Source organism: Pleurodeles waltl, chromosome 4_2, assembly GCF_031143425.1.
Source record: "Pleurodeles waltl isolate 20211129_DDA chromosome 4_2, aPleWal1.hap1.20221129, whole genome shotgun sequence".
Taxonomy (NCBI): domain Eukaryota; kingdom Metazoa; phylum Chordata; class Amphibia; order Caudata; family Salamandridae; genus Pleurodeles; species Pleurodeles waltl.
In genome coordinates this window covers 329,986,995-330,563,710 of record NC_090443.1, presented here as the reverse complement: position 1 = coordinate 330,563,710, position 576,716 = coordinate 329,986,995, and the positions used below count along the sequence as shown (strand labels likewise).

The window sequence follows — 576,716 nt, the reverse complement described above, 5'->3', positions numbered from 1 at the left end:
TTCTTTTCTCTCTTCTGCTTTCTTTCTTTCCTCCCTTTCTGTGGGACTGGCGGATTAGGTGTGGTGCGCTGGGTTGGCGATGTAGTCGATCGAATGAATGTCAACATGCAGAAAAAATGAGATCTGTTAGATGTTTAACAAGGAATGTGCACGGCTTAATAATGGGCGTAAGGTGCCAGGAAAATGATATATGTATGTTACAAGAGACTCACCTAGTAGCTGCGACACAAAATCGGCGGGAGGAGAGATGGATCTGAGAATGTCATTGTGTGGTGTTTTCGCGTTATGCAGGAGGAGTGGCAATTCTACTGCGTAAGGGTCTGCCTTGGGGTACTTAGAAAGTAATAGTGGACCCCAATGGCAGATATGTTTTGCTGGGCGGCACGCTGCTGGATAGGGCCTGTAGGCTTGTGTCAGTGTACGGCCCCAACACAGACGACCCCGAGTTCTTCCACAAGGTGTGGCGCTTGATTGATACGCTTGGCAACGGGGCTGTAATTTGGGGTGGGGATTTTTTAATGTGATCTTGGATCCAATGGCAGCCCAAGAGAGTCTTGCTCGAGTGCAACATGTTGCTGCGGCTAGAGCCCTGACGTCTGTGATGACCGCAGGTTCACTGGTGGACCTGTGGCGGGCGACACATGGGGATGTGAGAGAGGGCATGTGTAAGGAAATGTCTCCTTGGCATGGTTACCCCCTGACTTTTTGCGTTTGCTGATGCTAAGTTATGATTTGAAAGTGTGCTGGGACCCTGCTAACCAGGCCCCAGCACCAGTGTTCTTTCCCTAAACTGTACCTTTGTCTCCACAATTGGCACAACCCTGGCACTCAGGTAAGTCCCTTGTAACTGGTACCTCTGGTACCAAGGGCCCGATGCCAGGGAAGGTCTCTAAGGGCTGCAGCATGTCTTATGCCACCCTGGGGACCCCTCACTCAGCACATGCACACTGCCTCACAGCTTGTGTGTGCTGGTGGGAAGATAATGACTAAGTCGACATGGCACTCCCCTCAGAGTGCCATGACAACCTCACACTGCCTGTGGCATAGGTAAGTCACCCCTCTAGCAGGCCTTACAGCCCTAAGGCAGGGTGCACTATAGCACAGGTGAGGGCATATGTGCATGAGCACTATGCCCCTACAGTGTCTAAGCAAAACCTTAGACATTGTAAGTGCAGGGTAGCCGTAAGAGTATATGGTCTGGGAGTTTGTCAAACAAGAACTCCACAGATCCATAATGGCTACACTGAACACTGTGAAGTTTGGTATCAAACTTCTCAGCACAATAAATGCACACTGATGCCAGTGTGCAATTTATTGTAACATACACCCAGAGGGCACCTTAGAGGTGCCCCCTGAATACCAACTCGACTTCCATTGTAGGCTGACCAGTCCCTGCCAGCCTGCCATACACCAGACATGTTGCTGGCCACATGGGGAGAGTGCCTTTGTCACTCTGTGGCCAGGAACAAAGCCTGTACTGGGTGGAGGTGCTTCTCACCTCCCCCTGCAGGAACTGTAACGCCTCGCGGTGAGCCTCAAAGGCTCACCCCTTTTGTTACAGCGCCCCAGGGCATCCGAGCTAGTGGAGATGCCCGCCCCTACGGCCACTGCCCCCACTTTTGGCGGCAAGGCTGAAGGAGATAATGAGAAAAACAAGGAGGAGTCACCCACCAGTCAGGACAGCCCCTAGGGGTGTCCTGAGCTGAGGTGACCCCTGCCTTGAGAAATCCTCCATCTTGAGTTTGGAGGATTCCCTCAATAGGATTAGGGATGTGCCCCCCTCCCCACAGGGAGGAGGCACAAAGAGGGTGTAGCCACCCTCAAGGACAGTAGCCATTGGCTACTGCCCTCCCAGACCTAAACACACCCCTAAATTCAGTATTTAGGGGCACCCCAGAACCCAGGAAATCAGATTCCTGCAACCTTAGCAAAGAAGGAGGACTGCTGACCTGAAGCCCTGCAGAGAAGACGGAGACGACAACTGCCTTGGCTCCAGCCCTACCGACCTGTCTCCCAACTTCGAAGAAAACAGCAACGCATCCAACAGGGACCAGCGACCTCTGAAGCCTCAGAGGACTGCACTGCACCCAAGGACCAAGAAACTCCAGTGAACAGCGGCTCTGTTCAAAACCAGCTACTTCTTGGCAACAAAGAAGCCACTTCCAAAGACTTCACGTTTCCTGCCGGAAGCGTGAGACTTCAACCTCTGCACCCAACGCCCCCGGCTCGACCCGCAGGAAACCAACACCTCAGGGAGGACTCCCCGGCGACTGCAAGCCCATGAGTAACCAGAGACAACCCCCCTGAGCCCCCAAAGCGACGACTGCAGAGAGAATCCAGAGGCTCCCCCTGACCGCGGCTGCCTGTAACAAGGGACCCGATGCCTGGAACCAACACGGCACCCGCAGCCCCCAGGACCGGAAGGAATCGAACTCCAGTGCAAGAGCGACCCCCAGGCGACCCTCTGCCTAGCCCACGTGATGGCTTCCCCGAGGAGCCCCCCCCCCTGTGCCTGCCTGCATCGTTGAAGTGACCCCCGGGTCCCTCCATTACTTCCTATACAAAACCCGATGCCTGTTTGCACACTGCACCCGGCCGCCCCTGTGCCGCTGAGGGTGTACTTTCTGTGCCTTCTTGTGTCCCTCCCGGTGCCCTACAAAACCCCCTGGTCTGCCCCCGAGGACGCAAGTACTTACCTGCTGGCAGACTGGAACCAGGGCACCCCTGTTCTCCATACGGCACCTCTTTGACCTCTGCACCTGACCGGCGCTGAGCTGCTGGTGTGGTAACTTTGGGGTTGCCTTGAACCCCCAACGGTGGGCTGCCTATGCCCCAACTTTGAGACTTGTAAGTGTTTTACTTACCTTCAAAACTATCCTTTACTTACCTCCCCCAGGAACTGTTGATTTTTGCACTGTGTCCACTTTTTAAATAGCTTATTGCCATTTTTACAAAGACTGTACATGGTATTGTGTTCATTCAAAGTTCCTAAAGTATCTAAGTGAATTACCTTACATTTAAAGTGTTTAATGTAAATCTTGAACCTGTGGTTCTTAAAATAAACTAAGAAAATATATTTTTCAATATAAAAACCTATTGGCCTGGAGTAAGTCTTTGAGTGTGTGTTCCTCATTTATTGCCTGTGTGTGTACAACAAATGCTTAACACTACCCTCTGATAAGCCTACTGCTCGACCACACTACCACAAAATAGAGCATTCGAATTATCTACTTTTGCCACTATCTTACCTCTAAGGGGAACCCTTGGACTCTGTGCACACTATTTCTTACTTTGAAATAGTATATGCAGAGCCAACTTCCTACAGCACGTGTGTTAATGATGCTCATAACAGCTGGTCACGCATTGATCGCTGGCTGGGAACAAGGGATGTGGAGCTTTGGACAAGGTCGGTGGAACACATGGCGCGTACCCTGTCAGATCACTCTCCAGTGAAGCTGGTTTTGGAGGTACCTGGGGTGCCGGGGTGAGCATTTACTTGGCGCATACCTCATGGGGCACTTAGGGACGCCGCATTTAGGGAGGAGGTCTGTGAGGGGATAGTGCACTATTTTGCTGAGAACGAGGGGTCGGTGCAATCTGCTGCCACATTGTGGGAGGCCTTTAAGGTGGTGAGCCGCGGGGTACCTCTCTCGAAACATGGGGTACTCAGATCGTTGCGGCGGGAGTTGGCGGGTCTGGAGGCTTGAATAGTGGTATTAGAGCAGCATTTGGTGGCAGACTGGTCTGGTGCTACTCTTGCGGCCCTGCGGAGTGCGGTTTCCGCATATGAAGAGGCCTCAATCCGGAAGATCTGTTTTCTGGGTAAATTTGCCAGGGCTAGGAGATACGGTGAGGGCGAGAGGGCTGGTCGCACTCTGTCGAATATGCTGCGCAGGCCATGGGCTAGTAACTATATAACCAAAATAAACAACCAAAAATAAACAATGCAGCAGGCTGGCACGAAGGGAGTACTGCAGGTATTCACTGACTTTTTCACAGAGCTCTATGCAGAGCCCTCACAGTTGGATGCTGATGCTGCTCAGGATTATTTCTCTGAGATTAGTCTTCTCTGGTTTGATGATGCACAAAGATTATATTTTGATGCCCCCTTCACAGTTGAGGAGGTAAAATCGGCAATTCAGAGCCTACCTGGAGAGAAGTCCCCCGGCTTGAATGGGTTAACCATGGCCTTTTATAAAGAATTTGTTGATATACTTGCTCCCCAGCTTCTGGACGTATATGCGGAGGCGTTGGAGGCTGGGATTCTCCCCGCTTCCCTCCGTGAGGCCTTAATTGTCACGAGCCCGGCAAGGATCCATATTGCTGTGACTCGTACCGTCTGCTCTCTATAATCAACATAGATAGTAAAATTTTGGTGAAGATGATAGCGGCAAGACTACAACCGCTGCTTCCGAAGCTGGTGCTTCCGGATCAGTTGGGGTTTGTTCCGGGCCGGTCTACGTCTCATGATTTGCGCACTTACTTTGCGGTCACTGGGACAATTGACGATGAGGAGGAGGCTGCAGCGGTGTTCTTGGATGCCACTGTGGCTTTTGATTCGCTGGCATGGGGTACCTGGTCAGGTTGCTCGCCAGAGTGGGAATAAGTGCGCGATTTGTGCAGTTGATTCGCTTACTATATACGAACCAATTGCTAGGCTTCGGTTGAATGGAAGTATCTCTGACCCTTTCAGGGTGGCTCGTGGAACACGACAGGGATGCCCCTTATCGCCGCTGCTGTTCGTGGTGGCAATAGAGCCTCTTGCAGCGTACTTGAGGCAGCATCACATTAATAGAGGATTGGCGTACCGTCAACGCCCTCTATTGATTTCTATGTATGCAGACGTTATCGCACTGTATGTACGCACACCGTGGGCAAATCTTGATGCACTGTTGGATGAGATAGTGCATTTCGGCGCCTTCTCTGGCATTGCGATTAATTGGTCCAAGTCCGTAGTGATGCCTCTTACCAGCGCAACGCTACGTTCCCCGACCCGATACCCTATCAACTGGACAGATGAGCCCGTACGCTATTTGGGAGTCTGGCTGAGCCGAGAGGAGAATTCACTCCTGTCGGCTAATTATGGCAGGGCAATTTCATGGCTGGAAGAGAAGGTGGAGGTGTGGCATTCGCTGACTCTCTCGCTGACAGGACGAATAGCTATTGCTAAAATGGTAGTGCTGCTTAAATTTCTATATTTATTTGTGAATGTCCCCCTCCATCTTACCACAAGTTTTTGGCGGAGACTCCGGTCTGCTTTGATACGGTTGGTATGGGCGGGCGGGCAGGCAACCTAGGGTTTCTTGGGAGACGTTGACGCTGCCCTTCGAGCAGGGTGGCCTGGCTGCCCCCGACTTGGAACTTTATTATCATTGCACCCAAGCACATTTTGCATATTATTGGATACGCCCTGTCCGGTATCTACCACATCTTGCGCCTGAATGTGATGAGGTGTGGCCTGACGGGCTATCCCGGTTCCTTGGGGGTCCCTCTCGGCCAAGGCCTCGGGGGGTGGATAGAGTGGCATGCATGGCTAGAGCATGGACTGTAATATTGCGATGTACAGGTGTGCCTGAACCCTTTGCTCCATCGATGTCATTTTTAGATGTCGCGGATGAGCGAATGTTCCGTGATGCGAGGCTTCGCAGCTTTCTTTGTGATTCGAATTTCATTAAGTTGGGGGATTGGTTCGTGGATGGGCGGCTGATTCAACCTGAGGCTGTAATTGAAGAGGGACAGGACAGTGCGCTACATGGATTATATGTGTTGCGAGGGAGGGCTATGCTTCGCGCCCGTTTCCCTCACCTGCCCGAGATGCCATTGACATGCCAGGCATTGGAGACGTTGTGCTGTGCGCAGTCACCGCATAAGTTAATCACTAAACTGTATAACTGGGTTCAGAGTCAGAAAAAGGATCTTGCACAGTCGGCTAGGGCTAGATGGGAGGTGGATATTGGCGAGAGTATCTCCGAGGAGGAGTGGAGGAAATGTTGTACACATATGAAAGCCTTGTCACCTAACTACCGACTGCGTCTCATCCATTTTTAATTTCTGCATCACATGTATTACACCCCACAGACGCTGCACACTATGGGTTTGCGTGCAGATGCATGCTGTGAGAGGTGCCGCGCTCCGGAAGCTGACTTTTTACAACTGTCGTGGTATTGTCAGGATGTGCACGTCTACTGGTTAGAGGTGATGCGCATGATTGAGACGATGATTGGCTTGGATTTACCCTTTTCCCCAAAATTAGCGCTCCTTGGATACGTGGAGGGGGTGCCGTCTGCTTACAGGAGATTGGTGGGCATGCTGCTGGCTAAGCGCAGGGTTGCGATGTGCTGGGGTCGCGGACGTGCTCCCCGTGGATCGGACTGGTTGAGGGATTGAGGGACGCCTCTTTTTGCCAGGAATAGTTAATGATATTTTGGGAGATGACCCCTGAGGGCTCTAGACCCAGGGACATATGGGCTACAGAGATATAACCACACCTGGCTACGCACACAGTCACTCTCCTTTTTTCAACAGTTCCCTAGAAGCAGGGTGGATTTGTAAGAATGGCTGTGTCGCTTGCGGGCGTATTCCCTCCGCCACACCTCCATCCACCCCCCCCTTATCTCCCTTGTAGATCTCTGATCTGTTCCCTTTTTTTTCCTGTATTGTGTTCGCTTAAGTAATATCATTGATGCCATACTACCGTTGAGATCATTATATCGAGATGTTAAGCTGGATATGAGGATGGATTTTCATTTTGGTTTATCGACTGACTGTTTTGAGCTCCTATCTGATATCAATGTACAATGTACAATAACGGATCAGGGGATCTACTATTTCCTACTTCTTGTTGATTGTGATCTTTCTGTTGTATGTTCACTTTATAAATTAATAAATACAAATTAAAAATAAAAAATAAAAAAACTAGGTGGCATAGTGGAGACAAAGAGCCTGGAATCTGTTTATGAGGTGAGCCAGAGAAATATGACAAATTCAGAAGTCCCATAAGATGTGAAAGTAATGTGTAGGAAACTGCAAATTCAAACTTGGCATGCATATTTTAAACCTGTTCAATACCTTGCTAGACTTTGTAAGGCTAAGTAGTGCAAAACTGTACTTTAGCGTAGTTTTCACCTATATGTGTAACACAATGAAAGCACCACAGGTTTTCCAGTAAGCACGGCAGACCTATATAATTAATTAATACCTACTCCTATTATAAGACCTACCCCCAGGTCAGTATTAATTCCTGCATGGTCCCTTCTGCTCCAAGCTACCTGTGGGCAAATACTGGGCTGTGCTTGACAGTACACTTGCAGAGGTATGTACAGAGATGTTCACATATAACCAGGCTAGTGCCCCTTACCCTAGCTGTGCACCAGCTGCCTTTGTTTTAAAATGTGGATACTGGCAGTAAACAGGCTTAGTATAATTATTGTGAATTTACTGAGAAAAAGACTTGGGTAGTGATACTCACAGTAAAAAGTCCAAAAACAAGTAGTCACTTGCAAAAAACTCTGGTTGACTAAATGGGTGGAACCCATTTGCTGCAAATGCAGCCATCGCTCACAGGCTCTAATGCCTAGTTTGCAGCAACAAGTGGCAAAGAGTTCTGATTCAACACACCATTCACCAGTTGTCTGCTACCACAGATATCCTACACTGGCCTTTCTATGCCAAGATCACCCATCCAAATCAACCATTAGGACACCTCTTCCCTCAAGTAACCTAGCCTGCACTAAGGACCTTCTTGATTCCATCCAGTATACTAAGGGGCATATTTATACTCAGTTTGCACTGAATTTGCATCATTTTTTTTTACGCAGACTTAACTCCATATTTATATTTTGAAGCTAGACCCATCTAGCGTCAAGATATAGGAGTTACCGTCATTTTTTTGATGCGTGAAACCACCTTGCGTCAATGAGCCTGCTTAGCGCCATTATTTAACACCTGGGTCAGAGCAGGCATTAGGGGACCTGTGGACCCATTTCCATGGTCAAACACCATGGAAAGAGCCCACAGGTGCCCACCGCAAGCCCCAGGAACACCCCCACCCACACCAGAGGATGGGGGACCCCATACCGGGTAAGTATAGGTAAGTATTTAAAAAAATAAAAAAATAAATGTATATATATACATATATATATATGCCATTGGGCTGCCCTACATGGGACTGGGTGCAATGGCCATGCCCAGGAGACACTTGTCCCCTGTGCTGGCCATTGGGGTGGTGGGCATGACTCCTGTCTTTTATAAGTCATGTGTTATGGATGGTTTTGCATCCAGAAATGATGCTAGACTGGTTAACAGCATTTTTTTTTGCCTCTAACCAGGCTAGCGCCATTTTTTGAGGCAAAACCCCCTTCCTCCGTACCGCCACCCCACCCGGCTAACATCATTTTTTCTGACACTAGCCCAACCAGAGCACCAGCTTGCAAGATTCCAATAATTTGGCGCCCAGCTGGCGCTCTAGAATAGAGTAAGCCGGCGCTAAACTTTTTGATGCAAAACTGCGTTTGTACAGTTTTGCGTCAAAAAGTATAAATATGGGCCTAAGTGCCTCCATGGCCTGAGCAGGACTAGACCCAACCTTGCCATGGGTCAGGTAACAAGGCACCCTCCACACTCTTGCTGGCAAGGGTTCTTCACCTCAGCACTGATGCATTCACAACAGACAGGTCTAAAATCTGTCCCATGGATCTCTGGCTGTTCTCTCTCTGGAGAATACAAACCCAATTAATCTCACTCATCCGAGTCACTGCACTGTGAAGATGCAGACGGAGATCCTTCACAGGATGGCTGACCCTCACCAACAGCACTTAGGTTGGGGTATATAGCTTCCACCACTCTTGCGTACTGACTGGCTTTCCTAAGGAAAGAACAACCCATTCAAAATGGAGTACATCCATGAGAGAGAGTCATTCCTGGGCCGACCAACCCATGGTAACCACCCTGGGAACCCTGGCCCACCTGTCTTTCGTGAGAACAGGGTTCATGACCTCCACCTATGGATTCTCAAACCCTACTGGGTCAACTGGAAGTGTCATTGAGCACTGTGTAAACCACACCTCAACCAGGCCAACCTTGGGCCTCTTCCCTGTCCCTCCAAGCACCAACCTGCAGACCAGTTAGGGAGCTACAGATCCCCCTGTGAAATCTGACAGGTCACCCTGCAGCAGGCACTGCCACTCCCACTTCACTCAACTGAGAGGCTGCCCCCACCTGCTGAGTCCATGCCAGGCAAACCAGGACGTCCATGGGGCATCACACCCCGAAGGCCGGTACACCTAAAAAGTACCAGGAAGAAGCCTATGAAGGCAGAGCCCTCTGCAGTCTGTACTTTTGATAGCCCAAAGCAGCAATCCTTAACAGAAGTACTCTACTATACACCCGACTGATCCTCAGTGTTCCCTGTGAACCATAGAACCACTGGCTTGGGCTCCTGCAGGCTGCCTTTCTGCATCTCCCCAGAGAGCAGGACCCACCTATGTATCCCAATGTACGGCATGAGTACCTGTCACAGTCCCAAAACCTATACAGAAACACCCTCCTCAAACAGGCCTAGTGTGTGTAGTGCTGAGGTTCAAAGGACACTATGGCCTGGGAACAGTCTTGGAAACAGTTCTGTGAAAACCCACTCCACCATCACATAATCTCAAAACTGCAATATGGTTACATCAAAGACCGTTAAACATCAACTATCAGTGTCTTCACCAGGAATGATTGTGCAAGGATTTTCCTTCACTACATCTTCAATTCACACAACTAAACCCTTTAAAACTTTACTGAGCCTTGCACTCTGATACTTATGCATGCATGCATAATGTGCAGCAAAATTGGAATTAACAAATGTTTTCAGTGAGTACCGGAACTGGGTACCCTTGACCTCAAAGAAATTGTTTATTAGTTACGAAGAATGTGCCCTTGATGTACCCGACTGTAGCACTTGACTCTCTTGGGTAGTTAAGTAGAGTAGTCCAAAACCTACTCAGGAAGGTAGTGTGGGCTAGCAATCCCAATTCGCTGGCACACAACAGCGATAATCAATACATTAATGTCCAGTCAGTGCCTTTAAAAAAAAAAAAAAAAAGTACTTTTATTACACACACACTACCAAGTATTACAAACTATTATGTATATCAAGTAGATGGAAATACTTTTGGTTACACCCTCATATTACATTTCAACCCTGGTGGGTCCTAATCTCCATAATCACAATAACCCCGACCTACACCAGATGCAATATCACAATTTAAGGGGGTGTCATTGTAAATAAGGCAGGTTTACTGGGTTTTTCAAGAGGTTGCCACACTTGGGCATGGCCACGCCAGCGATCAAGATGGCGACGAGCCAGTGAAGCTCCAACTGGGATGGCACAGTGCTTCCCAGGTTGCCTTAACTCTGTGCAATCCAGCCCCATCTGATGATGGGATCGATGTTCGGAAGGACGCACTGGCCTGGACGACACCACGGAAGCCCTGCGAATACCCTCCTCAGAGAGCTTCGCTGCCAGACATGTGCTTGCCTGAGGCCCCGCGGCAACAGGGGCCGTGGGTGACCCTGAGGCAGGAGCTAATGAGCTCCGTCAATGCCAAGCAGCCCATGCAACACTGCTGCAAGCTGCCGAGAGGAGATCGCATGCGCCTCTCCCACTGATGCAACTAAAACCGATTGGGCTGCCACTACGGGCGGGTATGATCAGCGCCATGGATCCTGTGCCAACTCCTCCCAGCCTTCGACCGCGTGGCGTGCTGGTAAGTTGCCTGCTGCGCTTGAGGACAAAGTGTATGGGCTGCTCTTCTATCTCGCTCTCCTACATATCCCCGAAACGAGTCCCCTGAAAATGGGCTGCATCACTCTATATGGGCCAGGAGGCATTATTTTGGCGTACGAACCTGATGAGGCAACTCCTGCATGAATCAATGCTTTGTCATTAAAAAGCCTATGACTTTTAATATAGTTGGCCAGTGTGCATCTTTGCTGCTCTGATCTCCCCTCGCGCAGATAGACATTCCAAGGCCTCTGGCATAGGCAACTCATCAGCAGGTGCCCTCGCTCCAATCCACATGCTTACCTATTTAACACATGGACAGTGAGCGATTGACAACAAGGCAGCACTGTGGGAATCCTGATCCATCTCAGGTCATCCTTTTGGTAGTAATTGGAGGCAGCAGTGTAACTACCATAGGCGTTTTGCAGTGTGTCCAGTCTCCTGCTCTTCTCACGGCATCATCTGGCCCTCTACCCACGCTGTCATACTATGGGTCCCAGCAACCCCAAGCAATACAAACTTCACTTTGAGCAACCTAAGTCCGCCAGACACCAGGGATCCCTCTCAGACACTGATGATGGCTCTGATAAAGAGACTGGCACAGATGCGGCAGAAGGCACTGCTGACATCATGGCTGAACTACGAGCAGGGTACCGTTCAGTCAATGACTTATTTAATGAGCTCACCAGCAGACATGACTGCATGGCCAAATGCCTGGACAGACAAGCCACCAGACTGGATAGTGCCACAGAACGGGTCTTTGGGATAAGAAGAAAGGGTGGCTGCGACCATGAAGCGCTTTGACAAAATGGAGCGCTTGCTCAAGATAGCTGCGGCAAAAAACAAGGATTTGGAGGCACCCTCACACCATAAGAACATCTGCATTATGGGCATAATTGAATCAACCGACATGGCCCGTCCAGACATGTTGATGAGCACTTCCTGGAATATCTGTTACACTGTTAAAGCTACAGGACATTTGTGGTGGAATGAGTGCACGTTCTCTCAGCCCCAGACCACCTCCTTGAGCCCCCCCAACCTCATTATTGCATGTTTAATTAATTACTGGAATAGGGACACCGTTATGGGCTTGGAGCACGAGCAAGGCCCTCTACAGTATCTGGCATCTACCATCTCCCTTTTTCTCCAATTTCACCATAACTTGGCAAGATGCGCGGCACGAATTCACAGATCACAGAAACCCTCTCCCCAAAATACACCATGCTTTATCCTGCTCGGCTACGAATCAGGGTGAATAGCAAGACCTCTATTTTTGACACCCCATTGGAGGCTGTTGAGTTCTGCAAAGGCGCAGCAATGACAACGCCGCCTCCCTGTGGTAATACCCCAGACCTCTTCCAGAGTCTGAGTCAGCAACCGCAGACTGACCACTGCCGGACAAATCACTCTATTTCCCCAACCACATGGCTTTGCTCCCAGCTTCGTGGATCATAGACTGTGTCCTGACGTTTCTTACCTTTGGACGCATTTTTGACACCCTGATGTCACCTCTAGTGTCTTCCTACGGAAACCCCCTGGGTAACGCTATTTCCAGGTATCCCACATCATAAGGGTCTAGCAGGCCATAACATTGCCCTCCATCTGAGGTGTATAACACAAAGCAGGTAGTTGAGGTTTTTGTTGTTGTTTTGTTTACAATTGTGATTCACCAGATGTCCTTGCGTCTACCATGGGTGGGGGAAGGGGAGGGTTTGTTTCCACAATTTGAATATGTTTGTTTGTTGATGCCCACCAAGTATGTACTGTCTACCCTTTAGATGACTGCCAAGTGAGAGGGGTAGTGGGGCGAGGAACACATGCCTGACAGGGATCATTCGCGGTCGTAACATTCCCCACATGGGAAAACATGTTCTTTCATATCTAGCGAGACGTGGGGTCAAAATAGCCTTTTTCCAGGAGACACATCTCCCACCCCATGAATCGTGAAAATTTGCATCCTCCTGGGGGGGCTGAGCGTTACTTCTCCTGTTACAGCTCAAATTCACTTGGCGTTTGCACCCTAATACACAAAATGTATCCTTCTCACATACTGCTAGCTTCCTAGATCCGAACAGCCGTTAGGTTATTGTTGCTGGTACGCTAGCTGCCCGGAATGTTCTCCGAGTGAACATTTACAAACCAACTGTAGATGCTCCTGATTTCCACAAAGACCTCTCTGCCCTGATAGGGAGACTGGGGCCTGAACTGCTTCTACTGGGGCGAGACCTAAATATGACACAAGACCATCTGCTGAACTCCACTAGCCCCCAAACAAGAAGCAAGCCACGGGCTATGCGTGTAATGCTTGACATCATAGATACATATGCCTTGCTAAGTGTGTGGCCCCTAACGGCCTCCGAAAATACCTTCTACTCTGCGCCCCATGGCGTATGGGCCCACATAGACTATTGGTTTACCTCAGGAAACATGGCCAATGGACGACTGACATCGCCCAGGCACTTTATCAAACCATGTGCTGGTCCGGTTGGTTCTAGACATACCATATGGAGTCGGGGTGGAAGGCATTTGATTCTTTAGAATGGTCCTTCTTAAAAGCCACCTTAGACAAACTGGGTCTCCTCCATGGCTTTACTGCCCTGATCATGCACTCTACTCGAACCAAGTGACCCGCCTCCGGGGCAATGGTTCACTCAAAGGTCCTTGCTCAGTGGCCAGAAGGACCCTTCAGGGCTGTACTCTTTCCCCCCTCAGCTTCATTATTGCCAAGGATCCTTTGACCCGTTATTTGCAGGAGCACCACTCGCAGAAGGAATTGTACTTCCTCCATGGTCCATTTACTATTATCCTTGTATGCAGACGACATACTACTTTTCATCCGCCACCCTTTTGCCAAGCTCCTCCTGCTTATACGGGAAATCATTAGATTCAGAGGCCTCTCGGGCCTTACTATAAACTGGGCCAAATTCTAACTCTCCTCTCTCACTTATATCACTACGCCTGATTCCCTTGAATATCTTTTGATATGGTGCACAGACTCCACCAAGGAACAGGTAATCTGCCTTAACTATGGCCCTGTCATCAACCACCAGACCACACAGATAGACTGCTGGATAAAACTTCCTCTTTCATTGGCAGATCGAGTGTCGATCATAAAAATTGTCATACTCCCTCGCTACCTATATTTTTTCTCAACATACCAGTCCCACTTACTAATGCTTTTAGAGCTACCCTACCCAGCCTCTTATTGCACCTTCTATGGGCAGAGTGCAGGCCCCAGGTCAGCTGGGACACACTGCTACTCCCCTACGAATGGGGTGGTGTTGGTGTGCCAGATCTGCACCTTCATGACCACTTGGACACCTAAAAACTCCATCTCTGAAGGTACTAAAACTGACTTCTCTTTGTTCACCAAAAAAACTAAATTCCTCAACATTCCCAACACCTCTGTCAATTCCTTTCTTAGTCCTTCCATATCCTGTGACATTATAAGAATGTTGTCCAAGTAAACTACCATCTGTATTTACCTCGGAAATATGACACAACTACTCTCATTGCCTTTGTAAAACACCAAGGTGCCAAAGATAGGTCAAACAGTAGGGACTGAAATGAATAAAGACTTTTTCCACCTGAATTGTAAATATGTTTGACTCTCCTTTTTCATTGGAACTGTGAAATAAGCATCCTTTAGATCTAATTTCACTAGCCAATCTTTATTGGTAAATCCCTCAGACAATGGATCCTTCCACATTGAAAGGTCTGTAGGTCAAATATTTATTCAGCTCTTTGTGATTTATAACTGGCCTCCATCCTTTGTCTTTCTTCTTGACTAAAAATATATTGCTTACAAAGCACATTTCTGTCTCTTCTATGCGTTTTCTTGCACCTGTTTGAATCAACGACCATCTCCAAATCCACTACCAGCCCCATTTCCTGAGACCTTTATCTCCCTTTACTCTCTCTCCTGATGAGGAAAATCCACAAACTCTATTGCATACTGTAGGAAAGTGCTCTTGTTGGCATGGTTGTCCTCCCTCCCACTTTTTGCCTAATATTGATGCCAACTTTGGTTGAGTGTGTGCTGGGACCCTGCTAACCAGCCCCCAGGCCTGGTTAGCAGGGTCCCAGCACACTTTCAAATCATAACTTGGCATCAGCAAAGGCAAAAGGTTAGGGGGTAACCATGCCAACGAGGCATTTCCTTACACAACCCCCTCCCCCCCCAAACGAAAGAGGATGAGACTAACCTTTCCCAAGAGAGTCTTCATTTTCTAAGTGGAAGAACCTGGAAAGGCCATCTGCATTGGCAGTCGCAGGTCTGTGTTCCACTGAAAAGTCCATCCCCAGTAGGGATATGGACCACCTCAAAAGTTTAGGGTTGTCACCAATCATTTGCATCAGCCACCTGATAGGTCTGTGGTCAGTTTGAACAATAAAGTGAGTACCAAACAAGTATGGTCTCAGCTTTTTCAAGGACCAAACCACAGCAAAGACCTCCCTCTCAATGGCGCTCCAACGCTGCTCCCTGGGGAGTAACCTCCTGCTAATCAAAGCAACAGGCTGGTCAAGGCCATCATCATTGGTTTGGGACAGGACTGCTCCTATCCAATGTTCAGAGGCATCTGTCTGGACAATGAACTGCCTAGAATAATCTGGAGCTTTAAGACCTAGTGCTGAGCACATTGCCTCTTTCAGGGTGTCAAAGGCCTTTGGACAGTCAAGAGTCCAGTTTACTTTTTTTTTTTTTTTTTTTAGGTCAATTCTGTGAGGGGGTCAAAATGGATCCATACCCCTTCACAAAACCTCCTGTAGTAGCCAGTCAAGCCAAGGAATGCCATGACTTGAGTCTGGGTTTTTGGAGCTTCTCTGTACAGAAGTATCTGGATCTTGGGCTGTAAGGGTTGCACTTGGCCTCCACCTACAAGGTGGCCCAAGTATACAGCTGTGCCATGCCCTATTTGGCACTTTGATGCTTTAATAGTGAGGCCTGCTGATTGCAAGGTCTGCAAAACCTTCCCCAGGTGGATCAGTTGATCCTGCCAGATGGAGCTAAAGACAGCAATATCATTTAGACGTGCTGCACTAAAGAACACCAAGCCAGCAAGGAATTGATTCACCAACCTTTGGAAGGTGGCAGGGGCATTCTTTAAGCCAGAGGGGCATAACAGTAAACTGATAATGCCCATCAGGTGTAGAGAATGCTGTATTTTCTTTTTTTAGGTGCCATCCTAATTTTCCAGTACCCTGCAGTTAAGTCAAAGGTACTAAAGAATCTGGCTGCACCTAACTTGTCAATTAATTTGGCTGCTCTGGGTATAGGGTGTGCATCTGTCTTAGTGACAGAGTTGAGACCTCTATAGTCCACACAGAACCTCATTTCTCTCATGCCATCTTTGGTATGAGGTTTGGGGACTAAGACCACTGGGCTAGCCCAGGGACTGTCAGAGTGCTCAATTACCACTAACTTCAGGATCTTGTGGACTTCCACTTTGATGGTAAGACTTGGTCAGACTGTCTGTATATTTTTGTTTTAACAGGTTAACTGTCTCCTGTGTCCACATCATGGGTACACAGGTGTGTCTGTGTACGGGTCGAAGAGAGAGCCCAGCATACTGCTATGGTACTTGCCTGCAGTTAGCTTGCTGTTGGCCAGATAGGGTGTCTGAATAGGCAAACTCCATCCACTGACCCATCCTTAGGGTCAGTTGAGAGGAGGTCAGGGAGAGGTTCACACTCTGGTTCCTGATCTTCATCAGTAACCATCAGCATGGTTATGTCTGCCCTATCATTATAGAGTTTCAGGCGGTTAACATGGATCACACTCTTGGGTGTCCTCCTAGTGCCCACGTCTACGAAGTAGGTGACCTCATTCTTTTCCACCATTGGGTAAGAGCCACTCCATCTGTCCTGAAGTGCCCTGGATGCCACAGGCTTCAGAACCTATACCTTCTGCCCTGGTTTGAAATCTACCAGTGGAGCCTTTTCGTCATACCACAGCTTCTGGGGCTGTCGGCTGGCCTCAAGGTTTTTGGATGCCTTTTACATCTACTCAGCCATCCTAGAGCAGAGGCCAAGCACATAGTTCACCACATCTTGTTTAGGCTCATGGAGAGGCTCTCCCAGCTGCCTTTAACACGTGCAAGTTCCCTCCTTACAGGGTGGCCAAACAAGTTCAAAGGAGGAAAACTCTACTCCCTTATGAGTCACCTCGCTGTAAGCAAAAAGCAGGCATGGCAGGAGGACATCCCACCTCCTTTTGGGTTTTTCAGGGAGCCCCATGATCATGCCCTTCAATGTCTTGTTGAACCTTTCAACAAGTCCACTGGTTTGTGAATGGTATGGTGTAGTGAATTTGTAAGTCACCCCACACTCATTCCACATGTGTTTCAGGTAAGCTGACATAACGTTTGTACCTCTGTCAGAAACCACCGCCTTAGGAAAGCCCACTCTGGTAAAAATACCAATCAGGGCTTTGGCTACTGCAGGAGCTGTAGTAGACCTAGGGGGAATCGCTTCAGGGTATTTGGTAGCATGATCCACTACCTCCTGTATGTACTGGTTCCCTGAGGCTGTGGGTGGCTCAAGTGGACCCACAATGTCCACACCAACCCTTTTAAAGGGAACCTAGAGGAAGTGGTATGAAGGGAGCCTTTGGGTGGCCACCTGCCTTACCATTGTCTTAGCAGGTGACACAGGAGCTGCAAACCTCTTACACCTTCTGGGACATATCGGGGCAATAGAAGTGGTTGCCAAGCCTACTCCATGTTGTTTTTGTTTGTCCCAAATGCCCAGCTAGGGGGGATGTCATGGGCCAAAGTTAGGATAAACTCCCTAAACTGCTGGGGCACAACTATTCTACTGGTTGCACCAGGTTTGGTTTCTCTGGCCTCAGTGTAAAGGAGTCAATCTTCCCAATAGACCCTGTGGGAGCTACTGACATCTCCCTTCTCCTGTGCAGCAGCTTGCTGCCTCTGACCTTCAAGAGTGGGACAAGTCTTTTGTCCCTGGCACAGCTAATCCCTTTAGGGTCCCCTTGGGCCCAAGAACTCTACCTGGTAAGGCTTCCGCTCCATGGGCTCAGTTCCCTTAGGGGATAATACATCTTCCTGCACTGAGAAGAGAGGTCTTGTTTATTGTGCTGTTCAGAAGCTGCCCCCTCCCCAGGTCTCTCGATTTTTCTCTTGAAAGGTTGGGCCATTATTCCAGGTTCCAACACTTCATTTTCACCCTGTGCTATGCTTTGTGCTCCTTGTTTTCACCCACACCAGTTCAGGGATTCCCAGTATGGCTGCATGGGTTTTGAGCTCTACCTCAGTCCAAGCTGAGGACACCAGATCATTCCCTAGCAAACATTCCACTGGGATTGCAGAAGAGACCACTACCTGTTTCAGGCCAGTAACCCCTTCCCATTCTAAAGTCAGCATAGCCATAGGATGGACCTTAGTTACATTGTGAGCATTGGTGACTGGATACGTTTGTCCAGCCAAATACTGTCCTTGGAAAACCAGTTTCTCTGTCACCATGGTGACACTGGCACCTGTATCCCTCAGGGCTTCTACTTTTGTCCCATTCATTAAGAGCTGCTGCCTGTATTTTTGCATGTTAGGCGACCAGGCACCAAGTGTGGCTATATCCATCCCACCCTCAGAGAATAAAGTAGCTTCAGAGTGGACCCTGATTTGCTCTGGGCACACTGTTGATCCCACCTGCAGACTGGTTATACCAGTAATAACTGAAGCAGTGCTAGGGGGATTCTTTTTGGGATGGGCCATGTCTTCAGTTTGGTGTCCACGCTGTTTACGGTTGTGACACCAGGATGTCTTGAGATCACATTTTTTACCCTTGTACCCACTTGTGCACTGTGAAGAGGCTCGGGCCCACCATCCTGTGCAGGTTTTTGGGGCCCATGTGAAGACTCTTTGTTTTTCTCCTTAGGTGTCTCACCAGCCTTCCCCTGGGGAGGCTTTGTGACCCTTTGCAATGATATGTGAGTTTTGGCCAATGACTCCATTTTGCACTTAGCTTAGCAGCATACCGTCACATTAGTGACCACCAACTTCATTTTGCCTGTTGACTTTATTTTAGCATTAGACACTGCCACGTTAGAAGCTGCAAGTAGTTTTCTACTTTGTACTGTGCCCATGTTTTTATTCTTCGTGTTCTTTTCCCACCAAGGGCTTAGGCTAATAAGAATGTACTCAGACGGCAGGGAATGGTCTTGTTCTCAATTGGCACCTTGGGATTGTGGCCAAGTCCCGCCGTGTTATTTCCAAAGCTGGCCCAAAGCAATCAGCATTTTTTGAATAAACTTCTGCAGGGAGAGGGAGGTTCTAACATTTTCCTCTCTTGTTTGTTCAAAGTATAAGAGGCCGAGACCAGATGGACCGGGGACAGAGAGTGTTTGCAGATTTCAGGTATATCCAGGACGCTGGAGTGTCATCCTTCCTGTGAGGATGATTGATCTCTCTCTCTCCTCGATCAATTCTGGGATCTGGCAATCTGATGCTGAATGGGAGGGAGATGAAGCAGTTTTGCCCTTGCCTCATGGTGATGCATATTTTTTAATTCATTATTTGCTTTGCATTATAATATAGATACATACATTTGTTGTGTATATTGCAGTGGAAAATCATTTGTATATTATTTCATTTCATTGCTTTGACCATTTTTAAACATGTGCTTTCAGCATGCTGATCTCCTTTTAGGAACCTTGCGTAGTGAAATACTAAATGTCTTCTTTGGACTAAGAAGTGCATTCCAGAGATTTTTGTCAGTGCATGAGTGTTTGAGCTCAGTCATTAGTGAAGCAAAACATCCCTTTCTTTTGGTCAAACCCTGTGGAAGTCTTGATCACCCTAGTCTTGACCCAATGGTCTGCCTTCTTTCCCAATTCTTGGGAAGAAATTGGACCTAGGTCTACCAGATATCGATGCAACTTGTCATTGAAGCAGTTATTAAAAGATGTTCTTTCATAAACAAATTATAAAGCCCATCGTAGTCATGCACTCCTCTGCCAGTTATCCAACCATCTAGTGTTTTCACAGAGTAGTCTACAAAATCAACCCGGTGTAGGAGGCTGGCCCTCTATGTAGTGTGCATAACTAGGCACACTGTGAAGGTGGTCCAGGCAACCACACGTTGGTTTCCAGAGGTAAAAATTAGATCATCTAATGCTCCAATTTTTAAGGTAGCTGTTCAAGCAGTTAGGTTAATCCAGGAGATGTGCCAAGCATTTCTTGCACTCACAGTATCAGTCATGCATCCACACACACTCAATGAATAACTCAAGACCATATTTATAAAAATACTTCAGATTTATATATAATTTTTAAGACCATGATGGTTAAGATACATTAAGTACTTTTTGAGTTATGAGTTTTCAAAGTTTTAATAAAGTTAGTCTTCCTGTGCGTAATTACGAACCATAGGGATCAATGGAAGGCCATCTATAATGCATGCAAAATCACACAGGTGAATTCAGAGTCTCTTCTTTTGCAGGATGGTCCACTTCACCTGCAAGTGCACCTGTAGTGCATGATCAGTGAGACCCCCTCCTCCTATCCTTTGTGTGGTTTTTCACCATTGCCCCTGCCAAAAGTGGGGGCTGACAAGGGGGGAAGCCATATTTTGCCAGGGAAGGTCTCTAAGGGTTGCAGCATGTCTTATGCCACCCTAGGGACCCCTCACTCAGCTCATGCACACTGCCTCACAGCTTGTGTGTGCTGGTGGGGAGGAAATGACTAAGTCGACATGGCACTCCCCTCAGAGTGCCATGCTAACCTCACACTGCCTGTGGCATAGGTAAGTCACCCCTCTAGCAGGCCTTACAGCCCTAAGGCAGGGTGCACTATACCACAGGTGAGGGCATATGTGCATGATCACTATGCCCCTACAGTGTCTAAGCAAAACCTTAGACATTGTAAGTGCAGGGTAGCCATAAGAGTATATGGTCTGGGAGTTGGTCAAACACAAACTCCACAGTTCCATAATGGCTACACTGAAAACTGGGAAGTTTGGTATCAAACTTCTCAGCACAATAAATGCACGCTGATGCCAGTGTGCAATTTATTGTAAAATACACCCAGAGGGCATCTTAGAGATGCCCCCTGAAAACATGCCTGACTTCTAGTGCTAGGCTGACCAGTTCCTGCCAGCCTGCCACATACCAGACATGTTGCTGGCCACATGGGGAGAGTGCCTTTGCCACTGTGTGGCCAGGAACAAAGCCTGTACTGGGTGGAGGTGCCAATGCAGATGGACTTTCCAGGTTCTTCCTTTTAGATAATGAAGACTCTCTTGGGAAAGGTTAATCTCATCCTGTTTCATTTGGGGGTGGGGAGGTTGTGTAGGAAAGTGCCCTTGTTGGCATGGTTACCGCCCTCCCCGTCATTGATTGCAACTTTGGTTGAGTGTGTGCTGGGGTCCTGCTAACCAGGCCCCAGCACCAGTGTTCTTTCCCAAAATCTGTACCATTGTTTCCACGACTGGCACACCCATGGCCCACAGTTAAGTCCCTTGTAAAAGGTACCCATGGTATCAAGGACCTTGTGGGCAGGGAAGGTCTCCAAGGGCTGCAGCATGTATTATGCCACCTTGGGGGACCGCTCATCAAGCACATGCACACTGCCTTTGCAGCTTGTGTGTGCTATTGGGGAGAAAAAGGCAGAGCCGACATGGCACCCCTCTCATGGTGCCATGCCCACAAACCACTACCTTTGGCATAGGTAAGTAACCTCTCTAGCAGGCCTTAAAGCCCTAAGGCAGGGTGCACTATACCACAGGTAAGGGCATAGCTGCATGTGCAATATGCCCCTACAGTGTCTAGGTCCATTCTTAGACACTGAGTGCTGTGTAGCCATATTGAGTATATGGGCTGGGAGGTTGCCATTACGAACTCCACAGCTCCATAATGGCTTCACTGAATACTGGGAAGTTCGGTATCAAAGTTCTCAGAGCAATAAACCCACATTGATGCCAGTGTGGGATTTATTGAAAAATGCAACCAGAGGGCATCTTAGAGACGCCCCCTGTATGTTAGCCAAACTGCTAGTGCAGCACTGACCGGTCTGTGGCAGCCTGCCACTTCCAAATGAGTTTGTGACCACATCGGGAGAGCCTTTTTGCTCTCTATGGCCAGAAACAAAGCCTGTCCTAGGTGGAAGTGCTTCACATCTCCCCCCAGCAGGAACCGTAACACCTGGCGGTGAGCCTTAAAGCCTCAAGCCTCTTGTTACAGTGACCCAGGGCACCCCATCTAGTGGAGTTGCCCCCCTCCCCCCCCCCCCCCCTCACGCAAAGCCCCACTTTTGACGGCAAGTCCAGTGGTAAAATTAAGGGAAACCAGGAAGGAGTGACCACCCCAGCTAGGATCATCCCTAAGGTGTCCAGAGCTGAGGTAACCCGCTCCCTGCAGAATCCTCCATCTGGGTTTGGAGGACAGGGGTAAATAGGGTTAGGTTTGTGTCCCCCTCCCCAAAGGAAGTGGACGCAAGGAGGGTGTAGCCACCCTCAGGGACAGTAGCCATGGCTACTGCCCCCTGACCCCTGTGATGCCCCGAAATCCAGGATTTATGGGCTCCCCTGAACCTAAGTTGTCAGATTTCTGGCAACCTCACAAGAAAGAAGAAGGACTGCTAAGCTGAACCCCCAGCAGAGAAGAAGGAAGACACAAACTGACTTGGCCCCAGCCTCACCGGCAAGTCTCTTGCTTCAGAGAATCTGCAACAAGAAAGCAACACATCCTGCGTGACCAGCGACCTCTGCCAAGCTCCGGAGGACTGCTTTGCATTAGAAAGGACCAGGAACTCATGTGGACAGCGGCGCTGTTCAAGAAGAAACTACAACTAAGTGCTCTAGAGCATCCCCAGATCCGCGAGTACTGACAACTCTGCACCCGACGCCCACGGCCCGTGTCCAGGTGGCCCAACGGGCTGTAGAGGATTCCCAGGCAATTCCAAGCAAATGACCATCCTAGGTTGACCTCTCCTGCCCTTCATGACGATGCCTGCAGTGTGAATCCAGGAGACCCCCCTGAACCCTAGAGCTCGGGATGAAGATAACCGACGTGTAAAGGTACGCTGCAACAACAGTGCCCAAACCTTGGAGAACCCGACCACCGGTGCAGCAACGTTCAGCAGGCAGCCCTCCTACTTGTCCAGTCTGTGGTTTTCCAGAACCGACCCCCTGGACCTAGCCTGCAGCATCAAAGTGACCCCCGGGGTCCCTTCATAGGAAAGCATTGGGAGCCTGACACCTTGTTTGCACCCTGCACCCGGCCGTCCCTGTGCCGCTGAGGGTGTGTGTTTGGTGCCTACTTGTGCCCCCTCCCGGTGCTCCTCTAAACCTCCCAGGTCTGCCCTCCGAAGACGTGGGTACTTACCTGCCAGCAGATCTGAAACTGAGTGCCCCCAGTCTCCATAGGAGCCCATGTTAAATTTGCCTCAACCTTGACCTCTGCACCCGGCCGGTCCCATGTTGCTGGTGGTGGGTGTTTGGTGTTAACTTGAACCCCCAACCCATGGACTTTCTAACCTCTGGAGACTGGAACTGTAAGTGAAATACTTACCTGTAAATCGTACTAACTTTTCTTCCCCCAGGAACTGTTTCTGAAAATTGCAGTGTCAACTTTTAAATCATATTATTGCCATTTATTCTTAAACTGTATAACTTACCAATTCCATACAAAGTAATATTGATTCATATGTGAAATATGTATTTATCAATGTACTTACCTGCAACTTGAAGGTTGTGGTTCTAGAAATAAATTAAGAAAATATATTTTTTCTATAGAAAAACCATTGGTCTGGAGTTGTCATTGAGTGTGTGCTTCTTCTATTGTCTGTGTGTACAACAAATGCTTTGCCCTACCCTGTGATAAGCCTAACTGCTCGACCACACTACCACAAAAAGGAGAGCATTAGTATTATCTACTTTAGCCTCTGTTAACCCTCTGGGGAACCCCTGGACTCTGTGCACACTATATCTCATTTTGATGTAATATATACAAAGCCAGCTTCCAACACATACACTTGTATTGTTTTTAACACCCAAATATCCTGCATCACCTTTTCCCATTCTCTTTTGAAATGTCTTCAACATCCTCCTACCTTTCCTAGGGTAGAACCAAAAATAATCTCTGTACTCATCTTGACCTCCGGTTTGAGACTGGCTTCATCCATGTCAGAATCTCCGTCTGCCTTCTCTGGCCATTCGTCCTCTGCTGGGGTGAAAACCTGAGGTCAACTGGAATCCTATTTCTCTATTCTGGTTGCCATGTATGTTATTGTACCTGGACCTTTGTATCCATCAACCAGTAGTGGGTCCCCTCATTCTGGCCCTGCCAAAAACACCACTTCCAAACACCTTCCTCATACTACCCTGTGCCTTATTCAAGGCAGTAAAAGTGTTAACATATTTCCCAAAACTCTTTACCAGACCATCACCGAAGAGCAATATTTTAGCATCTTCGCTAGATTCCTTCTGAGCCATGTCTCCCAACTTTGGACTTATCTTCATCATGATTGCCCTTCTTCTCTCTGCTAGCGACCCAGCATTAACACTCCTTAACATAACCACAGCCCTCCGGCTCCATCCTCTAAGCAACTCCAAGTCAACTGGCTCCTCAATGACATATGCCTCCTCGGCCATGTACAAAATGAAGGGGCCTATGACATCCAAAATCTAAGCTTGACAAATTTTCAAGGAGAGGTCCAGACCATTTCTAGAATCCCAACCTAAACGGAACAAAAACAATAATTTAGGATCTAAAGTCAGTGTATTGAACACCTTCTCCTCAATGACCAGCATTGAGCACTCTGTCCTCATCGTTCTCTTCACCGTCCTGTCTAAGAGTTTTTGAATCCAGTATTTAATGAATTTCCTTACGTGATCCATAGGCCACCAATTACCACTTTATGGATGTCTAATGTGAAATGGAGAAAACATCTCTCTTCCAAATGGATCTCTACTTGCCTCTGAAGAGCATGCCCCCTAAAGACTGTTAAACTCTTCAATGAATTGGTCATCTTGATGTACATCAAATACATACTCATTGTATTCCTTTTCATTTTCTGAGCAAGAGATAACATCCACTTCTCCTTTAAAGTCCTCTTCCTCCTTTGTGCCACCAAGGACACCCTTTCTCTGCGTGCCATTAGGGACACCTGTTCTCTGTGTGCCGCCAAGGACACCTTTCTTAGTAATGGCATTCAAGCCATCCATCCCTTTTCTTGACATAACAATGTTCTCCACATTTCTTGTCTTCTTTTTTCCTATTTCATCACTCCTACCCTCTTCCTCAGATAAAGAATACAATTATTCTCTAGACTCCAAATCCTTTCCTTTTTTCTATTGTTCAAAATACTGTCTTACTGTCTTTTCTACCTGCTGTCTCATCTCATGCTAAATTAATCTCTTGACCACTTCTACTTTCTACCATCAATGTATCCCTAAATAAACACCTAAACAGTTCAAAGGTTCAGTCAAATTGCTTACCAACCTTCCTCCGTTTCTAAAATGACTCCAGTTGAGTTTGTTATAACTAACAATTCCTCAACTGAATTTTGCGCTAGTGTTTATTGCTTTAAGCTCTACCTACCACTTCCCATTCTAAAATTGAGCCCTTCTCTCATGGTGCGTTATGGCGTCATGAACTTGTCATCTTGTGTGTGCTGCCACAGCGTGCTATGCTGACTCATGCACACCTGTATGTTGTTCCTACATGGAAACTAGCACATCTCTGCAAACAAACCTCCAGCCATGACTCGTGTCCCCAGCGGCTCTTCCAACCGCAGGTAAAGTTTTTGTTTGTTTTGCACACACTTCTCTATGCCGCTTTGAATTTACTTACGAGCTACCCTCTATTGTAGCGTAAAACATTTCTCCTCATACATCCTGCCCCTGGCTACTAAAACATAGTCCACCTGCACCTCAATCCTGTTTTATTTCTAATTTAAATAACATTAATAACATTGTTAAATGAGTGAACCCGCTTCCATAAATTAGAAGCTAGGTTCTTAAGGTTACAATCATACTGTACTTCTCCACATACAAACTGTAATCAAGAGTATATTAAAAAACAGTTGCATATAACATAAAGGTACGTATCTCTCCAGGCGCAGCAATTAAAAGAGGAGGAATATAAATTGAAGGGGATATTTATTGGCTATATGGTTCTAGTTCTAGATTTATTTTATTGTTGCAAGGTTCTATGAAGGTGCTGCAGGAGTGGCAATAAAGAATGTAATGCATAATGTTAGCCTCCAGTCTTATAATGAAATAAGGATGAATATGAGCCTTCCATTCTCCAGAACTTGCACACTGTGGCAAAAAGCAACCTATCATTTCACACTTACCTAGCTATCTCAAACCAAGAATGCTAACAGTTGATGGAGTCTCAAGGAGACTGGTTTATGACCCTGTACTTTGAACTGCATGCAGATTTGCTTGCACTTAGTGTAGTAGGTTTTACTTGTCAATGGTGCACACGCCTGGGCTACGATGTCTCTACAGTCGGCAGGGATATCCAGATTGCCTTACCTCTAGGTCAGAAAGAACCATGCACTCTGGCTCAGTGACTGCAGATCACGGTGGAGTATTCCTCCAATGTGTCTGGCCTTGGCATCACTCTTCAACCGACCAGTGGGGTCACTGTACGAAAGCTTATGAGGCTATGCCAGGGCAATCAGGATCAGTGATCTGCTTTCACCTTCCTAAGCATCCTGGAAAAGAAGAAAAACAACAGAAAGAACGCATTACCTTAGCTCCCTGCTGGCCGCATCTGCTGGTGTGGTAATGGTATTGTTCTGTTCTCCAGGGCAGCAAACAAGTCTATTGGTGACTGGCCCCACTTTGGAAAGATGTATTCAACTTGGTTGTGGTGGAGTTCCCACTCACGGACAGGGCATGTTTCAGCAGGTTTTCCTGGTCGATCTGGCATCCTGGAAGATGTTTCACTGCAATGTCCACTTCATGGGAGAACGGGACCTCATTCTTCCCTGTTTTGAAGTGTAATACATTGAGGTTGTGTTGTCTGCCCTTATCAACACAGCTTGTTTTGCTAACCTCGACAGGAACAACTGAAGGCCCAACCTGTGGCCTGTAGCTTCAGGATGTTTATGTGGAGTTGCTTCTCCACCATTGACCATAGACCTTTTGCGGACAACTCTTGCATGTGGGTGCCCAACCTTCCACTGAAGCGTCCACTACCATGATTATTCTGTTTATGGAACATTGGATTTGAAGACCAGCTCTGCGGTTTGCAGGGAAATTCCACTGTAGCAGTGCTTATTTGACCCTTCTAGTGTCTTGTATGGTGTTGTTCCATGAACCAGTCATGTGTTTCCACTGATGATCTAGCTCCTGCTGAAGATGCCTCATCTGGAGGCTGCAGAAGGGAACCAGGCAGATGTGAAGACTAAATGTGAGCTAAGAGGGATTTGCATGTCCTGATGGGCACTATATGATCGAAGCAAAATGTCTTTGCTACGGTGTGAAATTTTGTAAGTCTTTGCTCTGAGGGGTAAGCTGTTCCCAGTTGAGTCTAGGATTGCACCTAGGAACAGCAATCTTGTCATAGGATAGAAGGAAAACTTCTCAGTGTTCATAGCCAGACCTAGTTTCTGAAATAGGCTGATGCAGGTGGCACGTAGAGAGGCGCAAGCTTCTTCATTTGATCGAGCTTTGTAAAGCCAGTCGTGTCCAAGTATGGCTATACTTGGTGATCTCACCTTTGAAGAAAGGTAGCCACCAGCACAAGACACATTGTAAAAACCCAGTGCACAGATTTTAGCCCACTTTGAAGTGCCTTGAACTGGTAATGCAACCCCACAATCTAGAAACACAAATACTATCTGTATTTTGGATTTATTGGGTCATGAAAGCATGGGTCATAACTTGAATCATTGGTTCCTCTGGTTTCTTTCAGCCAGAGGAAGAGAATCATTTGCTGTAACTCTCAGATTTGCAGATGTTCTTTTTTTGTGCAAATAGTGCATGGTTTCTGCTATAAACTACAGGGTGTGACCAGACTCCACTATCTGAAGCAACAGTGACCTGAAGTGATTGTTTCCCAAGTGGGGCCAAACCAGAGATTTATTTTCCCCTGACCCCAAGCGCTGGATATGGAAGGGGAAGCTATTAAAAGTCAACCTCTCTTCTGATTAATCCTGACAGCATGGGTGGGATGCTCCCCTTTCCTCACATGTATTTCGCTGTAGCCTTGGTGCTGGGTCTGTGTTTGAAGATTAGCCTTGGTCGTACTCTGATTTTCTTGGAGTTTAGTATAGTTCTCCCCTCTAGGCTTGAAATCTTCTTAAACCACAAAATGAAGAGAAAATGGGACATCTGTATCGTGACGTTCCTAGGGAGCGTGCTGTGTCTGTCTTGATATTTTGCAGAGCGTCTTCCACATTTTCCACCAAAAAACATTAAGCCTCTCAAAAGGCCACCTAAAATATTTGCATGGACCACCGCGTGAAAGCCTTCTATGCTTGTATAGGACTGCTGCACCTGCAAGCTGACAGAAACTGGTGCTGGAAACATCCATTGCTGCATTTTTAATGGTGGCTGATTGATCCGCACCATCTTGGACAATGGCCTTAACTTATTCTCTTCTGTCCTCTGGGGCGAGATTGACTAGGGGCAAAATGTTGTGCCACATCTGGCAATCATATTGTTCCAGAATGATAGGGCAATTGCTGCTTTGATGGCGGTTGAAGTCATCAAGAGGACACGGTCCCTTAAGTTGGCAATGCGTCTGCCGTCTCTTTCTAGGGGGGCTGAAGTAGTAAAACAGTCAGAAAGTAGTGCAAACACTGTAGAATACAATAGGATGCAACAGGCCTAGGGGCAACACAAACCATATACTAAGAAAGTGGAATACGAACCACGAATGGACCCCACTAAACCTCAGTTAAAGATGAAAAATGGCTGCCTCCTGGTGGAAAAAGCTGAAGATTCTGCAACAACGAAAGGTGATAGGAACTTCTCCTTCATGCAGAAGATGCCCCATGGTGTGCTGGAGGATGCAGAGTTGTTTCCTTGTCAAAATACCGCAAACAAGCCTTGCTAGCTGCAAGAGTCGTGGTTGAAGAAAAAGTGTGCTGTCTGTGCCCAGGAAGGACCAGGATGTCGCCACTTGGAAGAGGAGACAGAGGGGTCCCTCAGCAACGTAGAGAGCCCATGCACAAGAAGATAGCACCCGCAGAAGTCCTCGAACATGGGTTCAAGAAGTCTGAACACAGCAGTCGTCTCAACACTGCAAAAGGAGGTCCCACGACACCGGAGATCATCTCAGGGAGCTGAGCATCGCAGGACAGAGTGCTGGGGACCTAGGCTCGGCTGTGCATGCAGGATTTCTTGGAAATGTGCACAGAAGCCCTTGTAGCTGCAGAACATGCAGTGCACAGATTACTGTCTGGAGAGGGGAGGCAAGGACTTACCTCCTCCAATTTGGACCACTGGACAGTCTGGGTCACTTGGGTCCACCACCTGTGTTCCAGGGGCCACGCTCGTCAGGATGAGAGGGGTCCCAGAGTACCGGTGATGCTGAAGTTTGGTGCCTGCTGGAGCAGGGGTAAGATTCCGTCAACCCACGGGAGATTTCTTCGTGGCTTCCAGTGCAGGGTGAAGGCAGGCACCCCCCAGAGCATGCACCACCATGAAACAGTTGAGAAAGCCAGCAGGATTAGGTGCTACAATGTCGCTGGTAGTCTTCTTGCTACTTTGTTGCAGTTTTGCAGGTGTCCTGGAGCAGTCAGCGGTCGATCCTTGGCACAAGTCAAAGAGAGAAGTGCAGAGGAACTCAGATGAATTCTTGCAAGTCGTTATCTGAAGAAAAGCCCACGGGAGAGACCCTAAATAGCTCTCATAGGAGGATTGGCCACCTAGTCAGGTAAGAACCTATCAGGACGGGTCTCTGACGTCACCTGCGGGCACTGGCCACTCTGAAGCCTCCAGGTGCCCTCACACCTCTGGATCCAAGATGGCAGAGGTCGGAGACACAATGGAGGAGCTCTGGGCACTACCCCTGGGGTGGTGATGGACAGGGGCGTGGTCACTCCCCTTTCCTTTGTCCAGTTTCACGCCAGAGCAGGGACTGGGGTTTCCCTAAACCGGTGTAGACTGGCTTATGCAAGGAGGGCACCATCTGCGCCCTTCAAAGCATTTCTAGAGGCTGGGAGAGGCTACCCCGCTCCAGCCTTTAACACCTATTTCCAAAGGGAGAGGGTGTAACACCCTCTCTCAGAGGGAATTCTTTGTTCTGCCTTCCTGGGACTGGGCTGCCTGGACCCCAGGAGGGCAGAACCCCGTCTGTGGGGTGGCAGCAGCGGTAGCTGCAGAGAAAACCCCAAGTAGTTGGTTTGGCAGTACCTGGGGTCCATAGTGGAGCCCCAGGGATGCATGGAATTGACTCCCCAATACCAGATTTGAATTGGGGGGAAAATTTCATGATCTTAGACATGTTACATGGCCATGTTCAGAGTTACCATTGTGAAGCTACATATAGGTATTGACCTATATGTAGTGCACACATGTAGTGGTGTCCCCGCACTCACAAAGTCCGGCCTATGTGGGGGCACCTTTGCTAGTGCAAGGGTGCCCTCACACTTAGGGGGTCATTCTGACCATGGCGGTAATTACCGCCATGGCGGAGGTCGGCGGTCGCACCGCCAACAGGCTGGCGCTGCACCGCTGGGCATTCTGACCGCGGTGGTTCAGCCGCGGCCAGAAACGGAAAGTCGGCGGTGTACCGCCGACTTTCCGCTGCCCGTCTGAATCCTCCATGGTGGCGGAGCGCGCTCCGCCGCCATGGGGATTCTGACACCCCCTACCGCCATCCTGTTCATGGCGGCTCTCCCGCCACGAACAGGATGGCGGTAGGGGGTGCCGCGGGGCCCCTGGGGGCCCCTGCCGTGCCCATGCCAATGGCATGGGCACGGCAGGGGCCCCCGTAAGAGGGCCCCAAAAAGTATTTCAGTGTCTGCCCAGCAGACACTGAAATACGCGACGGGTGCAACTGCACCCGTCGCACCTTCCCACTCCGCCGGCTCAATTCTGAGCCGGCATCCTAGTGGGAAGGTTGATTTGCCCTGGGCTGGCGGGCGGTCTTTTGGCGGCCGCCCGCCAGCCCAGGGCAAATGTCAGAATCACCGCCGCGGTCTTTCGACCGCGGTGCGGTGTTCTGATGGCGGTACCTTGGCGGATGGCCTCCGCCGTCCGCCAAGGTCAGAATGACCACCTTAGTAACTTTGCACCTAACCTTCAGCAAGTGGAGGTTAGACATATAGGTGACTTATAAGTTACTTAAGTGCAGTGAAAATGGCTGTGAAATAACATGTGCATTATTTCACTCAGGCTGCAATGTTAGTCCTGTGTAAAGGTTTGTCTGAGCTCCCTATGGGTGGCAAAAGAAATGCTGCAGCCCGTAGGGATCTCTTGGAACCCCAATACCCTGGGTACCTAGGTACCATATACTTGGGAATTATAAGGGTGTTCCAGTATGCAAATTGAAATTGTTAAAAGTGGTCTCTAGCCTATAGTGACACATTTAAAGGCAGAGAGAGCATAAGCACTAAGGTCCTGGTTAGCAGAGCCTCAGTGACACAGTTAGTCACTACACAGGTATACACATTCAGGCCACAAACTATGATCATTGGGGTCCTAGCTAGCAGGATCCCAGTGAGACAGGTAAAAACAAACTGACATGCATGTAAAAATGGGGCTAACTTGCCAGGCAACATGGTACTTTCCTACAGCAGTAGAGGAGCAAGTATCTTGTGGATGTAGGGGTGTTGGCACCTGAGGAGGAAAGAGCAGTATTTATTGTTGCTTAGATTGTGGCTGCTATGGAAGTAACCTCTGAAATGTGTACAGCATCTATTGGGACCTGTTTGTGGGTCCCTGCAGGGCCTGGTGGGCGAGGTTGACTATAGTTGCTACTGTGACGATCCTCTGCACAGGTTTGAGTTTAGTATTTGTATTCCTGCTGTTGTTTCTCATTCAGGACATAACAGGGACTGAAGGCTGTGCCAACGCTTGTACCTTGCCACTTTGGGTCAGTCTCCAGCCCTGCATAGAGTATCTGATATGTAAGGCATGCATAAATCTTCAGTGCCTCCTGTGAGAAAGTTAAAGGCTGATGTGTAATACCTGTCATCAACAAGGTAGTTACCGTCATCGATGGAGGGTCCATTGTCATAATCGAGGAGGCCACAGTTGTTGAAGGTGGATGCATTGTTGCCAGTGACAGGGTTGTCAATGTGGCCGTTGTCAATGGTAGTTTCTTGCTTTTCGACAACGGTGGAGCTGTGGTCATAGACAACTGGGGCAGCAAGTCTTGAATGTCACAAAGCTGGATTTTTGCAGTTTGTGTGCAGGATGTTACCCTTTTAAAAGCCTTTTCTGAGGAAGTCTTTGATGTTTGGAGGAAGTGGCTGCGGCTACTTTTGAAGTAAATTTCAGGGGTAGAAGCTCCATGTTTCCTGTTCTGAGGGGTCTTCGTGGAAGTGCTTGGTGGGAAACTTTTCATGGAAACATCTCCAGAGGACAGGGTATTCCCTGTGGAAGGGGGGAATTCTCTTCCTTTCCAGTAAATAAAAAGCCTATCTGCTTTCACAAACGTTAAGTGCCTTGTGCAGAAAGGTTTCACATATGTTCCTTTAAGACATTCTGAGTGGGATAAATTCATTTATATGAGGATCAGTGTAAATCTTCTTTTGACCACAGACTTTAAGATAGCTTTCTTATTCTAAGCCATAGTGGCAGTTAGTGGTCCCCTCTGGCCAGTCTTGAGGTGGAAATCCCAGATATCCAATAAAACAACTCACAAACTATTAAAAGCTGTAGACAGGGTTTGGAGATACCCATGAATTATAAAATATACAGTGTCCAATATGAGGTCAAACATATGTTAGAGCAGAGCTTTTCTCTGGGGCTCCTTCATACTTGGCATGAAGGTGAAATCTGAGCTATTGTGACCTTCGAGCTCTGCTCTTCCACCTTATTGGCTAACGTTCAGGTTACTTCAAATGAGGTAGATGTGCTACTAAACAAACACTTTTTCTGAGGACTGGGCCTATTTAAACATGGGTTACCGATATTCAAACTTATCAGGGATTCCCAGCCTGATAACTGGGAAAGATTTAAGTATGTGGATATATGAAAGATCCAATAATGGAGACGCATGTCTCTAAAATACAGAGCATGGAATTAGCTGCTGACTTGTAGTGTCTGCAGAATAAAGTTACAACTTTGCAGCATGTGCAAATAAGACCGGTTGTTCTTTTCATAAGGTCTTCATCTCTTCAGTGTCTGCCAATTGTTGATGACCAGATCATGTATCTTACATAGACTGCAGTATTAACTATTCTCCGCTGAATGTTTGCTGCTCAATTTACTTTCGTTCTGACCACATTGATATGTTTAGTCTTTATTAGGAGACAAGGCCAGTGGTGGAAGACAGATTCTTAGACATCTGATGAGCTATAAACACTCTAGCTAAATTTGTGACTATTTACAGATTTAATGTAGAATAGATCTTGAGTAGATGCCCTATGTCTTCTCTCCCCTTGGTGAAACAGTTGCTGTTTGAGTCTTAAAAACCTCCTTAGTCTATTGCAACACACTGGGTGGCATGGGGCAGTGATTCCAGCAGAAAACATGACTTTTTGCTCTTCCTCTAAATGCCTCTGCTGCTCTCCTAATGACAGCAAGCAATATTGTCAGGCAGTGATGGCTTACTTGGATAAGAACAATTTAGCTTTAACAACATTCTTTCTGATGGCTACTGTTACTCCCTAAAATTACCAACTTGAACCCCTCACCTGGCACTAGAATGGATCACATATTTGTTACCAAGCTACTGACCATCACTGGCGTGATTGAGTTCAGCATGGTGTTGCCAAGGCATTATGTGAATCCAATGTGAGTGATGTGTTGACTGTCATATTAGGTGCCCGAGTACGAATGAAACAATATCATGTACCTTATTATGGGTGGGGGAGGGTTTAGTAATCAGTATTAGTAATGCAGTCCATTAGAAAGAATGTTACAGAAGTTAAGTAACTTTTTCCTGTAATGGATATTAACTCTCGGACAGAGAACAATCACTTGAACTTTTCAAAAGCTATATTTCCAAGGAAAAGGAGATAAGACGAAAACAGTGATACAGCGTAGGCCATAAAAGACTGCCCTACCAAGTTGTGACTGGGCACGACATCTCATTTCCAAACAATTGCGGTTTGAAAAAGAGTGAAGAGGAGAAAAGACCAGGTGACAACACTACAAATACATTGCATTGAAGCACCCCTCATCATAGCCAAAGGTTAAGCCAAATCCAATGGAATGAGCCTGAGCCCCAAATAGAGGCGATGACGACAATGTTTCACGGTCAACAAGATACGAGTTTTCTAACATTTTGTGACCACAAAACACCATCATCGTATTTTCATCCCTTCAGAAAGTTGTAGTATGTTAAATATAAAAATTGAGAGCATTTCTTGGTCTAGCCCAATACAACTGCTTTTCAAAATAATCAGATACATGTGAAACTAAGAGACCATGTCAGGCAAAAAAAAAGGGGGCTTTACGTGAAGCACAAATATCTGAAAAAAAATACAAGTTGAATAAGCAGAAAGACCCAGAGCCTATCCAAGAAACGAACTTAAGACTAACGGAGCAGGAATGCCATTCTATAGTACTACTGTATTACTGAACAAGTTACTTACCTTCGGTAATACATTATCTGGTAGAGACTATATCTAGCTGCAGCTTCCTTATCTTTAAATTTCCCCAGGTGTCAAACTGGATCCGAAAGCTTTTGCTTGCGCTGCACCCACCATCAGGTGGTTTTGTTTGGTTCTGCTTGGCATTATCGGCACTGGATGCGATGTCGCGGTCACCTATATAAGCGCCACCCAGGCGCACAGACTTCAGTTACTTTTTTCATGACTTTCCATGCCAGGAGCAGAGAGCCATGAAATTACCTGGTGATTGTGTGTCCAAAATAGGGGCCTGAAAGGGTTCACCCTATCCCTAGCAAATGAGTCTGCAGAGCTGGGAGGCATTGGTGGGTGTAAGGAATTTGCAGTTAGATATAGTCTTCACAAGATAATGCGTTACCGAAGGTAAGTAACTTGTTCATCTGAAAGAGACTTGTAGCTGCAGATTCCTTACCTTTAAGTAAGTACCCAAGCCATACCATCTGGGCGGTGGGCTGCAGATACAATTTAGGAGGTCCTGCAGGATCGAACAGGTGAAATGCCCATCTTTGCAGCTCTTACTGTCTAGGCGGTAATGCTTTTTAAATGTGTGCAGTGATGCCTACATTGCTGGCTGACAAATGTCCAAGACTGGAACACCATGTGCCAACCCCATGGTCGCAGCTTTAACCCTGGTGGAATGGGTCCTCAAACGCTCAGGAGGTTGCTTTTTGGCCAGTGCATAGCATATTTTTTATACGGGAACGACCCAGCACAAAATAGTTTGTTTCTGTACTGCCCAACCTTTCTTTGCTCCCACATATCCCACAAAGAGTTGGTCTTCCACCTGGAACTCTTTTGTGCAATCAAGGTAGAACGTCGATACTTTTTTGGGCCCAGCCAATGGAGTTGCTCCTCTTCCTTGCAGGGGCAAAGAAGGTGGGAAGAGTGATATTATGTCCCAAAATAAATGAGGCCACCACCTTTGGGAGGAAAGAGGCATGGGTGCGAAGCACCACTTTATCAGGAAACACTGAGATGTGGAGGTTTGGATGAGGAAGCCTGCAGTTCACTCACTCTCTATGCAGATGTTATGGCCAGGAGTAAGGCTGTTTTGATGATGAGCAGCCTGAGGGGACAATTATGAAGTGGCTCAAGTGTAGCACACATCAGGAATCTAAGAACCACAGGTCCCAATCAGGCATAATGAAGGGCGAAGGCGGAAACATATGCACACGCCCCTTAAGAAACCTATTTACAATAGGCAACTTAAATAAAGAGGGTTGGTGAGGCAGCTGCAGAAAAGCAAATAGAGCAGACAGATAGCCCTTAAGAGTGCCCAGAGCAGAGCCCTGCTGGGCAAGGTACAGAATGAAAAGAAGAATATCAGAGAGAAGCAGAAAGAGGATCTATGGACTTCTATGTAGAATATTTTACACATTTTTGCCAATAGCAGGCATAAACTGTCTTGGTGAATGAACGCCTGGCTGCAAGAATAACAGTACAGACTTTGTGAGGAAGATTGATCGCTGTCAACTGTCACCGCTCAGTTTCCACGCATGAAGGAGTAGAGTTGACAGGTTTGGGTGGAGAACCCCCTGTGCTGCTGTGCCAGAAGATCCTCCTAAAGAGGCAGCCTGATCCAAGGGTCGATGCTTATTTTCAGACACTCAGGATACCAGACTCTCCTTGCCCAGTCCGGAGCCACGAACCTGCCAGGTGTTGAACCCCCAGTGCTATGCCCTGCTGATCCAGCATGTCCAGAGACACAGGACCTCTTGACAAAGTGTCCACAACCCCACCCTGTCCTGCTTGTTGCAGTACCACATGGTGGTGGTGTTGTCAGTGTACACATGCACTAACTTACTCTTGACAGAGGGAAGAAATGCTTTCAATGCTAGCTGGATCGCACGGAGGTCCAGTAAGTTGATGTGGAGTCCGGATTCTGCCAGAGACCAGAGTCCTCTAAACTCCACCTCTCCCAGATGGCCAGCCCCCATCCCACAAGTGATGCATTGGTCAGTACTGTGAGGTCTAGTTGGGGAAAGGAGAGGAGTCTGCCTTTGACCAAATCGCAGTTCGTAATCCGCCACTGCATGTTTTCTGCAGCTCCCTCCGAGATCTGGACCATGTCAGAGAGATTGCCCTGATGCTGCACACACCTAGAACTTCAGGTCCCACTGCAGAGCCTGCATATGCCATCTGGCATGATTCACCTGTAGAATGCAGGAGGCCATGAGGCCCAGCAACCTCAGATTCAGTCTCACCTAACTTCAGAACAGAGGATGAAACATTGATATCATGAACCTGAATATCCTAGATTTGCTGCTCGGGAGGATAAGCTTGAAACTGCACTGTGCCCATAACAGCTCCGATGAAAGGTAGCATCTGAGATGGAGTCAGGCATATTTATAGTGAACCCCAGCGAATGCAGGTGGTTCGCTGTTGTCTGGAGGTGGGAGACAACAGCCTAGGGCAAGTCTGCCTTCAACAGCCAGTCATTGAGGTAGAAAAAGACTGAAACCCATAATCTGTGCAAAGGAGCTGCAAGCTCCCCCATCACCTTGGTGAACACCTGAGGATCACCGGTACGGCCAAAGGGGAGCACAATGAACTGAAAGTGCTTGTGGCCTACCTTGAACCTCAGGTAACCCCTGTGGGCAGGCAAGATGGGAATGTGGAAATACGCATCTTGCAAGTCCAATGCTATCAGCCAGTCCCCTTGGTCTAGGCAGACAAGACCTGAGCTAAAGTCAGCATCTTGAATTTGTCGTTCTTGAGAAAGAGATTGACAGTCCGTAGGTCTAGAATAGGGCGAAGGCCCTTGTTCTTTTTTGGTATCAGAAAGTAGTGGGAATAACAACCACTGCCTACTTCCGACAAGGGAACCCTTTTCTATGGCTCCCTTTGTCAAGAGAGCCATAACTTCCTCTCTGAACAATATCATGTGATCATCTGCAGCAGTTTGTGTGTTGGCGGTATTGGGGGAGGAAAGGATTGGAAAGGCAGGGTGTAGCCCTTCTGAATGATCTGCAGAATCCATGCGTTCGATGTAACGGACTGCCAGTGGAGGTAATAATGGTGAATTCTCCCTCCAACTGGACAAGCATGGTTCTGCAGAATCAAACTAGGAGGGTTTGAAGGTTGCAGTTTCCGGGGGTTGGGTAGTGGATGACTGCGGACATCCAGATGCTCTAGGTCTGAAGGCACCGTGCCCACGTCCCGCATACCTTGGGCAGGACAGTGGCTGGCATAGGGCTGGTGTGGTGGTACGCCTCTTCCGTAGCCATGAAAGGGGGAAAGCCAAACGGGGGATGGGAGGTCACCGAGAGGCGCAAGGACTTGGGTGTTGCCAGAGAGTCCTTAAAGCACTGAGCCTGCCGTCTCGCCAAACAAGCAAGTTCCGTCGAAGGGCATGTACCTAAGGTTTGCCTAGACATCCCCCAAAATGCCAGATGTTCTCAGCCACCATCGGTGAAACCGCTCTGCCCAGCGAGTCAGCTGTATCCAGGCCACACCTAATGGTGAACTTTGCTGTGTCATTACTGTCTTTCACTGCCTAAATGAGGATAGCCCTGGCTTCCTCAGGGGCCTGTGGCAGTACTTGCGTAACCGTATCCCATAAGTTGTGCGAGAAACAGACCAATAAGCATGATGTGTTCACTGACCTCAGTACCAGGCTGGTGGAAGAAAACATCAAAACATCATCTTCCCAAGTTGGTCCAGCCTCTTGGATTTCCTTTCCGGGGGAGCGGAAGGGAACACGGTATGGGAAGTCGAGTCTTTGACTACCAAGCTCTCTGGGGTGGGGTTGTTGGCTGAGAAAACTAGGGTCGCCTGGTGCAGGGCGATGGTGGCTGGCAACTGTCCTGTTCACAGGAGTCCCTGTGCTGAGCTTGGACCAGGTACCCAGCAGGATATCAGTAAGGGCCTCATTAAAGGGCAAAAGGAGTTCAGAAGTGGAAGCCCCAGGCTGAAGCACTTCTTTCAAGAGGTTAGTCTTGACAGCCACTGAGGGAAGTTTGAGGTCAAGGACCTCTGCGCCCTATGCACCACTGAACAAAGCCATCCAAAGGCGTGTGCAGGGGTACTGCTCAAGCAAAAGTATCCGGATCTAGTCTTACGCCTGGGGAAATTCAAAGGTAAGGAATGTCTCTATCAGACAGTTTACGTACTACAAAATACAGTTTGTGAATTTGACCCTGAGTGCCTTGAGAATGGGATGAAACAAACCTATCCCTGACCATTCTGAGACAGAAGGTACTCGGAGACCAAAAAAATGCTCCGATGAAGTAGGTCTGAATACCAAGGGTGACGAGCCCTATCAAGAGCAATATAAATATTTAATGTCCTGTAACGGCAGATGTCTTAAATGAGTCTGTGCATTAGTAGTAAGGAAGGACACACAATGCAGAGGAAAGTTAATCCCCCACATAGTCCCTCCAAGGGAATTCCCTCGAGCAAAATAGGAAACAGGGTGTGTTGTCTTTTGGTGGTAAAATATCCATATATGGAAGCCCCAGACTGGAGAGATTTCTGAGGCCACCTCAAAAAGAAATGCCACTTTGATTCACCAAAATCACCCTGCTCAGCATGCCATTGTCTGGTTCTCCTGCCCCAACAGAAGAATTGCTGAAGGCCCAATTTGACTGTCTACTGTTCACCATCAAATACTTTGAGCTTCTGAACAAACCTACACCCTTTGTCTGTTGTTGGCCATGGTGAAATCAGACAAGTCCAGAACATGCTGGATGCGTACCAAAGGAAGAAAAACCACTAGTGCCAATCTGACCAATTTCAACTTCAGCACATTCATCTTAGCTATAGTTTTTATACACGTTATTTTAGCAACCTAGGCCTGCCGCTGTGCACTTTAACCTAGATGTTTTATTTCAGCTTTGTTATATTATTTTAAGAAAAGCCACATTTGCGTTCTGGTTTTATTTTCTCTATCTAGCTGTTCTTCACCTAGGTCAGCACTGTGTTCTCAAACAAGACATTTCTTTCACTCTGTGATTTTCTCAAGGCTGCAGTAAGATAAGTTGCCAGCAAAAGTGGTACGCTTTGTCCCCAATTTTCACAGAAACATACACACTTTTACGTGGGGATCCTTTCTTGGAACATCAGCTGTTTTATTATAAAAACACTACTTTGACACATGTACGTTAGAGGGAGATTCCAGCGAGATGACCATGACTGTATGCTGATTGCTTCGCTGCAACTGCTTATGTAGACTACAGGCGTCTTGCTCAGGTATGAGGGATGATGTCTTCCCATGGGAAACCTGAAGGCCAGAATTAGAGCTTAACATGTTGTGCTCTAACATAGCCTAGGTAGCAACTATCCGACACAATCTTAGTGACAAAATGGTAGCGTTTTTTTTGTGTTTTACTCTTCTTGTCACAATCTTAATCTTATTGTGCTTCATCGTCTTAGTTATTGCAAAACATGCTTTACTATCTAAAATGCAGTTACTTCAATAAAATCTTATTGAACTAAATTCTGCCTCTGATTGTTCTTGCATCTGTGAGACTAATGTAATGGAGAGAAACGGATGAGATCTGAGTGACCACGATTTCCCTGAGGAGCCATTTATGTCATGCTCCCAGTTGCCCAATGATCCCTGCTCTTTGGTGGAGGTGAGGCACTGCTAGTTAGCTGGACCAAAACCTGAATTAGGCCGACAGGTGTCACATGGTGCAGGATGAGATTCAGTCCTCTGCAATACAAGTGATTCTTCCGCTCAAATCCAGTAGTCTTGTTAGGATAATGAGAACCTACGCAACAGTATTAGAGTAAAAGGGTAGTAAAACACATCACTAGATTAGTCAAACTCTTCCTCAGGATAATATGGAACCTCCAGAGTTTTCAGAGTCCAAGAGCGATCTTAGGAATATAAGGGAAATCACTTTCCTACAAATAGTCCTGTGACCTGTGTTAGGCAAATTTTAAAATCTGACTCCACAAGAAGAGAAAAGCACAGGTGCAGACTGACACCGAAGCAGAGGTCATGGTATTTGGAAAAACAGAGGTTAATTGATTTTGAACAGAAGTAGACTTATACTTTACAAATAACTTTAGTCATGAGATTAATGAAGTCCTAAACTCCCAAGTGCTGGCAGGAGTGGAGACCTAAGCTGAAAACCACATTTCTTCAACTGAGAGATGGGCAGGAAGATTTTGAGAACAGCTTTAGTAAACTCTTGAACTTGGTCAAACAGTGTCCCACAACCCAAGAAGCTGATCTGAAGGATTGATTGAAGGACTAGAACAGGCTCTGAAAAAGAAGACACTTTTCTTATCACACTGCTTATGTATGTGTATTTGCAGGTGCCTCAACCTGGTCTTTGCTCAAGAGAGATATCTCAGCTCCTTCAGGGTAGCTAACAAAAGCTTTGACTGCCTCTCTGAAAGTGCTTTAGGGTAACCTGTCATGTATGCTGAATTATGATCTTTCTCCAAGTACCACAAATGTGAGGGGTCAGGATCAATTACTGACATCTGTCTCTCAAAAGTCTAACAGGCTTGAGGCATGACCACCTGGGTGGTGGCATAATGTTGAAAAACTATTTGTAGAAAAATACATCACAAATCTCTTATGCTGAAATACTTCAACAGCTCTGGATCCACGTGTTGGAGGCAACAAAAAAAAAGGAAGGGATATCATTGGTGCAAGAGGCACATATTTGGACGGTCAGTATGTCCCTGAAGATGGAGTTGCAAGATGCTGTGTTGACACTCCAATGAAACTAGTGAGGAGTACTCCGGAAGAAGTTACCAGATCCAGCCTGCCACCTGGGAAGGGGTTCCAGTAAGTAATAAGTTAAATAATTATTTTTGATCCCTCCGCCCCGCATTCTATTTGAGCATATTAACATAAGTATCCTATCTCAAGGTCACCATATTTACCCAATTAATATTTGCTTCACCACTATTTTACACACTCTACTCTCCTAGACTCAAACCGTTTAAGCCACTAAGCTCCATACTAAACTCTAGCAAGCGTCTTCTCTTACTACAGACTCCTTCTCTATTGGCCATTGCTCGATTTACCTTATAGCTGATATTCCTCCAGTCCCGGCCCTCGGCACACGTTAGCATCTCAAAAAGAAGACACATTCCTAATCCCATCTTTTTTTCCCCACCAAATTCACAACAACCATACACTTCATCCTTTAACCATTTCTACAATATTTTTCAGCATGCTTTTGGCACATCTTACCCCTTACATCCATTCACTCCCACCTCTTCAATTCTATACACTTGATATGCCAAGTTATTTACTCACTGAAAATTAGGCATAGGGCACTCATCCACAACCCAATGTTTGCATGCACAATCAACTACCCATGTTTCCCACCAAACACACTCATCACTCACTCTTTATTTTCAGCTGATGACTGCACTGTGTTCTTATCCAAGGTAAGCACTATCAGGGGCACCACCACAACACTGCTCACTGCCCCAGCCATCTCTGATATTTTCTATGGCTGCCATATCACTGCACCTATGTAGCTCATTCTTTCACTAAGATCTCGCCTCTCTTCATTCAACCCATCTAAACCCTTTGTCCCAAAACTCATTACCCTATCTTCCCAGTTTCCTTATCACCCTATTCAACCACTCCTTCTCAAATAGAACATACCTATGATGCCTCAAATCTAGTGCTGTTACTGACTGAAAACACCTACTTGAACTACTTACTCTCGTCCCGAACTCACTATCACTCTATTAATAAACTTCTCACATCTTTCCCATCAGGAGTCCAGGTCCCTTACTCAAATTAAATCACACTCTAACATTTCCAACTTCACTTCATCCGCTCATCACAATAACTTACTTCCTATCCTCATTTTTCTTGATCTGTGTGCAGCATTTGAGATTGTAGACAACACAACGCTTTCAAAACTCCATAACATTGGTATGAAGTGCTCTGCTCTAAAATAGTTTTCTTCTTATCTATCAGGCTGATCCTTCTTAGAGGCATAAGACTCCAAAAAATCGCCATTGAACCCACTATCCGCTGGTGTCCCTCAATGATCATTTCTAGGAGAGAAGTCTGCCTGCTACTGGCCCAACTATGCTCCGGCAGCCACCACTGTAGATCTTTTGTAGTCTTCTCCGAAACCTGCATGGAATCCAATAGGTGATCCTGGTGCTCACTACACTTGGACTTCAGATTCCACAGAAAAGCCTGCATGTGTCATCTGGCGTGGTTGACTAGAAGGATTCAGGAGACCAATAGTCCCAGCAGCCTCAATGTCATCCTTGCTGAGATCCAGGACAGAGGCTGAAATATTAGGATAATTGACTGCTTTTCCTGGACTCTCCTCTCTAGGGGCAAGGCACAAAATTGCACCATATCTAAGATGGCACCAATGAATGGGAGCGTTTGCAAAGGAGTCAGGTGTAACTTTGGCACATAGATAGTGAACCCTAACAGTGTTAGAAGGTTCTACATCATATGGGCTGGGTCTAGGCCAGCCTGGGGCGAGCCGCGCCTTCAACATCCAGTCATTAAAGAAGTGGAAGACAGGCACACCCAACCTCCGATGGTGTGCTGCGACTATCACCATCACTTTTATGAATCCTTCAACATAAGGAAGTAGCAGGTGTGGCATCCACTGCTTACGTCCAAGGCCATAACCTTCTCTATGGATCCTTTGTCCAAAAGGGCTTGCACTTCCTGCAGTAAGACAGACAAGTGATCCCCTGCCTGACGTACTGATGAGGTGAAACAGAAATTGAAGGACCCCTTAATCCGAATAGATGCCTTGCAACCCCTGATGGAAAAGTCTGAGCCTGCCTCTTACAGTGTGGGTGTATGTTAAAAAGAACATACTAAATTGGTTTTGTGGCTGTGCTCGGGAGACGGAGCTGCGTGTTGTCCCTGATACTGTGAACCTTCTATCTGGAGGCCAATGCCTCTGACACTGAAGGGCTGAGAAGTTTATTATGCCGGCGTCTGGCAGTATTCAAACCCCTAGGAAATATCCAAAGTGAGTGGAATTGTTGCATGCGCAGACAATCCCAAGTAGTGCACAGGGAACAAACTTTATTTACAGCAATCTAGGGCTGAGTCTGCTTTTTCACCAAATGGCATGTCCATCAAGGATACCTGGACATCCCCAGAGGCGCCTGTAGACCTCATTCAGGTGTGGTGTACTACCCCTGCATCCACAGCCTGACCCCACAATCAGTTGTGTCCAGGCCAAACAAATAAATGCTGCCATATCTTATCCATCCTGGATGGTTTGGGTTGAAGATTCCCAAAGGTCATCCAGAACTGCTGGTAGGATTTGACCTATCATATCTCTTAAAGAATAGGTGTACGGACTCATTGACAGCTTGTTAAGCATGGCTGACAGAAGAGAAAATGTGCTTGCCAAAAGTCTCCAAGCATTTGGATTTGCTGTCAGGAGGGGTCGTGGCAAAAACAGTAGGGTTTACTCTATTGGTGGACACCTGTAACCCCAAACTGTCTGGTGTTGAGCCAAAAAGTTATGGTCACCTGGCATTGACCTATGACAACAAGCTACCTCCCTACTGACAGTGGGTGGGTGGTAGGGACGGAACATGGTTTTGCTCATGATGGTATCTGTAAGGGCTTGTTAAATGGAAAGAGAAGTTCAGTAGGTGCCTGACCAGACTGGAGAACCACCACACATCGGTCCTTATTTCCATTGTAGGGAGTAGCAGGTCAAGGACCTCTGTAGTCTATCACATAACAATGAAAAAGGATACATTCTTCTCTGTGGCAGGACTGAGGGAGAGATAAGTTCAGCGTCTGGAGAGGCGTTTAGACCTGTGATTCTGGGTACCAATTGTCCTCCTTCTGTGGCGCCAATCTGTCTAATTTATCACAGTCATTATTACCGGAATATAAACCAAAGAGCTGGTGTAATAACATGAACCCTGCCGTGTGGTAAAGGCAATGTGTCAGAATCAGAAAAGTTTGCTATTGGCTGCACTCGGGTGGGATCAGAACACAGCCGCAGTCGGGATGAGGCCAATTGGGAGTCAGAAAACAACTCAGAAAAGGTGGTAGATCCTTTTTTGGTGCTGGCACTGGCACAGGGAGTTGAGCAGGGACCAAAGTCGGCGCTGACGTTGTACCTGCCAGAAGGACCCCGAATTGAGGTCTCTGGTGCACATTGGAGTCCCAAGGAACTGCAGAGGGAACAGAAGTTTTCAAATATATGGAGCATAGTCTCTTTAAATGCCTTAATGTGTTTCAATGTTGTCGGTCCCGGAAATTCATGTTGCATCAGGACCAGATTTGAAATCGGCTCTTCAGGAGTTCTGGGGCTAGACTGAGTGACATGTTAACGCCATCGCCCTCTCTCTGGATTTTGAGAGTTGCAGGAAGGAGCGATTCTTCCGTGGACTTTCTGTGCTTGTTCTTCAACTTACCCCCAGGTCTTTGACCACTAGGTTCTGCCATGGGGATGACTTTAAAAACAGGACCTTCCTTTCAAATCACAAAGGTTTCACCTCACAGTCCCGTTTGGCTTTTGGGTTTACCTAGGCTCAGTGGTCACAGGCCCTGGAGTCATGTTCAGACCTCAGGTATACCTAGTGGGGAACTGTCACAGATATTTGTTTGTTACCGTCCCTAGCAGGTTTAATCCATGTCATTTTGGGAGCAGACATGTATTTCCTTTGCACACTGGTAAAAATAAAACAAAAGTGGAAAAAGCCTCAAAGAGAAGAGGAGTAGAGCTCCACAGCTGTGTCTGAAGGCACACAAAGAAAGAAACTGACACCAACAAGCATGGGAGTCACACATTTGTGGCCCTGATCATCACTTCCGGAGCAGAAAGACATTGGTGCATAGCTGCACGACACCACCTGTCAGCGTGCGGCAGTGCTGGTTTTGAGTTTCTAAATACAGTAAAACTCCTGGGGGGAATATTCACAAGGTGAGGAATCTGCAGTGAGAAGTATCCATCAGAATAATAGGACACAAGATCTTCTTGCTACTCGCACTTATTCACAGTGTTTTTCAGGAGATTCCACAAAATTACAGACCTGCCAACTTCAAGAAAAATCTCACAGTGTGAGAAGGGGGCAGGCCTTGAAGGGGGTGGACCTTGTGCCAAGCAGCACCTAAGAGGCACTTTTGCCCCCATCCCTGGTCCCAAATCTTCTCTTCTAAAAACAAACAAAAAAAAGCTTCCTGAGGCGGTTGTCGATGTCCTGGGGTGTTTTCACACCCATAAATGAACATCAGCAGTTAAAAGCCTCCAAAAACGAGCTGAAAACCACTGTTTACAGTGGTTTTCAGCTAATTTTCTCTGCAACTGTGAGATATTGGCTCCTCACCAAGTGACTGTTCGATGGGAGCTAATATCGGTGGGACTGTGTGAGTTGGCAGGTCTGAAATTGCAAGAATGCGAAGACTGACTTACTGTATATTTTGTATTTATACCTGGTCTCTCTGCCACTGATCGATTTAAGTTAAGTCATTATTTGGAGCTGCCCTGGTCTTGGGTGAAGCCCTTGGTGTCTGTAGATGATCCTTATCTGAATACTCAAATGTATTGAATTATTTGAAGATGTTTGAGTACCCAAACAAGAAGTTTTCAGCTGAAGAGGCACTCTATAACATATCTCAGGGTAATATAGACAGCCTCAGCCTCTATGACTCAGTTCCGTTAGATGACTGCAGAAACCACTTGAATTGAAAGATATGTTACTTACCTGTAACTGTAGTTCACCAGTATGGGAATCTTTCATAGATTCACATGCTTGAATCATTCCCTGTCATTGAGCTTGGAGTCCCTGGTACCTTAGGAAAGTAAGGTCACCATAGAAATAAAAGTAGTGGGAGAGCAACATGGCGCTCGTGTAATCGTGAGGCCCGTGAAGCCCCGCCCACCCGGATCCCGGGACCACAGTCGGAGCCGCGTTCACGGCCGAGCACCATCGGCTACGGAGACCGGGGAATGGGACCCCCCGGTAACCTCTAGCACGCTGTCGGAGGCTCCCACAGTGAGGATTACGGCAGTGGCGGCAGACAAAGAGGCGCCGAGTGCCTCGCGTATTGAGAAGTCGCCTTGGAGCAGAGTGGCTCGAGCCCTCGATCGCGCGCTGGCCTTCTACGAGGCTGGGGGCTGTGATGGCCTCTAAGGTCTGAAGCTGGGCCTAAAAAAAAAAAAAAAAGAAGAAACGCAGCGAGGAGGGGGTGAGCTCTATAGGAATGCTACTCGCCCACACCCAGGTAAGAAGAAGGTGTGAGTGGACTGTGACATTGATGCTGGATCAAGTATTAGGCAGCAACCAAGCACCAGGCTGATGACACGGGAAAGCCTCCCGAAGGCAAGCACTACAAGCAACCCGCCCCTAAAGGAGGACCAAGAACATAAATAAAAAAAAAATATATATATATATATATTTAATGGTGCTGCAGACTATTGACTACAATATCATAATTGAAATTCAAGCAGTTTGAACCAGTTTTTTCTTTAAAGGGGGAAGGATAAGCCACCCACTAATTGAATTAAGAGGCATCACTACTCAGTAGGTGAAACTGCTATCTGCCGCTACTATAGGGGCCCTTACACTGGTGAGAGTAGAGAATGAACTAATAGATTGCTGCTGGGGAAAAAAAAAAAAAAAAAAAAGGGTTAATCGACAAACATTAAAAAAAAGAAAACCGAACGACTCTGGGCCCTAATGCTGTTTGATGCACAAGTTGGTATATCTTGGTACCCATGCATTCCCTCACGGCCGGCAAAAAGAGTGTTTAAACGGGTAATATCGGAGGTGTTAGCGGCAGTAACCGGGATAGCGGGATTTATGAGAGTGTTGCCCTACATCCTGAAAATAAGCATGGTACCTAAAACTACTCGGAATCCTAGAGAGAAGTTGGATGGAGTTAAAACGACACATGTTGGGAGAGATAAAGGGGATCTAGTGGGAGCAAATAAGCGCCTTACGTCAATAATAGGCAAACCAGCTGGAAAAAAATATGCCTGGCCCAGGGAAAGATGCCAAGTCGTGCGATAGCGCTACCCCCTGCTGGAAGTCAAGGGGAAAAACAAAAGCCAATCTACTATTATGTCCTTTCTCGCAGGAGGGGCGCAAGATAGCTCTCCAGCACACACAACCCTCTCCTCAGAAATCAATCCATCGGGGACAGAAACTATCTTGTTGGATACCAGCAGTAAGAAGACGTTTATGGAAAACAACGAACCCCTTATTAAAACCATACAAGGCAGCGAGGATTCACTAGGGACCGGAGACAGTAATGGTGCAAGAGAGAAGGAGCTGGGGCCCCCGCTGGAAGCGAGCAGCTTCAGGCACAACCACAACCCCAAGCACAGCAACCAGAGTATCAAACTAGTGAAGGAACCGCAAATGCATCAGGATCCGCACTGGATATTGAGGATATGCATAAGACTCCATTAAGCCATAAAAGGTGGAATAAGGCAACTGAAAAAGACCTAAAATCCTCGGACTGGGTTAAAGACAGTAGTGACAAATGTTACTCTCTGACAGAAGAATCTGATCTCAGCAGTGGCGAGCATAGCTTTAGTGAATCTAGCAGCGGCGAGACCTCTGAGGCAGGAAATAAATCATCAAGCAATGAACCTACAGTGCAGCAGCTGCGTCGACAGCGGAAATGTACAAAACCACGGCCTTGCTCTCAGGAGGATTCTGAAAATTCAACGTCTACAGGTGGTAGGACTTTAAAGTGGGATTACTCTGGTAATAGACTAACACAGACTTGCCTACCACAAATGATCAGGGGGCGGTTAATAACAATATGGAAGGAAACATAGGTGGCCCTGCAAGCAATATGTGTCTGGCGGGCACCGAGGCTGGGATGCTGCAGTCAATATATAACTCAATTAAAGAGCTTCAAACAGAGACCAGGATTGAAAGTTGGCGTGCAAGAGTCGCTACAAAGCGATTGCAGGGAATCGTCCGTAAGGTTGCAAAGTCATGCACAGAAATTGAAGCTAAGTTATGCTCGATGGAAGAAAGGATAGGGGCAGTCGAGGAGGATGTCGATGCCCTTAAGGAACAGAGTGCTACTAGGGATGATCAATTGACGGATGTAATGTGGAAACTGGAAGACTTTGAGAATCGACAGAGAAGAAATAATCTACGATTTTTGGGTATTCCTGAAGGGCTGGAAGGAAGCAATATACGGTCCTATATGGTCAAGCTCCTGCGTGGGGCTTTCCCGGAGCTGGGGAACTGGGATTGGGAAAACAAACTTCAGCGTGTTCACAGGTTTCCGGCAGTCCGGCGGGCCAACTGGCAGAGTCCAAATATCCTAGAGCTATTTTAGTATATTTTGGAAACTACTTACTACGACAGGAGATTTTTGATAAAGCTCGCCCTAATGCCCCACGCAGTGCGGAGGGGGTTACCTCCTTTACCCGGCCGGATTTCTGTCACACTACTGTCGAGCGGAGATGGCGGCTCCGGCAGCTCATTAAACCATTTTCGGACAAAGGAGGGGAGGCCTATTTGTTGGCCCCTGCTCGACTTAAAACAGTAATGAATGGGAAAGTAAAAGTATTTACCTCAGAAATTAAAGCAAAAGAATACCTGATGGGGCTTAAGTAGTAGAGGGCGGAGACATGTAGAAGACAAGGGAGTTCGGGGGGGTGGGTGGGCCCACACTTGCACAACACCAACATTCAGGCCATTGGGGGTCTGATTGCTCAACAGGATGGGGGGCCAGCCCTAGGGAGGGGGGCGGGGTGGGAGGGGGGTGGATGGGATTGGTGTGGGGTGGTGGAAGGGGATAGGGGAAGGGTGGGGGGAGAGGGATTGGGGAAGGGTGGGGGGAGAGGGATTGGGGAAGGGTGGGGGGAGAGGGATTGGGGAAGGACAGAGCATGGGGGAAGGTGATAGAAAGAGGGGGGAGACAAAATGGAGAGGAAAGGATTAAGGGAAGTAAAAGAAACAGAAGGATAGGAATAGGGGAGCAAAGTGAGAAGAGAATTCAAGATCCTGTGCAGCTAGATATGAGAATGGGGGGACGAAGGGGGGGGGGGGGGGGGGGAGAATAGAAAATGACTAGACTTCGAATTGCCTCAATCAATATATGTGGATTAAATGACCCCTGCAAAAGAAGGAAAGTCGAAGAGTTAAAAAGATTTAAGGCAGATATCTACTGCCTACAAGAGACACATGTGGAGTATAAAAACTCTGGAATTCTTGGGTCGCTCGGTATGAGAATGATAGCTTGCTCAGAACAGGAGGTCAGAACTAAAGGGGTGGCAATATTAGATCGGACTAACAAATTAAAATTCAGTAGACAGAAGGTGGAAAGGAGCAGGAGATGGGTGATCGTAGAATGTTGCTATGGGAAGGGTAACTTTACATTATGCTCTGTATATGGGGTAGTCACGGATGACCCATTAGTATTGGACACTCTCGCTATTGAGTTAACGGGGTGGACCCCTCCCTATATTTTATGTGGTGATATCAATTTTAATGGCTCTTGGGAGGGACTGCAGGATTTACTAGCATCCACAACCAAGAAGTACCAGGGGCGTAAACCTCTGGTATATTAGGCAATGGTCGGCATCCAGAAAGAATTAGGATTGGTGGACGCTTGGGTAAAACTACGCAACCCCGACCCTGGATATACGCATTATTCGGCCCCTCACGCGAAGTTAGCACGACTTGATTATTTTTTGATATCTCCTGAATTATTAAAGAATGGAAGGATGGAATTGTACTCGCGGGCTATATCAGATCATAACCCTTTAGTATTTGATTTGGAACTGGATGGGCTTGAGCAGAGGGTTAGGAGGTGGACATTTGAAAGAGGGCTCCTCAAGGACCCGGAGTACTGTGCGTATATGAGAAAGTAGACAGTCAAATTTTTGGGGTTTAACCAGGGATCCGCCTCAGCAGAGATAGTTTGGGATACCTTAAAAGCAGGAATTCGAGGGGAAACGCTGAGTTTCAGTCTCAAAAGGCAGAAAGACTCCCAAAGCAGAATAAAAGATTTGCATATGAAGCTGAGGGAAGCAGAAAGACAATTGATTATAGCCATAGAAATGGGGGTGGATATAAATAGGGTTCAGGAGGAAGTCGCTATAGCTAAAGCAGCAATCAACTAGGTTATTGCACAAAGAATAGCAGAGAAATACATAGCGCAACGCTCAGAAGGGTATGAGTATGGAGAAAAATCCGGACGCCTGCTAGCAATAAGGGCAAGTCAGAAAACAGCATCTGGGGTCATTGGAGAGATTAGAGATTGGCAAGGACAAATAGTGTCAGACGTGGATGGGATTAGAAAGGTGTTCCACAGATATTATACAGAACTATGGTGGTCATTCTGACCCTGGCGGTCTTTGACCGCCAGGGCGGAGGACCGCGGGAGCACCGCCGACAGGCCGGCGGTGCTCCAATGGGGATTCCGACCGCGGCGGTAAAGCCGCGGTCGGACCGGCACCACTGGCGGGGTCCCGCCAGTGTACCGCGGCCCCATTGAATCCTCCGCGGCGGCGCAGCTTGCTGCACCGCAGCGGGGATTCCGACCCCCCCTACCGCCATCCAGATCCCGGCGGTCGGACCGCCGAGATCCGGATGGCGGTAGGGGGGGTCGCGGGGCCCCTGGGGGCCCCTGCAGTGCCCATGCCACTGGCATGGGCATTGCAGGGGCCCCCGTAAGAGGGCCCCTACATGTATTTCACTGTCTGCTGCGCAGACAGTGAAATACGCGACGGGTGCAACTGCACCCGTCGCACAGCTTCCACTCCGCCGGCTCGATTCCGAGCCGGCTTCATCGTGGAAGCCTCTTTCCCGCTGGGCTGGCTGGCGGTCTGAAGGCGACCGCCTGCCAGCCCAGCGGGAAAGTCAGAATTACCGCCGCGGTCTTTCGACCGCGGAACGGTAACCTGACGGCGGGACTTTGGCGGGCGGCCTCCGCCGCCCGCCAAGGTCAGAATGAGGGCCTATATAATGATACTTCCGTATTCCAATAAGACTGATAGGTTAACAGAGGAGGACCAGCTGTTTATGGGAGATCAGATAGACATCCAGGAAATAGACAAGGCAATGAGTGAACTTGCCACCGGGAAAGCCTCTGGCCCCGACGCGATCCCCTTAGAGTTCTATAAAACCTTTAAAGCATTGCTGCTCCCGGTGATGATGGAGATACACATCCAGGTACAGAATGGAGGGGAAATCCCACCATCATGGGATATGGCCAACATAGTAATGTTCCTGAAGATTGGGAAGGCCCCACAAAATCCGGCTTCATATCGGCCGATCACATTAATCAATAGTGATGTCAAAATATACTCAAAAATACTGTCCGCTCGATTATCCTCGGCGATCAAGAAGTTAGTAACACCCAGACAACATAGGTTTGTTCCGGGTAGAGATACTACTGATCATATTCGAAGAGTTGTTGCACTCTTCGATGCTACAGAAGTGGCAGAGGAACCCATGGCAGTTGCATTATTAGATGCGGAGAAGGCATTTGACTGGGTGAATTGGAATTATTTGTGGTATGTAATGGAGTATTATGGTCTGGGGAAGAAATTCATTTTAGCAATGAGGGCTTTATATAGGTCACCGGGAGTCAGAATTAAACTAATGGGAGGACAATCCGAGTGTATCCAGGTCAGAAGAGGTACTAGGCAGGGATGCCCATGTTCTCCGCTGTTGTTTGCTTTATATATAGATCCCTTGCTCAGACAGCTGGAAGAGAATAGCAGGATCCCACCGATACGTAGGCATGGATGGGATACAAAAGTCCTAGCATATGCCGACGACATAGCTATACTAACCCCCCACTCCCGATTTGGCACTGAAAGAGGTGGAAGAGGTGACGAGGAAATTTGGAAGATTCTCCGGATATCTGCTAAATAGAGCTAAAACGCAGTTACTGATTAATCAATATACGAGTACCCAGGATAGTCGGAGGGTTGATCACGCAGTGTATTTGGGTATAGATATTACATCAAAAGTGGGAGAGATTATTAATCTGAATTTAGATCCCATACTCGCGAAGCCAGAAAGGTGTGCAGATGGAATAATCTGCATATGACTATAATGGGGAGGTGCAAAATGGTTAAAATGATCTTCCTCCCTAAACTGTTGTATTTGTTTCGTGCTGTACCACTGAGCTTTACGAATCTTAGATTTAAGGAGGTAGATCGAGTGGTCATGAGAATAAAATTGTACCAAATGGCAGCAGCCTTTCAGTATATGCGCCCATTATGGGGTGCTAAGAAAGAAGGGACCAAGGTGGAGGACTGCCCTAATATTTAGGAATTGCAGGTAGGAACAGCAGCCAATGGCTGTCTGGTAACATTTCATGAACCTGGATATTATAAGAAAACTCGATATAAGGTACTAGAGGCGGCCTATAAATGTTGGCGATTGTGGCGGAAAAAAAAAAGAAAGGACTCAGTAGATATAATTATTATACCATAATTGAAAATAATCCACTGCTTCCTGAAATATTTAAGGATAGCTATATGGCAAAATGGGTCTCCCTAGGCATAGAGAGGTTAGGGTATCTCTTCGACAATTTTGGGGTTAAGGCGTTTGGGGATCTCCAGGAGCAGTATGGCTTAGAGCGAAGGGATTTTTTCAAATATCTACAGATACAAGACTTCCTGGCAAAAAAAAAACCGGGGGGGTGGGGGGATGCAGGGATTTGGAAGTAATCAACTACTTAATGACATCTTGGTTAACCCTAATATAGCAATCAGGTCGATCTATCCACTATTGATGGTAGAACAGCCTGACGACTTGGAGAAGTATAGTGAGAGGTGGATAGAAAAGCTGGCTGATGGGAGCAACAACTTTACATGACCATTAGAGCTGGGACATACTATTTTATTCTCCTCTTCGCTGCAAGCACAGCATAATAAGACCCTGTTTGACTTGTATCATACACCAGCTCATCTCGCCAAATGGGGGAGCCTGTCAGGAACAAATTGCCTGAGATATGGGATTTATGGAACAGACATTGTACATATGTTGGTTACATGTGGGGAATTAACAGCTTTGAGAGATGATATTCAATTTGTCCTAAAAGGGGTCTTGGGATATGATTTGAACCTTACCCCCAAGACCTTGATCTTAGGGGTCGCTGGAGATGCAGGGGAATGCCACAGAGCATTTATCTTTGTGGCCATGGCGGTTTATCGAATATGTATTTCTTCTGCATGGTTGGACGTACGACCTGTCATGGCAGCAATGGCTGGGTAAATTGTTGTCTGTATATCATTTGGAAATGGCACTGTATGAACGCAAGGGAAGATGTGCTAGGAATAAAGGGAAGGCAATATGGGGGTCATTTCAGGACTGGATCCTGGCTCATTAATGATTAATGTTCAAATAATCTCGGACTCTCCCCCCCCCCCCCCCCAATGTAGTCATCCGGAAAACCTCCCTTCTTCAGACCAGTTGGGCTATATAGTTTCTCATTTATCTAGTTTCTTTTTGAATTCCTGTATTTGGTGTAAAGTGATGTATGATTATAATTGCTTGTGATTCCTTTCTAAAAAAAGAAATAAAAGTAGTGGCCATAGGCCTTTCGGTTTAGTCCCATATCAGAGTCATTATTTCAAAAAGACCTACATTTAAGAGTCAACCAATTAAGTGACATTACCCAGTAGAACCTTCATGAGAGAAGCTCCAGTCCCTCAAATGTTCAGAGCACTTGTGCTTACAAGCAGTACTGTACTGAGAGAGATCAAGGTGAGCTTCTGAGGGGAGGGGGGTGGGTCACATGTCAATCAATGAAAGATTCATATACTGGAGAGCTACAGTTACAGGTAAGAAACTCATTTTCTTACTCCAGTATCGGAACCTTCATAGATTCACATGCTTGAATCAGAGTAGAAAGCACTATTCATGGCTCATTGCACCATGTGAAGATAAGAATACAATTTTATGCAGATATTATATTAGAAAAAGTAAAACCGAAACATAATGTCAATAACATAATCCTGTATACATCTCATAAGGTGTGGATAAACATTTGAGAAAACATTTCACTATGATAGGGAGAAAGAGTTAGCTCACCTTTATTGGAAAAGATGCTTCAGAACTGCTTGGCCTACAGCAACATCCCCTTGAGTGATTGATTCCAGACAGTAATGTTGCGTACAGGTGTGTTTACACCTCCAGTTAGCTGCTCTGCAAATGTCCTGAAGGGGTACACCAGCAAACAATGCCGTTGAGGTTGAGACAGATCTTGTAGAATGAGCATCTACTGAAGTCTGTAATGGTTTTCCTGCTGCCTGGTGGCAAACATGAATTGCAGCAGCTATCCATCTAGCTATGCTCTGTTTTGAAAGGAGTTACCCTTTCCGTGGTGAGCTGTAAACCACAAATAGCTGATTAGATTTACAAAAAGTTTTGTTCTCGACTATGTAGAATTTGACGTATCTCTTGATGTCCAAAGAGTGAGAGGCCTTTTGGCTGGTGTTGGCGGGTTCGGAAAGAAGGTCTTTAGGACCAAAGGTTCGTTGAGATGAAAGTCTGAAGGGACTTTAGGGACAAACTTAGGGTTCGTGCTAAGGACTACCCTGCCAACTTTAAATTGAAGGAAGGCTGTTGAATAGTGAGAGCTTGGATCTCACTGACGCATCTGATAGAAGTCAGGACCACAAGAAGAGATTCTTTCCAAGACAAGTATTTTAAGTCCTCTCTGTGAATGTGCTCAAATGGGTGTTTCATGAGCTGTGATAGTACCGTGTTCAGATGCCAAGATGGAGGGGGAGGTCTGACAAGAGAGAAGGCCCTAAACAATCCTTTCAGGTACTGTTTGATTAGTCTGGAAGGCCATAAAGAAGATGTTGGAGAACATCTGAAACAAGATATGGCAGCCAGGTGAACTCTGATAGATGCATGAGCTAATCTTGAACTTGCAGGATAGTGGATTTATCTGTTCCCGCTCACACCATAAACAGAATATTTTTCATTTGTGAGAATAAGTCTTGTTTGTACTATCCGTTCTGGCCTTGTAGCGTATCTCTCTACATTCCAGAGGGATGCTTGATGGGCAAATTAATTTGTGTTCAGGAGCCAGGACGATAATTTCAGAAACTTGGTATCTGGGGGCAAGACTTGGCCTCCTTTCATTATCAGAACATAAGGTGAGACCTTCAGTGAAATGTGAGGTTTCTCCGACAGAAGGAGAAGTTCTGTAAACCAATATTGGTGAGGCTATCAATATTAGTCTGCAGGGCTCTATCTTCAGCTTTGGAATCGGGGGAATAGGCAGAAGAGTGGTGACAAAGATTCAGCATCATGCCATTGAAAATGTATTCCCCCACAATCCCGGATGTTGATGCCAGCTTGCAAAAATCGGCATTTGGTGTTATGGGGGTATGCAAAAAGGATGAGATTGGGTTTGCCTCACTGCAAGAATATCTGGTTGAGGGCCTCCTGACTCAATTCCCACTCGTGGAGCGAGGACCTTAGTCTGCTGAGAGTGTCTGCCATCTCGTTTTGTTTCCCTGGGACGTGCTCCACTCTCAGATGCACTCCATTTCGAATAGACCTTGAGAAAGGGGAAGCAATCTCATATCCTCTTGTTTAAGTAGTGCATCGTTGTTCTGTTTTCCATTTGTATGAGAACTACAAAGTTTCTTATCTTGAGGAGGAAAGCCTGTAAAGCCAGATGCACTGTCTTGAGCTCGAGTAGGTTGATGTGACAGTTCTGAAGAGGTTATTTCCACTTTCTGCTGACTTGTACGTCCTGGAGGTATGTTCCCCATCCCTCCAGGGAAGTGTCGGTGATAATGACCAACGGAGAGGTTTGAACAAGAAAGGAAATGCCTACTGTGAGGTGCGTCTTTGACATCCATCAATATGGGGCTTCAATCATGAATGGAGTAACTTTGATGAAATCGAGGAACGAACCCGTCGTCTGTACCCAATGAAGATCTAATTCTTCTTAGAAGGGTTGCATTCTTAGACAGCAGAATGGAACCAGTTGAAGGCATGACAACATCATTCCCAAGAGTGACTTGTAGAGGTGTACTGAAAGTAACTCTCTTTTCCGAACAGACTTTACCAAGGATATGAGCTTCATTTATCTTTCTGATGTGGGGCAGGCCGTGTTGTGGACTGTTTAGTGTCACTCCCAAAAATGTTATAACTCTTGATGGCTGGGGTTTTGATTTCTTCCAACTCAAAGTAAGACACAGCTTGTTGAATATGGCTATGCAGGCCTCTGTTGACGTCTGTGTAGCTTGATCGGAATGTGCCTTGATGAGCCAATTGTCCAAGCATGGGAACACTTGGGGGGTCATTCCAACCCTGGCGGTTGGTGTTAAACCTGCGGCTAAACCGCCAACAGGCTGGCGGTAAAAAAAATGGACTTCCGACCCTGGCGGAAACCGCCAACAGAGACCGCCACTTCAACACACCGCCCGCCACGGCGGGACAAACAAACAGCGCGGCGGTCACCGCCAACAGACAGGCGAGAGTCAATATACCGCCCACCCCATCACAACTTACCAATCCGCCATCTTTTCCGGGGCGGTAGCCCCGCCGATAAAAACACGGCGGAAACAGCCATTTCGAACAGAAAACGCTCACCTCCATACACCCCACGAGGAATCTGGACTTCATGGAACCCGAACTCCACATCCTGCCAGCGATTGTCTACCTGCTCCTCTACCAGGAGCACGAACGCCGGCGCAGAAGACAACGGTGAATACTGCACCTACGACACAGGGGAGGGAAAACATTACGGGGACACACATACGCGACACCCCCACCCCCACCCTCACCCACAACACACACATCAATGCATAGCAATACATCACAGTTACCCCCCACAATCTCCCCGGAAGAATGCAAAGACAAAAGGAAATGATTCTAAACATTAGAATATATTGTATCACTGGCTTAAAAATATATCACACATCTAAAACCTTTATATACATAAATTTTAAAGTCTGATCATTGTAGCAGGCATTGTCCGTGGACCACTGGGCCCAAATCACATGGGCAAAGCCCACACAGGATACCTGACTCCAACGGAGAGAACACTGCAGGGGCATCAGATAGCAAAACTACAGGCACCTCAGGGGGAAGGGAAGGGGGGGCACCTCAGCCAGATGAGTCCACGACGCCAGATCCACGATGGGCCTCCATGGCCACTGTTCCATCCTGGGGACTGCAAAGCCACAGTCTCTCAAGTCTCTACAGTGGGTGGGTTGCCCACTGTTCCATCCTGGGGAGTGCAAAGCCACAGTCTCTCAAGTCTCTACAGTGGGTGGGTTGCCCACTGTTCCATCCTGGGGAGTGCAAAGCCACAGTCTCTCAAGTCTCTACAGTGGGTGGTTTACCCACTGTACCATCCTGGGGAGTGCAAAGCCACAGTCTCTCAAGTGGATGCATATCTCCACTGGTTCTGGAGGGGGACTGGTGCCCAGAGTGCTTCGTGCAGCCCTGCCCGACACATAGGCGGGCCTGCCCCTTCCGCCAATGGGCCAGCGGTGCTTGAGACGGGGGTGCCTGGTTCAGCGGTGCTTGAGACGGCGGTGCCCTGTTCAGCGGTGCTTGAGACGGCGGTGCCCTGTTCAGCGGTGCTTGAGACGGCGGTGCCCTGTTCAGCGGTGCTTGAGATGAAGGGCCCAGTTCAGCGGTGCTTGAGATGAAGGGCCCAGTTCAGCGGTGCTTGAGATGAAGGGCCCAGTTCAGCGGTGCTTGAGATGAAGGGCCCAGTTCAGCGGTGCTTGAGATGAAGGGCCCAGTTCAGCGGTGCTTGAGATGAAGGGCCCAGTTCAGCGGTGCTTGAGATGAAGGGCCCAGTTCAGCGGTGCTTGAGACGGCGGTGCCCAGTTCAGCGGTGCTTGAGACGGCGGTGCCCAGTTCAGCGGTGCTTGAGACGGCGGTGCCCAGTTCAGCGGTGCTTGAGACGGCGGTGCCCAGTTCAGCGGTGCTTGAGACGGCGGTGCCCAGTTCAGCGGTGCTTGAGACGGCGGTGCCCAGTTCAGCGGTGCTTGAGACGGCGGTGCCCAGTTCAGCGGTGCTTGAGACGGCGGTGCACAGTGCAGCGGTGCTTGAGATGAAGGGCCAAGTTCAGCGGTGCTTGAGACGGCAGTGCACAGTGCAGCGGTGCTTGAGACGGCAGTGCACAGTGCAGCGGTGCTTGAGACGGCAGTGCACAGTGCAGCGGTGCTTGAGACGGCGGTGCACAGTGCAGCGGTGCTTGAGACGGCGGTGCACAGTGCAGCGGTGCTTGAGACGGCGGTGCACAGTGCAGCGGTGCTTGAGACGGCGGTGCCCTGTTCAGCGGTGCTTGAGACGGCGGTGCCCAGTTCAGCGGTGCTTGAGACGGCGGTGCACAGTGCAGCGGTGCTTGAGATGAAGGGCCCAGTTCAGCGGTGCTTGAGACGGCAGTGCACAGTGCAGCGGTGCTTGAGACGGCAGTGCACAGTGCAGCGGTGCTTGAGACGGCAGTGCAGCGGTGCTTGAGACGGCGGTGCCCAGTTCAGCGGTGCTTGAGACGGCGGTGCACAGTGCAGCAGTGCTTGAGACGGCGGTGCACAGTGCAGCGGTGCTTAAGATGAAGGGCCCAGTTCAGCGGTGCTTGAGATGAAGGGCCGAGTTCAGCGGTGCTTGAGATGAAGGGCCGAGTTCAGCGGTGCTTGAGATGAAGGGCCCAGTTCAGCGGTGCTTGAGATGAAGGGCCCAGTTCAGCGGTGCTTGAGATGAAGGGCCCAGTTCAGCGGTGCTTGAGATGAAGGGCCCAGTTCAGCGGTGCTTGAGATGAAGGGCCCAGTTCAGCGGTGCTTGAGATGAAGGGCCCAGTTCAGCGGTGCTTGAGATGAAGGGCCCAGTTCAGCGGTGCTTGAGACGGCAGTGCACAGTGCAGCGGTGCTTGAGACGGCGGTGCCCAGTTCAGCGGTGCTTGAGACGGCGGTGCCCAGTTCAGCGGTGCTTGAGACGGCGGTGCCCAGTTCAGCGGTGCTTGAGACGGCGGTGCCCAGTTCAGCGGTGCTTGAGACGGCGGTGCCCAGTTCAGCGGTGCTTGAGACGGCGGTGCCCAGTTCAGCGGTGCTTGAGACGGCGGTGCCCAGTTCAGCGGTGCTTGAGACGGCGGTGCCCAGTTCAGCGGTGCTTGAGACGGCGGTGCACAGTGCAGCGGTGCTTGAGATGAAGGGCCCAGTTCAGCGGTGCTTGAGACGGCAGTGCACAGTGCAGCGGTGCTTGAGACGGCAGTGCACAGTGCAGCTGTGCTTGAGACGGCAGTGCACAGTGCAGCTGTGCTTGAGACGGCGGTGCCCAGTTCAGCGGTGCTTGAGACGGCGGTGCCCAGTGCAGCGGTGCTTGAGACGGCGGTGTCCTGTTCAGCGGTGCTTGAGACGGCGGTACCCTGTTCAGCGGTGCTTGAGACGGCGGTGCACAGTGCAGCGGTGCTTGAGATGAAAGGCCCAGTTCAGCGGTGCTTGAGACGGCGGTGCACAGTGCAAAGTCACCAGAATGAGAATGTACTCACCCCCTTGTGTCTGCTGTGATGTCCTCACGCGCCCATCCAAATCGGGGTAGGCCACCGCCAGGATCCGGAACATCAGGGGGGTCATAGTCCGACTGGCACCCCTCCCAGGTTGGGAGGCCATCCCCAGCTGAGCCTCCGTCGTCTTCCTGCTCCAGCGTCGGATGTCCTCCCATCTCTTCCGGCAGTGGGTGCCCCGTCTCTGGTGGACCCCCAGGGTCCGGAAGTCCTTGGCAATGGCACGCCAAATATCAATCTTCTGGTGGGCGCTGACCTATGTGAAATGTACAGGGGTAGAAAAAGAGTCATCACCTTCTGCACCCTCAATGTGAGTGGCCCCCATTCCTACCCTTGCCATGTGGCACATGCTCTCATCCGTCGTTTGATGCATGCCTCAATCGCTCCCCTCCCCACCCTCTTTCATCCACCCCACTCAACACAAGCATTGGCCACTAAGCATGGCCCCAGTGTAGTTACCTGTTGGTCTGGAGGACCGTAGAGTAGCGCATACTGGGGGAGGACCCCATTCACGAGTTTCTCCAATTCCTGAGCAGTGAAGGCAGGGGCCCTTTCCCCAGTCGCATGAGCCATTGTCTCTTCCAAACCGAGGTCACAGCAGCACTTGCAGTGTAGGTCCTCTCCTGTCGAAGATCAGGTATTGAGTGATTGAGCAGATAGAAAATGGCGGTCACGCCCGCGGAGGTGCGTACCGCGACCGCCGGCGCACATCGTCATTGGCTCCTGAGACCCATAGGGTTCAATGTCAACCAATGCTGCTTCGCGCCGCGGTCTTTGACCGCCTACCGCCACGGTGTGCCACGCCAGCGCATTTACCTCACATCCCATTGTCGCACTTCACAGGTCAGGCAGCCGCCATTTGTAGGGTACACATGGCTTACTTTTTACTGCGTCACACATACCTAGGCCTTGCATCAACACTCATACAAGCCATTCAATGCATTGGGAATCGTGTTTTGTGCAAGCTGTGGTTACGTACCTGTGGGTTGATTGACTCTGTGCTCGCTGTTGTCCTTCATAGGCACCGTCCGCTGGGACATGCGAGGAGATGGAGGAATCTTCCCGTGTACAGACCGCTGGTAGACCTGTCGACAATGGAGGAAAGACATGTCATACTGACATACAGGCTTGACCGAGCCACTATTCATGAACTGTGTGCCCAGCTGGAGCCAGACCTGATGTCACCCATCCGCCAACCCACAGGCATCCCACCTCTAGTGCAGGTGCTGTCAGTACTCCATTTCTTTGCAAGTGGGTCATTTCAAACAACAGTGGCCATATCATCAGGGATGTCCCAGCCTATGTTTTCCAAGGTGTTGTCCAGAGTGTTGTCTGCCCTTCTGAAATACATGCGGAGCTACATTGTTTTCCCCGAGGTGGAGGATTTGCCTACAGTGAAAGGTGATTTCTATGCCCTTGGACATATCCCCAACATCATAGGTGCCATTGATGGGACCCATGTGGCTTTAGTACCCCCCAGCAGGAGTGAACAAGTGTACAGAAACAGAAAGAGTTATCATTCTATGAATGTACAGATGGTGTGTTTGGCAGACCAGTACATCTCCCATGTTAATGCCAAGTTCCCTGGCTCTGTGCATGACGCCTACATCATGCGGAATAGCAGCATCCCTTACGTGATGGCTCAACTCCAGAGGCACCGTGTGTGGCTAATAGGTGACTCTGGTTACCCCAACCTGTCCTGGCTACTGACCCCAGTGAGGAATCCCCGGACAAGGGCAGAGGAACGGTACAATGAGGCCCATGGGAGAACTAGGAGGGTGATCGAGCGGACCTTCGGCCTTCTGAAGGCCAGGTTCCGCTGCTTCCATATGACAGGTGGATCCCTATTGTACTCACCAAAGAAGGTGTGCCAGATCATCGTGGCCTGCTGTATGCTTCACAACCTGGCTTTGCGACGCCAGGTGCCTTTTCTGCAGGAGGATGGTCCAGATGGTGGTGTTGTAGCAGCTGTGGAGCCTGTGGAGAGTGAAGAAGAGGAAGCCGAAGAGGACGACATAGACAACAGGAACACAGTAATACAGCAGTATTTTCAATGACACACAGGTAAGAGTCCAACCCGTCATATTACATATACTTAACCCCTACTACCTCTCTACTGTCTGACCTTTTCCCCCAGTGTATGGTAACTGAGTTGTGACTTTCCCTTCCAATTTCAGAGATGTGGCCCCCAGTGTGTGACATCTGCTTTGTTTCCCGATGGACTACAGCTGTGTGACAGTGGTATGTTGGCATCACAATGTAAATATGCATTTTTGGCACGTTAATGTCTAATACATTAGTACAAAATCACAGCCCGACTCCTGATTGTTTTGTGCAATAACTGTGTTTATTTCAGTGCTCTATATTGGTGGGTGATTGCAAATCGGTGAGGGGTGATGGTGGAGGATTGTCCATGGCAGAGTCCAGACTATTAGTCTCACAGGTGCAATGTCCAAATGCCTGTGGAAAGTGGAGCATGGGCAGTATAAGAATGGACAGGGTGTCAATGTGGGACAGTGGGATGACAATCAGGGAGGTATCCTTTCCTGGCGGGGGTCTTGGCATCTTACTCTGTCTTCTTCCTGGATCTCAGGGCCCGCTTGCGGTGTGGTTCTCCTTCTGCAGGGGGTGGGGTGCTGGTGGCCTGTTGGTCCTGTGGCAGGGCCTCCTGTCCAGTAGCGCCAGCGGAGGTGGTAGGCAGTTCTTGGTCCATGCTAGTGTCAGGGGCCCTTTGTCCTGCCACAGTGTCCCGCAATGTGGTGACTACCTGATTCAGAGCCCCTACAATGGTGGCCAGGGCGGAACTGATGTTTCATAGTTCCTCCCTGAACCCCAAATACTGTTCCTCCTGCATGCCCTGGGTCTCCTGAAACCTGGCCAGGACCGTCGCCATCTTCTCCTGGGAGTGGTGGTATGCTCCCATGATGGAGGAGAGGGCCTCGTGGAGAGTGGGTTCCCTGGGTCTGTCCCCCCCCTGTCGCACAGCAGCCCTCCCAGTTCCCCTGTTTCCCTGGGCCTCTGTCCCCTGGACCATGTGCCCACTACCACTGCCCCCAGGTCCCTGTTGTTGTTGGGGTGGTGGGTTAACCTGGGTGCCCTGTAGTGGTGGACGCACCGCTGACTGACGTGTCCTGGGGACTGAGGGAGGGGCCCGCTGGGTGGGTGCTGTGCTGGTGTTGGCAGAGGGGGGAGGGTCTGCTATGGGCTGTGGCTGTCTGAGGGGAACCGACTGTCCCGAGGTCCCCGATGGGCCGGGCTTGTCATCTATATCCAGGTCGACAGAGGTGCTGCCCTCACTGTGGGCGTCTTCTGGGGGTGGAGTGGACATTTGTGGACCTTCCTGCGCGGTGACGTTGCGTTCGGGTCCTGCAGGGGTATAAAAGTATGGTTATTGCATTTGTGTGTGCCATAGTGTGTAATGGGTGGGTGCCCTTGTACCCAGTGCTGGCATTCCCGTGTGGGGGCTTTTGTGACGGTGATTTGGTGGGGGATGGGTATGTGCAGTGGGCATGCTTTGGTGATGGGTGTCCATGCTTTGTGGTCGCATGCAGGGCTTGGGGTTGGGATGGGTGGGCTGTGATGTGGAGACATTTGCAAGGAGCAGGATGTGATGGGGGTGAGGGTGGGGGTAGGAGTTGGCATGCTGGTGGGGTGGGGGGGATGAAGTAGTGATGATTTGACTTACCAGAGTCCATTCCTCCAGATACTCCTGCAAGGCCCTCAGGATGCAGGATCGCCAAGACTTGCTCCTCCCATGTTGTAAATTCTGGGGGAGGAGGTGGGGGTCCGCCGCCAGTCCGCTGCACCGCGATGTTGTGCCTGGATACCATTGAACGCACCTTCCCCCGTAGGTCGCTCCACCGCTTCCTTATGTCGTCCCTATTTCTTGGGTGCTGTCCCACAGCGTTGACCCTATCGACTTTTCTGCTCCATCTTCCTGGCAATGGTGGTGTGCTGCAACTGTGTCCCGAAGAGCTGTGGCTCTACCCATACAATTTCCTCCACCATGACCCTGAGTTCATCCTCGGAGAACCTGGGGTGTCTTTGCGGTGCCATGGCGTGGTGTGGGTGATGTGTAGGGTGGATTGTGTGGTGATGTGTATTGGTGTGTTGTGTGAAGTGCGTGGAAATATTGCTGGGTGAAAGTAAAATGCGCGTCTGGGTGCTCAGTTCTCTTTTTCTCAGTGCGTGGTCCCGATTCTGTAGAAGTGGGTGTTTGTGGGTGATGTGGGTGTGTGTTTTATATTGTGTTGGGTGTGTGGGAGTGGTGTGTGTATGTGTATCAGGTGTGTGTTTTTTTCCGATTTGTCCAATGTGGATGTGTTTTTTAAATGTGTGTGTATTTTGAGTGCGGCGGTGTGTACCGCCAATGGAATACCGCGGTTGAAAGACCGCCGCGTGGATTCGGGTGTCGTATTTCTGTTGGCGTGACGGTGGAGGTTTGGTCATCGCCAGTTTCTCGCTGCCCTTTGGTGTGGCGGACTTTTGTGGATGTATGTATTTTGGCGGTTTGCCTGTTGTGGGTCAGAATGACCGTGGCGGTTTACCGCGTCCGCGGCGGTCTTCTGACAGCGGTAAGCGGCTTTTACCGCCAAGGTTGGAATGACCACCTTGGTGTTTACTTATGAAGGCTGTTACTTGTGCCAGACACTTTGTGAATATCCTGGGGGCTGACTTCAGGCCAGAGGGAAGAACTTTGAACTGGTAGTGGTTGCTGGCTACTGTGAATCAGGGGAATTTCCTGTGGGCAGGATTGATGGAGATTTGAAAATATGCATTTTGTAAATCTAGAGTTGGCATATAATCTCTGTGGTTTAGATGCAGGAGAATATCTTGCAGTGTGACCATGCAGAATAATTGTTTTTGAGATATTTGTTGAGATCCCCGAGGTCAAGGATAGGTCGCCATTCTTTCCACTTCTTGCATATGAGAAAGAAATGGGAATAGAACCCCTTTCCTTGTTATGACGAAGAAACTCTCTCTATTGCTCCTTTTCTGAGCATGGTTTTGACCTCCAACTTGAGCAGTTTTAGATCTTTGAGAAAGGAGGTGTGTGAAGGGTTTGAAGGTGGGAGCTGAATAAATTCGAAGGTGTGGCTGAATCAATCAATCAGTGTTTGTAAAGCGCAGTTACTCACCCGTTAGGGTCTCAAGGCGGGAGAGGGGGGGGGAGTGTAGCATGTACTGGTGAGGTGGATTAAAAAAGCCATGTCTTCAGTTCCATTGTGAAGCTGGGGAGGGAGGTGGTTTGTCTGATGTGGATGGGTAGGGCATTCCAGGTGGAAGCTGCGCGGTAGGAGAAGGAGCGTCCTCCTGTTCTGGTTTTCCTGATGCAGGGTACTTCTGTGAGAGAGAGCTGGGCTGAGCGTAGGGTCCTGTGGGGTATGTGGAAGTTGAGTCGCTGGTTCAGGTGGGCTGGTAGTGTTGTGGAGGGCTTTTGTGTGTGTGGGTGAGGATCTTGAAAGTGATTCTTTTCTCTATGGGGATCCAGTGCAGTATACATAAGTGTTGCAAAATGTGGCAGTGCTGGGGAAGGTCTGGCGGCGGTGTTCTGGATGTTTTGCAATTTGCGGATGAGTTTATTGTGGATTCCGGCGTAGAGTGCGAACAAGTTTTGGTGCCCACTGGTCCAATGTTATCTTCTGCCACCGTTGGGTGAACCAGGATATTTTTCCTCCTGGTGGAGACACAGTAACAGCCGAAGACTTATAAAAGGTCATTGGGGACGACTGGTTTCTTTTCCCTGGCGTGTTGCTCAACTTCTAGGTGGAGGTCTGTTGTAGGCCACTTGTGGAGATGGTCTTTGGGAATGCTGCAGGCAAAATTGCTGAGAGGTCGATGTGAAGGATAGCTTATTCCTGGCAGCCTCCTCTATATGATGGTATCCATCTTCCTCTGCCACCACCAAAGGGCAACTTCTTGAACTGAAGGGTCCCCAACTATCTGGCAGTGTCCGTGTCAGTTTAGATTGCTTGCAGGGCTTCATCTACATGTTTGCTGAAAAGGGCTTCTCTGTCCAAAGGAAGATCCAAAATCTTGTTTTGCACCTCTGGTCTGAAAGTGGTCGCCTTAGGCTAACCTTGTCTTCCAAGAACCGCTGAACCTGCCAGTTTTCTAAATGCGGTGGTGGAGATATCCATTGCACAGTCTATGATTTCTGCCGAGGCACACTCTCCTTCTTGTAATATTTTCTTCGCCTTGGCTTGTTCCGAGAGTTGGTCTACAGATGGGGCGATGTCAGCCCATAATTGTCTATCATATCTTCCCAAGACTGCCAGGGAATACACTGCCCTGTTAGCCCCCACATTGAGGAAAAACGATTCCCAATATTATCCAAGCATCGTCCCTCCTTATCTGGTGGTGTAGAGATCGGAGTGGACAGATTCTTAGATCGCCTCTGTGCAGCCTGTGTTATCACTGAATCAGGCTTTGGATGGCCAGTTAGACGAGCTAGGGCGTCCTCTGGGGCACTGTATTTTTTGTCTGAGCACGGAAGGACGACTTACTGTCGCTGGATTTTTCATCACTTTTAAGCCCTCTTCCCAGATATAACTGACAATGGGCATGGACCTTACACTCTTTTGAAATGGTTCTTTGAAGTCATAAGAAAACAGTCCATTTGTTTAGTGGGCATGGGGGGTGCAAATCTTCTAGCTGCTCTTTCCAGTAAATTATGGAAATCCCCAATATCTTCTGGTGGTGAGTCTACTGGAGTGGGCAACGGAAATGATGGTGTGGGGATAAGATATTCAACCCATTCCGGGTGTGTGTCCTGGAGCTCCCCTTCCTCTCTCTCTTCCTCAGAGGTATCTGGGTCGTGAAGAAGTGCGGTCTGCAGAGTACATCTGGCAGAAGTAGGCAATGAGATAGGCCTTTGTGCTGGAGCAAATGGCGGAGCCATGGGAAGTGCAGAAACCGTGGAAGATTGTTCTGCAAGAGCTGTTGTAGAAGGAAACTGCTTCATATAGTACTAGAGCATAAGTTGTAGGTCTGAAGTCAAAGAGTCAGGAAGACACACCATTTCCTCCTGGAGTGGTTGTTGATACTGTGCACATGAAGGATAATACTCTTGTTCATATTCCTGCTCAAAACCTTCGTCATAATCTGGACATTTCACATGTAGCTCTGAGGGACTATGTGCGACCCCAAATGGTCCCTGGTCGCCTGAGCCTTCTTCCTCCAAGAGACGGACTGGTATTAGGGGTATCACTTTGCTAGGAGACGTGTTCTGGTGTCAACAGGTTGCTCTTATGCGGTTCTTGATTTTTTTTTTTCTGTCGTTGAAGATGTCGTAGATAAGGTTACTGACGGCGGTGTTACTTACTTCATGCTTTCTGTCAACAGAAGTCAACAACGGTGTGGTCATTGGCAAGCTAATCAGAGTAGACGGTGGAGCCGTCAACAATGGCTTCATGGAGATTTTCAGCAACGATTGTCTGGTCATAGACAGCATTGTTGATAAAGATGTCGACGACAAGGAAGATGTGGTGGACAACGCTGCAACTGTTTTCGCTTATGCCACCTTATATGTATTCTTCGTTGACGATCTTCTCGTCGACGGTTGGCGACTCATCAACGATGAATCCATTGGTGGAGCTGAAAAAGGCTTTTTGAGGGCATGTTTAATTTTAGGAGGAGTAGAGGGCTTAGAAGATGATTTCCTGGCCTTTTCTGCAGTAGAAGGTTATTTTTTCTCCTTTTTAGCATAAGATTTCTCTTTATGAGGAGATTTTGAAGGACTGCGCCCCTTGTAAGACCCTTGAGTGGTTTTTTTTGTGGCTTTCTTTGGTTGCTCTGAGGGAGATGTGGAATAGGGTGATCTTTCCCACTTATAGGGCTTTCTTGTGGTGACAGAGGAGTCCTCGCTATCAGAGTCAGAAACTGGCCCTTTTCTGGTCTTGAGCTTCTGAAGCCGAATTAGCAGCCTTCCTTTCCTGTCCTTCAATGTCTTAGATCAAAAGGTCCAACATACCTTACAGTCTTTACCAGAATGGTCCGGCTAGAGGCAATAAATGCAGTCTTTGTGAGGCTCTTCTGAGTGAATCCTCTTTTTACCACAGGAACTGCAAGCCCTGAAGAGACTTTTCTTCTCCTTGTCTGACATGATGAATAGAAGTCAGTCTCAGCCTTTCTGAAGAAAAAACGCTGTGCAACCAAGGACAAATACTTCCCAAGCAGAAAATACAGAAATTCTTTCTTGAAATTATCCAAGAAGGTAAAAACTGAGCAGAGCTTAGTGAAGACTCCCTAGCACAATGTGCGGTAGAAAATCTGAGGGGCTGGAGCTTCTCTGAGGAAGTTTCTATAGGGTGGTGTCACCTGATTGGCTGACTCTTAAGTTTAGCCTTTTTTTAAATAATGAATTGGATATGGTACTAACCCTAAAGGCCTAAGGGCTCAATGTTTATGTCTATGGTGACATTACTTTTCTAATGTACTGGGGACTCCCATCTCAACGACGGGGAATTATTCAAGCATGTGAATCTAAGAAAGTTCCAATACTGAAGAACCCCATATTATGTCTTCCACACAGCCTTAAAGAAGAGACTAAGGACAAACTTCTAGGTTCTCCTAATCCTACAAACGTTTCTAAGATAATTGAAATGGGCATGATGATTGAACATCACACTCCAAGAGGGAAAGTTGGAAGAAAAAAGTTGGGCATGGTTTACACTAGAAGCATCAAACCAGTTACGAGTTCTGCATAATCTTCTGCTGAGTAACTAATGCCAACTGAACTACTTGTGGTCCTCTATCTGATGCTGAAAATGATAGGACAAAGAAATCTGGAATGTGGATTTTTTGCACCAATTCCTATCACCTGGTGAGAGGCTGTCCGGTAAGAACAGCTAGCAATTAGAGAAATGCGAAGTCCTATCTGCCATAAGGGAAGAGTTGGATGGGTATGGTCATACTCCCTAGACTGGCCAATTTTATGCCTCTAAAGAATAGTGCTTATGCCTCTTTCTGAATCTTATCTAGTTGCACATTCCTAATGGACCTAAGATTGTATTTACAGGCCTTCTTGACTCCGGAGCTTGTGGAATGTATTTGGATTAAACCTGGGATTGTAAATCAGCAAATGTTTTTAAGACCCGCAAGAATCTTAGACTAAATCCAAACTACTGTCGGTTCACTCATTTTCTTGGGACTGGTTATGATTTCAATGCTTTTAAATATTTCTGTTGGGTCTCACAATTAAACCATCTCCACCGATATAAAAACCTCTTACGTATTCAGTGATATTTTGGTTGCCCTTCCTTGAATGTCACAATTCCTACATTAAATGGAGTATGGAACTGTTTCGCTTTCTGCGCAATTTTTATGATAGTGAAATATATTGGTCACCAGCAGAACAATCATTAGGCGAGGATGGTTTAGATCCAGTCACTGCCTTGTTGGATTTAGCATCTGGTTATCAGAGAGAATTCTTAAACATCTTTCTGAAAACAACAGTTATGATACTTCATCATTGGGAGTCTGACCGCACCATCCCCAAGCAATTTCCTAATCCCTTTCTTTTTAGGTAAATTATTCTCTGTCAGAATCTGAAGGGAAGTCCTAAAACAATATCTACATGAGAACTTGAAAAAAATGGGCTTATTACAGTTCTACCTCACTAGTCGAAGCATCCATGTTTTCGGTTTGTAAGAAATTGAAAGAACTATAGCCATGCATAGACTATTGAGTCTTAAATATGATTAACAAAGAACTAGATTCAACTACCACTTATCAAGGATACCCTAGAATTGGTACGTGGAAACACAATCTTCACTAAATTATATGTTTGTAGAGCACATCATGTCCTTGGAATCGAGGAGGAAAATAAATTAAATACTGCTTTCCCAAAGCCTTTTTTTCAATGATTACCGGTCATGCCACCTGGCCTGTGCAAAGCTCCAGCAATTTTTCAAACATTCACAAACCAAGTGTTTGCAGACCTGTGGTCTAAACCCCAACAGGAAGCATATCCAGTTAGTCCTGTCTTGTCTTCACCGGCATCATTCACATTGCAAGCTGTGGTAGTGAGATCGAGAAGAATAACATTGATTATCTAGTCCGCCATCGGCACCTCTGGGAATTGCCATGGATACGAACAAGAGTGCTCCAATTCTCGACTAGCCTTCTCCAAACCTTTGTTGTACAAGATCAATGTTTCACAGGGTTGACAAACATTAACTGCATGTTTATTACCAACGTTGCCCTAAGAGCCCATAAAAAGTGCTTCTTCTCCAATACTCTGGACAAACTGAGTCTTTCCAATGGGTTGCTGAATTAGCATTCCAAAAGTTAAACACTCTGAAACAGCCAGCAGATATAGTATCCACCAGAAAGAACTGAAAGCAAGTAACATTCTCCTGATGGCTACCTGATCCTGCAGGTTCCTACCCCTATGAATTCCAAAGCAGCACCAACTGGAAGATGTATCTGAGAAGTGCTGATTAAAGAAGAAAACACTGAAGAACAGCTCTAGTGAAGTAGTCATCACTCGTTGCCTGGGCAGCCAAGCAATATTGCTTAGCAAAAGTGTGCAAAGAAGACCAAGTGGCAACACAATATCAGATACCAGCAGGCCCATGGCCAGAGTGCTAGAAGCTGCCCTGACCCTCTATGAATGTCAGAGAATGTCATCTGGTGAATTCTTTTTAGCTAAGGTGTAACAGACCTAAATGCAAAGAGCAACCCATTGAGAAATAGTACACTTGGTCACCAATTTATACATCTTCACTTTAGCACAACCAATGAAAGCTGGTCATGCATTTGATTTGGTTGTCTGATTAATATAATATGAAAAACACTGCTTAGGGCCATCCTTGTGCAAGCACTTCTCTTTGGAAGGGTGAGAGAAGGAAAGATGGAAGATTTACAGAATGGACCTTAACAAAAGGCACAAAGAAAAATAACTACTGCCATGGATCCCTCTTATTTCACAAAGGAAAGGTGAGTGAGTCACAGTGTGTTTAAAGAAATAATAATAAGCTCAGGCGTTAATTATTGACATTTAGAAACTCAAACTGCAAATTGTGCATTGTTCAAATCAGGAACTTTGGGGGTTATTACAACTTTGGAGGAGGTGTTAATCCGTCCCAAAAGTGACGGTAAAGTGACGGATATACCACCAGCCGTATTACGAGTCCATTATATCCTATGGAACTCGTAATACGGCTGGTGGTATATCCGTCACATTTGGGACGGATTAACACCTCCTCCAAAGTTGTAATAACCCCCTATATCTGAAAAACAAAAAAAAAGTGTTGTGAATGCAGGACTAATTTGTCTGGGTAAAGTACCGTCAACTAAGCCTCTACCTCCCCGACCCTATGGACCAAAATAATTACTCACAGAAATGCATTTTTAAGAGTCAAACGACAAACGGAATAACTGTGCACCTATTTCAAATGAGACACCTTAAGAAAGGTCAGACACAATTTAAATCCCACTGAGGAATATCAAAAGATGTAGGTAAAAACGCAGACAGTAAATCTTTCAAAAATTAGGCACCAAGAGGTGACCTTAAAAGAAGGCTGATCAGGAAGAGAGAAATTACAGCTAAGTACCTTCTCACTGCAAAGATCACCAGTCACTGATGAGCGAAAGTGCAAATCATCCCACAGGTGAGCATTGTACTAGACTAGAACGTTAGTCTTGCACCAAGAAAGAAACTTGTGTAAACCCCCAGAATAAAGACACTTGATGGCAGGTTTACGTTCAGCAAGAATCAAAAGTTACTCACCTTTACCAATGCTCTTTCTGGGGGATATTCTATCTACAGGACTGGATCCAGAAAAACTTTTGTAATAATTTTCTGGTGCCAGCAGGAGGTGCTGATTCCACTGCAACATAAGGGGTGGAGTCGTGATGACATCATCTGAGCCATAAATCCTCAAGACCGGTAGCCAACAGTAGGTTTGCTCTGTTTTTGATGGCACGTTCAAGGTGTGTTCAAGAAGACTGAAACTTGTATATCCGTGCAGTACATAACTAATGTGATATGTTATTTCAAAGGTTTCTCCAGCAGAGGGAATGGTGGGAAGGAAGTGAGGAATCTGTACATAGAGTATACACCAGAAAGATTGTTACTGAAGGTAAGTACATTTTTCTTCTACTGGATACTTCGAACCTAAAGATCTGTCACCTCTTAAAAGATTCCAAAGCAATAACTTGGAAGAGGCGGGAGTGGTGAAAAAGGAAAAGTTGCTTACCTGCAATACTAGTTGTGTTCCAGGGGAATCCTCATCAAAGTCATAAGCACTAAATAGTCCTGCCTGCGGGGACCCAGAGCACATATTAAATATTATCTAGAAACAATATATATCTATACACACAGATGCACTTCTATATGCAGCCTATAATAAAGCACTAAAAATGTCTAAAGTACATTGAATTATTTTCATTTTAAATCAATAGGTAATCAGCAATTTTTTTCTGTCAAACAGAAAAAAAGAGCACAGTGCTGTTTCACAACCTTCATTTAAAAGGAAAATGAAAAGGAATACGAGTCATTTTTAGCCCATAGGCTGCCACTAAAACACAAAAAAGAAAACTGGCACTGTGCCTTTCAGACTTCCCAAGACCTCATGTATCCCATCATGTCTCATAAGTGATAGGTCATCTCTTATTTCCAGTTCCTACTGTTAGAATCCTGGAGCACTGAGCTCTTTGATTTTTGACAACTTTGTCACAAAATCTCTTTGAAACCGGTCAGATACCATTTCTTTTTGAGAGATCCAAGTACCTAGTGTACAAACAGATTTTTTCCTGACAGAAAATATATCTTTTTTTTCTGTCAAACATGGCTTCACTCTTTGGGAAGTGCCCCATGTGTGGTAAAAAGAAGACTCAGACTGACCCACACTCATTCTGTATTGTGTCTCTACTGGAGTCCAGCCAAAGGAGCGGTCGACTCCACATTACAATCCTGGCAGAGCCTTCACGGTCTGACCGCCGGCACCACCAGTCGGTAGCCTGGTGGTGTTGGCAGTCTTAATCCGCCAGGGCAGTGCTGCAAGCAGTGCTGCCCTGGGGATTACAAGTCACCTCTCCGCCGGCTTTTGCATGGCGGTCCCACCATCGTGCAACGGCTGGCCGAGATGGGGTGCTGGGGGCCCCTGCACTGCCCATGCACTTGGCCTGGGCAATGCAGGGGCCCCCATGGACAGCCCTGTCGCGCTTTTCACTGCACGAATTACGGTCAGTGAAAAGCGCGACAGGTGCTTTTGCACCCAATGCACCGCAACATTGCCGCTGGCTCGATTACGAGCCAGGGCCAATGTTGTGGTGAGTTTTCCGCTAGGCCAGCAGGTGGAAATGCTGTTTCTGCCTGCTGGCCCAGCAGAAAATTCATAATAGGGTCGGTGGGCAGGAAACCGGAGAGGCGGTTTTCCAACACAAAGAGTTTGGTGGGTGGCCTCTGCCGCCCGCCAAACTCTTAATAAGGGCCTGAGTATTTTGTCTGAATAACTCAACTTTTTTTTTTTTTTAAATAAAAATGTAGTTCTCTTTTCAGGTGTGCCTCAAATTAATTGTACTCTTATTTAACTCACAATGTAAAAGGAAAGACTTCAAGTATTTTCCCCCGGTGGGGTTTAGAGCTAAGGAGTACTAAAGGTCACCTGCAGCCAGATTGAATGGTAGTAAATTCTGCACATAAATTTTCATTTACTGAGGTCACCCCAAAAGGTTAATCTCCAGACAAAGCAAGAACTATGATGCAGCTGTCCGTAAGGAAGCTTCAAGGGCTGTCATGAATTAGTAAACTGACGATCGACAGGCCCTTTTAATCATTCATGATAAACAGCAATAGCAAGTGATGGAGGAACTACACTTCTTCTGACTGGAGAAAAAAATGATAAAGATTGTTCTGAATAAATGCTTCACTTGTAGGTCTTTTGCCCAGCTACACGGCTAAAATATCCTGTTTTAGGTCACTTATGTTTAATATTCTGTTGTCATGGAATGCAGGAAGGTCTTCACTCTGTTGATGCTGGAGCTGTCCATGGCCCTTGTTACAGTGGACTATGACACTGTGTTTCTTACAGAATGAGTAACTTTTCTTCGGAGTGCCTGATCGGTCCTTCTGGTCTTTCTGGTTTGAGTGCGTTCACAGACTTGCCTCCAAATAGGTATGGCTTTTGTATCTGTTTAAAAGGTAAGGAATCTGCAGCTAGACGTCTCTGTAAGAAGAAAATGAGTTACTTACCTGTAACTTCAGTTGTCCAGTATTGGTATCTTTCATAGATTCACATGCTTGAATCATTCCCTGTCTTGGAAGTGGGAGTCCCCATGGTACCACAACATAGCAGTATGTATCATTACCATTGGCCCTAATGGCAATGAACAGTCACTTTAATAACTTATCTATGTCCTTTAAAATAAAATAAAAAAAGGACTAAACTTGAACTATGACCAATCAGGGCAGCACCCTCTAGAACACTCAAAGAGAGTCTGTATCCCTCTGAATCTCAAGCACAAGTGTAATAACTTTATAGGAGCCATAAGGGGGGGGGCCTCTCAGGTGAGGAGGGTGGGTCGCATGTGAATCTATGAAAGGTACCAATACTGGAGTACTAAAGTTACAGATAAGTAACTCTTTTTCTTCTCCAGTATTGGATCTTTCATGGATTCACATGCTTGAATCAGAATAGCAAGCAGTTATTAAAAGTATGCTTTTGAGGCAACATAAATCCCCTTTGAGGATGGTGGGTAATAAATCAATACAATGGCCCTCATTACAACATTGGCGGTTAATCCCGCTTACCGCCGTGCAGAAGACTGCTAACAGACCGCTGCGGTGGCGGAATCCAGCTACAGCTATTACGACCCACAGGCCGGAATCTGCCAAAATCCAGACACCCACACAAGTCCGCCACACCAAAGGTAAGTGATAAACTGGTGATAACAAAACCTCCACCGTCACACCAACAGGAATACGCCCACACTATCACGACCCACGAATCCACGCAGCGGTCATTCAACCGCAGTATGCTAACGGCGGGACACACCGCCGTGCTCAAAATACACACACATATACAAAACACAAACACATTGGACAATTCGAAATACACACACCTGATACACATACACACACCACTCCCACACACTCAACACAATATAAAACACACATCCACATCACCCACAAACCCCTACGACAAAAATTGAGAAAGAAGCACAGAGAGAGACACCACCATCAACAATGCTAGCATCCACAGGCACACAACACCATCACTCACACAACATACACGCACCTCAGACAACACACACAAACACATCCCCTCACACATCACAACACACACCACCCCACACATCACCCACACCACGGCACTGCAAAGACACCCCAGGTTCTCTGAGGAGGAGCTCAGGGTCATGGTGGAGGAAATCGTCCGGGTAGAGCCACAGTTATTCGGATCAAAGGTGCAGCACACCTCCATAGCTAGGAAGATGGAGCATTGGCGCAGAATCGTAGACAGGGTCAACGCAGTGGACAGCATCCAAGAACACGGGATGACATCAGGAAGAGGTGGAACGACCTACGGGGGAAGGTGTGTTCCGTGGTCTCAAGACACCAGATTGCAGTTCAGAGGACTGGCGGCAGACCCCACCTCCTACCCCACAACTAACATGGGAGGAGCAGGTCTTGGCTATACTGCATCCTGAGGGCCTCGCAGGAGTAGCAGGAGGAATGGACTCTGGTAAGTCAAATCTTAGCTATTACATCCCCCACCCTACCTGCATGCTATCACATACCCCACCCTCACCCCATCACTCCAACACCTCACATATGCCCCACTATCACAACCCACATATCCCTATACCAAGCCCTGCATGCAACAACAAAGCATGGACACCCATCACCAAAGCATGTCCACTACAGATCCCCACCCAGATCCCCAAACCAACTATCACACAAGGTCCTACACAAGAATGCAAGCACTGGAGTACAGGGTCACCCACCCATTGCACACGATGGCAAACACAGATGCAATAATCATGCCTTTACACCCCTGCAGGACCCCTACCCCACGTCACTGGACAGGAGGTTCCAGACATGTCCACTCCCCCCACAGAAGAGGCCCACAGTGATGACAGCAGCTCTGTCCAACTGGATCAAGATGACCAGCCCAGCCCATCTGGGACCTCGGGACAGTCGGTCCCCGTGACACTGGCACATGCCACCAAAGAGCCTCCCCCCTCAGGAAACACCAGCACAGCACCAACCCAGCGGGCCCATCCCTCTGTCCCCAGGACACGTCAAGCAGCAGTGTGTCCACCACTACAGGGAACCCAGGCAAACCCACCACCCCAAGAAAATCAGGGACCTGGGGGCAGTGGCAGTGGGCACACGGTTCAGGGGACAGAGGAACAGGAAAACAGGGGAACTGGGATGACTGCTGTGCGACAGGGGGAGGACAGGACCAGGGAATCCACTCTCCACAAGGCCCTCTCCAACATCATGGGAGCGTACCATCATTCCCAGGAGACTATGGCAACGGTACTGGCCAAATTTCAGGAGACCCAGCGGCTGCAGGAGGAACAGTATTTGGGGATCAGGGAGGAACTCAAGTCCATCAACACCACCCTGGTCACCATTGTAGGGGTGCTGAAGGACCTTGTGAACACCAGGAGGGACACTGTGGCACAACAAGGGGCCCCTGACACTAGCCTGGATGATGAACAGCCCACCACCTCCTCGGGCGCTAGTGGACAGGAGGCACAGCCACAGGACCAAGGCACCAGCACCCCACCCCCTGCAGATGGAGAACCACCCCGCAAACGGTCCCTGAGATCCAGGACAAAGAGAGAACAATGGCAAGACCCCCGCCAGGAAATGAGACCACCCTGAATGTCATCCTTCTGTCCCACTTCGTCACCCTGTCCATCCATCAACTGCCCTAGTTCCACTTCCTATTCCCCTTTGGACAATGCACCTGTCAAACAAATAGACTGGACTCTACCATGGAAAATCCTCCACCATTTGCCCATTTTACAACCCCCTTCACTAATTTGGACTGAAATAAACACACTTGAATCACAAAACATTCTGGGGTCAGTCTGTGCTTTCACAAATGTGTATTTGCAATAACTAAGGAAAATAGCAATGTTGACTGTATTGTCAACATACCTGTATCACACAGCTCTAGTCAATGAGGTTATATAGCAGAGGTCACACAGTGGGACCCACATCTGTGAAATGGAAAGGCAAAGTGACAAGTCAGAGTCCATACACTGGGTGAAAGTGACAGACATATGATAGGTCTAACAATTGAATGAGATGTGTGAGTCAGTGACATCTTCTTACCTGTTTCTCACTGGAAGTATTGCTGGATAACGTTGTTTCTGTTGTCGATATCCTCTTCTTCTGCTTCCTCTTCTTCACTGTCCACAGCTGCCACAAGACCTCCTTCTGGACCATCCTCCTGCAGAAAAGGCACCTGTTGTCGCAAAGCCAGATTGTGCAGCATACGGCTGGCCACGATGATCTGGCACACCTTCTTCGGTGAGTAGTAGAGAGAACTACCTGTTAAATGGAGGCACCGGAAACTGGCCTTCAGGAGGCCGAAGGTCCTTTCGATCACTCCCCATAGTTCGCCCATGTGCCTCATTGTAGCGTTCCTCTGCCCTTGTCCTGGGATTTCTCACTGGGGTCAGTAGCCATGACAGGTTGGGGTACCCAGAGTCACCTGCAAATGTCGAGGGACAACTGTTAGACACACACTAACCCTTAGGGACAACCCCAGACCCAGACAACTATTCACACAGTATAGGATCCTTGTCCTCACCCATTAGCCACACACAGTGCCTCTGGAGTTTCCCCGTCACATAAGGGATGCTGCTATTCCTCAAAATGTAAGTGTCGTGCACTGAGCCTGGAAACTTGGCATTCACATGGGAGATGTACTGGTCGGCCAAACACACCATCTGCACATTCATTGAATGGTAGCTCTTCCGGTTTCTGTACACCTGTTCACTCCTGCGGGGGGAGGGGGGCGGGGTGATACCAATGCCACGTGTCCCATCAATGGCACCTATGATGTTGGGGATATGTCCCTGGGCATAGAAGTCACCTTTCACTGTGGGCAAATCCTCTACCTGAGGGAAAATGATGTAGCTGCGCATGTGTTTCAGCAGGGCAGACAACAATCTGGACAACACGTTTGAGAACATAGGCTGGGACATCCCTGATGCAATGGCCACTGTAGTTTGAAAAGACCCACTTGCCAGGAAATGGAGTACTGACAGGACCTGCACTAGAGGGGGGATTCCTGTGGGATGGCGGATAGCTGACATCAGGTCTGGCTCCAACTGGGCACACAGTTCATGGATTGTTGCACAATCAAGTCTGTAGGTGACTATTACGTGTCTCTCCTCCATTGTCGACAGGTCCACCAGCTGTCTGTACACCGGAGGATGCCGCCATCTCCTCACCTGCCCCAGCGGATGTGCCCTATGGACGAGAAAATCGAGAGTCAGCCAACACTGAGGTATTAAAAAAATAATTATTGCACACATTTGTCAATCCGCAATGTGCCTGTCACTGTGTGTATGCAAGGCCTAGATAGGTGTGACGCATTTAAAAATAATGCCATTTGGCCCCCTGAAATGGTGGCTGCCTGACCTGTAAGGTGGGACAAGGGGATATGAGGTAACTGCGCTGGCGTTCTACACCGTCACGGTAGGCGGTCAAAGACCGCGGCACAATCCTGCATTGGTTAACATTGGACCCTATGGGTCCCAGGAGCCAATGACGATGTACGCCGGCGGTGACGGTACACACCGCCGCGGACGTGACCGCCATTTTCTGTCTGTTCACACACTTGATACCTGACCTTCGACAGGAGAGGACGTACACTGCAAGTGCTGCTGTGACCTCAGTCTGGAGAGCTACCAGTAACGCCACCTTCCAAGTCAGGAACTTTAAGTCTGCTTTGTGAATGGGTTTGAATGGCAGTTTCATCAGCTGGGAGAGAACTATATTGAGATGCCATTCTGGAGGAGGAGCTTGGACCAGAGGGAAAGCTATGAATAATCTTTTCATTATTTGTTTAATTATTCTCGTGGAGCAAAGGGAAAGCGAGCGAGATGAACATCTGTATCTCAAGATTGCTGCGAGGTGAACCTTGACAGATGCATCCACTAACTCTGATCTAGTTAGCGATAGGAAAGTAAGCAGAATCTGCTCAGATGATGCTTTCAAGGGGTGCAAGTTATATCAGTGACACAAAACACAGAATCTCTTCCATTTTAATTTATATTTCTTGATTGTGGATTCAGCTCTTGCTTTAGGCAGAACATCTCTACAGTCCTGATGAATGTCTAGGTCTTTGAATTCATTGAATTCAGGAGCCATGCATATAAGTAGAGGGAGGCTGGCTCCAGATGCAGAATGTGACCCTTGGTCATGGTTAATAATGCTGACAGTGCTGGAAGATGAATGGGATTGCATTCCGACAACAGTAGAAGTTCTGTAAACTAGTGTTGCCTGGGAGTGATCAGGGGACAGCACTCTCTCCTCACTGTCCTGAGAACCTTTGGTATGAGAGGGAAGGAAGGGAAAAACATATGCATAAATCCCTGACCATCTCATCAAAAGGACATTCCCTATGACCCTGGGACCAGACAGACTGGGGTAGAACTGGCATTTGTTGCTCTTTTCTGTTGTGAATAGATCCAATGCTGGTGTGCCCCAGGGTGGAAATATCCTGTTTATCTGTGTCTGATCCAGTTCCCACTCGTGCCAACTGTCTTTTGCCCCTCTAAGTGTGTCCACAATAGTTTTGATGACTCCAGACACATGTTCGTCTCTCAGTGATATATTGTGAGGAGCGAACCAATTCCACAGATTCTGAGCCTCTTGGGAGAGTGTTAGTGATTGTGTACCTTCTTGTTTATGTAATGCATGCTGATCATATTGTTCACATGATCCAGCACCAAAGCGCCTGCTACTTCCAGAAGAAAAGCCTGCTGAGTAAGAAACTGGCTTTCAACTCCAGTCTGTAGATATGTCAGGTTTAATGTTGCGCCAACCACTTTCCCTGAATTTGCAAGTCCTGTAGGTGCCCCTCCCCCCCCAGCCTTGTAGAGCGACATCTGTGATTATGACAAACTAGGGGATATGAAATAGAAAAGTGAGGCCTTGTGACAAATGAGAAGTATGGGACCACCACACTAGAGCCTCCTTCATGATAACAGTGATAGTTACATTGTCGTGGAATGATGCTTCTGTCTGTATCTACTGCTTCTGTAGTTCTTCTTGCAATGGTCTCCTCTTCCGTCATGCAAGATTTACTAGACTGATGGCAGAGGACATCATGCCCAGCAACTACTTGTACAGACGAACTGAAACAGACTTTCATTTTGATAGCCTGATTGCTATAGCTCTTAGTTTGTGTTGTCTGTCCTGAGATAAATGTGCTTTGGAGTTTATGAAATAGGTAAATGTATTTTCACCTGCTGTTGATGGGGTTGGTAATGGTGCTCGTTGATGCCTTCTTGGCAGGGGAGCATAACATTGTTGACAATATTGTTTGTCTTCCTCCTCAATATCATCATACTCTTGGCATTTAATTAATAACTGGGATGGACTGTGAGCAGGCCCAAAGGGTCCATCATCATTGGACTTTTCCATGCCCAGTAGATGGGACAGAGGAAAACGTGAAACTTTACTTGGGGATGTCAGTGCTGGAGTTAATGCCCTTGTAGCCACCTTTGTCATCATCGGCAACTGCGTCGACGATGGCCTCGTGGACACCATGGTTGGCACTGGAGTTGTCGTCGCCGATGAATGTTGTTTCGTCGTCACTGATGTCGTTCTTGGTGTTGCCATTGAAAGTGGTGTCATCTAGGGTGGGTTAATTTCCGTCGACGATATGGGAGCGTCGACGCCCGTCGTTATTGTTAGCATTGACGATGGCCTCGTGGACGTGACAGTGATCACCATAGTCGTCGACTAAACTGCCGTTGCCAGTGATGTTGTCGTCCACTGTTTTTGAAGCAGTTTTTGCTGATACTCTACACTTCAGAGATTGGGTGGAGGGCTGAGAGGAGGCTTTCTTAGTGGAGACGTGGTGCCTTTTCTCCTTTTTCAGAACATCCTTGTGGTGTGTTTTCAGGCCTTTCTAATCTCCTCAGATGTCCCCTGATCAGAGAATCTTGCCCTTTTCCGTGACCTCTCGGAGGTGTCACTGTCATCATCAGAAGTAGTAACTTTCTGGGTTTTGGACTTCTGCAGCCACAGAAGTAACCTCCCTTCTCTGTCCTTCAAAGACTTTGAAGAGAAAGTTCTATATACCTTACATTCCTTTACCTGATAGTTGGGGTAAAGGCAATTAAGGCATTCTTTATGTGGGTTGCTTTTTTCCACAGGACTTGCAAGATCTGAAGAGTCCTTTTCTGGAAGTACCAGAAAAAACTGATCAGAGTTCAGGGAGACTCCTTTCATACGGTTTGCGGTAGAAAATCTGATGGAAACAGCCTCTCTTGGGAGTGTTCTAAAGGGTGCTGTCAACTGAATGGTCTAAGTTCAAGTTTGGTCCTCTTTTAAAAGAACATAGATAGGTTATTAAAGTGACTGTTCATTGCCATTAGGGCCTATGGCAAGGATACATACTGCTATGTTATGGTACCGTGGAACTCCCACTTTGACGATGGGGAAGGATTCAAGCATGTGAATCTATGAAAGATGCTATACTGGAGAACAAGTTACTTTACCTTCGGTAATACTCTTTCTGGTAGAAACTAGCTGTAGATTCCTCAACCCCCCCCTCCCATCGTCCCTGTTCTGTGACTGGACTTCGTCCATTAATAAAATTCCAAGTTTATGAATCTGCACACTGGTCACAATCAATTTGCTCTTGGTCTCTACGCCTGGAGGAGCAGATAGCCTCAAAAACAACTGATGTCAGTAGTCAGGGGTGGTGCCTATATAGGCACCACTCGTCATTTCTGGAGCAGAACAGTGTCAGTGCACAGCATCACCTGATGGCAAGCCCAGATCCAGTCTGACTCCAGGGGAATATTCAAAAGGTGGGGAATCCAGTGCTGAAAGTCCCCACCAGAGTGGTGGAAATAGTGAAAGTCCTTCCCCAGCTACTTTTAAGAAATTGTCAGTACTTCCATCAGCAAGGACCCAAGTGGTAGCAATAGGGAAATGCTTGTTCAACTTTTCAAAGAGAACTTGCTAAGTGCTATAAGGTTACCTCTTTGTCACCATAATTTTTAATGTGAGCATGGCACTTTGCTCCTCACTTCTTTGAAGCAAGGATACTCTTTGCTTGCCAGTGATCCTCTGAAGTCCTTAACCATAGACTGGCGAAAAGATTGGCATGAACTGTAGAATGTATGCAACAAAATGGGGCAAATAGATGAATGTCAAATGGCTCCAGTTCAATACCTCTCCCATTCAAATCAAAGAAGAGCAGGTGCTTAGTGCAAGTCAGTGTAAAACTCTGTAAAGCTCATCTGTAACAATAGTTTTGAGGCTTGAGACTTTTCTAGACATACATATTGTGCTTTGTTCCACCATCTTACTGGTGGGGTCCAGAAAAACATGATAGAAAGAAATGAGATGTTATTTTGGGCATCAACCATAGTCTTACTCAGTTTGACTCCTTTAAACACAGATTGTAAGCCTACAATGTTCCAATACAGATTGTACAGAAATAGTTAATTAACTTTGGTAATGATCCTTCTGGTGGATACTGTACCTACCTGCAGATTCCTCACTTTTGAACATCCCAGGTGCAAGACTGGATCCGAAAAACTTCTGCAAAGGCTCTTTGGTGCCAGTAGGTGGCATTGACTGCTTCACCATTAGTCAGCGTTGTGATGATGGCAACTGGGCCACAATTTAACAGTACCAACGCCATAATGTTAGTTGTATTCTGTTTTTGATGCAACTTTCAAGATGTATTCAGAGTGACACCTGAACAGTAGTGCAGTATGTAATTAAATTGGCGTCTTATTATAACAAGTATTAGCAGTTTCTCCAAAGAGGGGATGGTGCAAGGGTCTGCAGGTGGTAGAGTATTCACCATAAGGAAACTGTTACTTATCCTGTAAGCATCTGTTTGTAGGGTGTAGTGCTGTAGATTCATAAGCTCTGCATACTCCTATCTAGTTTTGGGCTCGAGAACGTTTGCAAAAGGTTTTCAAAGAAGTCTTTCGAGTCCTGAAGTATGGCGACTCCATCCTTAGTTGGGAATGTACATAGGCATCAGCTTTATTGTTAGAGTGTTTTTTACCCAGTGGGTGAGCATACTGATGAAGCAGTGTGTAGGACATTTTGATGACCATGCATGAAAGTGTATTAAGAAGGGAAAGTAATCTGTAGCAACCACAGGCTCACGTGGAGATGTTTGGGTGCATCTACAGCACTACACACTACAAACAGATGCTTACAGAGAAAGTAACATTTTCCATTCCTTGCATGTTGAGCTCTAGATACACATGCTCTTTATAGACTGTAAAACAGTGCTCCCCTTAAGTGGTGGTCAACCAGTGGATGGTCCGGATGCTTAAAACGAAGACCTTAGAGCCATTAAACCAACTCTTGCTTGGTGATGAGCTAGGACGTCCACACAGTAGTGTTTAGTGAATGAGTGGAGTGGAGTGGACCACATGGCTGCCTTGCAAACTTCAGTTAGAGGAATGTTACAGGGGAAAGCCATTGTGACTCCCTTCTTACGGGTAGAATGTGGCTTGGGCCTAGCAGGTAACGTTCTCTCGGCTTTGAGGTAGCAGGTTTGGATGCACTTGACAATCCACCAGACTATACCCACTTTTGACAGTAGGTGGCTTTTGTGAGGCTTGGGAAATGCAACTCGGAGTTGTCGTGTTTTATGGAAATTCTTGGTTCTGTCAAAGTAGTACATTTTACTTCAAGGGTGTGAAGCACTGCTCTGCTACAGAGTTTGGTTGAGGGGGGAGAAAAACAAGGAGTTTGATAGTTTGGGTGAGGTGTAAAGGGGATATGACTTTGGGGAGTTTGGGTTTGTCCTAAGAAAAACTCTGTCATAATAAGACTTGAAAGAAAGGCTTTTCCAAGGGGAAGGCCTGTAGCTCGCCAACACGTCTTAGGTATGTGATAGCAACAAGGAAGGTAAACTTCGAAGAAAGAAACTGAAAGAGGCATGAGCATAGTAATTTATAGGAGGTTCTATAAGCCTAGTAGGAACTACATTAATGTTCCAGACTGGCGCAGGAGGAAATCTAGGTGGTATGACCCGAGTGAGCCCCTCAATGGAAGCCTTGATCATAGGGATCCTAAACAAAGATGAGCATTCCATATTTTGCATGTGACTGCATTGATGGCCAAGTGAAGGTGGATGGAGATAACTGGCAATATCTTGAACTGCCATATCTGATAGAGACTTCTTGTTGCAGATTCCTTAACTTTGATTTTCCCCAGGCGTCAGTCTGGATCTGGAGATTTTCATTCGAGCAGTACCTCTGCATGCCGTTAGGTGGCGTCGGCTGACTTCGCAGGCGTCATTGCCGTTGCGTTCCCTGTGATGACATAGCGGTCCTATATAGGCACCACCCCAGTGCGCTGACGTCAGTTCTTTTCTTTCCGTGCCAGCCTACGCGCAGTTCCAGACAGAGCTACCTTAGTCACTTTTTGACTATGATGACACTTTTGTCGAATTCTTTTTGACGAGGTCGTGGATGTGTCAAGGGATGTCCCCAAGGCCGGTTTTAAGCCCTGCGACTCCTGTCACCAAATGATGTTGGTGACGGATCCGCACCTCGTGTGTCTTTAGTGCCTGGAGCACGATCACGACTGGAAGTCGTGCTCCGAGTGCCATGAACCCGAAAGCTTTGAGGGAGAGGTCCCTAAAGCTCATGGCGGGCCAACACTCGGCTCCGCTCTTCGTCCTCGAAGTCATCGGGACATAAGAAAAAGAAGAACAAACATTCTTTGACTTCAATGTCTCTTGGACAATGCAGCGAGGGAAGAGCGTTGATGCTCTAGGCCTCCGTCCTCTTGAGCCTTCATCTGGGTCAGCCACGCACTTCCTTGACTTCCTGGGAGCCGGAGCCACCCCTGCCCAGCTCAGAGTTTTATGAGGCAATGCGCCTCATTTTTGGGCAGACCGACCCACCTTTGGCGCCAGTGAGCGCAGGGGGGTTGGTGTGGGCCCCCTCGGGTTCGAAGTTGTCAGCTTCGACCACGGCTGGGAGGGCTCCTCCGGATCCAATCCAATCGCGGATCCGCCCAGACACTGGTCGTGCCACAGCGACCTTCCCCAGTGTCAGGAAAGACGTTGAACCTTCTGATGTCGGTTGGGCCCACAATCGACATCGATCCCATTCTCATACCCGACAACCTGGAGCTGGAACGACGTCACTCGACACAGATTCCGTTCTCCACAGGCTCTCCTGGGCCTAGGGTTGATCCAGACCCTTATGCTTATGGGTATGGATAAGGGGGGAGTTTGGAGGAGACACTGGACCCTTTAGAATACCAGCTTGACCCGCAAATGGACTGGGTGCAGGATTTGGGTGATGCCACTGGTCTAGACACCTCCACTGACACTGGTATGCTCTCTCCTCCTACCGTGGCTACGGAGGAGGGTGCCTCATACTCCATGGTGGTGAGAACAGCGGCTGAGGTCTTGGACCTCGAGCTACCTTCTGTGGAGGTTAGGCCTAATATCATAACCAACATGCTTCAGCCGGGGTCTTCCTCATCAGAACCCCGTCTTCCCTTTAATGAGGCACTGACGGACATCCTTTTGGGTACTTGGTCCAGACCCAGCACAGGGGCTTCTGTGAATAGGACGATTGCCCGCCGCCATCGGCCTGCGCTGACAGCCCCAAAATTCCTCACCCTACACCCCTCGTCTGAGAGTCTTGTCATACAGGCTTCCTCTTCATCTGGTGCATTCCCTGCCCCACCCCTGGAATCGAAAAGACTGGACAGCTTGGGGAAGAAGTTGTTTTCGTCCAACAGTCTAGTGCTGCTGTCCGTGAACACCGCATGACTTTTGGGCTGCTATACTGTAGCACAAGTGCTGCCTAGAGCTCTGTAGGAGGCCCGGACTATCCTTTCCAAAGTCGTAACAGATAGGAGGGATGCAGCTAAGTTCATGATTCATTGTGGACTGGATACAACTGACTCTCTGGGCAGATCGGTTGCATCGACGGTGGCATTGAGATGCCACGCCTGTCTGAGAACGTCTGGCTTCTCAGGGGATATCCAGCAATCTTTGATGGACATGCCCTTTAATGGCACTCGTCTCTTTGGAGACAAGGCGGACTCAGAGCTCGAGCGCTTCAAGGATTACCTCGCATCTACTCCTAGACCTCAGGAGTCCGCCTTTTGCCTCTTCGGTGGCTACGGAAGGGGCACCCAACCGTGTCCTTTCCATCCCTGGCCATCGACCTGCGCATGCCGTACAGCCCCTGCACGGTCACGGGATCCCACACCCCCAGGGATCAGGGAGCCAGCAGGTCACCCAACCCACCCCAGCTTCAGCCTCCAAACCTTCCTAGTCCGCTGGTGTTCCAGGAACCAGTTGACGGCATGATTTGCCATCACCTGCCCCAATGGCAATCCATTACCTCGGACAGGTGGGTTCTCCAGATTGTCTGAAAGGGCTACTCCCTCCCCTTCGAGACAGCGCCTCCAGCCATGCCACCTTCAAACAATCGCATATCGGAGGATCATATGGCGCTTCTCCGCGAGGAAGTCCAAGCCCTTTAGGCAAAAGGAGCTATATAGAGTGTTCTGTTGCCAGAAGTAGGTTGTGGTTGGCCCTGCTACTTTCTGGTGCTGAAAAAGGACAAGGGTCTTCGTCCTATATTAGATCTTTGGTCCCTCAACCTCTTCCTCAAGAAGGAGAAGTTCAAAATGTTGACATTGGCTCAGGTGCTATCTGCCCTGGATCCCGGAAACTGGATGGTAGTGTTGGACCTGCAAGATGCATACTTCCACATTCTCGTCTTGCCGGTCCACAGAAGTTACCTATGATTCGTGGTAGGTCACGAGCACTTTCAGTTTACCGTGCTCCCTTTTGGCCTTATCAGGGCCCCTTGGGTGTTCACAAAAGTGATGGTAGTGGTGGCAGCTCATCTGCGCAGGTTAGGGGTCCCAGTCTTCCCCTACCTCAGCAATTGGCTGTTGAAGGTGAACTCGCCCCATACAGTCGTCTCCCACCTCCAGACTACGGCAAACCTTTAGCATTTGCTGGGGTTCACTATCAACGTGCCGAAGTCACACCTGACTCCTTCCCAGAAGCTCCCTTTCACCGGCGCTGTTCTGGATACAGTGCAGCTTCAGGCATATCATCCTGAAAGGCAAATCCAGGATATTCTGGCTATGTTACAGATGTTTCAGCCTCTATCCTCGATTTTGGTGAGAATGACCCTGAGGCTGCTGATCCTCATGGCCTCCTGCTAGTTCAAAAGGCCAGATGGCATATGCAGGGTCTGCAGTGGGACCTGAAGTTCCAGTGCGCGCAGCATCAGGGAATCGCTCCAACAAGGTCCAGATCTCGGAAGGAGCTGCGAGAGACCTGCAGTGATGGTTAACGAATCAGGATTGGGTCAAAGGCAGATCCCTCTCCTTTCCCCAACCAGATCTTACAGTCGTGACAGATGCGTCACTTCTGGGATGGGGCGGCCACATGGGAGAGGCGGAGATCAGAGGCCTCTGGTCTCCGGCGGAAAATGGTCTCCATATCAATAATCTGGAGCTCGAGCGATTTGACTAGCATTAAAAGCATTCCTTCCCTCTCTCAAAGGGAAGGCAGTGCAAGTGTTCAAAGACAACACCACCGCCATGTGGTACTGCAACAAACAAGGCGGAGTGGGGTTGTGGACCCTTTGTCAAGAGGCTCTTCGCCTCTAGACTTGGCTGGAACATCAGGGCATTTCCCTGGTGGTTCAACACCTGGCGGGCTCCTTGAATGCCAGAGCAGATGAACTCAGCCGACGATGCGTGGTCGATCACGAATGGCATCTCCATCCAGAGGAGGTGCAAGGTCTTTTCTTTCAGTGGGGAGAACCTTGGTTAGACTTGTTCGCCTCCGTAGGGAACGCTTAATGTCAGCTGTTTTGCACATTGGAGTTTCCAAGGCGGCACTCGCTCGGTGACGCTTTTCATCACAAGAGGAATTCAGGCCTCCTGTACGCCTTTCCGCCCAGACCACTTCTGCCCAGAGTTCTGAAGATCAGACAAGACCGGGCCCAATTTATACTGGTTGCTCCGGACTGGGCACGAAGACTCTGTTATCCCGAGCTGTTGAGCATGGCCATAGCTCCTCCCATCTGAGTGCCTCTTCGGGAGGATATTCTGTTGCAGCAGCAGGGGAGGGTCCTCCATCCGAACCTGTCCACCCTCCGCCTCCTTGTGTGGAGATTAAGCGGCGACAGTTGACGTCATTTGACCTGCCACCTGAAGTCTGTAACTTTATCTTGGCAGCCAGGCAACCCTCAACCAAAACCATATACGCCTGTCGTTGGAAGAAATTTGTGGCATGGTGCATCGACAAATCTGTTGATCCTCTATCTGCTCCTCTTTCTCAAGTCCTCCTCTTTATTCTTTCACTTGCCCAGCAGGGCTCCACCCTGGGCACTCTTAAGGGATAACATGCTGCTATCTCTGCTTTTTGCTGTGATTGATGTGTAGGCACTGCTGATGAGGTAAGCACAAGCCCTGAACTATCAGATCTCGGAGATGCGCTCTTCATTCAACCTGAAAGTTAAGTCCCTTTGGTGATGGTCACCTATAGAATGGGGTCTGTGAAGGGTCGGCCCTGCAATAGGTTATTGTAGGTTCTACCACTGCAGAGAGTGATAGGTGCTGGCCCATATCAACACTAGGGGGGTCATTCTGACCCTGGCGGCCGGTGACCGCCAGGGTCACCGACCACGGGAGCACCGCCAACAGGCTGGCGGTGCTCCCTCGAGCATTCTGACCGCGGCGGTTCAGCCGCGGTCAGAAACGGAAAGTCGGCGGTCTCCCGCCGACTTTCCGCTGCTCGGGTGAATCCTCCATGGCTGCGGAGCGCGCTCCGCAGCCATGGGGATTCTGACACCCCCTACCGCCATCCTGTTAGGAACAGGATGGCGGTAGGGGGTGCCGCGGGGACCCTGGGGGCCCCTGCAGTGCCCATGCCCATGGCATGGGCACTGCAGGGGCCCCCGTAAGAGGGCCCCACTGTGTATTTCAGTGTCTGCAAAGCAGACACTGAAATACGCGACGGGTGCAACTGCACCCGTCGCACCTTCCCACTACGCCGGCTCCATTCGGAGCCGGCGTCCTCGTGGGAAGGTAGATTTGCCCTGGGCTGGCGGGCGGCCTTTTGGCGGCCGCCTGCCAGCCCAGGGCAAATTTCAAAATACCCTCAGCGGTCTTGTGACCGCGGAGCGGTATTTTGACGGGGGAACATTGGCGGGCGGCCTCCGCCGCCCGCCAATGTTAGAATCACCCCCTAGATCTTCCCAATTACCCTCCACCTGCGACCCTTGTACTGACAGGCACTGCTGGAAAAGATGCATGTGTAGACTGCCATGATAGACTATGGCTATGCAGGAAGCCATCATTGCTAAGCCGGATTACTGTTCCAATTGTTAGGTGACATTGTGGCAAAATAAGAGGCAGTAACTGTTGAAAAGGTTGTAACCTGCCTTAGCAGGGGCAGGCTTTGCCCATAACAGACTTGAAAGTACGGGGGGGGGGGGGGGTGGTCAACCATCCAAGATGATGGACACATAGCGGAGTGGGTCCCAGACCCGGCCCTAATAATCAACACTAATCCGCTGCATGAAGGAGGCCGTCTTCCCTGACAGGGTGTCCAGGACTCTATAACCGTTTGCTGCCCAATGGTACAGATCGGGGGGCCGGTTGAGTGGTGCAGGGCGGCGGGAAGCCGTTACAGTGGTTTGGAGCAGCTGGGGAAGACTGGTGACCATGTGGCTGTTTAGGCAACAGCCAGAGCGGCTGCTACAGGAGTACCTCCTGACGGGTCAGACTGGACTGCCCGCAGTGTCAGGATTGCTCAAAGGGAGGACCGGTAGGGGTCGACTGAGCCGATGCCGGCCGCCAAGCTGCCAGGAAAGACCTGAGGGGGTTGACAGTTGTGGGGGGGATGGAAGCGGGCTGGGCCTTTGGAAGCGTAGGCCTCACCCAGTTCCTTGAACCTCTATATAGCCGCCTGCGGCCTGCTGGAGGGATGCAGCGCTCCCCCTGGGTTGGACACCGCTGGCTGGGTGGCCGGGGCGGCTGATTGAAGACAAGCGGAGGAATTGAGCCACTGACAGCGCTACTGTTTCAACACCTGTATGCCGGCAGTGATGTAAGGACCGGTCTGGCCCGGGTCAGAGGGCAACTGCTGGCGTAATAGAGGCGAGTGGGAGTGGGCAACCCCCAGGGACCGCATCGGGCCCCAAGCCCACTCCTCGACTGCTGTGGACTCCTCCTCCTTCACCTGCTGCACCTCCCATGCACAGTGATTCTACAAGACCGCCAGCGACCGAACAATAATGCATGGCGGCTCCCCAGGGGCTGAGTGCTCTGAGCCGGCTGTCTAGGCCGCCTGGATTGCTGCGGACACGACACCCAGAAGTTTAGACAGACATACTGGCACCCCATCACCTGTGATCCCACAATGTTGGGGGAGCCGGTCTGGCAGGATCAAGGAGCGGTTGCTGGCATGGAGGTGGGTGGGAGCAGGTGACCCTTCTGATTGTCCAGGGCCCGCTCCTCGCCTCCTTGAGATCGGGTGCAGCCTCCCTCACTCAGCACGCCTCCCATGCAGGGACTTAGTGGTGCTAGTGTGGGCCTGCCTCCGGACCTCCATATGCTTCCGGCTGACTCGCATACCTCAAAGTGACAGTGTTAAGCTCCCGCCTACACCACTGAAGTAATTTTCAGGTCCCATCGACCAGGGCTGCACAACCCGGTTGTCCTGCAGGCAATGCCTCCTGCCTGGACAGCGCCATGAGTCAGCTGTCGCCGATAACACAGCTGCACCCTCTTGCTAAACTGTCATACTACGTATGTATTAACCACCCAGTATGGCCCAAAGGCGAGGCGAGAGTATAACATACTGTTCTCTGTCCATCGTTGCCCATACATCCAAACAAAGACTGTAGCTGTCAGCAGTTATGGATACCTAGAAGGAAGTCCCTTACCATAACACCAAGGTGGGCTGCATAAACAACACTATAGATATAATATTAGGGAGGATCAAGCAGAAATTACCAGCTATAAAGACTGTGCTCCTGACGACCGCTGGAACGGGAAGAACTAAAACTAAAAACAGGGCCCCGGTCAATGGGAACGCTTGTGTTCATCTCCATTGAAATGTTCTCTGGCACGCATTCCAGATACCTGTATTCCCCCCACTGATCAAAGACCTTAAGCAGATAAACTAGACCTCATACTTCAAGAGATCTGAGAATCGCATCTTGCAACAAAACAGACACTTGGAGTTATAACCACAGATATCTCAGTCCTTAAGGATGAACACCGCAAACTAGCCGAGAAGGTCAAAGCTAACGAGTCAATTACTGGTGTCCTAGTGCATGCTGAAATGAAGCACACTATGCAAATGACCAAGCTCATCCAACAAATGGAGATCTTCCAATAGCGCGAGGTTGGCCGCGCCCGTAGAATAAACATCTGAATAATTGGTATGCTAGAAGGCCCCAATCCGATGTACTACATTGAAAACTGGTTGAAGACGGCAGTGGCTTGAGATGGACTATCAGACTTCTTCGTGGTCGAGAGGGTGCACAGGGTCCCTGGTAGGAAACCCATTCCAGGGGCACCTCCCCAGCCCATTGTGGCCAAAATACTTATTTTTAGAGACTGCAAACACACTTCTCAGGGCGGACCGGGAGAAAGCCCCAATACTACTGGCAAATACAAAGATCTCCATACTTCCTGATTATACAGCGACTGTACGACAATGTGCCTCTTTCCAAAAAATGAAACACTGGTTCCGGCTACCTGGCCTATCCTATGCCGTCTTGTTCCCAGTCAGACTCAAAGTCCTTCATAATCAATGTGCACACTTTTTTGACTCATCAGATATGACACAGGAATGTCTAGAGCAGACTTTCCCTGAACTTGCAGGTATGCGCCAAGAAGAGTGTGCACACCTGAAACACCGTTAAAAGTTGTGACGGTGTCGCTCGGGGGCTGTCCTGCAGGGTCACCGCAATGGAACTCCTTCTCCCCAGCAGTCATTAATGGGTCAACTCGAGGCAATTAGATCTGCCTCGCAGTTCTGTGTGGGAAAAGTGCTGGACAGCTCTAGTAGCTCGGGAGACAGTGGGACCGTGTCGGAGTTAACTGCAGTATATGGCTCTCTTTCCCTCCTTCACTTCCAAGACGGCTCGAGAACTTTGACAACAGCTAGACTATAATACTTGAGTGCTGAGGCAAGAAACCAGGAAGGGGGAGTGGGGGGTAAAAGTAGATATGATTATAACTGGTTGTCTACTGTGCCGGTTCCAACTGATTGTGAATGTCATGTCCCCTAAGATTATACTATTGGATCCCCGAACCCCCCCCCCCACCTCAAAGTTCTATACACTCTCAGGCTGTAGTAGAAGGTTCTCCTCCCGTCCTTTATCTGTTGTGGGGTAATGCCCATATGGCCTCCTGCAGTTCCACACTTCTAAGTACCCAAAAGGGAACAAATGGTGGCTACCAACAGCTTCTACGTCCTCCAAATGTGCGAACATGGTATTAGATATCACCCTAGAGTGCTCACATCCCCTTTTGCCTACAGCAGCTGCGGTTAACCAAGCCAAAGCTCTGCGACAATGGGTAGAGAGTTCATCGCTCGCAGATCCATGGCGAGACCACAATATAGGCATGCAAGAATACTCCTACTCCTACCTGCACCAACTTCACTCCCGCTTAGATAGGTTTCTCTGTTCTGACCACCTTTCCAAATATAACACCCGCCATGTATTTTGCGAAAACATTATCCAATCATAATCCATTAGAGCCAACAATAACATGGGGTAGGATACCTGCCCCTATCCCTACCTAGAGCAGCCCTCTATCCTCGAAGATGTTCCCTCTGTGATACCCTGGCCAAAACCATTGACAGTTATTTCACTGAAAACACAGGATCCACCTCTTCAGTATTAGAAGAGTGGGAGGCATTCAAAGTAGTTACATGTAGCATCTCCATAAATATCCTGGCTGGAGCTTGAAAGGAGGTACATAAAGCATAAGAGTGTATAGAAAACGAAATGGCACAACTGGAGCAAGCAGAGGCACAAAAGGAGATAGACTCGTACTTGCTCCAAGCAGAGAGAATTGCACATGCAGAGCACTTACAGTAGTGGACTATATGGCCTACCAACAACGAACACACATAAAAGCAGACAGGGTGGAGGCATGACTGGCCCAGCTTCTTTGCCACACTCTGGCCCCTACCCCCATCCTTTCAATAAACTGCCTATTACGTGGGAGAGTATCCACGCAGTTAAAGATAAACACAGCATTCTATGAATTTTACACTGAGCTTTACCCTGCATCCCTAGGTGCAGTGACAACCTACCTGGTGGGAGAGATCAGAGGGGCCATTAGAGAAATGGCCAGCAACAAGAACCCTGGCCCAGATGGTCTGCACATTGAGTTTTACTCACTGTATGATAAATTGGCCCCACAACTAGAAAAACGTTATACTGCATTGTTAAGTGCCAATTGTCTCCCCCCTGCTACCTCACAGACATTAGTCATGTCCCTGGGGGGGGGGGGGGGGGTCATGTTCCTCTATACTGAACCCACAATGAAAAGAGAAACATGGGCTTGAATTTCCTCTTCCGACGCAATATCCTGGATGTACGCAATAGGGTTGCCCTGTCACTCTTGCTGTTTGTGCTAGCAATACAGCCCATCGTGCAGAGGCTGCGACAGGGAGCGGCAGACTGGGGCATCCCACTGAATGGAACGATTCAAGCGGTCTCGCTATACGCCAAAGATATGATTTTATACCTGAAAGACTTGAGGCTGGAATTAACAAGCATAACTGAAACACTGGCCCAATTTGATTGATTCTCCGGCCTACAAGTAAACTCTGAAAATCCTGCATGCATTTTTTGTGCCCCAACCAATGTGCCCGCCCTGGACAATCGGATCAGCAACAATCCCAATAGCTCTGCCTACATTCCAATACCTAGGAATTCGCGTGTACCAGGACCCACATGACCTACTGGATGGCAATCTCATGCGAACGGTCAGTGCTCTTAGATCCCAAGTAAAATTCAGGGTTACCCTACCTATCGGTGGCCGGAAGGTCACGCTCCCCAGATTACTGTATCATTTTATGAACCTGCCTGTCGTGATCCCAGCACTAATGTTTCATGCACGGAGTATGCTCTTGACGGAGTTGGTATGGGGCTGCGGGCGCTGCAGGGTCGGCTTGGCTAAACTACAATTACCAGTGCTAAGAGGGGGCTTGGGTGCTCCAGATTTTAAGGCATATTGCATTGCAGGAAAACTGCAGTGGCTGGCATACTGGCTTGCTGGACACAATTTGCGGGAAGTAGGCTACACACCTGCCCAAGTTCAACACAGACACCTGCATAGACTGCTGTGACCCGGGGCCCGCTGCCCCCACCCTAACCCGTTGTTTCAGGTTGCATAGCAAAACTGGCAGATGGCCCTGCGATATATGCACGTCCTCTCCCTATGCGCCAACTATACCACTGCGTGGCCTAACGACTGCACTAGGCATGCTAAAACTGCAGCGACTGGAGCTTTGGGAGCAGTCAGGGCTACTGATGCTTTCAGCACTCTTTTCCGATGGATCTCTGCTGCCACACTCTGATTTCATCCACCTTTATGTATTACCAGACTATTTGTTCCTCCTGCACACAAGTATCCTGTGTTAGGTCAAGTGGCATTGGGCACCAGAGGGGAAAGAACCAAGCACATTTACACTTCTTCAGGCATTACATACCATGGGACATGGCTGTCACTTGGTCCGCTGGTTGTGTCATTGCCTTAGATCACATTTAGGGATCTCCAAAGAGCTACTATGCATGAAGTGGGAGGCAGACCTATCCCACACCTTTACTGAGAAAGAGTGGGACTTTTTACTAGCATCCCCAAGACAGTGTCGTGCAACTCTAGATTCAAATTCATTCAATTCTCAATCTTACATAGAGCATATCTTACTCCACACTGGATGTTTCCTGGAGCAACGTCAGAATGCCCCAGATGTAATCTACTACATATGTTATGGCAATGTCCAGTATTGACTAAGTATTGGGCAGAGATAGCACAATCTCTGTCAGCTCTGACAAGCCAGTCACACTGGGAGACGTCGGACTCCTGCCTCCTTGGCCTTTACCCAAACCCAGGGAAGGTCAAGGTGACAGCATGATTTATTGATTTGGCGATCCTGTTGGCCAAACGCTTAATAACAAGATGATGGAAGCCCCTGGCACCTCCACAAGTACATCAATGACGGGGGAAGTCACTGGTTGGGGGCTGGCAGTGAGTGGCGCACTGTGGAGAGAGGAATACAGGAGGCTGCGTAAGAAACATCTCACTAGACAGGAATGTTCTATTAGAGAACTTTAAAGGGCAAATAAACAATAACGGTGAGAAGCATAATTAACCCCATGGCATGTTAGTTGAACAGTTATACACTCCCCAGATGGGCAGCCCCTTGGTTCCAATTAACAGCTGCATTTGCATCCAAGCAACGTACGCCAAATTTACCACCCAAGCAGGACGAGACAACGCTCAAACCATCTTCATATCCGGATATGAACTGATGTAAAGTAAAGTGTATAGACAATACGTAATTACCTGGTATATTCTGTACAACTTAAGTAGTAGTCGCAGTTCTAGCTCTCACTGTAATTTGTTTTCGTTGAGTGACACAGTTAAGGGTTAGACAGTAGTGGGGCGTACCCAATTAAACTTGTCAAATGATAGCACATTACTGGAATTGTTCACGGTTTTGCAAATTATTTGTAAAAATGTAACTCAAATTGCATTGTGTAAACAGGGAGGTGCTATACAAAATGTAATACAATTTGTGTTTTTAAAAAAAAATGACTTGAGAATAGCACCTAAGAAGGACTGCATCTGAAGGGGAAGGAGTCGGGATTTGGTGGAGTTCATGGTAAATCCAAACCTGTAGAGGAGGGAGATGGTGGTCTGAGTGCAGGCAGTGGTGCTTGCCTCTTCTATCGATAAACCAATCATGAAGATAGGGCAACACGTGGATACTCCCCTCAGCCCTATGAGAAGGGGAGGCTCCACAGCTGGGCATTTGGAAACACCTTAGGAGCTGTAATGACTCCAAATGGTGATTCTTTAAAGTGATAATGTTGACCACCTACCACAAACCTTAGGTAGCAGTGGAGAGGACAATGGATGGCTATGTGAAAGCAGGCGTACTTCAGATGGAGAGCAGTCATGAAGCCACATTGCTACAGCAGCTGAATGACATCCTGTATGATAGTCATATGGAAGTGTTTTGACAGATGTTCCTTTTGAGGGGCCTGAGGTCCAATATGGATCTTAGGGACCTGTCTGTTTTGGGGATGGTAGAGTATAGGGAGTACACCCTCTTGCAGTGGTGCTGAGGTCGAACTGGTTTCATGGTGCCCCTAAGAATGATAGGCTGAAACTCCCCTTTAAAAAGGTGCTGTTGTTTGGGATGAGGATTTGCGGGATGGGATGTTTGATTGGGTCATGGTGAGCTCAAGGCAATACCTGTGCTCTGTGATGGAGAAAAACAAACAATCAGAGTGAATCTCTTTCCAGTAAGGAAGAAACCCCTGGAATCTCCCTCAGACAGGTGTGGTGTGATCAGAGGGTTGAGAGGCAAGTCATTGTTTAGAGGCAGAGGTCCCCTTGGGGCTGGTGCCTCTGCCATTGGTGTTACCACCAGAAGGAAACCTGTATGTAACCTCTGTCCCCTTGCTTGTGGTAGGCCTGCTGCTTGCACTCATAAGACTGGGATTGGTCGGGTGGTCTTAGAAGTTTCTTTACCCTGCTGCCTCTTGGAGGCGCCCCTGACTGAAGGTTTCTAGTGGGCACCCATGGTTTGAGCTGTGTCTGTGTCCTTAATTTTCTCTAGCATTTCCTTAACTTGTGATCCTAACACGTCATCCCCCATTGGTTTGCAAAAGGATGAGATGCTGCTGGACTTCTGGCTTGAAGCCAGAGAAGTGCAGCCGGGACTAGGAGCATAAAATAATGGAAGTATTAATCCCTCTAGCCAAAGTATCTGTTGCATCCAAGGCACAGCGGATAGTGGCATTAAAGATAAGTTTCCCCTCCACTGCAATCTTTTCACCTCTTTTCCTATGTTCTGGAGGAGGTGCAGGAGCAGGTCTCCCATCTCACCCTACTGTGCTGTTGTAACGAGACAGAAAGCCCACGGAATTGGCAATGTACCAGTGTTGCAGCACTTATCGCTAACCTCTTGCCTACAACATCGAACAGCTTACGCTCCTTATCCAGACTGAGATGCGACTCTGGGCTTGGATTGCTTCTAATTTGCAGCTGGTGGCCACCACAAACAAGTCCAGGGGGGACAGGTCCCTTTTTGTACAAAGGGTCGCTAGGAGGTTTATAATTCTTCGACAAATTGGAATTTCATTGCCTCCTTAAAAGTCTGTAGGGAAGCCATGAGCATTCCCTTTAATATGGGAAGAAACTTAACTGGAACAAATGCTCTTTCCTAGACCAACACAGCGTTTTTACCAAGATAGTAGTCGACCTCTGGAGTGGGGTTCATGTCTACCTTGCTGTAGGCTGCAGCACACTGAATAACCTGGTAGTCAGAGTCCTCCAGGGGGGAGAAGCCCTGACTGGTACGTGTTCGTGATCAGGGTCCCCTGGCGCTCTACGTCGCCGTCTTCCCAGGGGTCATCAGAGGGATGTGGGTAAATAGAGAATAAAAGTCCTCTATAGGGGAATAGGTGCTGTGACTGCCTGGGTCCTAAAAGGACTGTGGTGACCCCCTGAGGTAAGCTAGGAGGAGGGGATGGTGGTGGAAGAGGTCTGGATGGAGGTAGAGGTGAGCGCCGCCTTTGACATGGGAACTGAAAGTTTTGAAGAATGATCTGGCCCAGGAATATCCTTGAAGGCGAGCCTGCATTTTTTTGGCATCAATGCAACTAAGATGATATTTTAATGTTACCCATCTAGGGATAGATGACAATAGTCTTTTGCTGCTTCTTGAGATTCTGCTGGCGTTATGTCGAAGTCAGCTGTGGAGGCCAACAGTTTTCAGTACTGACTGCTGTTGGAGCATCGATTGAGCTGCTTCAAATTGGGTTTGGGTACTTCAGTGTCAAGGTGTTTCTTCAGACTCAAAGTCCGATGGGGGTCAAGAGTCTTGGCTGGATTCCATCTTTGCTCCAATTTCTTGTCTCTATGTCCCAAGACAAAAGAGGGACTAGGAGGGAAAGAGTGCTGTGCTTACCCTCCTCAGTGTCTATGTAACATAATGTGAAAGTCCAGCAGAAAAACAGTCTCCACTGGAAAAAAGCAGGAAAATGTGATAAATTTTCCTTTTAAACCCCTTACCCACGGGGGTTACCCCTTGGTGGCATGCTTCATCATTGGGTTCTTCCCGTTCCGCTACAGAAAGGGGAGTGCTGAGACCTACAGATTATGTGGGAGCACTTTGGAATGTATAAACTGTATCACTAGAATGGAAGAAGAGATAGGAGTGGGGGGGTCTTAAAGAGGTTAAAAATACCTGTGTACTAGGGACTATAATACTTTAATACCTACCCTAGTGGTGGTATGATTAAAAATGGGGTATAAGGAAGTCGGGTATATAATGTAATCGCCTTCCAGGTCTACATGTTTCAAAGCCTACCCCTAGGCTTAACATCCAGACCAAGAATGACTCCCTGGTTCCACTCCTTAAACAGGGGTTATACCCAAGAACGTTCCTTGCATGCTAAAGATAAAATATACTGCGCCTTTCTCTTGTTGTGACATCAAAGTATTACCTGTGGAGACACAAAATAAAAGATTATCCTGGTGATATCGTAGCTCAACTGTATTGATATAGGTGAGGTGCCAAAACTTAGCAAACTGCACCCCACATGTGTAGAACACTTGTGGTTTTTAGTATTAAAGTGAAAACATTGAATGCAAGATTGCTGGCATGCTGCCACGATCGCATTCTTAAGCGTCTGAACAGCACAAGACAAATACGACATAAAACATAAAAAGTGCATGCACCACATACATCATAAATTACGGGCTCCGGTATCATGGATGGGCTGGGGGTGGGGGTGGGAGGGTGGTGGTGCACTTAGAGTCACCCTTGTGGGTGAGGGTTTTTAAAGGAAAAGGTATCACTTTCCTGCTTTTTTCTGGTGGAGACTTTTTTTGCTGGGCTTTCACATTATGTTACTGTGATAGGGGATACCGTAATGACGACTCGTAGCCAGTGGTATATTGCGCACAAGATGTCTTTATTAAGTGGAATGACGGTTGAAGTTTATGTTTTTCTTTTTTTCTGTAGTTCTGCCTTTGGGTTCACAGGGTGTTGGTGTTGTTCTTCTTTCTTCCAGATGGGCTCTCAGGAGGTACATGTGGGAAAGAAGCAGATACAGACAACGATGAGTGGTCTGGTAAGTTTTGTTCTTGTTATTTTTCTCTAGTCTGTTTTCTCTGTTCTATATCTTCAATATTCATCCTTCTCTGCTCTTCGGTCTCTCTCTCTCTGTAGGTCTGTTCTCTCTTGCTTTCGTTTGGTCTCTTTTCTATTTGTCAGAGGCCGTCTTGTTTCCCTTTCTTTTCGTTATCTCTTTGGGTTAGGCTAGTGCTATATACTACAACTGTGAACCTTCTTGGTCTTTTCCTTTTTTCTATGTTAGTTCAGCTCCATAGACCTGTCTACTAGGACCCTGTGGCGTGGAAAGACCAACTTTTGGTTCTCTACTTTGAACAAATGAAGGCTGAAAAATGCAATAAACAAAAGGAAAAACCCAAAACAGAACAACCCAAAACAAATTAATTCCTCCCCCCCCTCGAGGCTCTCAGAACACGGTAGGTAGCTGCCTGTCCCCCTCCCGCCTTTCTCTCGGGAATATTAGATTAACCTGCAACCCTCGTACCTGCTGAGGCCACGCTCTCCCCAGAGCGTGGCCGGATCCTGGTGGTTTTTCTGCCTCCTGGCCCGGCGATGGTTGCTGTGGTGGAAACACCACCGTGGTTGGACATCACGTCCTGGTGTCGGCGTCTGCTGCACGCGACCAAACCCAGACGGTTTGCCCACCTTCTTCAGCCGCTCCTCCTGGGGTAGCTGTTGGTCCCACGTCTGGTGCTGGTTCTGCCGCTGGCGGTCCTGGAGCTGCCGCTGCCTCCACCTCTACTGATACTGCCGCCGTCCTTTTCGGCACTGCTGTGTCCCTCCTCCCGTCCGCTGCTTCTCTCTCTCCCCTCCTCTCCCGGACTACGGCGAGAAGGGCTTTACGAAGCCCTACATCACCCGAATGTGGATGCGGATAGGTTCCTGACCGACTGCACTGGTGCCCCAGGGTATGGCGGGATCGACTGAGACGTGGTCGATCCATCACAGTTACATTGTCTCTATGTCGACCAGTGCCGGAGGGCAATGGTGCACCTTGAAGTCGTAATGGCTTATGCACAGGGTTAGATGTCTGACCCACGTGGGGATGGTGCTCCACCTCAGGTTTGGCATTTTGTGTGATTGGCTAGTTTGTCAACAGTATTCACGACTCTGTATCATCTTGGTGTGCAGACTAGCGCTGAGGGAGGTAGACAGAGTGACTTTGTCCTCCTCTTCTCTCTCCATGTGTTTGGGCTCTGAGGAGTCAAGGTTTGACATAACGTCCATGCGGGGGTGATGGTTGAGAACGCCTGCCAAACATGCATCCTCCTCTTTTTCAGTGCCAAAGGGGTCAGCTTCGCCAAAAATGTCTGGCATTTCCTCGAAGGATCACTGCATCTTGAGATGGGCCTAGCGTCTGCCTCTCTACTACTGGAGGGTCTTTCTGCACCTGCAGGCAAGGCAGGAGGCACAGAGGGTGCCAGGGAAAGACACAAATTACAGAGCCCATGTGGATCAGGCCAGGGATGTTTTGCGTGACACTGAAGGCATTTACTAAAGGGCATCCATTCCACCATCCCCTACTCTTGTTCATTCTTTGACTCATTACAGAAGGGACGTAGCCCAGAGCGACCTCGGAGCAGCTTGAGGGAGAAAAAAGAATGACTGACAAGGGTGTTTTCCAATGAGGAACAGAACATCAGGCTCCGGGAATGTTGAAGGTGTAGAGTCTAGGAGCTGGATGGTGGAGAAAAACAATTTTACAATGGAGCCTATGCCATTCAGCATTACCAGTTGAGGGTGCAATTACCATAACTCATGACTCGAAATACTTTTTCATAAAACAAGATTCAAACATCTGAACCCAACACTAGTTGACAGGAGTATACAGAGCAAGGCTACACAGCCACACATGCTACAGACAGATTCTTACCAAAGTAAAGTAACTTTTCCGTCTGTTGGATAATTCTACTTGCTGATTCCTCACCTTTGAATAGATTCTGAAGCAATACCCAGACCAAAGATCTGGCAACACATTAGACTAGGAAATCTTGGCAAACAGAATGGGCAAAATTGACCGCCTCTTCTCACTTTGGAATCCAAACAATAATCTTTGGCCAAGGTGTGGGGAAAGAGGATCACTTAGCTGCCCTCTACATCTGCCACAGCAGGCACACCTCTAGATAAAGCTGCTGTGGAAGATTTGCCTCAGGTAGTATGAGCTTGGACTCCATCAGGGGTTCTTTTTTAGCCCATACCTATCAAATTTTAACACAAAGGATTATCCATATAGAGATTGTCCGTTTCTGAACAGATTTACACTTTTCACAACAACTATAACCAATGACGAGCTGTTCATCTGATCGAATGTCTTTTTCTGCGGTTAATGTAGGAATTAACCGTTGTTTTAGGGTCTAGCCCGTGTGGTCATTCTTGAGCTCAAAGGGTTTGAAGCACACCAGCAAAATGAGCTGAAGTTATAGCGAACAAGAAAGAAGAGAGCTGAAATGTGCTCAAATTGCGCTACTCAATCTCTACGCATGAAGGCTTGGGCTCTGAAGAATCTGCCCTCCTGATTGAGATAACAAATCTCTAAGGAGAAGACAAAAAGGGGCTGCTACCGTGAGGTGCCTTAGGTCTGAGCACCCCTCCCTTCTCAGCCAGTCTGGGACCATGGGAATGACCAGGGCCTGGTCTGGCGATTCTCTCTCAGAACCTGAGGAAACGGTATGGGAGGAAACTAATAATGAGGAGGAAATTTACACGTCAGCCAAAACGCATCCCATAAGGATCACTGCAACAGACAGCGTAGACCTTCGGGCAATGAGCGCTGCTCGGAGTTGTAAATAGGCTCTCCTGAGGCATGCCCTGAAGAGTGAAAAGATCTTGGACTACTGCTTAGACAAGAAGTCACTAATGGTCAGCAACATAACGTTGACTGAGGCGGTCGACTCTGGTGTTTAAGGAGCCTGGCAAGTGATTGAATATCAGTCACAGGCAGTGTTGTTGCACCTGGGTCAGAGTCTTAGGGCTTCTCGACAGAGAGCCTGAGATGCCACTCCTAGTTACTTAAATACCACATTACTGTTGTGTGGTTAGTTAAAATCTGGACCGACAGTTGAAGGGGAGAAGAGCCTTGACAGCCAACAATTTAGTCCTTAATTCCAACAGATTAATAGGTAAACTTTGCTACTTTGGGGACCAAAGACCTCTGATTTCCAGATCCACCAGATGCACACCCACCAGAAAGTGGAGGCTTGCTTTACTACCATGGTCACAGCTGATTTGGGGCAGAAGGGTCTCTCTGAAATGTGGCTGTACTTTCTTCTCCATCACCTCAACTTTACTGCAGTGTTTCTGGGGACGGTAACAGAATCTGTCAAGTCTCCCCGACGCTGGAAGCACTGCCTGAGGAGGCACCACCGAAAATCCTTCATGTGCAAGCGTGCATTAAAGAAGCCAACAGACCAAACACATGTGGGCCCTACAGGACTGGTACTTGAGCTCCTGGCTGAAACATTGTCCAGTATGTCTTGGGTACTCTGGAGGAGGGAAGGCCCCTAAGCAGGGTGGTATCCAGTACTGCCCCAATGAACAGAAGGCACTGAGGGAGCTCTGAGTGAGATTTGGCAGTGGTTGAAAGGAGATGGTGACACAACAACTCATATGAACTAGGTTTGATGAGTGGGTTCTTCAGATTATGCAGCATACTGTGCTGCCTGCTTGCCTGATATGTGACACTACCACAGACATCACCGTTGTGAAGATCTGAGGTGCTAAGGTCTACCCAACAGGATGTACTATAATCTGGTAATAGATAGAATGCACTACATATTGCAATTAAATCCTGTGGGCCTGCAGGATCTGAATTTTGAAAATATGCATCCTGCAGGTCTTTTGACACAATCTAGTCTTCTGAATTCAGTGCCAGTCAAACCTGAGCCGCGGACAGCATTCTGAACTTGTCCTTTCTTAGGAACCCATTCAAGAACCTGAGGATCAGACAAAGATCGCCACCCTTCTTCGGAATCAGTGAGTACCAAGAATAGCACCCCTGCCTAATTACTGGCACTACAGACCCTTTCTGCTGCAGGATCGCCACTTCCTGCTCTAGAACGCACTGCTGTTCTTCAGAATCGTAAGAAAAAAGAGGGGGACTACACGGTAGGTGCCGGCAGAAAGGTAAGTTATACCACATTTCTACATCTGAAGGTCCTAGTAGTCCAAATGAATAAGCTACTTACCTTCGGTAACGCTTTTTCTGGTGGATACAGTAACTACCTGTGGATTCCTCACCTAAAGAATTCTCCCCTCGCGCCAGCCTCAACGGAAATTTCTTCTAGCTCTGCACGTCGACGATGATGTCACAATCGCCCGATTCCACGCAACGCCGTATGACGTCATCCAGGCAATAAGAAGCCCTCGTCGACGTGCAGACGTCAGTTATCACAATTTTTTACGTGCCATAGAAGCGAACAGGTGAACACTGATCTCAAAGAGAACATAGTCATATCAAATTAAATGAAAGCACAACATTTATTACAATAAAAATAAAATTAGGTAATAGCAATAACTGCTCTATATGAGGGTAAAATATGTCAGTCAAGTCCAAACATGTTTTCCTTGAACTATCTAAATTAGTGAAAGATATGCATGTATACATACCACAACTATATACATGATTCAGGTATATACATATATACAAGACAAAGGATGCTCACCCATGGATTTCATGGTATGACCAGTCAGGCAACGGGGAGGCGGGTGGGACCGTGAGGAATCCACAGGTAGTTATTGTATCCACCAGAAAAAGCGTTACCGAAGGTAAGTAACTTATTCTTCTGATGGATACACCTACCTGTGGATTCCTCACCTAAAGAATAGAGTCCCAAAACAGTACTACCTCCGGAGGTGGGTGCCCGAATGGTCAAACCAAGAAATCCTGCAGCACCGAGCGAGCAAAATGGCCATCTCTCCTAACCTCAAAATCCAAACAGTAATGTTTAACAAAAGTATGGAGCGACGCCCAAGTCGCTGCCCTGCAGATGTCAGCCACAGGAACACCTCTAGCCAAAGCCGAAGAAGCAGCCTTAGCTCTGGTGGAATGGGCACGAAGCCCCACAGGTGGTTCTTTCTTCGCCAAAGAATAACAGATTTTAAAACATAGAATGACCCACCTGGATAGCGTTCTCTTGTGGACAGCTCTACCTTTCCTCTTCCCCACGTATCCAACGAAGAGCTGATCATCTTGCCTGAACTCCTTCGTCCTGTCGACATAGAAGCTCAGCGCTCTTCGTGGATCCAGACGGTGGAGCCTCTCTTCCTCCTTAGATGGATGAGGTGGAGGGTAAAAGGAAGAGAGAGTAATAGACTGCCCCAAGTGAAAGGGTGTAACAATCTTCGGGAGGAAAGCCGCCTTGGTCCTTAACACCACTTTGTCTCTATAGAAAGAAAGAAAAGGGGGATCTACATTAAGAGCCTGAAGCTCACTGACCCTTCTGGCCGATGTTATGGCCAATAAGAACAGTCTTGAGAACTAGCAACCGCAAAGAGCAAGAATGCATCGGCTCAAAAGGGGACCCCATTAAAAATGTTAACACCAAATTAAGGTCCCACTGAGGCATAACAAATGGGGGAAGTTTGTTAGTAAGCCCCTTAACAAACCTTAATACAGTAGGAGACTTAAATAAGGAAGGCTGATCAGGAAGGCACAGAAAAGCAGACAGTGCCGATAAATATCCCTTGACTGTGGCAACCGCACAACCTTTCTCTGCCAGGAAAAGAGCAATATGTCAGATAAAGGAGCCTTTAAGGGATCAATTCTGTTCTCTTCACACCAGCATACAAATTTAGACCAACGTTTAGCATAGATCGATTTGGTGGAGTGTCGCCTGGCCGATAAAATAACATCCACCACTTCTGGTGGGAGAGAAAAAGCACTCAGATTGCCCCGTTCAATCTCCAGGCAGGAAGGTGCAGGCTCTGGAGGTGGGGGTGTAGAATCTGCCCCTGCGACTGCGAGAGGAGGTCCACCCTGTAAGGGAGACGGAGCGGAGGGCACAGAGAGTTGGAGAAGGCCTGAATACCACACCCTTCTTGGCCAATCCGGAGCTATTAAGATGACCTGGGCTCGGTCTTGGCGGATCTTCCTCAGAACTCGCAGAATCAAGGGTATGGGAGGAAACGCGTAAAGCAAATGACCCTTCCAGGACATCTGAAACGCGTCCCTCAAAGCTCCTTGCACCGGATACTGGAGGCTGCAAAACAGCAGGTACTGTGCATTTTCCTGAGTTGCAAACAGATCTATCTGTGGATATCCCCACATCTGGAAGATGTACAGAACCAGATCTGGATGAAGACGCCACTCGTGGTCGACCGAGTTGCGTCGACTGAGAACGTCCGCACGCACATTCAGAACCCCGGCCAAATGATGTGCTACCAAGCAGATTTTATGATCCTGAAGCCAGGATCAGAGTCGAGGAGCTTCTCTGCAGAGAAGGTACGATCCCACTCCTCCCTGCTTGTTGATATACCACATCACGGTAGTATTGTCCGTCAGAATCTGGACTGACGGACCGCAAATGGAAGGGAGGAAGGCCTTGAGAGCCAGACGCACTGCCTGCAATTCCAACAGATTGATGTGAAGTCTCTGTTCCACTGGAGACCAAAGGCCTTTGACCTCCAGGTCCCCCAGATGAGCTCCCCACCCTAGAGTGGAAGCATCCGTTACCACTGTGGCCACTGGTGGTGGTAGCGAGAACGGCCTTCCTTGTGACAGGTTGTCGACCGCTGCCCACCACTGAAGATCCACTGCAGTGTCTCTGGAGATCTTTATCGATTCCTCGAGATCCCCCTTGTGCTGAAACCACTGCTTGCGGACGCACCACTGAAGAGCCCTCATGTGCCAGCGTGCATGAGTGACCAGCAGTATGCAAGAAGCAAACAGACTGAGCAGACAAAGGACCTTGAGGACTGGAACTACCGCTCCATTTCGAAACATTGGAATCAACGCCTGGATGTCCTGAACCCGCTGGGGTGGAGGAAAGGCCCGATTCAATGTCGTGTCCAATACTGCCCCTATGAAAAGGAGGCGTTGAGAGGGCTCCAGGTGAGATTTGGGCACATTGATTGAAAAACCCAGGTTGAACAACAATTGAGTTGTCGACTGGAGATGACGCCGCACGAGCTTCGGAGTCTTTGCTTTGATCAACCAATCATCCAGATAGGGAAACACCGCTATCCCCCTTCTTCTGAGCTCTGCCGCTACCACCGCCATCACCTTTGTGAAGACTCGAGGTGCTGAAGTAAGACCAAATGGGAGGGCCGCAAACTGATAATGCTGCGATCCCACCACAAACCAGAGATACTTCCTGTGCGATTTGAGGGTCGGAATATGGAAATATGCATCCTGCAAATCGACAGACACCATCCAATCTCCTTCGTTCAACGCCAAAAGAACCTGTGAAAGGGTCAGCATTTTGAACTTTTCCTGTCTGAGGAACCAATTCAAAGTCCTCAAGTCCAGAATTGGTCTTAACCGACCATCCTTTTTGGGGATAAGGAAGTATCTTGAATAACAGCCCTGACCCTTCTCCTGCTCGGGAACCAACTCTACTGCACCTTTTGCCAATAGGGATAACACTTCCTGTTGTAGTAACAGAAGATGGTCTTCCGAACAGAAGGATGGGCGGGGAGGGAAGGGAGGAGGGAATTCCTGAAAGGGAAGAGCGTACCCCTTCTTCACAATGTCGATGACCCAAGAGTTCGTTGTTATAAACTCCCACAACGGAAGAAAATGGGCAAGTCTCCCCCCTACCGGAGACAAGTGGACAGGGAGTGGTGGAGGACTACAGCTGCTTTCCCTACTGCACCCAGACTTTGCCTCTGCCCCTGAAAGATCTGCATGGGAGGGAGCTTGCAGTTTGTTGTGGTCCTTGAAATCTGCCACGAAAGGAGGACCCGCGTCCAAAACCCCTAAACCTCGTATAAGATTTAAAGGAGGAGGAGGGAGCTGACTGAAGTCCTAGCGACCTCGCTGTGGCCCTGCTCTCTTTAAATCGTTCAAGAGCAGAATCTGCCTTTGTTCCAAAAAGTTTCTCGCCATCAAAGGGCAGATCCAGGAGAGTCGCCTGCACATCTGATGAAAAACCAGACAAACGCAGCCAAGATTGTCATCTGGAAACTATGGACGTGCCCGTAGCTCTTGCCACTGAGTCCGTAGTGTCTAATCCAGACTGGATGACCTGGTTCGCCGCCGCCTGAGCGTTCATCAGCAATTGTAACATTTCCTGGGACAAGTTTGAATGGTCTCTTGCTTCCTCCATAAGGGCATGGCTATAACGTCCCAAAATGCAGGTAGCGTTGGTTGACTTTAAGGCCATACTACATGAAGAAAAGGCCTTTTTGGCTGAATGGTCCATTTTCTTCGATTCCCTGTCCGCAGGAGTTCCGGGAAACGAGCCAGGAGAGGACCTGGAAGAACAGGAGGCCTGAACCACTAAGCTCTCCGGTGTCAGGTGCTTGGAGAGGAAGACAGGGTCACCTGGTGCCGCCCGATAGAGTCATGCTACCGCTCTGTTAACAGCTGCTGAAGACACAGGTTTTTTCCAAATGTCTCTGATAGGATCTAGAAGAGCCTCATTAAAAGGCAAGAGAGGCTCTGCCGTCACAGAAGTTGGATGTAACACCTCCGTCAACAGGTTCCTCTTCACCTCCGCAGCCGGAAGAGGAAGATCTAAGAAGATCTCCGTATTACTGCATGAAAAGATGCAGCTTCCTCAGTATACTCCCCAAGGGAAGCAAGATCCCACTCAGGGGAAGTATCGATGCCACTTGCTGTATCTAGTCCTTGAAATTCACCGGAAGGCTCCAAGATCTCACCCTCTTCCAGTTGTTGTCTGCTGTATTCTTCTTCTTCCAGAAGGCGCAAAGCCCGCCGTCTGGATCGAAGTCTAGATTCGAGACCCGGCGTCGATAAGGCGTCGGCCGACGCCGAAGATCTTCGACAGCGCCGAACCTCGGATCCATCCGACGCCGGACCCTCCGGCTCCACAGGAACCTTGACTGTGAATTGGATCCGAGGCGAATCCATCGGCGCCGTAGCAGGTGTAACAGGTCTCCTAGGCGACGTCAAAGGCATCGGCGCTGCTTCAGCTGCAGCAGACAAAAATGGCGTGAAAGGTGTCGACTTATAAGACGCCGGGACACCCAAATTAAAGGCCAAAGGGTCCGACGGACCTGCTTGTCCACCACCCGGCGCCATGGAGGAAAAAATTTTGAACATGGCATTCAAAAAAGCCGCAGACGCCGTAGATGGGCCCGGCAACTCCTGGCAAGGAGAACCCTCTGGCCTCTGAAGAGGCTCTACTTTGAAAACCGATCCAGGTGAAGTCGGAGTCGTAGGAGGTGGAGGGGTGACGGTTGGGCTAATCTCCCACGTCGGACGGCGCTGAGCTGACGGAGATGCCGATCTGGACCTGGACCGTCCCTTACTCGATCGGCGCCGGGAGGCGTGACGGCGCCGAGAGTCACCATGGCGATGATGAGCCCTTGAGGATCTTGAAGAGGACTCTCTCCAATGACGCCTCTCCTTTGTCTTGGAACGGGCCAAGAACAATTTTGCCTCTCTTTTCTTGAGTGCCTTTGGGTTCATGCGCTGGGAGGAGCCGCATGACTCGACCTCATGGTCGGAGCTAAGGCACCAGAGGCAATTCTCATGGGGATCGGTAACCGATATCCGACCCCCGCACTGGTTACAAGGCTTAAAACCGGATTTCCTTGGTTGCGACATTGTAACCGACGATACGCAACAGTAGCTCCCTGTGAGCCTTGAAGAAAAACCGTTACTCGGAGGCACGGAAAAAAGGGAACTGACGTCTGCACGTCGACGAGGGCTGCTTATTGCCTGGATGATGTCATACGGCGTCGTGTGGAGTCGGGCGAGTGTGACATCATCGTCAACGTGCAGAGCTAGAAGACAGTTCCGTCGAGGCTGGTGCGAGGGGAGAATTCTTTAGGTGAGGAATCCACAGGTAGGTGTATCTATCAGAATAATGGCCTTCAGGCCTGCAGTAAAAGGGGCACCCTTCCTCCGATCGGTATGTAGTGCACTTTCAGTCAAATCAATACTGTTCCTCTGGTGGTACTGGGGAAGAAGCAGATGGTAGTACATGGTATTTTATGGTAGTTGCTTGACATACCCCTTTCCTTGCTCTTTGTACTGGCAAACATGCTGGCCATGGGATTGTTGACATTGTTTGGAAAATTCCCGGGCAAAGGAATGAGGTTTCAGGGATGAAAGAAAAGAGCCCGGGGAGTGTAGTCCTAAATATCTGGCAGTGGCTCTTCCTTCCTTAAATTGTGCCAAGGCAGCATTTGCTTTATGGTCAAATAGATGTTTCCCCATCAAGGGCATGTCAATGAAGGTATTTTGAATGTCCGTGGAGAACCCCATAGATCTGGGCCAAGCATATCTTCAGAGGATGACAGATGAATCTACAGAGCCAGCAGTGTCGAAACCAGCTTTTATAATATGTTTGGAAGCATCTTGTCCATTTTTAACTACTTTCAAATAATGGTCTCTTAGTTGGTCTGAAGGTTGCCATATCCCAGACGTCATGGTTATAAATGCTTACAAGACAAGCAGCATTCATGGAACGGAGGGTGAGACTTCCTGCTTAAAACGATTTGTTACCCACCCATAGTGTCAAGATTTCTCGATTCAGTATCCAGTTGGTATGCTGAAAACGCACCCAAGATGACTTTTAAGATGGTGGGACTCTGGACCACTGAGCTTCTGGGTGTGGTAAGTAGATAAGAAAACCACATCACCAGGTGCAGGTCCATACCTGTGAGCAATTGTTCTAGGAACAACTGGGGCAGTTGACAATTCTAACGTGGCTCCTTTAACGTTTTCATCATGCTTCATTAAACAGAAGCAATGACTTACTGGTGGAGGGAGCCATATGGAGAACATCTATCTATATATTAGGGTGATAGTCTACCGTAGAGGTAGTTTAAGAACCACTGCAGCTTTTTGCATCATAAAATAGAATTTAGCATTTCAGGTGCAAAGGTACCTGGAGATGGATTCCCTTCTGGATCTGTGCCCCTTTACACCTAGAAAAGTATCTGACATGACTGGTGGCGTGTGTCATGGCATTGATTACGCGTTTTACATGGTCCTGGTCCGAATGCAGCTGGCTTGGAGAATCGGTTGACAGTGTTTTCGTCATCAAAATCGACACCGGGGCAAGTCTCTGCACCAATACACGAATGGCCGTAGTCGGTGAAGTACCAACAGGAACCCCGAACTGGAGGAAAAAACAGTATGGTGCAAATGGTGGGGGTGGCAGTAGACAAAAAGACCCACTGATTAGTCTCATGGGCCAGCTCGCGCCCCATGGGGGATGGCCACTCTCCTGAAAATGCCCATCACAGCTCACATGAAACCAGACAGATCCGCTCCGGCTAGATGGGCACTGATGCGGACTGAGGCAGAGAAGGCGATGGTTGAGGTGAAGTCAACTGTGTTAGATTAGGAGTCACCGGGGATGGTCCTGGGGAAATCTCCACCAACTCTGGCTCTGAGGTGGGTGGAGCTGGAGGAGACGTACCTCTACTTTTCCCTGATGAGGACAAGTGAAATGTTTTTTTTCTTCTATGCCCCCCCCCCCCTTTGGAGCAGTTGGTGGAGGGTGACTGTTTCGAGAGGCATCTTGATCACTGTCCTGACCTTGTTCGACGACAGCCCCTATGATGTTCCCTGATTGCCTCTGGGTGTATCTGTTGGCACAAACTAAGATGCCACAGACAGTCATTGTGAGGGTATATGCTAGACATATGACCATCACGAAGTTGACCAGGCTTAAAGCCCGATCGTTTTGAAGGTGACATAACACTTTTGCACTTAAGAGTACAAACTTTGAATTGTGAGAAATATCACGAGAGCCAAGCTGAGTAATGCTTTGATAGGCGTGTAAAAACTGAACTACTGTTCTCTGGTCAGGAGCCTTTATAACTCCGAAGATATAATCGAGACTCCACATTTGACCTTGCAACGTAGCAGATGCCATATGCTGGCGCCAGAGAGCTATTGCATGATTTTTCATAGATCCATTCTGTATATGGGGCTGTTCAAGGGTGAGGAATCTGCACGTGGAATTAACCATCAGAAAACATCCATCACCTCCGATGACAGACTGAAATCTCTAACAGATCAACATACCAAATTCTTCTTGCCCAGTCCATAGCAATGAGAATTACTTGCACACATCCTACTGCACCATCCATCAAATGAGTGGGCTCAAAGGGAACACAAAGTAGGGCCTATTTCCTTTTCAAGTGGAAGGGTTCTGCTAGAAAACCAGGTTATGGGAAGTACATGATGCACAAGGGAGGTCACCTTCTGTTGAGGACAGTGGTAAAGAGGTCAATGGAAGGATGTCCCAGCTAAGAAAAGTTCACCTATCTACCCCCAAAAGAGCATTTGTTGTTTCCCAGGGACAGGTTACTCGGGGTTTCCACCCTCACATTCAACAAACCAGCCAGAGCCCACTGCTGCAAGCAGAGCCTTCCAGCACAGTCTTAGGACCCTCTTCCCGTTCCACGCTGATCCATTGGACAGCAGAAGTGTTACCCAAGAGGACTTGCACAGCATGGCAAAATGTGAAGAAGAAGTGCCTTTAGCTCTAGGGAGGCTACCAGAAGCTCAAGCAGACTGATGTACAGTCAATGCTCAGCTAGAGACTACATTCCTTGTTCCATTATCTCCCAAGTTGACCACAACAGTCCAAACAGGAAGCATTGGTCACCACTGTGGCCAGCATCCAGGAGAGGGTGGAGGGAAGAAAAGGGGGGTGGGGCACTGTTTGACTGGAGGGACGCATTCATAGGCCAAGTTCTGCATGGAGCAAACTGAAGATCTTCACGCAAGCTGAGAGGCTTTTTTGCTAATACGACCATTGCTGCATGAAGCACCAATAGAGACCTCAGCCTCCATCAGGATATATGAGGGCATCAAGCCCAAAAGACAGAGCACTTCAAGCCTCGAGTCCAAAACATAGGGTTCATAATCCAAATGTCAGAGATCCTCCGAGATGGAAAGCTCTTATGCAGACTGTGCAAAGGATTCTGTCAATGAAGAGCAGATTTTGGAGTGAGATGCGGAATCTGCCGACTGATGGAAAACCCCACATTCTGGAGCCAAGCCGAAGTGCCGGTTAAGTGGTTTGAAACCAACCGTGGAATTCAGTCTTCACCAGCCAATCATCCAAGTACAGAAATACGTCGACAAACAATCCTCTGAAGGAAACTGCCACCACCTAAGTGAAAACTGTCAGCGAGACTGCAAGGTAGGGCTCCACATTTATACAGATGGGATCTCACTGTGATGTTGAGTGAACACTTGGACTATGAAAAATGACGTCCTAATGGTCCAGGCACATCCTTCAATCCAGCGCAATTAATACCAGTAGAACCTGGCTTAGACGCGTACTGAAGTTGTTCTGGTGGACAAAATGGCTTAGAAGGCCTCAATTCAAGAATTGGTCTAAGGGCCCAATCTTTTTTGAGGACAAGGAAATAGAGGGAATACAATACTCTATCTTTCACTACATGCATCTGCAGACATTCACTCAATTCAACCTGTCAGGGAAGACATCTTTGGCTGCTTTCTCTGGATGAGAGAAGGTCGATAACCAAAAGCTGGCTCAGACGGCATGTTTCTTAAAATCAAGTAATGTATCAGATCCTTCATCGATGATGCAATCCCATAAAAAACAGTGAGCCTAGGACAAGATTCGAGAATTAAAGATTACTACTTTACGTTTCCTCTTCAGTAAAGCAAAGAACTGATTGTTAAGAAATTGCCCAAAAATACCTTTTTTGTCCTGGCTTCTTGTGCCTAAAGAGAGATATGCACCTCAGGGAGAAGCGTACAGGCATCTTGGACAAAGGGGCTAAAAAAACTGATAAAGAAACACACAGTGCACATTTTTCATAAATCTTTTTTTTTTTTTTTTAACACACAATAGTAATAATAAAAATGAATCAAGGGCAAAAATAAAGTGCTAGAACCAACCTGCTCAAAAAATGTATTCACAAAAAAACCCAGCACAGACTGAGATTAAAAAACAACTGAACTGAAGAAGTTAGTTGGTTGACGGGTGGAGTCCGAGATTCAGCACAGCCCCACCATCTGGCTTCAAAGTTTTTTTTTTTTTTTTAGAATTGGTATCTTATACAGTTGTCTGGGAGGACTTACATAGGAAAGTAGAGATTAGGGCATATGAAAAATGAAAATGGTACAGATTCAGGCTAGCAGCCTAGATTTACTTTAAAAACTATTCACAGGAAGAGAATGCCTATCTTTTTTGTAAGCATGTGGAGGATCCTTAACTTTCTAAAATGTCTCCAGATAGTCAGGAGCCGGCACAGATGCTTTTCACAACACACGCATGGACCATAGAGAGACATACAAAATTCACAGACAACAGCTTTAAAGACAATCTATACACTTTATTTGGAGATTTCTGTGTTGTGTTCATTTCTGGAAGAACACCACGGACAAAAATAGAAGCGACTCTCTGAACTCATGAACGTTATACACATTAAATGCGGAAAACACGGGTACAAAACTAGTTGCATCTGTCACTGTTCATTATCATACAATATTTCAAACGCTTATATACAAGGATTTCATGTAAGAATTCTTAAGACGAGATGAGGGGAGGGGAAAGAGGCTATGCCAAAGTGAGGGGTGCGATTACTTGTGATTTTTCTTTTCACTCCGTTTCTCGGGGTATTGTTGTGGCAAATAGAGATATGTGCTGTAAACTCAAAATCATTACAATGAATTTTAAAGAAGTTGAATCTCTGTGTATTAACTTTTATCTTGCCCTGCAACACCCATGGCCATTGGGAGGGTAAGGATGCAAGCTGTGCTGTCTGCTTCCTCCATCCCAACATGAAACGCTCTGCTTTTCCAGTGCTATGACCCATATACAGCTTTAACATTTCACCCAATTTTTCACCTGCTACACCAACCGCCTTTTATTACTAGGATGCACAGGCAGTTCTGCCAATACGCCTCAGTTTAGCAGCATGCCCAAACTAGCCTATCAAAATTTTACTTTGAAGGGTGCAGAAAAAAGGAAAATAGCAGAGAAGTGGCTGGAGTAAGCACAATTTGTACCAAAACACTAAATTAACACGCTTGTTCTGTCTTTTACCTTACGGTAACCCCAACATAATGACCTATAATAATGCTAACTTCATTATTGGCTTTTAAAACTGTGTCACAACCATGATAGAATCTTAGCCCCTGACACCAAAAAAGATGACGCTTTTCAGAGGCTCCTCCCAAAACACTTCTGTCTTTAATGTTCAAAATATTGGTGGTTTAGGAATGGCTATGAAATGCCACATGAAAGCCTGGAGGCTGGGAAACAAGGGGGTGGGTGCAGGTGGTGGAGGGAAGCAAGGCCCTGAGCAAAATAGTGCCATTAGTGCAGTACCCGAAGAACCCAAATGCACAAATGTTTCTGGCTGCCTGACACGTGAGTTCCTAATGCTCACAATCTGTTGCCCCATTTTAAGAGCTATGGTCCTCTTGGTCAAATGGACCACAGAGGGTCAACATACATCCAGCATGTAATGTGTCTGCAAATATAGGGTAAACTGACAGGAGGAACTAGGGGTAGGAGAAGAAATGATCAAGGCACCTACTGCAGAGTTGGCATGTGGATCTGGGAACAAAGAGAGAACTGGGACTAGACATTTGGCTTTGGCTGGAAGATGGCACCAGAGCAGGACAAGGACCAGTGACAGAGCAGAGAAATCATGCACCTGGTGCAGTATTTGAGGTGGTACCAAGCACTGGTGGGGGGTTTCAGTGCTTGATCTAGAAAACTGACATGAAGCTCAGAGGAGGCTCCTGGCCTACACTGGTTCCCGGGAGCAGACATGCAAGTGACCACTACTATTAAGGGTCTTGCATTTGCCAGATTTAACAATAAATCATTAATGATCCTTTAAGATGCTCTAAGTGTTAAAAAAACTTCACAGATTGACAAGCCTGTTTTCTTTTGTTTAAAAAAAAAAAAAAGGAAAATGTTACTTACCCAGTAAACATATGTTTGTGACATGTAGTGCTGCCGATTCACATGCTCTGCATACTTCTAACATCTAGTGTTTGGTCCGGAAGGCTGCAAGTTGTTTTACTTCTAAAAGTCTTTGAGTCATGAGGTACAGTGACTCCTCCTCTTGCTAGTAATGTGCATGGGCTTCGACTCCATTGTTAGATTGTTTTCCCACAGGCAGTTATGAATGGAGTGCAGAGAGAAGATAATAGAAATGAAATGTCCCTGTGTGTGAATATATATGAAAGACTAACAGCATCAGGTGTCAAAGGAGGCAGGAGGGTGCATGTGAATCTACAGTACTACATGCCACAAACAGATGCTTACTGGTTAAGCAACATTTTCCGTTTGATGGCATGTGTGGCTGTGGATACACATGCTCTGCATTGCCTGTAAAGCAGTGTTTCCTCAAAGCCATGTTTAACCTTTGGGTGTTACAAGACAGTACATAGCACTGTCTAACCTACATTAGCTTAGTGGTGTGCGAAAACATCCACACAATAATATTTAGTGAAGGTGTGTGCTGTTGTCCATGTAGCTGCCTTACATATGGCAGCTATGGGAATGTTACCTAAAAAGGACATAGATGAACCTTTCTTGTAAATGGAGTGTGCTCTAGAAAGAATAGGTAGTGACCTTTTAGTTTTTACATAATAGATTTGTATACATTTAACAATTCATTTTGCTATACTGGATTTGGTAATATGGTTTCCTTTGTGTGGTGGAGAGAAGGCAGAAAAAAGTTGTTTTGTTTTTCTAAAGGCTTTAGTTCTATCAATATAGAACATAAGCACTCTTCATTTCCCATGTGTAGCGGGCACCTTCAGCAACAGAATCCGGCTGCAGAAAAAAGACTGGCAATTCAATAGTTTGGTTGAGATGATATTGAGATATCATTTTTGGTACAAACTGTAGACTGCTAGGTAGAACCACCTTATCCTTGTGTATTTGGAAAACGGTTCTTGCAAGGTTACTGTCTGGAGCACACTTACACATCTAAGAGAAAGGATTGTGACTAAAAAAGCCACTTTCCATGATATAAATTGTAAAGCACGAGTGAAGTGGCTCAAATGGTGGCCCCATGAGTCTAGTAAGCACCACATAAATGTTCCAAGAAGGCACTGAGGGTAATCCTTGGGGTATCAGTCTTTTAAGCCCTTCCATAAAAGCTTTAATGACAGGGATTTTAAAAAGAGTAGAATGATGTCTGTTTTGAAGGTAAGCAGCTATAGCTGCTAGATAAAACTTATGGAAGTGCATGCTAAGTTTGCTTTTTGCAAATAAAGGAGGTACAAAATGATATTTTGTACTGACACTTTGAAGGGGTCCCAATTTTTAGAAATGCAACAGTGGATGAAGCGTTTCGACTTTGCTGCATAACATGGTCTAGAAGTTGCTTTACATGTCTTCTTAAGAATATCCATACATTATTAAGGTAGGTTTAGATATCCTAACTCTGACTTCAGGAGCCAAATTGCAAGGTTCAACTCCTTGGGATTTAGGTGCCTTATTTGACCATGGTTCTGAGTGAGAAGGTCCGGGTGGAGGGGAAGCTTCTCGTGAGGAACCACTGACAGTTCTAACAGAATGCTGAACCATGGTTGTCTGGCCCATGTGGGAGAAGTTTGCCTGATTTTCTGAACCAGATACAGAAAGAGACGGAGTGGTGGAAAAGCGTAAGCAAATATCCCTAACCAATTGCCCTTAGACTGAGGATGTGGGAACCTGAAGGCGAAGTGTGGGCATTTTGCGTTTTCTTTTGTTGCAAACAGATCTATAGTTGGGAAACCCCACTTTTGGAAGTAGGACTTGAGTTGAGTTCGCACTCATCGACTTGTTTCCACATCCTGCTGAGGTCAGCAAAATTGAAGTGTGTTCACGGGAGGTGTTCTGCTAACAGGTAGATGTTGTGGCGAATGGCCCAGTACTAAATGGTCTGCGAAAGATGAGTTCACCGTAGCGAATGAGCCTCCCTCCCCACCGTTTTTGCACATAATACATGGTTGTCATGTTGTCTGTGCATATGAGAACTACTGTGTTGATTAGTTGAATTACAAAAACTTTGAGTGCTGGTTGAACAGCTAGCAACTCTAGACAGTTGATTTGTAAGTTCTGATGTGTGTGATCCCAACGACCATGGATTGTGAGTTTCTGGAGACGAGCATCCCACCCTGTCTGAGAGGCATCTGTTGTCAGGATGATCTGTGGAACAGGATCCAGAAAAGGCCACCCTTTTAGAAGATTGGTTTAGTTCCATGACTGCAGAGAGTGAAAGGTACAGCTGGCTACCAAGATTAGATCCTCTAGACGACCCTCTGCCCGAGGCCACTGGTGTGAAAGACATTCCTGCAATGGACGCATGTGAAGACAGGAATGTAGTACAATTGCAATGCAAGAAGCCATCATTCCAGGTAGTCTCATGACAGATGTTACTGGGACGAAAATGAGAGTTGCCTCTTAAAACTCTGTATTCTTGTTGCATCTGGATAGGCTATTCTCGACTGTGTGTTGAGAATGGCTCATAGAGAGGGTTGTATTTGAAGTAAATTTAGATGTGACTTTTGTAAACGGATTGTGAAACCTAGATGAAGTAGTAAGTGTATTGTGACTGGAATATCAAGCAAGCGTTGACTGAGGGTAATGACTTTGATGAGCCATTTGTCTAGGTATGGGAAGATATGATTTTTTTGCCTGCACAAGTGAGCTGCAACAACTGCTAGGCATTTTGTGAACAACCTTGGTGCTTCCGAATTGGAACACTTTGAATTAGTAATGATGTCTTACTATCACAGATCTGAGGTATTTGTGACGTGCTGGGTGTATAGGAATGTGAAAGTAGGCATCCCTTAAATCAAGCGCTGATAAAAAGTCACCCTGTTGAAGCAGTGGGATCACATCTTGAAGTGTGACCATGTGAAAATGTTCCGATATGATGTAATGTTTTCAAGGTCTGAGATCTAGAATAGGTCTTAAGGAGCCATCTATTTTGGGAGCTGAGAAAGTATAGTGAATATACTCCTGTTTCCTGATGTTGTAGGGGAACTGGCTCTATCGCTCCTTTGGCTAGTAAAGCCTGCACATCCTGTTTGAGGAGAGTGATATGTTCCTGTGAAAGTCAGTGCAAGGGGAAATGTTTGGAGGTGTGGAATTAAGCTCTAGACAGTAACCATGTTGGATAATATCTGTCACCCCTTGGTCTGTTGTGATATTTTGCCAGTTTTGAAGAAAGTGCTGATTTCGTCGTCCTACAGGTGTTTGATAATTGGAGGGATAGTAAAGTGAGTCACTGCTTGGGGGTAGTGGAAGAGGTTCTATGGGAAGTTGTTTTCCCCCTACCTATATAGTTATTTCCTTTACAGAAACCTTTGAAAAATCCTCTTTGGGAGGATGTATGGGATTGACCTCTGTGGTATGATAATGAAGTTTCTGGTGCAGGAGTTTTGGAGGCTGCTTTATACTAAGGCCTATGAAAAGTACCATGCATGGCAGGGGTTTGGAGCACTCCCATGGACATGACCACTTCATTACCTTTTTCATCTCTTCAAGCGCCTTGTAGGCCGAAGAAAATGCTCCTAGTCGAATGGTACGTTTAAAATTGTCTGCTGTACCTCTTGCTTAAATCTGGAAATGCGTAGCCACGCATGCCAGTGTAAGAGGATACTGGTGTTTATCCCTCTTGTTGTATAAGCTCAGTCTTACACACAGCAAATCAAATTGCTGGCTATGGATTGACCCTCTCTTAACAATGTCTTGTCCTCTTTTCCTGTGCTCCTTTGGGAGATACTGGAGGAGCCCCTCCATTTCGTCCCAGTGGGCACGATCGTAACTGGCAAGCAGTCCTTGAGTACTGGCGATACGCCAATGATTGGCTGCCTGTGCACCACTCACTTGCCACAGGCATCAATGAGCTTGCTCTCCTTGTCAGATGGTGGAGCATCATGAGCAGCTTGTGAGTTGGCTCTTATTCTGGAATTAGAGACCACTAAAGAGTCTGCTGGTATCAGACGTTTGATAAAGTCTGGATCAGATGGGGAAGCCTTACTTTTTTTTTTATCTACATGCGGAGTGATTATGCCTGCCCTAGCAGGGTCCTGAAAAATATCCTCGGACTGCCTCATCATGCCTTTAAGCATGGCCAGATATTGTGGGACTTTATGAGAAGTAAGTATCTCAAAAAGAGTCATCTTTAATAGGTTCTTTGTGAAGGGGCATTTGATGGTATGTGGCTGCCCTCCCAATAAGTTTCTGAAAGGAAGTAGTATCGTCCGGTGGGTATGGTTTAGCCGGTTAAACATGCGTGTCAGTGTCTACATATGGGTTAACATCGTACTGAGACAAATGGTCTGTGTCTGTATGAAAAGGTACATTATCAGCCCCAGTGACCTGGGTATCATCGATTAAATGAGGTGAGCCCTGTGGGGTGATGTCAAGACGACCACCTTGAGATGGGAGGAGGTGAAGAAGTAGGTGGTGGTGGTGGAGCGATTGGTGGTAGGGATATAGGAAAAGGTGGGTGAATCTCAACAGAGTCTCTATCCATTCTTATTTACTTGGCTGGAGGCGTAGATGTTTCAAGAACCTCTTCAAAAGAAAGTTGTTGCTTGGAAGGAATAGTGATGACCGCCTTAACCAAAACTTGCCCCATTTGGGGTTGAATATGAAGCTGAGATTGCTTAGCATGAAGCTGTTGCTAGGATAAGCTTGAGGGAGGTTGTCGATTCCAAGGTTGTAGGTATTTTTAGTCCTTTTGGCATTGAGGCGCTTTTGACTTTCAGTGCCAAAGTTGTCGGTACCAAGGCAGACACACATTTGTTCGGTGTAGAAACAGCCGGTGCAGAGTGGGATGAGGAAGCTTTCGGTGCTGAGGCTGGTGGTGTTTGGCTCGGTATTGAAGTGGAAGGCTTCGGTCTGCTTTTTGGAGCCGAGCTTGGTGGTGGGGCGTCCGAGTAAGTTTTTCGGTGCATGCCATGGCCTGAAGGCAGTGGCAACCTGGCAGCCTTTGCTTCCATGCTGGTGGAGTTTTTGGGTGGAGCAGGGGGACATTCTCTTGCGGCTGGTTGAGCTGGAAGAATTTGCTGCATTTTGAGGACAGGGTGGACCTCAGAGTTCGAATCTTTGATTGAAAAAGCCTCTTCCACAGAAGCAGAGGCCTCTTGAAGTACCTGCTCTTGTTCTGGATCAGACATGGTGTCTTGGAGTCCGAAAGTATCCGGCGTGTCCTCAATTTTGTGCCTATGCATTTTGCGACGGTGGGCTCTTTGATCTCACAGGGTCTTTTTTCAGTCGGTAAGACTGTAAGGCATCGCAGCTCTCCTATTTATGTTGTGGTGACAGACAGAAGTGGCAGACCTGGTGCTGGAAACTTGGAATGGCCCTTAAGACAAAAACGGAAAGGGGTCCGTTCCATTAGGATTTCATTCGCAAGGAGATAGATTCGAGAACATGACTGACTGCAGGGCCTCAATCAAAACTTGTCGATCCGACAGTTTAGTCGTGCCAGAATGCAAAGGAAGTAAAACACATGTTCAATGAACAACGCCGATGAACGGGGAAAGTTTCCCGAATGGAAGAGGCCTAAAAGACTGTCTCGAACCGGAGCACAGTGAAAACATGTGAAGCCGATGGCAGAAGAAAATCTATGGAGTCGATGCTCATGTGCATTACCAGCAAGGAGGAGTCCCTGTACCTCGTGACTCGAAATACTTTTTCGAAGAAAAAGAACATGGAACCTTCCAGATTTAACACTAGATGGCAGAGGTATGCAGAGCATGTGTATCCACAGCCACACATGTCATCAAACAAAACGTTTACTGGCCTTGTAGCTGGATCTCAACAAGCCACTTGACAGGACCACCAGATTCAGAGAAAACAATATTATCAGCTCTATTATCCACCTGTCCCACAGAGAGAAGACATACTTTCCTTTTTTAGAAGGATTTAGTCTTGTAAGTGGATCTGCAGAAGTAGCACTACACTTTTTTCCTTCAACATGCATCTTTCATAAATATTCATTCTTGCACTTAGTTGCATGTAAAACCACTCAGAAGTTGCAAACATCATTTTGAGAAAACCAAGCTGGAAAATTCTAGGCCCAACAATATATATGGCAGGAGAGTGGACAGTGTGTTAATATGAAATCAACAACCAGCAAACGGGAATATTACTTAGCAATTTTCAGTCGTACTGATAATTTTCTTTAGAAACAAAATTTGGGCAGGAGTTCCTTAGGAAAGTATGTAGACACATCTGTGTTGCTGCTGTTCAGCTTTCACATAAGTGAATACTACCAGTTCCATAGTTTCAATCTCAAACTGCTGCTTCAAAAGAAACAAAACAGTTGTCAGGTCAGCCTATTCTTTTAATTGTGACGCCAATGCAATTCTGGTAACATAAATGTGAAAACACATGAATACCAAGAAAATTGGTAAAGAAATAGATGAATGCAGAAACAAGTTTTGTGCCACAAGCATTTCATGGAACTAAGGACAGCTGTCCTCTATGAAAAAATGTAAAGAGTTACTGAAATTACTAATCTTGGAGTTTGCTTTGTTCCTAGGAAGAGGACTCAGCCACAATAGAAGTAATATTCCAAGGTAGAATGTGTAGGTTATACTCTACAATGCACATACTCACTGGCTCACATGAAGTACCCATGTACTTAAGGATCAAGCTCTCAAGAAGGTTCCATGGTTGACATTTGAGTAATGCATGCATCCAAGAAATTGCTTTCTGGTAAGGGTTGCTAACTAATCGGTTGCCAACTAATCCTGCAGTGGAAGACATAAAAATTGGCCTCCAGCTGTGTGCTGTCAACCCTCTCTGAAAACTGGAACTACTAATGTAGTAACATATGCACTTCTGTGATGACAGATGGTCCCAGCAAACCTGGGGCTCTCTACAGTATGTGTACCCTGTGTCCAGAAAAGATCCCAACTTCCCAAATGGGAACTAGTTTGATCTAATTCCTTTAATACCTGCTTCCTGAACTTCCTTCACATTTTAAGTGACAATCATAACCTTCCTTTCAGAGGTACTGCATTATCACCACATGATACTGAGGCGTGTGTTTAGCCTACAATTTAAAAATGAAAATGCAACTCATGCTGCAAGCAGTGCAGCTGAAAATCTGGAGTATCTACGTAGAAACATGTAAGCACTACACACAGAACACATGAAAAATCTGCCTCCGCTCCTGGCATTTTTCAGAGAAAAGAGGTACATGTTTATTAAAGTATGTTGTAGGATCTGACTAATCATGTGGAGGAGTGGGGGTTGAAAACCACGAGGAACTGTCTCTAAAAGGTCCATGAAGTTTTGCTTGTAAGTGACTGACAATTTGTGTGGGAAACTTATCATAAGGAAAATATGAGCTCCTCTACAAAATCCTTCATCTATACAGTACTCTAAGTGAATCCGTGTATTGTCTTAATAAAGTGAGAGAGGCACTGTTCCTTAAATCAGGGTGCATCTTCCCAAACAGCACTCCTTTGAACAAGCAGATCGGATTCCTCAATCCTACCACCACTGCTTGGGTCAGTTTCACATGATAAACAGTCACCAGTGAGTCAAGTTCATGTATCAAAATTTCTGCAACGTACAAGGGGTTGTGTGCAAAGCTCAGCAGTATACAAGAGGCATCCAGACACATCCGTAACAAGAAGCTGTATCAGAATTAAAGATTAGTCTTGAAGAATGGCACTTCTTTTTTCATGGATGGATAAATGATTACTGTCTCCAATAAAAATCATAGTCAAGTATTCTCCCTTTACAACTGTGCAGCAACAAAGGCTAAACACTTGGTAAATTCTCGCAGCGCTCTTACGATACTCAAAGGCAAAACATTGAATTGGAAATGCACTTCTCCCGCTTCTCTCCATGTCCCAGCCAAGTAACAACGTATCATTTGTAAATCTGAGGAGTGTACTGGTGATGAATAATGTTATTCTGTTACCTAACTCAATGGTACTCATTTTATACATTATAAAAATAGTATCAAAGCTCTTATTAAACAGTCCGATCTTGATCCCCATAAACTATTTTAAGTACTGATCATAGTGTAAAAAACAGGATGGTAAGAAAATAAGAAAAAGGTTTTTGACCTTGTTTCTATTATAGATTATATTCCGTGTACTTTCTGATATCTTGTGGTGGGGCTTGGAATAAAATCCTGTTTTTCTGAAAGTTTAAAATGTTTGCATAGCCAACGAAAGTGCCATCTCGTGAATGAGAGTGAATTTTAATAAAGCACATGCAAATCTGTCAAAGATCCTTGGAGCGGAAGAAGAAGAAAATATTACTCAAATGTATTCTTAGTTCTCCATCACAGGTATCAATAAAAAAATCCATAAAAATAAAAAAAGCTTGATTCAAAAATAGGCTGCTGAGCTAGTCAGTAATTAGCTCACATAGTGCTGGTCTTATGTTTGGAGTAAATGTCTGACTGTCAAAATGATTGGAATTTGAAAATCCGTATACAGGAGTAAACTTGCACAATAAAAATGATTTAGTCAACATTTGACATGATGGGTTGTCATGCTGACATGTTTAAGTAAACTTGCAATGATTACCTTATTTGTTTCTCCACTGAGAAAATATTTCCCCTGCGAATAAACCCCTTCTGACATTCCCAGCAACTACAGTCATATGCCTTTTAGTTTCCACCATAAAACTGCATTTACCAAAGCCACGGACTAAAGCCATGTAAATCTACCAAACGTTTTCTGAGTGTAAATCTAACTGGAAAAGGCTTGTGAACTTTCACAAACTGAGTTTTTAGGTCCTGAACAAAGCCCACAACTTGCTCCTTCAAACAAAATTTCTCAATTAAAATTCCACCATACCAGTCGAATTATAAGAACAACAATCTCCTTGACTTCACAAATTGTACATGTTACATTCAGGGTTGTTAGTAACTGTGGATCAGGCAATTAATTTCACAATCAATGTCTGGGATTTCAGAATCCCTAACACAGGCTAGATATTCTGTGTCTGAGGATATTCTAACTTCATTAAAATAAATGAAGGCCTCATAACTGCAGAAATCAAACTACAATGCTGTGATGACTCTTTCATCCATTAGAGGAAAACCAGCTTCAACTGAAAAAGCTAACTGTTCATTTCAGAGCTTGTGGTGAACTTAGTAAAAATGGACAATGACTCCAGAAGAAATGCCTCACATCTAGTAACTACTTATGGTTAAAGGCATACCCCAAGTCACTCTTTATACAATCGCCCAGAAAAGTAACAAATTAAATAATTGCTGGAAGTACCTGGATGAGAAAGGGCCATAAAACCTGCCTCAGTGGATGAGGTGGTCTTGGGAAACTCCCATCTAGCAAATTTTACAATAGAAGGAGCTGTTTTAAGACCATCGGGGAAAAAAAACCCAAGAAAGAACATGGAATGGCAGCGGATGGGTTGATCATTGCAGAGAAACCAACATTTTCAATACCTTCAGTAATTTTACTTTAAGACCCTACACATCTGCCAAAACCTGACTCATTCAGAGGTAATGGTCTAAACAATGTACTTTCCCTTTAACTACAGTTCCACAAGCATTGCTATCTTTCATAGATCTGCATGCTGAATTTGTATCCTGTCATTGAGCTGAAGTCCCACAGTGGTTTGCAACAGTAATAAAAACAACGGCAAGTCTATTTAGTAGCGTCTATTTAGCAATACATAGGCTTCATCAAAAAGCATCCCAGCTTCAGTCATTGGGGAGAATGTGCTCTGAACTCCACTGCCTCTGGAGACCACCGTACCTCAGATTTCAAAGCAGAAGTGCAGAATGGGAAAGACTAGGTGGGCTTCTAACTGGATATGAGAAAGGGCTGCATGTGACGATGTAAGACACCAACACTGTAGTTACGAGTAAATAACTTATTTCTTCTCTCTCATATGATCATTTACAGAGTCACATGATTGAAATGTAGCAGTACATAAGCATCCTAACTAATCCTAAATAGAACAAGGTGGAAAAGCAGCCTCATCTTATGGTATTTGGTTGCGATAGATTGTCTACCCTACTGACAATTCTTTCTCAACATCCATTTATAGACAGTAGTGCCTTGTGAATATATGATGGGTGTTCCATCTGGCCTACCAGCAAATCGCCAACAATGTCGTGGACTGCCACTGGCCTTGCACCATACCTCTTGTTGCGTGAGCTATCACTTAGGCTTGTAGATGACTTCAGTATTGCAAAAGGTGACAGCAGCTGCTAATTATCTCACAATCTCGTTTGGAGAGGGTACAGCTTTTTATGGACGGCCAAATGACATACCCAGCTGGTATTTCAGCCTCAATGCCTTACTTTTTTCAATGTAAAATGTAATGCATGTATCTGTGATGAATGAAGTCATCTTCAATCTTGCCACTATGCTTTTAGGATTTTGAAAGAAAGACCTTAGGACCACTGGTTGTTTGAGGTGAAAATCCTCTGGATTTTTTTTTTTTTTTTTTAACTTGGCATTTGGTTTGTAAGGCCTCTCTGTCCTTATAAAGCTTCAGACTATGTTCCTGGATGGTAAAGGCCTTCAACTTGCTGCCCGTTCTAGCTGCGGTGAACTCCTAACAGCAGCGTTACCACCTTAGAATTGTATTTGAGAGCCCCACCATCAGATCAACTGGGTCAGGCTTTTGTAAGTTAAAATTGAACTGTATAGCACTCACATTTAAATAGATACTTGCATTCAAGTGGGAATGCCCTAAACAAGCCTCTTAATATTTCCTAGAAAATCCTTCCTGTGAAAAGAGACGCTGTCAATGGGTTGCCAGAGCTTAGATATTGCCAACAGATGAACTCCCACTGAAAGTGGCATGAGCCTTTATTTGTACAGATATAGACAGCTTTAGCAGGCAGCACTGGTTATATTGTGACTGAGTATATCCAGATCCATAGGCAGGTTTCGCACAGAGCGTCACACAATACCTCTTTTTTGTTTGGCCCGATGATGTCTTCATTATGGAAGATGCTCTTACCTGAGTGAGAGTATGTTGAAATTCACCAAAATGTGTATGAGTGGAAATCCGACGTACTGAGAAACCAGGCTGTTAACCTCAGAGATGCTGGGTAGTAGGGGATATGAGTTGTGCTCCAAGCAGGATGTGAAATTCTTCTGACAGGGACAACAGTTCTGCGAACTAATAATGTCCACGTCACGACAGGATGACAAGTATGATATAGAGCGATTTTCCTTTTTCATCTTGTTGGTGGTGCGCAGGATGAGGGCAAATGGCTGTAAAATATGCACAAACGTCCCACACTAATTTCTTAAAAATGCATCCAAGCTCAACGTCAGGTACCAATACCTGCAAGCAGCATTTCTGGTTTATCTGGGTGGAAAGAGGTCCAACTGCAACTTGTCCCAGAGTTGGAACTGCTTTTCCAGTTTCATCGCCTCTCACTTTTATGTCAAGAACTGAGCCTTTTAGTCCCATCACTCCTAAAGCGTGGTCATGTTGAATATCCAGTTTCCGGGGAGCTGGTACTAGTCTGAGAAAACAAAAGGACTTTATCCCTACTGGTTTGTTGATGAAGAACACTGAGTTGGTGCTGAGATGATAAAGGCAAAAATGCCTTCTGGTGTCCGAGCAATTTTTAAAATTTCTTTCCCCGATTTGGTCGAGGCAGTTGCTACGTTGCATCTTTGACCCCCTCTCCACAAGTAAATGTAACCTGCTGAGTCTATCAGGTGGAAAGTCAGATGGGGAAGCTGTTGTAGAAGTAAAGTAGTCATCCAGATCATCATCTGGTGCACCTTCTAGCAATCTTTTTCATCCTCAGTTTCATCATGTTCTGCTGTGTCGGCATCCATTTGCCAAGGAGCTATTCATGAAGACAATGGTGATAATTGATTAAATAATGGAACCAGTGGTTACAGAAGAGGAAGCAGGAGGGTTGAGGGCTGCAGCGATTTGGCTGGAGGTGGTGTGTGTTAGAGAACCTGCTAAATATGCTTGCATCTTGCATCATATTTTTTAAGTATATGATGTGGTCCACAGGGACCTGGAGCCTTTTGGTGGTACGGATGAAAAAGCCCTTCCGGTTCTCTAGGCTCTGGACTGTCCTGAACACCATGGCCAAGGTTGTTCTCATTATCCACACATTTCACATGTAACTAGCTTGAGTACAATCAGGGCTACATAGTACTTCATCTTCAGCCTCATCTCAGGGTCAAAAAGTGTGCATACAGCTTCACCACACTCTGCTTGGTGAAGTGAGTCAAGGAAGCAGCGACCACACTGTTATAAGAGTGATGGCCAACATCTGCTTCAAGGCAGTGTAAGAACCCCTAGTGTGGTCAACTGGGATGTTGTTGAAGGCAACAAGAGGGCCACATTGTTGAGGTAGTAACAGAAAGAAAGTATATGGACAGTGGCAAAGACACTAATGAGGCAGTGGTAGCTAAGTGGCTAAGTGTTGTAGTTGATAAGGAAAGAACCATTGACAGAACTGTGATGTGGAACGAGTAATCTTTGTTGACAGCTTTGCAAACTTACAGAACATTGATGATGTTGCTTGAACCAGTGTCTACCCAAAGAAGGGCTGCGCTGATCACTTTCTCGTAGATACTGTGGCCAATGGCCATCTAGTTGAGAACTCAGCTGCCCTACCACCTCTAGACTCAGAGAGCAGCTTATTAGGTATATCTGCTTTTTTTGAAGACTGACCAGCGGCCCCATGATATTCGATTGGAGGTCCTCAGATCAAGCCACTTTCTGAAGCAACATGTGTGCAAACATCTCTAAATTAGAGCATTTGAGTGCTTTTTTGAGAGCATGGGGAAGGACCCCTCATCGACCTGTTCCCAGAAGATGGGCATCTTTGAATCAGGAAATAACAGCGCTCTCTTTTTTTCCAGGGTCACAGTGAAACTCTACAGCATATTTTGTAGTGCCTAGCCCTGTATTTATGGTACAGAAAGTAAACTCATACGTTCACTGTACAGAGTTTCTTCTGCCCACACGCAGCCTTGGCCATAATAGAGCCTTCTTAAGTGTTTCAGTCATCTTGATAAACTAGTTGCCCTGGCCTAAACAAACCAAACTTGTCATCCGGAGAGGATGCTAGAGCAATGGGTGAGGTGGCTCCCCAGAATTAAAATAAAAAACAACAAGTTAAAAGCCACTTGGCTTGAAGTTACGAGTACAGCTGTAAGGGGACTCCCTTCACACAATTTATACAGCAGAAATCTGTGCTACTGTGGCCTCTAGGGGCGACAGGAGTTCAGAGCACGTTCAATTCATTGGCTACAGATTTGCTGTTTTTCAAAGCAGTGAAAGTGATGTTAAATACACTGTTGTACAGCCTTTGACAGAATAATAATGATATATTATGCTACTTATCCAATCCCAGAAAAGATTGCATGCTCTTGGGAAGCACACCTGACGTTGAGAAGGCTGAGAATGTAACGAGGGAAGGAAAGAAAGCAGACCATATCCTACCTGGATGTGTCAGGAATACCACTACATACTGGACATTTAATCTCGACTACAAACAGCAGTCTTTTGAAAGATCTACAAGTTCTCTCTGTCATGTCACCGAACCTGAGTTTTGGCTAAGAAAAATTTAATGTCTAGGGTCAAATCCACCTTCGCCCAAGTTAATGATTTCAACCAGGACACATATTTAACAAAGTATATGTCTGACTATAGCTGGACTGAACTTGCAATATTTTTCACGTTGTGCAAGCAATGAGCTTGTTAGATTACTCACATGTCAATTAAGATCCACACACTGTCACACCTTTGGCCATAGGTCTTTGGGTATACTCACTTGACAAAGAGGAAAAGGGTGTATACCACACAGAAATATCAGTAAGTGTGGCCTCGGGGCCAAGCTAAGGTGCACAAAATGGATGGCAGCAAAAGAGCCTCCCTGCCTCGCCGACATCGATGACTGCCAGCGCAGTCTAATGCGCTTAACTAATGCCTCTTGTAGTGTAATATCTTGGCTACAAAAATACAATTCTTGTTCCCAAAAGCCAAAAAATAAATCACTGTGTGGAGAAGGAAGTTACTCGCTTAAACTGATAGATGCTATGGGACGCTCCAGCCCACCAAGCAGCATGTACTCAGCGTGGCCACTCCCCTCCAGACAGTGTTTGCCCAATAAGGGACCGATATGACATTGGCTTAAAAACCCCACCAATAAATACGTTTTTTTTTGTTTTTTTTTGCATTGCACAGCGATGGACCCCCGGCCCAGACTCCTTCCCTAAGGTCAGAACTCATCGTCCGAGCTAAGCAGCAGTGTCTTCTCAGTGTCATGAGTGCTGGAGCAGCTTTGGGATCGGGAGATTACATGGCCATGTTCCAGTGTAGCCTGCTGTGTGTACTGTTGGTAGGCTGGAGAGAAGTTGTGAATTGCGTCTTGCACAATGTCATGGGGGTTCATAGTCTCCTTAAGACTGCTTGAGATGCTCTTCATAGGAGCAGCACGTCCTGTGGGGAAAAAGAGATGGAGAGGTATGAGACTCCGTATGCAGAGTAACCAGAAGAACATTCATACACAAACAGACATGGGAGCAGTCACAAAGCGCAAAAGTAACAAAAAATACACCTAGGGTAGGATGTTGGAATGTGGCATTAAGCTTTAGCATAGAGCATCTGAAAGCATTAAACAAGCTATCTAATCGGGTCAGCTTTTCAAATCGGGTTACCTTGGTCTGGCTGCACAAACGCAACAGTTGCTTGGTTTTCCTAATGAACCGAGAATGGTCAACATAGAACATAAGGGAAAGTTTAGTTACTTGTGATTTAAGTTCTGCATCACAGGTACTCAGTGAAGTCATAAACGAACATGCAGAGCACACAATCTTGGGAAAAATATGTAGTCGCCGCTGTGTATTTCTTATTAGCTCAGAGTTTCTGTAAAGAAATGGCTCCCTGTTGCAGTTACCCCCCACTTTTTGCCTGATACTGATGCTGACTTGACTGAGAAGAGTGCTGGGACCCTGCTAACCAGGCCCCAGCACCAGTGTTCCTTCACCTAAAATGTACCATTGTATCCACAATTGGCACACCCTGGCATTCAGATAAGTCCCTTGTAACTGGTACTTCTAGTACCAAGGGCTCTGATGCCAAGGAAGGTCTCTAAGGGCTGCAGCATGTCTTATGCCACCCTAGAGACCCCTCACTCAGCACAGACACACTGCTTACAAGCCTGTGTGTGCTAGTGAGAACAAAATGAGTAAGTCGACATGGCACTCCCCTCAGGGTGCCATGCCAGCCTCTCACTGCCTATGCAGTATAGGTAAGACACCCCTCTAGCAGGCCTTACAGCCCTAAGGCAGGGTGCACTATACCATAGGTGAGGGTACCAGTGCATGAGCACTGTGCCCCTACAGTGTCTAAACAAAACCTTAGACATTGTAAGTGCAGGGTAGCCATAAGAGTATATGGTCTGGGAGTCTGTTTTACACGAACTCCACAACACCATAATGGCTACACTGAAAACTGGGAAGTTTGGTATCAAACTTCTCAGCACAATAAATGCACACTGATGCCAGTGTACATTTTATTGTAAAATACACCCCAGAGGGCACCTTAGAGGTGCCCCCTGAAACTTAACCAACTATCTGTGTAGGCTGACTGGTTCCAGCAGCCTGCCACACTAGAGACATGTTGCTGGCCCCATGGGGAGAGTGCCTTTGTCACTCTGAGGCCAGTAACAAAGCCTGCACTGGGTGGAGATGCTAACACCTCCCCCAGGCAGGAGCTGTAACACCTGGCGGTGAGCCTCAAAGGCTCACCTCCTTTGTCACAGCCCAGCAGGGCACTCCAGCTTAGTGGAGTTGCCCGCCCCCTCCGGCCACGGCCCCCACTTTTGGCGGCAAGGCTGGAGGGAACAAAGAAAGCAACAAGGAGGAGTCACTGGCCAGTCAGGACAGCCCCTAAGGTGTCCTGAGCTGAGGTGACTCTGACTTTTAGAAATCCTCCATCTTGCAGATGGAGGATTCCTCCAATAGGGTTAGGATTGTGACCCCCTCCCCTTGGGAGGAGGCACAAAGAGGGTGTACCCACCCTCAGGGCTAGTAGCCATTGGCTACTAACCCCCCAGACCTAAACACGCCCTTAAATTTAGTATTTAAGGGCTACCCTGAACCCTAGAAAATTAGATTCCTGCAACTACAAGAAGAAGGACTGCCTAGCTGAAAACCCCTGCAGAGGAAGACCAGAAGACGACAACTGCCTTGGCTCCAGAAACTCACCGGCCTGTCTCCTGCCTTCCAAAGATCCTGCTCCAGCGACGCCTTCCAAAGGGACCAGCGACCTCGACATCCTCTGAGGACTGCCCCTGCTTCGAAAAGACAAGAAACTCCCGAGGACAGCGGACCTGCTCCAAGAAAGGCTGCAACTTTGTTTCCAGCAGCCTTGAAAGAACCCTGCAAGCTCCCCGCAAGAAGCGTGAGACTTGCAACACTGCACCCGGCGACCCCGACTCGGCTGGTGGAGATCCAACACCTCAGGAGGGACCCCAGGACTACTCTGATACTGTGAGTACCAAAACCTGTCCCCCCTGAGCCCCCACAGCGCCGCCTGCAGAGGGAATCCCGAGGCTTCCCCTGACCGCGACTCTTTGAATCCTAAGTCCCGACGCCTGGGAGAGACCCTGCACCCGCAGCCCCCAGGACCTGAAGGACCGGACTTTCACTGGAGAAGTGACCCCCAGGAGTCCCTCTCCCTTGCCCAAGTGGAGGTTTCCCCGAGGAACCCCCCCCTTGCCTGCCTGCAGCGCTGAAGAGATCCCGAGATCTCTCATAGACTAACATTGCGAACCCGACGCTTGTTTCTACACTGCACCCGGCCGCCCCCGCGCTGCTGAGGGTGAAATTTCTGTGTGGGCTTGTGTCCCCCCCGGTGCCCTACAAAACCCCCCTGGTCTGCCCTCCGAAGACGCGGGTACTTACCTGCAAGCAGACCGGAACCGGGGCACCCCCTTCTCTCCATTCTAGCCTATGTGTTTTGGGCACCACTTTGAACTCTGCACCTGACCGGCCCTGAGCTGCTGGTGTGGTGACTTTGGGGTTGCTCTGAACCCCCAACGGTGGGCTACTTTGGACCAAGAACTAAGCCCTGTAAGTGTCCTACTTACCTGGTTAACCTAACAAATACTTACCTCCCCTAGGAACGGTGAAAATTGCACTAAGTGTCCACTTTTAAAACAGCTATTTGTCAATAACTTGAAAAGTATACATGCAATTTTTATGATTTAAAGTTCCTAAAGTACTTACCTGCAATACCTTTCGAATGAGATATTACATGTAGAATTTGAACCTGTGGTTCTTAAAATAAACTAAGAAAAGATATTTTTCTATACAAAAACCTATTGGCTGGATTTGTCTCTGAGTGTGTGTACCTCATTTATTGTCTATGTGTATGTACAACAAATGCTTAACACTACTCCTTGGATAAGCCTACTGCTCGACCACACTACCACAAAATAGAGCATTAGTATTATCTCTTTTTACCACTATTTTACCTCTAAGGGGAACCCTTGGACTCTGTGCATGCTATTCCTTACTTTGAAATAGCACATACAGAGCCAACTTCCTACATTGGTGGATCAGCGGTGGGGTACAAGACTTTGCATTTGCTGGACTACTCAGCCAATACCTGATCACACGACAAATTCCAAAATTGTCATTAGAAATTGATTTTTGCAATTTGAAAAGTTTTCTAAATTTTTAAAAGACCTGCTAGGGCCTTGTGTTAGATCCTGTTTAGCATTTCTTTTAGAGTTTAAAAGTTTGTAAAAGTTTGAATTAGATTCTAGAACCAGTTTTAGATTCCTAAAAAGTATTCCAACTTTTAGAAGCAAAATGTCTAGCACAGATGTGACTGTGGTGGAACTCGACACCACACCTTACCTCCATCTTAAGATGAGGGAGCTAAGGTCACTCTGTAAAATAAAGAAAATAACAATGGGCCCCAAACCTACCAAAATACAGCTCCAGGAGCTTTTGGCAGAGTTTGAAAAGGCCAACCCCTCTGAGGGTGGCAACTCAGAGGAAGAGGATAGTGACTTGGAGGAAAATTCCCCCCTACCAGTCCTATCTAGGGAGAACAGGGTCTCTCAAACCCTGACTCCAAAAATAATAGTCAGAGATGCTGGTTCCCTCACAGGAGAGACCAACACCTCTGAAATCACTGAGGATAACTCCAGTGAAGAGGACATCCAGTTAGCCAGGATGGCCAAAAGATTGGCTTTGGAAAGACAGATCCTAGCCATAGAGAGGGAAAGACAAGAGATGGGCCTAGGACCCATCAATGGTGGCAGCAACTTAAATAGGGTCAGAGATTCTCCTGACATCCTAAAAATCCCCAAAGGGATTGTAACAAAATATGAAGATGGTGAGGACATCACCAAATGGTTCACAGCTTTTGAGAGGGCTTGTGTAACCAGAAAAGTAAACAGATCTCACTGGGGTGCTCTCCTTTGGGAAATGTTCACTGGAAAGTGTAGGGATAGACTCCTCACACTCTCTGGAAAAGATGCAGAATCTTATGACCTCATGAAGGGTACCCTGATTGAGGGCTTTGGATTCTCCACTGAGGAGTATAGAATTAGATTCAGGGGGGCTCAAAAATCCTCGAGCCAGACCTGGGTTGATTTTGTAGACTACGCAGTAAAAACACTAGATGGTTGGTTAACTGGAAATTAAGTGTGTGACTATGTTGGGCTTTATAATTTGTTTATGAAAGAACACATTTTAAGTAACTGCTTCAATGAAAAGTTGCATCAGTATCTGGTAGACCTAGGTCCAATTTCTCCCCAAGAATTGGGAAAGAAGGCAGACCACTGGGTCAAGACTAGGGTAACCAAAACTTCCACTGGGGGTGACCAAAAGAAAGGGGTTACAAAAACTCCCCAGGAGAAAGTGGGTGACACTAGAAACAAAGAAAAAGAGTCCTCTGTAGGCCCCCAAAAACCAGAACAGGTGGGTGGGCCCCAAGACACAACCCAAAACAAAGGTGGGTACCAGGGTAAGAACTGGGATGCCACTAAGGCATGGTGCCACAACTGTAAACAGTCTGGGCACCACACCAAGGACACTTCTTGTCCCAAAAACAAACCCCAGAACAAAATTCCAGGGGTAACCAGTGTAGCCATGGGAGATGACTCCTCAGATGAGGAGGTCTTCATAGCCTTCAACTGGAAACAGGGCCCAACAGGTGAGTTGGAGATTCCAGAGGGAAGTAGACACTTCCACCACCTACTGGTGAATGGAATCCCAACCACTGCCCTGAGAGACACTTGTGCCAGTCACACTATTGTGCATGACAGGCTGGTGCTCTCAAACCAGTACATCCCAGGTGAGACTGCCAGGGTAAGAGTTAGCCTAGACAGGGTCACTAAGAGGCCTGTGGCTTTAGTGCCCATAGAAGTGGGTGGCACTCTTAGCTGGAGAAGGGTAGTAGTCAGTACAGACCTCCCCCTTGATTGTCTCCTTGGAAATGACTACCCAGAGGTTAGTCAGAGCCCAAGAGAGGAACTGGTCCAGTGCCAGTCCTCTCCCAAGGATTCTGGAAGTCCTGCCTCTGCAGTAAATGCAAGCAGGCCCCAGAAGAAGAAGAAAAGAAAACAGAGTAGGAAGGGTGGACAACCTTTAGCCAAGGTTACAGCAAGCCAAGGAGATTCTGCTCCAGTAGGGGAGAACTCCAAAAATGGCCCTGATAAAGTCCAACCTGACCCACAAGAAGTCCTGGCTAGTCAGGCAACTGTTAAACCTGAGTGGGTGGCTCCTCAGCTAACAGAAGAAAGAGTGGAAGAAGGGTGTTTACTACAAGATGTGGTAACCCCCCACTCTAATACAGCAGACAGGCAACCTGAACCCAAAGAGGCCTGTAACTTAGCCCCTTCCCTTTTAGGTGAAGAGCTAAAGGTGTGGTTCTGGGCACTGACAGCTGTCAGTGGCCTCTGCTGGGTGTTAGCCTTTATGGCTGCACTATCCTTAGCATGGTGGTCTGACCCCATGCCAAATAGCAAGTTAGGCCCCCTGACCCTATTGGTCATGGTGGGGTTACTCCAGCTCTGGGTAACCTCTCTGGGTAAGCTAGGGGTAACCCTGGCCAAGATAAAGTTAGCAGAGGTGGATACCTCTAAGACCAAAATAGAAAGAATGGGTGGAGACATTGAAGAGGCAGACAAGAGGCAATTCAGACTAGGTCCTATCACTGTGGAAGTAGGTCAGTTCCCCAAAGGGAATGACCTGAACAGAAGGATGTAAGGCAGAGTAGGCCCTGCAACTAACCAGCCTATTTCTCCTACTCTTCCTCGCCTGACAGACTAGGAAGACTCTCCCAGCTTGGGCTGAGTCTCCTGGCCTGTGGGCTGGGGGGGGCTTGTGTAAAGAAATGGCTCCCTGTTGCAGTTACCCCCCACTTTTTGCCTGATACTGATGCTGACTTGACTGAGAAGAGTGCTGGGACCCTGCTAACCAGGCCCCAGCACCAGTGTTCCTTCACCTAAAATGTACCATTGTATCCACAATTGGCACACCCTGGCATTCAGATAAGTCCCTTGTAACTGGTACTTCTAGTACCAAGGGCTCTGATGCCAAGGAAGGTCTCTAAGGGCTGCAGCATGTCTTATGCCACCCTAGAGACCCCTCACTCAGCACAGACACACTGCTTACAAGCCTGTGTGTGCTAGTGAGAACAAAATGAGTAAGTCGACATGGCACTCCCCTCAGGGTGCCATGCCAGCCTCTCACTGCCTATGCAGTATAGGTAAGACACCCCTCTAGCAGGCCTTACAGCCCTAAGGCAGGGTGCACTATACCATAGGTGAGGGTACCAGTGCATGAGCACTGTGCCCCTACAGTGTCTAAACAAAACCTTAGACATTGTAAGTGCAGGGTAGCCATAAGAGTATATGGTCTGGGAGTCTGTTTTACACGAACTCCACAACACCATAATGGCTACACTGAAAACTGGGAAGTTTGGTATCAAACTTCTCAGCACAATAAATGCACACTGATGCCAGTGTACATTTTATTGTAAAATACACCCCAGAGGGCACCTTAGAGGTGCCCCCTGAAACTTAACCAACTATCTGTGTAGGCTGACTGGTTCCAGCAGCCTGCCACACTAGAGACATGTTGCTGGCCCCATGGGGAGAGTGCCTTTGTCACTCTGAGGCCAGTAACAAAGCCTGCACTGGGTGGAGATGCTAACACCTCCCCCAGGCAGGAGCTGTAACACCTGGCGGTGAGCCTCAAAGGCTCACCCCTTTGTCACAGCCCAGCAGGGCACTCCAGCTTAGTGGAGTTGCCCGCCCCCTCCGGCCACGGCCCCCACTTTTGGCGGCAAGGCTGGAGGGAACAAAGAAAGCAACAAGGAGGAGTCACTGGCCAGTCAGGACAGCCCCTAAGGTGTCCTGAGCTGAGGTGACTCTGACTTTTAGAAATCCTCCATCTTGCAGATGGAGGATTCCTCCAATAGGGTTAGGATTGTGACCCCCTCCCCTTGGGAGGAGGCACAAAGAGGGTGTACCCACCCTCAGGGCTAGTAGCCATTGGCTACTAACCCCCCAGACCTAAACACGCCCTTAAATTTAGTATTTAAGGGCTACCCTGAACCCTAGAAAATTAGATTCCTGCAACTACAAGAAGAAGGACTGCCTAGCTGAAAACCCCTGCAGAGGAAGACCAGAAGACGACAACTGCCTTGGCTCCAGAAACTCACCGGCCTGTCTCCTGCCTTCCAAAGATCCTGCTCCAGCGACGCCTTCCAAAGGGACCAGCGACCTCGACATCCTCTGAGGACTGCCCCTGCTTCGAAAAGACAAGAAACTCCCGAGGACAGCGGACCTGCTCCAAGAAAGGCTGCAACTTTGTTTCCAGCAGCCTTGAAAGAACCCTGCAAGCTCCCCGCAAGAAGCGTGAGACTTGCAACACTGCACCCGGCGACCCCGACTCGGCTGGTGGAGATCCAACACCTCAGGAGGGACCCCAGGACTACTCTGATACTGTGAGTACCAAAACCTGTCCCCCCTGAGCCCCCACAGCGCCGCCTGCAGAGGGAATCCCGAGGCTTCCCCTGACCGCGACTCTTTGAATCCTAAGTCCCGACGCCTGGGAGAGACCCTGCACCCGCAGCCCCCAGGACCTGAAGGACCGGACTTTCACTGGAGAAGTGACCCCCAGGAGTCCCTCTCCCTTGCCCAAGTGGAGGTTTCCCCGAGGAACCCCCCCCTTGCCTGCCTGCAGCGCTGAAGAGATCCCGAGATCTCTCATAGACTAACATTGCGAACCCGACGCTTGTTTCTACACTGCACCCGGCCGCCCCCGCGCTGCTGAGGGTGAAATTTCTGTGTGGGCTTGTGTCCCCCCCGGTGCCCTACAAAACCCCCCTGGTCTGCCCTCCGAAGACGCGGGTACTTACCTGCAAGCAGACCGGAACCGGGGCACCCCCTTCTCTCCATTCTAGCCTATGTGTTTTGGGCACCACTTTGAACTCTGCACCTGACCGGCCCTGAGCTGCTGGTGTGGTGACTTTGGGGTTGCTCTGAACCCCCAACGGTGGGCTACTTTGGACCAAGAACTAAGCCCTGTAAGTGTCCTACTTACCTGGTTAACCTAACAAATACTTACCTCCCCTAGGAACGGTGAAAATTGCACTAAGTGTCCACTTTTAAAACAGCTATTTGTCAATAACTTGAAAAGTATACATGCAATTTTTATGATTTAAAGTTCCTAAAGTACTTACCTGCAATACCTTTCGAATGAGATATTACATGTAGAATTTGAACCTGTGGTTCTTAAAATAAACTAAGAAAAGATATTTTTCTATACAAAAACCTATTGGCTGGATTTGTCTCTGAGTGTGTGTACCTCATTTATTGTCTATGTGTATGTACAACAAATGCTTAACACTACTCCTTGGATAAGCCTACTGCTCGACCACACTACCACAAAATAGAGCATTAGTATTATCTCTTTTTACCACTATTTTACCTCTAAGGGGAACCCTTGGACTCTGTGCATGCTATTCCTTACTTTGAAATAGCACATACAGAGCCAACTTCCTACAGTTTCCATAGGAAGAGTATTTTTTGTTTCTCTAATAACAGTGGTACTGACTGATCCGGCAGGAAGAGCAAGGAAAAAAAAAAAAAAAAAGGGTAGGTGGTGTCAAAAGTACTCTTTTGCGTGTTAATTCCCATAGAAAACTTTTCAATACAGAAAAAATGGCTGAACAGAATTACACCAACTTCCACAAACATAACTTTACTCACAAAGTGTTCTTTTTGTGAACTGGTGTTAATCCATTCAGCCGTTTTCAATTAATTAGTGTTTAAAGAAGGACTCTGGTTGGGTATGAAGGGATTAAAAAGTTAGGTATAGCTGGAGTCCAGATATGGTATGATTAGCCAACTTAAAGGGGACTAGTTAATCCTGATTGGCTCACCACAACATGAATAGTATTTGTGGTAGCCATTACAGGATTCACGGACACTGTGTCCCTACATTCTGAAAATATTTTATTTGTATATATATATATATATTTTTTTTTAAAGGGGGGGGTGGGGGGGGGGGGGGGGTGACTGCGTCAGCACAACCTGACTCCCTCTTCCAAGGCGCAAGTGTGAGGGGTGGGTCACTAAAGGGACCCCACCAATTGGCTGGCCACAATATGTTGTGGCAGCCATTACAGGACTCTGGGACATGGTCCACATTTAATAGTGAATGGTAGGTTTTGAGGGTCACAAAAAGGGCATAAATAAATAGTGACAGCAGATTTTAATCACAATATTAGTCATTTGAGGGTGGTGGTACACTCATTTTAGGACTTCGAGCGAGTTCTCATTTGATTTCACCCTGCAAAAAGTTCTGACCCTCTACTGGGGCTATTCACTGTTGTTGAGAGTGGGAAGGGCATCATAACTCACTTGGGGCATCGCTCCTTGAGTCAGTGCCCCTACGCACATTCAACAATGTAATAAATAGCATATCACACTTTGCACAACTGCATATATGCTATATATAATTAAGTACTAAATGCAACTATCAGACAATAAATAGTGAATTAAAATGCCCAAAAGTAACACCAGTGACAAAGAGAAATCACTACGGCTGCTCAACATAAGACCAATTTACCAAATTTCTAATGTTTTTCCATTTCTTTACAATACTTAAAACAAAGACAAAACACTTCTAGAAAAGAACCAAAACCCTCTCAGCAGTATTTTATAATATCCTGCACTAACAGAGAAAACAAGCATTTGCAATGCATTGGGTCTCGCGTTTGCTCTAGTTATAGCTATTGGCATTGTAAATTCCTAACTGGACGTTTCTTGCCACATAAACAGAAAAGTAAAACAGTTGGACATGACAGCCGATTCAAAGTGCCACGGCCGCCATGAGTGCGAAGGAGAGGCTCAAACGTATCGGCAAACGTGCAAATATCCACTTAACAGGGTCGGTATCCAAGGTGGTAACAAAACCGCCCCAAGGATGGACAAATCTAAAGCATTTACCAATGATAGCAAAGGATTTTTGAAAGGCAAGCCCAGGAACGAGTGAAACTGATGGGCGTGCATGGTTAAAAGCCCACAAGACTTACAACAGATCAAAGTGCTTGCGCGCCTGACCTAAAAAGGGTGTGCCTGCAGAAACACAACAGATTTGTAGAGTTAAGGAATAAGGTAACTGTGCTTTAGGGACTCAACAATCTTCCCTATGCCATCATGCCTTGCACTGGCAGCTGCAGGTAACTAGCAGTGATTTTGACAGCACTCCAACTGAAAGTTTTCTCTAACAAAAAAGGTTCAAAGTAGCCCTTATTTAAGCCAAGGAGAACAGCGAGTAGTAGTTTATGACCTCAACAAAGATGCCTATGATGCACAACTAGGACTACAAGCAAGTTACATTCCCTTCTGCATCATAGGATCATCATTTATGGTCATAAATATAACAGAATATCAATCTTATCGATCATCCTGGGGTCTTTAAAAAATGGGTTACCCAACATTCAGATCAAAACGAACTCTAACCAAATTGCCAAACAGCAAGGTATTCAAACAACAGCCTGCACACTGTTACATCTGCTCTAGCATTTACATCTAAGCAATAGTGCTTTGTTAATACGTGCACAGGCTTGCGAGTTTCAGTTCTCCAAATCTCTGATAATGTAATATTCCACTGCCAAGTAGAAGTACCACTATTTTTTTAAATAATGGTAACAAAATTGAGTAAGTGTGAATGAAAAAAACACCTTCAGAAGAAAAGCAAGATTTGCCTCTAAAGCCACTTTATTGCAGCTGTACACCATCTAATATTTTGAATTGTCAGTGCTTGGAGTTGCGAAACCTGGGACTGAAGCAATAATCAGAACAACTTTCCACAAAAGATGCAGAAAAGAGGCTTCGTTTATGGGCTCAAACGGAAGTGGCAAAAACTTTGATGAGACTAAGCTTAGCTCCCAAAGAGGTGGTTGTTTCCAGATAGGAGGAAACACCTTCTTTGAGCTTCTATGAAATTCTTAATAACACAAATGGTGAAAGGGATTTCTGAAAGTGGCCCGTTCTATGGGACCAGAAGGATGCTATATGCACTCTGGCTGATGAATGCTTCAGGTTTGTTTTCAGCTAGTCACAGAAGGTACACTGAACGACCTTTTCTTGTCAGGAGACGGTGTACATTCTTCTGTTGATATCATAAGAAAACCCTTTTCCATTTAAGGGTGTACAACACCCTCATATTTGGCCTTCTAGATTTTTTAAGAATGTGCAGAGTCTTTTGACAGCTTCAAATGCCATATGGGATGAATTCAGAAAGCATACAGTGACGTTCAGGGATAGGAGACTTGGATGGAACACAAATACATGGAATTTGGCCAGGGGACTAGGCTTGCAAGTAAGCCTCCTGAGATGTGATTCAGAGGTGAAGTAGATCTGTGTACTGCTAGTGCCTTGGCCAGTCGGGGCAATAAACATCAACCTGATTGATCGAGTTTAAGAATTTGTGACCATTCCTTCCCTAGAGAGCTCGACTGTAGGTATTGGGAGGTGCAGCCCTGGCATCTTGTGTTTTCTGCTGTGGCAAATAGATATTTATGAGGAAACCCCAATGCTTCAAATATATGTTTTAACACCATGTTCTCTAGGACCCACTTGTGATTTTCTGAACACTGCATACTCTTGACTATTGTGGCATGTGGCAGCTGGATAAAAGATAATGGCTATCCTCTAGGAGTTAAAGTTTTCCCGATTGCTTGTGCTACCCTTAAGCAACTGACTTAAGGCATTGAGGGCTACATGGACTCCAACTTACTGATTTAGCATGACCTTGTCTTGCACACCCATGCGAGAGGGAGTTTAGCTTGTAATTTCTGCAAAATCAAGCACCAGAGGGAGTAAAAGTCTTGATTCAGTCTTTTATTGCAGTCACTCAATGATCACAGACTGATGTCTGAGCGGTCTCTACGGGGATATTAAACTCCACCACTGCTCTTACCACCACCACCTGGAAGGTGGACATGTTGTCGACCAGATAGACTGTATAGCAAGTCTGGTGGCAATGTTGTAGTGTAAAACAAAATGTATGTGTCTGAAAAAGAGTGAGGGTGAGACCAAGATATCTTTCTTCTCCTTTTGTGTGCTGACATTGGCAAGACTGAAGGATATTGTGTGACAGCCCTGGCCAGAGTAACCGGAACCTTTGTAGCGGAAGGAGCTTTTTTGGTACAGGTAACGTTTTTGAGGAGGATGACTTTAAGAATCAATAGTAGAATTACAGGTTTCAGAATTTTTCTGCAGACTACTGCTCAATGGAATTGGCTTCCTTTTAGAAGATTCAGAGGAAGAGTGAACTTGTCTGGTCGGTCTTCCTTTCAATGCTGACTGTGGGTCGACGTTGAATGCCTTGACATTTTTGAGTGCCTTCTTGAGGACGAGTGCCCTGACAGCGAGTGTCTCAATGCCCAGTGTCTTGAAGATCCAAATCTTGACATCAACTGTATCTTCATCTGCACACTAAAAGGTGATAATGTGCACGTCTGTGTTTTTGACTTCAGCATTTCATCCGTCTTTGATGTTGAGCAGTAAAGTACATAGGACTCTGATGTTGGCATCCTTGAGGTCAAATGGGCTCAATGCCTCTTCTGCCTAATCCTTTCCCTTGCTCTCCCCCTTGGAGAGTTCTTAGGGATAGAACACTCAGGTGCAGTAGAAGAAGCCCCTTGAGTTCCTGTGCCTTCCTCAACATCTGCCTACTAATCTATTAATGTTGACCTTCAGCTTGCCCATGAGACAGATATCCTCATCATCTTTCAGGGTTCTCCTAAGCATCCTCTGGAAGAAGGTGCAATTCTTCACAGACTGGGAGTTTTGGACACAAACCACTCAAAGAGATTGCAGATCATTCGTCGTCTCCTCCTGCCACAGCTTGACAAAAGGGATGGCAGTTTGTCAAAAAACAGGAGTAGAGAAACATAATTTATATCAGGAAATACTTAAAACATCCAAAGATGTCAAAGTGAAACCGTACAAGTACAAAAATAATTATGTTACTTACCCTGTAAACATCTGTTTGTGGCATGTAGCGATGTAGATTCACATATTATGCATACTCCTGCCATTTTGTGTTGGGTCATGAGTGGTACAATTGCTTTTCTTCGAAGAAGTGTTGCATGTCACGAGATCGAGTGACTGCTCTCAGTGATACTGCGCATGGGCATCGACTTTCTTGTTAGACTGTTTTCCCACAGGCGAATGAGAAAGGAGTGGAAGGAAGAAAAGTGTAGGAAAAAAGATGTCCATGCAATGTATAAATACATATGTACAACTATATACAAGTATAATGTAACTGCAATAGCCACAGGCGTCCGGGGAAGAGAGACACCTGTGGCTAATGCAGTTACAATAATAAGTTCAATGTCATGTATGGCTGTAGATACACATACTCTGCATAGACTGTAAAGCAGTTCCTCCATAAAAGCCGCGGCTAGCCTGTAGGAGTTGCAGTTGACTGGAAAAGTGTACGAAGCACAGCCTGACCTACACAGGCATGGTGGCATGCGAACACATCCACGCAGTAATGTTTTGTGAATGTATGTGGTGAGGACCATGTAGCTGCCTTACAAATGTCAGCTATGGAAATATTACCAAGGAAGGCAACAACTAGTCCCCTTTTTTCTAGTGTTTTGGGCCTTAGCCTAGCAAGTCTGTATACATTTGACTATCCACATAGCTATGCCTGACCTTGGGCTGCCTTTGTGAGGTAGTGAAAAAGCTACAAAGAGCTGTTTGGTCTTTCTAAATTCTTTGGTTCTAGCTATATAGTACGAGTGCTCTTTTAACATCTAGTGTGTGAAGGACTCTCTCCGCAGCTGTGTCCGGTAAAACTGGTAATTCAATGGATTGTTTTAGGTGAAACTGAGAAATCATTTTAGGAATAAACTTAGGATTAGTTCCAAGAACTACTCTGTCACTGTGAATTTGGACAAAAGGTTTTTCAAAAGTTAGTGCCTGGAGCTCAATAACACGCCTGGGGGAAGTGATGGCAACTAGGAAAGTGACTTTCAATGAAAGGAACCTAAGTGGACATGCGTAAAGTGGTTTAAACGGTGGACCCATGACTCTTGTGAGTACAATACTAAGTTTCCAGGATGGGTTGGGGGACCCTAGTTGGAATGACCAATTTGAATCCTTTCATAAAAGCCTTTATTACAGGAATTCTGAATAAATAAATATTCTGTCTGTTCTGGATATACGCAGCTATAGCTGCTAGATGTAGGCGAATGGAAGTGTAGGCAAGATTTGCTTTCTGCAAGTGGAGCAGATAGCAAACAATTTCTTGTAGTATGGCTTTCATTTGATGAAATTGTTAAGGTTGGCATTAGCAAATGAAACGTTTCCATTTTGCAGCGTAATAGGCTCTAGTAGTGGGTCTATGTGCTGCCTTGAGAATGTTCATACATCATATCCAAACTCTATAACCTCAGGAGCTATATCGCAAGGTTGAGTGACTTAGGGGTTTGGATGCCTGATTTGTCCACGATTCTGGATGAAAAGGTTCAGTCTGTTGGGGGAGCTTCTCGTGTGGGACTACTAAAAGATCTCAGAGAGTGGTGAACCAAGGCTGGCGTGCCCAGGTGGGAGCCACAAGGGTCATGGTGAGGGGTATTTGGCTGATCTCCCGAACCAGAAATGGAATATGAGAGAGGTGAAGAAGTGTAGGCAAATATCCCTGACCAACTCATCCATAGAGCACGACCATTGGATAGGGGGTGCAGCTATTTGGAGGCAAAGCTTGGCCATTTTGAGTTTTCCACTGTGGCGAAAAGGTCTATGTAAAGAGTTCCCCACCTTTTGAAGTATGACTGGAGGACTTATAGGTGGAGTTCCCACTCGTGGACTTGTGGCTGCATCCTGCCAAGAAGATATGCAAAGTTGTCTGTCCCCGGGAGATAATCTACCAACAGGTGAATGTAGTGTTGAACAGACTAAATTCAAATGGTTGCAGAGAGATGGGATAGTTGTGAAGAACGTGTCCCCCAGAATTTGTAAACAATACATGGGCATCATGTTGTCCATCCGGAATAAGACAACCTTGTCACACAGGTGTGGAAGGAAAGCTTTCAGTGCTAGGACTACCTACTGAAACTCCAAGTAGCTGATGTGTAGGGACTGATGTTTGGTATCACAGAGACCTTGAACTGTCAAATCCTGGAAGTGACCACCCAAACATGTCCACAATGTCTGTGGTGAATATGATATGAGGCACAGGGTCTAGAAAAGGCCGTCCCTTGAGGAGATTATTGGTGTTCCACCATTGCAGTGAATGATGAGTGTGGCGGTCTAACAAAACTAGTTCTTCCAGGTAACTCTGACTGGGACCACTGGCGAGACATGCACTGCTGTAGTGGACGCATGTGCAGTCTGCCAGGGGGAACGATAGCAATGCAGGAAGCCATCATCCCCATCATATGCATGATGGACCTGACTGTGTAAAACTGTTTTTCCTGAAACTGCTGGAGAAAAGTCTGAAAACTCTGGATGTGGGCTGGATTGGGGTACACTAACCCTAACTCTGCATTCAAAATTGCTCCTAGATAAGGTTGAATCTGAAGTGGTTGGAGATGAGATTTGGGAACACAGAGTGAAGAACAACTTGTCTAGGAAAGCTACTGTCATCTGAGTGTGTACTTGAAACTGGTGCAATGTACTGGCTTTGGGTAAGGAAAGACATGAACAATCTGTCTTTGCAGGTGTGCTGTGACTATTGCTAGACATTATGTGAACACCTTGGGAGCAGTAGTGACTCCGAAGGGAAGGACTTTGAATTGATAATGTTTGCCTGCAATGACAAATCTTAAATATTTTCCATGAGCAGGGCGTACTGGTATATGAAAGTAGGCGTCCTTTAGATCTAGTGCTGTCAAAGTCGCCTTGCTGTTGAAGTGGAATGACATTCTGAAGAGTAATCATATGGAAGTGTTCGGAAAGAATGTATTTGTTTAAAGGACGAAGGTCTGTTATTGGCCTGCCTGGACTTCAGGTTTGAAACCCAAGCAGTGCAGCCAAGTGTGCCTGAAGAGACACTGGTGTTGATGCCGCGAGTGGCTGTGTCTGCAGCATCAAGGGCACACCTAATAGAATTATTAGAGATCGTCTGGCCCTCTGAGACAATCTGCTAACCCCTTTTCCAATGTTCCTCTGGAAGAAACTGCAAGAGCTCCTCCATTTCATCCCAGTGGGCCCGGTTGTATCGAGCCAAAAGTGCCTGGGAGTTGGCTAGCCACCAATGATTTGTGGCTTGGGCTGCTACCCTTTTACAGGTGGCATCAGTGCGTTTGCTCTCCTTCTCAGGAGGAGGAGACTGTTAGCTCGCTTACAAGCCGTCGCAGCCACAATAGTATCAGGTGGTACCTGTGCCCAGATGTACAATGGGTCAGAGGGGGTAACTTTGTATTTTGTCTACCTGCGAGGTAATGGTGCGGGAGCGGATACGTTCTTTAAAAATACACTCAGCATGTTGAAGCATGCCAGGAAGAATGGAGGGGCACAGAGTTTCTTTGTGTGTGGCTGGTAGTGTGTCAAATACAAAATCGTGTTCAATAGAATCCTTGTGCAGCTCCAAATTATGAAAAGTGGCTGACGTGGCGACTACTTGCTGGAAGGATGTAGTGTCCTCTGGTGGTGAGAGGCGTGCAGGGTAGAAGTCAGGATCATTGGACAGGATGCGATTAGGGTCATATGCATCTCAATGGTCAGTGTCATCTGGAGGAACCCACAACCCGCCAGTGAAAGAGTGGGGGTGGGGAGGGGGGGGGGGGGGGAAACCCTGTGCAGTGTCATCCCCTGGTATAGATGAGGTCAGGGAGGGGATTGTGGAGGGAAAAGGGATGGTGGTGGGAGGGGAGGTGTGGGAGAAGGCCTGCCAGGAGGACTACTAGCCTTGTCCTTAGTACGCTTCTTGTAGGGAAAAAGGAATTTCCTCTTGGAACAAAAGTTTTCATTTAGGGAGTTCAGGGGAGGAAGGAGTGGCATTAATTTGATCTATGCCCTCCAGTATCTAGAGTGTGCGCAGACGAGCATCCATTTTCTCCAGTATGGGCTTAATTAGAGATGGGCTGGTAGAAGACTGGCCCAAGTCTCTGCTCTTTCTTTCCTATGGTTTCAGCTTCAAGGCTTTCGGTGCCGAGGTCTTTGGGAGCTTGGTTGGCACCAAAGAGGCTGTCGGCTCAGTCACGAAGTCCAGGAAGACACCAAAACGATCTCTTGGTCTGAATCTGTAAGCGGTCAGTGCAGATGAGGAGGCTTTGGCCTTCGAGCCACTTTTGCGGCTGAATGGTCAAAGTACGGTGTCAATCATGGCTGAAAGGCAGTGGCAGACCAGAGACCTCAAAGACAGGCTGTAATGTCTTTTGGATACTTTATGTGGACAGTAGGGGCCACAGTACTCATACACTGAGCAGAGGTCACCTCGTGACTTTCATTGTCGAATTCAACATCCGACTCAGAACTGTCTTTGGATGGAGAGAGCCTCCTCGTCCTGCTAAGGTTCCTCTTAAGCATGCTCCTCGCCAAAGATGTCCGTAGCGTAGTCTGGCTTCTTCTGGACCATCTCCAGCCTACGAGTGCATCTGTCCTGAAGAAACCTTTTTGAACAGAACAAATTGCAAGCGTTGCACTCAGCCTCATGATGGTTTGGAGAGAGGCAAAGGTTGCACATGAGGTGTTGGTTGGTGTGCGCAAACTTGGTGTGACACTGAGGACAGAAACTGGAATCATTCCCGTTGGTGCCAGAGCCACGTGTAAGGTAGGCCTGAGGGGGTTCAGGGGCACCGAAGGGTGGTCGGACGAAGCCTGAACCAACAAATCGATTGGAGCACTAAAGTAGAAGAAGTGCAAATGAAATAATACCGTCAATGAAACAAAGAGATTAGAAATTCCCAAGCCATACCGAGTCAAGAAACTGAGTGGAGGCACAAACATACGAACCAGACGGTAGAGAGAAAATCTAACAGCAGAGTTGATTCCCATGCGTATTATCACAGAGGAGCGATCTCGTGACTTGGAACACTTCTTCAAAGAAAAACAATTTGCACCACTCCAGACCCCACACTAGATAGCAGTCGTATGCAGGGCATGTGTATCTACAGCCACAAATTACATCAAATCAACACTTTCCTGAAGAAAAACATGGTTTAGAAAGAGAGATAAAAGGTGAGCTTCTGCAGGCAGGTGGGTGGGTTGCATGTGAATCTATGATCTGGGATAATAGGTTGAGATCTGGTGCCGCCTTGTTTGTTCATATAATGTATCGTTGTTGTATTGTCTGTTCGTATGAGCACCGAAGTTTGTCAAATCCTGGGAAAGAATGCTTGTAAGGCAAGGTATACTGCCCGTAACTCAAGTAGGTTGATGTGGAGGTCCTGAGGGGAATTTGGCTATTTCCCATGGATCTGCAGGTTCTGAAGAAATGCTTCCCACCCGTCCAAGGAAGCATCTGTGGTTGTCACCAGAGGCCAAGGTGGAGCCAAGAATGGTAGGCCGATTGACAGATTTACTGGTTGTATCCACAAAGCTAGCTAATTGATTATCATTGAAGTGACTTGGACGATGTCATCGAATATTGCCGTCGTTTGCTTCAATTAGATGTCCAGCCCCTCCTGAAGTGGATGAATGTGTTGCTGGCAGTGTGGTATTAGATGGATGCAGAAAGACATCATACCCAGTAGAGATTTGTAAAGGTGAACAGAAAGTGACCTTTTTTGTATTGCCTTTGCCAGTTTGATCAGCTTTTGTTGCCTCTCGTTTGTGGGGTATGCTCTGTTTAATGTTGTTTCCAGCTTTGCCCCCCCAAAAAAGTTATCAGCGGCGACAGTTAGACAGATGAATAAAGGTAATGCAAGCCATGGTGGACACTCTTGCTGACTGGTTGGAAGGCACCCTGACTAACCAGTCGTCGAGGTAGGAAGGCTTGATGATGTTGCTGTCTGAGGAAGGCCACTACCGGGGAGACGCATTTCATAAAGATTCGAGGACCTGAACTGAGACAGAAGGATAGTACTTGAAATTGAAAGTGGTTGCCGGCTAGTGTAAACCTGCGGAACCTCCTGTGCCTTGGATGGATGGGGATATGAAAATATGCATCTGGAAGGTCTAGCAATGCCATATGGCCTCCTCTATTGAGGAGCTGTACTATATATTGCAATGTGACTATCCAAAAAGACTGTTTTTTTAGATATTTGTTGAGGTTCCTTAAATCCAAGATTGGGCTCCACTGCATTGACTTCTTTCTTATTAACAAGAAACAGGAGTAGAAACCTTTCCCTCTCTGTGATGGGGATACTCTTTTTATAGCCCTTCCTTGATCATGCTTTTGACTTTCCTTCTGAGAATGCGCAGATGTTTTTGCAGGCAATGATGTGGTGGCCCTGGGGGTGATATCTGTATAAATTCTAGTGTGTCCCAACCGGACTAGGTCTAAGACCCATTGGCCTGATGTTATCAGCCTCCAGCAGTTTAGGTGAAGGGTTATTCTTCCTGGAACTTTGATAGGAACTGCAAGGGAAGTAGCCGGTGCCTGGAATAAGTCATTGTTGCTGAGTGGTGTCTTTGCCTCTTGTCATCCAGATTTTTCTTTGGGAGGAGGTCTGACATAGGCTACAGATGGCGGTTGCCTTTGTTGATACTGGTTTCGAAATTGTTGGGTTGAAGAGGAATACATTTTGAAAACGGTATTGCTGAAATCCCCCTCTATAAGATACTTGTCCCCCTCCTCGGACTCCACAAAAGGGCAATCTTTTATACTGCAATGTGCCAAGCTACTTGGCAGTGTCAGTCTCTCTTATAATTGCTTGGAAAGCCTCATCGACATGCTTCCCAAACAGAGCTTGTCCATCATATGGCAGAACGAGTATTCTGGATTGAACCTCGGGCCTAAACGAGGTAGCTTTAAGCCAATCTTCACCAACTGTCTGAACCCAGTTGTAGCAATATCTATTGTGGTCGATTAATTCAGAAGATGGGCGTTCCCTATCTGTTAAAATCTTTTTTGTCTCTCCTTTGATGTTTTCTGGAAGTTTGTCTAGATATGGAGAAATATCAGACCATAAAAGTCTGTCATATAAATCCAGCAGGGCCAGTGAATTTGCAGCTCTGACTGAGCGCCGACACCAGAAAAACGCTTTCCCTATGTTATCCAGGTGTCTGCTGTCTTTATATGGGGGTGTTGAAGGATTCCTGGATTGTCATTGAGCCGTCTGAGAGACGACTGAATATGGCTTAGGATGACCCATCCAGCAGGCTGGGGCACCCTCAGAGACCTCATAATTTTTGTATCAAACCATGGTAACACAGCTGCGACCGAGGCTGGCGTGTGCATTACTTTCAGGCCCTCTTCCCAAATGTAATCAATAATGGGCATGGCCCGGACAGTCTTCCTTAAAGGTTCTTTAAAATCATAAAGGAAACAGTCCTTTTCTTTTGCTGGAATGGGAATCCCAAATCGAAGTGCAGACCTCTCTAATATATTGGGAAAAAACCCTATATCTTCTGGTGGAGAGTCAACTGGTGTTGGTGAAGGAGATGAGGTTGTTGGTAGTACGTAATCATCCCATTCATCATGGAAGTCCTGAAGTTCCACTTCCCCTCTCTCATCCTCAGATGATGTGGGGTTATCCAAGTGTGTTACCTGTGGAGAATGTAATAGGTGTGGTGAAGAAGGCAATGTGAATGCCGGTTCTGGGGTTGCAGGTGGAGATGGTGCAGGGCTTCGCTGAGCAGGATCCGTAGCTGGTGGAAATCTTTTTCTGTAGTTTGACAGCATAATTTGTAGATTTGTCACTAACATTGATCGAATACACACCATTTCTTCACGATATTGCAGAGGTTGCTGATAATGTGCCTGGGGTTCATAATATTGTTGCTAATATTCTTATCCCTCTTCATCATCAGAATACTCCTAGCATTTAGCATATAGTTGTGAAGGGCTAAGAGCATCCCAAAAATAACTGTCCTCATCTGAATCTTCACCCCGAAGATGGGAGGGCAATAATGAAGGCACTTTACTTGGTAATGCGCGTGCCGGTGTAACTATTTTATGCTTCTGGACAAGTTTTTGTTGTTGTTGTCGATGAGACCGTCAATGATGATAGGTTAAGAAGTCACATCTTCTTCATCAACGAAGGGGTCTCCATCGACGGGGTATGCACTGTCAACGGGTCGCTGAGTGTAGATGGAGGCGTCGCCTCTGTTGGTATCATCGACGACAGTCTCATTGTCGATGGGAGTGTTATTGCTGATGGATGCTTTTTCGTTGGTGTGAACGCTGTCATCAATGGAAGCGTCGATAAGGAACTAAAAAGCATTGACAAAATAGGTGCAATGGCAACCGTTGATGTTGTCGTCAACGACAATGCTGATGTTACTAGAGACACTCACAGTGTTTGCTGCATTCCTTGTCAATGCTACAGTCACCGCATTCGTCATCCGTCAGTGGAGCCGATTAAGGCTTTTTAAAGGTGTGTTTGAACTGGGATGGAGGTGTTGGAGGTTCAGAGGTCAACTTTTGAAGCTTCCTTTGAGATTTGAAGCTGTCTTCTCAGTTTAGACACTCACCTGAGAAGATTTAGAGGGGCTGTGTCTGTGGGAATCCCGACATGACTTTTTGGACACCTTTTTGGGTGGTTCACCAGAAGAGTGAGCAGTGGACCCTTCTTTACTCCTTTAAATAGGTGTCTCCTGTGAGGATAGAGATGATGTATTGCTCTCTTCCTGCGATACAGGAGTATCTCTTGATTTAAGTTTCAGGAGCCACAGAAAGAGTCGCCCTTAATGGAACCTTAAATTCTTATTAGACAAAGTGCGACATACCATGCAGTCCTTGGGTTTATGGTCAGGATAGAGGCAGTAAATCCAATCCTTGTGAGGGTCATCTTTGTGAAGCCTTTACTTTCTGCAAGTTCCACAGCGTCTGAAGAGATCTTTTTTCGGTGCATCATACATGTTAGTGCCAGTTTAGAATACCAAAAGCACTGAATATAAATATCCAGGATAATTCTGTGAGATGTTGAGAAAATCCTTTGAAGGGCTGTGACAGGAAAAACTGAGGAAAGCTCAGGTGAGACTCCCGAGCACGACGTGCAGTAGAAAATCTGAGGGACTGGAGCTGCTTTCAGGAGTGGTCTACAGGGTGGTATTACCTGATTGGTTGACTGTTAAGTTTAGCCCTTTTTAGGTCGAGCTTGCAAGCCTTGTAACTATTCTGTGGACTTTTAACCACGCCTATCATGTTCACTCTGTAGGAAGCGGGCTCTGTACATACTATATCAAAATGAGATAGTGTGAACAGAGTCCAAGGGTTACCCAGAGGCTTAACAGAGGCTAAAGTAGATAATACTAATGCTCTCTTTTGTAGTAGGGTGGTCGAGCAGTTAGGCTTATCAGAGGGTAGTGTAATGCATTTGTTGTACACACACAGACAATAGAAGAAGCACACACTCAATGACTTAACTCCAGACCAATTGTTTTTTATACAGAAAAATTTATTTCTAAAACCACAAGATTCAAGTTGTAGGTAAGTACATCAATAAATACGTATTTCACATATGGATCAATATTATTTTTGTTTGGAATCTTTAAGTTGTACAGTTTTTAAATAAATAGCAATCTGTTTTAAAAGTTGACAGTGCAATTTTCAGAAGCAGTTCCTGGAGAGAAGAAACGTTAGTATGTTTTGCAGGTAAGTACATGACTTACAGTTCCACTCTCCAGGGGTTAGGAAGTCCACAGGTTGGAGATTCAAGTAAACCCCAAACACCCACCACGAGCAACACGGGCCGGCCAGCTGCAGAGGTCAAAGTTGAGGCAAATTTAACATGGGCTCCTACGGAGACTGGGTGCAAACAGAGCGTCGGGATCCCAATGCTTTCCTATGAGGGGACCTCAGGAGTCACTCAGATGCTGCAGACTGGGTCCAGGGGGTCGGTTTCAGGAAAAGGAGGGCCACGTGCTGAACATTGCTACACTGGTGGTCGGGTTCTCAAAGGTCTGGGGCTGCGGGTGCAGATGTCGGATATCTTCATCTGGAGCTTTCCCGGTCAGGGGGGTGCCTCTGGATTCACGCTGCAGACGTTGTCATGGTAGACAGGAGAGTTCAACCCAGGGTGGGAACTTGCTCGCAATCGCCTGGGGACCATCTCTAATCAGTTGGGCCACCTGGAAACGGGCCATGGGCATCGGATGCAGAGTGGTCAGGACTCGCGGATCCGGGGAGACTTTGGAGTTCTTGGATGTTGTTTCTTCTTGGACAGGGCCGCAGTCCACGGGAGTTCTTGGTCCTCTGTGATGCAGGCAGTCCTCTGGAAGCTTGGCAGAGGTCGCTGGACCCGCAGGATGCATCACCTTCTTGTTGCAAGTTCTTTGAAGCAGGAGACATGCCGGTGGGGCTAGGGCCTGGTCAGTTTTCGTCTTCCTCCTTCTCTGCTGGGGTTTCAGCTCAGCAGTACTTCTTTCTTCTTGTGTGGTTGCCATGAATCTGACGAAATGGGTTCAGGGGAGCACTTGAATCATGGATTTAAGGGTGTTACAGAGGTCAGAGGCCAATAGGCAATGGCTACTGTCCCAGAGGGTGGATACACCCTTCTTATGCCCACTCCCTTTGGGGAGAGGGACACAAACCTAACCCTATTGGTCCCTGTACTCCAAACTAAGATGGAGGATTCTGCAGGGCTGAGATCACCTCAGCTCTGGACACCTTAAGCGTAGTCATAGCTGGGGTGGTCACTCCTCTCTGCTTTCCCTAATTTTCCAGCTGGACTTGCCGCCAAATGTGGGGCTTTGTCTAGGAGGCGGGCAACTCCACTAGCTGGAGTGCACAGGGGCAGTGTAACAGGAGGCTTGAGCCTTTGAGGTGTTACAGCTCCTGTATGGGGGAGGTGTGAAGCACCTCCACCCAAGACAGGCTTTGCTTCTGGCCACAGAGCACAAAGACTCTCACCCCATATGGTCAGAAACATGTCTGAAAGTGGCAGGCTGGCACAGACTGGTCAGTCCTGCACTAGCAGTTTGTTTAACCTACAGGGGGCATCTCTAAGATGCCCTCTGGGTGCATTTTTCAATAAATCCCACACCGGCATCAATGTGAGTTTATTGTGCTGAGAAGTTTGAAACTAAACTTCCCAGTATTCTTTGAAGCCATTATGGAGCTGTGGAGTTCGTAATGACAGACTCCCAGGCCATATAGTCAATATGACTACACTGCACTTACAATGTCTAAGAATGGGTTTAGACACTGTAGGGGCATATTGCTCATGCAGCTATACCCTCACCTGTGCTACAGTGCGCCCTACCTTAGGGCTGTAAGGCTTGCTAGCGGGTTGACTTACCTATGCCACAGGCAGTGGTTTGTGGGCATGGCACCTTGAGAGGAGTGCCATGTCGACTTTACCTTTTTCTCCCCACCAGCACACACAAGCTGCAAAGGCAGTGTGCATGTGCTTGGTGAGGGGTCCCACAGGGTGGCATAATACATGCTGCAGCCCTAGGGGTCCTTCCCTGGCCACAGGGCCCTTGGTACAGTGGGTACCTTTTACATGGGACTTAACTGTGTGCCACATGTGTGCCAATTGGGGAAACAAAGATACAGATTTTGAGAAAGAACACTGGTGCTGGGGCCTGATTAGCAGGATCCCAGCACACTTGTAATCAAAGTTGGCATCAATATCTGGCAAAAAGTGTGTTTTGGGGGGGGGGGGGGGGGGGGGTAACCATGCCAACAGAGGCACTTTCCTACACACTTGTTCGTGGGCTTGCCTTTCACAAATCCCTTGATGTCATTAGTAAATGTTTTACATGTCTGTCCCGCCATGCAGACTGACGATGTTACATGGATTATTGCACGACTGCCGATATACTTCAGCGTGGGCAAACAATTTTTTCTTTTAGCTTTTGTCTCTCCCCTTTGTTCTGCATGGCGCTCACAGCACAGAACAACAGTGCAAACTCCATTGGCGGTACTGAAGGACTGGTTACGTTGTTCAAACTGTTACCCAATCAGTCATTTATTTTGGTTCTCCCCTTCACGCGCCATAGCTTTCACAAAAAACACTTGTATTTGATAAATGCTTTATGTAAAAAATACAGAAATCCTCAAAGCGGCTCTCCCAACTCAGCGGAAAATACTACAATAATCACTGCACTAGAGAAACTCGACCCATAAAGCTTTGCAAGCTTTGTTTTACAAAACAGCCAAAGTGTTCATGACAACATGCTCTTTCAGTCTACATCAGCTCTTGGTTCCCACACGAGGTTAGTGGGGCCCCCAAAATAATAACCCCTCCCACCATTCAGTGTCTTTATAAGCTCTCTCATGGCTGGAACTTTTGTTTTACAGCTGAGTAGTTTGTGTTTTAAGGGCCTTGTTTTTATTATCGTTGAAATAGGTCTGCCAGCCCTGAAAATGTGTAATGCACTACGCCCTCGAGGGGTTAATTATATGGTTGTGCTGCATTATTTTCTGCCATTCTGTTTTCATGTGGTTAAGTTCTCTAGAGGCTAACTATATGGGTACATGACCACACTGCTTAGAAATGCTATTTTTATTGAGGTGTCTTCTATGGGCTGTTTTGAGCATTACAATCAGCATACTACAATATTCTCTGCACTTGGAAACTCGCCCTATAATGCTTTGCAGGGCATTCATTTTACACAACATTTTTGTTTATAACTCACCCTATGGTTTGCCTAGGACAATGGGACCACCTTCAAAACGTTCACCACAACATGCTCTTTCTCTGGGTCCGCACACTAGGTTAGTGGGGACCTCAAAATAATAACCCCTCCTACCATTCAGTGTATTTCTAAGCTCTTAAATAGCTGGAACTTTTGTTCTCTTCCAGGGGATCCTCATCAATAGTCAAACATTGAATATTCCCGCCCCGTGCGGGGACCCCGGAGCATATGTAAAACACACATATATGCATGAAATATATATGAAAAATAACGTTTTAGTAGATAATTTCCAAACAAGAATCATGTATACATGTGCAAAATAGCAATGCAGTCTATGTTGATAAACAGGCTAAAATGCTTTATTTCTATGGATTTTTTTTTTTTAAACATATATGAAAACCCTCCATTAGAAATAAAAAACTTTCTGTAGCCCAAGTGGAAGTCACAGAAAGTATAAGCAACACATCTGAAAAGAGAAAAACTACATTGAATAGAGCATTATTAGCCAATAGGCTGCATGCAAGTCATTACAGTAGAACCCAAAATTTGGCACCGTGCCTTTAAGACCCTGAGCACCTTGGGTATCCCACCATGCCTCAGGAGTGAGAGTGAGGTGACAGCTGGTTCACAGTTAGGTCAGTTCTTCTTTCCGACTTTTTCTGAGAGGATTCTGGAGCACTGAGCTCTCATTTTTCTGGTGTTTTCACAGAAAAATAACTTAAAAACCTTGTTTTTCACACTTCACTTGCAGTCTTCACTTATTTCCTGTGTGAAGTGATTATTTTCGTTCTTAAAATGCCTTTACTTTTTGTGAAATGCCCTTCCTGTGGGAAGAAGGCCCAGTCGGATCCACACTTTGTGTGCATAGTGTGTTTGCCTCAGAGTCAATGCCCTGACACCAGCAGACATTGCAAAAATCTGTCTAAACGGACTTTAAAAGACAGAGAAAAGATTCGTCTTCATGGGCTTCATGAGAGAGAGAAAACGTCATTATCTTCTCTTCCCAGAACTTCTAAAGACCATTCTGATGCACGACGTGCTAGATTGACGTCAGCCAGTAAGAAAATACCTTCCTGTTCCCTGTCGATTCAAACAACGTCAAAAGATACGACGTTGAAGATTAATCTCCCTCATCGGTATAGATCTCCATCAAAGGCAACTCACCGAGCGGCGTCGAGCAAGCACAGGAGTGCTCATATGCCGTCGAAGACGCTCCAACTCTCGACGGCAAGGCAGACAACGTCGAGGTTGAGGTCACCTCATCGTTCGGAGCTGAGGCGTCTGCCGTCACTGGCCCATCGATCGATGTCGAAACATACGATGTCGAGACATACCCATGAAAAGGGCCGTCAGTCGCCGCCGAGGCGCTCAACTTCGAGACCATAACAGCCTGTTTTACATTTGCCATCAGGGGTACATAGTCCTCCGTCGACATCGGTGCACCATCGATCGACGTCGAGACATCTATCACCTGTCTCCCAAGGAGCGGCCCATCAGGCACAGGCAACGGCACAACCACCTGCCGAGAAAGATCTCCATCCACAATGTCCGGTGGTCTCCATACGGAGTGGGTCATCTGGAGCGTCAAGGGCTTCCTTGCCAGGACACATATCGCCCATAACTATCTCCTAGATGGTTGGAGAGCCTTAACAAGACACCGGCTTCTCCAGACTCACAGTACTCCCAGATGTACTCACCGTTAGCGTCGTTACCAAGGACACCTTCGCCAATGACGCACACAGAGCGGGCTCGCTCTACATCTGGCCAGGCTAATCCTAGAAGTCAATGCAGTCCGTCAAGATCTCGGAGCAGGTCACGCTCCCTACGGAGATCTAGGTCGAGGTCTTCGAGATCACGGCATCAGCGGAGAACTCCTTCGTGGTCCACATCATCTAAGTCTTCCATCAGAGAATATTCTCCGACTCTGACAAACTCTCCACCGGCTAGAGTGTACCCAGTGGATGACATAACAACCTTCAATGAGGTGTTGCTTAGAGGTGCCCAGAAACTAAACATTGACGTTCCAGAACCGTCAACCTCCTCATCAGTGATTTTGAGACCCTACAGCATAGAACATCTACCAGGAAGTTACTACCACTAGTGCCTGGTCCCCTTCAACCGACGATGGAAACGTTTCTGACATCAGCAAGCCTGCGTTCAGCGCCAGCTAGGATCCTGAAGAAGTACAAGGTCCCAGAGCAGGATCCTTTATTTCTCAGAGCTGATCCTCCACCAGACTCGGTAATCTTAGCCGCAGCCGCAAGACACATTCGGTGGCGTCATCGTCAACTGTGCCGCCAGATAAAGAGAGCAAACATCTGGACTCTCTGGGCAGAAAGATGTGTGGCACATCAGCATCAGTGATGAAGGTCTCCAGTGCCTCTGCACTGTTGGGCAGATATGACTGATCCCTCTGGGATTCCGTAAACAGGTTTGCAGAGAAGTTGCCTAGGGAAGATAGACAAGACTTCCAGGAGATCCTTCAAGAGGGGAGTTTGGTGGCCAATCAGATTATCAGCGCTACTGCGGATGGCGCGGACTTGGCGGGCCAGGGATACGCACATGGCATTTGCGCAAGAAGGTCTTCTTGGCTAAGACTTACGGGGTTGAAGCAGGAAGCACAACATCGCATCCTAAACCTTCCGTTTAATGGTAACTCTTTATTTGGCACCCACACTGATGACGAGATGGCAAAAAATGAAGTCAGAAGTCGACACAATGAGAGCAGTTGGTCTGGAGTGGCAGAAGGACTTTAGACGGAGGTATAAGCCTTATGACAGGTGTCCTTTCCAACAGAGGGTTCAAACCCCTCATTGGTCCCAGAGACCTCAACAAAAGCAAGGGCGACCTCTGTTTCAGTCTCGCAAAACTGCAAGAGATCGAGGACCAAGTAGACCACAACAGTCTACCCCCAAAACCTCCGGCAAGCAATGAGGATTCGCTTCCCTTAATTCTGTCCACCACTCCGGTTGGGGGAAGTATCGCAAAGTTTGCTCATGAGTGGCACGGAATAACAAGAGACAAATGGGTGTTAAATATTGTAGAGAATGGATACTCTCTTCGTTTCAGATCCCCTCCACCTCCACTACCGCCAGCCAGGTCAATGTCTGCCCACCTACTGTTACTACGCAAATAAGTTCACATCCTGTTAGAAAAGAGAGTGATAGAAAAGGTGCCTGCTGCTCAAAGGGGAAAAGGAGTATACTCCCGATATTTTCCAGTAGCAAAAAAAAAGTCAAGAAGGGGCCTTCAGACCTATTCTGGATTTGAGACCGCTGAACAAGTTCATCCGGAAACAGAAATTCAGAATGCTGGCTCTTCTTCAGATTTTCCCTCAGCTACATCGGGGAGACTAGATGTGCTCTATAGATCTACAGGATGTGTACTTTCACATTCTGATTGTTCCAAACATCGAAAATTTCTCCGGTTTGTGATCGCTTCTCAACATTACCAGTTCAGAGTGCTCCCCTTTGGTCTCAAATCTGCCCCTCAGACATTCTCCAAGTGTGTGGCAACGATAGCGATGCACTTAAGAAAGCAGAAGATCTTCATTTATCCATACCTGGACGATTGGCTACTCAAAGCTTCCACCCCAGAACAGGTTGCAAACCATCTCAGCCTGGTCCTCAATACTTTCAACTCTCTGGGTCTACAAGTCAACTTTCAAAAGTCCACTCTCATTCCAACTCAAACCCTCCACTACCTGGGGGCGATACTGGATACAAAGCTAGAAAGAGTGTATCCTTCGGAGGAACGACTATCATCAATAATGAAGAAGTGTCACAATCTCCTCAGTTCCCCCAGACCTACGGTCTGCCAGGTGACATCTCTCACCTGGGCTCCATGCCCTCTTGCATTTTCATTGTCCCGAAGGCCAGTCTGCATATGAGACCTCTTCAAGAGGCTCTGGAAGAACAGTGGAATCAGCACACAGGCCAATGGGAGGACAGGATAGTTCTTCCTATCGGAGTTCTGCAATCATTGCAATGGTGGCTGCACAAACATAACCTGTTAGTCGGGGCTCCGTTTCACCAATCTATTCCTTCGGACACTCTGGTAACGGATGCATCACTACAGGGGTGGGGAGCTCACCTGGGTCACCTTCAGGCTCAAGGCTTGTGGTCCAGCAAGGAGCAGACTTACCATATCAACCTACTGGAACTCAGAGCGGTTCACCTGGCTCTCAAATCGTTTGCACCATTGATTCAAGGAAAATCTCTGCTGGTCCAGACGGACAATACAACATCAATGTACTATCTGAACAAACAAGGGGGCACGAGATCCCGTCCCCTGTCTCGGGAATCTCAAACCATCTGGCACTGGTTGATAGCGAGAGGAATGACCTTTACAACGGTCCATCTCCCAGGGCAACAAAACATAGAGGCAGATTTCCTAAGCAGGACCCTTGTAGATGCCCACAATAGGGTTCTTCATGACGAAGTCGTTGCAGATATCTTCCAGCGGTGGGGTCAACCTCAGTTAGATCTGTCTGCAGACGAAGTCAACAAAAAATGCCCAGACTTTGCATCCAGGTTCTACTGTCCGGGGACTCGAGGGAATGCCCTGTTGATAGACTGGTCAGGGATATTTCTCTACGCTTTTCCACCGATTCCCCTGATACCAGAGGTAATCAACAAGCTGTACAAGTCCAACAGCAGGATGATACTCATAGCCCCACAATGGCCTCAACAATACTGGTACATAGATCTTCTCCAGTTGTCAGGGCAACCCCACAGGAGGCTGCTGTGCAGACCGGATCTCCTCTGCAGGCTAGGGGGGGAAGATTCTTCATCCCAACCTTCCCTCGCTGAGCTTGACAGCATGGCTCCTGAATTCCTGCAGTATGGGCATCTAGGGCTCTCGCAGGAATGTATGAACATTTTAAAGGAGTCCAAAAGACCATCTACGCTACGCTACTACGCGTTCAAGTGGAAGAGGTTCTACATGTGGTGCTGACAGCACGATCACAATCCTATTTTGGCTCAGGAGGAGGTCATATTGCCTTACCTGCTCCATCTGGCGAAATCGGGTCTGCAATTTTCCTCTATTAAGGTACATTTATCTGCTATTACAGCTTATCGTAAGTCGCCCTCTCAGAAATCCTTCTTTACCATGCCAGTAGTTAAGGATTTCTTAGAAGGCTTAAAGAAAGCTTTTCCACCCATTCGGAAACCCTCACACCTCCATGGGAATTGAATGTGGTATTATCTAGACTCATGGCCCCTCCCTTCAAACCATCCACAAAGCTTTGTTGCAACACCTTACGTGGAAGACAGCTTTTCTGGTAGCCATTACTTCGGCTAGGAGGGTCAGTGAGATTCAAGCTCTGTTTTCGAGAGAACCTTTCACGGTTTTCCATGATAACAGAGTCGTCCTGAGGACTCATCCATCGTTCTTACCTAAAGTGGTGACGGATTTTCACATTAATCAGACTATATCGCTTCCGGCATTTTTCCCCAATCTGATAACTCCGGTGGAGAAAGCTTTGCACTCCCTGGATCTGAAGAGAGTGCTCAAATTTTACCAGGATAAAACTAAATCAAATAGACGATCTGACTGTCTGTTTGAGAACTATGGACATATGAGAACAGGTGACACTGCCTCAAAACAAACTATTTCTAAATGGAAAGTGTCATGCATTTTGACTGCATATCGATTGGCTAACAAGCAGTTATCAGCTAAGCCCAAGGCTCACTCAACAAGAGGGAAGGCGACTACTGCAGCCCTCCTTAACAATGTTCCCATCTCCGAGATCTGTAAGGCTGCTACATGGAGATCTGTATACACGTTTACTAGGCACTTCTGCTTAGATTCCGATGCCAAGGCAGACGGACAAGGTGGTCAAGCGTCTCTAAGAAATTTATTTGCATAATATATGGTTTTCCTGCACTTCTATTAGGCAGTCCGCAGAGGTAGGGGACGGGCTTGCTAATCTATTCAATGTTTATGACTATTGATGAGGATCCCCTGGAAGAGAAGGATAAGTTACTTACCTGTAAATCCTAGTTCTCTTCCAGGGGTATCCTCATCAAAGTCATTAACAACCCACCCTCCTCCCCGGACGCAATTCTTCTAGAAGTGCAGTAGAGACTATGGTGGTCATTCCAACCTTGGCGGTAAAAGCCGCTTTCCGCTGTCAGAAGACCGCCAACATACCGCCGCGGCAAACCGCCACGGTCATTCTGACCCACAACAGGCAAACCGCCAAAATACAGACATCCACAAAAGTCCGCCACACCAAAGGGCAGCGAGAAACTGGCGATGACCAAACCTCCACCGTCACGCCAACAGAAATACGACCACACTATCACGACACACGAATCCACGCGGCGGTCTTTCAACCGCGGTATTCCATTGGCGGTACACACCGCCGCGCTCAATATACACACACACTTACAAAACACAGCCACATTGGACAATTACAAATACACACACTGATACACATACACACACCACTCCCACACACCCAATACAATATAAAACACACACCCACAAATCCCCACTGCTACAGAATCGGGACCACGCACTGAGAAAAAGAGAACTGAGCACCCAGACGCGCATTTTACTTTCACCCAGCAATATTTCCACGCACTTCACACAACACACCAATACACATCACCACACAATCCACCCCACACATCATCCACACCACCCCATGGCACCGCAAAGACACCCCAGGTTCTCTGAGGATGAACTCAGGGTCATGGTGGAGGAAATTGTACGGGTAGAGCCACAGCTCTTCAGGACACAGGTGCAGCACACCACCATTGCCAGGAAGATGGAGCTATGGAGCAGAATAGTCGATAGGGTCAACGCTGTGGGACAGCACCCAAGAAATAGGGACGACATCAGGAAGCGGTGGAACGACCTACGGGGGAAGGTGCGCTCAATGGTATCCAGGCACAACATCGTGGTGCAGCGGACTGGCGGCGGACCCCCACCTCCTCCCCCAGAATTTACAACATGGGAGGAGCAAGTCTTGGTGATCCTGCATCCTGAGGGCCTCGCAGGAGTATCTGGAGGAATGGACTCTGGTAAGTCAAATCATCACTACTTCATCCCCCCCACCCCACCAGCATACCAACTCATACCCCCAGCCTCACCCTCACCCCCATCACATCCTGCTCCTTGCAAATGTCTCACCATCACAGCCCACCCATCCCAACACCAATCCCTGCATGCGACCACAAAGCATGGACACCCATCAACAAAGCATGCCCACTGCACATACCCATCCCCCACCAAATCACCGCCACAAAAGCCCCCACACGGGAATGCCAGCACTGGGGTACAAGGGCACCCACCCATTACATGCTATGGCACACACAAATGCAATAACCATACTTTTATACCCCTGCAGGACCTGAACGCCACATCACCGTGCAGGAGGGTCCACAAATGTCCACTCCACCCCCAGAAGAGGCCCACAGTGAGGACAGCACCTCTGTCGACCTGGATCTAGATGACCAGCCCGGCCCATCGGGGACCTCGGGACAGTCGGTTCCCCTCACACAGCCACAGCCCATAGCAGACCTTCCCCCCTCTGGGAACACCAGCACAGCACCCACCCAGTGGGCCCATCCCTCTGTCCCCAGGACACGTCAATCAGCGGTGTGTCCACCACTACAGGGCACCCAGGTTAACCCACCACCCCAACAACAACAGGGACCTGGGGGCAGTGGTAGTGGGCACACGGTCCAGGGGACAGAGGCCCAGGGGAACTGGGAGGGCTGCTGTGCGACAGGGGGGGGGGGGGGGACAGGCCCAGGGAACCCACTCTCCACGAGGCCCTCTCCTCCATCATGGGAGCCTACCACCACTCCCAGGAGACGATGGCGACGGTCCTGGCCAGGTTTCAGGAGATCCAGCTTCTGCAGGAGGAACAGTATTTGGGGTTCAGGGAGGAACTACGAAACATCAGTTCCGCCCTGGCCACCATTGTAGGGGCTCTGAATCAGGTAGTCACCACATTGCGGGACACTGTGGCAGGACAAAGGGCCCCTGACACTAGCATGGACCAAGAACTGCCTACCACCTCTGCCGGCGCTAGTGGACAGGAGGCCCCGCCACAGGACCAACAGGCCACCAGCACCCGACCCCCTGCAGAAGGAGAACCACCCCGCAAGCGGGCCCTGAGATCCAGGAAGAAGACAGAGTAAGATGCCAAGACCCCCGCCAGGAAAGGATACCACCCTGAATGTCATCCCACTGTCCCACATTGACACCCTGTCCATTCTTATACTGCCCATGCTCCACTTTCCACAGGCATTTGGACAATGCACCTGTGATACTAATAGTCTGGACTCTGCCATGGACAATCCTCCACCATCACCCCTCACCGATTTGCAATCACCCACCAATATAGAGCACTGAAATAAACACAGTTATTGCACAAAACAATCAGGAGTCTGGCTGTGATTTTGTACTAATGTATTAGACATTACCGTCCCAAAATGCATATTTACATTGTGATGCCAACATACCACTGTCACACAGCTGTTGTCCATGGGGAAACAAAGCAGATGTCACGCAGTATGGCCCACATCTCTGAAATTGGAAGGGAAAGTCACAACTCAGTTACCATACACTGGGGGAAAAGGACAGACAGTAGAGAGGTAGTAGGGGTTAAGTATATGTAATATGCCGGGTTGGAATCTTACCTGTGTGTCATTGAAAATACTGCTGTATTACTGTGTTCCGGTTGTCTAGGTCGTCCTCTTCGGCTTCCTCGTCTTCACTCTCCACAGCTGCTGCAACACCACCATCTGGACCATCCTCCTGCAGAAAAGGCACCTGGCGTCGCAAAGCCAGGTTGTGAAGCATACAGCAGGCCACGATGATCTGGCACACCTTCTTTGGCGAGTACAAAAGGGATCCACCTGTCATATGGAGGCACCAGAACCTGGCCTTCAGGAGGCCGAAGGTCCGCTCGATCACCCTCCTAGTTCTCCCATGGGCCTCTTTGTACCGTTCCTCTGCCCTTGTCCTGGGATTCCTCACTGGGGTCAGTAGCCATGACAGGTTGGGGTAACCAGAGTCACCAATTAGCCACACACGGTGCCTCTGGAGTTGACCCATCACGTAAGGTATGCTGCTATTCCGCATGATGTACGCGTCAGGCACTGAGCCAGGGAACTTGGCATTAACATGGGAGATGTACTGGTCTGCCAAACACACCATCTGTACATTCATCGAATGATAACTCTTTCTGTTTCTGTACACTTGTTCACTCCTGCTGGGGGGTACTAAAGCCACATGAGTCCCATCAATGGCACCTATGATGTTGGGGATATGTCCAAGGGCATAGAAATCACCTTTCACTGTAGGCAAATCCCCCACCTCAGGGAAAACAATGGAGCTCTGCATGTGTTTCAGAAGGGCAGACAACACTCTGGACAACACCTTGGAAAACATAGGCTGAGACATCCCTGATGATATGGCCACTGTTGTTTGAAATGACCCACTTGCAAAGAAATGGAGTACTGACAGCACCTGCACTAGAGGTGGGATCCCTGTGGGTTGGCGGATGGGTGACATCAGGTCTGGCTCCAGCTGGGCACACAGTTCATGAATAGTGGCTCGGTCAAGCCTGTATGTCAGTATGACATGTCTTTCCTCCATTGTCGACAGGTCCACCAGCGGTCTGTACACGGGAAGATTCTTCCATCTCCTCGCATGTCCCAGCGGACGGTGCCTATGAAGGACAACAGCGAGCACAGAGTAAATCAACCCACAGGTACGTAACCTGAGCTTGCACATAACACGATTCCCAATGCATTAAATGGTTTGTATGAGTGTTGATGCAAGGCCTAGGTATGTGTGACGCAGTTAAAAGTAAGCCATGTGGGCCCTTGAAATGGCGGCTGCCTGACCTGTGATGTGTGACAATGGGATGTGAGGTAAATGCGCTGGCGTGGCACACCGTGGCGGTAGGCGGTCGAAGACTGCGGCGCAAAACAGCATTGGTTAACATTGAACCCTATGGGTCTCAGGAGCCAATGGCGATGTGCGCCAGTGGTCGCGGTACGCACTGCCGCGGTACGCACCGCCGTGGGCGTGACCGCCATTTTCTATCTGCTTAATCACTCTATACCTGATCTTCGACAGGAGAGGACCTACACTGCAAGTGCTGCTGTGACCTCGGTCTGGAAGAGACAATGGCTCATGCGACTGGGGAAAGGGCCCCTGCCTTCACTGCTCAGGAATTGGAGAAACTCGTGGATGGGGTCCTCCCACAGTATGCGCTACTCTACGGTCCTCCAGACCAACAGGTAAGTACACTGGGACCATGCTTTGGGGGCAATGGCTGTGTTGAGTCGGGTGGATGAAAGATGGTGGGGAGGGGAACGAATGAGGCATGCATCAAACGACGGATGACAGGATGTGCCACATGGCAAGGGTAGGGATGGGGGGCCACTCACATTGACGGTGCAGAAGTTGATGACTTTTTCTCCCCCTGTACATTTCACATAGGTCAGCGCCCACCAGAAGATCGACATTTGGCGTGCCATCGCCAAGGACGTCCGGGCCCTGGGGGACCACCACAGACGGGGCACCCACTGCCGAAAGAGATGGGAGGACATCCGACGCTGGAGCAGGAAGACGGCGGAGGCTCAGCTGGGGATGGCCTCCCAACGTGGGAGGGGTGCCAGTCGGACTTTGACCCCCCTGATGTCCCGGATCCTGGCGGTGGCCTACCCCGATTTGGATGGGCACGTGAGGACATCACAGCAGACACAAGGGGGTGAGTACAACCTCATTCTGCTGACTTTGCGCGCAGTGGAGGTGTCTGGGTGGGGGAGGAGGGCTGTGGGTATCCCTAGGCCAGGGCGATTTCTGTAGGCTAGGCCCCTCCGTAAGGCATGGCCCTGTGCCCCCGGCCCCCACCTCTGTAGGGTGCCAAGTACAGCTATTCATGGCCCTGTGTCATCTATGTGTGCAGATGTCGTCCACAGGCTTGTAGGCCATGTCCCACGGATTGAGTAGTGGACCCCAAGTGCGCGGCGTAGTGCAGGGGGATTCTGTGTCTGTCCTGTCCGCCAGCGGTGTCGCCAATGCATGCACTCAACATGTCTTTATTTCCCCCCCCCCCCCCTTTTTGTGGTCTTCCTGTTCATGTGTGCATTAGCATCATCAGGCGGAGGAGAAGTGGCATCGGAGCACGAGGGAGCTGCATCCCACATGGCCCTGGAGGGCCATGCAACAGATTCCGAATACACCAGTGGGACGGAGGGCGAGGGGAGCTCCACAGCGGGGACTCGGGCAGACATAAGTGACACGGACTCGTCCTCTGAAGGGAGCTCCCTTGTGGTGGCGGCAACATCCGTGCCCCCCGCAACAACAGGTACAGCCGCCACCCAGCGCACCAGCACAGCCCTCCCAGCAGCCCCTCAGCGTTTGCCCCGTGCCCACTCACCCAGGAAGGTGGGCATCTCCTTCGCCCTAAGGCACCTCAGGCCCTGCCCCAGTCACCCCTGCTGCCCTCAGTGAGGAGATCATTGACCTCCTGAGGACGCTCACTGTTGGGCAGTCTACCATTTTGAATGCCATCCAGGGTGTCGAAAGAGAGGTGCACCAGAGTAATGCATACCTGGAGGGCATTCATTCTGGTCAGGCTGCCCTTCAGCGATCGTTCAACACTCTGGCCTCAGCACTGATGGCAGCAATTGTCCCTGTCTCTAGTCTCCCCCCTCCAACTTCCTCCACCCATACCCTATCACCTGTACCTCTGCCTACCCCAGACACACCATCAGACCAGCCTGCACACACCTCAGCACCCAAGGGAAGCTCAGGCAGACATAAGCACCACACATCACACAGGCATTCACACAAGCAACATCCACATACAGACATACCAACACCCACAGCCTCCACTGTGTCCCCCTCCTCCTCGTCTCCCTTCTCCCTCCCTGTCACGTCTCCACTCACACCTGCATGCACAACATCTTCAGCCACTACGTCCATCACCAGCATACACACCAGAACCCCCGCACACGTGCAGTCACCACCCCCACTACCATTTACACGTCCCTTGTGTCCTCTCCCAGTGTGTCTGTCACCCCCTCTTCCAAGATACACAAACGCAGGCAGCCACCCACCCAACAGCCATCCACCTCACGACAGCCTCCAGCCCAAGCACCTGCACCCAAAGACACCAGACTTAAGACTCCTACAACCACAACCTCTTCCTCCACTCCCATACCCACTACACCTACCCGTCCCACTGGTCCTAAATTGCTATTCCTGTCCAAACTTAACCTCTTTCCTACAACACCCCGACCCCGTCCATCTCACAGGTCTCCAGTCAGCACCTCAGCCACCACAAAACCGGGCCCTGTGATGACAGTCTGCCATGGACTGTGGAGTCCCCCACCCTGAAGGGCAGCCAGTTCAGTACGGAGCCAAGGCACGGGCAGCCCACCCCCGGAGAAACACCCGAAGATAGTCAGCGGCTGGCGCGAGAGGGTGAAAACACCAGGCACTAAAATCCCTACCATGGCTCCGGCACGAAGTGTGGAGACAGATGGCACACCGCCCAAGGTGGGGAAGGGCCACAGGCGAACAGGGAAGGCTGGGAAGGACAGCACGCCCGAGGAGAGCGCCATCAGCCCAGCTGGCCAGGTGGGCCCCGCCAGCCCCATCCCAGGTGGGCAGGAGGACACCAACAGGCCCGGTACTGCAGACCAGGAAGGCCCCGCCAGCCACCCGACAGATGGGCAGGAAGGACCCGCCAGCCACAGGACAGGTGGCAAATGACCTGCATGCCATGGCCTGATCCGCGAAACTGGGACCTTCATCCCAAGCACCGCTGAACTGGGCACCGCCGTCTCAAGCACTGCTGAACTGGGCAAGCACCGCCATGGCAAAGCACTGCTGAACAGTCCAGAGACCGCCATGGCAAAGCACCGCTGAACAGTCCAGAACCGCCATGGCAAAGCACCGCTGAACAGTCCAGAACCGCCATGGCAAAGCACCGCTGAACAGTCCAGAGACCGCCAGGGCAAAGCACCGCTGAACAGTCCAGAGACCGCCATGGCAAAGCACCGCTGAACAGTTCAGGAACCGCCATGGCAAAGCACCGCTGAACAGTCCAGAACCGCCATGGCAAAGCACCGCTGAACAGTCCAGAACCGCCATGGCAAAGCACCGCTGAACTGGGCACCGCCGTCTCAAGCACCGCTGAACAGGGCACCGCCGTCTCAAGCACCGCTGAACAGGGCACCGCCGTCTCAAGCACCGCTGAACAGGGCACCGCCGTCTCAAGCACCGCTGAACAGGGCACCGCCGTCTCAAGCACCGCTGAACTGGGCACCGCCGTCTCAAGCACCGCTGAACTGGGCACCGCCGTCTCAAGCACCGCTGAACTGGGCACCGCCGTCTCAAGCACCGCTGGCCCATTAGCGGTAGGGGCAGGGCCTCATCTGTGTCGGGCAGGGCTGCACGAGCACTCTGGGCACCAGTCCCCCTCCAGAACCAGTGGAGACATGCATCCACTTGAGAGACTGTGGCTTTGCACTCCCCAGGATTGAACAGTGGCCATGGAGGCCCCTCGTGGATCTGGCGTCGTGCACTCATCTGGCTGAGGTGCCCCCCCTTCCCTTCCCCCTGAGGTGCCTGTAGTTTTCCTATCTGATGCCCCTGCAGTGTTCTCTCCGTTGGAGTCAGGTATCCTGTGTGGGCTTTGCCCATGTGATTTGGGCCCAGTGGTCCACGGACAATGCCTGCTACAATGCTCGGACTTGTACATATATGTATATAAGTGTTTTTGATGTGTAGATGGAAAATGTCACTTACCCAGTGTACATCTGTTCGATGGCATGTGTAGCTGCAGATACACATGCTGTGCACATCCCGCCATCTGGTGTTGGGCTCGGAGTGTTACAAGTTGTTTTTCTTCGAAGAAGTCCTTTCGAGTCACGAGACCGAGGGACTCCTCCCATTTCGGCTCCATTGCGCATGGGCGTCGACTCCATCTTAGATTGTTTTTTTTCTGCCATCGGGTTCGGACGTGTTCCTTTTCGCTCCGTGTTTAGTTAGTTAGAATCTCTGAAAAATTGTTGGTATTGTTTGTGTTCGGTATCGGGTTAGTTACAACAGATCGACACCGACTTTTGAAGAGCTCCGGTGGCCCTTCGGGGTTTTTTCGATTTCCCCCGTCAGGGCCTGGTCGGCCCGGCCACGTGTCTCTTCAAGGCTGATAGAACGGACCCCATTCCGCTTCTGCCCAAAATGTCATAACAAGTATCCATATACAGATCAGCATCTGGTCTGTAACTTGTGTTTGTCGCCGGAACACAAGGAAGATACTTGTGAAGCCTGGCGAGCGTTTCGGTCCAGGAAGACACTAAGAGACCGAAGAGCAAGGAGACTGCAAATGGCGTCGACAGGACAAGAGCGTTTCGAGGAGGAGGAAGAAACATTCTCCATCCAGGAATCTGACTCGGATGAGATCGATCCCGAAGAAACGCCGAAAACCGTGAGTAAGACGTCGAAACACAAAACTCACGAAAAAACCACTAAAGCCCAGGGGACGCCACCGCCATATATATATATATAATTCAGCCAGTAATACAATATATTCCAATGTTTAGAATCATTTCCTTTTGTCTTTGCATTCTTCCGGGGTGTATGGAGGTGAGCGTTTTCCGTTTGAAATGGCTGTTTCCGCCATGTTTTTATCGGCGGGGCTACCGCCCCGGAAAAGGTGGCGGATTGGTGTGTTGTGATAGGGTGGGGGTTACATTGACTCCCGCCTGTCTGTTGGCGGTGACAGCCGCGCTGTTTTTTTGTGCCGCCGTGGCGGGCGGTGTGGTAATGTGGCGGTCTCTGTTGGCGGTTTCCGCCAGGGCCGGAATTCCATTTTTTTACCCGCCCGCCTGTGTGCGGTTTGGCCGCTGGTTTAACACCGACCGCCAAGGTTGGAATGACCCCCTATGTGTCTAATCTATTGAACTTTATCACCGTAAAAAAGTACTGACCTAACTGTGAACCAACTGTCACCTCACTCCTACCCCTGAAGCATGGTGGGATACTGGAGGTGCTCAGGGTCTTAAAGGCACAGTGCCAAATTTTTGGTTCTACTGTATTGACTTGCATGCAGCCTTTTGGCTAATAATGCTCTTTTCTTTTCAATATAGTTTTTCTCTTTTCAGATGTGTTGCTTATACTTTCGGTGAATTCCACTTGGGCTTCAGAAAGTTTTTTTAAATTCTAATAGAGAGTTTTCATGTATGTTTATTAAAAAAAAAAAAAAAAAAAAGAAACTCCATAGAAATAAAGTGTAAGGAAATGCCTCCTTGGCATGGTTACCCCCTGACTTTTTGCCTTTGCTGATGCCAAGATATGATTTGAAAGTGTGCTGAGGCCTGCTAACCAGGCCCCAGCACCAGTGTTCTTTCCCTAACCTGTACCTTTGTTTCCACAATTGGCACACCCTGGCATCCAGGTAAGTCCCTTGTAACTGGTACCCCTGGTACCAAGGGCCCTGATGCCAGGGAAGGTCTCTAAGGGCTGCAGCATGTCTTATGCCACCCTAGAGACCCCTCACTCAGCACAGACACACAGCTTGCCAGCTTGTGTGTGCTGGTGGGGAGAAAATGACTAAGTCGACATGGCACTCCCCTCAGGGTGCCATGCTAACCTCACACTGCCTATAGGCATAGATAAGTCACCCCTCTAGCAGGCCTTACAGCCCTAAGGCAGGGTGCACTATACCATAGGTGAGGGCATAGGTGCATGAGCACTATGCCCCTACAGTGCCTAAGCAAAACCTTAGACATTGTAAGTGCAGGGTAGCCATAAGAGTATATGGTCTGGGAATCTGTCAAACACGAACTCCACAGCACCATAATGGCTACACTGAAAACTGGGAAGTTTGGTATCAAACTTCTCAGCACAATAAATGCACACTGATGCCAGTGTACATTTTATTGTAAAATACACCCCAGAGGGCATCTTACAGATGCCCCCTGAAACTATACCCGACTACCAGTGTGGGCTGACTAGTTTTAGCAGCCTGCCACACACCAGACCTGTTGCTGGCAACATGGGGAGAGTGCCTTTGTGACTCTGTGGCTAGTAACAAAGCCTGTACTGGGTGGAGGTGCTTCTCACCTCCCCCTGCAGGAACTGTAACACCTGGCGGTGAGCCTCAAAGGCTCACCCCCTTTGTTACAGCATCCCAGGGCACCAGCTAGTGGAGTTGCCCGCCCCCTTTGGCCACAAGGCCGGAGGAGATAATGAGAAAAACAAGGAGGAGTCACTGGCCAGTCAGGACAGCCGCTAAGGTGCCCTGAGCTGAGATGACTCTGACTTTTAGAAATCCTCCATCTTGCAGATGGAGGATTCCCCCAATAGGATTAGGGATGTGCCCCCCTCCCCTCAGGGAGGAGGCACAAAGAGGGTGTAGCCACTCTCAGGGCTAGTAGCAATTGGCTACTAACCCCCCAGACCTAAACACACCCCTAAATTGAGTATTTAAGGGCTCCCAGAACCTAGGAAAATAGATTCCTGCAACCTAAGACGAAGAAGGACTGCTGACCTGAAAGCCCTGCAGAGAAGACGGAGACACCAACTGCTTTGGCCCCAGCCCTACCGGCCTGTCTCCCCACTTCAAGAAAAACTGCAACAGCGACGCATTCCACAGGGTCCAGCGACCTCTGAACCCTCAGAGGACTACCCTGCATCTAAAAGGACCAAGAACTCCCGAGGACAGCGGCTCTGCTCCAAAGAAGAAACATCTTTGCAACAAAGAAGCAACTTTTAAAGAACACACGTTTCCTGCCGGAAGCGTGAGACTTTGCACTCTGCACCCGACGCCCTCGGCTCGACTTGTGGAGAAACAACACTACAGGGAGGACTTCCCGGAGACTGCGAGCCCGTGAGTAGCCAGAGTTGACCCCCCTGAGCCCCCACAGCGACGCCTGCAGAGGGAATCCAGAGGCTCCCCCTGACCGCAACTGCCTGCTTCAAAGAACCCGACACCTGGTAAAGACACTGCACCCGCAGCCCCCAGGACATGAAGGATCTGACCTCTAGTGCCGAAGTGACCCCCAGGTGGCCCTCTCCCTTGCACGGGTGGTGGCTTCCCCGAGGAGCCCCCCCCTGCCTGCTTCGCTGAAAAGACCCCTGAGTCTCCCATTGAAACCTATTGCAAACCCGATGCCTGTTTGCACTCTGCACCCGGCCGCCCCGTGCCGCTGAGGGTGTACTTTTTGTGCTGACTTGTGTCCCCCCCGGTGCCCTACAAAACCCCCCTGGTCTGCCCTCCGAAGACGCGGGTACTTACCTGCTGGCAGACTGGAACCGGGGCACCCCCTTCTCCATTGAAGCCTAGGTGTTTTGAGCACCACTTTGACATCTGCACCTGACCGGCCCGGAGCTGCTGGTGTGGTAACTTTGGGGTTGCTCTGAACCCCCAACGGTGGGCTACCTTGGACCCAACTTTGAACCCTGTAGGTGGTTTACTTACCTGCAAAACACTTACCTCCCCCAGGAACTGTTGAAAATTGCACTAAGTGTCCAGTTTTAAAATAGCTTATTGCCATTTGTGTGAAAACTGTATATGCTATTTTGCTAATTCAAAGTTCCTAAAGTTCCTAAGTGAAATACCTTTCATTTAAAGTATTGTTTGTAAATCTTGAACCTGTGGTTCTTAAAATATACTAAGAAAAGATATTTTTAAATATAAAAACCTATTGGCCTGGAATTGTCTGAGTGTGTGTTCCTCATTTATTGCCTGTGTGTGTACAACAAATGCTTAACACTACCCTCTGATAAGCCTACTGCTCGACCACACTACCACAAAATAGAGCATTAGAATTATCTCTTTTTGCCACTATCTTACCTCTAAGGGGAACCCTTGGACTCTCTGCATGCTATTTCTTACTTTGAAATAGTGCATACAGAGCCAACTTCCTACATAAAGCATTTCAGCCTGTTTATCAACATAGACTGCATTGCTATTTTGCACATATATACATGATTCCTGTATGGAAAGCATCTACTAAAATGTTATTTTTCATATATATTTCATACATATACATGTGTGTTTTACATATGCTCCGGGATCCCCGCACGGGGCGGTAATATTTAATGTTTATGACTTTGATGAGGATACCCCGGGAAGAGAACTAGGATTTACAGGTAAGTAACTTATCCTTTTGCACCTTTGAGTAGTTTGTGTTTTAAGGGCTTTGTTTGGGAAAAAAATATATTCCAGTAGGCATACAAGCACTTTAGGTATATGCAGGGTGGAGGAAACCAGCTCTGTATATACAATATCAAAATGAGATATAGTGTGCACAGAGTCCAGGGGTTCCCCAAGAGGCTTGACAGAGGCAATAATAGACCATACTAATGGTCTATTTATGGTAGTGTGGTCAAGCAGTTACGCTTATCAGAGGGTAGTGTTAAGCATTTGGTGTACATACAAGCAATAGAAGAAACACACCCAATGACTTAACTCCAGACCAATAAGATTTTATATAGAAAAATATATTTTTGTTACTTTATTACTAGAACCACAATACTCAGTTCAGAAGTAAATACAGTTGCAGGTAAGTACTTAGCATAGACATCAATGTAACTTTGTTTCACTTTAGTCAAGTAAACAGTTTTTAAGAAAAAACAGAGAATATCTATTTTAAAAGTGGACACTGCATTTTCAGAACAGTTCCTGGGGGAAGAAAAAGTACAGTTTTAGAGGTAAGTACACAAATACAGTTCCAGTCTCCGGGTTATAGGTAATCCACCGTTGCAGGTTCAGGTTAACCCCAAAAATCCACCACCAGCCAACACGGGGCCAGCCAGGCGCAGAGGTCAAAGTTGAGAAATTTTAACTTGGGCTCCTATGGAGACGGGGTATTACAAATTCGGTCTGCCAGCAGGTAAGTACCACGGCTCGTGGGCAGACCAGGGGGGATTAGAGGAGCACTGGAGGGGCCCCAAGTAGGCACTAATCCCATACCCTCAGCGGCACTGGGGCGGTTGGGTGCAAACAGGGCGTCGGGTTTTTAATGAAACTCTGAGGGGACCCCAGGGTCACTAAGGCGCTGCAGGCAAGGTCTGGGGGGGGGGGGGGTCACAGGCACACCACCAGTCGGACAGGGAAGATCGGGTGTCGATTTCTCCAAGGCCTGGGGGCTGCGGGTGTAGTGGGTGCTTTGACGTTGGTTATCTTCGTCCACAGCAGTCGGGGTCAAGGGGGTCTTCGGAATTCCCTCTGCAGGCGTCATTGTGGAGGGGTGGAGAGGTCAACCCCAGTGTGGGCTCTTGGTCGCCGTTGCCTGGGGGTCCTCTCTGGTTGGTTGAGCCACCTGGACTTGGGCATCCGGTGCAGATCTGTTGGGACTCACGCTTCTGGAGTGAGGCGAGAGTCCTTCAGAAGAGGTTTCTTCTGTTCTTCTTTGGACAGGGCCGCTGTCCATGGGAGTTCTTGAGCCTCTGTGATGAAGGTAGACTGCAGGAGGCTTTTCAGAGATCGCTGGACCTGCAGGACACGTCGCTTGTCTTCTGCAGGTTCTTTAAAACAGGAGACAGGTCAGTAGGGCTGGGGCCAAGTCAGATGTTGTCTCCTTTCCTTCTCTGCTGGGGTTTCCGCTAAGCAGTCCTTCTTCTAGTGAGGTTGTCAGGAATCTGACTCTCTGGGTTCAGGGAGCCCTTAAATACAAGAGTTAGAGGAGCTTTTAGGGTTAGAGGGCAGTAGCCAATGGCTACTGTCCCAAAGGGTGGCTACACCCTTCTGGTGCACACTCCCTTTGGGGAGGGGGGCACATTCCTATCCGTATTTGCCCTGATTCTCCAAACCAAGATGGAGGATTCTGCAATGAGAGGGATCACTTTAACTCTGGACCCCTGGGGAGTGGTCCTGGCTGAGGTGGTGACTCCTCCTTGTTTTTCCTAATTATCCCTCTGGACTTGCCGCCAAAAGTGGGGCTCTGTCCGGGGCCTGGGCATCTCCACTAGCTGGAGTTCCCTAGGGCATTGTTACATGAACCCTGAGCCTTTGAGGTTCCTGCGGGGGGAGGTGTGAAGCACCACCACCCAGTGCAGGCTTTGTTTCTGGCCCCAGAGAGCACAAAGTCTCTCACCCGATGGGGTCAGAAACTCGTCTCTCAGTGGCAGGCTGGCACAGACCAGTCAGTCCTGCACTGAAGGATTGGGTAAAATACAGGGGGCATTACTAAGATGCCCTCTGTGTGTATTTTTAATAAATCCAACGCTGGCATCAGTGTGAGTTTATTATTCTGAGAAGTTTGATACCAAACTTTCCAATATTCAGTGTAGCCATTATGGAACTGTGGAGTTTGTTTCTGGCAAACTCCCAGACCATATACTTAATATGGCCACACTGTATTTACAATGTCTAAGAATGGACTTAGACACTGTAGGGACATATTGCTCATGCAGCTATGCCCTCACCTGTGGTACAGTGCACCCCGCCTTGGGGCCTTAAGGCCTGCTAGAGGGGTGACTTACCTATGCCACAGGCAGTGTTTTGTGTGCATGGCACCCTGAGGAGGATGCCATGTCAACTTTGCCTTTTTGTCCCCACCAACACACACAATATGCAATGGCAGTGTGCATGTGTTAGGTGAGGGGTCCCTTAGGGTGGTACAACACATGCTACAGCCTTAGGGACCTTCCCTGGCCACAGGGCCCTTGGTACCACTGGTACCTTTTACAAGGGACTCATCTGTGTGCCAGGAGTGTGCCAATTGTGGAAACAAATGGTAGATTTTTAGTGAAAGAACACTGGTGCTGGGGCCTGGTTAGCAGGGTCCCAGCACACACTCGGTCAAGTCAGCATCAATATCAGGCTAAAAGTGTGTGTGTGTGTGTGTGTGTGTGTGTGGGGGTGGGTGGGTGCTTGTGGGGGGGGGGAGAGGAGGTGGTAACTGCAACAAGGGCCATTTTCCTACACCGGGCAATTGAATTATGTGTCAGAAAGGACGAAAATATGCGGCAGGCTTGACCAAGTAATGTCCAGTTATAAATTTACAATGCCAATAGTTCCAACTCGAGTAAATGTGAGACATACTACATTGCAAATGCTTGCTTAAGGACTATGATAAGGTACTAAACTGACAGGCCTAGGGCCTCCATGTTTATGTATAGGTTGGCACTACTGCTAAAAAGGTACCAGGGACTCCCAAATTGACAATGAGGAATGATTCAAGCATGTAAATCTATAAAAGTTCCAATACTAGAGTAACTGTTGATCTCAACCAACAGCCAGAACAAGGTATGGTGTTGTAATTCGGTTACGCCCAATCAGTACATCCAAACCTTTTTTTTTGCTTTTTGGATCCTCCAGGATTGCACTTTTTACAGGGAGTCTCACTACACGTCTCACCCACGGTAATCACATGGCAAATGGACTGCACATGTTTACTGTTAGTGTGCGCCTTTTAACATAAGGCTACTGAAGCATGGTAAGGGGCACTCAGCTGGTTACACATGAAAACGTGCGCACACATAAGGGCAATGCGTGGGAGACTACTGTCATGCGGAACCCAGTAACTGCACACAGGTAGCCTGATGCAGTGGGGACTCTGCCAGATTAGATACTGACCAGGAGTAGGCCTTATAATGTTAGTGTACACTAACAGGGAAAGTCAGTATGATTTACTGTTCTGTCTGTAGTGACACTTTACTATACACATAGTAGGAAAATTGCCTTAGAGTGCAGTTTTGCTTCCCTTTGGACTAGAGACCACTTACATATCGAATTGGAGTGTAACCTGTGCGGGGAAGTCAATTCTGCAAGTTTCACAGTGATGTATGTACAACTTATGGGTCATCAAGAATTGTCATATGTCCGGCTCAGCCCAAGAGCAGAGTCCAGGTCTTTTGTCACCCAACTGTGTCCAGTAAATTAAATTTCTCTCCAACAGCAGGAACAAAGGTCTCCCCACACAAAGGGAGCAATTAACAGTACTTCCCCCAGCTCTTGAGGGGCAAAGGGGTCGAGCAGAATGATCCGCATCAACCAATCACCTATCACAGAGTACCAGGCATGGGCCTGCCCAAGCCCACTGAACATAGGAGGGAGCCCAGACCTCTGGAACCAACACAGAAGGGGGGTCTCTTTGAGCTTTTGGTCTGCAAGACCCTGGCAGAGAGGAGGTGCAGCTGAGACCCCAGGAGCAGAAGTGAACAGTGACTCCTGGAAGACACCCTTTTGAACTGTCCCAGCATCTTCTGCAAGGGAGCTGGCACATGGGTGAAGAGGTGACTTGACATCCTTGGATTGGACACGATATGCTGCGCAGGAGAGCTAGGACAGTGGTGGAGAGGTGGCTTAACATTCTAGGATTGGCCAGGGGTGTCTGATTTCTGTAACCTTCCTCCCTGCTTTAAAAACTGTTGCAATGGGTGGGGGGGCATTCTTTAGGTGTGCGGGGATGCTGGGGGGCAGGATTCAACATTTAATTTTTTGCAGGGTACTGTCAGGCGTGGGGCCCCCATCCCTAGACTCTAGTGGCCCGGGGACCCATCCTCTGGGCTGTTTCTACTAAAAGGTGATGGGACACCATCTCCGGCTACCTGAAGCAAAGGGAGGATGGGAAAGCGTTGTCGTACACCCACCCCACCAAATGGTGGTGGCCTTCCCCCGCTCCCTGTGTCTGGGAGGAGCGGGATGGCCACCCGCCACCCTGCCTGCAGGAGCGGGCAGGGAGGGTGATGCAGCCAGCTCCGCGAGAGATGAGCTACCTTGACTGCCTCCAATGAATGGAGCCTTGTGGGTGCCCGAGTGGGACAGGCACCCCGACCAAAGAATGTAAACAAAGAAAAGCAGACATGCAGGCTCCCCACACAGCAGGAGACCTGCTGGTTTAATTTTCACTGTTCCCGCGGAGTGCCCCATAATGCCCTGTGGGGCTCCTCAGTTGTCACATTTGCACTGGTCATGGTGGCCCCAGGATGGCAGGGGCACCACAAATGAAAAAAGAGAAGCGTGGGGGGCAGTAGCAGTGCAAAGCCTACCTCCTTATATTTGCTCTGAGAGAGCAGAGACCTCTAGGGGCTTAGTTTATGGTTACATTTCTTGTGGTCTAAAGATGTTATAAAACAGTATGCGTTGAAGTGCCCTCTAGGAGCGAACTCTATGGTTACATGTTAATACAATAAAATTGTGATTCGCTCTAGAAGCTGCTTTTAATTATTGCACTTTTAAGGTTGGAAAGTTTATTAAAAAAAATACGTAGACATGTTTTGGTCATTTTAAATACTTTGAGATAATCATATTGAATATGATTAGTGCTCACAGTGTATGTTTTATCAACAGTAATACGTGCATTTACAGCACAAAGTGATGTCTTTTACATGTGGTTTATCTTGAACTTTTGACCAAGCCAACAGACTTACCTCATATGTTTGCATAACCCCTTTTAGGGGGTAGAAGGGGATTATATAATGTAAAGTATATATTTGTAAATTATCGCATAGTATTTAGTAGTTTGTGTAATAAATGTAATTCTCCCTTTTCCAAAGGGAAAGTACTGACTGGACAATCATTTATTGAGTGTTGTTATTGTGTGCCAGTGAACAGTGAACGCTAGCCCACACCACTTCCTTTGAGTAGGCCATAGACTGCTCTGCCTCACTATCTTGAAAGAGTCAAGTGCTACAATAGACTGCTTGGTTCCCAGTAAGGATAATTGTGGACCTATTGTAGGAAAGTACCCTCTTTTTGGCATGGTTACCCCCCTTTTTGCCTGTTGTCAGTATGTTTTGACTGTGTTCACTGGGATCCTGCTAACCAGGACCCCAGTGACTGTGCTCCTTCCCTTTAAATTTGGTTGCTTGGAGCACAAACACCCCACATTAGGCACACTGGTGCCCCTTATAAGTCCCTAGAATATGGTACCCAGGGCAATGGGGTAACAAGGTTCCCCATGGGCTGCAGCATGTATTATGCCACCTATGGGAGCCCATGTAAAATGTGTCTGCAGGCCTGCCATTGCAGCCTGCGTGAAAAGGTGCATGCACCTTTTCACTTCAGGTCACTGCAGCAGGTCACTGATGGTCACCCCCATGGTAGGCCCTCCTAGCACGGAGGGCAGGGTGCGGGTACCTGTGTGTGAGGGCACCCCTGCATGACCAGATGTGCGCCCAGGAACTCCAGCTCCATTTTCCGGGACTTTGTGCGTGCGGTAACACCATTTTACGCGTGTACTGGACATAGGTCACTACGCATATCTGGACGCAATTTGGCATTTTAAATTTTCTGCGGTGGCGAAGAGGTCTAATTGTGGTGTTCCGCACCTTTGAAAGTACTGGTGATGCACTTGTGGGAGGGTTGAGGTAGAAAGGCTTTGAGTGCTAGAAAGACTGCTTGTAACTCCAACAAACTGATGCGGGAGGTTTGTTGAATGGGATCCAATATACCTTGTATTGTGACGGTGTTGAGGTGAGCTCCCCAACCTGTCTGTGATGCATCCGCAGTCACAGTGACCTGAGGGACAAGGTCCTGAAAGGGCCACCTCTTGGAAAGGTTGGTGGGATTCCACCATTGCAGAGAGCAGTGAGTCTGGCGGTCCAACAAACACTAGATCTTGCAGATGACTCTGACTGAGACCACTGACGAGATAGACACTGCTGTATGGGACGGATGTGTAGTCTGGCAAGGGGAACGATGGCAATGCATGACGGCATCATCCCTAGTAACTGCATCACTGTGTAAGTGTGTTTTTATTTTGTTGTTGGTAAAGAAAAGCTTGAGAAGCTTGAATTCAAGCTGGGTTTGGATATGCCAAAGCTGACTGAGCATTGAGAACTGCCCCCAGAGAGGGCTGTATCTGTAAAGGTTGGAGAAAGTTGATTGTGAATCCCAGGGTGTGGAGACGGTCTACTGTGGTTTGAGTGTGACGCTGACATTGTTGTATGGTACTGGCTTTGATGATCCAATGTCAAAGCAGGGGAAGATACGGATGTGTTGTCTTCTGAGGAGTGCTGCAACTACCGCTAGGCACTTTGTGAAGACCCTGGGGGCGGTTGTCACCCCGAATGGTAAAACCTTCAATTGATCATGTTTCCCCGCAATGACAAATCTGAGGTATTCGTGGTGTGCTGGATGAATGAGGATGTGAAAGTATGCATCCTTCAGATCTAAAGCTGTCATGAAGTTACCCTGCAGTAATAGCGGAATGATATCTTGGAGAGTAACCATATGGAAATGCTCAAAGAGAATGTATAGATTGAGTGGTCTGAGATCTAGAATTGGTCTTCGTGACCCATCTTTCTTTGGTATAAGGAAGTATGCTCCTAACCCTTGAGTATAGGGAAACTGGCTCTATAGCCTATTTGAGAAAAAGTGACTGTTCCTCTTCTTTAAAAAGAGTAAGATGGTCTTGTGAAAGTTTGTGAATGTGAGGGGGAATATTTGGTGGGGTGGAAAGTAGCTCTAGACAGTAACCATGTTGGATAATTGATAGAACCCATTGATCCTAGGTGATATTGGACAATTGTAGATAGAAATGCATTAGTCTTCCCCGAACTGGAGAGGTGTGAGCTGGTGGAAGGTGTAAGCAGTCACTGGCCTGTATTAGAGGCAGACCCTCCAAAAGTGGACACTTGTCCTCTACCTATATTGATTGCACCTCGTTAGGAACCTCTAAAGGAACCTCTATTATAGAAATGGGTGCCTTGCTTGGTTTGGGAAGTGGAAGGTTCAGTAGATGATGGTTTGAAACCTCCCCTGAATTGTGTGCAATTAAAATTACCCCTTTGTTGTGTGGGGAGTAGGGCCCCCATAATGTTTGCTGTTTCAAAATCCTTCTTGAGCTTTTTTATGGTGGTGTCAATCTCCTGACCAACCAAATGTTCCCTGTCGAAAGGCATTTTGAGAACTGCCTGCTGAATTTCTGACTTAAAGCCTGAACATCTGAGCCAAGCATACCTTATGATAATACTGGTATTAATACCACGTGCTGCGGTATCAGCTGCATCAGTGGCACACCTAATAGTTTCTGAGGGCTAAACTATTTCAAACAACTATTTCTTGCCCCCTTTTGCGATGTTCCTCTGGGATATACTGGAGAAGATCCTCCATTTCTTCCCAGTGTACCCTGTCGTAGCATGGCAGTAGTGCCTGGGAATTGGCGACACGCCAATGATTGGCAGCTTGGGCAGCCACTCTTACCTGCTGCATCTAGTTTTTTGCTCTTCTTATGAGGGGGAGGTGCATCTCCCGTTGATTGGCTGTTAGCACGTTTCTGTGCTGACAACTATTGAGTCGGGAGGGATTTGTGACCAAATAAATATAGGGTCTGTAGAGGCCGCCTTATATATATATGAAAAAGTCACTTACCCAGTGTACATCTGTTCGTGGCATGTTCCGCTGCAGATTCACATGCTATGCATAGTCCTGCCATCTAGTGTTGGGCTTGGAGTGTTACAAGTTGTTTTACTTCAAAGAAGTGTTTTTGGGTCACGGGATCGAGTGACTCCTCCTCTTCTGCTCCATTGCACATGGGCATCGACTCTATGTTAGATTGTTTTCCCGCAGAGGGTAAGGTAGGAGTGATAGAGTATAAAGAAAAGAGATGTCCATACAAATGGAATAGATATATATATATATACATATGTACAAATGAATGTTTTAACTTAAACGGCTACAGGCTCCCGGGGAGGCGGGAGGGCGCATGTGAATCTGCAGCAGAACATGCCACAAACAGATGTACACTCGGTAAGTGACATTTTCCGTTCGATGGCATGTGTAGCTGCAGATACACATGCTATGAATAGACTACAAAGCAGTTTTGCCTCCCATAAGCGGTGGCCAGCCTGTAGGAGTTTAAATTGTCTGAAATAGTGTTCTTAGTACAGCCTGTCCTACTGTGGCCTGTTGTGTTGCTAACACATCTACACAGTAATGCTTGGTAAATGTATGGGGTGACCAAGTGGCTGCTTTACAGATTTCTGTAATTGGTATATATCCTAAAAATGCCATTGTTGCTCCTTTTTTCCTGGTGGAATGTGCTTTTGGTGTTACTAATAGCTGCCTTTTAGCTTTTAGGTAACATGTTTGGATGTATTTTAATATCCATCTAGCTAGTCCTTGTTTTGAGATAGGATTACCAGTATGTGGTTTCTAGAACTCCACAAATAACGGTCTGTTGGAAAATGTAGATATCCAAACTTTAAGACTTCAGGAGCCAAATCGCTAGATTGAGTATTGCTGGATCTGGATGCCTGATCTGTTGTTTGTTTTGTCTGAACAGATCTGGTCTGTTGGGGAGTTTGATGTGTGGTACTACTGACAGATCTAACAGTGTTGTGTACCAGGGTTGACGTGCCCACGCCGGTGCTATAAGTATGAGTTTGAGTTTGTTTTGATGCAGTTTGTTGACTAGAAATGGAATGAGCAGGAGAGGGGGAAAAGCGTAAGCAAATATCCCTGACCAGTTGATCCATAGAGCATTGCCCTTGGATAGAGGGTGTGGGAACCTGGATGCGAAGTTTCAGCATTTCGCGTTTTCGCTGGTGGCCAATAGGTCTATGTCTGGGGTTCCCCAGTGATGAAAGTATGTGTGAAGCACTTGGGGATGAATTTCTCACTTGTGAGTTTGTTGATGATCTTGGCTGACAACATCTGCCAATTGGTTGTGTATCCCTGGAATGTACTGTGCTACCAGGTGAATGTTGTTGTGTATTGCCCAATGCCAAATCTTTTGTGCTAGAAGGGACAGTTGTGATGAGTGGGTCCCTCCTTGTTTATTTTGGTAAAACATTGTAGTCATGTTGTCTGTTTTGATCAGAATGTGTTTGTGAACGAGAAGAGGTTGAAAGGCTCTTGAGTGCTAGGAATATGGCTAGCAATTCTTTGTGATTTATGTGAAGTTGTTTGTGTTTGGTGTCCCATTGCCCTTGAATGTTGTGATTGTTGAGGTGTGCTCCTCATCCAATCATTGATGCATCTGTTGTAAGTGTGGTTTGAGGCACAGGGTCTTGAAATGGCCGCCCTTTGTTTAAATTTGAGGAATTCCACCACTGAAGTGACATGCATGTTTGGCGGTCTATCAACACTAGATCTTGAAGTTGACCGTGTGCCTGTGACCATTGTTTTGCAAGGCACTGTTGTAAGGGCCGCATGTTTAATCTTGCATTGGGGACAATGGCGATGCATGATGCCATCATGCCCAACAGTTTCATTACAAATTTGACTGTGTACTGTTGGTTTGACTGAATTTGTGCTAATACATTGTGGAATGTTTGTACCCTTTGTGGACTTGGGCTTGCAAGTGCTGTTTGCGTATTTAGTGTGGCTCCTAAGTACTGTTCAATTTGCGCAGGTTGCAAGTGGGATTTTTGGTAGTTTATAGAGAACCCTAGAGTGTGTAGGGTTTGTATTACATAATGTGTATGGTTTTGACACTGTGTATGACGGCTGGATTTTATTAACCAATCGTCCAGATATGGAAAGACATGGATGTGTTGCATTCTTAGGTAGGTTGCAACTACCTCAAGGCATTTTGTAAATACTCTGGGAGCTGTTGTTATCCCGAAGGTTAACACTTTGAACTGGTAATGTTTTCCCCGTATTACAAACCTGAGATGTTTTTTGTGCGCTGGATGGATGAGTATGTGAAAATACGCATCCTTGAGGTCTAGTGTTGCCATGAAATCTTGTTGTAGCAGTGGGACTACACCCTGTAGTGTTACCATGTGTAAGTGTTCTGATAGGATGTAAAGACTGAGAGTTCTGAGATCTAGTATTGGTCTAAAGGTTCCATATTTTTTGGGAATGAGGAAGTACAGTGAGTAAACCCCTGTTCCTACCTGATTTTGTGGTAAAAGCTCTATGGCTTGTTTGAGTAATAGTGACTGTCCTTCTTCTTGCAAAATGGAGATGTGTTGAGAGGAGAGTTTGTGTGGTTTTGGAGGTATATTTGGGGGAATTTGTGCGAATTCTATGCAGTAACCATTGCGGATAACAGACAATACCCAGTTGTCTGTTGTAATGGGAAGCCAATTTCTGTGGAACGTTTGCAGTCTTCCTCCCACAGGTGAAGTGTGATGAGGGAAGAGGTGTAGAGAGTCACTGTTTTGGCTGTGAGGCTTGTTTTGCTGGCTGATAATTTCCCCTACCTCTGGGGAATTGGCCTTTAAACGTTCCTCTAAACCCACCTCGTTGGTATTGGGGCTGGTAAGATGATTTGGATTGTGAGGTGGATGCCTCAGGTGTTTGTGCTCTAAAACCACCCCTGTATTGAGGTTTCTGAAATGAACCTCTGTATTGCGTAGTATACAGAGCACCCATGGCTTTAGCGGTGTCTGAGTCTTTCTTCATCTTTTCAATGGCCGTATCAACTTCAGGACCAAAAAGCTGTTTCTCATTGAATGGCATATTAAGGACAGCCTGCTGGATTTCAGACTTAAACACTGACGACCGAAGCCATGCGTGTCTCCGAATAGTAACAGCAGTACTTTTTGTCCTAGCTGCTGTGTCTGCTGAGTCTAGGGCTGATCTAATCTGATTGTTAGTAATAGCCTGCCCTTCCTCGACTATTTGCTGTGCCCTTTTTTGTTGGTCTTTGGGGAGATGCTGGATGATATCTTTCATCTCGTCCCAGTGGGCCCTATCATACCTAGCCAGTAGTGCTTGGGAGTTGGCTATTCTCCGTTGATTGGCTGCTTGCGATGCTACTCTTTTACCTGCAGCATCGAATTTTCTGCTCTCCTTGTCTGGTGGTGGTGCATCACCAGATGACTGAGAGTTGGCCCTTTTCCTTGCTGCACTCACAACTACAGAATCAGGAGGCAGTTGTTGAGTAATGAATGCCGGGTCAGAGGGAGGTGGTTTATATTTTTTCTCCACTCTGGGAGTAATGATCCTAGCCTTGACTGGCTCTTGAAATATTTGATGTGCGTGCTTTAACATGCCTGGAAGCCTGGGAAGGGACTGATAAGTAGTGTGAGTGGAGGATTATGTATTAAAGAGACAATCATCCTCAAAAGGTTAGGAGTGCATGGCGACATTGTGGTATGATGCCGCCCTAGCCAGAACTTGAGTGTATGCAGTGCTATCTTCTGGTGGTGATGGTTTGGAAGGATAGCAGTCTGGGCTGTTATCCGGAACGGGATCTGGATCATATAGATCGACATTGTCCTGTTGTGAATCCAAAGAATGTACAGGAGACTGTGCAGGTGCAGGAGTAGTAGGTGGAGAGACGAGCAGGTGAGGAGAATGAGGAGGAGACTGATGAGGTGAAAATTGTGGAGGTGGAGATTTTTGCTTAGGCCTTGGCACTTTAGCTGGTGGCTGATCAGTGTCCAATTGTCCTTGAAAGGCTAACTTTCTCTTAGTCTTCAGAGGAGGTGCAGTTATAATCTTGCCAGTGTCTTTATGAATATGAATTCTGGCCTGCCTTTCATCAATGTCCTGCATTTGTGTGAGTTCCTCCGAAAATCAATGGCTTTCTTTAAGTTGTTTTGAAAGTCCATGCTCCTCTGTGTAGCTGGGTCTTTTCGACTCCGAAGCCGGTTTTCTCTGGATCAAAAGGCCGGGAGCAGATGTTGGCCTCTGCTCCGAAAGCGATTTTCGAGGCTTCGACTCGATGGGTCGGTGTTTGCCTGTTTCGGAGCCAGTGCTTCGGCTCGAGTCCGAAGGCTTCTGTGGCGTGGCCTTTCTCGGTGCCGAAGTTGTTGCTTGGTCACCGGAGGTCTTTTTGCGGGTTGAGCCATGGCCTTCTGGCGGTGGCGTTCCCAAGGCCTTATGTTTGGGCTTGGATTGGACAGGGGCAGGCGTACTCACATGCTGTCCTGCCATGACCGGTCAGTCCTCCTCGGACTCCTGCTCGGAATCGACCCTTGGACGGAGACTGTGGTATGCATAATCTCCTCTTCCTCCATTTCGAGACGTTTGGTGCTTTTCAACGCCATTTCCAACCTTCGCGCTCTTCTATCTCATAGTCTTATTCGAGCTGAAGGATCTGCAGGCCTCACAAGTATCCTCTCGATGGTCTGGAGATATACAGAGGTTACAGGCGAGATGTTGGTCTGTATATGGGAACTTGGCGTGGCACAGAGGACAGAAGCAAAATGGGGTCCGGTCCATGAGGCTTCCACGCAGTCGGCCCGATCAGGCCTGAGTTGGGCCCGGGTGCCCCGAAGGGCGAGTAAAAGTAGGATCCGACGGTACCGAAGTGTTGATGAGAGATGATACGCGATCAAAACAATACCGACGAATTAGAGAGTTTTTAGAACTTTTCCGGCTCGAAAAGAAACACGTCCGAACCCAATGGCGGAAAGAAAACAATCTAACATGGAGTCGATACCCATGTGCAATGGAGCCGAAGAGGAGGAGTCACTTGATCCCGTGACTCGAAAACACTTCTTCGAAGAAAAACAACTTGTAACACTCTGAGCCCAACACTAGATGGCAGGACTATGCATAGCAAGTGTATCTGTAGCTACAAATGCCATCGGATTATATATATATATATATATATATATATATATATATATATATATATATATATATATATATATATATATAAGGAAAATGTCACTTACCCAGTGTACATCTGTTTGTGGCATTAGTCGCTGCAGATTCACATGCTGTGCACATCCCGCCATCTGGTGTTGGGCTCGGAGTGTTACAAGTTGTTTTTCTTCGAAGAAGTCTTTTTGAGTCACGAGACCGAGGGACTCCTCCCATTTCGACTCCATTGCGCATGGGCGTCGACTCCATCTTAGATTGTTTTCCCTGCAGAGGGTGAGGTAGGAGTTGTGTATGCTAGTAATAGTGCCCATGCAATGGAGTGAATGCGTATGTACATAATGAAGTTTAAAGTAATATATTTACAAATGTACAAATTTTTAAGATCTACTTCTGAACGGCTACAGGCTCCCGGGGAGGCGGGTGGGCGCATGTGAATCTGCAGCGACTAATGCCACGAACAGATGTACACTGGGTAAGGGACATTTTCCGTTCGATGGCATGTGTAGCTGCAGATACACATGCTGTGCATAGACTAATAAGCAGTTATCTCCCCAAAAGCGGTGGTTCAGCCTGTAGGAGTTGAAGTAGTTTGAAATAATGTTCTTAGTACAGCTTGACCTACTGTTGCTTGTTGTGCAGTTAACATATCTACACAGTAGTGCTTGGTAAATGTATGAGGCGTAGACCATGTTGCTGCCTTACATATTTCGTTCATTGGAATATTTCCTAGAAAGGCCATGGAAGCACCTTTCTTTCTGGTTGAGTGTGCCTTTGGTGTAATAGGCAGTTCTCTTTTAGCTTTAAGATAGCATGTTTGAATGCACTTAACTATCCATCTAGCAATGCCTTATTTTGAAATTGGATTTCCTGTATGAGGTTTTTGAAAGGCAATAAATAGTTGTTTTGTCTTTCGAATTAGTTTTGTTCTGTCAATGTAGTACATTAGTGCTCTTTTGATGTCTAATGTATGTAGTGCTCTTTCAGCTACAGAATCTGGCTGTGGGAAGAACACTGGTAATTCTACCGTTTGATTCAAGTGGAACGGTGAGATTACTTTTGGTAAAAATTTAGGATTGGTCCGTAGAACAACTTTATTTTTGTGTATTTGAATAAATGGTTCTTGAATGGTAAATGCTTGAATTTCACTCACTCTTCTTAGAGATGTGATGGCAATTAAAAATGCAACTTTCCACGTTAAGTATTGCATTTCACAAGAGTGCATGGGCTCAAAAGGTGGACCCATGAGTCGTGTTAAGACAATGTTGAGGTTCCATGAAGGAACCGGTGGTGTTCTTGGTGGTATAATTCTCTTTAGGCCTTCCATAAACGCTTTTATGACTGGTATCCTAAATAATGAAGTTGAGTGCGTAATTTGCAGGTAAGCTGAAATTGCCGTAAGATGTATTTTAATGGAAGAGAAAGCTAGTTTAGATTTGTGCAAATGTAGTAAGTATCCTATTATCTCTTTTGCAGATGCGTGTAAAGGTTGAATTTGATTATTATGGCAGTAATAAACAAATCTTTTCCACTTATTTGCATAACAGTGTCTAGTGGTAGGTTTTCTAGCCTGTTTTATGACCTCCATACATTCCTGTGTGAGGTCTAAGTGCCCGAATTCTAGGATTTCAGGAGCCAAATTGCTAGATTCAGCGATGCTGGATTTGGATTTCTGATCTGTTGTTTGTGTTGTGTTAACAGATCTGGTCTGTTTGGCAGTTTGATATGAGGTACTACTGAAAGGTCTAGTAGTGTTGTGTACCAAGGTTGCCTTGCCCATGTTGGTGCTATTAGTATGAGTTTGAGTTTGTTTTGACTCAACTTGTTTACCAGATATGGAAGAAGTGGGAGAGGGGGAAAAGCGTACGCAAATATCCTTGACCAGTTCATCCATAGTGCATTGCCCTGAGACTGATGAGGGTACCTGGATGCGAAGTTTTGGCATTTTGAGTTTTCTTTTGTTGCAAATAGATCTATTTGTGGCGTTCCCCACATTCTGAAGTAAGTGTTCAGTATTTGGGGGTGAATTTTCCATTCGTGGATCTGTTGGTGATCCCGAAAGAGATTGTCTGCTAACTGATTCTGAATCCCTGGAATAAATTGTGCTATTAGGCGAATGTGGTTGTGAATCGCCCAATGCCATATTTTTTGTGTTAGGAGACACAACTGTGTCGAGTGTGTTCCTCCCTGTTTGTTTAGGTAATACATTGTTGTCATGTTGTCTGTTTTGACAAGAGTGTATTTGTGGGTTATTATGGGTTGAAATGCTTTCAGAGCTAGAAATACCGCTAACAGTTCTAAGTGGTTTATATGAAACTGTTTTTGCTGAATGTCCCATTGTCCTTGGATGCTGTGCTGGTTGAGGTGTGCTCCCCACCCTGTCATGGATGCATCTGTTGTTATTACGTATTGTGGCACTGGGTCTTGAAAAGGCCGCCCTTGGTTTAAATTTATACTGTTCCACCATTGAAGCGAGATGTATGTTTGGCGGTCTATCAACACCAGATCTAGAAGTTGACCCTGTGCCTGTGACCACTGTGATGCTAGGCACTGTTGTAAGGGTCGCATGTGCAATCTTGCGTTTGGGACAATGGCTATGCATGAGGACATCATGCCGAGGAGTTTCATTACTAATTTGACCTGTATCTTTTGGTTTGGATACATGGCTTGTATGACATTTTGGAATGTTTGGACTCTTTGTGGACTTGGAGTGGCAATTCCTTTTACTGTGTTGATTGTTGCTCCTAGGTATTGCTGTGTTTGACACGGCAGAAGGTGTGACTTTGAGTAATTGATTGAGAAACCTAGTTTGTGTAGGGTTTCTATGACGTAATTTGTGAGTTGTGAACACTGTTTTTGCGTGTTGGTTTTGATTAACCAATCGTCTAGGTACGGGAACACATGTATTTGCTGCCTTCTGATATGTGCAGCTACTACTGCTAGACATTTTGTAAAAACTCTTGGCGCAGTTGTTATTCCGAATGGCAACACTTTGAATTGGTAATGTATCCCTTGGAATACAAACCTTAGGTACTTTCTGTGTGAAGGATGTATTGGTATATGGAAATATGCATCCTTTAGATCCAGTGTTGTCATGTAGACTTGTTGTTTGAGTAGTGGGATTACTTCTTGTAATGTAACCATGTGAAAATGGTCTGATTTGATGTATGTATTTAATATTCTGAGATCTAGTGTAGGTCTTAGTGTTTTGTCTTTTTTGGGTATCAAAAAGTACAGTGAGTAAACTCCTGTGTTTAGTTCTTGTTTTGGTACTAATTCTATTGCTTCTTTTTGGAGCAATGCTTGAACTTCTAATCCTAGAAGATTTATATGTTGTTTCGACATACTGTGTGTTTTCGGTGGGACTCTTGGAGGGAATTCGCGAAATTCTATACAATAACCATGCTGGATAATTGCTAGTACCCAAGTATCTGTTGTTATCTCCTCCCAATGTTTGTAAAATTGGCTTAATCTTCCCCCCACAGGTGTTATGTGATGGTGATGTGTGACTTGTGAGTCACTGCTTATTTTGAGGACTTTTGGGGCTTTCGAATTTTCCTCTACCTCTTTGGAATTGTCCCCCTCTATATTGCCCCCGAAAACTTCCCCGCTGATATTGGCTTTGGTAAGTGGGCCTTGTTTGTGATGTTGTGGTTTCTGTAGGTTGTCCTCGAAACCCTCCCCTAAAAGGTGCCTCTGCTCTGCGGGGAGTAGAGTGCGCCCATGGCTTTTGCCGTATCAGTGTCTTTTTTGAGTTTCTCAATAGCAGTGTCGACTTCCGGCCCAAACAACTGCTGTTCATTAAATGGCATATTTAGCACGGCTTGTTGAATTTCCGGCTTGAAACTTGACGTGCTGAGCCATGCGTGCCTTCTTATTGTTATTGCAGTATTTACTGTCCTTGCAGCCGTATCTGCTGCATCCATTGAAGACCGTATCTGATTATTCGAGATACTTTGTCCTTCTTCCACCACTTGTTGTGCTCTTTTTTGGAACTCCTTGGGTAAGTGTTCTATCAAATGTTGCATCTCATCCCAGTGAGCTCTGTCATATCTTGCCAAAAGCGCTTGTGAATTGGCAATGCGCCATTGGTTTGTTGCTTGTGCTGCAACCCTTTTGCCCGCAGCATCAAATTTGCGACTCTCTTTGTCTGGAGGTGGTGCGTCTCCTGAGGTATGAGAGTTTGCTCTCTTACGAGCTGCCCCGACAACTACTGAGTCTGGAGTTAACTGCGTTGTAATATAAACAGGATCTGTTGGCGGTGGCTTGTACTTTTTCTCCACCCTTGGAGTTATGGCTCGGCCTTTAACAGGATCCTGAAAGATTTGTTTTGAATGTTTTAGCATTCCTGGGAGCATAAGTAGTCTTTGGTACTGGCTATGAGTGGAGGTTAGCGTGTTAAACAAGAAGTCATCCTCAATTGGTTCTGAATGCAAGGTGACGTTATGGAAAGCGGCTGCCCTTGCGATCACCTGTGTGTAAGATGTACTGTCCTCAGGAGGCGACGGCCTGGTAGGGTACGAGTCTGGGCTGTTGTCCGATACTGGAGCATCGTAAAGGTCCCATACATCGGGATCATCTTGACTCATGGCAGTATGAGTCGGTGAGTGCATCAGTGGAGGAGTTGCTACTGGTGATGTGTGCACTGATGGTGGTGGAGTGGTTTTCTTTGCCACCTTTGCCTGTGGCTCCTTGTCCTTTTCGTGAAAGGCAAGTTTTCTTTTTGTTTTAATTGGAGGAAGAGTGGTTATCTTCCCTGTGTCTTGATGAATGTGGAGCCTTCTTTGAGTATAGTCTGGCTCTACAGCTTGAAGTTCCTCTCCAAATCTATGTTTTATCATTTGTGAGGCTAATCCTTGTTCCTCTGTATAGGAACCTGTTCTCGGCTCCGAGGCTGGATGTTTCGGAACCGAAACTTTTTCGGAGGTCTTTTTAGGCTCCGAAGAAACCTTTGTCATTTTCGGCGTGGTGGTGTCTCGGTGCCGAATTTGATCGGTGCCGCTATTTCTTAGAGCCGATGTCTCGGGTCCGAGATTGCTGTGTGGCGGTATCTCGACCGGAGTCGGATGACTTCGACACCAGCGTGCCCTTTTTCGGTGCCTTGGCTCGGTCACCGCTTTTTTGGGTTAAGCCATGGCCTGTTGGCGGTGGCGTCCCCTGGGCTTTAGCGCTTTTCTCGTGAGTTTTTGTTTTCGACGTCTTACTCACGGTTTTCGGCGTTTCCTCGGGATCGATCTCCTCAGAGTCCGACTCCTGGGTGGAGAATGTTTCTTCCTCCTCCTCGAAACGCTCTTGTCCTGTCGGCGCCGACGCCATTTGCAGTCTTCTTGCTCTTCGGTCCCGGAGTGTCTTCCTGGACCAAAACGCTCGACAGGCCTCACAAGTATCCTCCTTGTGTTCTGGTAACAAACACAAGTTACAGACCAGATGTTGATCTGTACATGGATACTTGTTATGGCATTCTGGACAGAAGCGGAATGGGGTCAGTTCCATCAGCCTTAATGAGACACGTGGCCAGGCCGACCAGGCCCCGACGGGGATGGAAGAAAACCCCGAAGGGCCACCGGAGCTCTTCCTAATTCGGTGTCGATCTGCTGTAACTAACCCGATACCGAACGCAAACAATACCGACGATTTTTCTGAGATTCTAACAAACTTTCCGACCCGAAACACGGAGCGAAAAGGAACACGTCCGAACCCGATGGCGGAAAAAAAACAATCTAAGATGGAGTCGACGCCCATGCGCAATGGAGTCAAAATGGGAGGAGTCCCTCGGTCTCGTGACTCGAAAAGACTTCTTCGAAGAAAAACAACTTGTAACACTCCGAGCCCAACACCAGATGGCGGGATGTGCACAGCATGTGTATCTGCAGCTACACATGCCATCGAACATATAAATATATATATGGAAAATGTCACTTACCCAGTGTACATCTGTTCGTGGCATTAGTCGCTGCAGATTCACATGCTGTGCACATCCCGCCATCTGGTGTTGGGCTCGGAGTGTTACAAGTTGTTTTTCTTCGAAGAAGTCTTTTCGAGTCACGAGATCGAGGGACTCCTCCCTCTTCGGCTCCATTGCGCATGGGCGTCGACTCCATCTTAGATTGTTTTCCCCGCTGAGGGTGAGGATGGAGTTGTTTGCTATAAATAGTGCCCATGCAATGGAGTGAATACGTATGTACATAAAAAGTTTATAATAATTATTTACAAATGTACAAATGTTTAAGATTTAAGATCTACTTCTAAACGGCTACAGGCTTCCCGGGGAGGCGGGAGGGCACATGTGAATCTGCAGCGACTAATGCCACGAACAGATGTACACTGGGTAAGTGACATTTTCAGTTCGATGGCATATGTCGCTGCAGATACACATGTTTCGCATAGACTATAAAGCAGTTACCTCCCCTAAAAGCGGTGGTTTAGCCTGTAGGAGTTGAAGTAGTTTGGAATAATGTTCTTAGTACAGCTTGGCCCACTGTAGCTTGTTGTGCATTTAGTACGTCTACACAGTAGTGTTTAGTAAATGTATGAGGCGTAGACCAGGTTGCAGCCTTACATATTTCGCTCATAGGAATGTTTCCTAGAAAGGCCATTGTAGCACCTTTCTTTCTGGTTGAGTGTGCCTTTGGTGTAATAGGCAGTTCTCTTTTGGCTTTAAGATAGCATGTTTGAATACATCTGACTATCCATCTAGCAATGCCTTGTTTAGAGATTGGATTTCCTATGTGTGGTTTTTGAAAAGCTATGAACAGTTGTTTTGTTTTCCTGATTAGCTTTGTTCTGTCAATGTAGTACATTAGTGCTCTTTTGATGTCTAATGTATGTAGTGCCCTTTCAGCCACGGAATCTGGTTGTGGGAAGAACACTGGCAATTCTACTGTTTGATTTAAATGGAATGGTGAGATTACTTTTGGTAGAAATTTTGGATTTGTTCTTAGAACTATTTTATTTTTGTGTATTTGAATAAATGGTTCTTGTATGGTAAATGCCTGTATTTCACTTACTCTTCTGAGGGATGTGATTGCAATGAGAAATGCGACTTTCCAGGTTAGATATTGCATTTCACAGGAATGCATGGGTTCGAAAGGTGGACCCATGAGTCTTGTTAAGACGATGTTAAGGTTCCATGAAGGAACTGGTGGTGTTCTTGGTGGTATAATTCTTTTTAGCCCTTCCATGAATGCTTTAATAACTGGTATTCTAAATAGAGACGATGAATGAGTAGTTTGTAGGTAAGCAGATATTGCTGCGAGGTGTATTTTTATAGATGAAAAAGCGAGATTCGCTTTTTGCAAATGTAGTAAGTATCCCACTATGTCCTTTGTAGAGGCATGCAATGGTTTGATTTGATTGGTATGGCAGTAGCAAACAAATCTTTTCCACTTAGATGCATAGCAGTGTCTAGTGGAAGCTTTTCTAGCTTGTTTTATGACCTCCATACATTCTTGTGTGAGGTCTAAGTGTCCGAATTCTAGGATTTCAGGAGCCAAATTGCCAGATTCAATGATGCTGGGTTTGGATGCCTGATCTGTTGTTTGTGTTGTGTTAACAGATCTGGTCTGTTGGGTAGTTTGACATGCGGTACTAGTGAAAGGTCTAGTAGAGTGGTATACCAAGGTTGTCTTGCCCATGTGGGTGCTATCAGTATGAGTTTGAGTTGGTTCTGACTCAACTTGTTTACTAGATATGGAAGGAGAGGGAGAGGGGGAAAAGCGTATGCAAATATCCCTGACCAACTCATCCATAGAGCATTGCCTTGTGATTCGCGGTGTGGGTACCTGGATGCGAAGTTTTGGCATTTTGCGTTTTCTTTTGTTGCGAACAAATCTATCTGGGGTGTTCCCCAAATTTGAAAGTACTTGTTCAGAACTTGGGGGTGAATTTCCCATTCGTGGACTTGTTGGTGGTCTCGCGAAAGGTTGTCTGCTAGTTGGTTTTGGATCCCTGGAATAAATTGTGCTATTAGGCGAATGTTGTTGTGAATCGCCCACTGCCATATTTTTTGTGTTAGGAGACACAATTGTGTTGAGTGTGTTCCTCCTTGTTTGTTTAAATAATACATTGTTGTCATGTTGTCTGTTTTGACAAGAATGTATTTGTGTGTTATTATGGGTTGAAAGGCTTTTAACGCTAGAAATACTGCTAACAGTTCTAGGTAATTGATATGAAATTTTGTTTGGTGTACATCCCATTGTCCTTGAATGCTGTGGTGATTGAGGTGTGCTCCCCACCCTGTCATGGAAGCATCTGTTGTTATAACGTATTGAGGCACGGGGTCCTGAAATGTCCGCCCTTTGTTTAAATTGTTGCTGTTCCACCATAGAAGCGAGAGGTATGTTTGGCGGTCTACCAACACCAGATCTTGAAGTTGACCCTGTGCCTGTGACCATTGTGATGCTAGGCGCTGTTGTAAGGGTCGCATGTGTAGTCTTGCGTTTGGGACAATGGCTATGCATGATGACATCATGCCTAGGAGTTTTAGCACAAATTTTGCTTGTATCTTTTGGTTTGGAAACATAGCACTTATTACCTTGTGGAATGCTTGCACTCTTTGTGGACTTGGAGTGGCAATTTCTTTTGATGTGTTGATGGTTGCCCCTAGATATTGTTGTGTCTGACACGGTTCGAGGTGTGACTTTGTATAGTTGATGGAGAAACCCAGTTTGTGAAGGGTTTGTATGACATATGTGGTGTCGTTTGTGCACTTTTTTACTGTGTTGGTCTTGATTAGCCAATCGTCTAGGTAAGGAAACACATGTATCTGTTGTCTCCTGATATGTGCTGCTACTACTGCTAGACATTTTGTGAATACTCTTGGTGCAGTTGTTATTCCGAATGGCAACACTTTGAATTGGTAATGTATTCCTTTGAATACGAACCTTAGGTACTTTCTGTGAGAAGGGTGTATCGGTATATGAAAGTACGCATCTTTTAGGTCTAATGTGGTCATGTAATCTTGCTGTTTGAGCAGTGGAATGATGTCTTGTAGTGTGACCATGTGAAAGTGGTCCGATATGATGTAGGTATTTAGTGTCCTGAGATCTAATATTGGTCTTAATGTTTTGTCTTTTTTTGGAATTAGAAAGTACAGGGAGTAAACTCCTGTGTTTTTTTGTTGTACTGGTACTAACTCTATTGCATCCTTTTGCAGTAGTGCTTGAACTTCTAGTCCTAAAAGTTCTAAATGTTGTGGTGACATTTTGCGTGTTTTTGGAGGGATGTTTGGTGGGAATTTGTGGAATTCTATGCAATAGCCATGTTGGATTATTGCTAATACCCAATTGTCTGTTGTAATCTGCTGCCAAGATTGGTAGAATTGGCTTAGTCTTCCCCCCACTGGTGCTGAGTGAAGGGGTTGTGTGACTTGAAAGTCACTGTTTAGGTGGAGGTGTTTTTGGAGTCTGGAATCTTCCCCTACTCCTTGGGAATTGACCCCCTCTATATCCCCTGAAACCTCCCCTTTGGAATGAACCCTGATATGGTGTGGTTCTTGTTTGTTGGCTGGTGGTGTCTGTGGGTTGGCCACGAAACCCCCCTCTAAATGGAGTTTTTCTAAAAGAGCCTCTGCTCTGCGGGGAGTAGAGTGCGCCCATGGCTTTGGCCGTGTCTGTGTCCTTTTTAAGTTTTTCAATGGCTGTGTCCACTTCAGGGCCAAAAAGTTGTTTCTCGTTGAAGGGCATATTAAGGACAGCCTGCTGGATTTCAGGTTTGAAGCCTGAAGTGCGGAGCCAAGCGTGTCTCCTTATGGTGACAGCAGTGTTGACTGTTCTCGCTGCAGTATCGGCTGCGTCCATTGAAGAGCGGATTTGATTGTTTGAGATTGTTTGTCCCTCTTCAACTATTTGCTGCGCCCTTTTTTGGTATTCCTGGGGAAGATGGTCTATGAGAAGTTGCATCTCATCCCAGTGTGCGCGGTCATATCGGGCCAGCAGCGCTTGAGAATTTGCGATGCGCCACTGGTTGGCTGCCTGTGATGCTACTCTTTTTCCTGCCGCATCAAATTTTCTGCTTTCTTTGTCCGGAGGTGGGGCGTCGCCAGATGTATGGGAATTTGCTCTTTTGCGAGCTGCCCCTACTACTACGGAGTCAGGTGGTAACTGCGAAGTAATAAACACTGGGTCTGTGGGTGGTGGTTTGTATTTCTTATCCACCCTTGGGGTGATGGCTCTTGATTTTACGGGCTCTTGAAAAATTTGTTTTGCGTGCCGTAACATCCGTGGTAGCATTGGGAGACATTGATATTGGCTATGTGTAGCCGAGAGGGTGTTAAATAAAAAATCATCCTCTATAGGATCGGAATGCAGTTGGACATTGTGGAATTCTGCTGCCCTAGCTACCAGTTGCGAGTATGAGGTACTGTCCTCTGGCGGTGACGGCTTTGTGGGGTATGAATCGGGATCATTGTCCGGCACTGGGGAGTCATATAGGTCCCAAGCGTCTTGATCCTGATTATCTTGACTTATGGTAGTTTGCGCTGGTGAGTGCATTTGTGGCGGTGTTTGTGCCGGCGATGCCTGTTGTGGTGGAGAGGGCGGAGGCGTGACTTTTTTAACCACTTTGGCTTGTGGTTGTGCGTCATCCTTGAGAAGTCCGATCCTTCTTTTTCTCATTATTGGGGGAAGGGTTGATATCTTCCCTGTGTCTTGCTGGATGTACAGTCTCTTTTGTGTGTAGTCTGATTCTACACTTTGGAGCTCTTGTCCAAATCTGTGCATCTGGCCACTTATTCCTTGTTCCTCTGTGTAGGATGGAGGTGTGGAACTTTTCGGCGCCGAGAGAGAATCTTTTTTCGGCTTCGGCACCGACAGAATTTTTGTGGCTTTCGGCATTGTGTCTCGGTGCCGATGTTTTTCGGTGCCGGCATCTTGTTTTTGCCTCTCGGAGCCGCTATCTCGGCTCCGAGGTTGCTCCATGGCGGTCCCTCGACCGGAGTCGGGTGTCTTCGCTATGGGCGTGCCCTTTTTCGGCGCCTTCGACGGGTCGCCGGTTTTATGGGTCGAGCCATGGCCTGTTGGCAGTGGCGTCCCCTGGGCTTTAGTCTTCTCGATGGTTTTAATTTTCGACGTCTTACTCACTGTTTGTTGCTGTTGTTCGACGTCGGAGTCTCCGGATTCTGATTCCGGAACCGAGAATGTTTCCTCTTCGTCGTCGAAACGTTGTTTTGTCCGCGTGGACGCCATTTGTAGACGCCTGGCTCTTCGGTCCCGGAGTGTTTTTCTGGACCGGAAGGCTCGACAGGCCTCACAGGTATCCTCCTTGTGCTCGGGGGACAAGCACAAGTTACAGACCAAGTGCTGATCTGTATAAGGATACTTACTGTGACATTTTGGGCAGAAACGAAACGGGGTCCGTTCCATCGGCTTCGATGTCGCACGCGGTCGGGCCGACCAGGCCCCGATGGGGGATCGAAGCTACCCCAAAGTCTTCCGATGATCGGTGTCGATGTACCTAACTATCCCGATACCGAACGGAACAATACCGACGCTTTCTTCCGAGATTCTGACTAACTTTCTGAACCGAAACACGGAGCGAAAAGGAATACGTCCGAACCCGACAGCGGAAAAAAAACAATCTAAGATGGAGTCGACGCCCATGCCCAATGGAGCCGAAGAGGGAGGAGTCCTTCGGTCCCGTGACCAAAAAGACTTCTTCGAAGAAAAACAACTTGTAATACTCCGAGCCCAACACCAGGCAGCGGACTGTGCGAAACATGTGTATCTGCAGCGACATATGCCATCGAACTCCCTGTTCCTCTGTGTAGGAACCTGTTTTCGGTTCCGAGGCTGGATGTTTCGGAATCGAAATCTTTTCGGTCGCCTTCTTGGGCTCCGAGGCAACCTTCTTTATTTTCGGCGTCGTGGTGTCTCGGTGCCGAACCATTTCGGTGCCACTGTCTCGGTGCCGAATCTGTTCGGAGCCGCTGTCTCGGGCCCGAGGTTGCTGTGTGGCGGTATCTCGACCGGAGTCGGATGACTTTGCCACATGCATGCCCTTTTTCGGTGCCGATGATCGGTCATCTATTTTTCGGGTTAAGCCATGGCCTGTTGGCGGTGGCGTCCCATGGGCTTTTGTTGTCTTCTCGTGAGTTTTATGTTTCGACGTCTTACTCACGGTTTTTGGCGTTTCTTCGGGATCGAGCTCGTCCAAGTCCGATTCATGGATGGGAAAGGTTTCTTCTTCCTCCTCGAAACGCCTTTGTCCTGTCGGTGCTGACGCCATCTGCAGTCTTCTTGCTCTTCGGTCTCTTAATGTTTTCCTCGACCGAAACGCTCAACAGGCTTCACAGGTATCCTCCTTGTGCTCTGGAGACAGACACAAGTTACAGACCAGATGCTGATCTGTATATGGATACTTGTTAGGACATTTTGGGCAGAAGCGGAATGGGGTCCGTTCCATCAGCCTTGAAGAAACACGTGGCCGGGCCGACCAGGCCCTGACGGAGGGATCGAAAAAACACCAAAGGGCCACCAGAGCTCTTCAAAAATCGGTGTCGATCTGTTATAACTAACCCAATACCGAACGCAAACAATACCGACGATTTTTCCGAGATTCTAATTAACTTTCCGACCCGAAACACGGAGCGAAAAGGAACACGTCCGAACCCGATGGCGGAAAAAAAACAATCTAAGATGGAGTCGACGCCCATGCGCAATGGAGCCAAAATGGGAGGAGTCCCTCGATCTCGTGACTCGAAAAGACTTCTTTGAAGAAAAACAACTTGTAAGACTCAGAGCCCAACACCAGATGGCGGGATGTGCACAGCATGTGTATCTGCAGCTACACATGCCATCTAAATTTTTTTTTTTTTTTTATTAAAAAAATCGACCCTTGAGGTAACAACTCTTTCCCTAACAGGCTCTTTAAAAATGTCTGTGCAATGTTTAAGCATACCTGGTAGCATGGTTAGCAGCTGACTTTCTTTATGAGTGGTAGTCAGTGTATTGAAGAGAAAATCCTCTTCAATAGGGTCAGTGTGCATTTGCACGCTGTGATATGCAGCTGCCCGTGATATGACCTGCAGATATGAAGTTGTGTCTTCAGGAGGTGAAGGGCGTGCAGGGTATAAATCAGGGTCATTTGATAATATGGGATCTGTATCACATGAATTCCCTGGGTCAATATCTTGTGGAATGTTCCCCAAGTCATCTCCTTGAGGTGGTGGTGAACCTTGTGGAGAAAGGTAGTGGAGGAGTAAGCGTAAGCACAGGAGAGTGTGGTGGAGAAGGCTGAGGTCAAACTGGAGCCTTGTCCTCGTCTTTGGAGACCTTTTTAGGTGGACGAGCAGTGTCCAAGGTCTCCTGAAAAGCAAGTTTCCTCTTGATTGGGACAGGGGGAGAAGCAATTATTATTCCTGTTCCCTTTTGCATATGGAGTTGACGAGTGTCCATTATTTTGAGGACTGGCTCCACTGGTGAAGCTGCTTCTGAGGAATGACTGGAGTCTCTGGAAGACAGAATCTTCGGTTCTGACGTTTTCGGAATGGAAATCTTGTGCCGACTTGAAGCTGTTGGCACTGAAGTGGATGTGAAAGGCTTTTTGCTCAGAGCTGAAACGCTCAGACTGAAGGGTCAACTCGATCCCGAGGCTGTATGAGATGCTGCCGAGCTGAAGGTCGATGCCGAAGGTGGTTTAGTCTTGGCTATTTTCAGTGCAGAGCTGGAAGGCGGGGCATCCGAAGGTAACTTTCGGATCCGACCATGGCACAAAGGAAGTGGTGGACCGACGACCTGTTTGTGGGGTTTCTTTAGAGTCTTTGTATGGGAGGTCAGGGCTGATGTACTCACGGGTTGCACTGAGGTGAGAGACTAACTTTCAATGTCAGACTGAGTGTCCTACTCCGAATCTTCAATGGAGAAGGCTTCTTCGTGTTCGATCTCCTCCTGTGCATGCTCGTTCCGAAAATATCAGGAGAGTCGCCCAGTGTCTTCGACGCCAGCTCCAATCGACACGCTCTTCGACCAGGAGGGTCTTCTCGGATCGAAAAGACCACCAGGCGTCGCAGGTTTCTTCCTTATGGTCCGGGGACAAGCACAACTTGCACCCCAGGTGTTGGTCAGTGTGTGGGAATTTCAAATGGCATTGAGGAAAAAAACGAAATGGAGTCCATTCCATCAGACCTGTATATCCCGACACAGTGCAGAGGAGTAGGCCCGAGAAGGGCGCTGGCACCCCGAAGGGCAGTAAGCCGAATCCTGATGTAGAAATTGTTAGATAGTGAAAATGCGATCGAGAATACAATACAGTGAAAGAAAGACATAAAAGAACAATTCGGAATAGACCGAGCAGAGGAATACCGGAGCAAGAGGAACACACGTCCGAACCCGACAGCAGAGAGAAATTATCTAACAAAGGATTTGATACCCATGTGCAATACCACGGAAAGGAGGAGTCACTCGATCTCGTGACTTGAAAAAATTCTTCCAAGAAAAATAACTTGCAACACTCTGGACCCAACACAAGATGGCAGACTTATGCAAAGCATGTGTATCTACAGCCACGCACGCCATCTAACACAACATTTTCTGTTAGTAGCATGTGTGGCTGCAGATATCCATGCTCTGTGTAGACTGTAAAGCAGTGCTTCTGTAGGCGATGGTAGCCTGTGGATGGTGCAAATGTTTGAAGGAAAATGCTACTTACCCTGCAAGCATCTGTTAGTGGCATGCCGTGCTGCAGAATCACATGCTCTGCATACTCATACCATCTAGAGTTGGGTCCAGCTGTGTGCAAGTTGTTTTTCTTTGAAGAAATATTCTTGAGTCACTAGGTACTGTGACTCCAACTCTTGCTTTCAATGCGCATGGTCATCAGCTCCATTGTTAGACTGTTTTCTTTCTTACGTCGGGTTCGGGCATGAGCTCCAGATCGATTATTACAGTGTTCTTTTCGCTCTTCAAGGTTCCTCTTTTCTCCCTCTGTCGGTATTGTATTCAATGGTGTTTTCCCTTCAGTTGCATGGGGTTGATGCCGAGATGGTTCTCTGGTCGAATCTCACCCCTCGTGGGGCCTCGCCCGCCTGGACCTCCTTCCCTTCAGCCTCCTCTCATCATGCGTCGCCTGTGATGGGACGGACACCTTGTGGGGTACTACAGGCTTCTCTAGAACGGGGAGAACCAGGGTTCTCTGACACACGTGGGAGCCACTAAGGTGAGGGAGGTTTGCTGAAGATTCTCGACCACATACAGAAAGAGTGGGCTAGGAGGAACAGTGTAGGCAAATATACCTGACCAATTCATCCAAAAACCATTGCTCATGGACTGCGAGTGTGAAAACTTGGAGGCAAAATTATTGTATTTTTCATTGTGTGTGATGACGAACAGGTTGATCTCCGGGACCACACAATGACCAGTGGACTAGTTGCTGCATCCTGCTGAGCAGGTCTGCAAAACCGTCATCCAAAAACAGCAGGTACTCAACAAGAAGGTGTATCCAATGGTAAATCACAGAAGGAGGCTGGCCCTCTAGTAGTGTGCAAAACTAGTCACACTGTGCAGGGGGTCCAGGCACTCACACATTGATTTCCAGAGGTAAAAACTAGATCACCTAATGCTCTAATTTTTGAGGTAGCTTGGTCAAGCAGTTAGGCTAATCTTGGAGAAGTGCAAAGCATTACCTGTACACACAGTATCAATCATGCGACTCTCACACTTAAAAAGGAATAACTCAAGACCAATTTATACAAATACTTCAGATTTTTATATAATTTTTAAGACCAAGATTATCACAATTGGTTAAGTACTTTTTAAGATATGAAGTTTATTAAATGCAGTCTTTCTGTGTGTAATTACGCACCATAGGAATCAATGGGGAGTCACTTTTAAAAATGCATCTAAAATCGCACAATTATGTTACCAGGTTCCGCTTTTGCAGGTTGGTTGAGGCTGGTGGTGGGCACACTGTGCCAGCTGGAGAGGCTCAGGCGGCCCCAGGTTCTGTCTGGAGCAGCGTTGGAAAGTCTCTTGGAGCAGGTACAGAGCCACGTAGGGGGGACCACTTGGAAACAGGTGGTTCTTGCAGATTTAAAGGTTGTGCCGTGGGGTCCTCTTAGGGTGTCGAGGTCGCAAGGGGTGTGGGACCCTGTGGACACAGCTGGTTCCCCGCTGCAGGGGGTGTTGTTGATCCAAGAGCTGTGCGCAATGGAGTTCCTTGGAGACGGAGGTGAGTCTCTTGGAATGCGTCAACGGGGGCACTCTGGCGGGATGTCTGGGATTTTCCTGAAGTCCCTCGACTGGGGCTTCCTCCTGGTCCTTTTTCAGCTCTGGGGGAGCTGGTTTTCTTGGTGTCCGACTTCCACTGACCAGTACTTGGGGAATTGGTACAACTCGGCCACTGGAGGGCGCAGAGCCACCAAACTTGGCACACTTGCTCTGTTTGCCCTGGTGGTCGTTGGGTCTGGCTGCAGCTTCCGGTTTGGGAGATATTAGCCGGTCAGTGAAGTGACCCTCACTGGCTTGCTGGTCTTTGTTGTTTTGTATAGTGGTACCTCCACTCAGAAGGGACATCTTGGGCAATTGTTGAAGCCTGGAGGTCCTCTGGGTTTCTGTAGGTCAGTCCAGTGTTCAGCTCATCCACAGTGGCGATTGCCAGGACCTGGGAGCAGGAGGTAGGGTTCGAAGGCTTTTCTTGTGCAGCAGGTCCACAGTTCTCAGGTTTTGGTTCTTCTTTGGTGCTGGTCTTCTTTGCCCTTTCGAATCTAAAATATTGGTCTAGGGGTGCCCTCTAAATACTGAATTTAGTGGTTGTTTAAGAGGGAACCTGGTAGTGTCCAGTGAGAGACTTACCTTTGGGTGGCTACACCCACTATAGTGACCACTTCCTGTGTGAAGGGTCACTTGTCTAAACCTCATTGGCTGTTTGCTCTCCATGCAAGATGGAGGAAAACAAAAAAGTGGGTCCACCTCGCAGGCAACACCTTAGGGGTGGTGAATGCCAGGTGAGGCCATTCCTCCTATCCTTTGTGTGGTTTCCCGCCTTTGCTCACTCCAATAGTTGGGATTTGCAAAGGGGGAGGCCATCTGCTGCTAGCAGCCAGCCTGGGGGTTGAATTTCAAGGGCGGTAGCCCTTTGAAGCTCACTGGCAGGGCAGTGCACATTCCTGAGAGAGGGGGTGTGAACTCCTCCACCCAGGAAAGCATGGTTTTACAAACCAGAGAGACAGGGCCCAAGGTTTGTATATTGGCTGTCTGAAGCTGGCAGGCTGGCTGAAGCCAGTCAGAAACCATGCCAGGTTAGTTAGCTTTTGCAGGGGGGCACCTCTAAGGTGCCCCCTGGACACATCTTATAATAAATCCAGTACTGGTACCAGTTTGGATTTATCATTCAGAGTTGTTTGATACCAAACAACCCAAGGTTCAGAGTAGTCATTATGAGCTGGGAAACTCGTGCTGACCAGTGTCCAGCACATATATTATAAAGGCTGCTCTGTTCACTATGTCCCAGGTTTGGCAGGGACACAGTGGGGGCATATTGCTCATGCAGTTATGCCTTCACACAATATGGAGCACATATGGTGGAGGTACATCCACATGTTAATTTTTTTTGGCCTTCTCTGTCTTTACCACAGAGTACAGTGGTACGAGATGAAAGACCTGCTTTACCACCCCCGCATCACAGAAAAAGATGAAGAGATAGCGGTGGAAGAGAAATTAGTCTCTTATGCCATTATCCATTGTGGCCTTGAAGCAGCTGACAGTTAGGTTTCATACATATTAATACTGCCATTATTTTAAATCACCACTCCTGGCTGCGTATCTCTTGTGTCTAGCCAAAAGTTTAGCAGCATCTATCAACTTGCCCTTTAATGGTGAACATCTTTTTGGGCCACAAGATGATGAAATGCTAAACATAATTAATAAAGACACAAACACGGCTAAAGCTGTGGGCACCCTTCAAACACCAACAGCCAAGGGCTGCTTTCAAAAGCAGCAGGGTAGAGGTACATCCAAGACCACCTTCCGCGACCAATCCATCTATCCGTGCAAGTAGCAGCCCTACCACCATCTGGGGAGCAGAGTTCAGAGGATGTTTCTTCTAGTGTAGCAATTCCAGAGGCACTCTACCTCTAAACAGTGGCTTACAATCGCACCCCTTCCATGTGAGGGAGGGATTTCAGGGGTTTCATCCCTATTAGAAAGAGATCACCTCTAATCCGTTTTGTTCTCTCCATCGTAGAGCACAGGTATTGCCTCCAGCTCACCTCAACCCCACCAAACATCCCAGCCTACAAACACAGCCTCAGGCCCTATCACAATCACCTTCTTCAAGAGTAGGTTCTGGCGCTCATTCTCAAAGGTGCCACAGAGTCAGTTTCCCTTCAGCATTGCACCAAGGCGTGTTCTTTCTATACTTTTTCATCACCTAAAATGACAGGGTTTTAAGACCCCTAACGGCCCTCGGGCCCCTCAACAGGGAAACATTGTGTCAAAACACATAAATATGACTACCTTACAGAATGTTATTCCGTTGCTGCACTAAGGCGACTTCATGACTGCGCTCAGTCTGAAGGATGCCTGCTTTCACATACCCATCCATCTTGCTCACTGCCACTTTGTGGTAAGTGATCAGCATTTACAGTTCAAAGTCTGAGTCACCACATTCCCAAAGGCATCCGCCTAGCTAAGGTGGACTCCCATAGTAAGAAAGGTGGGTATCCATGTGTTCCCAATCTTGACGAAACAGTGCCTGGTGCACATTCAGACCACCATGTCCCTCCTCCGAAGTTTGGGATCTACCATAAACTCCACTAAATCCTATCTCCAGCCCTTTCAGATTCACCCCCTTCTTAGAGGCTACACTCAGCTCCATCACCAGCAAGGTCTATCCCTGCCAAGCCATGATACACGCTTTTCATCATTTGCTGCATCTTTTTTAGCCACATTGTCACCTGACAATTAGAACAGTAATGCTCCTTCTTGGGGATGCCAGCCTTACTAAACAGCCGTAGTCCCTCACACCAGACTGCATATGTGTCCTCTCCAGCAGTGCCTATCAGCACAGAGGTCACAAGCGGAGGTTCACAAATAAGGTCTAGTATTGATACCGGCAAGTACCTGTTGCGCTCTCTGCAGTGACGGTGCAGCAACAACCTGTTGCAGGGCCAGCTCTTCATGGACCCCCTTCTGTAACTAACCATCATCACTATCAGGCTGGGGAGCGCATTTCAAAGAAATTACATTTCAAGGCCTGTGATCAACGCATCAGCATAACCTGCGCATCTGTCACCTGGAGCTTCTAACCATCCAGCTAGCTCTCAAAGCCTTTTTTCAGATCTTACACAGAGTGATACTCTTAAAGATGGATAACATGATTACAAAGTATTTGCTACAAAAGCAGGGGGAATCTTAGGGGCCAGATGTAAGTAGGTTGAAAATTGCGACTTGCAATTTGCGAGTCCGTGCGACTCGTAAATTGCAAGTTGCAATTTGCTATGCAGAAAGGTGTCTCAGACACCTTCTGCAACTCGCAATGGGGTCGAGTATGGGCACTCACGGGGATGGTGGCCTGCTGGAGACAGCAGACCACCATGTCCGTGACTGCTTTTTAATAAAGCATTTTTTTTTCTCCATCTGCAGCCCTTTTTCCTTAAAGGAAAACGAGCTGCACTTGGAAAAAAATACCGAAACCTTTAGTTGGACCACTGCCTACTCTGAAAAAATATTTTTGTTTCCATTCACAAAGGGGAAGGGGTCCCATGGGGACCCCTTCCCGTTTGCGACTGGGTTACCATCCACTTCAAGTGGATGGTAATGAAAATGTCACTTACCCAGTGTACATCTGTTCGTGGCATCAGTCGCAGTAGATTCGCATGTTCTGCAATAGCTCGCCATCTGGTGTTGGGCCGGAGTGTTACAAGTTGTTTTTCTTCGAAGAAGTCTTTCGAGTCACGGGACCGAGTGACTCCTCCTTTTGTCTCCATTGCGCATGGGCGTCGACTCCATCTTCGATTGTTTTTCCCCGCAGAGGGTGAGGTAGGAGTTGAATTGTAGTAATAGTGCCCATGCAATGGAGTGACTAAGTATGCACCTATTTAAGGTTGAGATGATACATATATAAATAATTGAAGGTAACTTCCAAACTGCTACAGGCTCCCGGGGAGGCGGGTGGGCACATGCGAATCTACTGCGACTGATGCCACGAACAGATGTACACTGGGTAAGTGACATTTTCAGTTCGATGGCATCTGTCGCTGTAGATACGCATGTTCTGCAATAGACTAGTAAGCAGTTATTTCCCCAAAAGCGGTGGATCAGCCTGTAGGAGTGGAAGTAGTCTGAAATAATGTCCTTAATACAGCTTGACCTACTGTGGCTTGTTGTGCGGATAACACGTCTACACAGTAGTGCTTGGTGAATGTGTGAGGCGTAGACCATGTGGCTGCCTTACATATTTCTTGCATTGGGATGTTTCCTAGAAAGGCCATGGTAGCACCTTTCTTTCTGGTTGAGTGTGCCCTTGGTGTAATGGGCAGCTGTCGTTTAGCTTTAAGGTAGCAGATTTGGATGCATTTAACTATCCATCTGGCTATACCTTGTTTTGAAATTGGGTTTCCTGCATGAGGTTTTTGAAATGCAATAAAGAGTTGTTTAGTCTTTCTGATGTTCTTTGTTCTGTCAATGTAATACATTAATGCTCTTTTGACATCTAATGTATGTAGTGCCCTTTCAGCTACGGTATCTGGCTGTGGAAAGAACACTGGAAGTTCCACTGTTTGATTTAGATGGAACGGTGAAATAACCTTTGGCAAAAATTTAGGATTGGTCCTTAGGACGACTTTATTTTTGTGTAGTTGTATAAAAGGTTCCTGTATAGTAAACGCCTGAATCTCGCTTACTCTTCTCAGGGAAGTAATGGCGATGAGAAATGCCACCTTCCAGGTTAGGAACTGTATGTCGCAGGAGTGCATGGGTTCAAAAGGTGGACCCATAAGTCTAGTTAGGACAACATTTAGGTTCCATGAAGGAACAGGTAGTGTTCTTGGTGGTATAATTCTCCTAAGGCCCTCCATGAATGCTTTAATGACTGGTATTTTATATAGGGAAGTTGAATAGGTAGTCTGCAGGTATGCAGATATTGCTGCAAGGTGAATCTTAATGGAAGAGAAAGCTAGGTTAGATTTTTGTAAGTGAAGCAAGTAACCCACTACATGTTCTGGAGTTGTGTGTAATGGTTGTATTTGATTAATATGGCAGTAGCAAACAAACCTCTTCCATTTACTTGCATAGCAGTGCCTGGTGGATGGCCTTCTTGCTTGTTTTATGACTTCCATACATTCTTGGGTAAGTTGTAAGTGCCCGAATTCTAGGATTTCAGGAGCCAGATTGCTAGATTCAGCGATGCTGGATCTGGGTGTCTGATCTTTTGGTTGTGCTGTGTCAACAGATCTGGCCTGTTGGGCAATTTGATGCAGGGTACCACTGATAGGTCTAGCAGCGTTGTGTACCAGGGTTGCCTTGCCCAAGTTGGTGCTACCAATATGAGTTTGAGTTTGCTTTGACTGAGTTTGTTTACCAGGTAAGGAAGGAGAGGGAGAGGAGGAAAAGCGTAAGCAAATATCCCTGACCAGTTCATCCATAGGGCATTGCCTTGGGATTGTTTGTGTGGGTATCTGGATGCGAAGTTTTGGCATTTTGCGTTCTCCCTTGTCGCAAACAAGTCTATCTGAGGTGTTCCCCAGAGTTTGAAATAAGTGTTCAGTATTTGGGGGTGAATTTCCCATTCGTGGACCTGTTGGTGATCTCGAGAGAGATTGTCTGCGAGTTGATTTTGTATCCCTGGTATAAACTGTGCAATTAGGCGAATTTGGTTGTGAATTGCCCAATGCCAAATTTTTTGTGCTAGCAGGCTTAACTGCGTGGAGTGCGTCCCTCCCTGCTTGTTTAGATAATACATTGTTGTCGTGTTGTCTGTTTTGACGAGAATGTATTTGTGAACTATTATTGGTTGGAAAGCTTTTAGTGCTTGAAAAACTGCTAGAAGTTCTAGGTGATTGATATGCAGTTTTGTTTGATGTACGTTCCATTGTCCTTGTATGCTGTGTTGATTGAGGTGTGCTCCCCACCCTGTCATGGAAGCATCTGTTGTTATTACGTATTGTGGCACTGGGTCTTGGAAAGGCCGCCCCTTGTTTAAATTTATGTTGTTCCACCACAGAAGCGAGAGGTAAGTTTGGCGGTCTATTAACACCAGATCTAGAAGGTGACCCTGTGCTTGAGACCACTGTGATGCTAGGCATTGTTGTAAGGGCCTCATGTGCAGTCTTGCGTTTGGGACAATGGCTATGCATGATGACATCATGCCTAGGAGTTGTAATACCATCTTTGCCTGTATCTTTTGTGTTGGATACATGCGTTGTATGATGGTGTTGAAATTTTGAATTCTTTGTGGACTCGGAGTGGCTACTCCTTTTGATGTGTCTATTATGGCTCCCAGGTATTGTTGTACCTTGCGTGGCAGAATTTTGGATTTTGTGAAATTGACGGTGAACCCTAGTTTGAAGAGGGTTTGTATGATATGATTTGTGTGATTTGAGCACTCTATTAACGAATGGGCTTTGATTAGCCAGTCGTCTAGATATGGGAACACATGTATTTGCTGCCTTCTTATGTGTGCTGCGACCACTGCTAGACATTTGGTAAAGACTCTTGGTGCGGTTGTTAATCCGAAAGGCAGTACCTTGAATTGGTAATGTATTCCTTTGAATACAAACCTTAGGTATTTCCTGTGCGATGGGTGTATTGGTATATGGAAATAAGCATCCTTGAGGTCTAAAGTTGCCATGTAGTCGTGCAGTTTTAGCAATGGCAATACTTCTTGTAGTGTGACCATGTGGAAGTGGTCTGATTTGATGAAAGTGTTCACTACTCTGAGGTCTAGGATTGGTCTCAGCGTTTTGTCCTTCTTTGGTATCAGAAAGTACAGTGAGTAAACTCCTGTGTTTATTTGTGTGTTTGGCACTAATTCGATTGCATTCTTTTGCAATAGTGCCTGCACTTCTATCTCCAGGAGATTGGAATGGTGTGTTGTTAAATTTTGTGCTTTTGGTGGTATGTTTGGAGGGAATTGTAGAAATTCTATGCAATAACCATGTTGGATAATTGCTAGAACCCAAGTGTCTGTAGTGATTTCCTCCCATGCTTTGTAATGATGACCTATTCTTCCCCCCACTGGTGTTGTGTGGAGGGGGTGAGTGACATGTGAGTCATTGTTTAGTAGTAGGGGTTTTGGGGCTTTGAAATCTCCCTCTATTTCTAGGGAATTGCCCTCCTCTATATTGTCCCCGGAAACCTCCTCTATACTGTCCCTGGTAAGTGGACGGTGTTGCTTGTGAGGTGCTGGCTTGTGTGCTTTGACCCCGAAACCCCCCTCGAAAGGGCGTTTTACGGAATGTGCTGTAATTCCCTCTGCTCTGCGGGGAGTAGAGTGCGCCCATGGCTTTGGCAGTGTCTGTATCTTTTTTGAGTTTCTCAATCGCTGTGTCCACTTCTGGACCGAACAGTTCTTTTTCATTAAAAGGCATATTAAGAACTGCTTGTTGAATCTCTGGTTTAAATCCAGACGTTCGGAGCCATGCATGCCTTCTGATAGTTACAGATGTATTAATTGTCCGTGCAGCTGTATCTGCAGCGTCCATGGAGGAACGGATCTGGTTGTTGGAGATGGTCTGTCCCTCCTCAACCACTTGTTTTGCCCTATTTTGGAAGTCTTTGGGCAGATGTTCAATGAGATGTTGCATCTCGTCCCAGTGGGCTCTGTTATAGCGCGCAAGTAGTACCTGGGAGTTCGCGATGCGCCACTGGTTTGCAGCTTGTGCTGCGACTCTCTTACCAGCTGCATCGAACTTGCGGCTTTCTTTATCTGGGGGTGGTGCATCTCCAGATGTGTGAGAGTTGGCCCTTTTCCTAGCTGCTCCTACAACAACAGAGTCTGGTGGCAGCTGTGTTGTGATGAAAGCCGGGTCCGTAGGAGGCGGCTTATACTTTTTTTCCACCCTTGGTGTGATTGCCCTACTTTTGACCGGGTCCTTAAATATGTCTTTTGCGTGCCGGAGCATACCAGGGAGCATAGGCAGGCTTTGGTAGGAGCTGTGGGTGGAGGAGAGTGTGTTGAACAAGAAATCATCCTCGACCTGTTCTGAGTGGAGGCTTACGTTGTGAAATTGTGCTGCTCTAGCCACCACCTGAGAGTACGCGGTGCTGTCTTCTGGTGGAGATGGTTTTGTAGGGTATGCCTCTGGGCTGTTATCTGACACTGGGGCGTCGTATAGGTCCCATGCGTCCTGGTCTTGGTCACCCTGGCTCATGGTGGTGTGAGCTGGGGAGTGTGATGGCGTTTGTGCTGGTGAAACGTTAATCACGGGCGGAGGAGAGGGTGGTGGTGTAACTCTTTTCACCACTTTTGGTTGTGGTGCTTGTTCCGTCTGGAACTCCAACCTTCTCTTTCTCCTAATGGGGGGAAGGGTGCTTATTTTTCCTGTCCCCTGCTGAATGAAGATACGCTTTTGCGTATGGTCCACATCAGTTGCTTGTAGCTCTTCCTCAAACCTATGCTTTTGCATTTGGGAGGTTAGCGAGTGCTCTTCTGTATAAGAGCCCGAAGCTGGGTCGCTTGCAGTTTGTTTCGGCATCGAAACTTTGTCTGCGTGTTTTTTCGGCTCCGAGGTGACTTTTTTCCTTTTCGGGGCCGAAACCTCCCGGCGTCGATCTGTTTCGGTGCCGCTGTCTCGGCGTCGAGCCGTGTCCACACCGGCATCTCGGTGCCGAGGCTTGTCTCCAGCACTTTCTCGGTCCCGAGAAGGCTGCGTGCCGGTGTCTCGACCGGAGTCGGACGATCTCGGCACTGTTTGGGCCTTTTTCGGTGCCGACGGTCGGTCACCGAATTTATGGGTCGAGCCATGGCCTGGTGGCAGTGGCGTCCCCTGGGCCTTGTAAATGTTTCTTTGTGTGGTTTTCGACGTCTTACTCACGGTTTGTGTATCGTCGAATCCTTCGGAGTCTGAGTCTTGGATCGAGAAGGTACCTTCCTCTTCCTGTTCCTCGAACTCCCGTCGGGCTGTCGGTGCGGACGCCATTTGAAGTCTTCTGGCTCGACGGTCTCGGAGTGTTTTTCGGGACCGGAACGCACGACAGGCCTCGCAGGTGTCTTCGCTGTGCTCAGGTGACAGGCACAGGTTGCAGACCAAGTGTTGGTCTGTGTAGGGGTATTTATTGTGGCATTTGGGGCAGAAACGGAACGGGGTCCGTTCCATCGGCGTTCCTCAGCACGCGGTCGGGCCGACCAGGCCCCGACGGAGGATCGAAAAACTACCCCGAAGGGCACCGGAGCTCTTCGATCTTCGATGCGGTGTTGAATCTAAGTACGCCGATCCCGAACGCAACAATACCAACGAAAATCTTCCGAAATTAACTATTTTTTCCGTTCCGAAACTCGGAGCGACAGGAACACGTCCGAACCCGATGGCGGAAAAAAAACAATCGAAGATGGAGTCGACGCCCATGCGCAATGGAGACAAAAGGAGGAGTCACTCGGTCCCGTGACTCGAAAGACTTCTTCGAAGAAAAACAACTTGTAACACTCCGGCCCAACACCAGATGGCGAGCTATTGCAGAACATGCGTATCTACAGCGACAGATGCCATCGAACCTGCGATTTCATTTGCGACCGCGATGAAATTGCATAGCGTTGTGAGTCGCAAATAGAAAGGGAACACCCCTTCCTATTTGCGAGTCGGACCGACTCCCAAAATGCATTTCTGCATCGCGGAGAGGCTTTTGCGCCTCGCAAACGGCGATTTTCGCCATTTGCGAGGCACAAATCCTTTCCTACATCTGGCCCTTACTCCCTGCAGCGCAAAGTATTTGGCATCAGGTGATTGTGGGAAACTGGCACCTTGTTGCAGTACCCCCTACTTCTTGCCTGGTTTCTGAATGCAACTTGGACTGGAGTGCACTGAGTTCCCAGTATCGGTGTTCTTTCCCTATAACATTGTAAAAGTACTTGGATACAGCTTTAGCTACCACTATACGTCCCCAGTAAAAGGTACTTGAGTTCCCAGGGCATGGGGTACTACGGGTAGGCCCCTGAGGGCAGCAGCACTGATTATGCCTCTCTCCAGGGCCATGCATCCAGATGCACCCAGCACTGCCATTGCAGGCTGTGGCCTGGCGCAAACCTAAAACACAAACTCGACTTGGCACACTACCTGTGTGCCCTGTCCACCATAAACTGCATTTACTATGGGTAAGACACCGCTGTAGCAGGTCTTACAGCCCTAAGACAGGGTGCACTATACCACAGGTGAGGGCATAGCTGCATGAGCAATATGCCCCTAGTGTCTAAGTCCATTCTTAGACACTGGCAGTGCAGGGTGGCCAAATTAAATACAATCACAAACTCCACAGCTCCATGATGGATACACTGAAGTCTATGAAGTTTGGTATCAAACCTCTCAGCACAATAAACCCACACTGATGCCAGTGTTGAATTTACTGCAAAATGCACACAGAGGGCATCTTAAAGATGTCCCCCCTGCATTTTACCCAACCCTCTAGTGTAGGGCTGACTGGTCTCTGCCAGCATGCCACTAGCAGACAGGTTTCTGACCACATGGGGTGAGAGCTTTTGTGCTCTGAGGGGAGAAACAAAGCCTGTTCTGGGTGTAGGTGCTGCTCACCTCCCACTGCAGGAACTGTAACACTAAGCGGCGAGCCTCAAAGGCTCAGGCCTCCTGTTACAATGCCCCAGGGCACTCCAGCTAGTGCAGATGCCTCCCCCACCTGGACAAAGCCCCACTTTTGGCGGCAAGTTCGTCGGGAAACTTAGGAAAAACAAGGAGGAGTGACCACTTCAGCTGGGACCACCCCTAAGGAGTCCAGAGCTGAAGTGCCCCTTCCCGGCAGAATCCCCCCATCTGGGTTTGGAGGACAGGGACCAATAGGGTTAGGTCTGTGTCCCCCTCCCCAAAGGTAGTGGACACCAGAAGGGTGTAGTCACACTCAGAAACAGTAGCCATTGGCTCCTGCCCCTTCTGACCCCTGTAATGCCCTAAATTTAGGATTTAAGGGCCTCCTTGAGCCCAGCTCAACTGATTCCTGGCAACCTCACAAGAAGAAAGAAGAGGGACTGCTAAGCTGAAACCCCAGAAAATAAGACGGAAGATGAAAATTGACATGGCCCTAACCCTACCGGTCTGGCCTTCCGGATTCCCTCTGCAGGCATCATCGTGGAGGGGGGAGAGGTCAACCCAGGGTGGGCACTTGTGCGCAATCACCTGGGGACCCTATCTTGCTGGGTGGACCACCTGGACACGGGGCAGTGGGCGTCGGGTGCACAGGGGTAAAGACTCACGCATCTGGAGTGAGGTGGGAGTCCTTGGTTGTAGGTCTTTCTCAGACAGAGCCGCTGTCCTTGAGTGTTCTTGGTCCTTTTGGGCGCAGGGCTGTCCTCTGGAGTTGGGCTGAGGTCGCTGGTCTCGCTAGAGACGTTGCTGGTCTTCTTGTTAGGTCACCAGAAATCTGGTGAGCTCAGTTCAGGGAGACCCTTAAATCCTAAATTTAGGGGCATTTTAGGGGTCAGAGGGCAGTATCCAATGGCAGCTGTCCCTGAGGGAGACGACACCCTCCCTGTGCCCACTCACTTTGGGGAGGAGGGGAGTGGGGGAGGGAGGAGGCACAAACCTAATGTTATTGGTCCCTGTCCTCCAAACCAAGATGGAGGATTCTGCAGGGAGGGGGTCACCTCAGCTCTGAACACCTTAGGGGTGGTCCTGGCTGGGGTGGTCACTACTCCCTGTTTTCCCTAATTTTCCCACTGGACTTGCCGCCAAAAATGTGGCTTTGTCCAGAAAGGGAAGGAGGGAGGGAGGGGGAAGAGGGGCAGCGGGAATCTCCACTAGCTGGAGTGCCCTGGGGTACTGTAACCTGAGGCTTAAGCCTCTGAGGCTCACCACCAGGTGTTACAGTTCCTGTAAGAGGGGCGATGTGAAGCCCCTCCACCCACGACATGCTTTGTTTCTGACCATAGAGTGCACAAAGGCACTCACCCCATGTGGTCAGAAAATTGTCTGAAAGTGGTAGGCTGGCACAGACTGGTCAGTACTCCACTAGCAGTTTGGCTAGCATATAGGGGGCATCTCTAAGATGCTCTTTGTGTGCATTTTTCAATAAATCCGACACTGGCATCAGTGTGGGTTTATCGTGCTGAGAAGTTTGATACCAAACTTCCCAGTATTCAGTGAAGCCATTATGGAGCTGGGGAGTTTGTAATGACAAACTCCCAGGGGGACGACATTTGTGATCCACAAGGCATTTTCAGCGGAGTTTGTCTACAGTGGCGTACAGAGAACCCGCCGGGGATATGCCCTGCTGTTCCAGTCATGTCCAGATATGTGCAGCCTCTTGACAAAGGGTCAACAACCCCACCCCCTCCCTGTTTGCTACAGTGCCACATGGCGGTGGTGTTGTCTGTGAACGTTGATGGAGGGTAGGGAGGCCTTCAATGCCACTCAGATCGTTTGGAGCTCCAGCACGTTGATGTGGAGTCCCACTTCCAAAGGAGATCAGATGGCTCTGACCCCCCACCTCTCCCACATGGCCGCCCAACCCCATGAGTGTTGTATCTGTCACTGCTGTCATATCTGGGTAGGTAAGGGAGAGGGATCTGCCTCTGACCCAATCGCAGTTTGTTCATCATCACTGCAGATCTTCCGCAGTTCCGTCTGAGATTTGGACCACGTCAGAGAGATTCCCCTGATGCTGCGCCTACTAGAACTTCAGGTCCCAGTGCAGAGCCCCCTTTTGCCACCTGGCATGTGTCAACAGCAGGAAGCAGGAAGCCATGAGTCCCAACAGCCTCAGAATCATGCTCAATGAAAACTTGGATAAAGGATGAAACATCAGTATCATAGCCTGAACATCCTGGACTCGCTGCTTTGGAGGATAAGCATGAAATTGCACCACGTCCAGAACAGCTCTGATGGAAGGGAGCATCTGAGAGGGAGTCAGGTGTGTCTTTGGCATCTTTATGGTGAACCCCAGCAAATGCAAGAGGTTTGTTGTAGACTAGAGGTGGGAGACGACAGCCTGGGGTGAGCCTGCCTTTAACTGCGAGTTGTCGAGATAGGGGAAAACTGACACCCCTGATCTCTGCGAATGAGCTGCAACCACGGACATCATTTTGGGGAACACTTGAAGGGCACTGGTAAGGCCTCAGGAAAACACGGTGAACTGAAAGTGCTCTTGTCCTACTGTGAGCCGCAATTTATATCTGTGGGCAGGCAGGACAGGGATGTGCAAGTAAGCGTCCTGCATGTCCAATGCTACCATTCAGTCTCCTGGGTCCAGGGCAGACAAGACCTGAGCCAATGTGAGCATTTTAAATTCAACCTTTTTAGGGAAGAGACTGAGGGCTAACAGATCTAGAATAGGGTAAACACCCTTGTCCTTCTCGGGAACAAGAAAATAGCAGGAATAACAGCCACAGCCTACTTCTGGCACCAGAACCCCTCTCTTTATGTCTACCTTGGCCAAGAAAGCTGCAACTTCCTTATGAAAAAAGGCCTTGTGATCCTCCACCATCCGGTTGTGAGTTGGTGGCATGCAAAGAGGGGTAGCCTCAAAAGGGAGGGAGTAGTCCCTTTGGACGAACTGCAAAACCCACCTATCCGAGGTAATGGACTGCAATTTGGGCAGGTGATGGCAAATCCTGCCTCCAACCGGTGTCCATGGTGGTAGAGAGGAAGAGTAGGAGGGTTTAGAGGCTGGTGGGGGGTGGTTGGGTGAGGCAGACTGCTAGTCACCTGACCCACGAGGTCAGTGGGTCCAGCGCCCTCGTCCACACAGACTGGGCAGCTTGTATGGACAGTGGCTGGCTGGGAATTAGTGCTTTTTGAAGCCCCTTCCAAAGCCACAAAATTACCAAGAGGCAGGCTATGGGAGCCGCAGCGAGTCCAAAGGACCTGGCCACAGCCATAGAATCTTTGAAGCGCTCGAGCACCTAAATCTGCCTTGCCTCTGAAGAGACAGATGTCATCGAAGTGCGTGTCCATGAGGGAAGACTGGACCTCCCCCGAAAAGCCAGACAACCTCAGCTATTCCTCGGGGCCACGATCCCACACTGCCCTGCTTGTTGCAGTACCACATTGTGCTGGTGGTGTCCATGAACACCTGCACCATCTTCCATTTTACAACACATAGAAATGCTTTCAATGCTAGCCTGATCGCACACAGCTTCAACAGGTTGATGTGGAGGCCAGCTTCTGCCGGAGACAAGATGCCTCTGATCTCCGCCTCTCCCAGATGGGCGCCCCCACCCAGGAGTGACGCATCTGTACTACTGTAAAGCTTTTGTCTGGGAAAGGATGAGAGATCGCCTTCTGACTCAATCACGGTTTGTTTGCCACCACTGCAGCTCTCATGCAGTTCTCTCAGAGATCGGGACCATGATGGAACGATTCCCCAGATGCTACGCCCACTGGAACTTCAGGTCCCACTGAAGAGCCCACATATGCCATCTGGCATGTGTCACTAACAGGATGAAGGAGGCCGAGGCCCAGCAGTCTCAGATTCATTCTCACTGAAATCCAAGATAGAGGCTGAAACACTGGTATCATAGCCTGTATACCCTGGAATTTCCTCTGGGGGGGGGATAAGCCCAAACTGCACTGTGTCCAGAACTGCTCCGATGAAAGGGAGCATCTGAGAGGGAGTCCGGTGTGTGTCCGGCACAATTATAGTAAACCCTAGCGACTGCAAGAGGTCAGTCTGGAGGTGGGAGGCGACAGCCTGGGGCAAGCCCAGGTTAAACAGTCAGTCGTTGAGGGAGGGGAAGACTGAATCCCCTGACCTGTGCAGATGAGGTGCGACCATCACCACCACTTTGGTGAACACCTAAGGCCAAAGGGGAGCATGGTGAACTGAAAGTGATTGCTGCCCAGTGTAAACCGTAAGCTACGTCTGTGGCAAGGCAGGCAGGGATAGGAAAATAAGCGTCCTTCAAGTCCAGCGGTACCAACCAGTCTATTGGGTCCAGGGCAGATAAAACCTGCGCCTGAGTGAGCATTTTGAACTTCTCCTTCCAGAGAAAGAGATTGTGGGACCGAAGGTGTAGGATAGGGCAGAGAGCCCTTGTCCTTTTTGGGCACCAGAAAGTAGAAGGAATAACAACCATGACCTAATTCTAGCACAGGGAACCTCTCTATGGCTCCCTTGGCCAGGAGAGCCGTAGCTTCCTCTGGGAGATGTGTCCAGTGATCCTCAGTCATTTGATCGTAAGGCAGTGGCATGGATGGAGAGGTAGTCATGAAGGGGAGGGAGTAGCACCTTCAGACTATACTCAAAACCCACCTGTCTGACCTGATGGACTGCTAGAGAAGCAGGTGATGCCAGACTGCCTCCAGCTGGACCCTGGCGGGGAAGTGTCAGACTAGGAAGGTTTGGAGGCAGCTACAGATTAGGGCAGAGGGTGGGGGTGACTGGCCAGACCGTTGGCTCCCTGATTCCAAGGACAGTGAATCCCACTTCCTGACCATGCAAAGGTTGGGCAGCATGCGCAGGGCAGCCACTGGAGGGGAACAGACGTGGCTGTGTCTCCCCTCTGTAGCCACGAAAGGGGTGAAAAGCAGACTGAGGTCGACAAGGGGCCGCAGCAAGGCCAAAGGACCTTAGCATAGTACGGGAATCCTTGAAACGCTCCAACGCTGAGTCCTCTTTGTCTTCGAAGAGATGGGTGCCATCAAGGGCCATGTCCATAAGGGTGACTTGGACATCCCCCAAAAAGCCAGATGTCCATACCAGGTGTGGTGCCAAAGGCCCACTGTCGAAGCAATCTCTTTGACCAGTGAGTCGGTCGTTTCTAGTCCACATCGGATCGTGAACTTCACTCCATCTCTCCCATCAGCAACTGCTTAGGAAAGTACAGCAAGGCCTCGTCTGAAACCTGTAGTAGCACTTGCACAACCGTATCCCACAGTGTATGGGAATAACAGCCCAAAAGACATGCGTTGTTCATGGACCGCAATGCCAGGCTGACGGAAGATAACATAATCTTCCCATTTGTGTCCAGCCTCTTGGATTACTTAGCTGGTGGTGCGGAAGGGACCATGCCTGGGTGAGTGGAGGCCTGGATAACCAAGCTCTCAGGGGAGGGGTATTTTGTAAGGAAACCTGGGTCAACTGGGGCAGGGAAATGTCAGTGGGCAATCATCGTTTTTTCTTGTGAGGTAGCAAGGAATCTGATGAGCTAGGTTCAGAGGAGCCCTTAAATACTGCATTCAAGGGCATCACAGGGGTCAGAGGGCAGTAGCCAATGGCTACTGTCCCGAAGCGTGGCTACACCCTTCCTGTGTCCTCTCCCTTTGGGGGAGGGGGACACAGACCTAACCCTATTGTTCTCTGTCCTCCAAACCACAATGGAGGATTTTGCAAGGAGGGGGTCACCTCAGCTCTGGACACCTTTGGGGTGGTCCCAGCTGAGGTGGCATCTCCACTAGCTGGAGTGCCCTGGGGCACTGTACAAGAGGCCTGCGCCTTGTTACAGTTCCTGCAGGGGGAGGTGTGAAGCACCTCCACCCAGAGCAGGCTTTGTTTCTGGCCACAGAGAGCCCCAAGGTTCTAACTCCATGTGGTCAGAATCTCGTCTGAAAGTGGCAGGATGGCAGAGACTAGTTAGTCCTACACTAGTAGTTTGGCTAACAAAGAGGGGGCATCTCTAAGACACCCTCAGTACATTTTGCAATAAATCCAACACTGGCATCAGTGTGGGTTTATTGTGCTGAGAAGTTTGATACCAAGCTTCCCAGTATTCAGTGAAGCCGTTATAGAGCTGTGAAGTTCATAATGACAAACTCCCAGACCATATACTCAATATGGCCACTCTGCAATTAAAATGTCTAAGAATGGACGTAGACACTGCAGGGGCATAGTGCTCATGCGGCTATACCCTCACCTGTAGTATAGTGCACCCTGCCTCGGGGATATAAGGCCTGCTAGAGGGGTGACTTACCGCTGCCACAGGCAGTGGTTGGTGGGCACGGCACCCTGGGAGGGATGCCATGTTGACTGTCTTTCTCCCCACCAGCGCACACAAGCTGCAATACCACTGTGCATGTGCTTGGTGAGGGTTCCTCCAGGGTGGCATACTACATGTGCAGCCCCTAGCGACCTTCTCAGACCACAGGGCCCTTGGTGCCATGGGTACCTTTTACAAGGGGCTTAACTGTTTGCCAGGGGTGTGCCAGTTGTGGGAACAATGGTACAGTTATTGGGAAAGAACATTGGTGCTGGGGGTTGGTTAGCAGGATCCCAGCACCCTCTCAGTCAAGTTGGCATCGATATCAGGCATAAACTAGGGGGTAACGATGCCAACAAGGGCACTTTCTTACAAGGAGGACCTGAAAAACAAGGGGACAGAGTCTGGTCCAGTCAGGAGTGTCCAGGTGTGGCAGGAGCCACTACCCACCATTCTGCGGATGAAGATCCGGGTCCATGAGGTAAGATGGAGATCAGCTGTGGAGCCCAGGAGATGCAGAGAAGTCCTTCGAGTCCGGCACATGATGTCCCATGTTGGTCGCCGGGACACAGTCGGTCAGCGGTCAGGAGGACCACCAACAAACCTTGGCAAATGCAAGTTGGATAAAAAGAAGAGTTGCAGAGCTGAAGAGGACCAGCAAGGTTCAGGGGACTCGACCCTTGGAGGGGAGTCAGGGTTGACCCTGAGCAGACGGGAGAGCCATCAGAAGCATTTCAGGCAACCCACTGGCAGAAGGCACAGTAAGTTGCAGTGAAGCCAAATCAGCACACCTGGAGAGGAGTCCCATGTCGCTGGAGCAGCAGAGGGGAGACTGTCCTTGCAAGAATGAAGTGCTGGAGGCCGGGGCTAGTTGGAGTCTAAAGATTCCTTGAAGCAAGAGTCAACAAGCCTTGGTTGTAGCAAGAGTCGCCGTCCACAGGGGTACTGTTCTGCAAGGAGAGGCAACGGCTCACCATCTCCCAAGTTGGACAGCAGGTAGAAGGACCAAGGGGACCACTCAGACCCACCACCTGTGTTAGAGAATCATCCTGGAACCGGATGGCAGAAGATCCCAGCAGCCGGTCGTCGGTGCCTGCAGATGCAGGGGAGTGACTCCTTCACTACAAGGGAGACTCCTTGTTTCTTTGGTGCAGCTGAAGTGTTGCCGAACTCAGAGGATGCACAGCTGTGGAAATGGTGCAATTACTGGAAAGAGCTGGTGAAACAATGTTGCAAGGTGAGGTCCTCTGGGGAACTGCAGGTTGTCTGGCTCCTTAAGAGTCCAGTTGCAGTTCCAGTGGCCAGGAGCAGAACAGGTCATTCCAGAGGAGTCCTGCTACAGTCTTGCATGCCGAATCTGGAGACCCACCCTCAAGGGAGTCCCCTAAATAGTCCTACCAGGGGGGATTGGTTACTCTGCAGGATGACTACGTATCAGAGGGGGACACTGACGTCAGTCACCGGTCCTGACCACCCATATGCTCCCAGTGGCCTCTGCACATCTTGTTTTCAAGACAGCAGAATCAAGTGCCACATTGAGGAGCTCTGCCCACCAGATGGTGATTAATAGGGGAGTGGTCACTCCCCTTCCCTTTTTATGCTTTCGTGCCAGAGCAGGGACCAGGGGTCCCTGGACTTGTGCAAACCGGATAATGCAAGGCGGGCACTAAATATGCCCTTCAAAGTAAGCAGGTGGCGTGGAGAGGTTACCCCTCCCTAGTCATGTAACACCTATTTCCAAGGGAGAGAGTGTTGCCCCCCCCTCTCCCACAGGAAATCCTTTGTTCTACTTTCCTGTGCTTGAGCTGCTCAAGCAGCAGGAAGGTAGAAACCGGTCTGAGGGGCAGAAGCAGCGTGGGCTGCCAGCAAACCCTGGAAGACTGGCACGAGTAATACTGGGGGGACCTCCGACGAGCCTCCAGAGTGCATGGAATCACGCCAACAATTCTGGCATTAGTTTTGGGGCTATGATTCCGACATTTTGGATACCAACCAGGCCTAGGTTCTGAGTTACCATTATGTAGCTGGACCAAAGGTAGTGAGTGACTTGTGACTAGTACTCGGGTAAAATGGCTTCCGTGCATCTATGAAGTCAGGTACATTGGAACTAGAGTTCGTAGGGGCGTCTCTCCTCATGCAGGGGTGTCCTCACACACAGCCACCTGCACCCTTCCCTCTAGGCTAGGAGGGCCTACCACAGGGGTGACTTACAGTGATCTGGTGCAGTGACCAGCAGTGAAAGGGGGCATGCACCTTTTCATGCAGGCTGCAATGGCAGGCCTACAGACACAGTTTGCATGGGCTCCCATGGGTGGCATAATATATGCTGCAGCCCATGGGAGACCCCTGGTGCACAAATGCCCTGGGTGCCTAAGTACCCTATACTAGGGACTTACAGGGGTACACCAGTATACCAACTGTGGGGTGTAAAGGGTACCAAAGCAGCCAATCCTGGAGGAGAGAGCACAATTACTGGGGTTCTGGTTAGCAGAATTCCAGTGAAGACAGTCTAAACACAATGAAACGGACAAAAAGTGCCAAAAGGAGTGACTTTCCTACACAACCTACCCAAACGAAGGACAATAAGATTAACCTTGCCCAGTTGAGTCTTCATTGTCTAAGTGGAAATATCTTGAGAGTCCATCTGCAATGGAGAGGCTATTCCCAGGTTTATGTTCCACTGACTAGGCAATTCCCTGTAGGGAGACTGATCACCTCAACATTTTGGGGTTTTCGCATTACATCTGTTTAAGCCATAGGAAGGGCTTGTGATCTGTTTGAACAAGGAAGTGAGTGCCAAACAGGTATGGCCTCAGCTTCTTCAAGGCCCAGACCACAGCAAAGGCCTCCCTCTCAATGGCTGACCAACGCTTATATTGGGGGTTAACCTACTTATAAAAGCAACAGATTGATCATGAACCTCTTCGTGTAGTTGTGAAAGAACTGCCCCTATCCCTACCTCAGAAGCATCTGTTGGGACAATTAATTGTTTGGAGTAATCAGGGTTGCTCGGAATGGGAGCAGAGCACATGGCCTGTTTCAGGTCAAAGGCCTCCTGGTAGCTAGCTTTCCACAAGTCTTTCTGTGGCATTTGTTTTGGATGTGAGGTCATTTAAGGTGGCTACAATGGAACCATACACTTTAATCAACCTCCTGTAGTACCTACTCATACCTAAGAAGGCTCTCACTTGGGTTTGAGTGGTAGGGGCAACCCAATCCAAGATTGTCTGGATTTTGCCCTGCAGTGGCTGAATGCGGCCTCCACCTACCTGGTGGCCGAAATAAACCACTTTGCCCTGCCCTATCTGGCATTTTGATGCCTTGATAGTGAGACCTGCCTCTTTCAAGGCCTCAAGTACATTTCCAAGGTGGACCAGGTGATCCTCCCAGCTATATTGTCTAGGTATGCTGGACTAAAGCTTTCCAGGCCTTGGAGAACTTTTTTCACTAAACTCTGAAATGTTTCAGGGGCATTCTTCAATCTAAAGGGTATCACTGTGAAGTGATAATGCCCACTAGGTGTTGAGAATGCTGTTTTAGGTTTGGCATTCTCTGATAATTTGATCTGCCAATATCCAGCAGTCAAATCAAAATTGGTAAGATACTTGGCAGCAGCCATGGTATCCATCAGCTCATCTGCTCTAGGGATAGGATAAGCATCAGTCCTGGTGAATTCACTGAGGCCTCTGTAGTCAACACAGAACCTCATCTCTCTGGAGCTTGGGCACCAAGACTACAGGACTAGTGCAAGGGCTGTTTGAAAGCTCAATGACTCCAAAGTCAAGCATCTTCTGCTCTTCTGCTTTGATGCATTCTCTGACATGATCAGGCTGCCTATATATTTTATTTTTTACAGGCAGACAGTTACTTGTGTCAATGGTGTGTTCACACCATGTGGTTTGACCAGGACTGAGGGAAAATAGTTCCAAGAACTGACATAGTAGATTTCTACAGTCATCCTTCTGCTGGTCAGAGAGGCAGCCAGCAAGACCTACACTCCCTCTACCAAGCCATCTGCTGGATTGTGGTCAGGGAGAGGGTCACTCTCTTCCTCCTGACCTTCAGTGGCCATCAGCAGTGTCATGTCAGCCCTGTCATAGTAATGCTTTAGGCGATTCACATGAAGCACCCTGTGGAGGCGTCTGGGAGTGAGTAGGTCCACCAAGTAGCTGACCTCACTTTTCTTCTCCACAATAGTGTGAGGACCACTCCACTTATCTTGGGGTGCCCTGGGAGCCAGAGGCTAGACGACCCACACCTTTTGACCAGGTTGGTAAACAGTCAGTACAGCATTTTGGTCATTCCACTACTTTTGCAGATCTTGGTTGGCCTCAAGGTTTTTAGATGCCCTTTTCATGTACTCAGCCACCCTGGATCAGGGGGCTAGTACATAATCTAGTATGTCCTGTTTGGGGGGTTTGAGAGGTTGCTCCCAACCTTCGCTCACAAGAGAAAGTGGACCCCTAACAGGATGTCTAAACAAAAGCTCAAAGGGGCCGGAGTGTGGAACTTCCCTGTAGGCCATCCGTTTGTGGGTGATAAGGGGTGGTGAATTTGTATGTTACAGCACACTCCCTCCACATGGCTTTAAGGTATGCAGACATGAAGTTGGCACCTCTGTCTGACACGACCTCCTTAGGAAAACCCGCCCTGGAAAAGACTCACAGGAGGGGCTTGACCACTGCAGGAGCTGTAGTGGTCCTAAGGGGAATTGCTTCTGGGTACCTGGTGGCGTGGTCTACCCCCACCAGTATAAACCTGTTCCCAGAGGGTGTTGGAGGGTCCAGGGAGACAACAATGTCCATCCCCACCCTCTAAAAGGGTACCCCAACCACTGGTAGTAGAATCGGGGGGGCCTTTGGAGTACCACCTGTCTTGCCACTGGCTTGACAGGTTACACAGGAGCAACAAAACTCCTTTGTATCTTCAGACATGTGAGGCCAGTGAAAGAGATGGACAAGTCTGTCCCAAGTATTGATTTGCCCCAAATGGCCTGAAAGGGGAAGGTCATGTGCTAAAGTCCACAGAAACTCTCTAAACGTTTGAGGAATGACCATCCTGCTGGTGGCACCAGGTTTGGGGTCCCTTGCCTCAGAATAAAGGAGGTTGTTGTCCCAGTAGACTGTATGAGTCCCACTGACATCCCCTGCCTCCTGAGCTGCAGCTTGTTGCCTCAGACTTTCTAGGGTAGGACAGGACTTCTGCTCTGGAATAAGTTCTTTCCTGGTGGGTCCCCCTGCACCTAGGAGCTCAGCTGTGTCAGCCTTGAACTCCTCTGGTGAAGGTTCCACCCAAGGAACAGGTTCTTATCCCTCAGGAGTAGGATCCTCATTGGAAGCCTGAGCAGGGGGGAACTTTTTTACCCTGCCTGCCTCTCTTCCTGGGAGCTTGCTGGAACATTTTTCCAGGCTCCAGTGCTCCTTGCTCTCCCTGCTTTTTGGTGTGTTCTCTGGTTAAAGCAAAGATGTGCTGAGGGATATCTAGCACTGCTGCATGGGCTTCGAACTCCACTTCAGCCCAAGCTGAATTTTCGAAATTATTACCTAACAGACACTCTACAGGTAGATCAGGGGATACCACAACTTTCTTTGGACCAGTAACACCCCCTCCAAAGCTCAAGTCAACAACAGCCATGGGGTGGCAATGAGTATTGTTGTGAGCATCAGTCACTTGGTAAGTGTGACCAAGTAGGTTTTGTTCAGGTGACACCAGTTTTTCAGTCACCAAGGTGACACTGGAACCTGTGTCCCTGTAGGCCTGAGCCTCAACACCATTTTTAAGGGGATACTGCCTGCACTTTCCCATATTAAAGGGACAAGCAGCCAGGGTGGTAAGGTCAATGCCACCATCACAGACCAAAACTGCCTCAGTGGTCTCTCTGACTAACCCAGAACCCACTACTGTCCCCAGGGTGAGCCTAGCTACACTAGAGGCCTAACAACTACTACCTTTGTTATTGCTACTGGTAGTAGCAGCCTGGTGCTCTTTTTAGGACAGGTGCAGTCACTTGCCCTATGGCCTTTCTGTATATATATGTAGCACCAAGGTTTCTTGTGGGAAGAGGACTTAGACCCACCCCAGAAGAGTTTTGTGTTGCCGAATGAACACTTTCTTTTGTTTAGATTTGTCCCCATCCTTGTCCGAATTCTCTGGAGAATCCTTTTTTTGGGGTCATCCCTTGTGGACGTTTTCCTACCCACCCTGGTACGAACCCATTTTTCAGCCTTCTTACCCAATTCCTGGAGAGAGGACAGTCTGAGTCCACCAGTAATTGAAGCAGTCTATCAGATATACAGTTATTAAGAATGTGCGCTCTCTCACAAGATTATACAAGCCCTGAAAATCATGCACATTGCTGCCATGTAACCAACCTTCCAGCTACTTGTCAGAGCAGTCTACAAAATCTACCCAATCCTGGAAGGACTCCTTCCTAGTCTCCCTGAATTTTATTCTGTACTCCTCTGCTGTTAAGCCAAATCCATCAAGAAGTTCATTCTTAAGTGCCTCATAGTTGTCTGCATCCTCTTCTCTGACAGTGAGGGGTTGGCCCCTGCCTTTATCAGAAAAGGAAAGCCACAAGATGGCTGTCCACTTTCTTTGAGGGACCCTCTGAAATTCACAGGCCATTTCCAAGGCAGTGGAACAATTTGTGGATTTCATCATCAACCTTGCAAGGTGGGACAATTTTGAGTAGGTTCCTAGAGTCACAGGAGCCCTCCCTGACCCTGGTGTTCCTAAATTAGTTGCTACCACCATGGGGTGTTAGACCCAAATTATGTCTCTCCCTCTCCACTGCCAGGGCCTCCCTCTTTAGGGCTAATTGTTGCTGCTGCAGCCTCAGTTTGGCCTTTTCTAACTTCAAACTGTGGAATTCCCTGTCTAGGGCCTCCCCCCTGAGTATAAGTGGTCTTTTTCATAGGAGGTCCTAGAGACATGGGTTTGGACAGATGAGGAGGACCTATCCCTCCTCCTGGAGATTCTTTGCACCAACCCCCTGGGAGTGAAAGTGAACCTACTGGTGTGTGCCCTTTACACCGACATGAGCATTCCCTACAGGACTGGTGTGTTCCCCAGTTTCTTCTTGACCGCCCCTCAGTGAAACCTAAGTCTACCTTATCTAAGACTGGGGGGTTATCAGCCTGGAGGAGCAATCCTATGAGGACAGACTCGGTGGGATTTCTCCCTGTCTTCAGTTTCCTGGAAGCAACCATCGCCCTCCGCTCCTGCAAGGTACAGCCCTCATACTGAGAGTCTGGGATCTGAGCTGCGTTTTCCACTGAAGACATTTTCCCTTGAGCAGTGTGGGTGCACCTACCTACTCTAAATAACTTGACTTTCTAAAGAGTTTAGAGGAAGGGCTATGGCAGAGCCCCAACTTTCCTAAACTAGAGGTCTAGTGATCCTAATTACTGAGTGTGGTATACCCTATATAGATTAGTGGTGAAATTTCCTGTGGAAAGTTAGCAGTGACAGGGTGGTAAGCCAATTGAAAGTGTCTTATCCCACTTCTGCACCACCAATATACGAAGCTGGCCTTTTGTGTGGTGGACACCTATGGTGTTTGCACCTTATACTAGGTCCAGGCAACCCCTATTAGTGAATCAAGACCGTGTCCAGGAAGCCAGGGCTCTCTAGTGGTAGCTGTGGCGAGCAGCCAAGACTTATCTAGTAGGAGTGTAAAGCACTTCAAATACCACAGCAGTCACACAACAACTTATCATACCTGCAAGGAACCACACAGTGTTGCAAAAAAAAAGGTACTTTATTGTAGTAACACTGAAATAGATTACTTATAGGCAGTCCCCCAACTGGAGGTAAGTACGCACTATATGGAAAATGTCACTTACCCAGTGTACATCTGTTTGTGGCATGTACTGCTGCAGATTCACATGCTATGCATTATGCTGCCATCTAGTGTTGGGCTCGAAGTGTTACAGGTTGTTTTTCTTCGAAGAAGTATTTTCGGAGTCACAGGATTGAGTGACTCCTATCAGGCATACTGCGCATGGGCATCGACTCCGTTGTTAGACTGTTGACCCGCAAAAGGGTGTTGGAAGGAGTGATAGAGTGTAATAATATAAATGTTGTATAGAAATAGTAAGTGACAAAGATGTCCATGCAAATGTTAATGTATATACATGTGTACAAATTTGAAAAACTGCAACGACTACAGGCTTCCGGGGAGGAGGGAGAGTGCATGTGACTCTGCAGCACTACATGCCAGAACAGTGGTACACTTGGTAAGTGACATTTTCTGTTCGATGGCATGTGTAGCTGCAGATACACATGCTATGCATAGACTACAAAGCAGTTACTCTCCCCCCAAAAAGCGGTGGCTAGCCTGTAGGAGTTGAGAGTAGTTTGAAATAATGCTCTTAAGACAGCTTGACCAACATAGGCCTGTTGCTTTGAGAATAAATCTACACAATAATGCTTTGTGAATGTATGTGGTGTAGACCACGTGGCAGCTTTACATATGTCTGCCATTGCATGTTTCCTAAAAATGCAATAGATGCACCTTTCTTTCTAGTGGAATGTGCATTAGGTGTGATTAAAAGTTATCTTTTTGCCTTAATGTAACATCTAATGGAATGTGCTTTAGGTGTGATTTAAAGTTGTCTCTTTGCCTTAATGTAACATGTGTGTTTACGTTTAACAATCCATCTTGCCAATCCTTGCTTAGAGATAGGATTCCCTTTATGTAGTTGTTGAAAGGCAATGAAAAGCTGTTTTGTTTTTTTCTGAATTCTTTTGTCCTCTCTATATAGTACATTAGAGCTCTTTTAAAGTCAAGAGCGTGAAGGGCTCTTTCGCAATTGAATCTGGCTGTGGAAAGAAGACTGGCAATTCCATTGTTTGGTTTATGTGAAAAGGTGATACCACTTTTGGCAGACATTTTGGATTAGTTCTAAGTACAACTTTATGTTTGTGTACTTGGAAAAAAGGTTCAACAGTGAAGATGGCTCGAAAGTCCTTGCTCTTCCGAATAAGAAGACTTTTTTCGGCTCCGAAGATGGTAGTTTTTTCAGGCCGGAAAATACAGTCGGTTGTTTTGGCTCCGAAGCAAGTCGTCAAGGCTTGGACTCCAAAGAGTGAGGACGCCTACTCAAGTCCGAAGCTGAACTTTTGATGAACTTACTAGACTCTGATATTGACTGAGGAGTGGCCTTTTTCGACGCCGAACCCGAAGGTCGGTCGACGAGAGTCTTTTTTCGGGTCGAACCATAGCTCTCTGGCAGTGGTGTACCCAAGGCCTTCAATTACTTTTTATAAGTGGGCATAGGGGCAGTCGTACTCATGTGCTGACCAGCAGTGATAGGCCTATCTTCTTCCGATTCTTCTTCAGAGTCTGTGTCTCTCATGGAAACTGCCATCTGCGCCTGTTCTTTCTCCATGGTGTTGAGATGTTCTGTACTCTTCGACGCCATTTCCAGTCTTCTGGCTCTCCGATCACGCAGGACCTTTTTGGATCGAAACGATCGACAGGCCTCACAATCCCCTTCTCTGTGATCGGGAGAAAGACACAGGTTACATACAAGGTGTTGGTCTGAGTATGGAAATTTCGCATGGCATAGGGGACAAATCCGAAATGGAGTCCGGTCCATCAGGCTTTGTCGTGGTAGGCTCGAACAGGCCTGAGTCGGGCGGACCCACCCAGAAGGGCTAAATATAGTTTTCGACTGTACTATCGGTTCGAGGTTAGGTGGAAACGCAATCAAAACAATACCGACGATCAAGGACGTTTTCTAAAGTTGCCGATTCAAAATCTCGGAGCGAGAGGAAACATGTTCGAACCCAACAGCGGAAAGAAAATAATCTAACAATGGAGTCGATGCCCATGCGCAGCATGACCGAGAGGAGGAGTCACTCGATCCCGTGACTCTGAAAAGACTTCTTCGAAGAAAAACAACTTGTAACACTCTGAGCGCAACACTAGATGGCGGAATAATGCATAGCATGTGTATCGGCAGCTACACATGCCATCGAACATATATATACAATAGTTATTAGGAATTAGCATATAGAAACAAGCATTTGCAAACATTAGTGAAAAATAGTTGGGGCCCTCTAGGGGAGACAAACCATATACTAAGGCAAGTACCTGGTCTTCCCAAGGACTAAAAGAGGACTTGGAGAGAGGATTGGAGGGCCAGGACCAGTCTGGTGGAGTATAGGGGCATGCTTCTGACATGTCTGATACCAAACATGCCTAGGTTTGGAGTTACCATTATGTAGCTGGACCACTGGTAGTGAATGACCCGTGGCCAGTACACGGGTAAAATGACTTCCCAGCACTTACGAAGTCCAATGCATTGGAAATGGAGTTTGTAGGGGCATATCTGCTCAAGAAGGGGTGCCCTCACACACACAGGCACCTGCACCCTACCCTTTGGACTAGGAGGGTCTACCATAGGGGTGACTTTCAGTGACCAGAAGTGAAAGGGTGCATGCAGCTTTTCACGAAGGCGGCAATGGCAGGTCTGCTTACATATTTTGTATGGGCTCCCATGGGTGGCATAATACATGCTACAGCCCATGGGGACCCCTGGTGTACTAATGCCCTGGGTGCCTTTGTACCATATTCTAGGGACTTACATGGGTACACCAGTATGCCAAGTGCTTTGTGTAAAGGGTACCAAAGCAACCACATTTGGAGGAGAGAGCACAATAACTGGGGTCCTGGTCAGCAGGATTCCAGTAAAGACAGTCTAAACACACTGCTAAACAGGTAAAAAGTGGTGTCAAAACACAGGTTTTGGGGGTCAAGTAGTCTTACAGAGACAGAAAATAACTCCTCAGAGCAACCCTTCCGCCATTTTCCAAAAATGAGGCTCTACAATGATGAGTTTTAGCCATCATATTGGTAGTCTATTCTAATATTGTTTTTGTTTCAGGTTTTCCGCTGATTCAAATTCGTAAACATGAGTGTTGCTAACCATAAAATCTGAGGACTCCTTCCACAAGGAAAAATGTGTAATTTGCCAAACTAATCCAAAAGAAAAGCTGACATCTACTGCAGCTGGACAGAAGAGAGTTCAAGATGCAACTGAAATACGGCAAGACGAAGTTCACAAAAGATTGAAACTGATGGGTGAAGTGGAGAAAATATTTTATCATTATAACAACAAGTGTTACAAGTTGTTTAAAATGGAAAAAAGTTTTCTGAGTAAGCGTTGACAACCAAACCAAACGCCCATCCTCTAAGAAGATCGCTGGCAACCCGTCGTCCACCTCCAACAACAGATCAGACAGTAGAGGATCTTCAATGTGCCATCTATAGTTTAGCCAGAACAAGGGCCAAAGGGACTGGCGAAAGAACAAAATACAGAGTATGTGAGTCTCAAAGAACAAACATGTTTTTAACTGCAGCTAGTTTCTTTCAAGATGAAATTTTCAGCTGAGTAGCTGACCTAAACAGCGAGGTGAATGTATCTGCAGCAGATTTGTATGCCCACATGAACTGCATGCGTGCATACATTCAAAAATATGAATATACAATGAGTTCCCAGCAGTAAGGTAACTACCAGCCTTCAGTTAAGTCTGCACTCTTTGAAAAAACAAAAAAAGCTTTAAAACCACTTGAGTCCTGGCTATGGGTTCACACTCCATGAGATCAGAGAAATACTGGTCAACATTAATGAAACTGTATTGATCCATGATAATGAAATTAAGATTTTTCTGGTGAGAATGTATAATGACAGAATTCATTTTTGTCAGTCTAAAAAAAGAATGAGCCACTTATGGTGTTCTCAGCTGATAGGACTCCTGAAGTTCTCGTTGACAAAATAAGATCAGAGGATGCAGTAAAATTAGCAGGAACCATTTTAAGAAACATACTGAAAGATTTAGAGTTTGGACTTAATGACACATTTTGTGATGTTCCAGAGCTCTGCAAATCATGGGAGTCAACAAGAAAGCCCGATGTTGTCTTAACATTTTTTACACCATTGTTTAATAATAACAAAGCAAAACTGTTACAAACTAAAGTTTTTGAGTTGGGGACAGAAGCAGACAATATTGATGACTTTCAAGATATAAGCGAAGAAGTGGTAGTCAATCCCACAAACCAACAGGCTTATGCTGTGCAAATGTACTGTTTTTTCCAAATCATGTTTTATGAACTACAACACGGCGAAAAGAAAACTCCACTACATATGATGTCTGCCCACCCAATCTATGACAAGTGCAAAAGTAGAGAGCTAACCACTTCAATTAACAGGATTGGTGTATCAACAAGTTATAATGGCATAGTATGGAGCAGAAAGTTGTTAGCAGCTCATGCTGTAAAATCTTGTGACAGCACACCTACTTCCAAGTAGGTTTACCAGGAAAGGATTTACAATTGCTACTCTTGGATAATTTAGATTTTGAAGACAGTTATTTGTCTGGAACATCCAGCACACATGATACTGCCATGGGGCTTTTTCACGACTGTACCAATGAAGTAGCTGCTGGAATGCAAGCAGTGTCAGCTGGAGGCATAAACAAACGAAGATGGAAACATATAACCCAACTGGCTTGCCAGTGTGTGCAAAATCACAACAAGCCATCAAGACGTACCAGTCTACCAGAAAGCTTCAAAATGGTAAAGGACATGGATCTTTTTCTACCTGATGCTGCAGTACGCACAGATGATTTAACTGAATTTATCATATCGCTTATGTGGTGCGGACTGAAAGATGAAGAAAAGTCAGTTCCTCCGTGGGCTGGAATTCATAGTCTGATCTCCAAGAATACGCCCCACTGAAGAAGATTGGCATTTTACAAGCAATACCATCTCCAGTCACAAACTATGCAACAGTATACACAGCTCTAAAACATATCCAAAATGCGCTTGCTCAGTTTGAAGTCTAGCCTATCTTGCCAATATTCTGTGAGGAAGGTGATTTCAGTATTGCAAGTGACAATTTTATAAGCAATCCATTAGAGTTTGATGATCTTCATCCAACAATGGTCATTTTCCACGTGACCAAAGTTGTGTTGTGGTGTGCAGGAAGATCTCAGTGGATGTAGCATAGACAATGCAATTATTGAGGCTGAAAGCTTTGGAGGCAAAACTGACCAGTCAGTAATGAGCAGAACCAGTTATGTTTGTTCGATACAAGGTGTGCTCATCATATCTTAGGCTAATGAAACATTGCACTGGAATGCTTTCTGGAACAAGAATGAGAAATTAGGGTTTGCATATCTTATCTCAGAAGTAAACAAGGCGTAGGGTGCACTTCATTCAAAAGACAGTGCAAAGCCAGGCAATGTTCAATACACTGAGATCAAAATCAGAAAAATCAAGTTTGTAGAGTTTGTCAAAGAATGTGAAGAAAATGTACTGTGGAAATATTTTACACATGATAGCTTTAGTGAGAAACCTGGTACATGCTGATGGGGAAGGTGACTGGGAACTGCATGTGAAGACTGTGGAGTCACTGATTATTGTGTTTCACGAATTCAAGTGCATAAACTACCTGAGATATGGGTCCTGGTACTTGGAAGGAGTGAAGAAGCTAGAGGTAGAAAAACTACACCTCTACAGCAAATTCACCCAAAGAAAGTTTGTCATGAAAGACAGAGAGGGAAGGTTCAACGTATGGCTCCAAATAAGAAACTGAAAACAGACGATCCAGAGATCCCAGAAAAGCTCCAAGGGAATTGTTGGTCAGACATGTAAAAGTAAATGTTGCTAAATGGCAGCTAGATCACCATGAAGTCCGATTTGCAATGTTTTTAGAGACGACAAAATCAAAATTAATGGACCGTTGTGAAACTGCTCCTCACCACAAACTTGTGGGAAAGAGAGGGGAACGTTTTAATAAACATGTTGACAACCTTTTTCATTTCATGCAGCAGCAAGGAAATCCCTTTGAAATGACTGAAACTGTGCGACTACACAACTTTGCGACCAAACAATATGTGGATAATGATATAAAGACTACTAGATGTCCAGGAACATGGAACAAAACTATACGCAGAAGTGAAGCAGGAGAGATGTGTATTGAAAGAGAAAAAGCTGTTTGACATGATCATTATAGCTAAACCTCCACGCTTTAATTGCCATCCTGAGAGAGTTTCAGTCAACCAGCCACTACAAAACAGTTTACAAAAAAACAACTTTTGCAAGCACATAGAGAGATGGCTGTTGCAAAAGAAAGGGGTGACTTTAACAAGGACATTCTGTCACATGATCTTCTTCCAACAAACACATTATCTGATGGAGATGCTGCAACCAAACCAGCGAAGAACAAATTCGTACAAGAGCTCGTAAACAACTGTCACTGGAAGAATTTCAATTTGAAAATATGTCCTCATTGAAAACGGCTGTTGTTGTGGACTACATGTCACAATTGTGAATGGTCAAGATTTCATCCATGCAATACTTCAGAGAGGTCGTTCAGACTGTTCTACATCAAAGTCAGTGTGTACCTTGCAAGAACTGCACCTTGTCTTTGACAGATGTCTTCAACTATCTGTCAAAGAATGAGAGCGAATCAAACAAATGTCTACAAGCTGAACAATTGGCCTTGCCTGCATCAAACGTTCGACACCTATACCTGTGCAACTTGATAAATTCTGGTCATCAACATCGAACAAGATGAACTTGGAGATGTTAACTCACCAAAACAATGCTGATGCTTCAGTGAACACTGAATTTCCAATTATAGCAAGGGGAATGATTGAGGAGTTGGTGCCTGCAGAGGTATATTGAAAAGGTACAGGCCGTATTGTTTATGAACTTAACAGCAAATTGGAGGAAGTGGACCTTTGTGTTTTGCCACATGTTGAGTGGGCAGTTCAAAATGGTTCCAGTCGAGTCTTTGTACTGTCAAGTGACACAGATATTATTACGCTACTTACATTTGTTGCAATGTTCATAAGTCAAGGATTGTCAGATTTATGGATACATTATGGACCAGGCGAGAAAAGACACTCAATCCTGCTCCATAGTCTGTTCAAGAAACATGACCCAGAGATGCCGAGTGTTCTTATCGAGGAACATATTCTTACAGGTGATGACACTGTGCAAAACTGAAACAATGCTTGGAGGTTTAACTGCTGAACCTGTGAAGTTTCTAAAAGGATTTGCTGAGACAGAAGAAGAATGTGACTTTAAAGACGTAGAAAAATATCTTGTGCGTGTATGGAAAACACATTCTGACTGTCGCATATTTAACAATCTTCGGTACAGTGAGTTCAACAGATCATTCCCACCAAGTGACCTTCCACCAACTTCCTCTTCTGTGCCCGGTCTCATTAAAAGAGTGTTCTACTTGATCAGAAGATGTGTAAATGTTTTGGATCATGCATATGTAGAGAAAGATTAGTGTGACTTTGGTTGGGAAGATATTGATGGGGTGCTAAAACCTATAAAATGTCTAAAGTTTGTATCCACAGAACTTACACATACTTGCAAAACCTGTGCTACAAATAGATGTTCCTGTCGATATTCTCTTCCCAATTGTTTAACAATCTGCAAATGTACCACGGGCACTTACCAAAACAAATAAATGAAGGGAACTACGAAAATGTGTCTAAAATGCGAGCGATAAACATTTGTTTCATATTCAGATCATAAACATTATTTGGTGTACACCTAAAAGGATTAAAAACCATTATTATTTGTTTCATTTCTATATATGACTCTTCTTCCTCTATTGTAGCCCGCATTTTGTAAAGGCGGAAGGGTTGCTCTGAGGAGTTACATTCTGTCTCTGTAAGACTACTTGACCCCTAGAGCGTATGTTTTGACACCAAAATGAAGTATGTAGGTTTCATGGTTCCTGTAATATTACATTATCACTGCAATACATCTGCCATTTTTAAAAATGTTGTCCAGAAAAATTCTGACCGGATCAACAATGTCTACCCAAGCTAAATTACTTCTCTAATAAGCCAAAACATAAATCAAGAAAGAAAATCTCTGGACAACAATTTTTTTTTTACAGAGGCATATCAGAGGGCTGGGATTATCAGTTGGAACCGGACCATTCCATGATATTTGTGATAATGAGCACAGGCTCTACGGGAAGTCAGATGATATGGAGTTATGCAAGGAAGAGGGGTCAAGGCTGGAGGCTACTCAATCTCTGAAGCCCCAATGAATCAGGTCAGTAACAGCCTCAGTTTCCACACCACCTAGCAATGATACTGCAATGTTGGGTTTCTTATAGGAACAAACGTTGGAGGATGCAGGCGCAAGAAGGGAGCAAATGCAAGAAAATGGATATGCAGGCAGGAGAGACAAACAGATGAGATCAAAGCAGGCAGAACAGCTTCAAAAACAGGAAGCAGCACCTACCGTAAGAGCCGCCGTATGATGGGACTGGAGCTGCACAGGCAGGCAGATAAGCAAGTAGAAAAAACAGTAAAGGAAGAAAAATATTAGGAGAAAAGAGTAGGAAAGCTTTAGAGAAAGAAATTAATAAAGATACTTGGAAAGAGAGGTTCAAAAGGGGATAAGACAGAAAGAGTTGTGAAAAGAGAAGTCAGATGAATAGGGACGAACCAGAAATGCCCAAGACAAAGATGAAATAAAGAGCAGACTAGAGAAAGACCGATGGAGAGAGCAAAGAAACAATGTAGAGGTTAATATCAACTCTTTGCCACTAGTGACGGTTGTCCCTGGTAAATGTGGAGAGCAGAATCACAGGGATTGACTGCATAATAAATTCATGATCTACATTCAGCAGTTCCACCTCTACCTCTTTCCAGTTTCACTTCAGTTAATTCCTGCTTCCCTTCTTCTACCGTCAGCAGCTGCAGCACTCCCCATTTTCCCCTCTGCATTACTCTCTCCTTAATTGCTCCACATTCTGCTTTTCTGACTTCTGCCCCACCTACTAACCACCACAATCCTCAGCAATTCCCGATCCCCATCTACCTGTATCCTCTATATCTGCTGCTTTCCAGCAAGTCCAATTTTCCATCCTTTGCTCACACTGTCTCTCTCTAGTAAGCAGATTTTGAGGGAGTTTACCTATATGGTGCACACTGTGGCCCCAGATCATCTTAACGTACTTCCCCAGCTTCACTTTTCGAAAGCAATTTTGTTTCTACCTCATATTTATCCTCTATTCAGCAGAACTCACTCACATATCCTCTCCTCCTAACTTCAGCAGATACTGATCACCGCCTTTCCCTCTACTATAAGCAGATTCAATCCCAATCTTTTCGATTGCTCTCAACTGTAACATTCTCCTTTGGACATTTCCAACTCTAGTTTCTTCACAACTTGTCACTCTCTCTCCCACAGTTTCTGTTATCCATCAGTTTCCCCCCTCTCCTCAGAAGTTCATGTTGCTTTTCATGCATCTTCTTATAACTCTACTCAGCAGGTTTCACTGCCCCACCACTAGGTTTCTCTGCTCTTGTTCTCATTACCCCACTTCTCTCTGCATTTCCTGTTTTCTCCTTTTGAGAACACGATCGTCACTCTTTTCTTTGAAGTTCCTTTGCTCCCTTCTGCCCCATATTTGTTTAGTTCCTACTGCTCCCTTTCCTCAAAACTGTCAGCTTGCCTTAGTTCTCATCAATTGCAAGCAGGCTGTTCCTATTCGGTCCCATTTGACCATATCCCAAACTTGTACTACTCTGTATTATTACCATGCTGTCCTCAGCAATTCTTGCTCTCCCACCTTTACACGCTGCCCCCAAGACGTTTTTCCTCCTTTTTCTCCACGAAATGCCTCAGCAGAACAAATACTGCTTAAATTCCTTTACCCTTCTCTGCTCACATCCTCAACTCAGGAGTTTGCTTGCTTTCTCTTCCCCCTTTTTCTTGGCAGTTCCCATCTCTCAAGGATCTAGTTAAGTCTTAAAACTAACCTGTGTTGACGGTAAGGAGCACCTTTTTAGAATGTGTTTGTTGAAAACCTCATAAGAAACAGCCCTCTTACAGCTGTGGTTACCAAGTTTCCTTACTTCATGTGAGACTCCAAGACAGCTGTGCTTTTTTTTTTTAGCCACCATCACTTTACATGCTGACATTTTTGAATCCCTTACTTACAACTGTAAACAGGAAACATAAATCCCATAATTATGCTAACTTCAGGGAGCCACAGATGACTGGGGTACCTGACACACACAGGTGAAAGAGATTAGTCTTTTCCACATACTCACAAACTTACCATGCACATCCAGCATCTTTTCTGCATAGACCTTGTAGGTAAAAGCATGACGTAGGGCAACAGCTGCAAAGAACATCTCCACACAGATGATGAAGTTTTGGTATCCAGCAGCTACAGTGCCTTCCCCCACAGAAACCTCTGCTGAATGGATCTTGGGTATTGCCCCACACTTTTCTAGGATAGCAAGAAGCATGCCTGAGGAGAGAAAGAGGAAGATGAAAGAAGGATGGGTGGGGCGATCAAAAGGGGATACGATGTGAAAGACAAAAGGTGAGAGATGGAAGAATTAATAAAGTAGATGAGAAAGTGTGAGAGAAGGCACAAGAGAGATATTGAATAGGAGGAGGAAAGATGAAAGGTGAAAGAAAATGAGATGAAGGGTGAAAAATAAAATAAAAAGAAGAACAGAAGAAGAGGATTGCAGTGGGGATGAGAAGAAAGGCAGAGAAGAGGAAAAAATCCTGAGAAATAATGAGAAGAGGGGTGAGTTGGAAGAGGATGAAAGTAGGATGGTCTACAGGAGCGAGGGGCAGGAAAAGAAAAGAAGGGAAAGGGAGGGCTAGGGGATGGAGGACAGAAGGAAGGGGAGAGTTGAGGAAGGGTAACCTTGCAATAAGAGAGGGGTGAGAAGAAGAAAGGGAAGTGTGAGCTGAGATAGTAAATTGTTAGAACAGAAAGCAAAGGCAGGAGAGAACAAAAAAGAGGGAGGGAAAAGGAGATGACAGGAAGAGGGAGTTTGGCCGTGTCACCTGAAATGGCAATAGCACTCCAAGAGTGAGATCAAAGCCCCTTTAACTCTTCATAATCCTCATGAGTAATGGGTAGCTTACTTTCCTGCTGGATTAGAGTGTGACTACTAAACTTGCTTGATGAGTTGCCACACATTTGGATAGGCTGGTCTTGCTATGCAGTCTCCCTTTTTGTTGGTAGCCTTGGTTGAGAACGTCCTAGAAGAGGAAGGGTGCAGCAGATTTCATCCCCTATAAGCCACACAGTCTGGCAATCAGTGTCTCTTCCTCAACCAGAGGGCTTCAGCCTCTCTCTTCACCTAAGCTACCAGGGTGGGCTGACTGAGCCACAGTACCTCCTGCAGCTTGTGCCTGGAATGTGGCTGAGCAAAATGCAAGCAACCTCGGAGGAGAGCAACATGGTGAGGAGGAAGTCTGGACCCTGCAGCTCTGGTGAGTCTGACACTCTGAGCAGCCTGGTGGACTCTGATCTGGAGGTTGGATGAGGTGGACTGGCCGGGGACGTGCACAGCTGCTGATGCTCACTCCCAGTCTTGCACTGTGGTCATGTGGCTGGACTGAGGATGTGCAGCTTATGGGGTTCCACAACCCTCTCCTGTAACACATGGGTAGTAGGGGAGATGGTTTTGTGGATGGGATGGGTGGTCTCAGTCGGAATGCTCCCAGCTGCTCGTGCTGTTGTCCGCAACCCTGCATGTGCATGCTGCCTTGGCTGGGGGCACAGACACCGCTCCCTAGGATTTGGCAGCAGCAGACGCGATTCCTAATACCCAGGTGAGGAGAACTGGAATTGCAAATATCTTTACAATGGCCTGGGGGCTTGGTTATCCTTACAGCTCATCCAGCTTCAACTCACACCCCCCCCAGGAGGGAGATCATGGGCACTTACGAGACTTCAGTCTGGAGATGTTTGCCCTGTAGGAATCCAACAGAAAAGCTGTTTCAGGCTGGTTGAATTAAGGCTATGACACACTGTGTAATTGATTGCCTCCTGCAACAGAGCTGTATGACAAAATCACAGTGAGTTCCATCAAGGCAAGAATGACAAATTCCAAAACACCCTACTGAATCAGCACAGCGACTCAAAGTATTTGCCTAGGAGAGTGCTTGCGGCAGATGGGGAAGAAGGGTGTGAAGTGGGAGTCTGTCCTTCGCTACGGTGATACTCCAAGTGATCCAGGATACTTGCATCTCCCTTGAAGGTAAAACTGGAGAGGTTGGCTGAGAAGTCGAGCTACCTTTGTTTCAGCAGAAGACTCGCACCACACATTACAAGGCACTGTAACCTGTCTTCTGGAATATCCAACTATCTGTAGAAAATGGTGAAATATGAGGGAAGAACAACTGGATCTCGATCATACCAGAGGGAGTGGAGGGTACAGAGCAGCTGCGGTTACACCAAAGGTCTTTCCACTTTACAAATTTGGCAGGCAGGCCATTATGTTGGCAGGAAGGGTCCCATGTAAACGTTGCAAGAGTATCCTTTCCACCAAAAAATATATAGGGACCTTCATCACATATCAGGTTTGGATGTCAAAGCCTCATCTTAGAGGGCCTCCCTAGGCTCCTTATAGTGAGTTTACTTAACTATAAGATAGAGAGAACGTTTCTGTCCTGCAAGCCGAAAAGGTCGATGTGGTTTATATTGTAGAAAAACTGATGATTTTCCCACAGTTTACAAGGCTGGAGTAACAACATATAACATCCTTCATAGGAAGGAGTTAGACAATGCAACTACAATCCAGATCGACGGAAAGATTTTTTCAATGGCAAAGGACACGTTTTTGATACGTCCAAGGATGCTTGGTAGGTCCTCTGAGCGACAGGGGTTGCAAACAAAGGCAACACAAAACTGGTGATATTTCCGTCACTGGGACCCAGAGAGAGTAATGCTGGTGGAACTTCAACTAAGCCAAAGGCGATTCCCTTGACGATACCAGAAGACCATCTTGGCAGTGTGGGACTGCCACAGCCCGTAGTGTGGAGTTACCTGGCCCAGTGGGAGCTTGAACGGTCCCAAGTGTAGCAAGAAGACAGGCAGATTTGGAGGCCAGGGACCCTGGCGCCAAAGAAACGTGGATAGGGTCGGCTCCCCTGGGACAGCTGGGGAGGCCTGATGCCCCAAGGCGCTGGAGGAGTATGCAGGGGTTCCCCGAGATGCTAGTTTGGGGCGGGACAGATTTGCCCTGCACAAATTCCCCTGACAGCAGGGGCCTCTCCAGACGAGGCTGCTGGCAACGTGGGGACCTCATCTAGAGTCGGGAGAGAAAGTGTGCTGTCCCAGTGTTGCTAAAGTACGCTGGCTGGACTTTTGGCCTGAGGACAGGGCCACTGACGACTGCCTGCTGGTGGACAATGCCCTCCAGTCTGACCAGAGCTGTTGTGGCCTGCTGCTGCACCCCCCACTCATCGGATCCTGGTAGTAGATACTGCAAATGATATCACTTGGAGTCTGAGGAGGGGGAAGGAATACAGGTCACATCTGGGGGACATTGGTGAACCACATTCCCCTGAAAGGATGTACATTGAGGGGGCCCTTCTTCGGAGAGCCCTGTTGTCGCCTTGTGGTGAGGTGGAGTGGAGTGGCAGCCTGGTGTTGGTAGACAGACCTAACTGCACGTAGGCCCAAGACATTGCACTTGAGCCTGGAGTCCCCCTACCCTTCTGCATTGGTGTCAGGTGGGGCCTCGCTGTGTGGTGAGAGCTGCTCCAGCTGAACCCCTTGACCTACACGGCCTGAGATTCCCTTGGACCTTGGGGAAGCATCTCTGGTGTTACTATTGAGGCACATCTGACGATTAAACACTGGGTTGGTGGCCATGGACGGGGAAAGGGTGACCAGATTACAGCAAACCAGAATGGACCAGTATACTGAGCCCCCATGACCGAAGCCCCGACAGTGGTGAAGGTGAGAGCCCAGGAGTAATGGGTGCTCAATGGGCACCCAAATCCTTGCAGTCATTTCGTCCTTGAAACAAGCGCTGGAAGGAAAAATTTACTCCATTTCGGTTGAGGTCAACTTCCTGTGCGCAGATGTGCGCAAGGTAACAGAGAGAACCTGGGAAACAAAAGTTGAAGCTCTTTCTGTGGAGGTGAAAGACCTCAGCACCCCAGAATGGGGGCTTATGGCCAAAACAAAGCTTCTTGATGACCGACTGGAGGACTCCGAGGGGAAGGCCCCTTTGCTGCAATTTAGGTTTCATTTATTCCCTGAAGGGAGGGAGGGAAACTCTTCCAAGACATTTCTGGAGAAATGGATGAGGTCGGTGGTTGAACTCACCCAGTTGTCCGCATTTTTTGTAGTAGAAAGGGAGTATGGAATGCCAATGCCCAGGCCCCACCGGGGGATCCGCCACAGACTATCATAGCCAAAGTGGTCAATTACAGAGACCGCAACAACATCCTGCAATGGGCCTGGAAACATGGGGACCCTGTCTATGAGAATACATAGATCTGGATCTTCCCTGACTATCCACACAAGGTGCGGGCCAAGAGGCAATTGTTCCTGGCCGTCATGCAGCGATTATGCTCCCTGGGCGTCAAGTACATACTGCTATTCCCTGCTAGGCTCTGAGCAGTGCATGAGAGTCAGTCCCAATTTTTAGTAGCCTGGAGGATGTATGGGCTTGGCTTGAGTCAACTGAGATACTTGCTGGCCCATGTAAGGAAAGGAGAGGCAGGCCTAGCGGACCAGCTGAACTGAGGCGGATGGGCATGAAAGCTACCCCTGATCTCCCATGAGTGGAAGTGCTGGGGGATGGGGTGTAGCAGAGGCACACACTCGTACAGACGTTTAGGACAATGTGCTGAGGAGGATGCCTGGGCTGCTGTCACTGAATGACTGAGACAAGGATGAAGAAGGGGACCCTTGTACTCAGAACCATAATTGGTTAAGATGTTTGTGATGTATTAAATTTGCCCCAGCTTTCTTCCCTGGGAATACTGAGCAGGTGATTGCCTGCAAACTGACTTCTATTTACTGCAGATGGCTCCAAACATATGAGCATACTTACCTGATGGACTATGCCAGGCCATGCCTCCTCACTGACTGAGTTCCTAACATTGTGATTATCTTGTTCCTTTCTTTTGTTACAGGTTGTAGTTTGATCCCACTTACTGGGGATGTCTAAGGGTTGTTGGAGGATTCACGAGACCGAGGGACTCCTCCCACTTCGGCTCCATTGCGCATGGGCGTCGACTCCATCTTAGATTGTTTTCCCCGCAGAGGGTGAGGTAGGGGTTGTGTATGCTAGTAATAGTGCCCATGCAATGGAATGAATACGTATGTACCAAATGAAGGTTAAAGTAATATATTTACAAATGTACAAATGTTGAAGATATACTTCCAAACGGCTACAGGCTCCCGGGGAGGCGGGTGGGCGCATGTGAATCTGCAGCGACTAATGCCACGAACAGATGTACACTGGGTAAGTGACATTTTCCGTTCGGTGGCATGTGTAGCTGCAGATACACATGCTGTGCATAGACTAGTAAGCAGTTATCTCCCCAAAAGCGGTGGTTCAGCCTGTAGGAGTGGAAGTAGTTTGAAATAAAGTTCTTAGTACGGCTTGCCCTACTGTGGCTTGTTGTGCAGATAACACATCTACACAGTAGTGTTTAGTAAATGTATGAGGCGTAGACCATGTTGCTGCCTTACATATTTCGTTCATTGGAATATTTCCTAGAAAGGCCATAGTAGCACCTTTCTTTCTGGTTGAGTGTGCCTTTGGTGTAATAGGCAGCTTTCTCTTTGCTTTAAGATAGCAGGTTTGGATGCACCTAACTATCCATCTGGCAATACCTTGTTTTGAAATTGGATTTCCTGTATGAGGTTTTTGAAAGGCAATAAATAGTTGTTTTGTCTTTCTAATTACTTTTGTTCTGTCAATGTAGTACATTAGTGCTCTTTTGATGTCTAATGTATGTAGTGCTCTTTCAGCTATTGAATCTGGCTGTGGGAAGAACACTGGTAATTCTACTGTTTGATTTAAGTGGAACGGTGAGATAACCTTTGGTAAGAATTTTGGAATTGTTCTTAGAACTACTTTATTCTGGTGTATTTGAATAAATGGTTCTTGTATGGTAAACGCCTGTATTTCACTTACTCTTCTTAGAGATGTGATGGCAATGAGAAATGCAACTTTCCACGTTAAGTATTGCATTTCACAAGAATGCATGGGTTCGAAAGGTGGACCCATGAGCCTTGTTAAGACAATGTTGAGGTTCCATGAAGGAACAGGTGGTGTCCTTGGTGGTATAATTCTCTGTAGGCCTTCCATAAACGCTTTAATGACAGGTATTCTAAACAGGGAAGTTGAATGAGTAATCTGCAGGTAAGCAGATATTGCGGCGAGATGTATCTTTATGGAAGAGAAAGCTAGATTGGATTTTTGCAAATGTAGTAAATATCCTACTACATCTTTTGGAGACGCATTCAATGGATGAATTTGATCATTATGGCAGTAATAAACAAATCTTTTCCATTTACTTGCATAGCAGTGTCTAGTGGAAGGTTTTCTAGCTTGTTTTATGACCTCCATACATTCTTGTGTGAGGTCTAAGTGTCCAAATTCTAGGATTTCAGGAGCCAAATTGCTAGATTCAGCGATGCTGGGTTTGGATGCCTGATCTGTTGTTTGTGTTGTGTTAACAGATCTGGTCTGTTGGGTAGTTTGACATGAGGTACTACTGACAGGTCTAGTAGTGTCGTATACCAAGGTTGTCTTGCCCATGTTGGTGCTATTAGTATGAGTTTGAGTTTGTTTTGACTCAATTTGTTTACTAGATATGGAAGGAGAGGGAGAGGGGGAAAAGCGTACGCAAATATCCCTGACCAATTCATCCATAGAGCATTGCCTTGGGAGTACCTGTGTGGGTACCTGGATGCGAAGTTTTGGCATTTTGCGTTTTCTTTTGTTGCAAATAGATCTATTTGAGGTGTTCCCCAAATTTGAAAGTAAGTGTTCAGTATTTGGGGGTGAATTTCCCATTCGTGGATTTGTTGGTGATCCCGAGAGAGATTGTCTGCTAGTTGGTTCTGGATCCCTGGAATAAATTGTGCTATTAGGCGAATATGGTTGTGAATTGCCCAATGCCATATTTTTTGTGTTAGGAGACACAACTGTGTCGAGTGTGTCCCCCCCTGTTTGTTTAAATAATACATTGTCGTCATGTTGTCTGTTTTGACAAGAATGTATTTGTGGGTTATCATGGGTTGGAATGCTTTCAACGCTAGAAATACTGCTAACAGTTCTAAGTGATTTATGTGAAACTTTCTTTGATGTATGTCCCATTGTCCTTGGATGCTGTGTTGATTGAGGTGTGCTCCCCACCCTGTCATGGAAGCATCCGTTGTTATAACGTATGTTGGCACTGGGTCTTGGAAAGGCCGCCCTTTGTTTAAATTTGTACTGTTCCACCATAGAAGCGAGATGTATGTTTGGCGGTCTATCAACACCAGATCTAGAAGTTGACCCTGTGCCTGTGACCATTGTGATGCTAGGCACTGTTGTAAGGGCCGCATGTGCAACCTTGCGTATGGGACAATGGCTATGCATGAAGACATCATGCCTAGGAGTTTTAATACTATTTTTGCTTGTATCTTTTGTGTTGGATACATGGCCTGTATTAACTTGTGAAATGTTTGAACCCTTTGTGGACTTGGAGTGGCTATCCCTTTTGTTGTGTTGATTGTCGCTCCTAAGTATTGCTGTGTTTGACACGGCAAAAGGTGTGACTTTGCATAGTTGATGGAGAAACCCAGCTTGTGAAGGTTTTGTATAACATAATTTGTGTGATGTGAACACTTTGTTAGAGTGTTGGTCTTGATTAACCAATCGTCTAAGTAAGGGAACACGTGTATTTGCTGCCTTCTGATATGTGCAGCTACTACTGCTAGGCATTTTGTAAAGACTCTTGGCGCAGTTGTTATTCCGAATGGCAACACTTTGAATTGGTAATGTATGCCCTTGAATACGAACCTTAGGTATTTCCTGTGCGAAGGATGTATCGGTATATAGAAATACGCATCTTTTAGATCTAATGTTGTCATGTAGTCTTGCTGTTTGAGCAGTGGGATTATGTCTTGTAATGTGACCATGTGAAAGTGGTCCGATTTGATGTAGGTGTTTAGTGTTCTGAGATCTGGTATTGGTCTTAGAGTTTTGTCTTTTTTTGGTATTAGAAAGTACAGTGAGTAAACTCCTGTGTTCTTTTGTTGACGTGGTACTAGTTCTATTGCGTCCTTTTGCAGTAATGCTTGAACTTCTAGTCCTAGAAGGTCTATATGCTGTTTTGACATATTGTGTGTTTTCGGTGGGACGTTTGGAGGGAGTTGGAGAAATTCTATGCAATAACCATGTTGGATAATTGCTAAGACCCAAGTGTCTGTTGTTATTTCCTCGCAAGATTTGTAGAACTGGCTTAGTCTTCCCCCCACTGGTGTTGTGTGAAGGGGTTGTGTGACTTGTGAGTCACTGTTTATTTTGAGGAGTTTTGGGACCTTGAAATTTTCCCCGGTTTCTTGGGAATTGGCCTCCTCTGTATTAACCCCGAAAACCTCCCCTTTGATATTGTCCCTGGTAGGTAGGTGGTCTTGTTTGTGAGGTGCTGGTTTCTGTGGGTTGACCTCGAAACCCTCCCCTAAAAGTTGTTTTACGAAATGTGCCAAATGTGCCTCTGCCCTGCGGGGAGTAGAGTGCGCCCATGGCTTTGGCTGTATCTGTGTCCTTTTTTAATTTTTCAATTGCAGTGTCGACCTCCGGCCCAAACAATTGCTGTTCATTAAACGGCATATTGAGCACAACTTGTTGTATTTCGGGTTTGAACCCAGATGTGCGCAGCCATGCGTGCCTCCTTATCATGACTGCAGTATTTATTGTCCTTGCAGCTGTATCCGCTGCATCCATGGAAGACCGTATCTGATTGTTCGAGATACTTTGTCCCTCTTCCACCACCTGTTGCGCTCGTTTTTGGAACTCGTTGGGGAGGTGTTCGATGAGATGTTGCATCTCATCCCAATGAGCCCTGTCGTATCTCGCCAGGAGTGCTTGCGAGTTGGCGATGCGCCACTGATTTGCCGCTTGTGCTGCAACCCTTTTTCCCGCTGCATCAAATTTGCGGCTCTCCTTGTCCGGAGGTGGTGCGTCGCCTGATGTATGTGAATTGGCTCTCTTACGAGCTGCCCCCACAACTACTGAGTCTGGTGTCAGTTGTGATGTAATAAAAACAGGGTCTGTGGGCGGAGCCTTGTATTTTTTCTCCACCCTTGGAGTTATGGCTCTGCTTTTTACTGGCTCCTGAAATATCTGTTTCGAGTGCCTTAGCATTCCTGGAAGCATGGGAAGGCTTTGATAATGGCTATGGGTGGAGGACAGGGTGTTAAAGAGGAAGTCATCCTCAATAGGCTCCGAATGTAGCAAGACATTATGGAATTCGGCTGCCCTAGCTACCACCTGTGCATATGATGTACTGTCCTCAGGTGGTGACGGTTTAGTTGGGTACGACTCCGGGCTATTGTCCGATACTGAAGCGTCGTAGAGGTCCCATGCATCCAGATCATCCTGGCTCATTGTGGTATGAGCTGGTGAGTGTGTTAATGGTGGAGTTTGTGCCGGTGATGCATGAGTTGATGGTGGTGGAGAGGGTGGTGGAGTTACCTTCTTTACCACCTTTGCTTGTGGTTGCTTGTCTCCTTGCTGGAAGTCAAGTTTCCTTTTCCTTTTGATTGGGGGAAGAGTGCTAATCTTCCCTGTATCCTTTTGAATAAAGATCCACTTTTGCGTGTGATCTGGCTCAATTGTTTGTAATTCCTCCTCAAATCTGTGTTTTTTTTAGTTGAGAGGACAGTCCCTGTTCCTCTGAGTAGGAACCAGTTTTCGGTTTGGTTGCCGGGTGTTTCGGCACCGAAACCGTGTCTCTGGATTTTTTCGGCTCCGACAAGATCTTTTTTCTTTTCGGCGTCGTGCCCTCTCGGTGCCGACCAACTTCGGTGCAGCTGTGTCGGTGCCGAATTTTTTCTGCGTCACTCTCTCGGTCCCGAGATTGCTGCGTGCCTGTATCTCGACCGGAGTCGGATGACTTCGACAGCAGCTCGCCCTTTTTCGGTGCCGATGGACGGTCACCTACTTTCCGGGTTAAGCCATGGCCTGTTGGCGGTGGCGTCCCCTGGGCTTTGTCAGTTTTTTCGTGTGATTTTTGTTTCGACGTCTTACTCACGGTTGGTTGTTCTTCGACGTCGAATTCTTCGGAATCCGACTCGTGGATGGAGAAAGTTTCTTCTTCCTCCTCCTCGAACCGTTGTTGTCCTGTCGGCGTGGACGCCATCTGCAACCTCCTGGCTCTTCGGTCTCTGAGCGTTTTTCTCGACCGAAACGCGCGACAGGCTTCGCACGTATCCTCCTTGTGCTCGGGGGACAGGCACAAGTTACAGACTAAATGTTGATCCGTATAAGGATATTTATTATGGCATTTAGGACAGAATCGGAACGGGGTCCGTTCCATCAGTCTCGATGTTGCACGCGGTCGGGCCGACCAGGCCCCGACGGATGATCGAAATTACCCCAAAGGGCTACCGGAGCTCTTCAAGATTCGGTGTCGATTTGTTCTAACTAACCCGATACCGAACGAAACAATACCGACAAATTTTTCCGAGATTCTGACTAACTTTCCGACCCGAAACAGGGAGCGAAAAGGAACACGTCCGAACCCGACGGCGGAAAGAAAACAATCTAAGATGGAGTCGACGCCCATGCGCAATGGAACCGAAGTGGGAGGAGTCCCTCGGTCTCGTGACTCGAAAAGACTTCTTCGAAGAAAAACAACTTGTAACACTCCGAGCCCAACACCAGACGGCGGACTATGCACAGCATGTGTACCTGCAGCTACACATGCCGCCGAACATATGCTTAACTTGGAATGTCTGGGGCCAGAGACACTACACAAAGATATGTAGGAAAGTAATGTAGGAACTGCACTCCTCCGGGAGACACACTTAGTAGAAGCTGAGGCAGATAAGTTGAGGAGCAAATGGAGGGGTCAACTGTAAGCCTCAACTTATTCATCCTACTCAAAAGGGGTAGTCATATGGATAGCTCCAGGGGCACTCCACAGAATGCGAGAGACGTGTGATGATGCAGAGTGTTGGTACCCATTTCTCTCAGAGACGTTGGATGGACGAGATATCAGTGTCGTCAATGTGTACGAACCTAAATGAAACAACAGAGGATGTACTTTTGCCAAGCCCTGAGACACCTCTCTTTTAGACTGGCAATATTAACTGCATACTAGACGGGGACATAGACACGTTCTGCCCTAAGCAAAACACAAAATTGAATAGGACATTCACTGAGAGAAACAATGCAGAGGGTGGGCTGTATCGACAGAAAGAGACAATAGAAAAGTAAGGAGGGAGTAGACTAGACAAAACACATATTGTGCAAACTGGCCAACCGCTGTTGACCACCTGGGGCGATTACTGTCAGATCATTCTCCTATTTTCTTGACAATATTCATGGGGAAAGGTGGTCCTGCCTACCCCTATGTGAATGCTGCACCCAGAGGCACTGCTGGATACGTTGTAGGGCAACTGGGGGTCCACAGGAACCAGGGCTAACGAGTGGGATGCCCTGAAGGTGGTATTGAGAGGCGAATGTGTTTGTAGAGTGTACAGCATGAAGTAAAAGTTGGAGAGGGAGCTTAAGGACTGGGAGGATGCATTGGCAGCTGCCCATAGGAGGGATCAGGGGACCTGTTGGTGCAGAGCAGATTGTTAGAGGCCCAGCAGCAGCGACAGGCTTGATAAATTTACACTGGGGAAATATCATCAGTTGTTAATCAAGAAAGGTGAACGCCCTGGCCCCCTCATGTCTAGGTTACCCCGTAGAGAAAGACCAAGCACTCTGATTTTATTGTTGTGACTGGAGTATGACAGGATTGCTACAGCTCAAACCGCGATTAAGAGGGAGCCACAACAATATCTCGGCTGAGTGTATGGTCAGCGAGCCGACCAAGATGGGTCTGCAGTGTAAAGTCTTTAGGGGCTGAAACTGCATGCGTTGAGACTAGCACAACAAGCAATTTTAGACCTGGCACTGACCAGAACTCAGATCAAGCAGGTGATTAAGGCTCTGCCAAGGTGCTAATTCCTGGGTACCGACGGGCTCCAACTGAAGTTCTATGCTACTTATTCTGATGTACTGGCAGAGTGCCTGCTTGAGATCAATAATAAGGGTGTGAGAAGGGCACCATCCCACAGACCATGAGGGAAGCCCTCATCATCACGCTTCCAGAACCAGGACGCAACCCCAAAGAATTCGGATCCTATGACCCGCTGTCCATGATCAATGTGGATGTGAAGGTCCTCTCTAAGATCCTAGTTAACAGGTTGCGAGGGGTAATTGGTCAGCTTATCCACAAAGATCAGTACAGGTTTATCCCCCCAAAGGAGCACCCTTCCAAACATCTCAAAGCTCACAGATGTCATGCACTCAGAGCAAGAATCCAAATGGGAGATGGCAGTGGTAGCACTGGCCATAGAGAAGGCATTTGACACGGTTGACTGGCAAAACCTGGGGTGGTGCTGTCTCATGTTGGTTTGAGAGCACAGATGCTCAAATGGATAGCCCTACTATATTTTGACCCCTCAGCCAGGGTCCACTAGGGGTAGATTGTCTCTGATAAGTTTGAGATACGGTAGGGAACCAGGCAGGGCTGCTCCCTGTCTCCCCCAAAATGCTCACACTGGCTATAGAGCCACTGGAGCAGCATTTGCTAACTGAGATGTGGGGCTAGAGGATACATGTGGAAGACACTGTGCATATAGTGTCCCTCTATGCAGATGCTTTGGTGTCCTTAAGGAGCCAGATGCAGGCAGTGCTGTTATTACTGGATACATTGTGCACCTGTGCGGGATTCTGAGGCCTCAGTGTGAATATGGACAAGACCCTAGACTTTCCTATTGTGGAGTGGACAGTAGATACTAAATGCCCACTCCCGGACCTGGGCCTGCAATGGTAAATGGAAAGTTTTCTCTATGTGGGTATGCAAGTGGCACACACGGCCAAGAAGCAATATGACTATTATATGGGCAGAGTTGTGGCGGGCTAGGGGCTTTGGTAGCTTTCTGGAATAAACTACCATTGAGTGTCACAGGCAGGGTGGCGACTGCATAAATGGTGTTCCTATCCCACTGTCTGCATGTGTTGCAGAACATGCAGTATCTTTATAGCTCAATTGACATTTAAAAAATTGAACAGTATCGGAGGCCCTGGTCTGGGCCAGCAAGTGCAGCAGAGTAGCACCACATGCCCTTAAACACGACATGGAGGATGGAAGGCTTTGTTTACGGGACATTGAATTATACTGCATGATGTCACAATTGCAACATGCTGCGCATTGGTGTGCTGAGGGCCTTAACATGAAGGAGCAGCAGCTGGCAGGCACGGTGGGAGCAGATGAGCTGCCCCTCTTTCTCATGGGGGAGCTCAGCACCCACACATTGCCCATACATAGCACGGCAGACAGAACATGCATGGGCATTGGTGATTGGTGATCCATCATGTCTTCCGCCAAGCTGCCTTTTCCATGTGCCTACCGCTGAGGTGGTTGAGGTCCTTTTTGCAGATCAGGGAGGTCATGTCTATGAAAGTGTGGATCAAGGGAGGTTGTGAAATGTTGGGGGACTTGTACCCGAGGTGGACCTGCATTACATTTGAGGAGGCACGAGGAGTGTTCAGTGTAAGACCTGGCCAGTTTTTACACTTTGCCAAAATCATGTAAATGGCCAGTGACTTTTGGCCAGGATTCTGACCGGCCCTGCAGTCCACACTCACGTTGGAGGTACTCTTAGATTGGGGGGGGGCACCCGAGGACTCATTACAGGCAGAGGTGGAATGGTGACCAGAGTAAGACTCTGACAGACGATGACTGGTCAAGGGCTTATGCAGTGGCAAGAGGGATTTTTAGTAATGCACGCTACTGGCACATTTTTGTGTTCTGCATCAAGCCGTTCTAAGACAAGATCGGGTGCCTGTCCCAGATGTGGGAGGGCTGAAGCAGACTTTCTGCACATATCATCGAAATGCCCAGACCAAACAGCTTACTGGAGCATGACTACCCACCGGCTTTGGGAGTGACAGCTATGCAAATGGAGCGCACAGCACGGTCTGCTGCATTTAATAGAGAGCCAGAACGGTAGCAAGGAGTTCTGTAAGTTTGCATTACTGGGGCTGGTACTAGCATATAGACTGATTACTATTCAATGGATGTCTCCATGGAGACCTACTATGCCCTGTGGAGCAGGGACATGGGGGGGAATGGGCACTGGCGGAAGAACGCTGGATGCGGGAGGTCTGGACTGACAGAATGGAGGAGGATTGCTTTGATGGGCAGGAATGCTGCAGGAACTGATGGCCCGATCACACATCTGACTCTGAGCGCAGACCAGACTTGATGACCGACGAGTGACTGCTTTAGGAGTATTCTGAACCTAGGCCTAGGTACTGCACTGCATGGGGGTCATTCAGGGTCCTCTGGGTGATGAATGGGACTGAGGGTGTTGTGTGGGTGAGGTAATACTGCACAGATCTGTCTTTTGAACACTGCACTGTCTGCAGTTCATGTAACATTGCTGAGTTGTTGTGGAAAATGTTAATAAAGAAGCATTTACAAAAAAAATCTCTGGCTCACTACTATCGGCCCGTACTGTGGGAGACCATAAAGGTGGTGACTTGAGGGCAGGCTATGGTTTATGGAATGGTTTAGTACCTGTAATCCAGGTTCTCTGCCAGGTGAATCTCCACTGAAGTCATAAGCACTGAATAATTCCGCCTACATGCAGGCATCCAGAAGCATTTCTTTACAATGTATCTCCTTAAGGGTAGATGTTTAGGCAGTTTAGTCCTATAGTCTACCATTATGCGAATGTAAAAAACCCAGCAAATGTGTCTTTAAGGGCCCAGAGACCATCAGTATCCCATCATGCCCGGCAAGTGGCAGCTGCTTCGGTTCTTTTTGATGAGATAAGGCAGTAGTCAAATAGGTCCATTATTCACCTCTGTCATCTCCACCAGGGAGGCGAGAGGGTTGCTTATGACTTTAATGGAGATTCCCCTGAAAGAACTGGGATTACAGGTAAGAAACCATTCCTTTTCTCTCAGCAGATCTGCACTGATAGTCATAAGCACTGAATAGAGTAGCTAGGCTATCCCCACCAAGAGGGGAGGAAAAAATATAGGAATGACCAAATCAAGTAAATAACTTTCTCAAGGAAGCCTGTCCTACTTGAGCATCTGTTCTAGCATTGGAATCCAACAATGTTTGGTTAACGAGTCAACAGACCCCCATGTAGCGTTACAGATTTCAGCTACAGGGACATTTCTCATCAAAGCGGCAGTAGCCGCTTTCCCCCACGGTAGAGTGAGCTTTAGGTCTACTGGATAGAAACTTGTTTTGTTTCTGATAGCATAATAGGATGCAAGATACTACCCACTGGGAGATGGACTGTTTGGAAGTGGCTAGACCTGTATGAAGCAGGCCACAGTTTACAAACAATTAGTCCGATTTATGTATGTCTCATGTTCATCCAGATAACATTTTAAGACTCACCTGACGTCGCTGAAATGGATAGTTCTTTCAGCAGGTGTGGAAGGATGCTGAAAGAAAATTGGTAAGGAAATCATCTGATTGATGTGAAAATCCAAAATGACTTTAAAAATGAATTTTGGGTGAGTCCTCATCACTACCTTGTTGGATTAAAAAACGGTTTATGGTTTGTGAGAACACAATGCCTGAATTTCGCTAAATCTATGTGCTGATATGATGGCTACAAGGAAAGCTGTTTTCCATGAGAAATATTGCAGGGACGATTTGTGAATGGGCTCAAAAGGATCCTGCATGAGGCGTGATAGAACTATATTGAAGTCCCAGGGAGGGGAAATATGCATCATGTGAAGGAAAACCTTTTTTCAACCGTTCCCAAAAAATCCCTAATAGCGGGTATTTTGAAAAAAGAGGATTTGAGAAGGGCATTTTCTGCAGCCAGTAAGAGCTGCCAAACTGAAGTTTTATGGAAGACAACTTAAAGTCAGATTTTTCCAAATTAAGTAAGCAAGGGAGAATGACTTTGTTGTGGCAGGTTGTTGGGTCCATGTTCTTGTTAAAACACCAAACGTGAAACCTCCTCCATTTGAATGAATAAGCTGAACGAGCTGACTGTCGTTTAGCCTCCTAGAGAATGTTCGTGCATTCTTGCAGAAGGTTCATGCGTCCACACTGAATTCGCTCAGGAGCCATGTTGCCAAATTCAAAGAGAAGAGATTAGGGTGAACCATCTGGCTTCTGAATTTAATGTGAAGATCCGGTCTGCACAGCAGCTTAAGGTGTGGATGCTCTGACTGGTGAAGAAGGTCCGTGAATCACCATTGATGAGGTCACTTTGGAGCAATAAAGATCACTTTGGCTCTTGAGTAAGACAGTTTGATGAGGACCAATGGAACGAGGGGCATTGGAAAAAAGGATTAGAGAAATTTGCGGGATCAGTTGATCCATAGAACATTCCACAGGTTTCTGGTTGGAAGAAGGCATTTGGCGAACAAGTTGAAGTGCGGAGCGCCCCACAGTTGAAGATGTTTTGCACAAGGACCCATTTGTGGTTTTCCTGCAGGACTCCGCTTAGGGAGTCCGCTTGCACATTTTGAACACCTGGGAGAATAACTGCCATTATCTGCAAGTCTCTGGCTATCAGCCACTTCCAAATTGTCTGGGTCTTGTGGAATGAAGGTCTGGACACCTCATAACCCCCTGCTTATTGGGGTAGTACAAGGATATGTTGTATGAACAAGCAGGGAATGAGTCTCGAATGATGGGAGAAAAGCTTTCACTGTCAGGTGAACTGCATGGAGTTCAAGGAGATTGATGTGGTAGGTTAGCTCTCTCAGAGACCATGTTCCCTGAATATGGAGGTGACCCATGTGCCCCCCCCCCCAGCCCCCTCTGTAACTAGGCATCTGTTACTATGGTTTGGGAAGGAACATCCTGGCGAAATGCCATCCCTTGAAGCACCACCATTTCAGAGACTGTGTTGCATGGTGAAAAAATGTTATCCTATCCTCCCAACTGCCCGTGAGTTGGTTCCACTAATTCTCAAGACATTCCTGAAGTCGGCGCATGGGCATTCAGAGTAACAAGAGATACATTAAGCCATCGAGCCACAGAGAGACTGTCTTCACTGTGGGGTGAGGGGCTTTCAGAGAGAATTACACTTCAGTCTCTTCTCCGAAAGACACAGTCTTGTTCAACTGGTGTTGATCGAGGCCCCCAAATAATGCAGTGTCTGAACAGGAGTAGACGTTGACTTGCTGTGACCGATATGCAGCATTAATCTTCGGAGGAGATCCCTTGTCCACTGGTAATGCAGGTGGGCTTCTTGAGGAGTTGATGTCTTGAACAGCCAATTGTCTAGTTAGGAGAAAATAAAAACTCAATGCTTCCTGAGATTGGCAGCTACCACTGCCATACACTTCGAGAAAGATCGGGGGGCTGATATGAGGACGAACTGAAGCCCTTTGTACTGATAATGGCCGTGACCCACAACGAATCTCAAGAATTTGCGAAGCTTCTTGGCTATTGAAAGTATGCTGTACATATGTACAGTAAACTGTTCCAGAGAAAAGAAGGAAGAAAACACAGGGTGACCCTACAGTCAGAAGCACAAGCCCTCACACATCCAATTGGATGTCATGCTTCATCATAGGGCATGCTAGCTGTCAGACCGGCGCTGCAATGTCTGACAGGCTCCCCATAAAAAGGGGCTCTTTGCCGGAGGTCTTTTATGGTGTCACAGTGCCTTGTAAGATAGAAAGGCAGACACTGCCACCTAATAACGTCAAAAAGGAAAGCAGAAAAATAGGGTTAAAATTGGTTCAGAACCCTCCTATCCATCATAAATTTATTGAATTAGACTAAGGTTGATGCCAAGGTTAAAAAGAGCACAGATGGAGTGTCTTGAGTTAATGTTCAACCACTCACTCAATCAGAAAACATGGAGGGGAAAAGCACCATTATGTGACTCCCTCTCTAATGGGTCGAAATGTTTGCGTCTAACTGGTCGAAAAGGATCCAACAACGCTTCTTCAGGACCAAAACAAAATACTTCTCCTAGAAAAAAGGGTTGTAGAAAACTACATGTGTCTGTGAACGTCAGTCAACTTGTCTACGGTCACTTACTTTCTAGACGATGTATTAGAAATAATTCTAGTATGTAGGAGTCACCCGTCCCGGATTCTGTAAACGGCTCCCTAGGGAACACTTGCCATTGGACTGTTGCATGTTAGGCAACCGGTCCCTCACTGAAGACCTACCCCTATGGCAGCGTTTCCTCAATGCTATTGAAAGTATGCATCTTGAAGGTCTATCCAGCAGAGCCAGTCTCCCTGGTGTAACTGAGGATAGACTTGATGCAGTGCCAGGATTCAAAACGTTTCTCACTGAATACACTTGTTTGCCAGCTTCAAATCGAGAATGGGTCTGTTCTCGTTTCTGGGACCTTTCTTTTTCACCAGAAAGTAACAGGAATAAATGCCTGTTTCCCCTTTTGTTTGGGAGGAATAGTCTCCACCGTATCTGTAGATAGTCTTTGGATGGTTTTGGTGGCGAACCTGAGACAATACCCAATCCGAACAGTATTTATAACCTAGGCGTCTTTTGTGATGGATTGCCACTCTGTCAGAAAATGGGAAATGCTTCACTCTCGCGGAGTGGGTAATGGAAGAGGCGGAAGAAAAGATTCATGGCTTCAAGCATGCTGCAGGCTTTCCCTCCTGAGCAGGCTGTTGAGTGGCTCTCTGTTATATACTGTGCCAGTTACTTTAAATGCATTGTGTTTACTTTCAATCCTTCTCTCCTGCCAGTGCTTTGCCTTAAAGGTTCTGGCTCCAGAATTTGCTGGGAGTTCTGCTGCCTTGAATGCACGCAGGTACTGTGCGGTTCTCCAATAAAACTTCGGAAACTCACTTGGACTGCAGAAGTATGATTCTAACACTCTCCCCTCTAGCCTGTTGACACGGTTGTTGCTGGTAAGGTCTCTGTTGTTGGCTTTGTTGGCGACCTTGGTACCAGTGAGGGGTTTGAACCTTCTGAACAAAAAAATGGCAGTGGTAGGGCCTCTGTTCATTTAGTTTTTTCGAGGCCAACTGCTTTAAGGGTTTCCATTTCGGACTTCCCCTGGGCTATCTGCTCGTCCGTGTGACTGCTGGAGAGTGTGGATCCTGAGAATGGAAGATTAAGGATCAGTTGTTGGGATTTATTCCTGAAGGCTGCGAGATGGTGCCATGAATGTCATTGTAATGCCATCCCGTGACAGTACTCATGGGCTGCTGGCAATGGTGAATCAGCTGCACCACTGATCTGGTTGGAGAACATCAATCCCTCGTTGACAACCTCAAGGAAGTCCTCCCTTTTGCCTCTGGGGAAGTCATGGGCACATTTCTGCAAGGAATCCCATTACGCCCAGTCGTACCTGCCCAGAAAACTCAATGCACTTCCTGCCTTCATGGTGGTAGCAGCTGTACCACATGCTTTACGATCCACTGAATCCAACTTCTTACTTTCCTGGTCTAGTGGTAAAGAAGACGAAGAAGCTGTAGATTGATGTTTTTAGCTGCCAGAATGGAGAACGAATCCAGGGGTGGGTCGAGGCAGAAAAGGAGTGGATCCTGCTCTGGAGGGCTGTATTTTTTTGGAGCCTCAATAGAGTAGGATTTAGCTGAAGCTAGAGTAAGGAACAAGTCCATCGCTGTTTCCAATAGACAAGGACCCAAATGAAGGAGGGTCCTGGACATTGATCATGGTCAAGCGTCTCGAATATGACAGTTGTGGACGATGTTGGAATCAACATCGGGATGTTTACCTTTGCAGCTCTGTTCACCCCGACGTCCTCGGACGTAGGGCCATCATTCACTGGAGAAACCTGTGGTAGTGGAGAGTCCAACAGCATTGGAGAGTAGCTCCCTGCGCTGGAAGAGGTGGAATAATAGGTCAAATGGTGTCTTGACCTTGTACGTGATCTAGACCTAGATGCGTAATGAGAGAGAGAGTCTGGTCGAGACAGAGTGCTGGGACTTGTGGCGATGTCTGGAGTAGCACGAATGATGGTGAGTTCACTAACATGATCATGGCGGAGAAGCTCTAGGCCTAGGAAGGGGGTTTTTCACAGGTTGAAGTGGAGGAACTGGCGCTGGTGGAAGTGCTGCTGGATGAATAGGCGGTGGAGGAGGCGGCGTAGGTGAAGGAAGTGGTGGTAGAGGAGATGGAGACAGGAGCAGGAGAGTCTGGCAGCACTATCGGAGAACACAGAGTACACTCTGGAGTATTCAGAGTTGAGAAATTATGAAATGTGTCTGTGCATTGATTACTTTGATTTTTCTGCATGCCTACATGTTTTAGACATCAACACACTCCTCGACATAGACTTTCTCCTATGTCTTGAAATCGACACAGTCTTCAACGTCGACTTCCTTCTCTGTCTCGACGTCGGAACTCTGTGTGCCTCTACAGTTGGTCTTAGCCTCCTCTACGACGACGACCCAGCCCTCGAGGGACAACAAGTTGAAGCTGTACCTTGTCTCAATGTCAATCCTCTCGCCGTCAATCTGAAATCACGTATTTTTTGGGGCTCCCTTTTTTTTTGGGGGGGGGGGGGGGGATCTCCCGCACCTAGAGTCCTCACAAGAAGGTGTAAGCGCTCTGTTAGAGGCTTGGCCCTCTCTTGGAGTCCCACCTTCAGACTGCGCCTCCTGCCTGCCGGGCTCTTCTGTGCCATGGAGGCAAATTTTCTCCCTTTCCCTCAGGGTACGCCTGGATAGCTTTCTGAAGTGATGGCATTTGTCAGAAACATGGCTCTCAAGAAGGCAGATGATGCAGACATCATGAGGGTCTGACTTGCCCTTCTGGCTCTCACAGGCAGGAGACATGTCAAACAAAGATGACATTTTATTTGACTCAATACCACACATTTCTATCAGAAAAAGACAAAAAAAAATCAAAGGGACAGTGTAGCAAAATGCCACTGTTGGCATGGTTACCCCCTAACCTTCTGCCTTTTGTTGATGAAAGCTATGATTGAAAGTGTTCTGAGACCCTGTTAACCAGGTCCCAGCACCAGTGTTCTTTCCCTAAAACTGTATCTGTGTCATCACAATTGGCACAGCCCTGGCACACAGAAAAGTCCCTTGTAAATGGTACTCCTGGTACCAAGGGCCCTGTGGCCAGAGAAGGTCTCTAAGGGCTGCAGGATGTATTATGCGACCCTGGGGACCCCTCACTCAGCACATGCACACTGCCTCACAGCTTGTGTGTGCTGGTGGAGAGAAAGAGACTAAGTCGACATGGTACTCCACTCAGAGTGGCATACCCACAACCCACTGCCTGTGGCATAGGCAAGTCACCCCTCTAGCAGGCCTAAGGCAGGGTGCACTATACCACAGGAGAGGGCATAGTTGCATGAGCACTATGCCCCTACAGTGTCTAAGCCAATTCTTAGACATTATAAGTGCAGGGTAGCCATAAAGAGTATATGGTCTGGGAGTTTGTCAAACATGAACTCCACAGTTCCATAATGGCTACACTGAATACTGGGAAGTTTGGTATCAAACTTCTCAGCACAATAAATCCACACCGATGCCAGCATGAGATTTATGAGAAATGCACTCAGAGGGCATCTTAGAGATGCCCCCTGCATGCCAGCCCAACTGCTAGTGCTTGGCTGACCGGTCTCTGCCAGCCTACCACTTAGACTAGTTTCTGGCCACGTGGTGTGAGTGCCTTTGTGCTCTCTGTGACCAGGAACAAAGCCTGTTGCTGCCCCTACAAGAACTGTTACACCTGGCGGTGAGCCTCAAAGGCTCAAGCCTGATGTTACAACGCCCCAGGGCACTCCAGCTAGTGGAAAAGCCCGCCACTGGACACAGCCCCCACTTTTGGTGGCAAATCCAGAGTAGATAGTGAGAAAAACAAGGAGTCCCCCTCCTAAGGTGTCCTGAGCTGAAGTGACCCCTTCCTTAGAAAATCCTCCATCTTGCTTTGGAGGATTTAGTCCAATAGGATTTGGGATGTGTCCCCCTCCCAAAGGAGGAGGCACAAGGAGGGTGTAGCCACCCTAAAGGACAGTAGCCATTGGCTACTGCACCTCCAGCCCTAAACACACCCCTGAATCTAGTATTTAGAAGCGACCCTGAACCCAGGAAAACAGATTCCTGATGAGCTGAACAAGAAGAAGGACTGCTGAAAACCCAGCAGAAAAGGAGGCAACAGCTGATTTGGCCCCAGCCCTACCATACTGTCTCCAGATTCAAAGAACCTGCAACAGCGACGCATCCATCGGGACCAGTGATCGCTGTCGACTCAGAGGACTGCCCTGCAACCTAAAGGACCAAGAAACTCCCGTGGACAGTGGCTCTGTCCAAAACAACCAAGAAGAAACTATCTTTAAAGGGACTCCCACCTCACTCCTGAAGCGTGAGTCCCTAACACTCTGCACCCGATGCCCCCGGCCCATGTCCAGAGAAACCAACATTGCAGCGAGGACCCCCAGGCGACTCCCGTGGTGTGTCTACCCTGAGGCGATATCCTTGCAACCCCACGGCAACGCCTGCAGAGAGAATCCAGAAGATCCCCCTGACCATGACTGCCCATTAACAAAGAACCCAACGCCTGGAGAAGCACTGCACCCGCAGCTCCCAGGCCGAGAGAAACCAACTGCTGGTGCAGGAGTGACCCGCTGGTGGCCCTCATTTTTGCCTAGTCGGTGGCTGGCCCGAGAAGCCCCCCTGTGCCCTGCCTGCATTGCCAGAGTGGGTCCCTCCATTGATTTCAATGAAAAACCCGACACCTTCTTTGCACACTGCACCCAGCCACCCCTGTGCTCTACAAAACACCCCCTGGTCTGCTCCCCAAGGACTCAGGTACTTACCTGCTAGCAGACTGGAACCGGAGCACCCCTAGTCTCCATAGGCGCCTATGTTATTTGGGCCCCACTTTGACATCTGCACCTGACTGGCCCTGTGTTGCTGGGTGTTTGGGGTTGACTTGAACCCCCAACGGTGGGCTGCCTATTTCCCGGAGACTGAACTTGTAAGTGCTTTACTTACCTGACAAACTAACCTTTACTTACCTCCCCCAGGAACTGTTGACATTTGCACTGTGTCCCCTTTTAAAATAGCTTATAGCCATTTTATGCCAAACTGTGTACATTACTGTTTTCATTGAAAGTTCTATATTTACCTATACCAAGTACCTTACAATTTATGTACTTATTCGAATTCTGAATCTTGTGGTTTTAAAATAAATTAAGAAAATAATATTTTTCTATATAAAAACCTATTGCCCCGGAGTTAAGTCTTTGAGTGTCTGTTCTCATTTATTGCCTGTGTGTGTACAACAAATGCTTAACACTACCCTCTAATAAGCCTAACTGCTCGGCCACACTACCAGAAATAGAGCATTAGTAGTATCTAATTTTGCCACTATCAACCTCTAAGGGGAACCCTTGGACCCTGTGCACACTATCTCTCACTTTGAGATAGTATATACAGAGCCAACTTCCTACAGACATTTGAAGTCCGTTGAGTGAAACAGCTGTGACAAAAATCAATGAGAGATTTTTTTAAGAGAAAAAGCTAAAGTGGCTGAGCTCAGAGCTCCAAGGTCCTGTCATCAGGAGCCGGAAAAAAGAACTGAAGCAACTGCCACCAGCTGGGTATGATGGGATACTGGTAGTCTCTGGGCTCTTAAAGACATACGTTTTTACACTCACATATGGCAGTCCACAGGGCTATACTGCCCTCTTTTCCTTCATCCAAAAACGGTTTGTTAAAGAGATTTCAGCATTCTACCTAAGTATTTGGCTTTAAATCTACATATACATGGCCAATCTCAAGAAATTTGACATTATAGCCTTCCTTATAGGCTGCACAATGTTCTTGTCTTAAGTGTTTCTACAAGCCTTTCTGAAGAAAGGCAAGCATCTACACTTAGGAAGATACATTGTAAAGGAGTGCTTTGGGATCCCCGAACGTGGGCAGGACTATTCAGTGCTTATGACTATAAATGGAGATCCCCTGAGAGAGAACTTCTTAATAAGGAGATGGAGCAGGAGAGTCAGACCTGCCGCACTGGAGAGACAGATGCTTATCAAGGAGAATGGGTATTGGGCCCTGCAAGACCCCACCCTCCGTCGGCTGGCAGCAGCTAAACTGCATTATAAACTTGCCTAAGTTGAGGCTAAGCTAATATAGATGACATCACAGCGATGAATATGACGTGAGGACAACAATGCGGGCAGGCAGCTTTGCTAGTAGCTGGCTAACTGAGAAACTGCTGCTAGGGTGAAACATATGGTAGATGGTCAACGAGTGGCTGCAGCTTACGTGATCGCAGTCAATTTTGTTGATTGCTACAGGTGTCCATACGATGTGCACCTGCCGTAAGAGTCAGAACTGCCTTCCACATTACAGGACTTATACACATGGACTTCTTGCCTTCTAAACAAGTTTAATTAGGTATTTCAGACTGGTCGTTTTCTGAAGGACTGAAGGATCTCTGCAGGGAACACTATCCTTCCGAAGATGGGGAAAACCCTGGATCACTGGTCATCATATTGCTCAATATCTCACAAAAACATGGAAGCCAAGATTGTGTCTAATGCAACCAGGCTGGCCAAAGTCATCATCTCCTTAGACCACCGAGACCAAAGCTGGCTTATGCTGCGCTAGTTAACGATCTTAGAAGGGTGCAGCTCGCACTTGCCCACGCCCATGAATTCTGACACCCCATGCTCTGATTCTAGTGGATTTCAAAAAAACATTTGTTTAACTTACAATTTCCTCTATCAAGTTCAGCACAAAATAAATTATAGTCCATGATTTCTCTCCTACGTTTGGGCCTGGGTGAGTTCTTGAGACGATAGTAAGGCTAGTGACCTATGTGACCTGTCCAAGCCCTGCTCAATTTCACAGGGCACCAGAGAGGACTACTCCATGGCCCTCACTTTCCCATAGGTCACTAGCCTTATGTATCAGAAAAAACAGCTTAACACAGGACTTTCAGTGGGCAGTAGGTATGAGGGCCCTGTACACTGACAGGGCTCGAAAAAGTCTCTCGACCACTCACATTGGCGAGTCTTATTTGATCACGTTGCGCTATTTTTAATACTTACTCGTCCCTTCTGGCGAGTTGACACTGAACAGGTGTTCTGTTGAAAAGTGGAGGGGCAATAAAAGATGCCTTTAAATCTTGTTCTTATGTTACATTTGCTCTGTATTCACAGACAGAGGTCAAAAGTCAATTTTTCTTACATTTAATTTTCCTCCCGGACTTTGTAAGGTGAACTGTGTGACCGGCTGCTTAAAATGTAAAATAAAAGGATATAGGGTGTCCGGTTTTTCCTAACGCACAACATTTAAGTGACTAAGGGCCATATGTACCAACTAATTTTCCCATAGACACAGAATGGGTAAAACCCTTTGCTACATCTGGCCCTAAGTCAATTAATTGTGCAAACATAAAAAAAAAAGATTTCAGCAGTTATGGAAGCCCTTTTTTATGTTTTTGTGTGATGAAAAAATATTTTATTATGATGAAAACAAATCAGAATACTTTACATGTTGATGTGCAAAGGATATGTTTTCTGAAACCCAATTTTCACATAATGTTAATACATGATATGGTTTTATCAGTAAAGCTGCAAATTAGTGAAGAGGTTTTTGGACAGTTCTTGGAAAGTTTGTGTGTAGATGACAGTATGTTACCACATCATGGTTTAGTAATATATTTATTAAAATTGAGTGTTTAAACAAACTGAGAAACACTCCTTCCCTGATGGCAATGGTGTTATTAAACTAAAATAAGGCCTAGGTTATGTGGGCTAGACCTCATGAGTATGTGGGCTAGATGCTTGTGATGCATGCAGCAAACTTTAGTCTACCTAATCAAACAAAAACGTTTTTTCTGTACTGTAGAAATGCGGAGCTAACATATTTGAAGGTGCAATCACATGTGAGAATTTAGAAAAAGTCGATTCGGTAAACTATTTGCCTAGGATCACACAATTTGAGACCCGTTTACGGGTCAAGTACATTACAGTTAGGTCAACTGGATTATTTAAGTTACTCGACCTGCATGTCTAGTAACATTTTTATGATTTTTCAAGCCCTGACTGAAGGCATGCTACCCTTCTTAAGGGACCTTGGGTGTGTGGGGCAGAAGCTAATGGTCATCCTGAATCTTTATAGAGACACATCAGGCCTTACAATTAACTGGGGGGAGCTCACTAGTTACTCAGTGGCAATCTAAACTGGCTGGAAACTCAGGTGAAAGGGTTTCAATACCTCAACATCTGTTGCAAATGATCTTCAAAATGCAGGGTGCTCAACATGGCAACCCTCTTAGTCTAGGCAAAATGTAAAAAGATGTGAAGAGATGGAGAGCATGTCTATTCAGTATCCTGGGTAGGGTGGATATTTTCAAGATGGTACCATTCCCAGGGATACTGTACATCCTCCAGAATTACCACTTTGGGAGCCATTTGCATTTTTCCCCAGACAATACTTAACTGCATCCACAATTTTCTATTGTCTGAAAACAGGCTAGAATATTGTTTCGTAGGTTTTATTCAATTCACTGATACAGGGGAGACTAGCCGTAGCTGACATGCAAGCCTACTATTGGGTAGCACAGCTCATTGGGATTATTACTGGATTTCTGGGGATGGGAAGATCCTGCATTCAGGCAGGAACGTAGTAGATTTTAAGCATTTCACCTACCAGCATTTTTGAATGGCATCAGGCTGCCCATTCTTCTAGCCTCAGACATAAAAGTCAGGATAAACTGCTGGAACATGCCACTGAGATGGATTGGTTTGGAGGGTACGTTTACAAAAGAGACCCAGTCTATGGCAGGGCACATGATCCTCCCACTCAAAATTGCTGTGCAGTGTCAAGACATAGGATTGCATTAGAATTCCCAGACTGCGGGACGTCTGGGTGTGGAATCATATGGAGTCCGTTGATGAGTTAAAGGAAGAGCTTGTCCTTCATAATTCAACGTTTTATGCATTTTATTCTAGTTAGACGTGTACTGGTATGCTATCACAAGGAGCTGACTGCCATCAGTGGCAGCTGTACTGGTGTGTTATCCAGTGCAAACTGTCTGCAATACAGAGAAGGTCCGTACATTTTAGTCTGCCGTTTGGGATTCTGTGGATCATTGAGGAAATGGGGGACTCTAAGTTGCCTCAAAGATATAGGAATGTGGTTCTTCCTTGCTAGATATCACTAGATGTTAGATGCTAGATGTACATCCTACAAGATTATGTCGGTTGATGACTAACAGATTTTCTCACTGCCAAACGCAATCCAGCAACAACTCTATTATTTATAAAAACTCAATCAAATTGTTTTTAGAAAAAGGAGATGAAAAAGAGGCAAGGAAATAGAGGAAGAGAGAAATGTGCAAAAGGGAGAAGGGTTAGACGTAGCACCAATACAAAGAGAACAGTAAAAAGAGGACAAAGAGGCTTAAAAAAATGGTAGGGGGAAGAACCAGCAAAAATGATTCAAGTGAAAAGAGGATGGGTGGTAGTAACACAAAAGAGAAAGCAGCAGTTTATCTGGGGAGAATGGAGAAATAGAAATTACTCACCCTGCCAGAAAGAGAGGAAGATGACGGATTTGACCATGATAAACTTCAGTACGGGGCTGTAGGGGCTCAGCAGCTCCCGCGTGGCAAAGTAGAAGAGGAAGAGTGCATACAGTGCCAGGCTGACAGAAATGTTGTAAACAATTGTCACGTACAGGTAGCCACTGGCCACGCTGGGGAAGAAATCAAATGTGTCAGGTCAGAGGAGTGGGTGGAATGCTAAGATGACAACCACCCAATAGAGGCAGAAAATATATAATGGTAGCACTGCAAAATAAGACATCACTTACTTGTAACATTGGCTCCCTAGCAGGGGTACCCTTGGATGCTCAAGCTTCTAGGGGTCCAGGGTAAATCAGTTGTTACTGAACATCATCCTTTGTGGGTACTGTCATTTAAAACTGGTGCCTCAGATGCAACAACTAATGCATGCCAACCATGTATATTCAAGTTACTCCTTTTGTGTACTTTATGCCCTTTAGTTAGAGACAGCACACAGCCAGGGCTTGATCTAGGTGATGTAAGGCAGAGACTCCCCACTACACCTCCCCCCTACCCACATGAATTCTATCAACGCCTTCATCTCTTCCAGAAGGAGATCTACTTCATGCTTTAGAAAAGGGCTTTATATTCTGCATACAGGTCACTGGGCAACAAAGGAATTTATTGAAGATTCTTTCCCCAGAAAAAAAGGGGTTCGTGTCCAATTCCAGACATCACATGCTGAAAACAAACATCTCAAGAAGCAGTCATTACGCATAAAGACGTCCCAGAAGTTGTACAACTACTCTAGCGCAGAAAGTTCCCAATATCCTCAGTTACTGGATCCATACTGGGGGAAAATGCAAAAAAGAAAAACAAAATTCCAAGCAAGGAGAGAGCAACAAACTAGCTTGTTAATGGGAGCAACAGATCATGGAGTGGGAATGTGAAGGGGGAAGCAGCACACAGAGAGGGAGCAGGAAAACACATGCACCCCACCTGGAGAGTAGAAAGATTTTAAAAAGTAGTTCCCTGATACTGAGTCATGAAAGGATACAAGTTATTAAGGATGATAAGGAAATTATTCTACAGCAGATAGACAAACATTAGGAAGGAAAGGTAAGCGAATATGAAACATCCAACGGTGGGCGTGACCATGCCGCAGCCAAGATGGCCACATAACGTGGAGCTTCGCACGCATGCTTAAAACCCTCCTTCGATGTACACTGTCAGCACCCACAGGGACGGAGAATATATGAAGAAGTAAAGTAGGCAGAGGGTGCAGACCGCTCAGAGGAAAGGCTGTATTGCAGGCAGAGACTGGCTACTGCAGAAAAGATAGAGTCTCAGTCCGCTTATGCAGGAGAGCCTTGGAAGCCCAGCCACATCAGTGGTTGCTGAATTACTTGAGGCTCGTCTTGCTGCCCACCATGTCGCAAACCCACTCACTTGCCAAGCTCACTAGCAGCAGGGACGATGCATGCACCTGAGGCCTCACACAATCTGGCTTCCCTAGCTATATGGCCTATACATCTGTACATACCTAGGGCCCAGTCTAGGCCAGTATTGACAACACCTGAGAGGGCCTGGTTGTGACAACCTCCTTCACCCACTCGACTCTGCTGTTGCTGCATAACCTCTCCTTGGGTGGGCGAGATGCCGATCTCTGGGTACCTTTATGGACTGGCTGTGGTTTTTCAGAAGACATGCCACTAGGGGGTCAGAGTGAGTGCATGCTCCTGAGGTGAAGATAATGGGCTACTCTGCTGGAATATCTGACAGATCCATACATGAAGTAGGCAAAGAAGTTCTGACTGACCAGTGGATGAGCCAGCTCATGTGGTGAATTGGAGGCGTACAGCACATGCCAGAAAATTTGTCATAAGCATGCTGCCCAAGGTGACCAGCCCAAGCACACCACAAATATGTATCGCAGATACCCGGCTGAGGTGTGAAAGAGTGGGGTGGAGCAGAGCAGCCCCTATGCAGAAACAGTCATTCATCTGCTGCCCACTGTATTGAGGAACTGGGAATTTGAATCAGAGGTTTGTTTACCTGTTCCTCCTCCCGCCTTATAGGGAGAGGACTCTGCAGAGGGGGGTAGCAACATATCCGTAGAGTACTGAGCACCACTGTGCCTAACATCATTAGTGAGAGCGAAGAGAGGCAGAGCAAGTTAGTCTTTGAGCAGCAAAAAACACAGAGGTGTGCAACGGCTGCGCTAGATCCTGAAATGGATGCGCTTGAGCCTGAAACTCCGATTTCCAAGGTAACAACAGCAATTTTACTTGATCTCAAAGACACAACCATCAATGCAAAACTGATGTGATGACATTACACCTAGACCATCTTATGGAGAGTACAGACTGCCAGAATGTTCAGGTGGATGCAACAGAGCACAGGATACCAGATCTGAAAGTCTACATGATAAACATGGAGACATTTTTAAAAATGGAGAAGATGGTCACCACTATAGCGATTAAACATAAAGATTTAGAAACAAGATCATCACGCAGTAACAAGTATAGCTGGTGTCATCAAATCATTAAATATGGATTGCTCAGACATTTTTGTGGAAACCTTCTGGCTAACTTATTTGGCCAGTCTAGTTTCTCCGAGACATTTCTGATTGACAGAGCCCACAAACGGCTTGGTTCCAGTCCACCACTAGGGCTGCCTATATGACCGATTATATTCAGGCTCCTTTATTTCAAGGACTGACATTCAGTTCTGCGAATGGCAAGTGAGAACAAACAGCTTCTATCTCAAGGCTCAAACTGGACCATATATCAGGATTTCACCACTGCTGTCTAGGAAGTGAGACGCAAGTTCACTGAGATAAATTACACATTGTGAGTGAACATCATGCAATATGCAATGCTGTACCCGATCGGATTAAAGGTTGACTTCAAAGGAAATACCCATTTATCTGCGGACCCATCATTGGCGAAGAGTTCAGCAAAAAATAGGTCACTGCACAAAGGTTAGCAAGGGAGTAGGAGCACCAAACACCTCTGTGAAGACCCCGGAATCCTGACATGAGATTGAATGAAGGAGAAGAATATATCCTGTGCTTCATGGGCCATCCGGACAAACAACTAAACATCAAGTTGATATGGTAACTAGCAGCACACAAATCTAGGATTCAGTCTGGATCTTTCCTTTATCAGTGAAGCTGATTGAGTCTGGGAGTTGGTGATTCAGAGAATGGTTGAATGGGACAAGTCATACACTGTTGCTTGTGACAGAACTAATGACAGACCAGCACAAGTCTACAGTAATATTAACAGGCCTGGAAACAAACCACCCAGTAACAGAATGCTAATCCTATTATCCTGTAATGTAAGAGGTTTAAACAACAAACAAAAAGCTAGAAAAGAAATGGTGTATTGTAGGAAGCTGGTCTGGTGTGTGGTGGGTACCTATGGTACTTACACCTTATACCAGGTCAAGGTATTCCCTATTAGTGAAGTGTAGGCAGTGTCTAGAAGCCAGGGTCTCTAGAGGTAGCTGTGGATGAGCAGCCAAGGCTTATCTAGGAGACATGCAAAGCTCATGCTTTATCACTGTAGTCACAGCACTTACACACATGAAAGTAAACGCTCAGTTGTACAAAAATAAAGGTACTTTATTTTTTGAACAAATCACCACAAAATACTAGAACGGTAACCTACCCTTAAAAGGAAAGTAAGTGTTGATCAACAAATATGCCTCGAATATTGATGTCTCCACTTACTTTGACACTATCCTTACCATACACCGTCACATTGATAGAAGATATTTATGGGTGCGATATTCATTTAGTGTTGAATATGGAACTGGACAAACCCCAGAGTAGGGGCTCTCACATTACACGAGCTACAGCAACACTACATGTTATAATGGAGACAACAGGACTAATAGACATGACAATGCAGTGGAAGGGAGTTTTAATCTTACTCCTCTCCCCACGAAACTCTATCATATGTACACTAATAGCTAGTAACACAGGAGGTGTTACCCTGGGTCTCAGAGGTTGGTTACCTGCCTCAAACAGTACCACTCTCCAGTTAAAATGGTTGTATCCATCGACTAGTCCAAGTTAAGGAAGGCTCCCTGTGGAGGCTCTCCTAAATGTTGTGTTTCAGGATAAACTGCGCTCAGCGATTACAGTTTTTTTTCCACAAAAAGTATGCCAAATTGTGGGAAGCAACCACAGCCTTCATAATAGTTGGTAAACATGCAGGTATAGCATTCTACACACAATACATAAAGAACAGGAGGTCCAAGAACAGGAGATTAATGAGCTGGAGGGCAGCGCTCGGGTGATATCACAGGGCATTTATATCTGAGATGAATTCTCTACTGCAGACACATTGTGAGCAGGCAGATAGGGAAGGTGCTTACTTGTGAAAACAAGCACGGGCCAAGGAGTACAGAGAGAGGGCGAACACCCTAGGAGAATGATACTGATCTGGCTTTTTAAAGAGGACAGATATCAGAGCCATATTTTACAGATTGAGGGGTAAAGCGGTGAAACCCTAAAGGTTCGTGAATAGATCAGTCGAGAGTTAGTTAGGTATTACGAATGCTTGTATACTGCAGGAAAAGCGATGACCACATGCGATACTGATAACTACCTAGATTAGATAGCATTGGTTTGGCTAGAGACCTGTCATGGGCACTTTTCGAATGAGCCAATAGCTTTGGAAGAGATTAAAGCAACTATTAACACTCTAGTAGGCAGGAAGGCGTCTGGATCTGATGGCCTTTCCTCTGAGTTTTACAAAGCATACAAAACATATTAGCTCCACGTGGTCATTCAGTATATTCAGAAGCTTTAGAAGCTGGCAAATCGCCATACAAGCTATGATAGGCTATAATCACACAACTCTCAAAATCTGGTAAGGACCCTAACAAGTGTGTGTCAAATCACCTGCGTTCACTGTTTCACTTCGATAACGAGATTGCAACTCAAGTGATAGCAAAACAGTTGTTTTTGCTCATGAAGGGTATGATTTCTCCTGTCCAACTGGGTTTTGTACCTCATAGGCAACAAGGATTCACTTACGTACAATATTTGCAATACTGTACCATCTGAACCCAACGCCAGAAGCAGCGGATGTGCTATTGAATGCAGAAAAGGCCTCTTACTCTTTGGAAAGGCCTTTCCTAAGGGCAATGCTCTGCAGTTATGACCTAGGGAATCCATTTCTGAAAATAAATAAATTACTTTACACCAAGCCCGTAGCCAGAGCTTGTGTACATGGACTGCCATTAAGACTTGTTCCCAGGAACACCAGGCAGAGATACACCCCATCAATTGTGCCTACTTTTTGTCTTGGCCATGGTGTCTGCCACTGCACCGACAAAAGCAGCATTTACATAGGGATGGTGGATGGAACAAGAGTTCTAATGTTATCTAGTTAAAACTGCTCACCTACGCAAATCAGAACAATTGTGTCCGTTGTAGGTGTGATTAATTATGACAGACAACCATTCCAATATTGACGATGTCCTGTATTCTATTTTGCTAACAACATTCTACCAAGTACTTATGTGGCAAGCTTAGGGCCGAATCTACAAGGGAAAGGCAGCCACTACTGCTCTACTAAGAAACCGTCCCCTAGTTGTGATTTGTAAGGCAGTAGTCTGAAGATCTATTCACATGGACTACCACTTCAAATCAAACTCCATTCAAACATAACCTCTATGGTCAGTGCATACTTTTCCTCTCAGGTCTTCCCTGTACATTTTAAGGCTAAGAGCTTTCCACCCTGGTCAGTGCATTTGACTGTTAATGATGAAACCTCAAAGAAGGAAAAGCTGCTCAACTGTAAACTTCCGGGAGGATCTTCAATAGAGTCATAGCAACTCTCTTCCTCCCAGCTCTGCAAAAACAGAGAATGTAACAGTGTCACCCTTTCAGCCCAATTGCTATTCGCTTACATCTCAAAACAGGTTTATGACGAATCCTTTCTTTTCATTGGTTTGATTCTAGAGATTCCATGTTACAAAAAATAAACAGAATGTACCCATTTTAGGTTATAGCTTGCGTTCTAAAATTATGATTGAAAAAAATGGCTGTTTCAAAGAAAGGGTTTGGTAATAAATTAAAGGATATATATTTCCCCACAAAATTGTGGGACAGTTCAGTGCTTATGACTGTGGTGGTCCGTATTCGAATTGGCGCGAGGAAGCACATAGACACAGCTAGTGTGGTTCATAAACTGGCCATGCATAAAACGTGCCGTCTTTTTTCTGGTCCCTAAGCGTCTATATAAATGTCTGGACACTTGCAGGGTATGCAAACAGGTTCAATCCTCCCTAATGCAACACAATTGGGTGGAGCCTTGCAAACCACAACACTACATCTCTCCTTTGTTCATGAGTAACAAAAACTCAAATATATTTCGAACCGTAACCAACACTACATAACAAATATCGTCCCAGTTCTCAAAAACGATAAGGTAGCTGTTGCTAGTTTGACATCAAGTACTTGAATTACCATGATGGTGGCTGGGTTTGCCCTGAGGTGACACTGCTCAGGTCCTCCTCGTTGGCTCAAAGCTGGTGACGTGGTACTGTTGGCAGGGTGTGCCCTTGACCAGGGACTTTGAGCTTGGAGAGGATTTGGCGGACCACCCTGACACTGGGGAGGGGTGTTGCCTGGCTGTTAGCTGTCCTGCAGCAGGTACTTAAAAGTGAGTCCAACTCCTATTCTGGGCTGCCACCCAGAGGATCCTGGTCAGGAAGACCACAGCCCGGAATACCCTGCACTTTCATTAAAACGTGAAACATTCTACATCAGTTTCAGTCCCTCGGTTGGCAGTGATTATGGTCCCATTCACGGCCATGACAATCCAAGGGGCTGTTTCAAAAGGGAATTGGAGTTTCCCTCCCAGCTGTCAATTTCCCACCAGCATGAGGTCTCCAAGTTGGATGTGGTTGTGTTTTGAATATCTCCTCCATGAGGTACATTTGTCATTGCTGGCCTGTCCATCGTCAGAGTGATTCAGGGGGTGAGAGTGGTTGGCCCATAAGGGGTGATGGGAGATTGAGTCATTGACCATTCTTCCTACGCAAGGCCGGCATTCCCATGGTAGGATGCAGTGTCACGTGGTACTCCACCAGAAACAAGTAGATGCCACCCCGCAAATCCCCTTACCCCACTGGACTGAGGCTATCTCAGCATAATGCTCCTGTGTCTGGTGTTGTGGGATTGAAGATATTTGGCCCACTCACGGCTGTTGAAAGATGGACCATTATCTGTGCCAATATCTAGTGGAGTCAAAGAGTAGCCATGACTTTTTCAATTTTCAGTATCACTTCGGACGCAGAGGGGGAGGTCACGATTTCAGCTTTAGGGTAGCGGGAGATGTCATTTGTAACAATGAGCATGTACGTGCCATTGGGGAGACTGGTAAAGTTGGCACATACACACTGCCACGGGGTCACTGGGTCCTCTTCCGTGATCACTGGGGTGTGTGGCTCCAGGGGATTGCATGCTTGGCAGGTGGCGCGGTCTCTCACAGCCGCTTCCATTCTTTGATCCAGCCCAGGAAACCAGTATTTACTTTAGAGTCTATTTTTTGTGTTTACCCTTCCCTTCCTGCGCCCTGTTAGCTAGCTGAATCACTTGTTGCTGGAGGCTGCTGAATAAGACTAGGCGTGGTTCTCACATCAGGTAACCCACTGCTGTTATGGCGAGTTCTGGTCTCACTGGTAAAAGGGCTTATGGTGTCAGTTTGGCAACTTCAGTCCTTCGGGCTGAGTTGAAGTGTAAAGCCTTTTAGTTGCTGGACTGACTGCCTTGACAGCTAGTTGCAGACAGTCGTCTTGTTCATGACATCTGACAAGGACATATGTAACAGCTTGGATCTCTCCACGACCAAACTGGCATACTTCTTAGTGTCTTGCGCTTCACCAGTTACCAGCGGGGTGGCCGGTCAGGCATGTTGTGACAGAAATTGCGCTGGGTTGCGGGTGTCAGGTCTGTGCACAACAGTGAAGTTGACTTCTTGCCAATGCATGATCCATTTTTCGATCCGTGGGTACGTTTTGGATACTGACCACTTAAGGAGTGGGATCAACGGCTTGTGGTCTGTACAGACAATTAAAGGATGGCCATATAGGTACACATAGTAATGGAGGCACCCCCAAGTGCATCACAATGGCTTCCCTCTCTCTTTGCGAGTATTGCTGTTCGTGGGTGTTAGGGTCCTGCTCCTGTAGGAGACTGGGGTCCATTCCCCACAACTTTGATGATGCAACAGCACCACCTCCATTCTTGTGGGGCTTACGTCCACTGCCAGTTTGGACTCCTTTTGCAGGGTGAAATACGCTAGGGTAGGTTTGGCTGACAGTGTATCTTTGGTGTTCTTAAATGCTAGTTCTTACTCATTGCATCATACCCAGGGGTGGACACCTTTGTTAATTCACAGAGGATCCGGTGAGGTCGGACAGGTTCTGAAACAACTGGCTACAATATATCACCATGCTTAGGAAACTCCAGACCCCTAATACTAAAGTGAGCAGGATCGGGCATGATGCCTTTCCCTGAAAACTGACAGCCGAAAAAGCTGATGCTCTTTTGCAGAATATTGCATTTTCCCAGATGTAATGTCAGGCATTTTCCCCTGAGTCTCATGAACACTGCACAAAGGCGTGTCAGGTGACAGTTGAAGTTCGGTACATGGACCAAGATGCTGCTTACATTGGGGACGGCAGGGAGGCCAGCTATTATGTCTCTTATAATGTTCTGGACAACTTCTGCAGCACTCGAGATGCCAAAGTTTAACCTGGTATATCTCCGGAGGCCACTATGGGTTGAGAAGATAGTTATGGGTCGGGAGTCCGGATGGAGGAGAATCTGGTGCTATCCCAACCTAAGATCAATTTTAGAAAACCTATGCAAAACTGCGAGTTCCACAATGAGGTCATTTATAGTGGGCCTTAGGTGGCATTCTGGTTTGATGGGCACATTCAGCACCTTCATGTCTATGCCGATCCGTACTGTGTTTGGCTGTTTGGGCTCCTTGGCGACAACAATGGGGGTGACCCATGGGTTGTGGCTGGTGTCTCTTTCAATGACACCTGCTTCTTCGAATTGTTGCAGTTCTTGCTCCACCACCTTGGGGCGGAGTTGATATGCCACGCATCTGTGGTGGAGGGTCACGGGCTCAATCGACTTGTCAATGTGGAACTGGATTGCTTGGCCTTTTAGGCACCAAATGCCCTTGAACAGTGGGGCTAACTCTTGTGAGAGGATGTCAATCTCAATGGCATGGTTGTTGAATACGAACTGTACTAACTCAGGCATCTGGTTCGTCTGGCAACTTATCAGAATCACACTGACTTCTTGAGACATGTAGATCTTGTCTTTCATGGTGGTGTCATGGTAGGCGGTGTTGGCGTGAAAGGCATCCGAGTCTTAAAGGGGGATCAGTTCCCAAAAGTGTAGAGGTCTACTTTGGTGGAGCCTAGCCTAGGTGGGGTAGGCAGTTAATGATATAGGTTGGCAGCCATAGGATTAATTGAGGCCCCATGTTGATTAGTGCGATGATTGAGTGGTCCTATATTTTGACATCTCATTGTGGGGGAGGTGTGGGCAGAGTAACAGTGCAGTTCTACTACATGTGCCACATGAACGGTTTCCTGTTCATCATTGTCCATATCACTCACTTCCGCTGTTTCGGAGTGGGTGGTGACACACTCGGTTTGGTCTTTGAACTGAATTGCTTCGGAGGTCGAACAACAGACCTTGGATAAATGGTTCTGTTTTCCGCAGGCTTCACATTTTTCCCCTCATGCTGTGCGGTCCCCTTGATGGGGAAACAACTGCCATACCATGTACAGGGCTGGCTGGTCAGCCTTCGGTCGGGCATCTATGACTTGGGCCTGGAAGGTTCTTTGCTAACACTGTTAGTGGGCTCCATTTTGATCGGTTGCTGCAGGGCCGTTCCCATGTGTGCCAACCATGCCTTGGACGGCTCCCTGAACCACCCTAGGCTTTATCAACATGTTGGGCACCTGTAGGACTTGTTCTCCGAGCTTTACCAAGGCACTTTCTTGTATAGATTGTGCTCCAATTTTATCTTCCTTATCTGGCACGGTGCATGTGCTAGCCAGGTCTCAAGGTAGGTGGGTGGGTGGGGGGGCGGTGGCATTGATATCATCCATTCTGTAGTGCTGAAGCTGAAATAGAAATGGCGTGCTGGAACAGGGGAGGCTTGGCGCAGGTGTTGGCATGTGGCGAGGCCCAGGCTGATCAAGCTGTAGGAACTAGAATGGGTTGCAGCTAGGAAATGCAGAGCTGGGCAGGGGGAGCTCACTCACTAGTCCCCAGAGGAAGGCTGCTCAGTGGTAACATAAGGCAGTAATCCAGCTGCCCTAACTCCGCTACATCCCTCAGGTGGAAGGAGGAGAGACTAGCCCAGGTGCAAACATTGCAATGCAGTGCCTCTCAGCAGCGCAGGCCTGCAGACAAGGCAGCTTTCAGGTGGGCAGGGGATGCCATACAGGGAAGGATGAGCAAAACCTCCTTCACGCCCAGAAGGCAGAGGAGCAGGCCGATTCAGCTCTGAGCCAGCCTACCATGCCTCAAGGAACAAAATATCCTTTCTGTCACTGAGGACTACAGGCGAGGCCGCAGTCATGCAGAGCGGGCTATCGTTAAATGAAGATCAGTCCAAGTCACTACTGCACACACATTGCTCAGAAGTGGGCAGAGAAAGCTGTGGGCAGGCCTACTGTGCGAGAAGAATAAGTTACTTTCCTTCGTAACGCTTTTTCTGGTGGATATAGTAACTACCTGTGGATTCCTCACCTAAAGAAATCTCCCCTCGCGCCAGCCTCGACAGAAATTTCTTCTAGCTCTGCACGTCGACGATGACGTCACAATCGCCCGACTCCACGCGACGCCGTATGACGCCATCCAGGCAATAAGAAGCCCGCGTCGACGTGCAGACGTCAGTTATCACCATTTTTTACGTGCCATAGAGGCAAACAGGTGAACATTGATCTCAAAATATAGTCATATCAAATGAAATGAAAACACAACATTTATTACAATAAAAATAAAATTAGATAACAGCAATAAATGCTCTATATGAGAGTAAAATATGTCAGTGAAGTCCAAACATGTTTTCCTTGAACTATCTAAATTTGAGAAAGATATGCATATATACATGCCACAACTATATACATGACTCAGGTATATACATATATACAAGACAAAGAATGCTCACCCATGGATTTCATGGTATGACCAGTCAGGCAACGGGGAGGCGGGTGGGACCATGAGGAATCCACAGGTAGTTACTGTATCCACCAGAAAAAGCGTTACCGAAGGTAAGTAACTTATTCTTCTGATGGATACACCTACCTGTGGATTCCTCACCTAAAGAATAGAGTCCCAAAGCAGTACTACATCCGGAGGTGGGTGCCCGAATGGTCAAACCAAGAAATCCTGCAGCACCGAGGGAGCAAAATGGCCATCCCTCCTAAACTCAGAATCCAAACATTAATGTTTAACAAAAGTATGGAGGGACGCCCAAGTCGCTGCCCTGGAGATGTCAGCCACAGGAACACCCCAAGCCAAAGCCGAAGAAGCAGCCTTAGCTCTGGTGGAGTGGGCACGAAGCCCCACAGGTGGTTCTTTCTTTGCCAAAGAATAACAAATTTTAATACATAGAATGACCCACCTGGATAGCGTTCTCTTGTGGCCAGCTCTACCTTTCTTCTTCCCCACGTATCCAACGAAGAGCTGATCATCTTGCCTGAACTCCTTCGTCCTGTTGACATAGAAGCTCAGCGCTCTTCGTGGATCCAGCCGGTGGAGCCTCTCTTCCTCCTTGGATGGATGAGGTGGAGGGTAAAAGGAAGAGAGTAATAGACTGCCCCAAGTAAAAGGGTGTAACAACCTTCGGGAGAAAAGCCGCCTTGGTCCTCAACACCACTTTGTCTCTATAGAAAGAAAGGTATGGGGGCTCTACACTAAGAGCTTGAAGCTCACTGACCCTTCTGGCCGATGTTATGGCCACCAGGAACACAGTCTTGAGAACTAGCAACCGCAAAGAGCAAGAATGCATCGGTTCAAATGGGGACCCCATTAAAAATGTTAAAATCAAATTAAGGTCCCACTGAGGCATAACAAATGGTGATGGTGGAAATTTGTTAGTAAGCCCCTTTACAAACCTTAAAACAATAGGGGATTTAAACAAGGAAGGCTGATCAGGAAGGCACAGAAAAGCAGACAGTGCAGATAAATAACCCTTGACTGTGGCAACCGCACAACCCCTCTGCGCCAGGCAAAGAGCAAATGACAATATGTCAGACAAACGAGCCTTTAAGGGATCAATTCTGTTGTCTCCACACCAGCATACAAATTTAGCCCAACGACTTGCATAGATCGATTTGGTGGAGTGTCGCCTGGCCGATAAAATAACATCCACCACTTCCGGTGGGAGAGAAAAAGCACTCAGATTGTCCCGTTCAATCTCCAGGCATGAAGGTGCAGGCTCTGGGAGGTGGGGGTGTAGAATCTGCCTCTGTGATTGCGAGAGGAGGTCCACCCTGTAAGGGAGACTGAGCGGAGGGCACTGAGAGAGTTGGTGAAGGTCTGAATACCACACCCTTCTTGGCCAATCCCGAGCTATTAAGATGACCTGGGCTCGGTCTTGGCGGATCTTCCTCAGAACTCGAGGAATCAAGGGTATGGGAGGAAACGTGTAAAGCAACTGACCCTTCCAGGACATCTGAAACGCGTCCCCCAAAGCTCCTTGCACCGGATACTGGAGGCTGCAAAATAGCGGGCACAGCGCATTTTCCTGAGTTGCAAACAGATCTATCTGTGGATATCCCCACATCTGGAATATGTACAGAACCAGATCTGGATGAAGATGCCACTCGTGGTCGACAGAGTTGCGTCGACTGAGAACGCATGTTCAGAGCTCCGGCCAAATGATGTGCTACTAAGCAGATCTTGTGATCCTGAAGCCAGGACCAGAGTCGAAGAGCTTCTCTGCAGAGAAGATACGATCTCACTCCTCCCTGCTTGTTTATATACCACATTGCAGTAGTATTGTCCGTTTGGATATGGACTGACTGACCGCGAATGGAAGGGAGGAAGGCCTTGAGAGCCAGACGTACTGCCCGCAATTCCAACAGATTGATGTGAAATCTGTTCCACTGGATACCAAAGGCCTTTGACCTCCCCACCCTAGAGTGGAAGCATCCGTTACCACTGTGGCCACTAGTGGCGGCAGCGAGAACGGCCTTCCTTGTGACAGGTTGTCGACCGCTGCCCCCCACTGAAGATCCACTGCAGTGTCTCTGGAGATCTTTATCGATTCCTCGAGATCTCCTTTGTGCTGAAACCACTGCCTGCGGACGCACCACTGAAGAGCCCTCACGTGCCAGCGCGCATGAGTGACCAGCAGTATGCAAGAAGCAAACAGACCGAGCAGACGAAGGACCTTGAGGACTGGAACTACCGCTCCATTTCGAAACATTGGAATCAATGCCTGGATGTCCTGAACCCGCTGGGGCGGAGGAAAGGCCTGATTCAATGTCGTGTCCAATACTGCCCCTATGAACAGGAGGCGTTGAGAGGGCTCCAGGTGAGATTTGGGCACATTTATTGAAAAACCCAGGTCGTACAACAATTGAGTTGTCGACTGGATATGACGCCGCACGAGCTCCGGAGTCTTGGCTTTGATCAACCAATCGTCCAGATAGGGAAACATCACTATTCCCCTTCTTCTGAGCTCTGCCGCTACCACCGCCATCACTTTTGTGAAGACTCGAGGTGCTGAAGTAAGACCAAACGGGAGGACCGCAAACTGATAATGCTGCGAACCCACCACAAACCGGAGATACTTCCTGTGCGATTTGAGGATCGGAATATGGAAATATGCGTCCTGCAAATCGACAGACACCATCCAATCTCCTTCGTTCAACGCCAAAAGAACCTGTGAAAGGGTTAGCATTTTGAACTTTTCCTGCCTGAGGAATCAATTCAAAGTCCTCAAGTCCAGAATTGGTCTTAACCGACCATCCTTTTTGGGGATCAGGAAGTATCTTGAATAACAGCCCTGACCCCTCTCCTGCTCGGGAACCAACTCTACCGCGCCTTTTGCCAATAGGGATAACACTTCCTGTTGTAATAACAGAAGATGGTCTTCCGAACAGAAGGATGGGCGGGGAGGGAAGGGAGGAGGGAATTCCCGAAAGGGAAGAGCGTACCCCTTCTTCACAATGTCGATGACCCAAGAGTCTGTTGTTATAAACTCCCACATCGGAAGAAAATGGGCAAGTTTCCCCCCTACCGGAGACAAGTGGACAGGGAGTGGTGGAGGACTACGGCTGCTTTCCCTGCTGCACCCCTCCCGAGGAATAGGAAGAGGCAGAGTGCTGCTGGGTGGCTCCTCTTGTACGGACTCTGCCCCTGAAGGATCTGTGTGGCAGGGAGCTTGCAGTTTGTTGTGGTCCTTGAAATCTGCCATGAAAGGAGGAGCCACGTCCAAAACCCCTAAACCTCCTATAAGATCTAAAGGAGGAGAAGGCAGCTGACTGAAGTCCTAGCGACCTCGCTGTGGCTCTGCTCTCTTTAAATCGTTCAAGAGCAGAATCTGCCTTTGTTCCAAAGAGTTTCTCGCCATCAAAGGGCAGATCCAGGAGAGTCGCCAGCACATCTGATGAAAAGCCAGACGAACGCAGCCAAGATTGTCGTCTGGAAACTATGGGCGTGCCCATAGCTCTTGCCACTGAGTCCGAAGTGTCTAATCCAGACTGGATGACCTGGGTCGCCGCCGCCTGAGCTTCCGTCAGCAATTGTAACATTTCCTGGGACAATTTTGGATGGCCTTTTGCTTCCTCCATAAGGGCATGGATATAACGCCCCAAAATGCAGGTTGCGTTGGTTGACTTTAAGGCCATACTACATGAAGAAAAGGCCTTTTTGGCAGAATGGTCCATTTTCTTCGATTCCCTGTCCGCAGGGGTTCCAGGAAACGAGCCAGGAGAGGACCTGTAAGAACAGGAGGCCTGAACTACTAAGCTCTCCGGTGTCGGGTGCTTGGAGACGAAGACAGGGTCACCAGGTGCCGCCCGATAGCGTCGTGCTACCGCTCTGTTGACAGCTGCTGAAGAAACAGGCTTTTTCCAAATGTCTTTGATAGGGTCTAGAAGAGCCTCATTAAAAGGCAAGAGAGGCTCTGCTGTCACAGAAGTTGGATGTAACACCTCCCGTCAACAGGTTCCTCTTCACCTCCGCAGCCGGAAGATCTAAGAAGTCCGCAGCCTTCCGTATTACTGCATGAAAAGATGCAGCTTCCTCAGTATACTCCCCAGGGGAAGCAAGATCCCACTCAGGGAAGTATCGATGCTACTTGCCGTATCCAGTCCTTTAAAGTCACCGGAAGGCTCAAAGATCTCACCCTCTTCCAGGTGCTGTCTGCTGTATTCTTCCTCTTCCAGAAGGCGCAAAGCCAGACGTCTGGATCAAAGTCTAGATTCGAGACCCGGCGTCGATAAGACGTCGGCCGACGCCGAAGATCATCGTCGGCGCCGAACCTCGGATCCATCCGACGCCAGACCCTCCAGCTCCACAGGAACCTTGACTGTGGATTGGATTCGAGGCGAATCCATTGGCGCCGTAGCAGGTCTCCTAGGCGACGTCAAGGGCATCAGCGCCGCTTCAGCTGCAGCAGACAAAAATGGCGTGAAAGGTGTTGACTTATAAGACGCCGGGACACCCAAATTAAAGGCCAAAGGGCCCGACGGACCTGCATGTCCGCCATGGTGGAAAAAATGTTGAACATGGCATTCAAAAAAGCCGCAGGATCCATACCCGGCGCCGGGAAAGCCGGGTATTGCTGTTGCCCCGCACCGGCATAGACGCCGTAGATGGGCCAGGCAACTCCTGGCTAGGAGAACCCTCTGGCCTCTGAAGAGGCTCTACCTCGAAAACCGACCCTGGTGAAGTCAGAGTCGTAGGAGGTGGAGGGGTGACGGTCGGGCTAATCTCCCACGTCGGACGGCGGCGAGCTGACGGAGATGCCGATCTGGACCTGGACCGTCCCTTACTCGATCGGCGTCGGGAGTCGTGACGGCGCCGAGAGTCAACATGGCGATGATGAGCCCTTGAGGATCTTGAGGAGGACTCTCTCCGATGACGCCTCTCCTTCTTTTTCTTGGAACGGGCCAAGAGCAATTTTTCCTCTCTTTCCTTGAGTGCCTTCGGGTTCATGCGCTGGCAGGAGCCGCATGACTCGACCTCATGGTCGGAGCAAAGGCACCAGAGGCAATTCTCATGGGGATCGGTAACCGACATTCGACCCCAGCACTGGCTACAAGGCTTAAAACCACATTTCCTTGGTTGCAACATTGTAACCGTCGTAACGCAACTGTAGCTCCCTGTGAGCCTCGAAGAAAAACCGTTACTCGGAGGCACGGAGAAAAGGGAACTGACGTCTGCACGTCGACGAGGGCTTCTTATTGCCTGGATGACATCATACGCGTCGCGTGGAGTCAGGCGATTGTGACATCATCGTCGACGTGCAGAGCTAGAAGAAATTTCCGTTGAGGCTAGCGCGAGGGGAGAATTCTTTAGGTGAAGGATCCACAGGTAGGTGTATCCATCCGAAACTGTGAGCTGGGGTACTGCCGCAAAGTCTTGCTGAGGATGCGTCCCCAATCCAGGGGCTGGGATGCTCTGTGAGGCCTCATAGAGCCACCTCCGAAAGGCAGGGAGACAGTAGAGGCACAAGGCACTCAAGAAATCCGGCACCAATTTATATATTTAAGACTATTTTTATATGAATTTAGACACCACCACAAAAAAGATCCACCAGAGGGGTCCAGAGATACAGAATTTACAAGAATTAATACATCAGTACAATTCACCTAACTGCAAATAAGTATTAGCAAATTCAAAAAATCTGGCAAACATTTTCAGTAAAAAGTTCATCTAGGTGTAATGTGGTCACTTTGAGTCACTGTAGGTGACCAACTCCAGTCAGAAGCCAATCAGGGGAATTAGACGGGTCCGCAAGAACACTTAAGTGAACAGGAGAAGCAATCCATCATCAGCTCAAGGCACTTATCTGTTGCAAGCTTTTCCAAAGAAAGTGGTACTAATGCAAGGGATGAAGGATGCTGAAGATGCTGTTGATGCAACGCAGTTGATAGGGGTCTTTCTGTAGGCACTACTCAGCCTGCTTAGATGGTGTGGTGGTCGTGGTTGCAGGGTCGACATCCCACGTCCCCCGAGGTACTCTCCAGCCTGGCCAAAGTCTAGTGGCCACTGAGCTACCAGTCGCGGTCACAGGCCAATCCTTCTTGAGTTATTAGTTCATCCTCTGGGGCTTTCAACAACTCTCCTGACAGCACTTTTGAGCCTCACAAACTTGGGTGAAACACTGTGCATCAGGCCTTAGTCCCTGTGCTGCATTGCAGCAATGGTAGAGGTTTGAAGATTTTGGGCTACCAACTTGCTCCAGCAGGCTTCTTCAGCTGTTGTGTCTCAGTGCTGTGAACAGGAAGCCATTAAGCTGGCCCTTACCTCTTGACTTTGCTTTGCTCTGGGGGCAGCTTCTCCCTGAGCGGGACACGACGGGCACAGTTCTTCTCTCCGCAGGCCCCCAGATGCAGCACAGGGGGGGGGGGGGACACAAGTCAGCACAAAAAGTACACCCTCAGCGGCACGGGGGCGGCCGGGTGCAGTGTGCAAACAGGCATCGGGTTCGCAATAGGTTTCAATGGGAGACCAAGGGGTCTATTCAGCGATGCAGGCAGGCGCGGGGCTCCTCGGGGTAGCCACCACCTGGGCAAGGGAGAGGGCCATCTGGGGGGTCGCTCCTGCACTGGAGGTCGGATCCTTCAGGTCCTGGGGGCTGCGGGTGCAGTGTCTTTACCATTCGCGGTCAGGGGGATCCTCGGGTTTCCCTCTGCAGGCGTCGCTGTGGGGGCTCGGGTCGGTCAACTCTGGCTACTCACGGTCTGGTAGTCGCTGGGGAGTCCTCCCTGTGGTGTTTGTTCTCCACAAGTCGAGCCGGGGGCGTCGGGTGCAGAGTGCAAAGTCTCACGCTTCCGGCGGGAAACGTGTGTTGTTTCAAAGTTGCTTCTTTGTTGCAAAGTTGCAGTCTTTGTGGAGCAGAGCCGCTCTCCTCAGGAGTTCTTGGTCCTTCTAGATGCAGGGTAGTCCTCTGAGGCTTCAGTGGGAAGTGGGAAGACAGGCCGGTAGAGCTTGGGCCAAAGCAGTTGGTGTCTCCGTCTTCTATGCAGGTTTTCAGCTCAGCAGTACTTCTTCGTCTTAGGTTGCAGGAATCTATCTTGCTGTGTTCTTGGAGTCCCTAAATACTCGATTTAGGGGTGTGTTTAGGTCTGGGGGGTTAGTAGCCAATGGATACTAGCCCTGAGGGTGGCTACACCCTCTTTGTGCCTCCTCCCTGAGGGGAGGGGGGCACATCCCTATCCCTCTTTGGGGAATCCTCCATCTGCAAGATGGAGGATTTCTAAAAGTCAGAGTCACCTCAGCTCTTACACCTTAGGGGCTGTCCTGACTGGCCAGTGACGACTCCTTGTTTTTCTCATTATCTCCTCCGGCCTTGCCGCCAAAAGTGGGGCCGTGGCCGGTGGGGGCGGGCAACTCCACTAGCTGGAGTGCCCTGGGGTGCTGTAACAAAGGGGGTGAGTCTTTGAAGCTCACCGCCAGGTGTTACAGTTTCTGCAGGGGGAGGTGAGAAGCACCTCCACCCAGAACAGGCTTTGTTACTAGCCACAGAGTGACAAAGGCACTATCCCCATGTGGCCAGCAACATGTCTGGTGTGTGGCAGGCTGCTAAAACTAGTCAGCCTACACTGGTAGTCGGTTAAGGTTTCAGGGGGCACCTCTAAGGTGCCCTCTGGGGTGTATGTTACAATAAAATGTACACTGGCATCCGTGTGCATTTATTGTGCTGAGAAGTTTGATACCAAACTTCACAGTTTTCAGTGTAGCCATTATGGTGCTGTGGAGTTTGTGCATGACAGACTCCCATACCATATACTCTTATGGCTACCCTGCACTTACAATGTCTAAGGTTTTACTTAGACACTGCAGGGGCATAGTGCTCATGCACTTATGCCCTCACCTATGGTATAGTGCACCCTGCCTTAGGGCTGTAAGGCCTGCTAGAGGGGTGACTTATCTATACCTACAGGCAGTGTGAGGTTGGCATGGCACCCTGAGGGGAGTGCCATGTCGACTTAGTCGTTTTATCCCCACTAGCACACACAAGCTGGCAAGCAGTGTGCCTGTGCTGAGTGAAGGGTCCCTAGGGTGGCATAAGACATGCTGCAGCCCTTAGAGACCTTCCCTGGCATCAGGGCCCTTGGTACCAGGGGTACTAGTTACAAGGGACTTACCTGGATGCCAGGGTGTGCCAATTGTGGAAACAAAAGTACAGGTTAGGGAAAGAACACTGGTGCTGGGCCCTGGTTAGCAGGCCTCAGCACACTTTCAAATCATAACTTGGCATCAGCAAAGGCAAAAAGTCAGGGGGTAACCATGCCAAGGAGGCATTTCCTTACACAGGCTCTCTAGAGGTAGCTGTGGATGAGCAGCCAAGGGTTATCTAGGAGACATGCAAAGCACATGCAATACCACTGAAGTCACACAACACTTACACACATGAAAGAAAACACTCAGTTGTATAAAAATAAAGGTACTTTATTTTTGGAACAAATCGCCACAAAATACTAGACAGGTAACATACCGTTAGGAGGTAAGTAAACACTAAGGATGTACACTATTAGTCAGAAACAGGCATAGAAAAGGTTAGAAAACAGTGCAAATAGCAATAACCAATAGTGACTCTAGGAGGAGCACAAAGCATATACTAAAAAAATTGATGGAACCAAGAATGCAAGAGCATAACACTGTATTTTTTCCCCCAAACCACCCAAAAGGAGGCAAAAGAAGAAAAAGAAGACACCAAGACAAGACTGCAAGAAAACCAGTGGTGGATTCCTGAAGAAAAGACCTATGGAGAGAGGGGACCAAGTCCAAGAGTCACAGTGGAGTCCAGAAGAAGTAGGAGCTACTACTCACCCAGCTGTAGTTGCAGGAGTTGGTCGACGGTGATGAGGAACAAGTCAGCACTGCAGCCCTGGAGCTGGAGAAGAGTTCCTGATGGATGCAGATGATGTCCCACGCTGGAAGGAAGATTGCAGATGGGTGTCTGTGCAGGAATTCCACCAACAAGCCTTGGCAAAGGCAAACTCTTGATTAGTGGAAAAGTGGTGCTGCCAGGGACCAGCAAGGCCCACGAGGACTCCACATGGGAGGGGGAGTCACAGGGGACCCTCAGCGTCCCAGAGAGCTCACACAAGCAGAGGCTGAACCCACAGGAATTCCTCAAGACAGGGACACAGGAGTCGCAAAAGAAGCCCACTCAGCACTACAAAAGAGGATTCAATGCTGCAGGAGAACCACGCAGGAGGCTGTGCTTTGCAGAATGGAGTGCTGGAGCTACACATTGCCTGCAGATCCCATGGAGGAGATGCAAACAAACCTTGACAGCTGCAGGAGACGCGGTGCAGCGTGGTAAGGCAAAGGCTTGCCTCCACAAAAGTTGGACAGCTGGCAGAGAGGACCGAGAGGACTACTCTGGACCACCAACTGTGATGCAGGATCCACGCAGGTCAAGATGAGGGGAGATCCATACAGCCAATCGTCGCTTGTTGTAGTTACCTGTGGTTGCAGGGGAGTGACTCCTTCACTCCAAGGGAGATTCCTTCTTATTGTGCAGGCTGAAGAGTTGCAGTCTTCTGAGGATCCACGGCCGGGGAAATGTTGCAAAGCTGGCATGAGACGTGGAAACAAAGTTGCAGAAGAGTCTTCTTCGTTGTAGCAGCGTTTGTCGGTTCCTGGAGGGTACAGTTGCGGTTCCAGTGGCCAGAAGTCAAAGCAGAGGTCGCAGAGGAGTCCTGCTGGAATCTTGCAAGGCGAATCTGAAGACCAACCCAAGAGGGAGACTCTAAATAGCCCTAAAAGGGGGATTGGTCACCTAACCAGGTAAACACTTATCAGGAAGGGGCTCCGACGGCACCTGCCAGGCCAGTCAGATGTTCCCTGCCAACCTTGGAAACAAGATGGCAGAAACTGGGGACCCTCTGGAGGAGTTCTGGGCACCAGCCCTGGGGTGGTGATGGACAGGGGAGTGGTCACTCCCCTTCCCATTGTCCAGTTTCGTGTCATAGCAGGGACCAGTGTGGACTGGTTTATGCACAGAGGGCACCAAATGTGCCCTTCAAAGCAAACCAGTGGCTTGGGGAGGGTACCCCTCCCAAGCCAGTCACACCTATTTCCAAAGGGAGAGGGTGTTACCTCCCTCTCACAAAGGAAATTCTTTGTTCTGTTTTCCTGGGCTTAATCAGATTAAGCAGCAGGAGGGCAGAAACCTCTCTGAGGGGTGACATCAGCTGGGCTGCCCGGAAAAACCCTGTAAGACCAGTGGTAGCAATGCTGGGGGCCGTCTAAGGGTCCCCCACAGTGCATAGAATCATACTTCCAATACCTGCAACAGTATTGGGGTAGGATTCCGACATGTTTGATACCAAACATGCCCAGGTACGGAGTTACCATTATGTAGCTGGACATAGGTAGTGACCTATGTCCAGGACACACGTAAAATGGCATCCCTACACTCACAAAGTCCAAGAAAATGGATCTGGAGTTTGTGAGGGCACCTCTGCTAGTGCAGGGGTGCTCTCAAGCAGGAACCTGCACCCTGCTCTCTGGGCTGTTAGGGCCTACCATAGGGGTAACTTACAGTGACCTGGTGTAGTGACCTGTAGTGAATACGGGTGCATGCACCTGTTTCACGTAGGCTGCAATAGCAGGCCTGGCGAACCCTTTGCATGGGCTCCTAATGGGTGGCAGAATAACTGCTGCAGCCCATAGGGATCCCCTGGGACCCCAATGCCCTGGGTACCTAGGTACCATATACTAGGGACTTACATGGGACGACTAGTATGCCAATTGTGGGAAGAAAAAGTTACCAGCAACCAAATTTAGAAGAGAGCACAGTCACTGGATTTCTGGTTGGCAGGATCCCAGTGAACACAGTCAAACACAATGACAAACAGGCCAAAAAGTGGGGATAACCAAGCTAGAAAGAGGCTACTTTCCTACAGAGGCTTTACCCCTGCTTTCAATGGCAAAGTCGGGCAAGTAGTGCATGGCGGCTCCACCAGTCCGCAGAGGCTGACTGAGAGACTTGTTTTACTTGGGAGGCCTCAAGGATGACACATCCAGTGCTGCAATCCCTGAGGTACCTCTAACTTACATGCCCCCTGGGTAACATATATAAGGGACTTACAGGTAGGTCAGCCATTTCCAATTATTTTCAGCCAATTCAACATTTACTTTAGAGTCAGGGCAAAGAGGTCTGATTAGCAGGCCTCAGTGCACTTTCAGAGTCGAAAAACTAGCAGCATCAGTCCAAGAACTTGAGGGTGACCTTGCAAAAAGAGGCATTTCCTTACAGCAGGCAAAGCACTAACTGGGGCAGTATTAAGTATTGCTATTTCACCCACATCAACAATAATCTTAATTGAGGTAGCCATAGGTGAAGCAATTAACAGTTAAGAAGAGAGACCGCAACAACAGTTGGACAACTCTGTCAAGTGTTGCATCCTATGCTGAAGGTAGGACAATGATAAACACAAAGTGCAGCACTAAATTGATGATAACATGCTTAATAGATTAAGCTGCATCTGTTGAAAAGTTATAAATCTCCAACAATTTCTGCAGAAGAATACATCTAACAGTGAGGAGCCTTCCTGGTACCAAGAAAGAAGGCAATATGCATAATTTTGACGGTTTGAGTGATATCTAATAGGATGGTAACTGGTGATCAATTCATGTTGCTCAGTAAACACTAAGGGCCACATGTACGAATATCTAGCCACAAAATACTGCTCACAAATTGTGACCAGTAACATTTTATTAGAATCAATCAAATGTACCAATAGGTAAATTCTTAAAAATCCAAATCAAACAGAACTTCATATTAATGAGGTAGGTTGCAAATTGCGACACTTAAAACTACGAAACAAAGGTTTAAATTTTTTTTTTTTTTTAAACTCATTTTCTTTAAAAGAAACGGGACTCTGTTGAAAAAGAAATGTTTTTTTTGCTTAAGAGTTGGCAGTGGTTTCCTGGACCAATGTCTACTTTTCAACAAACTTTTTTATTTTTATTCACAAAGAGGAAAGAGTCCCAAGGGGACCCCTTCTGCTTTGCGGCTGCATTACCACCTCCTGTAACATATCAATCATATATGAGATACGGATTCAATATCTGGAAGGGATGCCAAAAAAAGCATCCTTTCGATATTCCAAATAAGTCTCCATTTGGAATCCCATTTCAGGTATTAGAAAACTTTACCAATTCCTAAAATGGAACTAGTACGTATAAAAAAAAAAAAAAGAGTTTTTAATGGTTGTAAACAAGGCCTTAAATGTGTTAAGGTGTTAATTTAATTCGCAAGCAGCTCTGCATAAATTTAGGAAGGGACATAAGTCAATAAGAGGAGCACTGCTCAAAATCCTTATTCTTATTGGGGAACACCATTGTGAGTAAGCAAGGCTCGTGCAATTATGTCTTGAAACTCTTTGGAAAATTCTATCAGGAGCACATCACCTGTTGTTGCTTTAATGAAGGGGCTTTCATGGCATTTTGTAACTCAATTAAATTAACATGTTGACTTAAGTTCTCATATGTGTCTTCTGAAAGAACAGGAGAGTAAAAGGTAGGCAAAGGTTTGTACATACTTTCCTCCATAAATTATTTTTAATCTTCCTGATCACGGCTGGGTCTTACACCTGGAGAGACCCCACCTGAAACTGACCAAATCCTTCATCTCAGTCTCATTTTCATCATTCATGCACCTGATTTTGGACTGAACAGATTTTTCTTCACAAATTACCGTTAAAGAGGCATGACCGTTTTGTAAATCTGCTTCCTAGCGTTCAAGTATTTTGCATTTTATACATTTAATTATACATTTAATTTGGACAAAGGTCCTATCCACTAGGCAATTCCTATATAGCTGATGCATGCTCTATTTGTAGTGTTTTAAGCAGGTCATGCTAGAACAGTAAATCTTTTCTGTTGTCTTACAATCTGAAAACAACATCTCCATTATTTCAACACAACCAGTCTTTTAAACCTGTCCTAGAAACACAGAGACTAAAGGAATAATAGAGACAACAATAGATCAAGGTCATAAAACAAATAAAAATGAATCTGGGTACCTACACGATTAAACTAAGTCATTAAATTTGATAAATGTCTTCTCAATACATCTGTAGATTCCATCATGCCTCCCACTCCCAAACATCCAACAGCAGACAGAGTAAGAAAATTCAAAAGCATTCCCCTTACTTAAAATCTCCATCTCGGTATTTGCCAAAAGCCTGAAGGACGACAGTCAGTGTTGCCATGAGGGGTTTCACCACGCAGAACTGGAGTGTAGCCTGTTAGAAAGACATAAAACAAAACCACTCAATGGGAAGATGTTGGATAATAAATTGTAAAGTGGGCGATGAACAAGTTACCTACCTTCATTTAGATGGCTAGTCTATCTAACTGCAGATTCCTCGCTTTTCAAATATCCCCCAGGTGTCACACGGGATCCAGAAACTTTTCAGCAGTTCCTCTGCACACTTGTAGGCGGCAATGTTAGGACTCATACTGACATCATACCACCATGGATGTAACATGCAGAGCTGCATATAAGCACCACCCATGCACGCTGATGTCAGTTGCTTTCTAGGCTGTTCTTGACCCCAGACAGATGGTACAACCGCAGATTAGGTAGATGTGTGTGCAGATCTCTGTAGTGAGGACTTTTCTAAAAAAGGGAAAAGGGAAAGCGCCCAGATCACAGAATGCAAAGGCGGGAGAGTGGGGGAGTAATCTGCAGTTACACAAAGTACCCACCAGAAAGAGTTACCAAAAGTTAGCAACATTCTTCTGATGGGGCACTTCTGAACTAGATTCCTCACACTGTGAATAGATACAAAGCAAACAGACATGGTTATCCAGGCAACAGTGGATCCTGAACGAATGAACTGATGTCCACATAACTGCCTGGTAAATATGCAGAACAGGCACTCCGAATCCCAAGGCAGTGGTAGCAGCCTTGACTATGATAGAGTGAGCCCTCAAGCCCTTTGGGGACTGCTTCTTAGCCAATGTGTAGCTGATTTTAATGCAAAGAAAGATCCTAAAGGAGATGGTCCTTTTCCGCAAAGCCTTGCCATTTTTCACCCCATCAAATGCAAAAAAAGTTGACTGTCCAAAGAAAGTTTTCTGGCAAGATCAATGTAGAAACCTAAAGCTCTTTTAGGATCAAGAGCATGTAGTCTCTGTTCCTCCTTGGAAGGGTGAGGCGGAGCAAGAATACCAGAAGGGAAACAGTCTGCCCGATGTGACAACGTTTGATAGGAAAGAAGCTTGCATCCTTAACAACAACCTGTCCGGATAGTATACAGTGTGCAGCAGGTTGAGAGAGACAGCTTGTAGCTCTCTCACATCCCATGCCAGCGTTATGGCAATGAGGAAAAATAACTTGGGAGTAAAGAGCTGCAAAGCACAGCTCTGTAGGTAGCTCAAAAGGATTAGACATCATGAATGTGAGGAATAAATTCAAGTCTCGCAGAGGAATGATGAAAATCGTAGAGGTGGGAACAAATGCTGCAAACGTTTAAAAAAAAACATCACAAGGGGTGATTTAAATAAAAAAGGCTAATAAGGCAACCAGAAAAAAAAGCAGAGAGATAAAATAAAGAACCGTTAACTGTGCCAAGGCAAGTTCTTGCTGGTCCAGAGACAACACAAAGAGCAATACTCTGGATAGCTTGGCTTGCAGTTGGTTGATCTGCCAAGGGCCTCACCAGACCACAAACTGTCCTAACAGCAGATATATATTGATGTCATGGAAAGCTCCCTTGCTGCCAATATGACATCAACAACTTCAGGGGGGAGACTGAATGCAGTCAATTATTGACACTCAATCTATAAGCTTAAAGATGAAGATTGCAGGGGGCCGGGTGCAGAATCCTGCAGCAGGTGGTCCTCCTGAAGCAACAGCTTGATTGGGAGGACAGATGCTCATGTCCAGGTCCCACACTAGCCTTGTTAAACCAGATGCCAAAAGGACTCTCCCCATACATGGAACCTATGCCACCTCCAGGCATAACTGCCATTTGAAAGCCACTAGGCGTTGGCAGCAGAGTTTGTCTGCCCTACCATTTAATGATCCCACAAAGTAGTGAGCCACCAAGAAAATCACTTAGCTATCCAGCCACTTTCAGAAGTGCAACACCTTCTGACACAAGGCCCATGACCCCACTCCTCCTGCTTGTTGTAGTCCATATAGCAGAGGTGTTGCCCAGTGAGCTCCTGTACCAGCTTCCATCAGATGGTGTACAGGAAGACTTTTAATGCCAAGCAAATGACTGGCAATTCCAGCAAGCTGATGAGGAGTTGGGCCTTTGATGGAGACAAGATGCCATTGTTTTCCACCGCTTCCACATAGCCACCCCTACACGGAAGTGATATGAGTCACCACTGTCAGCTCTGGGTGGGGTAAGGAAAGGGGGTCTGGTGCTGACCCAATCCCCAACAGCTACCACCGCAGGGCTTTCGCAGTCTCCTCCAAAACTAGAAATGAGCACAGAGATCCCAATGGGGCTGTGCTCGCTGGGACTTCTGATCCGATTGCGGAGCCCAAACGTGCCACTTCCAATCTTCAACAACAGGATGTAGAAGGACAGTAATTAATGTAGCCTCAAAGCATCTTCACTGAGAAGCAGGGCAGAGGCTGAAACACCGGGATCATAGCCTGAATGCCTAACTCACTGCTTTGGGGAGCAGGTACAAAACTATACTGTGTCCATAATAGCTCTGATGAATGAGAGTCTGTGAAGGAATCCGATGCAACCACATGGTCGATGACTGCCTGGGGTTTATTCCAACTTCAACAACTGGTCGTTAATGTGCAAGGTGGCTGGCAACCCGACCTACAAAGGAGCACTGCAACCGCTACAAACGCTTATGAACACCTGAGGGGCACTGATTAGGACAAAAGAGCAAAGTGAACTGAAAATGCAGCTGACACACTGTAAATATCTCTCTAGAAGAGCCTGCAGGACAGGGATATGGAAATAAGCATCCTGTAAGTCCAACCCCACCACCATGTCTTCAGCATCCAAGCCACACAGGACCTGGACTAAAGCTGGCATCTTCAATTTGTCCATCAACAGTAAGGCTTTGAGAGGGCGAAACTCTAAAATAGGATAAAGGCCCCCGTCCTTCTTTGGCACAAATTAGTAGCAGGAGTAACACCCAGTTCCTACTTCCAAGGTTGGAACCTGGAACTGTGTGAGAGCTGTCAGGAAGTTAAAGAGGGAAAGGAGGCAAAACCTGGGTTACTGATTCCAGAAGTGCATGGGACTAGCTGCCTAGAAGGCAGCAGTCTTTGACCAGGCACAATACAAAGCTGGTAGAGGAAAACATGTCCTTCGCAAAGATCTCTAGGCCCGACAGAGTAAAAGCAAAAGCATTTGGGTTAATTCTATTAGTAGATGCCTGTACCACTAAACTTTCAGTAGTCAGGTGGTGCATTACAAAAACTGGGTCGCCTGGAGCAGGGAGATTGCACCAAGCTATTTCTGGGTTTCCTGGAGGACCCGCGCATGGCATTACCTGTGCCCTTAGTAAGGTACTGTTAGGGCCTCATTAAAAGGCAGAAAAGGCTTTAAATACGAGTTTGACCTGATCAAACAACCTTACTCACTACATCTGTCTAACTCCATGGTTGTAGTCGAAGGTCAAGTACCTTAGCCGGCCTTCGAATTATCACAGTGAAGGAGGTACTGACTTCTGTAATAGGACCAGCAGGAGAGAAAAATCCAGTATGGAGAAGTGCCCATGTCCAGATCACTTCATCTTGCAATTCTTCATTCCACATTTCCACATATTTTAGTACCAACTCATCCACTTTGTCATATTGGTCAGTATCGGAGTCTGTGCCAAAAATTTGTGGAGACCTTGAGCGCTTCAAAGAGGAAAGAGCAATGAGTCGGAGAACGATTGGTTGTACCTTTTCCTCTGGCATCATCCCATAGTCTTTGATGGTTGAGGGTCCAGCAGAGATTGTGACGCCAGTACGGAAAGAGGCTTTGAAGCCAATGCAGAAGCCACAGCGGGTTCAGAGTTTCCAGCTAGTTCAGAGGGCGGAAGCCTTTGCGGTTCCTTGGGGCCCTTGTGTGCAACAGAGGGAGCCGGAAGGATGCCAAATAGATGGAGCACGGCTTCACAGAATTCTTCTATATGCCGCGACATGGCTGATGGACCTAGAGATTCAGGCTGCCTCGGGTTGAGAGTCTGAATCAGCTCTGAAGGAGATCAAATTTTGGAGTAAGAACGAAAAATATGTTGATGCCCTTACGGTTTCTCTGGAGTTTAAGAGTGGCAGGCAGGTGCAGAGTCCTGCTTGGACTTCTGGTGCTTCTTTTTTTTACTTAACTCAAGGACTTAAATGAAGATCTGCTGTAGGAATGGCTTTGGGATAGGACGGAGACCTCCTTTTCAACCTCAATTGGTCAGAGTTCAGTCTTTCAATGTTTGGGGATGTAAAGCATCGCCTCACAGTCATGTATGGCCTTCGGGTTTATCTGGGTACAATCACTACAGGCTTAAAGCTGTGTTACAGCCTCCAAGCACCAAACACATGCCTGAAAAGGATCGGTCACAGACATCTGTTTGCAACAGTTCCTACAGAGTTTGAACCAGGTACTCTTAGGATGTGACACTGTCCGAGCTCACTGGTATATCCGTTTTATTTTTGAGAGAAGATTGCCTCATCAGAGACAAGAGGGTTGCACCAGATCTATGTTTGGTGGCACTGAAAAAAGGAACTGAGATCAAGGTGCAAAGATGGTGCTTACATGCGGCAACACAGATCACTTCTGGAGCATAAAGATGTGGGTGTTGAGCCATACAACACCACTTACTGACACGCAGAGGTATTGCTGAAAAAATTCCAGATCCAGTCTGAAGTTTCAGGTATGTACATAAGGTTAGGAATCACAGTTTGAAGTATCCATCATAATGTGTGGTGCTACCACACACAATTGAAGAACTGTAGACAACCCACAGTACATCAGTCAGCAAGAGATAGAGTGGGCTTCAACATGCTCACTGGAGAGAGGCCTACAACCAAGTGTTAGCACACTCACCAGGCAAGAGAATGGTATGGGCCACAAAGGGATGGAGGCATTTTGTCTATCATCACCCCACTGCCCCCTCTCCAGACTCACTCAGGGCAGGTGCTGTGCTGAGGGGCTCTCCTGGAGGTGGGCTGTGGGCCTTTGTTACACCATCGGTGGCAATGGGTGCTTTTTGGGACCAAAAACTTGTTTTCTTTTTGGCAGTGTTTGTTACAATAGTGAGGGTCCTGCAGCTTCCAAAACAATAAAGTGTTACAAAAACCATGTTAAAACAAGGCACGCATTGACGAAACCAAAAGACTCACAAAAAATGTTGGATCTGTTGGCTTTGCCAGTGCTTGTTTATTTTCTTGCCTCCCATAATCTTATTGATCATGGTTACACTGATTTTCCATTCTGAATATATTTTAGAAATACTAAAATGCATCAACACATTTTACTAAATGACGTTTCAGAGAAATAGCACCTAAAAGTTCATTGTAGCAAAAAATTTCTGAACGTTTTATCTTGAAAGCAAACAATCATCACTCTTGCTTACAAGCTTCTGCAAACATTTGCATCTAACCAGAGAGCATTCTAGGAGAATTATATTTAGCCTCATATTATTAAACTTTTCAAAAGTATGGTCACCTTATTTTTTTTTCCTGGAACCACTGTTAGTAGTGCAGTGTGACCTTAAAACATTTATTTGCAGCGCTCACCCTAATAATGAAGGCTTTTCATTAATGAACCATCAATACAAGTTCGAACAGCATTCACATATGGACACACATTACTCAACCTCAAACAGTTCCCTTCTCTGTAAACTGGCAGCCAAAGGGTTAACCACTTGTATGCCTTGGACGAGATCACCTCGTCCTTCACCCAGCCCACGGGGGGGAGCGCTAGCGCTCCCCCGTGGGCCCCACACACCCCCCCCCCCCCGGTCATGGATGGAAGGGGAATCCCTTCCCCTTCCCCCCCCGACCCCCCCCCCCCCCCCCCCCTCAGCAATCGGATGACGTCAGGTATTGCTGAGGACGAGCTGGAAGCCATTTGCTTCCAGCGTGTCGAGGGAAGAGGACTGAACAGGTGAGTCCTTCCCTTTTTGGGGGTTTGCAGGGGGGAGGGGGGGTTGGGGGGGGGGGGACAGTCACTGGGGGAAAGGAAAGGGTTTTTCCTTTCCCCCTGTGCCTGTTTTCAGTGGATTCCTGCTCCACAATCACGGACGGGACCTGCAATCATGGAGCAGGAATCCCCACTAGGCACCAGGGATTTCTTTTTATGTTTAGTTTTGGGAGTGACCCCTTGGACAAGGGTCGCTCCCATTGGGGGCCATTTTTTTTCCCTATTTCGGCCCCCCCTGGGGGCAGATCAGCCGATTTTTGGGCCAATCTGCCCCCAGGGGAGGCCGAAAACCACTACACATCAGGGATTTTTTATTTGTTATGTTTTTTGGGAGCGACCCCTTGGGCAAGGGTCGCTCCGATTGGGGGCTATTTGTTTTATACTATTTCGGCCCCCCTGTGGGCAGATCGGTCGATTTTTCTGCCGATCTGCTGTGTGTGTTTTGTGTGGGGGGGGCTGCACCTTTGGCAAGGGTCATACCCAAAGGGGGAACGTTAGTGATGGCCATTTCTACTCACCTCGGAGGCAGATCAGCCTATTTTCTTTTAGGCCTATCTGCCCCCAAGGGGGGCAGAAGGCACCAAGATTTCAGAGATTTCTTTTTTGGGTTCCCTTTGTTTTTTTTGTGCTGGGGCAACCGCGTTCACCCCCTTTGGCAAGGGCTGCACCCCCACAAACAGGGCACAGAGCCGTTGGTCATTTCTGCCCCACTTGGGGGCAGATCAGCCTATTTTGTTTTAGGCCTAACTGCCTCCTAGTGGGGCAGAAGCCACTTAGGCACCAGGTACAATTTCTAAGTTCTTGGTGGCGGGGTGTTTGTCAACTGGCGAAGTATTTGTATTTGTGATTGTAACAGTTTATTTCTTCTTTTTATTCTAGTTCAAAGCTTTTGCTTCCTTTGCTGTGGATCCCTGCGGTTTTGGCAGTAGTTGTCCTGCGGTTTGCATAGTTGCATGTTTTAGGTAAGTGAAAGCAATTTACTCCAAAGGAGTATTGTTGACATGCATGAATGACATGTTTGTAGGTGGTGTACTAAATGCAGTACTGTGTGTGAAATTGTCCTTAGATTTGACCACAATGATATTTGTGTTGTCATATGTCTAGTTTGCTTTTTTCTTTTTAGTGGGATATCATTGGTAATTACAGTGTCTGTGCAGAGTAGTTGCTGGTGAGTAGCTTTTTCAGGCAAGTGAATGGTATAGTTTTTTAGTACATAACTCTTTGTGATAAAGCTACACTTTGATTATTACTTATTTTAGTGCTAGTTGTTGTTGGCAATCCATTTGTTGTTAGTGAGGATCATGGCTAGCCGCAGAGTGACCGCTCAGCAGGTTGTTGGCATGCTCTTTGAGTCGTCTTTAGACCATGATTACGAGACTGACTCTGCATCTGAGGCAGAGGAGGAAGTGAGAGATTCTGGCAGTGAGTTTCTGTCCGAGAGTATTCTTCTGATGAGGAAGCTACTCTCAGTGCAGATGAAGGGCCTGTTGTAGAGGAGGACATTGATGTGCCAAGAGTGCAGCAGCCTGGGGCTGAAGGGTTTCCCATTAGAAGACCGGACACCTGGATTGCCCCAAACATGGAGCAGCCAGTTACCTGCATTTACTGGTCTCCCAGGGTGTAGAGTCAATACGGAAAACTTTTTGCCTGTCCATTTCTTTCACTTGTTTATGGATGATGTATTTTTGGAAGAGATTGTGGAGCAGACTCATTTGTATGCAGAGCAATATTTGAGGGATAACGCTGCCAGACTTAGGCATCAGTCTAGAGCTACTCAGTGGGTTCCCACATATCTGGAAGAGATGAAAAAGTTTTTAGGTTTGTCTTTTTTGATGGGGTTGATCAGGAAGCCGTCACTGGCTTCTTATTGGTCTACTAGTCCCTTGATGGCAACGGCTATATTTCCTGCAACTATGACACGTAATCGCTATTTGCTTCTTCTTCGTATGCTGCATTTTGTAGACAATGCTTTAGCCTTGCCACGAGATCACCCTGATTGTGACCGTCTTTTTAAGTTTAGGCCTGTCCTTAATCATTTTGTAGATCGTTTTTCAGAGGTCTATGTTCCAGGCAAAGAGAGAAGTGTGGACGAGTCTTTGGTCCTTTTCAAGGGGCGTTTAGTTTTTAAGCAGTACATTCCTAGTAAGAGGGCACGATATGGGATTAAATTGTATATGCTGTCAGAAAGCAGTACAGGATATGTGTATAATTTCCGGCTCTATACTGGTAGGGATTCAAGTATTGACCCTCCTGGTTGTCCGGCCACTTTTGGAGTTAGTGAAAAAATTGTGTGGGAACTTGGTAGACGACTGTTTAACAAAGGTCATCATTTGTACATAGATCATTTCTACACTGGAGTGCAGTTGTTCAAGGAGTTGTTTAGAGTGGACACTGTTGCTTGTGGCACAATCCGTTCTAACCGGCTATCCAAAGGAGCTTGTCTGTAAAAAACTTGAGAGGGGACAGTGCAGTGCCTTGCGGAATAATGAGCTGCTAGCTCTGAAATTTTCAGACAGGAGGGATGTGTACATGCTATCTACCATCCATGATGAAAGTACTTCACCTGTGACTGTTTGGGGTCATGTTGCGGAAGTGCGCAAACCTGCGTGCATTTTGGACTACAATAGGCACATGGGTGGTGTTGACAGAGTAGATCAGAGGTTGGAACCTTACACTGCTCTTCGTAAGTCTTACGTGTGGTATAAAAAGTTGGCCCTACATTTATTTCATTTGGCAACTTTTAATGCTTTTATTGTGTTCAAGGATTGTTCACCTGAGTCAAGGATGACATTTGTTAAATTTCAGGAGTCAGTGATAGAGAGCCTTATTATGGTGGAACGGGCAAGAGTTCCTAGAGTAGAAGAGGTGGAGGAAGTGGCTAGATTGAAAGATCGCCACTTTCCAGATCACATTCCTCCCACTCCCAAAAAAGACTTGCCCACAAAGAAATGTAGAGTATGTGCTCAGAGAGCAATCCGGAGGGAGAGCCGGATGTACTGCCCTGATTGCCCTTCAAAGCCTGGGCTGTGTGTGCCCGGCTGTTTTAGAAGTTACCATACCAGGAAAAACTTTTGGGAAATACTGTGAGCGAAGACTGCCTATTTTATATTTTCATATGTTCAGTTTCACGGTTGGCATTACTGTCATGTATTTAGTTAGAGCTTATGTGTTTGTAGTTTTGCACTTATTTTATAATTAGTTAGTGGTTTCTTTGTTGTTTATAAACAAAAAAAAAGCGATGGCGGTGTGCGTGGGGTGGCGCTTGGCTGGTGGTGTGCGTGGGGTGGCGCTTGGCTAGCAGTATGGGTGGGGTGGCGCTTGGCTGGCGGTATGGGTGGGGTGGCGCTTGGCTGGTGGTATGGGTGGGGTGGCGCTTGGCTGGCGGTGTCCGTGGGGTGGCGCTTGGCTGGCGGTATGGGTGGGGTGGCGCTTGGCTGGCGGTATGGGTGGGGTGGCGCTTGGCTGGCGGTATGGGTGGGGTAGCACTTGGCTGGCGGTGTGCTTGGGTGGCGCTTGGCTGGCGGTGTGCTTGGGCCGGTGGTGTGCGTGGGGTGGCGCACGGCTAGCGGTGCCAGCCAAACGCCAGTCCACACACTCATCAGCTGGTGTGATTGCTGTATCAGGCATGTGGGCGTATGAAAGTGATGGGCCCTTGACTAGCGCGGTCTGTCGATGCAAGTGTTGTAATGTGCTGGGCCCGTGGCTGGCGGCGTGAATGGTCTTGTGCATGTCATGTATGAAAGGTGTGTGAATGGACTGTAAAGCGGTTGGTGCCTTGCCGTGGCTTTACAGCTCACGAGCTGTGAGTCATTGGTTCAGTTTTTTGCCCTTTCAGTTACTACCAGTGCATTTCACTTTTGTGAAATCTCTTGTTAATACAATTTGATCTACTGAACCATCACTCACCCTCGTGCCAAATCCAACCAGTATGTGTGGTAAAAATTTTAAAAACTGCTCCGCTGTAATCAGGCATCGCAGCACACTTGTGACACGCTAGGTGTCTCAGGTGGGACCCCGATGATGAAGCATGCCACCAACTTGGTTGGTGGGTGAGGGGTATTTTTCACATAACTTAAGTGCATTTCTTTTCACAATTTTAGTGTTTGGCACATCACAGACGTATGTGGACACATCAAAATGATATACTACAAAACTACCTGTGTTGGGGGGGGGGGGGGGGCACCTATGTTTTTGGTCCTGGGTGCGGCTTTCATCTAGGGAAACCTACCAAACCCCCAAAAAAAATTAAACTAGACACCCCACAGAGTCCAGGGAGGTGTCGCTTGCGTGGATCCCCCCAACATTTTCTTACCCAGACTCCTCTGCAAACCTCAAAATTTGCTTAAAAAAAGCATATTTGCCTGACTTTTGTTTGTACGATCACCGCCCCAGCACAGAATTCCTACTCCCCAGCGTTCCCCTCAGTCTCCCAAGTAAAATGACACCTCACTTGTGTGGGTCCCCAAAGCAGAGTCAGCCTAAAGATGTATAAAAGAAGAATATGTCCTTATCAACTCGCTGTGCTATCCCCATAATCTCTACAAGTTTGTGGCCTTTTTCTGTTGCAGGCACCTGGCCCACCCACGCAAGCGAGATATCATTTTTATCGGGAGACTTGGGGGAACGCTAGGTGGAAGGAAATTTGTGGCTCCTCTCAGATTCCAGAACTTTCTGTCACTGAAATGTGAGTAAAATGTGTTTTTCTAGCCAAATTTTGAGGTTTGCAAAGGATTCTGGGTAACAGAACCTGGTGAGAGCCCCACAAGTCACCCCATCTTGGATTCCCCTAGGTCTCTAGTTTTAAAAAATGCACAGGTTTGGTAGGTTTCCCTGGGTGCTGGCTGAGCTAGAGGCCAAAATCTACAGGTAGGCACTTTGCAAAAAGCACCTCTGTTTTCTGTAGAAAAATGGGATGTGTCCACGTTGTGTTTTGGGGCATTTCCTGTTGCGGGCGCTAGGCCTACCCACACAAGTGAGGTATATTTTTTATCGGGAGACTTGGGGGAACATAGAATAGCTAAACAAGTGTTATCGCCCCATGTCTTTCTCTGCATTTTTTCCTTCCAAATATAAGAGAGTGTGTAAAAAAAGACATCTATTTGAGAAATGCCCTGTTATTCACATGCTAGTATGGGCACCCCAGAATTCAGAGATGTGCAAATAACCACTGCTTCTCAACACCTTATCCTGTACCCATTTTGGAAATACAAAGGTTTTCTTGATACCTATTTTTCACTCTTCATATTTCAGCAAATGAATTGCTGTATACCCGGTATAGAATGAAAACCCATTGCAAGGTGCAGCTTATTTATTGGCTCTGGGTACCTAGGGTTCTTGATGAATCTACAAGCCCTATATATACCCACAACCAGAAGAGTCCAGCAGACGTAACAGTATATTGCTTTCAAAAATCTGACATTGCAGGAAAAAGTTAGAGTAAAACGTAGAGAAAAATTGCTGTTTTTTTCACCTCAATTTCAATATTTTTTTTTTCAGTTGTTATTTTCTGTAGGAAACCCTTGTAGGATCTACACAAATTATCCATTGCTGAATTCAGAATTTCGTCTACTTTTCAGAAATGTTTAGGTTTCTGGGATCCAGCACTGGTTTCACACCCATTTCTGTCACTGACTGGAAGAAGGCTGAGAGCACAAAAAATCGTATAAATGGGGTATGTCCCAGTAAAATACCAAAATTGGGTTTTGTGATTCAAGTCTGCCTGTTCCTGAAAGCTGGTGATTTTACCGCAAACCCTTTGTTGATGCCATTTTTAGGGGGAAAAACCACAAGCCTTCTTCTGCAGCCTTATCTTCCCATTTTTTGAGAAAAACAAAATGTTCACTGTATTGTGGCTAATTTCTTGGTCTCCTTCAGGGGAATCCACAAACTCTGGGTACCTCTAGAATCCCTAGGATGTTGGGAAAAAAAGACGCAAATTTTGTGTGGGTAATTTATGTGGACAAAAATTTATGAGGGCCCAAGCGCAAACTGCCCCAAATAGCCAAAAAAAGGCTTGGCACCTAAAGGGGAAAAGGCCTGGCAGCGAAGGGGTTAAGAAAACCATTCAAATATTTCAATTGTGATGGAAAGATAGCCAGTGCAACCTAGTTCTACCCATGTCTAGTTTGATGTATGTAATGCCTGAATTAATAATAAAAGACCACTGGGCACATTCCACAATCTCCTTTTTTCCCCACACAAAGTGCCTCTCTCCACTGTATCACAGACCATGCGGAAATCTATAAAACAGCACTTGATTTAATTACAGGTATTTCTTGACGATCGTACATAGGGGGAAACAATGGTCAGCGGCTGAAAAGCTTTCAGGAAGCCTGCACTGTTTAATAGGAAGAAGGTTATTGTTTAAAACACTCTACAAGATAAGTTTGTAAAATTGTATCAAAACTAAAACTTTTTCCAGACATCTAACAAATTGATAATCTTTGATTTGTTGGTATACTTTCACCATGCTTTTTTTAAAGATGGGTTGCACTACAGAACCCCTCCATAAGTCTAGCATTAAACCTGTTTTAGCTATCCACTGAAATAACCGCATAAATATTTTCACCCACCAATCAATATTTGTCATGATGGTGATTTCCTGGGATATTATCTGGTCGGCTGCTCTACTTACCCTTCAAGGCTACAACTGTGCCTTTATTTTGCTTCATGAGAAACAATTATTTCATCATCGGCAAGGTGAGGCTGAGAGTCAACTTGCAATACTTTGAGAGCCATACAGGGTATTTAACTCTGCATGACTCTTAATGACCAATACTCTATAATGCTTTACGAAATGCAAACGTTTTTTTTTTTTTTAAAGTGAACATGCATGGGCAAAAACTCCACTGTTAGACTGTTTTCTGCACAGCGGGTGAGAAGTTATGGAGCAGAGACTAGGACAGGAAGACTGTAGCCAAGACTGGCTTCCGGGGAGCACAGTGGGCACACGTGAATCACAAACAGATGAATACAGGGCAAGTAATCTGTAGCATGTGTGGCTTTAGATACATATACTCTGCATCAACTGTAAAGCAGTACTCCGCTAAGGTGTCGCTAGCCAGTGGATGATGCAGAAGTCTGAAACAAAGTCCTTAGGACACAGTTTGAACTACTCTAGCCTGTTGCCTTGCCAGAATGTTCACACAGTAATGCTTTGTGAAGGTGTGTGGAACAGACCACGCAGCAGCTTTACAGATGTCAACTATGGGTATGTTCCTAAGAAAGCCCATAGTGACACCCTGTTTGCGGGAAGAGTGAGGCTAAGTGGAATACTTTTGGCTTTAAGGTAACAGGCCTAGATACATTTAAAAATCCACTGGCCTATACCTGTCTTAGATATGAGCTGAACTTTATGAGGCTGTGCAAAGGTAACAAAAATCTGTGGTGTTTTACGAAAGGACTATGCCCTATCTATGTAGTACATGATAGCAGTGTTTACATCAAGTGAGGTAAATGCTCTCTGCTAACAAGTCAGGTTGGGGAAAAAAGACTTGGCGCTGAATCATCTAGTGGTGGAAAGGGGAGACCACCTTATATAGGATTTTGGGGTTGGTTTTAAGGGCAACCCTGTCACTATGGACCTGGAAAAAAGGTTCTTGTAATGATACTGCCTGTAATAAGCCTATGGGCTTTCTTTAGTATATCCATGTACTCAAGGCATGGTGACCTACCCAGACTCGAGGACCCCAGGAACCAAATTGGTTGACTGAGCTGCCTGGGTTCGGAGTGTCTGACTCTGCCTTGGATCTGTGTGAGAAGAACCAGCCTGTTAGGGAGCTTCTAATGCAGGCCCATCTCTAGAATGGTTGAGAGCATGGCTGTCTGCCCACATAGAAGGCATTAGGCTGAAGGATATTTGCTGCAATTTCCTTACCATGTACGATAGAAGTGGGAGAGAAGGAAAGGCATATGCAAAGTCCCCTGAACAGTTCATTCACAGAGGATTGCCCGTGGGCTGACTCTGTGGAAACACTGGACACAAAATTTGGGCATTTCGAGTTTTCATGAGTGGTGAAGTCTACGTCCAGGGCCCCCCCACTGACAAAAGTAAGGGAATAGGATTTTAGGGTGGAGTTCTCACTCGAGGACTTGTTGCTGTGCCTTGCTGAGAAATGTGTGCAAAATTGTTTTTCACTTCCAGGAGGTACCTCAGTCATGGCAAATATCAATCTATTGTTCAGGATTTATAAAGTGGGGCAAATAACCTGTGAGGGTCTCAAGGCACTGGAGTTGCAAGATGGTTTGAGGTGATCTGTTCCTTCAGACAGCCAGGTCTTTAGTCCTTTCCTGAGTTCCCAGAGTGATGAGGCTCCCCTGAGGTGAAGGGGAAGTTTGTTCCAAGCTTTGGCTGTCAAGTGTGAGAAGGAGCATCCTCCACTGTTGCCTGGGCAGATCGGGGAAGAGGGGGGTGGTCTGCAAGGAAGAGGGAGGTGGAACATAGGTGTCTGGTTGGCTGGTGGAAGGTCATGCATTTGTTGCCGTATGCTGGACCTTTGTTGTGCAGGGCGTTGTATACGTGGGCGAACATCTTGAACTGGCATCTCATCAGGAGCCAGTATAGCTTCTTGAGGTGCGGGGTAATGTGGGTCCATTTGGGGAGGTCGAGGATGAGTTTTGCAGCTGAGTTTTGTATTGTCTGTAGTGTCTTCAGAAGGTGTGTGGTGAGTCCTATGTAGTGTGTTCCTGTAGTACAGCCTGCAGGAGACGAGGGCCTGCGTAATGGTCCTTCTGGTATCAACTGGAAATCACCTGAAGATCTTGTGGCGCATGTATAGGGTGTGGAAGTAGGTGGATGAGACTGGTTAACTATTTCTTTATAGATAGCTTGTTGTCTGAGATGATGCAGAGTTTAGTCATGGTCCGTCAGGGCGGGGGAAAGACCAAGTTCAGCAGGGCACCATGTGTCGTGCCCAAAGATGAGGATTTCCATCTTTCCGTGCTGAACTTGAGACAGCTATCCTTCATCCAGTCGGCAACGTTCATCATACAACTGTGGAAGTTTGCTTTGGTGGTGGAGGATTCTTCTGACAGCGAGAGGATGAGCTGGGTGGCGTAGGAGATGATGTTGAGTCTTGAAGAGAGTGGGGCTGAGAGACTATTCTTAGGGGACACCACAGATGATCTTCTTGGGAGAACGAGGTGGAACGGTGGGGGACAAATTCTCCCACTGTCTCAGATGGTTGAGGTGGGGACCCCATGGAGGAGGTAGCCACAGACTCTAGGCCGTCATGACATTGAGATTTGCCCTCTCCCCCTGGAAGTGATATGGTTGTGCTGATGGTCTCCAGCACAACTGGGTCACTGAAGGGCCTGGACCTGAAGTGGCTGGAGGTGGCACTTGGTGCATTGAATGTAAATCCCAATTCATGGAACAGGGAGATAGCAACTTTGGGGGTGGGATAAACAATCTTGTCTGCTTGCAATCTTTATCAGCCACTCGTAGGGGAAGACACAAGTGTTCCCCCCTCATACCCTTCCCCATGAGATGGGCGGCTACCACTGCTAGATATGTGGTGAACACTCTTGGGGCCATGGTGATTCCGAAGAGCCACACTTTTAACTGGTAATGCTGACCATTTACCAAGAATAGTATCCAGATGGATGCGAAAAAAACATTATTGAGGTCTTGTGGGGCCATGACATCACCTTCTTACAGCAGGGGAAGACATCTTGTAGGATGACAGTGTGGAAATGTTCCAAGAGATATATCTGTTGAGAGACCAGAGACTGACGACCAGCCTGAGAGAGTCATCCTTTTTGGGAATGAGATAGCACAGGCAGAAGAGGCCTTTGCCCTGGAGTTGAGGGGGCATTAGCTTTATGGTCCATTTGAGAAGAAGTGCCTGGACCTCCTTTTGCAGTAGGGCAATGTGTTCTTGGCGGGGGAGGGTGTGTGTGTGTGCGCACCCATATGCAGGGTGGGATGTTTGGTGGGCTGAGATGAGCTTGAGGAAGTAGCTGTGCTCAATGATGGGTAGAATTCACACTGGTCTGTGGTGATCTCCTCCCAGCGGGTAAAAATCCCTTGAGCCCCCCCCCCCCCAAAAAAAAATAAGGTGCAGTGTGATCAGGAGGGATATGGGGAAAATAAATGCTTAGAGGCAAAGGCTATCTCATAGGGAATGCCTGTGCCTCAGCCGTTGGAGCAACTACCCCTAAATGTGCCCCGTGCACAGCTGTGTTAAGTCTGCTGCTGGCAATGGTATGACTGCATTGGTTCGATGAAGTAGCGTTGGACCCATCCCTTGTTTTATGTCACTGAAAGGAGCCCTTGGCTGAAGGAATGTGAAGAGCATCCATGGCGTTACCAGTTTCCCTTCTCCCCTCTTTCAGCATTGGTGAGGGAGATGCTGAAGTATAGCCTGCATCTTTTCCCACTGGGCCCAGGTACGGCGAGATAGGAGACCTACCAAATTGGCCATGCGCCAATACGTGGTAGCACCAAAGCAATGTGTGGTGAAGGCAGAGACAGAGAGGTCTAGCTGTCCGGGCAGTACAGGAAGGAGAAGAGGAGAGAGAGATAAGAGGGGCCGGTGTATGTGTGTGGGGGGGCGGGGGGGTAGTTTTTAGTACAGGGCAGGGTAGGTTTCAGGTTGGAGGGTTGGAGTCGTTTGTAGGACATGGCGCAGTAGGCTTTAGGGTTCAGGGCGGGGGAGTCAGGGTAGTTTTTAGGACAAATTGGGATTATGTTTTAGGGTTCAGAGCAGGGTAGTTTTTAGTATGTGGCAGGGTAGATTTTAGGGTTAAGGGTGGGGAGGTCGGGTAGTGTTTAGGACACGGCGGGATTGGTTTTAGGGTTCAGGGCAGAGGGTCAGGGTAGTGTTTGGGACAGGAAAGGCTAGGTTTTAGGGTTCAGGGTGGGGGCAGTTTTTAGGACAGGGCTAAATTTAGGGCTCGGGCGGGTAGTTTTTAAGACAGGGTGGGGTAGGTTTTAGGATTCGGGCAGATGTGGAGGGTCGGGATAGTTTTTAGGAAAGGGCGGAGTAGGTTTTAGGGTTCAGGGCAGGGTGGTCAGGGTAGTCTTTAGGACAGGGTGGGGTAGGTTTTAGGGTTCAGGGCAGGGGGTTCAGAGTAGTTTTGGGGGACAGAGCAGGGTAGGTTTTAGTGTTCAGGGTGGAGGTGTCGGCGAAGTTTTTTGTACAACAGGGCAAATGTTTGTTTTAGGGTTGTGGGAGATGGGGGTAGTTTTCAGACAGGGCTGGGTTACTTTTAGGGCTCAGGGTGGGGAGGTTGGGTAGTTTTTAGGGCAGGGAAGAGTTACTTTTAGAGCTCAGGGCGGAGGTCAGGGTAGTTTTTAGAACAGCATGGGTAGGTTTTCAGGTTAAGGGCGGATGTGGAGGGTCAGGATAGTTTTTAAGACAGGGTGGAGCAGGTTTTAGGGTTCAGAGAAGGGTAGATTTTAGGACAGGGTGGGGTAGGTTTTACGGATCAGGGCAAGGGGGTAAGGGTAGTTTTTAGGACAAGACAGGGAAGGTTTTAGGGTTCAGGGCAGGGACGGTCGGATCGGGGTAGTTTTTAGGACAGGGAGGGGTAGGTGTTAGGGTTCAGGGCGGTGGCTCAGGGTAGTTTTTTTGGACAGGGTGTGGTAGGTTTTAGGGATCTGGGCAGAGTAGTTTTTAGGAAAGGGCGGGGTAGGTTTCAAGGTTCAGGGCAGTGGGTTAAGGTAGTTTTTAGGACAGGGTGGGATAGGTTTTAGGGTTCGGGATCATTTTTAGGCCAGGGCGAGGTAGGTTTTAATGTTCAGTGTAGGATTTAGGGTTCAGGATGGGTAGGTTTAAGGGTTCGGTGAGGGTAGTTTTTAGGACCGGGCGAGGCATTTTTAAGTGCTGGGGCGGGGTGGATTGCAGAGAACGGTTTCAGGTGTAAAGGGGCAGGGCGGAGGACAATTTAACATGCATGGTCCTTTACCAAAACTGATTTTTACAACAAAATTTGTTGTAAAAGCATGGGTGGTAAAGAAGTGGTAATTCTTGAGGCTGCATTCTTAAGGCATGCATTGTTCAGGCATGCATGATTCCGTCATACAACCACAACTCTCTAGCCAGCCGCATCAGTGCACTCACTCATCAAGAGGTAGAGCATCACCTGTGGCCTTGGGCTGCTGCTCTTTTCTGAGCAGTGGAGACAACCAGGGAATCCTTGCAGACACAAACTTGATATAGAGCGGATCGGAAGGTGCAGGCCAGAATTTTTTATTTTTTTTTTATTTTTTTTAAAACCTCGGTGTTACTACTCAGGACTTTATAGGCTCCTCAAAAAATCTCTGGGGTAGATTTTACCATCACCTTTATCATAGGGAGAAACAAGAGGTAACAACTCTGTTCTGGCAAGCTTCTCCACTAGGAATTCATCATCCTCGTCCTCCAGTGGAATGTACATACCCACCTTTTGGTAGACAGCTGCATGACATTGTGGTATGTGGTGGTGCCGTTTGGTAGGGAAGGCCTAACAGGGACATGGTGATAGTGAGGGTCCCCCCAGGAGCTCCACACTGTAGTGCTCCCAAGGATAGTCAGTAGGGAGTGGGAAAACTGGTGCACTAAATTCTGCTGCTGGAAAGTAGGAACTAAGGCTACCTGTGTATCAATTGACTTCCGTGACCACTAAGTGGACCGTAGGAGGAGGAGGTTTAGGTGATGGAAGCATCGACATGCAAGTCTTGAACTAGAGTCCTGAATGTAGGTTGGGGTGGGGGGTTAAGGGGAATTGGGGCGGGGTGTAGGAAGTTGGCTCTGTATATACTATCTGAAAGTGAGAGATAGTGTGCGCAGAGTCCAAGGGTTCCCCTTACAGGCTGATAGAGGCAAACTTAGATAATTCTAATGCTTTATTTTGTGGTAGTGTGGTCGAGGGTGATTTACCAATGCCACAGGCAGTGTGAGGTGGGCATGGCACTCTGAGGGGAGTGCCATGTCGACTTTGTCATTTTCTCCCCACCAGCACACACAAGCCGTGAGGCAGTGTGCATGTGCTGAGTGAGGGGTCCCTAGGGTGGCATAAGACATGCTGCAGCCCTTAGAGACCTTCCCTGGCATCGGGGCCCTTGGTACCAGGGGTACCAGTTACAAGGGACTTATCTGGATGTCAGGGCTGTGCCAATTGTGGAGACAAAGGTACAGTTTAGGGAAAGAACACTGGTGCTGGGGCCTGGTTAGCAGGGTTCCAGCACACTGTCAAGCAAAACATAGCATCAGCAAAGGCAAAAAGTTAGGGGGTAACCATGCCAAGGAGGCATTTCCTTACAACTACCGTCTAAAAAGCCTAACTGCTCGACCACACTAACACAAGACAGAACATTAGTATTATCTACCTTAGCCTCTATTAAGCCTCTGGAGAACCCTTGGGCTCAGTGCACACTATATCTTATTTTGATATAGTATATACAGAGCCAGCTTCCTACAATCTGTCTTTATGGATGGATAAAAAGACTTCGGGCGAGATAGACTGCTCAAAACTTAGCATCAGCAAAGGCAAAAACTTAGGGGGTAACTATGACGAGGAGGCATTTACTTACACGACCCCTCCCCCCCCAAACGAAAGAGGATGAGAATAACCTTTCCAAAGAGTGTCTTCATTGTCTAAGTGGAAGAACCTGGAAAGGCCATCAGCATTGGCATGGGCAGTCCCAGGTCTGTGTTCCACTACAAAGTCCATTCCCTGTAGGGATATGGACCACCTCAACAGTTTAGGGATTTCTCCTTTCATTTGCATTAGCCATCTGAGAGGTCTGTGGTCAGTTTGAACTATGAAGTGAGTACCAAAAAAGTATGGTCTCAACTTCTTCGGGGACCAGACCACAGCAATGGCACCCCTCTCAATGGCACTCCAACGCTGCTCCCTGGGGAGCAACCTCCTGCTATTAAAAGCAACAGGCTGGTCAAGGCCATCATCATTTATTTGAGACTGGACTGCTCCTATCCCATATTCAGAGGCATCTGTCTGCACAATGAACTGCTTAGAGTAATCTGGAGCTTTCAAAACTGGTGCTGTGCACATTGCTTGCTTCAGGGTGTCAAAGGCCTTTTGACAGTCAACGGTCCAGTTAACTTTCTTGGACATTTTCTTGGAGAGAAGTTCTGTGAGGGGAGTTACTATACATAACCCTTCACAAACCTCCTATAGTACCCAGTCAAGCCACAGAATGCCCTGACTTGGTCTGGGTTTTTGGAGCTACCCAGTCCAGAATAGTCTGGATCTTGGGTTAGAGTGGCTGAACTTGGCCTCCACCTACAAGGTGACCTAAGTAAACCACAGTACCCTGCCCTATCTGACATTTAGATGCCTTGATATTGAGGCCTGCTGCTTGCAGGGCCTGCAAAACCTTCCTCAGGTGGACCAGGCGATCCTGCCAATTGGAGCTAAAGACAACAATATCATCAAGATAAGCTGCACTAAAGGACTCCAAGCCAGCAAGGACTTGATTCACCAACCTTTGGAAGGTGGCAGGGGCATTCTTTATGCCAAAGGGCATCACAGTAAACTGGTAGTGCCCATCAGGTGTAGAGAATGTTGTTTTCTCTTTTGCTCCGGGTGCCATTCTTATTTGCCAGTACCCTGCTGTTAAAAGGTACTTAAGAATGTGGCAGCACCCAATTTGTCTATAAGTTCATCTGCCCTTGGAATGGGGTGAGCATCTGTCTTGGTGACAGAGTTAAGCCCTCTGTAGTCCACACAAAACCTCATCTCTCTCTTGCCATCTTTTCTGTGAGGTTTGGCGACCAAGACCACAGGGCTAGCCCAGGGACTGCCAGAGTGCTCAATCACTACCAACTCCGGCATCTAGTGGACTACCACTTTGATGCTTTCCTTAATTTGGTCAGACTGTCTAAATATTTTGTTTTTGGCAGGCATGCTGTCTCCACATCATGGGTACACAGGTGTGTCTGACCAGGGGTTAGGGAAAAGCTGCTGGAGGACTTGCCTGCAGTCAGCCTACTGTTGGCCTGAGGGGGTGTCTGAATAGATCACTCCATCTACTGTGCCATCCTTAGGGTCAGTGGAGAGGAGATCCGGGAGTGGTTCACTCTCTGCTTCCTGGTACTCATCTGTAACCATTATGAAAATGTCACTTACCCAGTGTACATCTGTTCGTGGCATCAGTCGCTGAAGATTCACATGTTGTGCATAGCCCGCCATCTGGTGTTGGGTCGGAGTGTTACAAGTTGTTTTTCTTCGAAGAAGTCTTTCGAGTCACGGGACCGAGGGACTCCTCCTCTTTGTCTCCATTGCGCATGGGCGTCGACTCCATCTTCGATTGTTTTCCCCGCAGAGGGTGAGGTAGGAGTTGTTTGTTAGTAATAGTGCCCATGCAATGGAGTGAATAAGTATGTACCTATTTAAGATTTAATATATTTACAAATGTACAAAGTTGAAGCTAACTTCCAAACGGCTACAGGCTCCCGGGGAGGTGGGTGGGCACATGTGAATCTTCAGCGACTGATGCCACGAACAGATGTACACTGGGTAAGTGACATTTTCAGTTCGATGGCATCTGTCGCTGTAGATACACATGTTGTGCATAGACTAGTAAGCAGTTATCTCCCCAAAAGCGGTGGCTCAGCCTGTAGGAGTGGAAGTAGTCTGAAATAAGGTTCTTAGTACGGCTTGACCTACTGTGGCTTGTTGTACTGATAGCACGTCTACACAGTAGTGCTTGGTAAATGTGTGAGGCGTAGACCATGTGGCTGCCTTACATATTTCGTGCATTGGAATATTCCCTAGGAAGGCCATGGTAGCGCCTTTCTTTCTGGTTGAGTGTGCCCTTGGTGTAATGGGCAGTTGTCTTTTTGCTTTAAGGTAGCAGATTTGGATGCACTTAACTATCCATCTGGCTATACCCTGTTTCGATATTGGGTTTCCTGCGTGAGGTTTTTGAAATGCAATAAACAGTTGTTTAGTTTTTCTGATGTGTTTAGTTCTGTTGATGTAGTACATTAGTGCTCTTTTGACGTCTAATGTATGTAGTGCCCTTTCAGCTATGGAATCTGGCTGTGGGAAGAACACTGGTAGCTCTACCGTTTGATTTAGGTGGAACGGTGAAATAACCTTTGGCAAAAATTTAGGATTGGTCCTTAGGACTACTTTATTTTTGTGTAGTTGGATAAAAGGTTCTTGTATTGTAAACGCCTGAATTTCACTTACTCTTCTTAGAGATGTGATGGCAATGAGAAATGCAACTTTCCAGGTTAGGAATTGTATTTCGCAAGAGTGCATAGGTTCAAAGGGTGGACCCATGAGTCTTGTTAAGACGATGTTGAGGTTCCATGAAGGAACGGGTGGTGTCCTTGGTGGTATAATTCGTTTGAGGCCTTCCATAAACGCTTTAATGACAGGTATCCTAAATAGTAAATTTGAATGGGTAATCTGCAGGTATGCAGATATTGCTGCTAGGTGTATTTTAATGGAAGAGAAGGCCAGGTTCGATTTTTGTAAGTGTAGTAAGTAACCCACTACATCTTTTGGAGATGCGTGTAATGGTTGAATTTGATTATGATGGCAGTAGCAAACAAACCTTTTCCATTTGCTTGCATAGCAGTGTCTAGTGGATGGTCTTCTAGCTTGCTTTATGACTTCCATACATTCTTGTGTGAGGTTTAAGTGTCCGAATTCTAGGATTTCAGGAGCCAGATTGCTAGATTCAGCGATGCTGGGTTTGGATGCCTGATCTGTTGTTTGTGTTGTGTTAACAGATCTGGCCTGTTGGGCAACTTGACGTGGGGTACTACTGATAGGTCTAGCAGTGTTGTGTACCATGTTTGCCTTGCCCATGTTGGTGCTATCAGTATGAGTTTGAGTTTGTTTTGACTCAATTTGTTTACTAGATATGGAAGGAGAGGGAGAGGGGGAAAAGCGTACGCAAATATCCCTGACCAGTTCATCCATAGGGCATTGCCTTGAGACTGCCTGTGTGGGTATCTGGATGCGAAGTTTTGGCATTTTGCGTTCTCCTTTGTTGCAAATAAGTCTATTTGAGGTGTTCCCCAACGTTTGAAGTAAGTGTTTAGAATTTGGGGGTGAATTTCCCACTCGTGGACCTGTTGGTGATCTCGAGAGAGATTGTCTGCAAGTTGATTCTGGATCCCTGGAATAAATTGTGCTATTAGGCAAATGTGGTTGTGAATTGCCCATTGCCATATTTTTTGTGCCACAAGGCACAGCTGTGTCGAGTGTGTCCCCCCCTTTTTGTTTAGATAATACATTGTTGTCATGTTGTCCGTTTTGACAAGAATGTATTTGTGAGTTATGATTGGTTGAAATGCTTTTAATGCTTGGAAAACTGCTAGTAGTTCGAGGTGATTTATATGCAGCTTTCTTTGATGTACGTCCCATTGTCCTTGTATGCTGTGTTGATTGAGGTGTGCTCCCCACCCTGTCATGGAAGCATCTGTTATCACGTATTGTGGCACTGGGTCTTGGAAAGGCCGCCCTTTGTTTAAATTTATATTGTTCCACCATAGAAGCGAGAGGTATGTTAGGCGGTCTATCAACACCAGATCTAGAAGCTGACCCTGTGCTTGTGACCATTGTGATGCTAGGCACTGTTGTAAGGGCCGCATGTGCAACCTTGCGTTTGGGACAATGGCTATGCATGAGGACATCATGCCTAGGAGTTGTAATATCATCTTCGCCTGTATTTTTTGTATTGGATACATGCGTTGTATAATCTTTTGGAAATTTTGAACCCTTTGTGGACTTGGAGTGGCTATTCCCCTTGTTGTATCTATTGTCGCTCCTAGGTATTGTTGTACCTTGCACGGCAGAATGTGTGATTTCGCATAGTTGATGGTGAAACCGAGTTTGTAGAGGGTTTGTATGACCTGATCTGTGTGGTGTGAGCACCTTGTCAGTGAGTCGGTCTTGATTAGCCAGTCGTCTAGATACGGGAATACGTGTATTTGCTGCCTTCTGATGTGTGCAGCCACTACTGCTAGGCACTTTGTGAAGACTCTTGGTGCAGTTGTTAAACCGAACGGCAATACTTTGAATTGGTAATGTATTCCTTTGAATACGAACCTTAGGTATTTCCTGTGCGACGGATGTATTGGTATGTGGAAATACGCGTCTTTGAGATCTAAGGTTGTCATGTAATCTTGTTGCTTTAGCAATGGTAACACTTCCTGTAGCGTGACCATGTGAAAGTGTTCTGATTTGATGTATGTGTTTAGTGTTCTGAGGTCTAGGATTGGTCTCAGTGTTTTGTCCTTCTTTGGTATTAGAAAGTACAGTGAGTAAACCCCTGTATTTGTTTGTGTATCTGGTACCAGTTCTATTGCGTTCTTTTGCAGTAATGCTTGAACTTCTATTTCTAGGAGGTCCGAATGTTGTTTTGATATATTTTGTGTTTTTGGTGGTATGTTTGGAGGGATTTGTAGAAATTCTATGCAATAACCATGTTGGATAATTGCTAAGACCCAAGTGTCTGTTGTTATGTTCTCCCACTCTTGGTAATACTGACTTATTCTTCCCCCCACTGGTGTTGTGTGGAGGGGATGAGTGACGTGTGAGTCACTGTTTGTTTGTAGGTGTTTTGGGGCCTTGAAATTTTCCCCTGCTTCTAGGGAATTGTCCCCCTCTGTATTGGCCCCGAAAGCCTCCCCTTTGGTACTGTCCCTGGTAGGTGGACGGTGTTGACTGTGAGGTACTGGGTTGTGTGGATTGACCCCGAAACCCACCTCTAAAGGTTGTCTTGCGGAAGGTGTTGAAAGTGCCTCTGCTCTGCGGGGAGTAGAGCGCGCCCATGGCTTTTGCAGTGTCAGTGTCCTTTTTTAGCTTCTCAATTGCCGTGTCCACTTCAGGTCCGAACAATTGTTGCTCATTGAATGGCATATTGAGCACCGCCTGCTGTATCTCTGGTTTAAAACCAGATGTTCGTAGCCACGCGTGCCTTCGGATGGTTACTGCCGTGTTAACCGTTCTTGCTGCTGTGTCCGCTGCGTCCATAGAGGAGCGTATCTGGTTATTGGAGATGTTTTGGCCCTCCTCAACCACTTGTTTCGCCCTCTTTTGTAGTTCTGTGGGTAGATGCTCAATGAGGTGTTGCATCTCATCCCAGTGGGCTCTGTCATATCGCGCTAGGAGCGCTTGAGAGTTTGCGATGCGCCACTGGTTTGCAGCCTGTACTGCGACCCTTTTACCGGCTGCATCGAACTTTCGGCTCTCCTTATCTGGGGGTGGTGCATCGCCCGATGTGTGGGAGTTTGCTCTCTTGCGAGCCGCCCCTACCACAACCAAATCTGGTGGCAGTTGTGAGGTGATGAAAGCTGGGTCTGTGGGAGGTGCTTTATATTTTTTTTCCACCCTCGGTGTTATTGCCCTACTTTTGACAGGCTCTTTGAATATGTCCTTTGCGTGCCTTAGCATTCCTGGGAGCATAGGCAGGCTTTGGTAGGTGCTATGTGTGGAAGAGAGGGTGTTGAAGAGGAAGTCATCTTCGACAGGCTTCGAGTGTAGAGACACGTTGTGGAATTCTGCTGCTCTAGCCACCACTTGTGAATATGCTGTGCTGTCTTCTGGTGGTGAGGGCTTTGTAGGATACGCCTCAGGACTGTTGTCCGACACTGGGGCGTCGTATAAGTCCCAAGCATCTTGGTCCTGGTCACCTTGGCTTAAGGTGGTGTGAGCCGGTGAATGTGACGGAGTCTGTGCCGGTGAAATGGGAGCCACAGGTGGAGGAGAGGGTGGCGGAGTTACCTTCTTCACAAGTTTTTTTTGTGGTGTTTGTTCTTGTTGGAATTCCAGTCTCCTCTTCCTCCTAATAGGGGGAAGGGTGCTTATTTTCCCTGTTCCACTCTGTATAAAAATCCTTTTTTGAGTGTGGTCCACCTCGGTGGATTGTAATTCCTCTTCGAATCTATGCTTTCGCATTTGAGAGGACAGTGATTGTTCCTCTGAATAGGAACCGGTAGTTGGCTCGGTTGCGGGTCGTTTTGGCACCGAAACCATGTCCACGCTCTTTTTCGGCTCCGAGGCGACTTTCCTCTTTTTCGCAGTCGACCCCTCTCGGCGTCGATCCTCCTCGGTGCCGCGGTCTCTGCGTCGAGCAGCTTCGGCTCCGCTATCTCGGCGTCGATCTTTGCCGGCAGCACTATCTCGGTCCCGAGATGGCTGGGTGCCTGTGTCTCGACCCGAGTCGGACGATCTCGGCACTATTTCGGCCTTCTTCGGTGCCGATGGTCGGTCACCGAGTTTATGGGTTGAGCCATGGCTTGATGGCAGTGGCGTCCCCTGGGCCTTGTCAGTTTTCTTATGTGCTATCTTCGACGTCTTACTCACTGTTTCATGGTCGTCGAATTCGTCCGAGTCCGATTCATGGATCGAGAAGGCTTCTACTTCTTCTTGTTCCTCGAAATCTCGGTGTCCTGTCGGCGTGGACGCCATTTGCAGTCTTCTGGCTCGGCGGTCACGGAGCGTTTTTCGGGACCGGAACGCACGACAGGCCTCACAAGTTTCTTCCCTGTGCTCGGGCGACAGGCACAGGTTACAGACCGAATGTTGGTCTGTATATGGGTATTTGTTGTGGTATTTAGGACAGAAACAGAACGGGGTCCGTTCCATCAGCGTCGATGTCACACGCGGTCGGGCCGACCAGGCCCCGACAGGGGATCGAAAACTACCCCGAAGGGCAACGGAGATGTTATCGTATCGATGCGATGTCGATGCTATCTAACCCGATCCCGAACGCAACAATACCGACGTAATTTTCCGATTTTGAGCTAACTTTCCGTTCCGAAACCCGGAGCGAAAGGAACACGTCCGAACCCGATGGCGGAAAGAAAACAATCGAAGATGGAGTCGACGCCCATGCGCAATGGAGACAAAGAGGAGGAGTCCCTCGGTCCCGTGACTCGAAAGAATTCTTCGAAGAAAAACAACTTGTAACACTCCGACCCAACACCAGATGGCGGGCTATGCACAACATGTGTATCTACAGCGACAGATGCCATCGAACACATGTTTACATCTGCCCTATCATGGAAGAGTTTGAGGCGGTTAACATGGATCACCCTTTTGAGGGTCCTGCTAGTGCCTAGGTCCACCAGGTAGGTGACCTGACTTTTCTTTTCTAACACTGGGTAAGGGCCACTCCATTTGTCCTGAAGTGCCCTGGAAGCCACAGGCTCCAGAACCCAGACTTTCTGCCTGGCTGAAACTCAACCATAGCAGCCTTTTCGTCATACCACATCTTCTGGAGCGATTGGCTGGCCTCAAAGTTTTTGCTTCCCCTTTTCCATGTACTCTACCATCCTTGAACGTAGGCCTAGTACATGGTCCACCACATCTTGTTTAGCCTCATGGAGCGGTCTCTCCCAGCCTTCCTTTACAAGAGCTAGTGGTCCCCTAACAGGATGGCCAAACAGAAGTTCAAAGGGGGAAAACCCTACTCCCTTCTGAGGCACCTCTCTGTAGGCTAAAAGCAGGTACAGCAAGAGGACATCCCATCTCCTTTTGAGTTTTTCAGGGAGCCCCATAATCATGCCCTTCAATGTCTTCTTAAATCTCTCAACAAGACCATTGGTTTGTGGATGGTATGGTGTGGTGAATCTGTAAGTCAGCCCACACTCCTTCCACACATGTTTCAGGTAAGCGGACATGAAGTTGGTACCTCTGTCAGAAACCACCTCCTTAGGAAATCCCACTCTGGTAAAATACCAATGAGTGCTTTGGCTACTGCAGGGGTAGTAGTTGGCCTAAGGGGAATTGCTTCAGGGTACCTAGTAGCATGATCCACTACTACTAGGGTATACGGATTCCCTGATGCTGTGGAAGGTTCAAGTGGACCCACTATATCCACTCCCACTCTTTCAAAGGGGTCCCCCACCACTAGAAGTGGAATGAGGTGGGCCTTTGGATGGCCACCTGTCCTACCACTGGCTTGACAGGTGACATAGGAGGTACAACACTCCTTTACCTTCTGGGACATATTGGGCCAATAGAAATGGTTGACTAACCTCTCCCATGTCTTGGTTTGTCCCAAATGCCCAGCAAGGGGAATGTCATGGGCTAAGGTCAGAATGAACTCCCTAAACTCCTGAGGCACTACCACTCTCCTAGTGGCACAGGTTTGGGATCTCTTGCCTCAGTGTAAAGGAGTCCATCTTACCAATAGACCCTGTGTGTGTTCCACTGACATTTCCTTTTTCTTCTTCAGGTGCTTGCTGTCTTAGGCCTTCAAGAAAGGGACAGGTTGCTTGCCCCTGGCACAGCTGTTCCCTTGAGTGTCCCCCTGGGCCCAAGAGCTCAATCTGGTAAGGTTCCTGCTCCATGGACTCAGTTCCCTGAAGGGCTAGAACTTCTTCCTGGGAAGAGAGGTTCTGTTTCTTGTTTAGTGCTGAAGCTGGTTCCCCAGTGTCTTCTTTCCTTTTCTCTTGGAAGGTTGGGCCATTATTCCAGTCTCCAACACTTCTTTTTCACCCTGAGCCCTGCACTGTGCCCTTGTCTTGACACACACCAGTTCAGGGATACCCAGCATGGCTGCATGGGTTGTGAGTTCTACCTCAGCCCATGCTGAGGACTCATGGTCATTTCCAAGCAGACATTCTACTGATATAGCAGAAGAGTCTACCACCTGTTTCAGGCCAGTGACCCCCTCCCCATTCTAAAGTTACCATTGCCATGGGATGGACTTTAATCTGATTGTCAGCATTGTTGACTGGATATGTTTGTCCAGCCAGGTATTGTCCTGGGGAAACCAGTTTGTCTGTCACCATAGTGACACTGGCACGTGTATCCCTCAGGGCTTCTTCTCGAGTCCCATTAATTAAAAGCTGCTGCCTGTATTTTTGCTTGCTAGGCGGCCAGGCAGCAAGTGTGGGTAGCTCCACCCCACCCTCTGAGACTAATGTAGCTTCAGTGTGAACCCTGATTTACTCTGGGCACACTGTTGATCCCCCTTGGAGACTGGCTATTCCAGTGCTAACTGGAGTAGTAGTTGTTGTGGAACCTTTCTTGGCACAGGCCTTGTCTCCAGTTTGGTGTCCATGCGGATTACAGCTGCAAGACCAGGCCTTTTTGGGATCAAAGTTTTTACCTTTATACCCAAATGAGGACTGTGAAGAGGCTTTGGACCCACCCTCCTGAGCAAGTTTTTGGGGCCCTGTAGAAGAAGCTTTACTTTTTCCCTTGGATGTCTCAACACTCTTTCTCTGTGGAGGCTTTGTGACCCCTTTCTTTTGGTCACCCCCTGTGGAAGTCTTGGTCACCCTTGTCTTGTCCCAGTGGTCTGCCTTCTTCCCCAATTCTTCGGGAGAAATTGGACCTAGGTCTACCAGATGTTGATGCAGTTTATCATTGAAACAATTACTTAAAAGATGTTCTTTCATAAACAAGTTATACAGCCCATCATAATCATTTACAACACTGCCATTAATCCAACCATCTAGTGTTTTGACTGAGAAGTCGTCAAAATCAACCCAGATCTGGCTCAAGGATTTTTTAGCCCTCCTGAACCTAATCCTGTACTCCTCAGTGGAGAATCCAAAGCCCTCAATCAGGGTAGCCTTCATGAGATCATAGGATTCTGCATCTTTACCAGAGAGTGTGAGGAGTCTATTCCTACACTTTCCAGTAAACATTTCCCAAAGGAGAGCACCCCAGTGAGATTTGTTTACTTTTCTGGTTGCACAAGCCCTCTCAAAAGCTGTGAACCACTTGGTGATGTCATCCCCATCTTCATATTTTGTTACAATCCCTTTGGGGATTTGTAGCAAATCAGTACTTTCTCTGACCCTATTTATGTTTCTGCCACCATTGATGGGAGCTAAACCCATCCCTTGTCTTTCCCTCTCTATGGCTAGGAGCTGTCTCTCCAAAGCCAATATTTTGGCCATCATGGCTAACAGGAGGTCATCTTCCTTGAGGCTGCCCTCAATGCTTCCAGAGTTACTGGTCTCCCCTGTGGAAGAACCAGTCTCACTGACTATCACTTGTGGAGTCAGGGTTTGAGGGACCCTGTTCTCCCTAACTAGGACAGGAGGGAGGGAATCATCCTCCTGGTCACTACCTTCCCACTCTTTAGGATTATCCTCAGAGGGGTGGTCCTTTCCGAACTTTGCCAAAAGCTCCTGGAGCTTAACTTTGGTAGGGCTGGACCCAGTTTTTATATTTTTTTTAGCTTACAGAGAGTCCTTAGCTCTGACATCCCTAGATGCAGGTAAGGGGTGGGTGAGGTTGAGTTTCACCACCATCTTATCTGTGCTAGACATTATTTCTCTAAAAGTTGGGATAACTTTTTAAGAATCTAAAAACTACTTCAAGAACTTAAATCCAAACTTTTAAAAACTGTTAAACTCTAAAAGAAATGTTAACAGGGACTTACAGAAGGCCCTAGCAGGACTTTTAAAAATTTATAAAAATAGTCAAATTGCAAAAATCAGTTTCTCATGACAATTTTTGGAATTTAGTCGTGTGATCAGGTATTGGCTGAGTAGTCCAGCAAATGCAAAGTCTTAGATGCCACCGCTGATCCACCAATGTAGGAATTTGGCTCTGTATATGCTATTGCGAAGTAAGAAATAGTGTGCACAGAGTCCTAGGGTTCCCCTTAGAGGTAAGATAGTGGCAAAATTAGGTCATTCTAATTCTAATGCTCTATTTTGTGGTAGTGTGGTCGAGCAGTAGGCTTATCAGAGGGTAGTGTTAAGAATTTGATATACACACACACAGGCAATAAATGAGGAACACACACTCAAAGACTTACTCCAGGCCAATAGGTTTTTATATTGAAAAATATATTTCTTAGTTTATTTTAAGAACCACAGGTTCAAGATTTGAAGTAAACATATAAAATGCAAGGTACTTCACACAGGTAAGTTAGGAACTTTGAATAAAAGCAATATCATAGACAGTCTTTGTTAAAATGGCAATAAGCTATTTTAAAAGTGGACACTGTGCAAAAATTAACAGTTCCTGGGGGAGGTAAGTAATGTTTGGTTTGTCAAGTAAGTAAAACACTTACAAGTCTCAGTTCCTGGGCATAGGCAGCCCACCGTTGGGGGTTCAAGGCAACCCCAAAGTTACCACACCAGCAGCTCAGGGCCTGTCAGGGGCAGAGGTCAAAGAGGTGCCCAAAAACACATAGGCCAGGAGGGAGGAAGTCATCCTCCTGGTCACTAGCTTCCCCCTCTGTAGGATTATCCTCAGAGGGGTGGTCCTTTCCAAACTTGCCAAAAGCTCCTGGAGCTTAACTTTAATAGGTTTGGACCCAGTTTTCATATTTTTTAGCTTACAGAGTCCTTAGCTCTGACATCCCTAGCTGCAGGTAAGGAGTGAGGTTGAGTTCCACCACCATCTCATCCAAAACTAAGATGGAGGATTTCTAAATGCAGGGGTCACCTCAGCTCGGGACACCTTAGGGGCTGTCCTGACTGGTGGGTGACTCCTCCTTGTTTTTCCCATTATTTCCTCCAGCCTTGCCCCCAAAAATGGGGGCAGTGGCCGGGGGGGGGTGAGCATCCCCACTAGCTGGGATGCCCTGGGGCGCTGTAACAAAAGGGGTGAGCCTTTGAGGCTCACCGCCAGGTGTTACAGTTCCTGCAGGGGGAGCTGTGAAGCACCTCCACCCAGTAAAGGCTTTGTTCCTGGCCACAGAGTGACAAAGGCACTCTCCCCATGTGGCCAGCAACCTGTCTGGTTTGTGGCAGGCTGGCAGGAACTGGTCAGCCTACACTAGAAGTCGGATTGGTATTCAGGGGCATCTCTAAGATGCCCTCTGAGTGCATGTTATAATAAATTGCACACTGGCATCAGTGTGCATTTATTGTGCTGAGAAGTTTGATACCAAACTTCCCAGATTTCAGTGTAGCCATTATGGAACTGTGGAGTTCGTGTTTGACAAACTCCCAGATCATATACTCTTATGGCTACCCTGCACTTACAATGTCTAAGGTTTTGCTTAGACACTGTAGGGGCATAGGGTTCATGCGCATATGCCCTCACCTGTGGTATAGTGCACCCTGCCTTAGGGCTGTAAGGCCTGCTAGAGGGGTGGCTTACCTATGCCACAGGCAGTGTGAGGTTGGCATGGCACTCTGCAGGGCGTGCCAGGTCGACTTTGTCTTTTTAACCCCACCAGCACACACTAGCTGTGAGGCAGTGTGCATGTGCTGAGTGAGGGGTCCCCAGGGTGGCATAAGACATGCTGCAGCCCTTAGAGACCTTCCCTGGGATCAGGGCCCTTGGTACCAGGGGTACCATTTACAAGGGACTTATCTGAGTGCCAGGGCTGTACCAATTATGGAGACAAAGGTATAGTTTAGGGAAAGAACACTGGTGCTGGGGCCTGGTTAGCAGGGTCCCACCACACTTTCAAGCAAAACGTAGCATCAGCAAAGGCAAAAGGTAAGGGGGTAACCATGCCAAGGAGGCATTTCCTTACAACTACCGTCTAAAAAGCCTAACTGCTCGACCACACTAACACAAGAGAGAACATTAGTATTATCTACTTTAGCCTCTATTAAGCCTCTGGAGAACCCTTGGACTCAGTGCACACTATATCTTATTTTGATATAGTATATACAGAGCCAGCTTCCAACAATCTGTCTTTATGGATGGATAAAAAGACTTCGGGGCGAGACAGACTGCTCTGAACTCCAGCATGTTTATGTGATATAGCTTCTTCTTGTCCGACCACATGCCTTCAATCTGTAGGGGGCCCATGTGAGCTCCCCAGCCCTGGAGAGAAGCATCCGTGACAATAGTCTGTGTAGGTTGATTCTGATGAAAAGGTACCGCCTATCAAGAGGTGTTGACTTTGCATCCACCACTAAAGCAATTGTACGGCTTCTTGTGACATGACCAGTCTGTGCTCCCAGCGACTGGAATACTGTGACCACTGACTTTCTAGATTTTGTTGTAGTGGTCTCATCCGTAGCCTGGCATTGGGGACAACGAGGATGGAGGAAGCCATTGACCCCTGTAAGGAGGCTAAATGTCTGGCTGATGGACGAAGACACTGGAGGAGGTTGCAACACTTTGTGTTGATTGAGGGTAACCTCTCCTCCTCCGAAGGATACACTTTTGTATGGTCTGTATCCAGAGTTGTCCTTAAGTAATGCAGCTTTTGAGTCAGTACATTTATGGAGTTTTTAAAATTTATCTGCAATCTCAGGTCTCTTAGGATCTCGAGAACGGTCTGACAGTGTTGGAGCGTAAGCGCTGGTAAGGAGCTCTTGATTAACCAGTCGTCCAGATATGGGTAGACGAATATCTTCTGCCTCTGCAGAAAAGTCCGCTACTAATGCCATGCACTTCGAGAATGTGCGAGGTGCGGATTTCCGCCTGAAGGGTAGCACTTCGTACTGGTAGTGCTTGGATGCTACTCTGAAACAGAGAAACTTCTGATACTTAGTTATCGGAATGGGGAAGTATGCATCCTGAAGATCAATGGAGCACTTCCAGTCTTCCTGATGGAGCTGTGGGAAGATTTCTCCTTGCCACAACACAAGCCTTCAATCTGTAGGGCGCCCATGTGAGCTCCCCCAACCTGAATTTCTCCCTGCAGATGTACATGTTTAGAAGCCTTAAATCTAAGATTGGTCTGTACTCTCAAGTCGGGCCTCTTTTCTGGACCAGAAAGTACCAAGAGTGTATCCCTCTTCACTGTTGAGAGAGGGGAACCTCCTCCATAGCTTCTTTACGGAGCAGCAGGTATACTTTGTTTTGCAACAGGGTCTGTAGATGAGAAGTTTCTTTTGAAGGGAGATGGGGAGGAAGGGACTTGAACCTGAGGAAATAGCCATTTTGAACAATGTTCAAGACCCATTTGTCATTCTGTGCCACTCATCTAGATGTTTAATAATACTTCCCCCAACCAGATCGGAAGACGAAGCCGGGGGGAAGCATGTTTGAGGGTTAGCAGAGGAAACTGATGGACGAGAAGTGCCTTTTCCTCTTGCTTGTCTTCAAGGATAATAGTGAGATATGGCTTGGTGTTTTGAATGTTGGGATCAATGAGGGGTTTGAGCCCTCTGCTGGTAAGGTTTGCGACGCCTTACGTTTTTAAAAACCACCGCTTTCAGAGCGTCCAATTCAGTCTTCATTTTCGCCATCTCATCATCAGCATGTGATCCAAAGAGATGTGCCTGTAAAGGGAAGGTTTAGTATTCTTTGTTGAGCCTCAGGCTTAAGAACTCATGAGTCGGAGCCATGGTGAGCACCATGCGCAAATACCACTAGCGTATCCATGAGCTGCAAGGTTTGAAGTAGTAGCAGCATTGATGATTAGATTTGTGACCAGACCGCCCTCCTCAACAATTTCTCAAAAGCCTTGTCTGTCTAAGTTTACTGACAAACTACCATAACAGCACAGAGTCCCAAAGAGCTCTGACATACCTCTTGTAAGGAAATGCCTCCTTGGCATGGTTACCCCCTGACTTTTTGCCTTTGCTGATGCTATGTTTTGAATTGAAAGTGTGCTGAGGCCTGCTAACCAGGCCCCAGCACCAGTGTTCTTTCCCTAACCTGTACTTTTGTTTACACAATTGGCACACCCTGGCATCCATCCAGGTAAGTCCCTTGTAACTGGTACCCCTGGTACCAAGGGCCCTGATGCCAGGGAAGGTCTCGAAGGGCTGCAGCATATCTTATGCCACCCTGGGGACCCCTCACTCAGCACAGACACACTGCTTGCCAGCTTGTGTGTGCTGGTGAGGACAAAACGAGTAAGTCAACATGGCACTCCCCTCAGGGTGCCATGCCAACCTCACACTGCCTATGCAGTATAGATAAGTCACCCCTCTAGCAGGCCTTACAGCCCTAAGGCAGGGTGCACTATACCATAGGTGAGGGCACCAGTGCATGAGCACTGTGCCCCTACAGTGTCTAAGCAAAACCTTAGACATTGTAAGTGCAGGGTAGCCATAAGAGTATATGGTCTGGGAGTCTGTCAAACACGAACTCCACAGCACCATAATGGCTACACTGAAAACTGGGAAGTTTGGTATCAAACTTCTCAGCACAATAAATGCACACTGATGCCAGTGTACATTTTATTGTAAAAAACACCCCAGAGGGCACCTTAGAGGTGCCCCCTGAAACCTTAACCAACTACCCGTGTAGGCTGACTGGTTTTAGCAGCCTGCCACACTCGAGACATGTTGCTGGCCACATGGGGAGAGTGCCTTTGTCACTCTGTGGCTAGTAACAAAGCCTGCACTGGGTGGAGATGCTATCACCTCCCCCAGGCAGGAGCTGTAACACCTGGCGGTGAGCCTCAAAGGCTCACCCCCTTTGTTCCAGCACCACAGGGCACTCCAGCTAGTGGAGTTGCCCGCCCTCTCCAGCCACGGCCCCACTTTTGGCGGCAAGGCCAGAGGAAATAATGAGAATAACAAGGAGGAGTCCCTGGCCAGTCAGGACAGCCCCTAAGGTGTCCTGAGCTGAGGTGCCTCTAACTTTTAGAAATACTCCATCTTGCATATGGAGGATTCCCCCAATAGGGATAGGAATGTGACCCCCTCCCCTTGGGAGGAGGCACAAAGAGGGTGTACCCACCCTCAGGGCTAGTAGCCATTGGCTACTAACCCCCCAGACCTAAACACGCCCTTAAATTTAGTATTTAAGGGCTCCCCTGAACCTAGGAACTCAGATTCCTGCAACCTAAGAAGAAGAGGACTGCTGAGCTGAAAAACCCTGCAGAGAAGACGGAGACACCAACTGCTTTGGCCCCAGCTCTACCGGCCTGTCTCCCCCCTTCGGAAGAAAACTGCTCCAGCGACGCTTTCCCCAGGACCAGCGACCTCTGAATCCTCAGAGGACTGCCCTGCTCTAAAAGGACCAAGAAACTCCCGAGAACAGCGGCCCTGTTCACCCAAGACTACAACTTTGTTTCCAAAGGAGCAACTTTAAAACGACTGCGTTTCCCGCCAGAAGCGTGAGACTTGCAACTCTGCACCCGACGCCCCCGGATCGACTGGTGGAGAAACAACACTTCAGGGAGGACTCCCCGGCGACTCCGAGACTGTGAGTAACCAAAGTTGTCCCCCCTGAACCCCCACAGCGACGCCTGCAGAGGGAATCCCGAGGCTCCCCCTGACCGCGACTGCCTGACTCTCAGATCCCGACGCCTGGAAAAGACCCTGCACCCGCAGCCCCCAGGACCTGAAGGATCGGAACTCCAGTGCAGGAGTGACCCCCAGAAGGCCCTCTCCCTTGCCCAGGTGGTGGCTACCCTGAGGAGCCCCCCCCCCCTTGCCTGCATCGCTGAAGAGACCCCTTGGTCTCCCATTGATTCCTATTACAAACCCGACGTGCGTTTGCACACTGCACCCGGCCGCCCCGTGCTGCTGAGGGTGTACTTTCTGTGCTAACTTGTGTCCTCCCCGGTGCCCTACAAAACCCCCCTGGTCTGCCCTCCGAAAACGCGGGTGCTTAACTGCTGGCAGACTGGAACCGGGGCACCCCCTTCTCCATTGAAGCCTATGTGTTTTGGGCACCACTTTGAACTCTGTACCTGACCGGCCCTGAGCTGCTGGTGTGGTAACTTTGGGGTTGCTCTGAACCCCCAACGGTGGGCTACCTTGGACCCAAACTTGAACCCCGTAGGTGGTTTACTTACCTGCAAGAACTAACAATTACTTACCTCCCCTAGGAACTGTGAAAATTGCACTGTCTAGTTTTCAAATAGCTATATATGTTTTATTTTAAAAGTATATATGCTATTGTGATTATTCAAAGTTCCTAAAGTACTTACCTGCAATATCTTTCATGCAAAGTATTACATGTAGAATTTGAACCTGTGGTTCTTAAAATAAACTAAGAAAATATATTTTTCTATACAAAAACCTATTGGCCTGGAATTGTCTCCGAGTGTGTGTTCCTCATTTATTGCCTGTGTGTATGTACAACAAATGCTTAACACTACTACTTTGATAAGCCTACTGCTCGACCACACTACCACAAAATAGAGCATTAGTATTATCTCTTTTGGCCACTATCTTACCTCTAAGGGGAACCCTTGGACTCTGTGCATACTATTCCTTACTTTGAAATAGTGCATACAGAGCCAACTTCCTACACCTCTCTAATAAAGCAGAGGCGCTGGCAACTATCATGGAGGATGAGGAAGTGTTGCACATCTTTTTGCCCACTGAATCAGAATGTTTACTGTTCTTGTCTGGAGGTAGTGTCGACGAGGATGCTGTGGCCTGGGTCTATCTTGCTGCTGCAACAATGACAATCTACAGGAGGATCAGCCCATAGAAAAAGAGGATCCTGCTCAGGGGTCTTGCATTTCTTAAGGATTTGCAATGGAACGGCTCACACTAATGCAGGTGTTAAGAAGGTTTTCATGGCAGGCTCCAAAAGACCCGGAACCAGAGGTAGGAGTGGTCTAGGATTTCGAACAGGACGGATGAGGAAGAAGGTGGAGACAATATACAGGAGCTATCAATGCTCAAATATCAATGCTCAACTTCATTGCTCCTCCAATAAGAAAGTCATTAAATGTGATAAGATCATCCACCGGGGAGACTCTCGTCAGAAGTGAATGAGAATGCTGGAGAGTAGTCTCTTATCGATGAACGAGATGTCTTAGACCAGGAGGGGAGTCCTATGCCTTCTGTGAGATGTGGACCAGCGAGAGTGCCTTGACTTGGTTTCCGCTGTCTTATGTGGGGACCTCGTTCTCTGCGTTCGAGGAGACCTGATCGGTGATCATCTAGTGTGCGACCTTCTAGATCTTTGTGGCGCCATCATCTGTGACTCAGGCCTCGATGCAAGTGAAGCCGGAGAAAACGTACAAGGCTGAGTACATGAGGTGATGGTGTGTACAGTGTCTCTGGATGGCGAGTAGATCTGGGAGTAATCAGACCCTGGATTGGTTATTTTCAGTCTGTTACGGAGACTCTCCTGAGGTCTGTGAGCCATTTGTGAATGAAATATAGGTACAATAGGGAATTCAAGAGACTATGATCGGCTTCTCAACGTCAATATCCTCAAGCTTGACGATGAGTGAGTGTCTGTGCGATGTTGCCTCTCTGTTGACGCCTACGATTGTCTCAATGTCAGTAGATGCTATGACGTCAGCACAGTGGTGACTGGAGCTGGCGTCGACGCTGAGTGCTGATATGACGGCAAAGGACAGCACTGAGCGTGGGACAGCTTGTTGCAACGTCTGTCATCCCTGTAACGCCGTATGCCTCGACAATGAGCGTCGTGACTCTGAGGAATGGTGTCTCGACATAGACTGCTTCTTAGTCAATCGTATCTTTGACGAGTGCCTCGACAGTGATCTTTCCATTGTCGGACTCTTATGTTGATGGGCGTGGTACAGGCCCCTCAACAACCACGCGGACACCAAAGGTGAGCATACAGATATATCCCTTGTTGCTGAGCTTCTGCTCGTTGATGGCGATGGAGAACAACGTTTTTGGTGTGGTTTTGCTGTTTTCCCTCTGTGCTGATGAGAGAAGGGCTCTTTTAAGGAGGTTTTCGAATGCAAGGCCACTTGAAGGTCTTACCATTCCTCTCTCTTGCATGGTATGTAGTCTGCTCTTTCCCCTATCCTTTAGGGTCCTCTTGGAAACGTTTTTACAATGATAACGTGTCAGGACAGTGTGAGGAAGGTAAGCAGACAATACACACAGAGTGTGGTTCAGAAAGTGCCATTTTACTGCAACAAGAAGGACATCTGTTGAACTAAGATGGCATTTTGTGACTGAAAAAGTAAAATGTTCAGTCAGAAAAGGCGTTAAAAGCACGCAGAGCACTTAAAACTGTTGAGTGAATAGGCAATCCAAGTTTTGAAGGTATTTTTCTGACCAAATTTTTTTTTTTTTTTTAAAAACATCGGAGGAACTAATGCTCTAGGATCCTCACTGAAGGAGCCCGAAAAAAGAACAGACAACTGTTAAACCAACAGTCACTTCTGAGGCATGATGGGATACAGGAGGTGCTGGAGGTCCTAAAGGCATGGTGCCAGTTTTTCCTTGCTTTTAATGCAGCATATTGGCAAATAATACCTTTGGTTTCCTTTTCAGTTTTACGCTTTAATAGAAGCAGTGGTTTTGCACCCTATACTATCTCTCTTCTGTTTTACAGAAATACTTGAGCCTGTTAAGAGGTTTACTAAAGAAAAATCTAATGAAATGGCATTTTTAGCCTTTATTATATGCTGCACATATATGTGTAGACATAAAGAACAAGTTACTTACCTTCGGTAACAAATTATCTGGTAGAGACTATCTAGCTGCAGATTCCTTACCTTAGAATTCTCTGGCGTCAGCTTTGAATCTGGAATTTTTCTGCTGAGCATTACCCTGCGCACGCCGTCGGGTGGCGTCGTCCAGCTCTGCGTGCTTTGTCAGCGTAGTTGGAGCCGTGTAGGACATCACGGTTGTCTATATAGACGCCGCCTCGGCGCGCGTATGTCAGTTCTTTTCCCACAACTTTCCACACCAGAAGCGCAGAGTCATGGAAGAACTAACAGTTATGGATTTTATCTTTTTCACTTGACTGTTTGAAGTAAAAAATACTTACATGCCTTTAAGAAAGGCAAAAATGCCAAAAAACATATATACATAATTATATATATGTATAAAAATATCCGCAGAGCGGAGAGGCTTGGGTGGGTGTAAGGAATCTGCAGCTAGATAGAGTCTCTACCAGATAATTTGTTACTGAAGGTAAGTAACTTGTTCATCTGATAGAGACTTCTAGCTGCGGATTCCTTACCTTAGAATAGATACCCAAGCTATAACCCATGGTGGTGGGTCTGAAGGATATATTTTTATACTAGAAAGTCCTGCAGGACTGAGCAGGCAAAATGCCCCTCTCTTCTCACCTAGTTATCCAGGCAGTAGTGTCTTGCAAACGTGTGCAAGGAAGCCCACGTTGCCACCTGACAGATGTCCAACACGAGTACACCATGAGCTAACGCAGTGGTAGCAGCTTTACATCTGGAAGAGTGAGCTATCAAACCCTCTGGAGGCTGCCTCTTGGCCAAAGCATAGCAGATCTTTATACAGAGAACGACCCAGCACAAAATGGTTATTTCTGTACCCCGACCCTTCTTTGCACCAACGTAGCCCACACAGAGTTGGTCGTCCACCCAGAACTCTTTTGTGCGGAAAAGGTAGAACAATAACACTCTTCCTGGGTCCAGCCGATGGAGACTCTCCTCTTCCTTAGAGGGATGTGGTGGTGCAAAGAAGGTGGGCAGGGTGATACTCTGACCCAGGTGGAAAGGGGTCACCACCTTGGGGAGGAAAGAGGCATGAGTTCTTAACACTACTTTGTCAGGATATATTGTGAGCTATGGCGGGTTTGAAGATAAAGCCTGTAGCTCACTCATTCTCCTGGCAAATGTAATTGCCACCAAAAAAGCTGTTTTAATAGTGAGCAGCCGGAGAGGACAGTTATGCAAGGGCTTGAAATGAGCACACATTACGAAGGTAAAAACAAGATTAAGATCCCACTGGGGCATCCCGAAAGGCACAGGTGGGAACAAATGCACAAGCCCTTTCAAAAATCTTTGTACTATAGGAGACTTAAAGATGGTTGATAGGGCAAGCATAAGAAAGCCGATAAGGCAGAAAGATAGCCCTTAAGGGTCCCTAAGGAGGAACCCTATTGGGCGAGAGATAGAATAAACAAAAGGATATTAGAAAGAGAAGAATAGAGAGGATCAACAGACCTCTCTGTACATTATGAAACAAAACGTTTCCATCGGCAGACGTAAGTCGACTTAGTAGAGGCACGCCTGGCTGCCAGAATGACATCACAGACTTCAGAAGAGAGGTCATAAACCATCAACTGTCGCCGCTCAACCTCTACGCATGAAGCTGTAAAGTTGACAGGTTCTGGTGGAGAAACTTCGCCTGTTGCTGCGACAGAAGATCCTCCTGAAAAGGCAGCCAGATTGCAGGACTAATGCTCATTTTGAGAAACTCTGGATACCACACTCTCCGTGCCCAATCCGGAGCCACTAGGATTTCCTTGGCCCGGTCATTCTTGAGAACTCTGGGCAGAAGTGGTATGGGCAGAAAGGGGTACAGGAGGCCTAAACTCCACTCGCGATGAAAACGTCGCCTAGCGTTAGCCCCTTTGGAAACTCCAACGAGTAAAACTGCTGACAATGCACGTTCTCTATGGAGGCGAACAGATCTAACCAAGGCTCTCCCAACTGCTGAAAGAGTCCTTGCGCCACCTCCGGATGGAGATACCATTCTTGATTCGCTAAGCATTTTTGGCTGAGCTCGTCCGCCTTGGTGTTCAGAGAACCTGCCAGGTGTTTGAACCACCAGGGTTATGCCCTGATGTTCCAGCCATGTCCAGAGACACAGAGCCTCTTGACAAAGGGTCCACGACCCCACACCACCCGGCTTGTTGCAGTACCACATTGCGGTAGTGTTGTCCGTGAACACCTGCACTACCTTCCCTTTTACAATAGGAAGAAATGCTTTTAATGCTAGTCAGATCGCCCTAAGCTCCAGTAAGTTGATATGGAACCCAGATTCCGCCGGAGACCAGTGACCTCTGATCTCAACCTCTCCCAGATGGCCACCCCATCCCAGAAGTGACGCATCTGTCACTACTGTGAGATCTGGTTGGGGAAGGGAGAGGAGTCTGCCTTTGAACCAATCGCAGTTCACTAACCACCACTGCAGATCCTTTGCAGTTCCCTCCGAGATCTGAACCACGTCGGTAAGATTTCCCTGATGCTGTGCCCATTGGAACTGCAGGTCCCACTGCAGAGCCCTCATATGCCATCTGGCATGCTTGACCAACAGGATGCAGGAAGCCATGAGTCCCAGAAGCCTCAGACTCTGTATCACCGAAATCCAGGATAGAGGTCTAAACATCGGTATCATAACCTGAATATCCTGAACTCGCAGCTTGGGAGGATAGGCCCGATACTGCACTGTGTCCAGAACAGCTCCGATAAAAGTGAGCTTCTGGGAGGGAGTCAGGTGTGACTTCGGCACATTGATAGTGAACCCCAGCGAGTGCAGGAGGTCCGCCGTCATCTGGAGATGGGTGACGAGAGCCTGGGGCGTGGAAGCCTTCAACAGCCAATCGTCGAGGTAGGGGAAGACTGAAATCCCTGACCTGCGCAGATGAGCTGCTACCACCGCCGTCACCTTTGTGAACACCAGAGAGGCACTGGTGAGACCGAAAGGGAGCACGGTAAACTGAAAGTGCTTGTGGCCAACCTTGAACCGCAGATAACGCCTGTGGGCTGGCAGGATGGGGATATGAAAATACGCGTCCTGCAAGTCCAGTGCTACCATCCAGTCTCCTTGATCTAGGGCAGACAAGACCTGAGCAAGAGTGAGCATCTTGAATTTCTCCTTCTTGAGGAAAAGATGGACGTCCCTTAAATCCAGGATAGGGCGAAGGCCCTTGTTCTTTTTGGGAATCAGAAAGTAGCGGGAATAACAACTACTGCCAACTTCTGACATTGGGACCCTTTCTATGGCTCCCTTGGCCAAGAGAGCCATAACTTCCTCGCGGAGCAAAACCAGATGCTCCTCCATCAGCCGTTCCTTTGTCGGAGGGATAGAGGGAGGGAAAGACTGGACGGGGAGGGAGTTGCCCTTCCGTATGATCTACAGAACCCATTTGTCTGTTGTGATGGAAAGCCAGTGAGGGAGATGACAGTGAATCGTCCCTCCAACTGGACGGACGTGGTCATGCAGAACCATACTAGGGGGGCTTGGGCGCAGTGGAGGGGGGCTGTGTGGAGTCCAACCTCTGGCCGGACCCTCTGGGTCTGATGATATCAGGACCACGTCGTCTTCCGGGATGTTGTGAAGCCTGAGGACGGTGGCTAAACTGTGGCTGGCGGGGTACCACGCCCCTTCCAAAGCCTCAAGAGGGGCGAAAGACAGACTGCTGTCTTACTGGCGCTGAAAGGCCTATGAATCTGGCCGTAGCTCGAGAATCATTGGACCTCTCAAGCGCAGAGTCTGGCTTCTCACCAAAAAGGCGAGAACAATCAAAAGGCGTGTCCATCAAACTTGACTGGACATCCCACGAAAAGCCAGTTGAACGTAGCCAGGCGTGGCAACGTAGGGCCAAAGATGATTAAATCTCTCTGCCCAGCGAGTCGGTCGTGTCCAATCCACACCTAATCGTAAACTGGGCTGCATCCCTCCAGTCCTTGACAGCCTGTGTGAGAGTGTCCTGTACGCTCTCCGGGACCTGGGGCAGCACCTGTGCCACCGTATCCCATAAAGCATGTGAAAAACGGCCCAAAATGTAAGAGGTGTTTATGGACCTCAATGGCAGGATGGCGGAAGAAAACTTTTCTCTCCAAGCTGATCCAGCCTCTTGGATTCCCTATCAGGGGGAGCAGAAGGGAAGGCACCATGGGAGGTAGAGGCTTGGACTACCAAGCTCTCAGGGGTGGGGTGGTGTGTCAGGAAACTAGGGTCGCTCGGAGGCAGTCTATAGCGGCGACCAACTGTCCTATTCACAGGAGACCCTGTGTTGGGTTTGGACCATGTACCCAGAAGGACGTCTGTTAGGGCCTCATTGAAGGGCAAAATCCTGGTTGAAGCACCTCGGTCAGGAGATTCGTCCTCACTGGCACTGTAGGCAAGTTTAGGTCCAAGACCTCAGCTGCCCTCCGCACCACCATAGCATAAGAAGCTCCCTCCTCCGTAGTCACATTAGGAGGAGAAAGCATGCCAGTATCTGGAGATGTGTCCAGTCCACTGGCCTCCCTTAGATTCTCATACCAGTCCTGTTCCAGGTCATATTCCAAAGTTCCTCAGACCACTCCCATTCCTCTCCTGTGCCTGGCTGTTCTAAATAATGTTCACAATGATCTGGGCCGAATCGGCGCCTTTGATGTCGGAGCCGTACGACGTCACTCCGGCTCATCTGGAATGAGGATGGGGCTACCACCGGTGGAGGAAGCGTCGACGTCGGACCCGGCCCTGGGGGTCGACTGTGAGGGACCGGCGCCAGTCCGGATCCGGTATCGGATCCTGGGGTCCCCAACGGCGCAGAGACTGCCGACGTCTAACCCAAAGGGGCCCCTGCTGACCCCACAGGACCCGAAGACCCACCTGAGGGTCCGGAGTCGGTCCTGGCGACGGCTCTACAGAACCACGCTCGGAACAACAGCGTTCCCTAGACGCTTTGTCGGCCGACGGGCATGCCGAAGTCGAAGTCTGCAGGGACTTCTTCTTCTTGTGCCTCTTACCTGAATGATCAGATGACCTTGAATGCGAGGAAGAGGACTTGGGACTCCAGGAGCGGTACCGCGACCTACTCCTACTGCGGGACCGTGACCTCCTCGGAGTCGCGCCGACCGAAGACGGCTGTCGGGCCGCAAGAAGCCTAAAGGATCTCTCCCTCAAGGCCTTCGGAGCCATGGCCCAACAGTCTGAGCATGAGGTGGAATTGTGATCCTTCTCGAGGCACCAAAGGCAAACACGATGCGGGTCCGTCACCGACATGGTGTGATGACACGCACCACACAGCTTGAACCCAGTCTTTCTCGAAGACATGACTTCAAACAGTCAAAAAGACCCCGACGAACTTCAAAGAAAGGGTAGCTCTAGTCCGAATCTGCACTTAACCGGTGCAGAAGAAAGGACTGACGTACGTGCGCAGAGGCGGCGTCTATATAGACAACCGTGACGTCATAGATGGCTCCAACAATGCTGACGACGCACGCGGCGCCCGACGACGCCAACCTGATGGCACACACAGGGTACTGCTCAGCAGAAAAATTCCGGATTCGAAGCTGACGCCAGGGAATTCTAAGGTAAGGAATCTTCAGCTAGAAGTCTCTATCAGATTGTTTTACATTTATTTATATATATGTATATTATATATTTATGTATATTTGGCATATGCTCCAGCGTCCCTGCCCATGGGTGGGAACATTCAGTGCTTATGACTATTGATGAGGAGCCCCTGGAAGAGAACTGTATATGACTTAATCAAAGAGAGGTCTTGAAGATCACTGACCCTTCTAGCAGAGGAAATCCTTACCAAAAGAAGAAACTTTGCAAGTCTGATTCTGCAATGTGGCCTTGTGGATAGAATCAAAAGAAGGGGCCATTAATTTAGAAAGAACCAGATTCAGTTCCCATGCTAAGGTTGTTGTCTTGGAGGAAACATTTTCTTCAAAACTTGCAAAAAGTCTTTATTCATGGACACTGAGAAGGATGCCTTTCAATCTGGGTCTTTTCTGTAGGATGTAACTGCAGCCACATGAACTTTAACTGAAGAGCACTGTAGCTTTGAATTAGACAAGTGCAGCAAATAAGGTAGAATTACGTTTGTTTTGCAAGCACTGTATTATAAATCTTCTCCACTTGAAAATATAGGATGCTCTTGTGGAAGGACATTGTGGCTTAAGTAAAAGCATACAGGCTTAAGATGCGTTTAAATTACCGTAGTGTACGAGCCTGAGGAGCCATGCAGCCACATTCAGAGATTGTACAATGGAGTGATATACTCTTCCCTGCATCTCCAATAAAAGATCTGGCCTGCATGGCAGTAGCTCATGTGGTTTTATAGACAGATGAGTTCTGGAAACCACTACTGCCTCGGCCATTCCGGAGCTATGAGAATTATTTTTTAAATGGGGCACTTCAGCTTCATGATACGGTTTAAAAACTTGGGAAACGGTAGAAAACTGTACAGATATTTTCTGGACCAATTCATCAAAAGAGCATTACCAAATTACTCTAGTTCCCACATTGTCAACATGAGGTTTGGGCATTCTGCATGTAGTATGGTAGCAGAATGATAATTTGAGGAAAATACCATTCTCAGAAAATATCTTGCAAGACATTGTTGTTTAGCTACTATTCATGATTTGTGCAGCAATATCTGATTAGCAGATCTGCTTGACATTTCTGAAGATCTGGGAGATGTGCTCCTTGAATGGACAACCATCTTGTAAGTACCCAATGCCCTTCTGCTAGAGCTTCCAGAGATACAATTCTGGACCTGGTTGTGCCTTGTTTGTTTAAAAAATAATATGTTGTGGTTATGTTGTCCATTTCAATCAACAACCAGTTTGTAGTTAAGCAAGGAAGGAAAGCTTTCAATGCTAGATGTGCAGCTTTGAGCTCTAGGACATTTATATGATAGGGCTGCTGTCTCTGACTTAATTCCGGTATTGACTAGTTTTGCTTATGGGCTTCACAACCTGTAAGAAGCGCATGTATCGCTATGAACTCAGAAAAAAGGGTTTGGTGGAAAGGAGTCCCTTTTGGGACATTCTTTGGCAGATACCACCACTTGAAACTCTCTGGCTTGAACAGTGAGGGTCTGCTTTGTCTTCCCAATTGTCCTTGTGTTGGTTCCACTGATCATCCTTCCACAGGTCTCATGTACAGATGTGCATTTGGAACCTGAACTAAATACAAGGCCCACTGAAACATCATAAACTGTTTTGTTGTGAACATGTAGGTCAGGGCTTTAAAAAAAAAAAAGCGTCACCATAGGTGATTTAAACAGGGATAGATGATTAGGCAATCATACAAAGCCAAATAGGGCCAACAATTAATCTTTAACAGTAGCCATCAAAAGGCCTTGCTGGGCTAAGAATAGGGGAAAAAAGAAGGGCGTCAGATAACTGGGCTTAATATGTTGAGAAAAATTTCAAAAAATGTACCTCTACTAGTATCTTTCATAAATGGTTCTGGTAGGACGACGCCTGGTACTAGAATTACATTCACTACTTCAGAAGGTAGGTAAAATGAAGTTAACTGTTGCCACTTAATCTCCAAGCATGGAGGGGCAAGTCCTCCCAAAATTGCAGCCAAATCAGAGGATAGATGTTCATGGCCAGACACTCTGCCTACCACATTCCCCAGGCCCAAACCAGAGCCACGAAGGTGACCTAACTTCAGTTCTGACCTTCAGAACTCTGGGAAGGCGAGGTAGAGACGCAGAGTGGTCCCCAGTTCCATTCCACACTAAAGGAATCTCCGACAAAGAATCGCCTTGGAAACTCCAATGCGCAAAAGCCTGGGCACTGCACATTCTCGCAGAGGCACAACAATCAAGTCAGGGATCTCCCCATAATTGGAAGATGCCTTGTACCACCTCTGAATGAAGCTGCAGTTCACGATCCACTAGGCAATGTCTGCTGAGTTTGTCCGCCATGCCGTTTAAAGACTTTGCTTGTGTTGTACGATCAGGGAAACGCCCTGACTATCCAGACAGTTTCAGATACATCGAGACTGGTGGCACAGACCCACAACCACACTCTACCGTGCTTGTTGCAGTACCATATGGCCATGATATCTGTGAGGACTGCACTTATCTTTCCTTGATGTTAAATGCCAAACTAATCACTGCGACTTTAACAGACTAATATGGAGAAGAGTTTCCGCCAGAGGGACTTAGCAACCCCAAAGGTAGGTGCAGGGAGCTGGGTTCTGGTTGCAGAACCCCCTAACAAACACACTTTTTTCCTGCTTTTTTTGATGCAACTCTGACTGAAGTGAATTGGGTTCCTGTTAACCAGGTAACCAGTGGCAGTGTTCATTCCCTAAATCAAGACACCTGGTCATTTGATCCCCAAGTGACCCGGCCCTTAAGCTACATGATGGCTTCTCTGAACTCAGGGATGTTTGGTATCGAACAAATCACATTAATAACCCCTCAATGATTCCAGTGATGGACTTATTAATACATGCACCCAAAGGGTACCTTTGAGGTGCCCCCTGAAAAACCTACCAACTGCTGCTGAGCTCACCAACAGGTTCTGGCCAGCATGCCACCAACAGCTAAGAATCTGACCTCCCAGGGTGAGAGCCTCCACTCTCAAGAGGTCTGAAAGAAAAGCCTGTCCAGGGTGGGGTGTTACAAATCTCCCCCCCTCCCCCTCCCCCTCAAAACAGGATGGCCTGCATTGCAAGGCAGGAGCTTTAAAGAAGCCTTTAGCATGGAGATCTGGCTTTCCTCAGAGGAAGATGTTAACCCACCTCCCCCAAGGCCCATCTGGCACCTGTTAAAAATAATTAAAAACATCTGCCACCTGGACAGGCGGGAAAACTAGCTACAAAGGGCACGTGTCACACTACCAGATTGGGATCACCACAAGCATGACCAGCCTGGAGTTGACACGACTTAGGAAATGCCGCCATCTTGCATGTGGTGGAATTTAGGAACTCTGGACAGGGTGATGCCCACTTCCCCATAGGAAGTGTTCATCTAGGGGTGTAGTGGCCCCAAAAGTAAGTAGCCCATTGGCTACTACCCTTCACGCCCTTAAAGCCCCCTAAATTGAGTATTTAGGGGACCCCCTGGTAATAGATCCCCAGATCTTCGCTGGACACAAAAGGAGTGGACAAGAACCCTGCTGAACCCAAGTACCAAGGAGCACGACTGACTAGGTACCAACCCTGCCGGCCTGCCTGCTGCACTCAACCCTCGAGGAGCAACTGACCTGTCCTGCAGCCTCCATAAATCTACTGGAGCTGTCAGTGCTTCGCCAATCACCAGGAGGCACTCCCTTGAAGTAGTAGAGCTGCGCCCCTGCATCTGCAGGCACCCAAGAAAGACCTAAGAGGACTGAGCCCGCCAGAAGCACGGACATCACCACTGAAACTGAGCTGTCCAGCCATTGTTAAAGTGGGCCAAAGGTGTCTGAGTGGTCCTCCAGGCCCTCCAGAAAAGAAGCCCACCCTGTGCTCGCCCACTGTGGACTTCACAATGGCATCTGCAGACCCCCGGCAACCGCAAGTGACCAGGAGACAAAGACCCAATGCCCTGGACATCTCTGCCCCAGTCTGCCCAGGAGCAAGGAAAGGAGAACCAAGGGTTTCCCCACTTCTCCCCACCCCATAAGACTGAAGCCCACTTGCTGGCTTGGTCAGACTTGACCCCCAGTCCACGCCTGCTGAGTGTTTCTGCGGGCCCCTTGCAACAGTGAGGAACTCCAGTACTGGACCCCACGCCAGCAGACACCCCTGCACCCACTCACTAAAGCCTGAGGAGGAGTGGACTGCCTGAGGACCTTAAGGGTTGAGAAACCCTGTGGGCTCTCCTGGATTGTCCTTCCAGTCCATTCCTGCAGCAACTTTGCAACTGCGCAGATTTGAATGGGACACCTGATGCCCTAATACACCTCTGCACTTGGGCGTACCAGAGCTCCCCGAGGTGACCTGTTGGTGGGGCCTTGGACCTTGCCCCAAACTCACCTTAAGTCCAGGAGTTTTGTCCCATAAGTCGTTGTACTCTACCTGATTTGCCATCTTAGTTTTCCTCCACAGGATTGCACTGCAGCTATCTGAAAAATGGACTGTCTACTTTTAAAAACTCTAAATATTCATAACTCGAAAAGTACTCACCTGATTTCGGTGATCTTGATATCAAAGTTTATATAGATGTGTTGTTTTTATAAACTGGTGTTGGATTTCTTTATTGAGTGTGCCTCGCTTACTGCATGGGTGTGTGCCTTATGACCGTAGCACTACCTTCAGATATGCATACCTGCTTGACCACACTACCCAACAAGAGAGAATTTGGGATGTCATTTGTGCCTCTGTGATACCTCTAGGGATTGCCCGAACTCTTTATACAGTGTACCTCATTTTGGTCTACTATGTAAAGAGCTAGCTTCTACAGTAGGACTGTGAAAAGGTAGTGTTGTTCAACTCTGCAAAGCAGAGTTAATAGTGGGGGCAGGATGAACAGGGATGTGGAAATAGATGTCTTAAGTCCAGCGCTGCCTTGAAGTACCCTTGACGGAGCAGTGGGATGATGTCCTGCAGGATGGTGGTAAGAGTGCTCAGATACGATGTAGTGGTTGAGCGGCCGAAGTTTGAGGATTGGTCAGAGACCCATCCTTCTTGTGTATTTAGAAGTAGAGGGAATACACTCATTTTGCCATGCTGGTATGGGGGCATCAGCTCAGTGGCTCCTTTGGCTGGAGGTGCCTGCCCCTCCTCCATGAGCAGCCATGATGACCTGGGCTCAGGACATTGCTTGAGGCAGAATGTTTGGTCGCATGGTTTGGAACTGTAGCCAGTACCTGTCCCATACTACTGAAAGCACCCATCTGTCCAAAGTAACTGTCTTCCACTGGGAGACAAAGAACCAGAGTCCATCCAGAGGCTGAGATGCCTCGGTTAGACCTACCCTGGCTGTTCGCCCATTACATCTATAGCCTCCTGTGAGACTATTTAGGAGAGCTGCACATTTTGAAAGGCACAATTCTGGTAGCCCTGCTTTTGGGTGGATCCAATCCCCTTGGCTTCACCTTAGGGTTTCATTGTGAAAAAGGTGGACATTGTATTGTCTACTGAAGAGCGCTCATGGATTGTCAATGTCTGCGTCTTCATTTTTTTTGTACCATCTCTTTGAGCTAAGGACTGAAGAAATTCTCCCAATGAAATGGCAGATTGAGACGGTGCTGTTGCACCTCTGGTTGAGAACTAGAGAACCAGAGCCAGACAAAGAGGGAGCTGGAATTAATGCCTTTGGAGGCAGTATCTCAGACCCATTTGATCTTCGCAATGGATAAGATTTTGCCTTTTACCATCAACTCCTCTTCTCTCTTTCTGTGTACCTCAGGGAAAAGTTTGATGAGGTCCTCCATTTCCTTCCAGCAATGCATGTGATAGCAGGACAGCAGGCCAACAGAATTTGCAGTATGTCAGTGTGTGGCAGCTGCAACCACTACATGCTTAGCAAAATCATTTATCAACTCAGTCTCTTTGTCAGGCGGAGGGGAATCACCTGTTGGCTGTGCTGAAGCACATTTATGGGCTCTGCGTCCAACCAACAGGTCTGGTGGGATGTGATCACAAGTACACTGGGTCATCTTGGACAGGGTTTTCTACAAGGAAATCGCCCTCTCCTGGACTACTTCCATTTTCACTTTGTGATGATGGGCAACTCTCTGAATTACTACAGGAGCAACATCTCAGATGTATCTGATCTTCACAATGGATATGATTTTGCCTTTTACAACCAGCTCCCCTCAGGGAGAAGTTTAATGAGGTTCTCCATTTCCTTCCAGTGATGCCTGTGATAGCGGGACAGCAGACCAACAGAATCTGCCATGTATCAGTGTGTGGCAGCTGCAACCACAACATGCTTGGCAACAGCATGTATCCGATCAGCCACTTGGTAGAGTGACTACTTTTGGTTTTACTGGCTCCTGAAAATTACTGCTTGCAGACTTTAGCATACACTTGAGCATAGGGAACAATTGCACTGAATTCTCAGTCTCAGAGAAACTTTCCACAAAGAAATAACCCTTGGCCTGGACTATTTCCATTTTCACTTTGTGATGGTGGGCGGCCCTCTGAATTACTACATGAGCAGCGGGCGTGTCATCGGGTGGGGAAGGTTTGTCGAATGTGCTAAAGTCAGATTTGTCAGTGGGGTCCAAGTTATAGCCCACCCAAGGATTAATATCTTCCCTATGTACCAATGGCTAAATGGTAAGGGTACTGAGGCTAATAAGAACTGCCAGGATCTGAATGCAGAGAATCAGGAGTTGATTGCAGAGAGTGAGGCTGTGGAGGTGTGGGAGGATGTTGAGATTGTTGTGCTAGGGGGCAGGTGGTGGTCTTGTAGCAGTGTCCATAACTCTTTTGGGTCCTGGAGATGTAAAAGGCTGAAAGTCTGACTCTTCCTTCTTGCTGGTTATCTTCTGTTTCTTAGGAATGTGGGTGGGTGTATGTGTTGACTCTAGAGCAGGACGCTTGGCAAATGTTTTCCCCATAGTGGGATGAATGGAAATCTTATTCTGCCTTCTTTCGTGAACCTCTGGCAGCTGCAACTGGATAGATCTATGTTATCGGATTTTGGCATCAAGGGTTCCGTCAGCAACGCTTTCGAGCATAGTCTGGGACAGCCTTTCAGCGTGGACTACGGCTCTGAGGCAGTAAGTCAGTGCTGAGGGGGCCATCGATGACAGGTGTGGCCCAATACCTTTCAGTGAAGGTTTGCTCAGCATCGAGGGAAGCTTGCGGGGATGAGCAGTTTCTTCTGGTGCAGCTGGACCGAAAGGTTCGTGCCTTTTCAGGCTGGATTCAGGGCTTCATGCAGACAGCAGTGCTCTGCCTTGGTCTGGGGATGCTTCGATCGAAAAGACTGTCCTTGATACATCTATGGCTGACTGGGCATCGTGGTGTAGACCTCACCTTTGGCCCTTGGTGCTTTGGGACTGTGTTCATGGGCTCCTCTTGACCCAATGTCGGAGGAGGTATTTGGACTTCTTCTGAAATGCTCTCACAGGCTGGTGGCACGGTTAAATAAGAAATTCAGCAGCCTGGGCACCGTGTTTGATGAATAGAAGTGAGGCACAGGATTCGGTCATGCAATCTAGATAGCAGGTGAAATCTGTACATCAACGGTCTGTGTGAATGTTCTGAAAAGATAAGCAAATATATGCCACCATTATCAAAGTCACTCTGAGGCAAACCAGATCATTCTACTCTAGGCATATTTCAAGCTTAATAAACACCTTCAAGGTCGGGGAAAGTGGTGAAAAGCATGGTGAAATGAGTTGGATCAGTTAAAAAAGTACACTTTCCTTGCTTCCTGATATCTGGATGCCTTGGCATTTTGCATTTTAGGATGGTGCGAAATCATGAATGTGAAGGCTTTCATAGCAACGGAAGATTGGGCCAAGAGAAATATTTTTCTTGGCGTTCTTGGAGATATAGCATACACATGCTCTTTTGCTACTTCCAGCAGTTGGGCTGCAAAGGTGGAAAGAGTCCAAGCAATGAACCTATTCCATACATCGGGCCTCACAATATCTTTTGTTAGTTCATTGTTCACCATGTTGTCCATTTTATAAGCAATGACTCACCCTTTATTTGTGCTTGAAAGGACTTTTGAAATAAGCGGACAGCCCTTCGATTCAACATATTTATTTACCACTACTCCCCATTTTGGCACCAGATAACCTATATCCTATTTCTAACCCAATTGTCCCTTCCCCCTTCACCACCAGCACCAACACCTCATTTATACAGAGACATCAGTCAGGGTGGTCGGAAACAGGTATTGCTGCTGGAATGGAAACTCCCTTCATCATGTTCCCATCTATCATTCACCATAGAAAAGACTGCAAAGTTGCCACTGTAAATGGCAAGTTGTGCTTCTTGTTTCCTGGATAAAAACTTCAATAATACTCTCTCCACTGGTCTCTTAAGTAGACCCATATTTTACATGAAGGCCAGGGAGCGAAGGAGAGCCACTGAAGGAGACTGTGTGGCCAAAGTAAAATTTATTTTGAGGAGAAAAGTCACCCGTAATTTAAATCCTGATTTTGCTTGGTTTCTATTGATTTCATCATTGTCTTACAGGATCATCTTCCCGGAACATGAAATACTGCTCCAACTGCAAAGGAATTCTCTAAGAAACAGTGTTAGGAATATTGTATCTTAAGGTCCTTTTTAGTGTTAAGAGTTATCAGCACAGTGAGTAAGCAGCATAGACATGGTTCATAAGGGTTCTGAAATAATTGCGCAAAGAAGCAAGGGCAAGGAAATGTGAAACATTTCAAATCTTGCTCTACTAAAGGAAGCAGCAGACACTTCAAGGATCAGCGTCAACAAATGCCTCACAATACACTATTTACACTGTCCTCCTTTACGGTTTGTGTTTGGAGGAAAGTATTTAAAGAATTCCATAAAGAGAAGTCACAAAACACCATATATTTCCACAACCAATTTTAAAATAAAGAGAACAATGTCATGAGTAAAATAAGACCAACATGACAAAATGCTAAAAGGGAACCAGAGCGATCATTTTTAAAAAATATTTTAATTCAAACAGCACCAAAAACCACAAAGTACCAACAATAGCCTACTGAAGCTGTATAGTAGCTTAGGAACCAGGCTTTATTCGAGGCCAACCGAGATGGAGCCCTGTTCAGATGCAAGTGGACTGGTTCCAGGGAAAGTATGAAAGTCTAGAAGTTAGAGAAAAAAAATCGAAGTCTAAATGCAGAAAGGGACTTTGACACTTTCTGAGAAGAAAAATTGTCTATAGGGGAGCCGCTGTTGAAAACATAGCCACTGTGAAACTGAAGGCCAGATACTTTTAGCAGGTTGGTCACACCGGAGCTATGGAGATTTGCTGCTGAAAATATTCTCAAGCCTAAACAAAGAATGGGACTTAGTTCCCTCCCCCCCCCCCCCCCCCCCAGAGGTGGTGGGAGACTTGACAGGATGAAGCTGAAATGTAATTGTCCTGGAGCTGCTGGTCAGGTACTTTTGCCCGCACGTCCCCTTAAAGCACTAGAGGGAAAGTGTCAGAAATTTCTTCTGGTGTCCCAAAAAACACAGCAGTATACAAATAAGGCCCCCAGGACCTAAATGTATAGTACTTTCAGGCTCTTAGGGTGTCAGGCAGAAGCCAACGGCAAAGTCTAGTCCCGGTTAAATTGCCACAGGTCAGCTAAGTACATCCAGAGTATGGCCTTGTGAAGCTTGTGGTGTCCTACAGGTTAGCCAATTGACCCTGGAGTCCACGTCTTTGTGCTTGGTACAAGAGGGAACAGGTCTAGTCTGTTAGGGCTCCTCTTAGGTCACAGACGTTGGATCCATTCCTCTTCTGACCTTCTGCTGGCCCAGTAGTGTTCACCAGCCTCTGGGTGGGCGAGACTCCAAGGAATTCCATAACTAATGGGCATAAAGTTCCCGGAAGCAACCCTACCCACTTTTTCAGGCATTCCTGTTTGCCTTACTGCAAACAATCCCACAGTGACCCTCACTCTGACAATCCAAGATGGGGAACCTTCTCCCATTGTGCACAGCATGTGTGCCCACCCAGAGGTGTGGCTAAGGTAATGAGCAGTCCCCTCTGTGGTCATTCAAAACCGGATATCAGGGTAGCTTTCTGGGTTAGGTGCCAGCCTGATTAAGGGAACAAAAGCTTAGTCCTTTCTAGATGTCATATAACTATTAATGGTGACAGGGAAGACCCCATTTGAAGTAAATTAAATTCCTGGGCCCACCTAAACTGGTCTTGCTTTGCAGAAAGAAAAAACACCACACCATTCCAATGCCATATCCTCTGCCTTGGGGACAGTTTCCAAACCTAAGTTATGGCAAGAACATGCTGGTCAGCTAGTGCAAATGAGCCTCCAAAAGATTGAGGGATGGTAAAAGGTAACTTTCTGAAAGTTACATTTCACAATCCCGGCTTTGACTTTTATTTTATAAAATATAACAATAAATCTTTAAGTGTTGTCTGTAGCTGGTACAGATCAAACGTTATAGATTAAATTATATAATCAATATTTTTCTTTTTCTATGTTCCAGCTACTGCCTGACAAGTGAATGTCGTCTTGGGCCTTATCACTGGGAAAACATGCCATTTATAATATCACACATGTTCCACTGTTCTACTATCCACCCTCACTGTGGGCAGCAAGCTGCCCTTTGGGGTGACTTATTTAATATTTTAAATATTTTTTTTCTACCTGTCAAAAGAGTGGTTTTCAAAGGTCTATGCAGCAGGGTTCAACCAGCTGCTGCCAGGCCGCAGAGGGCAGGCATCCTTTTACACTGCTTTCAACTAAACAGAATGAAAGGTGCACTAATTTCTTTTAAAATACAACTCTGGTTTCAATTTTCTGCAAAAAATTGTGATTAAGGCTTTAATGCTGGGATACTCTTTGTCCACCGACAAAGGGGTAGGGACAAAACATCAAGGTATGAAAGCATACTACTAACATGTTACTCTGACTGCTACTAGTGGCAACAGGTATGAGAGTATACTTTCCAGACTGAGCAGAGCAGAAAGGTGTTTGGGGTTGCATACCTACATGGCTCACTTAATGCTAGAAGTTAAGTTATTTATAACGAAGGCAATCAATCATGGGTTCGTATATACAATGTAATGCCCTTATTACAACCCATCAGAACAAGGTTATGGTAATGAAAGAATGAAGCGTTAACAATGTTACCCACACTACACAATATTCAAACGTCTATGTTGACAACTCAGAAAAATGAACCTAAAACCCTTTACAACAACAGGTGTTGTGGGCTGAGATATACTGCACAACATTGGCCTACACCACAGCAACAGAATTATGGGCCAGGAAGATAAAAAGTGGAAATCTTTTGCTGAAGCCAAAATACAACAGTAACAGCACAAAAATGGGCCAACAAATGACTTAGAAACACAGTCGGGTGTGGGTGAAACAAATTCACTATTCGATTTCCACAGAGGATTGATGTATTTAAAAGTGGCCATATTGGTCAGCTAAAAGAGCTTGACTGAGGACGATCGAGTTTGTGTAAAAGCAGTCCATAACTCAGCTTCATCAGACAATTGACTAAGTGCTGAAGGGACCACAAACCAACCTTCAAACAAGGCAGAGGTACAAATCACACAAAATAACAACAAAAATCATTAAACTTCCAATACGTCTTAGAAGACAAGACAATACGTTTCAAGAAACCCTTCATAGAGGGAGCCGGCAACCAATGCAGAACGACCACCTCAACAACAATAAAAGAAAAGTTTGCAGCAGACTCCCATAGAAGTCGATCAACCTCAGCTGCAGTTGGTGTCAAATAAAGCCCTAGCTAAATGCATGGCTATCCTGACATCCACACACAACAGTAAAGCATACAACGTTGAGTCAACTAGGTGGACAATGCCATTTAATTCTTAGATACAAAAAACAAAGAGGAATAAAACATATTAGCGGTTGGTGAACTCAACATCCTACAACTACAAATACAGTTGAGAGCACAGAATTGGAACTAAAAATAAAACGTTTATTTTATGCTAATGAAGTACATAACCAGGAATCCTGTTTTAAGGTCAGTAGTGCAGCAACTACTAGTCATTGCTGATCATGTTCCATAAAGAAAATGTTACTTACCCAGTAGACATATGTTCGTGGAATGTAGTGCTGTAGATTCACATGCTCTGCATCAGTCCGCCATCTAGTGTTTGATTCGGACTGTTACAAGTTGTTTTCCTTTAAAGAATATTTTCGAGTCACGGAATCGAGTGATCCCTCCTATTGGTGATACTGCGCATGGGAATCTAATCCTTTGTTAGATTGTTTTCCCACAGGCGGGTGAAGTCAAGAGTGTGTATATCTATAAGTAAGTAGACAGTAAGTAAGAGAGAGAGATGTCCATGCAATGTATGGAAAATGTCACTTACCCAGTGTACATCTGTTCGTGGCATTAGTCGCTGCAGATTCACATGCTGTGCACATCCAGCCATCTGGTGTTGGGCTCGGAGTGTTACAAGTTGTTTTTCTTCGATGAAGTCTTTTTTCGAGTCACAGGACCGAGGGACTCCTCCCATTTCGACTCCATTGCGCATGGGCGTCGACTCCATCTTAGATTGTTTTCCCCGCAGAGGGTGAGGTAGGAGTTGTGTATGCTAGTAATAGTGCCCATGCAATGGAGTGAATACGTATGTACATAATGAAGTTTAAAGTAATATATTTACAAATTTACAAATGTTCTAGATCAACTTCTAAACGGCTACAGGCTCCTGGGGAGGCGGGTGGGCGCATGTGAATCTGCAGCGACTAATGCCACGAACAGATGTACACGGGGTAAGTGACATTTTCCATTCAATGGCATGTGTAGCTGCAGATACACATGCTGTGCATAGACTAGTAAGCAGTTATCTCCCCAAAAGCGGTGGTTCAGCCTGTAGGAGTTGACGTTGTTTGAAATAATGTTCGTAGTACAGCTTGACTGTGGCCTGTTGTGCAGTTAACACATCTACACAGTAGTGTTTGGTAAATGTATGAGGCGTAGACCATGTTGCTGCCTTACATATTTCGTTCATTGGAATATTTCCTAGAAAGGCCATGGTAGCACCTTTTTTTCTGGTTGAGTGTGCCTTTGATGTAATAGGCAGCTCTCTCTTTGCTTTAAGATAGCAGGTTTGAATACACTTAACTATCCATCTAGCAATGCCTTGTTTAGAAATTGGATTCCCTGTATGAGGTTTTTGGAAAGCAATAAATAGTTGTTTTGTTTTTCGAATTAGTTTTGTTCTGTCAATGTAGTACATTAGCGCTCTTTTGATGTCTAATGTATGCAGTGCTCTTTCAGCTACAGAATCTGGCTGTGGGAAGAACACTGGTAATTCTACCGTTTGATTCAAGTGGAACAGTGAGATTACTTTTGGTAAAAATTTTGGATTTGTCCGTAGAACTACTTCATGCTTGTGTATTTGAATAAATGGTTCTTGTATGGAAAATGCTTGAATTTCACTCACTCTTCTTAGAGATGTGATGGCAATCAAAAATGCAACTTTCCATGTTAAGTATTGCATTTCACAAGAGTGCATGGGCTCAAAAGGTGGACCCATGAGTCGTGTTAAGACAATGTTGAGGTTCCATGAAGGAACTGGTGGTGTTCGTGGTGGTATAATTCTCTTTAGGCCTTCCATAAATGCTTTTATGACTGGTATCCTAAATAATGAAGTTGAGTGCGTAATTTGCAGGTAGGCTGAAATTGCGGTAAGATGTATCTTTATTGAAGAGAAAGCTAGCTTTGACTTTTGCAATTGTAGTAAGTATCCTACTATATCTTTGGCAGATGCGTGTAAGGGTTGAATTTGATTATTATGGCAGTAATAAACAAATCTTTTCCACTTATTTGCATAGTAGTGTCTAGTGGTAGGTTTCCTAGCTTGTCTTATGACCACCATACATTCTTGTGTGAGGTCTAAGTGTCCGAATTCTAGGATTTCAGGAGCCAAATTGCTAGATTCAGCGATGCTGGATTTGGATATCTGATCTGTTGTTTGTGTTGTGTTAACAGATCTGGTCTGTTTGGTAGTTTGACATGAGGTACTACTGAGAGGTCTAGTAGTGTTGTGTACCAAGGTTGTCTTGCCCATGTCGGTGCTATTAGTATGAGTTTGAGTTTGTTTTGACTCAATTTGTTTACTAGATATTGAAGGAGTGGGAGAGGGGGAAAAGCGTAAGCAAATATCCCTGACCAGCTCATCCATAACGCATTGCCCTGAGACTGACCTTGTGGGTACCTAGATGCGAAGTTTTGGCATTTTGAGTTTTCCTTTGTTGCAAATAGATCTATTTGTTGTGTTCCCCACATTTGGAAGTAAGTGTTTAGTATTTGGGGGTGAATCTCCCATTCGTGGATCTGTTGGTGATCCCGAGAGAGATTGTCTGCTAACTGGTTCTGAATTCCTGGAATAAATTGTGCTATTAGGCGAATGTGGTTGTGAATCGCCCAATGCCATATTTTCTGTGTTAGGAGACACAACTGTGTCGAGTGTGTGCCTCCCTGTTTGTTTAGGTAATACATTGTTGTCATGTTGTCTGTTTTGACAAGAATGTGTTTGTGGCTTATTATGGGTTGAAATGCTTTCAGCGCTAGAAATACCGCTAACAGTTCTAAGTGATTTATGTGAAACTGTTTTTGCTGTATGTCCCATTGTCCTTGGATGCTGTGTTGATTGAGGTGTGCTCCCTACCCTATCATATCATATCATGGAAGCATCTGTTATTACGTATTGTGGCACTGTGTCTTGGAAAGGCCGCCCTTGGTTTAAATTTATACTGTTCCACCATTGAAGCGAGATGTATGTTTGGCGGTCTATCAACACCAGATCTAGAAGGTGACCCTGTGCTTGTGACCATTGTGATGCTAGGCACTGTTGTAAGGGCCGCATGTGCAACCTTGCGTTTGGGACAATGGCTATGCATGAAGACATCATGCCTAGTAGTTTCATCACCAGTTTGACTTGTATCTTTTGATTTGGATACATGGTCTGTATTACATTGTGAAATGTGTGAACTCTTTGTGGACTTGGAGTGGCAATCCCTTTTGCTGTGTTGATTGTTGCTCCTAAGTATTGCTGTGTTTGACACGGCAGAAGGTGTGACTTTGTGTAGTTGATTGAGAAACCTAGTTTGTGGAGGATTTCTATGACATATTTTGTGTGTTGTGAACACCGTCTTAGCGTGTTGGTTTTGATTAACCAATCGTCTAGGTACGGGAACACATGTATTTGCTGCCTTCTGATATGTGCAGCTACTACTGCTAGGCATTTTGTAAAAACTCTTGGTGCAGTTGTTATTCCGAATGGCAACACTTTTAATTGGTAATGTAGCCCTTGGAATACAAACCTTAGGTACTTTCTGTGTGAAGGATGTATTGGTATATGGAAATATGCATCCTTTAGGTCTAGTGTTGTCATGTAGTCTTGTTGTTTGAGCAGTGGGATTACGTCTTGTAATGTAACCATGTGAAAGTGATCTGATTTAATGTAGGTATTTAATGTTCTGAAATCTAGTATAGGTCTCAAACTCTTGTCTTTTTTGGGTATCAGAAAGTACAGGGAGTAAACTCCTGTGTTTATTTGTTGTTTTGGTACTAACTCTATTGCTTCTTTCTGTAGCAATGCCTGAACTTCTAGTCCTAGAAGATCTATATGTTGTTTTGACATATTGTGTGTTTTCGATGGGATGTTTGGAGGGAATTTGATCAATTCTATGCAATAACCATGCTGGATAATTGCTAAGACCCAAGTGTCTGTTGTTATTTCCTCCCAATGTTTGTAAAACTTGGTTAGTCTCCCCCCCACAGGTGTTATGTGTTGGGGATTTGTGACCTTGAAGTCACTGCTTGTTTGGAGGAGTTTTGGGACTTTGGAACTTTCCTCTATTCCTTTGAAATTGTCCGCCTCTATATTGTCCCCGAAAACCTCCCCGCTGATACTGGCTCTGGTAAGTGGGCTTTGTTTGTGAGGTTGTGGCTTCTGTGGTTTGCCCTCGAAATCCCCCTCGAAATTGTCTTTCTAAATGTGCCTCTGCTCTGTGGGGAGTAGAGTGCGCCCATGGCTTTGGCTGTGTCAGTGTCTTTCAAGTTTTTCGATCGCAGTGTCCACCTCCGGCCCAAACAACTGCTGTCCGTTGAATGGCATATTCAGCACAGCTTGCTGTATCTCTGGTTTAAATCCTGATGTACGCAGCCATGCATGTCTCCTTATTGTTACTGCTGTGTTGACAGTTCTAGCAGCTGTGTCTGCAGCATCCATTGCTGACCGTATCTGATTATTGGAGATACTCTGTCCTTCTACTACTTGCTGCGCTCTTTTTTGGAACTCCTTGGGTAAATGTTCAATAAAGTGTTGCATCTCATCCCAATGGGCCCTATCATATCTGGCTAGCAAAGCTTGCGAATTTGCAAAACGCCACTGGTTTGCTGCCTGTGCCGCCACCCTTTTGCCTGCAGCATCGAATTTTCGACTTTCTTTATCTGGAGGTGGTGCATCTCCTGAAGTATGAGAGTTGACTCTTTTGCGCACTGCTCCCACTACAACAGAGTCTGGTGTTAGCTGTTGTGTAATGTACACTGGGTCTGTTGGTGGCGGTTTATATTTTTTATCTACTCTTGGAGTAATGGCTCTCCCTTTAACAGGCTCCTCAAACACTTGTTTGGAGTGTTTTAGCATTCCGGGTAGCATAGGAAGACTCTGATATTGGCTGTGTGTGGATGACAGTGTATTAAAAAGAAAGTCGTCTTCAATGGGCTCTGAATGAAGGCTGACATTATGAAATGCCGCTGCTCTTGACACCACCTGTGCGTAGCCTGTACTATCCTCTGGTGGCGATGGTTTAGCTGGATAGCATTCTGGACTATTATCTGACACTGGTGCGTCATAAAGGTCCCATGCGTCAGTGTCATCTTGACTCATTCCTGTATGAGTTGGGGGTTGCATCATTGGTGGAGTGGCTACCAGTGATGGTTGCGGAGAGTGATGTGGGGATGGTGGCGGTGTTACTTGTTTAGCCACCTTTGTGTGTGGCTGTTTGTCCTTGTCTTGGAAGGCAAGCTTGCGTTTCATTTTGACTGGAGGAAGAGTGCTGATCTTCCCTGTATCTTTTTGAATAAAGAGCCGTCTTTGTGTGTGATCTGGCTCTATTGTCTCTAATTCCTGTCCAAATCTATGTGTCTTCATTTGTGTGGACAGTCCTTGTTCCTCAGTGTAGGAACTTGTTTTCGGTTCCGAGGCCGGATATTTCGGTACCGAAACCTTTTCGGCTGCTTTTTTCGGCTCCGACGAAACCTTCTTTACTTTCGGCGTCGTGCTCTCTCGGTGCCGACCCGTTTCGGTGCCGCTGTCTCGGTGCCGAATCTTCTCTGAGCCACTATCTCGGGCCCGAGATTGCTGTGTGCCGGTATTTCGACCGGAGTCGGATGACTTCGACACCAGCTCGCACTTTTTCTGTGCCGATGAACGGTCACCTATTTTTTGGGTTAAGCCATGGCCTGTTGGCGGTGGCGTCCCCTGGGCTTTAGCGCTTTTCTCGCGAGTTCTTGTTTTCGACGTCTTACTCACGGTTTTCGGCGTTTCCTCGGGATCGATCTCCTCAGAGTCCGAATCCTGGGTGGAGAATGTTTCTTCCTCCTCCTCGAAACGCTCTTGTCCTGTCAGCGCCGACGCCATTTGCAGTCTTCTTGCTCTTCGGTCCCTGAGTGTCTTCCTGGACCGAAACGCTCGACAGGCCTCACAAGTATCCTCCTTGTGTTCTGGTGACAAACACAAGTTACAGACCAGATGTTGATCTGTATATGGATACTTGTTATGGCATTTTGGACAGAAGCGGAATGGGGTCCGTTCCATCAGCCTTGAAGAGACACGTGGCCGGGCCGACCAGGCCCGACGGGGATGGAAAAAAAAAACAAAGGGCCACCGGAGCTCTTCTTAATTCGGTGTCGATCTGTTTTAACTAACCCGATACCGAATGCAAACAATACCGACGATTTTTCCGAGATTCTAACCAACTTTCCGACCCGAAACACGGAGCGAAAAGGAACACGTCCGAACCCGATGGCGGAAAAAAAACAATCTAAGATGGAGTCGACGCCCATGCGCAATGGAGTCGAAATGGGAGGAGTCCCTCGGTCTCGTGACTCGAAAAAAGACTTCTTCGAAGAAAAACAACTTGTAACACTCCGAGCCCAACACCAGATGGCGGGATGTGCACAGCATGTGTATCTGCAGCTACACATGCCATCGAACATATATATTTACAATATGTTGCACTACAACAACCACAGGCTTCCGGGGAGGAGGGAGGGAGCATGTGAATCTACAGCACTACATGCCATGAACAGATGTCTACTGGGTAAGTAGACATTTTCGGTTCTATGGCATGTGTAGCTGTAGATACACATGCTTTGCATAGACTGTAAAGCAATCTCCTTCTAAGCAAGTGGTGGCTAGCCTGTAGGAGTTGGAGTAGCTTGAGATAATTTCTTAAGTTTTGCTTGTCCAACATTTACTTTTTGGAGAGCTAGAACATCTACACAGTAGAGTTTAGTAAATGTGTGATGTAGACCATGTAGCAGCTTTACAGATATCTGCTACTGGGATGCTCCCAAAAAAGGGCATAGAAGCTTCCTTTTTCCTGGTAGACTGTGCTTTAAGAGCTACTGGTAGCTGTCTTTTAGCTTTAAGATAGCAAGTTGGAATACACTTAACTTTCCACCTAGTTATTCCATTTTTCTTTTTTAACTGGACTACCTTCGTAAGGTTCTGAAAAAGCTACAAATAGATGTTTTGATTTCCTAAAGCTTTTCGTCCTGTCAATGTAAAACATAAGAGCTCTTTTAACATCCAGTGTTTGTAGAGCTCGTTCAGCAACAGAAACTAATTGTGGAAAGAAAACTGGTACTTCCACAGATTAATATGAAAGAGTGAAGCAACCTTAGGTAGGAATTTTGGATTTGTTCCAAGTACTATTTTTTCTTTATGTATTTGGAAGAAAGGTTCCTCCAGAGTGAACAGTTTAATTTCACTAACTCTTCTTAAAGAAGGAATGGTTTCTTACCTGTAACTCCAGTTCTCTCGTAGGGGTATTTCCATGATAGTCATAAGCACTGAATAGTTCTGCTTGCCTGCGGGGACGCCGGAGCACTGATCTGAAATATATTCTTAAGTGCAGATGCCAGCCTTTCTTGAAAAAAGGCCTGTTAAAACCACTTAAGAATAACACTGTGCAGCCTATGTGAACAGCTGCACAGGCCAAATTGTTTATTCTTGAGGTTGGAAAGAAAGACGGCTGTGGTGTAAATATACCTTAAACACACATTTATTCTAGAAGTGTAATAAAAAATACATTCTCACACTTTATTTACACCTCCAAATGAGAATAAAAAACAATTCAGGGCAGTGTAGCCCATAGGCTGCCATTATACAGGATGTAAATAGAGCTGTGCCTTTAAGAAAGTAAAGTCTTCCTGTATCCCATCATGCACAGCAAAAGGCAGTTGCCTCAGTTCTTTTTTGTAGGCTTGTAACATGACATGAAGAAACATAACATTCGTTGTAGTACCAACATCGATATCATTATTGCAACTTTTCCTATGTCAATTCCACCGGGGAGGAGGGAGGGTTGCTTATGACTATCATGGAAATACCCCTACGAGAGAACTGGAGTTACAGGTAAGAAACCATTCCTTCTCTCGTAGGGGATTTCCATGTATAGTCATAAGCACTGAATAGACTAGCAAGCCCATCCCCATAACCGCGGTGGAGTAGACAGAATAATACTGAAACCATAAATCATGCAAATAAATTCTTGAGAGAGGCCTGTCCGACCTGCACATCTGCCCTAGCATCTGAATCAAGGCAGTAATGCTTAGTAAAGGTATGGACCGATTTCCAAGTGGCCGCTTTGCATATTTCTGCCAAAGTAATATTTCTCATCAAGGCAGTAGTAGCTGCCTTCCCTCTAGTAGAATGGGCTTTTGGCCTGCCATCAAGAGATTTATTTGCTAACTGATAACAAAAAACTATACATGAAACAATCCACCTGGATAAGGATTGTTTAGACGTGGCCAACCCTGTTCTAACTGGGCCATAGTTAATAAACAGCTGCTGTGATTTACGCAAGCATTTTGTCCTGTCCAAGTAAAAATTTAAAACCCTCTTTACGTCAAGAGAATGCAGGGTTCTCTCGGCAGGGGTAGTTGGATTTTGGAAGAAAGTTGGTAATGAAATTGTTTGGTTCACATGGAAGTCCGAAACGACTTTTGGTAAAATTTTTGGGTGTGTCCTCATCACTACTTTCGAAGAATGAAAAAACTGTATAGGGTTCTTGAGCACAAAGGGCCTGGATCTCACTGACCCTACGAGCTGATGTGATTGCAACCAGAAAAGCAGTTTTCCAAGTAAGATGTTGGAGTGATGCTTTATGGATCGGTTCAAACGGAGGAAGCATCAGACGTGAGAGGACAATATTCAGTTCCCATGGAGGAGATGGTCTCTTAATGAGAGGAAAGACCTTTTTCAAACCCTCCAGGAAGTCCTTTATGATTGGAATCCTAAAGAAAGAGGTTTGGGAGGGGCTCTTTCTATATGCCGTTAGAGCCGCCAGGTGTACTTTTATTGATGACAATTGCAATCCAGACTTCGCCAAACCTAATAAGTATGGCAGAATAGTCTCCTCTCCGCAGGATATTGGGTCGACATTATTGTCCAAGCACCACACGCAGAACCTTTTCCACTTGTAGGCATAAGCAGTCCTTGTGGAAGGGCGCTTTGCTTCCTTTAGGATCTCCATGCAGTCCTGAGGTAGGTTCAGGTGACCATATTGTACTAACTCAGGAGCCATGCTGCCAAATTCAACGATGAGAGGTTGGGATGAGATATCTGGCCTCGGAACTTCGTGAAAAGGTCTGGGAGATAAGGCAGCCTGATGTGTGGCTTGAGAGACCGGTGAAGGAGGTCTGGAAACCACCACTGGCGTGGCCATTCTGGGGCAATTAGAATAATCTTGGCGTGAGCATTGGACAACTTCAGGAGGACTGCCGGTATCAAGGAAGCAGTGGAAAGGCGTAAAGAAATGCTCCTGACCAGTTTATCCACAGGGCATTCCCCAGAGTCCCTGGATGGTAATATCTGGAGGCGAAGTTTTGGCATTTTTTGTTTTCTGGGGTTGCGAATAGGTCTATAGAGGGGGTACCCCACATGGCAAAGATGGAACGGACGACGTCGTCGTGCAAAACCCATTCGTGGTTTTCGTCCATTGCGCGGCAGAGGGCATCCGCTTGAACATTCTGTATGCCCGGAAGGTGAGTTGCCACTAGCGACAGGTTCCTGGCTAGAAGCCAGTGCCAGATTGTTTGAGCCTCTGTCGACAGGGTCCTGGACCTGGTGCCCCCTTGTTTGTTTAAGTAAAATATGGTGGCCACGTTGTCCGTCTGGAGAAGCAGAGTTTTCGTCTTCAGAGATGGGAGGAAGGCCTTGAGCGCAAGATGGACTGCGCGAAGCTCCAACAGATTGATATGATACAAACGCTCTCTCTGTGACCACTTGCCTTGGACTCAAAGGTGATCCATATGCGCTCCCCATCCGAGCAGCGATGCGTCTGTTACGATGGTTTGAGCTGGAGGCTGTTGTTGGAATGGAATCCCCACCCGAAGATTGCTGGGTGAACACCACCACTTGAGGGATTGTAAGGCGTGGGGAGAAAGAAGGACTCTGCTCTCCCAATCGTCCACTAGTTGACACCATTGATCCTCCAGACATTCCTGTAAGGGTCTCATATGGAGACTAGCATTGGGAATGAGGTGGATGCAAGACGCCATCGAGCCCAGGCTCTGCTCTTGCAGTGGTCTGAGGTGTTCTCTCGAGCTGCTGGCATTTTTGGAGAATTGATAACCGTTGTTCCTCCGAAGGAAACACCTTTCCTTGTTTGGTATCTATGATGGCACCTAAGTAATGCAGCCTCTGAACAGGTGTTGCTGTGGACTTGGGGAGATTGACTTGAAGGCCCAGGCTCTGGAAGAGCTGCTGAGACCAGTTGAAATGATGTTGAGCCTCTAGATAGGTGGAGGCTTTTATGAGCCAATCGTCTAGATAGGAGTAGACGAATATTCAATGCTTCCTCAAATGGGCTGCCACCACCGCCATGCATTTGGAAAAAGTTATCGGTGCTGACTTGAGGCCGAAGGGTAGTAACGTAAATTGGTAATGACTTTTTCCGACGATGAACCTTAGAAACTTTCGATGCTTCTCGATCACTGGAAAATGTGAAAGTAAGCGTTGCGGAGGTCTATCGCGCAGAGCCAGTCACCCTGACGAAGTTGAGAGTAAATTTGATGGAAGGATAGCATCCTGAATTTTTCTCTGCGAATCCACTTGTTTGCTACCCTTAGATCTAGAATGGGATGAAACTCTTGTTTGTCTTTCTTTGGTACCAAAAAATACCTCGAGTAGATTCCCCTTCCGTGCTGATTGATCGGGACGGGTTCTATTGCTCTCTTTTGTAATAGGGTTGCTACTTCTAATTGAAGAGCTTCGAGGTGGTGACTGACTGGTTTGGGTGGAACAGACGGAGGAGGACTGATGAACCTGAGAGCGTAGCCATTCCGCACAATATTCAACACCCAGGCGTCTGATTTGATGCGTTGCCACTCGTCCAGATGTTGGAGATACTTCCTCTACCGGAGTGGGTAACGGAGGAGGGGGAAGCGAGGATTCAGGGCTTAGACGCTGGTGCCTGACGAGTTGTCTGGGTTTGCGGTTTAGAACGACCCCTTGCCGACTTTCGTTGTGTCGAGAAGGTTCTTTGATGCTGTTGCTGCTGCTGGGGCGTCGTGAAGACATCCACTGTGGCGTTTGATATCTGTGAGTAAAGAGCCTTCGTTGGTAGGGATGGAATGTTTTCCGTTGCTCCCTCGGTCTCTCGATGCCCACCGCTTTCAGAGTGTCTAGTTCAGACTTCATTCTCAACATCTAGTCATCGGCATGAGAGCCAAAGTTGAGCCTGAGAAGGGCAAATTTTTGTGCCTCTGGTTTGAGAGACGTCAAGCGTAGCCAAGCGTGTCTTCTTAAGGCCACTCCATGAGCATAGTTATGCGCAGATAGTACAGAAGAGTCAGCAGCAGCACTTATCACTTGGTTGGAGACCATGGCACCTTCACTCACAATCTCCAAAAAAATCTTCTCTTTTCTCTTTAGGTAGATGTTCCGCAAACTGTAGTACAGAGTCCCAAAGGGCACAATCATATCTGCCTAATAGCGCAGTAGCACTGGCTGCTTTCATTGTGATGGCTGAGGTAGAGCATACTTTACGACCTGCGGCATCGATCTTTCTACTCTCCTTGTCCGGTGGCGAGGAGGAAGACGGAGATGTAGAGTGCAACTTTTTCACAGCTACTATGACCACAGAGTCAGGCACTGGATCCGACCTTAGGAATAGAGGGTCCTGCTCCGGTGGACGATACTTCTTTATAAGCCTGGAAGGAGCAGTTTTAGTTGTGGCCGGTGTTAAAAAATATATCCATTGCCGGATCAAGAAGACACGGGACCAGTGGCAGTAATGGTCTTGAGGATGTCCTCTGATGTAATGTCTCGAAAATCACTGTGGTCGTTTGAGCGGGTACCGCCAGTGGGATGTTTAATTTGGTAACACCGCGCACTAGGACCTCTTGGAAGGTGTTCACGTCGTCTATGGGAGAAATTCTCGGAGACGGTGAGTCAGATAGGGTTGGAGAATAATCCCTTGTGGCAGAAGAGGAATGTCTATGACTTGAATGAGAAGATCTTTGAACTGATTCATGTCGACGATGGTGTTGAGAGGAAGAAGAGCGTCTCGAAGAGTGTCGGGAATATCTTGTGGATTCTGCTGGAGTCACTGGGACGGACTCTGAGGGAGGAGCCGGAGGAGGGGCTGTAGCTGCCACAGGTGTCTGTGGCAGAGGTGACGGCTGAGGTGAAGTAGGTAGAAGAATGAGAGAAGCTGAGGATTCTGAGGTGGTATAAACCTTTCTAGGCCTCTTTGAATGTCTCCCCGACGTCGACACACTTCGATGTCGAAGTACGATGACGGCGAGTACCTCTCGGCGTTGACTCCTCATCGCTGAGATCCTCTCGACAGTGATCTTCCTTGACGTCGATGAGATGACGGCGAGCGTCTTGGACGACGAGCACTGTCCCCCGACGTCAATCGTCCTCGTCGCGTCGATGGCGACCTGGACCAAAACCTTCTGGACGGCGAGCGTCTATGCCGTCTCGACGGCTGTCGACATCGAGCGATGCCTCTTTCTCGACGGCGAACATGTTGGCGCCGTTCCCGGTCTCGACGTCGATGCTCTCGACGTCGACGGAGACCTATGGCGTTTGTGAGCAGGTCTGGCAGCCGCTTCAGAGGACACAGAGAGAGCCCTGGTAGAAGACTGAACTTCTCCTCGCTCTGTGGCAGATTGCCCACTTCTTCTCCTGTCCTCTCTTGCCTGAAGTCGAATTTTCTACCTGTCGCGAAGAGTTCTTCTGGAGAAAGTTTTGCAAATGTCACAGGCATCAGGTTTGTGACTGGATGGTAGACAAATAATACAGACCTGGTGTGGGTCTGTTTTGGCCTTTTTCCTGCCACAACTAGGGCACTTGTCAAAAAGTGAAGGCATTCTAAAGACAGAAAAACTTTAAATTTCTGTCAAAATTTGTCAGGAAAGGCTAGCAAATGTTCACTCAAGATGAAAAACGTCGAGTGAAATTGAAATTCAAAAGATTTTAATTGAATTTTCTGTCAAAAAAAGGCTTTGTAAGGTAGAGCTCAATGCTTCAGGGTCCTGTCAGAAGGAGCCGGAAAAAAGAACTGAGGCAACTGCTTTTTGCTGTGCATGATGGGATACAGGAAGACTTTACTTTCTTAAAGGCACAGCTCTATTTACATCCTGTATAATGGCAGCCTATGGGCTACACTGCCCTGCATTGTTTTTTATTCTCATTTGGAGGTGTAAATAAAGTGTGAGAATTTATTTTTTATTACACTTCTAGAATAAATGTGTGTTTAAGGTATATTTACACTACAGCTGTCTTTCTTTCCAACCTCAAGAATAAACAATTTGGCCTGTGCAGCTTTTCACATAGGCTGCACAGTGTTATCCTTAAGTGGTTTTAACAGGCCTTTTTTTCAAGAAAGGCTGGCATCTGCACTTAAGAATATATTTCAGATCAGTGCTCCGGGGTCCCCGCAGGCACGCGGAACTATTCAGTGCTTATGACTATACATGGAAATCCCCTACGAGAGAAGTTATGGCTATTAAAAAAGCAACCTTCAACAAGAGAGACTGTAAAGTACAAGAATGCATGGGTTCAAATGGTGGAACCATAAGTCTTGTGAGTACAATATTAAGATTTCATACTGGAGCTAGAGGAACTCTGGATGGAGTAACTCTTAAGGCCCTCTATAAATGCTTTGATGATAGGAATTCTAAATAAAGAAAGATGTCTGTTTTAAAGGTAAGCAGCTATAGCCACTAAATGAAGCCTAATAGAAGAATATGCTAAATTTGCTTTTCTTAAATGTAACAAATAGCAGACAATGGGGGGTCATTCTGACCCTGGCGGTCATGGACCGAAATTGATTGGCTTCAGATGTGCGACAATATAGCATTAACCACTTCCTTGTTATGAATGCTTAGACATGTATCTGACACCTTTTAAGAACCTATTAAAGCTAGGATCATTACACCTAGGGTGAATAAAAAGTACACACCTGCACACCCTCTGATCCAGTTTTTAGCAGAGCTCAGTTACCACTTGATTCTATAGTTGTGAGTGCAGCAAGAAAATGGAACAATAGTCAGTCTACATGAGATGCTCCTCCTCCAGACAAAGCAAACAATTAGTTGCAGCAGGTAAAAGGGTGGGTTCCCGGGCTGCAAACCACTGGCGGATGGCAAATTCCTAAGCTCTCTTGGCAAGGTATGATAGGGCCCAATGAGGCGAGAAGGAAGAGCTTTTACAGTGTCTTCCACCGGAACATCAGAAAAGAGGGCAACAGTCACGGGGGCCAAACTATATCTAATAATGCAATTAGATGTGCTATAGACGCAACTGATACAACAGCAAGAGGAGTTAATACTAGTGTGGTGATTAGAAGGCAAGCTGTGCTAAGATGTTGAGGTTTGAAACCTGAAATACGACAAGCTGTCTTTAATATGCCCTTTGATAAGGAGGATTTATTCGGACCGGAGGGGGATACTATCATAGAAAGACTCAAAAAAGATACAGAGACCGCTAAGGCTATTAGTACATTATACACCATACACACTAAAGGCAATTTTCGTAGGCCACAATTTAAAGGTGGGTTCAAACCATCAGCTACAAACACATCCACCTTGCAACAGAAACAGGCCTCACATTTCTATACAAGAGGATCATTCAGAGGCTCTTACAAAGGATCTAATAGAGGAAAAGAGAAGGCATCTGCTTCCAGAGGTTCCTCTACCTCATCAAAGAGTGACTTCTTAAAAATCCCCACAGCGCATATATCTGCTGTGGGAGGAAGACTGGTAAACTTTTATCCACAATGGCATAACATTACTACAGACCTGTGGGTTCTATCAATTATCCAACGTGGCTATTGTCTAGAACTTATCTCCACCAAACATCCCCGTTCGTTCACACAAACTGTCTCAAGAACATCTCACTCTAATTAAGGAGGAGGTACAGTCTCCTCTTCTCAAAGGGGCTATAGAGCCAGTACAAGGATCAGAAGTGTATTCATTATACTTCCTGATACCAAGAAAGAACGGCTCATTAAGACCAATTCTAGACTCAGGCCTTTCAATCTACACATACTCTCAGAATACTTACATATTGTCACTCTGCAAGATGTTAATCCCTTATTACAGCAAGGGAATTACATAACCGAATTGGATCTCAAGGATGTCAATTTCCGCTTTCCCATACATCCAGCACATCGCAAATATCTAAGATTTGTCATTGCCGGAAGTACTACCAATTCAAGGTACTACCATTCGGGGTGACCGCACCAAGGGTATTTACCAAATGTTTAGCAGTAGTTGCAGCATTCCTAAGAAGCCAACACATACATGTGTGCCCATATCTAGACGACTACCTGATAAAAGCCAATACAATGCACACTTGCCAGCAACACACTCAGCACACTGTCAATCTTCTACACGGTTTGGAATTCACAATAAATTACCTCAAATCCCATCTTCAACCTTCACAAATACAGCCGTATCTAGGAGCGATTCTGAACACTCAGTCGGCATAAGCATATCCAAACCCAATAAGGGTTCAAGCCTTTCAGAATCTCATCTCTTAACTGCCACACAGTCATCCTTATATAGTAAAGGTGGTGATGCAACTGTTGGGAATGGTAACTGCTTGTACAGCCATAGTTCCCCACACAAGACTACACATGCGGCCACTGCAGCAGTGCCTTTCCCAACAGTGGACTCTGTCATAGGGTCATCTTTAGTATATAGTGTTGTTGGACCGCCAGACTCACCGCTCTCTGCAGTGGTGGAACCACACCAATCTCTCAAAAGGATGTCCCTTTCAGGACCCTGTGCCTCAGATCACAACAGCTACATCACAGATAGGTTGGGGAGCTTACCTCAATAAACTCACTATACCAGGGAAATGGGATCACGTTTAACAGACTTATCATATCAATTACTTGGAATTACTGGTAGTCTTTTTTAAACAAAGTTCGCAAAAAAAGTTCAATGCGACAGATCCTCATACACTGTATTATCTCATGTATAAGAATTGCCATCTGTTTATGTTTCAGCCTTGAAAAAGTCCGCTAGGACGAAACACGTGTTGGCTGTTGTCTGTTATTGGATTAAACACCCCTTGCAACTCTACTCATTTTGGACTATGTATTTATTATAGAGACTCAGAGTGCCCTGGTCCCTGCTTCTTTCTCAAACATGTCTAAGCATGCCTGGAAGGATAAGGAGGCATTGGTATTCCTTATATGTAGATGTTAGTGTATTGAACAAAAAAAATCATCTTCAATGGAATCTGTGTGCAGCTGAACATTATGGTACACAGCTGCCCTAGCTATCACCTGGTTATAAGCAGTGGTATCCTCAGGTGGAGATGGTGTAGCTGGCTATAGATCTGGGTCAGTGGAAAGAATGGGATCAGGATCATATAGATCCCATGGGTCTGTAGCTTGTAACTTGCTGAACATCACATAGGTCATCTCTATGAGGTGATGCTGATGTCTGCAGAAGAAATTGTGTAGAATATGGGGGTGAAGGTGGTGTTGGTGGAGTAGAAAGGAGAGGAGAATGTGGTGGCAAAGGCCGAGGTTGTTAACGCAGCCTTTTCCTTCTACTCTTTGGAGACTCTCTTTGGTGGAGGCCTAGCACACAAAGTTTCCTGAAAAGTCAGTTTTCTTTTAATAGTTACCAGAGGAGAAGCAATGATCTTTCCAGTTTCCTTAAGTATATGACGTTTGCGCTGTTTATCGTCCATAACCTCTCAAAATAGGCTCTATAGTAGATGGGTCCCCTGTAGCTGCAGTAAGCTTGCTACTGATGATTTTTAATTTTGAAGGTTTTGATACGGATTTTCGGCTCGATCCTGAAACCACTGTAGCACTGTGTTTGGTTGGTGGAGAATGCACTTTGGTCTTAGATGTTCTCGGTGCCGAACCCAAAGGTCGGTCTTCCAGACTGATTTTTCAGCTCCTACCATGGCCCGAAGGCAGTGGAGGAACAATGACCAGTGCAGGAGTCTTTTTAACTGTCTTTGGTTGCTGTGCTGGGGCAGATATACTCGCGTAATGTGCTGGTAGTATGGACTGGCTGCCGACATCAGAATCTAAATCCAAGTCCGAATCTCTGATGGATAAGGCTGTGTGCTGTCCCACACCTCTTCCTGCGCACTCCCACTCTCCAAAGATGTCTGGTGTGTTGTCTGTAGACTTGGACACCATCTCTAGCCGACACGCTCTTCGGTCCCGGAGAGTCTTCTTGGATCGAAAGATATACAGGCGTTGCAGGTATCTTCTCTATGATCCGGAGATAGGCACAGATTGCACACCAAATGCTGGTCGGTAGAATTCGAATTTGGCGTGACATTGAGGACATAACTGAAACGGAGTTCGTTCCATCAGCTAACATCGAAGTGTGTCCAAAAAGTGCGAGGTCACCCCGAGGGCGTGCAATATATTCCAATTATCTACATCGACTCAACTATAAGAATAGAAAACGTGATCAAAACTATACTGGCATTTATAGAAAAGGTAGAACAAAGTTCAGAAGAACTGAACAGAGATCCACCAAAGCGAGAGGAAACTTGTCCGGACCAGATGACGGAAAGAAAACAATCTAATAAAGGTCTCAATGCCCATGAGCAGTATCACCGAGAGGAGGAGTCACTCGATCCCGTGAAAATATTGTTTGAAGAAAAAAAACTTGTGACACTTCGAGCCCAATACTAGATGACGGACTTATGCAAAGCAGGGGTATCTACAGCTACAAATGCCACCGAAAACTATGTTGTATTCATATACAATGAAAAGTCTGGGAGGGAAGACATATCTGTCACTATTCAGACTTCACTCCTTCTCTGTAAGGAGTAAAAACTGCTATACAATCTATGAACAGCAGATCAATCTAGAAGAGATTCAGGCTGCAAAAGAAACAAGTTACTTACATGAATCAGTGGTTTTTGCAACCAGAAGCTCTTCTAGGGAAAGAAAAAAATTGAAAGATACACTATCTTGAACCCAACCACTAGATGGCATAATAGATGCACACCATACAAGTCCAGTAAAGAAGTCAAGCTGTAAAAGCTATGTTTCACTGACATTGCACTGGATTGCACAATAGGTGCTACAGTTCACAAGTGGCATTTAACTTTTCATGCCAGGGTTGTATTTCTGCACCATGTACTATGGCCTTATAAGAAAGTTAAATGTGGTAATCAGGTTTTAAGCCAATTCTGACATGTTTTAGGGCTCGAAGCACGTACACCGGGCACTGTGTACCATTGTTAGAGAGTTCAAGATTACCAGAAGGTGAGTCACAAAATGGAAAACTAGAGGTTAAAACTCAATGAGGAGTTACACAAGCGATTTCTAGGTACATACCTGTTTACAAAAGCGTAGGAAACCAATTGAGTAAGTCTTTCCCCATAGGCAGCAGGTCCCGTACATACAGCTAGACCTGTGAAGAGACAGAAAAGCATATACAGTAAAAAGATGGAAGGTTACCAGTAAAATGACAGACCAATTGAAAATTTCAAGCACAAGGCGCAATTGCTGCTCCAGCTTTGGTCAGGATCCTGAAAGACCTCAGCCAAGAGGATAACATGTGTAGCTTTATCTGCCTTTGCTGCAACTATGCTGGTCTGCTCCCTCCTGGATCATTAGCAAATGCACACTACAAATGAACACTAGGTTATGTTGCTGCAGTGGTGTAGGTTCAGCTTCTTGAAGGATGTAAGCAAATATCAAATAGTGTCAAGCCTGTTGATATCAATAGTTTATTTCTGTCCTGTCTCTGGAAGAACTCAGTTGATACAATATTATGATCACCCACTTGACGTCATCATTACAGCAGCTTCAGTGCTAAAGTGTCTTCCTGATACATGCAGAAGCCCAACTCAAAAAAATCTAAAAATACATGGTTTGATCATGGAGACTGAAATTAATTGACTTGGAGGCTGCCCCAGTACTTACTCAATAGGCTTCCCTCGGATCTCTGACATTATGTTGCTTTCTCCACCCAAGTACTCATAGCAGAGGCTCAAAAAGTTGTAGATCACAAAAGCTGCATAAAACATAAGGGGTACACAGGTCAGGCAATGAAGAGTTTTAATCTGTGAACAATTAAGTGATGGCATGTCAAAAACCACTTCTCAAACAAATGCACAAGCAAACTTGCACTCTACCATCCCTACCCTCACAAAGCACAGGATCATCCAAAGAAATTGACACAGGTGTACCACTTGGCCCTCAATACCAGAACAAAGAATGCGAATGAAAGATTTGGGACTTGCAAACTTTTAGAGTATTAGTTAAGGGGACGCAATGTTTTTTCACACCTTGATGAACAAGTTACTTACCCTCCGTAACGCTTTATCTGGTAGACTTTATCGACACACAGATTCCTTACCTCAGAATTATCTCCAGCATCAGACTGGATCTGGAAATTTTTGTGAGAAGTACCCTTGCGCACCTGTAGGTGTTGTTGATTGGCTCCGCATGCTCTCGTTGTTGGCGCAGGAAGTGACGTGCCTGGTGCCTATACAGGCACCACCCCAGCGCACGGACGTCAGTTTTTTTCGTTACATTTTCTACGCCAGGAACTCAGAGAGCCATGAGGAACAATGACCATTGGTGTGGAGAACTATCACCCTGACGGGGAAATTCCTGGCCCTAGAAATATGCTTGCAAAGAGGGGAAGACATGATGGTTGGTAAGGAATCTGTGGCTAGAGAGCCTCTACCAGATAAAGAGTTACCAAAGGTAAGTTGCTTGTTCGTCTGAAAGAGACTTCTAGCTACAGATATCTTAACTTAGAATAGAGACCCAAGCAATACCTTCCCAGAGGTGGGTTTGCAAAACAATTTCAAATGAAAAAGTCCTGCAGGACCGAAGGGGCAAAATTGCCATCGCTACAGTCCTGGCTGCCTAGGGAGTAGTGCTTGGTAAACGTGTGCAGGGATGCACAAGTTGCTGCATGGCAGATGTCCAGGACTGGAACTCCACGTTCTAATGCAATGATCGCAGCTTTGGCTTTGGCCAAATGAGCATGCAAACCCTCTAGAGGTTATTTCTTGGCCAATCCATAGCAGATTTTAATGCAGAGCAAGATCCATTTGAAGATGATCGCCTCTGCACAGCCTTACCATTCTTCGCTCTGACACATTCCACGAAGGTTTGGTCGTCCACCCACAACTCTTTTTTGTGGTAAAGGTAGAATGGCAAAGCTCTTTTTGGGTTCAGACAGTGGAGTCGCTCCTCTTCTTTAAAGGGATGTGGCGGAGCAAAAAAAGTAGGCAGGGTGATGGACTGACCTCATGAAAGGGACCGACAACTTTCGGTAGAAAGGAACTTCTAGTTCACAGAACCAGCTTGTCTGGGTAGCTGTTCTGATATGGAGGCTTAGCTGACAGCCTGCAGCTCACTGACCCTCCAGGCAGATGGTACTGCCACCAGGTAGACCATCTTGATGGTAGGGAGCCTGAGAGGACAGTAGTGGCTTATACGGAGCACACATCAGGAATATCAGGACTAGATAAGGGACCCATTGAGGCATTATAAAGGGAGAAGGGGTACACCTATGTTGCAAAACTTTCAGAAACCTATGCACAATAGGGGATTTGATGAGGGACAGCTGCTCAGGCAACCACAGAAAAGCAGATATAGCAACGAGGTAGCCCTTTAAGGTGCTCAGAGCAGAGCCCTGCTGGGCAGGGGAAAGACCAAACATAAGAACTTGAGAAGGAGAGCAGAAAGGGGGTCGATCCATCTATCCCCATACCACAACATAAACTTGCCACAACAGCAGTCGTATACTGTTTGGTGGAGGAATGCCTGGCTGCCAGAATAACTTTGCAGACTTTGGGCGGAAGGTCGAAAGCCTTGAACTGTTTCTGCTCAATCTCCACGCAAGAAGGTGGAGTGTTGACAGGTTCAGGTGAAGAATCCCCCCCTTGCTGCTGCAACAGAAGATTCTCCTGAAGGGGCAGCTTGATTGGAGGAAGTTGAACAGGTGAGGATACAAAAATCTCCAAGCTCAGTCCGGAGTCACAATGATTACTTTTGCCTGGTTGTTTCTGTTCTTCTTGAGAACTCTGGGCAGGACATTGATGGGCATAAAGGCATACAGGAGGCATGAGTTCCACTCAATTTGAAAATCGTCTCAGAGCGAGAGCAGCTTTGGAAATTTCACTGCAAAAGCGGAGTATTTCTTGGTGGTTGCTCTCCACAATGCTGAAAGAGACCTTGCAGCACCTCTGGATGATGGTGCCATTCGTGATATGCTAGACATCTTTGGTTGAGTTCGTCTGCCATGGTGTTCAGAGAGCCTATAAGGTGTTGAACCATCAGGGATATGCCCAGACGTTCCAGTCATGTCCGGAGATGCAGGCCCCTTTACAATAGGTCCACAACCCCACTCCAACCGGTTTGTTGCAATGCCATATGGCAGTTGTGTTGACTGTGAACACCTGCACTAGCCTTCCCTTGATGGAGATGGAAAGGCTTATTGCCAGCCGGATCACCTGGCGCTCCAGAAGGTTGATGTGGAGTCCGGATTCCACCTGAGACCAGATGCCTCTGATCTCCACCTCTCCCATAAAGCCGCCCCACCCCATGAGTGACATCTGACACCACTGTCAGGTCTGGTAAGGAGAGGGGTCTGCCACTGACCTAATCGCGGTTCATTAGCCACCAGTGGAGGTCTCTTGCAGGTTCCTCCAAGATCTAGAACATGTTGGAAAGATGCTGATGCTGCGCCTACTAGAACTTCAGGTCCCACTGCAGAGCCCACATATGCCAGCAGCCATGTGCCACAAGCACGATGCAAGAGGTCATGAGGTCCAACAGCCTCAGCAAGTCAGGCTCACCGACATCCAGGATAGAAGCTGAAAAACAAGTTACTTACCTTCAGTATCTACTTGCGGATTCCTCCTCTTCTGAATACTACCATACGCTAGCATTTCACAGAAATGTTCTCTACAGCTCTCCTATGCTGACAAGGGCTTCTGAATCTTAACGACTCGGCACATGGCCTCGCGTGACGTCACTGGAGCCATAACAAGCCCTCGTTGGCGCGCTGATGTCAGTTCTTCTTTTTTCTGCACCTGCGACGTTTAATGGGTTTGTCACTCGCCATTAGGGAATGGACAAAGTCTTTTGACGTCTATTTAAAATTGTTGCAGATTGTGTACAATGTCACCACCATGGAAGTCAGGGTTCAAGCCCTGTAAGTACTGTGAGGGTCAGATGTCAATTACTGACCCTCATGACATTTGTCTTTGGTGTTTAGGATCGGATAACTATGTCAATGTCTGTTCTTCATGCCAAAAGATGAATCAGAAGGCATGGAAGGAAAGGGAGGTAAAACTTTTCCTAGCGAGAGCGAGGCAGGAGACGAGAGGTCATTGGAAGCCTGTGCTTCGATCCAAGTCTCTAACTCCCCATTACAGGTCGGCAAAGAAGCAACATAAAAAGGAGAAACATCATAATCATATTTCTTGATGTTGTTCTTGCAAACCTAGGTCACCGAGGTTGGTGTCTCAACAGCTGGCTTCAGATGATGGGCATCCTGTGCTGTTCCCGGCATAAACTTTGGAACCAGCACGACAATCAACTTTGCCTGAGATGCAGGAAGCAACGGCAGTCTTGAATCCAGTGCCTCAGCAGGAGCAAACGCTCCCTCCTCCATAGCCATGGTAGGGGAAGAAAGAATGGCAGTATCTGGAGTTGTGTCCGGTCTTCTGTCAAATCCTCATACCAGTCCATGTTTGGGTCGAAATGCTGATATTCTTCACAGGCGGTCCTAGCTGTGTTAATAATATGGCGGTTCAGAACTTCATACCGGTGGCGGTCTTTTCCGCCGCCACCGGCATGGTGGTCTGAACCGCCAAGAACGTAATGAGCCCCATAGTCAGAGTTTGTCAAAAACAAACTCCACAGCACCATAATGGCTTCACTGAATACTGGGAAGTTTAGAATCAAACTTCTCAGCACAATTAACCCACACTGATGCCAGTGTAGGATTTATTGACCCATGCACAAAGAGGGTATCTTAGAGATGCCCTCTATATGTTAGCCCAACTGCTAGTGTAGGGCTGACCGGTCTGTGCCAGCCTGCCACATCCAGATGAGTTTCTGACCACAGAGGGCGAGGGCCTTTGTGCACCATGTGGTCAGAAACAAAGCCTGTCATGGGTGGAAGTGCTTCACACCTCCCCCTGCAGGAACTGTAACACCTGGCCGTGAGCCTCAAAGGCTCAAGCCTCAGGTTATAGTGGAGATGCCTGCGCCCCCTGATAAAGCCCCACTTTTGGCGGCAAGTCCAGCGGGAAAATTAGGGGAAACAGGGAGGAGTGACCACCCTAGCCAGGACCACCCCTAGGGTGTCCAGAGTTGAGGAAACCCCCCTTCCTGCAGTATCCTCCATCTTGTTTTGGAGGACAGAGACCAATAGGGATAGGAATGTGCCCCCCTCCCCAAAGGCAGTGGGCACAAGGAGGATGTAGCCACCCTCAGAGATAGTAGCCATTGGCTACTACCCTCTGACCCCCAAAAGGCCCCTAAATCTAAGCTATAAGGGCCTCCTTGAACCCAGCTCACCAGATTCCTGGCGACCTACAAAAAGAAGGACTGCTAAGCTGAAAACCCCAGCAGAGAAGGAAGACAACAAATGCTTTGCCCCCAGCCCTGCCGGCCTGTCTCCTACTTCAAAAAGCCTGCAAGAAGAACAGTGACGCAACCAGCGGGCTAAGCGACCTCTGACAACTCCAGAGGACTGCCCTGCACCCTAAAGGACCAAGAACTCCAGAGGACAGTGGTTCTGTCAAAAAGAAACTTTCAACCAAGGACTCCCACCTCACTCCGGATGCATGAGTCCTGACCCCTGTGCACCTGACACCTGCAGACAGAATCCAGAGGAACCCCCTGACCGCGAGCTCCGGACAAAGATATCTGACTCCTAAAGGACCCACTGCACCTGCAGCCCCCAGAATCTAACCCCCGTGCAGCATCGACCAGCAGGGGGCCCTCTTACCTGACTGACCGGTGGTGTGCCCGAGACCACCCCCCAGACCTCCCCTGCAGCCTCTAAGTGACTCCTTGGGTCCCCTCAGAGTTGCATTGGAAACCAGACACCGTTTGCACCCTGAACCCGGCCGCCCTGGTGCTGCGGAGGGTGTGTGTTTGGGGCCCCTCCAGTCCTCTCTTGAAACCCGATGGTCTGCCCTTCGAGTCGTGGGTACTTACATGCTGGCTGGCCGGATTCCGATTACCCCCCTATATCAATAGGAGCCCGCGTCCACTGGGCTCTCCTTTGACCTCTGCACCCCACCGGCATTGTGTTGTTGGTGGTGGATGTTTGAGGTTAACTTGAACCCCAACGACAGACTACCTAAAACCCAGAGATTAGAACTGTAAATTGAATACTTACCTGTAAAACTGCACATTCTTTTCTTCCCCTAGGAACTGTTAAAAATAGCTTTGTGTCCATTTTTAAAATCGCTTTTTTCCATTTTAAAGAAAAAACTGTATACATTGTTGATTCCATTCAAAGTTCTGATTTTAACTATGGAAAGAACCTTACATTTTGTGTACTTACCTGCAAACTGAATTTTGTGGTTCTAGAAATAAATTAGCAAAACATATTTTTCTATATAAAAGTACTATTGGTCTGGAGTTAAATCATGTGTGTACTTCTTCTATTGCTTGTGTGTACACAACAAATGCTTAACACTACCCTCTGATAAGCCTAACTGCTCGACCACACTACCACAAATAGAGCATTAGTATTATCTATTATTGCCACTGTCAAACCTCTGGGGAACCCCTGGATTCTGCATACTATATCTCATCTTGATATAGCATATACAGAGCCAGCTTCCTACAGTAACTCTCTCCAAGTCTGCCCTTACTGGCATTAAAAAACAGAACTGATGTCAGAGCGCAGGGTGGCGCCCATATAGGCACTGCGCAGATCACTTCCGGCCCAGACGCCGATGACACCACAGGTAGTCGACAGACGCAACCTACCAGCGTGCAGGGGAAACGGTCACAAACAATTTCTGGATCCAGTCAGATGCCTGGGGATAATTATAAGCTAAGGAATCTGAAGCTACAAGTCTCTATCAGATACCCACAAACAGATGTAAAAAAGGTGGTTGACCCTGGGTTTGGTTCTGAAAAGGGACGAGGAGATTGTGTGATGAAGAGGTACCAAATATCTATTGAAAGGCAACGTTCTGGACCCTTAGAGATAGAGGCAGACCACTGAGAAGAGGTTTTACGGAGTAGTCATTCAGAAGGAGCAAGTGCTATTACATTGAATGCCTCTAGGACGGAGCAATCTCCTCATACTTACAAAATCATTCATCCAGATATTTTCAGCAGTATCCTGCGCCGGTATTTAGTGCCACCTGGCTCCACAGCAATGCCATTCCACTCCAGAAATGACATGTGTGGGCCTATATAGGTGTCAATCCCTCACGTTGTCAGTTGCTTTCAAAATTATTGACACTCCCAGATGCATAGCCCCAAAAGCAAATTAGTGTGACAAGTGTGCAGAGTCCTAGACTTGGAATCATATTAATGGACAGAGTTAAATTCACAGAACGCGGAGGCTGGAAGTGCTGGTGAGCAATCTGAGGTTAGAGTCTATCAGAAAGAGTGTTACTGAAGGTAAGGGTTGAGTTCTTCTGATAGACTTCTAGCTCCAGATTTCTAACCTTTTGAACAGATACCAAAGAAGTACCTATTTGGAAGGGACTGAACCCAGAAAGTCCTGCAGGACTTGGACTGTGGTGGTTTTTGAACACCAGTCTTACAATGGACCATCAAACCAAAAAACTGGCTGCTAGCTGCTATGACATCTTGAGATTGCTGAGGAAGGTTCTCAACCTTCTGCCTTTCACTTCCAGAAGAGTGATCGTTCAGGCCCTCATGTTATCACGTCTTGATTATGGGAATGTCTTGTATCTTGGTTCGCTCCCCCACTATGTTGTCAGGTGTTTGCAGACTGTGTTGAATGCCGCTGCACGACTTCTGATAAACGTCAGTCTGCCACCAGGGCTCTTAGAGACCCCCCACTGGCTCCTGGTGGAACACAGAGTTCAGTTCAAGACCCTATGCATTACACACAGGGCTATCAATCAAAAAGGCCCCTCACTGTTAAGACCTTTAGCCTCTCCATTAACTAGGAGACCTCTCAGCTCACCCACTAAAGGTCCCTAAGATCTATAGATCCCAATGGGGGGGCCCCTTCACTTATTTTTTTGGCATCTCAACTTTGTAATACCCTGCCTGCGGAACTGCGCCTACTGGAGCAGAAACATTCCTTCTGTAAAGCCTTGAACACCTGGCTGTTCTGCGAATAATTCCCTTACAGCTAATGACAAATTAAGGTGTCCGTTGCAGCACTGGGAGGACTCCAGGTAGCCACTTACTATATAAAACCCAAGAATAGAATAGACCAAGTAGGCAAAATGCCCCTCTCCGTGAACCAGACTATCCAGGCAATAGTGCTTTGTGAATATAGGTAGGGGTGCCCCCCAAAGCCAGTTGACCAATGTCTAGGACAGGGACTTCATGTGCTAAAGCAGTGGTAGCCGCTTTAATCCTGACAGAATGAGCACTAAGCCTTTTAGCCAGTGTGTAGCAGATTATAAAGCAGAGCATGATCCAGTGGGATCCAATGGGAAATTGCTCTCTTCGGCACAGCCTTGTCTTTTTTGCTCCAGCAGACCGTCTACCTGGTGTTCTTTGGTACAATCTATGTAGAAGACTAGCCCTCTCTTGGGGTCCAAGTAATGCAGTCTCTCATTGTCCTTAGAGGGGTTAGGTGGAGCATAGAATGCCTGGCAGGTGATGTGTTGACTGCCAATGTAATCATAAACTTGGAAAAGAACAATACCTGTGTCTTCAAATCCAGTTTGTCAACAAAGAATGTGGTGTATGGTGGGTTAAGACAGAGCTTCAAGCTCATTCACATGCTGCACTGGTGTTATAGCGACTAGGAACACCGCCTTGACGGTGAGAAGCTGCAAGGAGCAGCTGTGAAGTCACTCGGGGGCAGTGTTTGGTTGCACATCAGAAAAGTGAAGACCAAGTTAAGATCCCAATGTGGCATGACTAAGGGGGTGGAAGGAAACTAATGTAAACCTTTCAAAGAACGGAAGACTTGAACAAAAAAGGCTCATTAAGCAACCACAAAAAGGCAGAAAGAGCAAAAGAAACACTTTATCTGTACCAAGACCTAGATATTGATGAGTTAAGGGCAAAGTAAACAACAAATTGTCAGATAAATTGGCCTGGAGGTGGTCAATCTGGCGTGTGCCACACCAAACCATAAACTTGTCCCAAATACAGACATATTCAGTTTTTGTCAAGGAGCGCTGGGCTGCTAAGCTGAAATCAACTACCTCTGGAGGAAGGCTGAAGATCTTCAGCAGGGCAGGAGTGTACTGAATTTAGTGGGTCAGAGGCCCAGTACTTATACTAAAAAGTGCCTTTGATGTACAAAATGACTTCAAAAGGATTTGGTGATGTGCACAGGTCCCCCTTTCGGGTCAGCCCCAGCTCCAAACTTTGATGTGCAAAATTACATCTAAAAGGTTTCTGTGAAGTGCACAGGTCCCCCTTTCAGCTCAGCCCCAGCCTATCGGGGGAGCAGGGATTTATGGGGGGTCAGACCCACCAGGAAGACCCATCAGTATGCGGATGAATGCAGATGCAGTTGAGTTCTCTGTGTTGTGGGTGTCTGGAGGGAATGCACAATTGTAGCTGTCACCTTACCCAGGTCGGACCTGTATTGAAGATAGGTTCTAGGCACACAGGGCAGTGAAAGCAGTGAAATGACCGCTTTCCAAAAGTGACAATTCTAAAATAGTAATACATCTGACTTTACCAGTAAAGAGGATTTATCATTACCATTCCAATGATACTAAACAGGATGCAGCTGCTCCTGTCTCATCAGGAACTACAGCTTAAAAGTATTTTCAGGAATTCCCAATGCTGGCCTAAGACAGGAGACTGCACAGTAATGAAAAATGACTTTGTCTGTTTTTCATTACAAGGACTTCTAGAATTTAAAACTGTCCTGCCTTTTACCTACATGGCATCCTGCCCTATGGGCTTCCTACGGCCTACCTTAGGGGTGACATATGTAAGAAAAGACGAGTTTAAGGCTTGGCAAGAGGTTTTATATATAAAGTCTAGCTGGTAGTGAAGATGCACACACAGGCTCTGCAGCAGCAGGCCTTAGATATGTTTACAGGGCTACTTAGGTCAGTGGCACAATCAGTGCTGCAGACCCACTAGTAGCATTTAATTTCCTGGCCATTGGTATATGGTATACCACTTTACTAGAGACCTACCGGTAAATTAAATATGCCAATTGGGGATAAACCAATGTTACTATGTTTAGGGGACAAGCAAATGCACTTTAGCACTGGTTAGCAGAGGTAAAGTATTCAGAGTCCTAAGGTAAACAAAAAGGTACAGCAACAAAACAGGAGGTAAAAGGCAAAGTGTTTGGGATAAGACCACCCTAAGGATGCCAGGTCTAATAAGAACCTGTTCTGCTGCTGCAACAGCATATCTTCCCAGAGAAGTAGCCTGATCGGGGACAGGCCCAGGAGCTCTGAATTCTATACTCTGTGCCCAATCCAGTGCCACTAGGATGACGTGGACCCAGTTGATCCTGATCCTCTTGAGAATTCTGGGCAGGAATGGTATCAGTAGAAAGGGATACAGGAGTCCCGAGTTCCCCTCGAAGCAAAAAGTGTCTCAAAGCTAGAGATGCCTTAGAAAATTCAACATGTAGAAGTGCTGAAAATGCAAGTTTTCGGTGGTGGTGAACAGATCGAACTAAGGGTCTCCCCATTTGTGGAAGAGACCTTGCACCACCTCTGGGTGTAACTGGCACTTGTGATATTCTAGGAGCCTACTGCTGAACTCATCTCCCATGGCATTCAGCGTTCCTGCCAGGTGGTTCACCATCAGGAAAATTCCTTGGTGGCCAAGCCACTTCTTTAGGCGCAAGACCTTCTGACAAAGGGTCCATGATCCTAGCCAGTTATGTTTGTTGCAGTACCACAATGCGGTGATGTTGTCTATGAGCAACTGTACCAGCCTTCTTCTGATGAATGGAATAAAGGCTTTCAGCACCAAGTGAAAGGCCCTCAGGTCCAGAAGGTTCATGTGGAGAAGGGAATTCACATCAGAACAGGGGCCTTTGATGTCCACCTCTCCCAGGTAGCTGTCCCGACCCAGAAGTGACATATCAGTCACCACGGTCAGGTCTGCAGCTGTCCCAAAAAGTCCAGTAACCACCACTGCAGGTCTTTTGCAGTCTACTCCGAGATCTGGACGTGGCAGTAGAGACCCCCTTGATGTTGGGCCCACAGAAGCTTTAGGTTCCAATGCACCTGGTGTGCTCGACCTGCAGGATGTAGGAGGCCATCAATTCCAGTCACCTCAAAGTCAACCTCACTGAAATCCAGGACTGCGGCTGAAAGATAACAATCAGAGCTTGAATGTCCTGGACTCTCTTTCACAGGGTAAAGGCACAAAACCAGACCGTGTCCAGAAAGGCTCAGATAAAGGAGAGCAACTGAGAAGGAGTCCGGTATGACTTTGGCAACCCCAAAGATGGCAGGAGGTTCGCTTCATCTCTGGTGAAGTGGTTGAAAACTGCCTGGGGCAAGCCAATCATTGAGCTGGGGGATAACTGGCACTCTTGAACTCTGAATATGTGCTGTCACCACCATCACTTTCGTGAACACCCGAGGAGCACTGGTGAGATCAAAACAGAGCAAAGCAAACTGAAAATGCTTCTGTCCCACCACGAGCCACAGGTAGCGCTGATGCGTCTGCAGAACGGGTATATGGTGTCATGCAGGCCAAACACTACCGCTACTTCCAGTATCTATGGTTGATGGCAGGCAAGCTCTGTGCTAGTGAGCATCTTAAAATTTACCTTCAGGAGGAAGCCGGTTCTGGTCGCTTAGTGAACAAATGAGTCAACTGTAGGGGACTGTGCTCAACCTCATTGTCACAGGATCAAATCCCAGCAGGTCCACTCTGCCTTTCATCCTTATGAGGTTGACAAAATGAGTACCATTGAGCTGGGTAACAAACATCTGTTATTCAGCATCAAGATACCCTTCTGGGTGAGCGTGCGCTTCACAACACACATTTATGTTGAGGGAAAGCAGATCTAAAAATTAGACTAATGCCTCCATTCTTGTGCACCAGAAAGTAGCGGGAATAGCAACAACAACGTTGCTATGCTTCTCAATATGCAAATTTTTCTTTTTAGCATATCATGTAAGGATGCACTGGTTCCTTCAACTTTAGCTGTGTTTTTTTTCTTTTTATTCATGAGTGTTTTCAGGTATTGAACATAGGTGTGGCCCGTTCTTGGTAATTCAAATTGTTTACCTTGTCTTGGAGATTTTCCCAATCTGCACTTTTATCTCATGCATGTTCTCTTAATATCACATCTTCGCATGTCTCTTCTCATGAAACTTGGGTATATTTCATGAGAATTGGTAGCACGCCTCAAGGCCAGACTTTCATCTTCAGGTTTCTATAATGGATCTATGGTTTTATGGTGGCATTTCTTGTCATGAGGGCCATATAGTAAAGCTTGCTTTTGTAACCACGTTGGTCACATTTAAATCTTGGACCAATACTCCTTAACTATTCAGACCTTCTTTTACCATTTGATACATCGCTGAGTTTTCACTTTGAGGTTCTGTTGTCTTAACAGTAGTGTTTTTGTTAGTGATGTTGGATTCTGTAAATATATTCTTTGCAGCCTTGAGAAAGTCCAAGGAACGAATCATGTGTCGGCTGCTTTTCTGTGTGGATACTATAACAGGCACAAGAACTGTTTGGGAAATTTGGAAAATAAATCACTGTTTGAAGAAAACCTACCTTATGACTTCTGGTTTTATCATTATCAGTGTGCCTCTGTAATTCTCATGTTAGCAACCACAACCTACTTCTGGTGCAGGCACCCTCTCTGTTGGCCAAAACAGCTTGCACTTCCTGTCACAAGATGGACTTCATCAGCCACTGAGGAGATAGTTGAAGGAGTGGTAGTGCTGAAAGGGCAAGGCATAGCCCTTTCAAATAATTTGGAGGAGTCACCTGTCTGATGAGATCACCTACCAACCCGATAGGTATCACTGAATCCTGCCTCCCCACCTTGTGTCTGTGCTCTGTGAAGAACATGCTTTAAGTGTTTGGCAGGTGGGGCTGAGGACTGAGCGGCCTGCTGGACTTGGTTGCAGGAGCAGTTGGCACCATGACTGTGAATCTGTGCTGTGGTTTGATTGGCTGGTAGTATGGGCACTTCTGCAGAAGTAGCAAAAGTGAAGGTAGGTCTGGTGCAGTTGGTGAGAGGGGCAGATAGGCCCAGAAACGAGCCGTGGCCCTACTCTATTTGAACTGCTCGCTAGTATGCAACCCACAACGATTTGTCAACTTGGTCACATCCACACTGTCATGGATGGTTTGCGCAAGGAAACGTCAGAGAGCTTCTGGGACACCAGGGAGGGCATGGAAGTAGCGCCCCAGGAGACAGACCGACATTCACCGAGCAAAGAGCAAGGATAGTGGGAGAAGCAAACTTGCTTTACAAACGTTTCTACTGGCTTTGGTTCCCAATCAGGGAAGTAGTCGGGAAAGTGTTGGGGTTAGATCGGCTTGTGGATGCTTGCACAATCAGTTTTTGGAGGAATGGTGCTGAGACAGGAAACAGTGTCATCCTGGGCAGGACAATGGTCTTTCGCTATTTACCTGTTGACTGGGGGTGCAGCCAGAGCAAGGCTTGGCCCAGGCACCCAACAAGGTATCTGTAAGCGCCTCATTAAGGGCAGGACGGGTTCCAAAGATGTTAGCCCTAGCTGGAGGACTTCTGTCAACACATTAGTTTTAACCTCCAAGGCTCAGGGAGTCAAGAACTTAAGCCGCCCTACCCATCACCATGGTACAGGAGGCAGATTCCTCAGTGGCTGGGCCAGGGGGTGAAAGAACCAATGGCCTCCTACCATTTGTCATACACTAGTCCTCATAAGACTGAGCAAACATGCGTCATGATCATTGTCAGAGTCTGAGCTGAAAACTGAGTGTATGGCGTGCAACGTCCCTTGTAGAGGTGGTAAATCAAGTGGGCAAAGCTGCGACTATATAGTTGTAGCTTTGGTTGAGGTCACACCAATGTCAACTGCGAGTCAGAGAATAGTATTGGTATCTCCTCATCGGTCATCTAAGGAACCAGCACTGGTGCCGAAGTTCCAGAAACCGGTGTGGTCCAGGGTCTGGAATCAGAGCCAGAAGTGTTGTGCGTGCCTAACTGGCGCTGACAGCTAACCCACCGGCTGTACTCCAGAAGGCCTTGGGACCCAAAGCCACACCAGAGGGAGTCAGCAATGATCCTAACAGTTGAAAAATGGCCTTGAAGAACTCTTCGGTCTCTTTTGGAGTGGAGGACAGCCCCGGAAACAGTACTTGTTCTGGAACCATTTGCTGGATCTGCACCAAAAATTGACAGACAGAGGGAGAGCTGGAGTCAAGGTGCAGCGCCCATGCCATCTCATGTAAATGTGAATGCGAATGGCAAGAGGGGGCAGAGTCCCACTTAAATTTCTTCTGTTTCTTTTTGACTTACCAGACAATTTAGGTCTCAATGAAGACTGACCTCTGGAATGGCTTCATCTACTTGTGAGAACCGTCGGGGACCAAAATTTCTACTTGGACCATTCTCGATGCAGGGATTTCTTATGCTTGGGGATGTAGAGATGCGTCTCACAGTCTTGAATGGGTTTTGGATTTATCAACATGAAGTCACTGTAGACCTCAAGACTTATGACTCTAACCCAGACACCTCTGAGGGAAATCTGTCAGAGACATTTGTTTCCAACAGTCCCTAAAGGGCTTAAAACTTGCAGTTTTTGGAGGAGACATTCCTTTGCACACTGTGATTTTTTATAGAAATTATGAGGTACCACAGAAAGAAAGGAACTGATGCTAGGTCACAGCAGTGGCACCTATGTAGGCCCTGAAAGCCCTTCCTGAGGCAGATTGCAGTTAGTGCAGAGCCACACGGCGCCATGTATGGGCCTAAAGAGGTACTTCTGAAAGGTTTCCAGATCTAATCTGATACCGGAGGGATATTCAAAAGGTGAGGAATCTGCAGCTAGAAAATTTTATTTAAAAAAAATGAAATTAAAAAAAAAAACACACATGGCATATTGAGTTCTAGGTTAACGATATAAGAAATATTAAAATACGTTTTACTTATACAGGTTCTCCATCATAAGAATCTTTGAGCACAGACTATCTCCCTCTTCTTGCAGGATATAGGAACACTCCTTCTATAAGAGAAAAAAAATAAATCTCTTTTGGAAATACATATTTTTAACCTACCTCCCAAGTAAGCCTATTTAGGCATTTTCTTAAAATGATTAAATAACCTATGTGAAAATATATGCATTCATATAGAAATACTTTTCAATCTAATCGTTTTCTACGAAATGTTTAATGCCTGCACAGGTATACATATCCTCCTCATATGATATTGTGAAAGAGTGCACTGCACCTTTAGGCAACATGCTGACCTAGATGTCCCATAAGATACCTATTCACTCAGTTGAGCTCCATGTCCACACTGCAACAGCTTCTGATTAAAACCAGCTGACGACTAAACTAATCTCTTGATATTCATGGAGGAAGGAAGGCTGTTAATAAATTCTGCAAATATTTCCATAACGGAGAACCAGTACTGAAAGCAAGAAATGTTCTCCGCCACCGGACCTGCTATTCATTAACACTAAACAGAACAGCATGGCCTCTACATAAACGCTACCATACCATGAGAGCCTAGACTATAGCATATTGGGAAATTAAATGAAATTTGTTGAGGCAAAAATGTAATGTAAAAATGCCTGATCTACTTGGGCGTCCATCCTGGAGTCTGAATCTGAACATTGTTTTTTTTTGTGCAAATATATGAGGGTAACTCCAGGTCGCTACTTAACATGGCTCCACTACAAGCACATTCCTTGGTAAGGCTGCCTTGGCTGCTTTACCCCTTGTTCAAAGCATGCAAAGATTTTTGTGCCTTCTCACAGCACACTAAAATGCATGATACCACCGATTTTAAGGAAGATTGCCTGGAAGCAGTCCTTCCTATATTGCTAGGGCCACAGTTTACTTATGAATGATTTTAAGGCTTTAGAATTTGAGTCCAGTCAGTCCTTCAAAGCTCTCCTAACATCTAACAGAGCGCCCTCAGCTGAAGTTGTTGGTTAGGAAAGAACACTAGCAGTGTAACAAATTGAGAAACACGCAAATCTAAGATTACTTTTGGTCAGAACAAGATGTGAGAACAAGATGTGAGTTTTAAGCTTTACAACACCTGAAGGTCGCTTACTGCGAGGGCAGAAGTATTACTTATTAAAAAAAAAAAAAATCACTACCTTCCTAAATAAACATACGATTTACAGTTGACCTGTGCACAATTTCAAATGAAGCATCCATCAGTTTGGCTAGGAGTATATTCAACTCTCTAGAGGCGATTGCCTTCACAATGGAGTGTAGATAGACTTCCAAGCCTTCTGAAAGGCCTTTAATGTCTGGCAACCTAAAAACAACTGCAACAGAGATTTACTGTATGCAATAATAGCTGCTAAATGCATTTTAATAGAAGAAAAATTAGGGCCCAATTTCACTAAATGCAACAGGTGAGGCGGCACTAGCTTTTCCTAGCATGAGACTGGATCAGTCACCCTTTCAATAAATGAAAGACAAACCCTTTTCTATTTAAATGCATTTACAGATCGCATAGAAGGGCTCTTAGTCTCCTACAGAATCATCATGCAGTGAGGAGGGAAACTCAAATGTGCATACTACAATCAGTGGAAAAACTGGTAATCTCAGTAATGTCATGGTGAACGATTTTACATTTGACTCTGGTCAACAGATCCTGTCTGCATTGCAATCTTTTTGTGGATTCCCTGGCAGTAAAAGTTAATCTTGAAACCATTAAAGTATTCACAACGGATGGGCCTTAAGGATCATCCAGGCTCCTTCCTGCTCAGTTTTTCAATCTCCTGAATGAGACTACTAAAGTTGGTACTTCAAGTTATCAAAAGAATCACTATATTAAACCCAACTTAATACCCAAGTCGAATTTAGTATAACTTTTGAGTAAAGGGCACCTTTAAAAGGTTGACACACTGTTGCTAAACGTTTTCAGTGGCCATACGCATATGTTGGCCACAAGACAGCCTTCTTCCCTTCTGGGGAGAGAGGTGATTGGCTTCCAGGGAAGAAACAATAGAGGTCTGCCACTGGAAGAAGTGCTACCTCTCCTTAGCAGGAAGCTACACAAGGTGTTAGCCCAAAAGGTGAGCTTCAAAGAAGAAGCTGCTGTTGACGTGCAAATGGTGGACCCACACACAATAGAGGCTGCTCTTTTGTTCTGGTAGACCTGCTGGCATTGAGGAGAGAGGGGGGAAAAAAGCAGCTAAGCCGGTTTTCCATTGGTGTGTAGCCCTCAAGTAGCCACACCTCTAGGGTGGGCTACCAAGCTTCCCGCACCAACAGAGGAGTTCTGCCATCTTGGAAGTGGGCAGAATATTGCATTATGGGATAGCTCGATGCACACTTTGAATTAAGTCATCAGAGAATAGGGACCTGGTAGCCCATTGGATAGTAGCCACCACATCCTGCAAGGGCAAGTTGTGGTCGTAAAAAAAAGTGGCACCCCTGGCACCCAGGCCTCAGATCAGGTCTGTAATGGGAAGAGGACAAAAGAAAGACTGCCCCTCTTTTCCCTTGACTTGGGAAAGATAGGACTATGCCTGCTGTTCCTGGACTAGCAAAGAGGGGACTCTATTTGTGGTGCCCTGCGCATGAAGAAGTTGCCCCTGAGCCCAAGACAGATAAGAGGAACTCCAGGATTCAGTTAGCTGACTTCTTGATACAACTTCAAGGCCACGAAGGTTGAAGAGGTCGCCTTGGCAAAGTTGGTAGCCACAAGTGAATGGTTGCTACTGGTCGCCGAAGTGCAGCACTGGAGAGCGAACCCGGACACTCAAAAGTTGCACCCAAGTCAGCTGGATTCAGGAGAGTTGTCAAAGTGCAGATTCATCCCCCTCGGATGGACACTAGCCACAGTTAAAGGAAACTGTTGGTTTCACTATGATCAGAGACCAACAGCAACTGTTTTTTGGCTGGACTTCGGGGGGGACATCTACCTCTGTGACCAAAGTTGCCAAACTGTTGTGTCAGTGGATAGAGGGGCAGGCCCAGGAAGACATCGGATGACCATATCAGTATGTTCAGCTTCCTGAATCCCTTACATCAGGGCCACTGATGTCCACTTATGTCTACTGAGGTTTAACTATAGAATCTGGAACTGTACTGGAGACTGCTTTGACTGTAAGGTAACTGTCCATCTAAGCATTACTGCTAGAGTTGGTCACCCAAAGCGGGAATGGAGTAACCAAACAAAGTAACAGATAGCCTCAAGCCACTGAGAAACAGCCATCTGATAGAATGTAATATTAGAGAAAAGTCCTTGATACCAGCAGTATGAAGGGAAGAATGTAAGGCAAGGTGATCTACCATGTCAAATGCTTCCTGTAGAACAAAGGGAGAAGATAGGGAACTGCTGCAAGCTAAGGACGTAAAGCTGGCAATATGGGAAAGTGTGATTTCAGTTGAAGGAAGCCCTTTAAGACTGGTTGTAAGGAGTTAAGAAGGTGGTGAGAAGAGAAATAAGTAGTAGCTTGATTAAAAACAATGAGCACCACTTTGAGGTCAACAGACAGAAAGCCAAAGAGCAACTTCATGAGGTCATCAAAGAGAACCATCATAATATCAGTGGATATGTGGCAGCATTGTAGGGGTTAGAGAGAGAGAGAGATAGATATGGAAAATGTCACTTACCCAGTGTACATCTGTTCGTGGCATTAGTCGCTGCAGATTAAAATGCTGTGCACATCCCGCCATCTGGTGTTGGGCTCGGAGTGTTACAAGTTGTTTTTCTTCGAAGAAGTTTTTTCAAGTCACGAGATCGAGGGACTCCTCCCATTTCGGCTCCATTGCGCATTGGCGCCGACTCCATCTTAGATTGTTTTCCCCGCAGAGGGTGAGGTAGGAGTTGTATATGCTAGTAATAGTGCCCATGCAATGGAGTGAATACGTATGTACATAATGTAGTTTAAAGTAATATATATATTTACAAATATACAGATGTTCAAGATCAACTTCTAAACGGCTACAGGCTCCCGGGGAGGCGGGTGGGCGCATGTGAATCTGCAGCGACTAATGCCACGAACAGATGTACACTGGGTAAGTGACATTTTCCGTTCGATGGCATGTGTAGCTGCAGATACACATGCTGTGCATAGACTAGTAAGCAGTTATCTCCCCAAAAGTGGTGGTTCAGCCTGTAGGAGTTGAAGTTGTTTGAAACAATGTTCGTAGTACTGCTTGGCCTACTGTGGCTTGCTGTGTTGTTAGCACATCTACACAGTAGTGTTTGGTAAATGTATGAGGCGTAGACCATGTAGCTGCCTTACATATTTCTATCATTGGAATATTTCCTAGAAAGGCCATGGTAGCACCTTTCTTTCTAGTTGAGTGTGCCTTTGGTGTAATAGGCAGTTCTCTTTTTCCTTTAAGATAACAGGTTTGAATGCACTTAACTATCCATCTAGCAATGCCTTGCTTAGAAATTGGATTTCCTGTATGAGGTTTTTGGAAAGCAATAAATAATTGTTTTGTTTTGCAAATTAGTTTTGTTCTGTCAATGTAGTACATTAACGCTCTTTTGATGTCTAATGTATGTAGTGCTCTTTCAGCTACAGAGTCTGGCTGTGGGAAGAACACTGGTAATTCTACTGTTTGATTTAAGTGGAACAGTGATATGACTTTTGGTAAAAATTTTGGATTTGTTCGTAGAACTACTTTATGCTTGTGCATCTGAATAAATGGTTCTTGTAGGGTAAATGCTTGAATCTCACTTACTCTTCTTAAAGATGTGATGGCAATTAAAAATGCAACTTTCCATGTTAAGTATTGCATTTCACAAGAGTGCATGGGCTCAAAAGGTGGACCCATGAGTCGTGTTAAGACAATGTTGAGGTTCCATGAAGGAACTGGTGGTGTTCTTGGTGGTATAATTCTCTTTAGACCTTCCATAAATGCTTTTATGACTGGTATTCTAAATAGAGAAGTTGAGTGCGTAATTTGCAGGTAAGCTGAAATTGCTGTAAGATGTATTTTAATGGAAGAAAAAGCTAGCTCTGATTTTTGCTAATGTAGTAAGTATCCTATGAGGTCTTTGGCAGATGCGTGTAAGGGTTGAATTTGATTATTATGGCAGTAATAAACAAATCTTTTCCACTTATTTGCATAGCAATGTCTAGTGGTAGGTTTCCTAGCTTGTTTTATGACCTCCATACATTCCTGTGTAAGGTCTAAGTGTCCGAACTCTAGGACTTCAGGAGCTAGATTGCTAGATTCAGCAATGCTGGATTTGGGTGTCTGATCTGTTGTTTGTGTTGCGTTAACAGATCTGGTATGTTTGGTAGTTTGACATGAGGCACTACTGAGAGGTCTAGTAGTGTTGTGTACCAAGGTTGCCTTGCCCATGTTGGTGCTATTAGTATGAGTTTGAGTTTGAGTTTGTTTTGACTCTGCTTGTTTACTAGATATGGAAGGAGTGGGAGAGGGGGAAAAGCGTAAGTAAATATCCCTGACCAACTCATCCATAACGCATTGCCCTGAGACTGATCTTGTGGGTACCTGGATGCGAAGGTTTGGCATTTTGCGTTTTCTTTTGTTGCAAATAGATCTATTTGTGGTGTTCCCCAACTCTGGAAGTAAGTATTCAGTATTTCGGGGTGAATCTCCCATTCGTGGATCTGTTGGTGATCCCGAGAGAGATTGTCTGCTAACTGATTCTGAATTCCTGGAATAAATTGTGCTATTAGGCGAATGTGGTTGTGAATCGCCCAATGCCATATTCTCTGTGCCAGGAGACACAACTGTGTTGAGTGTGTGCCTCCCTGTTTGTTTAGGTAATACATCGTTGTCATGTTGTCTGTTTTGACAAGAATGTGTTTGTAGCTTATTATGGGTTGAAATGCTTTCAGCGCTAGAAATACTGCCAATAGTTCTAAGTGAACTATGTGAAACTGTTTTTGGTGAGTATCCCATTGTCCTTGGATGCTGTATTGATTGAGGTGTGCTCCCCACCCTATCATGGAGGCATCTGTCGTTATTACATATTGTGGCACTTGGTCTTGGAAAGGCCGCCCTTGGTTTAAATTTATACTGTTCCACCATTGAAGCGAGATGTATATTTGGCGGTCTATCAACACCAGATCTAGAATTTGACCCTGTGCCTGTGACCACTGTGATGCTAGGCACTGTTGTAAGGGCCGCATGTGCAACCTTGCGTTTGGGACAATGGCTATGCATGAGGACATCATGCCTAAGAGTTTCATCACCATTTTGACTTTTATTTTTTGATTTGGATACATGGCCTGTATTACATTGTGAAATGCCTGAACTCTTTCTGGACTTGGAGTGGCAATCCCTTTTGCTGTGTTGATTGTCGCCCCTAAGTATTGCTGTGTTTGACACGGCAGAAGGTGTGACTTTGTGTAGTTGATTGTGAAACCTAGTTTGTGGAGGGTTTCTATTACATATTTTGTGTGTTGTGAACACCTTTCTAGCGTGTTGGTTTTGATTAACCAATCGTCTAGGTACGGGAACACATGTATTTGCTGCCTTCTGATATGTGCAGCTACGACTGCTAGGCACTTTGTAAAAACTCTTGGTGCAGTTGTTATTCCGAATGGCAACACTTTGAATTGGTAATGTATCCCTTGGAATACAAACCTTAGGTACTTTCTGTGTGAAGGATGTATCGGTATATGGAAATATGCATCCTTTAGGTCTAGTGTTGTCATGTAGTCTTGTTGTTTGAGTAGTGGGATTACGTCTTGTAATGTCACCATGTGAAAGTGATCTGATTTGATGTAGGTATTTAATGTTCGGAGATCTAATATAGGTCTCAGAGTCTTGTCTTTTTTGGGTATGAGAAAGTACAGAGAGTAAACTCCTGTTCCTTTCTGGTGTTCTGGTACTAATTCTATTGCTTCTTTTAGTAGTAATGCCTGAACTTCTAGTCGTAGAAGATTTATATGTTGTTTTGACATATTGTGTGTTTTCGGTGGTACGTTTAGAGGGAATTTGAGAAATTCTATGCAATAACCATGCTGGATAATTGCCAGTACCCTAGTGTCTGTTGTTATCTCCTCCCAATGTTTGTAAAATTGGCTTACTCTCCCCCCCACAGGTGTTATGTGTTGGGGGTGTGTGATTTGGAAGTCACTGCTTGTTTTGAGGGGTTTTGGAACTTCCCTCTATTTTTTTGGAATTGTGCCCCCGAAAACTTCCCCGCGGATATTGGCTTTGATAAGTGGGCCTTGCTTGTGAGGTTGTGGCCTCTGTAGGTTGACCTCGAAACCCTCCCCTAAATGGTGTCTTTCGAAATGTGCCTCTGCTCTGTGGGGAGTAGAGTGCGCCCATGGCTTTGGCTGTGTCAGTGTCTTTCTTAAGTTTTTCGATCGCAGTGTCCACCTCCGGCCCAAACAACTGCTGTCCGTTGAATGGCATATTCAGCACAGCTTGCTGTATCTCTGGTTTAAATCCTGATGTACGCAGCCATGCATGTCTCCTTATGGTTACTGCTGTGTTGACAGTTCTAGCAGCTGTGTCTGCAGCATCCATTGCTGACCGTATTTGATTATTGGAGATACCCTGTCCTCCTTCTACTACTTGCTGCGCTCTTTTTTGGAACTCCTTGGGTAAATGTTCAATAAGGTGTTGCATCTCATCCCAATGGGCCCTATCATATCTGGCTAGCAAAGCTTGCGAATTTGCAATACGCCACTGGTTTGCTGCCTGTGCTGCCACCCTTTTGCCTGCAGCATCGAATTTTCGACTTTCTTTATCTGGAGAAGGTGCATCTCCTGAAGTATGAGAGTTGGCTCTTTTGCGCGCTGCTCCCACTACAACAGAGTCTGGTGTTAGCTGTTGTGTAATGTACAGTGGGTCTGTTGGTGGCGGTTTATATTTTTTACCTACTCTTGGAGCAATGGCTCTCCCTTTAACAGGCTCCTCAAACACTTGTTTGGAGTGTTTTAGCATTCCGGGTAGCATAGGAAGACTCTGATATTGGCTGTGTGTGGACGACAGTGTATTAACCCCTTCGCTGCCAGGCCTTTTCCCCCTCCTGTGCCGAGCCTTTTTTTGGCTATTTGGAGCAGTTCGCGCTTAGGCCCTCATAACTTTTTGTTCACATAAGCTACCCACGCCAAATTTGCGTCCTTTTTTTCCAACATCCTAGGGATTCTAGAGGTACCCAGACTTTGTGGGTTCCCCAGAAGGAGGCCAAGAAATTAGCCAAAAAACAGTGGAAAAATGGGAAAAATGGGCTGCAGAAGAAGGCTTGTGGTATTTCCCCCGAAAAGGGCATCAACAAAGGGTTTGCGGTGCTAAAATCACCAGCTTCCCAGCTTTCAGGAACAGGCAGACTTGAATCAGAAAACCCAATTTTTCAACACAATTTTGGCATTTTACTGGGACATACACCATTTTTACGATTTTTTGTGCTTTCAGCCTCCTTCCAGTCAGTGACAGAAATGGGCATGAAACCAAGGCTGGATCCCAGAAACCGCAACATTTCTGAAAAGTAGACAAAATTCTGAATTCAGCAAGGGGTAATTTGTGTAGATCCTACAAGGGTTTCCTACAGAAAATAACAACTGAAAAAGAAAAATATTGAAATTGAGGTGAAAAAAACATCACTTTTTCTCTACGTTTTACTCTGTAACTTTTACCTGCAATGTCAGATTTTTGAAAGCAATATACCGTTACGTCTGCTGGACTCTTCTGGTTGCGGGATATATAGGGCTTGTAGGTTCATCAAGAACTCTAGGTACCCAGAGCCAATAAATGACCTGCACCCTGCAGTGGGTTTTCATTCTATGCCGGCTATACAGCAATTCATTTGCTGAAATATAAAGAGTAAAAAATAGCTATCAAGAAAAACCTTTGTATTTCCAAAATGGGCACAAGATAAGGTGTTGAGAAGCAGTGGTTATTTGCACATCTCTGAATTCCGGGGTGCCCATACTAGCATGTGAATTACAGGGCATTTCTCAAATAGACGTCTTTTTTACACACTGTCTTACATTTGGAAGGGAAAAATGTAGAGAAAGACAAGGGGCAATAACACTTGTTTTGCTATTCTATGTTCCCCCAAGTCTCCCGATAAAAATGATACCTCACTTGTATGGGTAGGCCTAGCGCCCGCTACTGGATATGCCCCAAAACACAACGTGGACACATCACAGAAAACAGAGCTGTTTTTAGCAAAGTGACTACCTGTAGATTTTGGCCTCTAGCTCAGCCGCCACCTAGGGAAACCTACCAAACCTGTGCATTTCTGAAAACTAGAGACCTAGGGGAATCCAAGATGGGGTGACTTGTGTGGCTCAGACCAGGTTCTGTTACCCAGAATCCTTTGCAAACCTCAAAATTTGGCTAAAAAAACACATGTTCCTCACATTTCTGTGGCAGAAAGTTCTGGAATCTGAGAGGAGCCACAAATTTCCTTCCACCCAGCGTTCCCCTACGTCTCCCGATAAAAATGATACCTCACTTGTGTGGGTAGGCCTAGCGCCCGCGACAGGAAACGCCCCAAAGCGCAACGTGGACACAGCCAAATTTTTGAAGGAAAACAGAGGTGTTTTTTGCAAAGTGCCTACCTGTAGAGTTTGGCCTGTAGCTCAGCCGCCACCTAGGGAAACCTACCAAACCTGTGCATTTCTGAAAACTAGAGACCTAGGGGAATCCAAGATGGGGTGACTTGTGTGGCTCGGACCAGGTTCTGTTACCCAGAATCCTTTGCAAACCTCAAAATTTGGCTAAAAAAACACATGTTCCTCACATTTCTGTGGCAGAAAGTTCTGGAATCCGAGAGGAGCCACAAATTTCCTTCCACCCAGCGTTCCCCCACGTCTCCCGATAAAAATGATACCTCACTTGTGTGGGTAGGCCTAGCGCTCGCGACAGGAAACGGCCCAAAACACAACGTGGACACATCAAATTTTTTCATAGAAAACAGTGCTTACCTGTGGATTTTGGCCTCTAGCTCAGCCGGCACCTGGGGAAACCTAGCAAACCAGCGCATTTTTGAAAACTAGAGACCTAGGGGAATCCAAGATGGGGTGATTTGCGGCGCTCTGACCAGGTTCTGTTACCCAGAATCCTTTGCAAACATCAAAATTTGGCCCAAAAACACTTTTTCCTCTCATTTCGGTGACAGAAAGTTCTGGAATCTGAGAGGAGCCACAAATTTCCTTCCACCCAGCGTTCCCCTAAGTCTCTCCATAAAAATGGTACCTCACTTGTGTGGGTAGGCCTAGCGCCCACGAAAGGAAATGGCCCAAAACACAACGTGGACACAACATATTTTTTCACAGAAAACAGAGGTGTTTTTTGCAAAGTGCCTACCTGTGGATTTTGACCTCAAGCTCAGCCGTCCCCGGGGGGGGGGGGGGGGGATGCCCTAAAATAAATTTGACCCCCACCCCCCCAAACCCCCCCTGCCCAGGAGCGACCCTTGCCTACGGGGTCGCTCCCCCTGCGTGACATTGGCGCCAAACAACAAATCCCCGGTGCCTAGTGGTTTCTGCCCCCTTGGGGGCAGATTGCCCTAAAATTGACCAATCTGCCCCCAAGGGGGGCAGAAATGGTCTAAACACAGTTTGCCCCCCAGGGGAGTGACCCTTGTCTGATGGGTCGCTCCCCATCTCTAAAAAAACAAACAAACAAAAAAACACAAAAAACAAATTTGCCCTGGCGCCTACAGCTTTCTGCCCCCCCCCTGGGGGCAGATCGGCCTAATAATAGGCCGATCTTCCCACAGGGGGGGCAGAAATGGCCTAAAATAAATTTGCATCCCCAACCCCGACCCCCCCCACCAGGAGCGACCCTTGCCTACGGGGTCGCTCCCCCTGCGTGACATTGGCGCCAAAAAACAAATCCCCGGTGCCTAGTGGTTTCTGCCCCCTTGGGGGCAGATTGACCTAAAATCGACCACTTCTGCCCCCAAGGGGGGCAGAAATGCTCTAAATACAGTTTGCCCCCCAGGGGAGCGACCCTTGTCTGATGGGTCGCTCCCCATCTCTAAAAAAACAAACAAACAAAAAAAAATAAAACACCCAAAAAAAATTTGCCCTGGCAACAAGAGGTTTCTGCCCCCAGGGGGGGCAGAAATGGCCTAAAATAAATTTGCCCCCCCAACCCCCACCCCCCTACCAGGAGCGACCCTTGCCTACGGGGTCGCTCCCCCTGCGTGACATTGGCGCCAAAAAACAAATCCCCGGTGCCTAGTGGTTTCTGCCCCCTTAAATGCTCTAAATACAGTTTGCCCCCCAGGGGAGCGACCCTTGTCTGATGGGTCGCTCCCCATCGCTAAAAAAACAAACAAACAAAAAAAAAAAACACAACAAAAAAATTTGCCCTGGCAACAAGAGGTTTCTGCCCCGGCCGATCTGCCCCCAGGGGGGGGCAGAAATGGCCTAAAATAAATTTGCCCCCCCAACCCCCACCCGGAGCGACCCTTGCCTACGGGGTCGCTCCCCCTGCGTGACATTGGCGCCAAAAAACAAAACCCCGGTGCCTAGTGGTTTCTGCCCCCTTGGGGGCAGATTGACGTAAAATTGACCAATCTGCCCCCAAGGGGGGCAGAAATGCTCTAAATACAGTTTGCCCCCCCTTGTCTGATGGGTCGCTCCCCATCTCTAAAAGAACAAAAAAAAAATATATATAATAATAATAATAATAATAATAATTTCCCTGGTGCCTAGAGGTTTCTGCCCCCCCTGGGGGTAGATCGGCCTAATACCAATAGGCCGATCTGCCCCCAGGGGGGGCAGAGATGGCCTAAAATAATTTTGCCCCCCCCTATCTCCCCCCCGGGGAGCGACCCTTGCCTACAAGGTCGCTCCCGTTGCGTGACGGCGCCAAAAAAAGATCCCTGGTGCCTAGTGGTTTCTGCCCCCCTTGGGGGCAGATTGACCTAAAATCGGCCGATCTGCCCCCAAAGCGGGCAGAAATGGCCTAAATACATTTTGCCCCTCCAGGGGAGCGACCCTTGTCCAAGGGGTCGCTCCCCATCTGTAAAACAAAAAAACAAAAAAATCCCTGGTGCCTAGTGGTTTCTGCCCCCCTTGGGGGCAGATCAGCCGAATCAAAATAGGCTGATCTACCCCCCAGGGGGGGGGCAGAAAAGGCCTTCCCAAAAAAATGCCCCCCCTGGGAGCGACCCTTGCCCAAGGGGTCGCTCCCGTTGCGTGAAATTCGCGCGCAAAAAAAAACTCCCTGGTGTCTAATGGTTTCTGCCCCCCTTAGGGGCAGATTGGCCTCATCAAAATAGGCCAATCGGCCCCCAAGGGGGGCAGAAATGGCCTAAATATAATTTGCCCCCTAGGGGAGCGACCCTTGCCTAAGGGATCGCTACCCACCTAAAAAAAAAAAAAGAGAACATCACAAAAAAAAAAAAAAGGTCCCTGGTGCCTAGAGGTTTCTGCCCCCCTGGGGGCAGATCGGCCTAATAATAGGCCAATCTGCCCCCAGGGGGGGCAGAAAAGGCCTTCCTAAAAAAATGCCCCCCCTGGGAGCGACCCTTGCCCAAGGGGTCGCTCCCTTTTGCCAATTTCATTGAACAAAAAAAAAATCCCTGGTGTCTAGTGGGGTTTCAAAAGCCGGATTGCAAGCAATCCGGCTTTTGAAACCTGTGAGAGACTTCAAAGGGAAGGAAATACATTTCCTTCCCTTTGAAGCCTCTCGGGGCCTCCCCCATGGCATTGAAAGAGAAATGCAAAAGCATTTCTCTTTCAATCGCGATGGGGGAGACCCTGTGACTAAATCAGCGCGCGCTGACGTCACAGGGGGGGTTGGGGGGGTCGGGGGTGGGAGGGGAAGGGCTTCCCCTTCCATCCCTGACTTGGGGGGGTGGGGGGGAACCCCACAGAGGGGGGGGATCCAATCCACCACTTCAAATCCACAGCAGCATCTCTGGAGATCTTGACAGTACCCTCTAGATCCCCTTTGTGTTGAGACCACTGCCTTCGGAGGCACCACTGAAGAGCCCTCATGTGCCAGCGAGCATGCGTGACCAACAGAATGCAGGAGGCAAACAGACCGAGCAGACGAAGGACCTTGAGGACTGGAATTACCGCTCCATTTTGAAACATTGGAACCAAATCCTGAATATCTTGAATCCGCTGAGGCGGAGGAAAGGCCCGACCCAATGTTGTATCCAGTACTGCCCCTATGAACAGGAGGCGCTGAGAGGGCTCTAGGTGAGATTTGGGCTCGTTCACCGAAAAACCCAGGTCGAACAACAACTGGGTTGTTGACTGCAGATGATGCGACACAAGCTCCGGGGACTTGGCTTTGATCAACCAGTCGTCCAAGTAAGGGAATACTGCTATTCCCTTCCTTCTGAGTTCTGCCGCAACCACCGACATCACCTTCGTGAAGACTCGAGGTGCTGAAGTAAGACCAAACGGAAGGACCGCAAACTGATAGTGTTGCGATCCCACCACAAACCGGAGATACTTCCTGTGTGACTTGAGTATCGGGATATGAAAGTAAGCATCCTGCAAGTCGACAGACACCATCCAGTCTTCCTTGTTCAACGCCAAAAGCACCTGTGCTAGGGTCAGCATCTTGAATTTTTCCTGCTTGAGGAACCAATTCAAGATCCTCAGGTCCAGAATTGGTCTCAAACGACCATCCTTCTTGGGAATCAGGAAATACCTTGAGTAACATCCTCGACCCCTTTCCTGCTCTGGGACCAACTCCACCGCGCCCTTGGAAAGGAGGGCTTGTACCTCCTGTTCTAGCAACAGGAGGTGTTCTTCTGAACAATAAGAAGGGCGGGGCGGGATGAGGGGCGGGAACTCCCGAAAGGGAAGGGTGTAGCCTTTTCCCACAATACTGAGAACCCAAGTGTCCGTTGTAACAGTCTTCCATTTGGTGAGAAAATGCTGTAATCTTCCCCCTACAGGAGAGGAGTGAGTGGGAAATGGTGGAAGCCTAAGGCTGCTTCCCCTGCTGCACCTCGCCAGAGGATGAGGAAGAGGCAGAGTGCTGCTGAGAGGCTCCTCTGGTGCGGACCCTACCTCTCCCCCTGAAAGATCTATAGGGATGGGAAGAGGCAGGTTGCTGATATCTTCCCCGAAAGGAAGAGGAGGAAGAGCCACGCCCAAATCCACGAAACCTCCTGAAAAATCTGGAAGAGGCCGTGGAAGAAGGAGCTTGGAGCCCTAACGACTTAGCCGTGGCCCTGCTTTCCTTAAAACGTTCCAAGGCCGAATCAGCCTTGGCTCCAAACAGTTTGTCCCCATCAAACGGGAGATCCAACAATGTGGACTGTACATCTGCAGAAAAGCCCGAATTACGGAGCCAGGCCTGTCTCCTTGCCACCACAGTTGTGCCCATTGCTCTGGCTACCGAGTCGGTGGTATCCAGTCCCGTCTGGATAATCTGGGTCGCAGCAGCCTGGGCATTTGAGACAAGATCCAAAAGACCCTGGGGAAGCTCTGTAAACGATGAGGAAATGTCCTCCATCAGAGCATGAATATACCTCCCCAGGATACAGGTTGCATTGGTGGCTTTTAACGCCAGACTGCAGGACGAGAAAATCTTCTTCGACTGCGCCTCTAGCTTCTTTGAATCTCTGTCCCCAGGCACCGTCGGGACAGAACCAGGCGCTGACTTGGATGAACAGGAGGCCTGCACCACCAAGCTCTCCGGCGTAGGGTGCCTAGATAGAAACCCAGGGTCAGTCGGAGCCGCCCGATACCTCCTGGCCACGGCTCTGTGAACTGCTGGGGAAGATACCGGCCTCTTCCACACCTCTAACACCGGATCCAGCAGAGCGTCATTAAATGGCAACAGAGGCTCCGCCGCAGCTGAGGCCGGATGTAGCACCTCTGTTAAAAGGTTTTGTTTAGCCTCCACCACCGGCAAAGGCAGGTCCAAAAAACTAGCTGCCTTCCGTACCACTGCATGAAAGGAAGCAGTCTAACCATTACGTCCTGGGCACAGAAGGGGTTAAAAAGAAAGTCGTCTTCAATAGGCTCTGAATTAAGGCTGACATTATGAAATGCCGCTGCTCTTGACATCACCTGTGCGTAGCCTGTACTATCCTCTGGTGGCGATGGTTTAGCTGGATAGCATTCTGGACTATTATCTGACACTGGTGTGTCATAAAGGTCCCATGCGTCAGGGTCATCTTGACTCATTCCTGTATGAGTTGGGGATTGCATCATTGATGGAGTGGCTACCGGTGATGGTTGCGGAGAGTGATGTGGGGATGGTGGCGGTGTTACTTGTTTAGCCACCTTTGCGTGTGGCTGTTTGTCCTTGTCTTGGAAGGCAAGCTTGCGTTTCATTTTGACTGGAGGAAGAGTGCTGATCTTCCCTGTATCTTTTTGAATAAAGAGCCGTCTTTGTGTGTGATCTGGCTCTATTGCCTGTAATTCCTGTCCAAATCTATGTGTCTTCATTTGTGTGGACAGTCCTTGTTCCTCAGTGTAGGAACTTGTTTTCGGTTCCGAGGCCGGATATTTCAGTACCGAAACCTTTTCGGCTGCTTTTTTCGGCTCCGACGAAACCTTTTTTACTTTCAGCGTCGTGCTGTCTCGGTGCCGACCCGTTTCGGTGCCGCTGTCTCGGTGCCGAATCTTCTCTGAGCCACTATCTCGGGCCCGAGATTGCTGTGTGCCGGTATCTCGATCTGAGTCGGATGACTTCGACACCAGCTCGCCCTTTTTCGGTGCAGATGAACGGTCACCTACTTTTCGGGTTAAGCCATGGCCTGTTGGCGGTGGCGTCCCCTGGGCTTTAGCGCTTTTCTCGTGAGTTCTTGGTTTCGACGTCTTACTCACGGTTTTAGGCGTTTCCTCAGGATCGATCTCCTCAGAGTCCGACTCCTGGGTGGAGAATGTTTCTTCCTCCTCCTCGAAACGCTCTTGTCCTGTCGGCGCCGACGCCATTTGCAGTCTTCTTGCTCTTCGGTCCCTGAGTGTCTTCCTGGACCGAAACGCTCGACAGGCCTCACAAGTATCCTCCTTGTGTTCTGGTGACAAACACAAGTTACAGACCAGATGTTGATCTGTATATGGATACTTGTTATGGCATTTTGGACAGAAGAGGAATGGGGTCCGTTCCATCAGCCTTGAAGAGACGTGGCCGGGCCGACCAGGCCCCGACGGGGATGGAAAAAAACCCCGAAGGGCCACCGGAGCTCTTCTTAATTCGGTGTCGATCTGTTGTAACTAACCCGATACCGAACGCAAACAATACAGACGATTTTTCCGAGATTCTAACTAACTTTCCGACCCGAAACACGGAGCGAAAAGGAACACGTCCGAACCCGATGGCGGAAAAAAAACAATCTAAGATGGAGTCGACGCCCATGCGCAATGGAGTCGAAATGGGAGGAGTCCCTCGGTCTCGTGACTCGAAAAAAGACTTCTTCGAACAAAAACAACTTGTAACACTCCGAGCCCAACACCAGATGGCGGGATGTGCACAGCATGTGTATCTGCAGCTACACATGCCATCGAACATAAAGTGCATAGTGTATAGTGCATTGAGCATGTGTCCAGTGTTGGCAGCAACTCCACTTCAGACAGGAAGAGTTTATGGACTAAATTATCAAACCACCCAAGTTGTTAGGGCCTTCCTCCTGATAACCCACAACTTTTCCAAAAGTTAGGCTATAGAACTGGCAAATAAAGGACTAGATCCAGATCTTAAAATGCGCAGGGCAGTTGCATAGCTGCATGTGCCCAGCAATCTGCAGAATGCTTTTAACCAATGTGAGAGTGGGTGTACATAAGCTGCACAAACAAACAGCACATGAGATAAAGTTTCTTTAGCTACATTGCAGCCAGGGCACGGAATAATAACGGATGAACTAGTTGACCATCTACTATTAAGTGTTATTAAGAGGAAGAGAGTCTATGCTAAACTGGATATAGAGCTTCCTATCCATTGGAACCATAATGAGGACCAAGTAATGCTCCAAAGCACTAACTGATTTGAAATCCGGAAATTCGATAGTTAGCAAGCCTCTGGAGCTTCGAACTCATTGATAGCGAGCCCTCACTAGTTCTTTGGAGAGGAGAGATTCCCTTGAGGTGCAGTCCCAGGCCTCCTGTAACCCCATTAAAGTCAACAGCTTTGTCATATTGCTGATCCATTGAATCTTACTGGTACTAGCAAAAGAAATAACTTCCTGGAATGTATTGGCACAAGATATCAACTCGGGGGTGGATCTAATTCTCCACCAAACAGCAAAGGGTGCAACCTAGCTCGGTCTTGAACAGAATTCCTACCCATGTCAAACCTTAAAGGACAGAGCGGCGTAACTCAGGTGCAAGTATACTAGAGAGTTCAAAAACGTGTGCTCGGTTCTAGCCATATCCACAGAGTTGGCGAAACCCCAAAGCTCATCCCATAAAGGGCTGTACCCACTGCTTTTGTGTCATGAAGCTGTAGGGCCGCTGCAACTGATTTACTAACGGATACACAATCTTCTTTTAGCAAGGCCCCTACAGTTTGTCTATGCTTCATAGTACTCTTTTCCACATGGGTTTTTCCAAGACATTCTAGCTGAGAATTTTACACCCAAGTACTCAAAGGTTTACACCCAAATACTCCCACTGAGTGCAGGCTTCCTCCTATAAGTCTTGTGAGGAATGATCAACATATATTTGGTCTTTGATGTATTTATCACTAAGACACACAAGTCGCAAAATTCCTCAAATCAATTTAAAAATTGCTGAAGGCCGCCTGGGGCGTTTGATACCAATAATGTGTCATTTGCAAAGACGAGTGCAGAAATGTTTGCCTTGCCTAAAGAGGGGTCATCTACAGGGCACGAAGAAAACCTGCACAACACTGTTCAAATATAATGTAAACCGAGTTGGAGCAAGCACGCATCCTTGGCGAGCGCCTTTGTTTACAAGAATTGGCTCCATTAGCTGCCATGGTCTGCACCAACGAACTCTGGCGTAATTGTACTCGTGTAGGGATAAGATGTCCAGTGGCTTACCCATTTGATAAGACACGTGCCAGAGCTTGTGTCTTGGGCCCAGGTCAAAAGTCGATTTTAAGTCAACAAATGCAACATTATTTAAAGGCTACCCTTTGCTGATTACAACAGTTTTCCAAAACAGGTGTAAAAAAAGTGAAAAACCTGGTCGATTGTATTAGTTTTCTGCCTGAAACTGGCCTAGAAAGGTGCTAAGATGTTTGCATCAATGCATTCCTGGATTTTGTCCAGAAGAGCACGACAAAATACTTTCTCAATGGAGTCGATGAGGCCGATAGGCCTAAGGTTTTGGGGAATATTTCAGTCTCCCTTCTTAAAAGTAGGTAACAGATCAGTACCTTTCCATGACTCTGGTATTGGAGCCCCATGTGCAATTGCATTTCACAATAGCAAAATATATTTTTCCCAATTATTCCTTTCATGCAGTAAAATATCTCCAGGTATACCATCAGGACCGAGAGATTAGGTGCGTACTATACCACCAATAGAGGCTTCAATGTCTGACACTTCAAAAATATTGCAAGAGGACGCCAGTATAGAGTGGGGGAAGAATTCTTGTAGATGGATCGGTCTTTCTTCAGTATACAGTATTTTGAAAAGGTCAAAACAGTCAGTAGCACAAATATGATTTTCCAGCCAGCGGAAGGCCTTTCTGCCCACTCCCCCATGGTACCAAAGACTAGAACTTATTTGGATTCTTGGCTTCACATGCTTCCTTTACATTCTGCCATCTTTTGTCGTACCACACCCTTTTAGCTTTGCTCTGGACCTGCTTGTAAACCTTTTTAAGAGATCTTATTTAAGCCAAGTCTTTTAATTTTATGGCCAGCGATAGTTGGTTTCTAAGTAAGCTACACTCCTATTTAAACTGTAAATTGGGGTTACTAAGTTTCTTTCTTGAGTGTGGAACTGGTCCTATAAACTTATGATGCTAGCTGCTCAAAGAAGCAGGAATGGATGGCAATAGCCGCATTCAAACCCGCTTCCATAGCCTACAAATCATCTAATGCAGTTGTAAATTCTAATACATCAAGATTAATGCTTTGGAGAGTGTCCTCCTGTGCAGCCAGATGCTGCTACCTGAGGTGGGGTTTGCCGATCGATAGTGTCACTTCCTGACTTAGCAAGTGCAGGCGACAAATATAAGACTGAATACACCACAAGGACGACAAGCGTAAACAAAAGGGGCTGTGATCGCTCTCTAATCTCTCTCTTACTACCATGACCTCAAAATAACTGTGGAGCGTTAGGTCTATCAACATATAAATCAATGTGACTCATACTATTTACTCTGTTGTACGTAAAAGCCCCTGACTTGATTTGGTTCTACAGTTGGCTGCCCTTAGCCCAAACTCGAAGGTCAAAGCCTTCAGAGGGGGTGCGCCATGGGACCATTTACTCACAGGGACTAGAACCAATTCCATAAATATTGTACATATCTACAGTTGTGCTTGAGCAATCCTTTAATTTGATTCATAGGTTGTCCGGACAATTAGTATGCAGCTGGCTAATGGTACAATTAAGAGACATTTTTACCCAGATAAGCAGCCTGCCGGCAGGGCGCCCATGCCTGTTCGGTGAAGCAGGCAAACAGTAGCTAAGGTATCCTGATCTATAAACTGGCTTGGTGCTCCAGGCGTCTTGGAATATGCAAATGTCTTACCAGTCAATGATCTCATTCCACGGTGTAAAGAGGAGTTTTGATTTTAAAACAGCCACATTCCAAAAAACTACTGAGATCTTGGGAAGAGCTTTAAGTAAAGGAGGCAAGTGAAGGACATGTAAATCGACTGTGTTAAGTACCGTAGGACAATTTGTATTAAATTGCAAGGGGTGCGAGATTTACATGGGGGCACCACAGTTCCTAGGAGAACTCAATCCCCTGTGACGCTCAGATTTTTTTCCCCAGAGGACTATCATCATTACTTCTATCGCCAGGAGCTGGAACAGATAAAAATTGGTCCCCAGTTGTAATTTTGTGTGTGATATTGTCTGATTCAGGTGCAATTTGAGCCTAAGGTACCAACATGCTCCCTATACCTAGTCTATCAATTTCTTCCAAGTCTGAAACATCTGGTTGAGAGGGAGAGGTCTGCATAGTTGGCGGCAACCTGCTTTGTGTTGGATGGTACTTAAATTGAATATTGGACCCAGTGGGCGGACTAGTCCTAAGGTCAAGAGCCACCGAGCTATTTATCTTTTGCAATTTCATTTAGTGTGGTCATCACCAGAAGGCATCAGAGCACTTAACAACACACAGAATACAGGGTTACACTGTGTTACATTAATAGTAGTTGAACTCTAATGTTTACATCAGTGTATTATACAGAAGTTACCACAAGAGACAGTTACAATAGAGCAGAGGACATGATCAGTTAAACAAAGGCAAAACAGGGCACATTGGAGAAAGTAATTAAGTCTGGTTGAGGATGAATTAACCAAGTTGTCTGTCAAATAGGAGGAGCCTGAGGTCCTTTTTGAAGGTTGCTAGGCAGGTGGTTAGATGTAGTGAGGGAGAAGGAGAGTTCCAGTTTCTAGTGGCACTGTCAGAGAAGGACTGATTCATGTATCGTTCTCGCCTGAAGGTGGGGGGGTTCCAGGAGCAGGGATTGGGCATTTCTGGAACCCCAATTTGCTCCGGAGATTTTCAGTTTCTCGTTTAAGTAGGAGGGTGCGGAGGAGTGCAGCGCTCTGCGGGTGATGCAAGCGATTTTGAATTGAGCATGTGGTTTAATGGGGAATCATTAAAGGGTTAGCAGGGCAGGGCAAAGGTGTTCAAATGTCCTGAGACCTAAGATGAAGCGTTTTGCAGCATGTGGTGTTCTCTCAGGCATTCCCAAAGTTCACCTAGGGCCACTGAGAGCAAGGCCAATTCTATTGTCTAGTCTAGAGAAAACGAGATAATACACCATTATTTTGAGGTCTTGTTTCTGTAATCAGTTGTCTTATGCCTCAAAGTTGCCTAAGTTGATGCTGTGCACTGTTGGCCATGGCTTCTATGTGGCTTTGAAAATTGAGACAATTGTCCAGAGTCATGCCAAGTGATCTGGCACTCGTGAAAATGGTGGGGCAGCCTACAAAAGTGGGAAAGTTAGTCATCCATTCTTGTACAGGCGTTTTTGCTTTCATAGGTAACATCAAAAGAAATTCTGTTTTAGATGGGTTGAGATTTAAATGGTGGTTGGACGTCCGGTTTTGAATCTTTAAGAGTGTATTTGAAAGCAGGGCAAAGTCCTTCGGGAATGAGGTTTTCAAGTATATTTGAACATCGTCGTTACAGAGGTGGAAGAGAATCCCAGAGTTTCTGAGAATCGCACATAGTGGTTCTAGGTAGGGTTGAAGAGGGTTGGGGACAGGATCGAATCTTGGGGACACCTTGGTGAACGCTGACTGGTTTCGAGATTGAGCTGCCCATTTCCACAATTTGGGAACAGTTGGAAAGGTAAAAAGAAAACCAGTTGAGGGCCGTTCTTCCACATCCCACACACAGTTCGTGAACACGAAGGAGGTCATGATGGTTGACAGTGTTGAATGCAGCGGATAAATCCAGGAAGGAGGAGTTGCAGGAGTCGAGGATTATAAGAGAGTCATCGACTATTTGTAGGATCACAGTTTCTGTACTGTGACCCTGGTGGAAACCTGATTGGAGAGTGCGTAGGAGGTTGTTTGTTTGGGTGTGTGAGGTTAGCTGGGACACTACACAGCTTTCAATGACTTTGCTTAGAAATGGGAGTGTACAGACTGGGCAGTAGTTGTTCAGGTTCTCTGGATCGAGGTTTTTTTTTTTTTATTATTATTATTTTTTTTAAAGTGGAAAGATTTGACCCATTTTTAGTTGTTCAGGGAAGAGGCCCTGATTGAAAGAGGCATTGACCAAGGTGATCTATATGGGGAGTAGGGGTGTGCCAAAAGATTTGCTGATAGATTCTGGGATAGTATCCCAATGATGATTTGAGGTATTTACTTTGAAGATGTTTCGTAGTAGGTCCTGCTGGGATATTGGACAGAAAGATGGCCACAATTGTATTGCTTTGCAGTGAGGAGACTCAACCGTTTCAAGGGAGTAGTCGATGGGAAGTTAAATATGGTTAGCTCTAACCCTATCAAAGAAATCCACAAAGTCATTGCAAAAGGCCACCAATGGCTTGGGAGCCAAAGAGATAGTGGGGTTAGTAAACTGTGCAATAACCTTAAACAGGCGCTTCGGCTAGGATATGGGAGAACTTCGCTCTGAGAATTTTTTTGGTATTATTGTTTTCTCGCCTCGTGCCTCTTAGTCATACTCGGAAAGGATGGTGCTTTTCTCCATCCTTTCTTGTATTTTCTGATAAGCTTTTGTTCTTCATAAAGCTCTTTAGAGAAAAACGGCCTAGCGGGTTTTGATCTGGATAATTTTCACTTCAGTAGTGCACATTTGTCAATAAGACATTCCATGCAGCAGTTGAACTTGTCAGTGGCCTCGTTGATATCAAGGTTTTGGTGTGATCGCAATTCAGGGTGGGAAAGACCATGAAGGCCATGGCTTCTGTGTCAACGTTGGATGCAATTATCTAAACCATAATTTCTCTTTCTTGAGTTGCCAATATGTTTAGGTGTGAGAGACAGTTACAGAGAACGGGGCCTGCCTGTGATCAGACCAGTTGACTACAACGAGGTTACATGTCTTTAGGTAAGAGAAATTGGAGATTATCAGATGCAGAATGGCACCTTTGTGGTGTGTCCGTTTATGGCAGTGTTGTTGGAGATTGTTGGCTTTGAGAAAGGAGGTAGAGGTGTCCACATAACTATCGCCCATGACTCCCCAGTGGATGTTGAAGTCATCAAGAACGATATTGTTTGTCAGAGCTGTTAACTTGAGAGGTGAAGAAATCTATACATTCCTCGATGAGGATGTCTTGACTCGGTGGACGGAAAATCACTTTCAAGATTATGGGTCAGGATCGAGCTTGATCACTCAAGATAACGACGGACTGCAGATCAACATTTGTGTAGCATGCAGTTCAAAGAGAAGCTGTTGTCTTTCTGACTTGGCTGATCCGAGAGGGTAGTTGGGATTTGTATCAAGTTACAAGGGCATGAGCATGCACTGGGGTGGCGTGAGTGAGTTTTAGTGTGGTCAGAGATGATAGTGGAAACCTGTCAGCCCCCCAATAGGAGGATAGGAGGAGGGGTTAGTGGAATTTGAAGCTGCATAACTCTAGGAGATGGAGTAGGTCTAAGTTGTCAAGGGAAGGTTGTGTTTGTTTGGGTCTGGGTAGGCAGCTGTCTCTGGGAATGCTGGAAAGGTGGGAGGGGGGGTGGATGAGGATAGGAGTGACGGAAAGACCGTCACTAAGCTAGAATGGAGCCGAAGTGAGGATGTACATTCTTCGAGAGGGGGTGAGAACGAGGAAAGTAGTCTGTTGAAAAGAGGCCATTTGTCTTCAGTAAATGTGGGAGAATTGGAGTGAACTGTGAGGAATGGACTCCGTGGGGGTTGAGGTGCAAGAGGGGGGGGGGGATGTGCTTGTTGCTGGTGTCCAGTGTTTGGAGATGTCTGTCAACCAGATTTCCATCTACCAGAGCCAATTCAATACTATTAGTAGATTAATTGGGGATCTCACATCTTTTGGCCCTCAGGAAACAATTTCTTGATGATAGACCTGCATCTCCTCACATGACACATCCACTGCCTGGCCTTGTTCTTAAGTGAATCATCCCCCTCATTTCTCAAGCTTGACAATATCTTGGGCACATTGACCATATTGATATTTTGAGGGACCGGGGTGACCTTCCTAGAGTGGACTAGGGGCTGGTGCCTTGTGGCACCAGTTCCTTGGAGTTGCCACGGACTTTATTACAAGATTAGTGTGCGTCTGCCTTCCCAGTCTGACTTAGTGTACTCCAGAGGTCCTGTCTCACTAAGCACTCAGTAGCTCCGCTTCTAACGACTTCACAATGTATACGTGGGCTCACTCGAGAGATATTCATCATCGGTCCAGATGGGCTATAGAGAGGTAATGGATAGGTCCCTCAGTGATCACAGAAACTTCAGGGATATCTTGCGAAGGTAAAACACAGTTACTGCATGGAATATTTTGCTCAACGGTCTGCTTTGGCCGGGATACTACTCTCTGGGTTATCAGGGCTAATAGAGAGGGGAGGTTGGTGGTTCCAGTATTCGGTTGCTAGATCTCTTAAACATTCCAGGAATACGTATTTTCTGGCTTGAGCTGGCACAAAACTGAGAATTTGGAGCGCTCAAGGGACAGGCAAACAAAGCAATAGGGGTTGGGGCTAGTATCTCTTCACATTCAACCAATAAATCATCAATCCTATCTAACATGCAATTACTGCCAGCGTGTTTTTGTGGGTTTTTTTTAAAAGATTTTTTTTTTTACCACTCCTGTCACCACCTTCCTAGTCTACCTCTTCCCCATCTACAACTAAAAATATACAACAGTCAGAACAGCGTAACAATATAAAAACCAGTACAGCCAAGCAAGAGGCTGGTTAGACAAGGCATCCACAGAGCAGTCCCACCTCTGATTAAGAGTAGAAATAGTAACAAAGGAGGGATTATTTGAGTAACAAGCAACAGTACCTTAAAGTTAGCTAAGCAAACCTTAGAGAGGAGGCCCAGCCCAGCCCAACCTCCTGAGGGTGTGGATGGGCCAGTCCTAGCATTGCAGGTGCACATCCCATGCTGCGTGCCTTAAGATATGAGAGCAAGACAAGATCAGACACAGGTGTGTAGCAGAGGGGACTATGGGGTAGTGAGTCCCCAGCAGCGGCCTAACACAATGCAGTGGATTTCCTAAAGTGTATCGTGGATTCAGGGTAGTGCTGGTCTAAGCGAGAAGAATAAGTTACTTACCTTCGGTAACGCTTTTTCTGGTGGATACAGTAACCTGTGGATTCCTCACCTAAAGAATTCTCCCCCTCGCGCCAGCCTCGACGGAAATTTCTCCTAGCTCTGCACGTCGACGATGACGTCACAATCACCCGACTCCACGCGACGGCGCATGACGTCATCTAGGCAATAAGAAGCCCTCGTCGACGTGCAGACGTCAGTTATCACCATTTTTTACGTGCCATAGAAGCGAACAGGTTGACCCTAAAGAGAACATATTCATCTCAATTGAATGAAAATAGAACATTTATTATAACAAAATAAAGTTAAATAACAGTAATAATTACTTAATACAAGAGTAAAACTTATAAGTCAAGTCCAAACATGTTTTCCTTGAATTATCTAATTTTGAAAAAGAAATATATATATACATATATTACAACTATATACATGAATCAGATATATACAAATATACAAGACCAGGGATGCTCACCCAAGGATTTCTCGGTATGACCAGCCAGGCAACGGGGAGGTGGGTGGGACCGTGAGGAATCCACAGGTAGTTACTGTATCCACCAGAAAAAGCGTTACCGAAGGTAAGTAACTTATTCTTCTGATGGATACACCTACCTGTGGATTCCTCACCTAAAGAATAGAGTCCCAAAGCAGTACTACCTCCGGAGGTGGGTGCCCGAATGGTCAAACCAAGAAATCCTGCAGCACCGAGCGAGCAAAATGGCCATCCCTCCTAACCTCAGAATCCAAACAGTAATGTTTGACAAAAGTATGGAGGGATGCCCAGGTCGCTGCCCTGCAGATGTCAGCCACAGGAACACCTCTAGCCAAAGCAGATGAAGCTGCTTTAGCCCTGGTGGAATGGGCACGAAGCCCCACAGGTGGTTCTTTCTTCGCCAAAGAATAACAAATCTTAATACATAGAATGACCCACCTGGATAGCGTTCTCTTGTGGACCGCTCTACCTTTCCTCTTCCCCACGTATCCAACGAAGAGCTGATCATCTTTTCTGAACTCCCTCGTCCTGTCGACGTAGAAGCTCAGCGCTCTTCGTGGATCCAGCCGGTGGAGCCTCTCTTCCTTCTTGGATGGGTGAGGTGGAGGGTAAAAGGAAGAGAGAGTAATTGACTGCCCCAGGTGAAAGGGTGTAACAACCTTCGGAAGGCTTGGTCCTTAACACCAGTTTGTCCTTAAAGAAAGAAAGGTATGGGGGATCTACACTAAGAGCCTGAAGCTCACTGACCCTTCTGGCAGATGTTATGGCCACAAGGAAAACAGTCTTGAAAACTAGCAACCGTAAAGAGCAAGAATGCATTGGTTCAAAAGGGGACCCCATTAAAAATGCTAAAACTAAATTAAGGTCCCACTGAGGCATAACAAATGGTGTTGGTGGAAATTTGTTAGTGAGTCCCTTTAGAAACCTTAAAACAATAGGAGATTTAAAGAAGGATGGCTGATCAGGAAGGCACAGAAAAGCGGATAGCGCAGATAAATAACCTTTGACTGTGGCAATCGCACAACCCTTCTGTGCCAGACAAAGAGCAAATGACAATATGTCAGATAAACAAGCTTTTAAGGGATTGATTCTGTTCTCTCCACACCAGCATGCAAATTTAGCCCAACGACTTGCATAAATATTTGGTGGAGTGTCGCCTGGCCGATAACATCCACCACTTCTGGTGGGAGAGAAAAAGCACTCAGATTGCCCCGTTCAATCTCCAGGCATGAAGGTGCAGGCTCTGGAGGTGGGGGTGTAGAATCTGCCCCTGCGGCTGCGGGAGGAGGTCCACCCTGTAAGGGAGATGGAGTGGCGGGCACTGAGAGAGTTGGAGAAGGTCTGAATACCACACCCTTCTTGGCCAATCTGGAGCTATTAAGATGACTTGGGCTCTGTCTTGACGGACCTTCCTCAGAACTCGAGGAATCAAGGGTATGGGGGGGGAAATGCGTAAAGCAACTGACCCTTCCAGGACATCTGAAACGAGTCACCCAAAGCTCCTTGCACCGGATACTGGAGGCTGCAAAACAGCGGGCACTGTGCATTCTCTTGAGTTGCAAACAGATCTATTTGTGGATATCCCCACATCTGAAAGATATACAGAACCAGATCTGGATGAAGACGCCACTCGTGGTCGACTGAGCTGTGTCGACTGAGAACATCCGCACGCACGTTCAGAGCTCTGGCCAAATGATGTGCTACCAAGCAAATCCTGTGGTCCTGAAGCCAGGACCAGAGTCGAAGAGCTTCTCTGCAAAGAAGATACGACCCCACTCCTCCCTGCTTGTTTATATACCACATTGCGGTAGTGTTGTCCGTCAGAATCTGGACTGACTGACCGCGAATGGAAGGGAGAAAGGCCTTGAGAGCCAGACGTACTGCCCGCAATTCCAACAGATTGATGTGTAATCTCTGTTCTACCGGAGACCAAAGGCCTTTGACCTCCAGGTCCCCCAGATGAGCTCTCCACCGTAGAGTGGAAGCATCCGTTACCACTGTGGCCACTGGTGATGGCAGCGAGAACGGCCTTCCTTGTGACAGGTTGTCGACTGCTGCCCACCATTGAAGATCCACTGCAGTGTCTCTGGAGATCTTTATCGACTCCTCGAGATCCCCTTTGTGCTGAAACCACTGCCTGCGGACGCACCACTGAAGGGCCCTCATGTGCCAGCGTGCATGAGTGACCAACAGTATGCAAGAAGCGAACAGACCGAGCAGACGAAGGACCTGGAGGACTGGAAACATTGGAATCAACGCCTGAATGTCCTGGACCCGCTGGGGTGGAGGAAAGGCCTGATTCAATGTTGTGTCCAATACTGCCCCTATGAACAGGAGGCGTTGAGGGCTCCAGGTGAGATTTGGGTACATTGACTGAAAAACCCAGGTCGTACAACAACTGAGTTGTCGACTGGAGATGGCGCCGCACGAGCTCTGGAGTCTTGGCTTTGATTAACCAATCGTCCAGATAGGGAAATACCGTTATTCCCCTTCTTCTGAGCTCTGCCGCTACCACCGCCATCACCTTTGTGAAGACTCGAGGTGCTGAAGTAAGATCAAACGGGAGAACCGCAAACTGATAATGTTGCGATCCCACCACAAACCGGAGATACTTCTTGTGCGATTTGAGGATCGGAATATGAAAATATGCGTCCTGCAAGTCGACAGACACCATCCAGTCTCCTTTGTTCAACACCAAAAGAACCTGCGAAAGGGTCAGCATTTTGAACTTTTCCTGCCTGAGGAACCAATTCAAAGCACTCAAGTCCAAAATCGGTCTCAACCGACCATCCTTTTTGGGGATCAGGAAGTATCTTGAGTAACAGCCCTGACACCTCTCCTGCTCGGGAACCAACTCTATTGCGCCTTTTGCCAATAGGGAAAATACTTCCTGTTGTAATAGGAGAAGATGGTCTTCCGAACAGAAGGATGGGCAGGGAGGGAAGGGAGGAGGGAATTCCCGAAAGGGAAGAGCGTACCCCTTCTTCACAATGTCGATGACCCAGGAGTCTGATGTTATAACCTCCCACATCGGAAGAAAATGGGCAAGTCTCCCACCTACCGGAGACAAGTGGACAGGGAGTGGAGGAGGACTACGGCTGCTTTCCTTGCTGCACCCCTCCCGAGGAAGAGGAAGAGGCAGAGTGCTGCTGGGTGGCTCCTCTTGTCCGGACTCTGCCCCTGCCCCTGAAAGATCTGTATTGCAGCGTGGATGTAGTTTGTTGTGGTCCTTGAAATCTGCCACGAAAGGAGGAGCCACGTCCAAATCCCCTAAACCTCCTATAAGCTCTAAAGGAGGATGAGGCAGATGACTGAAGCCCCAGTGATCTCGCAGTGGCTCTGCTCTCCTTAAATCGTTCCAGAGCAGAATCCGCCTTTGTCCCAAAGAGCTTCTCGCCATCAAAGGGTAGATCGAGAAGAGTCGCCTGTACATCAGACGAGAAGCCAGATGAACGTAGCCAAGATTGTCTCCTAGAAACTATGGTCCTGCCCATAGCTCTAGCCACTGAGTCTGAAGTGTCCAATCCCGACTGGATCACCTGGGTCGCTGCCGCCTGAGCGTCCGCCAGTAACTGCAACATTTCCTGGGACAAGTTTGGGTGGCCTTTCTCTTCCTCCATAAGGGCATGGGTATAACGTCCCAATAGGCAGGTCGCGTTGGATGACTTTAAGGCCATGCTACAAGAAGAAAAGGCCTTTTTAGCAGTATGGTCCATTTTCTTCGATTCCCTGTCCGCAGGTGTTCCGGGAAACGAGCCAGGAGAGGACCTGGACGAGCAGGAGACCTGAACCACTAAACTCTCCGGTGTCGGGTGTTTGGAGAGAAACACAGGATCACCTGGTGCTGCCCGATAGCGACGAGCCACCGCCCTGTTGACAGCAGCGGTAGACACAGGTTTCCTCCAGATGTCTTTAATAGGATCCAGGAGTGCCTCATTAAAGGGCAAGAGAGGCTCTGCAGTTACAGATGTTGGATGCAAAACCTCAGTCAACAGGTTTCTCTTAACCTCCGCAGCTGGAAGGGGAAGGTCTAAAAAGTCCGCAGCCTTCCGAATTACAGCGTGGAAAGATGCATCTTCCTCAGTGAACTCTCCAGGGGAAGCTAGATCCCACTCTGGGGAGGTATCTATGCCACTCGCCGTAGCAAGACCCTGAAAGTCTCCAGAAGGCTCCAAAACCTCACCCTCTTCCAGGTGCTGCCTGCTATATTCTTCCTCCTCCAACAGGCGCAAAGCCAGACGTCTATAATGAAGCCTTGACTCCAGACCCGGCGTCGATAAGGCGTCGGCCAACGCCGAAGATCTCCGTTGGCGCTGAACCTCCGATCCATCCGATGCCGGACCCTCCGGCTCCACAGGAACCTTGACTGTGGATTGGATCCGAGGTGAATCCAACGGCGCCGTAGCAGGTGTAGCAGGTCTCCTCAGCGACGTCAAGGGCATTGGCGCCGCTTCAGGTGCACCAGGCAAAAATGGAGTGAAAGGCGTCGACTTGTAAGACGCCGGAACGCCCAAATTAAAGGCCAAACGGCCAGACGGACCTGCTTGACCGCCACCCGGAGCCATGGAAGTAAAAATGTTAAACATGCCGTTCAAGAACGCCGCAGGATCCGTTCCCGGAGTCGGGAAAGCCGGGTATTGTTGCTGCGCCGGCATAGATGCCGAAGAGGGGCCAGGTAACTCCTGGCTAGGAGAGCCCTCTGGCCTCTGGGGAGGCTCGACCTCGAAAACCGACCTGGGTGACGTCGGGGTCGTAGGAGGTGGAGGGGTGACGGTCGGGCTAATCTCCCACGTCGGACGGCGCCGAGCTGACGGAGATGCCGATCTTGATCTGGACCATCCCTTACTCGATCGGCGCCAGGAACCATGACGGCGCCGAGAGTCACCATGGTGGTGACGAGATCTCGAAGATCTTGAAGAGGACTCCCTCTTATGATGCCTCCCCTTCTTTTTCTTGGAACGAGCCAAGAACAATTTTGCCTCCCTTTCTTTGAGTGCCTTAGGGTTCATGCGCTGGCAGGAGCCACATGACTCGACCTCATGGTCAGAGCTAAGGCACCAGAGGCAATTTTCATGGGGATCGGTAACCGACATCCGACCCCGCACTGGTTACATGGTTTAAAGCCGGATTTCCTTGGCTGCGACATTGTAACCGTCGTTCGAAACTGTAGCTCCCTGTGAGCCTCGAAGAAAAAACGTTACTCGGGCACGGAAAAATGGGAACTGACGTCTGTACGTCGACGAGGGCTTCTTATTGCCTAGATGACGTCATGCGGCGTCGCGTTGAGTCGGGCGATTGTGACGTCATCATCGACGTGCAGAGCTAGAAGAAATTTTCGTCGAGGCTGGCGCGAGGGGGAGAATTCTTTAGGTGAGGAATCCACAGGTAGGTGTATCCATCAGAAATGCTCCATGATGACATCGGAAGCCGGCAAAAAAGGCTGGTCTCAGAAAAATGAACAAAGTCCTCAGGCGTCCAACGGGCAGGACTGCAGTGCGCCTAAAGAGGTTCTGGCGAGATCAGGCACAGGTGTGTAGCAGAGGAGATTATGTGATACTGAGTCCCCAGCGGGCGTAAGCGAAGGCAGCGGCTTTCTCTAAAGTGTGTCCTGTAGTCAGGGTAGTGCTGGAGCAGTACTGGTTTCTGTGATTAATGCTCTGTGATGACAGCAGAAGCAGGCAATAAAGGCTGGACCCAGAAATAAGCACGAAGTCCTGAGGCGTGTCCCTCATTTATTATAACGGAGAGCACTCTAAATGTTGTAAGGTCACACTGCACTATTCACAGAGGTTACAGTAAAAAAAGAAGAAAACAATATGTACACACGTTTGAAATTTTAATATGACGCTACATATAATATACTCAGAATGCTCTTTGATTAGATGCAAATGCCTGCAGAAGTTTGTAAAGACGACTGTGGATTCTTTGCTTTCAAAATAATATGTTCAGAAAAAAAATGCAAATAGTAAAAAATAGTTTTACTAAATTACTGTGAAATTTAGGTACAATTTCATTGATGCATCATTTAGTAAAATGTGTTGATGCATGCTAGCATTTCCAAAAAATGAAAATCAATGTAACCATTTTCAACAACATTATGGGAAACTTGAAAATAAACAAGCACTGACAAAGCCAACCCATCTGACATCGGGTGTCAGTGTTTTGATTCTGTCAATGTGTGTCTTATTTTGACATGGCCTTTATAACACTATTATTCTGGGAGCTGTCAGGCCCTCATCACGGTCACAAACATTGGCAAAAGCAAGAAAGGTTTTTGTCTCAAATTACACACATTGCCACAGCAGTTCCTGGCACTGAAAGAAACTTCTTTGTGTGCCACTATGCTCCTTGTTAAAGAGCAGAATACCATCACTCATAGTACAGCCAGCCGGAAGATAAAAGAGAGAAACAGAATTTTAATAAAAGCAAAGTGTCTTGGTTAACACCAGACCTAATAAGGGGCCCAATTCTTAAAGAAAGTCACAAAAATGCACCAAGGGTATATGTCTTTGAATTAGTGGCTTTCATGAATTCACAAGAATTTACAGAAGTAGACCAAGAAATTGTACTCCTAGAACATATTTGAGAAAAGTATTTCAGCACGAGTAAATATGCATGTGTAGATTTGCTCATGCTAAAATCTATTGAGTGTTTACAAGTTCACTTTCCCGGGAACCACTTTTTCCCCAACCCTGAAAGAAAGTCTACTTCTGCCCTTGTCAGAAGTAAATGTCTAACCTTTCTCAGTATGAGAAAAAAATAGAGAGAAGCTGAGGAAAATCCTTAAAACATATACATTAGTAGGTTTGCATAGGCTAAAAGGCATTCCAGTCCTGGAACTGTTGCTTATCGCTTCCTCTAGCCCCTGTATGCATTTATGCTGAAAGGTGCCATGATAAGGAAATTGCCATAGTAGGGCTTAAATTTGCTATTATTCAAGCCTTACTATAGTATTAGCCCTGGCATAATCATAAAGGTTATTATCAAAGCTCTTACATGATGAGATTGCTGATATGATTTGTCGCCACACTACATGGCACCAAAGGGACAAGTAGATTTTTTTAAACAGGAAAAGCAGATTTATGAAGCAACCTGTTCCATCGACAAGTAGATATTTTATGAAATACCACACCCCTGGATTAGGCAGAGCTTTAAGTGCACCACAATCCACATCCTCAAAAAATACCCTTCCCGTTTGTAGATCGCCCTCTGAGGCAAAGTAGAGACCCCATGCTCAACCGTCTTTCCTCCTGAACGGTAAATCTTCGTGTAGCTACACATGTTCTCCCTTATTCTATTTAGAACTGCCATCATAACCAACATAAAATGGACATTCATATCGGTCTTCACACCAGAAAGATCAAATGCATAAGCATGGAATCTGATCTTTTCATTTACTTTCAAATAGGTTTTATGTTCACTGGAGGTTTAATAATCACACTGCTGTGGAGAGGACATGCCACAGTACTTCAATCTGCATCCCTCACAACAAATAGCCGCACAGTAGACTCTTCCCAATGAATTACAAGAAACTTCAGTGTGTTCCGTACTCAAACATTTGCTCAGTCAAAGAGTAGCTTACTGAACCCATGTGGTTTTCCTTCCCAGTTAATGTAGCCCTCTCCAAAAGACTCATACACTCACCCTCATAGCAGTCCCGCACAGTGTCAAAGTAGACATAGTACTGGTCATTGGTGAAAAAGAGCAGGCTTAGCCAAGAGTCAAAGGCATAGATAGGCACAATGAAGAGGATGCGCACAATATATCGCTGTTCGTTGGGGCAGGTGTAAGAACGTAAGTGCATGTAGATCTGTGGAGAGAAGAACAAGAATGGGATCAAACAACTGAAGAGAGGCAGAAAGAAGTAAGTAATTATCAACATACCACACTGACACATAGGGGGCCATCTGGTCAGAAAAAGCACATCACACACAGAACTACAGAAAAGAGGAAAACCTGAAATGGGAGGGGAAAGCATTAATTCAAGCCTGATGAGTGTGACCTGCCATTATTCAATCATATTTTTATTTTCACATGCCACTTTACAATTAACTGAAATCTTCCTAAATCCTATTCAGTTACAACTACTCACCTAAGGCAAGATTATCCAGATACCCAAGAGAAGTTGAGTATAACTAATTATCTAAATGGCCGAAAAGCACTGCAAACTGGCTGCAAATAACCCCAACATAATACATTTTGCAGCTCTATGACGAAGCCGGACTTCTCTCAGTCTGGAAAATTACAAGGAGCTCGAGGAAAATCTTGATCGAAACATGTTGTAAGGGACTAGGGTAGTGTAGCTAATCAACAAATAAGGAGACAAAGCCTTAGCAAAATGTTTTCATGCAAGTATTATTATACATGTTGAAAATTACTGTATCAAGTTCTGCTAGGAGGTTTCAGGAGTTGCTTAGTGCATAGATGTGTACTGCCACGATTGTATTTTAATTAAAAATATTGAATGTTTTCCTAAAGCTGGTAGGATAAGCATGTGTGATCTATTTTTCAGCAAAAAAAATGGTCATACTACAAGGGTTGTGCTATAAAAATACCTACAGTAAAATGTCTCTATGTTAGTGAGGAACTGTGCAGGTTCTGATTGTATTAATTACGCATTGACATGTATTACTTTAAGAATTTGTTTTACATCTCTTTATTTTTATCAACTTTTATCGATACAGTTTTGGATCTTTGAGCAGTTCACATAGTATATAAGCGTATATTTGAGACAGTGAACATTCAGACATTCAAGAATATAAGGTCGCCTCTGTCTGCATGATACTTAAGTACAGGTAGTACGTAGGTATTTCACAGGTGAAATTTCTGAAATCTACTTGTTGATATCATGCTTGCAATTACTCAGCAATTTTACATACCAATTAACCGATATCCCGGTCTATCAATTATGATTATTGCATTACAATTTCCAGCAGGTTATTCAGTGTCATCCACATTGAAGAAAGGTTTTGTCATAGCAAGAGGTTAGTTCTGCTAATTAGTCATCTGGTGTACAGGGTTCCTCTGCATTCATACTGCTCTGCGCCTCTTCCCTATTTCTTGTCTAATCAATTTGTACAGAGGTTTGTAGTTCTGTTAATATGGTATACCACCCATCGGATATTGGGTATTTGCAGACTCCCAAATAGTCCTCCCTCCTCAGCGCCACGCCTTAAGCCTTTGCCCAAGCAATGAGGGAACGTGCCATGCTGCAACTGTCGGGGGCTCGGGGTATTTCCATCGGCATGTGATGAGACGTTTGGCCACCGAGAACCCTTTGTCTAGAAAGAAGGTTGTGGCTTTATGCGCTTTACCTCTTTTGTGTAGGCCTAAGAGACAATTTTTCTCCCATGTGTGTAGTACATGTCTCTCTGTGCAAAGGGATAGGTGGTCAGTTATGTTGCGTCAGTAACATTGACGAGTGGGACAGTCCCACAGCATGTGGTGGGGGGGGGGGGGGGAAAATTGGCATCTACACACCCACAGTGAGGGCACGTCGCATTTATGCTATAAAAATATCGATTGATTTTAGCCAGGGTCAGGACTGCTTTGTGTACTACGTAATATTAAATATGCCTGAACCTCGCATTGCTGGGCATGTGTATCGGGATCGCCAACCATTATTTGTCCGTGCATGGCTGCATCAAGTCCACCTCCCATTTTTGGTATTGATGCATTCATGATATCACTGTGGGGTGTCTTAATGTGCTTGTTAACGAACACGTTATGTAGCGGTTCGTGCCCATCACGTGTGAATATTGTAAAGTCAAGTGCATTTGAGGATCTATCATATCCCCCATTTATTTTTCAGCACCCTAATAAGGAAATGATACACAAGAAAGTGCCCAGGCGGTATCCCTGTTTCAACCATCAGTGTGTCGTAGGGCAAAAGAGTTCCGTCTTGATATAGGTTGCCCAGTGTGTGTAGGTCGCTGCAGTCCATATATTTGACTCTATCGAAGTGGTGATTTCCCGTCCTCTGGGTGTCCTTTGAATTGGGATTGCTGGTGCATATAGGGTGATATTTCGAGTGAGGTAGAGGTGGTGTGCTACAAGTAATAGCTTGGGGTGGGGTTGAGCATGGGTGGAAAAGATGAATAACTGCAGTATGATTCCATATAGGGTCCAGTGTAGCAGTGTCTGCAAGTGTGTTGGCCAGCGAGCCATTTAGCTACCCATTGAAGCTGAGCTGCCAAATAATAGTGCTCATAGTTTGGCACCGCTGGGCCTCCTTGATCCAATGGGAGATATAGTTTTGCTAGTGCCACCCTACACCTGGTTTTATTCCAGATGAATCCTCTGATTATCTTTTACAGGGATCTCAAGAACGAGGGTGGTATACACAATGGTAAATTTGAAAAATAATAGAGCAGTCGGGACAAGCTACCATTTTAAGAAGTGTGATGAGTCCTGCAACTGATAGCAGAAGTGTGGCCCAGAAGGTAATTTGTCATTTTAGTGAAATTACTGTTCTGGTGATATTCCTATTGAATATATGAGTCTGAATTATATTTTCTAATGTTTAAGTAATGAAAGACTGCTGGCTGCCAGGTTACCGGGTCGGCATCTATTTGAAGGTGCGAGTCAGGTGTTGTGGGGGTAAAGGGAAATAAGCATGATTTTGCCCAGTTTACTTAGAGGTCAGAAATGTGGGCAAATTGTTGTAAGGTTTGTGCAACTGTTTGGGGATGCAGTGAATGACCCTGAGGTATAGGAGTAAATCATCTGCATAAAGCGAGATCGTGTGTGTTCTGTGCCTTAAAGGTATGTCCCAATCTGCTGTGTGGGAACGCATAGCAAGTCCAAGAGTTTCAATGGCTAACAAGAATAAAATGGGCAAGAGCAGGCATCAATGTCTAGTACCTCTGTCAATCTGAACTGGTTCCGATATGAGGCTCCCCTGTAAGGCCTTGAGTATAATAGACTTATTAGTTGGATACATTTAGGTTTTATACCATAGCGGGGCAGGACATCAAACAGGAAGGCCCATTCCAAAGAATCAAAGGCCTTCTCTAGATCAAGTGCCATGCAGCCAGCACAGGGTCATCTATTGGGGGCTTAGGTGAGGATTTGGAAAAAGTGACACAGGTTAAGGGAGGTGCTCCTGCCAGGGACAAAGCCATTCTGGTCAGGGTGTATTAAGAGAGGGACAAGTGGGGATAAGTGGGCTGCTAGTATTTTCGCCAGGATTTTGTAATCCGTATTCAATAGAGCCAGGGGCTGGGGCTGGTATGACCCTAATGCAATAGGTTCTCTCTCTGGTTTTGGGAAGGATATTAGTAAAGCTTCAGCAAGGGAAACTGGGAGCCAGAGGGACTTTAGGGCATACATTTTGTTTTTAAGGTGGGGGGCCAGTTGTGTCAAATACGTTTTTTAAAATTCAGCAGGCAAGCCTTCTGGCCTGTGCTTTAACCGTAGCCAGTGCTCATCTAGCTCCTTGTATCTCAGACACTGTTATCTGCTCGTGTAGTTCCTCTTGTCGTTCAGCTGTAATTTGTGGGTGAAGTAACGGGAAAAGGCATGCGCAAGTCTTGTCTGGGCTGCCAGTCAAGTTTGAATGATACAGTGCTTTATAGTGACATGTTAATTCTTGATGTTTGTCTCGTTGGGTATATAATAAGTAATTTGTCACTGATCTACATGCGGTAATAGATTGGTGAAGTTGGTCCTGTTTAGCAGCCACAATAGGCGGGATCATGCCTTGTCTGCAAGTGCATGGGTTTTTGCAGAGTGCACTTCATAATTAAGGCATCGGAGATGCTCCATTGAAGCTACATGCATCTGCCTTGCTTCAGTGAGGGTAGTGGTAGCGTAGGGATCTAGTGTAATTTGGGTTTCCAAAGCTAGGAGCTTACACTCTACCCATATCAGTTCCCTCTCTGACGGTGCATGCCTCCGCTTGTTCCTTGGCAGTGGCCCGTAAGTGTGACTTTTAGTGCACCCCATTCAGGGAGCCTCGAGGACGCCCTGTGTTATGTTCAAAATACGTGTCGATGGCTATCCCCAAGTAGTCTATGTGTGTGATGTGACCAAGTAAGTTAAGGGTACATACCAAACGATCAATCCTGACAAGTAGTTAATGAGGTGGAGAGTAATAGGATTACATTCTGTCGGCGGCATAATATATCTGTTAACTGCCAGAGATTAAGCCACTCTTGCAATGCTGACGCATTGGAAGTAGCCACTTTGTGAGGGAGAGGGGGAAATGAGCGGTCTAAGTCGACACAAAGGAAGCTATTTAATCCCTTCCTATTAGCCACGGGATTCCGCTCCATTTGGACACGGATTGTGAGATTGTTTGTAAGTAGTTTTGGTCTGTACTGGGAACTTAGATGTTCCCCAGTAGAACGTGGCAGCCATTTAATCAGCCCTTGACAAACACACATTGACCCTCAGGGTCTATAACCACTTCTTCCGAAGCAAAGGGAGGTCCCAGGGCGGATCCATATCAGCTTTCCCGAGCGTACGAGGAATAGTGAGTAGCATATACCTGCCCTCGCCATCTGCGTTGTAGTCTGATTGCTTCCTGGTGTGTTAAGTGTGATTCTTGTATTAGGACAATATGTATTGTGTGGCGTTTAATGCAAGACTATACTGTGTAGCACGTTGAAGGGGTATGCATGCCACATACGTTCCAGGTCATTATACTTGTGTCAAACACAAGGACAGTTTGTCACTTCATATTCTGTTTGTGGTCACATGGACAGTCGGCTGCGCTAAAGCGAGCATCAATGTCTTTCCTGTATTTGCAGGTAACATGGGATCAGAGTATCACAAAACTACAGTAAAGCAAGAACTTAAGTGACTTGTAACACATACAAGCAACTTGTAACACATACAATACCAATAGAGCAGAATCGCAACGTGCGGGTTCCCAAAGGTGCTGCGCTGTGTACATTATTCGTGATTTAGCCATGAGGTAAATAATTTTGTCTGAGGGCTCACACCAGGGACAGTTTCATGTTCTAATGCACTGGGCCACGTCATGGATGAACCTTCGTCCCCGGAGTCGTCCCTTGAAGTACACTCCGGCGTGTCATCCCGAATCTGAGTGGCTATCTGCACGGCTTTTCTCCCTTCACTCAGCCTCTGCTCTAGATGCCCTGGGTTGGAGAGATCCTCTTGATGGGCAGCGGTGGTTTGTGGGGCGTGGTTCCCATCGCTTGTCCTGGGTCAGTCCCGTTTCTTGCATGTGAGGCGCCACAGACAGACCCGCAGCTTCCAACCAGTCCCAGGCACCCTGTGTGGAGTTGAAAAAGTGAGTCTTCCCCTCTGACATGACCCAGAGTCTCGCTGGAAAGAACACCGAGTATCGTAGCTCGGAGTCTTGCAATCGGTGCTCAACTGCCAGAAATTAATTTTGTTGTCTTTGTACTTGTATAGTGTAGTCAGTTAAATACATATTGTGTGCATTAGCCACTGTGATTTCAGTTAATTTCCGGGGTTCTTTCAGTATGGAGTCACAGTTGCGATAATGCAGCAGGCGGAGTAATGTAGGCCTTGGGATGGTGCCAAATGCAGGTCTGGAACGCAACGCACCCTTTCGATAGCAAAGAACAATGACAATGTCCCCTCTGGGAGGAGTCTCCAGAGCCATGCCTCAACATATTTCACCTCATCTCTCCCTTCTGCTCCCTCTGGCAGGCCTATTATGCAGATATTTTTGCACCTGGTGCTTCCTTCTGCGTCAGCCCATGTCTCCAGTGTCTGGATGTGTTGCAGGCAGGTCTTCAAGTCTGCTGTCAGCTGACCAGTTTTAGGCACATTGGCTTGAAGTGACATTTCTGTAGAGTGGACTCGATCGGTCAGTTGCATGCAACATCATTAGGTCAGTTGTTACTTGGTCTATTTTGGATTCCAGTGACGCAAGCGTGTGTTCTACAGCTGCAACTACCATGTTGAGTTTATCACCTGGGATTGGTGCTTGTGTCATACTTGTGTTTGCAATGGGACCAGTGCTCTGAGATGGTCACGCTGGGGTCCCAGATGCATTAGAGAGCAGGAGGCCCATATTTCAGCAGAGGTGCACAGCTTGGTCCATGTAATGTATAACATGCTAATTCAAGCATTTAGAGGATAGGCTGGCTTGCCATCGGCAGTAATCATATCCGGCAACACATTACAAGCAGCCTGTGAGTGCCACTTGATTTTGTTGATTAATGTCCCCACACCTCTCCAGCGTTGTCTCCGATATGAATTTGATCCCCCCCAGGTTGGACAGTGTGTACTTTTCTGGGACAACAAGATGTACGTAATTCAAGCTATGAGAGTTAACAGTGCTTGACTGATGGCCCGCTATGTATGCATCAGGGCAGCACCACATTCACGCTATCCTGGGCCCAGTATATATTGTGCTAATGTCGTTCATCGGTGAGTCTGGCAGGTAAGGTATCTGTGATCTGCATGGGTTGGTCATGTGGGTAGAGAATTAATGCCTTGAATGAGTCGAGCTTGCCGGTGTGATTTGTCTTTCATTCACGATTAACGGGCTCACTGTCTCCTTGGCCTGGAGAGGGAGCAGAAGATTAGAAAGTATCGGGCTCGCCTGTTGGGCTGCAAGTGGTCGATATATCTGAGTAGGGCCCAATCTCTGGCCTTATCGGTCGGGCAGTGCTGTGCCTGCAGCCAGGAGAGAAGGTAAGGGTCGCTGGCAGGTGGGGTGTAGTTCCTTAGTCCTCCCTCATTTTCAACCCTGCTCGTGCCTTTTTTAAGGGGTGTTTCCCTATCTTCAGAATACACTGTGGGGGCGTTCAATACAGGGTTCTCCAATTATGGCCACAATCTCCCCACGACTCCGCTCAACAGGACTCCACTGCAGATGAAAGCAGGCCTGCTTGTCGTCTCCGGGACACTCATCCAGCGGCTCAGCACGAGCAGCCAGCACAACTATCTTCATCCCTGACCAGCAGGGTCGTTATTGTTTTGGCCGGGAGGAGGAGCAACAGTTGAGGAGGTAACAGACACGTCCTCTGGGACATAACGTGTCTTTATGCAGTGCGCTATATTTGTTTAGGGCCCTACTCCCAGCCTGAATACATGGATGCCTCAAAGCTTGCAGCCAAAGGGAAGAGTAAGGGACGCAGTCCATAGGCAGGCCAGTTCCCTGCTCCATTTACAGACCCATTTGTACTGTGCCGGAAGACACTTACCTTCCGGTTGTGCTACGACAGCATCCGATGTGTTTTTTTTGTTTGTTTTTTTTAAATCGCAGCTATAATCTCCTCATGTCTCCATGCGGTAGTATGGCCCTGGCGCGCTCACTGCACTACATTAGTTTGGCTCTGGGGTCATCCTAGGCCACAAACATGCCTCGAGTGCCCACCGCAGTTGATCCGCGCATTGCAGCCTTGCGAGACACGGCAAGCAGGTCCCAGAAGGGGCAATGTAGTAACCAGCACAGCAGTGATCAGTTGTAGGGTGGATGGCTAATATTTAGAGCGATAAATGCAGGATAATTTGGGATACGAGCGTGGAGCTTTGCTAACGTGTGTCCACCATCTTGGCCCAGCAAGCCATGTCCCATGTATCACTTTAAAACAAACACAAACCTAACATGTATACACAAGCACACACATTCCTCTCGTTCTCCATTCCTGATGAGATCAAAATGTCCAAAGAATAGGTTGCTCACCATCGGCTATGCTCTTTGTGACGTAAACGGTATCGAACTGCAGATTTCTTAACTTTAGAATATTTCCAAGGTCCCAACACAGACCCTAAATTTTAACAGCAATGCTCCCAGGTGCCTCTAATGGGCGCTGTGTAGCTCTGTGTTGGCTTCATTCTATCCTGGAAGTAACAGAGCAAAGTCACATTCAGGCGCCACCCCTGAGCATCACTGTCAGTTTTTTTGCTTGACTGCTTCCATGACCTCAAATGTGGACCACAGGCAACTAGAGGAACCAGTGTGCAGATCTCCAATTTGGGACCTTTTTTTGAATGATAAAAAGGCATCAACTCCTCAGAATGGGGAGGTAAGAGGTCAGTGAGGAATAGGTGGTTAGTTAACAGTATCCACCAGAATGAGTGTTACCGAAGTTAAATATCTGCTTCTTCTGATGGATATTCTAACTACAGATTCATCACCGTTAGAATAGAAACTAAAGCAGTACATCCTCAAGGTGAAGGGGGCTTAGATCAAAAATTCCTGCAGGATCGAACGGATGAAATGCCCATTCCAGCAGACAATGTTGTCAAGGCAGTAGTACTTTGTGAATGTGTACATTAATGCCCACACAGCCACTGGACAGAGGTCAAGAACAGATACTCAACATGCGAATGTAGTGGTAGTAGCCTTGGCCCAGGCAGAGTGAGCCACAAGCCCTTCAGAGGCTGCTTCTTGGCCAGTGCAGAGGTCTTAATGCAGAGGACTTTTCACTGTGACTCCTTTTCTGCATTGCAGTGCCTTCCTTCTGTCTGAAGGATCCTGCAAACAGCTGATCGTCCGGATGGTGTTTTGTGATTTCAACATAAAAATAAATCTCTCCTGGGATCCACTCAATGGGAGTATCTCCTCCTCTTTCGAGCGGTGAGGTGGAACAAAGACCATAGGAAGAGTGACAGACAGTCCAACTTGAAAAATCAAGACTTTCAGGAGAAAGGCCACCTGGGTAATCAGCACCATCTTCTCAGGGATATAGGTGCTTTAGAGTACAGATAGAGCCTGTACCTGACTCAGGTAACGAGCTGAAGTGATCGCAATGAAAAAGACTGTTTTGAGAGTGAGAAGATGCAGTGAGCAGATGCGCATGGTTTTGAAGGAGACACACAAGGGAAGTCAGAACAAAATGAAGATCCTGCTGTGGCATCAGAAATTGTTTGGGAGGGTACATGTGTCAAACCTTTAATAAAATGCATTACAACATGTGATTTTAAAAAATAATGGCTGGTTGAGCGAACGCAAAAGGATTGAAAGTGCCCAAACAATTACCTTTACGAGTGCTCACTGCAAGACCTTAATAGGACAAGAACAGTAATACATCGGATAACTTGGCGTGCAGGAGGGCACGTGTTGCGGGTTTCACCCCAAGCCATAAATCTGTCCCAGTGTATGATGTAGATGGTCTTTGTAGAAGGATGTCTGAATGTGAGGATGACATCCACATTCTTAGGTAGCAAATCGAACGCCATCAACTGCTGCAGCTCAATTTCCACACATGACAATGTAGATTGTACAGGTTTGGGTGCAGAACCTTACCATGCTGCTGCAACAGAAGGTATTCCTGCAGCAGTTATCTGATTGGAGGGCATGCCCAATTGTTCTGGATACCACACTCTCCTGGCCTCCTGGTGTCTAGAGACACTTGGATGATGACTTGTGCCTGGTCATTCCTGATCTTCTTGAGAACATGGGGCAGGAGAAGTGGTGGCAGAAAGGCTAGTGTGAATGAGTCCCCTAGAGAGAGTGTTCTTGGGAACTCCAACATGCAAATGTCTTGACACTGCACATTCACAACTGTAGTAAAAAGATCAAGACAGGGCTCTCACCACTGTCGGAAGAATGTCCTGAGCCACCTTGTGATGCAACTTCCATTGGTGATCCACCAGCCATTGTTTGCTGGGCACCTCCGTCCTGGCATTTAAAGATCAAGTTAGGCAATTCACGATCTGGGAAGTGCTCATGCTTCAGCCAACTCCAGAGGCACAGTATCACTTGGCAAAGGACCCAGGACCCCATTATGGCCTGCTGAGTGGAATGGTGTCCCTGGTGACCTGCATGATGTCTTCTAGATCACCATCCTTTGTCCAAAAGGATTTGGTGACTGCTGCAGTGGTGGCAGTGCATATATGTCAGCCATCTGGAGTTCCCTCGAAAGGATCAGAACTGTTGGGGGAACTGTCAGGCAGGGTGGCAAGGCAAAATGAACAAGCTGATGATCTACTGTTTTTTTTTTAAAGTGTTTGAAGACAGAATTAGCCTTTTAGATTAAGTGGTGGGACCCATTAAAAGGCATATTCAGTAAAGATGTCTGCATCTCCCCAGAAAAGCCAGTGGACTGCATCCATTTGAGGGGGCGGAGTACCACACAACTGCCTACCACATACCCCAAGCAGTCAGTAGTATCTAGCCCAGCCCAGCACTAATGACATTTCGCTTAATCCTGGTCTTGAGGAATGGTTTAAGCCAAAAAGGCTTGATACTTCTCCGGGACCAACGGAGAGATCACGCTGGCCATTTCTCAGAGCAGGGGTGTGGAATTCCTATAGCCTGACACCCAGGACATATTTTTTGGGGTCAAGGACAACACGTTTTGTTGTTTATTTTGTCCTTGGGATAAGTAGGCCCAACCCCCTGCAGCACAAACCATTTGGTAGACAGTTTACAGGACCCAATTATGGAGCAGGAAAGGGAATTGTCTGCAGTTGATGTAATATTTGTGTCCATATGTTTGTGCTGTGTGTGCTTGTATTTATGGTTCATTAATGTGAAGCCTTTATTATTAGGGTGAGTGCTCTAATACATGTTGTAAGCTCGGACTGCACTACTGCCACCGATTCCGGTAAAAAAAATTAGTACACATGTTCGCAACGTTTAACAATATAAAGCTAAATGTAATGTTCCCAGAATTCTCTCTGATTAGCTGCAGGTATTTTAAGAAGCTTAAAAGCAAGAGTGATGACTCTTTGCTTTGAAAATAAAAAGCTCACAAAGAAAATGCAACTAGGGGAAAAAAAACGTTTGCTAAATTACTGTGAAATGTTTGGTACTATTTCCTTAAAGCATCATTCAGTAAAATGTTTTGATGCATGCTAGTATTCCCCAAAAATATTCATAATGGGAAATCAGTGAAACCAGTTTCAACAAGACTGGCAAACAGGAAAATAAGCAAGCATTGGCAAAGTAAATAGGTCTGATATTGGAGGTCAGTCTTTTGGTTTCATCAATGCAGGTCTTATTTTGAGATGGCTATTGAAAAACTATTGTTGTGGGAGCTGTAGGCCTTCACCATTGTAACAAACATTGGCAAAACACATAAACAGATTTGGATTTAAAAAAAGCACACATTGCCACAGTAGTTTCTGGCACTGAACAAAACTACTTTATGTGCCGGTATGCTCCTTGTGAAAGAGCAGATTGCCATCACTCAGAGTGAAGGCAGCCAAAAGATGGATAAAGAGTGATAGAATTTTATTAAAAACAAAAGGTCTTGGTTAACACCAGATCTAATTAGGTGGCCAATTGCTAAAGAAAGTAAAAATTGTACACCCATGATATATGCCTTTGCATTAGTGCAGATTTACATATTTCATTTCAAGAATTTACAGAGGTACACCAGGAAATCTAACTTCTAGATAATATATGTTAATTGTATTTTAGCAGAGATGCATGTGTAGATTTGCTAATTCAAAAATATGTGTTTATAGGTTCACTTTCCCTCCAACCACTTTTTTCCCATTCCTGGAATAAGTTTTATTTCTGCTCTTGTCAGGAGTAAATATCCAATCTTTCCCAGTGTGTGAAAAGATTAGATAAGAGCTTGTGAAAACCCATAAAACATGCAAGTTAGTAGGTTTGCACAGACTAAGAAGGACATTCCAACCCTGAAACCGCTGTTTACCGCTACCTCTAGCAGAAGTATGTAGGTCTGCAGAAAGGTGGCAAAATAAGGAAATTGCTAGTATTCCTTGGCATAATCAGAGAGGCTTTAATCGGAGCTCTTATATAATAAGACTGCTGCCATAATTTGTCATTGCTCTCCATGACACAAAATGGACAAGTAGATTTTTTTTACAGAACAAGTAGATTTATGAAAGAACATGTCCTATGGACAAGTAGATATTTTATTAAATTCCACACTCATGTCAGAGGCCAAGAGTATAACGGCCTAACAGCCAGACCACACTGACTGACCTCAACGTCAAATGACAGAGAAGAACATCTGCATCTTGAACATGCCAATCCTTTTTGGCTCCCTGTCGGAAGGGAATAATGGGGAATGATTTAGGATTGACCTTGCTGGTGGAAGATTGGACCACCAAAATCTCAGGAGTCTGGTGCTGTCTGTGGCCAGTCTATGAAGCACAACAGAAAATGAAGCACAACAGAAAATGAAGCACAACAGAAAATGAAGCACCCTTCTCTGTTCGTAGTTCAAGTGACAAAACCAAACCTGTAACAAAGATGATATCCACCTCACTGACCTCTTGCAAGTCTATGTAGATATCTTTGTTATCATAGTGGGGGGTGAATCATCCTAGTCATTCCCATCGAATTATCATGACGATCAGAATTGGAGTAAAAAAATGTGATGAAATCTCTGATGAAGGCCTAGTGGAAGAGAAGTATTCTGTCTCAATCAGGGCATACACAGATCCGGTATGCCTGTGTGAAATCATGACGTGATCGTAGTCCGGGTCTAAGCCAATTCGGCTCGAGGTTGGACTCTAGTCTGTAGAGGCTCCACCTTTGGCACTGCTGAGACTGGAACTACAACCTGTGGAGAAGAAACTGGTGCAGATCTTGGAGACTGATTGGAAGTCTGTGTGGAACCCAAGGCAGTTCTACAGGCACAGGGGAAGAATCCCCAGCGGTAACCCATCTGGAGGCCCCTGAAGATCCTTGGGGCCCGAAGGCATACCAGAGATAACAGAAGAGAGCCAAAACTACAGTGCATGGCTTCCTTACGTACCTCAAGTTGCAGCACAGTTGCTGATGGCGTGGAAAAGTCTAGGCAGAATGGGATCAGTTGTGAAATCATTCCACGATTGGGGAGCGAGACAGATTGCCATCTTGACACTCTCATGACTTCTCTTATGAGGGAGAGAGGTGGGAAGGAGTAGAGTCCTGCTTTGAATTCTTATTAGATATGATCTTACTGAACAACTTTGACCGTGAAAAGGTGAGGATAAGTAGGATTTCAGATTTATCATAAACTCATCTCTTATTATCCCAGCTTTTGTTGTATTGAGTCTTTTGCAGCTACAGGAAGTGACAGTTGAACTGAGAGAGAAGAGGCAGAGATGCTTTACAAACAAACTCAACAAAACACATGAATTACTCAGTTTTAGGGCAGCATGTAAAGTAATAGGACAAAATGACAGAAGAAATATACATAAACACGTGTCAATGTAAATATACACACAAACATCGGATCTCAACTCTTAACAAAAAGGAAACCGAAAAGACACCAAGAAATAAATTAAAATGATTACCTTGACCAAAAAACAGTAACAGACTTGGATTAACAACTACTCCCTTAGCTTAATCGATGACCTGCTGCTCCCATCAGTTCTCCATCCCCTAGACCATAGACCATCTCTCAAGATGCACTTTATAATCATGTGCTCACTTTTATGTCCTCACATCATAATATGACTAGCAACGCAAGAGTACAGACTCTATCAATGCACAGTACGTTCTTTAAAATCACATGCATTTTTTATCTGGTCTGTGCGATGTTTGCATAAAGAGAGACCTATTCATCTCAGTAGTGCAGGACCTAAATATTTAAAGTTCATGCAATTATGGATACCTTGAAGTAGGGTCTTACTTAATCAGTGGGTGGTGGTTACAAAATATTGAATTAGTCAGAAGTCCCAGATGTGTCAGTCCTCCTGAAATGTAAGCTGAACCTTCCTATTCTAAATGAAACTGAACCAACAATTATCTACACATTACCCTTGTGTGCTTGCATGCTAGGTGTGTGAGGGACTTCCGCCAGAAACAAAGAACCCCCTTGGCACCTTCATAAACAAGATTTGTAGGTTTGAAGGGAAATTTAATACTGTTCTATCTGAAAAGGGCACAACTACGACCCCGAACTTTATCCTTGCCCCTAAATGCTCCCCACACCAAAACACTGAAATGTGGCTCTGCTGGATGGACACAAAGGCCCTGACTACATGATATGTGGAAAAGTATGAGGTACACCAGATATGCAATTTTCAACACATGAATTACATAGGTGTTGATTTTTTCTAGGCTTTCGCGCTCCCCTCAATAAATATCGGCAGGTTTCAGCTGCCAAAATCTTTCAGAGTAAACAGTAGAGATTTAAGAACTATCAGGCAAATCAGAATTTGATACCGGAGCACAGCTTCAGAGATAATATGTTCTGTCCCAAGAAGCGTGCACATCCAAAAAGTAAAGACCAGGTTGATGTCACACTGAGGCTGCACAAATGGCTTGAGGAGACACACAGGCGTCAAGTGGTTTAAAAAAACACATCCCAACCAGTGATTTGAACAAAACAGACTGGTCGCGCATACGCAAAAAAGCCAACAAGGCTGAGAAGTAACCCTTACCAGCTGCAACTGAAAGTCTCTGCTGCACCAACAACAGTGTACACAAACTTACTTCAGAAAGTTTACGCTGCAAGGAATCAATAAGCGGGTCAAACAACACATTGAATCTCGATGCATAGAAGTGTAGGCTGTGAAGACTTGTATGCAGGACCCTGCCATTTTGCTGAGACAGAAGGTTCGCCTAAGGTGGAAGCCTAATCAGAGGGCAGATGCTCGGTCTCAGAAGCTCCAGGTATCACGCTCTTTTGGCCTTTTCTCAGCGATGTGAATAGATTCAACTAGAACTCGCCTCACTCCCAAAAGAAGTCATTCATTGTCTGCCAGACAACACCTGCTCTACATGTCCGTCTTGCTTTCAAGGACCCCACTAGGTGATTGCCAAGCGGAGGAAGATGTTCAGTTGTTCCACTCACTCTTAGAGACAAAGCCTTCTGGTACAAGGCCTAGGACCCCACTCTATCCTGCAGTATAACAAGGTGGTGGTAGTGTTTTAGGACTCCTGTTGTAGTAAGGAGACTGCTGGAGTTTGGGATCCAGTGTGGGGAACTGAATCTGATTCCACACTGTGTGACAGCTGTCAGCCTAACCCTTCGGGCTAGTTAGCAGCACCTCACCCTCACCAGTACCAAAGGTAAAGTGATTTGTGGCAGCCTATCGCATGACACTCTAGGACTCCTCAGGGAAGTCATGGTGGAACAGATCATATCCCTTTCTTTCAGTTATACAAGTCTCATACATGCAAAGACAGAAAGCAGAATTTTGGTTCAATGTGTTATTGAAGCAACTGCGTTCTATGTAAAAAGGCATGAATTGTGATTATGAGGATAATCAAACACGATTACAGCCGTGACCAGGAACACAAGAAGAGTCTCACCACATTGTCAAATTAGTGTGTCTAATATCCCTACCTACACTACAAAGTTTCTACATGAGAGCAAATAGCATTGTTAGCCCTAATCCACCCATCTAGTCCCGTAAGGAAGCCCAATCCCCATATATGTGTTCAGAGGTAAAAAAAGAGGTCTGTTAGTCTGCTGGGAGTCCTCCCACGTAGATGAAGAGGAAGCAAGGAGTTTCAGCAGAAACTGCAAAGACAAGCAGCATGAGATGGCAGGCTTTCTGATATGTCCCCTCTAAGTTGGTGGGAGCAGCATGTTTTAAAATAAAACATATTGTTCTGAGGACTGCCCTGACATAACACATTTTTCTATGTAGGGTAGACACTGTACTCTCTGGACCACCAATACCCGGTAAACTACTGTGTGCAGCCTTGGAGTGAGCACAGGATGAAATGTTGTGCAAAGATATTAATAACAAAATCTGCATGGAAGGGAAAAGGATAAAAATAATAAAACACTGCCACTAAAATGAAGCTTTGCTAAAATAATAAGAGGAATAAAATGACAACTGACTAGGTGAGAGGGCACAGGCCTCAGACCCAAGCTAAAATAAATAAGTGCCTACATAAACGCTAAATAACCTCACAACAGTGGTGTCCATGAGGACATGACCCAGCCTCCCTTGAATGGATGGCAAAAAGGCTTTCAGGGCTAAGTGGATTTCCCACAGCTCCAGGAAGCTGATGTGGATGAGGCTTCCTTTCTCCAGGACACCAACAGACTCAAGCATCAAGAGACTGGCCTTTGTCTGAGTTGATCAACAACGATTGTGCAGCACGTGCCTTAAGCATCCAGTCATCAAGGTACTAGAAAGCTGGGATTAGACCACTGGCATCACTACTATTGTGAACATCTGAGGGGCTGAGGAAACATCAAAGGGAAGCACAGCAAACTGAATTATTTTTTTGGGCCCAGCTAACAGGATGTAACACCTGTGGGATTGAAGAGGTATATGGAAATACAAATCAGACCATCAGGTCTTCTGGGTCCAGAGCAGAAAGTGTCTGACCCAACATATGCATCTTATATTTGTCCTTCCGTACAAAGGGATTTATCAGGCGAAGGTTCATAATGGGGTTGAGGGCCTTGACTTTTTTCTGGTTCTGGCGGTGAAAATAGAGGTATGAACATCCATCGCCTTTTTCAGAGTTTGGTACCCGCATCTTTGTGGAGCAAACAAAATATCTACTGCATCAGGATTTACAATGCTCCCCCAAAGTTCGTTCTGGTGTAGGAGGTAAATGGGGTGGAGATGAAGGGTAGGGTTGAAATCCTTTTTATCTCTACGACCCATTTGTCAGATAAACGTTTCTCCCATGCTGGAGATAATTTACAATATCTCCACAATCAGCCTTGCATGGGCTATCAAGGACAAAGTAAAGCAGCTTGGTCGCCCCTGCAGTGGGGACGAAGGAGTTGGGTGACCATTCTCACTGCTGCCCTGAATGCTGTTTGCCAGGCCCCCGGGCGAAAAGAGTGGTTGCTGCACCATTAGTTAGGAAAGCTGCTGCTGTTTATAGGTAACCTCCTGGTGTACATTATGACTCTACGAAACTGGTGGGAAAATTGTTTTGCTAATGTCAACAGACCTTAGGTCTGTGCAGTGGCTAGGCTGTAGTAGATTCTAGATTCTCTCTAGAGCAGAGTCTGTCTTTTCCCCAAAAAGCCTGGACCCATCAAAAGGCATGTCACTTAAGAATGCTTATACATCCCCTGAAAAGGCATGCGTGCCTCCTCAAGGCCACGCTGGTACCAACAGCCCTGCCAATGCAATCTGTAGTATCTAGGCCAACAAGAGTCACAAACATTGATGCATCCTGTCCATTCTGTATTCTTTATGCCAAAAGGGGTACAAGATAGTCTGGGATTGCTGGTTAGACCTTGCCGGCTATATCCCAGTGAGCATTGTTTATTTGCCTATGGAGAATACAGAATCGAAGGACATCAGGGCCAAACTTGCGGTGAAAATAATCTCTTGCCAAATGCTTCAAACATCAGTCCGTTGGATTCCTTGTCTGAGGATTGGTCAGGATAACCCTTCTGGTGGAAGTGTAAGAATCCATTTTGTATTGCTCATTTTCCTTTAACACATGTAGTTTGAGTTCTTTCTCTGAACGCACTGCCTATCGCATATGTTATCTTATGTATATTTGTTTAAGTAAAATAAGCCTGGTTCCACACCACGGGGTCGCAGCTGGTTTCTTTCCCTAGCTGGGGCACGTTACTCATTTTAATCATGTGGTAAAAATAACTAACCGACCTCAGCTGTTGTATTTTGGGGAGGAGAAAGGCGGATATCTATACCTTTAAACCACACAATCCTTTGAAGGGTCTCAAGAATGTGGGAAGTCAGGCAGCAGCAGAAGGGAGTCGAGGACAAAGCAGGGAATGGAACCTCCTTAAAATTCTTGTATGATGTATATCATTATTTACTTACTTTATGTATCCTTTAATGTAGGAGTATAAATATCACTGTTAAACGCTCCATGCTAGCACACTTTACTTCGGGCCAGGGATGCCAGTTGTAAATCTGTCCTCTTTGCTACAGCAAAAATAAATAGACCTTTGGTCATTGATTTTTCACTCCGGCTCTCAGTGTCAAAACTCCTTTTTAAGTGCATTTGTAAGTATCATTAAAATGTGCTTTACCGAAGCCTGCACAATGAGGCTCTTAGGTGTAGTGTCCTGTTAAAATATCTGTTTCAATAGGCACAGGTCTAAGTCGCAGGGCTACTGGTCTGCCAACTGGTGGGAAGAACCCGGTTTTAACCATGCAGCCATAGAAGCATCTGTAAGGCCATCATTGTAAAGCAACAATGGCTGAGAAGTTGTATGTCCGGGCTTATGAATCTCTGTGAGAACATTTGACTTTGTTTCTATGGAATCAGCCATCCTCTTGATCATCAATGCCCAAGGAACCCTTTCTTCTGTTGGTGGTCCTTGTGGTGAGTTAATCTGTTTCAAGGTGATGTATCTAACCCATTGGTAGGTCTAGATACAACGCACTATCTACATAATGAGTGAGGAGCAGAACATAACCTTCCTTTTCATCATTAGTCTACAGAGGGCCCCTAATTGCATCCTGCAAAGGGTCAGAGCCAAAAACAGAATGAAGCTTTTGCTTATAGCTACAGATGCTCAAAGCTGTTGAGGTGTCAGGTTAGAATAAGGCTGAATGACAACCGGCTGCACTTTTGTAATCTCATTCGGTGGCCTAGGCCTGAGGTTGGTCTGGAAAAAGTAATGGCTATTGGGGTTGGAAATCAGTGCAGCAGGAACTGGCAAGATCTTGGAGACTGTGTGGCAGGCTGTGCCAGAACCAGTACAGGCCTGGGATTGGATTCTAAGGGCACAGATGGCATTGGGGGATGAGTAGCCAGTGGTAAACCGACTGGAGGACCCTGCAGCTCCCTAGACGGTGCAGATGTCACATTGCAAATTTGCAGCATGGTTTCCCTGAAGATTGCAATCTGCCATGGAATCGATGACGGCACAGTGAACTCTGAGCGCATCAGGATCAACTGAGGAATTGTTTCTGGTCAAACGGGTACAACATTTATCTTGCTGGCCTTGTCCCTTCTCTTCGAACTAGAGTAACGGAATAGAGTAGAGTCCCACTTCATCTTTTCAGGTTTACTTTTGGATTTGATTTACACAGGACTCGCGCTAGAGGTGGATTGTCCACTGGTATGACCTCCTGAGCAAGACTAAGCCGTCGAAGACTTGTACTGCGTATCTAAAATGTATCTTCAGATGAGGACACAAAGCACTCACAAGACTCCTACAGGGTTGCGTAGTCCCCCCCCCATAACACCACAAACAGCAGACACCTTGCTAAAGAATCTCCCCGCAGTTGGCCACCCTCCCTGCTACAGTATTAAAGGGGTAATTAATACTATCTATATCCATCCTACCATGGGGTCATTAGTCATCCTTGCCACTAGCAACTATGGGCGACAGTCTTGACATTGCTTTTCCTCCACTTGTGCAACCACCCGCACCCCCCCCCCCACCACAGAACACTAGGGTAGTTTGCCTTTTTATTTGGATGCGTTACCACCAGCTGTGACAGGTCCCCCACGTTCAGGTAAGTTAATCCCCAAGTTCAGCTGACATATTTCCTCCCCCGCATCAATGCTTCCAATAGCCTACCTCAATGCCCCCTTTCCCTCCACCCAAGGCTAACTGAATCCCAGCGCGCACAAGCAGCTGATGCCTGTCGACAGAAGCTGCCTTCTATACGAACCGCATTGTGACATCCCTAACGGAAATGTTTCCATCGGGGAATTTGATTTATCACCTTAAACATTCAGAGCATGAATACTGCTAGGAAGTGCTATGCGATCTACTCCTACATTAAGCAGCAGCAGGCACAAATAATCTTACTAAGGGAAATGCACATAACTCAACAGGAACTGGTTTGCCTGCGCAAGCAATGGCACGGCCAAATCTAAGCTACAACACACTTGGCTTACGCTAGAGGCGCCTTAATATGGGTCTGTCCTGGCGTACCATTCCAAGAGTAACACTCTACGGTTGACAAGGATGGTCGTTATGTCCTTCTGGAGGGCCGCCTAGGCGGTCAGCCCTTAGCGGTCGATAGCATCTATGCCCCTAGCACCAATCAAGGCCCCTTCTGGGACTCACCAGCTACTATACTGGCACATACAACACATATCCCGTGGATCCTAGGTGTGGACTTCAAATGCGTACTGGAACTTAACCTGGACAGATCAAACCATCCCTTTCGTTACCCTGTTCTCCTCCTAAACACAAACACACCTCTTTCACACAAGGACTAATCAAAGGTTAATAGATGCGTGGCGCGCGCTGAACCCCACCGATCGGCTTTATTCCTTACACTCATCCATATGTAAGACTAGACAGGCTCCTCTGCTCTTGGGCACTGCTACCATCCCTTACTATTCCAACTATCTTGGGTGAGTTGTCTCTGATCATGACCACCATATTTTAGGCATTCGCTGATCCACCCCTCCACCCCCCGGATTCCTACATTGAGATCACCCAGGGAATGTCTGGAGGACCCCGTGTTCCAACAGGAGCACATCAGGCAGAATTCTTGGAAAATGTGGGTACAGCCTCTTCTAGGGCATTCGAGTAAGTCACCATTAGAGGGCTCTGCATACAAAAGATAGTAGCTGTGTGCCGCATTCTGGAAGCAGACATAGAAAAAAACAGAGCGACAAATGGCTGACCTCAGTAAGGCAGTGGCCTGCCACTGAGAGCTTGCTCCCCAACTAGCAAAAGTAAAAACCACTTATGCAACGCTACTAGAAGACCTGAGCCGCTATAACTTCAGGATTTATGCCTCCAGAGTGCATAGGGAGGGTGAAAAAGCCAGTAGCCTTCTTGCATGGCTGACCAGACAGGAAACCACAGCCCCCTTATCATGGAGGTGGTGAGCCTTGAGGGAATCAAGGTGTGCACGTAACCTAAAATCCTTGAAGCCTTCATAGACTATTACTCAAAATTGAGTAGCTCACCCGAGGTCCCTGCAAACATGCCACAGGTGGCCTTCCTCGCTCACATTTACCTCGCTATGTTCCTGGACTCTGACTGGCAGACCCTAAATGAGGTCATCATGGTCACGGAGTTAGCGCAGGCAATCCAGGACCTTACTCGAAACAAGATCCCAGACCTTGACAGGGTCTGCCCTTAGAGTACTACAGCACATTCTCATTGTTGCGTGCCTTTTCACTCTGTACGAGGAGACGCAGCGCTCTGGGGAACTCCCCCGCACTCTACAGGACTCCTTGTTGGTGTCTGTCCCAAAACTGGAAAGAGACAACCACAGATCTCTCATCGTATAGGCCAATAGTAATACTTGGCTCAGATTATAAGATACTCGGCAAGCTCCTAGCGCATAAATCCTCCCAGGCCTTATACATTCTGACCAAAACTGCTTTGTGCCAGGTCGAAATATGTCCCATAACATCTGTCGTCTTTTCCACATCCAGGATCAAATACGGGACTGTTTTCCCCATTCCGCCTGCCTCGTCCTGGACCTGACGATGGCCTTTGACACGCTGACCTGGCCTTTGACACGCTGCCCTGGCCTTACCTCTTTGAGGCGTTACGTCGGGTGGGTATTGGCTCACGATTATTAGCTTACACTAAACTCTTATACACTGGTCTGCCCGCCAGGGTCCATTTGGGGTTGCTGTATCTTGGCACAGTTTCCCATCACCCGCAAGGGTGTCCCTTTTCATATGTGACGGGTAGAAAACTTATGACCCACTCCGCTCCTGGCATGACAATCTGGGGCCCCCTCCTAAACTGTCTAAGGAAGTAGGAAACCTTGGAATTACCATGGACTCCAAGTTAACAATGAATGCTCAGGTGGACAAATTAGCAAAATTAAGCTTCATCACCATAAAAACTATGCAACAAATCTTTCCCCACCTCGGATTTCCACACAACGTGCAGGCTACTATCTCTCCTGTACTGTCTAAACTGGACTAAGCCAATGGCCTCTATCTACTATGAAAAAACAACAACGCATTCAGAATTTGGCTGTCAGACTACTCCTACATGTAAAGCCACTAGCCCAAATCTCCCCTGACTTGAGGGCCCTACATTGGTTACCATTTGCCAGAAGATCCACCTTCAAGCTGCTTTGTATCACCCACAAAGCAATACATGGAACAGGACCACTTTTCATCAGGAATAAAACCACCAAATACATTTAACAAAGAAACCTCCACTCAAGATTGGCACCCTGCCTCAAAACACCACCATAGAAGAAAAAGACAGTAGGCGGTACATCTTTCTCTGTTCAAGCGGCCAAACTATGGAATTCATTACCCCCAAAATAAGATCCATGGATAACTAGCTTATTTTCAGAAGACTCCTAAAGAGTTGGCTCTTTCCTACATAACCACCATACTCAAACTGCAAATCCCAACGTATGTAAACATGTTAGAATTTGATTGTGTATATATATATATATATATATATATATATATATATATATATCGAGATATGTTTATTTCTTTGTACAAACACGTATAATAACTATTTTATCTTAAAATATATACATGCTCTCTAGGCCTGTTTTAACAAATGTGTGTATATATATACACATATATATCCACACACACATTATTCTACACTTGACATGTTCATAGGTCATTGCATAGTTTCTATATAGGTTGCTTGATTAGATGCTTACGAGTGTTTTAAAGTTATCTATCACAATAAGTAAATATTATCTTAACTATTTATCTACAAGCATTTCACCACTGAAATATTGAGGAAAGATAAAATACTGTTATAAACGTACACAAATAAATTAGCTTCAAATACTATAAACTCTTGAAAGCCTGTGATTATACAACTTTAATTATCACCATATTATATTCCTTACACATTTATCCCCTTGATTATGTAATTATGTAGCTATATATTTACTACTTTAATCCTACTGTATGAGAGAGAACAAACTGGTACTTTCTCAAAAGCTTTACTCTGTTTGACCATCATCCTATACCTCTATCATTCTATGCTCTATGTCCACTCTGACTCATCTCAAACCCATTCTACTATGATCTAGAAAATAACCCTTCCCGGGCTCTTCCCTCCTTGCTCACTCCAAACCTCAGTTTACGACTATGATCTCCCTACAAACCCTATTAAATTGTCACTCATTATCTCTCCTTTGACTCATTCCAAACTCCATAGTTATGACCCTCTGTGCGTCTGTCCTGACGATCTCGGACGACCTCGTCAATTATCCAAAGAAGTTAAAAACCTTGGACTCACCATGGATTCAAGGTTAACTATGAATGCTCAAGTGGACAAATTAGCACAAACAAGCTTCATCACCTTGACGACTCTACGACGCATCTTCCCCCACCTCGGATTTCCACACAAGGTGCAGGCTACTATCTCTCTTCTACTATCCAAACTGGATTACGCCAATGGCCTCTACCATGCATCATCTCTATCTATTATGAAAAAAACTACAACGTATTCAGAACTCCGCAGCCAGGCCACTATTACATGTAAAGCCGCAAGCCCACATCTCCCCTGCCTTGAGAGCACTACACTGGTTACCCGTTGCCAGAAGATGCACTTTCAAGCTGCTTTGTATCACCCACAAAGCTATACATGGAACAAGATTGGCACCCCGCCTTAGAACACCACCATACAAGAAAAAAGACTATAGGTGGTACATCCTTCTCCGTTCAAGCAGCCAAACTATGGAATTCATTACCCCCAACTATAAGAGCCACAGATAACTTTCTTGTCTTCAGAAAACTAGAAGAGTTGGCTCTTTCCTTCATAACCACCATATTCAAACAACTATGGACTGCATATGCCTATGTTGATAAATATTTTTTTCTGATTATGTGTCTATTTCTAGTTATGTATAGCTCTTTAGAAAATATGTATTGCTACTATGTCATAACAATAAAATACACACACTCTTTAAACCTGTTTGACTAAGTATATTTACCCATGGTTCTAATTATGTATTGCACGTACATATATGTGTGCATATATGTGTGTGTATTCATGTGTGTATGTATGTGTGTGTGTATGTATATATATATGTATCTATGTATGTGTGTATGTGTGTATGTTGTTCTGTGCTTGGCATGTTCGTGGGTCATTGCATGGCTCCTGGGTGGGCTGTTATATACTAGATATCTATGAATCCCTGCTCTCATCTTATCACACTTATCTACCCATCATCATGTCATGTCTCTATCAATCTATCCTCCATTCCCACTCTGACTCATCCCAAATCCATTCTACTACTTTTCATCTCCTAAATAACTCTGCCTAAGCTCTTCCCTCCACTTCCACATCTAACTCACCAAACCTCACTCTAAAACCATGACCTCCCAAACAACCCTACTAAATGATTCCTCATTTATCTCACCCTGCTATTATGATCTTCCTAACCCTTCCACAGACTCTTCCCTCCTCCATCCCCCTTTAATCATCCCAAGCCTTTGGGATGAGTAAATGAGGGATATACTCCCAATTAACACTTCTGGATTTCTATCCTCCTCCACCCCACCATTACTCCAGTCAATCTAACTGACAAACTCTCATGTCCGCGGCTCAAACTAATTCATAATAATACTAAAACTGTACTCATATTTCCCGATACTAATCCATCACTAATTCTTGTTGGTTTCCGTAGTAGCGTGCTACTCGCCAAAAAGTGCTTCGACGCCTCGCCAGGGGTAGTAAGCGCTATATAAATACTACTACAATACAATTACAATACAATACAATACACCTACTATGATCCCTCTAATCCCTTCATATGCTCTTCCAGCCTCCACCACTCCTTTACTCATCCCAAACCTCATCTTACTACTATGATCTCCCACTGAACACCTTTGGATTGTTTCCTCCTCTATCCCTCCATTATTCTATTCAAATAAACTAACAGACTCACATGTCCTCTGCTCAAATTAACTCATTTATGACTATACTAATACCATACTCTGGCTGCCTGCTCTTTGTGGAATAAATACCTGAACTTTTACAACAGTCTTGTGGATTGATTGGACGCACTGTGTGGTCTTACCTGTGTTTTGAGACTGTTTTTTTCTGCTCTGGGTATGATAGTTGTGGGATTTTCGCTCACAGTTTTTTACACTAATTGGGTAGCATGGTGTCTCTTCTTTACCTGTTGAGTAGACTGCTCACATTTGCTTAAATATCTCTTACCTACGGGAAGTACAGTATTTGCTATACCACTGCTATCTCCTTATATTAGTGTTGAATACCATACTGTTATTTCTATATACTAATCCACTCCTAATCCTTTTGGGTTCCAGAGTAGCGTGCTACTCAACGAAAAGCGATTTGACGCCTTGTCAGGGGTAGTAAGCGCTATATAAATACAATTACAATATTTATTGCCTTTGATATTATTGGGAACAACACTCTGAGCGCTGCAAATCTGACAGCAACCAGGATGATGTAAAATACTGTAAATACAATAAAGGAACAGGGCATCAAAACTCCGTTCACCCTTTCACTTCTCTAAAGGGTCTCCTGAAGTCAGTAAAAGGGGTAGTGACAGTCTCCACGGAAAACATATAATTTACCCATTTCTAAAATGAAAGTGTTAAGTGGTGACACAAACACTTGCATCTAACATCTTAAATGGAAGCAAGATTTTAATGTCCATGAACACTCAAAGTTCTGCTCCTCTCTATTTGGATCACCTTTAATGGATAAGAGAATGTCGAACTGCTCTTCTCATTCCATCTAGTCTCTCTGCTACATTTCAGAAGTGCATTTTGGCTTGCACATGTTTCTGCACAACAGAGCAGTAGTTAATGTCTCACTGCGTCCTAATACCACAGAGAGCACACCAACTCACATGCGCTGCTAAGACAACCGAACTGCTTTGCCATTTCGGAAACAGCAGTGCCCAGGGGACTTCCAACAGCCTAGCACTCTGCAAGCGTTATCTCAAAGTGGGGGAAGGAGGGAGGCGCTTAGATAATAACAAGAGCCATCAAAAACAAAAACAAGTTGCTCACCTGCAAACACAGTTCTTCAGCGCTAGTATTACCAACAGATTCAGAATTATTTGTGCAGGAACTCTATGTAGCAACAAGAGTGGGATCACCTTTGTGGGCGTGAATTATAGAGCAACATACAAACATATAAGTGGTTGCAAAGTACAAGATTAGCCAGAGGAATGCATAGATTAGACTCCCACTCTGAAACTGGAATGTGTCCCTCATATGTGATAAATCATTTGTAGTTGATACGATTGGCTTTGAAGGGCATTTAAACCACTGTCTGACAAGTATTTTAGTGGGAAAAGCAACATTATTTGTGAATTAAAAAAATACTGTAGACTCAAATGCCAGAGCTGATGAGGATATTTGCCAACCTACTCTGAAAACTATTTGCTTAATGTCTCCTTTCTTTAAATTTACTACGGACCGGTCCGGTTTCTGTTAAAGACAGTCTTGGAATGAGCTTGTTATTCTATTCTGAAGAATTGTTTCGGGCTATCAATGGAGAATCTAGGCTCCATAAGGGAACGGAACCTCAATTACACGTAATCCTAGATCTACATCACAACATACTTTCAAGTCATAAAGAACCTGCCCTCATTTCATACACATCTGACAAAAGTGGGAACTCACCACTCGCATCACCTTCTACCATCACAGTAGCCAACTGAATGCCTTTTCTGCAACCAAAAGGGTTATTTCCATTAGCTCTTCTAAGGTCTGAGCCAGTTCGATCATCCGGTATGTGGAAGTTATAATGTGGCATTTCTGACAGCAACTAGTGCCTCCAATGGTGCTGCCAGACCCAAACTCATACTCGTAAAAACAAAATCTCATATTTTGCATTTAACGACAATACTGATTGGTACGCCTGGCAATTTCGTCATTGTTTTCCTCTTTTTTGGTGGAGGAAAAAGGATATGATTGCACTCTTCCTCGTTTAGATAACCACACCAAAGCAGTTATTTCTTTAACGGCATTAAAGCAGAAGCCTCTCCGTCCCGCATTTGCATGTCCTTCATGTAATTCTAGACTCCGTCTTTCAAGTCTAGTTATCAATCTTTATGACACCATGCAAAATAAGGCCCCAGTGTGGGTCTCGAAGGCTTACTCTAACTGGTAGGCAGCTTAATGTCCACACTGACAGAGAAATGGTGGCGCTTCTGCTGTGCCCAGATAGATACACTACCTACCAACTCCATCTTACACTTTCTAAATACCTATACCAGATGTGCAGCATACAGCTATGACATACAAAATGGGAGGGAGGGAAAACCACGACTGTGCTTGCTGTGGCCTAGAAGACGCAGACTTCTCCCATTTTGCTGGGCAGTGCCAAGGGATAGCCTACTAGGGCAACATAAAAGACTTTCCAGCTGGAGTACAAAACTCACCGTCATCCTGTTCCTTATGGCCAAGCACAGACTAAGAATGCGATGGTGCTAGAGATACCTCTAAATAATTTTGAATGAGTGAGATGCTGAGATTAACTACTCTTCTGAGTATTACTGGTTATAGCATTGAGTGACGATATCGGACATCAAGAGATTTTATAAAACGCCATCTCCTCTCAATTTCATGATTCCCTGGCTGAGCTGTACTTTAATCATATATATTAGTTTTTATATAGAACACGAGCACCAGATTACATTACAGAAGGTCAGTTTTTAGGTCATGCGTACAAGCGCTTTGACCTGTTGAACGTATTGTGGGCTTTTAACCAAGCACACTGCATCTCCATCACGATCACTAATTTGCGGGCTTTCTTCAAAAAATCTATATAAGGAAATGCCTCCTTGGCAGGGTTACCCCCTGACTTTTTGCCTTTTGCTGATGCCAAGTTATGATTGAAAGTGTGCTGGGACCCTGCTAACCAGGCCTCAGCACCAGTGTTCTTTCCCTAGACTGTACCTTTGTCTCCACAATTGGCCCAGCCCTGGCATCCAGATAAGTCCCTTGTAACTGGTACCCCTGGCACCAAGGGCCCTGATGCCAGGGATGGTCTCTAAGGGCTGCAGCAGGTCTTATGCGACCCTGGGGGCCCCTCACTCAGCACATGCACACTGCCTCACAGCTTGTGTGTGCTGGTGGGGAGAAAATGACTAAGTCGACATGGCACTCCCCACAGAGTGCCATGCCAACCTCACGCTGCCTGTGGCATAGGTAAGTCACCCATCTAGAAGGCCTTACAGCCCTAAGGCAGGGTGCACTATACCACAGGTGAGGGCATATGTGCATGAGCACTATGCCCCTACAGTGTCTAAGCAAAACCTTAGACATTGTAAGTGCAGGGAAGCCATAAGAGTATAAGGTCTGACTAATGGCTACACTGAAATCTGGGAAGTTTGGTATCAAACTTCTCAACACAATAAATGCACACTGATGCCAGTGTGGAATTTATTGTACAATGCACCCAGAGGGCATCTTAGAGATGTCCCCTGAATACCAGTCTGACTTCTAGTGTGGGGCTGACCAGTTTCTGATAGCCTGCCACAACCAGACGAGATGCTGGCCACATGGGGAGCGTGCCTTTGTAACTTTGTGGCCAGGAACAAAGCCTGTACTGGGTGGAAGTGCTTCTCACCTCCCCCTGCAGGAACTGTAACACCTGGTGGTGAGCCTCAAAGGCTCACCCCCTTTGTTACAGTGCCACAGGGCATCCCAGCTAGTGGAGATGCCCACCCCTCCGGCCACTGCCCCCACTTTGGGCGGCAAGGCTGGAGGAGATAATTAGAAAAACAAGGAGGAGTCACCCACCAGTCAGGACAGCCCCTAAGGTGCCCTGATCTGAGGTGACCCCCCGTCTTTAGAAATCCTCCATCTTAGTTTTGGATGATTCCCCCAATCGGATTAGGGATGTGCCCCCCTCCCCTCAGAGAGGCGGCACAAAGAGGGTGTAGCCACCAGACCTAAACACACCCCTAAATTTAGTATTTTGGGGCACGCCAGAACCCAGGAAATCAGATTCCTGCAACCTGAACTAAGAAGAAGGGCTTCTGACCGGAGAGCCCTGCAGAGACAACGGAAACAACTGTTTTTGCCCCAGCCCTATCAGCCTGTTTCCTGACTCGAAAACCTGCAACAGAGACGCTTCCAACAGGGACCAGCAACCTCTGAAGCCTCAGAGGACTGCCCTGAACCGAAGGACCAAGAAACTCCCGTGAGCAGTGGTTCTGCTCAAGAAACCGTAACAATATTGCAACTTCTTGCAACTTTTAAATGACTTCACTCTTCCCGCCAGAAGCGTGAGACTTCTCCCTCTGCACCCGATGCCCATGGCTCGAGATCCAGAGAACCAACACCACAGGGAGGACTCCCAGGCGACTGCGACCTCGTGTGTGGTCCGAGACAACCCCCCTGGACCTCCACAGTGACGCATGCAGAGAGAATCCAGAGGCTCCCCCTGACCGCGACTGCCTGTAACAAGGGACCTGATGCCTGGACCAAGCACTGCACCCGCAGCCCCCAGGACCAGAAGGAACCGAACTTCAGTGCAGGAGTGACCCGCAGGTGACCCTCTGCCTAGCCCAGTCAGTGGCTGGCCCGAGAAGCCCCCCCGTGCCCTGTCTGCACTGCTAGAGTGACCCCCGGGTCCCTCCATTTAATCCAATACAAAACCCTACACCTGCTTTGCACACTGCAACCGGCCGCCCCTGTGCCTCTGAGGGGGTGTTTTGTGTGCCTACTTGTGTCCCTCCCCAGTGCTCTACAAAACCCCCCTGGTCGGCCCCCGAGGACGCGGGTACTTACTTGCTGGCAGATTGGAACCAGGGCACCCCTGTTCTACAAAGGCACCTATGTGTTTTGGGCACCTTTTTGACCACTGCACCCGACTGGCCCTGAGCTGTTGGTGTGGTAACTTTGGGGTTGCCATGAACCCCCAACAGTGGACTGCCTATGCCCAGGAACTGAGATTTGTAAGTGTCTTACTTACCTCACAATATAACCAATACTTACCTGCCCCAAGAACTGTTGATTTTTGCACTGTCTAATTTTAAAATAGCTTATTGCCATTTCAACAAAAACTGTATTTGTTATTGCTCTAATTCAAAGTTCCTAACTTACCTGTGTGGAGTACCTTGTATTGTATGTATTTATTTCAAATCTTGAACTTGTGGTTCTAAAAATTAAGAAAATATATTTTTCTATTTAAAAACTATTGGCCTGGAGTTAAGTCTTTGAGTGTGTGTTCCTCATTTATTGCCTGTGTGTGTGTACAACACATGCTTAACACTACCCTCTCAAAAACCTACTGCTCTACCACACTACCACAAAATAGAGCATCAGAATTATCTACTTTTGCCACTATCTTACCTCTAAGGGGAACCCTTGGACTCTGTGCACACTTTCTCTCACTTTGAGATAGTATATACAGAGCCAACTTCCTACAATCCTTTGTAACCATTGATAAATGCTTTATGTTTGTCCCTCCTTGGGGCTGTTTTGGTACCGCTTTGCAGACTGCCCCTATTACAAGGCTATGTTTAACTGCGAGCAAACTTATTTTTCTTTTTTCTCACGCCTTCGCTTATGCTCATGGCGGCCAATGCACTTTGCATCGGCTCGTTTTGTTTTACTTTTCATTTTCAATTTAAGTGGCAAGAAAAGTCCAGCTAGGAATTTACAACGCTAATAGCTCTAACGCAAGACCCACTGCACTGTAAATGCTTGTTTATTTGAGTGATAAGGCATCGGCCAGCTAGATCTAGCCTGGTGTAACCTATAGGTCATTTGAATTACAACAGCAAATAAGATACCGTTCATAGGTCTCCTCAAGAGTGTCAACACTTAACCCCTAATTAAGGATGGTCAATGTCAGAAAAGGTTAAGCACACCTGCAAAATAACGCTTTTCCAGTTCTCGGTATTTTTAGATTTATTCATATAAACGTATTAGAGAAAGGAAAATGTTAGTTAATTAAGGGAATTGGCAATAAAACCAAAATTATAACAAATGCAATAACGCAATGTGCGCAAGCAATCAATCAAATGAATAATAATAAATAGGTCTAAATACAGAAAGGACTACGAGCATCTCGCTCTCTCCAAGCCACAAGCAGATAAGACTGAAAGCTTAGGATGACTGGCTCTTCCCCAAATAACACATATTTTATAATGTTGTGGACAAAGAAAAAACACAAATTCAATACATCATTTTACCTAAATAGGCAGCACTAAAATGTTACTTGTGCAGCAAACCAAAACAACCAATACTTGCACATTATTGGCATCATCTGGAATTTCTATTATTTGTTGCACCAAAGAAATCATACATCAATGAAAGAACGAGACAATAGAGAACTGCTTCTTCACATTCATATGAACGGAGACTTAACTAAAAGCCTTGCGATGTTGCAACATAAATACAACCCTTCCTGAGAAAGCTAGATATAAGCTGCATTTGCTCACAAGGACAGACACCATTGTTTGCGGTAGAATTTCAATGATTTTCTGAAAACAAACGAAAGGACATGACAGATGCAGCTCGGTACTCAACAAACAAACATGCACTACTCTGCAATGCAACAAGCACTCCTGTTGATGCAGTCTTGCTACGACAGCTAAACCAAACATGTTAAGCACAATTTTCTAATAAAATATTTTATATTCAGAATTGAATTGATTTTCTCAAAGTCCATCACATTAACTCTTTTCTAAACATTTGGTTTTACCAGCTTGGTCTACTGTAGGCATACAATATTCCGGGAAAGCATCTGGATAGCTTTTTAGACTCTTAGCATTTTAGCTCTAGCATTATACCCATTTACGTTACAAGTTAACCCCTTCATCAATATATCCTATTTGTGATCACCTCTCTAAACAACTGGTTGAAACTATTACTCCCACCACCGCAATTTAAGCATGTAAAATATGCAGATGACTTACTCTAAGCATTTTAAGGCTTCAGTCTTCTACTAGCTACTGCTTGGTCTCAACTGAGACAGGACACTATGGTACAATAGTACACAAAGCAGTTTTACTAGCAGTTTACCTACTCTCCAGTAACATGTTCAATCATTAAACCCCTGCACATATAAAGAAATAAACAGATTACCCTGGCTCATTCTATTTCAAACAACTCCATGTAATTTAATCACCACCCCTCTGCCATTTTTGCACACCAGTTGTTGGTTTCTTAATGCTGGTTAATTTGGTCTTTGACGATTCTTCTATATTGCAGTAAACTGCTCTGGAGTTTGCACCACAGACCCCAATTTTAATTGTCATGCACTGCACGAGTCATTGTTTGTCCACTGCAGGATCTGAAACAACCGATCAAAAAAGCAGCTTTCAAGATTTGTTGCACAGCTTTTACAAACAGATTTATTCTAAACTGATCACGTATAGTAGAATTATGGAGGTTCACGATAAAGGGCTGCTTTTTATTAGGCTCTATGAGCGGCTTTAGAAGAAGATATTGTGTCTTCTGCGTCTCCCTACAAAAATTGTGGCGTTTGAATTCTGTGAACACCTTGGTCAGAAGGGCTGCCATAAACCTCTAGGGGGTATTATTTCTCCTTTCCTTCACACCAGCACCCTCAAGTTATTCAGCCATAGCGATTCTCCAAATATTCGGTTTTCAGCTTCAGTTTCTTGAGGTGTTCTGTCAGCAATTCTGAGTCCCGTGCTGTTTGAGGGAATACTGCTTCCACCTTATTTAAGTGTGCCTCCATTTCTGTGAATCACATTGTTGTTGAAGAAAGCAACCTGGAAAGTTCAATTTAGCTGTGGCTGTGATATTTCCAACTAAGTGAGCTGTAGTTTGCACTGTCTACCATCATAATTAGGCAAGTTAGTAGGAGGTCTACAGGTTTCTTGAACAAAGCCTGGTTCTTATGGCCATGGTCATTTGTGTTGTATTGTATTGTAATAGTATTTATATAGCGCTTACTACCCCTGACGAGGCGTTGAAGTGCTTTTCGGCGAGCAACACGCTATTCCGGAACCCAAGAGGAATTAGTGGTGGATTAGTATAGGAAAATATGAGTTAAGTTTTAGTATTGTTAGGAGTTAATTTGAGCAGAGGATATGTGAGTTTATTAGTTGGATTGACTAGAGTAATGGATGGATAGAGGAGGGATGAATCCAGAAGTGTTAATTGGGAATTTATAGTAATAGGATGAGGCTTGGGATGAGTAAAGGAGAGACGGAGGAGGGAAGAGTCTGTGGAAAGAGTTAGGGAGATCATGATAGCAGGAGGGGTTTTGGATGAGTCATGGTGAGATAAATGAGGGAGAATTTATTAGGGTTGTTTGAGAGCTCATGGCAGTAAAGTGAGGTTTGGGTGAGTTAGATGTGGAAGAGGAGGGAAGAGTTAAGGCAGGGTTAATTTGGAGATGAAAGTAGTAGAATGGGTTTGGGATGAGTCAGAGTGGGGATGGAGGATAGATTGATAGAGACATGACACATGGTGATGGGTAGACAGTAAAGCTTATACGAGAGTACATTTATATTGTGTTTATTTAATTATAATTTTATTTAGATAATTTAATCATTATTTTATTTTTCTTTAATGTATTTATTCATTATTATTATTTATGTTATTTACTTTAATTTACTTATTTATAATTTGAGATTTATAGATTTTATTTTATGTATACACACACATATATATATATATATATATATATATATATACACACACACACACACACACACACACACACACACATAGCTATGTATATATATTCACATACATTACATATTTAATTGTGAGTAAATATTCATTTGGTAAACAGGTTTAATGAGTATGTGTGTAATTTATTGTGATGACATAGTAGTGATACATATTTCCTAAAGAACTATACATATCTAGAATATACACATATTCACCTTAAAAATATTAATCAACAAAGGCACTGTATAAAAAATAAAGTTGGAAGGCAAAACCTGCTCACTTTCCAAAATTAGACACTACACAAATCAAGATGATACGCATTTTCCCTACGTGTCAACTTGTCTCAACTCCTGAAGTGAGAAGTCACAAATCAAGAGCTGGATCAGAAATTAACATCCCCAGCCATAGACAAGTAGTGAAAACAAAGAACTCAATACAGATAAAATCCCTCAAATAAAGTTAAAATGCCATACAAAAATCAGCATTTTTTTCTTTTTGTTAAAAAGAAAATTTTCAAAATTGAAAATAATTCAGATAAATCAGACTTACCATCACAAACTGGCAAAGCTGAAATATATGTGAGAATTCATTGCACATACTATCCTTTAAATTACGTCATAATAAGCCTGTAAGCCTCATGTCACTGCAATACTGAGATAATACGCTTCCCCTTCCCCGCTTCCCTTCCCTTTATCTCTGGGTCATTCCAAGCACTGCCCTGCTGCACGTTTGCCGAAAGTAAACACTAGACGGCAGCAAGCCAGTGAATATGGATAATAATATCAGGCATTACCATGCTTACCTTAGGGCCAAGGCTGCCAACTTTGTAACTGCGGAACCGAGTTAAGAGTCCCGGTGTCTGTTCATCAGCCTGTGATTGTGGGCACATCACGTCATGTCCCCGTGCCTCAATGCCAGTGAGTTTACTGATGTGCCTTGTACTATTTAGTACAGGCTTAGAGTTAGGCAGACATTTCTCCGATGCAAGAACTGCAATGTTTGGGTTGCCTCAGTTATTATTTGAGTGTTATCAAATTAACCAGTATTTCCTTCAGAGTTTGTATTTAATTTACTATGAAGTCCGCCTGTCACCTAAATTCTCTTAACCCTCTAGACACTAGACTACAGCTACCATCAAAAGTCTTTGTTACATGCTGGCTGGGTAAAAGCAGCTGCTGCACCAAAGTGCTTTGTGTACCAACCAAAGTGGGACAGACTGATTTTAAGAGGCTATGTCGAATGTGTCCTGTAAGACTATGATGAGGCTAATGAAGAAGTAGTTCTTTCAAATCTCATTAAAACCTGGTCACACTTGTCTTGTTCTTCATGCACTCCGCGCTATTCCCTCTTCTTACTGATAAAGCACAACCGTTCTATGGGTATTCATTATCAGGATTTTCCTTCAAACACACTAATATAACACCATCAGACTTCAGCTGTATACATCCATTCCAACTGTTGTGCACTGATTACTGCTTAGCTATCCCGCTACAGGATTGGTCTCATGGTTATCACAAGCCATAGTAAAACAAAATATTGTCTATACCTTTCTACTAATCTGATCCATATTTCGGTCTGCACCAGCAAGGAATCCATCCCAAAACAAGGAGCTCACAACAACTACTGAAAGCTTCACTATCAACATGTTTTATGGTTTCAACGTATCTACAACTTAAATTATGCTTTGCTGAAATCATAGTAGACGGAATCACTGCCATGCGTCAGACAAAACAGGCAATGTCATGATGGATAGCAACTGCTAGCCTGCTCCTGGAAACCCAAGGCCTTCATGGTCAAGCTCCATATTCTACCAGCTACCAAGAGGTTAAGTTGAAAAACATGCTGATGTGCAGACAAAAGCTATCATTGGAGGGCAGTGTGTTTTTTTTTTTTTTTTTAAATGGCCACAACTGATGCAATGTGAGAAACTGAAAAGAAAAAACAAAGTACTCAAATTCAGGAGTACAGCACAGACGGCTTGATGACAGTGAAAGCTGACAATTAGGGTCCAAAATGTTGTTGTCAAATGCAATTGGCTAAGCAACTTTAAATCGCCTGATAAAAATAATATTCTGTCGGAAAAACCTGGGCCTTGCCATCCAAAGTTACCTGCCACCATGCTAAAATAGGCAAGAGATTGAGAGAAAAAAGCAAAATCTTTAATGAACAACCAAATGGGTTGCCACCTGGAAGAATTATACCTCCCACCAGCCCTCCTAACTTCACTATTTCTTGGAAACTCTGCACTAAAAGTGACTCGTGAGGTGGAAAACCTAGGAAATCGGTTTGCTAGAGAACATACACTACAGTTTATGCTGGATGGTCATGAGACAACAGTGTCAAGTTCTGAGAAGCACCATTTAGTAAAACACCATTATGCAAGAGCGTGCTGCAGCCTTTCCATGCATTTTTGCACATCTTCTATTGAAAGGTTTCCTAAACTTTACAAGACAGACCACATACCCTCTTTAACTGACAAAGATAAGTATTAAATTGTTTGGTCCACTGCTGTGCAGGCTGAGACTGCATTACTGGAGCTTATTTTGTAAATCAGAGGTGCTTAACCTTTCCACCTCTTAGGACTCCCAGTGAATCACTTCTGGAAAATGGAGAATCCTCATTAAGCTATTTCTATATGAACCTCAAGACAATATACAAAAATAAAGAAAGAACTATACATCAAACAGATACACAAATTATGAACTATTATTTCAAAACAAAAATAATACAAATATTGAAATAGATTCTAGCATATTGCTTGCAATACATGCTCTCTTTTTGTCAGTGCAAAAAAACGACTTAATTTGTTGCCACCAATTGTGTATTCTAGATTCAGTTTGATGTACTAGGGTTGCTCTCCCACGAATCAAGCTTAAAAAAATACCAACCTAATTTTCAGCCTCAAACTTCAGTCTTTCACATTTACAGAGCTATTGACAATATTTCATTTTTCTGTTCACTCTGCCACTAAAACCAAGTAATACCATGCTTTTGAGCCCTCGTATGAGTGAAATCATGCATAGGTTGCTTGTGTTATAGTTCAGGGAGGACCTGTACTGGTAGCTCAGACTGGAGTGTTCCCACTGCAGCTGGGTCAAGACTGATTTGGATATGGCTGGATCCAAACTGAGATGCCTGGTAGGTGAAAAACGATGGATTGGGATGCAAAAACAAGCGATTTCCAGGGGCTGAGATCAATTCAACCATCACCTTTGTTTTTTAATGCCCTAAGTGGGAATGGTATGCCTAGATATTGATCCTTTGCACACCATCACTGGAACCAAGCTATACCTGGCTGATGAGTCCTAACAAGGGCGAAGCTGGTTCTTGGTTGCTTGTGCTCCAGTTCAGGGAGGATTTGGCCGGGCATGGTTAAGACTGAATTGCAGATGAATGTATCCAAACTGAGATGGCATAGTGTGCAAGATAACATCTGGGATGCGACCCTGAGTGATTAGTGGCTGAGATTGACTAACATTTCATCCATCAACATTTTTTGCATACTTTAGTTTCTTGGTAACCTAAAGTAGTAGAATAATAGCAACTCCACTAAACAGAGCCTCAAACGTAGTTTTCTGACACCTTTCCAAACACACATGGTCAACTAAGGGAGCAGCATGTGTCCAACCGCAAGACACCCCACGTCCCCTCTGAAACAAAACCAACACCGAGACAAACCACTTTTCCCAGAATTCATGAATATAAGATTTTGCCAGAAACCAGGATCAGAGACCTAATGAAGTCCTCAGTATTTTGCTTCCCCACTTTGGAGGTCATAACCCACAATGTCGAAGCAAAGTGAGGAGTGCACATAGATTAGGGTAAGCATTAAATGGACTGCCCAGCCCAAAATTCGTAATACGCATTTTTAACATTTTATGTTTGTTTGAAGCTAGTCAGCATTGTACAGAACTGTAATACTGACACACAACACTCCAATGGGTTGTATTTCGGTGACTGGAATCAGGCTTTGGATACAATGGCTATGAACTGCCATGTACATATAAAGAGCTGGCCGAGTTCCTCCTTCTATTTATTTATTTAGAGTTTTTGCTAAAAGCCCCTGACCACCCAACTGCTGAGCACAGAGCACTCAAGGAATATAGCAAATGGGTGAACAGAAGACGCTAGATATGATAATGTATCCCAAATTACCCTTGCATTAATAACCTATATAATAATCCCGCTAAAGAGTTCAACCTGGTTTTAAAATCTTAGGCATCCAGGCCCTGGGTGTAAAGGGAGGTCCAGTCTTTGGTGTCTAACTGGCAGAACCCATAGAGCCTCAGACTCGCAGCACACCCAAAAAAATGAAATGAGACCGAATATCTGCACACATCAGTTCCTAAAAGATTGTATTGTTCTGGCATTTAACATAGCATTTTCCTACCCTGGAGAGGACAAGAATGCTTTCTCAGAAGAATGTATCTACAACTTTTCTAATATATGGTTAGTAGGGGATTGGTGGCGATGTTGCCTCCCAAAAAAGTATTTATATTCTAATTGTGTTGTGACAGGCATGTCGCAGTGCAGTACTGCTAGAGAAATGAAGTAAAGGAATGCAAGGGATAGGACAGCAGCTCACTCATACAGGTCAACAAGCTCATTCGGGCTGCATCAAGTTGAACTTCTTCAGGAAAGCTGTTAGGTCTTTACTGCCCTTCTAAATTATAGGGGATTCCATATTATTTTTCTGATCAGTGTTCCAGAGCATGCATGTTTACACAGCAAACAATCGCCTCAAAAATCATTTTTTTAAAGGGTGTGGTTCCTGATTTGTCAGCAGAGGCTCAGTTTTAATTGTAGAAGAACAAGGCATCACTCAGGCGCGCATTTGTCAGTTCATTTCCTTCTGCGCAGGTCCAGATTCGTGCTACCCTCTGCCTTTTTTAGCTGGCCTTTTTTTTTTTTACCTTTTTGTTGACACTTTTTCAAGTCTGTGCGAGGATGTCAGAGGAAGATCGGGTTCAAGCCATCTGGTGCATGCCATCGCGCCATGTCAGTGACAGACCCCCATCAAGTATGTCTCTGGTGCCTCGACAAAAGCCACGACTCGATACCACAGTAATGGCACATAGTCATGATTTGTACATGTCACATTAGCCAAATCGTGTACTGCCAGTTGTAGGCACTTCAGCTGTCGGCACTGTACAGTTCCCTCTTAAATTATGCATATTGTAAGCTACTCATTAACATAACTGAAATTCAACAATATATCGCCTAAATTACTATTGTCATATTGAGCCCATAACCAGAACCCAGGCCTGGAAGAACCAGGGTTATCAGATTTTCTACTTTATCCCAGTAAAGTTATAAGTGGCAACGTACAGCTAGGTCACTCAACAGGAAGAAAAATAGGCAACACAGTTACATTATATAATAATTTTAGCTTGTATATGCGTACTCTTGTCTGCTGGTTCCCTAGGTCTTTCAGATGTTCATAACACTGATTCTCATGAGAACTTAAAAATGTGTTGCATATGAATGTGGGTATGAGGTACTAGAAACACAATGATAAGGTCAAAAGCCCTGCAAGACTAACACTGTGACAGAGTTAGCTCCTGAATGTGTATCAATTTATTTGCAAAATAAAAAAACCTTCATTTGTCAAATGGCTAATGTAGCCCTAATACAGTTAAGCGTCGGAGTAGGCATTAGCCTGTATTTGTCTTGGTTGACGCGAACACAGGATTGAGTTAAAGGATGGGTGCAACCTCAAGTTTCCATAAAGATCAAGGGGAGGTGGTACTTGTTTTTAGTAGCCAGTCTCCAACATAAGGATAAAGGAAAGATAACGCTACTGCCATAACTTTAGTGCCAACCCTCAAGGTTCGAAGTAAAAGGTTGAACTGCAAAATGGAAATGAGAGTGTTTACCAGGACTTAACGATTTCCTGAGTTAAGGACACAGCAGTGTGGTGAAATTAGCTGCCGACAAATTCAGCAAGATCAGGCAGTCTTGGCACTGAAGCACAAAGAAAATCCGGAAACGTATAACCATCCTGAACATTTACTTTCCCTGACGTTTTTACAGAAACTTGAAACCTAGAACTGGTCTCAAAACCACACCCTGTTTGCGAATCAGGAAGCACCTACAGTAGTACGCCAGGATTTTCTGGAAGTGGGAAACAAATGTTATTGCCCCTCTGCTCACAACAGAAATCCTCTCTTCCGTTGTTTGTGTGAGGATAAACAATGGGTAGGTAATTCACAAGTTGAAGAGAATAACAAAATTCGTTAAATGACGCAAGAGGCATTCCGTAAAGAAGTACAAATCAAATGGGCTTACAGCTTACAGAAGGTTGGCGTGGAAGTAGACAATAACAATACTTTCGATTGTCAGAACTTGCCCACGCCTCTGCCTTAATGGTTTCGATACCAGCACAGTTATTTCTGAAGGGCGCTATTAGGAACTACCTTCTGCCCTACTCACTGCCATAACCCCTTCTTTCCTAAAATGGAAACTGAAAATACTTTACTAATTAAGATCATCCTCAATCTCTGGTTGTGGCTTTACTTGGCTTCATTCACTCTGGAAAAGCATATTCCTTACCTCTAAAGAGACAATGGCGGTCAAACGGTGTGCTAAGAATCACAGTCTCCATGTCACCCAAGAACCTTGCTGACCTCATATATGCATGGGACAAAATCCACAGTCAGCCAGTCTACAACAAAATGATTACTAGGAGTAGTTTTGCAGCCTGAAGACTTTTCTGGATCAACATGCTGTGTATTATTCCGCCATCTAGAGGTTGGGTGCAGAATTCTGTTGACTTTTTTCCTTTTTGGTGGCCTCTGGCCGTGTTGAATTCTTAATGATTTAAGGTTTCGCAATATGCAGCCCTCCCTGTAACTTTCTCATTTTCCGTGCAGGTGAAGGATCGCACGTGAATCCAGAAAAAACTCTTCATTCCACAAAAGTACTTCTACTGGTATGTAACCATTGGTTTGCAGCATGAATCCTTTTCCCCGATTTACATGATGTGCATTGATTTTGTAGAGGTAGCTCTGTTTTTTTTTTTTGCACTGTCAAAAAGAGGGTAACTTGCGAACAGGTGCTTCAGTACTCTCTGTCCCACTTGCAACTCTTTGTTCATCTGGACGCCCATGCAACAGTGCTTTGTGAAGGTGTGGACTGATGACCAGGTGGCCTCTGTGCATGTTGCTTAACGTTGAGGTGGCCCCTTTTTTACTTGTGGAAGTGCTCAAGGCCTTGCTTCCAAATGTGTCCATGCTTTCTGGGATCAGCACTGTATAGTTTGAACTATCCATCTTGCAATAGTGCTCTTCATTACTGGTAATCCTTTGCTTGAATCAACGACAAATATAAACAACTGGTTTCCTTTCTGATCCGTTTAATTCTTCCCAATAAGTATATTACCACCCGCTGGTGTCTAGGACTCTTTCAGCCTGCATTTTTAGATGTTGGAAAAAGGCTGGGAGATGAATAGATTGATTCATGTGGAACTGTGATATGACTCTGGGTAGGAAGACCAGGGTTTGTCCGCTTGAGAATCCGGTCTTTGTGCATTTGTAGGTAGGGTTCCTGGGTGGTAAGCACTTGTAGCTCGCTCACACTATCTAATAATGTGACAGCAATTAGAAAGGCAGTGTTCAAAGTAAGGAACCATAGTGCTGCCTTGTGCAGTGGTTCAAAGGGCACCTTCAGTAGCTGTGTCAGTACCAGGTCAAGGTTTCACGTAAGTGTTGACCTTGGGAGAGCTAGTTTCCTTGCACCCTCTGGAAACCTTTTAAATCACTGGTGCTGTAAAGAGGCTTCTTCCTAGGTGTCGTCTTGTATAGGCTACGAATGCCCGTAAGTGTACCTTTAGCAAGGCGTAGGTTAGGTTGTGGTCTAGCAAGTGTGTGCGGTATCAGACTACTGTAATGTCCTCCTTTTTGCAGTGGAACAGCTACTTGTTCCTGCACCACGTAACATTTCTCTGCTATTTTGCTAAATGGCATCTTACTGTATTCTTTTTTGCTTCTTTTAGGAAGTCCATGGAACGCTGTGGGAGGTTAAGGGAGCCACACTATGTCCTTACCAGGCCACCAGACTCAAGGTTTTTACTTCCAGATGGTCGACTCTTCCCCCTTGCAGGGTAAGATTGCGCCTTGTTGGCAACTTCACTAAGTCCCCTGGTGACATCTCCACCAGGTTCAAGAAACATGCTGGTCTTGCCCACTGTGGGGCAATGAGGGCCGTTACCATGTGCAACTGTTTGCACTTTCTAATGACCAGGGATTTAGGGGGAAATGACAGTAAAGCGAATGCAAGCCTCCCTGAAAACTCTATTGACAGGGTATTCCACTAGTAGCAAGGGAGTTAGTGGCTGGATAGCAAGTCTTGGCATTTTGCATTTTCTGGTGTTGTGAAAAGGAAGGATGACTCTTTGTGCGAAGAGCTCCAGGAGCATCTATCTGTTTAGTTCCCATTCGTGGTATATGGTTGCTTGTTGCTTAGTCAGTCTGTCCATGTCTCTATTTCCTGGGCAGCACGTGACTTTGTTCCTCCTTGTTTGTTCAAATAGAAAATCATGGCTGTGTTGACCGTTTGAATTTCTACTGTCTTCTCATTCTCAGAGGTATGATAGGCCTTAAGGGCCAGGAAGACTGTATTTAGCTCCAGAATGTTTATGTGTTGGATCCGCTCTCCACAATCCTGATTTTCAGATTACCCATGTGTGATCCCCAGCCCGTGTAGGATGTGTCCTTGCTGACTGTCACGGTTGGAGCTGGCTACGTGAAGGGTCTGACCACTGTTATGTTGTTTGGATTACACTATTTCACCTCTTCTTGCACTTTGTGTCATAACTAGATCCTCCCAACTACCTGTGGCCTGTGACCACTGGGTCTGAATCCCCTCTTGGAGCTGTCTAACGTGTAGTCTTACATGTGGTAGAAGGGGACTGAAGGAGGCTTCATTCCCATCATTTTCCCCACAGTCCTTAATGTCATAGTCAGCCCTTGTGGTAGCAGCAAGCATGCTCTGTCATTGCTTGAACCCTTTTGAGGATTGGTAACTCTTTAGCCTCCCCCTTTTTGATCCTTGCTCTTTCCTTTGTGGCTTTGTGGATAACTTCTCTAGGTTGACTGTGAAACCTAGCTAATGGAGGGTGTCCACGACAGTTCTGATGTTCTTTTCACATTGGTGGAAAGAGTATGCTTCTACATGCCAGTCGCCTATGTATGGGTATATGTGGATCCTCTTCCTTCTTAGGCAGACAGTCATCGTAGCTAGGCATTTTGTGAATTATCTTGGTGCTGTCGCAAGATGACAAATGAGTAATGCACTCGCCTCACTGCTCCCCCTGCCGTAGGCAAACCCCAGTCTAACTCCGAACTAAATCCAGTGGCATAATCTAGGTCAGTTATGCCCTTACCGACACTGCGGAGCCCTTTCCTCAAGCGGCGGTCCTTGACAAGCACGCACGCAAGTGGTCTTGAAGATGGTGCCTCAGGCGATCGGCAAATCGGTGGCAGTGGTACAGCAGGCTGTTTTGCTGACAGTTTGTGCGATGGGACTTCTGCTGCAACATTTTCGAGGTAGAAGTATGCAACCCAAGGCAGGGCGACCTCAGCGCGAGAAAGCAGAAGGACTGCGGATCTCAGAACTGACGCGTACAAGGACAGACCGAGCTAACCCAAACCCTGGGGCCAAGAAGGTAGCTCCGAATCGGCATGTGGCCTTCCCAGGCTTTATCTGATGGAGGCAATCAGTTTAAGGCAACAGGAGATGCGTTTCCAGGGAGGAAACCACAGAGCTCAAAGCAGACCACCCCCTCATCAGTCCATTGTCGGTTGGTTTCAGCCTAAACAGTTCTCGCAGAGGGAGAATGAAGGCAGATGCCACCTGAGAAAGGTCAGGATGGTGGAAAGCAAGTACCTGTGTGCAGCAGAAGGCAGAGGGTGGTTGTGGGGGGGGGGGGGGGGGGGGGGGGAGGGATTGGCTGACAATGGTGAACCTGTTTCTTATTCTTTAGGGGCTGTAGTTGACCCTCCTCAAGCTTTGCCGGATGATGTGGGTTGATCCTGGATTTGAGGTTACTTAACTACCAGGGCGGTTCAGTAAAAGAGGGAGGGGTGGAGGAGGCTGCAAGAGGGGGCAACAGGGGTGTCTGCGGGAGAGCGGGAAGAGAAGCTCCCTTCTGAAACATTACAAGTGGCTTTGTTGATCCCTACAAGCAAACTCTTTACGATCCACAAGTGGCCCCATCAACCCCTAGTGCATTGGGGAATGATCATTTACTGGAATCCCCAAAATCGTATGAGGAATTAGGAGCTAGTTCAAATGAACCGGATGACGAATTGTGTAGGACCATCAAAGAGAAAGAACACTGCGGTGGGGGGGGGGAGATTCTGAAGGTTTCCAGTGGTAAGGACTCTAAAATGGGATTACTGCGCTACCAGTCAAGTGTACAAGGAAGCTTCTCAGGGTGACTAAAACTCACCCCTCCAGTAGAGGGAAGTCAGCTACCCCCAATCACTTCAGGGCCTGAGCCCTCTCGGACTTTATTTACAGCTCTATTAAACAATTGAGAGAAGAAACATGGTCACTCCGTGGCCAATCTGCATCACAAAAATCACAGATGAAGATTCGATGTGGAAAACTGAAGACATGGAAAATAGACAACGTAGAAACAATTTAAGGTTTTTGGGATTAGCAGAGGGGGCAGAAGGTGGTGACACCTGTGCTCGCATGGTGAATCTCTTGAGAACTGCTTTCCCTAATATTACAACGTGGAACTGTGACATGGAGGTACAACGTGCTCATCGGTTCCCCCTCAGACACCTGCAATTTGGACAGGCCTATAGTTGTTTTGGTAGTTTCTTGTTGCACCAGGCCATTTTTGAAAAAGCCCACTCTGATGTCAAACGGAGTCATGATGGTCATACCTTTTTTCCACCGTCCCGATTTCTGTCACACCACAGGTGGAGATGGAGAACTAGGGCAGCTTATTAAGCCCATTCAGGAGCTTGGTAGGTCAGTTTATCTGGTGAATCCAGCTTGCTTAAACATTGATTTTGACAGTGATCAGAATTCCTAAAGGACTTCGCCGGTGGGCCTGGAGCTGCTAAAACTTCCCAATCTATGGATGTGATTGACTGTTCAAATATATGTCCCCCCCCCCCCAACCCAGATTATTTTTTGTGGGTGCAAGGGGGCAGAACGGTGGCACTAGATGGGTGGTTTAGTTGCCAGCAATCTGGCCCTGGGGTGGCCGGAATGCCTTGCTATGATGGTGGGGCAGGTGGGTGGGCGATTGGTGGAATGGGTTGAGTGGTTTCGGGGTAGGGGTTGTGGGTCAGGGAGTGGGGTTGAGGGGTGAGTCAGGCAGCACGACAGGAGAAATTATGCAAGTTTAAGGGCACTGTCTGTTATAGAAGCCTATGTGGAGAAACATTTAATTATACTGAAGTTAGGGGTTCCGTAAGCCAATATTTTGATCATGGTATAATGGGTACGAGTAAACTGTGAATTGCCTTGATTAATATATGCAGACTGAGCGATAATTGTTAAATGAAGAAGAGTTGCTCATGATTTAAAAGCACTCCAGGCTAATATGCTGTTTACAGGAGACCTGTATTAAGGAATCCAGGAAACATCTTTTGGAGTCCATTGGTTTTAACCTATTTGGAAGCATTTCACAGATCGCAAGGACGAGAGGAATGGCCATATTAGCCAGCGGTAACTCACGCAGCTTTAGGCGTATGAAACCTGCGCTGTAGATAGGTGATCACAGAATGCTTATATGGGAATGGACAGTTAACTTTAGAAACAGTTTGTGGGTCAGTACTTGATGATTCGACATTGTTTAACTGGTTAAACAACGAACTGGCCCTTTAGTCCACCCCAATTATACTCTGTAGGGATTTTAATTTTAATGGTGGGTGGGTGGCTAGGGAAGGGTGTACGGTCATAGTCAGGCTGCAAGACAAAAGTTTTTAGGCTTGAAGTCATTTGTGTAATGCCCATGGTCTGTCTGATCCTGGGTACACGTATAATACTGAACCACATAAATCCCATGCCCGCTTGGATTACATGTTAATCTCATATACTCTCTTGCAAGGGGCCGGGATTCAAACATTTCCCAGGGTTATGTCCTATCATAATCCATCAGTGTTCGTGCTACCTAGGATCAGTTTCCAGCCTATGGTCCAGGACTGAATTTTCAATCAGGCGTTGTTAATGATGGATATATACATCATATGAGTCACTGGATCCCTGAGTTTCTGGGGATTACTTGAGGATCTGCCTCGGTTGGTGCGTTGTGGGATGCCTTTAAAGCTTGCGTCTGTGGAAAAACCTTAGTTTTGGGCCTATCTTTCAAAAAACAGAAAATGAATCGGCTTGCTGAGGTGCATACGGCTCTAGAGCGATCAGAATCTTGGTTGACTGCCATAACACACATCTTGAACAAAAAGGCAGCCAAGAAATATACAGTATGGAAAAGGGAGAGTTATGTATATAGTGAACTTGTGGGCCACCAGTTGGCAGTCCTCAATAGGCAAAAAGAACGAGTTACTTACCTTCGGTAACGACTTTTCTGGTGGATACATTAGCTACCTGTGGATTCCTCACCTAATGAATACTCCCATGGCGCCAGCATTCGACGGAAATCTTCTTCCTAGTCTCTGCACGTCGACGAGGACGTCACTCTAGGCCACGCGACGCCGTCTGACGTCATACAGGCAATAAGAGGTCCTCGACGACGTGCCGACGTCAGTACCAATCATTTTTTACGTGCATGAGAACAACCAGGCAATGCAATGAAAGAGCAAGGCAACATCCCATTACATTGTAAAAATACACAACATTGCATGAATAACTGTAAATCTTTTATATATATATATAACTCTCTCTTTTTAAAATATATATACACATCAAGTATATACACAAAGATATATACATATATACATATATAAATATAATATATACAACATCTATTGCACCCTCGAAGACCAAGAGGAGCGCACTCAAGGATTACTTGGTAAGACCAGAAAGGCAACGGGGAGGCGGGTGGGACCGTGAGGAATCCACAGGTAGCTAATGTATCCACCAGAAAAGTCGTTACCGAAGGTAAGTAACTCGTTCTTCTGATGGATACAACTACCTGTGGATTCCTCACCTAATGAATAGAGTCCCAAAGCAGTACCACGCCTGGCGGTGGGTGCCTAAATGGTCAAACCAAGAAATCCTGCAGCACTGACCGTGCAAAATGGCCGTCCCTTCTAACCTCAGAATCCAAACAGTAATGTTTTGCAAAAGTGTGAAGGGACGACCAAGTTGCGGCCTTGCAGATGTCAACCACAGGAACACCTCTGGCCAAGGCCGAAGTGGCCGACTTAGCTCTGGTGGAATGAGCTCTAATGCCCTCAGGAGGATCCTTCTTTGCCAAAGAGTAACAGATTTTAATGCAAAGAACAACCCACCTGGATAGTGTTCTCTTGTGGACTGCCTTTCCTCTCCTCTTGCCCATGTATCCAATAAACAGCTGATCCTCCAGCCTGAAATCCTTTGTTCTATCAATAAAGAAGCTCAACGCCCTCTTTGGGTCCAGACGGTGCAGTCTTTCTTCCTCTTTAGAAGGATGAGGCGGAGGATAGAACGTGGACAAAGTAATTGCCTGAGCCAAATGGAAAGGTGAAACAACCTTCGGGAGGAAAGCAGCCTTGGTCCTCAACACCACCTTATCCCCATAAAAAGTTGTATAAGGGGGCTTTACTGATAAGGCCTGCAACTCACTCACTCTCCTTGCTGATGTTATAGCTATCAGGAAGACTGTTTTTAAAACCAAATACCTTAAGGGGCAAGAATGCATAGGTTCAAAAGGGGACCCCATAAGGAAAGTCAGGACCAAGGACAAATCCCATTGCGGCATAACGAATGGCTTTGGAGGATATTTATTTAGAAGACCTTTCAAGAATCTGATAACAATAGGGGATTTAAATAAAGATGGTTGGTCTGGAAGACATATGAAGGCTGACAAGGCCGATAAATAACCCTTAATGGTAGCCACTGCACAACCTTTCTGCGCTAGAGACAGAGCAAAAGACAAAACGTCCGATAGATGAGCATGCAAAGGATCAATCTGCCTCTCTCCACACCACGCAACAAATTTAGACCATCTATTAGCGTAGATAGATTTAGTGGAGTGTCGCCTGGCCGCTAATATAACATCCACTACCTCAGGCGGGAGAGAGAAGGAACTCAGGTTGCCCCGTTCAATCTCCAGGCATGTAGGTGCAGACTCTGGAGGTTGGGGTGTAAAACCTGCCCCTGCGACTGCGAGAGGAGGTCTGCCCTGAAAGGGAGACGGAGCGGAGGGCACCTTGAGAGTTGGAGAAGGTCGGAGTACCATACGCTCCTTGGCCAATCCAGAGCTATTAGGATGACTAGAGCCCGGTCCTGGCGAATCTTCCTCAATACTCGAGGAATCAAGGGTATGGGAGGAAACGCGTAAAGCAACTGGCCGCACCAGGTTATTTGAAACGCGTCCCCTAACGCTCCCTGCATCGGATACTGGAGGCTGCAGAATAACGGACAATGCGCGTTCTCTCGAGTGGCAAACAGATCTACCCGAGGAAACCCCCACCTCTGGAAGATTAAACGGACTTGATCTGGATGGAGACGCCACTCGTGGTCTGCCGAGAATTGGCGACTGAGACTGTCCACACGCACGTTCAAGACTCCGGCCAGATGGTTTGCTATCAAGCAAATCTGATGGTCCTTTGCCCAGGACCATAGTCGAAGAGCTTCTCTGCAGAGAAGGTACGACCCCACTCCTCCCTGCTTGTTTATGTACCACATCGTGGTAGTATTGTCCGTTAGGACCTGTACCGACTGACCACGAAGGGAAGGGAGGAAGGCCTTGAGAGCCAGACGTACAGCCCGTAACTCTAACAGATTGATGTGAAACATCTGTTCCTCTGGAGATCAAAGGCCTTTGATCTCCAGATCCCCCAGATGAGCTCCCCACCCTAGAGGGGAAGCATCCGTTATGACTGTGGCCACTGGTGGCGACTGCTGGAACGGCTTTCCTTGTGAAAGATTGTTGCTTGCAATCCACCACTTCAAATCCACAGCAGCATCTCTGGAGATCTTGACAGTACTCTCTAGATCCCCTTTGTGTTGAGACCACTGCCTTCGGAGGCACCACTGAAGAGCCCTCATGTGCCAGCGAGCATGCGTGACCAACAGAATGCAGGAGGCAAACAGACCGAGCAGACAAAGGACCTTGAGGACTGGAACTACCGCTCCATTTCGAAACATTGGAACCAAATCCTGAATATCTTGAATCCGCTGAGGCGGAGGAAAGGCTCCGTTCAATGTTGTATCCAATACTGCCCCTATGAACAGGAGGCGCTGAGAGGGCTCTAGGTGAGATTTGGGCTCGTTCACCGAAAAACCCAGGTCGAACAACAACTGGGTTGTTGACTGCAGATGATGCGACACAAGCTCCGGGGACTTGGCTTTGATCAACCAGTCGTCCAAGTAAGGGAAAACTGCTATCCCCTTCCTTCTGAGTTCTGCCGCAACCACCGACATCACCTTCGTGAAGACTCGAGGTGCTGAAGTAAGACCAAACGGAAGGACCGCAAACTGATAGTGCTGCGATCCCACCACAAACCGGAGATACTTCCTGTGTGACTTGAGTATCGGGATATGAAAGTAAGCATCCTGCAAGTCGACAGACACCATCCAGTCTTCCTTGTTCAACGCCAAAAGCACCTGTGCTAGGGTCAGCATCTTGAACTTTTCCTGCTTGAGGAACCAATTCAAGATCCTCAGGTCCAGGATTGGTCTCAAACGACCATCCTTCTTGGGAATCAGGAAATACCTTGAGTAACATCCTCGACCCCTTTCCTGCTCTGGGACCAACTCCACCGCGCCCTTTGAAAGGAGGGCTTGTACCTCCTGTTCTAGCAACAGGAGGTGTTCTTCTGAACAATAAGAAGGGCGGGGCGGGATGAGGGGCGGGAACTCCCGAAAGGGAAGGGTGTAGCCTTTTCCCACAATACTGAGAACCCAAGTGTCCGTTGTAACAGTCTTCCATTTGGTGAGAAAATGCTGTAATCTTCCCCCTACAGGAGAGGAGTGAGTGGGAAATGGTGGAAGCCTAAGGCTGCTTCCCCTGCTGATGAGGAAGAGGCAGAGTGCTGCTGAGAGGCTCCTCTGGTGCAGACCCTACCTCTCCCTCTAAAAGATCTATAGGGATGGGAAGAGGCAGGTTGCTGATATCTTCCCCGAAAGGAAGAGGAGGAAGAGCCACGCCCAAATCCACGAAACCTCCTGAAAAATCTGGAAGAGGCCGTGGAAGAAGGAGCTTGGAGCCCTAACGACTTAGCCGTGGCCCTGCTCTCCTTAAAACGTTCCAAGGCCGAATCAGCCTTGGCTCCAAACAGTTTGTCCCCATCAAACGGGAGATCCAACAATGTGGACTGTACATCCGCAGAAAAGCCCGAGTTACGGAGCCAGGCCTGCCTCCTTGCCACCACAGTTGTGCCCATTGCTCTGGCTACCGAGTCGGTCGTATCCAGTCCAGTCTGGATAATCTGGGTCGCAGCAGCCTGGGCATTTGAAACAACATCCAAAAGACCCTGGGGAAGCTCTGTAAATGATGAGGAAATGTCATCCATCAGAGCATGAATATACCTCCCCAGGATACAGGTTGCGTTGGTGGCCTTCAACGCCAGGCTGCAGGATGAAAAAATCTTCTTGGACTGCGCCTCCAGTTTCTTTGAATCTCTGTCCCCAGGCACCGTCGGGAAAGAACCAGGCGCTGACTTGGATGAACAGGAGGCCTGCACCACCAAGCTCTCCGGCGTAGGGTGCCTAGACAGAAAACCAGGGTCAGTTGGAGCCGCCCGATACCTCCTGGCCACGGCTCTGTGAACTGCTGGGGAAGATGCCGGCCTCTTCCACACCTCTAACACCGGATCCAGCAGAGTGTCATTAAATGGCAAAAGAGGCTCCGCCGCAGCTGAGGCCGGATGTAGCACCTCTGTTAGAAGGTTTTGTTTAGCCTCCACCACCGGCAAAGGCAGGTCCAAAAAACTAGCTGCCTTCCGTACCACTGCGTGAAAGGAAGCAGCCTCCTCAGTATATTCTCCCGGGGACGAAAGATCCCACTCAGGGGAAGTGTCCAGCCCACTGGCCGACTCCAGACCACGCAGCCCATCACCCGAGTCCTCTAGCTCTCCTTCCTCCAGGGCTCGTTGGTACTCCTGCTCCTCTAATACACGGAGAGCACGTCTCCTCGAATGAAGCCGTTGTTCAATACGCGGAGTCGACAATGCCTCCGCCGAAGTCGAAGATCGGCGCCGATCTTCAGAAGCCACCGACGCCGCGTCCGGCGCCACAGGTAACTTCGGCGCCGACGAAAGAGCAGTCGAAGCAGATGGATCCACCGGAGTCACAGGCCGAAATCCTGACGTCGACGGGATGGAAATCCCCGGGGCCAATCCCTCTGAAGCCACCGGAGCGGCCACCGGCGCCGACACCGGCGCCGAGCCCACGTTCCCAAAAGGGAGAAAGGGCATAAAGGGTGCCGGCCGAAGAGGCACAGGATCACCCAATGAAAAGGCCAAAGGCCCAGCCGGAGCACCCCCTGGAGCCATCTGTTGGAAGATGGCATACATCGCATTCAAGAATGCGGAACTATCGGCTCCAGGGGTGGGAAAAGCCGGATACTGGGGTGCCTGCGGAGAGGGCAACGGCATCGAAGGATGCGGCGTAACCGTGGGACTGATCTCCCATGTCCTTCGGCGCCGATCCGAAGACCTGGAACGAGTCTCCTTTGAATGACGCCGAGATTCTCTACGGCGCCGGGAGTCTCGATGACGCCGATGTCTTGGCGAAGAAGACTTCTTGTGATGCTTCTCCTTCGATTTCGCCATAAACAGCTTCGCCTCACGTTCCTTGAGGGCCTTTGGATTCATGTGCTGGCCTGAATCACAAGTCGAGACGTCGTGGTCGGAGCTCAAACACCAAAGGCAGTCGGAATGAGGATCCGTCACTGACATCTTGCCTCCACACTCACGACAAGGCTTGAATCCAGACTTTCTCTGCAACATTATTACCACAGCGAAAGACTACGCAGCAAAAATACACTGTAACCACAAAAGTAACAGTTGCTCCCTCGAATATAAACGTTTCGAATGCACGGAAAAAGGGGAACTGACGTCGGCACGTCGTCGAGGACCTCTTATTGCCTGTATGACGTCAGACGGCGTCGCATGGGCTAGAGTGACGTCCTCGTCGAAGTGCAGAGACTAGTAAGAAGATTTCCGTCGAATGCTGGCGCCATGGGAGTATTCATTAGGTGAGGAATCCACAGGTAGTTGTATCCATCGGAAAACTATGTTTAAAACAAGGCAAATCTTGGACTCCTGCAACACCTTGGTTTTGGACGTCGATGGAATTTGCAAGGTTTTTCGGGGATTCTATGAGAACTAATATAACGAGAGTTGGGGTCAGATAAAAGGGAGGAGGGCATACAACTTTTATTTAGATTCCGTTCCCTTTCAGAATAGGACTGCTGAAGAACAGGACTAGTTGAATGCTTCCTTTACATTGGAGGAACTAGAAAGCACCATCAAGCAACTGCAGTCTGGAAAAGCGATAGGCGGTATAGGATTCCGCTAGAGTTTTATAAAGTTTTTTTCTTATATCTGAGTCAAGATCTGCTTTTTATTCTGGAGCAGACACGGAAGGGACAGTCTGCTCCAGATACATGGTCATTGGATAATATTTCCTAAAAAAGGTAAGCCCCCACAGGATCCAAGGTCCTATAGGCCTATAACCCTCATTAATAGGGACGCCAAAATGTATGCCAAGATTCTAGCAGCACATTTGAGTCAGGTGATTGGCAAATGAGTATCCCTTGGCAGCATGGATTTAACCCTGGGAGGGGTACTACAAACCACACCCGGCGTGTTAATGCACTTTTCGATGCAGCAATAGTCTCTATGGCCCTATGCGATACCGTTAGACACCGAAAAAGCATTTGATGGGGTTTCCTGAGACTTCTTTTAGTTAATATTGGGCCGCTATGGAATCAGGCCAGGTTTTTTAAAAGCTATAAGAGCATTATATCATAGATCGATTGCCAAACCGTTTTTTTTTTTTTTTAAAGGGGGACATTCAGGTGTAATTCATTTACAACAAGGTACTAGGCAGGGATGCCCTTCCTCCCCTTGATACTTTGCATTATAATCAATCCCTTTATTTTGAATTTGTAACAAAACCCCTTAATTCCACCTATGCAGTTTCAGGGTTAGGACACCAAAGAGCTTGCTTACGCAACAGATGCGGCAGTTGTGACACCATGTACCACGGAGGCATTAAAACAAATAGTGTGTGTTGCACAGGATTTGGAAGCTTCTCATGCTATCTTCTCAACCAAAGTAAAACCCAAATAGTTGTAAATCATTTTGTAAGGATTTACGATGATAGGGTTGTGGAACGTGCAGTGAATTTGGGGGGTCACCATGACAGCAGAGCTTGGTCAATTGGGGGAGCGCAATTTGGCCCCGGTCAGTGCAAAATCAAAGATGTGCATAGACTGGACAACCTTCACCTTTCAATAGTGGGGCGAAGCAATATCATAAAGGTGATCTTTTTTACAAAAAAAGTTTGCATTTCTTCACGATATTTCCCTTGAATTTGGTAACTGCTGGTTCAAAATCATGAATAATATGGTGATTCGGTTTATCTGTGCATTCGCTTAGACTAGAAGAGCACTAAAATACTTGACCCTTCCTAGGGAGACGGGTGGCTAGGCATTACCTGATTTTAAACTGTATTACTGGGCTGTGGCTCTTAGTTATAGGACTACACTTTTCTGGGAGCAGGAGGTGGCCGATAGTGTGGGTGGAATCCCATCCGTATATAACTTTCTGCAGGGGGAAAGAGGCCAAGGGCAGCTTTCTCCGGCAAGTTGAACCCAGTTACTTCAAGAAAGTTTGGTTCAAGATCATCCTTGATGCACACAGAATTTGACTTTCGCTCCAAAAGAAATTGGGTTTGGGACGATTACATTACTATACCCCTCTGCAGAGAACTCCTCTATTCCCTGATATCTTCTGCAGCCCTCCCATGAAGGACTGGAGTCTGCGAAGTATACAGTGGCTGGATGACCTTTTTGGGGTCAGACGGGCTACTCTTGTTTGAAGAGATCCAGGATAGATTTGAATTGCCCTACATAGAAGTTCTTAAATGTCTACAGATCCGTGATTTTTAAACCTGCAAAGGGGGAGGCGCCCGGGACTATCAAAGTATTGCTTGCAGATCAGCTGGTTTGGAGTGAATCTTGATCTATTAGCTTGCTCTATAGAGATTTAAACATTCTTTTCTCAGACGATCTCGATAGACAGAAAGAGAAATAGCAGAATAGACAAGGGTCGACTGACTTTTTTTTATTTTTTATAATCATTAGAGTTGGCCAGAATCACACTGTTATTTGCAAATTTACAGGTACAACATTATAAAACGATCTACAATCTGTATTATGGGCCCTGTAAAATAGCCAACTGGGGAGGGATGGCCAGCATTACATGTTCCCAACTTATGTATGCCAATTTTGAATTGTTGTGTATTTATTAATTATTTTAAAAGCAGAGGTCCAAAATTGGTCTGAGTGACTTGTCTTACTTTGGGATGAGGATGCATACTGAGCAGTTTCCTTGGTAGGTTGCTACTGTTCGCACTCGGTCTATTGACCCCTTTTTTCAATCTGTCCTGCACCTCGCATTTAAGCGGCATCTCTCCTCTTTCAAGTGTGCCCTCTTTCTTGGTTTGACCATTAGAGATGTCTTCATGAGTTCTATGCAATATCCATGTAGCACAATGCTGAGGATCCACTTGTTAGATATGACACCCCAACCACTCGTGAAGGAAGGCCATTATACTGACCCGGGCTGTATGACTTTAAAAAAAACACACGCTTTCACTGTGCAATTTGTTCAATTAATGCATTTATCACACAGATAGGTTTAAATAAGGTAAGTGAAATATATACGTTTTTTGGCTTGAAATGCTGAGTGTCAGAAGACCCAGACTGATTATTTGGCAGGTCTTCTTTGCAGTTATGTGATTACACTATAGTTGAGTTATGTTGTCAAGCCTTTCTGTTCAATGAATCCAAGTTGGTTTACGACGTCTTTTCCTCTTATGGTCCACACTTGTTCCCTAAGTAGGTTTGTGCTGTTTCGGTGTACCTCCTCTTGGTTACTGAACAGGATGCAAGATTCAGTGAGGAAAATAATGATGAACAACAGAACGCAGAGACAGTACAGTTGTGGAATGTTGAGGAAGAGTATTAAACACACACACACACACACACACAGGGAGACAATCAAAAAAAACCTCCCCATTTAAAAAAATATATATTTTTACTTTTCTTATTTAGTAAAGACCCACCCCTCCTTTACTAATTACCCTTACTGCCCTAAGCCCCTACCCATCCCAAAACCCTGAAATACCTTTACCACCCAATACCTTCATCCACCCCTTAACCCTAAAAATACCCTTCCCATACAATACCCTTACCCCCCCAAACCCTAAAAATACCCTTACCTTGCACTAAATCCTAAAAGATGCCCAAACCACTGGTACCCCTACTTACCTACCCCTAAACCCTAAAATACCACTACTACCCTGTGCCCCTACCAACCCCAAACCCTAAAAATACTTTTCCCACCCAATAACTTTACCCAACCCTAAAAATACCCTTTCCACCGAATTCCCTTACCTAACCTTAAAAACACCATTATAGCCCCATGATCCTACCTCCCCAGGACCCTAGGTAGCATGAAGAGATATTGGCTCCTCCTCTGTCTGGATTCAAGGGTTTTGACAAAGGAAGCATGTTTGTGCCCTCTTCTCTTCGAGTTGTACTCCACACTTGTGCTCTGCCCTTTTCACGGCTGTTTTATATGGGGACATTGTCTGGAGGCAATGGTCTCAAAGGGTAGGAGTCAATCCCCTCTTCAAGCAAATCTGCTTCGATGTCTTGCCACTCGTTGACACTTTCGATGTCAGTGGAAAGCCTCTAGTCATCGTCAAGCTCTTTTCGTTTTAAAAAAACCATTTCCAGTTCTTCTCGTGGTTTTGGTACTCTCGGCAGATCTAGTTTAACATCCTCCAGTTCTTTACATCTCAGCTCTTCTGAGGACTTTGAAGGGATTCGAAATTTGTGATGGGATGCTCTAAAGCCTTTTTTTTTGTTTTTTTTCAGGAGCGATCAGTTCCTTCCTTCTCTCTCGCTTGTCCTTCGACGAAGAGTGCTTCTGCAGGGATGAGACATCCACTGACATCCTTGTGTCGGGACCGGTGAGGCTCTTTGTGTTACAATTTCCCTTTGTTTAACTAATCTTTTGGCACTGAGCTAGCCTTTTAAGACTTTGAGTCTGCTGATTTTGGTTGGCTCTGCCCTGATTTCTCCCCTGGTACCAGAAGACTTTTTCAGGGGTCTCCCTCCTTATGTTTCTTCAAGGGACCAGGTATCATCTTGACAACCTCTCCCATGGTGTCCAACCCTTCAGTGCTCCTGTTGTCCGCTTCCATGCTCGACAGCACACACTCTCTAAGGGATGGACTTTCCTTTTGCATTTGCACTGTGGCGTAGTGTGCCTGTCTCGGGTTGACTCTAGTCCAGGATTTTCAGGAAGAACACAGTGCATGCCTCGCAGCCTTTGGTGTTATGATCCCTGGATAAGCAGAGGTTAAAGACCTGATGAAAGGCCTTCTGGGTAAATTTGTGGTGGCACTCAGGAAAGAATCTAAGGGGAGTGTTCTCAATTTCCACTAGCAGATCCGTTGTCCTACCAGTGCATTCTCTGACCATGTGGGCACCCCCACATGGTGTACCTACTTTTCGGTGCTCAAAGATATTTTTTGGTTCTTTGTCTTTTCCTTTCCACAGATGTCCCTCAAAAGTCTGTTCTTTCTTTGGTGTCTGCAGCAGTTTAGGTGATGCATCCAGGCTCAAAGATGGAAAAAAGAATATGAAGATGGTTACCATTCACAGAGGCTTCCATGGTGCAAGTATGGAGTTACAAAAGACAGACAAAGCACCAAATGGCCACACATGCCCAGACAAGAAAAAAGGGGAAAAGACTTACAAAGAATTCCGGACCCAGCCACTAGATGGGGAAATATTGCACACCACGTGAATCCAGAAAAGGATTCATGCTGTAAAATGCTGCTTAGGTAAGAGAAGGAGTTGAGGGAAAGAAAGAAAGGTGCTAGAACTACAAAGTGAGGAAATAATGTCCCAAAAGACAAAAAATCTTCTTTCCCATCTGGCCAAACACACTCAAAATCTCTCTCCAGCAGGAAAGACTGAAGAGTACTCCCTTCAACCAATGCTGAACAAACTTGGATTACCAAGGTCTCCTATAACTGATCTGCAGTGCTGTGCTGTGCTACAAGCTACTTATGGTGCGGACTGATGTTTGACCAAAACTTAGACCAGCTTATCTACTAATGGCTCATTAAATAGCAGTATCCCCCTAAGCTTTCACTTTACATGCAAACATTTCAATAAACATTAAATTATTAGGCTCTGAAAGATCAATGGGAATAGGTAATAAAAACAATCACTGCAGAAAATAGTATAGGTTCTGCTGGGGGCGAGCATCTGAGATCAACAGATAAATCTATGCTGAATCCAGTCCTTTGAAGTCTTAAAGAGTCATAAAAACCTGCTAGTTTGAATCCTTATCCAACAAAGGCAAGAGGTTATCTGCTGCACTCTAACCACCATATATATGCCAAACCTTTTGGAGCATCTGAACTCCATTCAAGTCAGAACCAGAGAGGTGCTCTGTTCTCCCAATAAATACCTTACTAGTCACTGAAGAAACTTCTGGAAATTCATCACCTCTGAATTAAGAGTTGCCCTTTATTTTAGCTGTTGCCATGAATTTCTGAGGAATCAGTGATGCCAGAATTCGACTTAAACAAAGCTGTATTAGGGACAGCATTGACTGAGGAACAGGCTGTACAAGGGGCACCAGGGCTCTCTGCATCACATTGTGTAACTGTCATCATGAGAGAGGCATTTAAGAGTTGCTTTTAGAGAAAGTAATTAACACTGCATCACTGAAGGCCTGAACTTCTTTTACGATATAACTTACCAATAGGAATTTTATTAATTTCAGTATGGGCGTCTGTTCAGATGAGGAGGTTGATCTTTATGTAGACTTTCTTTACTTCTTCCCATGGCCAGAATGAAACAGACTATGCTCCCTTTTCTGTTTCTTAAGAAGTGAAGGAGAGCGGCCCCAGAAGGATTTCTGGACTGATACAGAATACCTGTCCTCCTTCGTTAAGATGATCTTGAGCAAACTTTGATCAAAGTTAACATCATCTTTGCCTTTCTCTAAAGCATTGGATTCATGCAGAGATCACATGACTTACATTCATGAGATCCGTCTAACTACACAGAAGCTCCAGATGGGGATGATGGCAGAAATCAGCTACCAACTGTTGAGAATTTGGTTGATGATTTGGGAGGAAATAAAGCTTGCACACTACAGATAAATTAATAAAAAGATCTATCAAATCAGTAAAACGTTATCATCATCCTTAGCACCCTCAGATACTAGGTCAGGGGAGGTTCACAAAAATGGAATACACCTCTGTGGTGCGTTTGCACCAAATATGAACTGTGTCACCTCTTAGCATAATATTTTAGTTAAGGAACCTGCAGCAGCAGGAAGGCATTACAAAGATGGGCCTTCCCCACAGTTTTCTTAAGCCCAACATAGCGTGCCCAAAGCCATAGTACAGGTATGACAAGATTAGAGTTCTTGATGATAGGAGCATTTGAAAGAGTCCCTACATATATACACACTTTAGCTCCCTTGGTTAACCTGAGGTTGGATTGAGACCTTGGATCAAGCCCAGATACTTTACTTCTGTAGAGGTGTTTGAGGCAGTCAGACAATGGCAAGATGTTAACTGGGTCAAGCTTTTATGCAGCAAACCACAAGTAAGGAGCTGACTTTTAGATGAATTGGTTTTCTGTAGCATTTCAGTATTTGCAATCAACTCCTAAAGTTCCCCATTTGGTAATTTGTTTCTTCACACTAACCTTGGCATCCTCAGCGTCATTGCAGCAACCATGCTTGAAAAAGTTGATGAGCTTTAGGAGTTGGAACAGCTAAACGTTAAAAAGTAAATGGGAGATCATTAGCCTTGATGTACACCTTCCAAGTTAGTAAACCGTGTTGTGGAGAAAGAGAAAAAGTGTCCTGATTTGTCATTTTTCAAAAACGTAAGTTTTAATCAAATCAAGAACAGTATTGTGGATTTCACAGTCATTTAGCCAACTGAGTATTAGATGATATTTAACCATGGTGAAGGCAGACTATGGGCCGAGAAGAGAAATCAAGAGTCTTTCCTGTTACTGAGATTCAGTGTCTGTTTTGGGACCGATTCCAGTCTGTCAGACAGGAGAGAACTGTATTCAGTAAACCAGAGATTAGAAAGAAAGCTGCCTTTTCAAAAAAAGTCTACATAAAAGGTCAGCCTGTTAATGGCTTGTAGTTTTCGGTCTCTGACTGAACAAGTGTTGGCTATTAAGCATTGGCTTCAAGTACAGGTTTTTAGTTTGCTGGCAAACGTTTGGGAAAAGAGGGAACACAATCGCTCTGGCTGGTATGGCACCAGACGATGCTAGGAGGATGTTTTTGAATAAGTTTGAGGGACAAGGCTGAGTTGGTGATCTGCTGATAGTGCCTGACATTAGTTCAGTAGTTTCTCTTTATGTTAAGCGTGCTGAATGCAGAGTTCTGGTTGAGTAGATTTTGCACTAGGATTTTTCATGAAAAAGGTGTCAACAATTGTTTAATTGGAAGTGAGTCACCAGCTGTTAGGCATTTCCACTAAGTTACCCCCTAGTGAATTCCAGACCTTCTGTGGTCAAAAGTCTAAGAGTAGTAAGAGATCCTGTCTCTGGGGTAGAGTTTTCACTTTAATGTCATCTTTTTTTCTACATAGCCTTTCCATGATTCTAGTTATAAGTTTTGCAATTTTACTTCCAGATAAGCAAGCTACCCTTCCGATGGTCTTCTTGGTTTTCAGATACTATGAGGAACACTACTGTCTCAAATTTGGAGTACAGTTGGTGGAACCGACAGACTTACCAGAAAATATAGTGGCCCTTTAGCAAGTATCTCTGCTCGGGAGTTGTCTAGGTTTAGGTAGTCCTATGGTCTGGCACATCAATTTGCACAGGAAGCTAGTGGCGAAATGGCCGCAATGGGAAGATTGAGGTAGAAGTGCATTAAGTGATGATCACATTAGGTTGCTGTTTGCTTTCAGCCACTGAGTTTAGTCCTTTAGGAGCTACAATTGCATCATGCACATGGCCAGCAGAGTGTATCTGTCTAGTGACAAGTTCATGGAGATCAAGTTCTTTAGACTTACCAAACAGGCATGTCGAGCCACATGCTGAGGTCACTCAAGATGCATACATTTGTGAAACAGACAACATGAGAGCATCTGAAAAAGCACTTTTGGGAGAGGAAAATCTGTGGCTCAGCAGAAAAGGTGTTGAGGAAGTCAGTCAGTTGACAGATGTATGAGTGAAAAAAATCGCACTCCACTAGTTTTTGGACTAATACAGACAGTTGGTGAAGTTTGTTTTCCTTTGTAAACCACTGCTATTTCCATACTCAGTAGGTGTGAAGGTGCTGCGAGGGCCAGATGTTTGAGGGCTGGGAGGTGTCATTGAGTCGTCAAGTCTGTAAAACTAAAGATATTCCAACGCAGTGACAGTTTTCTCAAATATTGTATTCCCCCATGACACAGTCAACCTCTCTGGCAATTACTCTAACTGGTTCAGTCAGCAATGGGGGCGGAGATATGTAGTTGATTGTTTTGTAGGATGCTCTAGAGATTTCACCAGTCAATCAGATCAATGATGATGCAAGTGAGAAGGGATAGTTATGGAAGCTGCTCTGTTGATTGTTTTTGTCTTATGAGCAACAAGGGTCTGAAGCTGGTGGTCTCTCTTGTCGAAGAGCTAAAAGAGCTAGGAAGGGTGCCAATCTGTTTGATTTGGCAAATGCACAAGTTCTAATGGTTTCCCAGGCTTTTATCATAGCAGAGTCCCTGGGCACATATGACTGCTCCGGACACTGAGGACAGTGAAGGATTAAGTGAAGGTCTGCTGGTTTTGCAAAGATGTTTAGAAAGCTGCACTTTCAGCTGTCTTTTCTGCCAACTTCTCGTGGGGTTTAAAAGTTGGTCTGCGATACCCTTTTGGTTGCCTGCTGGGCTCTGTTTGTTGATTTAGGTTTGTACCCTCACCCCCACACCCAATTAGCCTGTTTTTCAGCTCTAATCACAGCATGACCATAAGCAATGAATAACTACCACTACAGTTCAAGGGCGTGAGACCTCAGTTGGTTACTCAAAACAGCATATTCACCTCCCTAATACCTTGAACCCTACAGTCATTTTGGTCTGGTGCATACTGCAAGAGTGACCATGGAGGTGCACAACTCAACCTCCAAATAGCCTCAGATCCACAGTATAAGCGACCTGGTGAACCACACTTGATGATGCCACTGCTCAAGTTTGTTCTTAAAATGCTGTTGTATTCTTAGTGTTTTTCCTGTTTATACCCTCCACTGTATTTAATACATTAATGTAAGTACACGTTTTTCAATTATAAACATACTGAATTTAGTATTATTAGAATGCATATATTGCTTAATGCTTATTTTGTATGATTTGATAGAAAAACAATTCTTTATATATGTAATCATTCAAACAGTCAATAATGTTTCATAGAAACGTTTTAGAAATCATATCAATGCAACTGTTGTTGATTTTTTTGCAATTGTATGTTTAAAAGCAATATGAACGGCTGCGTTTGGACCCGTTTAATAACAGATTTCTATTAGTGTTTAAATACTGATGCATAATGCCATTAGAAAGCCATGCTGGCACCTCTATTTGCTCATCTGTTCTCCCTCCACATTAGCCCTTTTTCTTTAATAGGGAGATTACCTTAGCCAACGAATAACTTTCACCGCTGTTAAAGACTGCAACACCTCCTGTATGTGATGTCACATGGCCTACGATATTTAACCACTCCTCCCAGGGGTTCTAGTCAGACATCCACAAGAATGGCAGAAACATTTTGCGAGTACTCCTGTTGCATCTTCTGTTAGGGCCTATGGCCTGGTCTCCTATTATGGACTGGATTTATGCTCCCCTACCTCTTTGAATTCATCTAACATACCAATGATATTCCTTCTAGAGCATTACCTGACTCCTGGGAGCACCAGATACTTCTTATGCTGTTACCATCATGTCACGCATAGGATGACTCACTCCAGGACATACTCTGGTTCCGTGTTTCCAGATGCCTGTGAGTTACTCCTGGGTAGACCCTAGAGCGCATTTACTACAAAACCATTACCTTGCATGAATCCAGTGCATTTATACATTTGCTCCTATGTTGTATGAGTGGACAGTGAAGTCAAACTACTCCTGCAGCCGGGATGCAGTCCATGCCTGTGTGTTATTCTTTTTTCTCTTCTATAAACACTCCATGCAATGTTTTACCTCCATTATATGTAATTAGTGCATTCCAAGGAGTTGTTTCAGCACCTCTGAATGGATACAAAATAGGTAATTTATCCTAGTGACCTGTATCCAGTTTGTACCAATGGATTACTCCAATCAAAACAGGTGTATGGCCTTACTGATATGCAAGGCAAGGGCTTAGACCATTTTAGATTGTCCTTATGGCATAGTTCTCAACAAACTGATGTATACATACAATTTAATTATGGCAGAAACTTGCTGTGGTACCTTGTCATCCGCTGTCATTGGTGAGTGCCAACAGAAAAATTGCCAATATACTTGTTTCAGTTAATTCAATGGATCCCCTCTATCAACTTTAAAATGGAGGAAAATAGTATACGTAATCACTATCAAGTAATCCTTACTTTACAAATAGCAAAAGAGGCACTCAAAATTTCAAATATAAGACCAGAAAGGCAGAACAGTGGAAGAATTAAGAGGACCAGAGTGGACCCGTCCAGGTTTACTACAGAACTTATCCCAGAAAACAGAGGCTATTTTTTTTACCTGTTTAGATCAGGAAGCTGGTTATAAATCACATTATTAAGGCACACAATAACATTTCTAATTCGATATAATCACTCTTAATTAGGAAAGTAAAAGGTAATGGACCACAAATAAAGGGTTGGTTTGATCAAAGTTGTACTTGTGCACGTAGTGAGCTTATTAACAGTGTCCATTCACACCCTAAAGATAGAGCTGCTACCCCGGCTTGCAGACACAGGTACAAAAAGGCTGTATCTGAAAGGATAAAAGAGCTACAGGAAGAGGCATGGGAAAATGTAATCCAGGCAGCATAGACTAGGGACAAGATCCTTTTCTGGAAAACAATAAATGCCCCTTTTCTCATGCACAGCCTAGCCACAGAATAGATTATTCAATCTTGGTTGATGTATGGGTGGGCTATTTTACACCAATAGTTAATCCTCTGGTAAGGCCTGATGTATCTTTTACCCCCTTTACAGCTCCCATTGTTTTCAGCTTCGAAAAGTTAACAAGAGCACTGAACAAAAGTCGCAAGGGAAAGCCTCCTAGTCCTGGCAGCGTCCCTCCAGGTACATATAAATATGTTTATGGGCGCTCTTGCTAACCATGGTTTTAAAAGCGGGAGGTAGAGGCAACATACCCCTCTTCCAAGTGAGAATCAATAATATTTCTGATTTTTAAGAAGGGCTATAAAAGTGACAGTGTTAGGCACCAATATCATTGCTTGATTCATTATCTAATTAGGAAGAGTTTTTCTAGGAAGGCAGGAACAGTGGGCAGATAACACAATCCTAACCAAGGTACAGTATGGGTTCAGGAGAGGGTTAGGAATGGCAGTGCAGTGCCTCAACCGGACTATCCTGGTGGGGACGTTCACTAGGGCAAAGGAGGGCAGTTTACATCTGTGCTTTAGGGATACGTGGAGCACTTTTGATCTGGTGAACCACAACAAACTGTAACTGTATGGATAAATTAGGTGCACCCAAGGATACAATCCCCCTTCTAGCTTACATGTATAATGATCTAATGGCTAGGTTATGATTTGGACCACTGGGAGAATTAACTCACCCACTAACGATAAGAAGAGGAGTGAGGCGGGGTGATCTTACACATTTCCTTTTCTCTCTATTTAACACTGTTGATGAATAACTTTAATCTCTTGGTATCAATGTTCCGAGAGTTCGCCAACGACCTGTACCAATACTTTTATACGGTTGATGATGCAGTTTTATTACCTCAAACTCTCCAAGATCTGCAGAATCTCATTAACTCCTTCACAGAATTTACGCAGGAGCAAGATTTAAAGATACACTTAAAGTTTAAAATGAGCTGAGGCAAAGGAATGTTTAAGACATGTTTTTTATATTAAAGGGGCCAGAATAATCAACACCAAGAGTTTTAGCTATTTAGGTCTAACATTTTCTTATGACACTGGGAGTGCCCAAAAAAAGAGCTAGTAGCAATACTATGATGGGAACTATGGAGGAAATATTCACCTTTGCTACCAAGTATGGTGCTAAACCCATCAAAGATATGTTAATCCTTATATTATGAAATCTGTCACTGCAGCGTTATACGGATCAGGTGACTAACCATTTGGAAGCAACCAATTATTGCAGAGGCAAAAGATGAAATTTCTGAGGTGACTCCTAAGTGTTCCACAGTCGAGCTCTGAGACAATTTACAAGTAGTTCGGACTCCCCCATATAATGGACACAGAAAATGTAAACCCTCTGCTATTGTAACAGTCAATATGGACCAAGGCTGAAACTCAGTTTATGAAAGCAACCCTGAGAGATTTTTTAACCCTGCATCATATGTTTAAAATACCATGGATTGCACTTATTGGGGATATGCGAAGGGGAATATGCAATATAGATGGTGAATTTCGGAAGACTCCTGAGAACACTGCGCGGTTCTCAAAAAAGGAATTAAAGGTCCACATAAATGGCATAGGAGCACACAAATTAAACTTGAGCAATTACAATAAAGCTAGTATTGTGAGCTCCATGTCCATTCACGAGTTATCTAGGATAGAATCATATTTACTCACGGTCCCCAACAAATATCATGGGTACATTTTAACACATTTACCTCTAGGAATTGTTCACAGACTTGTTGCATTACCGGAAATTGGCTGTGGGGTTCCAGATGAATCAATCTGCCTGTGTAATAAGAGATCCTCTGGGGCAACACTGCAATTGCCACTTTTTAGCAAATTTTATAATGTATATAGGAAACAAATTTAAAACTATTAGTTATAAAGGAGAAGCTATTTGAATTTCGGGAAGCCTTTAAGTATATGGCCAGGTTAAACAATGCCCTATTATGCAATGCTGTTGCTACATACATTATACTGGTATTACGTGTAAGTAAATCCTGAACATATGTGAAGCCTTAATAAAAATTGCTCTTAATTACTTCCTTTTTTTTTTTAGCTATGGCATTTTGCATCAGTTAAATGAGCTTTTAACTTGAGATATTTGAAGCTTTTAAGTATGTATTTAGGTTCTCCTTTAAAAAAAAAATATTTTATGGTTTATAATGTGTATAAACCCTAATAAAGATTAAATGGAATACTCCTGTCAGCTCTGTATGCGCCACAAGCAGCATTTAACCAAACTATCAAATACTCAAATCTCATTCACACAGTTGTTTTGATAATGAATTGAATGGGATTGACAGGACTGCAGCATTAGGCCATAGCTTCGTAAATTAGTAATTTTCTTACAGTTGGTCTAGGTTTCATTTGGAGAGGGCCAGCACACCTATCTCTGACCTCTGGTCCCTGGCTGCCTGTAACCTGTGCATTCCTACCATTTGCTGTTCTGACAATCTTGCACAGAGAATTTATCATCTTTGACTGTATACAGTACATGCACTGAAATTACTCTTTTGTCGCGCTATACTTGTACCCAGTGCATTCCTTTGGACTGATCCTTTGCAATTCCTAGGTGGATTGTTTATAGCATTTCCATAAAGACCTTTTATCAGGGCATCCCTGTTGGTAATATATTCTCTGCTGAAAGCCTCTCAAATATTTTTACCTATTCCCTTTCAAGGTTGTAAAGCAAAGACTTCATGATAATCTACTTCTCATAAGGACAAGAGAATGTATTACACTTGTCATCAAGCATTACATCACATTTCATATCATAGCCAAACTCATAAATCACACCCTTTCAAACACAGAAGCATAAACCACACTCTTTTTGACTCCCCTACACGCTTAGACTCAGTGACCAATGTGAGGATAAAAGCACAACTCTGATAATCAAGCATGTCCCCAAAATGTTTTTCCCACTCACCACACTGCCATTAAGTACTTGATCAACCAAGGATCACTCCCAGTGTACTGAACTATATGCAAGCTAATGTACTTCACACGAGGTATGAATGGCTATATGAATACACTAGAACAGTGGTTCCCAACTTTTGACTTCTGTGGACCCCCACTTTATTATTATTGGAACCTTGGGATCCCCATTGAATCATTTTTGGAATTCGGGGACCCCCCCCACTGAGTCATTAATGAAAGCCGGAGTCCTGCTATGTTAATATGATTTCATTTTTGAAATAGTCGCGGACCCCCCTATGGAAGCTTCACGGACCCCCAGACCACAGATTGGGAACCACTGCACTAGAAGACAGCATTCACCTCATATGAACTGAATTTACCCTTGATGAAACGAGTGAAGAGTATGATTGATGTGAACCCTGCCACCCCTGCTTTTTCCACAGTTCAGCATGAATATGTGACTTAACTTTTCTGATCATGTGGCTTAAAAAGGACCAACAGATTTCATAATGTTTAAACGATGATACATCTTACTGACATGGACTGCAATTGTTTGCAATGTTCAGTTGTATAGGGATCATCAATAAAGTCAATGGAAGCCAAGCACAGCTTACAGCCTGTAAGCCTTCAGAACATCCAACTCTCGTTAAAGACTAATTTAATGAAACATGGGGACAAACGGCTGACTAAGCATAGGTAATTAGTCATGAAACACACTATTCAAGATGTACAACATACCTGGTGGCAAGTGATGAGCAGTGCTGTCCATACGAAAAACCCAGAAACAGCCTGGGTGGTGGTGCTCATTAGAAACATGGGCTGTTCCAGAGCCAGGGGTCCGAGGGGCACCGGGACAAAATCTGGGCCAGCAACAGTTGGTGCCCCTTCATCAGGAGTCATCACCCCAGTGGACATTGCAGCTCCGTTGCTGGGGTCCCCTAGGGTGGCGATAGCAAGGATGTCAGGCATTGGCCCAAGGATCTAAGGAGAGAACACAGAGTGAAGATATATATTAAACACAATGCTGGATAGCATTAGCAGGGTGCTCACTGCAACTAAGAGGGAATTCTCTTGCTCTACTTCAGCGTCTACCTGCTGATAACATTGCATCTTGTCCCTACCTAAGATGGAGTAGTGAAAATCACAGTCAGTAAACAAAAGATAGATCCTGTGCTTTCCAGAGGAAACCCATGCAAATTCTACATCCAGAAAGCTCTCAAAGTTCCCTTGTGTACTGTATTGACCTGTGTGAACCCAGCAACTGCAGAGGCACAACTCTTTAACAGCAGCACTGCAAGCAAAGCAGCTCTGCAAACACAGCAATTTCTCATCATATCCACAAAAACAGAAAATGCAGGAAATCAAAACAAAGGGAATGAGGAAGACAGAAAGAAACCTGCTACATCTCCATCCAGCAACTCGAAGATGAAGATCCCTCGATGGATTAGCCGCTCTTCAATAACGAGCAACAGTGTGCACACAGGAGAACCACTGGGCACTGACGTGGCATTGCTACCCATGAGACCTGACGTGTCACCTTGCATCACTCCCTGGGCACAACGTACCACAGTGCAGATGTATTTATGAGGTTAGTTAAGCATCTCTATCATACATGAAAGACATAGAAAGATTAAGTATTGTTAGAGTTAGATCACATGCAAGTGAGCAACACTGGGTTGTAACAGACAGTCATGAAGAGCAGTACAAAGCCTTATAATCACAAGAGGCTAACCAATCCTTCTAGTTAATACCAGGTAGCGTGTCGAAGAAGGGTCAATAATTCACAAAAGAAATAGGGGTTGTAGGTTTTACATTAAAGTGCTCAGTATGGGAGGAACAGAGGTCTACAATAGGGTTATTACAAAAGATGTGACCAAGAAGAGAAATATACCCTAACAGAAAGATGATATGGGGGTTTAGAGATAGTGGTCAACAAAAGTTCGGGATCCGACTGGAGGTTCACGGTTTAGCATGATGGTCTAAGTCAGAGGGGCACACTGGGGTCTTACGTGATTTTAAATTCAACATCTGCCACCTGTGGAAAAACCCACTGTGAACAGAAAGGTAGGCTATTTGGTGCCTGTAATAGCAGGGAAGCTTCATTGGAGTATGGGGGGGGGGGGGGGGGGGGAGACGTTTTCATAAGAATTAAGAGAGTAAAAAAGGATCAGACAGAGAAGGAGGCAGCTGCAGAATAACGAAACCTATGTGGGAGTAGATCATTTATGAAGGTGCTTCATCGGTGGAAGGTGAAACTGGGAGTATTTGGGTGGGGTGGAGAGGACGGCCAGGAGTAATTTCAACTGTGGCAGTGAACCCTGATACCATTCCGCCTAAAGGACGTTTCAGAGGTTTGTAACAGACATTTTTTAAAGGAGTATGGTAACAACCCAGACTCTCCGTAGCATAGAACAATATTTATGACAGATTGTACCAAAGGGAGGTTTTGATCACAGAGTGGAAGTGAACTCTGAATCTAGAGTTAGGGAAGGGGAGGAGGGTTTCGAAGATCTTGCATGCACTGGTAAAATTTTTGTTTTTGCTGCATATGGGTAAAGCAATGTTTGCGGATGAATTAGGGAATAAAACAGAAAATGATAATGTCGGGCACTTCAGTTATGGTAGGCCAGGTCAAATATGGTCAAAAAGAAATAGGCTAAGAACAGAGCGAGACACCCTGTTCAAAACGACCAGGAGGTTGCTGACGAATAATTTTGTTAGATTAGTACTAAACTGTAACAATGCTGCAGTAAGCCAGCCGAAAAGGAATTGTGGTGGCTATATATGCTAGCAATACATATTTTAAATTTTTTATAAAATAAGTGTTGCACATTATTTTTTTAACCAACAGAAATGCTGCTTAGGGTACTTAGAAAAGGCACAGGACTCAGTGGCATTTTTATGCACATCACAGGAAAACATGATTAGTATTGATGCAAAGAAAGGTACTGTTGGCTTTGAATTACTGTAATCTGAAGATCTGGTTTAAATACAAAAGAATGACTAAACACAAAGACAAATATACAACGGAACGACAGAAACAACAAAAAGCACTAGCAAACTCTTGGCCAACAAGGCCTGGCACTGAAACGCACTTCTTTTTAGAAGACTGCACACAGATAATGAAGCACAACTAAGTCACTCTGAGACAAGAGAGTCAATGGCTGAAGTGTCTGGTCCACTGCCCCATGGTAAACAATGTCTCAGACGTATAACAGCACTGCTAAAACAAGGATTGGCTGCGCCAATAGGTCTCACTTCTGGGACATATTTGCTTAGACAATTTATTTAGATCATTTAGTATGGCTAAAGAGGACAAAAAAGGCTATTGTGTCATTTTGTAGGCACCACGTATGCGTGTGCCTACATAATGACGGGGACACTGTTTTTTTTAATCATCGGCCAAAAAAAAACAAAGCGTGCATAAGCACCACAGGCAGGGGTTGAAACAACAAGCTACACAGAGAGCACATGGATCACAAACTGGCGAGGGGAGGCAATGTCGAGCTGGGAGGTAGCAGAAGCACATTGGTGATAGAGCAACATGGATGAGAGCGCACACAAGGGCAAGCTCATCATAGAGATTTAGTAGAAGCACACTGGCGAGAGAGAGCAGCATGGAGAGGGGAAGAGAAGTACATTAGGAAGACAGCAAGAAAAAATATTCACAGTCATGCAGTACTTAAACATCCTCCCACCAAGTTAAACTACCAATGGCATGGTTATTTTGACCCGAACACTTGAAAGGTGTTGCCAAGAACACAGAACTGCAGGGATTGAGTCCAAATGAGGGACCAAATGCAGCTTTAGTATTCAGGCTCGTTAGGCCCACCGAAGCGCTTGACCAAGTCAAGGTGCTATGACTCAACCATCCACCAGGCATGTACATCGTGGGGACAGAATGTTTTGCAGCAGGTGAGCACTAAAATAACATGCCAGGAACTAACTTCCTAGCAAATCATAATTGGTCATTCATATATACCACTTGCTTAAAAGCATTTTTACCACTGATCTAAACAATATTAATAAGAGGTTTGAAAGAGGAAATGCTAGTTAGTGATTCAAAAATTCACACTAGTCGTCTACAGGGTTTTCACAGACATGCGCAGAAAGCATCTGAATCACTGAGCTACCTTACAAACCATCATATTAGCCTATAAAATGAAGCATTCTATTAAAAGAATGAGTAACCAGGTTATTTTAAGAAACGTACAAAGTGTTGGGGAACTCCGGTTGATCCTCCAGAGCAGCATACAAAGTACATTCTAATGTGGGGGAGTGGGGTGGGAGATAGAGAAACAGAGCGAGAGAGAGAGAGAGAAGGGGTAGGCGAGAGAGAAAAAGAGAAGCGAAAGAGAAAAGACTCTAGAAGCAGGATGAACTAAGGAGCAAAACTACAAACCTTTTCCAAAAAGGAAAGCCTAAGCAATCAAGGATGTGGCTTAGCATGTAAACTAAACTCCTTTTCTTTTTATGGCGTTCCACCCGACCGGCATTTTGCTGCATGTTTGCAAGCTTTGTACTACAGCATATGGACATATCGCGCAGTAAAGAGCATGCACCTAAAATAGGCCAGACCTACTTACTGTCTTTTCCAATGCTTTTTACCAGTATCACATGAACGAGTAACATCCAATGAACTTTGTTTTAAATATTTATAATTGTGAAAGTTTCATTACTAAAGTCTGCAGAAGGGTAGTGGTCTTTGGAGTGACTCAATTATTCCAGCTCTACACTTCACACCACTTTCATCTGCAGTATTTCTCTTAAATACAAGCTTTTCCCCCACATCTTCCTAAAAGCCTCATTGTGGACATCTCGCAGGTTTTATTTCTTCAGCACCCTCTTTTCTGGCTCTCCTACATGTACCTACCTGAATCTTCATTTCAGCATTCCCCTACATAAACAAAAAACGCTTATCTGTTAGCATTCCATTTTTTTTTTACTTTCTCCCTGTCGGTATTTCGACAGCTGTCTACCGCCTTCAAACACTTTAGCACAGAAACACAATTAAAATTGGCCATGTGACCACTGCTCTGTACACTATCCAGAGAGGCTAAAGACTGAATGACATATAGTTTCATCATCTTTATGACCCACTGAAAGGTCCTGTGAAGGACTGGCACTGACTTCCACCTCAACTCGTGACCTGTAATAAACAACCACCGGCAACCTAAACACACAGAGACATATATAAAAGCAACTCAGTTCACAGTTTGCAGGAAACACGAGTAATATGCTAGATGACAAAAAAAGGTGAAGGAAAAAAACACCCTCGAAGAATGCAAGATTAAGTAAAATGTGAAATGTAAACAAACACTGCAGGGGTAATAAAATATCTACACGTCCATGGGACAGGTTGCTTCTTAAATCTACTTGTCCTGTAAAAAAAAAAAAATCTACTTGTCCCTTTTGTCCTATGTAGTACGGCTACAAATTATGGCAGCAATCTTATTATGTAAGAGCTCTGATAATAGCCTCTCTGATTATGCCAGGGGTACTACTGAACGAGTTACTTACCTTCGGTAACGACTTTTCTGGTGGATACATTAGCTACCTGTGGATTCCTCACCTAATGAATACTCCCATGGCGCCAGCATTCGACGGAAATCTTCTTACTAGTCTCTGCACGTCGACGAGGACGTCACTCTAGCCCACGCGACGCCGTCTGACGTCATACAGGCAATAAGAGGTCCTCGCCGACGTGCCGATGACAGTACCAACATTTTTTACGTGCATGAGAATAATAATAACCCAATGTAATGAAAGAGCAAAGCAACATCTCTTAATATTGTAAATCACACAACATTGCAATAAAATAGCTGTAGATTTAATATAACCTTTTTTTTTTTTTTTTTTAAACAAATAAATATATTTATACATACGAATCATGTATATACACAATATATATAGATTTATATATAAATATACACATATATACAAATATCATATATGCAAAATGTATTGCAACTTTGAAGACCAAAAGGAGCACACTCAAGGATTGCTTGGAGAGACCAAAAAGGCAACGGGGAGGCGGGTGGGACCGTGAGGAATCCACAGGTAGCTAATGTATCCACCAGAAAAGTCGTTACCGAAGGTAAGTAACTCGTTCTTCTGATGGATACAACTACCTGTGGATTCCTCACCTAATGAATAGAGTCCCAAAGCAGTACCACGCCCGGCGGTGGGTGCCTAAATGGTCAAACCAAGAAATCCTGCAGCACTGACCGTGCAAAATGACCGTCCCTTCTGACCTCAGAGTCCAAACAGTAATGTTTCACAAAAGTGTGAAGGGACGACCAAGTTGCGGCCTTGCAGATGTCGACCACAGGAATACCCCTGGCCAAGGCCGAAGAGGCCGACTTAGCTCTGGTGGAGTGAGCTCTAATGCCCTCAGGCGGATCCTTCTTTGCCAAAGAGTAACAGATTTTAACGCAAAGAACAACCCACCTGGAGAGTGTTCTCTTGTGGACTGCCTTTCCTCTCCTCTTGCCCACGTATCCGACAAACAGCTGATCCTCCAGCCTGATATCCTTCATTCTGTCGATATAGAAGCTCAACGCCCTTTTGGGGTCCAGGCGATGTAGTCTTTCTTCCTCCTTTGAAGGATGAGGCGGAGGATAAAACGTGGACAAAGTGATTGTCTGAGCCAAATGGAAGGGTGAAACAACCTTCGGAAGGAAAGCAGCCTTGGTCCTCAACACCACCTTATCCCCATAAAACGTTATATAAGGGGGTTTAACCGATAAGGCCTGCAACTCACTCACTCTCCTTGCAGATGTTATAGCTACCAGGAATACTGTTTTAATAACCAAATACCTTAAGGGGCAAGAATGCATAGGCTCAAAAGGGGACCCCATAAGGAAAGTCAGGACCAAGGACAAATCCCATTGAGGCATAACGAATGGTTTTGGAGGATATTGATTCAGAAGACCTTTCAAGAATCTGAGAACAATAGGGGATTTAAATAACGATGGTTGGTCTGGAAGACAAATGAAGGCTGACAAGGCCGACAAATAACCCTTAATGGTAGCCACTGCACAACCTTTCTGCGCTAGAGACAGTGCAAAAGACAAAACATGTGACAGATGAGCATGTAAGGGATCAATCTGTCTCTCTCCACACCACATAACAAATTTAGACCACCTATTAGCGTAGATAGATTTAGTGGAGTGTCGCCTGGCCGCTAAGATAACATCCACTACATCAGGCGGGAGAGAGAAGGAACTCAGGTTGCCCCGTTCAATCTCCAAGCATGTAGGTGCAGACTCTGGAGGTTGGGGTGTAAAACCTGCCCCTGCGACTGCGAGAGGAGGTCTGCCCTGAGAGGGAGACGGAGCGGAGGGCACAGTGAGAGTTGGAGAAGGTCGGAGTACCATACCCTCCTTGGCCAATCCGGAGCTATTAAGATGACTTGGGCCCGGTCTTGGCGAATTTTCCTCAACACTCGAGGAATCAAGGGTATGGGGGGAAACGCGTAAAGCAACTGGTCGCACCAGGTTATCTGAAACGCGTCCCCAAACGCTCCCTGCATCGGATACTGGAGGCTGCAGAATAACGGGCAATGCGCGTTCTCCCGAGTGGCAAACAGATCTATCCGAGGAAACCCCCACATCTGGAAGATTAAACAGACTTGATCTGGATGGAGACGCCACTCGTGGTCTGCCGAGAATTGGCGACTGAGACTGTCCGCACGTACATTCAAGACCCCGGCCAGATGATTTGCCACCAAGCAAATCTGATGGTCCTTTGCCCAGGACCATAGCCGAAGAGCTTCTCTGCAGAGAAGGTACGACCCTACTCCTCCCTGTTTGTTTATGTACCACATCGTGGTAGTATTGTCCGTCAGGACCTGTACCGACTGACCACGAAGGGATGGGAGGAAGGCCTTGAGAGCCAGACGTACAGCCCGTAACTCCAACAGATTGATATGAAACACCTGTTCCTCTGGAGACCAAAGCCCTTTGATCTCCAGATCCCCCAGATGAGCTCCCCATCCTAGGGTGGAAGCATCCGTTATGACCGTGGCCACTGGTGGCGACTGCGCGAACGGCTTTCCCTGTGAAAGATTGTTGCCCGCAATCCACCACTTCAATTCCACAGCAGCATCTCTGGAGATCTTGACAGTACCTTCTAAATCTCCCTTGTGTTGAGACCACTGCCTTCGGAGGCACCACTGAAGAGCCCTCATGTGCCAGCGAGCATGCGTGACCAACAGAATGCAGGAGGCGAACAGACCGAGCAGACGAAAGACCTTGAGGACTGGAACTACCGCTCCATTTCGAAACATTGGAACCAATTCCTGAATATCTTGAATCCGCTGAGGCGGAGGAAAGGCTCGACTCAATGTTGTATCCAGTACTGCCCCTATGAACAGGAGGCGCTGAGAGGGCTCCAGGTGAGATTTGGGCACGTTCACCGAAAAGCCCAGGTCGAACAACAACTGGGTTGTTGACTGCAGATGATGCGACACAAGCTCCGGGGACTTGGCTTTGATCAACCAGTCGTCCAAGTAAGGGAATACTGCTATCCCCTTCCTTCTGAGCTCCGCCGCAACCACTGACATCACCTTTGTGAAGACTCGAGGTGCTGAAGTAAGACCAAACGGGAGGACCGCAAACTGATAGTGCTGCGACCCTACCACAAACCGGAGATACTTCCTGTGCGACTTGAGTATCGGGATATGAAAGTAAGCATCCTGCAAGTCGACAGACACCATCCAATCTTCCTTGTTCAACGCCAAAAGCACCTGTGCTAGGGTCAGCATCTTGAACTTTTCCTGTTTGAGGAACCAATTCAAGATCCTCAGATCCAGGATTGGTCTCAACTGACCATCCTTTTTGGGAATCAGGAAGTATCTTGAGTAACAACCTCGACCCTTTTCCTGCTCTGGGACCAACTCTACCGCGCCCTTTGAAAGGAGGACTTGAACCTCCTGTTCTAGCAACAGGAGGTGTTCTTCTGAACAATAAGATGGGCGGGGCGGGAACTCCCGAAAGGGAAGGGCGTAGCCTTTCCCCACAATGCCGAGAACCCAAGTGTCCGTGGTGATAGACTTCCACTTGTGGAGAAAATGCTGTAATCTTCCCCCTACAGGAGAGGAGTGAGTGGGAAACGGTGGAAGCCTAAGGCTGCTTCCCCTGCTGCACCCCTCCAGAGGACGAGGAAGAGGCAGAGTGCTGTTGAGAGGCTCCTCTGGTACGGGCCCCACCCCTCCCCCTCCCTCTAAATGACCTATAGGGGAGGGAAGAGGCGGGTTGCTGGAACCTCCCCCTAAAGGAAGAGGAAGAAGAGCCACGCCCAAATCCCCGAAACCTCCTGAAAAATCTAGAAGAGGCAGAGGAAGAAGGAGCTTGCAGTCCTAACGATTTGGCTGTGGCTCTGCTCTCCTTTAATCGTTCCAAGGCCGAATCTGCCTTGGCTCCAAACAGTCTGTCCCCATCAAACGGGAGGTCCAGCAGGGTCGACTGCACATCCGCAGAAAACCCTGAGTTTCGGAGCCAGGCCTGTCTTCTTGCCACCACAGCCGTGCCCATCGCCCTGGCCACCGAGTCGGTCGTGTCCAGCCCAGACTGGATAATCTGGGTCGCGGCAGCCTGGGCGTCCGAGACCACATCCAAGAGACCCTGGGGGAGCTCCGTAAATGAAGACGAAATATCATCCATCAGAGCATGGATGTACCTCCCCAGAATGCACGTTGCGTTGGTGGCCTTCAACGCCAAACTGCATGACGAAAATATTTTCTTGGACTGCGCATCCAGTTTCTTGGAGTCTCTGTCTCCAGGCACCGTCGGGAAGGAACCAGGCGCTGACTTTGAGGAACAGGAGGCTTGCACCACCAAGCTCTCCGGCGTAGGGTGTCTAGAGAGAAAGCCAGGGTCAGATGGTGCAGCTCGATACCTCCTGGCCACAGCCCTATGAACGGCCGAGGAAGACACCGGCTTCTTCCACACCTCCAACACCGGATCCAGCAAAGCCTCATTAAATGGCAAGAGAGGCTCAGCTGCAGCAGAGGCCGGATGCAATACCTCTGTCAGCAAATTCTGCTTCGCCTCTGCCACCGGCAAAGGCAGGTCCAAAAAGCTCGCTGCCTTCCTCACCACAGCATGAAAGGAAGCAGCCTCCTCCGTATATTCCCCTGGAGATGAAAGGTCCCACTCAGGGGAAGTGTCCAGCCCACTGGCTGTATCCAGACCATGTAGTCCGTCTCCAGAGTCCTCAATCTCTCCCTCCTCTAAGACTCGCTGGTACTCCTGCTCTTCCAAAAGACGGAGAGCACGCCTCCTCGAATGAAGTCTCTCCTCGATACGCTGAGTCGACATGGCCTCCGCCAACGTCGAAGAACAGCGCCGATCTCCAGAAGCATCTGACGCCGCGTCCGGCGCCACAGGCAGCTTCGGCGCCGAGGTAGGAGCCGGAGGACGAGGTCTTGGAGCCGATGGACCAACCGGAGTCACAGGGCAAAATCCTGACTTCGACGGAAGGGCAACCTCCGGGGCCGAAACATCCGAAGCCACCGGAGCGGCCACCGACGCCGGCACCGGCGCCGAGCCCACATTCCCAAAAGGGAGAAAGGGCATAAAGGGTGCCGGCCGAAGAGGCGCAGGATCACCCAACGAAAAGGCCAAGGGCCCCGAAGGACCAGCCGGAGCAGCTCCTGGAGCCATCTGCTGAAAGATGGTATACATCGCATTAAGAAACGCGGTACTATCGGCTCCAGGAGTGGGAAAAGCCGGATACTGGGGTGCCTGGATCGAGGGCGACCCCGACGCCGGCCTCGACGTCTGCGACGCCGGAGAAAACACAAGAGGCTGCACCACCTCAATCACTGACGCCTGACCAGGCGAAGTCGGTGACGCCGGAGAGAGCAACAGCGTCGATGGATGCGGCGTGACCGTGGGGCTGACCTCCCAAGTCCTCCGACGCCGAGCCGAAGGTGACCTCGAACGAGACTCCTTGCTGGAATGACGTCGTGAGTCTCTACGGCGCCGGGAGTCTCGATGACGCCGGTGAGACCTTGGCGAAGAAGACTTCTTATGATGTTTCTCCTTCTTCTTTGACTTTGCCATGAATAACTTGGCCTCATGCTCTTTGAGGGCCTTCGGATTCATGTGTTGACATGAATCGCAAGTCGAGACGTCGTGGTCGGAGCTCAAACACCATAGACAGTCGGAGTGAGGATCTGTAACTGACATCTTGCCCCCACACTCTCGACAGGGCTTGAAACCCGACTTCCTCTGAGACATTATTACCGCAGAGAAGACTGCGCAGCAGACAATACACTGTAACCACGAAGGTAACAGTAGCTCCCTCGAAGATAACCGTTTCGAATGCACGGAAAAAAGGGAACTGTCATCGGCACGTCGGCGAGGACCTCTTATTGCCTGTATGACGTCAGACGGCGTCGCGTGGGCTAGAGTGACGTCCTCGTCGACGTGCAGAGACTAGTAAGAAGATTTCCGTCGAATGCTGGCGCAATGGGAGTATTCATTAGGTGAGGAATCCACAGGTAGTTGTATCCATCAGAAACAGTAGGGATTGAATACCTGCAATTTCAATCCCTACTATAGCAATTTCCTTATTGTGACACCTTTCCGCAGATCTACATACGGGGGCTGAAGGAAGCAGTAACCAATAGTTCCAGGGCTGGAATGTCAGTCTGCAAACCTGGCTTGCATGTTTTAAGGATTTTCATCAGCTCTTCTTTAATCTTTTCCCACAATGAGAAAGGTTGCAAATGTACTCCTGACAATGGCAGAAGTAAAAGTTCTTCCACGGTTGGGAAAAAAGTGGTTGGAACGAAAGTGAACTTGTAAACGCTCAATAGATTTTCACATGAGCAAATCTACACATATATATTTGCTTGTGCCAAAAATACAGTTCACAAATATTTTCTAGAAGTATGGTTTCCTGGTAAACTTCTGAATGTTCTTGTGAATTCATGAGAGCCAATAATTCCAAGACATATACCATGGGTGCACTTTTGTGACTTTCTTTAAGAATTGGGTCCCTAACTAGGTTTGGCATTAACAAAGACATCTTGTTTTTATTAAACTTCTATTTCTCTATCGGCTGGCTTTACTGTGAGTTGATCGCATTATGCTCTTCCACAAGGAGCATACTGGCACACAAAGGAGTTTTGTTCAGTGCCAGGAACTACTGTAGCAATCATTGGTGTAACGAAACTGGAGGGGGGGGCCCCCCTCCAGACTGACTCAGGGTAGGTGTGTGCTGAGGTGGTGTGGGAGCTACAGGGCCTTTGTTACACCACTGGAGGCCATGTGTGCTTTTTGAGAACCAAACTGTTTTTTTGTTTTTGCCAGTGTATGTTACAATGGTGAGAGCCTGGCAGCTCCCACAACAATAAAGTGTTACAAAAGCCAAGTCAAAACATGACACGCACTGACAAAACCAAAAGACTCAAAACAATGTTGGATCGGTTGACTTGGTCAGCGCTTGTTTATTTTCATGCTTCCTATAATCCTGTTGTAAATGGTTACACTGATTTTCCATTAGGCATATTTTTTTGGAAATACTAGCATGCATTAACTCATTTTACTTAATGACGCTTCAAAGAAACATCACCTAAAATTTCATAGCGAAATGGTTTTTTCCTACTTGCATTTTTTTCTGGACATTTTATTTATTTTGAAAGCAAAGAATCATCACTCTTGCTTATAAGCTTCTGCACACATTTGCATCTAATCAGCGCATTCTGGGAGCATTATACTTAGCCGCATATTGTTGAACTTTTCAAACGTGTGTCACCTTAAAACATTTATTTACAGCGCTCAACCTAATAATGAAGGCTGTTCATTAATGAACTATAAATAAATGTTCAGACAGCATTAACATATGGACACACATATTAAAGACAGTTGTCTTTTTTTGTTTACTTGCAGCCAAAGGGTTTGTGCTCCAGGGGTTGGGCCTACTTGTCCCAAGGACAAAATAAACAAGAAAACTTGTTGCCCTTGACCCCAACAGTATCTCCCGGGCATTGGACAATAGGAATTCCACATCCTTGAGCGGGGCCATGGATTACCATAATGTTTTTACAGTTATTGTTTAAAAATCGATCAGTGATTTTACCTGTTTGGTGAAGGGCGTAGAAATGGGACCTGAAAGGTAAGCCTTTCAATGTCAGCTTTTAATTACTGGAGAGCCTGAGGGCCGGCGAGACCTGGCCCACTTAAAGTCCCGCTGCACCAGAACCGCAATCACTTTTTTATATGCAATGTTTTTTTTTTTTTAATATATAATAGATTGCAGTGCGACAATGCAAGTTTGTAGTGACATTTCTGAAGAAAGGGTGAGAAAAAAAAATAAGACATTTCACTGTTGCCTCGCGTCTTACACCTGGGGTGCAACAGCTATAAACAGCAGATACCCTGCGGAAAATATTCAAAACAGAAGTCTGCGGATGAAGTGCACCTTCCTGGCTATGAGTCTGCAACAGATTCCTGCGTGTTCAGTTGCTCAAAGCATGTGATAAAAAAAAGGCAGGGTGGACAGTTTGGGTGTCTGCCTGGCAAGGACTGTACACAAAGCTCTACTCTTAGGTCTTGAGTACTAAGCGAGCAAAGCTTGCAGCCTGTGTGCAGGTGCATAAAATAAATTGCTTTGGGTTTACAGTCTGTGATTTAGTTTTAGGCCAATGAACGCTTCTGGTGGATACTTCTAACCACAGATTCCTCAGACTTGTGGTTCAGTAAAAAATACTTCTTAGTCATCTCTTCTTTTCTTCTTCATTTTTTCTTTTTTTAAATATGTGGGCATTGCCTGTTACCATTTGGTGCCAGGTCCCATCCCCTCCTGACATCAGATGTGCATCCTGGAAGACTCTGTATGTGGTTACCATCTTCAGATTCTTTTTTCCCCCCTTCTTGGCAATTTGGCTTGCTATTGTGCCTTCCTCTTACACTTTTTTTGTTTTTGTTTTAAATTTATTAAAAAAAAAAAAAAACAACAACAACAAAAAAACACACCTTGTCCTTTGCTCGTTTCAATGTTCATGTTGCACCTTGTTTCTTAGGGCCACATGTACAAAGCATTTTTTCTAGTCACAAATTAGCCGATTCGCAGAATCGCCCCGTTTTTTTACTAGAAAAATGCTTTTTGGGATGTACAAAAGCCCAAACTGCGATTCGGTAACTTGTTACTGAATCGCAATATGGCTTTTGCAATTCGGTATCATGAAGGGGCGTGCTCAGGGCGTCCCTTCCTAATACAGAATCTAAATGGTATGTACGACTGTTTTGTGACCGTGAATGCAGTCGCAAAACAATCGTAGTTAGCACCAATTTCAAATTGGTGCTAGCCCCTTTGCAAAGGGAAAGGAGTCCTAAAGGGACCCCTTTCACTTAGTGAATGCATGCGAAAATGTTTTTTAAGAGCAGGCAGTGGTCCCACGGACCACTGCCTTCTCTTCTAAAATGAAACTGAAACGTTTCATTTTTTTTCTTTTTAAACGCATCCTGTTTTCCTTCAAGGAAAACAGGATGCGTTTAAAAATAAAAATAAATAAAAAATGCTTTATTTAAAAGCAATCACAGGCATGGTGGTCTGCTGACACCAGCAGGCCACCTTCCCTGTGATATTTACGATTCCCGGTGGGTCACAAATTGCGACCTACCTCATTAATATTAATGAGGCAAGTCTATTTGCAACCCACCGGGAATCGCAAAAGAAACTCAATGGAGTGTCTTACATTTGGAATTGGGATTCCCTAATTGCGATTCGCATGGAATCACAATTAGAAAATCGCAATTCTAAACATTCGTAAATGTGGCCCTTAGTGAGGTGGGTGGGCTGTATGTGAATCTAGAAAATTTGGCAAGCTGCAAAACAAATTCTACAGGTAAGTAACCATCTTGTGTAACTTTTCTGTATTTTCAAGTTGGGCACTTATTTAATAGAGATATATTAATTCACCCTCGGAGGTTGGGTTGAAAAGAGCTTGAACTGGCAAACAAACTTTTTACTATGCTGCGTTTCACCTGTGACTATTTTGATTTATGTATGAACTGGCGACCATGTGTCCACCCAACATGTGTCACGTAGTGGGACATTTGCAAGGAAGGCAAGAGTTGCACCTTTCTTTTGTGTAGAGTACGCTCTAGGTCTGGTCTCCAGCTGTTCGTCCTCTTTTTTGCAGCATGTGTGGATCATCTGTACTAGCTACCTCACGATGGTGCTCTTAGTTACTGGAGAACCCTTTTTAGCTCGAGAGCAGGCAGTGTGCAGTGCTGTTTGCAAGACATGTTGTATTCAATCTATGGGCTTTTAACCATGCCTACATTTGCCATTGGTTCTTTGTTGTGCTCGTCTTAAATGCTTCCTTTTTTTGGTCCATTTTTTCTAAATGTCCCTTCCTTTTGTGCTTAGTTCCATCACAGGTGATTTCACTAAGAAAACATTTTTGTTGGCCATCACACTATGTCAAACTTCCTCCTGTTACAGCGTGAGATGTCCCCTCCTTCCAGCGGACTTCATTGATTGATCCTTTTTGTTGGCCATCAGTTCCCTCTTCGCTCACACCCCCTTCCTCCCATAATTGCTGCTATCCTTCCTGCACCGCTGCTTATATTTTTTACTATCAGGTTATGATTTAACAACTACCCATCGTGTTTTCACTTAAAGAACCCCTCTTGCAGCAAGCTAAGAAAAAACTAAGAGGTGCTTAAAGAACAAATCACTTCTAAGCAGCTCTACGCAAAGTGACCCTGCCTTTCCGCCCAGCCTGCAATATTAAACGTGAAACTAACAAAGTCCAAGAACACTATGAGAAACTAGCCCTACGGCCAGGACTGGCTGAAAGTGTCACACATGATGTGGCACCTCTTTGCAGCTGTGCAGAAAGCAGGATATTGGACGCTGCGCAACTGGTTCCAAAAACCCATTTCCAAGCAGAACACGCTTCTTGCTTTTCAGCCTGCACTGCCCCTCCAGACAGCACCAATGACTGAGCCGTTTACAGTTCAGATATCACTTATTGGTGGCTGCTGTTCTGCCACAGTATCACACTGATTGTGGTGCCCGAGCTGTTTTGCACGATGGCCGCCTCTTTATACTTTTTAATGTGCTGGGCCAATAACCTGCTTGTCACTCGGCTTGCACAGCTGAGCATATCAATGTCCTCCAGTGTTGCTGTAAATGGAAGTGCTTTAGTTATATGGACGGCCACCGGAATTATGTGGCAGAGGACCAAATTATGCAGCAGTGTTGAATGTATGTGGCAAGAAAAGTCCAGTTATACATTTACAATGGCAATAGCTCTAACCCAAGCAAATGAGAGACCTATTGCATAGCAAATGCTTGTTTCTACTGCGAACAATACAAAGAATTAGCTTCCTTTTCTTAAATCTTTTGTTTTCTCTAATCACAGCCCTTCGTATGTCAAGCACTTGCAATGCCCTTTCTGTTTTAGTTTTCGGGTCTTGGAAAAACCTTAGTAGTTGAATTTTTTGGCTGACTTGGAACTGTGATTCTTTGGCAGAAAGTGTGGGATTGTTCTCATAACTATTCTGTCTTTGTGTATATGTAGGAAGGGTTCCTGTATAGTTAACGCCTGAAGCTCGCTACCAGCACAATAAGGTAATTGCAATTAGGAATGATCTTTTAGGGTTCAGAACGTAAGCTCTGCTTTCTGTTGAGGTTTGAAAGGCTCCTTCATTAACTGGGTTAGAAGTGGATTAAGGTTCCACATCGGAGTGGGTGCCGCTCTGGGTGGTGCTGTATTTTGCCCTTCCCAGGAAACTTTTAATTACTGGTGCAATTAAAGAACTTCTTCAAATGTGAATCTTTGTATAGGCAAACTACTGCCAGCAAAGTTAACTTTAAAGGTGGCACAAGTAAAATTTTGGTCCAGTAGAAGCATTAGATATCTGATTACTGTTGTATCTTGCATTCTGCTCCTTTCCAGCTGTTGCTTTTTGCACCACCAGACGTTTCTTGTTCAGTTGGCTGCGTAACATTTTCCATATTCATCTGTGGAGCCTCTCTCAGAATTTCCTTTGATATCTTTGGAAGAATAATGTGTCCAAATGCTATTTATTCAGGGGGTATGCCACTAGACATAGAACCAAACAGCCTAAGTGGAGTGCCAACCCCATGTACACAGAGAGGAGGTTGTGGCACATTGGTAGCTTTATTATGTTTTCCTGGGAGTGCTCTATCGGATATGAAACCAAGTTTGTCTTGCTCATTGTAGATCTATAGGGATCAGTGTGCTCTGCGATTGCTTGCACTTACATATCACTAGTGGTATGAGGAGAATTGGCAGAAATATGTAGGCACATTTCCCTGACCAGCTTATCGACAGGGCATTTCTCAGGAAGCGGTGGTGTGGGTGCCAGAGTGTGAAATTTTAGCATTTTGCATTTTCAGGTCACGCAAACAAGTCTACCTCTGGTGTGTCCCATTGCTTGAAGATCTTGTGGATTACCTGTTGATGTAGCTTCATCTTGTGTAACACTGTAGCCTGCATGCTTAATCTATCTGTTTCTACAATTTTCTACTTCTGGCACATGTACTGCCTTCATGGTTATCTTTGTGTCAATGGCCACAACTAAAACTTTTTGCACTAATTTTGACGGTGTATGTGACACTGACCCCCCTTTTTTGTTCAGGTAAAGCACTGCAGTCGTTTAGAACTTCACTGACTTCCCCAAGGTCTGTGTCTGGAATGCTTTTAAGGTTCGAAAAACTGTTTAACTCTCAAATATGTATGTGTGGAGTTGCTTCCTGTGTCTTCCATATTCCCCTGATGCATCGATTACCCATGTGAGCTGCCAGTCCTGTGGGATGTGTCCATGATGATGGTCACAGTTGAGGGTTGGTTGCAAGAAAGGCCTTCCCACAGCCATGTTTTTCTTGTTCCATCATTTCATCTCCTCTTGTACTTTCATACCTCTAGATCCTCTCAACTGTCTGTTGCCATTCCCAAGTGGTCTTATGTGGAATTGTGCCTGTGTAATCAGTGGAAAGCAGGAAGCCATCATCCTTCCCATGGTCCTCTCCATTAGCAATTGCCCCTTGCAGTAGAGATGAGCATGCTAGAATATTGCTTGTATCCTTTTAAGGGTGGGGGGGGGGGGGGGGGGGGGCTTTTGCCTCCACCATGTCGATCCTGGCTCCCAGGGATACTTATCCTTTCTAAGGGAGTGGTTTTCTAGATCGACTGGGAGTCCCAGCTTGCGCAACATGTTCATGACAGTTCTTCAGCTCCTCCTGCACTCCGAGAAGGGGATTGCTTTTACTAGACAGTTGTTTAGGCAGAGGTATATGTGTATCCCTTGTCTTCTGAGATACACTACCAGTGGTGCTAGACATTTGATAAAAACCCCGGTGCTGATTGTGTGCAGAAGTAGAGTACTTTGAATTAGTAGTGTACTTGGCTCACGATGAAGAGCAAGAACCATTTGTGCCTTCAATTAATGTATAAGTAGGCATCCTTCCAGTCTACTGCTCCCATGTAGTCCTCGTTCCACGCTAGTAGTGGGATGATGTGTTGTAGTGAGGTCATTTTACATTTTTGTCTCTTTATGATTTTTTTTTTAAGGAATTGGAGGTCCAGAACTGATTGGAGTAATTTGTTTGGTTCTGGGACCAAAAGTATGTGGAGCAGTTTCCCTGGGTGATGTCTTTATAGGGGACTTTTACTGTTGCTTCTTTCTGTTGAGTTTATTCCACATGGTGTTGACGCATATATTTTCCTAATGTGTATGTGTTCTGGTTTTTGGATGTGTAGCTGGTGGTGTTCTTAGCAGCTCTATGCGGTAGCCTGATGTGATTTTCTCCCATCCCTGGAGGAAATCCGTTATTCTATCCTCCCACTAGTGTTAAGTGATGGGGTCGTTGCTGAGCAAAGGAACGTGTTGGAGTAGCTTGCTCTCCCCCTTCCTCTGGCTCTGTCACAAAAGGGCTGGCGGTGTGGTGTTCAAACTGCCAGTGTTGCTGTCAGCTGTCATGTAGAGCTGTCTGAAGGTAAGGTGGCTATGATGCTGAGCTCTGAAACATCCTCGTACTGTGCGTCTTTTCACTGTTGTTCACCCCTTCTTGACTGACCCGTAAACAGTAGTGCCCCCGTGGCTTTTGCAGTGTCATTATCTTTTGTAATCTGCTTCAGTATGTTGTCTACAGTAGTTTTGAAGATGTTCTCTCTTGCAAAAGGTGTGTTGATGATGTTTGCTTGAATCTCATTCCTAAATCTGGACACCCAGAACCAGGCATGTCTCGTAAAAAAGGTTGTTCCAGTTACCAACTGCCTGCTGGTTTTTCTGCCTCATTCAATCCCGATTTTAGGCATCTGTTGGCAATTATTTTACCCTCCTTTACCAGGACAGGACAGTTCCTCTTTTCTGGCTCTGGGAGGTGTTTCAGGAGCTCTCCGACCTCCGCCCAGTGCCTGTCGGTGTAGTGGTTGAGGAGTGCATTTGAATTTGTGATCTTCCACATTGTCGTAGCTCCCCTCTCTACTTTACGGCCTACCATCTCCACTCTCACACTTTCTTTCTCTGGAGGTGGTCCCGTAGGTGTTTGGACATGTGTTTTCTTTCTTGCTACAATGATTGAATTGGCCACAAAGTGGCCTTGATGTATACAGTCTTTGGAGCCATGTTTGTACTTCGTTTCAATTCTCTGTATTACTGTTTTGCATGCGCTGGTTCCCTACAAGCTTCCATTTTCTGATCTAGTATGCTTGGGGAGATAACGTTTTTTGCTCTGGGACGGTAAAGGTGTTTCTAGGAGGAAAGAGGCCAGTGTCCTCTTCTCTTCTACTGTATCCCATTTTCATCTGCTGCTCTTCTGACTATGGTATTACACATCACAATGCCATCAGGTGGCAAATGGTGTTGAGGGGTATGTGTCATCAGGTTCCTCCAGTGAATCTGTATCGAGGTCCAGTAAATGCTTGATGCCGCTTTTGCAGTCTTTAAAGATACCCTAGTCATCTGTGACCTCATAGAACAACATCTTCTGTTCCTTTTCATCACGGTTGCCGGTGGATCGAGCTTACCATGCTCTTCTTTCTCCGCACTTGTAAGGAAATGCCTCCTTGGCATGGTTACCCCCTGACTTTTTGCCTTTGCTGATGCTATGTTTTGATTTGATTTGAAAGTGTGCTGAGGCCTGCTAACCAGGCCCCAGCACCAGTGTTCTTTCCCTAACCTGTACTTTTGTTTTACACAATTGGCACACCCTGGCATCCAGGTAAGTCCCTTGTAACTGGTACCAAGGGCCCTGATGCCAGGGAAGGTCTGTAAGGGCTGCAGCATATCTTATGCCACCCTGGGGACCCCTCACTCAGCACAGACACACTGCTTGCCAGCTTGTGTGTGCTGGTGAGGACAAAACGAGTAAGTCGACATGGCACTCCCCTCAGGATGCCATGCCAACCTCACACTGCCTATGCAGTATAGATAAGTCACCCCTCTAGCAGGCCTTACAGCCCTAAGGCAGGGTGCACTATACCATAGGTGAGGGCACCAGTGCATGAGCACTGTGCCCCTACAGTGTCTAAGCAAAACCTTAGACATTGTAAGTGCAGGGTAGCCATAAGAGTATATGGTCTGGGAGTCTGTCAAACACGAACTCCACAGCACCATAATGGCTACACTGAAAACTGGGAAGTTTGATATCAAACTTCTCAGCACAATAAATGCACACTGATGCCAGTGTACATTTTATTGTGAAATACACCCCAGTGGGCACCTTAGAGGTGCCCCCTGAAACCTTAACCAACTACCCGTGTAGGCTGACTGGTTTTAGCAGCCTGCCACACTCAAGACATGTTGCTGGCCACATGGGGAGAGTGCCTTTGTCACTCTGTGGCCAGTAACAAAGCCTGCACTGGGTGGAGATGCTATCACCTCCCCCAGGCAGGAGCTGTAACACCTGGCTGTGAGCCTCAAAGGCTCACCCCCTTTGTTCCAGCACCACAGGGCACTCCAGCTAGTGGAGTTGCCCGCCCCCTCCGGCCACGGCCCCACTTTTGGCGGCAAGGCCGGAGGAATTAATGAGAAAAACAAGGAGGAGTCACTGGCCAGTCAGGACAGCCCCTAAGGCGTCCTGAGCTTAAGTGACTAACTTTTAGAAATCCTCCATCTTGCAGATGGAGGACTCCCCCAATAGGGATAGGAATGTGACCCCCTCCCCTTGGGAGGAGGCACAAAGAGGGTGTACCCACCCTCAGGGCTAGTAGCCATTGGCTACTAACCCCCCAGACCTAAACACGCCCTTAAATTTAGTATTTAAGGGCTCCCCTGAACCTAAGAATTTAGATTCCTGCAACTTAAAGAAGAAGAGGACTGCTGAGCTGAAAATCCCTGCAGAGAAGAAGACGACACCAACTGCTTTGGCCCCAGCCCTACCGGCCTGTCTCCCTCCTTCAGAAGAAAACTGCTCCAGCAACGCTTTCCCTGGGACCAGCGACCTCTGAATCCTCAGAGGACTGCCCTGCTTCCAAAAGACCAAGAAACTCCCAAGAACAGCGGCCCTGTTCAACAAAGACTGCAACTTTGTATCCAGAGGAGCAGATTTAAAGACCCCTGCAATCCCCGCAAGAAGCGTAAGACTTGCAACACTGCACCCGGCGACCCCGACTCGACTGGTGGAGAAACAACGATACAGGGCGGACACCCAGGCGACTCCAAGACTGTGAGTAACCAAAGTTGTCCCCCCTGAACCCCCACAGCGACGCCTGCAGAGGGAATCCTGAGGCTCCCCCTGACCGCGACTGCCTGACTCTAAAATCCCGACGGCTGGAAAAGACCCTGCACCCACAGCCCCCAGCACCTGAAGGATCGGAACTCCAGTGCAGGAGTGACCCCCAGGAGGCCCTTTCCCTTGCCCAGGTGGTGGCTACCCAGAGGAGCCCCCCCCCTTGCCTGCATCGCTGAAGAGACCCCTTGGTCTCTCATTGAAACCTATTGAAAACCCAACGCGTGTCTGCACACTGCACCCGGCCGCCCTAGTGCCGCTGAGGGTGTACTTTTTGTGTGAGCTTGTGTCCCCCCCGGTGCCCTACAAAACCCCCCTGGTCTGCCTTCCGAAGACGCGGGTACTTACCTGCTGGCAGACTGGAACCGGGGTACCCCCTTCTCCATTGAAGCCTATGCGTTTTGGGTACCACTTTGAACTCTGCACCTGACCGGCCCTGAGCTGCTGGTGTGGTGACTTTGGGGTTGCTCTGAACCCCCAACGGTGGGCTACCTTGGACCCCAATTTGAACCCCGTAGGTGGTTTACTTACCTGCAAGAACTAACATTACTTTACCTCCCCCAGGAACTGTGAAAATTGCACTGTGTCCACTTTTAAAACAGCTAAATGTGTTTTATGTAAAAAGTATATATGCTATTGTGATTATTCAAAGTTCCTAAAGTACTTACCTGCAATACCTTTCAAATGAGATATTACATGTAGAATTTGAACCTGTGGTTCTTAAAATAAAATAAGAAAATATATTTTTCTATAACAAAACCTATTGGCCTGGAATTGTCTCTGAGTGTGTGTTCCTCATTTATTGCCTGCGTGTATGTACAACAAATGCTTAACACTACTCCTTTGATAAGCCTACTGCTCGACCACACTACCACAAAATAGAGCATTAGTATTGTCTCTTTTTGCCACTATCTTACCTCTAAGGGGAACCCTTGGACTCTGTGCATACTATTCCTTACTTTGAAATAGTGCATACAGAGCCAACTTCCTAAATTGGTGGATCAGCGGTGGGGTACAAGACTTTGCATTTGCTGGACTACTCAGCCAATACCTGATCACACGACAAATTCCAAAAATTGTCATTAGAAATTGATTTTTTGCAATTTGAACTATTTTTCTAAATTCTTAAAAGTCCTGCTAGGGCCTTGTGTTAGTCCCTGTTAGCATTTCCTTTTAGAGTTTAAAAGTTTTGTGAAAGTTTGAATTAGAACCTAGAACTAGTTTTAGATTCTTAAAAAGTATTCCAACTTTTAGAAGCATAATGTCTAGTGCAGAGATGAATGTGGAGGAACTCGACCTCACACCTTACCTCCATCTTAAGATGAGGGAGCTAAGGTCACTCAGCAAAATAAAGAAAATAACAATGGGCCCCAGACCTTCCAAACTACAGCTCCAGGAGCTTTTGGCAGAGTTTGAAAAGGCCAACCCCTCTGAGGATGGCAACACAGAGGATGAAGATAGTGACTTGGAGGAAAATTCCCACCTACCAGTCCTAACTAGGGAGAACAGGGCCACTCCAGCCCTGTCTCCAAATATAGTAGTCAGAGATGCTGCTTCCCTCACAGGAGGGACCAACATCTCTGAAATCACTGAGGATAACTCCAGTGAAGAGGACATCCAGCTAGCCAGGATGGCCAAAAGATTGGCTTTGGAAAGACAGATCCTAGCCATAGAAAGAGAAAGACAAGAGATGGGCCTAGGACCCATCAATGGTGGCAGCAACATAACTAGGGTCAGAGATTCTCCTGACATGTTGAAAATCCCTAAAGGGATTGTAACTAAATATGAAGATGGTGATGACATCACCAAATGGTTCACAGCTTTTGAGAGGGCTTGTGTAACCAGAAAAGTGAACAAATCTCACTGGGGTGCTCTCATTTGGGAAATGTTCACTGGAAATTGTAGGGATAGACTCCTCACACTCTCTGGAAAAGATGCAGAATCTTATGACCTCATGAAGGGTACCCTGATTGAGGGCTTTGGATTCTCCACTGAGGAGTATAGGATTAGATTCAGGGGGGCTCAAAAATCCTCGAGCCAGACCTGGGTTGATTTTGTAGACTACTCAGTGAAAACACTGGATGGTTGGATTCAAGGCAGTGGTGTAAATAATTATGATGGGCTGTACAATTTATTTGTGAAAGAACACCTGTTAAGTAATTGTTCAAATGATAAACTGCATCAGCATCTGGTAGACCTAGGACCAATTTCTCCCCAAGAATTGGGAAAGAAGGCGGACCATTGGGTCAAGACTAGGGTGACCACGACTTCCACAGGGGGTGACCAAAAGAAAGGGGTCACAAAGCCTCCCAAGGGGAAGAGTGTTGAGACATCCAAAAACACAAATAGTAAAGAGTCTTCTTCAGGCCCCCAAAAACCTGCACAGAAGGGTGGGCCCAAAGCCTCTTCACAAAACAATTTTGGGTACAAGGGTAAAAACTTTGATCCCAAAAAGGCCTGATGTCGTAGCTGTAATCAGCCTGGACACCAAACTGGAGACAAGGCCTGTCCCAAGAAAACTACCACTTCTAACTCCACTCCAGCTAACACTGGAATGGCTAGTCTCCAAGTGGGATCAACAGTGTGCCCAGAGCAAATCAGGTGTCACACTGAAGCTACATTAGTCTCTGAGGGTGGGGTGGATTTAGCCACACTGGCTGCCTGGCCTCCTAACATGCAAAAATACAGGCAGCAGCTCTTAATTAATGGGACAAGTGTAGAAGGCCTGAGGGATACAGGTGCCAGTGTCACTAGGGTGACAGAGAAACTGGTTTCCCCTGGTCAATACCTGGCTGGACAAACTTATCCAGTCACCAACGCTGACAATCAGACTAAAGTACATCCCATGGCTATGGTAACTTTAGAGTGGGGAGGGGTCAATGGCCTGAAACAGGTGGTGGTCTCCTCAAATATCCCAGTAGACTGTTTGCTTGGAAATGACCTGGAGTCCTCAGCATGGGCTGAGGTAGAACTGAAAACCCATGCAGCCATGCTGGGTATCCCTGAACTGGTGTGTGTCAAGACAAGGGCACAGTGCAAGGCTCAGGGTGAAAAAGTAGAGCTGGAGTCTGGAAAAAGGGCCCCGCCTACCAAGAGGAAAGGAAAGCCAGCTGGGAAACCAGCTGCAACACAACAACAAAAAGAGAACCTCTCTTATCAGGAAGAAGTTCTGCCCTCTGAGGGAACTGAGCCCATGGAGTTAGAACCTTATCAGGTTGAGCTCTTAGGCCCAGGGGGACCCTCAAGGGAGCAGTTGTGTAAGGGGCAAGAAACCTGTCCCTCTCTTGAAGGCCTTAGGCAGCAAGCTGCTGAAGAGTCCAATGGCAAGAAAACTGGAACACATAGGGTCTATTGGGAAGATGGGCTCCTGTACACTGAGGCAAGAGATCCCAAACCTGGTGCCACTAGGAGAGTGGTAGTGCCTCAGGCGTTCAGAGAGTTCATACTGACCTTAGCCCATGATATTCCCCTTGCTGGGCATTTGGGACAAACCAAGACGTGGGAGAGACTAGTCAACCGCTTCTACTGGCCCAACATGTCCCAGAAAGTTAAGGAGTTTTGTGTCTCCTGTACCACCTGTCAAGCCAGTGGTAAGACAGGTGGACATCCAAAGGCCCCCCTCATTCCACTTCCAGTGGGGGGGGGAGGGGGTCCCCTTTGAAAGAGTGGGTGTGGACATAGTGGGTCCACTTGAACCTCCCACAGCCTCAGGAAATATGTACATACTAGTAGTAGTGGATCATGCTACTAGGTATCCTGAAGCTATTCCCCTTAGGTCGACTACTGCCCCTGCAGTAGCCGAGGCCCTCATTGGTATCTTTACCAGAGTGGGCTTCCCTAAGGAGGTGGTGTCTGACAGAGGTACCAACTTCATGTCAGCATACCTGAAACACATGTGAAATGAGTGTGGAGTGACTTATAAATTCACTACACCCTATCATCCACAAACTAATGGCCTTGTTGAGAGATTCAACAAGGCATTAAAGGGCATGATCATGGGGCTCCCAGAAAAACTCAAAAGGAGATGGGATGTCCTCCTGCCATGTCTGCTTTTCGCTTGCAGAGAGGTGCCTCAGAAGGGAGTAGGGTTATCACCCTTTGAACTTCTGGTTGGCCACCCTGTAAGGGGACCACTAGCTCTTGTGAAAGAAGGCTGGGACAGACCTCTTCATGAGCCTAAACAAGACATAGTAGGCTATGTACTTGGCCTTCGCTCAAGGATGGCAGAGTACATGGAAAAGGCAAGTAAAAACCTTGAGGCCAGCCAACAGCTCCAGAAGTTTTGGTATGACCAAAAGGCTGCACTGGTTGAATTTCAACCAGGGCAGAAAGTCTGGGTTCTGGAGCCTGTGGCTCCCAGGGCACTCCAGGACAGGTGGAGTGGCCCTTACCCAGTGCTAGAGAAGAAGAGTCCGGTCACCTACCTGGTGGACCTAGGCACTTGCAGGAGCCCCAAGAGGGTGATCCATGTGAACCGCCTCAAGCTCTTCCATGACAGGGCTGATGTGAATCTGTTGATGGTAACAGATGAGGATCAGGAAGCTGAGAGTGAACCTCTCCCTGATCTCCTCTCATCAAACCCTAAAGATGGCTCAGTGGATGGAGTGATCTATTCAGACAACCTCTCTAGCCAACAGCAATCTGACTGTAGGAAGGTCCTGCAGCAGTTTGCTGAGCTCTTTTCCCTAACCCCTGGTCAGACACACCTGTGTACCCATGATGTGGACACAGGAGACAGCATGCCTGTCAAAAACAAAATTTTCAGACAGTCGGAGCAAGTTAAGGAAAGCATCAAGGTGGAAGTCCACAAGATGCTGGAGTTGGGAGTAATTGAGCACTCTGACAGCCCCTGGGCTAGCCCAGTGGTCTTAGTCCCCAAACCTCACACCAAAGATGGAAAGAGAGAGATGAGGTTTTGTGTGGACTACAGAGGACTTAATTCTGTCACCAAGACAGATGCCCATCCCATTCCTAGGGCTGATGAACTGATAGACAAATTAGGTGCTGCCAAATTCTTAAGTACCTTTGACTTAACAGCAGGTTACTGGCAAATCAAAATGGCACCTGGAGCAAAAGAAAAGACAGCATTCTCCACACCTATGGGCATTATCAGTTTACTGTTATGCCCTTTGGTTTAAAGAATGCCCCTGCCACCTTCCAAAGGTTGGTGTATCAAGTCCTTGCTGGTTTGGAGTCCTTTAGTGCAGCTTATCTTGATGATATTGCTGTCTTTAGCTCCAGCTGGCAGGATCACCTGGTCCACCTGAAGAAGGTTTTGAAGGCTCTGCAATCAGCAGGCCTCTCTATCAAGGCATCCAAATGTCAGATAGGGCAGGGAACTGTGGTTTACTTGGGACACCTTGTAGGTGGAGGCCAAGTTCAGCCACTCCAGCCCAAGATCCAGACTATTCTGGACTGGGCAGCTCCAAAAACCCAGACTCGAGTCAGGGCATTCCTTGGCTTGACTGGGTACTATAGGAGGTTTGTGAAGGGATATGGATCCATAGTGACAGCCCTCACAGAACTCACCTCCAAGAAAATGCCCAAGAAGGTAAACTGGACTGTAGAATGCCAACAGGCCTTTGACACCCTGAAACAAGCAATGTGCACAGCACCAGTTCTAAAAGCTCCAGATTACTCCAAGCAGTTCATTGTGCAGACAGATGCCTCTGAACATGGGATAGGGGCAGTTTTGTCCCAAACAAATGATGATGGCCTGGACCAGCCTGTTGCTTTCATTAGCAGGAGGTTACTCCCCAGGGAGCAGCATTGGAGTGCAATTGAGAGGGAGGCCTTTGCTGTGGTTTGGTCCCTGAAGAAGCTGAGACCATACCTCTTTGGTACTCACTTTGTAGTTCAAACTGACCACAGACCTCTCAGATGGCTGATGCAAATGAAAGGTGAAAATCCAAAACTGTTGAGGTGGTCCATCTCCCTACAGGGAATGGACTTTATAGTGGAACACAGACCTGGGACTGCCCATGCCAATGCAGATGGCCTTTCCAGGTTCTTCCACTTAGAAAATGAAGACTCTCTTAGGAAAGGTTAGTCTGATCCTCTTTCATTTGGGGGGGGTTGTGTAAGGAAATGCCTCCTTGGCATGGTTATCCCCTGACTTTTTGCCTTTGCTGATGCTATGTTTTGATTTGAAAGTGTGCTGAGGCCTGCTAACCAGACCCCAGCACCAGTGTTCTTTCCCTAACATGTACTTTTGTTTTACACAATTGGCACACCCTGGCATCCAGGTAAGTCCCTTGTAACTGGTACCCCTGGTACCAAGGGCCCTGATGCCAGGGAAGGTCTCCAAGGGCTGCAGCATATCTTATGCCACCCTGGGGACCCCTCACTCAGCACAGACACACTGCTTGCCAGCTTGTGTGTGCTGGTGAGGACAAAATGAGTAAGTCGACATGGCACTCCCCTCAGGGTGCCATGCCAACCTCACACTGCCTATGCAGTATAGATAAGTCACCCCTATAGAAGGCCTTACAGCCCTAAGGCAGGGTGCACTATACCATAGGTGAGGGCACCAGTGCATGAGCACTGTGCCCCTACAGTGTCTAAGCAAAACCTTAGACATTGTAAGTGCAGGGTAGCCATAAGAGTATATGGTCTGGGAGTCTGTCAAACACGAACTCCACAGCACCATAATGGCTACACTGAAAACTGGGAAGTTTGGTATCAAACTTCTCAGCACAAAAAATGCACACTGATGCCAGTGTACATTTTATTGTGAAATACACCCCAGAGGGCACCTTAGAGGTGCCCCCTGAAACCTTAACCAACTACCCGTGTAGGCTGACTGGTTTTAGCAGCCTGCCACACTCGAGACATGTTGCTGGCCACATGGGGAGAGTGCCTTTGTCACTCTGTGGCCAGTAACAAAGCCTGCACTGGGTGGAGATGCTATCACCTCCCCCAGGCAGGAGCTGTAACACCTGGCGGTGAGCCTCAAAGGCTCACCCCCTTTGTTCCAGCACCACAGGGCACTCCAGCTAGTGGAGTTGCCCGCCCCCTCCGGCCACTGCCCCACTTTTGGCGGCAAGGCCGGAGGAATTAATGAGAAAAACAAGGAGCAGTCACTGGCCAGTCAGGATAGCCCCTAAGGTGTCCTGAGCTGAGGTGACTCTAACTTTTAGAAATCCTCCATCTTGCAGATGGAGGATTCCCCCAATAGGGTTAGGATTGTGACCCCCTCCCCTTGGGAGGAGGCACAAAGAGGGTGTACCCACCCTCAGGGCTAGTAGCCATTGGCTACTAAACCCCAGACCTAAACACGCCCTTAAATTTAGTATTTAAGGGCTCCCATGAACCTAAGAATTTAGATTCCTGCAACTTAAAGAAGAAGAGGACTGCTGAGCTGAAAAACCCTGCAGAGAAGAAGAAGACACCAACTGCTTTGGCCCCAGCCCTACCGGCCTGTCTCCCTCCTTCAGAAGAAAACTGCTCCAGCGACGCTTTCCCTGGGACAAGCGACCTCTGAATCCTCAGAGGACTGCCCTGCTTCCAAAAGACCAAGAAACTCCCGAGAACAGCGGCCCTGTTCAACAAAGACTGCAACTTTGTATCCAGAGGAGCAGATTTAAAGAACCCTGCAATCCCCGCAAGAAGCGTGAGACTTGCAACACTGCACCCGGCGACCCCGACTCGACTGGTGGAGAAACAACGATACAGGGAGGACCCCCAGGCGACACCAAGACTGTGAGTAACCAAAGTTGTCCCCCCTGAGCCCCCACAGCGACGCCTGCAGAGGGAATACCGAGGCTCCCCCTGACCGCGACTGCCTGACTCTAAAATCCCGACGGCTGGAAAAGACCCTGCACCCGCAGCCCCCAGCACCTGAAGGATCGGAACTCCAGTGCAGGAGTGACCCCCAGGAGGCCCTCTCCCTTGCCCAGGTGGTGGCTACCCCGAGGAGCCCCCCCCCTTGCCTGCATCGCTGAAGAGACCCCTTGGTCTCTCATTGAAACCTATTGAAAACCCGACGCGTGTTTGCACACTGCACCCGGCCGCCCCAGTGCCGCTGAGGGTGTACTTTTTGTGTGAGCTTGTGTCCCCCCTGGTGCCCTACAAAACCCCCCTGGTCTGCCTTCCGAAGACGCGGGTACTTACCTGCTGGCAGACTGGAACCGGGGCACCCCCTTCTCCATTGAAGCCTATGCGTTTTGGGCACCACTTTGAACTCTGCACCTGACCGGCCCTGAGCTGCTGGTGTGTTTGGTTTCTTTGGGGTTGCTCTGAACCCCCAACGGTAGGCTACTTTGGACCCCAATTTGAACCCCGTAGGTGGTTTACTTACCTGCAAGAACTAACATTACTTTACCTCCCCCAGGAACTGTGAAAATTGCACTGTGTCCACTTTTAAAACAGCTAAATGTGTTTTATGTAAAAAGTATATATGCTATTGTGATTATTCAAAGTTCCTAAAGTACTTACCTGCAATACCTTTCAAATGAGATATTACATGTAGAATTTGAACCCGTAGTTCTTAAAATAAACTAAGAAAATATATTTTTCTATAACAAAACCTATTGGCCTGGAATTGTCTCTGAGTGTGTTTTCCTCATTTATTGCCTGTGTGTATGTACAACAAATGCTTAACACTACTCCTTTGATAAGCCTACTGCTCGACCACACTACCACAAAATAGAGCATTAGTATTATCTCTTTTGCCACTATCTTACCTCTAAGGGGAACCCTTGGACTCTGTGCATACTATTCCTTACTTTGAAATAGTGCATACAGAGCCAACTTCCTACAGCACTCTTCTGCGCTTTGAAGGAATTAAGAATTCCTTCACTGCTGTGTCGAAATCCATAATTTTTTGCTGAACTGCCACCACTTCTGCCTCGAGCGCCTCTTCTTTTTCTTGATTTCAAGGGCTTGTTCTTCAGCATTCCGAGTACTCAACGCTCTTTTCTTCGAATCAGGTCATCCTGGGCCTCTTCTTCTCTCGATCGTCTATCAACATCGGCTTGTCAGAGGGATGACTACCAGCAGTGTCTCTTTTTTAGATCACTTCAGTCACTGAGTATCTCATCAACAAGACAGTCTTGTGCGCTTTGAGTTTTAAGGGTTTAATGAGGTCTACCCATCTCTTATTGGAGGGATGAACCGGAATACCTGGATTGGTGAGTTAATTATTTCAAAGTAGATTTGTTAATTCTATGCATACATTACTAAATATTCTAATCTGTATCTTCATCCACACAACTTGGTGAGCAAACAACATACAAAATAGGGAGGTGCCCAATAGTGCAGAAGCACTGGGTATCACGCTGGAGCATGCTAGTATCTGAAAAATAGGATGTTATGTGTGTATTGTGGCCTTTTTAGTCTTCTTTCCAGTCCATGAACACCAAGAAGGGCACCTCCCTTTAGTCACAAACTTTAACAATTTATAAATAAATCTATAGTGGTTAATAATGGTCCATATTTTTGATGCTTAAACACGCTTGAGGTTTTTATTACATCCGCTACCCAGTTATTTCTTAGAGGAATGATACCATGTTTCAGACGATTTTTTGTTGGAAAGAAGTCTTTATTAAACTACCTGTGACCGACATTCAACAACATTTAAGGGCATGCATTGATAACATACTGATACAACACAAAAATAAATTTAGTTATTAGTATATGCTGTCTGCACTGGCCTATAATCCTCGTGATTTACTGTGATACTCGTGCCCCATCTATCATTCAACACATGTTAAGTGGACTCCACATACAAACACATACATTCCGTGTTTATGAACAAATCTGGCTCCCAGCCCGAGTAGTGCTGCGGTTGCCACTTACTTTGTCAAGGTTTGGTGCTAGTAATTTTAACTATACCTCTTCGTTTGATGTCCACCCCTGGTAAACCCAAAGAGGTGGCTTCCCTCTGATTTATCTTGCTCTTGACCCATTGTGCCCAATGATAGTGGGTGATTAGCCGCGCTATACAAATCCCCCGACTGATTGATTTCTGGAACACCCTCCTCACGCACATCAGGCAATCCCCCACCCTGTCTACGTTCAGGAAGGACCTCAAGACCTGGCTCTCGGACTGATCCTTCCTCCGCCACCTTCCCCCCCCCCCTTTCCATCTGCGCGTCAACACCCTCACGGGTGATTAGCCGCACTATACAAATCCCCTGACTGATTGAGTGCGTCATATCACCATCTTACGTTGTGAGTGTATCATGACATCTGATGTGAACATGCCGGTTTTAATGTTAGCCACAAACAGTATCAGGCTCGTAGTCTTCATTTGAGTCTGGTGACGTCAGGCAATAAGGCCACATTGTTTGGTCTTATAAACCACAACAAAAAAAAATGTCAAAGTCGAATCTCTTCATTATTGATAATCTCTCTCGCCCTTTATTAAACTACTACGCTTTCCATGGCATGAGGAGCTAAATGCCCATCTCTGGAGGGCTTCTTTTTTTTAGTGATTGTTGGGATACTGTGTTTTTCTTTATGCTGTAAATTAACTATTATGAGGTCCCAAGTAATGGGCCCCCCATTCAGTAACCTATATGGTACTCAGTACCTAACCCATAGCTTATTATGTGATATAATGTCTAGCGCTATGCTAATTTCCGGTAGTATTGGTCCACTGTCACTCTGATCCCATGTTCAGTGCTAGTACTTGCAGAGTATTTTACTTCAATTTGATCTGAACTATATCATCATTTATGCCATTCTTATGAATTTTCAATTGATAAATTCATCATTGCTCGTAGTACAGATGTGGGCAAGTAGCTCATCCAGTCCAGTATGTTTCTTTGTATTCTGAGACTAGCAACCTTCATTTTGTAATGGTATCAAATCCACAACAAATCCCAGAAAATAAAGAAGAAAACAGGACTGGCTCAGCTCCTCACACTTGGAACTGGGAAACTTGAGAGCTGCAGGTGTAAAGATTTTGCCGTGATAAGACAGAAGGATTACCAAGCATGTCTCCAGTGCATCAGCTACAAAGCCCTGGGCTTTCTTTTACAAATATACTTATATATCTCTTCCTGTCCTCAATGAAATGTTGAATCGCTTCATGGGCATGTAACAAGCTACTTCAGCTGAACCAAGTGTTTGTGACGTAGTCAAGCATAAAGGTTACAGACTATTATTCCATTCCCGTTTACTAGCAAGCAATCTTGAGTTAGTGGGATGGTTCACACTATTAGTAACATTATTCTGTACACACATACGAGGTATCATGGTGTTTGTTGTCTAGTTGGCATACAAATGATGTACCATTCTACTAGCCATTATTTGTAGGGATAACTTTGTTACACAGAAAACTAGAAGAGTGCAATTTTGTCCAGTAGGTTTGGTCTTTTGAGCTATATTATATTATAGATTTATAGTCGATTCCATCACTGTTTTCTCTTTAGATGAGTCAGCCCAACTGACAAGCACCAAGATTATAACTCCCAAAAGACACTTCTAAGTTAAATGAAATACAGAGCATGAAGGCCAAGCCGATGGGCATCCATAAGGGATGTGTGTTTGTGGAAGAACTATTTAAGGAACGTTTTGGATGCATCAGACAGCAATGGACTGCAAAAGCCTCAGATGAGGGGCAGAGTGTGAGCTACTGGACGAGAGGATTTCAAGAAGTGAGATAGAAGGTGGCCGAGGACCAAATAGTGAAGAGCCAAATGTGAGGACTCCACAAACAGTGAGGACATGTTAAATACATCTAAAAACAACACACTGTTAGAGATAAACCTAAACCTGGATACTTGGTGCCGCAGAAACACAGCGCCATAAGGTGGCCATTACCTTAAAGACCCAGGTCTCAGATATACTGGATAGTCAACTTTATTATCACTTATCAAAACACTCTACAGAGGTATTTTGCATGTAGAGACACATCAGAAAATTTGTGTTGTGGAAATTAGCGTTCACGGACTGCATTTTCAGGTTTTAATTCCTTAATCCATTCCTCTAAATCATGTTTTTAAAAGATAGTACACAATGGACACTGCCCAGTCATGACCTATTGCCCAAGACCATAATAAAAATGTTGCACAATCTACTTCTGCCTTGTTTTCCCATTATATCAAAACTATTGAGATGAATGGGGAAGGGGGAAATGTTACAGGTATACTGTGTTATTTAAAAAAAATAAAAAAAATAAAAAACACACACACACACACACACACACAACATTGACAGTACCTCTCACAATGTGGCCAAATAATTTAGGAGGTCAGACACCATCACTATACTTAACATCTAATCCTGGATTTACAGCTTTACTCACATGTGCTGGAAATAGACAATGAAATAGATGTGGGTTTTAATCCCATCATCCCCATATGAATAAGTTGCATGCTCTTAGGCAATCACTCTTAAAATGTACTGCTCTGTCCCAGTCTCTGTACGTGATTGTACGTATGTAGAATGAATTTAAATGTATATTAAATTTGAAGGAAAAAACCTGGATTGAATATTATGTCAACAGCATGGGTGGACAGTACCCATTCTCAATGTGTATTCACCAAGATCGATTGTGGTAAAGTGCTGGCTTTTTAAAATAAGCATTTACAATGAAATAGGTCTTGCATTTGCAAGAGACAGAGCTATTGGCATTGTAAATGCATACCTGGACTTTTCTTGCCACATCAATTCGTCAACGGTGCTGCATAATTTGGTCCTCTCTGCCACATAACTCCAGTGGCCCTACATATAACTAAAGCACTTCCATTTATTCTCTCTGTTCCACGATTGGCAGAAACTCATCTTTGTATCCGTGTTGTTGTCTGTACTCTGTGTTCGGTAAAAAACAGAAGTCTTGTCATGTTTACTCATGCGGTCGGTTGTTGCCTGTCAAAAAAATGCCAAAGAGGGAAAAGAATTGGTGGCACTATGGATAGTAAAGCAAGACAAATCTCAGCAGTTCCGCCTACTTGTCCCCGAGTAGCGAATACGGAATCCATCTTGGAATACACATACGAGTGTAGTTGACACAGATCTGTGGCAAAACACACATTTGCAGTAAATTAATCAATTGCTCCTTTATTTCTCAAAAACGTTGTGTCACTCAATATGCCTTATTTAATGAAGTCCACTGTATTGGAATTACAATACGTAACATGTATTTGATCTTCATTTTGCTGAAACATTCTGAGAAGCTAACATTTTAGTAAATAGGGGCATTTTGGTGAAGTTCTTGCAACAACAATGCTGAAATTGGAAAACAAATACTCTTCCATGAATTGGGACTGAAGGTGTGGAAGCGGGAGGGGTGGGACACGATGGGCAGAGCTTGAAAAATCAAAGTATGGCAGTCAACATATACATTTAATTTTTTTTTAAATCAGCACTCTGCCATCTTCAAAACTTGTTTTTAAAATAACATAAAACATGGGCTTCCTTAAAATCTGCTGTCTAACTTTGGCCTGGTTGCTTAGCTCACATCATGTTCAAAACTGAACTCTACTGTTCTCAGATGGCCATCAAATAACCCGAAGGAGGAGGAGGGGGGGGGGGACAAGCGACTGCCAAATCTGCTACTCCAAGTCTACACATCCTACATCCTCAATTCAATGTCACATAATGCTTTATTGACACAACGTAGAGGACGTGGCATTAAATTTAGAGATGCTGACTTTGTAACTGGGAATCTGGGTTTGAGACTCGGCAGTTAAAAAAAGTATTTTAAAAAAGTAAGTTTCAATCAAAGGAGCAGTTTATTGAAAAAGAACAACAACATGAAACATTATGCGTGCCGTTGAGCCACGTGGGCTCCAAAAGCGCATCAGGAGTTAAAGTTTGATTAAACACGCATACACAGCTCCATACCGGTTTGCAACTGGACTCAGCTGAGCGCGTTTCGTAGACACAAGCTAAGTGCCCCAAAACGAGGAGGAGAACACGAGCAGGAAACTAACAAAACAAGCCGTAGCATATCAGCACTCAAGCCGCCATAGCGCACGAAGAGGAGAGACAAAAGAAACAGTACTGCACCAACACTAATGTATATGGCAGATCGTGCAATAATCCATGTAACAGGGTCAGTCTGCAAGGCGTAACAAAACAGCATCAAGGCGAGACAAATGTAAAGCATTTACCTAGAAAATCAAGGGAATTTTGAAAGGCAAGCCCAGGAACGCATCAAAGTGATGGGCGTGTTACAACATGTCGAGAGAGCATCGCTTGAGCACTGCTAAGCTTGACCTAAAAAGCAGCATAGAATTGCACAGACTCGGTATCCAACTTTATTAAATTGTTGGAACTTGGGCAAATCATACTCTGTTCCCAAATCTCACAACGGGTGTGCAACTTGAACAAAGTTTAATGATAAAAATAAAAAACCATGGCCATATTCCAAGCGTATGCCCCCTGCATGGTTTTCATTAACACGTTCATGGTTATCTGCACCGTTCTATGTATTTTAAAACCATCTACCTCAAGATGTATTATGCAGGACTTCTTGTGCTACAAGCTCCTCCCTCCTACAGACATGCAGTTCATTTAATAACTCGCAGATTGTCGAAATAGTGAGATGAGGACACCCTGGCAGCAACTTTTGACATCCCAGGTAGGATGGCCACCCCTCCGCAATTTTCACAGACAGTCCATAATTTTAACCTACTGTCTGTTATCCATAATAATTTCTTTAACGGATGCCATTTGTCCATAGTTTTCATGATTGTGGGTGACAGCCAATTTTGTGCCGTGTTTCACCCTCCAATGGTCTGCAGGGCGTTATGTGAAGAGCCCTTAAAGCTACCAAGGGATTGAAAACCATCAGCCAATCCAAGTGCACGCTGCTCAACTGCAGGACTGTTCTCATTGGTCCTTATGCTTTAGGGCCAATGAAAACAGTTTTAAGTTACTCAGCCATGAGATACTTGAGGAAGTGCAGAGCAGGCTTCTGGTGTGTTTCCAGAGTCCTGCAGTTTTGGGTAAGTGACATTGTGTGACTGCAGAATCTCTCCCTGAAGAACCGGGCCTCCAAACAAGTCAGCCACAGCACCATTTCCCCCTTTAATCAACTTTGCATTTGTGTTTGTTATTTTTGCATGAGAGTTTCCAGTTTCCTGAAGTTTTCTGACTGTGTTCTCCCTCTCTGTTTCCCCTTGGTGTACTCCTTCCTTCGCTCTAACATTCTCTCTCCCTCGCTCCATCTCTCAATCTCACTTTACTGGGTGATAGGGTGGGGGGGGTTCCCTGTTTGCAGTTATATTATGGTTTTACGCATCCACCAATTTTCGGGCAATAATATGTCAAGATAACTCTGGAGATTAATGTAGGAAGTTGGCTCTGTATGTGCTATTTCAAAGTAAGGAATAGCATGCACAGAGTCCAAGGGTTCCCCTTAGAGGTAAAATAGTGGTAAAAATAGATAATACTAATGCTCTATTTTGTGGTAGTGTGGTCGAGCAGTAGGCTTATCCAAGGAGTAGTGTTAAGCATTTGTTGTACATACACATAGACAATAAATGAGGTACACACACTCAGAGACAAATCCAGCCAATAGGTTTTTATATAGAAAAATATCTTTTCTTAGTTTATTTTAAGAACCACAGGTTCAAATTCTACATGTAATATCTCATTCGAAAGGTATTGCAGGTAAGTACTTTAGGAACTTCAAATCATCAAAATTGCATGTATACTTTTCAAGTTATTGACAAATAGCTGTTTTAAAAGTGGACACTTAGTGCAATTTTCACAGTTCCTGGGGGAGGTAAGTTTTTGTTAGTTTTACCAGGTAAGTAGGACACTTACAGGGTTCAGTTCTTGGTCCAAGGTAGCCCACCGTTGGGGGTTCAGAGCAACCCCAAAGTCACCACACCAGCAGCTCAGGGCCGGTCAGGTGCAGAGTTCAAAGTGGTGCCCAAAACACATAGGCTAGAATGGAGAGAAGGGGGTGCCCCGGTTCCGGTCTGCTTGCAGGTAAGTACCCGCGTCTTCGGAGGGCAGACCAGGGGGGTTTTGTAGGGCACCGGGGGGGACACAAGTCCACACAGAAATTTCACACTAAGCAGCGCGGGGGCGGCCGGGTGCAGTGTAGAAACAAGCGTCGGGTTTTCAATGTTAGTCTATGAGAGATCTCGGGATCTCTTCAGCGCTGCAGGCAGGCAAGGGGGGGATTCCTCGGGGAAACCTCCACTTGGGCAAGGGAGAGGGACTCCTGGGGGTCACTTCTCCAGTGAAAGTCCGGTCCTTCAGGTCCTGGGGGCTGCGGGTGCAGGGTCTCTCCCAGGCGTCGGGACTTTAGGTTCAAAGAGTCGCGGTCAGGGGAAGCCTCGGGATTCCCTCTGCAGGCGGCGCTGTGGGGGCTCAGGGGGGACAGGTTTTGGTACTCACAGTATCAGAGTAGTCCTGGGGTCCCTCCTGAGGTGTTGGATCGCCACCAGCCGAGTCGGGGTCGCCGGGTGCAGTGTTGCAAGTCTCACGCTTCTTGCGGGGAGCTTGCAGGGTTCTTTAAAGCTGCTGGAAACAAAGTTGCAGCTTTTCTTGGAGCAGGTCCGCTGTCCTCGGGAGTTTCTTGTCTTTTCGAAGCAGGGGCAGTCCTCAGAGGATGTCGAGGTCGCTGGTCCCTTTGGAAGGCGTCGCTGGAGCAGGATCTTTGGAAGGCAGGAGACAGGCCGGTGAGTTTCTGGAGCCAAGGCAGTTGTCGTCTTCTGGTCTTCCGCTGCAGGGGTTTTCAGCTAGGCAGTCCTTCTTCTTGTAGTTGCAGGAATCTAATTTTCTAGGGTTCAGGGTAGCCCTTAAATACTAAATTTAAGGGCGTGTTTAGGTCTGGGGGGTTAGTAGCCAATGGCTACTAGCCCTGAGGGTGGGTACACCCTCTTTGTGCCTCCTCCCAAGGGGAGGGGGTCACAATCCTAACCCTATTGGGGGAATCCTCCATCTGCAAGATGGAGGATTTCTAAAAGTTAGAGTCACCTCAGCTCAGGACACCTTAGGGGCTGTCCTGACTGGCCAGTGACTCCTCCTTGTTATTCTCATTATTTTCTCCGGCCTTGCCGCCAAAAGTGGGGGCCGGGCCGGAGGGGGCGGGCAACTCCACTAGCTGGAGTGTCCTGCTGGGTTGGCACAAAGGAGGTGAGCCTTTGAGGCTCACCGCCAGGTGTGACAATTCCTGCCTGGGAGAGGTGTTAGCATCTCCACCCAGTGCAGGCTTTGTTACTGGCCTCAGAGTGACAAAGGCACTCTCCCCATGGGGCCAGCAACATGTCTCGGTTTGTGGCAGGCTGCTAAAACTAGTCAGCCTACACAGATAGTCGGTTAGGTTTCAGGGGGCACCTCTAAGGTGCCCTCTGTGGTGTGTTTTACAATAAAATGTACACTGGCATCAGTGTGCATTTATTGTGCTGAGAAGTTTGATACCAAACTTCCCAGTTTTCAGTGTAGCCATTATGGTGCTGTGGAGTTCGTGTTTGACAAACTCCCAGACCATATACTCTTATGGCTACCCTGCACTTACAATGTCTAAGGTTTTGGTTAGACACTGTAGGGGTACCATGCTCATGCACTGGTACCCTCACCTATGGTATAGTGCACCCTGCCTTAGGGCTGTAAGGCCTGCTAGAGGGGTGTCTTACCTATACTGCATAGGCAGTGAGAGGCTGGCATGGCACCCTGAGGGGAGTGCCATGTCGACTTACTCGTTTTGTTCTCACTAGCACACACAAGCTGGCAAGCAGTGTGTCTGTGCTGAGTGAGAGGTCTCCAGGGTGGCATAAGACATGCTGCAGCCCTTAGAGACCTTCCTTGGCATCAGGGCCCTTGGTACTAGAAGTACCAGTTACAAGGGACTTATCTGGATGCCAGGGTCTGCCAATTGTGGATACAAAAGTACAGGTTAGGGAAAGAACACTGGTGCTGGGGCCTGGTTAGCAGGCCTCAGCACACTTTCAATTGTAAACATAGCATCAGCAAAGGCAAAAAGTCAGGGGGCAACCATGCCAAGGAGGCATTTCCTTACACAACCCCCCCCCCAAACGAAAGAGGATGAGACTAACCTTTCCCAAGAGAGTCTTCATTTTCTAAGTGGAAGAACCTGGAAAGGCCATCTGCATTGGCATGGGCAGTCCCAGGTCTGTGTTCCACTATAAAGTCCATTCCCTGTAGGGAGATGGACCACCTCAACAGTTTAGGATTTTCACCTTTCATTTGCATCAGCCATTTGAGAGGTCTGTGGTCAGTTTGAACTAGGAAGTGAGTCCCAAAGAGGTATGGTCTCAGCTTCTTCAGGGACCAAACCACAGCAAAGGCCTCCCTCTCAATGGCACTCCAACGCTGCTCCCTGGGGAGAAACCTCCTGCTAATAAAAGCAACAGGCTGGTCAAGGCCATCATCATTTGTTTGGGACAAAACTGCCCCTATCCCATGTTCAGAGGCATCAGTCTGCACAATGAACTGCTTAGAATAATCTGGAGCTTTGAGAACTGGTGCTGAGCACATTGCTTGTTTCAGGGTGTCAAAAGCCTGTTGGCATTCCACAGTCCAGTTCACTTTCTTGGGCATTTTCTTGGAGGTGAGTTCAGTGAGGGCTGTCACAATGGATCCATATCCCTTCACAAACCTCCTGTAATATCCAGTCAAGCCAAGGAATGCCCTGACTTGAGTCTGGGTTTTTGGAGCTACCCAGTCCAGAATAGTCTGGATCTTGGGTTGGAGTGGCTGAACTTGGCCTCCACCTACAAGGTGTCCCAAGTAAACCACAGTTCCCTGCCCTATCTGGCATTTGGATGCCTTGATAGAGAGGCCTGCAGATTGCAGAGCCTTCAAAACCTTCCTCAGGTGGACCAGGTGATCCTGCCAGGTGGAGCTAAAGACAGCAATATCATCAAGATAAGCTGTGCTAAAGGACTCCAAGCCAGCAAGGACTTGATTCACCAACCTTTGGAAGGTGGCAGGGGCATTCTTTAAACCAAAGGGCATAACAGTAAACTGATAATGCCCATCAGGTGTGGAGAATGCTGTCTTTTCTTTTGCTCCAGGTGCCATTTTTATTTGCCAGTACCCTGCTGTCAAGTCAAAGGTACTTAGAAATTTGGCAGCACCTAATTTATCAATGAGCTCATCAGCTCTTGGAATTGGATGGGCATCTGTCTTGGTGACAGAATTGAGCCCTCTGTAGTCCACACAAAACCTCATCTCTTTCTTTCCATCTTTGGTGTGAGGTTTGGGGACTAAGACCACTGGGCTAGCCCAGGGGCTGTCAGAGCGCTCAATTACTCCCAATTCCAGCATCTTGTGGACTTCCACCTTGATGCTTTCCTTAACATGGTCAGACTGTCTAAAGATTTTGTTCTTGACAGGCATGCTGTCTCCTGTGTCCACATCATGGGTACACAGGTGTGTCTGACCAGGGGTTAAGGAGAAGAGTTCAGGAAACTGTTGTAGGACTCTCCTACAATCAGCTTGCTGTTGGCCAGAGAGGGTGTCTGAGTAGATCACTCCATCTACTGTACCATCTTTTGGGTCTGACGACAGAAGATCAGGGAGAGGTTCACTCTCTGCCTCCTGATCCTCATCTGTTACCATCAACAGATTGACATCAGCCCTGTCGTGGAAGAGCTTAAGGCGGTTTACATGGATCACCCTCTTGGGGCTCCTGCTTGTGCCCAGGTCCACCAAGTAGGTGACCTGACTCTTCCTCTCTAGTACTGGGTAAGGGCCACTCCATTTGTCCTGGAGTGCCCTGGGAGCCACAGGCTCCAGAACCCAGACTTTCTGCCCTGGTTGGAACTCAACCAGTGCAGCCTTTTGGTCATACCAAAACTTCTGGAGCTGTTGGCTGGCCTCAAGGTTTTTGGTTGCCTTTTCCATGTACTCTGCCATTCTAGAGCGAAGGCCAAGTACATAGTCCACTATGTCCTGTTTAGGCTCATGGAGAGGTCTCTCCCAGCCTTCTTTAACAAGGGCAAGTGGTCCCCTTACAGGATGACCAAACAGAAGTTCAAAGGGTGAGAATCCTACTCCCTTCTGTGGCACCTCTCTGTAAGCGAAAAGCAGGCATGGCAAGAGGACATCCCATCTCCTTTTGAGTTTTTCTGGGAGCCCCATGATCATGCCCTTTAATGTCTTGTTGAATCTCTCAACTAAGCCATTAGTTTGTGGATGGTATGGTGTAGTGAATTTATAAGTCACCCCACACTCATTCCACATGTGCTTTAGGTATGCTGACATGAAGTTGGTACCTCTGTCAGACACCACCTCCTTAGGGAAACCCACTCTGGTAAAGATACCAATGAGGGCCTTGGCTACTGCAGGGGCAGTAGTCGACCTAAGGGGAATAGCTTCAGGATACCTGGTAGCATGATCCACTACTACCAGGATGTACATATTTCCTGAGGCTGTGGGAGGTTCTAGTGGACCAACTATGTCCACACCCACTCTTTCAAAGGGCACCCCCACCACTGGAAGTGGAATGAGGGGGGCCTTTGGATGCCCACCTGTCTTACCACTGGCTTGACAGGTGGGGCAGGAGAGGCAAAACTCCTTAACCATGTTGGACATATTGGGCCAGTAGAAGTGGTTGACTAACCTCTCCCACGTCTTGGTTTGTCCCAAATGTCCAGCAAGGGGAATGTCATGGGCCAATGTTAGGATGAACTTCCTGAACAGCTGAGGCACTACCACTCTCCTAGTGGCACCAGGTTTGGGGTCTCTGGCCTCAGTGTACAGGAGTCCATCTTCCCAATAGACCCTATGCGTTCCACTTTTCTTGCCTTTGGACTCTTCAGCAGCTTGCTGCCTAAGGCCTTCAAGAGAGGGACAGGTTTCTTGTCCCTTACACAGCTCCTCCCTTGAGGGTCCCCCTGGGCCTAAGAGCTCAACCTGATAAGGTTCAAGCTCCAAAGGCTCAGTTCCCTCAGAGGGCAGAACTTCTTCCTGAGAAGAGAGGTTCCCTTTCTTTTGCTGTGTTGCAGTTGGCTTCCCAACTGACTTTCCTGTTCTCTTGGTAGGCTGGGCCATTTTTCCAGACTCCAGCTCTACTTTTTCACCCTGTGCCTTGCATTGTGCTCTGGTTTTCACACACACCAGTTCAGGGATACCCAGCATTGCTGCATGGGTTTTTAGTTCTACCTCAGCCCATGCTGAGGACTCCAGGTCATTTCCAAGCAGACAGTCCACTGGGATATTTGAGGAGACCACCACCTGTTTCAGGCCATTGACCCCTCCCCATTCTAAAGTAACCATTGCCATGGGATGTACTTTTCTCTGATTGTCAGCGTTGGTGACTGTGTAAGTTTTTCCAGTCAGGTATTGGCCAGGGGAAACCAGTTTCTCTGTCACCATGGTGACACTGGCACCTGTATCCCTCAGGCCCTCTATTCTAGTCCCATTAATTAAGAGTTGCTGTCTGTATTTTTGCATGTTAGGCGGCCAGACAGCTAGTGTGGCTAAATCCACCCCACCCTCAGAAACTAGAGTAGCTTCAGTGTGGACCCTGATTTGCTCTGGGCACACTGTTGATCCCACTTGGAGACTAGCCATACCAGTGTTACCTGGATGGGAGTTTGGAGTGGAATCTTTCTTGGGACAGGCCTTGTCTCCAGTTTGGTGTCCATGCTGTTTACAGCTATGACACCAGGCCTTTTTGGGATCAAAGTTTTTACCCTTGTACCCATTGTTTTGTGAAGAGGCTCTGGGCCCACCCTCCTGTGCAGGTTTTTGGGGGCCTGTAGAAGACTCTTTACTATTTTTAGTTTTGGTTGTCTCATCACCCTTCCCCTGGGGAGTCTTTGTGACCCCTTTCTTTTGGTCACCCCCTGTTGAAGTCTTGGACACCCTTGTCTTGACCCAATGGTCCGCCTTCTTTCCCAATTCTTGGGGAGAAATTGGTCCTAGGTCTACCAGATGCTGATGCAGTTTATCATTGAAACAATTACTTAACAGGTGTTCTTTCACAAATAAATTGTACAGCCCATCATAATTACTTACACCACTGCCTTGAATCCAACCATCTAGTGTTTTCACTGAGTAGTCAACAAAGTCAACCCAGGTCTGGCTCGAGGATTTTTGAGCCCCCCTGAACCTAATCCTGTACTCCTCAGTGGAGAATCCAAAGCCCTCAATCAGGGTACCCTTCATGAGGTCATAAGATTCTGCATCTTGTCCAGAGAGTGTGAGGAGTCTATCCCTACACTTTCCTGTGAACATTTCCCAAAGGAGAGCACCCCAGTGAGATCTGTTCACTTTTCTGGTTACACAAGCCCTCTCAAAAGCTGTGAACCATTTGGTGATGTCATCACCATCTTCATATTTAGTTACAATCCCTTTGGGGATTTTCAACATGTCAGGAGAATCTCTGACCCTATTTATGTTGCTGCCACCATTGATGGGTCCTAGGCCCATCTCTTGTCTTTCCCTCTCTATGGCTAGGATCTGTCTTTCCAAAGCCAATCTTTTGGCCATCCTGGCTAACTGGATGTCCTCTTCACTGGGGCTATCCTCAGTGATTTCAGAGGTGTTGGTCTCTCCTGTGAGGGAACCAGCATCTCTGACTATTATTTTTGGAGTCAGGGTTTGAGGGACCCTGTTCTCCCTAGATAGGACTGGTAGGGGGGAATTGTCCTCCAAGTCACTATCCTCTTCCTCTGAGTTGCCACCCTCAGAGGGGTTGGCCTTTTCAAACTCTGCCAAAAGCTCCTGGAGCTGTATTTTGGTAGGTTTGGGGCCCATTGTTATTTTCTTTATTTTACAGAGTGACCTTAGCTCCCTCATCTTAAGATGGAGGTAAGGTGTGGTGTCGAGTTCCACCACAGTCACATCTGTGCTAGACATTTTGCTTCTAAAAGTTGGAATACTTTTTAAGAATCTACAACTGGTTCTAGAATCTAATTCAAACTTTTACAAACTTTTAAACTCTAAAAGAAATGCTAAACAGGGACTTAACACACAAGGCCCTAGCAGGACTTTTAAGAATTTAGAAAACTTTCAAATTGCAAAAATGAATTTCTAATGACAATTTTGGAATTTGTCGTGTGATCAGGTATTGGCTGAGTAGTCCAGCAAATGCAAAGTCTTGTACCCCACCGCTGATCCACCAATGTAGGAAGTTGGCTCTGTATGTGCTATTTCAAAGTAAGGAATAGCATGCACAGAGTCCAAGGGTTCCCCTTAGAGGTAAAATAGTGGTAAAAATAGATAATACTAATGCTCTATTTTGTGGTAGTGTGGTCGAGCAGTAGGCTTATCCAAGGAGTAGTGTTAAGCATTTGTTGTACATACACATAGACAATAAATGAGGTACACACACTCAGAGACAAATCCAGCCAATAGGTTTTTATATAGAAAAATATCTTTTCTTAGTTTATTTTAAGAACCACAGGTTCAAATTCTACATGTAATATCTCATTCGAAAGGTATTGCAGGTAAGTACTTTAGGAACTTCAAATCATCAAAATTGCATGTATACTTTTCAAGTTATTGACAAATAGCTGTTTTAAAAGTGGACACTTAGTGCAATTTTCACAGTTCCTGGGGGAGGTAAGTTTTTGTTAGTTTTACCAGGTAAGTAGGACACTTACAGGGTTCAGTTCTTGGTCCAAGGTAGCCCACCGTTGGGGGTTCAGAGCAACCCCAAAGTCACCACACCAGCAGCTCAGGGCCGGTCAGGTGCAGAGTTCAAAGTGGTGCCCAAAACACATAGGCTAGAATGGAGAGAAGGGGGTGCCCCGGTTCCGGTCTGCTTGCAGGTAAGTACCCGCGTCTTCGGAGGGCAGACCAGGGGGGTTTTGTAGGGCACCGGGGGGGACACAAGTCCACACAGAAATTTCACCCTCAGCAGCGCGGGGGCGGCCGGGTGCAGTGTAGAAACAAGCGTCGGGTTTTCAATGTTAGTCTATGAGAGATCTCGGGATCTCTTCAGCGCTGCAGGCAGGCAAGGGGGGGATTCCTCGGGGAAACCTCCACTTGGGCAAGGGAGAGGGACTCCTGGGGGTCACTTCTCCAGTGAAAGTCCGGTCCTTCAGGTCCTGGGGGCTGCGGGTGCAGGGTCTCTCCCAGGCGTCGGGACTTTAGGTTCAAAGAGTCGCGGTCAGGGGAAGCCTCGGGATTCCCTCTGCAGGCGGCGCTGTGGGGGCTCAGGGGGGACAGGTTTTGGTACTCACAGTATCAGAGTAGTCCTGGGGTCCCTCCTGAGGTGTTGGATCGCCACCAGCCGAGTCGGGGTCGCCGGGTGCAGTGTTGCAAGTCTCACGCTTCTTGCGGGGAGCTTGCAGGGTTCTTTAAAGCTGCTGGAAACAAAGTTGCAGCTTTTCTTGGAGCAGGTCCGCTGTCCTCGGGAGTTTCTTGTCTTTTCGAAGCAGGGGCAGTCCTCAGAGGATGTCGAGGTCGCTGGTCCCTTTGGAAGGCGTCGCTGGAGCAGGATCTTTGGAAGGCAGGAGACAGGCCGGTGAGTTTCTGGAGCCAAGGCAGTTGTCGTCTTCTGGTCTTCCGCTGCAGGGGTTTTCAGCTAGGCAGTCCTTCTTCTTGTAGTTGCAGGAATCTAATTTTCTAGGGTTCAGGGTAGCCCTTAAATACTAAATTTAAGGGCGTGTTTAGGTCTGGGGGGTTAGTAGCCAATGGCTACTAGCCCTGAGGGTGGGTACACCCTCTTTGTGCCTCCTCCCAAGGGGAGGGGGTCACAATCCTAACCCTATTGGGGGAATCCTCCATCTGCAAGATGGAGGATTTCTAAAAGTTAGAGTCACCTCAGCTCAGGACACCTTAGGGGCTGTCCTGACTGGCCAGTGACTCCTCCTTGTTATTCTCATTATTTTCTCCGGCCTTGCCGCCAAAAGTGGGGGCCGGGCCGGAGGGGGCGGGCAACTCCACTAGCTGGAGTGTCCTGCTGGGTTGGCACAAAGGAGGTGAGCCTTTGAGGCTCACCGCCAGGTGTGACAATTCCTGCCTGGGAGAGGTGTTAGCATCTCCACCCAGTGCAGGCTTTGTTACTGGCCTCAGAGTGACAAAGGCACTCTCCCCATGGGGCCAGCAACATGTCTCGGTTTGTGGCAGGCTGCTAAAACTAGTCAGCCTACACAGATAGTCGGTTAGGTTTCAGGGGGCACCTCTAAGGTGCCCTCTGTGGTGTGTTTTACAATAAAATGTACACTGGCATCAGTGTGCATTTATTGTGCTGAGAAGTTTGATACCAAACTTCCCAGTTTTCAGTGTAGCCATTATGGTGCTGTGGAGTTCGTGTTTGACAAACTCCCAGACCATATACTCTTATGGCTACCCTGCACTTACAATGTCTAAGGTTTTGGTTAGACACTGTAGGGGTACCATGCTCATGCACTGGTACCCTCACCTATGGTATAGTGCACCCTGCCTTAGGGCTGTAAGGCCTGCTAGAGGGGTGTCTTACCTATACTGCATAGGCAGTGAGAGGCTGGCATGGCACCCTGAGGGGAGTGCCATGTCGACTTACTCGTTTTGTTCTCACTAGCACACACAAGCTGGCAAGCAGTGTGTCTGTGCTGAGTGAGAGGTCTCCAGTGTGGCATAAGACATGCTGCAGCCCTTAGAGACCTTCCTTGGCATCAGGGCCCTTGGTACTAGAAGTACCAGTTACAAGGGACTTATCTGGATGCCAGGGTCTGCCAATTGTGGATACAAAAGTACAGGTTAGGGAAAGAACACTGGTGCTGGGGCCTGGTTAGCAGGCCTCAGCACACTTTCAATTGTAAACATAGCATCAGCAAAGGCAAAAAGTCAGGGGGCAACCATGCCAAGGAGGCATTTCCTTACAATTAATGTTCTGCCTGGAGAGAGATCGGAGTTTTCGCTAGTGGAAGTTTTAAGGCAGCGCAGAGGGTCAATATGCCTGCTGCAAAGAATGTGTACTCTGCCAAAAAGTGCATATAACGCAAATAGGTTAGCGGGTTACTACTTTTGTCAGGGAGGTAATTTTGTTACTTGCAGTTTAGAAGTTAAAATACTAATATAGCCCAGTGAGCTATTTTCTGCGATCAAAGAGCTGCATGCAAACTACAAGGTATAGGTTAGAATGTCATGACTTTTCCCCCAGCCTTTCATTATCCTAATGTTGCAAAAAGGGTTCATTTCTGTAACAATCAATTTTTATTATTAAAGAGAACCCCCAAACCATGGTGTTACATTTTAAGTTCTGAGTTTGTGCTTCTCCAGACCAATCACTCAAACTATACGGCCTACCAGTAAGGATGACATGCGACTCCTACACCTTGTAGTCCTCTGTCTTATGTAACATTTTTATACACTGATTCACACACCTATGATTGTCTCTGTGTAATGTGTGTGCAATGTAAAGTGCTCTGACACTCTACACTGGTATGAGTGGCTCTGTAAAACTGATGTTTATGAAGACTTCAGAGGCACTGTTAAAGGGTGACAGTGAGGGAATCTGTGGCGGACGCGGTTATTGAGGTGCCAACAAACATTGTTGGACAGGGCGCCACCAGAGCTAAGACCGGCCCCTGACTACTTTCCTCAAATACTCCCTCCTTTGATTAATTTGTTCAGATGCTGCTGTAGTCTGTTCAATCGTGTCCTCGGAGCTTTACAGGCTACAGCAGAATCTGCAGACATTAAACTAGATGATATTCTCAGCCATTATAACAAAGATTGCCTGAAATTAAGTCCTCTACGCAGGGGCATAGCCTGGTCAGTAAGACAGAGAGTGTGAGCTTCCGATTATCCAACAATTAGGCTGGCATACAATGAAAGTACATTGACAAGAAGGGTGCATGAGAGGGGCCTAAGGGACAGTGGAAGAGGGGAGTAACGCAAATTGATAGGAGTGCTGAAAGAGAAAACACAATGTTTTATTAAATAACCAACAGTTTTGAGGACTTTCAATACAGAGAACGAGAGTGTGTGTGTGTGTGTGTTTATGTCTGTGTGTATGTAGACATTCCTGGTCTGGCATCTCATCACGCCTGACTGAAAGCACATGTACCCAGCTATTTATCACAAAACACATTTTAGGGGGTGTAACACCCCAAACACTCGCCTTGAAGCTAGACCGCTGCCTCTACATGAATGGATGAAGACACATTTCAAGTGTGAGCCTTGCTGCAGTTGAGGGGGTAACGGAAATGTAATTTTGATTTTAGGGGGGTTTTGGATGCAACCACTAGTAAAACCTTTATCAAAGCCCATTCCAGTCTCATACAGGCAGGACTGTTTTCCTTAGATCCTAAGGTAAACTGGGATAGCTAGAAGAATGCCATGTGGAAACAGACCTTGAGTTTACCACCATTTACTGTAATCCAGGCAATCAGAATAGCAGGCCTTGGCTACTATGCATGCACTAAGATACTTATTCTCTATTGTTTAAGGAGTATGACAAAGTTTCAGCACTGTGCTGGTATGAGCTATTGTGTTATGCTGGGCAGACTCCACTCAAAAGCAGATCGGAGCATTAAAAGCATGTGTACACAATATGGTGAAACGGCATTTAGATTCAGTTATCATTAACATAGAAATCAAACATAGCTTTTCAAGAGTCGTGATTTAGAGGTTTTATGGATACTTAGCAAAAACGTATGAGAATATTAAACTGTTTAATGTGTGTAGATCTGCTATAGTCAGTTCAATCATGTACCATGACCTAATGGCTGAGAACATTAAATTGTTTAATATGTGCAGACGCTGTTGCACGGCTGCCAAGTTTCCAGTCTGCTTGTGTGTGACATTGCCATGTTGCAGTGTTATAGTATGTGACATTTTCTAGTTCATGTGTGACACTTAGAAACAAATGTAATGATTGGGACAATCAGAAAACTATCACACACCACCAGTAAAAATGTTACCCAGAGGTAAAGCCAATGCCTTACAGCACAGAACTTGCCACAACAGCATCAGGCATTATTCCAGCAACCCTAAAGGCTTTACTATCGCCTCTCATAGCATCAGGAATTCAATGCCAGCAATATATCCCTCAAAGCCACCAGCCACCAGAACCTACCTTGTAAAACTGAAGGCACAGCTCCCTTCCGAAAGTCCTCTATACCTTGATATGCTCTGGTGTCATTAACAGCATCCTCATACTAGAAAGAGATTATACTGTGGACACCTAAAACGTAGCTAAACAGTGTTGTGGCATAGTCCTGCTTTGGAGACCAACAACATGAAAAAGTAAACATAACTATTATGTCCCTTAACTGCCCAAGAAATTCTTCATAACAACTTTGCAGAGACCTCATGTTGCTAAAATGTCAACAGTTCATTCATATCACATTTCTCAATGGCATTTTGATGCTCTTAGTCCCAAAAACAGAGACAGCAAAACCATAATGGTAAGGTCAAAAACAGAACTCAAGTCAGATATTTGACAACTTGAGTTTTCTGCTTATAAAAGGGAAGGCTTTATTGGCAGTGCTTATTCGAATTGCTGATTTTTTTTGGTTTAATTACGATTTTTTTCTGAAAATATAAATCAAGTGCATGCACATAATTAAGAAAAGCTGATCAAGCATCCATGCAATTGCCATTTCTGTTTAATCCAGTAGTGTTATGGATTCCAAGTGACTATACGTGTAAAGCATTCCACAGTAGCTAATCAAACTTCTGTTACTCTCTTGTTGTCTGCTGTTTCTGGCATGAATAAATCAGAAATATGCAATATTTAGCTACTGATTAGTTCGTTCTTCATGTGTAATACATCCGAAACATCTGACTTTTCAATCTGCACTCCATTCAATCTGAGATTTGTACTTAGACGTTTGCAACCAGGCTTTGATTTTAAAATGAATAATAGGCAAACCTTCAGAAGTCTGTTAGTTCCAATAAAAAGTACAATTTCAAAAACAAGTACTAAAAAAAACTTGCTACTGACCATGAAACCAAGCACTAGTATTCATATTAAGGGTGCAAAGTCCTATGCGAAGTGTCATTTACATCAGTGGTCACATTTTGCTTGGTGTTCTTTACTACTTTTTAACCTTATGTAACCTAATACAAACATATTCAACTTCTACTTATGTTGGTTGTCTATTTACTCATATATTATTGCGCAACCTCCTCTGTTGTGACATTAAAACATTTGTTTTGTCACGAATTTTAGTCCTGAATTTTTACCCTTTATCCTGAACTTTTTACACTCACGGTCCTAAATTTTAACCCTTGATAGGTGGTCACTCACACTAATCCTGTGTCATGCAGGTACTTGTAAGAAGAAAAAAATGGGGCATTTGCCAGCTGAGAGCAGGCAACGGGACAAAATACCCTAATGCAGGAAAACCGTGCAAAAAACAGGATGGATGGACGGACCCTAAACACACCTGAAAACAATGGACTATTGAGAAAATCCCAGGTCTAGATTTATGTTGTCCCACACACATGGAGACATGGCGACCATTATCTTGAGGACCAAGTAGAACCTTCTCACATATATAGAGGGATTAGTAACAAAAACTCAACTGAGAGGGTGCGTGGACGTCAATTCACCAAAATTCCAGGGGTAGAGGAAGTGACATTACGGGCCATTTCATCTTTATGTTCACTCATACACAAGCTTACATAAAGACATATTCATTCATACAGACTCTTTTACATAAGCACACTCTCACCAAGCATTCAGACAACTTACATTTAAAAGTGTTTTTTTACTTACCCCAGACACCAAAGAGGGTCATATTCCAGCTAACTGTAATCCATTTTTATTACACTACTAGTGGATAATATATTATTATTCACTAATAGTGTAATTAAAAAACGGATTGAAAAAAAGGAAGTGGAGCCCTAAGCAACGTCCGTAAGGACCAGCAGCCCCTGTGTTCCTGGCACTGATTTTGCCACCTCTGAGGTCAGGGGTCGCAGAGGCAGTGCCAAGGGTCGTAAGGAGCAAAACTGGGATCGCAGCTGCGATCCCTAAATGACATCCACGCAAGGGTGCCAAGAAAAAGAGTTAAAACCCTTTCCCCCTCCAGACCTCCTCGAAGACATGCCCTTGCCGTTACGTAGGATTGCCACCTAACCAATAAATATACGTCACATCCAGTTGTACTCCCCCCCCCCCCATTTTCAGTTAATACGTAAAAATCACCCATTAGAATAATTAATCACTTTTTAAGTTGCCTTCATGATTATTGAAGTAAACAAAGACAAAAGCGTCCTGCTAATAAATGAACACAAAATAGTACACGTGAAATATAATTTAAGCACCACGTCCACGCCTTCAAACAAGGTTAAAACATAAACAAATAACCGGTACTTTTTCCATAAAAGGACGTCTGAAGGGTGTGGCGTTGGCGGCCCCGGTGAGGGGCGTGACCTCTGGACTTCACACCATTGGAAAAACACAGTGGTAGGCGTGGCTTAAAATAATGTTAACTCAAATAGGCGTTAACAGAACACTCCCACCCCTCCCTCCCCCCTGAAAACAGTGGGATTGGTTTTGCTCAATGGCTGGCGCAAGCGCGCTGTACCCCGCTATTCTTCCCATCCCACCGCCGGCCGCTGATCTTTTACCTGCTGCTTCGCCGCTCCAGGTCCCTTTTACCTCTCCTCAGGCTGGGCGACAATCTACCTTGGTCCCCGCCTGGCTGATCAGTCTGGACCTCCCTCCCGCCCCTTTCACCTCCGGCTGTGCAACCCGTTATTCCGCGCAGTCGCCCTGGGAGCCGCGTGGGACGACGACGTCACGGGAGCCGCTGCCCTCGAGCAACGTTCCTGCGTTTCACGTCATCGCGCATGTGCTTTTTTTGAACGTATTTGCTTAGTGTTTGTATTCAATAACAATGTTTTTTCAACTTTTGCTTGTTGAAACTTGTCCTGATGTAAGCTTAATGGAAAAAATTGTGCTCATCCATGGTGTCGCGATGGAATGTGGGGAGTGGTATTATAATGTAGTGGGGAGAGGAATGAAATATGCGAAACTTTCGTTTTTTTTTTTTTTTGTTTTTTTTTAAAAGGGATGCAGAAGAAGGCTTGTGTTTTTTCCCTGAAAATTGCATCAACAAAGGGTTTGCGGTGCTAAAATCACCATCTTCCCAGCTTTCAAGAACAGGCAGACTTGAATAAGAAAACCACATTTTTCAACAGCATTTTGGCATTTTACTGAGACATACCCAATTTTTACTACTTTTTGTGCTTTGAGCCTCCTTCCAGTTAGTGACAGAAATGAGTGTGAAACCAATTCTGGATCCCAGAAAGCTAAACATAATTTGTGTAGATCCTGCAAGGGTTTCCTATAGAAAATAACAGCTGAAATAAAAAAATATTGAAATTGAGGTGAAAAAAAACAGCCATTTATCTCCACGTTTTAGTCTGTAACTTTTTCCTGCAATGTCATATTTTCAAAAGCAATATACAGCTAAGTCTGCTAGACTCTTCTGGATGCGGGGATATATAGGGCCTGTAGGTTCATCAGGAACTCTGGGTACCCAGAGCCAATAAAGGAGAAGTACCTTGCAACATGTTTTCATTGTATACCGGGCATACAGCAATTAATTTGGTTAAATATAAAAAGAAGAAAACCTTTGTATTTCCAAAATGGGCATAAGATAAGGTGTTGAGAAGCAGTGGTTATTTCCACATCTCTGAATTCCTGGGTGCCCATACTAGCATGTGAATTACAGGGCATTTCTCAGATACATGTCTTTTTTACACACTGTCTTACATTTGGAAGGAACAAATGTAGAGAAAGACAAGGGGCAATAACGCTTGTTTTGCTATTCTGTGTCCCCCCAATTCTCCAGATAAAAAAGGTACCTCACTTGCATGGGTAGGCCTAATGCTCGCGACAGGAAACGCAACATGGACACATCACATATTTACATTGAAATCTGACGTGTTTTTTACAAAGTGCCTAGCTGTAGATTTTGGCCTCTAATGCAGCTGGCACCTAGGGAAACCTACCAAACCTGCGCATTTTTTGCAAACTAGACACTTAAGGGAATCCAAGATGGGGTGACTTGTGGGGCTCTCACCAGGTTCCGTTACCCAGAATCATTTGCAAACCTCAAAATTTTGGCACAAAAACACTTTTTCCTCACATTTCAGTGACAGAAAGTTCTAGGATCTGAGAGGAGCCACAAATTTCCTTTCACCCAGCGTTCCCCCAAGTCTCCTGATAAAAATGGTACCCCACTTGTGTAGGTAGGCTTAGCGCCTGCAACAGAAAATGCCCCAAAACACAACATGGACACATCACATTTTCCCCCCAAAAAAAACAGACCTGTTTTTAGCTAAGTGCCTAGCTGTAGATTTTGGCCTCTAGTTCAGCCGGCTCCTAGGGAAACCTACCAAACCTGCGCATTTTTTAAAACAAGACACCCAGGGGAATCCAAGGTGGGGTGACTTGTAGGGCTCTCACCAGGTCCTGTTACCCAGAATCCTTTGCAAACCTCAAAATTTGGCCAAAAAACACTATTTCCTCATATTTCGGTGACAGAAAGTTCTGGAATCTGAGAGAAGCCACAAATTTCCTTCCACCCAGCGTTCTCCAAGTCTCCTGATAAAAATGGTACCTCACTTTTGTGGTTAGGCCTACTGCCCGCAAAAGGAAATGCCCCAAATAACTATCTGGACACATCAAAATTATCAAATACAAAACTACCTGTTTTTGCTGGGGGGGGGGTGGGGTCACCTGCGTTTTTGGTCCTGGGCTAAGCAGCCATCTAGGAAAACCTACCAAACCCAGACATTTCTGAAAACTAGACAACAGAGGGAGTCCAGGGAGGTGTGACTTGCGTGGATCCCCCAATGTTTTCTTACCCATAATCCTCAGCAAACCTCAAATTTAGCTAAAATCACATTTTTCAAACATTTCTGTGTGGGAGCACCGCATCAGGACACATTTTCTACCACCCAACATTCCCCTCAGTCTCCCAGTAAAAATGATACCTCACTCATGTAGGTGGGCCAAGTTCGTGTGACAGGGAAGAGCCAAAAACATGTTGAAATTGAGGGGGAACGAAAGTGGGTCCAAAAGGGTAGTTTGAAAAAAAACATTTTTAGGCTGACAAGTGCAGAAGAATTCTTATTGGTATAGATGAGACATTGCTGGGTGGTAGGAATTTTGTGCATTCCTGCAGATTCCGGAAGGTTCCTTCCCAAAAATGTGGGAAAAATGTGTGATTTCCTGCAAAGTTGGAGGTTTGCAGGGCATTGTGGGTAAGAAAATGGTGCGGTGTGCATGTGAAGCACACCACCCTGGAGTCACCCAGATGTTTAGTTTTCAAATGTGTCTAGGTTTTGTGGATTTTTCTACATGGCAGCATCCAAAAGTCCATAAAGCGCAGCCCTCACCATTCCAAGTGAGGAGATTTTGAGAGTTAGTCAAGCTCTCATGGCCCAAATTTAAAAACCAAAACCCAAAATAATCAAATGTCTTCTTGCTTGCCATGGGATAAGATGTTTTAGTGTGCGGGGGAGAACTGAAAGACTGTTACCCCCTTCAGTTGGGGTGAGGGCATAACCAGGCCCATACTGGTTGGTAGCCATCACCCCACTATATATATATATTTTAATTCCCTGGCATCTAGTAGACTTTCTGCCCCACGGGGTGTGGATCAGGGGTAATTGCCCCACCTGCCCACTGGTGAGCAGAACAACTTTGGCCCCATTTATTTGGAGTGGGGGTATGACCAGAACCCCACCCTCTTATTTTGCAAAAAAAAATCTTCCCTGGTCTCTGGTGGGTTTTCTGCCCCCACTGGGGGCAGATGGGCCATCCAAAAATAGGCTGATCTGTCCCCAAGTGGGGCAGATATGGCCAACAGTAATGTGCCCCCATGGGGACCGACCCTTGCCCAAGAGGCTGCCCCCCAAACACACACACACACATCCTCCCCCAGGAAAGCAACCCTTCCCTAAGGGGTCGCTCCCCTTGCGTGAAATTGGTGCAAAAGAAAATCCCCGGTGCCTAGTGGTTTCTGCCCCACTTGGGGGCAGATTGGCCTATCAAAAATAGGCAGCTCTGCCCCCAAGTGGGGCAGAAATGGTCTAAATACAATTTGCCCCCCCCCCCAGAGGAGCGACCCTTGCCTAAGGGGTCACTCCCCATATATAAAAAAACAGAAGTAAACATAAACAAAAATATATCCCTGGTGTCTAGGGGTTTCTGCCCTCGGGGGGGGGGGGGGCAGAAAAGGGCTAAAATATTTTTCCCTCCCCTTATGTGCAAGTCTAAAAAAAAAAAATCCCTGGTGTCTAGTGATTTCTGCCCCCCTTTGGGGCAGATTGGCCTAATAAAAATCGGCCGATCTGCCTCCAAGGGGAGCAGAAATGGCCTAAATATATTTTGTCCCGCAGGGGAGCGACCCTTGTCTAAGGGGTGGCTCTCCATCTGTAAAACAAAAAATCCCTGGTGCCTAATGGTTTCCTCCCCCGTTGGGGGCAGATCGGCCTAATTAAAATAGGCCAATCTGCCCATGGTCTAAAATAAATTCCCACCATCCCCAGGGAGCGGCCCTTGCCTAAGGGGTCGCTCCCCACCTCTAAAAAACAAAACAAACAAAAAATGATCCCTGGTGCCTAGAGGTTTCTGCCCCCGTGGGCAGATCAGCCTAATAACATAGTCTATTGTATATGATCATGTGAGGTCCCGTCCCCTTCCTCTTCTTCACTGGAGAAAGTTTAGCCTTTAGTGACTTTCCTACTCAAACTTTTGATCGTTTCTTGTGCAATAAATAACATATAATATAAGGATATAGTAGAATAACAATTATTGTGAAACCAAGTAAAGTATGTTACATAACTATATTTATGAATATAGTGAAATAATAAAGCAGTATATTCTTACAAGAAATACAACATTATACTGAATACGAAGTTATCTGGAGGGTCAGCGAATCAAGTTTGATCCCTAAGGTGGGATAATCCTCGCCTCCTTTTCCTTGATAGAAATGAAACTTTCCCTCTCATTAGCTAGGAAATATTTCATTCTTTGTCAGGACCAGAGGCGAGGATTATGCATGTTCAAAGCTTACCACTAGTTATAAAGCCTATGAGATAGGTTGAATTTTTTTTTAAAGTTGACTCAGATGACCAATCTGCTGCATTCATGATATCTTCCAATCTGCCACCTACCTGTATGGCTTTGGAAGCCATTGCTTCCCTAGTGGAGTGAGCAACAAACTTATGAATATCTATACCAGTTTCTGCCATAATCCATCGTACCCGATAAGCATTTGTTTTTCTCCTGGAGGTCTAACCTGCCATCATCATGTCTTCGTATGCTTTAATACATTTTACCACACATAGTTTAGGTTGATCAGGAAAAACTGGATAGGATACTGACCTGATATTTGTTTTAGTCCTTCTGGATACAGTGATAGTGACCACTTCAAGAGTGAAAATCCTGGCTGAAATGTCTAATGGCAGAATATCAGGACACTCTTTTACATGAAATCAGACAAAGTAAGATGGCTAATTTAGCTGAGAGTTCCTATTGAGATAGATATTGATTATCTTGCCAATTTTATAAAAACTTAATATGATAGTAACATTCCATAATTCAGAATATCTGGGCTCAGGAAGTCTAGACAGACGAATACCTCTCATTAATTTACAAATCCAAGGGGGCCCACCAATGGATTTTGTGTCAACCGGAATGTGTCCTGAAGAAATAGCTGATCTGAAAGAGTTTATTGTACGATAGGCTAATCTAGAATGTGCTAATTACGCAAAAAAATTCCTAATGTGAGTAACTTCGTCCCCCAAGGGATCCAGATGTTTTTCCACACACCAACTATTCCATCGTCTCCAAGCTGATCGATATCTCTTGGAAGTACCCAAAGCCCAAGCTTGTTGTATGAAGTTAGCTTCTGTTGAAAGTTGTTCATTTTTCCAACGATCCTGGAAATCCTTAATGTCATTAGGTAAAGATGACCTTAAAGGACCACTGGGTGTAAGTAATCCAGGTGATTCTGAAGAATCGAAGGGAATAAGGGCAGTTTTATCAGTAGTTCCCAAGAGAGTTCCATCAGGGTCAGGAACCAAGCTTGCCATTTCCAGATTGGCGTTACTAGAACTAGAGATGCTGCTTGACGTCTGACCTGAGCCGCCACCCTGGGGATGATTAGAAAGAGTGGCAAGGTGTATGGATGAACTTTTGGCCAATCCTGAAGGAAAGCATCCACTGCTGCTGCATCTGGGTCTGGTCTCTAGCTCACATATTGTGGGAGTTGATGATTCAAGTGACATGCAAAGAGTTCCAGATCGCAAGGACCCCATCTCTCCATGAGGACTTGGAAAACAGAGTGGTTCAATTTCCAATCGCTGCTGTCTGAAAAGTTCCTGGAGTTCCAGTCCACTACTGTGCGCCACTTTTTCATCAGGGAATCCATTCAGAAGAACGGGGGTGCTATATAGTAGATGATCAAACATGTCTGATTGAATTATATCTCCTTCAGGGGATTCTGTTGAAGTGGATCCAGGACGCCATGCAATAAATAACAATGTCTGAGGAGTTAATACCGGGACAGGTCAGAAATAAAATAAAAGCCTTTAGTCTGTAGTCTGCAGCACTGTGCCTTCTTTATCTGGATGTGAACTCAGCCGATTTGACACGGTAAGATTGTTGCTTTCTTCTGGGGGGGTTGGAGGACGCCAGCGGGTTAGAAGGTTCATTCCGCTGTTCATTTCAGCTACAAAATATCTTGCTTCGAACAACGCATTCGAAATTGGCACACGGCCCGGATACAAACACTAAAAAGACGAAACGTCAGTGTTTGAAAAACGGCTCTCCCCAGATACATTGTTACAATTACAGAATATATTTGTAAGAACGGATCAACAATTACAGAGAATATCTAGTCCATTATTGGCATTTGTACACACAGCGTCCTGTTTATTAGATTTGTCTACTCTTCTTGGTTTTTCAATCATTTAGTGGCTATTAATAGAACGTTATCTATGATCTTACAACCTGGGTTGCTCGTGTTTATCGTAACCATGACTGAGCGGAGAAGGTTGTGGGAACAAGCAGCAGCCGAATTGTTTGACAACACCAAGGCCAGTAACGGACCTCCAGGGGTTCAGGCTCACACTACCTCCAGCATCATCAATCAGCTAGAGAAAGCACGCATTTCGGAACTTAAAAAATGGTGGGAAATGACATCATTGACTAAATATATTGAAAGCGGTAGAGTGCCAAGGGGCCTCCACATTTTAATACTGCCCACCTTAGGCGATATGGATCCGGACTTGCTGGAGGAGTGGAGAACCCAAACTCATGGGAACTTTAATCACCCAGGCGAAAAGACGAATGGATGAACAAATCATTAAGATTGAACAATTGACCAAAGATTTAGAGAAAATAGCTAACCAACAAGAAATCTCTAATCAGCTAGCCAAAATGGAAGAACGAATTAAGAATAAGGAAGAAGATATCAAATCACGTAAGGCACATAAGTTCAATAGAGACAAACTGGATTATGAACATGGAAGAATCTATACGTTTGCTCAGAAATATGACAGTGTAAGAACCAAAGATGTGTCAAAGAGTGGAGCAGAAGTTGCCATACACCATACATCCGCTGATGACAGTTCGGAGATAGGCTCCTCTGCAGATGAGGCACCGCGTAATAAATTGGATTTTCAGGGGGAAATGCATCTTATGCAAATGGTCACGCCACCCCCTGGCCAAAACCGCAGACGGGGGCGAGGAAGCGGAAGACGAGGCAGGGCAAGAGGAAGAAGCAATCAACACAAGGAATAGGATTGATTTTCATTCCTCCATTAGTTTGAACCACTCGAGTACTGTTATTAACATCTCCAACAGCATCCTAACAGATAATCAGATACGCATTCTTGATTTAGGACTCAGCTTCTGTCCTAATGTCCAATGGGACTATGTCAGTACACGGATTGAGCTCTATAAATTTGTTTGCAAATTACGATTAATTAAACATTTCTCCAACAAAGATAAAATCCTCTTTGTAGAAAATGTGAACAGCAGGGCTCCGTCTTCAGGATTTAATATTGCGGATAGTACAGAATTGATTGCTAATAATGATCTAGCTAAGGAAAGCAACAAATCTAGATGCTCGGCAAATGACAAAACCAACATCAACACCTCTACGCTCAATGAGATGGGGTTCATCACTAATCTCCATGAAACCAGTCATTTAAAATCGTCGAGCAAATTCAATCCCCCATTACCAAGCGGAAATTTGATTGATACATTTCATGAGCTAGTAATTGGTGATATTGACAAATTCCGCATGAAAGGTCCATCAAAAACCACAAACAGATCCAATTTTACACAAGACTGGAAAGATTTGAATGTACTGAGAACCAACACGTCTATTATTATCAAGCCCTCTGATAAGGACGGTAATATCGTCATCATGGACATACGAGATTACACCAAAGAAGCTTATCGGCAACTGATGAACACAGATCATTATGATAAATTGCGGACTAACCCCATAACTCAATATCAAGTGACGTATCATGAGATGCTTAAAGAATGGCACATCAAACAACTTATTGATTATGATGAGTTTACATATTTGAAGATTGACTATCCTAAAATTCCATGTATTTACTTTCTGCCCAAAATCCATAAGAACAAATCACACCCTCCAGGCAGACCGATAGTCAGTATGAACCAGTCTCTGCTAGAAAACACCTTGCGATATCTAAACCTGTTTCTGTGCACCTTTGTCACCGAATTACCATCTTATTTACGTGACACCAATGATTTCCTGGCTAAAATACATAACATTCCTTGGCATCAAGATTATTTAATGGTCACCATGGATGTGGCCTCTTTGTACACCTCTATCAAACATCAATATGGGTTACAAGCTTGTAGATATTTTTTACAAACACGACCTATTGAATTTCTTGAACACACAGACATGCTTTTATCCATGTTACAATTTTGTTTGACCCATAACCTGTTCCTATTTGACAATGATTGCTTTTTACAAAAACAAGGGACGGCTATGGGGGCTTCTTTTGCTCCCACATATGCCAATTTATATATGGGCTGGTGGGAGAGAGAGGTGGCATGGTCTGAAAACAATAACATCTATATGGATAGGGTCGTGCTGTAGGTGCGATATATTGATGATCTTTTTATTATTTGGGGTGGCTCTGATCAGTTACTTCTAGAATATATAAACATACAAAATGATAATCAATTCAATATTCATTTGGAAAGCACTTTCAGCAGAGAGACTATTGAATTTTTAGATGTCTTACTACAAGTGAGAAATAATCAGTTAGAGACCACCATATATCGCAAACCCACGGCATGCAACTCTATCCTGCATGCCAACAGTGGGCATCCCACAACATTAAAATGGAGTATACCATATAGCCAGTTTCTGCGGGCTCGCAGAATATGGTCTGATGAGAGCAGATATGATTCAGAAATTAGGACAATGACAGAAAGATTTCTAAATAGAGGATATCCTCTCAAAATCTTGGTGGATGCACAGAATAGAGTCAAAAACAAAAGCAGAGATGAGTTACTTTTTAACAACATACCTACAAATAGCGAGATAAAACAACCGTCCCCTAGAATATTTCTGCAATACAACCAACAACATGGCTCTTTGAAAACTATATTACAAAATAACTGGCACATTTTACAGAATGATCCCAGTATTAGGGATATTATTGACCCACATCCATCCATAACTTTCCGTAAGGCTCGCTCACTAGGGGATCATTTGACTAGAAGTTTTTTCTCTATAAAAGAAAATACATCCTGGTTGAGCAAAAAAAGTTTGGGATTTTGGAAGTGTGGCCACTGTAAGGCGTGCAAATATGCACAAAATATGCAAAGATACCAAACTTTTGATGGTCGCCATTGTGACATCAAGGATCGCATCATATCTGAATTTGTGGTTTATGTTGTTGAATGTGGATGTCACAAAAAAATACATTGGTAGTACCATCCACAAGTTAAAAGTTAGATTTTTACAACATTTTAGAGCCATTAAAAACCAAGACAGAACATATCCCTTGGCCAAACATTTTTGGGATATACATAAAGGTGATTCTAGTACACTAATATTTTATGGTATTAAATCTATCAAAAACAATCCTAGGGCTGGTGATAGAACATCTGAGCTCAGACAAATGGAATCCAAGATGATTTTATTACTTGGTTCAGAATCCCCCTGGGGGCATAAACTTGATGCGGAATTACATGTCCATTTATGATAAAGCACAGAACATGTATTCCCTTTATGAAACAATAGGAGAGGGGTTTAAAGTGGTATGAAAGTTTGCTTATATTGGACTGTGGACATAATGCAATTGTCATAACCGCCGTCTACAAGGGGTGATTATAATGATGTATACGATTTTGAAGAATTTATGGTAATATATGTTTGTCCCTGATTCATTTTTTGGTCGTTTGACCTTTGATTGTTTGATTTTTTGATATATATTTTTTTGACTTTGCCTTTGCTGCCTTTAGATCTTTTCTTCCCTTTTGATCTTTTCTTCCTTTCAAAATCAAAATTGAAATCTATAGAAGAGTAGATGTATAGATATAAGTTCTCACCACAGTTTTTCACCTGTAATAGACACATAATTTTATATAGAAGTGGTCGTGTTTAATTAGCACCTTGCACTTTATCCTGTGGACTTTTCTATCTTCATCTTTAATACGTGCATTAATTATGACTCTGCAATATAGATTGAAATAGAGTAGATCAGCCTTATAAAATAAACTTATTTCTTTCAGGCTATCAACCTTAGACACGTTGAAAGATCTAGGCAAATTTAAGATCTAAAGAACAAAATGATCACACATAGGGGCCAAATTATAGGTTGGCATTAAAGATGTAGGCTATACAAAAGACAAAACTCTTAGTATTGTTTAGCTATATATTGTGATTATTTGTATATATTTATTGCACTTGACACTTTATAATCGGTTTTAGATTATGAATTCAACCATGACTAAGATTTTATTTACTGTAAAATTGTAACAACAATGGATATTATTTTAGTACATAACTGTAGAATTTTAGCTATTTTGCTGATAGGATTGCATTCATCAATAATTTACAACATTTTATAGTATTGAAAACATTTAAAATATTTAGATTGTTTAAAGTATTTAAAATATTTATAAATAAAAACCAACATTAGAGAATAAATGTCATAAATATTTGATAAATCAGATTGAAAATTGTTGATCAGGACAAATTGATGATACTGGTTTAAAAGTGTAACAATATAAGCCCCTTTAAAATGCCAATCTTGGCATGATATTGAGATAATGATGATAGATTTATGTGCAAGGATTTTGCTGCACACAAGGCGACTATATTAATGAGACATAGAATTGATTATTAATTATTAATTGTCAATGTTTTGTTAGGTTTCTATCACATTATTGGCATACATCATGTATTAATGAAATATGTGTGGGATACACAATGATTCAATGTCTTGATTACCGAAAGTAGCTTATGTCAATATTGTTGAGTTGTAATTGGGCATTTATATGTTGATTGTCTCTAGCTTTTTGCACGTTTAAAGATGGCCGCTGTAGTAGATCACACTAGAATGTTATGAAAACAAATGATGGAGTTTATCTTGTATATATGGTGCCGGTTTTATGGCCGAGTTTGTCCAGTAGAAGGCGTTTTGCCGAAACGCGTTGACATTCACTGCAGGATTCTATGTAACCATTATATGGAATAAACATGACACAATTTAACTCTTAATTGTTGAACTTAACTTCGTCCTAATGATCAGAATCTAACTAAGGGACTGGGCAGCCGCCGGATGGTTACTGCTCCATCTGTTGAGAATTATAATATATATATATATATATATATATATAAAAAAGCGAGTGTTTAAACATAAACTGAGAAACATTCCTGCCCTGATGGCAAAGCTATTAGTAAACTAAGAGGCAAGTTGTGCATGGATCACGTGTAGCCCAAATTTGGGCTACATTTATTGTACATGGAGCAAACGTTTAGTGTATTTAGTCAAACAAAAGAGGATTTTTTTCACAGCAGAAATGCTGCAATGACTGCACCAATGAGGTGAACATTTTGATGATCTTTGAAACCAGTGTGCTTAAGAAATACAGTAATGACTGCTGAATATTTGCACTACGATTACCAGCATGCTAAGGGGTAATGGCGCATGGATATGAGGCAGTGTGCTTCTACACCCTCCTTTCACTGTAAAAAGGCTCCTGGGAGCCAATAAGCTGACGAGCTTTGGAGCGCCTGCACGCCGGTCACGGTATTGAAACCCGAGAAATTAATGGCAGCATGTCCAGGCAACCCCAGAATTTTCTCTATTGATGACGGAATAATCCAGAAACACGTGTCTAGAGATACAGCAATGACTGCACCAATGAGGTGAATATTTTGATGAACTTTGAAACCAGTGTGCTTAAAAAATACAGTAATGACTGTTGAATATTTGCAATACGATAGGCAGCATGCTAAGGGGTAATGGCGAATGGATATGAGGCAGTGTGCTCCTACCCCCTCCTTTCACAGAAATACTGAACTCACATGCACTCGTATGTAAGAAAGAAGAAAAAGGCGACTGTAAAATACAATATTTTCCTAGGATTAAACAATTTGAGACCCGTTTCTGGGTCAAGTACATCACAGTTAGGTCGAGTAGATTATTCAAGCTACTCAACCTGCAGGTCTAGTAACATTTTACTTATTTTTTGAGGCCTGCACTGTGTTGGCCATGGTGGTACTGTCTGGTCCCTGGGATATATCTGTAAGCAAAGTGAGGTTAGGTGCTGCACAGATGGTATCCGCAGGTGAGGAGAGTGGTCCCCCATGGGTTAGCTTAGTGGGTCCTCAGGGCATGGACAGAGGAATCCATTTGGGTCGACAGGTAGACGTGTGGGGCTCAAGCATTTTAGAACAGGTACCTAGACAAACGCTTGAGCCCCACACATCTACCTGTCCACCTCTCTCATAAAACAAGCATTGGCAAAGCCAATAGGTTTCGCCTATGTGAGATCTATTGACTTTGTAAACATTTTCAGACATGTTGCTCAGCAGCATGGGCTGCTGTACAAAATGGCCTAAGTAAAGTAAAAAATAGCACTGTGGCCAAGAAATGTTTCTGAACTGGATTTTTTTTAAAGATATTTGACAAGGAGCATTTTGACACAGCTGACAGAATAACTCAAAAGCATACTGAAGCTCCATTTTTGCCTGATGAAGCAAGTATGACCACAAATCTTCCTCCCCAATAAGGGTTGCAGCAATGCCAATTACACTATGGCACTGCGTAGAAAAACCTAGTTGACAGTTGTCACACTATCATAAGAAAGTGCATGTCGTTATCAGGAAAACACAAATGTCTGTAATGAAACTATAAGGATCACTGCTGACCCCAAACACCAGTACTTTTTCAACATCTTCAAATTCAGCAGAGTGGAAAGAAAACCATATAAAAATTCTTGCACCACTCAATAGTATAAATGTACTGTTGATATTCCAGTTACAGGTATATTCTCTTATGTCCTGCAGTACATCTAATACCAGGCAAAATGGTGTTTGAGCAGTATTACAGAATTGACGGTTTACATATATTGCACTAAGAGCACATATTTTTCTTCCCATACAAAGGTATTCTGGAAGAATTTGCGTGGGAAAACATATTGTAAATTTTAAATATACAGTTTTACCACTGGCAAAACTGAAACAACATTTATCTCTACTCTTATTCACCCTTGTGATAAACGAAAGGCCTATATGGAATTCAGTCGTGTCACCCTAAGCAGATATCTATATTCAATGCTTAATTTGTAAATAAAAACATGTCGGTGATCAATGGCAGTGTAAACCTGAAGCCATCTCTGCCTCTTTAGTCCATTTACAGCCACTCTTTGCCCTTTCAGCTCATTCTTGTAGCTTTCTTCTTTCTCCCTTTGTGACGCTTTTTTGTTTTTCTCTTCCTCCATCTTTCCCATATGTGTCTTTTGCTCACAAGAAACGATTGAGGCAGACAAATAAGTGTCTGCCATCAAAAATAAGTGTTGGTGGTCTGCACCGGAAACCACCGGCTCAAATTAAGCACTGCGTATATTACCCTAGGAAACTGTTTATTCTCTATTCACTTTAATGGAATCACTCTCCTACGAATCAGACTTAATTCACATTTGAGAGTCAACTGGAAGGCGAGTATGAAAATATTATACCTTCACTCCATTATGCAGTTGCCCAATCTAATTTCCCATCTGTAAAATCGTGAACTGATAGTATTTCCCCTCGGTGGTATTACCATGATATTAACTTGGCTCATCTTAGAACGAGGGGGTTAGTACTCAATGGAGGAGCGGTCACAGAGCATCACAAGTTTAGCTGAAATAAAAGTCACTCTGATTGAGTGCTGAATCCGCAGCAGTAAGAATAGTTGTTATCGAAAGGGATGGAATTCGCTATGTATTCCAGGATTCCTAAGCATCAAGGTAAGAAGTAAGCCGCACAAATATCAGCCTCTTCAAGGAAGCAGAAGCAATTGGTATTACTATAGAACTGCCCAAACAAAGTACGTTTCCATTTTAGCTGGACTGCTGCACCACAAAACTGTCGATATTATGTAAATGAACAGAACCGGTGCCATATAAAGCTATATACTAGGTGAGCATCTTGCAGACCTCTGTAAGCACTTGTGGTCAATATTGGACTACAAGCGCTTACAGAGGTCTGCAAGACGCTACCATTGGACCATAAGCACTAATATTTGAATGCAAGATGTTAATAGCTGATTGCAATGCGCCAATACTGGATTAAGAGGCGATCACATTGAACTGCAAATCGTAATTGTTAGGATATTTTATGGCAACCACTTACGCTCACCTAGAATATAACTATGTTAATTGATTTGAGCCTTATAGGGCACCCAATGTAAATTTGTATTTACGTCATTGAAACTCATTCTATGTATATATGCTTAAGCAACGTTTTAGGCAGCCTCCTGCTAAGTGCATTTGAACGGTGTGATTTTCAGGTTTTGATTTGAACGACTGTGATTACGTATGATGGTATGCATGGTGATTGTATGGTCAGTTCAGATGGTATGAGAAATCTGGGGTACATGAATGATTATTAGAGACTTAACATGTTAGTTGAATAGATTTTTGTGTCACTTTGTGTGTATGTAAAAAATTAATAGATGTACTAAAATATACATCAAATAAAAACGTGTTTTTGGAAAAATAATATACCTTCTATTGTGATTCCTACTTCTTCCCATCCCACTATTTCGATGACACTAACAGTGCCAGTCTGCAGTGGCAGACCCTTTATTGGAATCATTTGAGCATATGGTCTCACTTGGGAGGTAATCTTACAACTTCTTGCTAAGCAGCTCACCTCGACCTGGATCAGAATTTGTGGTCTTAAGGACTGCATACCTGCCAGAGTAACAGAAGAGGTGCTGCTCGTCTTTTGTTGTCCACCCTCCTCCCCCAGCTCATCCTCCCTGCTCACTAGTGCGGAGATCCATGGGAAAACGCATGACTCATCCCAATTAACCTTACAGACCAGATACTTCTTGATACATTGATAGTACCTTATGTATAGCCAATAAATTGGCATTTATTTCTGTCACTTAATGAAACATGTCATCATCATATATGGAGATGGAGTGCGTGATTCCCCAAATTTGGAGTCCCCATTGCTCATCCTTCTTCCTCAGCCTAGCTACTAAGGGCTCAACAGCTAAAGTGAATAACAGGAGAGACAGTGGACAGCCGTGGTGTGTGCCTCTGGAAATCTGGTATTGAGAAGATATCAACTAATTGGGTTTAACCCTAGCTGTCCTCGTGGCATATCAGAATGTAACCTACAGAACCATTTGCGCACAGAGGCCAAAGCTCACTAGGCCTTTAATCATATAATGCTAGCTAAAGGTATTAAGGCCTGTTTTAGGTCTAGTGATCATATTGAATCAAGGAGGACAAACTAAGGAGACGTCGTCTAGCAAGGAATCGACTGAGTATTTTGTACTCTGTCTTCAGGAAGGAGATGGGCCTATATGAAGCAATATCTAGGTTTAAGTATCGAGACCACCAGGGCTTCATCCCTTGAGCCAGCCAAACGGTTATCTATGTCAACCTCCTTAGGATCTCCATACTGGTATATAGTTTCCCATTGTAGTACAAAAAGATCTTGTTGATTTTCCCTTGTTTGTAAACAATGGAGCCTAAATCTTTGTGAATAGTTCTAAGAGTGGTGCGGCACAGTAGATGGCAAATAAGCCATTTCAGGAGACTGTCTAATTTATCTGCTTCTATATGTGTTTTAGTTGTGTATGCATTATAATCAACACATCTTAAACTCTCCTATAGGCTATGCTTCAGTTTCAGGGCTCCAAACAGGCGCCAACATGTCCAGGAAGTAGGATGTAGATCTGGAGGGGCTTAACCGGCCTCTCTGTGCCAGGTTTTGGTAAATACAGCAGGCCACTGCTTAATTTGAGCCAGTGGTTGCTGGTGGGGCCCACCGACTCTCATTTTTGGAGACCTGCATTGTTTTTCCCTAATCAGACATTTAGTAAGAGTGAGAAAAACATTCAAAGTGGAAAGACGGATGTAGGAAGCTGGTTCTGTATATACTATATCAAAATGAGATATAGGCCCTCATTACAACCCTGGCGGTTGGTGTTAAAGTGGCAGTAATTCCGCCAACAGGCCGGCGGTAATTACTGCCAAATTATTATCATGGCGGCAAGATCTCCGATATACAGCCAAGGAGGAAACAACAGCCACCACGGCGGTAGCCGCCTACAGCCAGGCAGACGTCATTGTTCCGCCCACCATATTAAGACCCTGGAAACCACCACCTTTTCCGCGCAGTACCAACGACATCAAAAGCCTTGCGGAAACTGAGCTCAGAAGTCGGAGGACTCGCCTGGGGAGACACAGGGAACAAGCACGCCGCCAAGGAGCCTGAGCTGCATGTCTTCCCCATGATTTTCTATGTGCTGCTCCACCACGAACACCAACACCGGCGAAGATGACAACAGTGAGTACAGCCGCCAAGCACACAAGGGAGGGAGGGAGGGAGGGAGGGAATTAGGAAAACAAGAGTGACACACACACACACACAACACCCCCCCCCCCAACACCATACACACAATCAGCTGCATTACTAAAACATTTTTACCCGTACCTCGGATGAATAATGCAAGGACAAAATGATTTTGAAAAAGTGAATGTAATCAGAGCAACACATCAAGATAATTAACTTAGGCAAGATAATAGATATATACATAAGTACACAAAAAGGGACACAGCCCAGTCCACAATGTATGTAGTCCACATGGCCACAGGCCAAAGTCCAAGGCCACACATGGCACCTGCATCGAATATGTGATGGAACGACTAGGTCCTAAACAACTACTTGCCTAAACCACTACTGCTAAACAACTAAAAAGTCTCTACAACGAAGTACTGACAGACTAAACAACGATTTTGCCTGAATAACAATTGCCTGAAAAACGAATTTTCAGGTAAGTTTAAAATTTTTTTTATGGATTATTGGTTGTTTAGAATTTATATGTATGTATATATATATATATATATTCTAAAGGTTTATTAGTTGTTTAGAAATAATATATATATCAATTCTAAACAACTAATAAACCATTCAAAAAAAAAAAAGAAAAACGTACCTTAAAATTTGTTATTCAGGCAAAATCGTTGTTTAGACAGTAGTTGTTCAGTACATCGTTGTAGAGACTTTTTAGTTGTTTAGCAGTAGTGGTTTAGGCAAGTAGTTGTCTAGGACCTAGTGTAGGAGGCTGGCCTGGCTTGTAGTGGGTACCAGAGGTACTTACACCTTGTGCCAGGTCCAGTTATCCCTTATTAGTGTAGAAGAGGTGTTTCTAGCAGCTTAGGCTGATAGAAGGTAGCTATGGCAAAGCAGCTTAGGCTGAACTAGGAGACATGCAAAGCTCCTACTATACCACTTATATCATATAGCACAATATCATAAGAAAACACAATACACAGATATACTAAAAATAAAAGTACTTTATTTTTATGACAATATGCCAAAAGTATCTCAGTGAGTACCCTCAGTATGAGAATAAGTTATATACACAAGATATATGTACACAAACCAAAGTTATGCAGGTTATAGCAAGAAAAGTAATGCAAGCAGTGTAAAGTTACAGTAGATTGCAATGAGCACATAGGTATAGGGGCAACACAAACCATATACTCCAAAAGTGGAATGCGAACCACGAATGGACCCCAAACCTATGTGAGCTTGTAGAGGGCCGCTGGGACTGTAAGAAAACAGTGAGGGTTAGAAAAATAGCCCACCCCAAGACCCTGAAAGGTTGGTGTAAAGTGCACCTACTACCCCCAGAGAGCACAGAAGTCGTGATAGGGGGATTCTGCAAGGAGAACAAACACCAGCAATGCAACAACAGTGGATTTCTGGACCCGAGTACCTGTAAGACAAGGGGACCAAGTACAAGAGTCGCAACAGTGTCGAGAGTGGGCAGGAGCCCAGGAAATGCCAGTTGAGGGTGCAAGGAAGCTGCCACCGGATGGAAGGAACTTGGGCGGTCATTCTGACCGCGGCGGGCGGCGGTCGCCGCCCGCCATGCGGTTACCGCCGAATGACCGCACCGCGGTCAAAAGACCGCGGCGGTCATTCCAACTTTCCCGCTGGGCCGGCGGGCGACCGCCAAAAGGCCGGCCGTCGGCCCAGCGGGAAAGCCCCTGCAACGAGGAAGCCGGCTCCGAATGGAGCCGGCGGAGTTGCAGGGGTGCGACGGGTGCAGTGGCACCCGTCGTGATTTTCACTGTCTGCAAAATAGACAGTGAAAACCTTTGTAGGGGCCCTGTTAGGGGGCCCCTGCACTGCCCATGCCAGTGGCATGGGCAGTGCAGGGGCCCCCAGGGGCCCCAGGGCACCCGTTCCCGCCATCCTGGTTCTGGCGGTGGACACCGCCAGAAACAGGCTGGCGGGAAGGGGGTCGGAATCCCCATGGCGGTGCTGCAAGCAGCGCCGCCATGGCGGATTCCCTGGGCCAGGGGAAAACCGGCGGGAAACCGCCGGTTCCCCTTTTCTGACCGCGGCTTTACCGCCGCGGTCAGAATAGCCCAGGAAGCACCGCCAGCCTGTTGGCGGTGCTTCCGCCGCCCTCCGCCATGGCGGTCATGGACCGCCAGGGTCGGAATGACCCCCTTGGTGTTTTGCAAGAACGAAGAGGACTAGGAACTTCCCCTTTGGAGGATGGATGTCCCACGTCGTGAAGAAGCTTGCAGGGGTGTTCCCACGCAGAAAGATCGCAAACAAGCTTTGCTAGCTGCAAGGGTTGCGGTTAGGGTTTTTGGATGCTGCTGTGGCCCAGGAGGGACCAGGATGTCGCCACTTGGATGAGGAGACAGAGGGGCGCCCAGCAAGTCAGGGAGCCCTCACAGAAGCAGGCAGCACCCGTAGAAGTACCTGAACAGGCACCTAGAAGAAAAGTGAACCGGAGTCAACTCGAAGTCACAAAAGGGAGTCCCACGACGCCAGAGGACAACTCAGAAGGTTGTGCACTGCAGGTTAGAGTGTCGGGGCCCCAGGCTTGGCTGTGCACGAAGGAAATCCTGGAAGAGTGCACAGGAGCCGGAGCAGCTGCAAACCACGCGGTACCCAGCAATGCAGTCTAGCGTGGGGAGGCAAGGACTTACCTCCACCAAACTTGGACTGAAGAGTCACTGGACTGTGGGAGTCACTTGGACAGAGTTGCAGAGTTCCAGGGACCACGCTCGTTGTGCTGAGAGGGGACCCGGAGGACCGGTGATACAGTCTTTTGTTGCCTGCGGTTGCAGTGGGAAGATTTCGTCGACCCACAGGAGATTTCTTCAGATCTCCTGGTGCAGAAAGGAGGCAGGCTACCCCCAGAGCATGCACCACCTGGAAACAGTCGAGAAAGCCGGCAGGATGAAGCGATACAAGGTTGCTAGTAGTCATCTTGCTACTTTGTTGCGGTTTTGCAGGCGTCCTGAGCAGTCAGCGGTCGATCCTTTGGCAGAAGGTGAAGAGGGAGATACAGAGGAACTTTGGTGAGCTCTTGCATTCGTTATCTGGTGAGATCCCCAAAGCAGAGACCCTAAATAGCCAGAAAAGGAGGTTTGGCTACCTAGGAAGGAGAATTGGCTACCAAGAGAGGTAAGAGCCTATCAGAAGGAGCCTCTGACGTCACCTGCTGGCACTGGCCACTCAGAGCAGTCCAGTGTGCCACAAACACCTCTGTTTCCAAGATGGCAGAGGTCTGGGACACACTGGAGGAGCTCTGGGCACCTCCCCTGGGAGGTGCAGGTCAGGGGAGTCATCACTCCCCTTTCCTTTGTCCAGTTTCGCGCCAGAGCAGGGCTGGGGGATCCCTGAACCGGTGTAGACTGGCTTATGCAGAGATGGGCACCATCTGTGCCCATCAAAGCATTTCCAGAGGCTGGGGGAGGCTACTCCTTCCCAGCCTTCACACCTATTTCCAAAGGGAGAGGGTGTTACACCCTCTCTCAGAGGAAGTTCTTTGTTCTGCCTTCCTGGGCCAGGGCTGCCTGGACCCCAGGAGGGCAGAAACCTGTCTGAGGGGTTGGCAGCAGCAGCAGCTGTAGTGGAGACATCGGAAAGGCAGTTTGGCAGTACCCGCGTTCTGTGCTAGAGATCCGGGGGATCATGGAATTGTCCCCCCAATGCCAGAATGGCATTGGGGTGATAATTCCATGATCTTAGACATGTTACATGGCCATGTTCGGAGTTACCATTGTGACACTGTACATAGGTAGTGACCTATGTACAGAGCACGCGTGTAATGGTGTCCCCGCACTCACAAAGTCCGGGGAATTTGCCCTGAACGATGTGGGGGCACCTTGGCTAATGCCAGGGTGCCCTCACACTAAGTAACTTTGCACCCAACCTTCACCAGGTGAAGGTTAGACATATAGGTGACTTATAAGTTACTTAAGTGCAGTGGTAAATGGCTGTGAAATAACGTGGACGTTATTTCACTCAGGCTGCACTGGCAGGCCTGTGTAAGAATTGTCAGAGCTCCCTATGGGTGGCAAAAGAAATGCTGCAGCCCATAGGGATCTCCTGGAACCCCAATACCCTGGGTAACTCAGTACCATATACCAGGGAATTATATGGGTGTACCAGTATGCCAATGTGAATTGGTGAAATTGGTCACTAGCCTGTTAGTGACAAATTTGGAAAGCAGAGAGAGCATAACCACTGAGGTTCTGGTTAGCAGAGCCTCAGTGAGACAGTTAGGCATCACACAGGGAACACATAAAGGGCACATACTTATGAGCACTGGGGCCCTGTCTGACAGGGTCCCAGTGACACATAGACTAAAACAACATACATACAGTGAAATATGGGGGTAACATGCCAGGCAAGATGGTACTTTCCTACACAACCCCCCCCAAACGAAGGACAATAAGACTAGCCATGATCTGATGAGTCTTCATTGTCTAAGTGGAAATATCTGGAGAGTCCATCTGCATTGGAGTGGGTACTCCCAGGTCTATGTTCCACTGTATAGCCCATTCCCTGTAGAGATATGGACCACCTCAACAATTTAGGGTTTTCACCTTTCATTTGTTTTAGCCAAAGTAGAGGTTTGTGGTCCGTCTGAACAATAAAGTAAGTGCCAAACAGGTATGGCCTCAACTTTTTCAGTGCCCAGACCACAGCAAAGGCCTCCCTCTCAATGGCAGACCAACGCTTTTCTCTAGGGGTCAACCTTCTGCTGATAAAAGCAACTGGTTGATCCTGGCCCTCAGAATTCAGTTGTGATAAGACTGCCCCTACCCCTAATTCAGATGCATCAGTTTGAACAATGAATTTCTTGGAGTAACATGGGCTTTTTCGGACAGGTGCAGTGCACATGGCCTGTTTGAGCTCCTCAAAAGCTTTCTGACAGCTAGCTGTCCACAATACCTTTTTAGGCATCTTTTTACTGGTGAGATCATTAAGTGGGGCTGCTATGGAGCCATAGTTTTTAATGAATCTCCTGTAATACCCAGTGAGGCCTAGGAAGGCTCTCACCTGGGTCTGAGTTGTAGGGGGAACCCAATCCATGATTGTCTGGATTTTCCCCTGAAGTGGTGCAATTTGTTCTCCACCTACCAGGTGTCCCAGATAAACCACCTTTCCCTGCCCTATCTGGCACTTTGAGGCCCTGATAGTGAGGCCTGCCTTTTGCAGGGCCTCCAAAACTTTCCAAAGGTGGACCAGGTGATCATCCCAGGTGGAGCTAAAGACAGCAATATCATCTAGATATGCTGCACTAAAAGCCTCCAACCCTTGCAGGACTGTGTTCACCAACCTCTGAAAAGTGGCAGGTGCATTTTTAAAACCAAAGGGCATCACTGTAAATTGGTAGTGCCCTCCTATAGTTGAAAATGCAGTTTTAGGTTTAGCATCCTCAGCCAATTTGATCTGCCATTACCATGCAGTCAAATCAAAGATTCTTGGCAGATGCCAGTGTATCTATGAGCTCATCTGCCCTGAGTACAGGGTGAGCATCAGTTTTTGTTACCTGGTTGAGACCTCTGTAATCAACACAAAACCTAATCTCCCTTTTTCCATCTTTTGAGTGAGGCTTTGGTACAAGCACAACAGGACTCGCCCATGGGCTTTCAGAAGGTTCAACCACTCCTAGATCAAGCATTTTCTGAACCTCTTGTTTTATGCAGCCCCTAACATGGGCAGGCTGCCTATAGATTTTACTTTTGACAGGCATGCTGTCTCCAGTATCAATTGTGTGTTCACACCAAGATGTGGTGCCTGGCACAGTTGAAAAGAGTTCAGAAAACTGTCCAAGAGATTTATGCAGTTGTCTTTCTGTTCTGCGGTCAGACAATCTGCCAAAACTACTCCTTCCACTAGAGCATCCTCTTCAGTGGAGGAGAAGAGATCAGGGAGAGGGTCACTCTCTTCTTCCTGCCCCTCATCTGTTGCCATGAGCAGGGTGAGATCAGCCCTGTCATAGTAGGGTTTTAGGCGGTTGACGTGAATCACCCTAAGGGGACTCCTGGCAGTGCCCAGGTCAACCAAGTAGGTGACCTCGCCCTTCTTTTTAACAATTAGATGGGGACCACTCCATTTGTCCTGGAGTGCTCTTGGGGCCACAGCCTCCAATACCCACACCTTCTGTCCTGGTTGGTACTGGATCAGAACAGCCTTCTGGTCATGCCATTGCTTCTGGAGCTATTGGCTGGCCTGAAGGTTTTTACTGCCCTTTTTCATGTACTCAGCCATTCTGGACCTTAGGCCAAGTACATAGTCCACTATGTCCTGTTTGGGAGCTTTTAAAGGTTGTTCCCAACCCTCCTTCACAAGTGTTAGTGGACCTCTTACAGGGTGTCCAAAGTGGAGTTCAAAGGGGCTGAAGCCCACTCCTTTCTGGGGTACCTCCCTGTAAGCAGAAAGGAGGCAAGGTAACAGGACATCCCATCTCCTCCTGAGTTTTTCAGGGAGTCCCATTATCATTCCTTTGAGAGTTTTATTAAACCTCTCTACCAGTCCATTAGTCTGTGGATGATAAGGTGTGGTGAATTTGTAGGTTACACCACATTCCTTCCACATAGCTTTCAAGTATGCAGACATAAAGAAAGTTGCTACCCCTGTCTGATACAACCTCTTTTGGGAAACCCACCCTGGAAAAGATTCACAGGAGAGCTTTTGCCACTGCAGGTGCTGTAGTGGTCCTTAGAGGAATTGCTTCAGGATATCTTGTGGTATGGTCCACAACCACCAAGATAAACCTGTTGCCTGAAGCAGTAGGAGGGTCAAGGGGGCCAACTATGTCAACCCCTACCCTTTCAAAGGGCACCCCAACCACATGTAGTGGAATAAGGGGAGCCTTTGGTGTGCCACCAGTCTTGCCACTGGCTTGGCAGGTCACACAAGACTTACAAAAATCTATTGTGTCCTCTGACATCCTAGGCCAGTGAAACAGGGGGACAAGCCTTTCCCATGTTTTGATCTGGCCCAAATGCCCAGCCAAAGGAATGTCATGTGCCAGAGTTAGGAGGAACTCTCTGTACTGCAGGGGAATGGCCAATCTCCTTGCTGCTCCAGGTTTTGGGTCCCTTGCCTCTGTGTACAAGAGGTTGTCCTCCCAGTAAACTCTATGTGAGTCACTGACATCCCCATTTTGCTGCTTGACATCTTGCTGTCTGAGACCCTCTAATGTGGGACAGGATTGCTGTGCCACACTCAGCTCTTCCCTGGCAGGCCCCCCTCCACCCAAAAGCTCAGCAGTGTCCGCTGCCAGCTCATCTGGTGAAGGTTCTGCACAGAGAGGACATTTTTCTTCCTCAGAAAGAGAATCATCTGTAGAGGGAGGGATAGTGGGTAGGGATGTACCCTTGCTACCCCTAGCTTTAGGGTGCACTTGGTCCATTGTTCCAGGATCCAAGTCACCCAGTCCTTTTTGCTTTTTGGCCTGAGCCCTTGTCAAAGCAAAAATATGCCCAAGAATGCCCAGCATTGCTGCATGAGCCTCCAACTCCACTTCTGCCGAAGCTGATGACTCTGAATCATTTCCTAGTAGACAGTCTACAGGTAAATCTGAAGCAACCACAACTTTCTTTGGACCAGTAATCCCCCCCAGTTGAGATTCACAACAGCCATGGGGTGGCTAAGAGTGTTGTTATGAGCGTCTGTCACTTGGTACTGGTGACCAAGTAGGTGTTGTTCAGGGTGTTCCAGTTTCTCTATTACCAAAGTAACACTGGCACCTGTGTGCCTGTAGGCCTGAACCTCAACACCATTTATTAGGGGAAGTTGCTTGTACTTATTCATATTAAGGGGACAAGCAACCAAGGTGGCCAAATCAATGGCACCTTCAGAGATTAACACAGCCTCTGTGGTTTCCCTAACAAGACCAACCCCAACTAAATTACCAAAAGTGAGCCCAGCTACTCCCTTGAATTGGCTATTAGTAGGTTTTCTCCCACCACCACTGCTATTACTAGGGGCACTAGAATTTGCAGTAGGGGTTGTGGTAGTAGGAGGTTTGGTGTTTTTCTTTGGACAACTGGCATCAGTTGTCCAATGGCCTTTGACTTTACACAAATAACACCAAGGCTTTTTAACTTGATTTGAAGAGGATTTGGACCCACCACCCCACCAGAGGATTTTTGTGGGCCTGATGAAGACTCAGTTTTACTTTTGTCCCCACCCTTGTCAGAAGACTTACCATCCTTCTTCTTGCCATCCTTGTCACTCCCTGAATGAACTTTTCTGTTCACTCTTCTTCTGACCCATTTGTCTGCCTTCTTTCCCAATTCTTGGGGAGAGGTCAGATCCGAGTCCACTAGATATTGGTGTAACAAGTCAGACACACAGTTATTCAGAATATGCTCTCTCAGAATAAGTTTATACAGGCTTTCATAGTCAGAAACCTTACTGCCATGTAACCACCCCTCCAAGGCCTTCACTGAACAGTCAACAAAGTCTATCCAGTCTTTTGAGGACTCTTTTCTGGTGTCGCTGAACTTAATCCTGTATTGTTCAGTGGTTAAGCCAAATCCATCCAAGAGTGTATCCTTCAAAACTGTAAAATTGTTAGCATCACTTTCTCTAACAGTAAGGAGCCTATCCCTACCCTTTCCATTGAAAGACAGCCACAATATAGCAGCCCACTGCCTTTGAGGGACCCCCTGTACCATACAGGCCCTCTCAAGTGCAGCAAACCACTTGTTGATGTCATCCCCCTCCTTGTAAGGGGGACCTATCTTGTGCAGATTCCTGGAATCATGCTCTCTAACAGGATTACTATCAGGAATACTGCTGCTGCCACCATGGGGTCCAAACCCCAATCTCTATCTCTCTTTCTCCAGGTCTAGGGATTCCCTGTCTAGAGCCAGATGTTGCTGTTTAAGCTTCAGTCTGGTCTCTTCCACTCTCAACTTTTTGAGTTCCCTTTCTATAATGTTGTCTTAAGGGTGGGTCGGTTGGGAATGCTTGGACACAGAGGATAAATTGGAAACAACAGAGGGAGATCTGTCTCTAACTGCTTGGACTCTAACAACCTGACCTCCAGGAATAAAAACATCCCTACTATGATGGGAGCTCCTATTACTACCAGCATTGCTAGGTGGTCTGCTAAGGGGCAAATTTGGAACAGAACCCTCCCCACCTCCCTCAAGGAGTTCCCCTGAGTCAGAATGGGAGCCATCTATTAACTTCTCATTTGAAGTGCCTGCTAGGGACTCATCATTCACAATGAGCAAGTTATATAGAAACTCTCTTGTAGGGTTCTTTCCTATCACTAAACCTCTATCTAGGCAGAGATTCCTTAGGCTCTTGAAATTTAAATTGTCATAGGTAGTATTGACCATTTTAAGAGCAGCCCCTACATCAGACATGATAGAAGAAGGTTTAGAGACAGTGAGAAGAAAAAAAAGTTTCAGGACGTTTTAAAGAACAGAGAAAAAAACCATTTCAAACTTGTAGAAACTTTTTAGAAGTTTTAGAGTACTTTTCAGCACTTAGTAGAACGTGTAAGAGGAGAAAAGCAAAACTTTTTGGTTAAGTGTACACACACTGAACTTGTTTTGTATATTATTCTCTTATGAAAAGTACACAATGACAAAGTGGTAAGTAGTTACAAGTACTTATCCCACCGCTGCACAACCAATGTAGGAGGCTGGCCTGGCTTGTAGTGGGTACCAAGGGGTACTTACACTCTGCACCAGGTCCAGTTATCCCTTATTAGTGTAGAAGAGGTGTTTCTAGCAGCTTAGGCTGATAGAAGGTAGCTATGGCAAAGCAGCTTAGGCTGAACTAGGAGACATGTAAAGCTCCTACTATACCACTGGTGTCATATGCACAATATCATAAGAAAACACAATACACAGATATACTAAAAATAAAGGTACTTTATTTTTATGACAATATGCCAAAAGTATCTCAGTGAGTACCCTCAGTATGAGGATAAGTTATATACACAAGATATATGTACACAAACCAAAATTATGCAGGTTATAGCAAGAAAAGTAATGCAAGCAGTGTAAAGTTACAGTAGATTGCAATAAGAGCACATAGGTATAGGGGCAACACAAACCATATACTCCGAAAGTGGAATGCGAACCACGAATGGACCCCAAACCTATGTGAGCTTGTAGAGGGTCGCTGGGACTGTAAGAAAACAGTGAGGGGTAGAAAAATAGCCCACCCCAAGACCCTGAAAGGTAGGTATAAAGTGCACCTACTACCCCCAGAGGGCACAGAAGTCGTGATAGGGGGATTCTGCAAGGAGAACAAACACCAGCAATGCAACAACAGTGGATTTCCGGACCTGAGTACCTGTAAGACAAGGGGACCAAGTCCAAGAGTCGCGACAGTGTCGAGAGTGGGCAGGAGCCCAGGAAATGCCAGCTGAGGGTGCAAGGAAGCTGCCACCGGATGGAAGAAATTGGTGTTTTGCAAGAACGAAGAGGACTAGGAACTTCCCCTTTAAAGGATGGATGTCCCACGTCGTGAAGAAGCTTGCAGAGGTGTTCCCACACAGAAAGATCCCAAACAAGCTTTGCTAACTGCAAGGGTTGCGGTTAGGGTTTTTGGATGCTGCTGTGGCCCAGGAGGGACCAGGATGTCGCCACTTGGATGAGGAGACAGAGGGGGCGCCCAGCAAGTCAGGGAGCCCTCACAGAAGCAGGCAGCACCCGCAGAAGTACCTGAACAGGCAGTCAGAAGAAAAGTGAACCAGAGTCCACCCGAAGTCACAAAAGGGAGTCCCACGACGCCAGAGGACAACTCAGAAGGTTGTGCTCTGCAGGTTAGAGTGTGGGGGACCCAGGCTTGGCTGTGCACAAACGAAATCCTGGAAGAGTGCACAGGAGCCGTAGCAGCTGCAAATCACGCGGTACCCAGCAATGCAGTCTAGCGTGGGGAGGCAAGGACTTACCTCCACCAAACTTGGACTGAAGAGTCACTGGACTGTGGGAGTCACTTGGGCAGAGTTGCTGAGTTCCAGGGACCACGCTCGTTGTGCTGACAGGAGACCCAGAGGACCGGTGATGCAGTCTTTTGTTGCCTGTGGTTGCAGGGGGGAGATTCCGTCAACCCACGGGAGATTTCTTCAGAGCTCCTGGTGCAGAAAGGAGGCAGGCTACCCCCAGAGCATGCACCACCTGGAAACAGTCGAGAAAGCCGGCAGGATGAAGCGATACAAGGTTGCTAGTAGTCGTCTTGCTACTTTTTTTTTTTTTTTTTTTAAATCTTTTTATTAAACATAACACACGAACAGCAGTACATTTCCTTTAAATCAGTAAGAGAGTAAACATTTTTCTCTTTTCATGTGCCTCTACACGTACTTGTGGTTTCTATACAGTACGGTTATATTTCAATGTGCTGACAATCAACTTAAACTTGATACATTTTATAACAATAGGCATATTTGCAGTGTTGTTAAAGTATATTTATATTTAGTGGAATTCGAAGCAATTGTGGTAGCATTCAGCTGTGTGGGCGTGGGAGATGTCAGTATTTTGTTTACATGACATATAGTTTGTTATGGGGCAAGGGCATGATTAACAGCGCATCAGTAGCCACTAACAGTTTGCGTATTCACAATTGGGTGGTGTTGCACTTGTTATCCGATTGTGTTTTTTCGGGTTAATATGCCGGTACCAGGAGGGGTGTCTCGTCAGGTGTAATATATTCCTTATCATGATTTCTAAGTATTTATTTGAAGGGCATATTGTTCATGTTTCGTGTTTCAAGGGGGGTATTTATCATCTCTAGATTCTATTTGTACTACTAAGTGGTTCCAGTATTCGGCACCCTCTTGTATCTGACCTCTGAGTTGCAGCTGTCTTAGAGTGTGAGCCTCCGCTAGTGTGGAGCTATGCAAGGCTGCAAGCCAAACGGAATAGGGGGGGGCATTAGGGGCCTTCCAAAGTGTAGCGATCAATCGCTTATATATTACAAACGCAAGGTCTATAAACTTGTGAGTATGTTTTACATTCTTGCCCCGGTGACGTATACCCAACAAGCAGGATTCTGGCGTGGGTGTAAGCGTGTTTTCTATTATGTCTGCTACCGTTTCTGTTATGCGGCACCAACCAGTGTTTATTGTGTGGCATTCCCAAACCATATGGTAGAAATTAGCAGCGGGTGTAGCGCATCTAGGGCAGTTTGGTTTAGAGTTTGGATATATTTTGCTGATACGAGACGGTGATAGATATGCCTGGTGGATGTAATTAAATTGAGTGTATCTCAGTCTGACATTACGGGATACAGATTTAATCGTGGAAAGGGCAGCTTCCCAGGCCTTCTGGTCAACTGGTGTGGAGAGAACCCCATCCCAGCGGTCTTTGACCTGGGTCAGAGTGGTGCAGGTATCTGTTAGCAGGATTTTATATAATTTAGTGATGCTGCCTTTTGTGTTTCCTATGGTGAGTAATGATGTGAGTAGAGGGGATTCGTTTGCAGAAGTTTGTTAATGGCGTTAAATGTTAAGAAGGCCCCTGGTTGCATGACACCGCGAGATACAAGCTCTGCGAAAGTGCTTCTCTTAGAGCTTGAGTACAGGTCCCCTATTTTCAATGCCTTGGTTACACGTATATCATGGTGATGGGAGAGGTTCTGGACACCTGGTACCTGAGCCAGAGGCAACGCAGGCGAATAAGGGGGAGTTAGAGTTTTACCCTGGACATATCTCCGCCAGCAGTACCTGGCTGTTTCCAATAGAGGATTTTTATTAGACAGGTAAGGAGGTCTGGACATGAGTGATGTCAGTATCGTTTGTGGTGCTGTATAAGACAATAGCGCTGTACACTCTGGGGTGGGGGGTTCGCTAAACCACACGGCCACCCATTGGAGTTGGGCTGCCGCGTAGTACAGTTCAAAGTTCGGCATGCCCAGCCCGCCCTCTTCTTGTGGATATTGTGTAATGGCTAATGCCACCCTCCGTCTATCTCTGCCCCATAGCAAATCTGTTAGTAGCGAGTGTAATTTATGAAAAAACGAGCGCGGTAGGGGCAACGGGAGCGCTGTGAAATAGTATAGGAATCTAGGTAATATTAACATTTTAGCTATGGCCACACGGCCCATTGGTGACAGTGGGAGGGAGCTCCAAAATGCCATAGATCCACGAGTTGAACGTAGCAGCCTGTCAAGGTTGCCCTCCCGTAAGTCTGTCATGGAGTGGTATACCTGAACTCCTAAATATTTAAAGGTCTGATATGCCCATGTCAGTTGATGTAATGGTAATGACATTTGCTGCTCCGCAGGTATGCAGGTAAGCGGGAAAATACATGATTTCGCCCAATTAACGCATAGGCCAGAGGATAAGGCGAAGTTATCCAGGATTTGTACAACTTCTGTGAGGGAAGAGGTATAGTTACGCAAGTATATTAAAGCATCATCCGCATATAAGGAAACAATATGATAAATATTGGATTCTTGGATGCCCCACCTGTCTGCGTAGCAACGGAGTTTGATTGCTAATGGCTCCATAGCTATTGCAAATAATAGAGGGGATAAAGGGCATCCTTGCCTGGTGCCTCTACCAATGGGGAACGCTTCTGATATCATTTGGCCCGTTTTGACGCGAGCTGTTGGTTTTGCGTATAACGTGGCGATCCAGCTGATGAAGCCGTTTTGAAAGCCGAACGCCTCTAACGTGCGGAAGAGATATTCCCATCCCAGTGTATCGAACGCCTTTTCTATATCCAATGCCACAGCCACTGCCTCGGTCTCTGTTGTGCTGTGAAGTATGCGGATTAGGCGTCTTATGTTTAGAAAAGTATTCCTCCCTGGTACAAATCCAGATTGATCATGATGGATTAAGTCTGACAAATAAGGGAGTAGTCTGTTTGCTAGGATTTTCCCCAGGAGTTTACAGTCAGTATTTAACAGGGAAAGTGGTCTGTAGGATTTGACATTGAGTGGATCGCGTCCCGGTTTTGGCAGTACCACTATTAATGCTTCACACATGGAGTCTGGTAGCTGTTTTCTATTACGTGCCTCATTAAACACCTCGATCAAAGGCTGTAGTAGATGGGTGGATAATGAGCTATAGTATTCCATTGGTAATCCGTCTGAACCAGGGGTTTTGCCACGTGCCATTTGAGAGAGAGCTAAGCGTAGTTCCTCACCAGTAATGGGACCATCCAGAGTGGCTGCGTTATCAATGACATTACTATTTTGGGGAATCAATGACAGAAGTTCAGATAGTTGTTGTTCATTTGGAGGGCTAGTGGGTTGGTATAGGGAACGATAATATGTGTGGAAGGTCTTATTAATTCCAGCTTGAGTGTTAATCACTTCTCCTGAGTGTGTTCTAATCGCGCCTATAGGTGAGGTCTGTAGTGGTTGGCGCACCAGCCATGCTAGTAGTTTGCCTGATCTGTCTCCTTCTGCGTGTTGCCGGGCTTTAAAATGTCTGTAGTCATGTCTGCTGAGTCTGGCATCTGCTTCTCTGTAGTCTGATTTCAGCGAGTTTAGTGTCTCAATCGAGGTCCCACTAATAGTGGCCTCGGTCTCAGCCTTGCGCATTTTAGATTCTAGCTCTAGGAGTTCTCTATTAAGCATTCTTTTAATTCCCATTGAAGCTGCAAGGCAGTGGCCGCGTATAACCACTTTGTGAGCATCCCATTCCGTGGCGCGCGCTATTGTTGTGTTTTTATTTAAGGCAAAGTAATTTATTATACATTTAGCCAACTCGGCATGAAAAGGAGGATCTATAAGGGCATCTGGTTGTAAACGCCATGTGGGAATGCACGCGAGTGTGCGGTCCATTCTCAGGGTAGCTTGGAGTGGGTTGTGATCAGATATGGTGCGAGCTAGGTAGCCTGATGTGGTTATTTTTGGAATTATGTCCCTTGATGCGAATAACATATCTAATCTGGTGTGTAATTTATGCACTGGGGAGTAGAAAGAATATTCGCGGTGTGCAGGGTGGCCTATTCTCCAGATTTCACTTAGCCTATTATTGGAAGCCCACTCTGCGAGTTCAAGTGATGCGCGCTTAGCTAGGGTGTTATCTAACGGAGGGACAGAACGGTCTTTGTGAATGTCTAATACGCAATTAAAGTCACCGCCCCAGATGACATCCATCTCTGGGTCGTTGAGCCTGCTAGTGTTAAGTGTCCTTAAAAAGTCCCATTGATTTGAGTTCGGGGTATATATTGATGCTAAAGCCATGGGTTCTCCATCTAGGGAGCCCTCCAGAAGGACATATCGACCATGTGGGTCAACTTGTACGCGGGACGTGACGTAGGGGACCCCTGGGGCTATCCAGATCACTACTCCCCGGGCATATGTTGAAAAGGTAGTACCATATAATTGCCCTTTCCATTTTACTTTGGTGTGTTCCAAGGAGGACTTATCCAGGTGTGTCTCCTGTAGCATGGCAAAATGTATTTGGTGTCTCCTAAGGTATGCGTGTATCTGTTGTCGCTTACGCGGGGAAGCCATGCCTCTTATATTCCAAGTGAGTATTTTATACTGTAAGTTATACTGTTGTCTCTGGACTGCCATGGGTTATTTGTGATTTTATACATGGGCTTTGCAAGTTTGGGGGGCTGGCTTTTATTTTATTTTTTGCTACAGTAGTGTATTTCATGCCCATTGTGACTAGCCAGTTTAAGCTGTGGTTACCTAGTGTATACTTATTGTTAACATAATAATGACATTTACTTCGAATACCATAAGCTAATCTATGCCTTGTTGTTGCGACTCTGCTAATTAAAACAGTAACATTAACTATATCTAACAATAACTGTGGTTGTGGCAAGGGCTTCGCCGATACAATACTTGCCAACCAGGTAGAACGGTCCATACGGTGCAGGGGTGTTTCGAATAAGTACGTTCAAGTCAATGCTGGCCCCGACCCGCTATATTCTTGTTGAGATTTGCTGCTCACTGGGACCAACCATAGATCTTTTTGCCGCTGTCAGGAGTAGCGGCAAAGCAGAGGCGAAGCCGGTGGGTAGTAGACAACTTTAGCGGGCGACTATTGGCTTCCACTGTGGGATATCTTGTACCATTGTGTTCGATACCGGTATGTATTTATCAGATATCGTCCGCTGTCCGTGGAGTGAGGTCGGGGCCGCAAGTGGAATCCGCAGAGTCAGAATGTACTCCTAGCTCTGCCTCCATTCCCGATTGTGTCGACACGGACCTCGGAGATGTATTAGCGAGGAGGGATGTAGTCTGCAGTAGTAAAGAACGTTCCGCGCGGGATTGCTCAGGGGTGGGTTTAGTGTCTTGTTGCCTGCGAGGTTTGCGTTTGTCCCTAGGGGGGTGTTTTGTGTCCACGGGGTTTCTTGCATTTAATGGATCAGCGATTCCCTTTGCGTGAAGCCAAGTCCATGCATCTTCTGGTGAGGTAAAGAAGAGAGTGCGGGTGTCATCCTGTATTCGAAGTTTGGCCGGGAACAGCAAAGCGTATTTGATGTTGTGATCTCTTAGTCGCTCTTTAACCCGGAAAAATGAATTACGCTTTTTCTGCACCTCTGCTGTAAAATCCGGATAAGCTGATATATTTGCTCCTTCAAAGCGTATCGGACTTTCTTTACGAAACAGATGCAATATGAGGTCCCTATCCCGGTAATTGAGGAGTCTTGTTATTAGTGGTCGAGGCTGTGTGCCGGGTGGTAAGGGTTTCCCAGGAACCCTATGGGCACGTTCTACTGAGAAGAACTTCGGGACGTTGTCCTTCAGTACTGTTTCCATTAGCCATTGCTCAATGAAGAGTTCTGCGCACGGGCCCTCAGCGCGTTCGGGAAATCCCACGAAGCGGATATTGTTACGCCTGGATCTTCCTTCCGCGTCCTCAGCTCTGCGCTTCAGAGTCTCCAACTCTGCTGTTACAGTCCCCATTTGTGACTGGAGTTTGGTTACCGCTGGTGAGAGGTGTGACGTATCTTTTTCTAAATCGGCGATCCTTTCCGTCAACGCGTGTTGGTCCGCTCTCAATAAGTTAACATCCTCGATCACCGAGACTATTTTTGCTTCCAGAGTGATTTTGGTGTCTAATATAGCTTGTAAAATCTTTTCAAATTGCGTTGTGTGTGTCTGGAGTGTTATTTCCATCTTTTGCAGTGCTTGTTGTGTGGCTGAGGCTTCCGTAGGTGGGGTTGGGGCATCAGCATCCATTGTACCAGGAGGTGCACGTGGGGTCTTTGGTTTGCCCATTGATTATGCACGTGACGGTATTGCTGTCAGAGATTGTCTTTTCAGTAGCTACAATTGGTTAGGGCTGTAGAGGTTTGTTCCTTTGAAGTGGGGAACTCGCTACGCATCAGGCAGTTAAGTTTCTTCGCAATCGGACAAAACGTATCACATCTGTCAGGGTTGCGTGTTGCTGCCAAGGAGTATGGCCCACAGTTTGGGACCCGATATCGCTGCTTGGAATAGTGAGGATTGGGTAGGGGTACTTTGCTTGTATGATGTACTCCCTTATAGCGAGGAGCCTCAAGGCGCTGCGGTTCGACTAGTGCCGCCGGTGAAGCGCTACAGTAGGATACAGCATCATGCCCTTTTGTGTGATTTATTGTCGTCGTGCTGCTACTTGAGGCTGGGACAGGTGTGACTCAGTTTACTCAGTCTTTGTTGGTCTTGTCTTCTTTTTTATTTTTTATTTATTTTTTTTTTTTTCTCTTCCTCCTTTATTTTGTGCCCCCTCTATTTGTTTTACCTCCTTTCTACTGGGCAGCTCCCCGGTCCGGACTTGATCCACGTGGCAGCGTCTGACGACTAGCCCGGGGCATACACTGCCAGTCGCCTTGGGTGCCGAGTCCCGGATCTATAGTATTGGAGAGGCCACACCCATCTCCACGGAAAGCGCAGCCAAAACGATAATAGTCCCGAGCTCCGTGCGGTCCAACGGGACAAAACTTGTAGGGCGAGGGGAGCGGGCCGGCCCTCCCCGGGGGCGCAGCCCACACCCGTTCGAGCGCAACCCCCGGCGCGGGCGGCCGCCCCAGACACACAATCCCAGATTAGGGGCAGGCACCCCCCGCTCTCACCGGAGTCAGCGCCTCCCCTCCGGCAACCCACTCCGGCAGCGGCACGCTGGGAGCGCGATCGCGGCCCCCGCCAGAGCCGCCGCGATGCGGGACAGCGCTTCACCCCGATGGGCCCAGCACGCGAGTCACGGCCTCCGCGACGTACCTCCGCCTCCCCTTAAGGTCGCGGCTCACTCCACACTCCCGGAGCTCCGCAGCCGGGTCCGGGCAAAACAGTGTCGGTGCTCCGGTGAGAGCCGGCGGCGCCCCGCACGCTTTTGTGTGCAGGCGTCTGTGACAGGATATTAAAAGCGGGCCGGGACCGGAGCTGGTTATTATGCGACCATCCCGGTCGCCATGTTGGCCACGCCCCTAGTCGTCTTGCTACTTTGTTGCGGTTTTGCAGGTGTCCTGAGCAGTCAGCGGTCGATCCTTTGGCAGAAGGTGAAGAGGGAGATGCAGAGGAACTCTGGTGAGCTCTTGCATTCGTTATCTGGTGAGATCCCCAAAACAGAGACCCTAAATAGCCAGAAAAGGAGGTTTGGCTACCAAGAGAGGTAAGAGCCTATCAGAAGGAACCTCTGACGTCACCTGCTGGCACTGGCCACTCAGAGCAGTCCAGTGTGCCACAAACACCTCTGTTTCCAAGATGGTAGAGGTCTGGGACACACTGGAGGAGCTCTGGGCACCTCCCCTGGGAGGTGCAGGTCAGGGGGGTGGTCACTCCCCTTTCCTTTGTCCAGTTTCGCGCCAGAGCAGGGCTGGGGGATCCCTGAACCGGTGTAGACTGGCTTATGCAGAGATGGGCACTATCTGTGCCCATCAAAGCATTTCCAGAGGCTGGGGGAGGCTACTCCTCCCCAGCCTTCACACCTATTTCCAAAGGGAGAGGTTGTTACACCCTCTCTCAGAGGATGTTCTTTATTCTGCCTTCCTGGGCCAGGGCTGCCTGGACCCCAGAAGGGCAGAAACCTGTCTGAGGGGTTGGCAGCAGCAGCAGCTGCAGTGGAGACCCCGGAAAGGCAGTTTGTCAGTACCCGGGTTCTGTGCTAGAGACCCGGGGGATCATGAAATTGTCCCCCCAATGCCAGAATGGCATTGGGGTGACAATTCCATGATCTTAGACATGTTACATGGCCATGTTCGGAGTTACCATTGTGACGCTGTATATAGGTAGTGACCTATGTACAGTGCACGCGTGTAATGGTGTCCCCGCACTCACAAAGTCCGGGGAATTTGCCCTGAACGATGTGGGGGCACCTTGGCTAGTGCCAGGGTGCCCTCACACTAAGTAACTTTGCACCCAACCTTCACCAGGTGAAGGTTAGACATATAGGTGACTTATAAGTTACTTAAGTGCAGTGGTAAATGGCTGTGAAATAACGTGGACGTTATTTCACTCAGGCTGCACTGGCAGGCCTGTGTAAGAATTGTCAGCGCTCCCTATGGGTGGCAAAAGAAATGCTGCAGCACATAGGGATCTCCTGGAACCCCAATACCCTGGGTACCTCAGTACCATATACTAGGGAATTATATGGGTGTACCAGTATGCCATTGTGAATTGGTGAAATTGGTCACTAGCCTGTTAGTGACAAATTTGGAAAGCAGAGAGAGCATAACCACTGAGGTTCTGGTTAGAAGAGCCTCAGTGAGACAGTTAGGCATCACACAGGGAACACATACAGGGCACATACTTATGAGCACTGGGGCCCTGTCTGGCAGAGTCCCAGTGACACATAGACTAAAACAACATATATATACAGTGAAATATGGGGGTAACATGCCAGGCAAGATGGTACTTTCCTACACCTAGTTTTTCAGGATGTTTCCCACCTGCATCAACAGGGGGAGAACACTGCAGGGGCATCAGTTGGGAAATAGGCAGGCACCTCAGGGGACGGGGGCACCTCAGCCGGCAGATGTAACAAGACCACTGGTTCTGGAGGGGCCAACATGCCTTGTGCTTGGTCCTGGGGAGTGCAAGGCTACAGTCTCTCAAGTGGGTGACTTGCCCACTTGCTCTGGAGGGAGCATCATGCCCTGTGCTTGGTCCTGGGTAGTGCAAGGCCACAGTCTCTCAAGTGGGTGACTTGCCCACTGGTTCTGGAGGGGGCATCATGCCCTGTGCTCTTGATCCTGGGGATTCTGGGCTAGGTGGGTGTCTTACCCACTGGTTCTGGAGGCGGCATGGTGCCCTGTGCTCTTGATCCTGAGGAGTGCAAGGTTACAATCTCTCAGGTGGTTGTCATACACACTGGATTTGCAGGGGGCAGGCCGTACAGCAGCCCATGGAGACAGGATTACATACCGTCTGCCGGCGGTGACGGCTGCTCAGTGGTGGTGCTGCTGCTGGGAGGGGAGGCTCCTGCCCATCCCCTGCAAACTCAGACAGCTGCACAGTGGTAGTGCTGCTGGTGGGGGGAGGCTCCTGCCCATCCCCTGCAACCTCGGACGGCTGCTCACTGGAGGTGGTGGTGCTGCTGCTGGTGGGGGGAGGCTCCTGTCCATCCCCTGCAACCTCGGACGGCTGCACAACCATGGTTGTTGGTGGGGGCTCCATCACAGTTCCTGTCCCAGGCCCCTTGCTCTTCCTACCTGCTGGGGCAGGCTCCTTTGTCTTCCTGGCAGCTGGAGCAGGCACCTTTGTCTTCCTGCCAGCTGGGGCAGGCTCCTTCCCTTCTTAGAAGCAACTGGGGCAGGCTCCTTTGTCTTCCTGGCAGCTGCCGGGACAGGCTCCTTTGTCTTCCTGGCAGCAGCTGGGGCAGGCTCCTTTATCTTCCTGGCAGCAGCTTGGGCAGGCTCCTTTCCCTTGAGGCTGCCTGGTGCAGGCTCCTTCACCCTCAGGACATGTGCCCTGGATCCTTTTCCACCACAAGTGGGTGTGGTGAAGCCTGGGCCCGTGGGCTAGGTGGCTGAGGTGCTTGGTTTGGTTCTCCCCACCCTGGCCAGACCTGCAGGACAGGGGAGGCGAAGGTGTAGGGAAGAGGTCAATGGTGGATAGGAACAGTTTCTTAGGGACACTGGGGTGGGAAGAGGGAGAAGGAATGGGAGTAGAGGAAGAGGGAGTGGTTGTTGGAGGTGTCTGTCTGCTTATTTTGAGTGCAGGTGCATGGGCTGGATGCTGTTGTGAGGTGGATGGCTGTTGGGTGTCTGAGTGCTTGCATTTGTGTACCTTAGGAGGGGGGGAGACAGACACAGTGGGAGAGGACACAGGGGACGTGTACATGGCTGTTGTGGAGGTGTCTGCCAGTGAGGCGTGTATTCTGCTTGGTGTGGTGATGATGCTAGTAGTGGATGATGATGTAGTGCATGCAGGTGTGAGTGTAGACGGAACTGGGAGGGAGGTGGTTGAGGAGGAAGAGGAGGAGGATGGGGAGACAGTGGAAATAGTGGATGTTGGTATGTCTGCATCTGGATGGTGTTTGTGTGCAAGCCTGTGGGATGAAGTGTGGTGCTTGTGTTTGCCTGAACCACTCTTGTGTGTTGTCTTGTGTGCATGCTTGTCTGCCTGTGTGCTTGGGATAGGTTGGGACTTAAGAGAATGGGATTGGGAAGAGGAAGTTGGAGGGGTAGGGTGGAAACAGGGACAATGGCTGCCATCAGAGAGGAGGCCAGAGCCTGGATTGATCTCTGTTGGGCCGCCAAGCCAGTGTAAATGCCCTCAAGGAATGCATTAGTCTGTTGCATCTGAGCTGCCAGCCCCTGGATGGCATTTGCAATGGTTGACTGCCCTACAGAAATGGATCTCAGGAGGTCAATAGCCTCCTCAATCAGGGCAGCAGGACTCACTGGGGCAGGGCCTGAGGTGCCTGGGGCGAAGGTGATGCCCACCTTCCTGGGTGAGTGGGCACAGGCAACTCGATGTGGGGCTGCTGGGAGGGAGGTGCTGGTACGGGGGTGGTGGATGTACCTGTAGCTGGGGTGGTCACAGGGGTGTCCGCCACCACTGGGGAGCTTCCATCAGAGAAGGTATCTGTGTCTGAACTGTCCCCTCCTGCCTCCGCCGGGGTGCTCCCCTCACCCTCCGTCTCACTGGTGGCTTCAGAGTTGGTGGACTCTGCCTCCTGGGTCCTGTGGGATGCAGCTCCCTCTGTCGCTGGTGCAACGCTCTTCTGCTAGTTGATGCAAATGTACATAAGGACAGAGTGACAAAACAATAAGGGGGGAGACAAAGGATACACTTGGTCAGTGGCAGCACCAACACCACTGTTGGCGTACATGTCAGAGTCACCAGATCCTCGGGGTCTGCGCACGTTCCCAACACATCCACCACTGAACAGCTCCAACACTCTGATAGATAAATCACAGAGGCTAAGAGAGTTCAAGAGGGGAAGAGGGGATTAGGAAGGGAACAGCTGGGAAGGAGACCTGTAGTAAGAAAAAGGTTAGAACACACAATATGAAAATTATATCTCCTGAAATCAATACTAGACTACGATTCTAAGCCTAGTCATTCTGAAAACATGAACAATCTAAGAATTAAGTTTAAAATGACTAAGTTTCAAGATGGCCGGATACCTGTAAGGGAATCAAGATAGATTAAATGAAAACTTTCTTATTCAAGTACTTTCCTTTACATGAGAATCAGAAAAACATTCTGACAAAATTTTAAACCAGTCATATAAATCCTTTTTTGAGAATGCATACTAAGACCATACAATATTGAATCTAGAAACTCTGGCCTTCTGTGTACTCTTAAAATGTTTCAACGCAAATTTAGCATATTGCAGATTTATATATATATACATATATATATATTAAACACCATAAAAGGATTGTGCACCATGAATAACACAATATGGATTCAGGAAACAAATCACATAACTTGTCAACTCGAATATTACATAATAAATATCTTAGAATAGTGGCATACAATAAACAACATGAATTAAGCTCGAGGAGAGAATCGTGCGTCTTGCCGATTCGAGTGTCACCATGTAAAATGCCAAGAAATGGTAGCACGCAATGAATATCAAAGTCAAGTCATCATTAAACGAATCGCGCCTCTTGCCGATTCGTAAACCACGATGTAAATGCCAAGAAATAAAAGCTCACAATGAATAACAAGATCAAAGTACAATGAAACGAATCGCAAGTCTTTTGACGATTCTTAAGCCACCATGTAAATGTCAAGAAATGGTAGCGCGCAATGAACAACAAAGTTAAATCCTCATGAAACGAATCGCGCGTCTTGCCGATTCGTAAGACATCATGTAAATACCAAGCAATAGTAGCGCGCAATGGACAACAACGTTAAAACACCATAAAACGAATCGCGTGTCTTGCCGATTCTTAAGCCACCATGCAAATGTCAAGAAATAACAGCACGCAATGAATAACTAAGTCAAATCATTATGAAACGAATTGCGCGTCTTGCCGATTCGTAAGCCACCATACAATGTCAAGAAATGGTAGCGCGCAAGTAATCTGTTAATCATTAAAGAATTAAACCAAGAATATGAAAATTCTCGATAACGGTGTCGGGACAGTCCAACCACCGTCTTACCGCCTGGAACAATGATCGCCAATGGAGGATGAAGGGCAGAAGTCTGGAAGATCCAATATGCCGCCGGGACAGGAGCTGCTGCTCTGCACCGGGACCTCTGAATAGTGAGCACTGAGAGTTGTGCTGGCTCTCTTTTATAGAGTCTTGGCCCAGCCCACAACCACGCCCAAGCATGTTGCAGGGAAAGTCTCTGGAAGGCCCTGGAAAGGGGCCACACCCTAACACACTCTGAAAACCTGCAGCAATACATTGCAAAGGAACAGTATTTGTAAGCATATTAAAAATAAGTTTTCAGGATTGAACTCTGCAATGCAAAGGGTTAAACCACAACATATCAGCACAATGCATAAATTACGTTGTTTTGAGAGTGCTGGGTTTTTGCATTCTAGTCGCCAATAGAGCGCGTACTGCTCTGGTGTTGACAGTACTCCCCTCTCCCAGACGCGCTCTAGGGCCTGGTTTGCCTGGATTAAGACGATGAAAGTGTCTCACAAGTACTGGAGCATGAACATCAGATGCGGAAACCCATGAGTTACTTTCAGGACCATAACCTTTCCATGAGATTAAGTACCATAGATTACGCCCTCTCAGTTTAGAATCCAACACTTTCTTGACTTCGTATTCTTCTTCCCCTTGTACTAGAACAGGAGCTGGATGAGGGTGGACCTTTTGGACTGCCTTTTTCAAGAGGGAAGTGTGGAACACTGGATGAATCCATAAGGATCTGGGCAATTGTAGTTTATAAGTCACCGGATTGATTTGCTGAAGGACAGTATAAGGACCTATGAATTTGGGGTTAAACATGTGCTTCTTTTTGAAGTCTATATGTTTTGTGGAAAGCCACACTTTGTCACCTGGTTGATATTGCGGTCCCTCACAATGTTTCTTGTCATAATGCCTTTTGTATTTTTGTTTGGCTTTTTCTAAATGCTGTTGAATCAGTTTCTGGGTTTGATGCAAATGCTGAATGGTTTCTGACACAGCTGGAGTAAGAGAACTTTCTTGAGGAATGGTGATGGGCAAGGTGTCAGGATGATAGCCAAATAAACCAAAAAAGGGTGTAACGCCAATAGAAGTGTGGAATGAGTTATTGTAAGCTTACTCAGCTAACCAGAGCATAGATGTCCAAGAATGAAGTGCCTTTTCAGCGTAGGCACGTAGGTATTGTTTCAAAGTCTGATTTAGTCTCTCTGTTTGAGGATGGTGACTAGTAGATAGCGTAGATGTCACTTGGAGTGTTTTACACCATGTCTTCCAGATATTGGAGGCAAATTGCGACCCCCGATCGGAGAAGATAACCTTTGGTAGTCCATGATAACGAACCACTCTGTTCAGTAAAATAGTTGGCAATTCACTAGAAGTGGGCAATTTTTTACAGGCAATGAAATGTCCATATTTCATGAGACTATCTACTACCACCAGAATTACTGAATGCTGTTGATCCACTGGCAGACCGGTAATAAAGTCTAAAGAAATGTGCTCCCATGGACGACTTGGGGTTGGAAGTGGATGTAACAACCCTTTTGGTTTTGAATGACTTGTTTTAATACGAGCACAAACTTCGCAGTTGTTTACCATTGCTTTTACATCTTTTGTTAGGGTAGGCCACCAAAAATAGCGTTGGATCAGTTCAAGAGTTTTAGGAGTACCTATGTGACCTGCCGTAGGTCTAACATGCAACCAATGAAACACTATCTTGCGAAGTTTGGTAGTGGGTACGAACAAACGAGCGTCATGAAAGGGTAATACTTGCTTGATTGACCTTTTGGGATCTGCTTGGGCCCATGTTTGCCATTTTTCAACAGTGAAAGAGTTGCAAATTTCTTCAAAGAAATCTTCAGCTTTTAAGATACATAGAACCTTGTCAGGAGCAATGATAGCTCTGGAGGCTTGAAATGCAGGCAACGTGGTAGACTCTTGACGGGACAAGGCGTCAGCCTTGCGATTATCTTTACCAGGCCGGAAGGTTACTACAAAATCAAATTTGGCAAAAAACAGCATCCAGCGTAATTGCCGAGGGGTCAAAAGTCTGGCGGAACTCATGAATTGAAGATTACGATGATCAGTATATACTTTGACAGTGTATTTGGCACCCAACAAAGGATGTCTCCATTCTTTAAAGGTGTCACGAATCGCCAGAAGCTCTTTTTCAGCAATGACATAGTTCTGTTCGGCTTCGTTCAACTTCTGAGACATATAAGCTACAGGATGAAGTTGACCAGTGTCTTTATTTCTTTGTGATAAGACGGCTCCTATTGCTACATCTGAAGCATCAGCTTCCACTATGACAGGTCGATTCGCATCAGGATGAGTCAAGACTGGGGCAGTGGAGAAAGCTTCCTTCAAAGTCGAGAAGGCTTGATCAGCTTCTGGGGACCATACAAACTTTTCTTTCTTTCTTAGTAGCTTAGTGATTGGAGCCACTGTCTGGGAGAAATGATTTATGAACCTCCGGTAAAAATTTGCAAACTCCAGGAAACATTGTACATCACGAACAGTCTTTGGGGTGGGCCAATCAGATACAGCTTTTACTTTCTTTTCTGCCATTCTCCAAAAATTGATCTAGGTATTTTCGTAAATGTTGATTTTCATGTTCTGACAGGGCATATACCCGACAGTTGGGAAGTATCGCACCTGGGGCTAGATCAATTTGACAGTCATAAGATCTATGAGGAGGTAGAGTCTCTGCTCCTTTCTCATCAAATACATCTTTTTAAGATGAATACTGTTTGGGCAGCTGAATTTCCTTCTCTGTTGCAGTAGCTATGTAGGAGTTGCAAACTTTTGCTACTTGAATCTTTTGGAGACATTGTTCGTTACATAGCGCAGATGAGAACACGATTTTTCGTTCTGCCCAATTGATCTCTGGATTGTGATGAGTTAACTATGGTAAGCCGAGGATAATCTCATATTGGGGAGCATGGATCACGTCAAGGATGATTTTCTCTTTATGTTTCTTTCTTTGATTCTTATCTTCACAAATCATCGACAAGGGGATAGTCTGAAGAGTTGCCGGACCTCCAGTCAAGAGTTTTCCATCAACTGCCTGGATGATTTCTGGGGTCTTGTGTTCAATACATAGGATTCCCCCATGCACGAACCAATTGGACATCAACAAAGTTCCCAGTAGCCCCAGAATCGACTAGAGCTTTTTTAAAATAGATCTTTTTCTTGACCTGAACTCTTATTTCCAGTTGAAGATGTCCAGATTGTGAAGGGTCCACGGTGACACCCAAGAGCAACCCTTCTCTGCATCTCAGGTGTTTTAGTTTTCCAACTCGACTGGTGCATTGGCTGCGACCTTCTGAACTAGACCTTGCTTGTTTTTTGGTTTGATTGGACAATCTTTGGAAAAATTACCCTTTCACCCACAATAAAGACATTGTCCATTTTTTCTGCGTAAGTCCTTTTTATCTTAGGTGAAAGGTCTTCTGATGGTTCCAATTTCCATCGGTTCCGGCGTTCTTTCTTTCGGAGTTCTTGAGTCTCTGTTATCATGAACGCGCCATGAATATTTTTCAATCTTTTTGCGCGTTCCTTTACGTTCTGCTAAACGATGATCAAGTCTCAAGACAAGGTTTATTAATTCTTGACAGTCTGTAGGTTGTGGGTCGATTTGCGCTAAGATATCTTTTAGTTCCTCTTTGAGTCCCTTGTAAAACAAGACCACTTGTTTTTCTTCAGGCCAGGATGTCTCAGCAACCAGCCGGTTAAAGTTGGCTAAATACGACACTAGGTCTTGATTCCCTTGGCGTAAATCTAATAATTCACGATCTGCTGACTGTGTTACAGTTCTATGATCAAAAACTCTCTCAAACCCATGAACAACATTTCTCCAGTTGTACAACAAGGGACTATCTTTACGCACAAGAGGAATTGCCCATGTAGCTGCATCCCCAGACTGATATGATAACAAGAAAGCTACTTTCGACTGGGCATCGGGGAAAGTATGTGGTCTGCAGGTGAAGTGTAGTTCCACTTGAACCAGGAAATATTGCGCTTTCAAAGGGTCACCTGAGAAACGTTCTGGGGAAGCTAAAGGAATTGCGGAAGGAACATTTAGGGAAATGCTTGTCGGATTACTTCCAGAAGCCTGAGAAGAAGTACCTGGCCAAGACACACCTTTGGGACTTTGTTCCTTCTTCTCTACCTTATCTTGCAACTGACTCACTCTCTCTGTTAAGCTAGTTGTCAATTCTTTGGATGATACCACCTCTGCTTGGAGCTGGGTGATAGCCTTGACTAACTCGTCTAGCATGGCCATGCTGAGAACATACACAAACCAGGAGGATAATAATTTGTGGGCTCACTAGTCTGTCAGAGTCACCAGATCCTTGGGGTCTGCGCACGTTCCCAACACGTCCACCACTGAACAGCTCCAAGACTCTGATAGATAAATCACAGAGGCTAAGAGAGTTCAAAAGGGGAAGAGGGGATTAGGAAGGGGACAGCTGGGAAGGAGACCTGGGAGACCTGTAGTAAGAAAACGGTTAGAACACACAATATGAAAATTATATCTCCTGAAATCAATACTAGACTATGGGGGTCATTCTGACCCTGGCAGTCCATGACCGCCATGGCGGAGGGCGGCAGAAGCACCGCCAACAGGCTGGCGGTGCTTCCTGGGCGATTCTGACCGCGGCGGTAAAGCCGCGGTCAGAAAAGGAGAGCCGGCGGTTTCCCACCGGTTTCCCGCTGGCCCAGGGTATCCGCCATGGCGGCGCTGCTTGCAGCACCGCCATGGGGATTCCGACCGCCTTCCCGCCAGCCTGTTTCTGGTGGTGTCCACCGCCAGAACCAGGATGGCGGGAACGGGTGCCGTGGGGCTCCCTAACAAGGCGCCACAAAGATTTTCACTGTCTGCTTTGCAGACAGTGAAGATCGCGACGGGTGCCACTGCACCCGTCGCACCCCTGCAACTCCGCCGGCTCCATTCCGAGCCGGCTTCATTGTTGAAGGGGCTTTCCCGCTGGGCCGGCCGGCGGTCTTCTGGCGGTCGCCCGCCGGCCCAGCGGGAAAGCCAGAATGGCCGCCGCGGTCTTTCGGCGGGAACCGCTTGGCGGGCGGCGACCGCCGACCGCCGCAGTCAGAATGACCACCTATGATTCTAAGCCTAGTCATTCTGAAAACATGAACAATCTAAGAATTAAGTTTAAAATGACTAAGTTTCAAGATGGCCGGATACCTGTAAGGGAATCGAGATGGATTAAATGAAAACTTTCTTATTCAAGTACTTTCCTTTACATGAGAATCCGAAAAACATTCTGACAAAATTTTAAACCAGTCATATAAATATATATATATATTAAACACCATAAAAGGATTGTGCACCATGAATAACACAATATGGATTCAGGAAACAAATCACATAACTTGTCAACTCGAATATTACATAATAAATATCTTAGAATAGTGGCATACAATAAACAACATGAATTAAACTCGAGGAGAGAATCGAGCGTCTTGCCGATTCGAGTGTCACCATGTAAAATGCCAAGAAATGGTAGCACACAATGAATATCAAAGTCAAGTCATCATTAAACAAATCGCGCGTCTTGCTGATTCGTAAACCACGATGTAAATGCCAAGAAATAACAGCTCACAATGAATAACAAGATCAAAGTACAATGAAACGAATTGCGCGTCTTTTGCCGATTCTTAAGCCACCAGGTAAATGTCAAGAAATGGTAGCGCGCAATGAACAACAAAGTTAAATCCTCATGAAACGAATCGCGCGTCTTGCCGATTCATAATACATCATGTAAATACCAAGAAATAGTAGTGCGCAATGGACAACAATGTTAAACCACCATAAAACTAATTGCGCGTCTTGCCGATTCTTGAGCCACCATGCAAATGTCAAGAAATAACAGCACACAATGAATAA

At 46.5% G+C, this 576,716-nt stretch overlaps 1 protein-coding gene across 2 annotated transcripts; it reads right to left on the bottom strand.

Annotated features, from left to right (window-relative positions):
* Positions 1-126,029: 126,029 nt before the first annotated feature.
* On the bottom strand, positions 126,030-531,060 carry TMEM184B (transmembrane protein 184B). 2 transcript variants are annotated; one of them, XM_069231330.1, is made up of 10 exons: positions 530,895-531,060; positions 479,514-479,756; positions 412,744-412,909; positions 365,503-365,593; positions 364,912-364,987; positions 290,164-290,255; positions 265,770-265,939; positions 238,330-238,524; positions 236,502-236,531; positions 126,030-130,013 (listed from the first exon to the last, which is right to left on the bottom strand). In XM_069231330.1, the coding sequence occupies exons 2-10, from the start codon at positions 479,742-479,744 to the stop codon at positions 129,793-129,795; spliced, it is 1,272 nt and encodes a 423-aa protein (XP_069087431.1). In that variant the 5' UTR covers positions 479,745-479,756; positions 530,895-531,060; the 3' UTR covers positions 126,030-129,792. The 2 variants fall into 2 exon arrangements, with proteins under 2 accessions (XP_069087431.1, XP_069087432.1); XM_069231331.1 differs by lacking the exon at positions 236,502-236,531 and having other exon boundaries at positions 530,895-531,031.
* Between the last annotated feature and the right edge of the window lie 45,656 nt (positions 531,061-576,716).

Bases quoted from the DNA above. Each gene is read 5' to 3' on its own strand.
- TMEM184B (XM_069231330.1), bottom strand. From the start codon at position 479,744: ATGCCTGACATCCTTGCTATCGCCACCCTAGGGGACCCCAGCAACGGA. The intron at 412,910-479,513 runs GTATGTTGTACA...TTCTCTCCACAG, and splicing joins TGCTCATCACTTGCCACCAG to ATCTACATGCACTTACGTTC. The intron at 364,988-365,502 runs GTAAGTACTGGG...GTCTCTTCACAG, and splicing joins ATCCGAGGGAAGCCTATTGA to GTCTAGCTGTATGTACGGGA.